At 40.8% G+C, this 442,112-nt stretch overlaps 8 protein-coding genes and 1 pseudogene across 25 annotated transcripts in view; 5 read left to right on the top strand and 4 right to left on the bottom strand.

Moving 5' to 3' along the window:
- Positions 1-11,520, top strand: part of LINGO3 (leucine rich repeat and Ig domain containing 3) — a 34,641-nt gene extending 23,121 nt beyond the window's left edge. For both annotated transcript variants that reach the window (XM_074303865.1, XM_074303871.1), the window contains 3 exons: positions 5,573-6,322; positions 8,052-10,108; positions 11,274-11,520. In XM_074303865.1, the coding sequence (XP_074159966.1) occupies positions 5,606-6,322; positions 8,052-9,131 (1,797 nt within the window). In that variant the 5' untranslated portion in view covers positions 5,573-5,605 and the 3' untranslated portion in view covers positions 9,132-10,108; positions 11,274-11,520. The remainder of the gene's footprint in view (positions 1-5,572; positions 6,323-8,051; positions 10,109-11,273) is intronic.
- A 7,178-nt stretch (positions 11,521-18,698) lies between these two features.
- On the top strand, positions 18,699-36,782 carry PEAK3 (PEAK family member 3). 4 transcript variants are annotated; one of them, XM_074304109.1, is made up of 4 exons: positions 18,699-18,886; positions 32,872-32,975; positions 33,746-34,323; positions 34,827-36,782. In XM_074304109.1, the coding sequence occupies exons 2-4, from the start codon at positions 32,894-32,896 to the stop codon at positions 35,706-35,708; spliced, it is 1,542 nt and encodes a 513-aa protein (XP_074160210.1). In that variant the 5' UTR covers positions 18,699-18,886; positions 32,872-32,893; the 3' UTR covers positions 35,709-36,782. The 4 variants fall into 4 exon arrangements, with proteins under 4 accessions (XP_074160210.1, XP_074160191.1, XP_074160181.1 ...); XM_074304090.1 differs by lacking the exons at positions 18,699-18,886; positions 32,872-32,975 and adding exons at positions 29,723-30,239; positions 31,179-32,132; XM_074304099.1 differs by lacking the exon at positions 18,699-18,886 and adding an exon at positions 32,015-32,132.
- Positions 36,783-87,413: 50,631 nt separating this feature from the next.
- Positions 87,414-94,330, bottom strand: OAZ1 (ornithine decarboxylase antizyme 1). The gene is given in 6 exon segments (XM_074304035.1): positions 87,414-88,027; positions 88,829-88,914; positions 89,545-89,717; positions 90,728-90,814; positions 90,816-90,873; positions 94,093-94,330. Coding segments are annotated over 6 exon segments (681 nt in total). The 5' UTR covers positions 94,239-94,330; the 3' UTR covers positions 87,414-87,896.
- Positions 94,331-94,658: 328 nt separating this feature from the next.
- Positions 94,659-176,866, top strand: JSRP1 (junctional sarcoplasmic reticulum protein 1). 5 transcript variants are annotated; one of them, XM_074303995.1, is made up of 9 exons: positions 94,659-94,771; positions 119,527-119,630; positions 163,579-163,743; positions 169,494-169,681; positions 173,717-173,763; positions 174,422-174,521; positions 174,808-174,981; positions 175,564-175,658; positions 176,021-176,866. In XM_074303995.1, the coding sequence occupies exons 4-9, from the start codon at positions 169,567-169,569 to the stop codon at positions 176,537-176,539; spliced, it is 1,050 nt and encodes a 349-aa protein (XP_074160096.1). In that variant the 5' UTR covers positions 94,659-94,771; positions 119,527-119,630; positions 163,579-163,743; positions 169,494-169,566; the 3' UTR covers positions 176,540-176,866. The 5 variants fall into 5 exon arrangements, with proteins under 5 accessions (XP_074160096.1, XP_074160115.1, XP_074160124.1 ...); XM_074304014.1 differs by having other exon boundaries at positions 169,478-169,681; XM_074304023.1 differs by lacking the exons at positions 94,659-94,771; positions 119,527-119,630 and adding an exon at positions 148,325-148,502 and having other exon boundaries at positions 173,717-173,745.
- On the top strand, positions 106,832-108,145 carry LOC141563249 (26S proteasome regulatory subunit 10B-like; annotated as a pseudogene).
- A 606-nt stretch (positions 176,867-177,472) lies between the features above and the next one.
- AMH (anti-Mullerian hormone) lies at positions 177,473-189,469 on the bottom strand. Its single transcript, XM_074303950.1, has 5 exons — positions 182,929-189,469; positions 180,129-180,295; positions 179,334-179,433; positions 179,022-179,199; positions 177,473-178,897 (listed from the first exon to the last, which is right to left on the bottom strand). The coding sequence occupies exons 1-5, from the start codon at positions 183,455-183,457 to the stop codon at positions 178,030-178,032; spliced, it is 1,842 nt and encodes a 613-aa protein (XP_074160051.1). The 5' UTR covers positions 183,458-189,469; the 3' UTR covers positions 177,473-178,029.
- Positions 189,470-189,601: 132 nt separating this feature from the next.
- SF3A2 (splicing factor 3a subunit 2) lies at positions 189,602-208,800 on the bottom strand. Of its 2 annotated transcripts, none has more exons than XM_074303973.1 (9): positions 208,435-208,800; positions 202,789-202,954; positions 201,093-201,164; positions 199,288-199,334; positions 195,047-195,156; positions 192,714-192,763; positions 192,146-192,286; positions 191,429-191,497; positions 189,602-190,812 (listed from the first exon to the last, which is right to left on the bottom strand). In XM_074303973.1, exons 2-9 carry the CDS (start codon positions 202,912-202,914, stop codon positions 189,745-189,747), a joined length of 1,683 nt encoding a protein of 560 aa, XP_074160074.1. In that variant the 5' UTR covers positions 202,915-202,954; positions 208,435-208,800; the 3' UTR covers positions 189,602-189,744. The 2 variants fall into 2 exon arrangements, with proteins under 2 accessions (XP_074160074.1, XP_074160065.1); XM_074303964.1 differs by having other exon boundaries at positions 208,490-208,800.
- Positions 192,827-228,596, top strand: PLEKHJ1 (pleckstrin homology domain containing J1). 2 transcript variants are annotated; one of them, XM_074304049.1, is made up of 7 exons: positions 192,827-192,838; positions 208,920-209,200; positions 211,057-211,124; positions 215,374-215,440; positions 220,896-220,986; positions 221,297-221,360; positions 221,867-222,959. In XM_074304049.1, the coding sequence occupies exons 2-7, from the start codon at positions 209,107-209,109 to the stop codon at positions 221,930-221,932; spliced, it is 450 nt and encodes a 149-aa protein (XP_074160150.1). In that variant the 5' UTR covers positions 192,827-192,838; positions 208,920-209,106; the 3' UTR covers positions 221,933-222,959. The 2 variants fall into 2 exon arrangements, with proteins under 2 accessions (XP_074160150.1, XP_074160158.1); XM_074304057.1 differs by lacking the exons at positions 192,827-192,838; positions 221,867-222,959 and adding an exon at positions 225,322-228,596 and having other exon boundaries at positions 208,948-209,200.
- On the bottom strand, positions 223,860-335,274 carry DOT1L (DOT1 like histone lysine methyltransferase). 8 transcript variants are annotated; one of them, XM_074303893.1, is made up of 30 exons: positions 335,054-335,271; positions 311,893-311,936; positions 302,842-302,916; positions 296,597-296,660; positions 294,537-294,765; positions 290,139-290,233; positions 287,007-287,069; positions 273,568-273,623; positions 268,092-268,171; positions 265,470-265,538; positions 264,244-264,350; positions 263,421-263,462; positions 262,659-262,769; positions 261,723-261,957; positions 260,519-260,632; positions 259,087-259,178; positions 257,893-257,994; positions 257,124-257,261; positions 255,258-255,383; positions 253,014-253,498; positions 252,478-252,613; positions 250,460-250,606; positions 248,816-248,948; positions 246,385-246,684; positions 246,062-246,291; positions 244,875-245,080; positions 236,949-237,010; positions 235,152-236,126; positions 233,467-234,097; positions 223,860-230,013 (listed from the first exon to the last, which is right to left on the bottom strand). In XM_074303893.1, exons 1-29 carry the CDS (start codon positions 335,132-335,134, stop codon positions 233,502-233,504), a joined length of 5,193 nt encoding a protein of 1,730 aa, XP_074159994.1. In that variant the 5' UTR covers positions 335,135-335,271; the 3' UTR covers positions 223,860-230,013; positions 233,467-233,501. The 8 variants fall into 8 exon arrangements, with proteins under 8 accessions (XP_074159994.1, XP_074160014.1, XP_074159975.1 ...); XM_074303913.1 differs by having other exon boundaries at positions 244,875-244,996; positions 335,054-335,270; XM_074303874.1 differs by having other exon boundaries at positions 246,062-246,684; positions 335,054-335,274.
- Between the last annotated feature and the right edge of the window lie 106,838 nt (positions 335,275-442,112).

The following is a 442,112-nucleotide window of genomic DNA, read 5'->3' as shown; positions in this document are numbered from 1 at the left end:
CATTTGGGGTTTCTCCTCACTAACTTCCATTTCCTCCTGGCATCCATGGCAGGTTTTCCTCTCGTTGCTCTTGGCTGCCTTGGTCCCTTAACTGAGCACAAAGCCTGGCTCTCCTCCACTACCCCTAGGGACCTGCAGCTGTCCCAGCACCATTTCAAAGAAACCCCTTATTAAAATGACTCACTGATATCCCCCCATCCTTCCCGGCGGGGAGTTTAGGGCCTGGTGGCTGCCCATTCCATGCTGGCTAATTATCTTTAGAAGGCGAAGACCATCTGGCCCTGCCAGAGGCCTTGTAATGCTGGGGTGTGGAGAGAGACTGGTAAAACATGGATGAGAGTCAGAATGACATGTTCATTGGTGGGGGGCTGCCTTTTCGTTTGGCTGGGGCAGCAAAGGCTTGGTGGTCAGATATTGGATTGTAAATCTAAGCTAGGTGCTGGAGGAAAGATTCCTGGAGAAAACGGGTGAACTGGATTTAAACTAGATTTAAGAGAGAGGGACAGAATGGGTACGGTGACCTCCTCGGCTCCCATGGGGTCAGTGGTCATCTCCATGCTGATTCCCAGGTCTGCATATTCAGCCCCAGTCTTTTCCGGAGTTCCAGGCCCCTATCACCCACTATTTAATAAGAAATTCCAAACCGAATGTCTCACTGGCAATGTAAACTCAACTTGGCCAAAACAAAACTCATTATCTTCCCATCTCTCAATCTCCCAATTGAATTTGTTTATTTCTGTAAAGGACACATTGATCTTTTAGTCTCCTGGATTTAACAATCTTGTCTTGATTAGGCTCTTTATAGCTGGTCCCAAACTACTTTCCCAAACTTAGTCTATGTTATTCCCCTTCCTGAATTCTAATCTGGATAAACTCTCCTTGCTGTTCCTCACAAAACAAAACCAAAAAACCATGCCATACCTATATAACCTATATCAAATTGTTTACTTAGAAAAGAAGGAGGGGAGGAAAAAGGGAGAAAATCTGAGACTCAAAATTTTATTTAAAAAAAAAAAAGAATGTTAAATATTTCTTTTTTAATTTCTAACAGCAATGTTTTATTATAGCTTTTTATTTACAAAACGTGCATGGGTAATTTTTCAACACTGACCCTTGCAAAACCTTCTGTTCCACCTTTTCCCTTCCTTCCCCTTACCCCCTCCCCTAGAGGCAGGTAGTCCCATACATGTTAAATATGTTAAAGTATATGTTAAATACAATATATGTATACATATTTATATAGTTATCTTGTTGCACAAGAAAGATCGAATTTAGAAAGAAGGCAAAAATAACCTGAGAAGAAAAAAACAAAAATGCAAACTAACATTAGAATGTTAAATATTTCTACCATGTTCAACATATATTGGACTACTTGTCATCTAGGGGAGGTTATGAGGGAAGGGGGAAATTGGAACAAGGGCTAATGTTGAAGAATTGTCCACGCATATGTTTTGGAAAATAAAAAGCTTTAATAAAAAATGAATATTAAAATTGTTTTTACATGTAATTGGAAAAAATGTTATTTAAAAAGGGGAGGAGCATGCCATTTCCTAACTCCATACTTTTGCTTTGGTCTTCCTTCAGCCTGGTAGAATGCCTCACTTCCTTTAAGACTTGGCTTGAGTATTGCTCACAAAGTGACTGGTACCTAGGATTTCCGGCTCTTTTGTGATTTCTATGGGAGTTTTCTTGGAAAAGATACTGAAGGGGTTTGTCATTTTCTTTTCCAGTTCATTTGACAGATGAGGAAACTGAGGCAGAGTTAAGTGAACATGCCCAAAGTCACCCAGATAGTAAATGTTTGAGGTCGGATTTGAATTCAGGTCTTATTGACTCCAGGCCTATTGCCCTATCCACAATACTACCTAGCCTCACTAGTATTTAATAAATGTTTAATATATGCTTGTGGAACTGACTTTCTACATGAAGCTTTCCCAGACGCATTCTGGCTCTGTCATTCATTGTTCTAAGTACCCTCCCAGCTCTGACCTCCCGGGTTCTAAGGGCCCTCCCAGCTCTGACCTCCCGGGTTCTAAGGGCCCTCCCGGCCCTGACCTCCCGGGTTCTAAGGGCCCTCCTGGCCCTGACCTCTGGGTTCTAAGGGCCCTCCCGGCCCTGACCTCCTGGGTTCTAAGGGCCCTCCCGGCCCTGACCTCCCGGGTTCTAAGGGCCCTCCCCTCCCGGGTTCTAAGGGCCCTCCCGGCCCTGACCTCCCGGGTTCTAAGGGCTCTCCCGGCCCTGACCTCCCGGGTTCTAAGGGCCCTCCCGGCCCTGACCTCCCGGGTTCTAAGGGCCCTCCCGGCCCTGACCTCCCGGGTTCTAAGGGCCCTCCCGGCCCTGACCTCCCGGGTTCTAAGGGCCCTCCCGGCCCTGACCTCCCGGGTTCTAAGGGCCCTCCCGGCTCTGACCTCCCGGGTTCTAAGGGCCCTCCCGGCTCTGACCTCCCAGGTTCTAAGGGCCCTCCTGGGTTCTAAGGGCCCTCCCGGCCCTGACCTCCCGGGTTCTAAGGGCCCTCCCGGCCCTGACCTCCCGGGTTCTAAGGGCCCTCCCGGCCCTGACCTCCCGGGTTCTAAGGGCCCTCCCGGCCCTGACCTCCCGGGTTCTAAGGGCCCTCCCGGCCCTGATCTCCCGGGTTCTAAGGGCCCTCCCGGCTCTGACCTCCCGGGTTCTAAGGGCCCTCCCGGCTCTGACCTCCTGGGTTCTAAGGGCCCTCCCGGCCCTGACCTCCTGGGTTCTAAGGGCCCTCCGAGCTCTGACATCCTGGGTGCTGGAGAGTGAGTTTGGCTGCAGGGGGAGGTGTGTGTTAGAAGGCCTGGAGGAGCCCAGAGGAGACAAGCTGAGGGGAGGAAGGAGGCCCTAGTTTTGGGGTGTTTCAGCTGACAGGACACCCAAAAATAGCCATTCAGTGAAGCTGAAAGGAAAGGCAGTTGGGCAAGGAGGTAGCCAAGCGGAAGGGCCCGCTGCAGTAGTGGCTGTCAGTTCCTGTCTGCAAACCTGGCCAGGACCGCCCCATCCCCACCCCTTTGTGACTGAACTGAGAGATTCAGGAGAAAGGGCAGCCACAGGAGGGAACCATTTCTGGATATGCTGATATGCGGGGGGTCTGCCTCAACCTCCTTATGCTAAGTCTCCTGGACAGCCTCTCTCATCTTCCAGGGTGGTGGTACCTTCCCCCTCCGCAGGAAGTTGGCTCTGAATGCATCCCTTCCCCCTGAACAGGCTTTGATTGACTTCTAGAAAGTCCTTTCCTTTTTTATGGAAGGTTGGATTGGATGGTCTTGAAGGTCCCTTCTAGCTGTCACCGTCTTATCTGTGTTCTAAGGCGCCTTTCAGCATGGGCCGTAGTTGTGTGTTGTAAGGTTCCTTCCAGTCCCATAAACATGTAGTGAGAAAAACATCCCAAGAGACCTGGTCCAAGCCACCGCTGTGTGGTCTTGGCCAATTCCCACATTAGTAAAGTATGGGAGCTGGGATACATAATTAAGGCTAGAAGGGATGTTCAAGGTCATCTAGTTCAATGGTTTTTGAGTCTCTTTATACTTTTGAAAAATTATTGATGATCTAGATATTAACCATATTATAAGTAAAAACTTATTTTGAATTTGTTGACCTTTGAAAGGTTTCAGAGACCCCTTAGAATTCTCTGGATCACAAATTGAGAACCACTGATCTGGTTGAGTCTTTCAATTTTATAGAAGAGAAAACTGAGACCCAGGCAGGACTTTGTCCAAGGTCACAAAAATAATTTGCAGGCGCAGGTCTTCTGGTTCCAAACCAGTTTTACTTCCTTTCTGTTTTTTTCATTATTTAAAAAAAATTTTTTTCTTTAATCACTACTGCTTTGCTTTGATACAACAAACACACAAAGAGCCAATACTTCCCAAAACACTTAAAGCTATCTGGTGGTAATTGGTGATTGACAGGATGAGTCCCTCTGCAGTCTTTCCCTTGATGCTGGCAAGGAAGTCCATGGTCTCTAGCTTTCATAAGTGGTTTCCGACACTGGCCGTTACATTTGATGCTTTTGTGAGTAAAATATTTATTTGCATCATCGTATTCATTGTGTGCATCGTTCTTTTGGCTCAGCTTTATTGGCATGTAGGTATTCCAGGTTTCCTTTGACTTCTTCATATTCATTCATCTAAGAGTCAGTGCCCTGTTCCACAATACTGTTTCCACCACTGCTAAATGCTAAAAACTCTTTTTCAGTATCTTGTGGTTCTGGAACTTGAAGTCTCTGTTTCCTAACATATCCAGTTGGAATTGAATGATTTTCCACAGCTCTAAATGTTCTAAGAGCCCTCCTGACATTTTGTTTTAACATTTCTCCTAGCTCTGACAGTCTCTATATTCAGCCCTTTCCAGCCCTGACCTCCTGAGTTCTAAGGGCCCTCCCAGCCCTGACCTCCTGGGTTCTAAGGGCCCTCCCGGCTCTGACCTCCCGGGTTCTAAGGGCCCTCCCAGCCCTGACCTCCCGGGTTCTAAGGGCCCTCCCAGCCCTGACCTCTCAGGTTCTAAGGGCCCTCCCGGCTCTGACCTCCTGTGTTCTAAGGGCCCTCCCGGCTCTGACATCCTGGGTTCTAAGGGCTCTCCCGGCTCTGACCTCCTGTGTTCTAAGGGCCCTCCCGGCTCTGACCTCCTGGGTTCTAAGGGCCCTCCCGGCTCTGACCTCCTGAGTTCTAAGGGCTCTCCCGGCTCTGACCTCCTGGGTTCTAAGGGCCCTCCCGGCTCTGACCTCCCGGGTTCTAAGGGCCCTCCCGGCTCTGACCTCCCGGGTTCTAAGGGCTCTCCCGGCTCTGACCTCCCGGGTTCTAAGGGCCCTCCCGGCTCTGACCTCCCGGGTTCTAAGGGCCCTCCCGGCTCTGACACCCTGGGTTCTAAGGGCCCTCCCGGCTCTGACCTCCTGGGTTCTAAGGGCCCTCCCGGCTCTGACCTCCTGGGTTCTAAGGGCCCTCCCGGCTCTGACCTCCCGGGTTCTAAGGGCTCTCCCGGCTCTGACCTCCCGGGTTCTAAGGGCCCTCCCGGCTCTGACATCCCGGGTTCTAAGGGCCCTCCCGGCTCTGACACCCTGGGTTCTAAGGGCTCTCCCAGCTCTGACATCCTGGGTTCTAAGGGCCCTCCCAGCTCTGACCTTCTGGGTTCTAAGGGCCCTCCCGGCTCTGACTTCCCGGGTTCTAAGGGTCCTCCCAGCTCTGACCTCCTGGGTTCTAAGGGCCCTCCCGGCTCTGACATCCTGAGTTCTAAGGGCCCTCCCGGCTCTGACCTCCCGGGTTCTAAGGGCCCTCCCAGCCCTGACCTCCCGGGTTCTAAGGGCCCTCCCAGCCCTGACCTCCCGGGTTCTAAGGGCCTCCCTCCTGGGTGCAGCAGTGAATCCCGCACCACCAGCAGCTTGATTTGAAGACCCTGGCTGGCTGGGCGCCCTGCTTGGTCATTGTTTCCCCGGGTTCCCTCATCTGCACAGTGGGCTGGAGGAGGAAATGCCAGGCCCCTCGGCACGTCGCCGGGCAGCCCCAGGCCCGGAGCGTGCCGGATTCCCGGGGCGCCGCCCTCACGGTCTCCGTTTCCTCCCCAGGTGCCCGTGAGAATGGTGGCGAGGCCCTAGACCATGCTGCACACCATGCCATGTTGGCTCCGGCTCCTGGGCCTGCATCTGGTGCTCCTGAGCGGGGCCCCGGGCGCCGGGTGCCCGGCCCGCTGCGAGTGCGTGCCGCAGCTGCGCTCCGTGGTGTGCCACCGCCGGCGCCTCACCGCCATCCCCGAGGGCATCCCCACCGAGACCCGAGTGCTGGAGCTGAGCCGCAACCGCATCCGCTGCCTCAACCCCGGCGACCTGGCGCCCTACCCGCTCCTGGAGGAGCTGGACCTGAGCGAGAACGTCATTGCCCACGTGGAGCCCGGAGCCTTCGGGAACCTGCTGCACCTGCAGACGCTGCGCCTGCGCGGCAACCAGCTGAAGCTGATCCCCCCGGGCGTCTTCACCAAGCTGGGCAACCTCACTCTGCTGGACCTGAGCGAGAACAAGCTGGTCATCCTGCTGGACCACATGTTCCAGGACCTGCGCAGCCTGAAGCGGCTGGAGGTGGGCGACAACGACCTGGTCTTCATCTCGCAGCGCGCCTTCTCGGGGCTGCTGGCCCTGGAGGAGCTGACGCTGGAGCGCTGTAACCTCACCACGCTCTCGGGGGAGTCCCTGGCGCACCTGCAGAGCCTCGGGGCTCTGCGGCTGCGCCACCTGGGCATCCCGGCCCTGGAGGAGCACAACTTCCGGCGCCTGCCCGGCCTGCTCCACCTGGAGATCGACAACTGGCCGCTGCTGGAGGAGGTGGGCGCGGCCTCCCTGGGGCTGGGGGGAGGAGGGGCGGGGCCCAAGAAGTGATTCTGGTCATTTTCAGTTAAGCCCTTTAGATAGGAGCCACAGAAAGAACTTCGAATTGGGAGTCTAGGGACCTACGTTCAAAGTCTAAGTGATTTGGAACAAGTGAGCCCTCCCTGCCCTCGTTGCTCCGCCCCCCACTTAATAGTATTGTATTTTTCCATCGCATGTGAGGATAGTCTTCAACGTTCATTTTTATAAGAGTCTGAATTCCAAGTCCTCTCCCCCTCACCTTCCCCCCTCCAAGACAGCAAACAGGCTGATGTACATGTACATTTTACACATATTCAGTCATGTTGTGAAAGAAAAATCGGAACAAAAGGGAAAACTATTAAAAAAAAAAAGGGGGGGGGAATAGTGCGCCCCAGTCTGCATTCAGTCTCCAGCTGTTTCTCGGATGTGGATGGCATTTTCCCATCCTGATCCATTGCAACTGCCTTGGAGCACTGTATTACCGAGGAAGAGCTAAGTCCGCCTGATAGCTGCTGTTCCCCGCACGCGACCCCGGGTCTGCCTCGTCACAGTTCGTGTAAGTCTTTCCAGGCTTTTCTGCTCATCGTCTCTTATAGAACAGTGACATTCCACCGCGTTCACACACCTTACTTTGGTACAACAAGGCCCTGGCACTGCCATTTACTATCAGTGTTCGACTTTCGGCCAAGTGAAGTGCCTCACACACCTAACGGGCCAGCTGAGGGGCTCAGGGTGGATAGAATGTTCTGGAGCAGGAGAACCGAATTTCCGTCTAGTCTGAGACCCTTAGCATCCGCTCGCTTTAGCCCACGAAGAAGGAAACGGTGAGCGACTCCAGTAACTTTGCCAAGAAAACGCCCTAATGGGGCAGCCTAAATGGCTCCCTAAGCATTGGGAGTGCAAATTAAAGCGAAAGGCGCCTCTACCATTAACAGCTCAGTCTCCTGGGAGAGAGCACAAGGGGAGACGCCGGGATTCAGGGGGAGCGGGAAAGAAGGAAGATGAGGGCCGGGAGAGCGAAGGAGGGAGAGCATTCCAGGCTTCTCTAGAAACGAGGGGGCTGGGCTTAGGGGCATCCGAGGAGGAAATAGGACATACTGGAACTCCGGCTGCACTGACAGGGAGAGCAGGGCTCAAGGACAGACACCTGTCTCCGGCACTAGTGAAGCCCCCCATGTCTCACTTTCCCCGTCCAGAAAGGGCATCAGGGAGCAGACTGGATGGCGTTTTCTCCTCAGGCTCTTCCAGCTCTAACATTATTATTAGAAATCCGCGCGGGATTTTGGGTACTTAATGATTTTCGGCTTCGTTTCAGTCACTAATTAAGCCGCGGCTGATAGCCTGGCATCTGGTAGACGCAGTTACACAACTGGCGCGGCAGGCAGATGTTTGGGCCCTGGTTCCCGTGTGCTGCCTGATCACAGAGAGGACTTTGTTCTAAAACTCTCAGGGGCCACGTGGGCCGCAGACTGGGAATCCGAGGGGCCCAGAGGCAGGGCGTTGAAGGGTGGTTGGTTTTTTGGGGGGTTTTTTTGAGGCAGTTGGGGTTAAGTGACTTGCCCAGGGTCCCGCAGCTTAACACTTTCCTGCCCCCTCCCTCTCGCCTCTTGCTGTAACGGGAGGTAGCCGCCCCAGCCCTCTCCGGCTCCGCTGTCTCAGCCCCCCCCCCCCCCCCCCAGCTCTGACGTTCTGTGGTCCGTTCCAGGTCACAGCCAGCAGCCTCCAAGGCCTCAACCTGAGCTCGCTGTCCGTCACCTACACCAACATCAGTGCGGTGCCCGCCGCGGCCCTGCGGCACTTGGCCTACCTCACGTCCCTCAACCTGTCCTTCAACCCCATCAGCACGGTGCCGCGGGGCTCCTTCCGGGACCTGGTGCGCCTGCGCGAGCTTCACCTGGCGGGGGCCCTGCTGGCCGTGGTGGAGCCGCAGGCCTTCCTGGGCCTGCGCCAGATCCGCCTGCTCAACCTGTCCAACAACCTGCTGGCCACGCTGGAGGAGAGCACCTTTCACTCGGTCAACACGCTGGAGACGCTGCGCGTGGACGGCAACCCCCTGGCCTGCGACTGCCGCCTCCTGTGGATCGTGCAGCGCAGAAAGACGCTCAACTTTGACGGGCGGCTGCCCTCGTGCGCCACGCCGGCCGAGGTGCGGGGGGACGCGCTCCGGGAGCTGCCCGACTCGGCGCTCTTCGAGTACTTCGTGTGCCGCAAGCCCAAGATCCGCGAGAGGCGGCTGCAGCACGTGGCGGCCGCGGAGGGCCAGGCCGTGAGCTTCTTCTGCCGCGCCGAGGGGGAGCCCGAGCCCGCCATCAGCTGGCTCACGCCCCAGCACGGCGTGGTGACGGCGGCCGGCGGCGGCCGGGCCCGGGTGCTGGCGGGCGGCACGCTGGAGATCCGCGAGGTGCGGGCCCAGGACAGCGGCACCTACGTGTGCGTGGCCAGCAACGCCGGCGGCAACGACTCGTACTTTGCCACGCTCGCGGTGACTCCCGGGGCCAACCGGACCCTGGGGCCCGCCGAAGGGGGGGACCTGGCGGCGCGCAACGACACGCAGCCCCCCCGCTTCCCCCTGGACCTCACCACCATCCTGGTGTCCACCGCCATGGGGTGCATCACCTTCCTGGGGGTCGTGCTTTTCTGCTTCCTGCTGCTCTTCGTGTGGAGCCGCGGCCGCGGCCAGCACAAGAGCAATTTCTCCGTGGAGTACTCCTTCCGGAAGGTGGACGGGCCGGCGGCCGCGGCTGGCCAGGGGGGCGCCCGCAAATTCAACATGAAGATGATCTGACTCCCGCCGGGGCGACCTCCTCCTCCCTCCCGGCGGGCCCAGTGCTCCCTCCCGGCGGGCCCCGTGCTCCCTCCCGGCGGGCCCCAGTGCTCCCTCCCGGCAGTGAGCCCCGCCCCACCTTCCACTAGCAGCGGGACTGGGGAAGAGCCTCCGTTTGCTTCTCTGTAAGGGTGGGGGGAGGGGAGATCCTGGAGGCCCCTTCCCCTCCGTAAAACTCTCCGACCTTATGATCCTTCTCGTTGGAGAGCAGCTGGGGGGGGAGGGGAGGCTGTCCCCCGGAGGCACCCGGGCTGGGGTGATTGGATGTAGGAAGGGGGAGGGGGAGTTTCCACGCCTGAGAAACCCCAGCCAGTGGGGAGAAGCCGAGCTCAGAACCCCTCTCCCATCCACCCTCCGGGTCCGGGTGAGAGTCTCCCCGCCCTACCTTAGCCCGGGTTTTTTAAAAAATATCAACTATGCATTTCTCAGAGGGTGGGGAACGGGAGGGGCACAGCCAGGGCTGGGAGGGGGTTTTTCCTTCTCAAAAACAGAAAAAACGCAGAAATGCTTTTCCCCCAAGGATGCATTTCTAAAGGCTTTTCACTGACAGAGCTGCAACTCTGGGTGACCGGGGATGGTCCGTTCTCCTTCCGGTCCTCCTCGTGCCCTGTGCAGGGGCTGGAAGCGGGAGACATCCTATGGCAGCTCTCAGAGACCCGGGCACCCGGGTGAGACTGCGGTAACGCTCCCCCTGGGGGCTCCCCCTGGTACAGCACCTGCGTGCCGCCCGCGTGAGGCACCGGGCGGTTTCCCCCAGGTCATAGCCAGAGCACACGCACAGCTCAGACCGGGAGGCCGGTGACCACAGAGCTGGCGCCCAGAGCCTCCCCACTACTGCCCAAGTCAGCCACAGGGATGTCGTGACCTTTGCCCCAGCATCTCCCACTCCATTTTCATGGCTCGGATTCTCACTTGTGGCAGAGCTCGGGAGACAAATGGTAATGAGAGGGGGGAGGGGGGAGAGGTCGATGCAGTCTGGCTCATCCTCAGCAGTCAGGGTGGGGGGGGAGGTGGTTCCAAGGCCTGCTCATCATCCCTCCGGGCTCCCAGGAGAAGTGGGCTGTGGCCTCAGTTTCCCCTCTGCACAGTGGAGCTGGAGGGGGGCAGAAGAGTTAGACAAACCTGATTTATTTCTTGACTTTATCACTTCACTTTTGACTACCCCACCATGGCTTTTCCTATCAGAGAACTGGAGCCTCTTTTTACTGGGTAACCATCCAGTTTGCTCTTTGGAAGGGGACACTTTTTTTTTTTTTAATTAATAAAAATTAGAAATTATAGTCACCTTTCTGTCCGGAATCATAGTGACTATGAAATGTCAGAGCAGGAAGAAGGCCATCACCTAGGCAGGCACAGTGTGCAATGGAAAGAGTCATGACTCGGAAGTCAGAGGATCCGAGTTCAAATTCTGCTTCTGATGCTGACTACCTGTAAGCTTGAGGAAGTTGTGAAACGCCCTGGGCCTCAGTTTCCACACCTGTAAAATGAAGAGTTTGGACTAACTGATTTCTGAGGTCCCTTCCCACTTTTAGTGCTTATGATACAAGTCTCTTATTTTATCTCGGATGATTGAGACCCAGATAAGTGAAGTGAACCTCTGATTCAGAGGTCGCAGGAGGGGAAGGATGCCCGTTAGAAGAGGAGGGGCTCATGCCTGCTAGGATGCCAGCCCCACCCCCATTCTGATCCACAGGCAATCCCAAGTGCTGCTGCTCACCCCCCACGGTGGCCCAATATTCCAAGCTGGGAGTTCCTGTACAAAAGCTTGTGAGGAATTAGAGGTCCAGCAATGGGAGAGAAGAAGGGCAGAGAGAAATCCTGGGCTAGCATCAGGATTCAGATAAAAAAGTGGGAGTCAGAATTTAGCTCTCCCATCAACCTGCCTGCACAGTCTGGGTCTCACTTTCTGCTCTATGGGAGGAGGTTACACCAAGGCTCAGGCCCTCCTAGAACTGATTTTGGGCTCTGTGCTCTTAAGGCCCTGCCTGTGTTAGCTTTCCCTATTTAAAAGAGGGGTTCACAATTTCCTCCATCCTGATCTCAGAACTCTGGCTCACTCACACTCAGCTTCCTCCTAACACCATTTTTTGTCTTTGGTTAAAGGAAAACTGAGACCTGATTCTTCCTTGCAGAGGTATACATACCAGTTATGTCCCAGGGGATCCACAAATGAATGTTGTTGGAGCAGGGGCCAGTCACAGCTGCTAACAAGGACTGGTGTGATCCTCCCAACTCTCTTCTTTCTCTCTTGGAGAAGAGGACACAAGTAAATCCCTTTTTGGCCCCCTCCTCCATAAAATACCTTGTCTCCACACTTGATTTTCTGTATAAAAGCATGTGTTATCTCTAAGCCCTCACTGGCTTCTGCCTCCTTCTTGGGATATGTGGTTATGGGGGGAGGTGAGAAGGGAAAAACTCAACTGAGACCTTCCTTAGTTGTAAGGATGTACAAGGAGTTCAGAGACAACATCTCACTCAGCACAAAAAGGGCTATCTCAGTCTGTTCCTGCAGACAATAAGGATTTGGCCCCTGAAAACCTAGGGAAGGAAGTCCTCAGAGTCTTGCTAATGAGTCTTCTCCCCTTCACTCCTCACCCAACTCTGTGTTCAGGTCATTCTTAATTTTTTTTGCACTTAACTATTTCATTTTTCCAATTATATGTAAAGATAGTTTTCAACATTTATTTTTGTAAGATTTTGAGTTCCAACTTTTTCTTCCTTTCTTCCTTCCCTTCCTCCTTCTAAGAAAGCAATCTGATATAGGTTATATATGTACAATCATGTTAAACATACTTCTACATTAGTCATGTTGTGAAAGAAAAATCAGAACAAAAGGGGAAAAAACTCACAAGAAAGAAAAAGCAATAAAAGTGAGAATACTCTGCTTTGATCTGCATTCAGACTCCATAGTTCTTTCTCTGGATGTGGAAGCTATTTTCCATCACAAGTTATTTGGAATTGTCTTGGATCATTGCATTGCTGAGAAGAGCTAAGTGTCCTAGTTGATCACACAATGTTGCCAGTACTGTGTACAAGGTTCTCCTGGTTCTGCTCACTTCACTCAGTATCAGTTCATGTAAGTCTTTCCAGGTTTTTCTGAACTCTGTCTGCTCATCATTTCCTATAGCAGAATTAGATTCGTATACCACAATTTGTTCAGCTGATGGGCATCCTTTCAATTTCCAATTCTTTGAGACTATAAAAAGAGCTGGTATAAATATTTGCGTCCTTTTCCCTTTTTAATGATGTCTTTAGGATATAGATGGAGAAGTGGTACTGCTGGGTCAAAGGGTATACACAGTCTTACAGTCCTTTGAACTTATAGTCCAAAGTGCTCTACAGAATGGTTGGATCAGTTCACAACTCCACCAACAATGCATTATTATTCCAATCTTCTCATTCATCATTTTCCTTTTTTTTTTTTTTAATGGATAGTTCTTGAACAGTAAAACTTATAAGTTCAGTTAGTAGAAAGGTTCATAAGTGGGAAAGGCCAGAATGGGGAAAGACAAACAGGACCATTGTTGCTATAATAAATGGAATGTTCCCTTTTCAATAGGAGGACTGAGCAGCCAAATTTGGGTTTAGGAAGTGGGGGTGATAGTGGAATGGATTTAGTCAGACCATAAGTAGAATACTGGGCCCCACATTTTGGGAAGGATGTTGACAAACCAGTGTACATCCAGAGGAAGACAACCATATATGGAAGAGTGTTTGTTGAAGGAACTGAGAATGTTTAACTTGGAGGAAAAAAAGACATTGGAGGCACATGAAAGCTCTCTTCATTGTCATATAGAACAAGCATGAGACTTGTTCTATTTGGCTTCAAAAAACAGAACTAAGCAGGGGGTAGAAACTACAAAGAAGCTGATGCAATCTGACAAATCCTAATATTGAGTGGTCCAAAAATGCTATAAAGTATTGCATTCTTTATCAATGGAGGTGTTCAAATAGAGCCTAGAGGATCACTTCTCAGGGATATGATACATAGGAGGTTCACAATTAGTCTATTAGAATTTTTCCCCTCCTGAGGCTGGGGTTAAGTGACTTGCCCAGGGTCACACAGCTAGGAGAAGTGTTAAGTGTCTGAGACTAGATTTGAACTCGGGTCCTCCTGAATTCAGGGCTGGTGCTCTATCCACTGCGCCACCTAGCTGCCCCCACTATTAGAATTTATTAAGGGACATCCATGTGCTATATGCTGTGTTAACTTTGGGGATAGGAAGAAGGGAAAAATCAGTCTTTACTCTCAAGATGCTCACAGTTTCATTGGAGGGAGGGAGGAAGAGGCTGTAAGAAATAGCAAAATTCGAACAACTATTTGCAAGCAAAAAAATCTCTGATAAATTCAAAATGGTCTCAGGGGAATGAAAGTTACTGTCTTTAAGGAGAATTGGGAAGGGTTTCTTGCAGGAGGTGAGATTTTAGCTGAGACTTGAAGTCACGGAAGCAGAGGTGAGGAAGGAGAACCTTTCAGATATGGAAATGCCCAATCATGAGATGGAGAGTCCTGCAGAGGAAGAGCAAGGACAATGTCTCCAGAAATACCTAAAGGTGAGTAAGATAAATGAAGACTGGAAAGTTAGAAAGGTCAAGGTTATGAAAGGCTTTAAAATTAAATGAGATTTTGTATTTTATCCTGGAAGTGTTCAAGAACTATTGGGGTGGATGAAATGGGAGAGGGGAATTGACATGGTCACACCTGTGCTTTAGGAAGATCATTTTGACAGTTGAGTGTAGGATGGGAGCAGGAAGAAACAAGTTATGGAGACCCATGAGCAGACTATGGCAATAGTCCAGACATGAGATGACCATGTCAGAGAAGAGAAAGGAGCATATAGGAGAGACACTTTGAAAGTAGAAATATCAGAAACTGACAATCAATTGGATATTGGGAGGAGTGAGGAGTACAGAATGGTATATCTAGATTGTGAGCTTGGGTGAATCACAGAATGGTGGTACCCTCACCAAAAGCAAAGTAAAAAGAAGATAATTTTTTTGGGGGGGGAGAGAAGAGTTCAATTTTGTACATGAAGAGTTTAAGATGAATGTGGGAGATAGTTGGAAATTCAAGTCTGGAGGTTGGGAAAGAGGTTCAGGATGGATGGATACATCTGAGAATCATCTTTGTGGAAGCTGACAAGATCTCCAAGTGAAATAGTGTAAAAAGCTGACTTCCACTGAGGTACAGATTAGACTAATTGCTTCCAACGTTGAGGTTCTGATCTCATCACCTTATCAACTTCCACCAGCTAACACAACTTCTAACAGTCTTTTGCTTTTAGCTACATCATCTGAGTATCCTCCCTGAGGCTATAACTAAGGGATAACAGTCTCCCTTTATTTCCTTCCAGGAGAAAGACTTTATTCATATACTTTAAAAAACGTTTTTGGTTTTTTTTATGAACAAAAATAAAGTCTCTCTCCCCTTCTTACCTCTCCCCTTTTATCCTAAAGACTTACTATTGATTATGAGAAAATTCAGGCATAAACACTACTCAGTGCCCAATTCCAAATCAGCACTATTATTTCAAAGACATCTCAGCTGAGATGTTTGCTTCCTTACCCTATGTCTTGAGCCAACCCACTAAGGACTCCTTATTTGGAGCCCATCTCTTTATGGTTCTATTCAGTTCTTTCCTTTTGGGTCTATCCCTGCAGGTTCCAATTTATTTATTCCTATATGTATTTAGATTATTCCTATATATAGCTTGTTTGTACATATTGTATGTTAGCTTGTGAGCTCCTTGACATCAGGGACTACATTTTTCCTTTTTCTGTACCCCCAGAGCTTGCTTAGCACAATACCTGGCACACAGCAGTCACTTAATAATTTCTAATAGAATTGTCAATAGAATGGCTGTCTGCTAAGGCTTTGATCTCTGAGTCAGACTGAGCTTCCCAAGAGCTCCCTAGTGCTGTTAGAACTCATCTTCTCCAAAATAACTCATGGATTAAGACGATCCAAAACCTATATAAGGTGTTGAGTTCTCTATAAGGTATTGAGGTGTTCAAGCAGAGGCTGGAGCATCACTTCTCAGGGACATTGTAGACAGGAGGTTCACAATTAGTCGATTAGGATTTATCGTATCTGGAGAACTGCCATAGTTTGCTCATGGGTCTCCCCGCCTCAAGTAATCATCCTCCACTCAGCTGTCAAAATGATCTTCCTAAAGCACAGCTCTGTCATGTCATTTCCCTTCTCTCACCTAATCATCCTCCCCCTTCCCCCCCGCCGCCAGTTCTTGAATGCTTTCCCTCCTTTTATTTACTCCCGGCTTCCCAATTTCCCTACTTAAGTTTGTGTTACATCGTGGCAGATAGAGGAACGGGGTTCCAACTCCACCTCTGACATAAGCTACCTGTATGCTCATCACTTAAGAGTGTCAGCCTTCTCTAAGTCTCAGTTGCCCCATCTATAAAAGCAAGAGCTCAGGGTAGGTCAGGGGCTCTCAAAGTATGGCCGAGGGGTTCTGGTCAAAACACTTTTCATCATAATGCTATTTTAATCTATACAGTAAATAGTAACAGAACCTACACAAACCCAAATTCTTAGGGAGTGGGATTCTCCAGTATCAAGAGTTCCTGAGAACTGCTGAGCTGGACGATTTCTCCGGTCTCCTCCATCTCCAAGAATCCACCAGTTTATTACACACAACTGCAGTTCTCGGTGCTTTATGGCACGGTGACATGGAGAGGACACGGATCACCGATTCTACAGCTGATACATGATTGTGTTTCCACAAAGGTTTACATGAGCCTTCCTCCTGATCTCCACGAGGTAGGGACACAGGACAAATATCATCTCCCCTTTCCAAATAAGATACTAAAGTTCAAACCAGATGGAGGTTCCCAAAGTGCTCCACAAATAATCGGTTCCCTCATAACAGCTGGAATCTTCCTCCCTTGCACTTGGTCCCCCGGGGTCACAGGCTCTTTTCACGAGGCAGCCAGCTGCTCTAAATGACTTGACTCGACTGGACAGCTGCTAAGTGGCTGAGCCAGGCTCCAGGTCTCTCCAGCCCAAAGCTTGGCTCTGGGACGGCCGTACCAGGCCAGCTGTCTCTCAGGTGTGCCCTCACACTAAGCTAACGACATCCTGGGGCTGAAAACCTGAAAGGGCATGGAACGGCCTTACTCCTGCACGCTGAGTGATTTGGGAAGCCTCATTCAATCAATCAACAAGCACTTCTTAAACACCCAGTATAGGTTTATTAGTCAATGATAAAACAAAGGCAAAAATGAAATAGTCCTTGCACTCAAGGAGTTTCCACTCTCTCGGAGAGCTAATGTACATGTATATGTTTTTATATATGCACACGAACACATTGTGTATATATGTGTATATGTTTTCTTTTTTGTTGTTTATTGTTATTTATTTTTAAAGAGTAGGGAAAAGAAAAAAAGGAAAATAAAACAAAATAGAACGTTGTCATGTGTCCAGCAGAACATCATGGAGAATTCAAAATACATAATAATAAATTACCAGTTCGAGAAAGAAAATATAATAGTAAAAGAAATTATGTATATATGAGTGTCCATCTTTTCTTTGCTTCCTCGTAGCTTTTCTTTTGTTCTCTGCTGTTACTTTTTTTACTTTATTCTTTTTTCCCCTTTCATACCCTTCCCTCTGCCCCAAGCAGGCTATAGTTAAGTACCGATATATTTATATAGAGGTATATACATACATACATACATTCATACCCACCCACAGACCCACATACACACATACATAGAGCGACCTGCATACATACCTACATATACTCACACATATAAACACAAGTACATCTGTAAACAAGCATTTGAAACAATACATAATGCAGATTTCTCTCTTGACCGAATCTTTAAATTTGACATTGTCTAAGATCAATAATTCCTAGTCCTACCTTTTTTCTAATACGTTTGAGAACTGATCCTTGTTTTTGTATTTATGCATATCTCTCTTTTCTTTCCCAGTTAACTCTTCTGCTTTAATTCTGCTCCTTAACTTGCCTAGCTATTACTTAAACTCCCGCACCCATGATCCCTCCTTTGTCTTCTGCCCTCACCCTTTGCTTCTCCCTTCATCCAGCCCTCTCCCCTTATTTCTTTATGGATTTTGGAGGGTGCTTTACTCTTCATGATATGTATGTGACGTTGCTTATTTAGCCGATGTGAGTAGGTTTTCAGAATTACAAGCCCTCCTCCTCCCTCTAATGCTTCTGTCTCTTCTCCTGCACCTCATTTGTATAATATAATGGCTATTTTTACCTTAACTCTGCCCCAATCTTTCTTTTGAGCTGCCTAATAGCTGATGTCAATCTTAATCATGTGGTATACATTTCCATAAAAAATATGAACAATTTGTCCATGTTAAGTTCCTTGAAAATTGATCTTTAAGAATGGCTCTTATATGTTTTCTATTGAGTTCATATATACATATATGTATGGCATGTATATATCGATATATACACAACCTGAGAAGAAGTAAAATGTCTCCCTTCTCCCCCCACTCCCACTGGCAGTGACTGACATAAAAAACCAAATTGTTACAGGCTGGAAGGCCATGGTATCTTGTAATCAGCCAAAGATATATTAAAGATCTTGTCTCTCTGAGCCTCAGGCTGGATCTGCCCTTATTGACACATTCATAAATCGTCCCAGGAGAGATCAGAAAACACAAATGACAGAGGATCAGGGTGTGCCCAGGACCTAGGACTGGCAGTCCCTTTCCCATGTACCTGGAGGACTTTCTGTCTTTCTGTCATTGCTCTCTCATAAACACATGTATGTACACATGCTCAGACACTAAATTATAAAATCCAGGAGGTCAGAGCTGGGAGGGCCCTTAGAACCCAGGATGTCAGAGCTGGGAGGCCCTTAGAACCCAGGAGGTCAGGGCTGGGAGGCCCTTAGAACCCAGGAGGTCAGGGCTGGTAGGGCCCTTAGAACCCAGGAGGTCAGGGCTGGGAGGATCCTTAGAACCCAGGAGGTCAGAGCTGGGAGGGCCCTTAGAACCCGGGATGTCAGGGCTGGGAGGATCCTTAGAACCCAGGAGGTCAGAGCTGGGAGGACCCTTAGAACACAGGGTATCAGGGCTGGGAGGGTCCTTAGAACCCAGGAGGTCAGAGCTGGGAGGACCCTTAGAACACAGGGTATCAGGGCTGGGAGGATCCTTAGAACCCAGGAGGTCAGAGCTGAGAGGCCCCTTAGAACCCAGGAGGTCAGAGCTGGGAGGGCCCTTAGAACCCAGGATGTCAGGGCTGGGAGGGCCCTTAGAACCCAGGAGGTCAGGGCTGGGAGGGCCCTTAGAACATAGGATGTAGAACTGGGGTAGAACTTTAGAATATGAAAGAAATGTTAGAACTGGATGAATCTTAGAACATGGAATAAATTTTTTTTTATTTTAAAGAACATGGAACATCAAAGGTAGGAGGGGCCTCAGAACAAAAAGTGAAAGAAATAGGAAGGAGACTTTGGACACAAAATGTCAGAGGGAGGAGTAATCTTAAAATACAGACCGTCAGAGCTGGGAGAGGCCAGTCCAGCCCCTCATTTTACAGAAGGCCTGAAAGGGGAAGCGTTTTGCCTAAAATAATACAGCATGAACAGCAGGTCCATGTGTAGAGCGCAGATGTCCTGACCCTCAGTCCCGGCCCGTTCCAAAGCGCTGCGCTACCTCCTATCTGAAACAGGCGTTCCAGGTTCTGCTGTTGTGGACTAGCAGCGTGATGGAAGTAAGTTACTTGCCCATGTTGAGCCCCTGGTATAAAATAGAGAGAACAGCCTATTTGCGCCTGTCTCCCTCTCCTGGGGGGGCAGGAAGAGCAGATGAAACCAGAGTGAGGAGAGGGTAAATCCTCCCTGTGGCTGTAATCCTCCCCAGCCTCGGCCCTTTCTAAAATCAGACAAAAGCCAGAGCAGGTGTTTGGCTGCTCTATTGTTGAAAAGTATGACAGATGTTTTTTAAATAAGAACAAAGGGCACGAGAATCAGATCAGAGCGAGGAGATGCACCGGGTGCCAGTGCTGTGAAAGGGGTGGCAGAGGAGAGCTGCCTGAGCCCCGGCCCGGGCCTGACCCCCAGATGGGAGCAGAAATGTGGAGGCCAGAAGGGGGAGGAGCCATTCTCCTGGCATCCTCATTAGTGGTGAGACCCCCCACCCCCCCTTGGAGTACCTCGAGGTTCTAGGAGCCACATGTTGGAAAGGACGAGATCCCCCAGATGGGAAGAAACTGGAGACCCAGGCTGCTTTGAAGGTCCATTGAAAGAAATGGGTTTGGGGCAGCTAAGGGGCGTAGTGGAAAGAGCACCAGCCCTGAATTCAGGAGGACCCGAGTTCGAATCTGATCTCAGACACTTAACACGTCCTAGCTGTGTGACCCTGGGCAAATCACTTAACCCCAGCCTCAGGGAAAAAGAAAGAAAGAAAAAAAAAGAAATGGGTTTGGGGCAGCTAGGTGGCGCAGTGGAGAGAGCACCAGCCCTGAATTCAGGAGGACCTGAGTTCAAATGTGATCTCAGACACTTAATACTTCCTAGCTGTGTGACCCTGGGCAAGTCACTTATCCCAGCCTCAGGGAAAAAGAAAGAAAGAAAAAAAAAAGAAATGGGTTTGTTTAGCCTGGAGAAGAGATCACATACTGATCTGAAATGGGAAAGTGGATTAAACTCAATCTGCAGGACCAGGATAAATGAGTGGGTGGAAATTTCAGGGAGCAGATTCTGGCTCAACATGAAGAAATAGTTACAGCTCTGACTCTACCTGATTGCCTGACTTAAGTATCCAAATGGACTGTCTCAGGAGGTCAGAGTTCCCCATCACTGGAGGTCTCCAGGTAGAATCTGGATAAACACCAGAAAATCTGTAGACAGGATTCCTATTCACTTACATTGGATGATCTGTATCCTTGAAACACTTTCCCCCAAGAACATTCCTTCAAAAGACCTCAAAGAGGAAGGAAAAGTCGGAGCCTCTAGGACTTACACACTCTCCCCCAGGTTCCCAAGAAATTTCCGTCTTCCTCCCTAAAAGGTGTCTCCAAGTAAACTAGCCATCCCCTCAGTCTCCAAGACCACCTAGCAGAGGTCTTAGGGAAAGACCAAGGACCAATTAATTCTGGGTTAAATTAGGGCAAAACAAGAAACAGCCACCAGATGGTTTTTAAGGCACCTGCAAGTTCAAATTTGCTAATGTTTAATTGTTATGATAAATATTTTCACTGGGACCGTCTAGAAAGGAAAAAAAAAAAAAAAGGACCCTTTTCTCTGCAAAGGAACAAAAGATGTTAGACTTCGAAGGAACTTCTGTTATCTGAAGCCCAGAGAGCAGAATTGTCTCCTTCTGCTTGGATAGCTGCAAACGATCATGGCCTCAGAGATTCTGGATGTTGGAAGTCAGTCAATAAACATTTATTAAGTGCCTGCTGCATGCCAGATACTGTGCTAAGGCTGAAAGAGGTCTCAGAAGGAATTTAATCCAACTTGTGCTTTCCCTATGACTTTCCCCCATTGCTTCTGGCAGAGCAAAAAGGGCACAAAGTTTGAAGTGGATGACTGGGGTTCGAATCTTAGCTTTTTCACTCACCTGTAGAAACTGGGCAAAATATTTAATTCCTCTGGCCCACAATTTCTTCATTTGCAAAATGAGAGGACTGGTCTAGATATCCTTTAAAAACCCTTTTAGCAGGGAAAAATTTGGAACAGAAGGTTTTGCAAGGATCAGTGTTGAAAAAGTACCCATGCATGTTTTGTAAATAAAAAGCTATAATAAAATTAAAAAACAAAACCTTCTAGCTCTAAACCTGTAATCCTATGAACTCCCAAGGGGCAGCAAAATAGTGCAACAGATAGAGTCCCAGGCCTGGAGTTGGGAAGGTCTGAGTTCAAATCCAACCTCAGACACTTTCTGTGTGACTTGGGGCAATTTGCCTTCAGTTCCTCGTCTATCAAAAGAATTGGAAAAAGAAATGACAAACTACTCCAGTATCTTTGCCAAGAAAGCCCCAATGAGATCACAAAAAAAATGGATAGAACTGAACAAAAGCATGCATTTCAATGCTAGTTTTCCCTCTGGGAGTCAAGCAGAAAAATTTTAATCTCGTATCACAGTCTTTTAAATGCTTGAAGGGACCATCTGCCTAAATCCAGATTAAACATATTGAAGAGGAACTTCCGCTCCTGCCAGTTCATCAACCTCCCACCCCCTGCTCTTTCCAACTAGTTCCTTCTCTGCCTTATCAAATTAGTGAATTCATATACAGCATTACCCTAAACTCTGTGATTGAGTTTTATCTGTCTCTAGAGAGGAAAGTTTCCCTCCATCTGCTACTTGCCTTGACATTCTCATCCCTAATGAATTTCAGCTTCTCTATTCCCTATCCTCACAGAACCTCAATGTTCTTATCTCTCTCTCTGTCTCTCTGTCTCTCTCTGTCTCTCTCTGTCTCTCTCTGTCTCTGTCTCTCTCTGTCTCTGTCTCTCTCTCTCTCTCTCTCTCTCTCTCTCTCTCTCTGTCTCTCTCTGTCTCTGTCTGTCTCTCTCTCTGTCTCTCTCTGTCTCTCTCTCTCTCTCTGTCTCTCTCTCTCTCTCTGTCTGTCTCTCTGTCTCTGTCTCTCTTTCTCCCTTTCTCTCTGTCTCTGTCTCTCTCTCTCTGTCTCTTTCTCTCTCTCTCTCTCTCTCTCTCTCTCTCTCTCTCTCTCTCTCTCTCTCTCTCCCTCTCTCTCTGTCTCTGTCTGTGTGTGTACCTGTGTCTCTCTTTCCCTCTGTTTCTGTCTCTCTCTCTCTGTCTCTCTGTCTCTCTCTCTGTCTCTCTCTCTCTGTCTCTCTCTCTGTCTCTGTCTCTCTCTCTCTCTCTCTCTCTCTCTCTCTCTCTCTGTCTCTCTCTGTCTCTGTCTGTCTCTCTCTCTGTCTCTCTCTGTCTCTCTCTCTCTCTCTGTCTCTCTCTCTCTCTCTGTCTGTCTCTCTGTCTCTGTCTCTCTTTCTCCCTTTCTCTCTGTCTCTGTCTCTCTCTCTCTGTCTCTTTCTCTCTCTCTCTCTCTCTCTCTCTCTCTCTCTCTCTCTCTCTCTCTCTCTCCCTCTCTCTCTGTCTCTGTCTGTGTGTGTACCTGTGTCTCTCTTTCCCTCTGTTTCTGTCTCTCTCTCTCTGTCTCTCTGTCTCTCTCTCTGTCTCTCTCTCTCTGTCTCTCTCTCTGTCTCTGTCTCTCTCTCTATCTCTGTCTCTCTCTCTGTCTCTCTGTCTGTCTCTCTCTCTGTCTGTCTCTCTCTCTCTGTCTCTGTCTCTCTCTCTATCTCTGTCTCTCTCTCTGTCTCTCTGTCTCTGTCTCTGTCTCTCTCTCTCTCTCTCTCTCTCTCTCTCTCTCTCTCTCTCTCTCTGTCTCTGTCTCTGTCTGTGTGTGTACCTGTGTCTCTCTTTCCCTCTGTTTCTGTCTCTCTCTCTCTCTGTCTCTGTCTCTCTCTCTCTCTCTCTCTGTCTCTCTGTCTCTCTTTCTCTGTCTCTCTCTCTGTCTCTGTCTCTGTCTCTGTCTCTCTCTCTGTCTCTCTGTCTCTCTCTCTCTCTCTCTCTCTCTCTCTCTCTGTCTCTGTCTCTGTCTGTGTGTGTACCTGTGTCTCTCTTTCCCTCTGTTTCTGTCTCTCTCTCTCTCTGTCTCTGTCTCTCTCTCTCTCTCTCTCTGTCTCTCTCTCTCTCTCTCTGTCTCTCTCTCTGTCTCTGTCTCTGTCTCTGTCTCTCTCTGTCTCTCTCTGTCTCTCTCTCTCTCTCTCTCTCTCTCTCTCTCTCTCTCTCTCTCTCTCTCTCTGTCTCTCTCTCTCTCTCTGTGTGTACCTGTGTCTCTCTTTCCCTCTGTTTCTGTCTCTTTCTGTGTGTCTCTCACTGTCTCTCTTTCTTTGTTTCTCTGTTTCTCTCTTTCTCTCCTTTCTCTGTCTCTCTTTCTCTCTCCTCTCTCACTTTCTTTCTTTCTTTCTCTCTGTTTCTGTCTCTTTCTGTGACTCTGTCTCTGTCTCTCTCTCTCTGAGTCTGTATTCACACTGGTAGGTCTGGGGACAGGGAGAGGTCCCAAAGGAATGAATCAGCCATAGCTACCCAAGCCCTAAGGGTAATCTACATGGGGGGTGAATGTGTAAAATATACAAATACACACCTAAATTCATAACTATAGCTCCTAAGAGCACCACCAGTGTGCTTCCTAATTACCCAAATTAATCAAAATGAAACCATTAATTCTTAAACTTGAAAGCTTTGAAGGTAAAAGCAAGAATAATCAAAAAAAATTTACTAAATAGAAGACAAAAGCAATAATAATAAAATGTAACAGGGCACCCACAAACCTGGGCTATATTCTTCCACCAATGCACAACGTGTCTTGTGGGAAGAATGGGGACAAACTTGTGTAAACCTAGCAGAGAGGTATATAAAAAGGAAAATCCTTGTGGCCCACGGCCACTGCAGGGCTCTGGACTTCAGGCCCAGATGGTTCTGTTCTCTTTACAGGGCCACTAGCTGGTGACGCCATTCCCCCTCAGAGCCCTCCATATTCCTACTGCAACATTAAGCTCTTCTAGGCTGATAGTACCCCTAAGACTAGAGTGTGTAGTTCGAAGGTCAGCTCCCTTGCGTGCTGAGGCAGCTGGACACTCCGAGGGAAAAAGCAGTCACTTTTAAATTCAGGATTTGCCAGGCCACTCATGTCTTGTTCTCTACTTTGTGGGGTTCCTTACCTCCCATATCCTCTGAAAACCACAGATACCAGTAAAAGAAACAGATGAGTCTTATAAGCCATAAATTTTGCAAGGCAGCTTTTCCCGACTTCTCCCAGCTCTAGCCACAGTAAAAAGTGACACAGTAAACAGGGCATGGAACCTGGAGTGAAAGAGATCTGAGTCCCAATCCTACCTTACTAGCTATGTCAGCTTGGGTAAGTCACAACCTCTCTCCTCATTTGTAAAATGGGTTGTTGTGAGACCATATACATACTGGCTATTTCCCTCCAATCAGCTCTTTCAAACAACACCTCCAGTCAGATCAGCTCCCTACCTCAGCAGAGACTTTTTGTCAGCTGTGTTCAGCCTTTGTTGCTCCAGGAGCTTCCTGGGCTTTGTGCTGTATCTTTTTCTAGGCTCCGTCCTCTCAAGCCTCTGTAAGCAGTTTCTCTCCTTGCCTTTCCTCCTCCCTCTTTTGCTTCTATGGTCCCAGACTTATGACCATCTTATTTCTGCCTTTTAACACCTCAAATAGGGGTCTTTTCTCTAACTTTTGTTGAGAAAAGCCAAACCCACTTTTCTGTCAGATAATAGAGTTATTATGTGGTGGGTCCAATAGCCCCCAAACAAGTCTTTGATTCAAAATTTCCCAGCAATAGCCTTCAAAGTCCTGAAAAAGTTAACTTAAATTAGCCACTGGAAAACAATGCCCTTCAGCCAGTACTTTTCCATCTGAGAAAAGATTCTTTTTCAGATCATATAAGAATGATAAGCTATTTTTCTCAGCATTTTGCACAAAATGTCCCTTTTCTGTCTCTTTCAGAAATAAAATGTCCAAATTGTGTTTGAGCAATAATTCCCCTCTACCACATCCCTTAGTCGATGTTTTTGCTTGAGAACTTGTAGTGAGGGGGAACTTCCTCCTTCTTGTGGTAGCACTAATTGTCAGGGACTTTTTTTTTTTTTTTTTTTTTTTTTTTTTTTTTTTTAGAATTCTCCTTTCTCTGCTCTTTTAATGGAACAAAATGGCCTTCCTATTGCTTTTAGTTGATCTGCCCTTCATATCCAACCAGAATAGATGTGATTCTTCTACAAGACGGCCCTACAAATATTGGAAGATACTTATTTGTACCCTCCCCTACTTTTTTCTAGGCTAAACACCCCCAATTTTATCTTTTAAAACAATACTCATATATTGTAATCTCAAAGCCCCTTACTATCTCCAAATGTTTTTCCTAAAATGTGGTGCTAAAAAAAAAAAAAAGACTAAGTAATTAGGTAGACTGAGGTTAATTAATCGCTTAAACTCAAGTGTTCTGAGCTGTTGTAAGGTTAAAACCAATGGGGTCCAAAATAAATCTGTTACCAAAATGGTGAATCTATTGAAGTAGTGAGTGGGAGGGTACAGGCAGGATCAGGGAACAGAGTGGGTCAAAGCTTCAATCATCACTGGGATTGTACCCACAAGGGATGACTGCATGTCTAGGCTGGGTGAGACAGAAAGATCCTGTCTCCAAAAAATATATATATATTTTTTGATCCAATACCAAATACAGTTTTTTATATTTGAACTGACCAAGGTTAAATCTGTCCTCTCCTTCCACCAGGCATTCAGATACAGGCATTTTAGCAAAATCTTCTCATGTTCTTCCACTTTGATGCTTACAGAAAATTGACTCTCTGGAAGTTACTGTACCCGATCCAAAACTAGTGATTCTTACCTTTTGATACACTAGACCAGAAGATGTCCTCTTCTTTGTTCCTCATTGCCACTTCCAAATTCTCCCTCTACTACAACATCTCCCCAATTTCTCTTTGAGAGATATTGATCTCATTCATCTCCACCCCATGGTCCAGAGCCTTACTATCACTTGCCTTCCTTTCCCCAGACGTTTGCAGAATCATGGAATCTCAGATATATAAGGTATTTCAGAGATTGTCCACTGCACCCCTTGCCTAAATTAGAGCCAAATATCGATCCAGCCTTTGCTTGGAAACTGCAAGGGAAAGGGATCCCACTACCTCTCAAAACAGGTCAGTTTATGTTTGCATAATTCCACTTGTGAAAAAATTGTTGGGCTTTTTCTCATTGTTTTTGTTTGTTTTTAATTCCATCTAGCCTGAGTTTAGTTCTTTGCAATTTCCATCCATTTCTCCTCTGAGAGGCCTAGCACAATATGTAATCCTTTTTCCACGTGACGGCTTTTCAAGTACTTAAAGAAAATAATCATGTTCCCTTTGAGTCTTTTCTGGACTCCTTTATAGGCTCCTTTAAAAGGCATGGATTCAAGACTCTTCACTATCTTGGTTGCCCTGTCTTGACAATCTTCAATCTATTAACATCTTTTCTAAAATATAACATGCAGAACTTCCATGAAAGAAAAAGGAAGGAAGGAAGGAAGAAAAATAAAGGAAGGAAGGAAGGAAGGAAGGAAGGAAGGAAGGAAGGAAGGAAGGAAGGAAGGAAGGAAGGAAGGAAGGAAGGAAGGAAGGAAGGAAGGAAGGAAGGAAGAAAAAGGAAGGAAGGAAGGAAGGAAGGAAGGAAGGAAGGAAGGAAGGAAGGAAGGAAGGAAGGAAGGAAGGAAGGAAGGAAGGAAGGAAGAAAAAGGAAGGAAGGAAGGAAGGAAGGAAGGAAGGAAGAAAAAGGAAGGAAGGAAGGAAGGAAGGAAGAAAAAGGAAGGAAGGAAGGAAGGAAGGAAGGAAGGAAGGAAGAAAAAGGAAGGAAGGAAGGAAGGAAGGAAGGAAGGAAGGAAGGAAGGAAGGAAGGAAGGAAGGAAGGAAGGAAGGAAGGAAGGAAGGAAGGAAGGAAGGAAGGAAGAGGAAGGAAGGAAGGAAGAAAAAGGAAGGAAGGAACGGAGAGAGGGAGGGAGAGTTTCCTTGGCTGCTACATCACCCCACACTAACACTCCTGGATCTCTCTCAGACCGATGTCTGGCCGCGTCTTCCACCTTATTAATTGCACTTTGAAACTCCAGCCTGTCAAGGCCGCCTGTAAAATACCCTCCCCCAGTGAGCTCCTCTGTGCCATTCGTGGCCTTGAGAAGAACATGCCATGTCAGGCCTTTATCCGAAGTCGTGGATGACAACATTCAATGGCAAAGGTTGAGCCATTGAATCCCTGAGACACTCCGCCAGGTGCGTCTTCCAAAGTGACTTCTTTCCTGCCTGGTAATTACCCTTTGGGAATCAGTCCAGTCAACTGGCTCCAAATCCATTGAATTGTGTTATCATCTATCTAGTCTATGTCTCTCCTTTCTAATCAACTGCATTTATTATCCACTTACTGTATACCAGGCACCAGGCGAAGTGCTAGGTGATCCCTGCCCTCGGGGAGCATGCGTTCTAATGGGGAAAGACCAGTAGTTGGCCCTGCATTCTTCAAGAGAACCAGAAGTCAGTGAGAGGACACCATGAATTGCAAATAAATTGGTTTTAAGTGAGACAAAGCTGTACCAAACCTCACTTTCTCCTCAGAGTCCCGTGGTAAAATATAGATCAGGGTGACTGTCATTGGCCCTGGGTGCCCTGGGAAACTCTAGCCTTTTTAAGTCTTTCTCTAAAAAAAAGCTTAAAAATGAGTAGGGATGGAGTGTGGGGGCAGGGCAAGGTGAAGAGAAAGAAGCCTTGATTGCCCCCCTTAAAATGGACGCCCTGGGGAAGGACTGAACAGTCAAAGGAGGGGTGCAGGGGAATTCTAGGCTTAGAGTGAATTTCAGGATGAAGAATTGGGTCATGGTAGAAGTCTTCCACACAGGATTTCCACAAGAATAGCATGAGAAATTTTAGCAACTATTTCACTAAAATCTAGGTAAGCTACAGCTATAGTACTCCCAAGACCTACCAGGGAGGGGGTTTTCTTAAATAAGGAAATAAAGTTAGCCTAGTATGAAGAAGCCAAACTGTGTGGTCTAGATACCCCCTAACTTTTAATAATTTTAATCATTCCTTTAATAATGCATCCTTGAATTTTGCCAGAAACCAAAGGGAAGTTAGCCAACTTCCCTTTTTTGAAAATGGGGACATTTATTCGTTCCACTCCATCAGTATTTCCCCCCTCTTGATCATCTTTCAAACATCACTGGTAGTGGTTCAACAATCGCGTGTGTGACTGTAAGTAGAGAGTTAACGTTTCTGAACCTCAACTTCCTTCTGGGTAAATTAGGAGATTGGAAGAGAATCTAGAAGTTCAGCTGGAAATCTATGACTGTCTTCTCCAAGCCCTTCAGCCTCTCCCTCTTAACTGTCTCTTTACTTGCTGTGTACAAACAAGCTCAGGTCCTAATGCCCGTCCCATTGTTTAACAACAACAATAAAACTCTCCTGGGGACCCCATCATCCCCTCTGGTTCTTGTTCTAACTCTCTCCCTTTCATAGCTAAAACACTAGAAAGCTGTGGACTATTGTTTTCTCATTTTCTATCCTTTTCAATAAAGATCTAATCCCACGGCTCACCTGAAATCAAGAGACACTAACATCTTAATGCTTTCTCCGTCTTTATCCTCTCTGCCTTAAAAAAAGAAATCTAGCCTATAAACCCCAAGATACCTCGTGAGTTTTCAGAGGTCAAAATTTATATTCCTTAACAGTAAATCATTCTGACTCATCCATTGATCAACACTAGGTCCCAGCTCTAGACTTTTAGGGGTCACTGTTGGGCCCAGATGGCTCAGAAAGAGTATAAATAGCAACTGTTTCTGTTTGGGCCAGAATCCCTGAGGGTGTCCCCTCCCAGACTGATTTTTGACTAGGTAAATGAGGGCATTCTCTATCCCTGAATGGACTTTGCTCCAGTCACACTGAGATCTGGGCAAGATCTTACCTTAAAGGGGCCAAGGTCTCCCCCTGCATCCGGGGCCATCTCCAGTCCTCCTGCTCTATATCTGGTCACTGGGCCCAGATGGCCCCGGAGGAGAAAGTGAGGCAGTGACCTTGCCCAGCCCTCCCTCACTTAAATCCAATTCATTTGCAAGCCATGGGTCACCTCCCTGATGCCATGGTCCTCTTGGAGAAGGAAGGACAAACAAGAGCCTTTCTACAGATTTGACATTACAGATCACCTTTCTGGATGCTGTTCTCTCTTCCCTTGGCTTCTGGGCTCCTCATTTCTTCTGGGTTGTTTTTTTATTTGTTTATTTTTAACCTTTCTACCCTCTCCATCTTAGCATTCTTTTCTACTCCATCATTCATCTCTCACCCTGCACCCGGGGGTCCCCAAAATTCTTCCCTGAGCTTCATTTTTTTTCTTTCCCTTCATTCTTTTTTGCTGATTGCATTTGCCCCCAAGTGTTCAAGTCTTCATTTTCCTGAGGATTTCCTGTTTTATATCAAGCCCTAGACTCTTACCAGAACTCAGCCATCTATGGGGCATCTTCACCTGGATGCTCCATGTGTCTAAGATAGAATTCATCATTCTTCCTCCTAAATCTTGCTCCCTTCCTCCCTATGACAGGTGCTGAATAGATGCTTTTTCCTTTCCCTTCCCTTCTAAATGGGTGTCCTTGCTTCTAATCTCACTCCTCCCCAATCTATCCTTCATCCAGCTGCCTGAGTAATGAAACATTCATGTGACCCTTTGATCCAGGTCTGATGAGTGTTTCAATCTATTAAGAGCATTAGAGGATAAAACCAAAGGCTCTACCCAAAGTGCTGTATTTGGGCAAACCACCAATTAGCACTTTACACTTGAATGATCTCAACTCGTTCCTTAGAACCTTTCTATATGTTTTATCTACATTTTTATGAGGGGGGAATAAAATATTAAACTTTGTTTATAATACTATAACATACTATTTATAACATATATTAATGACATTACTTTGTTGTTTATAACATAATTGTCTGTGATATAATAATTATATATATTATAGTTCTAATAATATGATAATATAATTATTAAATGTTTTTAAAAGAACATGTTCATAAACAGACTTGCCTGGGGTCCTGGTGGCCCAGCTTTCTTTAAATGTCAAAGCCCATATTTAGTCTTGCCCAGTCTTGGTTATGGATTATGAAAACTTTGAAATAGGGAAAGGGACCCACCTGTGCAAGAATGTTTGTGGCAGCCCTTTTTGTTGTGGCCAGAAACTGGAGACTGAGTGGATGTCCATCATGGAGAATGTCTGAATAAATTATGGTATATGAATGTTGTAGAATATTATTGTTCTGTAAGAAATGAGCAGCAGGATGATTTCAGAGAGGCCTGGAGAGACTCACATGAACGGATGCTGAGGGAAATGGGCAGGACCAGGAGGTCGTTGTACATGGCAACAACAAGATTATGTGATGATCAATTCTGATGGACGTGGCTCTCTTCAACAATGAGATGATTCAGACCAGTTCCAATTATCTTGTGACGATGAGAGCTCTCTACACCCATAGAGAGGACTGAGGGGAGTGAGTATGAATCACAACATAGAATTTTCACTTCTTTTAATTTTATTTTCTTTCTCATTTTCCCCCCTTTAACCTGATTTTTCTTGTACAATAAGATATTGGATATGCATATATTAGATTTACATATATATATATATATATATATATATGTATATATGTAAATATATACATCTAGAGGCAGGGGTGGAGGGAAGGGGGGAAATTGGAACACAAGATTTTGCAAGGGTCAATGTTGAAAAATTATCCTTGCATATGTTTTGAAAATAAAAAGGTATAATAACAAAAAAACTTCCAATAATCACTATGACTGTATGATTCCCTTGGTTCTTGCCTTTGTGACCCAGAAGGACTGCTTGTTTCCATGGGAACTAAATGTCAGGGAATGACATCCCATCCACTCCACTCCAAGCAAGGTCTAACATCACACATCTTCCACCTCCTCTTAGACGCCTAGCACTTCCAAAGGCTCACCCACAGACTGCATTCCCAACGATAGGATCTGTGGTAGAGAACTAGAAGAGGCTTTTGCATCAAAGAGGAACGTTTGCACCAGTCACCTCACACCACCTCGCTGCATGATCCCACTAGAGAGGATGTTTCAAAACCTATTCCACCATATTTCCATTCAACATCCCTAAATTTTCCAAACCAAAATTCTAATCTCTGGAGATCCCCAATCCCTACAGTATTTCCTCCTATCAGATTGCAAGTTCCTTGAGAGCAAGGATTTTTTATTTTTTGTATCCCCAGTACTTTACACAGGATAAGCAGTAAATATATTTCTTTTCATTCAACCCCAGATGTCAAAAAGCAAAAAAAATTTAAAGCTTTTTTATTATATATATATATGTGTGTGTGTGTGTGTATAATTTTCAATATTCACCCCTACAAAATCCTGTATTCTAACTTTTTCCTCCTTTCTCCCCACCCCTCCCCCAGTCAGCAAGTAATCCACGTGCAGTTCCTCTCTACATATTTCCACAATTCTCTTGCTGCACAAGAAAAATCAGATCAAAAGGGAAAAAATGAGAAAGAAAAAATGCAAGCAAACAACGACAAAAAGTGAGAATGCTCTGTTGTGGTCCACACTCAGTTCCCACAGTCCTCTCGGGTGCAGATGGCGCTCCCCATCATTAAATCATTGGAATTGGTCTGAATTATTTCATTATTGAAGACAGCCACATCCATCATAACTGATTATCGTATAATCTTCTTGTTGCTGTGTATAATGTTCTCCTGGTTCTAAAAAAAACAAACGTTTATGGGATCACACGTTCTGCAAACATACAACTTATGAATTGATTTCATTTGTTAGAACTGGAATTCATTCATGGAAATAGTTCCAATATTACAGTATTTCACCCTAAAACTCCTTTCTTGGCCAATGAGAAATAAGGAAGAAAACACACATTTAGTAAGCCCCTGCTCTGTGCCAGGCACTGTGCCAAATGCTTTCTTACAAATATTATCTCATTTAATTTTCATGACAACTACTGGAAGTAGGCACTGTTATAAATCCTCATTTACAAATTAGGAAACTGAGGCAGCGCTCAGTGACTGGAAGGTGTGGAGACCACACTCGGACTCACGCCCTCCTGAGCCCAGGCCTGATATCCCAGCCACTCTCCCACCCCGCGCCACCGTTCTCTGACCAGGAGCAGAGGAGGAGGAGCCGCCGGGTTCCTTCAGGCCCGCAGGGTGCCCTCAGTCCCAGCTCGGGGCAGATGCTGGAGGAGGGCCCCAGGTTTGCGCAAGGGCCTGGCCGTGGTGTAACTGTTTCGCTGCTTCCTCTTCTCGGGGTGGAGGCTGGGCCTGACATCTCCCTGGAGACGGGGCGACCCTCGGGTCCGGCTCAGCAGCACATCTGGCGAGGCCCCGGCTCGGGCTCAGCAGGTGAGTCGGGCAGAGGAGGGGAGGAAAGGCAGCAGCCATCGGAAAAGGAAGCTGGCACGGAGGCGGCGCGAGGGGGAAGGGCAGGGCTTTTCCTCTAGAGGTAGAACTGGACGAGGCTTCGAAATGTTCTGGGCCCTCCGCTCGTTTTGGGAGGAGGAAATGGAGCCTCAGACGGGCAAAGGTGCCGGCCGAAGTCCTAGTCAGTGAGGAGCAGAATGGGGTCCGGGGCCGGGGGTCAGTGCCCCATCCCTCCCTGCCGCCCGGAGAAGGGGCGATTCTGGCCGGTGACTGACAAGGCTCGCAGCTGCTGGGGCTGTTGGAACTGGGCCAGAACTGGGCGGCCCAGGTGTGGGGATCCGTAAAACTCCCTTTATTAGAAGTATCCAAGCAAAGGCAGGATGCTGTAGCCTGGATTCAGTTTGCTACACGGACTGGTCCTTTCAATGCAAAGATTATACGATCCTGTGTTTTTCTGCATATGTGCCCACGTAATAGCAGCCCTGTACGTGTCCCTGCAAGTGTGTGAAGACATCCGTGTGTAAGCGTGCTCCCCACACCCGGAATGTACACGTGCGAATCAGGTTTAGAGCCGGGGGGACCTGGGGGGGGCTTGTGTTGTGCAAAAGAGGAAGCCGGAGTCCAGGAGGCTGATTCACCGACGACCTCTGACTCTCCTTCCAACGCCGCTCTCCATTTACAGTCTGTGCACACAAGCACACTGGTGTTTCCTCTCTTACAGGAAGCCCTCCGCTACCAGAAGCATGAGTGATTCAGACCCGCCGGCCGCCACCCCCAGTAAAGAGCTCCCCTCCTCTTCTTTGCATTATCCTTATAGCAACCTTGGTGAGCGAGCTGCGGTCTCGGAGGCACTCCGGCCAGCCCGACTGGGGCTCGGGGTCAGGCTGAGGTGGTGAAAGAGCCTGAGAGGGATAGCTGCCCACACAGACTAGGATGGCTTCTCTTGGGACGTAGTTTTCTCAATTGTAAAACGAGATGGTTGTACTGGGCAGTGGTAGGGGTTTTCCCAGCCTGACCTCCCGGGTTCTAAGGGCCCTCCCAGCCCTGACCTCCCGGGTTCTAAGGGCTCTCCCAGCCCTGACCTCCCGGGTTCTAAGGGCTCTCCCAGCCCTGACCTCCCGGGTTCTAAGGGCCCTCCCAGCCCTGACCTCCCGGGTTCTAAGGGCCCTCCCTGCTCTGACCTCCTGGGTTCTAAGGGCCCTCCCTGCTCTGACCTCCTGGGTTCTAAGGGCCCTCCCAGCTCTGACTCCCGGGTTCTAAGGACCCTCCCAGCTCTGACCTCCCGGGTTCTAAGGGCCCTCCCTGCTCTGACCTCCTGGGTTCTAAGGGCCCTCCCAGCTCTGACCTCCTGGGTTCTAAGGGCCCTCCCAGCTCTGACATCCCGGGTTCTAAGGGCCCTCCCTGCTCTGACCTCCTGGGTTCTAAGTGCCCTCCCAGCTCTGACCTCCTGGGTTCTAAGGGCCCTCCCAGCTCTGACCTCCTGGGTTCTAAGGGCCCTCCCAGCTCTGACCTCCTGGGTTCTAAGGGCCCTCCTAGCTCTGACATCCCGGGTTCTGCCCCCAAATCTGACAGTGACTCCTTACGTCCTTTTGCAGGAGAAGGGCGAGCCCACTTGCTGCCCTCTAAACCCTGCCGCCCACGGACATCAAGGCTGTCCTCTACCAGCCTCGCACCCCCTCCCTTGCCTCAGAAGACCCTCTGCCGGACCCGCTCTCTTCCTACTAGCAAGACTCTTCACTCCTCCTATGGCTACAGTTCCCTTCCTAGGAGGGAGCACCAAGCCAGTCCCGGCCAGACCCCCTGGGACAAACTGAGGAAGCCCTTGCTGGAGTCCCGGAGCCTGGAGGAGCTCCCCCGCGGTGGGGTGAGCCGCCTTGGCCCCGACCCTCGCCGGCTGACCTTCGCCACCCCCGACTGGGAGCTGGGTCATTTCTTCCAGGACCTGGGCAGCCCCCAGGAGGCGTACAAGGTGCTGAGAGGCTGCCAGTTGGACACCCTGCGCTGCATAGAGGAGCAGCTTGGGGCCCGGCTGGCCGGGCCGTGGCCGGGCAGAGGGGGCCCGGGCCAGAGCTTCCGCCTGCTGGACAGCGAGCCCTGTGCGGAGAGTGGGGATGCCTGGTACTATAAGGTGGTTCGGATCACCGAAGACACCTGGCATCTCCTGGCTGCCAAGGTGAGTGCCCGGCGGACGTGGGCATGGGAGGTACAACTGGGAGTACCAAACTCCCGAGGGAGGGGGGCTCGTGTCAGGGCACAAGGCTTGGAGAAGTCATCCTTCCTGGGCAAGATGGAGGGTGGAGGGGAAGAGCTCTGTTGGACTGCGTAAGGGGGGCCCTAGGCCATTGTGGGGGAGAGTCCCGGACTTGGGGGTGGGATAAAGCCAGGCCGAAGGAGGAAGGACCCTAGGCCAGATCCGGGAAGAATTGTGGCTTTGTGGGAGTCTATGACAAAGGAAGCACGGGCTGCGTAGGGAAGAATCCTTGGAAGGGAAATGTGAGCCAGGAGGGGAGAAAACGATGAGAGGAGAGACTTGGGGCTAAGTGGACCAGACAGGAAAAAGGGAAGGAGACATCAGGGAGGACCGTCCCCCAGCTTCCTCTGCTTCCCGGGGGAAGGCCTGAGAGGGCGAAGAAGGTATGAATTTTGACTTCTGACCCGTGTCCCTCTGGCCTCCAGGTGCCCAAGCTCTGGTCCGTGACTCCCAAAGCCCTCCATGCCGAGCCCCCCGGGCTGGCCCTGCAGGCCACACTCAAGCCACATTTTAATGTGCAGAGTCTCTGTGGCCAGCTGCCCGCAGGGACACTGCCAGAGGCACCGTGGCAAGGGCCGGCGGCTCTGGTGGCCGAGGTGCCCACTCAGACCGTGGCCGATTGGGTCAGCGCCAACAAGGAGCTACACGGGAGCCATCCAGGGTGGTACGAGCGCCGGGTCTGCCTCCTGCTGCTCCAGCTGTGTGGGGCCCTGAAGCAGCTGCACTTGGACAGTCTGGGTCACGGGGACCTGAGGCCCGAGAACCTGCTCCTGGCAGTGCCCCGGGGCCAGCCAATAGGAGCCTTGCCCCAGCTGCTCCTCACAAACTTTGCCAGGACCCGGTCACTGGTGCCCCAGCTACCAGCACGGGAGGATGAACTTCAGCTGGGCCTCCTTATCTATGAGATGCTGGGCCAAGGCCCTGCGCTGGCCCAGGCCCGAGGGTCCTCGGCTCCCCCCCTGCCAATCCGCTCAGCCTACTCCCTGGCTCTGGCCCGCCTGACCCCTCGTTTGCTGCAGGCCGCGCCAGACCACCGGCCCCCCGTGGCCCAGGTCCGAGTGGCCCTGCAGACCATTCTGTGGGGGCCGGGGCCCAAGCTCCAGGCCCAAGGCCTCCCGCTGGGGCCCTGGCTGGACATCCACCGGGCCCTGCTGCCCCTGGAGCTGGCGGAGCGGCTGGCGGGCAGTGGGGAGGCAGCCGGACTCGAGGACTGGCTCTGTTGCCAATACATGACTGAAGCCTCCCAACACATGGTGGGCTGGGCTCTGGAGCTCCTGTGGGGAGAGCTGCCCGCTGCTGGGGATTGAGTGCCTTGGAAATCCGCAGGGGGTCTCCTGGAATCTCTGAGAGGCTCCCAGCTCTGAGGACCTCAGAAAACTTGCGCCCATTACGTCCTGCCCAGGAACCTCATTTTCTCACCCCCCTACTTTTCTGCCCTGTCCCTCCCTCTCCTCCTCCACCTCCTCAGTAAAAGCCTTTATCATTTGGAACATGGACCACAGGGCCCTACACAAATTCCCTGCCTCCACCTGCACTGGGCAAAACTCAGAGTGAGGGCCCTTGTTTTTCTTTTAAATGTAAATATTGAATGAGAATGTCAGGAGGGCCTGAAGTTCAATGCTTTCATTTCATAACTGAGCCGGAGAGAGGGGCAATTACCTCCTAGGAGTCACCTGGGAAAGCACCGTCGGCGTCTCCAGGAGAGGTTTTCCCCTTGACATCCCATTTTCAGAACATCAAACATTGTGAAGATTTTTATTTGAGATGATATTTGTTCATACAGACCACTTGTGCCCAACATGACATAATAATGTCATACAGATCTTCAGGAATGAAGGACAACAAGTAGCACTTAGCACAGAACCTGGCACACAGTAGGTGCTTTATAAATGCTTCCCCTGTACCCCCGGCTGACTCCCAGAGCAAGGTACTGATCATCAGTTTGGAATCTAACCTAGCTTTGCTTGAGACCAAATTACTTTTTGTAATTTTTAAGCTACTTTTCGTAACTGCATGTAGGAATGCACGTCCCTTTGTACACTTTGTGCATCTCATAAACACAGATCATGGGGGAGGGGGGACCTCCCAGGCCATTTAGTCTGGTACCCTCATTTCACACACAAGGAAACCCGAGAGTAGGAGAAATGAAGTGACTAGTCCAAAGTCATAAAGTCTTTGACACAGAACTTGAAGCCAGGTCTTCCCAAGTCCAAATCTAGCACCTTATCAGTTGTACCACAATACCTCTTGCACTTGGAGTCTCCCCAATAGAGTGTAAGCTCCCGGAGGGCAGGGACTTTTTCATTTTTGTCTTTGTACGCCTAGTGCCTCACACAGATACAGGCACACAGTAAGTGCCTAATAAATGCTTATTAAATCAATTGGCTGAGAGTGGATTGACATAAAAGCCCTTATCTGAGCCCCAGCCTGCTGGTGTTCAGCCCATCACACTTAGAGGTGTTTATCTCAAATAAAAATGGAAACTACCCAACTGCATGCAGGGACCCCAGTGGCCTGATTTTGACTTAGAAAACCATATATATTTACATATTTCCTCTTTTTTTAAAAAAAAATTAATACATTGACATCATTAAAATCAGAAAGGAACTACATGTTTAGTCTGGTGTGAGCTTCACTTGAGAGTGTTGTGAGCCACATGAAGTTCACTAGCTGTGCGTTTGACATTTCTGGTGTAGTGGGTAGGTTCAAATCCTGCCTCAGACACTTACTAGCTGTGTGACCCAGACAAATCACTTAACCTCTATGGATATCAGTTTCCTCATCTGTAAAATGGGGATGTGATGGTTAGGTTAGATAGCCTCTAAGGTCCATTGTTGTGATGGAACACTATAAAACAATTAAAATGGAAAAGTATGAGAAATGAAAAGAACCGGAAAGAACTTTTTGAAATGATGAAAATAGGGGGAAAAAAAAGCAGAATAGAACATATGCTAACTTAAGACACACAAGGAAAACTGGAAAAGAATGAAGGGAATAAGACCCTAATGGGGATTTCAGAGTGAGGAACTGAAAAACATTAAAATCAATTAATTATGCACTGAATCAACTAATTTAAATGTAATTGTATTAAGCAAAACAGTTATTTATATCCAACTAATCAAGAAGTGTGTATTAAGTGTCTGCCATGGGCCCACCCTCTGAGCAAAATAATGGAACACATGGACCAGAATGAGAATGCCCCTACCCTCAAGGAGCTTACTTTCTACTGGAGGGAAATTACCTGTTCACAGATAATATTCAGTTTCTCACAAAATAGGCTAGTGTTTTAAAAGGCCCCAAAGGAGATCTAACATCCCAGAGGTACAGCTAAAAGAAAATCTTATTTTTCTTTTCTTTTCTTTATTTTCAGTAGTATTTTATTTTTCCAAATCCATACAAAAATAGTTTTCAACATTCACCTTTGCAAAACCTTGTATCTCAAAATTGTTTCCCTCTCTTCCCCCTCCCCTTCCACAAAGACAGCAAGCAATTTGATATAGGTTCAAACATGTGCATTTCTTCTAAACATATTTCCATATTCATGCTATACAAGAAAAATTAGATCAAAAGGGGAAAAAGCAAGAGAAAAAAATAGGCAAACAACACCAAAAGGTGAAAATACTAAGCTTTGGGGCAATTAGATGGCACAGCGGAATTCAGCCCTGAATTCAGGAGGATCTGAGTTCAAATCTGGTCTCAGACACTTAACACTTCCTAGCTGTGTGACCCTGGGCAAGTCACTTAGCTCCAATTGAAAAAAAGAAAGAAAGAAAGAAAGAAAGAAAGAAAGAAAGAAAGAAAGAAAGAAAGAAAGAAAGAAAGAAAGAAAGAAAGAAAGAAAGAAAGAAAGAAAGAAAGAAAGAAAGAAAGAAAGAAAGAAAGAAAGAAAGAAAGAAAGAAAGAAAGAAAGAAAGAAAGAAAGAAAGAAGGAAGGAAGGAAGGAAGGAAGGAAGGAAGGAAGGAAGGAAGGAAGGAAGGAAGGAAGGAAGGAAGGAAGGAAGGAAGGAAGGAAGGAAGGAAGGAAGGAAGGAAGGAAGAAAAAAAAAGAAAGAAAGAAAGGAAGGAAGGAAGGAAGGAAGGAAGGAAGGAAGGAAGGAAGGAAGGAAGGAAGGAAGGAAGGAAGGAAGGAAAGAAAGAAAAAGAAAAAGAAAATTCTAAGCTTTAATCCACATTCAGTCTCCATATTTCTCTCTATGTTTGCAGATGACTCTCTCCATCCCAAGTCTATTGGAATTGCCTTGAATCACCTCATTGTTGAAAAGAGCCATGTTCGTCACAGTTGACCATCACATAATCTTGTGACTGTGTACCATGGCTCTCCTGGTTCTGCTCACTTCACTCAGCATCAGTTCATGTAAGTCTTCCCAGGCTTCAGAAGGAAACTGGTATCACTGCAATCAATCAGCATTTATTAAGCACCTACTTAATACACTCCAGATACTGTGTTAAGTGCAGTGAAGAGACTTACAAAAAATGAAACAGTTCTTTCTCAAAATGAATATACATTGTAATAAGGACATATAAAAATACATTCGGCATAAATATTAAATAGTAAATACATGGATGTATGGTTAATTAGTACAGTTTTAAAGCTTAATAGTTTCCTTTGTGTATATGTATGTGGCCAATAGATATATACATGTACATTTTATACATATCCTATGAGGGTATGTATATATTATAATACACATGTACATGTTATATAATGTATACAAATACACATAATATAACACAGTACATATTATGTACATAATGTATACAAATACATATACACATGTATATATTGTGTGCTTATGTTTGTGCATGTGAAGTGAAGGCTATCCACCAGATGTAACACATAGCAATGATGTGGTCAAGGGGACCTCTGAACCCCTCTCCTCCAACCCTTCTCTAAGGGGGACTTTTTCCTGCCAGAAGCGGGAAGTTGGAGACAAAAGCGCAGCCATTCCTCTCCTCAGAAAAAGGGGACGCCAAGTTGGATTTATATTTATCTGATCTCTTAAATGTTATTACTCTAGACGGGGATATAGTTTTTAGATTTAAGCTAGGCTTCTGACAGCTGTTAATTAATGGGGAAAGGAGGACCGAGTCCTTCCCACACCAAACACTAGTTCCATTATGAACACAAAGGAAGTAGCAATCATTTATCAATTCAATAGCAAAATAGAAATCAAAGCAAGTGCACGAGGAAGAATAAATAGAAGACGATACAGTGAAGGAGCTCTCCTACTCCGAAGAAGGCAACTCAAGCTGGACCAAGAGACAGAATCCTGGAAAAGTCACCTAAAAGGGAAATTCCCTGTAGTTTCTAGTGTAGCAAATTGGGGATAAGCTCACGATGGAGACTGTTAACTCCCATCATGCTAGCTTCTTCCTAGAGTCCTTTTCTCCCTTCAGCAACCTGAAGTAGGGTTAGAATTACCCATCTTCTCTCTTGGATTCTTGGAATTAGAAAATAACCAGAGCACCGAGAGACTGAAGGGATTTTAAGGACTGGACTTAAAGAAGACACTACAGAGACTGGAATGGTCTCTGGCCCACCCAGGGGTCTTTGTAGCTGGAGTCTGTTTTCTCTGTGTGTATATCTCTTTCTCTGTCTCTCTTTCTGTCTCTTTTCTCTTTTTCCTGTTTCCCTTCTCCTTCTTTTCCTCCCCCCTCTCTGTTTCCCCCCTCTCTTCCTTCCTCATTTCCTCACCCCCTCTGTCTCCTCATCCCCCATGCCCCCACAGAAGAATGAACCCCCAAGCAGGCAGGTCCATGTATCTCATGGCAACATCTTCTGGTCTTCCTTACTTTCCCCTGTGCCCAATTGTAGTTCCAACCCTTTTTGTCCATGGTGACTAAGCCCTGGCTTGTTGTCTCCCCGAGCCAAAGCCTTTTAGCTTAGCCTTGGAACCCCGGATGGAACCTGATTCATCCTGTCCTGAAGTCCCCTCTGTCCTGCCCACACTGCCCCGATCCCAGCCCTCCCAGGACAAGAGCCCTGCCTCCCTTCTCCCACCCCATCCTCCCAGGTCGCTTTCCCTGCAGTCTGGTAACAATGAGTTCTCTCCTAAGAATCAGAAGATGACTGTGTTTCTCACTAATGTATATTAGGCAAGTTACGTAACTTCCCTGAGCATCTACAAAATAAAAGGATTGGAGTAGAGGCTTTTAAGGCACTTTCCCACTCTACATCTATTATCCTATGATACAAATCAAGTAGTAACCTAGAGACATAGGAATCAGAAGCTCTCCCATTGATTCTACAGTTTGGGAAACTGAGACACTGGGGAGGAGTGAAGTAATTTATCCAGGAAGGTCCAGAATGGATATAGGAGAAGGACTAGTGTGAGAACTAGAAGTTCTGGGTTCATAGAGAACTCTGATTCTCCATCCTTCCTCGACCATCATCCCTCTTCACCGTATTCTTTAACCACAGTGTGACCAGGGGCAGCTAGGGGGCGCAGTGGATAGAGCACCAGCCCTGAAGTCAGGAGGACCCAAGTTCAAATCTAGTCTCAGACACTTCCTAGCTGTGATGATCCCGGGCAAGTCACTGACCCCAGCCTCAGGAAAAAAACAAATCACAGTGTGACCTCCAATCCCCCCTCCCCACAGCCCTCAGTTCTGTATCAGACCATCACCCTTGCACTGGCTATGTTGTCCTCCCATCCCCATCTTGACTCTTGGATGAACCAATACAACTCAGTACTATTCTTTGTTCCTGAATTCCTCGTTCCCTCATCCTATCACTGATCACTCCTTATCAAACTCCAGTCCTGGATTTTTTCTTATTGTTGTTCAGTTATTTCAGTCATGTCCAGCTCTTTGGGTTTTGTTTCTGTTTTGTTTTGTTTTGTTTTTTTGGCAAAAATACTGGAGCGGTTTGTCATTTCCTTTTTTAGCTTATTTTACAAATGAGGAAACTGAGGAAACAGAGTTAAGTGACTTGCCTGGGGTCATACAGCTAGTGAATTTAACTCGTTTTCCTGATTCCAGGCCCAGTGCTCTATGCCCTATGGCACCACCTTTCTGCCCCTTCAGTCCTGGATTATTCCCATTACATGCCTCCTTTGTGCTACTGAACAGAACTGGGGGGAAATCTCAAAACTGTGTTGTTGAGATTTATGTTATTTAGTTTCAATTGAGTCTTCACTGCACATGTGCTCATTGTGAGAAGGGATTTTTTCATTCCTTGTGCTTTGGGTTGTGAATAAGTCACTTAAGTGTGCCTCTGTTGCCTCAACTATTAAATAAGGATTGGTGTTTTTTTTTTAATTTTAAAAGTTAAAAAATTTTTTTAAAACATATGCACAGATAATTTGAACAACATTGACCCTTGCATAGCCTTGTGTTTCCTATTTTCTCTTCCTTCTCTCTACTCCCTCCCCTAGATGGCAAGCAATACAATATATGTCAAATATTAAATATATTTAAATGTTAAATATACTTACTTATTTAAATTATATATGTTAAATCCAATATGTATAAACATATTAAATAGGGATTGTGATATATCCTTCATTTTTGAAAAGGCTCAATGACATCACAAGGTGAGGTCTTGCCTCTTAGAGCTACAGCCTCATTGTCTCTTTCAGAACCATCAAAATCCAGCGACAGGACAAAAGTCAGGAGACCTCTGCTGGTCCAGGATGTAGTGGATGACCTTGGTGTCTGACCAAGCTCTAAGCGCTTCAGCCGTCTTCAACAAATGTTCCTCACCTGCGCATTCTGTAAGTCTTCTCACTCTTGGGTAGATGGCCCCTAATTCCCTGATGGTCTAAAATCTTTGGTTACCCTCAATGTGGTTTAGCCGTCTGCCAAAACAGTTTTGCTGGGATGTGGCCACGTGTATACAGGTACTTCTTGATCCTACAGGTGAGGTTTGTAGACACCAAAAATGGATGAACAAACTTTTTTTGGAAGACTTATTTATTTTAATACACATCGCTTTGTGAATCATGTTGGGAGAGAAAAATCAGAACAAAGGGGAAAAATCATAGGAGAGATTTTTTAAAAACCAGAAAAAAGAAGTGAGCATAGCATGTTATAATTTACATTCAATCTCCACAGTTCTTTTTCTGGATGCAGATGGAATTTCCTGTCCAAAGTCTATTGGGCTTCCTTTGGACCCCTGAGCTGCTGAGAAGAACCAAGTCTTTCATAGTTGAGGAGGATGAATAGTCTTGAAAAGGGCTTGGCAAGCCCCCACACCAGAGGGGCCGGTCCTACCCGAACACCCCCTCTGCCTCAAAATGGAGATAATAATAGCACCAAGATTGTTCCGAGGCTCGAATGAGATATTATTTGTAAAGCGTTTAGCCCAGTGGCTGGCACAAAGTGAGTGCTATAGAACTACCAGCTATTTTTTAAACATTGTGCTGGCTGCCCCCATGATTTAAATGGATGCCCTTTCATCTCCTCCTCTTAATTTCTCTGGCTTCCTTCCCATCTCAGCTCAAATATTACCTCTCGGAAGGCTCTCCCTCCTCTACTGCAGAAGTTAGTTCCTCTAACTTCTGATCTCACTGGCTTCCTTTAAGTCTCAACTAAAATACTACCCTTTGCAGGAAACCTTCCTCTAAATTGCAGTGACTTCCCTCTCTTAATTATTTCTCATTTAGCCTGTATATAATCTGCTTTGTGTATATCTGTTTGCATGATATTTCCCTCATTAAAGTGTAAACTCCTTGAGGGGCAGGGACTGTTTTTTGCCTCTTTTTTAATCCCCAGTGCTTAGCAGAGTGTCTGACATATAGTTGGTGTCTAATAACTATTTATTAAAATGAATTGCATTCAAGAGGTTTTTCCCTTTCCTCTCCATTCCCAGTTCTTTCCCCTCTGATATTACCTCCCCTCCGCTCTGTGCATATCTAGTTATTTACTTTTTGTCTCCTCCACTAGAATGAGTTCCTTGGGAACAGAAATTAATGTTTTGCCTTTCTATCACACAGGATCTGGCTTTACAGGCTGGATGTCCTCTGGCGGCCACGGGGGATACTGCAGGACTTTAGGAAAGAGCTCTTTTTCTTTTTCCTTTTTTTTTTTTTTTAACAATAGCTTTTTATTTTTTCCCAAATACATACGAGCATAGTTTTCTACATTCACCTTTGCAAAACCTTCAATTTTTTCTCCCTCCCTCCTCCTTTCTATCTCCTAGATAGCAAGCAATCCACTATGGGCTAGCCATGTGCAATTCCTTCTAAACATATTAGGAAGCTATTTTTTCCAGGACCTAGAGAGAAATTGATAAGGTGGTTCAAAAGAGAGCACCACAGCACTCAGCTCAGTGTGATAGGCTAGGTATACAATACAGTAATAAGTCACCATAATTATTTAGTATTTGATAAATACGAAGATTCAAGTTTGGGGGGCAAGAACTCACCATTTGACAAAAATGGCTGAGAAAACTGGAAATCAATTTGGGAGAAACTAAGCATTGTGCATACCAACATAAGTTCAAAATAGGTAGATGGTTTAGACATAAAAAGCTGATGTCATAAGTAAATTAAGAGATCATGGAAAATTTTACCTCTCAGATCCAGGGATAAGGGAAGAATTTATGACCAAATAAGAGATAGAGAAGATCACAGGAAGTAAAATGATTACATGAACTTAAAAAATGTTTTCACAAATAAAAAAAATGCAGCCAAAATTAAAAGGAAAGCAGTAATGGATGGGATTGGGGCGATTTGCAGCAAGTTTTTTTTTTTTTTTTTTTTTTTTTTTTGAGAAAAGTCTCATTTCCTAAATAGGGAAATGAAACCAAATTTATAAAGTAAGGATATTACTCTATTGATCAATGGTCATTTAGAACTATGCTGAAAGGGCTATGAAACTGCATACCTTTTGACTAAGCAGTACTACTGCTAGATCTATATCCCAAAGACATCAAAGAAAAAGGAAAGGGGGGCAGCTAGGTGGCACAGTGGTTAGAGCACCAGCCTTGAATTTAGGAGGACTCGAGTTCAAATCTGGTTTCAGACACTTAACACTTCCTGGCGGTGTGACCCTGGGCAAGTCACTTCACCCCAATTGTCTCAGCAAAAAAAAAAAAAGGAAAAGAACCTAGATGTACAAAAATATTAAAGCAATTTTTTGTGGTAATAAAGAATTGGAAATTAAGGGAATAGCTGAGCAGATTATGTGAAGGAATAGTGTGTTATAATAAATGATGAGCTAGATGGTTTCAGAAAAGCCTAGGAAGACTCATATGAACAGATATAAAGGTAAGTGAGCAGGACCAGAAGAACACTGTACACAGTAATAACAATATTGATCAACTGTGAAAGACCTGGTTGCTCTGTTCAAGACAATGATCCAAGACAGCTCCAAAAGACCCAGGATGGAAAAAACTATCCACCTCCAGAGAAAGAAATGATGAACTCTGAAAGAGAGTAAAGCTTCTTTTTTCACTTTATTTTTCTTGCTCTAGAGAATGGGTCAGGGAGAGCAACATGACTAATATGGAAATTGTTTTTGCATGACTTCACATGGTTAATTGATTGCATGATGCTTGCCTTCTCAATGGATGAGAGAAGGGCTAGAGGGAGGGAGAGAATTTGAAACTCAAAATGAAAAAAAAAAAAGGCAAAATAAATTTTAACAGAAAATAAAATTGATAGATCCCCACCTGGTGTTCAATTTAGATATTACACTCAGTTAATTAACCGTTCAAGCCTGATTTACTTTAAGGAAGGCAAGATGGCCAACAAGAACCAGAGCCCCCAGGGGTGGGGACCAGTCTCACTCTACAACAATCAAGGGTCATTTGTTGAAGTCAGTTGGAGGCAGGAACAGGCATTCCTATTGGGGTTCCCTAGAAACTGTTCTGTGGAATATTCCTCCGTTGGATGCTTCTGTGAGCATCTGTGACAAGAGAGACACAAATGCACACGTGTATATGTACGTGCATGTGTGGGGTATTTTTTACTTCTATTTAAGCATCACTGGGCAATGACAATGGCTCATTGAAGTTATCCTGTGACTGTTCTTGTGTTCCCACCAAACCTGTACCACAGGTTTATGAGTTCCACCTCCACTCTCCATAACTGTGATTGTCCTCTATCTACAATGATGATCAACTGTGAAAGACCTGGTTGCTCTGTTCAAGACAATAATCCAAGATGTTCCAAAAGGCCCAGGTAATTACAGTCACCTTCTAACCTTTCATCTCTTGTCCCTCCCAGACCTACTCACCATGACCTGTATTCTCTCTCCTCTCTGCTTTCCTAAGCCATCACCCTACACACTAACTTCACTTTTCTCCCTCCACAATCTTGACCCTTCAGTTAACCAGTTCACCCTCATTTAGACTACTCTCTTCCTTGTCCTGGTCGTGTATGTCCCTTTCTAAACTCTAGCTCTGGTTTATTCCCATTATAAGTCTTCTTAACCCTTATATGTATGTTGCTGAACAATGATGGAGGAAGTCACACCACTGGGCAGGCTGGATCTACCACAAATTCCTTCTAGGTGGTGCAATGGTTAGAAAACTAGGTCTGGAGTTATTTTCCTGAGTTCAAATCCAGTCTCAGAGACTAACTAGCTGTGTGACCCTGGGCAAGTCACTTAACTCTGTTTGCCTCAGTTTCCACATCTGTGAGATGATCTACAAAAAAAAGGGAAATAGCAAACTACTCCAGTTTCTCTGTCATGGAAACCCTAAAGGGGGTAATGGAGAGTCACATAGGACCTTAAATGGGCTCTCCCCACTGGACACCAATGTTTTTACTTGTTTGTTATCATCCCTCTATCCTTCTCCCCCTAATGTCTCTTCTAAACCTTTTTTCTCAAGCTATTTATATTACCCCTTATTCTTCTCTCTCAGCAGAGGGTATTGCTAAATACTTTATTTAAATAAAAAAGCCCATACGCTCTTGCTTTTCCCCAACTCTAGGCTTTCTATCACCTCAGCCTCAGTTAAAACTGTTTCTCCTTTGCTCTTATCTCAAAGTAAAACCTTTCTCCTTCCTCTACTGGTGTCCTTGTTCCCATTCCCTCCAGCCTCCTCCACCAACTTGTCACTTGAATCACCTCCTCTCTCCCTTTCATCTTTAATCTTTCCTTATCTACTGGCTCCTTCTCAGTTTCTTCTATTGATTCTCCTATCCCTTCAAGCTATTATACTGTATCTCTTCTCTTTTTCACAGATAAAAGTCCTAGAAAAAACGTCTTACACACTTTGCTTCACTTTCAGACATCAGACTTACTCCTGAACTCCTTGTGATCTGATTTCTAACCTCATCACTAATTTGCTTTCTCTAAGGTTACCAATGATCAACTAATTGCCAAATAAGATGGCCTTTTCTCAGACCTGCTCCTTCTTGAGCAGCATTTGATGTGGTTGAATTTCTCATCTTCCTCCTCCTAGACATTCTCTCCACCAGGATTTTGTAACAGCGATTTCTCTTTCTCTTCTCCTCTGACTGTTCCATCTCAGTCTCTTTTGCTGGATGATTCACCTTGTTCTTGCACAGGGGGTACCCTGAGGCTCCCATCTGTGTCATCCCTCCTCTACATCTTCTCCCTGTGAGTTTATCAGCTTGCAAGAGTTCAACTATCATCTCTATGCTGATGAATCCCAGGTCTCTTTTATCAAGCTCCAGGGTCTCTTCTGAACCCCAGTTCATCATCAACTGCCAATTGTTAAATCCTATTTCTAAAAGAGCTCGTTATCTCTCTCCTCAAACCTTCCCCATTCCTAACTTCCCTGCTCTTACTGAGTGCATCAGCATCCTTCTAGACACCCAGTGTGGAGGCAGCCTTAGCTGCTCCCTTTCCCTCACCCCTCACATCTAATCAGCGTGCTCAGTCTTGTCAATTGTACCTCCACAATTTATCTCACATCTGTTCCCTCCTCTCCATTCATTCTGTTCCATCCCTCAATCAGGCCCTTATCAGCTCTTGTGTTGGATTTTGCAATTGCCTCCTTCTGCCATAAGTCTTTCTTCTCTCAGATCCATCCTCCACACAGCTGCTAAGCTGATATTCTTAAAGCTCAGGTCTGACTATCTCTCTCTAGTGGTTCCCTTTTTGCCTCTAGGAAAAAAAACAACAAAATAGGAACATCTCTCTTTAGCTTTTACCGTCCTTCACAATCTGGCTGCAAACTACCTTTCTGGATACATTAATTTCCTTCATGCATTTTGCTTTCTAGCTGAATTGACCTACTTGCCATTATGTAACATTCTGTGCCTGACATCCTATCTCCTCTCTTAGAGCTTTTGTACCAGCAGTCCTCCATGTCTGAAATCCACTTCCTCCTCCCCATCATTATCAAGAGTCCTTCAAATCTCAAATCAGGTGGGCTTCCTACAAAAAGCCTTTCTTTATCAGTCAGCTCTATCATCAATTCTTGCCTCACAAATTCCTTTTATGTGTGTTTTATATTTAATTTTTCATGATGGGGGGGGGCAGCCAGGTGGCGCAGTGGATAGAGTACCAACCCTGAAGTCAGGAGGACTTGAGTTCAAATCTGGCCTCAGACACTTCTTAGCTGTGTGACCCTGGGCAAGTCACTTAACCCCAATTGCTTCACCAAAAAACCAAAACAAAACAAATTTTTCACGATGAGGAGTTGGTTTTTGATTGATTTTTTTCCCTCCTCCAAAATAGATGATGCAGTTGTGAAAAGGGGTAAAAACAGAGATTTGAGGTGTTGAGTGCAGAAGAGTCCCTGCTCTAGGGTCAGAGAATTCATCCATCAGTCAGTCAATCAACATTTGCTAAACACCCAAAGGGAGGAATTAAAGCTAGAAAAGACTTCAGAATATCCTCATTTCATAGGAGAGAAAATTAAGATACAGAGAGGTTAAGTGACTTGTTTAAAGTCACACAGATAATACTAAACTCAGGTCCTTGAACTCTAGAGTTAATTTCCTTCCTCCCTCCCCACTTCTGTGAATTTATCCTTTTATAAAGTATGAAAAAATATCCTTGTTAAACTAACTACTGACTAAATGGAGGTTAGTCACCCACTCTCAACTCTATCCTCTATGACATTTTAAAAAGCTAAGCTTAATAGTTCTAGAAACGTTGGCAGAATCCAGATTTCCACCTTTTTTGAAAGGGAATCTTAGGTAAGGGGTGGAGAATGGGAATTTTTTTTTCTTTCTTTTGTCCATGGCACCTTTGTGGAGCTGATGGGAGAAACTCCAGCCATCAGGGAGCAAGTAGAGAAACGGACCCAAGAACATGAAGTAGTTTCAGAGAGGATTATCTCTGGCAGTAGAGAAAAGAGCCAGCCTTGAATAAAAAATAATTCCCTTTCCTTGGCAATTGAAAGTCAAGCCACTAAGATGACAGGAACAAATAATGATGAATGTTGGAGGGGCTGTGGGAAAACTGGGACACTGATGCATTGTTGGTGGAGTTGTGAAAGAATCCAACCATTCTGGAGAGCAATTTGGAATTATGCCCAAAAAAGTTATCAAACTGTGCATACCCTTTGATCCAGCAGCGCTGCCATTGGGCTTATATCCCCAAAAAATACTAAAGAGCGGAAAGGGACCTGTATGTGCAAGAATGTTTGTGGCAGCCCTTTTCGTAGTGGCTAGAAACTGGAAGATGAATGGATGTCCATCAATTGGAGAATGGTTGGGTAAATTTTGGTATATGAAGGTTATGGAATATTATTGTTCTGTAAGAAATGACCAACAGGAGAAATACAGAGAGGCTTGGAGAGACTTACATCAACTGATGCTGAGTGAAATGAGCAGAACCAGAAGATCACTATACACTTCAATAATGATACTGTATAAGGATGTATTCTGATGGAAGTGGATATCTTCAACATAGAGAAGAGCTAATCCAATTCCAATTGATCAATGATGGACAGAAACAGCTATACCCAGAGAAGGAACGCTGGGAAATGAGTGTAAACTGTTAGCATTTTTTGTTTTTCTTCCCAGGTTATTTTTACCTTCTGAATCCAATTCTTCATTTGCAACAACAACAACAACAATAAATTCGGTTCTGCACATATGTATTGTACCTAGGATATACTATAACACATTTAACATGTATGGGACTGCCTGCCATCTAGGGGAGGGGGTGGAGGGAAGGAGGGGAAAATTCGGAACAGAAGGGAGTACAAGGGATAATGTTGTAAAAAAAAATTACCTATGCATATATACTATCAAAAAATGTTATAATTATAAAATTAATTTTTAAAAAATTTTTAAATAATAAAAAAGTAACAAAAGAAAGTCAAGCCACTCTCTGTGGCAGAGTTAGGGAACTTAGCCAAGTGATTTACTAAAAAGAGATACTGATTGGGGAGTGGGAGGGGGCAACATCTATATACTACCAGAAGGGAAGGGATATTAGGGCTCCCGGGGTTAGAAGTATGAGCCTTTGTCAAATGTGTTCCCTACATGTGCACCTCAGTTCCAACATGCCCCAGGTTTGTGCCTCTTCCTGGATGCTGTGTGTCCCCATGGCAGTTTGTGATTCAGATTTATAGAGAATGTTTTGTAGATGTTGTTCTCACTCTGCTGTCTTTGTAAATTCCTTTGTTTTGGAGCTGATGGTGTCTTCTGGAAGATTATTAAATGTGGGTGAACCAGTAAGGGCTAATGAGCTATAGTTTGGGGATATATTTATTTTTTTTTTTATTTTTATTTTATTTTATAATTATAACATTTTTTGACAGTACATATGCATGGGTAATTTTTTACAACATTATCCCTTGCACTTACTTCTATTCAGATTTTTTCCCTTCCTCCCCCAAACCCCTCCCCCAGATGGCAAGCAGTCTTATATATGTTAAATATATTACAGTATAATTTAGATACAATATACGTGTGTAGAACCGAATTTTTTGTTGCACAGGAAGAATTGGATTCAGAAGGTAAAAATAACAGTTTACACTCACTTCCCAGTGTTCCTTTTCTGGATGTAGCTGGTTCTGTCCATCATTAATCAATTGGAATTGGATTAGCTCTTCTCTATGTTGAAGAAATCCACTTCCATCAGCATACATCCTCGTACAGTATCATTGTTGAAGTGTATAATGATCTTCTGGTTCTGCTCATTTCACTCAGCATCAGTTGATTTAAGTCTCTCCAGGCCTCTCTGTATTCATCCTATTGGTCATTTCTTACGGAACAATAATATTCCATAACATTCATATACCATAGTTTACCCAACCATTCTCCAATTGATGGACATCCATTCATCTTCCAGCTTCTAGCCACTATGAAAAGGGCTGCCACAAACATTTTGGCACATACAGGTCCCTTTCCCTTCTCTAGTAGTTCCTTGGGGTATAAGCCCAGTAGTAGTATGGCTGGGTCAAAGGGTATGCACATTTTGATAACTTTTTGGGCATAATTCCAGATTGCTCTTAAACCTATATTTAAGTCATCCCTCTGGGGACTCAGACCAAAAGCCTGAGAGTGTTGAATTGGAGAAGGAATCCAGAGGAGGTTTTGCTTTGTGGGGGAAGGGAGAGGTGGGGACAACCTTCATCTGGTAAATATTTGGGTGACATATATCTATGGAGAATGTCAGGTCTGAGATATCAGGGCTGGGAGGGCCCTTAGAACCCAGGATGCTGGAGCTGGGAGGGTCCTGAGAACAGATGTCAGAGCTCTGAGAGACCTCAGAGGTCCCCTGGGAGCCAGATGAACCTGATCCCTATCTTACCCTATCCACTAACTATTTTTGGGTAAATTCGATGGCAGCCCCATAGGATTATGTTGGGATTACTAGGTGAGAACTGAGGTTGTCTGGATGGTGACAAGGTGAGAATTCAGGTTTTCTGGACAATTACAAGGTGAGAACTCAGGTTGACTTGATAGAGGGGGCAAGCTCATTGGCTGGGGTGGTTCTTCCCAGAAGCCCTTGCATTATCCCACGCCCATTCTCTGGGAGAATAAAAGAGAGCTCTCAGAGAAAGAAGAAGAGACTCTGAAGTGCATCAGGCTTGACGGGGCTCTCTGCAGGAAGGGAAGTCACTTCTAAGGACAAGAGTTAACAGCAACTGCCTGGAGACAGGAAGAAGAATCTGTCTGAGAGATTTGAGTAGACACAGCAGATCTCTTCCCAGAGAGCGATCCAGCAGCTTCTGGAGACGACAGCTCGTTACAATTGGCGCCCAACGTGGGGCAAGGACATTTGCTTATCCTGACAAGAAGAGCTAGACCAGAACTTCGCAATTTGGCGCCCGAACAGGGACAGACACAGTCCTGATTCCAGTGGAAAAGCTTCTGATCTAGATCTCAGTCTCTCTGACCCAGAACCGTGAGTAACGAGGAAACTTTGTTAAAGATTAAGTGAGCGTGCTAATAGATAAATAAGGAACTTGTTAAGGGCTAAACCAGCAATCTCCTATAGTGAAATGGGGCAAACACCTTCTGTTCAAGGAAAATGTTTAGAGAGCATCATCAAGGTTATGAAAAGCCAAGGATTGATTATAATTTTAGAGGAGATTACTGAACTTTTAAGAACTGTGAAGGTCATATGTCCTTCTTTTTCTCTGGAAGAAGAATTGGATCCAGATGAATGGGAATTAGTAGGAAAGCAATTAGGTGAACACTACAATTCCAGGCCAAACTCAATTTCCAAAGATACAATTCATATATACAATGTAATCCAATTGGCTTTAAACAATGTTATTCTAAAGGAAGAGATGAAGGAGCAAAATGGGGAAGTGTCAACTAAACTAGGTGAAAAGGATGAATCAGATAACAATGAAGTTAAGTACAATTCTGAGCAACAGGAGCACCTCCCATCTCCTCCCTCAATTAACCCTTCATGGGTGGAGCAAGAAGGAGGAGAGGAAGAGGCAGAAACACAAACAGAATTGCCTGTGAAGCAGCCTAAGCCTATGACAAGATTAGAAAAAGCATTGGTTAAAGCTAAGAGAGAAGGACAGGATATAAGTGATTTTATACATGCATATCCTGTGATTGAAAATATTGATTCTGTAGGTCATAAAATGAGAAGATATGCACCTTTAGATTTGAATAAAATTAAGGATTTGAAAAAAGGTTGTACCCTTTATGGGGCTACATCAGCTTATGTCAAAATGTTACTAGATGGTTTGTCTTATGAAGTCCTAACCCCGAATGATTGGAAATCCATAGCAAGGATATGCCTGGAACCTGGAGAAAATTTATTATGGCTTTCGGAATTTCATGAATTATGTAAAATTCAAGTCAGATGCAATTTGGAAATAGGAGTTAACACACAATTCACTTTTGAGCACTTGGCTGGTGAAGGTCGGTATGGAGAGAATTCAGAACAGATTAATTATACCATGACAATATATGAACAAATTGCTAAGGCTGCAATAAAAGCTTGGGGTGTCCTTCCTGGACAGAAAGATCGTGGAGAGGCTTTCACTAAAATACAGCAAGGTCCCAATGAACCTTTTGCAGATTTTGTGGGACGTTTGCAAACTGCTGTCAAAAGAACTATTGGAGAAAATTCAGCTACAGAAATAATGACCAGACATCTGGCTAAGGAAAATGCCAACGAGATTTGCAAAAGAATTATATGGGGATTAGACAAAGATGCTCCTTTAGAGGAGATCATAAGACGCTGTGCTACAGTGGGAACAAATGCTTTTTACACCCGGATGATGATGAACATGGAAAGACAGGGTCCCTCCTGGCAAGGGCCTTCTAGAGAAACTCGGCGATGTTTTCAATGTGGAAAAATTGGACATCTAAGAGCTCAGTGTAGGTATGGAGATACAGTGAGAAGACAGGGTGAGAGAAGACCTAAAACTCCATGTCCAAAATGTCACAAGGGCCTCCACTGGGCCTCCGAATGTAGATTGACACAGGGAAATGACAGGTGGGGCCCAGCTTCAGCCCCCCAAGTGGGGCATGATGGCAGCCGAGGTTACATCCAGAGAATTTTAAGACACGATCAATCAGCCAAAAGGCAATCAGATGGAAGAAAGGGATTGAAATTAGGAAAAATAGAGTTGTGTGCAGTAGAGACTACCGAGATACTCCCTGGAGAAGTGAAATCTGTTCCTGTTGAGCCTATGGATCCTTTGCCTCCAGGCACAGTAGGCTTGACCATTTCACCTTCTGAGAGTGCCTACAAAACAGTGTCCATCCATACACTGATGTGGGAGACTGGAGAACGTGTATCTAATATCCCAGTCACTAACACAGGCAGACAACGTGTGATTTATCAACCAGGAGAAGTAGTAGCATCAGGCTTATTGTTACGGACCCCTAATAAGCAACCTAGTGATAGTCGCCTAGATTTTGACTCCAATGAACAAAATCCAGGAATATATTGGACAGCAGCTGTGACAGCTGACCGACCTATGCTTACTATTTATATAAACGGAATACCATTTGAAGGATTGGTAGACACGGGTGCAGATCGTACAGTTATTAGAGGTGCCAATTGGCCCGGTCACTGGCCAAAGATTAAAGCAGACACCTATATGTCTGGGGTGGGAGGATCAATAGCAGCAGAAGTTAGTGCTAGACCTTTGAGATGGGTATTTGAAGGAGAAACAGGAGCTTTTACTCCTTTTGTGGTTGAAAAAATCCCCATCAATCTGTGGGGAAGAGACATTTTACAGCAGATAGGATTACAAATAAGCACTTCGGCTTTTTAGGCAGGGCTGCTGTTGAAGGCCTACCTGCACTTTCACCAATTCCTATTCAGTGGAAGACTGATTCACCAGTGTGGGTAGAACAGTGGCCCTTAAGAAGTGATAAAATTCAGGCCTTATTAGACATAGTGCAAGAACAACTTGACCAAGGACACTTGCGGCCTTCTCTAAGTCCTTGGAATTCCCCAGTATTTGTGGTGAAAAAGAAATCTGGAAAATGGAGGATGATAACTGATCTAAGAAGAGTAAATGAACAGATGGAAACTATGGGAACTCTTCAGCCTGGACTTCCATCTCCTACTCAGTTGCCAAGAGAATGGCCTCTATGGGTTATAGACATTAAGGATTGTTTCTATTCTATTCCTCTAGATAAGGAGGATATGAAAAGATTTGCTTTTTCAGTGCCTAGTGTTAATTTGGCTGAGCCTTATAAAAGATATGAATGGACAGTTTTGCCACAGGGAATGAAAAACAGCCCTACTATGTGCCAAATGTATGTTGCAGCTGCTCTTGCTCCAGTAAGAAAAGCCTTTCCAAAAGTAATATTGTTACATTATATGGATGATATTTTGGGATGTGCACCTGAGGAACAAATGTTAGAGGCATGTCTACAAAGGACCATGGAAACATTAAAGTACTACAAACTGCATATAGCTACAGAAAAAATTCAAAGACATGCTCCTTTTCAATATTTAGGATATGAAGTATATCCTAAGGTGCTTACAGTACAAAAACTCTCCTTAAGAACAGAGAAGCTAAACACCTTAAATGACTTCCAGAAATTGATAGGAGATATCCAATGGATGCGTCCCGTGCTAGGCTTGACTACCTGTCAATTGCAACCACTATATGACATTTTAAGGGGAGACAGTGCTTTAAATTCACCACGCCAGCTTACAAAAGAAGCACAAAAGGCTTTGAGAGAAGTTGAACTGGCTTTATCCAATGTGGTTGAAAGAGTCACTCAAAAACCCTTGGAAATATCAGTTTTTGCTACAAAAGAGGCACCCACAGCAGTCCTTCATCAAGGAGACAGAGTGATTGAGTGGGTGAACCTCCCAGCACAACCAGAACAAAGCCTTACACCTTACCCAGTGCTTGTGGCTAGGATTTTATTAAAGGCTATTAAGAGAGTAACACAATTATCTGGGATAAGTCCTGAAAAAATATACACATTCTATACTAACGCACAGATTAATGTATGCTGTGAGAACATCCCAGAATGGCAAATTTTATTGGCCACCGCTCCAAATTTTGCACATGGATCTCCATTAAAGATTACCCGGCTACTACATAATTGGCGATGGATTTTTGAAGAAAAGGTTTCTAAGGTTCCTCTTAAAGGACCAACAATCTTTACAGATGCCTCCAAAGAAAATATTTGTGCCATATACTCTCATGATTTAACCATAAAGAGAGTAATCAGGACTCCTTTTCAATCCACTCAACAGAATGAATTATTTGCTATCATGCTAGCTCTCACTTATTACCCAGGAGACGTAAATATAATTACTGATTCAGCCTATTCAGTAGGTGTAGTACAAAGAATTGCCACAGCCCAAATAAAATTTGCAGCCTCCAATATTTATCAGCTCTTTAAGGAACTTCAAGAGCAAGTGAGAAAACATCCAGGCAAGATTTATATCTTGCATGTCCATTCACATAGTGGACTTCCAGGTCCCATTTTTGATGGAAATTCAAAGGCAGATAGCCTTCTAACCATGTTAGCTAGTAGTCCTTTATTTCAGGAAGCACAAGAATCTCATTCTAAATATCATCAGGCTGCTCGAGCTTTACGTTTACAATTTGGAATCACAAGAGAGGAAGCTAGGAGCATAGTAAAAAGCTGTACAGCTTGTCTTCCTTTCCATGCTCCTACACTCCCTCCAGGGAAGAATCCTCGTGGTTTGAGACCCAATGAAATCTGGCAAATGGATGTGACCCATTATAAATCTTTTGGTCGTCTATCTTTTATTCATGTCGTGGTAGACACCTTTTCAGGATTCACATTTGCAATGCCAGCAGCAAAAGAGACAGCCCGAGTGGTCACTGAATTCCTTATACAAGCTTTTGCAATTATGGGTGTGCCACAAGCAATAAAAACAGACAATGGACCTGCATATACGTCCAAACATTTTACACACTTTTGTGCACAGTATAAGATTTTACATACCACGGGCATACCCTTTAATCCTCAAGGGCAGGCAATAGTAGAGAGAAGAAACAGAGATATTAAGACACTCCTCCAAAAACAAAAGAAAGGGGGAGCCACAGGTAGCCCTAGGGAACTTCTAAATTTAGTTCTCTATACCATTAATTTTCTAATTTTTGACAAAGATGCACTGGCTCCAGCAGACAGATTTTATAACCCACCAGAAGGGCAGTGTCCAGTGAGAGCATCTCCACTGTCCTTAGATAATCGCCAGGTGATGTGGAGAGATCCAGAAAGTGGTGAATGGAAGGGACCAGATAGGTTAACTGCCTGGGGGAGAGGGTTTGCTTGTATTTCTTCAGCAGGAGAAGGAATCAGATGGGTGCCAACGAGTCATATTCGCCTTGTCCATCAGAGAGAGACAGAAAAAGAGAAAGACCTCAAAATAAAGGAGAAGATCTAAGAAACATCTGACACTGAAAGAGCATGGATAATAAGAAGACTGTTAAAGAACTTTAAAACCAGCAGGAATCATTGGACTTCCTCACACAAGATGAGACTAATGGACAATGGACTTATGGACATTTATAAATTTTCAATTTATGATTATGTTATATGCTTCTAGCATGTGTTATGTTACTATGTTACTATATGCTTATGTAATTTATGTAATTATCTGTAATACTTCCCATATTGATGGATTTATGTTTCAAGGTCATTTATGTAATTATCTGTAATACTTCCCATATTGATGGATTTATGTTTCAAGGTCATGACTGTCCTATGTTCTAAATCAAAAGAAAGGGGGAGATGTTGGGATTACTAGGTGAGAACTGAGGTTGTCTGGATGGTGACAAGGTGAGAATTCAGGTTTTCTGGACAATTACAAGGTGAGAACTCAGGTTGACTTGATAGAGGGGGCAAGCTCATTGGCTGGGGTGGTTCTTCCCAGAAGCCCTTGCATTATCCCACGCCCATTCTCTGGGAGAATAAAAGAGAGCTCTCAGAGAAAGAAGAAGACTCTCTGAATTGCATCAGGCTTGACGGGGCTCTCTGCAGGAAGGGAAGTCACTTCTTTGGACAAGAGTTAACAGCAACTGCCTGGAGACAACGGTTCGTTACAGGAAGAAGAATCTGTCTGAGAGATTTGAGTAGACACAGCAGATCTCTTCCCAGAGAGCGATCCAGCAGCTTCTGGAGACGACAGCTCGTTACAGGATTATAAGGTCCAGGAGAAAAAAGAATCTTCAAAATTGCCAAATACAAATGCTCATTTTATAGGTGAGGAAACAGAGACCCAAGGAAGATTAGTTTGTCTTGTCCAAGTTCATAAAGAAAGTTGCAGTCAAAATTCAGATGCAGGTCCTTTACCCATGGATCACAGATTAATTGTGATGGAAGCATTGCCTGAGGCCTTGAGGGTATCTGCTCATAGGGTCCTAGACCTAGAGGGTGTTGGGACTTCATGAGCCATTTTTTAGCTCACCCCCCCTTCTAGAGCCTGAGTTTCCCTCGAGACACACAGCGAGTAGACACCGAAGGGTGGGCTGTCTGCAGGTCCTCTGCTTCTAGGCTCACTCTCTGTCCACGACCATCCCACTACCATGTCAAATGGAGGTGAGGACTCTTGCTCAGCTTATGAGGATCCAGTGAGGGTTCATGGACTGAGAAGTGAGCTCCTGAGGTTGACAGTAAGCTGGCCTGGAAAGCCACAGGCTGGTTCACTGACAGCTGCTATTGCTTCTTTCTTTCCTTTTCTTCTTCAATCAATCAATAATCAATAAGCATGTATTAAACTCCTATTATGTGCCAGACACCCTGCTGGGAGTGCTAGACAGTCCCTGCTTTCAAGGAGCTCACAATTTAGTGTGGGAGAAAACAAGAAAACAAATATGTACCAACAAACTAGACAGAGGAAAAATAGCAAACAATTGACCAAGAAAAGTCACTGGAATTAAGAGGGATTAAAGGAAGGCTTCCTAGACAGAAGGCACAGTGGATAGAGTGCCAGGCCTGGAATCATGAAGGCCTGAGTTCAAGTCCAGCCTCAGACACTGACTAGCTGTGTGATTCTGAGTAAGTCAATTCACCCTGTGTGCCTCAGTTTCCTCATCTGTAAAATGGAGAAGGAAACAGACCTTCTTCAGTATGTCTGCCAAGAAAACTCCAAATGGGATCACAAAGAGTAGAACGCAACTGAAAACAACTGAACAACAAAAGGAAGGACTTCCAGTAAAAGATGGGATTTTCACTGGCTCTTAAAGAAGCCGGGGAGGTTAGTGATTTAAAGGTGCCATAATGCACAGACTGCTGGGCCTGAGTTCAAACGTGAGCCCTGACACTTATAAGCTGTGCTGTTTAATTGTTTGCCTCAGTTCCCGAAACTGTAAAATGAGGATAACAATAGCACATTCCTGCCAGACTTGTGAGGATCAAATGAGATAATAATTGTAAAATACTTAGCACAGTAATCTCTACAGTAAGGGCTGTGTAAATGTTAGCTGTTGGTCTTCTTGTTATCTTCTTATCTTTTTTCTTTCTTTCTTCCTCCTCCTCCTTTCTTCTTCCTCTTCCTCTTCCTCCTTTTTTTCCTCTTTTTCTTCTTCCTTCTTCTTCTTTTTTTCCTCCTCCTCCTCCTCCTCCAGACTGGAAGCAGAGTAATCACTCTTAGACTCATAGCTGCTGGGCTTGGGAAACTTGACCTTCTCTACTTCTGTTACGGGTCGGTTTGATCCTCCTTAAGCAGTTCAGTGGCCCCCCTGCTTCCAATCCTTCTCCTACACCCCCACCCAATTGGTGCAGAGTACCAGGACCTGAACAGTGGTAGTACCCCCTGAAGCTCAGCATCCCCAGACTCCCGCCGCCCACCAGCCTGGCGATCATGGATCAATGAGCCTCCTCCTCTGCAGCTTCTCAAAGGCCAGAGCTTTGCAATGTCTCTCTGTGTGCCTACAGATGGCAGCACAAGCCTAAAATTGAGTAGTAGAACTATTTAAAAAACTTCACAAAGAAAGAAAAAAGCTTCAAGTGGAATATCAAACCCATAGAAAGGGCTGGAGGAAACACAGAAAATTAACAAAGCTGAAAAATGCTTAGAACCGAGAACCAAGCTGGGAGGGCCCTTAGAACCCAGGATGTCAGAGCTGGGAGGGCCCTTAGAACCCAGGAGGTCAGGGCTGGGAGGGCCCTTAGAACCCAGGAGGTCAGGGCTGGGAGGGCCCTTAGAACCCAGGAGGTCAGGGCTGGGAGGGCCCTTAGAACCCAGGAGGTCAGGGCTGGGAGGGCCCTTAGAACCCAGGAGGTCAGAGCTGGGAGGGCCCTTAGAACCCGGGATGTCAGAGCTGGGAGGGCCCTTAGAACCCAGGAGGTCAGGGCTGGGAGGGCCCTTAGAACCCAGGAGGTCAGAGCTGGGAGGGCCCTTAGAACCCGGGAGGTCAGAGCTGGGAGGGCCCTTAGAACCCGGGAGGTCAGAGCTGGGAGGGCCCTTAGAACCCAGGAGGTCAGAGCTGGGAGGGCCCTTAGAACCCGGGAGGGCAGAGCTGGGAGGGCCCTTAGAACCCAGGAGGTCAGGGCTGGGAGGGCCCTTAGAACCCAGGAGGTCAGAGCTGGGAGGGTCCTTAGAACCCGGGAGGTCAGAGCTGGGAGGGCCCTTAGAACCCGGGAGGTCAGAGCCAGGAGGACCCTTAGATCACAGGGTGTTAGGGCTAGAAAAAGGGACTTAGAATCCAGGAGGTCAGCTATGGAAGAGAACTTAGAAAACAGAATATAGGATATTAACACTAGAAGAAACCTTAGAAAAGCAGTGTATAGAATGTCAGGAAGAGCTGGGTTCAAATTCAGCCTCTGACATTTATTAGCCGTAGAACCCAAGAAACAAATCATTTAATCTCTCCCAGCCTCAGTTTCCTCATCTGTGGAAAATGACAAACCACAAATAAGGTCATGAGGAATAAGATACAATTGAAAAACAATAAAAATAATTGAAGGAAATGTTCAATTTCCATTACAGGTTAGTAAAAACAGATAATGTTTCTTTCCCATACAAATTTTTTTTCCTTTTCCCCCCAGAAATCTGTCCATAGACCTAAATTCCAGCCCTGAGCAACTCTTCATCAATATTATCTTATAGAAAGTCAGTTCTTACTCACCAAGCACTTCTCCATCGACCCTCTGGGTAACCCTTAACCTTAGTTTTTTCAGGGCTATAGCAGTCCAAAAAGCTATATGGCATTAATGCTTTAAAAAAGATGGCTCTTTGCTTCTGGAAGAATCTTGGGGGTCATAAAAGAACTGGATGATTTCCCCAAAAGTAACCCTACCCACCCTCCTGATGCTTTTCAGGTCTGAGACCAGTTCATGCTCTCTTCAAAGAATCTGCCTAAGGGAAATGTCCTGGTGGATCAGCTTTATAGGCTGTCCATTCAGTTGTATACTATACTCTTTGTAATGCAGTCTTCCTCTATTAGGTTTTTCCTTTGTGATAATTTTGTCTAATTCTTTTGACTGATTATGGATCTCCCTCAGCAGAATCTAATGTCCTTAATGACATCAATGCAATGTCACCTGCAAACAGGAACATCTAGAGAAACTCGCCAATAATAGGGAATCCATCTTCCATTTAGACTGTCTTGGATATCATACCTGACGATAGTACTTCTCAATAGTATTTTATTTTTCTAAATACACGTAAATATAATTTTCAATATTCAGGTTTGTACGACTTTATGTTCTAAATTGTTCTCCCTCCTTCCCTTACTACCCCTTCCCCAAGACAGCAAGCAATCTGACATAGTTTATGCATGTACAATTCTTTTAAACATATTTCCATATTTGTCAAGAATATGTGCAAGATGCAACAAGATAATTGTATAAATATATACATATATTGGATCTAATACATATTTCAACATATTTTACATGCTGGGAGGGGGAAAAGAGGGGAAAATTTGCAACAAAAGGTTATGCAAGGGTCAATGTTGGAAAAATTACCATGCATATGCTTTGTAAAGAAAAAACTTCAATAAAATAACGAATTAATTAATTAAAATTAAAATTTTAAGAAAAAAAGAAAATATATGAAGAAAAATCAAACCAAAAGGGAAAATAACTACAAGAAAGAAAAAATAAACAAACAAACAAAAAGATGAAAATACTATGCTTCGATTCATATTTTCCATCCCAAGTCTATTGGACTTGAAACATCACAACAAAAGTACTTCTGATTGGCATATTATCTCCCTGTTTTATGTCTTACTTGATAGCAATAACCATAGAATTGTTGAGCAGGGGAGCCTTCTGTTCCATCTTTCAAGGGCTTAGAGTGAAAAAGACCTGAGTTCAAAGCCCACCTCAGTCACTCACTGTGTGATCTTGAGGAGATCTGTGACTCAGTTTCCCCCTCTACAAAATGAGAGTTGGATTTAATAATCTCTGTGGTTGCATCCAGCACAAAAGCTATGTTTCTATAGTAATCATAGCTAGTATTTACATAACACTTTAAAATTTACAAAGCTCTTTACAAATATTACTTTTTTTAATCTTCACAATCACCTTGTTGTTATTATTCCCATTTGAGAAATGGGAGAAATAACCTTCCTAGAATACATTATTGACAAGTTAATAATACACTGTGTGGGATTTGAAGCACTCTTTCCTCTTGACTCCAGGTCCAGCATTCTATCCACTGTTCCATCCAGTTGCCTATAACATACGCATGACAGACATATTCTTGAACGAGGGCCTATATAAAGGGTTGATTTGCTCCAAAATATTTTTTTTAATATTCTGAATTGGTGTTGTTGCCTTCGGTTTCTTTTTCTTTCAATTTAGCAAGAGGAAGTTTCTAGGCTTCTTTTCTAGGCTCTTTTTGTCCTCTCTTCTCTATTGTTAAATTCCCTTAGGGAATGGTAATATGTTATATCGATATCTGTTCTTTTATCAACTTCGATTGGGGCCATAGCAGTTCGTTCAAATAAGTCAGGTTGGAGTTAACTTAATTTGGCACCATACTTTCTCATTTTTTGTTTTTTTTTTTTTTATTTTTAGTGGGGTGGTGGAAAATAGAGATTATACTTGTGAATTCATTGATTTAGGGACTCCCCAGATAAGGAAACTTGGTGCAGGTCAGTCTCTTCTCTGCAACTTCTTGCTGGAGCCACTGAGAAGTCTCAACATTACTGGCTTCAGGACCAACTCTGTGTTGTCACCCCTATTTTTTTTTTTTAGTATGGTTTAATTTTAATCACTATTCTAACTAATTGGTGATCTGACCACACATCGCTGGCTTATTTGGAAATACTTTCACATCAGTAATCAGTGGCAGAATAGCATAATTTGAGAGTTGCCATCTCGTTATACACAAAAAGAATGCCAACTAAAAGTTTACTGACAAATAGTTATCCAGATTTTGTTTGAAGACCTCCATGGAGAGAGAGCCCACTCTCAATGTATTCTATTGAAAAAAAAAAAAAAAAGCTCTAATTCTTAAGATATTTTACCTGATATGTTTTCTTAAAACTCCTGCCCATTGCTATCTGGTCTTGCTTTCTACAGGGCGAAGAAAATCCTTCTTCCTTTTTGGCAGAGGAGACCCAACCTGGCGGTATAATGGTTAGTCACAGATCCAATCCTTCTGTTGATAGATCTAGAAATTTGGACCTGCCTTTTTTTTTTAATGCTTTGGAATTCTCTTGATGAATCAGCATCTTGTTGCCATACTTAGTGAGGACATCTGATTGGCTAAGTGCATTACAACTCAAAACCCCTGAGCTCATGTAATCCATCAACCTCTCCAGCAGAAGGGATTACAAGTATATTCTACCATCTGATCCCCTTTCCTCGTGATAGTTTTTCAATACCTGAAAACAGCTATCATACCTCTCCCCCCGAATTTTCTTGGTTTTGCTAAACATTTTCAATTCCTTCAATAGCACTCTAACTTGCTGTCCAAGAACAAGGTCTACTCTATCATCCACTCAGGGTTCTAGGGATACTCCTGAGGGACTAATGGTTTGTATCTCTAACATTTGTGCCTTGAATCACCATAATTTGTATTATTTTCCCTCAAAAAAATTAAAAACCTGTCAGACACTAATACTTAATGTGAGAATTCTCATTTAACTAATTAACATCAATTAGCTTTTGTTGTTTCAGTCATTTTCAGTTCTCAGTCATGTCCAACTATTCTGGATCCCATTTGGGGTTTTCTTGGCAAAGATACTAGAGTCATTTGCCATTTTCTTTTCCAATTAGCTTTTACAAAGGGGATATTTACTTCAAAGATATAAAAAAATGTGTCCCAATAAAAATCCCAGAATATGTGGGACTGTCCCTCCAAATACTAGGGATCTAAGGGCAATTGAAAGTCTCTCCCTCAGGAGAGAAAACAGATGTTCTAATTAAAATTTTTTCTAACATTCTCTTCATGCTTAAGGCCATTCAACTGGGATGTGGAGAAAAATTTCCAAGTGTCCCACTTCAAAGTACATCAGAATTTCTCTAGGGGTTCCTGTACTGAAAGCAATCTCTTTACAGGATCAGACTAATTTCCTCTGCATCCTTATTCCAAAGAGCACCCATAATTTCTCTCAATGGATCCCCACTTCTATAAGGGAACTCCAACTAGAATTCCAAATTCACCCGGTAACAGGACAAGTAGGCTAAGGAAAAAAAAAAAATAAGCCTTGAGGAAGCAATTCCTAGGAAAAGGAATTAAGCAGCATTAAGAGTTGATTATTTGGAGTTTTCTAGGCATGAAAGCAAACTTTACCTTATGAACTTGTATGAATAAAGATCTCACAATAAGGCAAGCAGTTCAGTTCTGTTTAAATGTAAAAAGTAAAAAATATGGACATTTCTCAATTAGGTACCAGCATTTAAGTGATACAAAACCATACTTTTCATATTAGTCTCAATACCAATCAATAGTTGTACAAGATTTAGTAATTCAGTACACAATGGCATTTAAACATTCAATGAATCAACAAAAGTAAAAGTCTGCAAAAGAAACCCCTCCCAAATTTTCAGATTATTTCAAAAGGAACTGATATAAGAGAAACATGGACCAGAAAATGACAACGATCCATCAATTACAGCCTAAAAACAAAGAGAGAAAAATATTTGCCAATTCCTCTGGGATCCTGAAAACAATGGAATCAAAAACCAAGCCCCAGGTAAAGGCTCTCTCCAGAGCCCCCAAAATGCAAAGGGCCTAATTTTATCCCTGATCAGATTCCACAAGGGGGGGATTTCCTTCAGTTTCACTCAACCAGAGGAAGTTTGGCTGCATTTCCCCCTTAGTGTTCTAGAGGTGCCCCAGGACTTTTTCTCTAAAGTCAGTGACCTGAGTTCCCATTCCACAACCCAGGGTGTTTTCTCCTCCACCTTATGTCTAGAGCCTCAGTTAATTTAACCAATTAACACCAATTACTTTTACTAAGGAGATATTTACTTCAAAGGTAGACTAAAAACAAAAACACATACTTTTCCCCAAACACCTCAAGGGACACTCTCCTTTACACTACCTTGGTCTCTGGAGTGAATTGGGATCACTTTGTATGGTTTCAAAATAACAATAGTCACATCAATGAAATAATATTTGGTTTTGGTTTTTGCTTTTCTTTTTTTATGTAGTTTTAAAAAAATTTTTCCAAATACATGCAAAAATAGTTTTCAACATTCACCATTGTAAGACTTTGTGTTCCAAATTTTTCTCCCTCTCTCCCTCCTCTTCCTCCCCAAGATAGCAAGCAATCCGATATAGATTAAACCTAAGCAATTCTTCTAAACATATTTCCATGTTTGTCGTTCTGTGCAAGAAAAATCAGATCAACAGCAAGGAAAATCAGATCAACAGCAGCATGATTTCAGAAAGGTCTGGAGAGACTTGCTGATGCTAAGTGAAGTGAGTAGAACCAAGAGAACATTGTACACAGCAACAACAAAATTATGATCAGTTTTGATCATTGTTCTTTTCAACAATGAGATAATTCAAACAAATTATAATAGATTTGCAATGGAGAGAGCTATCTGCACCCAAAGAGAGGACTTTAAGGACTGAATGTGGACCACAACATAGTATTTTCACTTTTTTGTTGTTGTTTGCTTAGTTTTTGTTCTTTTTCACTTTTTTTTTTTAATCTGAGTTTTCTTGTGCATCATGATAAATGTGGAAATATGTTTAGAAGATTTGTATATGTTTAACCTATAGCGGATTACTTGCTCCTAGAAGAGGAGTAAGAAAAGGAAAGGAAAAAATTTGAGACACAAGGATGAATGTTGAAAACTATCTTTGCATATATTTTGAAAATAAAAAGCTATTATCAAAAAGAAAAATCATATCAAAAAGAAAAAAAATACAAGAAAGGGGAAAAAAGCAATGCAAACAAACAACAACAATAAAGATGAAAATACTATGCTTTGATTCACATTCAGTCTCCAAAATACTCTCTCTAGATGCAGATGACTCTCTCCATCAGAAGTCTATTGGAATTGCCTTGAATCACCTCACTGAAGTCCATCACAGTTGATCACATAATCTTGTTGTTGCTGTGTACAATGTTCTCTTGGTTCATTTCACTTAGCATCAGTCTCTCCAGGCTTTTCTGAAATGATCCTGTTGATTGTTTCTTATAGAACAATAATATTCATAACATACCATAATTTATTCAGCCATTCTCCAACTGATGGGCATCCACTCTGTTTCCAGTTCCTTGCCATTACAAAAAGGTGCTCCATTTTTGCACATGTGGGTCTATTTCCCTTTTTTAGGATCTCTATGGGATACAGACCCAATAGAGACACTGATAGATCAAAGGATATACATAGTTTCATAGCCCTTTGGACATAGTTCCAAATTGTTCTCCAGAGTGATTGGATCAGTTCACAACTCTACCAACAATGCATCAGTGTCCCAGTTTTCCCACATCCCATCCAACATTTATCATTTTCTTTTCCTGTCATCTTAGCCAATCTGAGAGGTGTGAGGTGGTACCTCAGAGTTGTCTTAATTTGCATTTCTCTGATCCACAGTGATTCAGAACATTTTTTTCATATGATTAGAAATGGCTTTAATTTCTTCATCTGAAAATTGTCTGTTCATATCATTTGATCATTTATCAATTAAGGAATGACTTATATTCTTATAAATTTGAGTTAATTCTTTATGTATTTTAGAAATGAGGCTTTTATGAGATATTTGTACTAGCCTGACACAAAACAGATGCTTAGTAAATATTCATTCCCTGAGGTGTAGTAGTTAGAGCATCAGCCCTGAAGTCAGGAGGACTTGAATTCAAATCTGGCCTCAGACACTTAACACTTCCTGGCTGTGTGACCCTGGGCAAGTCACTTAACCCCAATTGCCTCAGCAATATATATATATATATATATATATATATATATATATATATATATATATATATAATTCCCTTATACTATTGCAATCCCACTCCTAAGGAAATTCAAGTCTAAATTTTAACTGAGGGATGTTATCCTTTCAGATACTGCTGGACCATGTCCCAGAGGTTGTTCCTTGCTCCTTGGATCATCTCACTAAGGCTGGCTACAAAGCCCAGCATAGACTCACTTCCTGGACTCCTGGATGACTGATCTCTTAAAACTCACACATTTATAACTTCTAAGTTATTCCTTTTTATCTAAAATGGAAGAACAATGCTGAGGCAGAAGCCCAACATCCATTTGCAAGTTGGTTTCATTTGGGAAGACTTTTGAGGCCTTGTCTCTCACTGAACACAGTCTACCTGGAAGCAGTCAGCCAAAGAAAAATCAGTAAAATCAGCTGTGACCTTTTAAAGGCCCCTCCAGTTCTGGTCTGCCGCTGTGACCAGTGGTTTCCATTCACCATCAGTCAGAAGACCAGAAGCAGACCCAGACTTCCAGAGTCTCTCCATTATATATAACTCCAGAACCGGGTTCCCAGACTTGCATGTGGGAAATGGCATCAGTCCAGTATGCTGATGCTTTCTAATCAGGCTCCTAAGAGCCAGGCTTATTGGTCAATCTTCTATTTCATTTCAATCAATTCTCGCAGAGCATAGACCACAATCCCCTCACTCTCCTTGGAATATGCATTTTCCCCTCTTGGGATGAGGGACAACTCTGGTTTTTAGCTCTAAGTGTGCAGCTATCTTTTCCCCTTCTCCCTTCTGTTGTGTGACATTCACTTTCCATTGGAATTCAAGGCTTCTGGACTCTGTCCACTGTGCTACCTAGTTAATCAATCTAGACCTTTCTTGACACAGTTAAGGAAATTTGTGCTTCATAAATGGATCATACATAAATATGTGAAATATCTTGTTTACACATAACAGCTATCCTTTATTATAACCTTTAAAGCTTATAAAGCATATCATAAATATTATCTCATTTGATTCTCATGACAACTCTGGAAGGTAGGTGCTATTAATAATCTTATTTTATAAATGAGCAAACTGCTTAAGTGTCTTTCCCAGAGTCATACAGCTAGTAAATATCTGAGGCTGATTTATAATTTTATTATCTCTTGTCACTGGATTATATGACACAAATTGAGGTGGGGAAGTGGAAATTCACCTTTTGTAAAAGTATACATCTCTAGGAGAATATAAAATGAATTTTAGATTACTCTATAATGCTTTGAGTCTTTGTCCTTGTGAGCTTATGAGTTGAGTTTGTGTTGACGCATTTCTTTAGTGGTGGAGGAAATAAATATCATCCTATGCCCAGTTTACTTGGCACGTTGAATTCCCTGTTTGGAGGAACTCTTATTCATTTCTTTTGGGGAGATCACAAACATGTGCTAGACTTAAGCTTTAAAAGATGTTCCCTGAAATGATGAATAGAATGCTCTCAGGAAAAAAACCAAATAAACCTGGAAAGTCCTCCATGGCCAAAGTGAAATGTACTATATATATAAATAGCAATGTTCGGAGATGACCAGCTGTAAATGACTTTGCTATTCTCCGTAAGACAATCATCCTTGACTAATCTGAAAGACTTATGGTGAAAAATCCTAACCACACCCAGAGAAGGAACTGATTGTGTCTGAATACAGGTGGAAGCACTCCCTCTTTCTCCCTCCTTCCTCTCTCTCTTTTTTTAAATTTAATTTTCCTTGAGGGTTTTTATTGTCATTAGAGTGAGAGACTTGTGTTTTCTTTCACAACTTGACTTTTATGGAAATGTTTTACATAAATTCACATATGGTTTCTTAATTGTGGGAAGGGATAAGGGAGAGAAACTAGAACTTAAAAATCGTAAAAACATATGTAAAAAAAGTGTTTTGAATATAACTGGGGAAAACATTAAATAAATAAAATTAAATATACAAGAAGAGATTTTTCTCTGGCACAAAAAAAAAAAAAAAAAAAAAAAAAAACCCTGAAAAATAGAAAAAGTGAAAAGAGCCTGAATGCTCTCTTTAGAGTGAGGTTCCTCTACAATTGAATCCAATGCATGTAAGTCTAAAACTTTGGCCTTATTTGGGAGAGGGCTGCCATTTGGGTAGCAGGGCTTTATATAACATTTTATAATTCCTTATGATCTGGTTGTTTTGCAGCTTCTAAAAGTCCCTTCCCTCCTTTTTTCTAAAATAATGACTTGATGTCCCATGAATAAAAAAATTAACAAAAATTATCCATCCTAACAATTTCCATTCTGTGGAATCTCTGGGTAGATGAGCCACAAAAGTCATCTCAATCAGCTTCAGAATGAATACAGGTGCTTTTCCCCTTCTGACAGGTGATGATTCAGGGGTCAGAATGGGGCACATTTTCGGTTGTACTTGGTCAAGAGAGGAAGTCAACTTACTTAAGTATGCATATTTATTACAAGGTTTTGTTTTGTTTTTGCTGAGGCAGTTGGGGTTAAGTGACTTGCCCAGGGTCACACAGCTAGGAAGTGTTAAGTCAAGTCAAATTTGAACTCAGGTCTTCCTGACCTCAGGGCTGATGCTCTATCCACTGCACCACCTCGCTGCCCCAGGTTTTTTTTTTTTGTTTTTTTTTTAATTTTTGTTTTTGTTTTTGTTTTTTTTTTTTAAAGAAAAATGTGAGAGAAAATAGATTTTTATTAATTAAAAATTAAAATTGGATGAAAAAAAGTGAATAAGGAAATTTTCCTTCTCCTACCCCACCCACTCTCCCATTAACAGCTTTCCTCTCAGATGGCAAACAAGCCTCCCCTTGCATACCTCCAGCAACTGGAATCTCCCTGTCTTATAAGTGGCCTGATCCATTGGTAAATAATCATGACTGCTAAAAAGTTCGTAATTGCCTCTCATTGGTCCTAGTTCTGTCTCCTAGCACCAAACAGATCAAGCTTCATCCTTCTTCCTCATGACACCCTTCAGACATTTGAGTTAGTGACAGTATCCCTTGCTCCCCACTCACTTCTGGCTCCTTAACATTTTCACAAAGTCTTTTGAACAAGAAAGTGCCAAAAATATCCAATTCCCTTGCTCTACCAGTTGTCTCCATTACACCACAGGTTGCACTCTCCCCCCTCGGACTTAGTCCCAGGACGATGATTCTCTTAGGACCTGGAGCCTGTTCACCAGAACAACAAACAAGCTCTGTCAACAAGAGTTTGCAATGTAACAAGGCTATATGCTTTTCTTTTTTTTTCTTTTCTTCTCTTCCCTTTTCTTTTTTTCTTTCTTTCTGTCTTTCTTGCTCTTTGGATACTTATTTTTTTTTTCTTTTTTTAAAATAACTTTTTATTTTCAAAATATATGCAAGTACAGTTTTCAACATTCACCTTTGCAAAACCTTGTGTTTCAAATTGTTCTCCCTCTCTTTCCCCCACAATCTCCCCTTTATAGCAAGTAATCCAATGTATGTTAAAGTGCAATTCTACTACACATGATTCCACATGTATCATGCTGCTCAAGAAGAATCAGATCAAAAAGGGAAAATAATGAGAAAAAAGGGAAAAAAGCAAGGATTTGTGCTTTTCAAAAACAAACTGACTCACAACTGCCCTGTGAGATGGCTAATATATTATTCCCATTTCACAGATAGGGAATCAGGAAAATTATTGTGTGATAATTAGATCACACAATCTGATAGGAGGAAGGGGCACTTTGGGGGGTCATTTTAGCCACGATATTCCGGCTCATTCAGTTCCCCTAAAGCATTTTTAAAAAACTGGTTTGGGGCAGCTAGGTGATTCAGTGGATAGAGCACCAGCCCTGGAGGCAGGAGGACCAGAATTCAAATATGATCTCAGACACTTAACACTTCCTGGGTATGTGATCACGGCAAGTCACTTAACTCCAATGGTCTTGATGGGGGTTGAGGTCCCTTTAAGATTCCTCTATGGCTGACCTTGATTCACAAATCCTGGTCAAAAGCACCCTTTGAATACCTGGGCCCAGCCCCACCATCAGCTCAGCTTCCCCCAGCCCTCACCTGATCTGAGCTAACTGAAAAGCCGGCCAAGAACTTGGGGGTACCGCCCACCATCTTTAGGGTATAAAAGAGGAGAGCTGGAACTCCCTCTTTGCAGGAGCCCTTCCCCCCAACACATGGTATCCTTCCAGCCATGTAAGGGTTCTTGCCTGCCCAGTGGCCACCTCTGGGCCTGGCGTCTTTCTAACTGAGTTTTACTTCCAAATGTCTACAATAAACCTTTTATTTATCAATCTAGGTTTTCGGGCCTGTAAATTCATTTACAGGGGACACTGCGCCTCATGGGATTATCTTACTATCTATGCGACGAGAAATGGGGTTCCCCCTTTCCTTTCCCTCAATAGCCTCAGCCAAAAAACAAAAACAAAAAACCCAAGCTTTTAATAATATAATAATAACAATATTTTTCCAATTTACATGTAGCGATGATTTTCAATATTAATTTTTATAAGATTTTGAGTTTCAACATTTTTCCCCTCCCCCCTTACCTTTCCCCTCCCCATGCTAGCAAGCAATCTGATACAGGTTATATGTGTATAGTGATTTTAAATATATTTCCACATGAGTCATGTTGGGAACGAAAAATCAGAAAAAAGTATGCTTCGATCTGTTGTCAGTAGCCATAGTTCTTTCTCTGGATGCAGGTGACATTTTCCATCCAAAGTCTGTTGGAATTGCCTTGGGTCATCACATTGCTGAGAAGAGTTAAGTCTATTTTAGTCTTGCTGTATCTGTGTACAGTGTTCTGGTTCTGCTTGGCCCGAAGCATCTTGATAGGGGAGCTGGATCTGCACATCCTGGATGTCTAACCATTCTTAGAACACCTCTAGCTTGACCTAGGTGCTCCCACCTTCCTGTCCCACGCCACATTCTCTCACAGTCCAGAAATCCCACACTAGTAACGCAGTGGTATAGACTATAGAGTATATATCCTATAGTATATAGTAGTATATAACCAAAGGCCTCTGATTCTGAGCAAGCACCTGCTCCATCCCTATTTTAAAGATGAGGAGATTGCTTGCTTAAGGACACACAGCTAACAAATGAAAGAGATGGGCAAAGGTTTAAGGGAGCAGTTTTTGGGCCTTGCACAAGCTGGGTGAGTTAGTAAGGTTACAGGTGTGGGGCAATTGGTCACCCACCTTTGCTATGGGCAGAAAGCCCTGAGATGCTATCTGCTTACTACTATGTTTGATGACCAACTGATCTTTTGGGGGGAGAAGCAGGGGGAGAGGAGCAATGATGTGGCCATCCAGAACAAAAAGAAAGCAAACTTGCTTTCTCCTGCTGGGGGTGAGCCACACAGGGAACAAAGGAAGAACACTGAGGAAATTGATGTCAGCACTCTGTAAATTTCCCACCCTGGGACAAAGTCCTAGGTGCCCTGCCCTTGTTATAGTACTGGAGTTGAATACAAACTCAATTCTCCTGACTTCTCCACTGCATCATATCTGGTCCTGATCCCCTGTGCTCTTTCCACAATATTACTTTCCTTCCCTAGATCCCAATTTCCTCATCTGTAAAACAAGGGATTTTTGTTTGATCTCATATAATTCCATAAAAACACCACAATGTCTATTTTCCCCCCTGAGGCAGTTGGGGTTAAGTGACTTGCCCAGGGTCACATAGCTAGGAAGTATTAAGTGTCTAAGACCAGATTTGAACTCGGGTCCTCCTGAATTCAGGGCTGGTGCTCTCTCCACTGCGCCACCTAGCTGCTCCCACAATGTCTACTTGATAGTTTAAGAAGGCAACTGTTGATCCTTTCTAATTTCAAGTGATTGACACATTCTGAGCATCCTTAAATAACTCAGCAGTTCAATCCTGACGTGCATATCTCCAGTGATGGGGAGTTTTCTACCTTTCTGCACAGCCTGTTTCAATATAGAACTCAGATTTACAAAATTAGCATCTCTCTTCTTTCGACTCCTTTAACTCTTGAGTTCCTTTCCATAACTGGTCTAATTAACAATCTAAGCTTATTCCGTGCAAGGGACTTCTCTGCACATTATAGCACATTTGATTTTGTCTTGTGTTGCCAGTGATCTTTGCCAAATTGTTTGCTGTCTCTGAACTTCATTTCCCTATCTGTAAAAATGAGGAGTGTTACACTTGCTCTGTCTACTTCAAAAGGAAGCTGTGAAGAAAAATCTTTTACAAATTCTTTAAAAGACTCTGGCAGTGCAAACCGTTTGAAATATTTTAATGGGAAAACCAGATTTATTACAAGAGACATGAACATGCATGTTCAGAACCCTTTGGGTTGCCCAAGTGCCCAAAGTCTACCTCTATAGGGAGATTGTAGAAAAGATAAAGGAAATGGATTTGGAATTGGAAGCCCTGGATTTAAATACCTATATGATTTCAGGAGAACCATTAAACTTTCATGGGCTATGGTTTCCTAATCTCTAGACTGAGGGGAATAAGTCAGATTGATCTAGGAATATGTAGAGAGGAGGAGGAGATGCTAGGAAGCCAGGGAATGAAGAAACAGCCATTATTACCCTCTAAATCAGCTCTTCCCAGGTTCAAGGACAGCTCTTGAGTCCCCGTGTCATCCTTCCTTTAACATCTCATCCTTGAACTTGTAGAAAACCCTGACTGCCAACAAAAGTGTTGATCAGAAACCCTAATAATCTGTATGACAAATGTAAAAATCCAGAAGGGTTCTCCTTCCCTCAGCAAGGTGCGGTACATTGGAACGAAGGCTGCCTGTGGAGTTGAAGGACCTGGGCTGGAATCCTATCATCCTCCCCTCTCTAGGTCATCTGGATGCTGCTCTTTCTTAGTTCTCCTCCTCCTGTAACCCTTCTTACTTCCTTTCCTTTGCCAGGTCCCGTCATCCAAGCCCACCCACCTTGATGTATGGCTATATACCGGGGCCCTGGGCCTTCAACTCCTCTCTCACTTGGTGATTTTATTATGAGATTCAACTATCATCTCCTTGCAAATGACTCTCTGATCTATACATCCATTCTTACCTTTCATTCATTCATTCCTTTTTTGTATATATAATCAGGGTTAAATGACTTACCTAGGATCATAGAGCTAATAAGTGTCTGAGGCCTGATTGGAACTTAGGCCTGACTCTAATACCAATGTTCCAGTCAAGGTATCACCATTTTTTGAATTACCCTAGGATGCACAACCTGAGATTCCTTCTTGATTCTACTCTCACTCATCTTTTCACATTCAAATGAACTTACTTAATAAAGCCTTACTACTCTACCATCCAAACTTCCCTGATATCTCTTTCCCTTCTCTACTCATACCCCAATCCCTCTAATACAGGTCTTTTTCATCTCCCATCTAGACCACTGCAATAACACCCTCTGTATCCAGTCAATCCATCTGTCCTCCAGAGTTGCTAAAGTGCTGGTCTGACTACATCACTCTTATTCACAACTAAAAAGTTTCTATGGTTCCTGATGGCCTACAGGATCAAATACAAACTCCTCCATTTGACATTTAAATCCTTTCACAATCTGTCTCTGACCTATCATTTCAAGCCGATTACAGGTAATCCCTGCTCTCCCCACATCCTCCTAGTTAGTATATATTCTTTGGAAAGTCTAAGGTTCTTAACAGATTCATGGAGGCATTGGTTTATTTTTTTTTTCTTTTTTAAAATAGTAGTTTATTTTCCCCAAAAATATACAAAGGTAATTTTCAACATTCATCTTTGAAAAACCTTATGTTCCAAATTCCACCCCCCCCAACTTTCCTCCCCAAGTGAGAAAGCAAGGTTAAACTGGTGCAATCCTTCTAAACATATTTCCATAATGATTAAGCTACACAAGAAAAAATCAGATCAAAAGGGGAAAAAATACAAGAAAGGAAAAAAACCACACAAGCAAACAAACAACAGCAACAACAAAAAGTTGAAAAAAATCCTACGCTTTGATCCACCTTCAGATTCCATAGTTTTCTCTCTGGAGGCAGATGGCTCTTTACATCCCAAGTCTCCTGGAATTGAGTTATTGGTTTAAAGCAGCTGGGTGGTACAATGGATAGAACTCGGAGCCAGAGTGAAGATAGCTCCTCTTGTTGCTCAGTCATGTCTGACTCTTTGTGACTGATCTGGGGTTTTCTTGGCAGAGATGCTGGAGAACTTTGCCATTCCCTTCTCCCACTCATTTTACAGATGAGGAAATTGAGGCAGACAAGGTGAAGTGACTTACCAGTGACACAGCCAGTAAGTAACTGAGATTGGATTTGAATTCAGGAAGACTTCCAGGCCTGAAGCTCTATCTACTATGCCATTTAGAACCAGAATATCCATTTTGATAGGCCTGAGTTCAAATTCAGCTTCAAATACTGACTTGTGGCTTAGCCCTAGACAGGCAAGTCATTTAATTTTTTCTGAACTTGTTTGCTTAACCTGTAAAATGGGGATAAAAATAGCATCTGTCTCTCAGGGTTGCGATGAAAGGAAAATGAGATATTTGTGAAGCAATTCGAAAATCCTTAAGTGCTAATAATTATTACTAAATTCAACAGCAGACCAGATTTTTGCCAGGCTGAAAAATGCAGAAAAATAAGATTCTACTCTACTTATGTTTACTGAGTATAAAAAAGAAACACATTTAATTTTGTAGAGCAAAACATTGCCTTCCAAGTTCTTCTCTAGCAAAGTGTCTCCCACGCTTAAGTTAAAATTACTCAAGATTCCTTGAAATATAAAATGAGTGATGAACAAAGCAAGCCCAGAGTCATACTTGCTCATTAAAGATATCTGCCATTTTCACAAAGACCAAACTGCACATGGTTCAAGTGGCCTTGAAACTTGGAACTTGGAACACAAGATGTTCCTATTTGTATATGATGTCCTGATTGTATCAAGTCCTGAATATTTCAGAACCTCCCAAATAAAATCTACAATTTCGGCAACTAGACAGATAGCAAGAGAAGAGAAAGCCCTCCTCTTCCATCTTTTCATAATGTTAAGATAATAGATGATGAACCTCTCAGTGGCAAACATGGAATGCTTGGGAAATGTGGATAGGTTGTGATCTACATCTAAATATAGTGACCTTCTCTCAGGCCTAATAATCCCCCTCTCTGATCTCAGCAGCATTTGAAACTGTTACCCGACTCTCTGTGGCTATACTCTTCCTGGGTTATTGTAATTATGCTCTCTTCTTATCAATCTAACCTGTGTTTTTCATGGTCATCAATCATGTCCCATACCTTACGTATGATATATAGAATGAATTATTTGTACAAATCCATACATATATGCATTATATGTGTCCAAATAACTATATATCTATACATATATATGTGCATACATGTTTCCATATAACTATATATATATGTGTGTGTGTGTATAAATAGTTTTATATATATATTATATGTTTGTACATGCACTTCAGTGTTGTCTTCAGGCCTGGAATAGCTGCTACTTCTGCTACAGAGAAATGGGGAAGAAAAGGGGAAGAAGAAAAAGGGGAAATGTCCGAAACTGGTTTTAAATCCAGCCCTCTAGCTGCCGAGCCACCTAAGAGGCTGACCTCCATCCCAAGTTTCCCCTTAAAGAAATTATGTGCCAGCACTTGATACTTCAGTGGGCCTGTGAACTCATCACCGAGAACATTATCTCCCTGCCAAGCATATTAATTACCTACTTTGTACCAAACATGTTCTAAGCCCAGTGGATACAAATAATAAAGCAAGATAAACCATGACTTCCAAGAGATCACATACTGGAGGGACTTTTTACTGATAGAAAAAGTATGTGAGAGGCACTAGTGGGAAAATCAGAAAAAGACTTTAGGAGGAAGGTGCAAGAAGTTAAACCAAAGTAACAGGAAGAAATTTAGCTCCAACAACTCCACAAGAAACAGGAAAATGTATTAGACTGTGTCCTAAACAGGAAATAAATAAATAAATAAATAAAATGTATTATTATATATTATGTATGTATGTATTATATGTATATATATATACATATATATGTATATATATATGTATGTATATATATCACAATGAGTCATATTGCAGCCAAGGTCAGCGTAAGGAAACCAAGAGTGAAGGCTGTGAAGATGGGGGATAAGATCTGACAAGGGGAGGAGAAGGAAGCTCACTAGAACTGAGAGAAGACTCAGGATATGCACTAAGATAAGAAGAGATTCCAGGCCCTTGCAGGGGAGCCCAATCTTTGTGCAGCCTTTGGGAACAGGAAGATCTATCTAGACTGAGGAGGGGACTTGCCCCAAGTTGGGGCCCGAAAGTATTACTGAGCAGGAACAAGTTCAGAGGCAAAAACAGCTGTAACTCTGATGTTTAGCATGTAGCACAGTCTGTTCTAGCCTCCAGTTCTTTCTAAACCCTGCAGTGAAAAATGAGGGCAAGAATCTCAGACCAAATCACTAGTAAAACGAGGGATACAAATCAAAATAACTGTGAAGCTTTAGCTCTCACCTAAAAATTGACAAAAATGACTAAAAATTGGCACTCATCATCAGAGATTGTGGGAAGATAAGAGTATAAAATACTTTGTTGGTGGAGTTTGCAGTAATACAATCAATTGGGAAAGTACTTTGTAATTATGCAAATAGGGGACCAAATATTCATACCTTTTGAACCAGAGGTTCCATTTCTGGACTTAAATCTCAAGGAAATCACAGATAAGGGGGGGGAAAGCCCATAGACGCCAAAATATTTGTAGTAGTACCTTTTATGATAGCTAAGAATTGCAAAGTAGATGCCCATCAATTGGGGTGTGGCTAAGCAAATTGTGGTATATGAATGTAATGGAATACTACTGTGCTATGAAAAATTAAATGTGTGATAAGTACAAAGAAGCATGGAAAATCTATATGAACTGACACATAGTGAAGTGAACAGACAAGAAAATAATATATACGATAACTGCAACAATGTAAATGGAAAGAACAACACACCAAAAAGTCAAAAATAAATGAAACAAAATTATAAAGATTAAGTGAAACTCAAATGAAAAAGTATGAGAAAACATCCCTAATGATGAGATGAGAATTCCTTCATGGGAATGATAATTCCACAGGTGTTACACCATATTTCAGATTTTTTTTCCAATGTATTGATCAGTTGTGCTGACTTTTATTTTTCCTCAGTTTAAAAAAATACTATTTATTATGTTTAGATGGATTTCAGGAAGGAAAAGGGGGAGAGAATATATAAAATAGTATGGTGCTGAGAAACAGAAAGCATTAATTAAAACTTATTTTGAAGGGGGCAGCTAGGGGGCGCAGTGGATAGAGCACCAGCCCTGAATTCAGGAGGACCCGAGTTCAAATCTAGTCTCAGATATTTAACACGTCCTAGCTGTGTGACCCTGGGCAAGTCACTTAACCCCAGTCTCAGGGGAAAAAAAAAACACAACTTATTTTAAAAAGAAATAAAGCAATAATTTTAAGAGAGCTAAAATTAATTTTAAAAACAAATTAGAGTACCGGAGGAAAAAAATGAAAAAGCAACAGGAGTTATGGAAGAAGAAAATTTGAAGAAATAATTAACAACTTGAAATAACAGTTATAAAATATTATTCAAAGAGGAAAAAAGCCTGAAAATTAGAATGGACTAAATAGAAGCTAATGACTCCATGAGACAAGAAATATTAAAATAGCCAAAAGACTGAAAAATAGAAAAGAAAAAAAAAAAAAAAACAAAAACAAGATTTCCTATAACAAAATCAATTGGCAAGGAAAACAATATTGAGTAGAAATAATTTAAGGACCACTAGAAACCTAAAAAGTATGCCAAAAATTGCCTGGACATTATATTTCAAGAAAGCATAAAACAAAATTTCCCAGATTTTTTAGAACTAGTGGGCAAAGTAGAAAGAGAAATAGAAAAAATACACTGGTAACTCAAATGAAGAATCTCAGTTATAATATAGTCAAAAGTCCAGAGCTTCTAGATCAAAGAAAAAATCTATTAGCTACCAGAAACAATTCAAGTACTGTAGAATCACAGTTAGCATCACACAAGATTTAACAGCCACTATTATGAAGAAGCAGAAAGCTTGGAATATATTATTCCAGAAGGAAGAAGATTTGGGTTTACAACCTATAACAATTTATCAAAAGTGAGTAGAGCTCAGTAGGAACTTTAAAGCCAAGCAAAGGTGTCAAAAAAAAATAATGAAGTAAACACGATTAGTGCTGAAGCCATTGATCATATATATCTCAGATTAATGTCAATCTTTCTTTTAGCCAAAATTCCAACTGAATTAAGGATTTTAAATGCCATTAAGCTCCTCTAATGTGACAAAGCACTTGGTGCTGATTCTATTTCAACGGAGATTTACAAGGATCATAGAAAAGCTAGCTGAAATTTTCTGGGTTATATGGCAAGAGGAAATTATTCCTCAGCAGTTCATAACAATATACTTACAGGAATACTGGATAATAGACAATGCTGTCATGCTTTTCCAGTCATCAATGGAATGAAGCAAGGTTGTGTGCTTTCCTCATTGATTTTTAGCATGATTGTTTCAGTGATGATGTCAGATGCCTTCAGCAAGAAGAAAAACAGCATCAAAGTCAGCTATAGCACTAAAGGAAAATGATTTAACTTGAAAAGGCTACAAGCCAAGACTAAAGTGGAGGGAGAATTGGTGTGTGATTTTTTTGGTTGTTGTTTATAGATGATAAAGCAGAATTATAGTAGCTCAAAAGAAACATGAGATGCACAAAGTTAGCACCGTCTCTGCTCCAAATGGTCATATGAACTATTTGTATCATACTTTAGTAAAGCCTTCCAGTTTCATATTTGCTAATCAGCTACCGTCAGAAACACTGTACTTTGACTCCAACATAGTAGTGTCATTTTGGTCCTCTTTGAGAACAAAGGACTACAACCAACCAAGTCTTAAGCAAAATAAAGTTTAAGGATGCACAATTTCAAGGAGGATCTCTTTATTTGTTTATTTAATATTTTTCCCTAGTTACATTTAAAACAATTGTTAACATTTTTTTTAAATTCTAGATCCTTTCCCTCATCCCCATTCACAATTAAGAAATCACATGTGAAACTATGCAAAATATTTCCATAAAAGTCATGTTGTGAAAGAAAACATAGATCTTCCTAATGAAAATAAAAATCCTCAAGATAAATAAAGTTTGAAAAGAGAGAAAGGTAAAAAGAGAAGGTTTTAATCTGTATTTAGACATAATCAATAACTTCTTTAGATATGGTAAGATTTTTCACTATAAGTTCTTCAGAGTGATCATTGTACCATTGAGAATAGCAAAGTTATTCATAACAGGTCATCCCAGAACATTGCTATTACTTCATATACAGTACATTTCACTTTGCTTGAGGACTTTCCAAGTTTGTTTTTGTTTTTGTTTTTCTGAGAGCATCCTGCTCATCTTTCCCATAGAACAATAATATTCCATCACAGACACATAACACACTTTATTGAGACATTCTCCAATTGACAGGCATCCCCTCACTTTCCCATTTTTTTGCCTTGAGAAGGGAACTGCTATGAATATTTTTTGTGCATATAGGTCATTTTCTTTCTTTTTTAAAAATCTCTTTTGTTATTTATGCCTAATGGTGTTGTTAGGTCAAAGGATATGCATGAATTTATAGTCCTTTGGGCACTGAGCATATCTTTTGAACATTTGTCAATTGGGACATGGCTTATTTTTTTTTTTATAAATTTGACTCAGGTATTCTGATGGAAGTGGATATCTTCAACATAAAAAAGATAGATCCAACTCACTTCCAGTTGATCAATGATAGACAGAAATAACTACACCCAGAGAAGGAACACTGGGAAGTGAATGTAAATTGTTAGCACTACTGTCTATCTACCCAGGTTACTTATACCTTCGGAATCTAATACTTAATGTGCAACAAGAAAATGGGATTTACATACATATATTGTATCTAGGTTATATTGTAACACATGTAAAATGTATGGGATTACCTGTCATGGGGGGGGAGGGAGTGGAGAGAGAGGGGGAGATAATTTGGAAAAATGAATACAAGGGATAATATTATAAAAAAAATTTTTTAAATAAATAAAAAAAAATAAATTTGACTTAGCTCCCTCTATGTTTGAGAAATGCAGCCTTATCAGAGAAACTTGCTTCAAAATTCTTTTTGCAATTACTATTGTCAATTGTATTCCGCCCCCTCCATTTATTCTCTTTCTCTCTTTTTACCATGTACCTCTTCAAAAGTGTTTTGCTACTGATCACTCCCTCCTCCAATAAGCCCTCTTTTTTATCACCCTCTCCCCTTTCCATATCTCTTTCCCCTCCTATTTTTCTTTAGGGTAAGATAGATTTCTATACCCACATTAAGTATATATATTATTTCCTCTTTGAGCCAGTTCTGATGAGAGTAAGTTTTACTCACTCACTCCTCTCTACCATTAAAAAAAAAAATTAATGGCAAATAATTTACATCATTTCTTTCCTTTTCTCTCAAAGAGGATCTTAAAAGAAAAGATAAGAACCTATTAGCAGGCTCTAGGAGAGGGGAAGATAAGAAGAATAAAGACAGAAGCAGATCACATCAAATTTAGAACACTAGTGATAAGCACATTGCTTGTCTCTTACCTCAGCCCTTCCCTTCTTCTTTGTAAATAGAGGGCAGGAAACAAACTTAAGATATATAAGAGAATAGGAGAGAAATACACTATTAATAATTATAACTTTGAATGTGAAGGGGATTAACTCACCCATAAAAATGGAAGAGGATAGCAATTCTGTATTAAAAACTAGACTCCAGCATTTTGCTTATAAGACATACACTTGAAGCAGAAAGATGTACACAGTTAAAATAAGTTAAAATAAGGATATGGAGCAAAATCTATTATGCTTCAGCTGAAGTAAAAAGAGGCAGGCTAGCAACTATGACTTTAGACAAAGCAACAGCAATACCAGACTTAATTAAAAGAGGTAAACAAATAGGGAAACTGCATTTTGCTGAAAGGTATAGACAATGAATTAATATCAATGCTAAATATATATAGAAGTATGAGTGCACATGCACATGTGTATGCACATACACACCAAATAACATAAAATTTATGTAAAGAAAAAAATAAATGAGTTACAAGAAGAAATGGTAAAAATTATAAATAGAGAATCTTAAATTGTCTTTTCTAAAACAAACAAAAATATGAAGACTCAGACTTTAGAAAAAAAGTTGGATATGCTAATCCTGTGGAAAAGAAAGGATTTTATATATATATATATATATATATTTCTCATCTGCTGCGTGCAGATGAGAATTGACTATGTATTAGAACATAAAAGCCTCAAAAATAACTAAAGAAACACAGTAATACCAAATGAATTTTTCTGGACCACAATGGAATAAAAATCATATTTAATAAAGGGTAAATGAAGAAACAACTAAAATTTAACTGGATACTAATCCATTCTAAAGAATGGGTTGATCAAAGAACAAGTCATGGAAGCAATCAATAATTACACTAGAGATCATTACAACAATGAGACAATAAATCAAAATCTTTAGGATGCAGTCAAAGCAATATTTAGGAGAAAATTTTTTTATCTCTAAACTTTTTTGTTAGTATAAGAGAAAAAGTTGTTGATCAACAAATTAGACATGTAATTTTTTAAAAAAGCTAGAAAACCAACAAATAAAAAGCCCCAATTAAATACAAAAATAGAAATCCTGAAAGTCAAAGGAGTAATGAAATCAAAACTAAAATTACCATTAAATAAAATAAAATAGTATCTGACTTTTGAAAATGAAATAAACTATTAGATAACTTGATGTTTTTAAAAGAAAGAAAAAAAATCAAATTACCAGTATGAAAATTTTTTTTTTTTAAAAAGTGAATTCGGAGCCAAAGAAGAAATAAAAGAAATTATTAGGAACTCTTTTACCCAATTATAATGCAATAAAGCTGACAACATAAATGAAAAAAAACAGCAAGACTGGATGGATTTTAAGTAAATTTCACCAAATATTTAAAGAACAGTTAATTCTAATATTACATAAACTGAAAAAAAATTTTTGGTAAAGAAGTACAAAGGAATGCTGCTGAATAGGAAAAGAAGGGATAGCTGGCTGGACCCCTGAAGAGATATAGAAAAAAAAAAGGGGGGCGGGGGTTGAAGGAAGTCAATCTTGTAGTACCAGATCTCAAACTATAATACAGAGTGGTCATTGAAACAATTTGATATTGGTTGGAAAACAGAGAGGTTGATCAGTGGATTGGATGAAGTACACAATACCCAGAAGTAAATGAGCATACTAACCTAGTATTTGATAAACCCAAAGATCCCAGCTATTGGGGCAACAATTCACTATTTGACAAAAACTGCTGGGAACAAGTAGAAAGCAATCCGACAAGAACTCACTCAGTGTAGATCAAAATCTAAGACTAAGACCAACATTAAGATAATCTACAAATAGGTACATAGCTTAGACAAAGGAAAACATCATAAACAAATTAGAGGAGCATTGAAAAAAATGATCTTTCAGATATAGAGTTAGGGGAAGTATTCATGATCAAATAAGAGACAGAGTGATTACCAGGTGCCGGGCATTATGCTAAGTACTAGGGACACAAAGAAAGGCTGAAGACAGTCCCTGATCTCAAAAGGCTCACTAATGGAAGAGACTACATGTACCTAACTATGTACAATCCAGCTATATGAAAGATAAATTTGAAATAATCAACAGAAGGAAAACACTAGAAGTAAAGTAAATTGGGAAAAGCTTCCTTACAGGAAAAGCTTTCCTTACAGGAAATAAGGAGTCAGAAGAAACAGATAGGGAAAGTAAGTTTTTCAGAACAGTAAACATTCATGATTAATGGATAGGATCTAGATAAAGATCTAGTAAAGTAGATTGAGAAAAGATTCTAAAGGTAGGAAGATAACCATTGAAGGGCAGTGTTATGAAAACTTGGAGAAAAGATATCAAGGAGAAAAAACTGATAAATGTCAAAGGCTAAAGAGAGATCAAGAAAGATCAAGACAGAGAGAGTCACACAAGACAAAACAATTTGGATGACCTAAAATTAGTTTTTGCACAAACAAAACCAATCCAACAAAATTAGAGGTAAATGGGGAAAATATTTGCAAAGTTTTTTCTGATAAAAGTCTCATTGATGAGATGTATAAAAAATTAATTCAAATTTATAAGAATTGAGTAGTTTTAAGGTTTAAGTTATAAGAATTAAGGGAGTTTTTAGAGAAACACAAGCTAGCAATAACCATATTTTTTAAGAGTTCTAAATCACTAGAGAAATACAAATGAAGACAACTGAGGTTCCACTCATACCATCAGATTGGCAAAATTAACAAAAAAAGAAAATAAGTGCTGGAAATGTGGGAAAACAGGTACATTATTGCATTGTTGAAGCTGTGAACTGGTTGAACATTTGGAAACTGGAAAAATTGGAACAATTTGGAAGACTGGAAAGAGAGGAAGGGGGCAAATGTGGAGTTTTAAATGGTGGACTTTACATGGGATACTGGAGGTGATAGAAAGTTCCTGGAGTTTGAGTGGGAGTAGGGGTTATGGTGACATGATCATCAGATGTGCCAGCTGACTGCATTAATTGTAGTTGAGATTTGGATAAGAAGACCAACCAAACTACTCTTGCAAGAATCCAAAGTATGAGGTGATTGAAGGCTTGCACCCAGCGGGTTCCTATGTGAATAATAAAAAGAGGATATACAGAAAAGATATTAAAGTACCAGGATAAAACAGTTTGGATATGGACCGTTGTCCTTCATTCTCGATGAGACCAGGACATCAGGGATGTGATGCCTTGAGGTGCAATTAATTGGATTTAAGGGATGTGATGCCTTGAGGTGCAATTAATTGGATTTAAGTGAGTGTATCTGTATCCCAGGGCAGGGTATAGATCTGTGGGACTGGAGATAGTCCTGAAAGCAGGGAGAGACCTCCGCCCTTTAGTTTAACAGAGGCTACACCCATTCAGTGATTAAGGACAGATTAAGAATCAAGGAAAAGAATGGTCTTTTTTACCTAGTCAAAAAAATAATAAAAAGTCTAAGAATCCCTCAGGGTTTCTGGACTAAACAGTAGCTATTTACATTCTTTCTGAGTCAATTAGGGCCCAATGACCAATTAGGATTTATTTGGCTTAGAATCCACGAAATTGGGTTTAAGACCTTAATCGAGAAATCAATGGTAAACTCCAAGGTATTTTGAGACATTTTAGCAATTAAAAAAAAAAAAAAAAATTTACATTCCTTTTAACAGATTACCACTTGCTAAGTGGTACAGTGGATAAAGTGCTAGTCCTGGAGACTGGAAGATTTGAATTCAAATCCAGTTTGTTACTGGCCATTTGAAATGGGTATAGAAGTGGGAATGAGTATGTGTAGGAGGTCGATAATGACATTGGCTTAAACTGAGGTTGCAAGCTGGGTAGCTATATTACTTAAAAGAATGAAGGGAAGGGATTGTGGAGATAAAAAAAGTTCTATTTTGGATATACCTAAGGAACATCTCCTGCAAGATGTCCAAGAAGCAGCTGATGATAGGACTGCTTAGGAGAAAACAGGGATGAATGTGAATTTTTAGAAATCATTTGCCTAAAGATAATTGAACTCAGAAAAATTGAAATGACCCTATGAGAGAGTTAATCTTTTTTTGTCATGGATCCTTTCTCAGAATAGTTTAAACACAAACAATTCATCCAATTGATGCGGGCGTAGCCCCCTTTAAGATTCCTTTTCTGATCCCCAACCCCCATGACTGACCTTTGATTTACAAGATCTGGTCAAAACCACCCTTTTGTATTCCAAGGGGAGAGATCCGGATCTGAGATAATTTGGGCTGTAGCCAGTCCCCATTCTAATGATCTGCTCTGGTTTCCCAACCCCCACCTGGTTGGTTCTGGCCCTCGAGGAATCAACCTGGGACTCCATCTTCAGCCCCTTCAAGCAAATAAAAGAGCCAAGTTGGAATCATCTCTTTGCAGAGTCGAAACATGCAAGCACCATGCTTTGCATCACAGACTCTCTGTCCACCACTTTTGGTGTATTTCTTCCTCTATCTAATACCTTTTACTAACCAGACTTCCAAACCCTACAATAAACTTTTATCAATCTAGGGTTTCGGGCCTGTAAATTCCTTTACAGGGGACTCTCGGAGCCGCTAGAACTCATTTAACTTTGTATCCTTGCGCCGAATCCAAAGGGGTTGCAGGGGAGCTCCATTTGACTCCCTGTACCTCAAACCTGCCACTAGACCTCAATCCTAATTTTATTTAGATATCCTTTATCTAGATCTCATTTGGTTATACCTCATCACAATAATCAAGGAAATCAATCATATTGAAGTGGTAAGAACTTTTTTATAAAAGTTCAGAGCTTCTAGACTTAAGAAATCCTGTTATAAAGGGAAAAGACGGCTCAAGACAAGTCAGTTGAGGTAATAATGCAGAGGAGAAAAAGGAGAGCAATGTCTTGGAATCCTAAAGTATCAGGAGATGCTCAACAATGCCCAGTGCTACAAAAGGTCAAGAAAATTGAGTACTGAGAAAAGATCATTAGATCTGGCAATTGCTAATTGATTGCTGTGGAGAAGTTAACAGTTGGGATTAGAAAACACTTAAATTAGAAGTAGAAAAACCAATTATAGGCTTTTCCAAATTCAGTCAAGGAGATAGGATTTAGCATAGTAGATTCAAATTTATATTTTTTAAAAAATGGAAGCAAGGATGTAAAGAAGTGAGAGGTTAAGAGGCAGCTAGATGGGGCAGTGGATAGAGCACCAATCCTTTACTCAGGATCCGAGTTCAAATCTGGTGTCAGACACTTTCTAGCTATGTGACTCTGGGCAAGTCACTTCACCCCAATTGACTCAGCAAAAATAATTGAGAGGTGAAATTTGAACTCACGTTGAACGTATGGAGTTCGAAATGTTTCGTACATCTAGGTGTCAAAGTAGACTTAAATTTAGGAGAAGAGATGATGATTATACATATACTTGAATCTGCATATAGACGAAACCGAAACCGGAGAACTAATGAGATTTCTAAGCAAGTGTTCCCAAGACAGGGCCCAAGAGTACTCTCAAGCTTAAATCGACAAATCCGATGAGCTTAGGTTGGACAAGTAGGTAGAGAACCATGCACTGTATCACTTTTATCACAACTGGCTAAGATTTTGAACTTTTCAGTGAAGTGGGTGACGTTAACACAGGAGTAAAGCTGGCAGGGGTGGGAGGTAACCTAATTACAAGGGATTAAGAAATGAATGATAAGCAACAATATAGGCACAGCTTTTCCTAAGACTGCATAGGGTTGTAAGACACAATTTGGGAATAACTAAGTATAAAACACTTAAAAATGGGAGGGGTCTGTTAACATTTCTAAGCTGTAGCAAGAAAGCAGGTTAATATGAAGGGTAGTGGATGATCACACAGGCAAAGGCATGATACATGTTTAACAGGTGGACACTAGTGGTGGTTAAAGGCTAATGAAACCTTAACCTACATACTTAAAACAGGAATAGATCTTGCAACTTGTATCAGAGGATATCAGAAATGGCAAGCACTAGCTGATTTTTTGAGGCTGAGCTATACTTCGCCATACTTTCCATACTACCTGTCACTCATAATGCAACACAGATAATTTAAAATTATGCCTCAAATTTAAACCAAATACCTTTCCCACCATCTTGGAAGTCAATTTTTATCCTCTGCCCTCCCCAAAACTTATTTTTAAAACAGAAAAAAAAAAAAACCCACCTTTAGAAAATCCTATCTTATTTCAAACAAGCAGCAGCACAACAAAATTCTGGAACAAGAAAATGGCTTTAAATTGGCTAGAGAAGCCCTCAGAATGAACAAAATTATTACAATATATATTTGACACAGGAGGGGAAATGTTAAAACCACCAAGGCAAAATTCTTCTAGTTGTAATCGTTTTTATTCTGATTTGAGAGCAATAGAAGGGCAGAGTAATACCTATCTTTCAAAGTTAAGAGACCTACCATTTGGTTTCTAGGCCTAGGATACTACTTTATTTCAAATAAATTTCTTCTGAATGTGTTAAGGATAGTCTTAATCATCTTAAACCAGCAATAAAAAAGTAAAATATAAATTTTTATTTAGAATTAAAGCAAATACTTCAGTATCACAAACACAATATTAAACTTCAAGAAATATACTGCTAATTTGGAGTGAGCATTTATTTGCACAATCACAACATGCGGACAAATCCAGAAAAGATGATAAAGTCTGAAATTTTCAACATCCCACCACTAGAGCAGTTGGTCACAATATTTCGTACAAAGCACAACATTAAATGCACTGTAATTGATGTTGACAAAATTTCCACAGACTCATCTTTACAGACAACAAGAAAGCTCTAAAGATGCAAAACATTGCAATCTAGTCTTCTTCCGAAGAGTCTCTCTCAAATGTGTAGGCCATGAAGCAAGCATCTGGTCTCTTGGGGACAAGGGGATGCCCTGGTCTCACAATCTCAAAGCCCAAAAAGCTGAAAGTACGGAGCAATGCAGCTGAAAAGAAAGAACAGAAACAAAATTAAAATTCAAGAGTTAAGTTTCCTTAAATATGCAACATGGGATAGGAACAACAAAATCAGGGGAATGACTTCTAAGTCTGGCTCAGTGAATCTCAGGTTCTGGCTAATCTGTAAAATGCCCAAAGGACAGTGACTTATTTACCTATCATTAATGTCAGTATCGTAGAAGTGGCCATTAGGCTAGGATTCTAGCCTCTGCTTTGTTCCGGACTCTCTATATAGGAATGGGCAAGTCACTCGTCTTCTGAGTAGGGACTTCACAGGATCTCAGAGCTAGAAGTTATAATCTCTGGGATACCTTCTTGTGCAAACCATACTGAAAAAGAATTATTTCTACAACATGTTGACCTTAAATCTCTAATTGGTAGGGAAGGACACTATACTTCCATTTCAGTATTTAGATTGTCAGATATAAGACTAAAGAGTTTCCTCGATACTTATGCCCTTTCTAGCTATACTCTGTGGTTCAGAGAGTCTAATTCCTCTTTATATCAGCCCATTTAAAAACTTTAAAAAGTCATGTCTTTCCTGATTAATGTCTTCCAGAAACGCTTCCAGTTTGGCGGGAGATTTTTGGTGAGGTAATTGGGGTAAAGTGACTTGCCCAGTCATACACCTGGTATAAGTATTTAAATGTCTGAGATTGAATTTGAACTCAGATCCATTCTTCTGATTTTTCAGGCCAGTGTTCTATCCACTGTGCCATCTAGCTTCCTCTAACACCCCCCTGTTTTTGTTGCTATAAAATCAAAATGGATTATATTTATGCACCTACCTCTATCATCTCTATTCTTGTGGAAGCAGATAAAGACGTGATCAACATGAAGCTGTTCTTCTGCAAACTCAAGAAGAACTGCAAAACTAAAATAATAAGGCGTTAAAACAAGTTACTTTTTCTTCTTGACAGTAATACTTTCTTTGCCTAAATATATTTACTTATTTATTACCACCGTATGTATATAATTTGTATATATGTGCATATACATGTATGTATATAGTAGTCATTTCAGTCACATTTGACTCCTCTTGACTCCATTTGGGTTTTCTTAGCAAAGATAGTAGTTTATCATTTCCTTCTCCAGCTCCTTTTACAGATGAGGAATCTACAGAATTAAGTGACTTGTACAAGATCAAGTAGCTAACATCTGAGGCCAGATCTGAACTCAAGAAGGAGTCCTCCTGATTCCAGGTCCAGCACTCTCTACTGCAACTCCAAGCTGTATGTGTACATGTTTATATTCTTCATTTAGCACCTTCAGTTGGTACATGAGGAAATTGTAAAGAAATAACTTTTAATGTAACCAGTCTTGATCTCATCACCAAAAAATATCTAATTTAAAAATACCATGAGAAGTTTTAAAAAGCCCCTTAGTTAAGTAGCCCTCTTAACATAAACAGCCCAACAAACTAATGGTGAAGTGAACCCTGGAACCTTCCAGATCCCCAAAGTCTAGAATTCAGAGTAGGGAAAAATAGCTTGTAATTAAGTACCTATCTTTGCTCCCTTCAGGTAGAGCACCACCTGGAATTTCAATGTAGAGGCTGTTGTTGTTCAGCACTGCTCTCCAATTAACGTGTTTGGCATCTGTAAGCCTGGACTGGACATTTAGAATTCTTGTCCTGTTATTAGACGTTAGTTCCTCTGTTACAGTCAGCCGATTATCCTGTTGACAGAGTAGCGTTAGGAAATCCCTCCCCCCCAAGTTATCAGAAATAGTTTTTATCTTCTATTAACAATCAACAAGAAAAACACTTCCTGACTATTGGAAAGACTAGGAAATGAGATTCCATATTAAATGCAGTTGATTCAGCAAACATAGGTTCCAATCATATCTGAAACTTCAGCACCTATTTGGGGTTTCCTTGGCAAATTTAGTGGACTGGTGGTTTTGCCATTTCTTTTTTCAGTTCATTTTACAGATGACAACACCAAAGCAAACAGGGTGTCTGAGACTAGATTTGAATTAAGCACTCCAGGTGCTCAGGTAGGAAAAGAACTCTATCCACTGCACCACCTAAGTACAGAAACAAAGAAGCCTTTTCTCGTGAAATTTCCATCGTATGGGGCAACAAAACATGTAAATATATAGGAAAATACTAAATAAAACTTCAAAGAGGGAGAGAACATTAATAAATGAGAAAAAGATGGATTCTGGAGGGAACATCTAAACTGGGCCTTAAAAGGGGGGGGGGGGGGGGGGGGAAAGATTCTTAGAAGTAGAGATATAAAGTATGAATTCCAGACATGAAAGTTAACCAGAGCTGGGAGATTAAATGTCAAGTTCAGGAAAGAAAATACTAGAGCATCCCAAGGATAAATTACACGAATCAGGCTAAGGAGATTGAATTTGATTATATAGATAGGTAGTGTTAATAGAAACATAGAAGATTTATCTAATTCAGGAAGTGACATGACCGGAGGTATGCCTAGGGAATACTATTTTGGTGGCTATTTGAAGGATGGATTGGAGAGGAAATACCAGAGACCAATTAAGAGGCTACACAAATACTTCAAGAAATAAGTGATAAGAGATAAGTGATTAAGACCTGTGAGTAGAGAGAAGAGAACAAGATAGTAAGATATTTAAGGAGGGAGAAGTGAGACAACACATGATGACTCACTGAATATGGGGAAGTGAAAGATACAAAGTGAAAAATAGATATGCATACTTACAGAATAAAATAAATTAGCTGAAAGATTGTGATCCCTCTGACTATTCCCTCGCCCACCTGGGATCTTCAGGGGTGGGTGAGGGACATCAGGAGCACCACTGAGGCCCTGGACCCAGGTTACTACAGCAATTGAAGGAGACCCTGGAACTGAGGAAAAATAAAATGGTTAATAAAAAGTTTTTATGGGTAAATAAAGCAAGTCACAAAATATATTTCTGTACATCTCTAAAATCACTGCTCAAAATTTAAAAAAAAAAAAAAAAAAAAAAAAAAAAAAAAAAGCTTTAATTGTACCTGAAATTCACCTAGTAAACAATGGCTTTGATCCAGTAATAGTGGTTGGCTTGCTGTTCCTTGAACAAGACATTCCATCAATCAAATGGGAAATCTTCACTGATTGTCCCCCAATGTTTGGAATGCTCTTCCTCATCTCCACCTCCTGCCTTCTTTTAAAAACTCAGCTAAAGTTCTATCTTCTCCCAGGAGTGTTTCCTAGTTTCTCTTAATTCTCATACCTTCCCTTCTGTAGATTATTTCCTATGTAATCTGCATAACTTGTTTGTACATTGTCCTTTATGGTCTCCCCAATTAGATTGTAAACTTGAGAGCAGATTGTCTTTTGCTCTTTTTTGTATGCTTACAGTCTTTAATGTATAATATATAGTAAGGGTCAAATTAATTTATTGACTGATAATGGGAAAAGAATAGATTTGAAGTCCAAGGATGAATCTGAATCCTGACTGCCACATGGGCAAGATACAATCCCTCTGAAGCAGAGTTTCTTCATCTCTCCAAGGTCCATTACTATTCTAATTCCTACCAAAAAAAAAAAAAAAAAAAAAAAAAAAAAAAAATCTAGCTTCTGTTCATAAAGCTTCTTTAGGGCATGCCTATTTAAATGCCTGAACAAGCTGGACCTCTTCTTTCAAAGTATTTTCTTTAGGCTTTACTGATCCCATCAAAATATCAAAGCACCAGAGTTATCAGGTCCCTTTTCTTGAATAAGATCCAAGTAAAGCCTCCTTCACCTTTGTGTGAATCACACTGCTCTGAATTATGACTGAGATTAGATGTGTTTAAATGGGATTGCAAAATCAACATCCATTTCCAAGCAAGAAAACAGCTCTGAGCTGCCAAAGTTATCTCCTATAATTAAACTATACAGTTATCTCACTTTATGACTTGACAGGCAATGCTTAATCATAAGTCAAAAAACAGCATCATAATTTTGACTCTTCAATTTGTGGCTAACTTCCAGAGAATTCAGGCTTTTAAAATAAGTTAACAAGTACCCCACCAGACAGGATTAATGTTCAATTCCCACTTCTAATTTGTCATTTAATTTCCCTCTTTCAAGGACTCAACGTTGAGATGCAATATTTTTTCCCCACAAGGATTAAAAAAAAAAATAAATAAAAAAAAAACTCTGCTTCTTTTGTGCTGATCTACGGAAATAACACATCATGTCCAGTCTTGGGGGTTTTCTAAGCACTTAGTCAATAATGATTGAAACTCTTGGATTTATTACTAGAATAGGGACACCATAATTCTAGCCCTAAAAGATAATTAATAAATATCCTTTAAATACGTTCTTACAATTATTTTTGCCTCCACCCCCAAGGGTAAAGTCCCATCTGAGAGATTTCGAATGAACATAATGGATGTAGAACATTTAGCAAAAGCTTCTCCCACAGCTCACTTTAAGATAAACAGTTTTAGATCGTACTCAGAACTGAAGATCGGCAACCTAGCCCCTCCCTATGCACCATCTTTCACCCTGCGAGGCTCACTCTTGGGTTGCGTCATCTCGGCAGATGCAGCAATCGAGGCCGTAGGGAAATTTTCACAATTGCCGTCTAAGAGTGCCAGCAGCCATTTGCAAATCAGTATAAATATATACCAAATAATCCACCATTTTGCACTATATACAGTTTGGGGAAATGGGGGGCAAAAACCTCTCTTGCAAAATACAGGGAACGTAATCTAAATATTAAGCCAATGGCTTTTTCATAGCTCTTTAACATTTCTCCGAGCTTTTACAGAATCACAAAAATGATCGATAAGACCATTTCAGAATTTAAATATTTATTTATAATAATTTTATCTTAGCCTAATCTATTTGCTATAGAGAAAGTCCAGAATGAAAATTTCAGTTTAATAAAATTTTCTTTTCCCAGAGTTCAATTTTGGTGGCAAGCCAAATCCTGTTCCATTACTTCTCAAATTGGTTTTTATTCAACTCCAGCTCGATTTGAGTTTTTAATTTAATAAGGAGTGTTGGTCTTGGGCTCCTAGGCTGTGCTCCTTTTTTCATAGTCCTAATTGGCCCAGTAACGCCAAGAAAACTGCAGATTCATAAGATTGGCTCACGGGCCTCCCTCATACTAGAGTTCGAGGGATGGACTAGATGACCTCTAGGGAGTCGCTGGCAGCTTGACTATTTTCTGACCTAAGAACAGAACAGCAGCTTAAATTCAGCGGGGCCCCTAAAACATCAGACACCTCGCTTTTGGTCCGACTCGCCCCCAGCCCTCCCCCCCCCCCAGAAGTGAGAAGAATTCTCAAAAACGCCCGGCTATTATTACATCAACAAAAGGGGGGCGGGGGAGAGGTGCTATTCCGGGCCCGATGCGGATTTACTGGCTAAAGACCTTCCGATAATTCCCCGAAAACCCCGACTTCGTTGGCACCGGTTAGGAAAGCACACTGCTGCTCCGCTCCTTTTCAGGCGGTTCCCGGGCCCCCGGTGGGGGCAGGGACTGGTCCAAGGTCACTTGGCCTCCCCGGCTCCTCAGAACATCCCATAAGAGGGGAGGCGGGCGGCGCCCGGACCCTTCTCATTCTCCATTGTCCTCCTCGAGGCCTGGGGAGCATTCCCAGGCCAGAAGGGGCCGTGGCTGGGTCTCGGATCAGTCCCACCAAGGGCAGTCCGGGGTGGGGTGTGTGGGGGGGTGAAGGCCTCCAATGCGCACGCGTAGTGAAGCCTCCCGGGAGACTTTATTTACGCCGGGACACCTCGGGCGTGGGATTGATTACTTTTAGGGGAAGGGCCGCCACCCCCACGAGGGGCGGGGGCTGGACGGAGGCGACTCAACCGCGGCCGGCCCCCTCGTCCGCCCCCGGGCCCGGGCCCCGCCCCCCGCGGGGGCCGTCAACAGCCGGGGCTCAGCCCGCTCCCCCCCCCTCCTCGGGCCCAGGGCCTCGGGCCTGGCTGGCCCAGGGCGGAGACAAAGCGCGGCCGATGGGTGAGCTCGGGCGGCCGGAGGCCGCGGGGCCGCTCCGGGAGGTTTTTCCCCGGGCGGAGCGAGACCGGGAGATGCGCTGGGTGGGCGTGGGGGCCTCCCTCCCTCTCTCCTCCGCACTTACCTCTCGCTGCTGCGGCTGCCGCTGCTGTGGAGGCTGAGGACTGGCATGGCGCGGCTGACGTGGACGGTGGTGCTGGGTTTATCCCCCTCTTTCTCTCGGGCGAAGCAGTGGCTGTTGAGGATCCGCTGCAGGGAGGATTTCACCATCCGGCCGCTGGGGGTCCGAAACCAGGAAACCTCCGCTGCACCTCTCCGGGCCGCCGCTGCTGCTCGCCGTTCGCAAAATGGCGCCGCCGCCGCCGCCCGCCTTTTATAGGCTCTCCGAGCGCCTGGGGGGCCACGCCCACGCCGCGGGGAACGGGGAGGGGAGGGGGAGGGGAAGGGAGGGGGGCGGGGGCCGGGGCGCGCGCCTCCGACTGGAGAGTGCGCCGAGACGGCGTGGGGGGGGGGGGGAGGCGGGAGGGGGAGGGAAGGTAAACACGTAACTGTCCTCCGCACCCTATTGGCGGAAGGAGAAGCGAGAAGGGGGCGGGGAGAGCCGAGGTGGCGATTGGTTGGGCCCCGTCGCTCCTTTGCCCCGCCCGGCCCCGCCTTCTACTCTGAGCGAGCTGGCGCGCGCCCTGCGGGGAGGCGAGTCTGAGAACCGGCAAGGAGGGCGGACCCGGCCGTTGCAGACACGTCGCGCGCTCTCGAGCACGATCCTCCTTTCGCTCCTCCCCCTGCTCCCTTGAGGGAGGCTGGTGAGTGCGCGCGCCGTCGCGGGCCCCGGCAGTTACACGGTGGTGGGGGGAGGGGAAGAGAGGGCCATCTGGGGGTCGCCTCCCGGTCGGTGGCCTCCGCGCCCCTTCCCCCTCGCGGCAGGCCTTCTCCAGGTTTCTCGCTGTGCCTGCCCCCGAGCCTCAGTTTCCCCCTTGGCCTTTGCATCTGGCCGTCCCCCAGGACAGTTGTGGGGAAAGTGCTTTGAAAAGCTTAAAGCGCTGCAGGAACGGGACTTTGGGATCGTAGAACCTCGACTTTTCAGTCCGGGGGACCCACCTTCTTTTACAGATGGGGAAACTGAGGCCTCCAGCGGGGAACGTTACCAGATCTCACACACTTGTTCTGAGTAGAGCAGAAGCTCCCAGGGCAGGTGCTGTTTTGCGCTAAGTAGCTCCAGCACCGAGCTCCCTTGGGCTAAGATTTGGGGCCCACGCCTGGGATTCGCCGGGTTGAGGGAACTCCCAGTGTGCTTAGACCCTTGCACCATTGCACTGGTTTGCTTGGGGGGGAGGGGGTTCTTGAGAGACTGTCACTTAGCCCTGGATCCTTTGTCGCCTAAGTGCTGGGGGCAGCACTCGAACTCAGGTCTCCACCCCGAAGCGGGCTAGTGACCGGCGGTTTCATTGGGTTCCAGAAAAATCCCCTTTTCATCTGAGTTACTACCTTTTCAGCCATTTTTAGTCCTCGAGAATTTGCCTTAGGGCCCGAGAACTTAAGGGGTTTGACGCCAGAACCTGGACTTGAACCCTGATATTGCTGGGAGCCTTTAGGGAGCCCCCCTCCCCAAAGGGGCTTGTGGGTGTATAGGGGTCTGGTAGAGCCGAGAATTTGTGCTTACAGTCAGAATTGCAGTCTGAGCTCCGGTTGGAGGAAAAGCAGCAGCAGCCGCAGAGTAGAGTGAGAAAGTCAGATTCGAGTCCCCCCATGCTGAGCCTGTCCCCGCCGTAATGTGGGCATCGTGGGCCACACTCCTCCTGCCCTCTCCCGTCGAGGTGGCTGGAGGCTCACAAGAACGTGTGTTATCCTCCAGAAAGGAGGTCACTGCCGAGGAAGGATTCCTGGGAAGGCCCCGCTGACCGGGGTGGCCTGCACCACTCCCCGCCAGGTGGGGTCTGGCATGAAAGTGCCCACGACTCAGAGAACTGGAGGTGCCCCTCTGTGCTCTCCTGGTCGGAGACACCAAGGCCTGAAGCGAGGGCGCTCCGCTCGGGCATGAGATTACTGATACTGAAGCTGGCCTTTCTGCAGCGCCGTGGGAATGTCTCCGACTCTCACAACTCTGTGAAGTAGGGGCTGTTATCTTCATTTTACAGATGAGGAAGTTGAGGCAGACCGGGGCACCCAGCCAGATATCCAAGGAAGGATCTGAACCCTGGCCCTTGCCCCTTGGCCACCGCAACCGTCTCTAAATATTTGTTCTTTGTGTGACTGAAGGCAAACTGCCGGATCCCTCCGTCCTTCGTGTGTAAATGAGGAAGAAGTTAGGTGTGGAGCGGTTTCCAAAGGGTGTCTAGTTCAGAATCTATGAAGAGATGTGTCCGTGCTCGCTGGCTCCTCCATGGAGTTCAGAGTCCTCAGCTTGAAATTTCCAATCCATTTTTACACTCCGCTAAAGGAGACCTTGCTGATCTGGAAGCAAAATCTGCATTTTCCTTTTCTGGCACTAATGGCCAAGCTCTCTGAGGGGGAAGGCCCGTGATGAAGGAGGCTCAGGCCATTCATCACTCAAGGGGCCTACTCTCTGTCTGGAGCCTGCCTTTCCAACTGCCTTCTGACCCCTGTAGGGACTCGGTCCAGTCAGACTGGCTTTATCTTGTTCCTGATCCATAACACTTATGTTTCCTGCCTTCACACAGGCCAGGCCCAGGGACATGGGGAAAATATGCCTAGAAGCTGTCTTCCCTCCCCTTGGTCTCTTAGCTTCTTCTGAGCTCCCCTAAAACCTACAGCACATAGCAGGGGCTTAATGAAGGAAAGCAAAAGCTGTCTTCCTTCTCCCTCTCTTTGCATGCTCAGTGATGGGCATAAATGCTAGTAAATGCTGCTTCCAGTAATGAATAGCCTATCAACATCAAAGGGGAAAAGAGGCCTTTTCCTGATAGGAAGTAACTTCCCTAAAGAAAGATAAGAGTTCACTACTATTAAATAATGGTATTTATAGAGGATTTTATGACAATAGTCTTGGGAGAGTGGTTAGTACAGGTAGCTTATAGATGAGGAAACTGAACCTCTGGTTAAGCAGCTTGCTCAGTGGGACAAAAAGTCAAACCCAGATTCTCTCCAAATCCCATGTGTTTTTCCTTCACCACAGCTGTCTCCCTAAATAAAGCAATAGTTTGGTTTTGTTTTTTTACAATAAGCTCTTGCATCTCAAAAACACTTACACTAGAATAAATGGAAATACTCTTCTAAGGGAACTCTCTTGCTTCCCAGTGGCAAGCCTTGCTCTCTAATAACTGCAGCCTCAGACACTAGCAGTGGAACCCTGGGCAAATCATCTAAATCCTATTTATCTCAGTTTCCTCATCTGTCAGATAAGCTGGAGAAGGAAATGGCAAACCATTTACCTTTGCCAAGAAAACCCCCAAAGGGGTCATTATATATTTAAAACTGAAAAGAGCCTCAAAAGGGCATCTAGTCCAATTCCTGCATTTTACCTTCAAGAGAGCAGAAGCGGAGAGGGGAGATGGCTTGCCCATGGTCAGGCAGGGAGCACCAGCAAAGCCAGGATTGAACCCACATGGGTGGGCTTTATTCAGTTGTTTGGGTCACATCTGCCTTTTTTGTGGCCCCATTTGGAGCTTTCTTGGCACAGATACTAGAGTGATCTGTCACGTCCTCCTATTTGTTTTATATATGAAGAATTGAGGCAGACAGGATCACCCAGATCACCCAGCTGCTGTGCATTGGAGACTGAATTTGAACTTGAGAAGATGAGTCTGACTTGAGAGCCCACTCAAAACCAAGGAGGGCCTCCTACCTCTAAAACAGTGCTCAGAGCCGGAAGAATGTCCTTTATTGGATGGGCAGTTCCCAGGAGTTAGTAATGTAGCCTTGGATTCTAAAACATTGTAAAAGGGAGAAAACATCAAGTAGCTTCTTGGGGAAAAATAGTGGTGGTCTGACAGCTTGCCAATGAAGAAATTCCAGGCCGTGTGCCAAGCAGGAGTCAGGAACATTTTGAGACCAGCTCCTGCTGTTGTGAAGAGCACTCAACCCCAAATATCAGACATTAAAGGAAAAGGTTCCTTGTACCTTGGCGGAAAGAAATTCCTGAAGAGACTTGGGTGGTGGCTCTGACCTCCCCTGTACTGCTTTCTCTTTTTAAATGCACTCCCTCAGTAGTTCCATTTTCCTTCAGTGAAAAAAAAAAAAACTAGGGACGGAAATACTAGTTTGCTAAGCTTGTCCTTGGAGATTATTAGATAAAAAGGCACCTTGAGAATTCTACTTTTCCTGTCTAGTTTTTTTCCTCAAAGCCCAGTCCATGCTGTCATCTCTCTTTTGAAAGAGATGATGCTCCACACCCCAGGACAACTAAACCTTTGATTGCAACCTGATTTCCAGCCTGAAATTTTAGAGATTTGCCTGCAGCCTTAAAATATCTTTTTCATGTGAGATCTAGATTTTTAAAGATGTCATAATTTGTTTTGGAAAATAAAACCTAGGGCAAAAAAAAATCATATTGAGTCTTATTCTCTTGAGTCTGGCTCTGTCTCCCTGCTCATCTATTTGTTTTTCTTTTTCTATGCATGCACACACACACACACACACACACACACACACACACACATACAAACTAGATAATTATCAAATCCCTAAATATTTTTGCTGTATGGTTTGCATTAGGCCATCTTTTAAATGTCATATAAATGTAATATAAATGAATTGGTACTGATTAAAAGGTAGAAAAAAAATTCTGAAAATTCATACTTCTGACTTTATCTTCACTAAACAGAAAGACACATCCACCCACCCCAAACAAAAAGAAAACTTAAATACAACAAGAAGAAATAATAGCACTAGCCCCTTGTCCAAGAATTTTTGTGGAAGTTTTTTTTAATCTGTTTCTATCCCGAGTGATACATGCATTTACATTTACAAAGCACTCTTCATCTTCCAAATATTATAAGAACATAAATCATTATAGCCCTTGAGAAGTGGATCATGGTATTGCCATAGAAGAAATGGAAAAAGTGAGCCACCGAAGTTGTGACTTACCCACAGTCATAGAGTTGTCACAGAATAGACTAACACAAGATTTTCCTGTCCTGTGCTCCAGTTAATTTAAATAAAACTTTCTTGCCTCAACAACCCACTTTGTCCTGCTTTCTCCAGCAGAGACGTTGCAGTAATGTCATGTTTCTAACAGAGCCTGCTACCATGGAAATGGTTGGGATGTTACAGGCTTAGCATTATGGCCTCACTACAGGATAAGTCAGAAAAGATTTCAGAGGAGAACTAGAGAAAAAGAAGGCAGAAAAATCCTTGTTTAAACACAGATGTGTTAAAATAATCATAAAAAAGCCAAATTAATTTTCCTTTAGGATATATTTCTGTCCACACACACAATATGTATATACTATTTGCATGTTAAATTTTATAGACAATGAAGATTTTCAAGAATTATTTGAACTTAGCTTCTACAAAAGCCTTCTATGAGGAAATGAAAGCAAATATAAAAATGGACAATTTATTTTTAAAACTGCATGCTGTTTTGTTGAAGAATGCTCGTGAGCCTGATCATTTCACTGAATCCTCTGAAAGCTTCAAATTCTACAACAGAGCAATTGAAGAAAGGAGTACAAGCTTCTTTATGAGGTGGTGGAGTTATATATTGCTTACCTTTATTAATTCTGTAACAGAAATGTTTTTAAAATGTCTTTTGTTAGGGGAAAAATGGGAAATTAATTTTATGTACTTTTATTTACTGAATCTCCCATGATTCAATATGTATCAATTATATTATTAATAAATTCAATATGTTTAACTCTTTTTAAAAAATCATCCAAACTTACCCAAAATTTAAGGGATCCAGAAATTCATCATTGTAACTTGGCCTTCACTGGCCCTTTGAGATTGTGGCAATTTTTTTTTTTTTTCTTTTGTGGATAGGCCTTAGGTCTTTTCAGCTTAACTTAATCATCTGGCTAAAATTCAGTTCACCAAAACCCAAGGAAATATTTCTTTTTCAAGTTTAATCAGTTTATCATACATCAGTGGTGTATATATTTCAACTGTTTGTTTTGTGGTGTTTTTGTTTGCATTTAATCCCTGAAAAAACCAGTTACATTACAGATAAAGTAGAATGGCGTTGAGGTAACACTAGGAGAAAAGGGCTGCTTCATACAGGATTCCTTTGTATGCGATGAACATTCGACTTTTGGTGGGGATACGCAGGTCTGTAGCAAAGCCACACTTTGTAGAGCCAGACACTTCATAGAGATTTTATAATATATGCAAAAAGAAAAACAATTCAGAAAGGCTGCAACAAGACTGTTAACAACTAGGAGGCATGCTCCAGGATCTATAACAAAAGCTAAGAAATAATTCTTTACTAGCTCTCCTGGTCCTGTCTACAAGAAAGGTGCCTTTGTTCTCTATTTCTCTACTTGTGAAATAGGAATAGAGACATTTACTTGTTTGTCAGCAACAAGAGCCATGAGGTATTTGTTATACAGAGTAAGACCTTAATGGTAGAAATATTGGGATGAATAAAGACTCCAGCAAAATAAAAGACCTGACTAGCTTTTACCTTGTCTCAATTTGAATTTAAACTGAGGCCGATACAGAATATTTACCCATCATTTTCCTGCTAGAAAAAAATGTTAAAGGCTCACATGCCTATAGGAAATCAGAGAAAAGGGATTTGCTTTTTTTATTTTAATAAGGAAGTGAAGGTCTTCTCTTTTAGAGATGGATTCCCACCACCAGGGTTTGGTTACCAACTTGCAAGTTAAGTTGCCCTAAGTAAGGGGAGTCTTCTCAGTTCTTTAAATCTCAGTTTCCCCAATTTGTCAAAAATAAAAATAGTATTCTGCCCATTTCCAAAGATTTTATGTGTGTGAGAAAAATGCTTTATCAACAGTGATGTGTGTTATGTCTTTAACAAGCAATCCAATTTAACAAACTTTCATCAAGAGTCTATTCTGGTGGCTGTTTTAGACTATAGGTTACAGAGATGGGTTAGACCTATTTTGAGAGTAGGAGTTTCTTCTTTTTAATAATGAAATCACAACTCTACTTGCCATCCCCACCCTTCTTTGTTAAAAGCATGAGGTGAGAGAGGTGAGAAAGTTCCATGAGGTAGCTCTGACATAATGTACAAAGAGCATGGATTGTGGTCAGGAGAGACCTGAGTTCAAATGCTTCTTACACTTAATTGGCTCTGTGATCCTAGGAAAACCCCCAGGACCTTCTATATTATGCCTTAGTTTCCTCAAGTGTCAAAGGGATAGAAGAGGGAGGATTTGATTTGTTTAGCTCTAGAAGGCAGGCAAAGGGTGGAAGTGAGATTAGCGTTTAGAACTGTCCAAAATGAAATGAATTGCTTGCAAGAGGATGGATTCTCCCTCACTTTGGGATTTTTAAGCAGAGACTGAATGATTATTTGTCAATTGTAATATAGAGAAGTGGAATCAAATTCAAATGGAAACATCTCTATACACAGCAGATTGATTTAGGAAACCACAAATTAACATGACCTATATTGGATTATATATTAATTTCTCAATTACATTTTAATCTCATTTTGCTATACTTTGTAGTTTAGCTGGCAGTATGAGCCCTCTGAAGCAGGAGTTTTTCTTAAATGTATTGAAAATTTAATATTGAATATCAATATATCCAGCTAACCTTGCTTAGTAATGATTTGCATATAATTAGTTCATTTAAATGCATAAAATACTGGGGATCCCAAAAGTCTTACAATTCATTTAATCCTTTGTCATCATTTTTCATTCACATTGTAAATCCCACTTAAGATTCTGTTGTTTTGTTGTGTTTTTTTTAAATTCTCATACAGTTGCTTCTCTACAACTCTTATCAGAATTGCATTTTGTTTCTTTTTAATTATTTTTACTGGTCTCATATGTGTGAGGTAGTACCTTAAAGTTGGTTTAATTTGCATCTCTTAATTACTCAGGTTGAGCATTTTTTAAGTGAGTACTAACAATTTGTGTTTCAATCCTCTGTTCACATCTTTTGACCATTTATCCAATGAATACTTAGGGACTTTTCATACTACCTTTTTTTTTATGACAATAACTGTCATGTTATTATAAATATTTCTCCTAATTAGTTGCTTATTTTTGTCTCAATTACTTCTCTTTGGTTAATTAAGGAAAATCTATTGTGCACAACTGAGATAAATATTTTATTATATTTGAACCTTTCTGTAGTTTCTTTTTTATATTTTAAGTGTCTTGTCTATTTGGAATTCATTTTTGTATGTGGTATAAGAAATGGGCTCTCAAAATAGCCTAAGGGCTATCAAACTGTGCATATGCTTTGATCTAGCTAATACAAAATGGAAGGGGACTCACAGGGGTAAAAATATTTGTACCAGTCCTTTTTTGTAGTGGCAAGAAATTGGAAATTAAATGGATGATCATCAGTTGAGGAATGGCTGAGTAAGTTATGGTATATGAAATTTATGGAATATTATTGTTTTATAAAAAAAGGATCAACAGACTGATTTCAGAAAAGCCTAGAAAGACTAGATGAACTGAAGCTAAGTGAAGTGAGCAGAGAACATTGTAAAAAGCAACAAGATTATATGATGATCAATTCAGATGTGATAGAGAGAGCCATCTGCACCCAAAGAATAGCCTATGGGTACTGAGTGTAGATCACAACATATTTTCTACCTTTTTCTTGTTTGCTTGCTTTTTTTTTTTCCTCTTTCTCATTTTTTTCCCTTTTTGATCTGATTTTTCTCATGCAGCATGATAAATGTGTAACACAAGGTTTTGCAGAGGTAAACGTTGAAAACTATTTTCAAAAATAAAAGGCTATTATTAAAAAAAAAGAGAAATTGTTCTGAATCTTTTCCCACCAAATTGTCCACTAGACTTCCAAATATACTTATTAAATAACAAATCATTTCTTTAATTTTTATTTCTGCATATTTATCCAACACCTTGTACTCAGCTTTCAAGTGATCTTCCTAACCATGTCACCCCCTAGCTCCCCCTGGATCAAGTCCAGTGACTCCCTGTCACCTCTAGAATAAAAATTAAAATCCTCCCTTTAGCATTCAGGGTTCTCCATGACATGCTTTGGCAATGAATTGAACATGTGGGGTGAATAGTAGCGAGAATTCCTTGATGACATTGAGGTTGTGGCCTAGGTGACAGCAATGCCCTCAGCAGTAAAAGCCAAGTTGAGGAGGAGGCAGCTTTGGGGAAAAGATAATGATTCTATATAGAATCTAATAAATTTAAGATGTCTGTGGGGAATCCAGTTTGAAATATCCAAGAGGCAATTCGAAACATGTGACTCCAGCTCAGCAGAGAAACTAGGGCTATAGAATATACACACATAAGGATTTTACAGGTGTTCAGGGAGGAGTAATACCTGGGGAGAGGGCATCCATTTGGCACTCAGTTCTAACCTTTGGCTCCAAGGAGCTGCAGCACGTGAAGCAGCCATATTTTGGTAAGCCACTTTGGCAAGTCTCCCTCTCCAACTCCTGCCCACTGTTCCCTTACCTGGGAATGCATTGTCCAGAGGAATTTTTAATCACTTAACCTCCCAAAATATCTTGGAGTTTACCAGCTAGATTTCTTTAAGTACTGTGCCTTAAACCCAAATCACCCTGAATCTCATGGATTAGCCTACAGTCAATCCCAAACCAAACCCCATTTAATCATTGTTGGGGCTCTGATTGGCTTAAAGTGAATGTAAATTAGCAACTGTTTCTGTTTGGCCAGAAACTCTGAAAGTTTTCCCTTCCTAGATTGACATTTTTTTGACTAGGTAAGAGGCCATTCTTTGCCTCATTTCTTACTTAGCCTTAGTCACTGAATGGGCATTTTAAAGACCTTAGCTTAAAAAGGCCAAGGACTTCTACTGTATTCAGGGCTATCTCCAGCTGTCTTGATCTGTATGGGAAGACCCAACAAGTAGCCTTGAGAGGGAACAATTGGACCCAGAAAGAAAACCAGGAGAGAGCAATGTCCCAAAGATAAAGTGTCCAGGATAGAGGAAGTATGAGAGACTCTGCCAAAAGCCAGAGAGATTAAGGAAGGAACATCAGATAAGAGACCACTGGTAGCTGTAGAGAGGGCAGTTTCAGTTGAATTATAAAATTGAAAGATTGTAGAGAGTTTAAAACAGAGTAAGAGGAGAGGAAGTAGAAGTAACAACTGTAAATGTCTAAAGGAGTTTAGGCAGAAAGTGGAGAAGAGATAAATGGTGATGGCTCACAGGGATGGATAGAACAAGTGAGAATTTTTTGAGAATGAGGGGGACATGGCAATGAAGAAGCCAGGAAATAGGAAAAAGGTGAAAATAAGTGAGAGAATGGGGATGTAATGGGGATGTTGATGGTAGCAATTTTCTGAAAAAGCCAAAAAGGGATGGAATTAATGGCATAAGTAGAGAGATTTGCTTTGGTAAAGAGAAGTGCCACTTCTTTATCTGAAACTGGAGTGAAAGAGGAAACTGGTGGGAGAAGATGTCTGAGTGACATGAGAGGAAGGGGAGGTCTGAGCAAATGGTCTCAATGCTTAATGGCCTGGAAAACCTGAAGAGTGAAAGAAATGGATGTTACAATGGACAAAAGCAGGGTTAGGGGTCATAAGGTATCGTATCGGGAACTAGAGAATATAGAACATATAGGAAGCTTGTGATGAGTTAAAAGAATTTCAAAGCTCATGAGAAGAGATGTGGAAAAATTGTAACCATTTCTGAGCTGAGATGGAGTAAAGAAATAGATCCTAGGTACTGAGTAAGTAGAGCTGGGGTATTTAAGGAGAAATCAGGATGTATGTTCAAGAAGATGAGGAATGCTTTTGAACAAAGCACTGAATTCATGGAGGAAAGCAGGAAAATGTCTGTGTGGAACATAACAACCCCCAGGATTTGGATTGGGTAATAAATTTAGATAGCTTGAACCTCTTTTTTTTTTCTTTTTCTTTCTTTTTTTTTTTTCCCTGAGGCTGGGGTTAAGTGACTTGCCCAGGGTCACACAGCCAGGAAGTGTTAAGTGTCTGAGATCACATTTGAACTCGGGTCCTCCTGATTTCAAGGCTGGTGCTCTATCCACTGTGCCACCTAGCTGCCCCCAGATATCTTGAACCTCAAAGAAGGAAAGCTTGTTTGTAGTAACAATAGGCAAGTGGTCCCCTACCATCACCATGGAGTTGGAGGAGGGGAGTAAGAAAAATATGAGAGAAATTGCAACCATTACTAGAAAGGGTGGTGAGGGAAGCAGTGCTGGACAGCTTGAGAAAGGTGGACAGATCTGTAATGGATCATTGAGTGAAAAGGGTCAGAGATAGGTAAACCTGAGGGATTTTGGAGTTGAAGATGGAGAATAAGGTTTATACTTCAGCTGTTGGGGGTTCAAGATCACTAGAATGGGATGAATATTAGAGGATAGGGGTTGCTGCTCATTAAGCAGTGAATTCAGACAAAATATCAGTGGTTGGAAAAAAAAGGTCCATTGAAGGAGGCATAAGACTAGACTTCTGATTTGAAGTCTTTGAGATTTATCCTTGTGGAGGATAGAAAATGCAAGCAAACAAACAGAAAGAGTGAAAATGCTATGTTGTAGTCCACACTCAGTTCTCACAGCCCTCTCCCTGGGTGTAGCTGATTTTCTTCATCACTGAACAATTGGAACTGGTTTGAATCACCTCATTGTGGAAGAGAACCCTGTATAGTCTTGTTGTTGCCGTGTACAGTGATCTTCTGGTCCTGCTCACTTCACTCACCATCTGTTCATGTAAACCTCTCCAGGTCTCTTTCAAATGATCCAGCTGGTCGTTTCTTATAGAACAATAATATTCCATAACATTCATATACCATAACTCATTCAGCCATTCTCCAAGTGATGGGCATCCATTTAATTTCCAGTTTCTGGATACTACAAAAAGGGCTGCCACAAACATTTTTGCACATGTGGGTCCCTTTTCCTCCTTTAAGATCTCTTTGGGATATAAGCCCAATAGTAACACTGCTGGATCAAAAGATATGCATCATTCCAAACTGCTCTCCAGAATGCTTGGATCCGATCACAACTCTACCAGCAATGCATCAGTGTCCCAGAAAAATAAAAAATTTAAAGGAAACAGTACAATTCAGGAATTTGGCTTTGATTTGTTTTGAAAATGTAATGACATATTTAACCTATATCAAATTGCTTAACTGTCTTGGGGAGGAGGGAAGTAAAAGAGGGAGAAAAATTTGGAACACAAAGTTTTACAAAAATGAATGTTGAAAACTATATATGTGTTTGGAAAATAAAATACTGTTGAGGAAAAAAGAAAATATAATGATAGAAACTCCTTCAAATTTTTAAATCTTTGAAAAATGTTATAATTTGGTATGTAAGTAGTTACTTCCCTCCTCATTATCCAGGCTTAAATCTTACTGTCATCATTGACTTTCCCATACTTGGATTCTGTCTCCAGGTTTTCCTGCTTTCATTCATTCTGTACACATTCCCAGGCAAATCTTTCTAAAACACTATTTTGTACATGAACTTCCCCTGTTTAAAATTTTTCAGTGACTCTGTTGCCTGCATGAGAGAAGTAATCTCTATAACCTGGAGTTCAAAGTCTGTCATTATCTGGCCCCTTGATTTCCAGTCATTTGTCATTTGCACTAAAATGATCTGGAATTTTTTTTTTTTTCACTTTTATTTCGTTCCCTCTTCCTGGAATGCCTCTTCCACCTCATGTTTCTGTGATCAGCTCATGCACTTAATCTGATCAGCTCATGCACTTAATCCTGAGCTTTCCAATTGCAAGCCATCTTTGGCTTTCCCTGGGTCATGGCCATTCCATCATCTACCAGTAACATCCTCTCACATAATGACAGATTGAGAGAGAAGCTCTCAGGACTACCAAAAGCAGCTGCTTCAATAGAAGATTGGTCCGCACCTCAGAGAGTTAAGGGAGCAATTTAAAGAGCTGAGCAATTTAAAGAGCTTGCCAAGCAATATGGCAAGTTTGAAAATGATCGAAGATCTTACAAAGTGTTGGGCAGATTTCTAGTTAAGTGCTTAAACAATTAATAGAAGAAAAATTCGTTATCAAAGCACCAAATGGACCAAGATATGTCATAAGATGTCAATATCTGCTCAACCGAAGCCAGGAACAAGAATTGCTCTGGCCATGACTACTAACCACCATGAGAGAGCTGTCATGAGAGCCTGATGTACTGGCTTACAACATCTCACGAGGCTTCTGGAATATTTCTTACTCTGAGATCGGAGCTCCCTCTGAACAAATCAGAGAATTGAAAGGAATTGAGAGATAAGAGAATTATACCAGAGTTACTCCAGCATGTAGAAACAATACCTCCAAAAGATTATTTGCTATATGGACTACTGGAAACAAGAAAAATATTTTTAACAAGAGCAGTTGCTCTCCTGCTAAATTGGATTTTTTAGAGGTTGCATCTACTTCTATTTTAAACAAGTGGACTGGTGAAAATGCTTTTTTGATCAGAAAAATGTTCAGTTATGTCAGGGATCATTAACTGTGCATCATTTTCATGAATGAAATTGATGCTATTGGGGCAGCTAGGTGGTGTGGTGGACAGAGCATCAGCCCTAAAGTCAGGAGGACCTGAGTTCTAATCTGGCCTCAGACACTTAACACTTCCTACCTGTGTGACCCTGGACAAGTCACTTGACCCCAATTGCCTCAGCCAAAAATAAAAAGAAAGAAAGATATAGATGTTATTAGTGACTTGTTTTTTCTGAGGGTACTTCAGCTGATAGAAATTCAAACAACTTTTAGTGGAGTTACTAAATCAGATAGATGGATTTAATATTCTATATAGAATAAAAATGATTATGGCTACTTACAGACAGGCTACATACATTCATTTGTTTGGGAAGATTAAATAAAAAATACATGTTGATTTGCTAAAGTGAGCAAGATTACACATACTAAAAATTCATTCAGGTTTTATCACAGAATCCGGTGAAATAGGTTATAAAGCAATTTTGAAGCTCTTAGATGGCTCATATAGAGCAAAACTGAGACATGTTTGCCCTGAAGCAGGGACATTTGTAATTTGATCACAATTTTGTAGCACAGGAAGAGTTCATGAAAGCTGTCAGAAAAATAGCTAATTCTAGGAAGCTGTAGTCTTAATTGGACTGGAAACCTGTCTAGGGTATGCTACCTGAAAGAGAATAATATTAAAAAAAAAAAAAAAAAAAAAAAGTTGAGGAAAAAAAAAAAATCTAGTAACACTGATTTCAGTTTGACAGGCCTACTGTGTGCTTGTGGCTTCAACAAGCTGTAGCATGTGCAATGGCCTCCTTGTTATTCAATCATTTCAGTCATATCTGATTCTTTGTGACCCTCTTTGAGGTTTTCTCAGAAAATAGTGGCTGGCCATTCCCTTCTCTAGCTTCTTTTATAGATGAGGAAACCAAGGTAAGTTCAGGTGCCTGAGGCCTGAAGTGAATGAGGCCACATTTGAACTCAGGCTAAACCAAGTTGAAGGTAACCCTCAGGTCTCAAACCTGGTAAGTTAGGATGTGTCTGCCTCAAGCAGGTGAAGACACCCCCCCACTGGAATAAGCAGGTGAGAAGACATTTCCACCAGGCCCTTCGGGCTAAAGCTGGCACAGCAAAGCTCTTAGGCCTTGGTCGGCTAACACAGACACAGGGGGCCTCCCTTGCATCCCGGGCCATCGGCACCTGTCCTGCCTCTGGACTTTGGTGACTGAAGAGAAAGGGAGGCTGGGGCTTGGGCAACTCTGCCTCCCTCCCGTCCAGACATCACCCAGAGTGTCATTGTTCCTCTTTGGAGAGGAAGGATGAGAGGCAGCTGGACTTGGCACCAAGGGCACGAGGGCAAGAATAAAATTAGAGCCTCCCTTTTACTGGGGGAAACCCAGATAACCTCCTGCCAGGCCCCGGAGTGTGTCAGAGCTGTAGGTTTTACTCAGGTGTAGGTCTTTGCTCTACCAGTGCAGACAGCAGTCCTTCCAAACCTCCTTTGTGGTTCTGGTCCATGTCTTCCTGTGAACCTCCATAGAAGATGGCCCAGCATATGGGCCTTTGGTTGTTCTACTGTCTCACGAGTACTGATGACCATCCATTTGTCATCTCTTTTACAGGACTAGCCCATCTCCTTTTCTGTTCTTCCTTTGAAGATATATTTTTGTTTGCAAGTTACCATTAACAATATGTTGCAGCCTGCTTCCTCCCACCAGATGACTTTCCTTTATCATTGGGTCACTGCCAACTTTGATTCTTCTGAAATTATGAGGTTCCATGTTCCACAGCCATTTAGCATTTCTGGAGGATTATGGGTACTAAAGGGACTTTTCTCCATTTCATCTTTAGCACAGATTTTGACATATAAACTAGAGTGATTATCATGGCGACCCATTTGCTTATGCAGTGTGCTGTGTGTGTGTGTGTGTGTGTGTGTGTGTGTGTGTGTCTTGAATACTGTAAGTTGAGAAGAAAAAGCATTGTAAAATGGTTTCTTTTCATTGGGTATGCAGTGAAACAAATTTCACCAGCTCCTTTGTAACTCTCCAAGAAGAACCTGTGAGCCATACTGTCACTTGCCAGAAATGTGAGCAGCTTAGGATCCTTAGAAGTGCTAAGTGTTTTCCTAAATGGGATCTTGGCTGATTGTCTATTCCATTATAGGCCAAGCTCTAGTTTCAGTAGTTTTCCAAGAGTTATATTCCAATGAACATATATATATATATATATGTATGTATTTACATGTATGCTACAGTATTATCTCTGTGGGCTGCCTGTACAGTTATAGACTATAATTTTAATTTTTTGTATTTTTGTATGGCTAGCAAAACCCATCTCATTTTAATGAACCTGGATTTAATTAAGGGCTTGATACAATTAAATCTTTATCTTCTGTGAATTCAATGCCGGGAAATCTTTTTTAAAAAATCCGTGTTGGAGGGCAGCTAGGTGGCACAGTGGATGGATAGAGCACCAGCCCTGAAGTCAGGAGGACCTGAGTTCAAATGTGCCTCAGCCACTTAGCACTTCCTAGCCGTGTGATCCTGGGCAAGTCATTTAACCCCAATTGCCTCAGGAAAAAAATTGTTTTGGCAACAAGATTATGATCAATTCTGATGGAGTTGGCTTTTAACAATGAGATGATTCAGGCCAGTTCCAATGACCTTGTGATGGAGAGAGCCATCTGCACCCAGAGGGAGGACTGTGGGAACTGAAGGTGGAACACAACACATTATTTTTATTGTTGTTTGCTTGCATTTTGTTTTTTCTCATTTGTTTTCCTTTTTGATCTGATATTTCTTGTGCAGCACAATAATTGTGGGAAAAAATATATGTATATATATATATATGTATATATATATATATATATATATATATATATATATATATATATATATATATATATATATATATGTAGAAAAACTACACATCTTTAACCTATATTAGATTACTTGCCATGTAGGGAAGCGGGTGGGAAAAATTTAGAACACAAGGTTTTGCAAGGGTGAATGTTGAAAATTATCAAGGTATGTTTTGAAATTTTAATTAAAAGCTTTAATTAAAAAACTAAATAAATAAACAAAATGGGAAAAAAATCAACAAACAACAGACAGATTAAAAAAAAAAAAAACAACCACCAAAAAAAAAAAAAAAAACCCAAAACATGTTACAAGTAGAGTGAAAGTGGGGGACAGGGAGAGGAAGAGGAAGAAAATAACGACAGGATCAGTTTGCAAGTGAAAAGGATGTAGGAGTTTATTTAAAGGATTGTAAACTCTGTATGTATGAACAATGTGATTCAGCAACCTAGAATATTTATAAGATCTTGGGCTGTGTTGAGAGCCACAAAACTTGAAAGAATGGAAGTACTAATCCTGCTTATCCCAGGCCTGAAGTGTCATGGGTGATCCCAGACACCTCATTGTTCAAAGACCCTTGATAAGTGCAGTGGAAGAGGATGAGCAGACTGGTGAGAGGGCATTAGCTAAGGGTGTGTGTGTGTGGGGGGGTAGATGCTCTCATGTAGAGTTCCCCAAACCATTTTTCCAGTTCTGTGCCCCTCGCTGCAGGGACAGAGATAGCAAGGGCCCGTCACATCCCCATAGACTTTCTCCATGTGATCTTTAGCCCAGATTTGGCATATAAACTAGAGTTGTTATCATGGCAACTTGTTTGGTTATGCTTGTGTGTGTGTGTGTGTGTGTGTGTGAATACTATAACTTGAGAAGACAAAGCCTTGTGTAAAGTAGTTTCTTTTCATTGGGTATGCAGTTAAACAAAGTTCCCCAGCTCCTTTACACTCTTGCGCTTGGCAGGTTTCTTCTAGCACAATAATATTCCATTACATTCATGTACCACAATTTGTCTATCCATATCACAATTGATGGTCAATTCTCTTCTTTCTAGTTCTTTGTAGTATGTAAAACTTAGAAAAAAAATTTTTAAATAATACCATGCTTTATTTTGACAGCACCACTTATATTGTTGTAATCATTGTGCATATTACTTTCCTGATTCTCTTTACTTTACATCAGTTCATATGTCTCCCTATGCTTCTCTGTATTAATTTATTTTGTTAAATTCATATATCATAATTTTAATAAATTTTAATAATTTTAATAAATTTAAATAAAAAATAAAAAAATAAAAAATATTTAATTATTATTTAATAAATAATGTTAAATTCATATATCATAATTTATGAAGTGTTCCCAATTGATGATCACCAGTGTACTTTGTTTCTAGTTCTTTGTGCTATACTGTGCTTTTTGTGACAGCCAGTCACCTTTTGTGACTTGGAAACAAGTCATATTTCCATTATTTGGGTTCTGGCTGAGCAAAGTGTGAGTATTACTGTATCATAAGAAACAACAAATAGGAACAGAGAGAAGGGTGGGAAGAAAGCTAAGAAAACAATCTATATAATGACTACAACAATAGAAAGAGAACAAGAAAGAGAAAAAACCACTGCAACCTTAAAATGACCAAGAGAGCAGTAGAGAAACAGCACTTCTTTTTTTTGATTCCAGAGGTGGACGATATCCGGAGGGGACATATTGTATCTATTATCAGAGATGGGTGACATATTGGCTTGGTTTTGTGGTGCTGCTTTTCTCTTTTCTTTACTATAAGGGATGCCTTATTGGGAAAAGAAGAGAGTATGTGTTTTAAAATAAAATTAATAGAACAAAAGATATTAATACAGAAAATTTTAAATAGGAAAAAACATCTTACTACAAATATTTTTTGATTTTAAGCTCCCTGAAGTATATGTTCCATGGTTCTATTTCTGAGTTAATAGGTATGTGCCACTCTTTTCTCATAATTCTAAATTGTTTTCCAGAATAGTTGGACAAATTCAAGTTACTTATGAAATATATTAGTGTTTCCATCTTTTCTAAACTCCTGGGGTGTTTACTGTGCCTATCTTCTGACATCTTTGTTTATTTGCTTCATATACAGTGAAACCTTAGAGTTATTTCATTTCCATTTGTTTTATTGGTGATTTGGAGTCATCTTTCCAGTGATTGTTAGTGGTTTGTAATTCTTCCCTTGAAAACTATTTATTTATATCCTTTGACTATTTGTTTCTTGGAGTGTGGCAGCTAATGTTTTTAAATGGGGGAGGCTTTAAATAACCACTGTTTCCTTAGGACCTTAGAACTCTCCCTTATTGGGTAATAGGAGTGCACAGCCATCTCTAGAAGACCATGAGAGGTAGAGAAGGGGTTGGGGGCATCTTCATGTTTGGGGAACAGATTTCTCAGTCCAGGATCACCTTATGTCTAGGTTGTGCTGGGGTTTCACCTCTTCGAAGGAAGAAGAGCCTAGTTTGGGGTCTTGGTTTCTACTCATTCCATTGCACAATGCTCTAAACGTTCTGACCTTCAGATCTTTCATTCATTCAGCATGGGGCATCTATTGTTAATCATGCTAAAATCCTAGTCAGAAGAAACTTGAGGTCAAATCCTACTTGTGATAACTTAGAAGTTGTCAGAGGAAATCAGAAAGACCTAAGTTCAAATGCAGCTTCAGATACTTGCCATGTGACTGTGGGCAAATTATTTAATATTTGTTTGCCTCAGTTTCCTCAGGTATAAAATAGGGATAATTAGCACCTGCCTCTAGAGTAAATAAGGTAATATTTGCAAAGTGTCACTTGGAAAACTTAGCTCACATGTTTGTTTCAAGATTCAAATGAGATAGTATATGTAAAGTGCTCTTATTATAATTCTCTAACTAAAGTTGTCAAATGGAGGTGATAATACCTATGGTACCAGATTGCTCAGGAAGACATTTGGTAAGACTTACTACATAGAGGTAAGTTACAATCACAGTTATTACATAAAGATAGAATCAAATTCCAGGAAGTATAGGGAGTTAATCCCTTTACTGAACTCCTGCTTATAGTATAGGTGACCTTTCTTGAAAACTGACTTTTGCAGCAAAGCACAAGCCCTGACAAGTCCTACCCAGCTGAGAATGGACCCTGTGGCTTTCTGTGTGTCTGCCTTGGACAGCCTGTCCATGTTAGGAAAGGTCCCTCATTATCCTGGCTGCTAGAGGATGACTTATCACAGGAACTGCCAAAGACCTTGGCTGGCTTCTATGCTGGTTATGATCTACACTCTTGGAGGAGGTACCTGCCCTTGGTGAATCCCAATCCTTGTATCATTAAAGTGTGGAATCTACCATAGCAGAACAAAGACCAGGACTACCCCCAGAATGATGTCATTGGTCTCTCTAGGGTCTTTGCCTCCTCACAAAGGATTGCCCTTAGCAAGTGCAACACCTGAGAGCATGGTCAAGGCAGGACTTCACTTGAGTCAGGAACAAGGAACCGGATTGAAGCCAGAGAATGGCTTAGGAAATGAACTGTTCCTGCTCCAGAATGTCTAAGAAAGGAGTCTGACCTGTTAGAATCAAAGATGTATATGTACCTACTGCTCAGGTGGCCAGATGGTAGATGAATACCATGTTAACTGCTAGTGCCCTTTAAGAAATCAATGGATCTTAGACTAGGAGGTCTTCTAGTCTATGTTGTACCTGAATCCCTAACCTCTCAAAGATCCTCACTTCCTAATTCTTCAATTTATTTATACTACAATTTATCTCCAATTACCTATTTCTTTCATCTCACCTCAGCTAAACACAGAGATGGTTATCCCCTTGATTGTCACCCACAAGCATTCCACAAAATGCTTCTGACTGAGTCCACCACAGATTTATGTCACATAATCTAACTGGACCGTCAATGAAACGAGGCAGTACCACATGTCCTAAAGGATTCCCCTCACAACATCTTTTCCAAACCTTTTCATCCCTCCTCAAATCTCCTGTGGCTTTCCTTCCCTCTGCCTTCTTAGCTGAGAACCTTGCCTCGTACCTCACTGCAATAACTGAGGCCATTTGCTGAGAGTTCCCTCTTCATCCTTCCTTATCTCTACCATTTGGATGCCTTTTCTTTCCATCTCCTCCTTCATCCCCCCCCCATCCTTGATCCTCCCATCCTTCCTAACTCTGGTCCTGTATCCCTTCCCTTTCATAGCTAACAACATTGAGGGGACCATCTTTCCTCTTCCATTCTTGTTAACTGTCTTAAGTCGGGCTTCCAGCCTTAGCATCCAATTGAAACTGCTTTCTCCAAAATCACCAGTAATCTCTCTCTCTCTCTTTTTTTTTTTTTACATTTTTAAAAATTAATTTTATAATTATACCTTTTTTTTGACAGTACATATGCATGGGTAATTTTTTACAACATTATCCCTTGCACTCACATCTATTCCGAATTTTCCCTCCTTCCCTCCACCCCCTCCCTTAGATAACAAGCAGTCCCATACATGTTAAATGTGTTATAGTATATCCTAGATATATGTGTGCAGAACCGAATTTCTTGTTGTACAGGAAGAATTGGATTCAGAAGGCAAAAATCTCTTAATTGCCTCATTGTTGACTGATATTTCATTGAATAATATGTCTGCTGTCAAGTGATTCAACTGAGTATTTCAAATCAAGGGATGATCAAAAGTCCAGTCCAGCCTGGGCATTCTCTGCAGTGGATGTCTAGATATCTTCCATGTTCTCTTTTCCAAGGTCTCTCCTAACATTGAAATTCTCTGAACAATGTTCTAAGGTTACTCTAGCCCTAATAATCTGTGACCATATGTCTTCATTTAAAGGGATGACAAGGATAGTAGGAAATCCACTATTTCTCTATTTCCTGGACTGAGAGAAAGGGCAAGAGTAGCATTACCAGAGGATCTTATGCAGTCAGCATTTTTGTATTGTGCAATTTGAATTTTCCTAATGGGGAGTTTCCATTATATTTTCTAGGTTCCTATTTAGTTATTTTCTAGTAATATAATTACATTATTTTGGAGACTAGGGAATTAATCAGTTGCTTAAAATAGGCTTTAATGCTGTGATTTAGCAAATAGATATTTGTTTGACCATGTCAGGAAAACCATACCTAGCATAATTTTGCTCCAGCCACTCTTATTTGATAATAGTTGGCATTTACATAATGCTTTAAGGTCACAAGTTGCTTTAGGGATAGTATCTCATTTGCAAATACCTCGAGGATTCTGCTTTTGTGGTAGGAAACTTCCTGATGTTGTCATTTGGCTATTACTGAGATGTAAATGAAGTGCCCAGTGACAGAGGGCTAGTAAGTGAGGTCCATGTGTTCATTCCCCTTGGCACACTTCCTAGAGCTCGCTTTGCATGCCCTGCACTTGGTATGCTTTCCTCTGCTATGTGGGCCATATCTACTATTGATGTTTCATAAATTTGATACCCGCCCCCCCCCCTAGCTAGGAAGTGTTAAGTGTCTGAGACCAGATTTGAACTGCGGTCCTCCTGAATTCAGGGCTGGTGCTCTATCCACTGCGCCACTTAGCTGCCCCAATGTTTCAGAAATTTGAACAGGGACTGGGCTTATCCTAAGCTTTGAATCTTCCCTAGTATCCAGCACACAGCTCTGTACAAAGGTGTATATCAGTAGCTCAATACAGCTCCTGTGGGAATTGCAGCCTGGGAGCCGTTCCTGTAGGGACTGCAGCCTTGCTATTAAACAAAAGAAGGGTTTCCTGGGCCTGTCAGATGGGTTCAGATGCTTTTATAGTGGAAATAGCATTAGAGATGAGGTCTCACCATCTGTTTTGTGAGTGCTCCTCAAGGGACCATCAGACTATTCCATCTGGTTTGTAGAAGAATTATCTCCCCTATTAGAATATCAGTTCCTGGAAGGTGGGGATTGTTTGACATTCCCATCAGTGTCCCCAGTGTGACTATCTAATTAATACTTAATCAATGCCTTACTTTTTCATTCAGTATATTTTTGTTGAATTTTTCATATTCATTGACATGTAGTGTGATAGAAAATGCAATGGATGAGGAATTGGGAGATTAGTCTGCTGACAGTAAGCACCTACTGTGTGCTAGTAGGCACAGCACTAGAGACTAGGGATACAAATACAATTTACCTTGTACTAGGGGAGATAAGGACACATATACATAATTACCAAACCCAACTCAAAGTAAACACAAGCTAGTTTGTTAAGGCAGCTAGGTGGCCCAGAAGAGAGGGGGCTGGACTTAAATTCTGCCTTAGATTTTACCAGCTCTACTAGTTATGGGACTTTGGGCAAGTTACTTATCCTCTGCCTCACTTTCTTCAACTGTAAAATGGGGATCATAATGTTAATAATACCTACTTCCAGTGTTGTGAGAATCAAATGAAATAAAATTTGGCAAGTACTTTGTAAAATCTTAAAATGCCAAATAAATGCTGGGTACTATGATTATAGCTTGGGAGGGAAGAAAGAAGGCAAGATGAGGAAAAACTTTGTGATTCTTGGGCTGCATCTTAAAAAGATTCTATAAGATGAGGGGAGAGGTTATTCCAGCCATAGTAGACAGGCAGAGGCCTGCAGATGGGAGATGGAATGTCATGTATAAGGAACATAAAAGGCTACTTTGGCCAAAGTAAGAGTGCAGAAAGATTGCAAAGGTTTATCCTAGAAGCAACAGGAAGCCACGTGGTTAAGGAAATGAAGGAGTGACGTCCTTTGGGCAGCAGTGTGGAGGGGGGACTGGAGGGGACAGAGATTCGACGTTAGGAGATAGTAAGCTGTTGCAATGATGCAAGTAGGAGGTGATGAGGTCTGAACTCAGATATTGATTGGAGGTTTGGAGGGGAAGGAGTTGAGGTTGTCAAGGGAATGGCAAGATTTAGCAACTGGCTGGGCACATGGGGCAGAGGGAGAAAATGAAGAAAATGCTGAGATTATGGACCCGGGAGACAGGAAGGATGGTGGATGGTGGTGTCTTAAACAAAAATGCTCTTCAGACTTGTCTAACTCTTCATGACCCTCTCTTAGGTTTTCTGGGAGAGATACTGGAGTACATTGCATTTTCCTTCTTCAACTCAGATGAGGAAACTGAGGCAAACAGGTGAAGTTAATGAGGGAAAGGAAAGGGGGAACCCCATTTCTCGGCGCATAGATAGTAAGATAATCCCATGAGGCACAGTGTCCCCTGTAGATGAATTTACAGGCCCAAAAACCTAGATTGATAAATAAAAGGCTTATTGTAGAAAATTGGAAGTAAAGCTCAGTTAGAAAGACACCAGGCCCAGAGATGACCGCTGGGCGGGCAGGAACCCTAAAATGGCTAGAAGGATACCATGTGTTGGGGGAAAGGGCTCCTGCAAAGAGGGAATTCTAGCTCTCCTCTTTTATACCTAGAAGAAAATGGGCAGTATCCCCAAGTTCTTGGCCGGCTTTTCAGTTAGCTCAGATCAGGTGAGGGCTGGGGGAAGCTGAGCTAATAGTGAGGCTGGGCCCAGATATTCAAAGGGTGTCTTTGACCAGGATTTGTGAATCAAGGTCAGCCTTGGGTTGGGCAATTAGAAAGGAATCTTAAAGGGACCTCAACCCCCATCAAAGTGACTTTCCCAGAGACACCCAGTAGAAAAAGTAGCTGCCTTTGATAGAAATGGGGACTTCTTAAAAGGGGGGAAGGCGCTAGTAACTGTCATAGAGAAATGAGTTTTGTTTTGGCCATGCTGAGTTTGAGGGACCTAGGACATTCAGTGTGAAATGTCCAATAAATAATTGGTCATGTAGCTCTAATCTCAGAGTAGAGACTGTATAGAGTCAAAAGTATGCAGAGAGATATCAGTTAGAACCTTGGGACCTGATGAAGTAAATGAGAAGGGGAAAGAAAGAAGAGAAAAGAGTCCATGACAGAATGTCCAGAAATATTCAGAATTAGGGACTCTGATGTGGATGAGACTAAGGAGCAGCAGAAAACCAGGAGAAAGGAGGGTCAGAGCAACTTAGAGAGGAGAGGGTGGTCAGTGCTGCCAAATGAGCAGAGGGTCAGGAAGGAAGAGGACTGAGGACTGAGAAAAGACCATCAATTTGGTAATCCCTGACAATCTCAGAGAGGGCAGTTTCAGCTGAGGAACAAAGTCAGATGGCAGAGGGTTGAGGAATAAATTACAACAGAGGGAAGTCAAGACAACAGTGAGTAGAGTTGAGGGTTTGACTGAGAAAGGGAGGTATAGAACAATACCTTGAGCAGATGGTAGGGTGTAGGGAAAGGTTTTTCTTAAGGATGAGAGACTTGAACAAGCTCAAAGCCTTGGAAAGCAACTATAGACAGAGAAAAGAAAGCTTAGAGAGAGGGAATGGATGATTAAGGTGGCAGTCTGCTGGTAATGGGAGGGGATGGGATCAAATCACTTGTAGTTGGTTGGTCTTGGCAGGAGGGGGAAGGACCCATTCAGAGAGAAAAAAGTAGAGAATGGGACCTGATGGAAAGGGGTTTTGAGATGAAAATGAGAGAAGGAGCCTTCCTTTTCTCAGTAATATTTGAATCCCAACCCTGACTCTATTTGGCTGTCCTTTGTCCTTTCTGGACCTTATTTTCTGTCTCTAGGAAGCAGCACAGTTCCTGGCACATAGTAGGCACTTAGCAAATGATTATTAATTGAATGATTGATTGATTAAATGATCTCTGAGATTTTTTTTCCTTTCAGTTCTCCCATTATAGAAATCTGTACATTTCCTTGTGAACATTGGAGATTTTGTTGTCTTTAAAAATTCCCAAACTACATGATGGATCCTTTGTAGATAAATCTCTACTAGCTTTATTTTCTATTCCTCTTTTCTCATTTGGACCTGTGTCATCAACAAATAAGCCACTTTTATCCAGAGTAAACATTTAATTTAATATTGTATTTTAATGACCTTGTTTCAGATATTTTGTACCTGTTCCCTTTAGGGATCACACATTTGTAGCTAGTGATGTTTCTATGCCTTTAAAAGGTTACTCAATAAGCATCACAGATAACTTTACAATGTAGTCCAAATCAAAAGAATATCCAGAGTTCAATATTGAGGCCAGAATCATAGCATTTTAGAATTAGGAGGACACAGAGGCCATCTAACCTAACCCATTCCCCTAAAAAAGAAGCCTTGTTAATGGTCTTTTGAATTAAACTGTTTCTTTTTCTTTTTTTTTCCCCCTTCTTTAAGGAGTCCTGAGGAAAAATCAATAAAAAGGAAGAAAAGACTCGTTATTCACCAGACTTGCATCAGCCTTAAAATATCTCCCAGAGATCTTTGTAAGTTGTTTCCAGGTAAGGAGTTAATTATTGGAGCCCCTGAAATGAGCGGCCGGATCACAGCTTGATCCCAGATGGAGAATGATAGGTGTTCAGGGCATCAAAAGTCTCAGTGTCTTACTCAAGGATTAAGGGGCCTTGGCACATAGACCATAGACTGTTCCAGGAGAGAAGGACCTTTGAAATCATTGGACAATGAGAAGCTGTGCCATATAGAGGAAACCCTTCTTCCTTCCCCTTCCACAGAGATGTTTTAATTTGGCATCAGAGGGGTGCCCTCGATCTCTGCGCTGCTTTGCCCAAGACTTAGTGTAAGATAGTGAGTCAGGTACCTGAGGGTGAGGTTATTGAGTGACAGGGAAGCTCCCAGTTCACACTCACTTTTGCGATTCTTTAATTTCACTTAAAATGTTATCAAAACTGGATGCCAGCTTTCTGTGCCAGAAGGCTTGGGCAAAATCATCTGCAAAGAACATGTTTAGAGTCATTCCTATATGTTCATTTCTCAGAACAGCTTATTAAAATGTAAAGTTATCTTCCCCCAACAGATCAAGGCTGTGATAATGTCATTAATGAACACCTTTTCCCATAAACAAAATGAACAAACCTCCCAGGTAGAGGAGACAATTTAGCTTAGGATCATGGTTCAGAATGAGGCATAGTCTTCCAAGTGGTGTTTATGGATGGGCTGCCTTGGCATTGCTAGCTGGGATTTCTAGAATGCTTTAAGGTTTGCAAATCACTCAACTCTTTTTTTTTATCCTCACAACGGTCCTGAGAGGTGGGGGGCTATTGTTATCCCTATTTTACAGATAAGAAAATTGAGGCACATGGCATTGAAGGACTTGTCTGTGGTCACACAGCAGGCAAGTGTCTGAGGTAGGATTCAGACTTGGGTCTCCCTGCCTCTGATTGCACCCTCTAACTCCTATGGCAAAACTCCTTAAACCGTGGGTCACGTAACTGAACATGGGGGTCATGAAACTTTGGCAGCAGTAAAAGGTATTGAATATTCTGCCAATATTGTGTAAAAATAAACATCTTATTTTGCAATTTGCTTTCATCTTTAATGGTTAAACTACATGTGTACTAAAGATTGTTTTAAAATAAATTTCTGCATGATTGATCATCAGTCAATGTTTGATTTGTACACCTATTTTGTATAACTCTATTCTTGAAATCACCTAAACATTTCTTGAGCGAAAAGGGGTGGCAGGTGGAAAAAGTTGAGAACCCCTGCATTACAGTATGGCTGACTGAAGTGATAATTCCACATTTAAGATTGCTGCGACCTGGAGGAAGGGACCTTAGCACACAGGCCACAAGATATCAGAGGCGGAATGGGTTGTTACAGATGAGGAGGTGGAGGCCCAGCTGCACAAACCAGCCTGGAGCTGACTCCCAACTGGCCTCACAGACATCAAGGCCTGCCACGGTCCTCCCTCCCCAGGGGGATTCAGCTGCTGCATCCCTTCTCAGGCTGTGCTCCTTCCCAGGAGGACTACCCAGGATAGGCTTTCCTCCTTTCCTGCAGTCATGCACGCCCTCCCACCCCAGAAACTGTCCAGGAAATAGCTGCTAATAGATAGAATCTACAGGTCGATTGTCCGAGTGCCATCACTCTGGTCAGCGTGCATTCTGCAGCCAGTGGAGGAAAGAAGGGCAGAGCCAGGTCTGGCCTTGGCCTGCTGAGGGTGAGATTAGTGTGAATCCTGTCTTTGACCCTGCCTGGGTGATCACGGGCAAGTTGTGGAGCCTCACTGAACCTCTGTTTCTTTATCTGTAAAATGTAAAAGCAATAATTATATGTCATATAGTTATTATACAGATTGTATGTGATATTGCCCCTTTTTGAATTTTAAATAACTGTGCAAATATTTCATTTATGTATGTGTGTGTGAGTGTGCATCTTGGTATTCCTATTTTGTAATTTTTTACTATTTGCAGCAAAATAGTTTGTAGGTTTCAGTGTAGCTTCCGTAGGCTCCTCTCACTAAGTGACCGTTGTCCCCGGTTAGCCGAGGTGCCCATGATTCTTCAAGGAGGACCATTCACTGCCATGACTCAAGGCACTGAAGCTTTGGGATGTTATGTTGATAACTAGAGTGTAACATACAGAAACATGTTTGTACTTATGAGTACTTGAGAGTGTTTTATTTTCTCTTGAAGAGAGAGCATGCTGTTGTTTGGTAAATTAGTACTTTCTGGGAAAAACACATTCAACTGTAACTACCAGAAATCCCAGAAAAAGGCAATGTTGCTAGTCTGACTGTTTTGTTTAGAGTTGCTGTTTCCTAAATGGTTGCAAATAAAAATGAACTTTAACCCCTTCCTCTGGGGAAATGTCCATAGTAATGAAGAACTTTCAGAGCTTTAAAATCATTTGGTCCAAGCCCTTCATTTCGTAGATGGGAAATCTGAGGCTCAGAGAATTGGTGTATTCGAGAAACCTTGAGGGGCACTTAGAGATCCTCCTTTTACAAATGGAGATCCCGAGGCTCCAGCTGGTTACTATTTGCCTAAGGTCACATAAGGAATCAGTCATTAATGGAAGGTATTTTAAAGATGCTTTGAAATGAGAACTCTGTGCACTTTGACACACGGATCAGCAGGTTTGTCTAGTTCTTCTGTGGCTTCCGAGAGGGTCATCGTGTGCTCCCTGGTTCCCTACTTTTTTTCAACAATGAGAGCTTAGTGAATCATCTCCCACATACGTGGCCCTCTCACTTCAACAGAGTCTTAGAGTCAGTCAGATTATCAGAAAGTGCTCTGACATTGGACTGGTCTCCTAAACACCTAAAAACTTGGAGACACCACATGAGACAGAAGTCCCTGGAGGGTCCAGACTCTCGTTGTCTGTGGTTCACCAAACTCCCATCCCTCACTGTTGATGCCTTTAATCCCACCATAGAATGACTTTCCTGCATCAACAAGCCACAAATAGTTCATCACTGACTGTTTGGAGTCAGACCCTTTTTGAGAGCAAATCTTGATAGTGGGAAAGGGGTTGAGAGCTGGAGCTTTAAGGGCTCTCCACCAATGAGGAAGGAGTGTAGGAAGAGGAGGCCAAAGCATGGCAAAGTTGAGGTTCCCAAAGACAGACAGTTGTTTGCAGCTCTTGCTGGCTCTGCCAGTTCAGTCTGGGCTTCTGCCTCCTATATAACTAGTGTGTGTAACTGTGGGGAGATGAGAGGTAGGAGCAAGACTCCCTCCTGACAGAATCACAAGGCTGTGAGCCCAAGAAGGGACCTTAATTGACTGTCTGCTCCGGACTTGCTCATTCGCCGTTCAGAAAGAGCATTTATTCTGTTCCGTTGTAGATACTTCCTGCGTAGCAATCACTGTTCCACCGTGAGGGAGGGAGCAAGGATTGGATGAGTCTGGAAGATAGTTGCATTTATCTGTGGGCACATTTTCTCCTCAAGGAGTCTGCCATCCGGAATGGAGGAGAAAACATGGCATAGATAAATGCAATGCAGCTTAGAATCTATTAATCCTGTAAAAAGGGACTCGCAAGTGTTTTGGAATCATATGAGGGGGAGATCTGGGAAGGCACCATGGAGGGAGGAGATCATCGTGGGGCAGGAAGAGGCATAGCCAGGATGCCAAGGGGGAAGCCCAGATGAGGCTCCATGTGCCCTTCTTCCCTGGGCTGCATGCTGTGCTTCCTAGCCCAGCTCTCCTGCTGCATGTAGGAGAGCAATCCCTGACTAGTCAGTTTGCAGGGTGCGTTCCGGCAAGCTCCTACATCTCAGGATTCTCCTCACCTGCCAATAGTCTGGCTTCCCTTGCTGAAAGTTTTTGTCTTCTGTGTCCAGGGTACCTGGAATTTTGATTACTTGTGTCCATCTTCAAACATTATCAGCTAATGGCCCCCACTGTGCAATCACAGGCTTCTGGGAGGCCCAGTGGGATCTCTTCCCAGATATTAGGGACACAGCAGCTTATTTGAGAGGAAAGCTTTAGATCCAGGAGGGAAGGGATGAGAGCGTAAAACTTAATTTTGGAATCAATCAGTGAGCAGATATTAAGCAGGCTCCATTATCCCCTGTGTTCTCTGTGAGAGGGATACAACAGTAATCAAAATGTGGCCTCTGCCCCCTGGGAGCCATATGTCCATGAAAGGATGAGCAGTATAGAGCAGAAGTGCCCCTGATCTCAGAGCATAAAGGGATCTCTTCCACATCAGTCATAGGCCCAGCAGAAAGACCCTGGCTTGGGAGTCCAAGGAGTCGGGGTGGAGCTCTGCATAGTCTTGAGGAGACTGCTTCTCTCTGGGTCCCAGTGTCCTCATCTGTAAAAATGGAGATTGGACGAGATGACCTCCAAGGGCCTTCCATCTATGAGTGCTTCTGTGTGATAGCTGTAACAGAGGAGAAAACAAGAGAAGGGGTAGGATGGAAGATCGCGAGCAAGGTATGAGCCTCGCTCATGGTTAGTGGTAACTACAGCCAGTTCTGAACCTTTGAAACACAATCCTTTGAGTTACTTCCATTTAATTCATCATACATGGATTAAACCCCTGCTATGTGCAGGTCCCCTTTCACTCTCCTTCTGATCCCACTATAATCCTTGGGTGGTCACAGTCTCTCCCAGACTGAGAGCAAGCCCCCTCAAAGGAGCAGCCCTTCTCCTTCAGCCCTAATACTGAGACCAAGATGAGATTTGGGCTAGTCTGCCAAACCCCAGGACCTTTGGATAAAAGCAAGGTGATGGACGGGGGGTGGGGGGGAACCCATTTTTAAAATTTAGGGAGAGCAGGGAAGTCACAGGGTTTAACTTAGTTCAACAGATACTTATTTAGCATCCACTACCTGTGAGGCACTAGGCCAGCTGTTGGGGAATAGAAAGACCTATAACCTATAAGGATTGAGTCATCTGCCCTCGAGGAGCGAGGAGCTTCCTTGTCACTGGGGGACAAAGTAAGTACCTGATGAAGTAAATGCAAAGTAATACCAGGTTTCTAGAGGAAGAGGGTTTTAATAACTAGGAAAATGTTGAAATGCCTCAGGTAGAAGGTAGCTCGGGAGCTGGGCTTTCAAGGATTGTGCAAGGTGGAGTGAGGAGGGAGTGTCCCAGTAATTGAAATATCTTGAAAACAGTGACTTGCTGATTGAACTGTGTGACCTTCCAGTTTACCTTGCATTCTGCAGATTCAAATTTCAAAATAGCAGAAATCAGCATCCTCTGGAAATTAAGGAAATACTCATCTATTGGGGAGAATGTCTAAAGAAGCTGTGGTATATGAATGCAATGAAATACTATTGTGCAACAAAAAATGATAAACAGGCAGATTTCAGAAAAATCTGAAAAGACTTATATGTGAACTCATGCTGAGGGAAATGAATAGAATCAGGAGAACATTGTATATAGTATGATGATCAATATTGTGTTGATCAAACATTATAGACTTAGCTCTTCTCAGCAATACAGCGATCCAAGACAAATCCAAAGGACTCGTGATGGAAAATGCTTCACATCCAGAGGAAGAACTATGAAGTCTGAATGCAGATAAAAGGACACAATTTTCAATTCTCTTGGGTTTTTTGGTGTCTTTTCCCTTTTATTCAGTTTCTTTTTTCACATGGGTAATGTGGAAATATGTTTTATGATTGCACATGTATAACTTATATCAGATTGCTAGCTGTCTTGGTAAAGAGGAAGAGAAAAAAGTTGAAACTCTAAATCCTTTTTAATTATAGCTTTTTTATTTACAAAACATATACATGGATAATTTTTCAACATTGACCCTTGCAAAACCTTCTGTTCCAAAATTTCCCCTCCCTCCCACCCCCTCCCCTAGTTGACAGATAGACCCATACATGTTAAATATGTTAAAGTATATGTTAAATCCAATATATGTATATATATTTATACAGTTATCTTGCTGCACAAGAAAAATCTGATTTAGAAAGACTGAGAAGGAAAACAAAAATGCAAGCAAACAATAACAGAAAGAGCGAGAATGCTATGTTGTAATCCACATTCAGTTCTCACTGTTCTCTCTTTGGGAATAGATGGTCTCTTCATCACTGAACAATTGAAACTGGTCTGAATCATCTCATTGTTGAATAGAGCCGCGTCCATCAGAATTGATCATTGTATAGTCTGGTTGTTGTCGTGTACAAAGATCTCCTGGTTCTGCTCATTTCACTCAGCATCAGTTCATGTAAGTCTCTCCAGGCCTTTCTGAAATTATCCTGCTGGTTGTTTCTTACAGAACAATAATATTCCATAACCTTCATATACCACAATTTATTCAGCCATTCTCCAATTGATGGGCATCCACTCAGTTTCCAGTTCCTTGCCACTACAAAGAGGGCTGCCACAAACATTTTTGCACATGTGTGTGGGTCCCTTTCTCTCCTTTAATATCTCTTTGGGATATAAGCCCAGTAGCAGCACTGCTGGGTCAAAGGGTATGCACAGTTTGATAACTTTTTGAGCATAGTTCCAAATTGCTGGTAAGCTAAGTTGTTAAGGACCCTATTGTCCAAACTGCTCAGAATGGTTGGATCCGTTCACAACTCCCCAACAATGTATCAGTGTCCCAGTTTTCCCACATCCCCTCCAACATTCGTCATTATCTTTTCTTGTCATCTTAGCCAATCTGACAGGTGTGTAGTGGTATCTCAGTTGTCTTAATTTGCATTTCTCTGATCAGTAGTGATTTGGGGCACCTTTTCATATGACTAGAAGTGAAACTCAAAATCTTATAAAAATGAATGTTGAAAACTGTCATTATACTAACAGCATGAGCTCATATAAGAACTGCTCTGGTCACATTTTGCTTGAAATTAGATATATAATATATGTTATATATTATATGTATAATATATAAAAATATATATAAAAGTAGGTATTTACATTCTCCTAAGAGAGAATGGTTACCTGGAAAGGATCCTGATCATTCAAGATTCAGAAGGAAGAAGTAAACCCCATAAAAAGACTTGACCTGGTTTCTATAGGTGTTCCCTTTCTATGGAACTGGGATATACCCATTCTTGCAAAAATGCAAAATCATTCATGCATTCAAAAAAAAGAAGAAGAAGAAGAAGAAAACTGTCATATATAATTGGAAAAAATCAAAACACTTTTTATCAAAAAAAAAAAAAAAGAAAAGAAAATTAAGTCAAGGGAAAAAAAATCAAATAGTCTCTAAACATTGTCTTTATGTGGGACAGAGAGAACAGTCACCATAGAGCTAGACTATAATTGTCTGTGGATCACTAGTATCCCAAGTCCTTCCCCCTTAACTGATTAATTATTATGTGAAATCCCACCATTAGAGAAGCCTTCCTCCTTTGACTGTCCTTTGCTAAAATGCAAATCATTCTCTGTGGGCACTATTAAACTATTGTGAATCAGAACCCTTCCTGAAAGAAAAGCCTGTAAGTGGCCAAAAAAAAAAAAAAAAAAAAAAAAAAAGTTGAGATCCTGAGCCCAAAGAGCTCTCTGAATGAGGGAGGAGGGTGAGAAGACCAAAAGATGGAGAGTTGGTCCCCAAAGATCAGATAGTTGTTTGGGGTTCACTCTGGTTATACCCCAGGCCTCCCAATTTTCAGTCTAGACTTAGCATGACATGAATGAATACTTGAATTATATGTGCAATTATGTGCAATTATAAAAAGTTGTGTTGGAAAGTACCTGATATTCCTCCTTCCTCTTGTTGGTTTTTTTGCTATAGACATCTGCCTATATGTCACATATGCAGAAAGCATGTTTCTCTTCCAGGAAAAGACTCCAAAAGACTTTGCTGGTGTTGTTGTAACTTGTAAGAACCAAGCGTTTCACCAAGATGGCACAGAGAGCCAGACATTGCAGCATAGATAGCAGAATTGCCTCAAATGGCAGTATTTCCAGCATCCAAGTGAAAGAGATCAGGCTGTGATTTCCCTCAGTGAAATACAGTCCAGGCCAAGGTGTCTGTGCTTCAGGTTTGAGGTCAGGGAACTAATATAATAATAATAATAATAATAATAATAATAATAATAATAATAATAATAATAATAATAATAAATACCTTACACTTGAATCTTAGCATTTTCTAGAGTGCTCTGATATGCCATCTCTTCTGTTCCTCACAGCTTCAGGGATCTGTGATTTCCTTAACTGTTTATATAGAGCATTAGATCCTGGAAAGCAGTTTACAAATTATCTCATTTTATCTCCACACCAACCTTGGGAGGTAGATGCTGTTATTTCCCTGTTTTTCAGATGAGGAAACTGAGGCAAAGCAGATTTTTTTAGTGATGTTCCCAGACATACAACTTCTAGGAAGGGTCTGACCCCGGGCCCCGTTGTAATCGGCTTCAACTAGCTGCCACTTTGATATGGGTCTTTCCTTGGCTGATGCACATCATAGTGGTGACTGGAAAGAGCTGCGTTCAAATTCTGTCTCTTCCACTGACAAACCTCAGATCTCAGCCTCCTCTGTTTCCACAGTTTTCTAGTAAATAATCTTTGGGAGTTGCTGAAGGTGACAAATCATGCCCCAGCTTAGACACCTTGAAGAATTATTACAGTCACATGTATGTGAGGTAAATCACCAGAAAGTGCTCCGACATCAGATTGGTGTCATCCTGGTCATAGCAGGAGGAAGCATTAAGAAGTGGAAGAACCTCTCAGTGTTGTAGAATTGCAGGGGGCACTGGTGGAGTGTCTCGTCCCAATTGCCTCATTTCGCTGATGATGAGGGCCAAGAAGCCCCCCTGATCCAGCATACTTCCTCCCATCCTTCCATTTGTCATCAACTACTAGAGGACCTTCCTCCCTTCTCCCCTGACCTCAGGTTGCAGTAGCCTCCTACCCTGATCTCCTTGCCTCTGGAGTCTTTCCTCTGGGTCTCCCACCTAATTGCAAAGCTGGTCTTCCCAGAGCACTGGGCTGACCCTGTCCCTTTCTCCTCAGTAACCGCCAGGGGCTCCTCTTACCTTTGGGTAAAATACAGATTCCTCCTTTGCAAAATCTCTGATCAGTCGGTCCCTAATTGTTCTTTCAGTTATACATCATTCTCCATGTAGCCCTCCCAGACTGTTCCCTGTAGGTGACATTACAGCTCCCATCACTGCACCTTTGCGCGGACTGTCCCCCACACCTGAAATGCACCTTTCCCCGAGCCCCAAATTACTCGGTATGTTTTGTACTGGTTTCCTTCCATGGAATGTAAGCTCTTTGAGAACAGGCCCCATTTCCACTTTTGTCTGTCTCTCTGGAAGCTGCTCCCTCTGCCTGGCACTTACTCAATTCTTGTTAAAATGAGAAGGGACTTGTATAAGATCCCACAGCTGCTAGCAAGTGTTGAAGCTGGTACTCAGACTTCAGTTTTCTAAGCCCTAACTACGGTACAATTTGTCAGCCTTTGGAAAACAAAGCAAGTGTAAATGGTTAAAGTCCTATCCAATCATTGAATTATTTTTGTCATTACAGCTCCATTAAGAAAATAGCCCTCCCCCACCCCATGCAAAGAAAAAAACTGCCTGGGCATTTCTGACTCTTTGCCAGGATTGTATTTTGACTAGATGCGGCTGTGTGAGTCAGACACCAGTTTCAGACATACCTTACGTGCAGGACCAAAGGAACTCAGGCCGGGCCCTTGTGATGCAATGAGGGTGCCCTCAATTACCCCACCTCCACCCTAGCCCTGCCCCCTACCTTCCTTTTTTGCCTGAGCAAAATTAATTCTTAGCAAGATTAAACTGGTTTTGGCATAGAGTCTGCTTATGTATATTCTAAATTAACATGAAGTGCTCAAGGGAAATATTTTAATGATGGGAATCAAGGACTCAATTACATTTCCATGGAAAATTAGCCCTACTAGCACAGTTAAGGGGAAAACAGAATCGTCCCTTGCCTCCTCATGGGTCATAGCTGCTGTGAATGGAGCCTTCTTAGGTTGATGGTCTGAGAAGAGGATAGAGGCTCCATTTCACTTTGAAGAAGAAAATAGAAATGATTCCAGGCCTTAACAAAGCATGTGAGAAAGAAAGCAAAGGCTGTGAGAGCCAGAATTCTGGAAAAAGGAATCACTGGCAACATAGAATGGTGGAAGGTCAAAGCCAGAAGAGCTCTTCAGGCATAGTGCGGATGTCAGAGTTGGAAGGGATTTTAAGATGTGGAGGCGGAAGGGATCTTAGAACATGTCAGACCAGGAGGGGAAGAGGTAGGAGGAGCCTTGGGCCTAGACCATGGAACCCCTGCAGGTTCTCTCCCGATATGACTTGTGCACACAGCTTCAGGTTTGGGAGACGCTGCCGCTCATGGGCACGCGGGTGGGAGGGGTACCTTCGCTGCCTTTGGGATCTTTTAATTTCCCAGAGATTGTGACAGGCTTTTGATGATCAGCCAAGGGAACAGGCAGTTTGAGAAAGATGAGATTTTGCCCCAGATTGCCAACTATTAACAATTCAGGAAGTACTTATTAAGCACCAACTGTGTGCCAGGCATATGAAGAAAGGGGAAGGACAGTCCCTGGTCTCCAGGAGCTCAGTCCGAGAGGAGATACTGTACTCACAACCATAGGCAGACGAGACTGTAGGAGCAAGGAGGGAGGCCTTCGTGCCAAGAGGGATTGGGGAAGGCTTCTTGTAGAATTTTGTAGTGGATTTTAGTGGTTTTAATGGAGCCAAGGTCCGAGGGCAACATTTCCAGGCACGGTCCCTCTCCGTAGATAACAGCTACCTGCAGCTTGATTGAATGAGCCTCAAAGGAGACGTTAGTGAGCAATGGTGATGGAAGGAGGTCCTGGAAGTGGCGATGGGAGGAAAAGGGATTCCGGCTCCCCCAACCTGAGCATAAGCTGGGAGTATGAGTGAAAGTGCTCCCAGTGCTGGACCCTGGTGGCTGTGGTCAGAGGGAGCCAGGCCAGCGTGACTGCGAGAAAGGGGAAGCCTGCAATGGAGCAAGCTTCCCAGGAACAGAGTGGAAAGGCGGGATGGCTTTGGGGAGGAATTCGCACTTTCACTCATTTATTAAATTTATTAAAGCAATATAAGTAGAAAGAACAAGAAATCAAAACCAAATACTCGTAGTCTGGTTCTGAAGAAGAGATAAAAAATATACCTCTCTTTGCAGAGGTGTTCCTTGAGCACGGGATACGTGTATAATAGTAATTGACCAAAGTGTGGGTTAGTTTGATTGGTTGGGGTTAGTTTCTTTTTTTCTATTCTATTTTTTTTCTTTGTTACAAAAGATGACAATGGGGGAAGGAAGGTAGATCAATATTAGAAATGAACATGATATAAAAACATTATATATATATATATAAAACATGATACATAAAACATTTTTTAAAAACAGAAAAAGAACTGGAAACCATCAACATTAGCAAGTGCACAATTAAGTTTGCAGATGTTTTCAGTCCTGCCTAACTCTTCATGACTCCTTGTGGGATTTTCTTGGCAAAGATAAGTTAAAATAAAAAGGGGGAGGTTGTTTCAAAGAGAAGTCCAGGGTTGAAAGTGCAGCACAGTTTCCCAAACACAGTCTAGCCAGCTGGCTTCCTCCTATTGAATCCTGGATCCAGCTCCCTGTTCTTCAGCAAGGTCTGTCCAAGTTAGGTGTGCCGGTGGGCTGGCTCACTGGGCTAACCTTCCACTGTTTATCGCCATCAGAACAATAGGTATTACTCATCCACTTAGTTTGATTTCTCTTGGTGACTGGACTGACCCCTTGAGTGATTCTGGAATCTCATTTAGAAGACTCTGTGCTTTGTTGTTCGTTAAATTGAGGAGAATAAGAACTGCTCAGTGCAACACATCTAGGTTTGATGCCATTATTACTTGTCATTATTTTTAAAAAGAATGTTTTATAATTTATCTTCCCACTAATTTGGACTGACCTCTTCAATCAGCTTACTAAATTAGCTCAATTTAGGAAAATTTGGCTGGAATAGGATTATATTAAGGAAATAAAAAATTTAGGGAATTTAATTCTTTTATAGTGTAGTCCCTTAGAACAAAGTGCTGTGCTCATGTGAAAGGGTATATGTACAGTTAGAGGTAATTTAAAAGTGTACAGGCCAGAGGGCTTGTTTATCTTGGCTGAGGAAAGAAGGTCAAGGCTTTGGACTGAGAAGGGCTTGCATTTCAGTGACTGTTCCCATTTAACAGGATTTAGACCTAGAAAGTGCCTAGGCTAAAAAACAAACAACTCTGGGTTTTTTCTCAGTCCTGTCTGAATTTAAAGGGAATTGGCCTCTAAATGTGTGAAGGGGGCATTGAAGGGTAATGCAGGAAGGACAGGACTATTCCAGGCTCCAGCATCCACCAATATTTCATGGCATAGAATAAGTGCTTAATAACTGCTCTGTCTGCTTTTCTGTCTCTGTCCTGTCTGAACATTCATCAGTGTTCCTTCTACACAGGTCTAGGGAAGCTCAGTTAGAAATTTCCTCTTCCCTTCTTCTTGAATGGAGTGCCTCTCCCCAAGACTACTGGCCCCCAATCTTTGTCTTCTTCCACCAAGCAGTGGATTTATGAGCAAGTCTTTAGCCATCAGTCTCTTGACCATTAGGGTCTCATTTTGGGGCTTCTTCTACCTCATACCCCCACCTCCCAGACCTTTTGGTTCAAGGACACTCGCTTCCTTGCACTTTCACAAATCAGACACTCCAATTGTGGTCTTAGGGCAGTTTTTCTGGCTGTCCCCCATTTTCTCCCTTCTCACCTCTCTGACTCTTTGTTTTTTCACTTAAAATCTCATCTTTTATTGGAACTTTTTCTTAACCACTTTCTTTATATTCCCAGTTTATCCCAGTTTATATTCCCAGACATTGTTTGTACACATTTATTTGCTTGTTATCCCCATCAGCTTGTGAGTTCCTTTAGATCAGGGACTGGGTTTTGCTTCCTTTTGTTTCCCAGAGGGCCTGGAACTTAATAAATGCTTATCGACTGTCAGGGATGTCTTCCAGAGCCACTTGCCCCAACCATTTGTGAGCTAATTAGCACTTGTTATTGGATTCTCTGGTTCCAAATCTTGTGCATTTTTCACTGTGACATGCTAATTTTATTCTGGGATGTGTGTGATTTTTGTTTGTTTTCTACCTATAAGAAAGAGTGGGAATGGAGTAAAGGGGTCTTAGGACTTTTCACCCTAATGAAGAATCCTACAGATGAGAAGAAAGTGAGAGGGAAATGTGCCTCAAGTCACTAGTAAGAAGAAAAATAAAAATTAAGTGAACTCTAAAGCTTTACTTCACACCAATCAACCTGTCAAAAATGACAAAAGACAAAACTGGCAGATATTGGAGAAGCTAAAGACTGGAAGGAACATTGACTTCTTGTTGGTGTATTTGTGAATTGCCTCAACCATTCTGAAAATCAAATTAAAATTATATTGGAAAAATTGTTAGACGGTACCTATCCAGCAATACCACTACAATGTATTTACATATAAATGTATCTGTATATATTGTATATAAGTATATATATTATACATATCTGCATATATATTTCTATATATATATAAATTTAGGGAAAGCACCCATGTTACAAAACAGGTCTCTTAAAACACAGAATATCAGAGCTGGAGGCTCTTGGAATATTGACTAGCGTATCTGAGCAAGAAGACACTTTAGTAATCATCTGATCCACTTCCTCTTTTTATATAGATAGGAAACAAAACAGAAACTGGAGGGTGAGGGGTGTAACTTGCTTAGTCACACAAGTTGCAGAGCAGGATTTGAATTCAAGTTCCTGTACCACTGCCCCACTTTTCTTTGTCCTGCTTTATTATTCCTCCACAAATATTCTCCTTGTCCCCGTTTTTTCTCTTTCTTCACAATGACCTCACGAACCCCACCTTCCTTTCCTTTTTTCTTATTTAGCCTTAATTTAAAAGTAATCATTTCAGATACAGAGTAAGGAGTGGACTATTTGTTTTTTCTCAAGAAAAAGATAGGCTATCTTATGCTTGCCCAGAGCCAGAAATCATTCCCAAGAGTCGTTCCCAATCCCTCTGTAAGAAAGTGCAGGCCTATTTCCAGCATGTCATGTGGAACAGTTTTCCTTCCTTCCCCTCCCTCCTGCCCCTCTCCTCTCTGGCTGGTGAGACAAAGAAAGTTCTGCTCTCTCTGCTCCTCACCTGCCCAATGCCCCACCTGGGCCAAGACCTAGGAGGAACTCGAGGCATCTAACTACGCATCGGCCTGAGGGGAAATTGGAATAGAGTTCTCTGCACTGCAGGGAAGGGGGCCTGGGAAAAAGGTGGAGCAGATTCCTAATATTTTCTTGTAGGCAGAGCTGGAAGTGCCCCTGGAAAACAGAATATTAGTGCTGGAAGAAGCCTTAGAACATAAAGTGTTCGAGTTGGAAGAGAGCTTTTAGAGAGCATTGTTCACTGGTTGAATCTTAATCTGGGTTTCCTGAACTTGTTTTTATTAATATATGTACGTGTGTGTATGTGTGTATACACCCATCAGTCTGGCAAAGATGGTAAAAGACAGCAATGACAGAGAGACTGCATTCATGCCCTGCTGGTGCGTCTGTGAATTGGCTCAGTCATTCTGGAAAGCAAACTAAAATTATATTGGAAAACTTACAAGATTGTATCTATCCAGCACTATTACTCAAAGCAAACACATCTATTCTCTCTCTATATATATGTATATATTATATCGTATATATCGTGTGTATACATAAGTGGATGAATAGATTCACTATATTGGAGGGGTTTTGGTTTTTTGTGTATTTATTCATTTTATCCATTTAAAAGCATGATTCTGTTGGTCACCAAAGGGGTCTGGAACACACAGAAATAGTCCAGCCATGCTCTAGTCCAAAATTCCTGAGTTTAGTTGGGGAAATTGAAACTTAGAGAGAAATTAGCTGCCCTTTGTCTTTTTATTCCCTCAGGATCCAGGAGCTTAAATCAAGGCAAGCACCCAGACAAAAAAAAAAAAAAAAAGTAGAGGCTAAGTCTCTTTAGCTTTATGGCTCTTAGGCGGCTCCACATGAAGATGGGTCTTAAAGGCCAGTAGTGTCAGACTCCAAGAGAATTGGGGGCCACCGAGTGAAGCAAAGGATGGATCAGTACTCGTAGAGAAGATACTTGTTCAGGTCCCATTTGGACCAGATGGTCTCTAAGATCCCTTCTGCACCTGGGGTTCCTCTGTGGCTCAGTCAGCCAGTCACGATTAATTTCCTATTAAGTGTTGGACTTGGTGCTTTATGATCCCATGATTTCTGATTCTAAGAACCAGTCATGAAGTTAGTCTAAGTTGGACCTGACCGGGGAGAGAAGGGGTACAGCGGGCACTGTTCTTGGAATGGTCAAGAGGTGAATCGATAGAACTTGGCGACTCACTGGGTAGGGTATTGGCAGCCATAGCGCTTGCTCTAAGGTGTGAGCCTCAGCTTCTTGGAGACTCTGCAGCGGCCTTGCTTGGGAAAAACTTGATTTTTGGCTTCTATTTCCTCCTCCCTCTGAGAGACTGTGTGTCCCTTTAAGGACTCCTGTGTGAAACATGTCCACCTTTCAATTCAAAGATCACTCTCAGGATTCAAAGCAAGACTTCCCAACCTGGGGTCGAATACCTCCAAGAGAACCACAGATGGATTTCAGGAGACCGTGATTTTCAGTCCTCTAACTAAAATTTAACATTTCCTTCAATATAAACTTAAAATAAAATATTCGGAGAAAGACTTCTCCAGATCAGTTTTTGAGCTTTAAGGGAGCTTTGAGGTCACTGAAGCTGAGCCATTTTATAGATGAGGTAATCAACGTTGCTCAAGGACATACAAGTACTGGTGTCAGAGGTGGGACCCATGTCTCCAAAGCTGATGAACTTCCCGTGGTTCCACGATGGCTAGTGGGAGGAGGGGCAGATTCAGAGAAAGGTAGACGTCTATTTCTGGGTCTTGCTGAGTTTGAGGCACTAACCGGACATTTATATGGTGCTGTCCAGCAGGCAATTAGTCCAGCAGCTGCAGAATTAGGCAGACATCAGGGATGGATTGGATATATGTTGAGGTCTGAATCCTTTGCAGAGGGATAATAATTGATCCCGTGGGAGTAAATGAGATCACTAAGGGAAAAATTTTAGACAGAGAGAGAGAGAGAGAGAGAGAGACAAGAAAAATGCCTAGACAAGATTGGAGGGGGACACTCACTCCCACTTGTACATTTAATAGAACAGGAAGTGGGAGGAAGCATGAAAGGAGACAGGAAAAGAATGGTCAGAAAGGAGTAGCTGGAGAAAAGAGAGTTGCAGTAATCCAAATGGGGAATATCTAAGCTAAACTTTGTCGTTCCAGGCTTTCTCTTATGCAGCCTATTGACTAGAAGACACACTCATTATTAATATTAGCTTTAATCCAAACATAATTTTAGGAAAGTAAATATGTTGCCAGGAGACCATTATCTGATGCATTAAGGCTCAAATAGAAATGAATGATGTTTGGAATAGTTTCTGCTTTATATCTATAGGATCATGGGATTTTGAGCCAAAAGGAATTGCAGAGAACATCTAGTACAAATCCCCAGTTTTCTGGGAATAAATCAGGCATAGAGAAGGGAAGTGAGTTGTCATACCAGAGGTAAATTGCAAAGGCTCAAATGAAAACCAGGCCTCTGACTCCAATCTAATGCTTTTGCTGCTATATATACGATAGCTTTAGAATATGGTCACCCATTCTCAGCATATGGGATGCAGAGGTTTAGAGTAAAGCAAAGGGCAGCCACTTCACTAAGCTGCCATTCTGTGTTCTGGTTTGTATGGAATTTAAAATGACTGAATTTGAAAATGACTAATCTCACAATTGGGTGGGCTCCTAGAGGCTGTCTTTTCCAAAGCAAAAAACAGCACACAAATCCCTCCCTACAATATCTCCAATAAGTGATCATCAGCTTCCACTTGAAACCTCATAGATAGAAAACTCATCACTTCCTAAAGCATCACACATTATTTTCAGAAATCTGTTATTGCAAGGAAGTTTTTCCTTATATTTAATTGAAATGTTGAGATTTCAGATCTCTGGAACTTCTACACATTGACCACAATTCTAGAAGGCAGCTAAACTATCATGTGCAATCTCAATCACTGGCTATGTGACTCTTGGCAAATCTCAGTTTCCTCATCTGTAAAATGATGAAATAGAATTTTGTTTCCCTATAAAGTTTCACTCATTAATCCTAACTCTGCCCCCTGAGACCAAGTAGAACATGTTTGTTCCCCAATATTTTCATTTAGATTAGAAATGAATAGAATTAGAAATTAGGAATGAATACCTATCATTTATACCGTGCTTTGTAGTTTGCAAGGTACTTTACATATGTAATTATCTCATTAGATCCTCAAAGCAGCCTGAATTAAGTGCCATTATTATCCTAATTTGATGAGGAAGCTAGTGACTTGCCTATGGTCACACAGCAGTATCTGAGGCAGGATTTGAACCAAGGTTCTGCTGACTTTTAAGTTTAGAGTTCTTCATTCTTCAAAGCATCTCCAGCCCTTCAAGTATTTGAAGACAACGATTTTTCCTTCCCCTCCCCTAACCACCCACCTCTGCTTGGCTTCTTCTGTTCCTTGAGCAACATGGGTATGGTGGGAGAAACACTGGATTTGCAGTCAAGTCACCTAAGTTTTTTGAGCCTGCCATTTTTTATGTGTGAAATTGATGCAGGCGTAGCCCCCTTTAAGATCCCTTGTACCTTTGATATTCCTTGTTTAATCTCCAACTTCCTTTGGGCTAGTTTCGGTTTTCACCCCCCCCATTCTAATGCTCTGAAATTCCTTTCTGGGGAGACACTGAGGAGATAACAACAGAGAATTCCTGTCTTATTTACAAAAACAGAGAATTCTTGTATTATTGACAAATATCTCCAGAACCTCTTGGATAACATCTCTGTGCAAACATTGTTTTGATGACTCTAGTTATGTATATAAAGAAGGTTAAAAAATGAAATCTTTGCATTTGGTGTATGCCAGCCAATGCCCGTCAACTGACGTCCCCTTGCAGGCAGTCTGGTCTTCCTGAAGGCCAAATGCCTGTCTATCCCTTTACTATCAATAAAGACTTTGTTTCCATACAGCATCAAGTAGCAAATTCATTTGCTACCGACCCCGCCCTTGATTACTTTGGGAAGGAGAAAAGGAACTGACCCATCTCAGTTTAAATCCTCAGTTTACTCCTCATCAAAATGATCAAAGGAGCATATCTCACAAGGTTATTGTACATGGGATGCCACATGTAGAGCTGTAGAACCTCGAAGCTCCATCCAAATCTCAGTTCTCCTTATAGCTTGGGTGTGGGCCCGACTCCCAGTCCTCTAGGCCCAGGCTGGCTTGTTCGAGTCACCCATAACCTCAATCATTGAAGGACCATTTCTTCAGTCAAAATGAAACCAGTTAAGAGACCTAGAAAGGCCCAAGTTTCCCCCTGCATCCAGAGCCATATCCAGTCCTGATTTCCATCTGGCCACTGGACCCAGAGGGCTCTGGAGGGGAAAGAGAGGCCAGTGTGCCCAGCCTCCCTCATTGAAATCCAATTCATTTGCATGTCATGGTATCACCTCCCGGGGTCATGGTCCTCTTGGAGAAGGAAGTACAACTCACTTTGCCATGGCCAGTGGGTTCCTCAGAGGAGCAGCCCCAAGCCTGTTACCCTACCCTCAGGATTATCCAGGCAACCTTGTGGGTGACTTCCTACCAATACCTGAGTTCATGAGCTCCACCACTGGATTTCTGATGAACAGCACTCATTTACTCTTCATCTAAGCAGTTACTGAAAATGCAAAGCAAACACATAATTTGCCCATAAACTCTCCCACTGGTGTATGTAGAGTCCATAGGGAGAATGGGTACACAGCTAAAATCCCAGACTAATAGAATAGCCTTGGAGGGAATGCACATAGCCATGTGTACTGTACTCATAACTCAGAAACTGTAGATTTTCATATCCTTTTCCTACCTTAGAGTTGTTCCTGTCCAGGAAAATTCTCAGATGAATGTGATCTTTGGGCCAGAAAATTCTCTCACTGCTGAGCTGAGCTGCTCTGGTCTGGTCTGGTCCACAATATGCTTGCCCAACACCTTTCTGGGCACAGCATCTCTGCCAAACAAGCTGATTGGCCCCTGGCTTCTCTGTTCTCTGAGCCTGACCTGTTCTCCAGCTCATCTGGACTGACTTCTTAATCTTAATACTCATCCCCGCCAGCTTTGGGCTTAGCCGCTACCTTCCTCCTTTTGGGAAAAGATAGTGAGATCTAGCTGATCACTGTGCTTCCTAAAGAGGGACCTAGAAGTGGCTGCAGGATTCAGTTCATTTCAGCAAACGCTTCTCAAATACCTACTATGTATAAGTCAAGGCCCTGGTCAGTTGTTGGGAAAAAAAATAGCTAAAAGCTTCTTGGGACTTGGTCTTAAGATGCTTAAGGTCTAATAAAGGAAAGAAGCAAGTACGCAAAAAATAAAACAAAGCACCTATTGTATAAGGGAAAGAATGATAAGTGGAAAAGAGCTATCTAGGCAAAGTGCCCTGAAAAATTTAAGAAGGGAGAGATCATTTTCACCTGGGAGGTAAAGGAAAGTTTCATGAAGAAAGAAGCACTAGCATCGAGTCTTCAACAAATGGAGGCGAAGGAGAATGGGGAAGAGCAGTGTCCATTTCAGGAATCATGGGATGGGAAGGAAATGGAAAATAACCCAACTTGGTGAAAACATAAGAGTAAATGAAGAAGAGTAGAATGAGATAAGGCCATACAGATGGATATAGATGGAGAGTGCCAGATTGTGGGAGGCCTCGGCAATCGGTAGGCAGTCAGTTGAGTAGGTATTTATTAAGTACCTACTATGTGCTGTGCTAAGGATGGGGATACAAAGAAAGGCAAAAGATCATTTCTGCTCTCAGGGAAGCAGAGTCTAATGGGGTAATAACATGCCAAAAAGTACATACAAACAAGATAGAGACAGGACAAATTGGAGATAATCAACTGATAAAAGCAGGTTTGGGAAAGGTTTCCTATTGAAGATGGGATTTGAGGTAATAGGAAACCACTCACAGGATATGAAGAAAGGCTTCATATGATGACAGTGATGACTAGAAAGATGACTTAGGTCTCCGTGGGAAGGATAGACTGGGGACAGAACAGTCCAGAAGCATGAAGACTAGTTAGGAGGCTGTCCTAATGGTTCAGGCAAGAAATAAGAGTCTGAACAAGAGTAGTGGCAATGGGGAGGTCTGAGCAAGTCAGTGAGAATACACGTTCTCTCTCGAGTCTTTCCCCCAAGTCGCAATGATGACAGGATAAGAGCTGACATTTGTGCAGACTCCCTTGGTCCTCACAGTTGGCACTCCAGTTATGAACATCTCCACTTTTTGGAAGCTAGTACATGTCGAAATCAGGCTTTGGGTCCAGTCTCTTGATTCCAAGTTCTGGGCTCCTCCCATTAGCAGCCATTGCCTCCCCAGCACTGTTATCTTTTCAGTAGAAGTGTAAGAGCTTTCCCAAGTCAAGGCCTGGACGTGAGGACTACCTGGCTCATATCTTGCTTAGGCCACTGACCCATACTTCCCCTCAGCTTCCCCTCCTGCAAAATGAAGGTAATACAAATGCCCCTTTGATGGGAGCATCATAAGCTTTAACTCATCTGCATTTATAGAGCAGTTGGGGTGAAAGGGAACCTGGAAATACAAGTCATTTCTCTTCCTCACAGGGAATAAAGAAAGAACTGAAAACACCCTTTGAACAATGTAATGTTGTGGGCAGAATGTTGCCTTTGAACTAACCCATAAAACAAGCTGGCTTCCTTTTATTTATTGCTTGCTGGTCTCAGTCTCTTTTTTAACCCAATAAAGACAGAAACATCACACAGTGATTATTTGTTAGTTTTATATGGCAGTTTTCAATCAAAGAACTTAAATCTCTTAATAAACTATAATTGTTTTTTTGTACAATACCCCATTATTATCCCCATTTGAGATTATAGAATGTCAGAACTGTAAGGGACCCTAGAAGACAGAAGAAAGAACCTTGAGTACAAACCTTGTCTCTTAGGAAAATCAAGACCCAAAGGAATTTGCCCAACATTAACTATTCAGATATATTTTCTTCCACTTGAAAAATCCTTACACTGACTTCCTCTTAACATTTTTTTTTCTTTTAAAAATTTTTAGAAACTATAGACTAAGAGAGCCAAATGACTGTTCCCTTATAGGGAACCGTTAGACGCAGACTTCTGGATTCCACACTTTTAAACTGAGAACATGGGAGAATTCTGCTAAGTGAGTATTTTGAATGTCAATCCAACCCAGAAGTACATTGTTTGGAGAGAATTTTATTAACTCTTACAGGCAATGAATAAAGTCATAAAATCTTAGAGTTGGAAGGCACCTTGGAAGTCATGGTGGTGATAGCTTCCATTGCCATAGGTCCTTAACAATCTTTGCAGGCAGTTAGTGGGATGGTGTACCAGATGAGAAGTCAGGAGACTTATTTAAATGCTGACTCCATTTTCTAATTATATATCTGCCAGTTAAGTACCAGTATGTCAGATTCCATTTACGATCTGTTGTCCAAGTCTAAGAGTGGAGAGCAAGACTTTTTAAGCACAATAACTGCAGCCTCGTTTTGTTTTTTGGTGTATATGGATAAAAGAGGTATGCTTAGTGATCCTTCAAATGAAGGTCTTAATAATAACAATCCATGGTATTGTTTCTAACTCTATGGTCATAGGTAAGTGTCACTTCTCTTCTCTAAGCCTCGGTTTTCTGATTTATAAAATGAAGATAACCTACAGCATTTTTTACATCATAGAGTGGTTGCAGAGAAATCATTTTCAGACTTTACCATGCTGTTATGGAGGTCATTATTACTTAGTTAGAAATCACTTTATGCATGCTATCTGTTCTCTCACAATATCCCTGCCTACATGAGCAGTTGTACACCATTTCAGAGCTCGTAGAGAGCTGGTAAAAATGGTTTCCTGATATGCCCAAAGGCAATGAGAAACATGGTATCAGGGGACTTTTGTGACCATGGAGAACCTAAGCCATGAAGAAAACCAAGGCTTTTGCAGACATCTGTTGCACATTGCCTCTCCCAAGCTCATCCCCATCGTCATCCCTCAAAAACCTCTCTCTTCACTGTTCTCTCAGCCCGCCTTCCCCTTCAGTTCTGGAAGCCGTCATCCTCTGAGATGGTTTTCCTGAAGACTCGGAGCCTTGTTTCCATGGCCCTCTCCTCCCTGCCTTCTGCTCTCATCAGGGAACTTCAGCGCCCTAACTCCCAGCCCCTCTCCTTGCTCAGGTCTCGTTACCCGCCCTCCCTTCTCAGAAATGGCCATGCTCCTTTTTTAATGGTCAGACTTCTGATCTTGGCATTACCAACAAAGTGCCACCTCCACGTCTGTGAACCCTGAAATTCCCTTACCTGACTATAGCCGGGTCTGATCCCTCCCCCTCCTTCTTGTGACTCCCAATGCTCCTCTTCATCCCCAGTTTCCCCCAAGCCTCCCCTGGCCACACTGCCCTCCCTTCTCCATCTCGACAGCTGGGTGAATCCACTGAGCTGGAGCCGGCACTTCCTTGCCCTGTCCTGTCGCCAGGCTGGCCAGGCTGGCCCTAGGCACCGATGACTTCCGCCATCTGCTGCCTTCACTGCCTCTGCTGGGCTGCTGAGTGAAGCTGGAGAAAACCAGCCGGGTTGTACCACAGTGTGTGAGCATGATCTCGCTTGGGACCTCACTGGGCAGGAGCCATCCTTTCAGGCCTTCCCAGTGATCCACTCTCCCGCTCTCCATCTCTCCTCCAGCCTCTCATGGCTCCCCCAGCCCAGCCCAGAGCTCTCCCTCACGCTTCACGCAACACAAGTGGAGCCGTTTTTGAGAAGCTCCTTCTGGCCTCCTCCCCATCTCCCACCACTCAGAAGTCGGCCACTGCTGACTCCTCTTCTCCCGGTCTCTCCTCCTTGCCAAGGCGAGCCTCTCCACCCGGTGACTCCCCCAGCTTGGAGCGGATGGCCCCCTCTCACCTCCACTCTCACCTTTAGTCTCCTCTTGTCCGCCGGCTGCAGACGGCCCCGCATCTCTCCCACAGTCCCACCGTCGGCCTCCTGGAGAAGGCCATCCACAGCAGCGCCAGACTTTATTTTCCCTCCTTTCCCCTTTAGTCTGGCCCTCATCACTGGGCTGCTCCTCCCCCGCTCTCCAGCCTTTGGTGCTGTGACCACAGCTTTCCTCTCCAGGTTTCCATGACCCTCTGTCCGGTTCCCCTGCTCCTGATCTTTGCTCAGGTTCTTTTCCTAGATCTGGGTGTTCTCCAAGGTTCTTTCCTGGGCTCTCTTCTCTTCCCTCTGTGCCATTTCTCTTAATGATCTTATTAGCTCCCAGATTCAGCTCATCTCTGTGCTAAAATTCTCTGCTGTACTTAACCTGCCCTTGCCTCTCCCTGACCTCCTTGCATTTCCAAGCGCTTTCCGGACATCTAGAACTGATCTTAAACTCACTGTGTCCAAAACCAAACTTACTGTCTCCCCCACCCCTTCCCCTCTTCCTAGTACCCCTGCTACTAATGAGAGCACCTCATCTTCCCAGTCCCCTCCCAAAAGCTCCATGTTATTTCAGCTCTTGACTAGCCTCCCGCCCCAACCCGATCTGCTGCCAGGGCCCCCGTCTCACCTTTGTAACATCCTTCACACGTGTCCTCCTCTTGTCTCTGGCACTGCCGCCACTGGTCTGGGTCACCCCCTGCTCCATAGACTCCAGTGGCTCCCTATCGCCTCAGGATTAAATATAAAGTCCTGTGTTCAGCGTTCAAAGCTCCTCACAACATGGTTGCTTTCTAATATAACATGGTCTCCTTCCACCTTTCTGTTCTTCATACATCTCATTCCCTCTCCTTGGGATTCAGACACCGATCTCCTTGCCATTCTTTATATATTACACTCCATCTCTTGGTCCTGACTTTACTGCCATTTTCCCATGGGAATTCTCTCCCTTCTCATCTCCACCTCCAGGCTTCTTTGGCTTCCTTAAAATCCCAGCTAAAACCCTCCTTCCCAAAAGAAATTTGCCCTCATTCCCTTAACAGCTATTGCCTTCCCTCTTGATTATCTTCATTTGAGCCTGTAGAGAGCTTGCTTGTGCAGGGTTCTTTGTAATTTTTCTCCCTGATTAGATTGTAAGCCCCTGTGGACAGAGAAGGTCTTTTGCCTTTCTTTGTTTCCTCAGCTTTTTGCACAGAGGCTGGCACAAAGTAGGTCTTTAATAAATATTAATTGACTGACTGACATAGAGAAGGATATTGTAATATAGGTTGAAAAGTGTGGTTTGCTTATAAAAAAGGAGACTAAAAGAGAGAGATTTCCCAGAAATTTCATGTCTTTATATCATGACTACTTTCTTCAAAAAGAGTTGGAAGGCTTTGATATGATGAGTACTAAACAACATTGCAAAACTACAGTTTACCATAGAGATCCTGACATACATGAATTGACTGGTTAGTGATGGAATCATTTCAAATCAACTGTTTACAGTTGGGCTGTCAACTTGTTAGAACAAAGATAAGAATCAACACCAAATTAGAAGAAAGGATAAAGATGAGAAGATATGGCAATTAAAACAGATCCAACCACTCATTTGCCCAATTCTTCTGGAAAACAATTTTAAATTATGCTTTAAAAGTGGCTAAAATATTCATGCCCTTTAACCCAGAGATCCCTCTGTTAGAATATGTCCCAAAGAGACCAAAAACAGAAACATCCTACATACATCAAAATATTCATTGTAGTACTTTTCACGTACCCAAGAACTGGCAGCGACTTTAAAATTTACAAAGTATTTTTATAAATATCATATCTCTTGATTTTCATAACAACCCTAGGAGGTAAGTGCTATTATTACTCCCATTTTTCAGATGAGGGAACTGAGGCAGACCAAGATTAAGTAACTTACTTAGGGTCACACACGTGGGATTTGATCTCATGATTTGCAGTCCCTGCAACATTAGTAAGTATTGTGCAAAGTTAGCTACTTTTAGTAGTAATAGTAGAAGTTGCATTCCTAACTCCAGGTTCAGCACCTTATTCATTGTGCTATGTAGAGTGGTTAAACAAGTTGTGGTCTGAGTATAATAGAATATTATTGTACTATTTAAAATGAGATGTTCAGAGTTCAGAGAAAACATGGGAACATTTGATCCAAAGTGAAGTAAGTAGAATCACAAAAACAACATATGCAACGATTACAAAAATATAAATGGAAAGAATAAAAGAATGAGTTGTTATCATGCACTTTTCTTCTTTGCAGAGATGGAAGACTATGAGTAGGAGATATTTTATATATTGTTGGTATGTTAGTTGGTTTGGATGAATGGTTCTTTTCTTTTTTATTACAAAAGATGAGTCTTGAGGAAGAAGGACAGGGAAAAGGAATGTATCTGGAAATGGAGATGATTTAAAAAACAAAAGATATAAATAAAAATAAGATAAAATATAAGGTAGAATATCTCCAACCTGACCTATTCAAATAAGCTATTGATGATAAAGATGGGAAATGATTAAAGAGAAGACATTGACCCAGATTATCATCATTTCCTATCCAAGTTAACAGTAATTATTAGCACAGTGAAGCATTTCTTTCCACACCAAATAAATAAATGTCAAAAACTGTTTTGACCAGAAAACACTTGTATTCATTGTCAAGCAAAGAGAGGCATGGCAGCCAAGGGTAACATCAGTTAGAGTATAACGTAATTCACAAAGTCTCATGGGGGAGGATGGTGAAAGATTCTAAGCAGTATTGCCTTTTAAAATAGTGAAGATTGATATAGAGAATACATTTGCAGAAAGTTTGGTGTGAAGTCCAGTTAAACTAGATAATCCCAAGAATTTTTGTAGATGATTCTAGAAGGACACTAAAGAGATAAAAAGTGAAAGAGCTTTGTCAGCATTTCCACAATAAACTTTCTTCACCAGTAACAGTGGAAACACCATATTTGGACTCTAAATTTCAGTTCCTGAAATGAAATCAATGTTCTAGGCAGATGGATTGGAGAGAAGACAAAAGAAACAAAGAAAACCATTATTTGACTAATAGGCTAGACCAGGCAAGAAGTGATAAGAGTGCGGGTGGAGAGAGAAAAACAGATGCAAAAGATCTTGATTTGACAGCATTGTTTTCCATTTTTGTTTTTGTATCCCCAGCACCTTCACATAGTAGTCACGATCATTGAGTGTTAGAGGGTGGATGTGGCTGGGGGAGGGAAGAGGAAGGAAAGACTCAAGAGTAACTCGGAGCTTCCTTCAACTAAAACCGGGGAGTTAGGAAGGACAGCGTCATTCTGAGAAAAAGATTACGGCCCTCCTCTCTTCTCTCATGTCCCAAATGGTACATCTAGTCCTAATCTTTCTCCCAAATCCTGCTCAGGTATCCCCAACTTCCTGTTTGATATCTCTTTTGTTGTATCTCAAAATCAACACATCCAAAATGGAAGCCCTCGTCTCCAGCAGCATTCAGTCATCACGTGGCAGAGCTGGGCTCAGTCTCACATCCAAGGCTCTGGTCAAGTGGCTCCTCTGGATCCGGCTTCTTTCCTTTTTTTCCTCTCCCTTCAAGCACTTGGCCAGGCCTGGGAGCCTGAGAGCAGCTAGGGAGGCTTCCCTAATTTACTGCCAGAACTAAGTGAAGCTCAGGACACCTTGGAATAAGTAGACTGGTAAAAGAGACCCTGAAAAAGGACGGGCTTATAGAGGGAGCTCCATTAATAAATGGCAGGTTTTTAGAAACAGTGCACTGGTGTAAAGTGTTCTGTTTTCTTGGTGATTTTCCCCAAAGGGTCAGCATCTCTGAGCTTGCTTAATTGTGCTCTCTGCATTAGTAATCTCAGCATCTTCCCAGCCAGCTGTGGCCAATTTTCTCTAGAATTATGGCAAAGGGAGGCCCAGGTTTCCTTCCCCTGCTCTGCCCTCTCCCACCCCAAAGCAGCAAGGTCTCTCCAATTCCATGGGCACTGTAGGGTCACCTCCGCAGAGCGCCACCAGCTCATTCCATCGCTCTCGTAGTTTTAGGAGTATCTTGAAGGACAAGGATTCTTCTAAAGTGATCAGCGTGAGTTCCCATTCCGGTATGTTCCCTTAGTACAAATTACCAGCGCTTATTGCCCCGAGATCAAACAATCTACCTTCTCTGTAGGGGTGATAAGCGATTCACATTAATTAGCTCTCGCAAAGGGATATTTACTGAGAAGATGGAACCAGAAGTCTGGCCATCCCTCTTCTCCCCTCCAATCAATAATTAATCACTAAGTGTCTACAATATGCCAGCCACTGCACTAAACACTGTGTACACCAAAAGGAAAAAAGAAGTCCCTGCCCCTTCCGGAGCTTGCAGTTTAGTGAGGGAGACAACATGTAAATTAATATGTACAAAGCAAGTTAGATCCAAAATAGATGGGAAACGGAGCTAAGAGAAGCTGGGATTCTTGTGAGAACTCAGCAGCAGCCAGGAAGGTCAGGAGAGGCTGCAGCAGCGGCAGAAGTGCCCACGCTGAGGGAGGGGAGTCCGGCCCAGCCGGGAGGCCGCCGAATCAGTACGGGTTGGGGAGCAAGGCTGGGAAGGTGGGCGGGGCGGGGCTAGGAAGGCTTAGAATGTCAAGCAAATATTTTGTATTTGTGCCTGGAGGCAATAGGGAGCCTCGGCGGCTCCCGGAGGAGAGGTGACTTGGTCTGGTTTAGGAATGTGGCTGAAGGAGAACGGGAGACCGCCCCAGACGGGCCTAACGTGGTCCCGGTGGGAGGGAGCAGGGTCCGCCTGCAGCGTGGGCAGGACAGGCCCGAAGGGTGGGATGAGCTCACCCAGGCGGACGTTAGAGAGGGAGAAGAAAGGAGTCCGGGGAAAGGGGGCATCGCCCCCTCCTTCCATCGCGGAACTGGCCTCGGGAGCGGCGCCGCCCAGCCCGGGGGTCTCAACCGGCCCCTCGCGGCCTTTCGGAGCTCACGGGGCCCTCCCTCCCCCCCAAGATCGGAGAGCGCTACAGAGGGGACGGAAGCAGCCGAGACGCTCTGCAGCCTTGCTTCCCCTCTCCCCCCTCCCGCCTCCTCGCGGCCCAGAAAGAGCCGCGGGGGGGCCACGAGCACCTTTGTAGACAGGTTAGGCTCCAGCTCTGCGGCCACCCATAGCGTGCGTGGAGTGTCTTGCGTGCTTACAGATACGGGGGTGAGCTGTGTGTACACGCGCGGGGGTGTCAGGGGAATCCACGCGTGCCCACGGGACGTGCCCGTGCCCACGGATATACACGTGTGAAATGCAAGGCTGCAGGGGTGCCTGCTCCCTCCTGCACGTGCACGCTCACCCACGCTCATCTCCCACGCCCGGGGAAGCGGCGCAGTTTAGATGGAATCACAGTCCGGACAGCCTTGAAGCAACATGCGGAATTCAAGACGCACTTCTAAAAAAGTGATTTGTGATTTCACTTTAATCCCATTCTTGGTTGTATTTTGTATACGGAATTGTGGGGTTTGGGTGTGGGTTCAAAATCTTTTTTTCTGTTTTTGGTTAAAATTGGACTAGATGCTTTTTTTATCCGTTCTGGCTTTAGCTCTGTGGCCCTAAGTTCTTTTCGGTTTCTGAGCCTCTTCCATTCTATGGGGAGACGGCAGAGGCCGGGGGAGGGTTGGCCCGGTCGGCTCCCGGGTCCCTTCCTTGTCCTTTGTACGAAGACGGCCGCCCGGCTTCCCCAACCCGCCAGTAGGGGGCGTGCGTCCCGAGGCGGTCGTAGCACAGCCTACCGGGAGAAACATGATTCCCTCGTCCGGGCAAAGCGGCTCCCCACCCCCCCAGCCTCCCCCATCCCACCCCTCCCCCGTCGCAGCTGCCTCCACAAACCTGGTGGCCCAGCCCAGCAGCTGCCACCCGCGGGGGATCTGGGGCGGAGCCCGCCCACCTCCCAGGTAAGCTGAGAAAATCCTGTTTGGGGAGTTCCGCCCTCTGTGACCCTTGGGGAGCGTTAGCCAGCTCGTGCGCAGTCCGGGGCCAGGGGGCCCGCCGCGATCGAGCGGAGAAAGGCCTTGTCCCCCACCCCGGAAGTGTATGAGGGGCTTCGCAGATGTGCCCCAGGCTGGGAGGGGCCCGGGGCCCGAGAGCGAGCCCGGCTTGCTGCGGAGCAGAGAGGCCCCTGGAGACCGCCGGCCCCGTGCCCGGGCCTGACCTACTTCCCACAGAATGTGGCCCGCTTGCGCCTCAGCTCCCAGGGAGCGGCTCGGGCCGGAGGCAGCGGCCCCGGGCGGGCTCTGGGAGTCAGTGTGAGTGAGAAGCTTGGCCCAAGGGTCTCCCAGAGCTCTTAGTCCCGGAGTCCGACGCGGGGCCTTGGCTTCCTTGGGAACACCTAAAGGGATGTCGCCGGAGAGGGAGGTGTATCGGCGGGTGGCCGACGGGTGCTGTCCGCAAAAAGCGTGACTGTGGGCAGATATTAGGGAGGTATCCAGTGAACGCTTGTGGGATCCGGCCCCGCCCCCCGAAGTCCAGCGTCTTTGTCCACAAATTGTAGGCAAATCCAAGGAAAACCGCTTTTTTTTGGGACAAATGGAAAGTTCTGGGCTGAAGTTAAAAAAAAAAAAAAAGCACAGGGAGGGGAGGGGGAGGGACGGAGGAGCTGGTTGAGATCTTGGGGGAGGGTGTCTGATAGAAGCCCTCCGAACCTTCTGATAAGCATTTACAGCCTTTGGAACTAGCCCCTTCCCAACCCCCACGGGCCACAGGGCTGTGACTTCCCAGGGCGGTGCGTCCCTGTCTGACAAAGGTCACCAACCGGTAGAGTACTCTGGGGTCTGGGGGAAGCAAATGGTAAATTCCCCCCATTCCCCGTGACAGGATCCATTACACCTGCCCTCCTCACAAGTCCGCGCCCCGACCCCGGGGCCACGTGCTCCCCCAGCTTGAGCTGCCTGTCGGGGTCTGGTCTCTTCTAGCGCCAACACGCCGAGTTCTGAAGCCCCTTCTGGCCTGGCTGTTTTATGAGTAGGATCCGCAAGGATGTAAATAATGACCAGAGCTTCCTGTGCCGGGGCCTCGCGGGGCCCTGGAAACTTTAGTGTAAACGCATAGAAATGGGAAGGGGGGAGACCAGCGCCCCCCCCCCCACATCAGGGCTGTCACTATCGCCACCCCCGAGCGGAGAAGCTTTGGGCCTGCCTCAGTGCCACAGGCGCGCCGCCTTCGGGACCTACGCTCCGCTCTCAGCCGCCTCCAGGAGGGACCCCTTTTGTATATTTATTAAATACTATGATTTGTTCTGACAGCCTCTAGTACCAGACCCCCCTCCGTATTTTCTGAGCGAACCTAGGGCTCGTCTCCTCCGTGATGGGGGGGGCCATCCCCGCCCACCAGGTTCTTTCTCTTGCGGATGCCTGGGACTACATGGGCCTCTAAACCACACACGCTGCCCTGAGCGGTTAGATATTCCGCCCGTTTGTCTTGTTTCCTTGGTAAGTGGGAGCCACAGTGCAGAATTCTCTTCATCCTTTATATCCCTTAGCGTATCCCATCCATTCTTCAACAATGCTTCTAGATGAATTTTAAAAAACAGCAGATTTGCTCTTTTCCCCCAAATTCTGCAGTAGCTCCCTATTGGCTGCTAAGTCAGGCCCCCAGTCCTCTGCCCGGGACTCAGGCTCTCCACCACCGAGGGCCTTGTTCCCCAGCCTCGGTCCATGGAACTCCCACGGAGGCCGCTAGGTGGCGCGGTGGGGTTGGGAAGCCCTGAGCCAGTCACCTAATATCTCTGCCTCAGTTTTCCTCACTTGTAAAATGGGGATAATGATGGTTCCTGCCTCACCGGGAGCGGGCGCTCACCAGCACAGTGCCTGTCACTTAGAAGGTGCCAACGAAGGTTTGGCCCTTCCCTTCGCCCCCAACCGAGCTGGATGACTCCCCGACCAGCACGAGCGGCCGCAGCCGGCTCGTGGGCCATCTCGCCCCCTCCCCGCCCCCCCCCCCCAGTTCTCAGCTCCACGCACGAGTGCGGGGCCGGGCGTAAGTGTGCCGCCATGCTGGGAGCCCCGGGGGCCCGGCCGCATTTACAGACAAATCCGTGTTTAGTGTCAGTTGGTGAAATGACCTTCTGGAGAATTGGGGGTACGGGGAGTGCTGTAGTTTCCCCTGCGCCCGCGCCAGTGAGCCGGGAGGGAGAAGACCAGCCGGAACGAGGCACCACAGAAAGGGGCGAGAACAGACCGAGGGCTTCCCACCTAATTTTGCTTTATTTTCCTCTGGTGGCCGGGGGAGATCCCGGCCCAGCCCGTCTCTGCCGGCTCCTGAACCCCGGCCCAGCCCGTCTCTGCCGGCTCCTGAACCCCGGCCCAGCCCGTCTCTGCCGGCTCCTGAACCCCGGCCCAGCCCGTCTCTGCCGGCTCCTGAACCTGACCTCTAGTGGTGAGAGGGAATGCTGGTGCGCGCTCAGAACTGCGGGCCCGGGGCCCAGGAAATCACCGCTCGGGGGCGGGGCCGCTGGGGATGCCCACAGAGACTCCCCCCTCCCCTCCCGCCGGGGTGTGGAGTAACGAAGCCCCTCGTGTGCGAGGGGGAGCAGACGCGACGGCTCAGAGAGCGGGGAGTGGCTGCTTCATGGGGAACCATGGGAGCTCTTCCCAGCTTGGGGGACTCTGAACACGCGCCAGGCATTTGGGAGGCAGTGTCCCAAGCAACACAAAGGCAGAAACAAAAGGCTCCGCCTCAAGGGAATGAATGTTTTTAAGGGAAAACTCCATAATGGACAAATATAGGCCAGGTTTGGGGTGAACACCAACTCTTTCTGAAGGCAGAGGATCCGTGCCTGAGGGCGCAGCCGGGGGCTCATTTCTCCCGGAATGGGGAAGTCCTGCCTCCTGGGTGACCCTCAGCTCGGTTCCTTATGAAGATACCTCACAGAGCTGGTGTTGGGGCCCGGGAGGGGCTGGCCAAGATGGCAGTGGGGGGAGGGGGCAGCTGCAGCCTCAGGAATGGCCCCCTCTGAAGCCACGGGCGAGGTCCAGGCTCGGGAGCTCTAGCTGGCGGGGGACACCTCCAGGGACGCAATTCAGGCCCGAGGAGTATAGCTGATCCAGCCGCTTGCTGATGGCCAGTCTCCTTCCTCCAGTGGCAGGCCTCCGTAATCCCCGAGAACGGAATCAGGAATTCCTCACTCGTGGGAAAACTCTGCGCCTCCTCCTGCTTATTAAAGGGATTCCGCATGAGACTGGCGGCTCCGGGAGTCAGGAAGGGATGTGGCCTTGAGCAGAGCTGGGAAGGAGCTCGGAGCGCCCAGAGGGGGAGAGGAGAGGACCCAGGCGCGGTTGGAGGGGCATGTCAGGGAGCTAGGGCTAGGCTGGCTGGCGTGGGCCGCAGAGTGCTAGAGGAAGAGAACCACGGAACCCGTCTGGAAGATTGCAGCCAGGTTATAAGGGGGTGCGGAGGCTAGACAGGATCTGTCTGAGCGGCAGGAGGGGGCGGGGCATTGAAGCTACTTTGTTGTTGTATACTTGTCATTCTTAATTACACATAAACAATATTAAGGTTCATTTTTTAAAAATTTTCAGTTGTGTATTCTCAGCCTCCATCCTTCCCTCTAATCCCTTCTTAAGAAGGCAAGCCATCTAATGCAGATTATACATATTTGATCATATAAAATGCTGTAAGAGAAGATAAAGATTGGAAAAAACAAGGATAATTAGGAAAGTAAAAATAGTATACTTCAGTCTGCACTGAGACCCCCTCAATCGTTTCTCTGGAGATGGGCGGCACTTTTCATTATGCGTCCTCCGAAGTTGTCACAGATCCTTGTGTTGCTGAGAATAACTAAGTCATTTACAGCTGCTCACTATGATGAGAACTAGGTAAGGAGTAAATGAAATTAGGGTTTAATTGAGGTCTAGTGGCAGGTTCCGGGTACAGGAAGTCAAATAGAGCTCCCCTGCAAAACTTTGTGGGGGTTGGGAAACCTGAGCAGATCATTAGAATGGGAGCTGGGATAGCCCTGGATATGTCCCACTGAAATTCATGGGCGCTGGGAATTGGAAAGGAACCCACATCGCCTGTGCAGTGTTTCTGTTACTGTCTATGGTGTTCCCTTTGCATCCGTTCATCTAAGTCTTCCCGGTCTCCATCCTGCCCATCTTTTCCTTCAGACAGGAGTCTTCCTCCACACCCCGGTACTTCCCAGCTGATGGACCCTGAAGCTTCTTGAACAGGATGTGACGAGGCTAGAGCTGCAGTTTTGCCACATTCCTTTGGCCGCTGTGTAGAGAAAGGACCCGAGAGGGGAGAGACGGGGTTCAGAGACATCAGTGAGGAGTGACAGGGAAGAGGGAGGGCACGAAGAGTGGGGGGAGGGGAGAGAATAGAGCTAGGTAAGGTTTCCTGGTCCTGGGGATGAAGGAGCAGAGCAGACGTTAACGATCCTCCTTCGGTGTCATTTCTGCCGACAAAATCCTGTCTGTCGGTGATGGAGAATCGTCTGAGAGCGTCAGCACTTTGGTGGTGATCTTCTCCAGGTCCGCAGTGGCTGTTAGCTTGCCTCTCCATAGAGCTTGCTTCCTGGGACGGTGGCCGTGGGGGCTGAGCTGGAAGCAGGGCCCATTGCTTGGGCAGTGCTACCCAGGGCTCCTGTCAGTGATGGTGGGGGGTGCTGAATGCGGTGGCGGGGAGCCCCTTCTCCTCAGCCTGAGGGGTGATGGCAGCACTAGTATCCCTTGGAGTAGCATGTGGTATATCTTTAATAAGCATGAGGAGGCAACAAGTTTTCCCACAAGTGAGAAATTCCTGAGTCAATTTGAGGGGATTACGGAGGCCTAACCACTGGAGGAAGAAAACTGGCTCCCACAAGCGTCTGGATCAGTTCTACTCATTGAGCCTAAATAACAACGTCCCTGGAGGGAACGGGGCATCCCTGGCCAGCCCCGGGGCTCAGAGGCAGAGCTCCTCCTTTGGTGGGAGCGCCCACATGCCCTGGCCACACCTGTGGCCTCAGAGAGTCGTAGCAGATGGTACCAGAAAATGACCCAGAACCAGCCTCCTTTCTCTCCCTCAGGGTACCTTGCCTGCTTCGATAAGTCATTGTTGGATTTTTGGGGTGAGGGATCATGATGTGTCCCAGTTACAAACTTTGACATAGGGAGTTTAGGGGAAAAACAGGTTTTTTGGGGAAAGATAATAAAAACTCTGCTTTGAACCTGTGGGGTTTAAGATGCCTCACACTTTGAGGTGGGACTGCATGGTAGGAGCAATATTTACTCCACACACAGGATTAGGATGATTTTTCCCTAAAAGCAGTGAAATCCAACTTGAGATTTAGTTGGTCCAGAGGATTATTTTACAGTTAAGAAAACTGAGGCTATGCTCATTAGCAGAACAAAAACCTTTATATTTTTAGGTGGAATAAAGGCCTTTTGTATTCTACTAAAAAAAAAAAAAAAGAAAAAAAACTGAGGCTGAGCAAGGTGATGTGATTCACTCAGGGTCCCACAGCTTGTAAGGATGGTCTACAAGCATCTCATCCAATTCCAGTCCCAAGCCAGAACCCCCAGACTGTCCTGTGCCAGGGCTGGCTCAGAATAGACCTCCAACAAACAGGGCAGGAGAGAGATGAGAACTGGATGGGATTTGAGGGTCACACATGGCAACTGATGAGATCTCTGAGGCAGAGGGAAGAAAAAAAGGGAATAGCAGTAAGAAGTACTTGAGAGTAAAATATAATGGTTCTGTTCAGGATCTGAGGTGTCTGTAAAACATTCAGATATACAAAAGGCAGTGCAAGACACAATCAGGAGAGAAATGGGCCTGATTGTGCTTATTAGTCCTAGGAAGGAGATAATAACTGAATCTAAGATTTCCAAAAGAGAGTTTAGTGAAAGAAGAGGGATCCAGACAGCCTTGTAAGGGGCCCATGGGTGATGATCCAGTGAGAAAGTTTGAGTAGGGGTGGTCAGACTCATAGATAGAGTAAGATTATGGAAACTCTGAGAGGGAGTTTCTGTCCAAGAGGGAGGGCAGAAAGTCCTTCAGAGAGGTCAGAAAACTCTTGGGATTTAGAGATTGAGATCATTGCCAATCTTGAAAAGATTGGTTAAAATGAATGAACAATATAAAGAACTAAATAAGGATAAAGCACTTACACTCTGATTTGGGGAGATAATATACTAGCCCTCTGAACCATATCATCAATGGGTTAGAATCCAATTACACAAGGCCTAAGAATGGTTCTTTTATGTCTTGATGATCTTAAGAGAAGAATGGAAAGAAATAGGTAGAATATACTGAGTAGGAGTGGAAAGAAGAGAAAAGGAGGTTACAGTGGAAATTATATCACACAGAGTGTACAGGCTGACAACTGTACAAATGAGGAAAAGGTCTCTAGCAAAAGAAACTCTTAGGATATATAAAAATATTTTGTAGCTCTTCTTGAGATATCAAAGATTGGAAATCTGAGGGGGACCCATCATTTGTAGAACAGATTATTAAAAAGTTGCTGTAGACGAAAGTGATTAAAAGACTACTTTACTATAAGAAATTATGGTATGGTTTCAAAGAAACCTGGGAAGACCTTTATGAATTGATGCAAGGTGAAGTGAACAGAATGGCAACAATATGGTAAAAGCATATTTTGCATTAAAAGCAAACAGCTTGGAAAGAATTAAGAACTCTGATCAATTTAATGATCAGCTACATTTCCAGAGGACTAATGGTGAAACAAAATAACCCACCTCCTGATGGAGAGGCAAAGAACTGAGGCATTTTATTTATTTATTTTTTTTGGGGTACTTGACCCATGCAGAAATTTGTTTTGATTGACGACACATGTTTGTAATGGATTATGTTTTACTTTTGTTCTCAATTGTAGTGGACAAGGGAGTTGGCATAAGAGGATAAGAAGACTTTTTTTTTTTTTTTTTTTTTTTGCTGATTGGAATAAAACATTTATTTTAAATATTTATAAGATTTATAAAGATACCAGGCAAATACTCTTAAAATGTACTATAATGGAGTATGGACTGAATCTGGAGAGTTGTCATGTCCCCTCACCGTTCTCCCTTCCCATCAAAAAAAAACCAAAACAGTTTCAATAGGTAGTGAGTAGGGGTATGAATGATAAGGGATAAGAAGTAATTGGAAGGTTGGAAAGTGGAAGCAAAGAATCTAGACAGCTTTTTTCAGTTTAACTATGAACTGGAAGGGACAGCAGAGGCAAGTGATTTTTTAAGGTTGGGAGCAATTTGGAAATGTTTGCAGGAAGCATAGAAGGAATTTGGGGATGGCACTGAGTCTTTAATGAGGACTTCTAGGAGAGAAGGCCCCTCACCACCTCCTCAGTTGCCTCTCTATCCTTAGTTTTCTTATGGGAAATCTAAAGCTGCTTCCCTCTGTCCTTTTCACTTTTGGTCCTAGTTGTGTCCTCTGGGGCCAAGCAGAAAAAACTTACTCCCTCTTCCCGGAGGCAGGCCTTTAGATAGTGTCTGAGGTGTCTGTAAAACATTCAGATGTCCAAGAGGCAGTGCAAGACACTAAATCAGGAAGGAAACAGGCCTGAATGTGCTTCTTTGGGAGTACTAGGAAGGAGATAATAATTAAACCTGAGATTTCCAAAAGAGAGTTTAGTGAAAGAAGAGGGATCCAGACAGTCTTGTGAGGGGTCCGTGGGTGATGATCCAGTAAGGAAGTCTGCTTAGGGGTGGTCAGACTCATAGGATATAGTAAGGTTATGGAAACTGAGAGGGAGTTTCTGTCTGTGCCAAGTCCACTGGGACTTCCCTTACTCAGGCTAAACATCTATCTCTGCTTCCTTCAACTGATTGCTCAGAATCAAACACCATACTTGGGTTGGAGGCCAGAATCAAACTCTAAAACAAAGACCTTCCCAGCCCTCCAGCTTTCAACACTGGCAGTCCCTGACTTCTAAGGCAGCACTGATTGATTTTTGGCCATCTTATCCCACTCTTGATTGATTGAGTTCCACTCAGAACTCCAGCTTTAAGATGAACTGCTTTCTAACCTTGCCTTTCTTCTCAGATTTAATACAAGTGTAGCCCATCCCATTCCACCCTGGAGTTCCCACATGTTACTAGGTTCAGTGTGGATTATTTTGGAAATTGTTGTCGTTTGGTTGTTTAAGTTGTGTCCAACTTTTCACGACCTCATTTGGAATTTTCTTGGCAGAGATACTGGATTGGTTTTCTTTCCTAGCTCATTTTACAGACAAGGAAACTGAGGAATGTAGGGTTACAGGAGTTGCCCACACAGCTGGTGACTGAGGCCCACTGAAGCTGTCTTCCTGCTTCTGGGCCCACTGCTTCATCCAGCTGCCCACTATAGCTATAAGTGTACCTACTTGTGTTAAGTGACTCAAACCCTCCTCCCATTCTGAAGACCTCAATCAGCATTGTACAAATGAAAAACCAGGCAAGATACCTAGTTGGAGCAGTATAAACATGTCACTGGAGCAGAAAAGAAATTAAAGAAATGCTGGTCATTAATTTTTTGTTGGCTCATATAAACCTTTTTATTTTGTTTTTTAACCATCACTACCCCAGTGTGAATGGAAAAACAAACGATAAGGAGCCATTGATAAGAAGGGCAAGCTTCCCATTCTCACCACATGTGCATGTCTCCAGGCAGCAAGCCCAGCAGTGACTTGGGTTCCAGAGACAGGGACCAAAGCCACAGAGAAAGAACTGCTTGAAACAGAGCCGAATGACCCTGGCCCCCCTCCCTTGGAGCAGCTCCTGCTCAGCCTGAAGCTGGAGTAGCCACTCCTCGGGAGCTCATTCCCACACCTCTTCCCTAGTACAACTTAAAGGGGAGTTTCTCCTTGTCCAGGTTTCCTCCTGCCAGTGGTAAGTGCAATATAATGGCTTGTTTCTTAGAACCCCTCTCCCGGAAGTTTCACTGGCAGGTATTCCTTAATTCTGGCTTTTCTTAGTTCATAACAAAAAAAAATTGAGGCCTGTAATATTCTCTGCTGTTATTCCTTCTTATTCTCTCTTGTCACTATGACAGCTTCCTCCCGCCACCAACTTCAGTGTCCCCCGAGAATGTTCTTCTTGTTGGGAGGCGTGTATTTGTTGCTTGGCACATGGGAAGTGGGTGACCCCCCCCAAACCCAGAAAAACAAAAAGCAAAAAATAACAGGAAAAGTCAGACAGACGGACATTGGTGTGGCCTATGGGAGCTGATGATGATAGTAGTAGTAGTAATAAGAATAATTGATGGATACTAGCACTTTTATGATTTATAAAATTATTTACACCTATTATAATCTTATACTATTATATGCTGGAGGGTATACATGAGGCTTTGAATCATAGAATGTATAATATCAGAACTTGCCCTTAGAACAAAGAATGTCAGAGCTGGAAGAGCCCTTAGAACACAGGAGGTCAGAGCTGGGAGAATCCTTAGAGACTACCTTGGCCAAACCTCTCATTGAACAAAGAGAAACTTGGGCCCATAGAGGAGCAATGACTTGCCTGCTTTCCTGTTCCCCAGCTTGTGTCCTTCTTTTTCCTCCCATTGTTTCTCTAAACGGGACATGTAAGAATGGTGAAGCTCTAAGGAGGAATAATAGTAAGACCCTCTTGTAATTGTCTCCCCTCACTTTGGAAATCTCTCTTCCACATACTGGTTACTCAGAAAGCTTGCATGTGTTGTTTTCCCCACAATTACTTGTACATGCTTGCTTTGTTTCTTTATATGCACATTCTATATACATCTTGGGAATGTAATCTCTCTCTCTCTGTCTCTCTCTGTCTCTCTGTCTCTGTCTCTCTCTCTCTCTCTCTCTCTCTCTCTCTCTCTCTCTCTCTCTCTGTCTCTCTCTCTTTCTCTCTCTCTGTCTCTGTCTCTCTCTGTCTGTCTCTCTCTCTCTGTCTCTCTCTGTCTCTCTCTCTCTCTCTGTCTCTCTCTCTCTCTCTGTCTCTCTCTCTCTCTCTCTCTCTCTCTCTCAAGTTTCTAACTAAGTGCTTGATTAAGCTTCCTCCCTTTTATTTCCCTTCTATGATTGAATTTTTTTGCTAGTGTTGATGAGGAAATGTGTTCCTTTCAGCAAATGTTTTTGGGCATACTCATTAGGTGAAAAGCACTATTCTGGATAGTATAGATTTAGAGACAGTGATTATAGTCTACTTTAAATGATAAGACATATCTGGTAAGTGGCATTTGAGGAGACCTCAAAGCACAGGTAGGATTTTGGCAAGTACAGATGAGATGGGAAGGAAGAGATATGAGGATTATATAAAAATCAAGGGTTTTTGCATAGACAAAATAAATGCAGCTAAAATTAAAAGGGAAGTGGCAAATTTCTCTCTATCTAAGAGTATAATGTCCTGTATACATATATTGTATTTAACTTATACTTTAACATATTCAACCTGGTACCTGGGGGAGGGGATGGGGGAAAAGAGGGAAAAAATTGGAACAAAAGGTTTTGCAATTGTCAATGCTGAAAAATTAACCATGCATATATTTTGTAAATAAAAAGCTATAATTAAAAAAGAGTATAATGTCCAATATTTATAGGCTGATTCAAAATATAAGAATTAAAGCATTTCCCAAATAGAAAAATAGTAAAAGGATATGAATAGTTATCAATAGCCATGTGAAAAAATGCTCCAAATTACCAATAATTAAAGAAATACATATAAAAGAAAATCTAGGGTTCTACCTTGTTATTGTGCTGTGAGACAGAAAGGAGATGGTTTTGGAGAAACCTAGAAAGATATTAACAGAGCAAAATGAGCAGATCCAGAAGAACAATCCACAGAGTAATAGGTTTTTTTTTTTTTTTTTTTTTTTTTTTTTCCTTTTCCCTGGGGCTGGGGTTAAGTGACTTGCCCAGGGTCATACAGCTAGAAAGTGTCTGAGACCAGATTTGAACTCGGGTCCTCCTGAATTTAGGGCTGGTGCTCTATCCACTGCGCCCCCTAGCTGCCCTACTCCACACAGTAAAAACATTGTAAAGACAAAATACTTTGAAAGGCTTAAGAACTCTGATCAATATGATTACCACCCATGATTATTATTTATTTCACAATATGAAAGTGATGCAATTAGTGGCAGTGCAGAGAGTTGTAGAAATCACTTTTTGGTTGAAGGTGCAGGTCCAATGTGAAAGAATCCATGAACCCAAAATATTAGTGGCAAAAAAGGAAGTTTTATTGGCCCTGAGAAGTTAGTTTTGCTAGAAAGACTGACTTCATCAGTGGCAAAATCCTGGCAGAGAAATAAAAAGGGTTATCACTGAGAAGAAAATGTCTTCACAGCAGGCAAGAGTCCTGGTAGGCAGCTCTGCCCCATTCTGGGCTTTTGTAGAGATAAGAGTTTAGAATTAGCCTTTATTGAGGATTAAGCTCCCAGTTAAAAAGAAAGCCAATGCCCCCAGGCCTAGACACTGATCTTAGAGTTTCAGCCACTCAAAATTAGGCCCAGATCTCCAATTGAATGAAAATCATTTTGAAGACTTCCTGAATGGGGCTCTAGTCTATCCAAAAGATCAATGATGGGGCATGCCTTAGAAAGGCCCAGTCTGGAAAATATGCCTTCTCCTAGACTCTTTGGAGTCTGGAGACCCTGAATCAAAGAGGACATAATTTCAGAGTGATTATTTTACAGATTAAAGGGGACACAGTTTCACCCCCATCAAAGATCCTTTTCTTCCACAACCTCCTCCCCATCCTTTTCCCCCTTAAAATGTACTGTCAACTACAGAGAAGGAAACATTCCTCTGCCACCATTAAGCTATGGATTATTAAACAATATGCTTCTTAAATATGTTGCATAAATTTTCTTAGGAATGAAAGAGAAAAGCTTCACAGTTCAGTGGTAAGAAATTCTTTGAAAGAAAAGAGCAAAAATGAAATTTGAAGACTTCTGCCTTTATTCAGGCTCAGCATTTCTTAAATTATCACTCCTTGGCCTGATTTCCAAGTCAGTTGTTTTGGATAATTAATCAATTTTTGGCTTTCATCCTAATATTTTTATTTTGTTTCTTATTTTCTTTTTCTTTTATTTCTTCTTGTCTCAGAGAGTCATTAAGTTCTATTTGAGCCCTTCTAATTTTCTAATTTGGTACAATTCAAGAATTCTAATTCAAAGATAATTCTAATTTTGGTATATTCTAATTCTTTGAGGAGTCTGCTACTTGGGTAAGATTTTCTCCCTTATGGTTCCAAGTAATTTATTCACCTTTCAATTCTTTCCTGCACAGTTATATTTCATTTATCATTTACTTTTTTTTATTAATGCTTTTTATTTTCAAAACATATATATGAATAATTTTTCAACATTGACCCTTACAAAACCTTAAATTTTCTTCTCCTTTTCTCCACCCTCTCCCCTAGATGACAGGTAATGCAATATATGTTAAACATGTTAAAAAAAAATATATATATCATTTACTTTTTTGAAATCTCTCACGTCATTTCTTTTAGATACTCTTGTAGCCCTTGTGGTCAAGACATTTTTCCCCCCTTTGAGACCATATTTGTAGTTGTGGATTTACTCTTTGGATGGACTAACTTCATGGATATCCCTTGACTCAAAATTCCTTAATAGCGTTTGGTGTTTTTCCAGCTTAGCCCTGACTCTAGCCTCAGTCTGGGGTCATCCAAACTCTTGAATGGAATTGTGGGGCCTTATTTGATCCTGACCTGTTTCCTGATCTCCTCACTGGTCTATGTCTCCCTTTGTATAGGTTTTCAGATTTCTAGCAGGGTTTCCTTCTATGCTCCCAAGCAGAGCTCTACAGAACTTCTGGCCCCTTGAAGCATCCCATCTTCTGGTCTGAGCTCCCGTCCTCTTAGAGGCTTCCTCAAGTAGGGCCCCTGGGAGGTCCCTATCAGGGCATGGCTATAGGCTTCTTGCCTGGTCCCCAGAGTTCAGGCTAGCTTCTACAATGGAACCCTTTTCCAATCCCCATGACTTCCGGACTTCCTTACAGTGCAACCCTGAGCCGAATGGAGGAACTTTGGATTTCATGATGGTTATTTGATCTGGTGCCCTATTTAGATCATTGTTGGTACATGTGAGAATGCCAGGAGTCTCTGCAGCCTTCCATGCAGCCGTGTTCACTGGAAGACCTAGGCCCCTTGTGCCCTTTCTGACTCTGGGTCAGTATTGACAGACCCATTCACTGCACAGGCATGCTTCTTCTGGTATTTTGGTTTTCCAAAATTAGAAGTCTGTAGTATCAGAGGAAGAATGTTTATACTAAAAAGACAAGCTTTTATGGTATTAAAGAGAGACTATTCAAAGTGTTCTGATATTTCCCTGCTGTTGCCCAAGTTTCTCTCTATTGGTACAAAGCACTGGAAATATAAAGAGAAAAAAATCAAAATGTCATCTACCTTCAAAGAGGTTCCATTCTACCCAAGGATATAACATGTCCACAAATAAGTATGAACAAGTTTGTCTTAGAAGGGAGATCTCTAACAACCAGAGGAGTTAGGAAAGGCTTCCAGAAGCAGGGGATTGCCAGGTGGAACCTTAAAGAAATTAGGTTTCTGGGGAGGGCATTCTAGGCATGGAGAATTACCTATGCAAAGGTATGGAGAAGAGAAATGGACCGAAAAATTTGAGGGACAGCAAAATAAGCCAGTTTGTCAGCAAGGCAGAGCATGTAAAGAATAATGTAAAATAAACCTGTAAAGGCAGGCTGGAACCATATTGCCAGGGGTTTAAATGCTGAGCTGAAGCATTTTATCTTAGAGATGAAAACTGCTTGAACAGGAAAGTGATATGGTCAGACCTATGTTTTTGAAAGACTAACAGCAGTGTAGAAGATGAATTGCTCCAACAAGCTAATCACTTCCATCTCTTCACTCCTCCTCTCCCTCAATTCCTAGCTCATACTTATTCCTAAATATCGTGTGGGCAAAGAAACAGAGAGATAAAGAGAAACAGAATCAAAGAGGAGAGATTCAGAGACAGAGATTAGGAGTAGAAGGGGAGACATAGGGAGAGAGGAGATAGAGACAGAGAAGAGATACTGAGAGAATAAGGAATACAAAGAGAGGGAGTGAACAGAAAGGAGGCAGTTAAGGAAGATTGCATTCCTAAGGGAGAATGATTCATCTGCAAATATTCCAAGTCATCCTTCCTCTTCTCATCCCCATCCCTTGTGTGACCATGGGCTGGCAAAGCTAGCCCAAGCAGCCTTCAGTGGAGGGATCTTAGTGGGAAGGGACTTGACTTTGTTCAGTTATAATAATCATTCCAATTTCTGAAGCATTTTAAGGCTTACAAAGCATTTTCTTCTCAGTAGCCAGATAGATGCAAGCATGATTGGTACCCTCAATGCAATTCTAGAAACATAAGGTTTACTTACTGTGGTAAAGGCCTGGGCCAACAAGCATTTGATATTCAAAGCCCCCAAAAGCTCAAAGAAGACTTTTGACCCCAAAACCCCAGTCTTTTCCCTTGAACCTCTCCCAGATTCTCTCTGGGACCTGAGACTTGGGCCTCAGCTTTCCCATCTTTATGTGAAAGGACTAAATCAAAAGGCCCTTTAGATCTCTGCCCACTATGATATTTTGTGGTCTATTTTTCCATGGAAATATGCTTATTCTTATGATTAAGCAGGAGGTAGCCTCCAGTGCACTCTTCCTGCAGTGCCTCCCAAGGCACAGAAGAAAACTTGGCAGAGGCCGGCAGCCGGATCTTGGGGTGTGGGCCCAGTGATGGGTGGTAGGTCTGACGGAGGGTGGCTTAGTGAATGCCGAAAAGCTCATCACTGGATTGGCTACAGGGGTTCAAGGGGAATTACCCACACCAGCAAAATCCCTGTGCTTGCATACGACAGTAGGTTGGGAAATTATCAGCCTGCCTGTGGCCGCACTGGCCGAACTCAGCCTGTCACCTGCCCCCTCATTCCTCTTGGCTGGCACTCCTTTGGCCAGTTGGACAGAGAAGGAGATAAGCTGGTGACTTTCCTCCGGCCTACGACAGCTGCCTCCTCCTCCAAGGGCCTACTGGACCTGATGTCAGTCTCTTTATGCCCCCTCCCAGGGAGAACACCATGCTTGCCGTGGCCTGCAGGGATTGGTCAGGACTTTTTCCCAGCCGGGGTGGCCACCTGTGGCTGTCCTTCAGCAGTCCTGCCGGAGTCACAGAGTGAGAAGAGAGATTCGGCCCCCAACGGGAGCGCACAGGACCGGAACACACTACCCCCAGGTAAGGGTGGGCCTTTTCTTCTTTTTGACCCCCCCAGACTTCCCTGGTGGAAAAGCCTGTGGGCACGCCTTCTTGTCAGGCCCAGGCAGTGACTCCAATTCCGAGGGCCTTGGCCATGCTCTGCTGGACCAGGTTCTGGTGGACTTCGTGCAGTCCAAGCCTGACAACTGCAATTGGATAGACTTGGGGTTATTTGTGGAGGCGCTTTCTTACTAGTCAGCGGTACTGGGAGACTTGTGTTTCCGGTCCTCTTCATAGTCTTGTGGAAAGTTTCTGTTAAAGGTCCCTATCTCTGCATGTGGGGAGAGGGAGGAGTCTTTCTAGATGGCTCTTCTTTAAGGACTGATTCACCTGCTGGGGGGGGCAAGGGCTGCCAAAAGTAAGCTCTGTGGACGCCTTCCCTTCTGGGCCATTTCCTTCAAGGTTATAACAGAACTGGGGGGAGTATCTCCAGAGCATCTCAGTAATGGGGAGATCCCCGGACTGAGCTGGGTTCTGGTCCCAGCTGGGCTGCTGATTCACCCTATCTGGGCCATGATTCCCTCAGCAGCAAACGAAAGGGGTTGCATATTTGTCTCTTAAGTCCTTTTTAGCTCTGGCATTCTGTGAGGTGTCCTAGACAGAAGACTGCTTTCTTTCTTTGGCCCTACTACTGACTCACTTTTGAGCAAATCTACTCTCTGAGCCTCAGTTTCTTTATCTGTAAAATGTGGAGATGAGTTTGAAGATACCTCCCAGCCATCCTCTCCTTTAAGCTCCCTCTGAGCTATTAGGGTTGGATCACCAAGTTAGACTAAACCAGTGCCCCAAGATGGCAGGATTTAGAATTGATAGCAATCATCTTGCCTCAGCTCCTTATTTACAGAGGAGAAAACAGGCCCTTATAAATTAAGTGGCATGCCCAAGACTACCCTCATATTGAGCTGGCAGAGTTCTGGTTGGCACTCAGATTCCCAAGCATGCTTTGCCTCCTGAGCCAGGGCCAGGGGGCAGTATGGGAGTTTATCCATGAGTTATCTTCTCAGAATCAGAGCCCACCCTGTCCACCCAGTCCTCGCCTCTTCCCATCTACCCCACCCATCATTCCCAGGTAGGCAGGTTCCTGATCTGCATAAGGAATAGCTAATGAAAGGTAATGAGATCCCCATCACTAGAGGCGTTTAAACAGTCCACATGAGAACCTGTCAGGAAGGTTACTTTGAACCACCCCAATGGTCCCTTCGAGATTTGTGGGCTGCGAAATCTTGCCCTTTTTCGTTTTAACCAAGAGAATTAAGGTGCCCCACCCCCCCTTCTTTGGCTGTGGTAAAGAGTAACTAACAGTGACTGGGGGCAACTTGACCCCTTATCCTGAGCCATCAGGACTGTTACAAGACAGGCCAAGAAAAGTGCAGGGCCCCCAAGAAAGCTGAGTGTGGGGGAAGTGAAGGGGGAACGGAAGGCTCCTCCCTCCCAATGGGGCAGAGGGGTGGTGAGGGGTAGCTCAGGCAGCTGTCGCCACAGAGAGGCAGGAGCCGCCCCAGCAGCAGCTCGGGGTCGCCAGATCTCCAGGCCTGAAAGGAACTTCCCTATGCCGGGCCCAGGACGCTGGCCCTGAGAAGCCCTCAGAGGTCATCTGGTTCAGGGCCTCATTTACAGCAGCACAAGCAGAGCCAGGAGAGGGAAGCCCCCTGCCGACGTCTCACAGGAGTGGGGAGGGAGGAGCTCAAAGCTGGGGTACAGCCCTCCTCCAGAACTTGAACCACGCCTGATGAGAACTCTTTCTAGATCACTTATCCCTTAGTTACTCTCAGCTTTTCTTTCTGTCTCTTTGGTTTGGTTCACTCTGTCATCGCAAGAAACATTAATGATGATGATAATAATAACATTCATAAAACATCTTAAGGTTAACAAATTACTTTTCATATATTCCTGTGTTTGATCTGCAACAATAAGTAGAGGTAACATTATTATAATACCCATTTTAGAGATAAAGAAACTGAGATTAAGTGATTGTCCAAAATCCAACAGCTTTAGCATAATTCATCCTCAGGATTTCCTGACTGCTAAGTCTAGCCCTTCACCTACCATGGTTTTGGTGCTTATTTTTATTTTCACATTTATTTATTTTATTTTTAATTCATGCAATGAAAAAAAGCATTTTCATGACATAATATAATAAAAAGGTGTTTTCACATAAAATACATATACATTTTGTTATTCCTTTTAAATATATAATAAAATCACTGTGTACATTTCTTTTTTTTTTTTTTTTTCCCTTTCCTCCCACCTTAGGGATGGCTACCATTAGACACAAATAGGTACAAATACTTAAAATTAGTCAATATATATTCTATTTTCTCTGGATCTTTGCTATTATTTTTTTTTTATAATTCAGGAACTTTTTTTTAGTATTTCAATTGGGATGGTATTGAATATATAAATTAGTTTAGGTAAAATTGTCATTTTATTATATTAACCTTGCCTGTCCATTGACACTAATATTTCTCCAATTTTGTAAATCTGATTTATCTGCATAAAAAGTTTTTTTGTATAATCTTGTGTATATTATTTTATGAACTCTGCCTCTAGGAGCTTCTCTCTCCCTTCTCTGCCATTCCTCTGGAGCTATAGGGTCATAGTGGTGGCTGTGTCACCTGTTCAGACAGCTTCTCCATGTTTCCTTTGATTCTTTATTAAGAAACTGGTCGGGGGAGTGTCCGAAGATCCTTGCCCTCAGGAGGCCCCGAGGTCTGGGCCCAGGAGTAAGGTCACAATGCTGAGGAGCTCAGGGGCTCATGTACCCCCCCCCCAGATTTCAAGGAGTGTTATAGGCCCCTGCCTCTGAGTCACCGATGGACACTGAGGCCTGCCTGGCTTTCACCAAGGTGACAGCTCTGAATGTTGGCTGGAAGTCCTTGGTGGGAGAGGTGGCCCAGAGGGGCTCAGTGCCCCAGTCTGGCAGGCACTAACCCCGCAGGCTGTTTTCCCACTTCTGCCTCATCTCATCTGTAAAATGGGAATAACTCTAGCTTACTAGCTTCTGCTTTTTATTGGCACTTTCACCATCATTGTCACATCTGAACTTTAAGGTCTGGGTAGATCAGGAGGACAGGGATTACTAGTGGCTTCTCCTTCTAGCCCTTGTTTTAAGAGCTGAGGATTCAGAGCTGGAAGAACCTAAGAGAACCTCGCTCCCTTCCTCCCATTTTACAGATAAGTAAACTATTTCCCACATCAGGGAAAGGACTTGGGCAGGATCTCACAGATGGAAGGTCTTGTATTCTTGACTCTTTATTGCTTTTATGTGGAAAAAAAAGGGGCTTAGTAGGAGAGAAGGGAGAGGGTGGTCTTGGGATTGGTTCTAGTAATCTCTGTCTCTACCCACAGGTCAGAAATCCTATTACTTCCCTTCTCCTTTGAAGGGAGGTCATGTAGTCAGTCCAGGGTTGAATTGTCCTGTCATGGAATGTTGACCCTGGAAGGAACCTAAAGATCACCTAATCTAGCCCTCATATTTTTAAAAAATGGTTTAAAATGTTTAAAAATAAATATGACATAATATAATATATAGTATTAATATATTATTGTTGTTATTAATTTATATTACTGTATAATGAATATAATCATATAAATAATTAATATAAATGATATGTATTATATAGTTATATTAAATATAATTATTTATATATTATATATAATATATATTACATCTATAATTATATAAATATTTATATAATGTGTTTTATATCATTATATATTATATGTTATATAAGATATAAGATATAATAAATAATGCTACAAATTATATAATAAATATAATTAATATTAACTATTATTTATATTAATTATATAATAGTAATATAAATATAATATACATTTTTAAAAATTAAAATCAAATTTTAAAAAATGACCTTTTGTTGTTACAGCACATTTGTGTCCAAATATATCCCTCTACTGACCAGCAAGCCATTCCTTGTTAAATGTGTGTGTGTGTTTTTTAAAGGGAAAGTTAAAAAATCAGTTCAGCAGAATCAAAAAATCATCAATAGTTGTCCATACATAATCCACCTGAGTCCAAACCTGGCCTTATGCGATTGTGGGAAAGTCCCTTACCCTCTGTCTGCCTCCATTTCCTCACCTCTAGAATAGGAATAACAGTAGCACCAACCTCTCAGGATTGCTGTGAGGACTAAATGAAACAATATCTGTGGAGCACTTACACATATGCCTGGCACATAGTAGGTGCATAGAAGTGCTTGTTTCCTTCCTTCCTTCCTTCCACACCCTTAGTTCCTACCCTTGCAATAAAAAGAGGGAAGTTCATTTTCTTAAATCTTTTTCTGGAGCCAAGTTCGAGCATTACAATAATAATAATAACACTTATTATTATTATTATTATTATTATTATTATTATTATATCCTGCTTTAAAGTCTGTAAGGTACATGGCAAAAATTATCTCATTGGATAATGTTTCCACAATGACCCTGGGAGGTAGGTGCTCTATTGTCCCCATGCTACAGATGAGAAAACAGAGGCAGGCGGAGGTTAAAGTGGTCACACAGTCAGTGTCTAAGCTGGACTTGAGCTCAGACTTCCTGACTCCGGCCCCCAGAGCCTCCGGACTCAACATTAAGCCTCATTTCACTATTTTCCCCTTGATGTTGCTCCCTCCAGGTGGCTTCAGTTCCTATAAATGTTCCCAGACTCCCCCAAATTCTTCCCATTTAATGTTTCTTAAGGCATTCCGAGACATTCATGTGCAGGGGCAACAGGTGGCAGCCGGGCACTAGGAAGGTCCTGCCCCTGGGGTGGACGAGACTCCCCAGCGCTCGAGGCAGAGTCTTCGTGCATGTGTTCCCACAGGCGCTCAGCCATTCCTAGTTCCTGACTATAACAGCTTTGAAAATAGAGGCACAGAGAACGGAGGTGACTTGTCTTAAGTTACACATCATGTTAGTGACAGTTCAATGTGAACTGATCTAGACCCAAAATCTATCTACTACAGAAGCCAGAGACTACAACTTCCACTGTAACCCCCAAGTTGGCTCCTCTATAAACCCCAAGGCTTGGACTTCTCCTAGCCATGCTACCGAGCCCGACTTAGAACCCTCCCAGCTCAGACCTCCTGGGTTCTAAGGGCCCTCCCAGCTCTGACATCCCAGGTTCTAAGGGCCCTCCCAGCTCTGACCTCCTGGGTTCTAAGGGCCCTCCCAGCTCTGACCTCCCGAGTTCTAAGGGCCCTCCCAGCTCTGCCCTCCCGGGTTCTAAGGGCCCTCCCAGCTCTGACCTCCCGGGTTCTAAGGGCCCTCCCAGCTCTGACCTCCTGGGTTCTAAGAGCCCTCCCAGCTCTGACATCCCGGGTTCTAAGGGCCCTCCCAGCTCTGACATCCCGAGTTCTAAGGGCCCTCCCAGCTCTGACCTCCTGGGTTCTAAGGGCCCTCCCAGCTCTGACATCCCGAGTTCTAAGGGCCCTCCCAGCTCTGACCTCCTGGGTTCTAAGGGCCCTCCCAGCTCTGACCTCCTGGGTTCTAAGGGCCCTCCCAGCTCTGACATCCCGACTTCTAAGGGCCCTCCCAGCTCTGACCTCCTGGGTTCTAAGGGCCCTCCCAGCCCATTGCTATCCTGTGTTCTGAGATCTGTACTAGCCCTAAGATCATTATTTACTCAGAAGAAAGTTCCCAGAAAAGCTGTATATAAATTTCACTTTTAAAAACATAAACCCCCATTTTGTAACATACTCTCTGTTTATAGCCAACTTTTCTTCCAGAAAAGGGTCTCTGTGAGAAGCGTGTGATGTCCTTCTGAGCCAGTTCCTTCTGTTTGAGGAGTCTGGTCTCAATATGGCAACAGGGGACCTTGAGGTGCTGGACAGGGGTCTGGGCTTTCCCGAGACCATTGAGGAGCTGACCATGTCAACGGAGAGATCCAGGAAACAATCACAGGAGAAGGCCAAAGGTACCTGGATACGTGGGATACTTCACATTGGTGTAGGGCTATTATTTTGTATAAAAGACTCATTCCTGAAAAGTATTAATGAAGTCCTATCCTGAACTCCCTGCTATATAGCTCTAACCTTTCATAATCATTCCTTCTGTGACAGTTTTCCTGTTCCTGCTTCTTTGTGGAGAATCTTGGACTCTGGGACAGCTAGATGGCACTGGCCTGTAGGCAGAAGGATTTGAGTTCAAATCTGGTCTCAGAAACTTACTAGATGTGGACCCTGGGCAGTGTTGGGGCCCATCTCTCCACCATCACTTCTTTTCCACTTCTGCTTTTGCCCTTGTCTGCTCTTGTACTTTTAGAAAGAAACCTCTTACTGGTCTTTCTGTTATTCTTTTGTTGTCCTTGGTTGTATTGTTTGTTTACCTTTCTTGTGTTTCTGTTGTCCGGGGTTTTTGAAGAACAAATAATTTGTTCAGATCTAGTTTTCTTTGAGGAAAGCTTCAAATGCCTCCTCTTTATTAAACATCCTTCCCCCCTCCCCCCATTAATGATTAGGCTCAGGTTTCCAGGGTATGTTACTCTGGGTTGCTCATTAGATCACATTATTCCATACCCGGCGGGGGTGTCTGATGGATGCCAAATAGTCTTGTGTAATTCAGTTTCCTTTCCTTAATATATGAGGGCCTAGTTGCTGCAGAATTTGTTGTTGGTGGTTATTAAATTTAACTACCATGTGTCTTGGAGTTAATAGTGTGGTTTTTTAATTCTTATGTTGGCTTATATCCTAAACTTGAAATCAGTATTTTTCTTGTATGGAGATCAGTTCCTTTGAATGTTATGGTTTTTTGCCTCTCTTCTTCAACTTTCTCCTTCACTTCTATGTATTTGCGTTCCCAATCAGTTATTCTCTCTTTTGTTTCTTTAGTATGACTACAGTTTCAAGTCTTTCTTTTCTGCCAATTATTTCTTCTCTGCAGGCCATAAATTTTGCTTTCAGAGTTCTTAATTCTCTTTTAAATCATTTGGCAACATCCTGCTGTGTTTTTTTTAAAATAACATTTCTTTAAAACTAAATAAAAATTAAAAAAAAAAAATAGAAAAACAAAGACAAAAAAAGGAAAATTAAAAAGCAAAAACAAAACATTGTTATGTGGCTTAGAATGGTGAGTGACCAACATACAATAAAAAAAGCTGGAAATATCTCTAGGAGCAAAACAAATTACACTTTCTTGTATAATAAGAAAGCAGGCATCTTGGAGACAGGTTTAACAGTTTAAATAGTCCCTAACACAAATACCCCTCCTACAAGAGACCCTCACCCTCATTGGCTGAGGGCCTTAGATTCTAAACATGGGAATTACCCAGAAAATTGAACTTTGGTCAATAAGTACATAGCTGCCCATATTTGATTGAGATAGGAAGAAAATGATGTCATGGGAGGATAGCAGGAAAGGGAAGTTGGTATGTCCTTGGGTTAAGGCCTAAGGACCTTCAGGCTCACTCCAACTCTGGGGTAAATGAAGCCTCTCTCTTTAGAGATCTCATCCCCATCTCGTTCATTGTCATGTGCCTTGAAGAACATCAGGGAGAATTCAATATATGTAATAATAAATTTCCATTTCAAGAAAGCACATATAATAATAGAAGTTATATAAGACATTATATTCATGATTGTCCATTTTTGATTTGCTTCCTTGTAGGTTATTCTTTTGTTTTCTGATGTGTACTTTTTGCTTTATTCTTTTTTCCTCCTTTTATCCACCCACACCCCCCAAGCAGGTTATATTTAAATACACACACACATATGTAATACAGATTTACACATATGTAAATGTGCACCTAAAAATATTCTTTCTTGAATGAAACTTTAGGTTTCACTTTGTCTGCGATCACTGATTCCTGCTTCAGTTTCTTGGGAATCCATCAGATGTCTATTCATTTTCTTGCATTATTTATTCATAATGTTGGAAACAAAATTCTGAACCCAATAATGGTGCAGTAAATAAACAAACTCAGGATGAGCAAAGCAATCTAAGCTTTTAATACATTCCTACAGAAAGTGGGTGTGAAACTCAAAATGGGCTCACACACTTTATGGAGTCAGGAGCAAAGTCTGCTCTCTCTTTTCCGGGCCACAGAGCCCCTCCCTCATCTTTGCACTGGCTGGGGTGATGAAGTTAACATACTTTCCTGATCCTCCCACAACCTCCACTCCTTAACATGTTCCCCGTCCTGCTACACACGTTATGTGGTCATTAAAATGAGCCTTGGCTCCTCCTGGGGAGAACAAGTTCATACTTATGAAGCAATTAAGTATTCCTCCTCTAGCTAAGCGATGACCTTTGTCCTACTTTCAGCTTTTTTAGCTATACAGCTAGTTCTGCCCAGTTTTACCTGGTTTCAGGTCGTTTCTGGAGCTCCCATGCTCCCTCCCTCCTTTGGACTATTCCCATTTTCAGACTTCCTGTTTTTCTCTCTTTGGAAACATAACTGTCGTTTCTCACAAGAGATGCCTGAACTCTTTTACCTGATGTGGAGGTTATATTCCTTTCAGTTATCAATATCTTCCCGGTTGGTTTATCTGCTCATGCTAAATGTCTTTAACTAAATTTCCCTTCCCTATCCCCATTATAGCAAGCAATCCAATACAGGTTAAATACATGCAATTCTTCTAAGCATATTTTGCTAGGCAAAAAAAAAAAAAAAAAAAAAAAAAAAAAATCAGATCAAGAGAGAAAAACACAAGAAAGTAAAAAACAAACAAACAAACAACAAAAAAGGTACAAATACTATCTTTTGATCCACATTCAGTCCCCATAGTCCTCTCTCTGGATGGCTCTCTCCATCACAAGTCTGTTGGAAATGGCCTGAATCAGATCATTGTAGGAAACACCCAAGGCCATCGAAGTTGATCATCATATAATCACATTGTTGCTGTGTATGATGTTCTCTTGGTTCTTATCACTTTACTCAGAATTGGTTCATGGAAGACTCTCAGGCCTCTCTGAAATCATTCTGCTGATTGTTCCTTTTCTTTCTTTTTTTTTTTTCTTTATATTGGAAAGCTTTTTATCGTAGGTAAAGTGGGAGAGCTGGACAGGCGTTAGATGATTCCAAATTTGTTGGCAACATCCAGAGCATCGTAGTCTGGAGCAAGGCCACCCGGACCTTCTCTCCGGCAGGCCCTGCCATTTCTTTATGGCCTGCTGGATCTGGGGCTTGCTGGCCTTCACGGCCACAAAACAAGGCTGTTGCCCTAAGTCTTCTTCACAGCAGACTCAGTGGTCAAGGGACACGGAACATGGCGGGGGATCAAGCTTGGTTCTCCCAGGGGCACTTTTCTCAGGGCTGCCCTCGAACTCTTAGGGTCTGGGCCCTGGAAAGTGGGGGATGTTCAGACCTTCTTTGGGTGGCTTTCAATACCACCTTTTTGACCTTCAAGGTCTTGGATTTGGCTTCTGCCTTGGGGGGCAATGGCTTCCTTCTTCATCTTTGGTGCCATCTTGGGGGAAAGACCTTACCATTTCTTATAGAACAATAATATTCCATAACCTACATATACCATAACTTATTCAGCCATTCTCCAACTGATGGGCATCCATTCAGTTTCCAGTTTCTGGCCACTACAAAGAGGGCTGCCACAAACAGTTTAAGATCTCTTTGGGATCCAGACCAAGTAGAGACCAGGTGTCAAAGGGTGTGCAGTTTGATAAACCTTTGGGTATAGCTCCAAATTGTAGAACCAGGATTTATTTATTTATTTATTTATGCTGAGGTAATTGGGGTTACGTGACTTGCCCAGGGTCACACAGTTAGGAAGTGTGAAGTGTCTGAGGTCAATTTGAACTCAGGTCCTCCTGACTCCAGGGCTGGTGCTCTATCCACTGCGCCCCCTAGCTGCCCAAAGAACAGTTCTTTAATGTGGAATGGAGAGAGGGGACTTGGGACAAGAAGAGGAAGGTGCAGGGGGCTGGCCCAGGCTGGGTGGTGGTAGCCTTGTTCCACAGTGACTCTCTCTCAATTTACCCTTGTCTAATGTCCCCCCAGGTGATGAGCAGACAGAAAGTAGAGACGAGGTGAGCAGCCAAGCGCGGGTACGTAGCCCACAGAAAGGGCTTTTGGGTGAAAAGACAAAAGTCAAAAGGAAGGTCCTCAGGGCTGGAGGCAGCAGCCCGAGAACATCACCACAGTCGCTGTCCTCCCCACAGCCGCCAAGCCGTGTCCGGCCCCAGCCCGAGCAGCCTCAGAGCTGAGAGTGCCAGAGCTCGAAGGGACCCCGAGCATGGCCCTGGCAGCCTCGACTCCTTTTCCAGATTTATTCCCCAACTGCCCTTTCACCAGCCAAACTAGCCCTCCTCACTTGGCATTCCATCTCCTGCCTGTTTGCCTTTGTCGAGGACGTGCCCCACTCCTGGGTGCCTTCCTCCCTTCCCCGCCACCCCATACTCGCTGAGTCCTCCAAGCCTTTCCCCAGCACTCTCCCTTGCTCCAAGCACAGCAGGCAGCCTAGAATGGAGCTCGAAGGCCCGGAAGGCCGGGCTGTGGGCTCCTTGTGTCGGCATTCCCCGAAGCACTCAGCCTGGCCCTTGTGACCCCTCGGTCATGCTTTTGAGATGGTGCCCGAGGCCCCTGAAGGGCTGAGCGCTGGCAGCTTTGAAGCCCAGGTTTGCTTTATAAGCGGAAGGCCCTGTGGAGAGGTCAGATATCCCCTTCTCAGGGCGGCTTTGCTGTGGCTTCTTCTTCCTGGGCTAGGGGCTGGTGGAGGAGGAGCACGCCTTGGATGGGGAAGGCTCCCGGGGGGCCAGGCCCTCGAAGGCAAAGGCAGAGAAGGAGAGAGGGAAGACCACTGCAGGTGAGGCCCCGGGGCAGCAGGCCGGGCAAGGGCAAGGCCAGAGACAGGACTGGGGACCGGGGCAGGGGCAGGACTGGGGACAGGGGCAGGCACTTGGTTGTTAAAGGGTCTGGGAAAGGGCGGCTGCCTCTCAGAAGCAAAGCCGGGCAGTCGCCCTTACTAGGGTGTGACCTGGGCCAAGTGCTCCCGCTCCTGGGCCTCCCTTTCTCCTGTGGAAGGAGAGGTTGGCCCAGTGGTCCCTAAGTGTCTCCCAGCCTTGCTCTGACTCGTGGTCCCTGCTCCCCAGCTCCCAAGAGCGCCCCGGCCAGGAAGAAAAGCAAGGCCCCATCCCAGCTGAAGCTGCCGCGGACCCTGGGGCCCGGGAGCGATGAGCTGCCTTGGGGAGAGATCACCCTCAACAAGTGCCTGGCGCTGGCCTCCGTTGTGGCCGTCCTAAGCGTGGCCTTCCAGCTGTTCCAGGGTAAGCCGGGGCCACCCTCCAGGGCTCCCGGCCCCTGCCCCTAAGGGGGCCAGGACGGATTGGAGGCTTGGCCCCCTTGACCCCAGCCTGTTTCAGTCCCAAGTCCCTCCCAGCAGGGGGGGAGGGGGCTGGACTCTCCTTGAGCCTCCCCTAAACCAACCCTGTTCCCAAGACAAGATGGTGGGGTCCTGACCCTGGAGAGGGAGGGGCTATAACCCCCAGGTCGGAGGCTGGGCCTGAGGCTCTATTCCTTCACCCAAGTGGGGAGCCTTGGAGTGAATGAACATGTGTGAGGGAGGCCCTTCCCAGACCTCGACTTCCTCTCCTTTCACTGTCAGAGCTGTCACAGCCCAGGAGTTTTGGGGGTCCCTGTTCTTAGGGCACTGCCCGGGCTGAGGTGGGGACCCTGAGCAGCAGGAGTAAGTCGGACTGGCGAGGAAGTGAGAACAAAGGGGCTTTCCCCGATTTGTTGGGAGCCCCTGCTCTGCTGTCCGCTTGGGTAAGCCCCGAGAACCCCTGCCCTCTTGGGAGTGACCGAGCCAGGCCAGGACCCGACTGAGCCCTGGGCTTCTCTCTCCTCAGATGTCATTGATGGGGAGGATGAGGGCCCTGAGGCTGCCCCCACCCTGTGGGCCTGGCCAGGTGGCAGTGCCCCGAGGGACAGCCAAGCCAAACTGGTAAGGAGGGGGGGACTCCCAGATGAACAGAGGGCCCAGTTCAAATGGCTGAGCTGCCACATTCTAGCTGAGGCTGATGGAAGTTTCCTCATGTACACACTAGGGGCAACTGTGGGGCCTCTTGTTGGCCCCTGGGAGCTGAGACCAAGCTCATCCTGAGCCCCAGGGCCTGGGGTGGGGTGGGGGGCTCCTTCCTGGGCATCAAGAGGCAGCCCATCCTGAGCGCCCGAGCCTGCTCCCCTGGCCTTCCCTGACCTCCTCCCACCTATTCCACATGAGGCAGCCCCCGGGTCAGACCTGGCCAGGGTATCCCTGCCCCCATCCAGCCATAAGCTCAGCCAAGATCTTTGTTCTTCAAACAGCCCAAGCCCAAAAACTGGGCCAAAGCCTCAGCACCAGCCCCCCCGCCCGGGCCCAAGCCCCCTGTGAAGGACACACCCGAGGCCCCCCCCAAAGAGCAGGAAGCAGAGGCCAAGGGGAGCCTGGCCCCGGCCCCAGCCCTGGAAGCAGCCATCCCGCCTGAGGAACCCCCACCGAGCTCCCAGCCAGCCAAGTCTGAGAAGCCGGCCGGGGCCGCGATGCCCAGGAAGGAGGAGAAGGCCAGAAACAGGAAGGGCTCCCGGGAGGACAGGGCCGAGCCCCCGTGGAGGGAAAGGAAGGAGGGGGGCCATGGGCCCAGGCCGCGCCGAGAAGAGCCCGAGGAGGCTCCCCGCCGGCCCTGGCAGCGGGAGCACAGGCACTCTGGCAAGCGGGAGGACTCCAAGAAGGCTCGGGATGGACCCAGGAGCAAGAGGGAGGAGCAGCGGGGGCGCCAGAAGCACGAGGACAGGGAGAGGTTCTTCCCCAAACAGAAGCTTCGAGAAGGGAAGCACAGGGACTGAGAAGGCCCAGGGGGCCCAGCCCTGCTCCCTGGGATTCCTGCTGCCCACCTGGCCCACATCCCGGCTTTGCTGTCTGGGTGACTTAGTCCCTCTGAACCTCAGTTTCCCTTTTTGGAAAATTAGATCTCACTACCAGTGGAGTGTGATTGTGACCACTGGAGGGGCTGACCAGGGAGTATGCAGCCTCTCTGGTGGGGCCTAGAGCCCCCACCCCCCTTCATGGCTCCAGGCTGGCCAGGAAGGCAAGAGATGAGTCCAGGACCCCCTCCCCGCCCCTCCCCCAGCCTCCGGAGACTGCTCCATGTTTAATAAATATTTAAAAATGAAGCCCCTCCTTGGACTGTGGTAGGATCCTCTTTGAGCTGACAGATGCCTTCCTGCCAAGCTCTGGGCCTGATTAGGAGACTCCTTCCCCGGGGCTCCTGGGAAAAGCCTGAGACCCCCAGTCCGGAGGCCCAGGCTCTGCCTTCACAAGGACGATTTCTCACCTTCAAAAGAAGCCCTTGTGGGGGGGAGGGGAAGCCCAGAGGCCCCTGCCTCTCCCAGGGCCACAGCGGCTCTCTGCCTTTGAGAGGAGGAGAGCGGGAGGGGGGATGGGAGGAAGGGCCCTCTTTCCCCAGTTGGGGGAGTTTCTCAAAGGAAGGTGAGCTTCCAGGAGACGGCCATGCTGGGAGTTGGGCGGGGAAGGGGTAGGGCACTTGGGGAGAAGTCTCTCTCTCTCTCTCTCTCCCTTCCTTTCTTTTTCTCCCTCTCTTTTTTCTGTCTCTCTGTATCTGAGTCTCTCTCTTTCTCCCTCATTTTTTCTCCTCTCCCCTTCTTTCTTCTCTCCTTCCCCCTCCTCTCTCCTCCTGCTGGTCCCCTCCCCCACTCCAGACCACCAGGCCCCGAGAGGGTTGGGCTTCGCCCCATCAGCCCCCTGACTGGCCAAAGGCATCAGCCAAATTTGTACTTTATTGGACAAGGTTTCAGGTGGTGAGAATAAATCCGGGGCAGGGCCTTGGGCGCCCCGTCACAAGCCCTGTCAGGGCCAGGGCCGGCCTGCGTTGTCCTGAGCACAAAGCCCTTGTGGGTGCCGCCCCACCAGCTCTGCACCCAGTCCCCACGGACGCCAGTGCTCTGGGCTCCCTCATGCCCAGTCCAGTGTCCGTGGTTCCCCTCCCTGCCCAGGCCCTCTAGGTCCCTGCCTGCCTTGGGCAGCGGTTCAGTGGGGGGAGGGGGTGGTGAGGGGGAGGAGGGCAGGCAGGGTCTGAGCCCCAAGACCATCCCTAGGGACTGGAGGACTGTCAGGGAGCCAGCAGCTGCAGAGATGATGGCGAGAACCCCCTCATCTTCGGGGCTGCTCCAGGGACCCGGTTGGACCTGTGGGGATGAGGGACAGCTGCCCAGAATCCAGAGAAGGACAGATGGAAGAAGTGGGGGCATGGCAGGGAAGGCCACGGTCCGGAGCGAGGCTGGTGCTGGGGAGGACGGGAGGTCTCGGGCGGCTGAGCCTACCGGCAGCCGCACTCGGTGGCCACCATGTTGGGCATGAGGCGGGCACTGAGGCCCTCTTCGGAGAGGCTGATGAGAGTCTTTCCGGCGTAGGCGGTGGGCACGCAGCAGGGCGGCCGGCCCAGAGGCTCGCCCCTCTCCCGCATCTTCAGCAGCAGCACCACGTGGTTGTTGTAATTGGGGCTCCGGTCGGACTGGGGCCAGTGGCAGGGCCCCTGGCAGTTATTGGCCATGTAAGTCTCGGGGATGAGGACGGACTGCTCCGTGCGCAGGTCCACGCTCAGCTCCTGAAGCCGGCAGGGCCCGTCCCCTCCAAGCCGGGCGCTGCGCAGGGCCCGGGACGCCTTCCTGCGCTCCCGCCACTCGGCCTTCAGGCTCTGCAGGGCTTTGAGCAGCAGCAGCGCCCGGAGCTGGCCGCCCGGGGTCTCCGCGGCCTCCGCCTGGCTGCTGCCGTTGGTGGGGGCCGGGCAGAGGGCCAGGAGCTGGTGCAGGAGCTCGGCGTGGGGCTGCAGGGCCGGCAGGCTCAGCAGTTCCTGGGCCACAGCCTGCAGCTTATCAGCCAGGCGCTGGGCTGGGCCCTCGGGGGCCGGCCATCGTCCCGCCAGGCCCTCCAGCAGGGCCGGACTCCCAGCTGGAAAGAGGAGCAGGAGGGGGTCCTCTGACTCCACCAGCTGCTCCAAGGTGGTCGGGTCCGAGAGGTTGAACACCTGGTGTGGGAGGGCCTCCAGCGCCACGGGGTCCAAGGCCAGACGCAGCGGGCGGGGGCTAGAAGGAGGGCTCAGGACTCCTCGCACCAGGCGGGTCAGGGTCTCTAGGAACGGGTCTGCAGAACTCGGAGAGGCCGTGACAGGTGGCAGGGAGGAGGGCCTGCGGACAAGGGAAGGCATGAGGCTGGGGGACTCCACAATCTGCTTGCTGCCCCAGTTCTGCCACCCAGCCAGCAGGCCTCCAGACCCGGGAGGCCTGCCCCCTCCCCGAGGCCCCCACACACCTGGGCAGGGGATACGGCGCCGTATCTAGTCGGCCCTCGGCCGGGAGAGGACTGGGGCGGGGCTCGGCCTGGGAGCCGTGCCCCCGCAGCAGGAGCAGGACAGGCGTCATCCTCGTGAAGCACTTGTGGTCCGGGCCGAAGAGCAGGGCCTGGAGTTCTGGGGTGGCCAGAGGGGGGCCTGCAGTGGCACACGGGGATGCGTTTTGGGTCAGATCAGGAGTCCGCCTGCCCTGGGGCCCACCTGGCACCCCTCACCCCCGTCCCCTGGGCCTAAAAGCCCCCACGGCTCCCCCGGATTCTGAACCTCCTTACCAGCTCTGTCCCGAGGCCTCAGAACAAGGGAGATCCGGTGGCCGGTCGGCCCGTCCACAGCCAGGACCAAGAACCGGGTGCCCGAGGAGAGACAGAGGCTCTGCGGAGACAAAAGCAGCATGGCCCACGCAGTTGCCCAACTCCTGTCCCCGGCCACAGACCCCAAGGAAAATTCCCGACATCTCAGATCCGGAACGGATGCCCCCCAGCCCCGAGCCAACCGTCCCTCAACTGCGATCCGAGACCTCAGGGGACGGGGAGCTTCTTACCTGCCCCAGCAGCCACGTCCTGGCTTTCCCTGGATCTAGCGCCCCCCCCCCCATCCCTAGCACTCGGACACCGTGGCTACTGCTTGGGGGGGCGGGGCCATTCCCAGTCTGAGGGTGGCCTGGCTAGGCCAGGTTCTGGGGACCAGGACCCTCCTTCCTTGGGCACTTGGACGGGGACTGGGATCTGAGGCTGGTTCCCTTCAGGACTTGGCTGGGAGGGGCATCCCGACTCTGCCCTGGCGAGGGCGGCCTCCGTGCCCCTTGCAAGTGAGATTAGGCGGGGGGAACCAGCAAAGCCCTTGGAGAGGTCTGGGACATCCGTGGGGCGGGGATGCCCTTCTCCTCGGCCTTTCCCCTGACTCCAGCCCCCAAGAAGTCCTGCCAGCAACAAGCCGTTCTTTCCTTGCCAAGGCCCCCTTTTCCAGGGCTTATTCTGGCGGCTTGGATAGCTAGGATCTCCCCCGTGGGTTCAAAGGTCAAAACATCCCACCCGTTTGTCCCGAGTTTCTAGCTCCTGAGTCTGTACCTGCTGGGGTTGCAGCCCTGCTCCAGTGACCCCGAACTCCTGCCCAGGCCGGTCTCCTCCTCCAGGCCCGGGATACAGCACCAGCAGGGCCAGCTCTGGGACGCCGCCTCCTTCAAGGGCTGGTGGGAGCTCCTGGAACCATAGGCTCAGCTCTGGCTCCCACGTCACTGCAGGACAGGGGCAGGAGTGAGGGAGGGGGACCCACAGGTGTCCCGGGAAAAGGCCGTAGGGTCTCTCTGGCCAGGGAGAAAAGCGGGACCTCTAAGACGATCCGGGGGGCGGCGCGTTTGGAAGGAGGGCAGTCAAATTCCAGATCTGTTCCTTTGCTAGCTTGGGCACGTGGGCCTCGGCTGCCCCAGGTGTAAAATGAGATGACCTCTAAGTCTGATCTGAGCCTCTGCCCTCGGAAGAATTGAATCTAACCCTTTAGCTCTATCTTTTCTCCCCAATGATCCTTACACATCTTAGGCTGCGAGGAACTTAGGATCAGAAAGGGTCCATTTTACAGACGGGGCCCAGTGAGACGAAGCAGTTTGCCCCAAGTCACCCAGCTGGCCTAGAGAAACAGGGCCACCCACAGAGCTCCCGAGTCCCAGGCAGCCGCCTGGGCCCACCGGCCTCAGGAAACACGCCCCCCGGCTACCCCCACCCCGGGCATGGTTCCTGGGAGCTCTCGGCTGCCTCTTGGAATCTCAGAGCCAGGTGTCCTCCCTCCCCTCCAGTGGCCGCCTCGGAGCAGACCACCCATCAGGAGACAGAAAAGAGGCTCTGGACCTTGCAAAAAGACCAGGTGGTCCATTGTGCACATCCCTTCCCAGCCCAGCTCTTATTCTCTCTCTGGGGCTTGGTAGGTAAAATCTAAGACCTGTGTCTCTCTCCCCTTTCCCTTGAGCACATCACTAGACCTGAATTTTAAATGCTGTATCTCTACATCTGTCCTGACGCAGACAAAAAACAAGCCCCCCCAAACCCCAACTCTGAGGACCAGGAAAAAAGACTCGGCCTTCTCTCCGCTTCGAGGATTCCGCCTCAGCGCCCTCCCTGCCATCCACCCAGCGGCACTGGGAAGGGGTCAGGTATCCAGTGGGAAACAGATGCTACCCCCCAAAAAAATCAAGCACCAGGGAGACAGCGTGGTCTCATGGGCGGCCAACTGACCTCAGGACCACAAAGACCGGTTCAAGTCCCACACAATGGCTGCGAGACCCTGAGCCAGCCCTCAGTGCTCCCTGCAGCTACAAGCCGCAGAGACGGTGTCAGTGTGCCCTGGCAGGAGAGGAGACAGTCATTCTCTCCTCTCTGTTTCCATTTTCTATTTATCATCTGGATCCTTCCTTCTGACACAGGTCTCTCCCCTCTTCAGGTTTCAACTTCGAGAAAGGGCCAGACTAAGGGGGCTCCAAGCTCCCTTCCAACGCTCTAGGGCTGAGCTCCCCAAGGCCCTTCAGCAGGGAAGTCTTCCCCATTCAGGACTTTGCAGTGGGGCTGGGAGAGCCTCTTCCCCCTTTTGGGTCTAGACCCCACGCCTGCGACCTCCGAACTCAGCGAGGGTTTCCCTGACAAGCGAGGGCCCTTCCTCTGCTGAAGCAGCCGGCTCCGAAGCTGAGCAACCCCAACCCCGAGGGGTCAGCCGAGCCCGGCCGGTTGGGGGTTAGCTTTCCCCTGCAGGAGCCTTAAAAACAGTTCTGCTGACCCTTTTTTCTGCGTCATGAACCCCTCTGGCGTGTGCTAAACCCCTCCTAAAAACAATGTTTTCCTTAAAAAATATTCTTTGAAGGAAATTTACATTTCAATTAGAGGTCAGCAAAAATAAAGATGGAATTTCCCCCTCTGTCCAGGTGCACAGAACCCTGAAATCTACTCACAGAACCCAGGTTAAGAACCAGTTGCCTGCGGGAAATGAGTGTAAACCGTTATTTTTACCTTCTGAATCCAATTCTTCCTGTGCAACAAGAAATTCGGTTCTACACACATATATTGTATCTAAATTATACTGTAATATATTTAACATGTATAAGACTGCCTGCCATCTAGGGGAGGGGGTTGGGGGAGGAAGGGAAAAAATCTGAATAGAAGTAAGTGCAAGGGATGATGTTGTAAAAAATTACCCATGCATATGTACTGTCAAACATGTTATAATTATAAAATAAAATAAAAATTAAAAAAAAAAAAAAAAAAAAAAAAGAACCAGTTGCCTGGCCGGCCCTTGCCCTCAGAGACAAGAACTACTTGGGGCTACTTAGGAGGGGAGACCAACCCTAGACAAGCCCTGGACAACTCCAGCCAGCCACTCCCTGGCAGCTGCCCTGGCAAGCCGGACGCTGGGCCTGAAGCCCAGGCTTCATTCTAGCCGTCCTGCCTGGGCCACCCGCCCAAGGCCCCACAAATCCCTTCTAAAGCCCTGAGTCTTAGAAACCTGGAGAGTCCTGGAGCCATCAGAAACAATGAACAAAGCCCCCACGAATCACTCATCCATTGGATGGGGGGCTGGGGGTAGAAGCCAAAGGCTGAAGGATAAGACAGATCCCTCCCCAGGGCAGAGAGACGAGGGAGAACTAGGAATCGAGTTTCAGGCCTCTGATATCACATCCCAGCATCCTGGGACTCGAGAAACGAGCTGGTGGCCAGTTAGCCAGGAGCCCCCCCCAGACTGGCCTTCTGCATCCTGGATCATCCCCTCCTCAGGACCCAAGGAATAAAATGCTTCCCAGAAGCCTCTGAGGCTGGCTGCTGACCCCCCCCTCCAGAATGTCCTCTGTGTCTTCCCCCTGAGGATGTGCTAGATATGGGGCCCACCTACCTTCTTCTAGGTGTAGGACCACCAGAGTCCACCCGCCCGGCTCCACCAGCCGGGCCCCCAAACGCTGTAGAGAGAGGTGGGCAATTCCTGTGCCCCCTGGGGGGCAGATGCCAAAGGTGGCCAAGTCTTGGCTGTCCCAGCGGGCCTGTCTCAGGGCTTCCACAAAGCCCCTCTCATAACCACTCAGAGCGCCCACCACCTGGAGGGGGCCTGGGACTCCGTCTCCGCCTCTGCCCACTTTTACCCAGCACACTGGGTTTTTCAGGCCCCCCAAAGGCCAAGGATGGGGCTGGGGCCCAGTCCACAGATCTGAGGTGCCGCTGTCCTCAGCGAACACGGGCCAGGAGAGGTGGGCCTGACTCCCATGGGTCTTCTGGCTCTTGAAGGATGAAGGCCTGCCAGGAGGACTCTCTGACCTCTCCTTCCTCTGGCCCTGGGCATCTGACTGCCCCTTCTTGGGGGGCGCTCCTCTCAGCACGGCAAACATCACTGGCAGCAGCAGAAGCAAACCCAGAAAGGACCCCTTCATCTTGGTCTGGCTGTGGCCGAGCCTTCGGCTAACTGGGGCTTTTATGAGATGAAGGGGGCAGAAATGCTTTCTGCAGACTGTGTGCGAGGGAGGGAGGGATGGCTATCTCTTCCCAATGGAAGCGACCTTGAATTGACAATGCAGAGTCCATCCTTTGGGACCCTGGGAGACCAGAAGTCTGAAAGTCAGAGGAGGCCCTTTCAAAGGGCTCTTTCTGTTCTATTTTTGGGCTGGGTATCTCGCTTCTTAGAAGTGATATAAATTTTAGGCTGTTGACCGGATTGTCAAAATGCTGTCCTTGACTGATTTTTTTTAAAAATGTGAGAATCTGAGCTGGGAATGTGCAATTCAGACAGAGCCAGGAAAAAAGTGTGAGCCGAAGGGCTGGAGGTGAGAAGGTGGGGGGCATAAAAATGCTAGCGGCCTGTTCTTTGGGGAACTCCACTGGGACGAGGTCAGGGCCTTGTCGATGGGCTGGGGGCATCAGCGGTCTCTACCAAGAGCAGCTGTGACCACCAGCCACACATAGCCAGCAGGTTTGCACTGATGACAGTAACAGAGAAATGAGCTGGAAGAGGCCCTAAAGCTAAGTGAGTGGGTTGTGTGGAAGGGGGAAGTCCCAGAACAATGCTGCCAGTCTTGACCTGGATCCTCACCCTGGGTTCCAGTGTCCTTATCTATAAAAGAGAGGCTCCTTCCAGCTCTAGATCTGTGAGCATGGTCGATGCCAGGCCCCGGGGGGACACAAAGAGCAAGAACCCCACACTTAGCAGAAACGGGAGGTGGTCTTGGGGGGAGGGAAGGGACCACAGGAAGGTCCATCCTGTAGAAGGCAGGGAGGCTGCCTTTCCTGGATGAGAAGACAGTTGCCTGAGGTTCCATAGGGGATGGGTATCCCATGTGGCATTTGGACCTGGGTCTTCTGACATCCAAAGCACTGCATCATCCTCACCTCAACGTTCTGTTTTGCCTAGTGAAGGTCAAAATCCCAGACACCCACACTGCTCATGTGAGTCCCCGACAACCAAGGAACAAGGTGCTCAGCCCCCACACCCATAGAACCTCAGAGCTGGAAGGCTCTGAACAGAGCAGACCAAGATGAAGGGTCCTTTCAGACCTCTCTGAACACAGGTCACACAGATAGTGTCTGAGGTCAGACCTGAACTCAGGAAGATGTTTTCCCAACTTCTGGTCTAGCAGTCCATCCACTGCACCACCCAACTCCCTTTAAGATAGTCATTTTACAATCAGAGAGGGTGAGAACGATGCTAGGGAAGATGATAATGAATGAAATAAAGTGGATGAACTCAGAACCCAGTTTGGTGGGATAGCACTGAACAGAGTATCTCTTGCTGAAAAGGCACAGAATAGGGGTTGAATTATTTAAAAAGGGGCTGAATATTCTTTAATATACTTAACATGTATGGGACTACCTGCCCTCTAGGGGAGAGGGTGGGGGGAACAAGAGGAAAAGTTGGAAAAGAAGGCTTTGTGAGGGTCAATGTTGAAAAATTACCCACGCATATATCTTGTAAATAAAAAGCTTTAATAATAATAAAAAGGGGGGATTGAGTGAGGATGGAGTAACACCACACATTAAAGGCATGTTAGGGGCAGCTAGGTGACACCAGTGGATAGAGCACCAGCCCTGAAATCTGTTCAAATCTGACTTCAGACACTTACTGGCTGCGTGATCGTGGGCAAGCCATTTAACTGACTTCAAGACAGAGAGACAGAGAGATGGAAACAGAGAAAGTTTTTGTGAATAAATCTAGGAATCCAAGATGCAGAACATGATGAACCATGAGTTAGGATTAATGAGGGAAAAGCAGTAATATTCTTATGATATATACAACAGAGCAAGTGGATCAGTTGGGATAGGGGTGAGGAGAAAAATTAAATCGGAAAGATTCAAAATTACATAATATATGGAAGCAAATGAGCACAGTAACCTAGTTTTAACTAAACCTAAAGGTCTTAATTATTGGGACAAGAACTCCCCATTCAGCAAAAAATATCTGGGAAACCAAAAAGTAGAAGGGCAGGAATTAGTACAGACCAACATCTCATATTGTATCAGTATGTATAGTAAGAATATCAAGAAAAGCTCAACACAATATGGGCATAAAAAGTGACATCAAAAGCAAATTGTGGAGCATGAGACCTTATCAGTTCTATGAACAGAGTTCAAAACCAAATAAGATCAATAAAATAGACAAGAACTTTTGAAGGTAAATGGCCACTTTGTCACTGAACTTGTGATAACGGGTAAGAGGATGAAATCTGGGCAGTCTGGTAGGTATCTCTAGGTGCTACATGAGATTTCAAAGAGTTAAGGAAAGGATAGGTAGGATCCAATGGTATGATTGCAAAGGAAACTCATGAAATTCTAAGAAATGGCTTCAGTAGAATGTTAACATTAATATAACCCTTTTTACAAATGAGGCACTGCATTAAGTGCTTTATTTTATCTAATCTGGGAGGTATTATCCCCAATTTACAGAAGAGGAAACTGAGGCAAACAGAAGTAACCTGCCTTGTATCACACAGCTAGTGTCTAATGTCAAATCTGAATGAAGGTCTCCCTGAATCTAGATCCAGTACTTTATCCACTGCACTGATTATCTGTCCCATAAATATAAAATGCTTCAAGTTACTGATATGTGTGGAAACTCGTTTGTCACCAAAGCTACCATTATCTAAAGGAGTATTAAAAGAACAGGTAGATATACTAGCTGGGTCACTGTCAGTGATTTTACTAAGATCCTGATGAACAAAAAGTACAACAGCAAGTTTGTTTTTCGGATGGCAACATCTGCAAACCTTTTATTGGTTTCTGAGGGAAGCACTGTTTATCAATACAAAAAATCACGTGGCCACAGACCTAGGTCATGTCACCATTGCATGAGTTTGTCTTATCTTACTATGCCTTTGGGGGAAAAAAATCATTTTTTATATTTTTTTTTGGGGGAAAAAAAATATATATATGGGGGGAGGGATGCTGGGAAGGACTAGTGATAGTGCCATTAAAAAAAAAAAATGGAAATAAAAAGGCCACTGCAGCATTTTGAAAATATGCAGAGAACAGGAAGAAGTTAGATAAGCAGAACAGCTTTGAAATTGTATTGAATCATGTAAATTTGAAAAAAAAATTATAAACTTCATATGCATCCTTTTACTGTTCCTGTATATATCTGGAAATAGTTGTTGATTTTGAAAAGTGAAGAGTAATGGAAAAAATTATTTGAGAGCAGTAGGCTCCAAGACTAAAACCTCACCCCCACTTCTGTGGGGCATCACCCACCAGGTCGCACAAGGGTTAGAGAACCAGGCCTGCAGTCAGGGGGTCTCATCCCCATGAGTTCCAGGCTGTTACCTTGTTTGCCTCAGTTCCTCATTTGTCAAACTGGAGAAGGACATGGCAAAGTGCTCCAGCATCTCTGCCAAGTGAACGCCAACGGCAGGAGCCAGGCGAGCTGCAATGGGTACAGCCTACTCAGGCTTCAGTAAAGCACCTGAGGCAGCCACTCCTGCCCTTTTCACAGAGGAGATGCAGAGGCACTTAAGTGGCATTTACACTGAGGCTAACTCAGAACCCGTGGAATGACCTGCTCAAACAAGGGTGGAAGGAAAGTTTCTAGTGGAAGCTCAGACATTCCGCTATTTGATATTTTTACAAAAGGCTAAACATATACGTCTGGCACTTGTTAATTGCCATGATATTGGCAGGGAACTTTTATCATGCTGGATTAGAATCAGGCCCCAAAAAGATCTCGACAGGTCGAAATGAAGGGCCAATTTGGAATGGAATTTTGGTACAACTGAGTAAATTGAAATTTAATCGCAACAAAAGTTAAATTTTACATTTAGGTTGAAAAAGCCAACTTTATTACAGACTGGGTGAAAAACTCAGCAATATGGCAGGCAAAAAAAAAAAAAAAGCCAGTTGCTACAGATGTTAGCTTCTTACTGCAGGGCTCCAGCAGAAGCTGCTTGGAGTATCACAGATACTTAAGAATGTCATTAAAGGTGAATCCAATTCTTCCTGTGCAACAAAAAATTCGGATCTGCACACATATATTGTATCTAGGATATACTACAACACATTGTATGGGACTGCCTGCCATCTAGGGGAGGGGGTGGAGGGAAGGAGGGGAAAATTCTGAACAGAAGGGAGGACAAGGGATAATGTTGTAAAAAATTACCTATGCATATGTACTGTCAAAAAAAACAAGTTATATTTAAAAAAAAAATGTCACAAAAGGGATTCTTGGTCAGATACAGGATAGCAACCTTTGAGATCCCTTCCAACTCCTGGCAGAGCTATAACCAGAGAAATTGCTTTCTTTCCAATATTACTCTCCAACTGCTGCATATGTAACGATCTTGCTTTCCCAACTAATTTCTTTAAAATGGGGATTATCTCCTTTTCTTTCCCATGGTACCTAACACCAGACCCTATCATATGGAAGCGATCTTTTTTTTTGGCTGAGGCAACTGGAGTTGTGACTTGCCCAGGCCCCACAGCTAGGAAGCAATCTTCATTGAAAGAAATCTACTACCTACATGTTGTTGCATAGAGGAATATGATACACAACTTTTAAGTCTAGGTGAGGGGGTGGGAAGAGTGAGATCCTCGATTTTCTCTGTCGAACACAGGCTTGTGATAACTGGATGGGGAGGAAGCTGGAAGGGGGTCCTACTAAGTTGCTGCCATACCAGGTTATCCAAGCACACATTTATGAGATGTGCTTATGAAACACCCGCCTGGGGCTGGAGCCGATTATCTGCAGTGAATGCGTGACCTTGGCTTCATTAGCAGCAAGCGCCAATTGACATCGCCAGAGGAATATGAAGCAACTCTCACTGGCCTCCAGAGTACTCAGAATGGGCGGTCTAGCTAAGGCCTTAATAAGTTATTTTCAAACCTACCCACCTCCTTCCCAATTTAAAGCCCTTGCAGCCTGCCTCAGCAGACCTGGAAGCCTACCAAGTGCATTGTGCTCCAGCTACAAAACACCTTCTCAGCTCCTTTTATTTCTTAATACTCCAGCACAGGTATTAGTCTCCCTTTTGGAGCTGAGCAAACTGAGGCACATCAAATTTGACTGTGTGCCAATTACAGCTTTATGCCACTGGGTTTGAAGCCTATCTTCGGACTTAATGGACGTTTTTTCCCAGTAAACCATATGCTGTGAGTCTGGTCGTCTTCCCCCTTTTCCTGCATGTAAAACAAAGGTCTTGGGCGAGTTTCAGCATCCATCCTTCTCCTGTTAAGTGTGGACCCGATCGTCCTTTCATGAAGACTAGGCTTTAAGCCCACATCCCTCTGGCTCTCACTGATTGGCCAATCACTGTTATTGTTTGTCCTTCAAACTGGAACTTGACTATGACCTCAGGGAGGAGCCACCACGACAAGCAAGGCCAGCTGCCTCCCCTTCTCCCCCAGAGCCATGACAGATCAGGACCGGGGGAGAGGGCCCTCAACTGCCTAAGCAGCCCCACAAGGTCGTCATTTTGGCCCCAATTGGCTCAGAGTGAACATAAATTTAAGCAACTGATTCTGTTCTGGTCAGAAAGCCATTCTGGCTCTTCTTGGACTAGTGAAAAAGGCCATGCTCTGCCTCGCTTCTTACCAAGCCATAATCCCCTTCTAGGCAATGCCTTAGTCAAACAGACCTGGGAAAGACCTGGCTTATAAAGGTCAAAGTCTCCCATGGCATCCACGGTCATCAGCAGTCCTGCACTCAAATCCAATTCACTTGCATGTCATGGTAGCACCTCCCTGACATCATGGTCCCTTTCAAAAATGGAAGGACAAAAACATGACGACGATGACCAAGGCTCAAGAAGAATCCTGAATTGGGAATCTGCCTAATGAAATACAGGGTTTATATCTGCTGTGTCAACTCCAAGAGTTAATGGGGAGCACTGTGCCCACTCTGGGGAGGTCACGGCTGCGGCTGATAGACAGAAGCCTGGGAGGGTGTCAGAGCCCCCCCCCAAAACAAGGGGCGAGCGCTCCCCAGCAAACTCCTTACAGACAGATGCATAGCAGCGTTCTTCCTAGAAACCAGTGAAAGGTGGCATCTGACCTGATTGGGACTCTACCATAACTTAATGAGGCCATTCCACATCATTCCATTCAATGTAAAGAAGGTATAAACCTATTTAATCAACTTTGAGGACAGAGTTCAAATCCCTGTACAAAAAACACCAAACCTGTCTTTGGGGAAATGATACAATGTAAATAAGAACCAACTTGGTAGGGGAGGATGAAAAGCTTTTCAATTGGTTGGTGGAGGAGGAGGAATATTCCCAGGTCCTTCCGAGGGAAGAGGGGGACGCAACATTGGGGGCATAGGAGTTGGGGGATGTACTCCTGGGTTTGGGGGGTGTACACCTGGAGCCTGGGGGTGAACACCTGGAGCTTGAGGATGAACCCCTGGAGCCTGGGGATGAACCCCTGGAGCCTGGGGATGAACCCCAGGAGCCTGGGGATGAACCCCTGGAGCTTGAGGGTGAACCCCAGGTGCTTGAGGATGAACCCCAGCTTGGGGATGAACTCCAGGAGCTTGGGGATGTACCCCTGGAGCCTGAGGATGAACCCCAGGTGCTTGTGGGTGTACCCCAGGAGCCTGAGGATGAACCCCAGGTGCTTGTGGGTGTACCCCAGGAGCCTGAGGATGAACCCCAGGTGCTTGTGGGTGTACCCCAGGAGCTTGAGGATGAACTCCAGGTGCCTGTGGGTGTACCCCAGGAGCTTGAGGATGAACTCCAGGTGCCTGTGGGTGTACCCCAGGAGCTTGAGGATGTACCCCAGGTGCCTGTGGGTGTACTCCTGGAGCTTGAGGATGCACCCCAGGTGCTGGGGGGTGTACTCCTGGAGTTGGGGGATGTACTCCAGGTGCTGCAGGATGTACCCCAGGAGCTGGAGGATGTACTCCAGGAGTAGGAGGGTGTACCCCAGGAGCTGGGGGGTGTACCCCAGGAGCTGGAGGATGAACCCCGGGCGTAGGGGGGTGTACCCCAGGAGCTGGAGGGTGCACTCCAGGAGCCGGGGGATGGACCCCAGGAGCCGGGGGATGAACCCCAGGAGCAGGGGGATGCACTCCAGGTGCAGGAGGGGGCATTTGAGGAGGTCCAGGAGGACCCGGGGGTGCAGGCCCACTGGGAGGCATGGGAGGCAGAGGCATGCCACCCGGAGGTGGTGGTGGCAAGGACTCTGGCAGAGGTGGTCGAGGAGGCAAACCATTCATCAGTGGGGGTGGGGGTCGCTTCACTCCTGGAGGCCCAGCCGGGAGAGCTGGGGGAGCAGGAGGCTTCTCCATCTTAAAATGGAACTGGAGAAAAAACTGGGGAAAAAAAAAAAAAGAGAGAGAGAGAAGCCAAATTTCTGAGACATGAGAGCCTGGCAGGAGTCCCCACGTTCACTCTTCTACCCCTACACCAGGGAAGTTCAATAAACCTTGCTTAGAGCTACTTCCTCCCCTTAAAGCAGGTGCTCAAGTCTTTCCAAACTGCTCTATAGCCTGGAATGGGAGACAAATGTGTATCTTAACCCAAAACTGAACCAGATCAATACTCACCAAGTGAAAACCTGTTTCGGCCACACAAGCAAGAACAGAGGCCCTCCCCTACCAGGCCCTTGGCCACAAGCTGGAGTGGCGCACTCTGGGGTCAGCTGAGATTTCCAGCTCGTGGTGGGTGCAGACTTAGGAGACTTGTGGCTCTTAGCCACAGAAGTGGCCACTCTTGACAAGTCAACCATAAAAAGTAGTTGATGTGGTAATGCCAGCGGTCTGGAAATGTCTATCCCAGCTTACAATGACCCTTTAAGCAAGTTTTGTGAAGCTACTCACTCACCCGAACTTAAAGGGACCCCCAAACTGGAAAACTTCAGAGCTAGAGATCGCAAAAAAATCATTTAGGGCAATTCCCTCAACTCAAGGGCAAGGAATCACTGGTTACCTGCTTGGTTTCTCTATTCCAGTGGGTCCAAAACTTCCCCTCAGCCTTGTCAATCTCTCTACTTGGAACCTGAGCAGAAAGAAAGAGATCAGACAGGGTCAGCAGAGTGACAGATAATTTGGAGATTGATTTGTCCAGAGTTTTCATACTTTCTACCCACCCTGAGAAGCTAATTCCACATGTACAGTTTGAGAGCTCTGAAGGTTTGAGGGTCTTATTCCCAAAATGGATGAGGTCAGAAACAGGGAGGAGGGAGGGAAAGATCACAGGTTCTGCTTTGGATATGCTGAGGGAAGGATGGCTAGGGGATACCTAGTTTCAGATATATAACAGGCACTGGAGCTCAGAAGGAGACCTGGGCTGGAGAGAGACATCTGGAAGTACCAGAGATTGGTAGAAAGTATTAGTGGGAGGGATAATATCCCATCTTAAATCCACCATGTTATTCCTGTCTTAAAGCATCTTCTCTTATATATATCTCCATATCCTCTTATATCCTGATAGTCAGGATAAATATTCTCATTTACGATTATCAGAATCAGAGCAACTGCCCCCACCTACCATCTACAGCCCTAAAATGGCATCTAAGGTGCAGAGGGTTCAATAAACACTGGAGAAACTATTCTAAAAGAAGGATATAGAGATTTGGAGGGAAGCATAAGGTTTAGAGGGGCAAGGGTAAAAGAACCCCAGTCTTTCCACTTTCTCTTACATTACCTTAAAAGCAATGGTTTCATAGGGTTCTGCTGCCATCAAAAGATACTGCCAGCGTCTGTCTGGGGGTTCAATCCTCTGCTCATAGGCAGACATGAATCGGTGGCGTGGCATGATGCTCTCAGCAATCTCAGGATAGTCAATCTGTAGCGACAGGCCCAGGAGCACAAGTGGTTAATAGGACAGGAGGAAGGGAAAGGTCAAGATGTAACCAAGGCCTCGGAAATTCTAGAACAGACAAACATATTACATAGCACAAAGAGGAAAGATCGGCCTGATCATTTGGGGACCAATCAGAGTTCTTAAGAAAAAGGGATCTAGGGGCAACTAGGTGGTGCAGCACCACAGCTGAAGTCAGGAAGACTTGAATTCAAATGTGGTCTCAGACACTTAACACTTCCTAGCTATGTGACCCTGGGCAAGTCACTTAACCCCAATTGGCTCAGCAGCAACAGCAACGACAACAACAAAAAAGAAAGAAAGGAAGAAAAAGGGATCTTTCTTCTGAACTCCCATAAAGGAACATGCTCATTCACAAAGGGTGGTGGGTATGGGCAAGTGGACGGCTTACCTGGAAGAGGAGGCTCTGCTGGCCCATCTCCGTGTCCCGCTGCTTGGTCACTGACACAGACAAACAAGAAGTCGGTCACTCTAACAAAGCCCATCCCAAAGACTTGTATGCCCCCCCCCCCCCAAGCTATACTTCTTACAATACATCCTGCACAGACTGTAAGAAACCCAAGGGCAAGGACAGTCTCTTCTCTACAACATCCAGCATCAAATACATGCTGATAAAAGCAGTTAACAGATGCTGGATTCTTTGAAAGAAGTTGTCCTCTGATCCATGATGAAACCCGCAACCCACCAGGTCAGAGAAAGGTAAGGGACTCAGGATACAGACTGACTTACAGATTTTAGGGACATGCTGAGGGGGGGAAATTACTTCTGATTGACTGTGCTTGTTACACAGGTTTTTCTCCCCCCCCCCCTTCTTTTTCCCCATCACTAGGGGGAAGAGTGGAAAAGAGAAGATCTTTGTTAATTGAAAAAAAAATCTTTAAAATAATTTTATTCGGTCCCCTTCTTCTTGAAAAAAGACTAAATAACAATATTATTTACTACAGATATACTTCACTTGGCACTTCATATACAAGACTGTATAGTAAATGTGGAAAGAGCAATGGATTTCTGAGTTCAAATCCTAGCCCTCTCCTTGCTATCTGTGTGACCAGCTGGACCTCAGTGTCTCCTCTGTGTGCCAGGTAGCCTCTAGGGGTCTAGCCCTAATCCTGAAAAGCTAAGTGCAGCTACTTTGAAGGCTCCTTTGGGTGATCATCAGCTCAGTAACAAAGGTATTCATTTAGGCCAACTGTAGAAGACATAAAGTTAAAATAAAATGGCATCTGTGCTCAAATGCTTGTTATCAGTACAACAGCCTCCTGACACAAGCCTTCTCATATCCTTTCTCCAAGAATCCTTCTTAAGTATCTCTCTGGTTATGTTATTCCTCTGCTCAAACACTGTCTATGGCTAACAAGGAAATTCAAACTCCTTTATAAGGCATTATTTAAGACCCTCATTACAACTGTATTTCATGTTACTTCCATCTGAGTAATCCAATCTCAGGTCAACTTCATAGTCTTGTAGTGTGCCTCTCACATGTTTGCCCTTTCCTGCCATTATTTCCGTTCTGTCTTACTGAATTTGTACCCATGATCTCAAACCCAATTAAAATCCCACCTCCTCCATGAAACTTTCTAAGACAGCTCATAGTAAAGGCTGTATTCCTCACTACTTTGTGCCTCTTTAAAGCCCATGTAATTCTGTTACAGTTACCTCCTGTGTGAGTCCCTACCAGACTAGCTGCTTTCCTTCCACTAGTGTTCTGCACATGAAAGGTGTTCAGTAACTATTAGAGTGAAAATAATTCTAAAAATGACAATAAAATCAATCTAAATATGAGCACAACAATCAAAATGAATGTGCAAACCTTGCCTCAAGGGCAAGAGCTGTTTATGAAGATGAACAATCTCTCTACACTTCTTGGCTTTGTAGACCAGGCTTTGGTCCAAGGCTTGAGATGAGGTGAAAATGACCTGACTGTTAAGAGGATTTCTGCCCAGCTCCAAGTTAAAAATCTCTCAGGTCAAGAGGTTTTTGGCTACTGACTCCATAAAGCAATCTAGCTTAACTATACAACTTCCCTGGGGATAAAGTTTCTCTGAAATAGACATTAATAAAAAGGAGAAGGAGAAGAGGAACAGTAATCATTCATAAATCAATATAAAACAGAAAAAAACAAACAAACAAACAGGTTTCTGTATTGGATCTAGAGAAAGAGCAGTGCTAATTTCACTGAGTGTTGTCCTTTGGAAAAATGAAGGCACTATCAAATGGCATTCTGTTATGTGGGTCTAGGAGTCCTGTGCTAAAAGGTAAAAATCACCAAGATGGAGTCATAAAGAGGGGGGAAGGCTATTCAAATCTGGTACTAGTGCCTTTTATAACCTGGGATAGTTGGTAAAACACTCATTTTAAAGGAAGACAAATGGAACACCTTCTCCCTTAGAAGTATTCATATTGACCAAAGGGCATTTTACAAGTCAGGATTATACATTACTAGGTTAGACAGCCTGCCAACAATTCTGAACACCTCACAAAGGAGGAATAGACCATTATTCGGTGTGACAGAAAGGTCTGTAAAAAGAACTGGGAGGAGATTCTGGGGAGTTGACTGGATTCCTGGTATGAATTCCAAAAATTAACAGTTTTTCTATAGGTAAAGGGAGGATTTCAGGGTCACTGATTACAGTAGCTAAAAAGCTTATTTACAATTCAAAGAGCAGCTGCAGAGACCACCTGCTGTACTGTCCTCCAAGTTTGGTTCGCCTGAGGGACACATACCTTTGTACCCTGGACGACCAATTTTCACAAACTTCTTCACTTCCACTTTGACTTTCTCTGGGGCTGGCTGGGCTGGAGCCTCCTTGGCTTCTTTTGCAGCTCTCCGAGCTCTAACATCAACCACAATAAAAGAATTAGTGTCCTGCTATGTCTCTTAAGTGGTCTTAAAGGGAAAATCCCTTATTCTGGTGAAAAAGGTTAAAGTAGGAGCCAGGAGGCCTGGGCTCCAGTTTGGCTCTGTCACTTTCTTGATGTGACACCCCCACCTCCCCACTCAAAGTTGATCATCCATGGGCCTCTCTTCTAGTTACCTTCTTGAAACTCAAAGAATCATACTTATTATGCCTACTTCAAAGGGGTATGGTGAGAATGGAAAGAGAAAAAAAGGAATGAATGAGAGCTGGAAAGAAGTTCAGATGTCATCAAGCTCCAAATCCTTCAATAGATTAGAAATCATGGCTTAAAGAGATTCAATAACATGATCATATAATAGTGCCAGGACTTGAGGCAAGTTCTCTGGCTTTACTATCTAGCTCTCTTCCCATCAGACCACAAACATATGGGAAAGAGCGGTTTGAAGTAGAAATCTTTATCTACACACAGGACTGAAAACAACCACTCACTCACATTCACAGAACAACTAACCAAGTGACAGGTGGGCAATATGGGAGGGGATCTATGGCTCTCCAAGGTCACAGATTAAGCTGCCCTTTCTTTACTTAAGCATTCTTCCCTTCTTTCTCACTTCAGAGTCCTAAAATATGAAAATGAAAACTGAGTTCCCTGCTTGGGACAGGTCCGAACTCTGGAATCTTCTCCAAGGCTTTGCAAGCAGAAGAGATTCAACATATACCTATAACCTTCCCTTATACCTTTTGCTTGGTTTTACAGCTTGGGTAGTGATGAGGATTTTAACAACTTAAAATGATAACTTCAGCAGGCTTCAAACAACATTTGGACATCCCTTCAAGAAATGATTCTCAAATTTTCTGTAGTAGCAGCCAGAAACACTTCAAAAATTCAGGGGAACCTTCAGCCTCATGGGTGCCCTCCAAAGCTCTGTCCTAGGATCCCTGTCTCCTCTCCCTCTCTACCATTTCAGTTAGTGATCTCACTTCCTATGGATTAAATTATCATCTCTACGAAGATGATTCTCAGAACGATTTACCAGATTCCATCCTCTATTCTGGGGTCTTGTCCCATGTCTCCAATAGCTTTCTAGCCATCTTGAAGTAGATATCCCAGACACTTTAAACTCAACATGTTCAAAATAGAACATATTATATCTCGACCCGCAAAGTCTCCCCTTCTCCTAACTTCCCTATTACTGTCAAGGGTACTATCACCCTCAAGTCACAATCTAGGTGTCCTCTTTAATTCCTCACTGCCTCTCAGTGAGGCAGTGTCCAATCTGTTGCCAAGACCTGTCAATTTTATATCTGTAACATTTCTTATGAGCTTTCTCTTCTTTCCCGACACTGCTACCACTCTAGATAAGGCCCTCATCACCCCCTACTTGGCTTACTGTAACAGTCTGCCAGAGGTGGGGGGGAAAGGAGGGAGAGAGAAGGGGATCTCCCTACCACAAGTATGTCCCCATTCCAGGCCATCTTCTACTCAACTGTCAAAATGATTTCCCTCAAGTACAGGTCTGATCACATCATTCCCCCTATCTCAATATTAACTCCAGTAGCTCTCTATTAACCTTAGGATCAAATATAAACCCTGCTTGGCTTTCAAAGCCCTTCATAACCTGACCTTCCTCCAACCTTTCTTATCTTCTTACACTTTGCTCCCCTATATGAAATTCCATCCAGTGAAATGGGTCTCTTCTGTCTCCTGTATAAGACACTCCTGACTCCCTGTATTTCTACTGGCTGTCCTCCAGGTCAGCAATTTTCTACCTCTTCACCTTTCTTCCACAGCTCTCTAGCTTCCTTCATGTCTCAGCTAAAATCAGACCTTTTGCAAAAAAAAAAAAAAAGTCTTTCCAGTCTCACCCAATGCTACTGCCTTCCCACTAAAATTATCACCAATTTACCCTGTAGCTATCTTGTTTGGACATGGTTGTCTGCATATGGTCCCTCAGAAGAATGTGAGCCCCTTGAAGCCTGGGATTGTTTTGTCTTACTTTGTACTCCCAGCCTTATCACACTGTGCCTGGCACATAATAAGCATTTAATATATGCTTGCTACTAGAACATTTTAAAATGTTCATTACTATAACTCTGGTACTTTTGTACTAAATAATTAAGACCAATAACTTTTAAAATTTCAAGCCTTAAAAAACAAAAACAAAACCCAAAACTTTTATATTCAGATCCCCCTCCCCCTCCAGATTTAGACGGATTACAAGTAATTTAGTGAAAAGAATGTGATGAATACAAATCGGTAAGTATTTTGTAATTGTAACATTGTACATGCTAATTCATCTTTTAAGATGATTCCTAACTACTTCCATTTCCCTTTTGACTTACATAAATCAGCATTCTTTCTTGGCTTTAGTTCATCATAGTTTCACTTTTTTTTTAAAGTTGCTTTTGATTTTACTGTTTTACTTATAAATTTATTTGTAATTTTGCTAGAATCAGAGACCTTTTTAAAGTTGATTACATAGCAAATCATGATCAACCAGATATAACTATTTAAAAGTAAATATGATTCTGATGATTTCCTTTCCCTTCATTCAGCTAAATCAGCCTATGCTTCTCTGAATTCTTAAGAAACAGTAAAATTGCATCCTTCATTTCATACAGCTTCTGTTCTGCCAGTCCATGGATACATCCTTTGTCTTAATGTATGTGCCACTGTACAAAGTGCTGCACTGCACAAAAAGGATGATCAGTTGAGCTCAGCTGACTACACTGCAGTGTATGAGTGATGAAAAAACATCACATTAGAAAGAAAGGTAACTATGATGGATATAGAAGAGAAACACAAGAAAATGTAAACTGGTGTCAAGTAAAAGAAACAGAAGCAGGAAAACAACAAAGGATGAGAAAACTGGAAAGTACACGCTGAAAAGCTGTGCAGATCTAATGGCCAAGCTTGACCCCAAAGAAGAGATCTAAGGTGGCACCTCCTCCTTAGCTCCTTGTCACAGAGACTGGGAGAAAAGCCTAGATGACTTTTCCATAGTTTTGCTCAATTTTTTTCTTCCTCTTTTTCCTTTTTTATTTTAAAAGATAACTTTCTGGAATGGGGGGTAGGGATGGGAAGTACTGTGGGAACTGTAGATGATAAAAAAAAAAAAAAAAACCCAAGATAAATCAATTAAGAATTTACTTTTTAAAAATATAAACTTAAATTGAAGACAGTTATTATTGCTCTTATACTTCTCTGGTATTTTGAAATTTGGCACTCAAATTACATTCATGGATATCTGTTTCACTGCCAGACAATTAACATTTTTGCTTTCTTGTGACTATTATCCTTACTTTTCCCAATTATCTATAATGCATATTATGCCAAAAAAAAAAAATTTAATTAAAGAAAAAAAAATTACATCACATTAAGAGTAAAAATAAACACCTCATTATTTCATATATATTTTAACTGAGATAAAACGTCTCACATGAGATATTATTGGAGACAAATAATGTGTGCTTCTAGAACAGGAGTCAACAAACTATTGCCTGAGGGCAATTTTTGTATGTAGAATGGTTTTTAAGTTTTTAATTACAATAAAACCTTTATTTAAAAATGTAAAAATCATTCTTAGCAGTCCTATAGTTGGCTAGTCCCTGTTCAAGAAGATACCTGATCACAAGAATAAGGTTTTGCTGTTGTGCTTATCTGTAGAACCCCATGGATGCTTTAATTCAAGAAACAATGTCTAAAATAAAAGCAGAGTGTATTTCCTATCAGTTCTCTGAATACTAAATAATCAAATCTAAAGATATATGGCAAAAGTCAGCCAGACAATAGAAATTTATTAAATATATGCACCATAGTAAAGAGGCAAAAGTCCTTGCCCTGCCCTTGAGGAGCTAACAATTTGATGGGTGAAACAATTAGCAAATAAATATGTACTATAAACAAGTTATAAGCAGGATAAAAAGAAATAATTAACAGAGAAGGCACTAGAATTAGGAGGTTTCTTTTAAAGGCTTAAAAAGGCTTCTTTTAAAAGATGGAATTTTAATAGGAACTTAAGAAGACAAGGAATTAAGTGGAGATAAGTACAAGTGACTAATAACTTCAACATCAGGTTCCTAAAAGTTCTAACTATAAATACTTACAAATTTGTTTGATGCTTTTTTCCTTGAGTATGAGCTAGGTAGCTTCCCTAGAGGGGGGAAACACACAAAAAAAGTTGGGGTGAATTACCAGAAGTTTCACAGAATCATAAGGACAATGGGATCTCATTTCAATTGCTAACCCAAGTGTGAATTCTCTCTTCCACATGCCTGGAAAAGCTACCTAAGCCTCTGCTGAAAGGCCTCTAAGGATGAGAGATGCCCTTTCTCCTAATGCATCCCTGGGCCCTGGGCCTCTGACTGTTAAGATCGATTTAAGAATGGACTGAAACCTATTACCTTTTAAATTCCACTCAGCAGTCCTACTAAGGTTTGGCCTACAAGGTCCAACTGAACAAATTAATTCCTGTTTCACTTAACAACTTTTTCAGTACTTAAAGTCAAGCTCTGGAGAGGACAAAATCCTATATGACCACCATTCATGGATATTAACTTGCTATGAATACAGCCTAGAACCACATCAGTATTTTTTGGCTATCAAAACACATTGCTGAGTTTTATGTGTGATCCTAGGCAAGTCACTTAACCCCAATTAATTGCCTCAGCCAAAAAAAAAAAAAAAAAAAAAAAAAAAAAAAAGTTCACTAAAACTCCAGGTATTTTTCACATGAAATTATTAGTCATGCTTCCTATCCTTTACCTGTTTAACTAATTTCAGAACCAAAACATAGGATTTTATATTTAACTTTATTACATTTTATTTTATTAGCTTTAACCTATTTTTCCAACATGCTGAATTTATTTTGGACACCAACTGTCATGTCTGTCAGATTATCTAGTCTAATCAAGCTTTTTTTTTTTTTTTTTTTTTTTTTTTAAAGACACTTCTAATAAACATCAATCAATTTACAAATACTAACTTCAGTGAATATTGGAAATGTGATTCATATTCCTAAACATTTTGTAGACTAGTTGTAGAACACTTGCTCTAATTTCTTAAACTTCCGAGGTAAGAAGATGATGTTTTTTTTTTTTTTCATATCTAATAAGTTTTTATTTACCAGATATTTGCAGGGGAATTTTACAACAATGACAACTGTCAAACCATTTGTTCCAATTTTTCCCCTCCTTCCCCCCCTCCAGATGGCAGGTTGACCAATACATGTTAAATATGTTAGAGTATAAATTAAATACAATATATGTATACGTGACCAAAGAGTTGTTTTGCTGTACAAAAAGAATCGGACTTTGAGATAGTGTACATTTAGTCTGTGAAGGAAATCCAAAATGCAGACGGACAAAATTAGAGGGATTGGAAATTCTATGTAGTGGTTCATAGTCATCTACCAGAGTTCTTTCGCTGAGTGTAGCTAGTAAGATGATATTTTTATTACATGTTACATTCCCTTGAGGAAGCCCAGATTTCATCTCACTATACAGATATATGTTAATATTCAGAAACTAGCTTCTCATGTTCCTCTAGGAATTATCATCTATTTCTGATCACAGAAAAAAACCCCAAAGTTTCAAGGCCACATAGGACTACAGCTCCTCAATTGGTTTTGTTGTTCAGTAGTTTAAGTCTTGTCCAATTCTTCAAACTCCATTTGGGTTTTTTTGGCAAAGATATTGGGATGGTCTACAATTTCTTTTTCCAGATCATTTTATAGATGAGGAAAGTGAGGCAAACAATGGTAAATGACTTGTCCCGGGTCACAAGGCTAGTATCCGAAGCCAGATTTGAACCCCAGGAGAGAAATCTTTCAGATTCCAAACCCAGCACTTTATCCACCGTGCCACCCTCCTGCCTCAGATAAACAAACTGTTAAACTCAAAACATAACTCACCTCATTGTTGTGAAGTGTTAAACAGAGTTTGCATTCATAGGAACCCAAATGATTTTTCATAAAATAGGGATCCTAGAAAAGTAAAAATATAATTTAAATAAATGAAATGAAAATCACAAATACGGTAAGATGCTTAACATTACCAAAAGAGGGCAGATAAAACAGTATCCTGTGACCAATTATTTCTTTGGATAGGTGAGACATTTCTTAATTGAGTTACTGGTCACACACACACACACACACACACACATACACACTCCTCCCTCTCCCTCTCCCCCCAAAGACCTGTACAATTTAAAGGAAGGGAAAAGGGAGGAAGAGTTTCTTTTTTTGGCTTTAACAGAAGAATTTTTTCGAATTCCTAGAGACAGCCACTTACCTCTTGGTCAAAGAGAGATATGAATGAGGATAAGGAGGATGAGGATTCATTAAATCAAAAACTTAAGAGTCAATTCAATTTAACATTTTGAATGCATTGGACCCAATGCTAGGTGCTGAGAAATATAGAAACCACTCCTCTCAAAAAGAAACAAACCAAAAAAACTCCCCCAAAGGACCTTATATTTGAGAGAGAAGGGTATAAAAAAGGAGTTTTAGTGTATAATGAGAAGCAGCTCATTCCATTAGGGGAAAATAAAAAAAAGATATTAAACCTTATTATTTGGTTGATCATCATTTTACAAACTGCTATTCTTTGAAAGAGCCAGTAGTATTGGAAAAGATACATTCATTAAAAAAGGTATCAAAATCAAAGAATCACAGATTTTTGGACGGAAGAAAAGATTATCTTATACCAACTTTGAGAAGATATGATATTAATTCCTCCATTCTAACAATAGTTTTTTATTTTCAAAATACATGCAAAGATTGTTTTCAACATTCATCCTTGCAAAACCTTGTGCTCCAAAATTTTCTTCCTCCCTTCTCCTCATCCTCCTTTTCCAGAGAGCATATACTCCAATATAGTTTCAATTCTTCTATACATATTTCCACATTTATCATGCTGCACAAGAAAAAAAATCAAATCAAAAAGGAAAATAATTCCCCCATTTTTGAGAAGTGATCAAGTTTGAAAAGGCAATGTTACTTGCCCATGTTCATACTGCAGAACCCAAGTATCCTGAACTCTCATGAGAATCCAATAGGCCATGTCAGTAGCAGACATTAAGAGTTATAGTAAAATGGAATGAATATGGAAAAGAAACTCTCATGTGCAACTGCTCAGGTTGCCATGGACCTAAAACAAAGGAAAACCACAATTCAACCCTCATATCTTCTTCCTTCAATTTTGTATTGGCATTTTGCTAGAATTTGTGTTTCATTATTAAAAGGCTTAAGATATTGTCCATCCTATTTCTTTACTTCAATCTTCTTATTGTAATCAATAGGACCACACATGTGTCAGAAGAAAACTTTAGTGGATCATTTGGTCCAAGCCACTCATTTTATGGTTGAAGAAAACTGAGAAGCAAAGAGGTTAACTAAAGCAAGGAAAGTGATGATGCTGACACCAGAATGGATTCTCCTGATTCCTAGGGCTATGAGCTTTTTAATATAAGATGCTGCTGTTCAAAATGCAGGATATAAGGAGATGGAATAGAGGAAGCCCCAACCTACCAAGCTGAGATATCATATCAAATTCTAAAAACCAAGACAGCCAGGTGGCTTTTTCAAACTAACATGGAGTAAATTTTACCTTGTTGATATCAATTGTTTCAAGAGCAAGCTGTCTGAGGCGCTCCCTTCTATCTCGGTTGCTCTCAGAAGATGAAGCCACCCCACCACTCCCAGTCTTGCCTCCAGGCCGATGTTGAAAATCCATGGTGATGGTCTTTGGACTTCAGTCCACAAAGTAAAAAAATCTGCAAAATAAGATGGAAAGAACAAGATGAAAATTAACCCAGGGCAAGATTTAAATTTTAGAAATTGGACAAATCCTCTCCAAACCAGTTTTAGATTCAAAATAGAAATACAACATAGTACACCAATGGTAAAAGCTATCACCAAGGGAAATGTAAACCTGCTTATGAACAGCTTCTTGAAATCTAGCCTGAGTCTGCAATCTTCCCTACTTCACTTCCCTCATTCAAATTCTCCACAGTTTCCCCAACACCACATCCTCCATATCAGGTTCAAACTTACTAAGTTGATGGAAAATTTCACCTTCATATCACACCCTCCTCTATAGGAAACTGTCCTCCTTACTCCTTCCTCTGAATTCCTTTTTCTACAAGGTGTTCAGCATCTCTGGTCTATTCAGCAAATTAACTTTTAAAGTATTGAATCTCCCCTTCCCGAAGCCTCAGTCATGTTTTGTCAGTGTGGCCTCCCTCCCTTTCCACCTCTTAAGTTGTTTAATTCAAATCAAATACTTATTAAATGTTTACTCTGTGATCTGGATATAAAAACACATAGTTTTTATATCCAGTACTCTGATATGAGTACTCTGTTCTCAAGGAGCTGACATTCTTGATAGGAGATGAGGAATAAAATATATACAAGTATTACAAGTATTAAGTAAAACACATGGAAAAGCACTAACAGGTGGGAGTGAGGGAGTGGAGGCAAAGGGAAGCCTCCACAGAGGAAGGGGGCACCTGGGTTTTGAAGTAGACATGATTTCTGAGAAATAAGAGTTTTAATAAAGTACACAACAGAGATGGAGGATAGCAGATGTAAAGGCAGAGATGGTGACAGCTATCATTTATATAGTGTTTTAAGGAATGAAAAAAGCTTTGACATATTTTAACTCATAACACACCTGGAAAGGAAATACTCTTATTATTCCTATTTTACATATGAGGCACTAGGGTATCCTGAGGCATGATTTGGTATCATGTCTTCTTGACTCCAAATCAGGTACCACCTAAAATGATCTGACAAACCAAATTGTGAAGGAGAATAAGAAGATCTGAGGCTGTAAATAAAGAGGTAGATTGGACATAGTTTATGTGGGGATTTAAATGCCATGCTGTTTCTATTTAAACAGGAGACAACTTCAAAAAACCAGAGATTTTCTGAGCTGAACAATATACAGACATGTGCTTTGGAAAGTTAATTTCAGCAGCTGTGCAGAAGATTAATGAAACAAAGAGAAAGTCTAGCAAAGCAAGGAGACCAATTATAGCCTTCTAATAGTCTAAGTAAAAAGTGAACAGGTCTAACCTAAAGTTATCTCAGTAAGGGAAAAGGATAGAAGAAACATTGTGGAGATCATAACAATACTAGGCAAGTGACTAAGGAGAAGGAAGAAAGAAAAATCAGATGACTGAGGTTGTAGATGCAAATGCTTAGAAGAAAGATGATTCCTATAACAAAAAAAGGACATGAGAAGAGGAACAAGTTTTGGGGAAAGATAAATTATATTTTAGCACTACTGAATTTTGAGTTAATAATAAGTCACCTTGGTGAAAATTCAGCTAGATGATAATCTAAACACACAATAAACACATTAGAATATGGGAGGGAGGGAGGAAGAAATAGCAGTTGGGGGAATGAGGAAAGGCTTTATGGGGCCTCAGTTGAATTTTAAAGGAAACTAGCAATTCCAAGAAGTGGAAGTAAAGGAGAAATACTTTCAAACATGGCAGACTTCTTGGGACTGATGAAGACATAGAAAAATCTGGAGAGAGAAGAAAAGTAGCCCTGGGGAAAATCTTGAGAAACACCCAAGTTTTGGGGGCAGAAGGAACTGGATGATAACCTAGCAAAGGAAACTGCAAAAAAAGTCACACAACCAAGAGAAAAATCTGGATAGGACAATGTTTTAAAAATAATAATAATAAAAAAGATTAAAGATTTATCCAAGAAAAGGAGATGGCCAGTCAACAATGTCAAAAGCGGTAGAAAGGTGAAGCAGGATGAAGACTTAGAAAAGGAATAAACAGTTGAGAGATAACTGGTAACCTTGGACAGAGTAGTTTCAGTCAAATGGTGTAGTCAAAAGTCAGATTAGAATGGGCTGAGAAGTTGAGTGGGAGGTGAGGAAGTGAAGGCAACAAGTGTAGATGGTTTTTTCTAGGAATTTGCCTGTGAACCAGTAGAGAGATAGAGGACGGGAACAGGGTCAAGTGAAGGGGGAAACCTGGGCATATTTATACATAATAGGGAAGAAGCCAAGTGATAAGGAGAGATTAAAGATGAAAGGAACTTGCTGGCTGTCAGACTGATCTACTCAGAAGTGCAATTGTGCCTGTTACTAACCTGCACCCCCACCTCCGCTCCACTGCCCCATTCAGCCAATTCCAATGGCTCCCTCCCTCTTGCTTCCAGGATCCCCTATCCCCATATTCTACAATCCAGTGAGATTGGCCAGACTTGTTCCTTGAATAGGACACTCCATCTCTGACTACTAGTGTTTTCCCTGCTGTCCCCCTCTTCCACTCTATCTCCATTTCCATGTTTCCACAGGTTCCTTCAAGTCTTAAAATGTCCCTTCCAAAATCCCCCTCACTGCTAGTCTACCTCTTTTCTCTTGATAATCTCTAATTTATCTGGTATATGTCTTGTTTGTATAGAATTGTTGTGTGTTGTTTCCACCATTTGACAGTGAGCTCTTAAAAGGTGGGAACTATTTCTTGCCTTTCTTGGTATTCCCAGTATTTCACCCATTGCCTGGCATACAGTGGGTGCTTAATAAATGCTCAAAGACTTAACATCTGCCTTGTTACTTTCCCTTCCAGAACCTAAGTAGCACCAACCTCTCCACTGGCCTCAAACTGAACATGAACACGAGAGGAGCTCCCCTTTATGTTATCTCCTGCAAAGAGAAGGGACACTCCCTTTTTACCACTGCTTTCCAATAACTATCTGTGGGAGAAAGGGCACAAGTAAAAAGGCTAGCCTTGGCAAAGGAAATGATCACCTCATCCCAGGACACTGGAGCAAGGAAGAGAGAATAAGGAATGAAAGAAATGAGACCTAAAAATGTGTAATAGACTGGCTTCAGTTTTCTCAGAAAGATAAGGTAAAGTCATTCAGTGACAGAAATAAGGGATGGGTGGCATATCTGGCTGAAGATAACTAAGTTAGAATGCCTAAAACATGGAGAAGAGCCAATCAGGGGAGAATAGAAGAATGCTTCAAAGCAGTAAAGTCTCATTTAAGATGGCATAACTTTGGTAGGTGGGAAAAGTGAGTTAACCAAGATAAGGAGGATAACTTTTACAAATAAAATTAAATAGTTTTTATAAGTAATAAATTCAATATTTATTACAATCTATTATGTGCACTGTACTATGTGCTAGGGATAAAATAAGTAAGAAGTGCTGTCCTGTTACTAATGGGGTAAGACAACATACAAGCAAAGTTGAAAGGGGAGGCAGGACGGAGGACAGCAGCAAGAACCTGGCATAGGGGCATGACGTTCCATGGAGAAGTGTCTGTCGATCGGACCTTCTACTCTCCGGGGTCCTATGATAACAAAGGACGGAATCAATCTGTTTTCTCTCAGGCACAGTGGGGACAAGAAGCTGAGCTAGCAGGCTGGATAGTTGAGAGTCAGTAAATACCCAAATAAAAGAGACCAACTAAATTCACATGCCCTGCCAATCCCTCTTTACCCCAACATAGCAGGGAATGATAGATATCATAAAATATACTGCAGGTGAAATATGTATCTGAGGTCTATGATCTGAGGCCCTAGGGCAGGACAGTAAACTACAGAGCATAATCATCTAACTTAGGGTCAGATCTTCAAGGATCTGGGGAAATTTGGCAAAGAAGCAAAATATAGCTCTAAGAGTTCTTCAAGGAAGAGTCAGTGCGACAGTAATTAACAAGCGTCTATTACATACAAGCAATGAGGCAGACGGGTGCTGACATACAAAGGAAACAATTCACACTCTGTCAAGGAAGACCACATGTTACACATCAACATATGAAGACTATGTGTAAAATAAAAACAAGGCACTTGGGAGGGAGGGCACAGAGGAGAATTAGGAAAGGTTTCTTGGTACTTGAGCTGACTCCAAGAAGTCAGTCAGTGGATCAACAAGCATTCATCATATACTAGGCCATGTGCGAAGTGTTCAGGAAACAAGCAATAAACAGTCCCTGCTCTCAAGGAGCTCTCGGTTAACAGGGAGACAACAATGTGCCAACAAGGTAAGCGTAAACAAGAGAGGGTCAGTCTGGGAAAACAAACAGAGGGAAAGTATTAAAGAGGATGAAGAAAAATGTCTTACATCAATTGGGTTTTAGTGAAGGAAGCCAGAAGGTGAGAGGGGAAGAGCAATTTAGGCCTGGGAGACAGCAAGTGCCCAAGGAGCGGCAGATGGCCGATGTCCCTGGACTGTGGATTACGTGGGGGCGGGACGGTGCCAGGGGCCGGGTGCGAAGGCTTTTGTATTGGACCTTGAAGGTGACAGACCATTTGAATTTATTTCCAAGAGAAGAGCGCGGTCAAACCTACAGTAAGACTGAGTCGGGGAAAGACAGAGCTTTAGGGGATATGGGGGTTAGCGGGCATGGGCTAACAAAGACTCAGCCGAGGAGACTGAGGAGAGCCAGGGCCAGGCGGTAGAAGCTGCTACACTCCCCAAAGGTACTTCGTCTTCAAATGCACTAGGAGGCCGGTGCGGGATTGGGGCGGGCCCACAGAGTATCTAAGGTTAGGCCTGAAGCCCGTCTTCCGCGCCCTGACAGCAGAGGGCAGTTCCGGCTGCATGGGAGAACGAACGGCGCCGCCAGGACAGCATCACTCACGAGGAGTGATGAGGAAGACTTCCCAGGAACGGGCGGCCCGCCGCCGCCCCCTCCCCCCACCCCCGGCTGAGGGGGAAGACCTTCCCGGGCACAGAGCCCCTCTGACCAGTAGAGGAATGACACCCTCAGAGCCGGGGTAAGAAGCTACCGGAAAACTAACGTGGTTAAGCGGAGGAAAAGGAAATTCAACAGTGTTTATTAACTTTTTGTCACGTTTAAGTTGCTGAGGACCTTACAGTTTACTCAAATACCTAAAATTAAATACAAAATACTTAAAAAGCACATTTTAGTTGTCTCCAGGGAAGTAGGGCCACTGATAATGAGAAGTCTATTAAGAGTAGGGCCAGTATTTCAGTCGAAGCTCTTTTCCAGGCCCACAAGTCCAGCAGAGCCCCTCCCCTCCCCCTTCAGCGCGCGGCCCTTTTCACGCCAGCAGCACACGCCCCCGTCTCTCCCTCCCGCAGTGCACGCCCCCGGGCACCCTCCACACTCCATTAGATGCGGCGCGTCTCTTTCCCCTCTTCCTCCCCCCCCCCCACCTCCGGAGTGATAGGGGATCTTCACGCGACACACCGGGCCTGTGGCCTTTGGGCCGCTTTCCCCTCCCCCCCTTTCTCTCTCCCGGGCCGAGTATTACTCCTTCCTCCTTTCGAGTCCCTCGAACTTCAAAGCGCCCTTTCCCGTCTCCTCACCGGCTTCCTCACGGAAACTCCAAGCGCGGGTCGCGGCCCGCGCCACGAGCCCCTCCGCCGTTATCTTCGCAGCCCGGCGTCAGACCTTTCCTCCACGCATGCGCAACGCTGCGGCAGCTTCTACCGGCGCACGCGCGACAAAGAGCCCTAGCAAACTTTATTGACCGCTTTGCTCACGGACATTTAGGTGGGCGGGGCGCCCCGCCCCTTAAAGCGCTTACGGCCTCCTAAAGCCTTGCTTCCCTAAAGCGCTCGAAAGGGCCGGGGTTAGTTTCTAAATCGTCCCACCCTGAATCCGTGTACATCCGGGTCTTCAGAAATCAAGAAGGAAACGCCCATAGCGGATGCGCGCGCAACTCAGAAACGACAAAACTTTATTGTGTGCAGGTTTTCTCTAAAACTTTATTGGGCTCCCTGGCGACGAACAAAGCGCAGTCCAAGGGGTGGAGAGAGGGAGGAAGGGAGGGGCGGAGCGGGGAGCAGTCGGAGACTGGCGGGTCCCGAGAGGCCGGAGCGGGAACCTAAGTGAGAGCCAGAGCCGGAGCCGGAACCGAATCCGGATCTCAGCCAGGTCGAGGCGCCTCCCCTCCCCCCGCCCGCCTTTCTTCGCTGCCGAGATGCGGTATAACGAGAAGGAGCTCCAGGCGCTGTCCCGACAGCCCGCGGAGAAGGCGGCGGAGATCGGGATGCGGGTCCCCAAAAAGGGCAGCGGTGAGAGTGACAGGGAGGCCGGGCGGGCCGGGCGCCTTGCAGGCAGTGACTCCCGTAGGGCTGCCCAGCTCCGCCCGGGGCCTCCCAGCCCCACCCCCAGGGAAGCCGCGCCTGCTCGCCCCTTCCCCCAGGGTCCGGCCCGTCAGCCTCTCTCCCCTCCCCCCGGGGGCACCCCTGTATTCAGTCTCCCACCCATCGGCCTTCCCCCCCATCCCACCTCCCCTCCCCCCGGGGGCGCCCCTGTGTTCAGTCTCCCACCCATCGGCCTTCCCCCCCATCCCACCTCCCCTCCCCCCGGGGGCGCCCCTGTGTTCAGTCTCCCACCCATCGGCCTTCCCCCCCATCCCACCTCCCCTCCCCCCGGGGGCGCCCCTGTGTTCAGTCTCCCACCCACCGGCCTTCCCCCCCATCCCACCTCCCCTTCCCCCGGGGGCGCCCCTGTGTTCAGTCTCCCACCCACCGGCCTTCCCCCCCATCCCACCTCCCCTCCCCCCGGGGGCGCCCCTGTGTTCAGTCTCCCACCCACCGGCCTTCCCCCCATCCCACCTCCCCTCCCCCCGGGGGCGCCCCTGTGTTCAGTCTCCCTGATCACTGGTCTGAGCCCCCCCTTCCATTCCCCAGCCTCCCGGCTCTGCCCCAGCTCCGAGTACACCCCCTCTCAGGCCGGTGGAGGTCCTGGCTGTCGTCCCCCCCCCCCCTCTCCCGCACAGCCCTGGCCCCCACCCAAACTGGGTGGATGTAGCCAGTCCCTTCATCATCACCTTCCCCACAGCTTCTCCCCTCCCCCCCCACCGTGCAGAACCCCGCCCTCGCTGCTCCTGCCACAGCCCTCGGCTTCCATGAATTTCTGTCCCTCAGAAGTCCCGGGTTCAAATACTGATTGACGTTTGAACTTTAACCTCTTAGTTGCCTCATCTATAAAAGGAAGGCATTCCTCCTAGTCTGGGGATGTTCCCTCTCTAAACGGGAACTTTCTCCTCCTTTAATCTTCGAGCCCCACCCACTTTCCTGATCCAGATACCCACAGAGAAATCCCCGCCTCCATTGTGGTTAAACTGCTCCTGAACCTGTGAAAATGGTATATGGACATGGGGAGGGTCTTCACATGGCCTTGCAACCCCCTCCCCCAACAAACATAAGTGATAAGCCCTGGGAACCAAGAAGACTGCCATGGGCTCCAGTGCGCCCTCAGGCAGGGGGCTTCCCAGCTGGGCAAACCTGAGCGGGTCCCTTCCCCCACCGCCTCAGTCTCATCTGTCAGAAGGAAGGAAATGGCCAATGGCCGGGATCTGTCAGGACACCCCAGAGGGTCCCAGAGCATCCGACACCAGTCCCCCCAGGAGCTCAGTGTGACCCGCCCCCCCAGAGCCTCCCGGTGGCACCTCTCAGACTTCCCAGAGAAGCTCCTCCATCCCAGGGTCGGCCCGGGCCTGCTCTCCACCCTTCCAGATGGCCCCATTCCTTCTCCGCCCTTCTAGAGGGCGGCCGTCCTTGGTTTGGGTCATGGCACTGCCGAGGGGGCCGCAGTAGGAGCGGGGCTCCAGGACTCCCCTGGGTGGCTACCTTAATGTAGATTGCCCTTCCCTCTGGGATGAGAGGAGGGCGTCGGCGTCGGGGCCAGGAAGGGTATTTTTTGGATTTTCCACTTAGTTTTCTTTTCCTGTTCTGGCAGCCCCCAAGAGCAGAGTCTGCTCTCCAAGACACAGTGTGTTTTTCCCAGGGCTAGGGAAGGTTAGGGAAATTCTAAGAAAGGATGCTGTTACTTGGGGGAGAAGCCTGATCTTAGCTGTGCTTGGGGCTTTCTGGGCCTTCCCTGCAATACCAACTTTCACATTCTTTTTTGATTTTTCCCCCAGTGGTGAAGCGGAGACTGGTGAAGCTGGTGGTGAATTTCCTCTTTTATTTCCGGACAGATGAAGCAGAGGTAGGAGGGTCCTGGGCCACAGTCTCCGATAATCTAAAATTCTTTCCCAGTGTTTCCCTACATATGTAGCACCATGGAGTGTCTAAGCTAAGGGGACCGTTATTCCTAGAACATTTTGATCCAGAAAAAACCTTAGCAATCATATAGTCTGATTCAGAGAGTCACATACTTGGCCCACAACACTCCTGATTAAAATGCATTTGGGAAATATTGAACAAAATAAATAAAAATATAACAACATAGATGATGTTACTAGATGGCTTTCTAAGTCAGATCCATAGGTGCTATTTCTAGTAGAGAGTAAAGCCAGCTTGTAAAAGAGCTTTAAAGGCTGAGTAATGTGGCTTATATCTGCCAATAGAGCCACTGGTCGTAATTAAATATGGGAATCAGGTTGACATTCTTGGTAAACAGTGGCAAACAGCATATAGGATGGCCTGCGGTGGGGAGAAGTTTGAGGCATTGAATCCAGTGAGGGGCTGATTAGTAATTTTGGAGAGATGTGGTGAGGACCCAGATGAACAGGACAGGTTATGAGCAGAGAAGGGGTCAGAAAGGAGAAATATTGTGAAGAGAAAAAGGGCAAAACATGATGACTGGTTGGAAATGTGAGATGAAGATGAATGAGGAGTCCAAGAGAATTCTGAGCTTGCAAACCTGGGAGACTAGAAGTTTGATGAGGCCTTCCATAGACATAGGGAGACTTGGAAAGGGAATGGTTTAGGGCAAGGAGTTTTTGACATTTTGGGGGATTATGCCATGAATATGATTTTAAGTGCATAATATAAATTAACAAGATTTCAAAAGAAATCAATTATATTGAAATAAAGTTATCAAAATATATTTTTTTAAGTTACAGACTCCAGGTTAAGAGCTCCTTGTGTGGAGAGAAAGATAAGTTCAATTGTTGACCTGTTGAGAATGAGCTAACCACTTCGCAATCAGAGGGTGTGCCGAGGAGATCGAGAAGTGGTCAGACAGGTAGAAGGCAAGCCAAAACTGGGAGGAGAGGGACGAACCAGAAGAAAGAGTGGTCACTTGCAACAGATAGGTCAAGAAGAATGAAGATTAGAAAAGACCATTGTATTTGACTTTTTAATCTCTTGCTTTTCACTCATCTCAGTCATTCTGGCTCTTCGTGACTCCATTTGAAGTTTTCTTGGCAAAGTTACTGGGTTTCCACTTCCTTCTCCAACTTATTTCACAGATGAGGAAACTGAGGCAAACAGGGTTAAGTAATTTGGCCAGTGTCACATAGCTAGGAAATGTCTCTAGCCAGATTTTTTTTTCTTTTTTCCTTTTAAAAAAAATAGTATTTTGATTTTTTTCTAATTACATGTAAAGATAGTTTTCAACATTCACTTTTATAAGTTTTTCTTTTTATAAAAGTTACAGATTTTTCCCCCTTCCCAAAATGAAGCAGTCTGCTATAGATTGTATATGTACTATCATGTTAAACACATTTCCACATTAGTCATGTTGTAAAAGAAGAATCAAAGGGGGAAACCAAGAGAAAGAAAAAACAACACAAAAAGTTAAAGTAGTATGTTTAAATCTGCATCTAGACTCCATATGAATTTAAGTTTTCGGACTCGGGGCCCATTGCTCTACCCACTCTGCCAGTTAGCTTATATCTATAGTTTATTAGCATTAATTTGGCAATTAAGAAATCACAGACAAGATTTGTGAGAGCCATTTCATTTGAGTGATGAGCAAAAGCCAGATTAAGAGATGATTAAGGAGTAAAGAAGAGGAAGTAGTATTGAGCAGACAACTTTTTCCTAGAGTTCTAGGAGAGCACAGATAAAAGATGACAGCTTGAGGGCAGAGTAAGGTGGGTGAAAGTTTTTGAAGGTTGGGGAACTTTGGTCATGTTTGAAGAGCGTCTGGATGGAGCCATGTGGAGAGGTAAAAAGGTCAAGGGAGAGATTGAGGAGGAAATCTGCTGGGGAAGATGGAAGGAGCTGGGAATTTGGAAAGGAGCCAGCCCTGATATGTTGACGGGTTCCTTTTTGTCAAAGGTAGAAGCAGAGGAGAAAGAGAGGGAATGATGTCAGAGGGTTTTTTGGGAAAAGAGTAGTAGGAGGAGTGCATTAAGAAAAGGAGGGCCTCTCCTGAGAGAAGTCAAGGAATGTGCAGGAGGCCTGAGGGGGAAGAAAAGGTTTGGGAAAGCTTTTAATGCTTAAACCAGTTGTTCTCAAACTTTTGTTCTCAGTATCAGACTATTAAAAATGAATGAGCATCTGTCCAAAGAGTTTTTGTTTCTGTGGGTTATATTTGTATATATTCACCATTTTAGGAAAAAACCTAATTTTGAAATTGCATACCCTCTGAAAGGTTTCAGAGACTTCCAAGATCCTCTGGACCACACTTTGAGAATCATTAGCTAAGGCAAGCTATCAAGCTATCAACTCCCACTGGAGTTTGTGGGCTTGTATGTGTGTCTGGTGGTTTTTGTTATTGTTTATTTTTATAACTATGCTTCTACATAATTGATTTTCTTTATAACCCTGTGTTTATTTTATTCAATTAAAAACATCATTTTGCAAAGGGCTCCTAAGACAAAAAACTGTAACAAAAAAAGATTAAGCTCCCTTGCTTTATATGTTCTCAGTCACCACCCAAGCAGTCTCTTGAAGACAGTTTTAGAAAACATGGAGAGTTTCCCCAATGTGCACAATGAAAATATTTCTGAAAGTTAAAGAATCTTTGGAAATGTTTTACTGGAGCTAGGTTTTTTAAAAACTCAATGAGTAAAAGGGTGCTCGCCCTTGGGGCAGGCTTCCTTGCCTGTGGGTAGGATTTGAGACACTACCCCCTTCACCTGGGCCATCCAAATGCTGCCACTGAACAGTAGGCAGGACCATGTATATGGTAGAAGTTACCCTGGCCCCAGGCTCATAGCACACGTGGGCACTGGGGCAATGCCCTCCTCCAGAGCCTTGGAGGGCACAGAAGATCAGGGCCAGCAAGTGAAGAGCCAGGCCTCAGAAAGTTCCAAGTGCCCTCTTCTCCACAGGCTTCTTTTCTCAGAAGAAATGACGTGTGCCCAGCGGTTATGCCCCTCCCTCTTGTGTGCTCCAAGTGCTTATCTAGAGGCTCAGAGTTGGCTCAGCCATCCCCCTGGCAGAACCAGGATTTGAACTCAAGGCCTGTTCCTCCAGACAGAGAGCATCGTGATTGCTGCACTGGCTTGCAGGGATCTGAGCCTCCCTTTAGAGATCGGGGCCTGGCCACATAGGGAGACAGGGTGATGTGGGACTCCCTCTGGCCAAATTAGCCCAGGCTGCCTCCTAGCAGGATCCTCATGAGGAGATGGGCATGAGGAGCTTCCTTCTATTTCTCTCACTATGATGAGTGGGCATTTTTTTTAGCATTTCCTGGAGACATCATCCAGAAAATTTCAGATGGGGGGCAATTAAAAATGGGGCTCAGAAAAGGGAAATGACTTGCCTGGGGCCCCAGAACCAGGCCTTGGCAGGTCTGGGCCCATCCAGCTCCCAAGTCATTGTTCTTTCCCATGATCCTCCTCTTCTTTATCTGGTGGTGTTCTAGGTGAATCACAGGGATCCCTCCAGTCTCACCTCCAGGTTCCCCTCCCCCCTTCCTTAGGACAGTTCAAGGTCATGGGAGATGTGTGACTGGGGATGGGCCTGGTACAAAGAAGCCCTAATCAAGCTGCCCTTCACAAGGACCAAGCACCTGCTGGGCGAGCGGGGGTGGGGCAGGGGGGGGGAATGTGGGTCTAGGATGCGAGGGGGCCCAAAGGAGGTGGAAGTCCTTCACTAGATCCCAGCCCTGTGACCTGCCAGCTGAATGACCCTGAGAGATCCGACTGAGGAGTGTGTCCCTCCCTCCTTCAGGCCTCTCCCACCCTTGAGGCTGGGGCTGGCCCCAGGTGTCCTGCAGGCCCAGCTTGTACCATTGGTGTGGTGGCTGCTCCCCTTGAGGACCCCCTGCAGAAAGCCTCGCTAGGTTGGGGATGACAGTAATGAGCCTGGCTCTGGTCCCAGCACTGTGCACAGTGCCCCTGCTGCAGACTGCTGGCCCTTCAGTGCCCTCAGGGCCTTTGTCAGGCACATATCTGTGATCTGGCATCCCGGCTGTGCCCGGAGGCCCTCACATCTGTCAGCCTCTCGGGGTCACACCTCACACTTCTAGATGGAATGATTCCTTGTTCTGCCCAGATTGCTGGGTCCCAAACCAGGGCTGTGTAACTGATTCTTTTTCCATTGTTCTGTCCTGCCAGCCCATTGGAGCTCTGCTTCTGGAACACTGCCGCATTACCAAGGAAGAGCCAAGTGGCTTCTCTATCAGTGAGTCTGGAAGGATGCCTGGGGGGGAAGGAGGGACTCCTGGATATCCTGGCACCTCATCTATGTGAAGCCAGGTCCTGGAAGGTTCTCTTAACTTTGGGGAATGTGCTGGGTTCTCTTGTTTCCTCTTAGCCATTCTGGGGCCCCCCAGCTGCCTGACAGGGGAAGAGGAACTGAGCCGCTTGAGCCCCACCTCTCCCCCAGTATCGCCCCAACCTCTGGGGCTACCTCTGCTTGGGCCTCCGATCCTGGCCCAGCCCTGCAGCCCCTCCTCACCCCAGCCCAGACTGCCCTGCCTGGGTGGCTTGACCTTGTGATAGTAGAGGCTCCAGGCTGGCTCCTACCAGTCCTCCCAAGAAACAATGCCCTTTGTAGAGAGATTTGCCACACCCAGGGCCCTCCCTCTTCCCAAGGGCGGCCAGAGCTCTCAGCCTTAGCCCGCTGCAGCTGTGGTACCCACCTGGGAATGTCCCCAGGCCTTACACCTTCACAGGAACTCACCTCATTGCCCCGGTTCTTTGGGAGGACCAGTAACCCTTTCCCCCACTTAAAACCTGGGATAATGGCCTTTCTCAGCCACCAGATTGTATTCTCTTGTAGGAGGGGCCCACAAAAGAGTAAAGCTGCCCTGGCACTGCTGTGGCTTGAAGGTCATCAAGGTGTGATGGGAATGGGGTGGGGACAGAGGGGAACCACAGAGAACCAGGGTTCAAAATTGTGACAGCATGTTTATCTCTGAGCAAATCATTCCCCTTCAGATGCCCCTAAGATGAGGGGATTGGGATAGATCATCAGCTCAGAAACTCTTGGATCTCAAGACCCCTTCCATACACAGCTGTTCTGCCTTTTGAACCTTCTCTTTGGACTAAAGCATTGCCTTTTTCTAGATGTCTTTTTACAGTAAAGATATACTGGAAGGGGAATTTGTCAAGGCTTTAATCCTGCAAGGTGTGTCTAGGCACAGAATCTCAGAATTGGAGGAGCCCATAGAAGTCATCTACCCCAGCATTGATGCAGCTTCTGAATCATAACCTATAACCTCTCTGGAATACCCTCCCCTTAGCCAGCCTTTTCTATAATAGTCATGTCTCCCGTTCTTACTCTGTTCTCTGAACCCAAATGCCCAGTCATTCCTCAGTGACAGTCCAGGAAACTTAAAACAGCCACTATGCTTCTCATTTCCTTTTATGGCACTGGAATCATCCTGGTCTCATCCCCACAGGGACCTTTCTGAAAAAAGTGTGCTGCAGAGTACCAAAAAAAAAAAAAAAAAAAAAAAAAAAAAAAAAAAAAAAAAAGACGGTGGCTCTATTCATCTTTTGGATCAGTTTTTGAGCATGCCATACGGCTGACATCCTAAATGTGCGGCTCACTAAAGTACTGACACTTGTTGTCTGAGCACATTATTTTTTTCTTTTTATTTACAAGGCATAAGCATGGGTAATTTTTCCAACATTGATCCTTGCAAAACCTTTTGTTCCAAATTTTCCCCTCCTTCCCTAGCTAGAAGATAGTCCACTACAAGTTAAATATGCTGAAATGCATGTTAAATCCAATATATGTATACAATATATAACATGTATAACATATACAGTTATCTTGCTGCACAAGAAAAATCAAATCAAGAAGGAAGGAAAAGAAAAACTGAGAAAGAAAACAAAATGTAAGCAAATAACAGAGAGTGAGAATGCTATATTGTGGTCCACACTCATTTCCCATAGTCCTCTCTGCAGATGTAGATAACTCTCTTCATTACTGCACAAATGGAACTGTTTTGAGTCGTGCCAGTATTGAAGAGAGCGACATCTGTCAGAATTGATCATCCTATAGTAACCTTGTCATGTATAATGATCTCCTGGTCCAGCATCAGTTCCTGTAAGTCTCTCCAGGCCTTTCTGAAATCATCCTGCTGGTCATTTCTTACAGAACAATAATATTCCATAACATTCATATACCATAATTTATTCAGCCATTACCCAACTGATGGGCATCCACTCAGTTTCTAGTTTCTAGCCACTACAAAAAGGGCTGCCACAAACATTTTGGCACAAACAGGTCCCTTTCCCTTCTTTAGTATTTCTTTGAGATATAAGCCCAGTAGAGACACTGCTGGATCAAAGTATGCACAGTTTGATAGTCCTTTGGGCATAGCTCAAGATTCCTTTCCAGAATGGCTGGATTCTTTCACAACTCCACCAACAATGTATCAGTGTCCCAGTTTTCCCACATCCCCTCCAGCATTCAGCATTATCTTTTCCTGTCATCTTGGACAATCTGACAGGTGTGTAGTGGTATCTCAGAGTTGTCTTAATTTGCATTTCTCTGATCAATCAATAGTGATTTGGAACACCTTTTCATGTGACATTTAATTTTAATTTGTTCATCTGAAAATTGTCTGTCCATATCCTTTGACCATTTATCAGTTGGAGAATGGTTTGAACTATTATAAATTTGAGTCAATTCTTTATATATTTTAGAAATGAGGCCTTTATCAGGTCCTTTGGATGTAAAAGTGTTTTCCCAGTTTATTACTTCCCTTCTAATCTTGTCTGCATTAGTTTTGTTTTTACAAAAACTTTTTAACTTAATATAATCAAAATTATTTTGTAATCAATAATAATCTCCAGTTCTTCTTTGATCATAAATTCCTTCCTCCACAGATCTGAGGGATAAACTATCCTATGTTCTTCTAATTTGTTCATTCTTTATGTCTAGATCATGAACCCATTTCAACCTTATCTTGGTATACAGTGTTAGGTGTGGGTCTATGTAGTGTTTGGGTTAGTTTTCTGTAGGTCTCTGGACCAGCCTTCGTTTCAGCAGAGTAATCACTATGAGAATAGCCAGGGATAAAGTCCAAATTCTTTATTATCTCCTAGTTTCCTTACCTGGAGGCTGGGCTACCTTTCTAGAGGTCCTCCAGAATGTCTTGGTTTCTGTGGAGGAGGCAAGAGGACCACCACGAAGGTCTCTGTCTTGAGGTCTCTCTTAGTCCGAGGGCTTGTGCTCCAGCCTCCAGTCCTCTCTCTTCTCTGAGTCTGTCTCTGAATCCTTCAGAGTCTGTCCAAGTCTTTCAGGAGAGCCACCAGGAGCCTGACCAAAGATGGAATGTCTCTCCCTCTGTCCTTGTTAGCTTCTTACACACACACACACACACACACACACACACACACACACACACACACACTATTATAATTATATCATTGTAGGTGTGAATCTTGTAGAACTATATTAAATAATAAGTTCATGTACTGAACTAGATAACTATTGCCTCATATATTCCACTGACTTAACACTTTGTGAGAATCCTTGTTTTGAGTATAAAGTTCTGGCCCATAACACGTCTATGCCTACTTTCTTCCATACTAGTTTCTAATTTTCCCAGCAGTTTTTGTCAAATAGTGAGTTCCTACCCCCAAAACAGGGGCCTTTGGGTCTGTCAAACGCTAGATTGCTATAGTCATTGACTATTTTGTCCTGTGAACCTACCCTATTCCACTGATCAACTGCTCTATTTCTTAGTCAGCACCAGATGGTTTTGATGACCACTGCTTTATAAAATAGTTTTAGATCAGGTACAGGTAGGCTACCTTCATTTGCTTTTTTCTTCATTAATTCCCTTGAAAGTCTTGACCTTTTGTTCTTCCAGATGAATTTTTTAAAAATAGTTTTTTGGGAGTTTGATTGATATTGCACTAAATAAATAGATTAGGGAGTATTGTCATTTTTATTATATTCGTGTCTGAGCACATTTCAAACTCGTATGTAGGTCTTGTTAAATTTCATTTTGTTTTTTTTCCCATTATTTATTTTTAGCAATCTTGTCTTTTCAAATTTTGAATACTAAATTCTCGTTCTCCCTCTTTCTCTCTTTTTTCTGTCCCCCTCCCTCCCTCCTTCTCATCCCTTCCCTACCCATTGAGAAGGCAAGCTGTGTGTATCAGTCATACATTTGAAATCATGCAAACCGTTTCCATGTTAGCTAAATCATTTTAAAAAAAGAAGAAAGAAAACAAGAAATTGCACTTCACTTTGCACTCGGAATTGATCAGTTCTCTGGAGGTGGATACCATTTTTCGTTGTGGGTGTTTTGGAATTGTTTTGGGTCATTACAATCATAGTAGCAGGTCTTTCACATCTGATAATCATTATAACACTGCTGTCACTGTGCACAATGGTGCATGATTGTCTTCTGGTTCTTTTTCTTGTAACCCTTCCAAAAATGTTAATGAGTTAGGACTAGAACAGTTTGTTCTTGATGAACCCACCAGGCTGTCTCCTAGGGATGACCATTTCTCTATCTTACATTATTCTTGTGATAAGGATTTTTGTCAGGGATCAAAGCAGCTCACCATGCTTTCAAAGTGTCTACCTTGTCTTGTTATTATTTTGAGAGATTATGTATTAAATTGTTTTTCTGCCTATAATTTGTATGCAAAGTATCTTTTCTGTTCTGCTACTGAGTAAAAGCTACTTAAAACACTTTTTAAAAAATAATAAAATATCTAACTCTTCTAGTTTGAAAACCAAGCTGTTTGCCCATTTCCAGGCCCAACAACTTCATTCTCCATAACTTCCATGAGCAGCAGTAGTCCAGGAAGTAAATGCTTTCATTTCTGGGATGCCGTTCATCTATGCTGATGATTTGATTCATCTCACTTAACCTGAGTTTGGTTCAGTCCATTTTTGTTCTTCCCTTTCTAGGCCGAAGGATCTACTTTTTAGAGGAAACAGGACAAAAATAGAAGTGAAGTGGTCATATCTCTGCTTGCTGCTCTTTGTGGCTACAATAGTCAGAGGTTAGAGAATGAGAGGAAAGGTCAGGCTGTCATCTTGCCTCTCTTAATTTAGGGCCATTTTTGTTATCCTCTGCATACATCTGACTGGGCTCTGTTGTTGCTTCTGTTTCCTCTCTCAGTTCTCTTTGCTCCATCCTGTGTATTTGATGAACCACGTCTATTTTTTAGCCTCCCTTCCCTTCTTTATGGCCCTTGGTAACTGGTTCTCCAAGCTGTGGTGTGGAGCCCTTGTAGTGTTTGAATCCTGGGCACATGCAAACTCATGCAAGGCCAGTCCCCTCATGTTGCTGAGGTCATCTCCACCTCCTGGACCAGCCCTTGAAAAACGAGAATTGGGGAGTTGAGAACTGCCATATCCCTTGCACTGCTTCCAGGCTGGGGAGGTCTCCCCTCAGCTGCTCATGCTTTCCTAGGAAAGAAACCTTTTCCGATCTAGATGCATGAAGACCTGCGTCTATGACATCTGCTTCTGCTCTGGGCCAGCTTCCGACTCCAGATGTTCTCGGGGAGGCATTGGGGAGGAAGCAGGAAAGAGTTGTCATTGGGGTTGCTTCCCAGCTGCTGCCCTGGCAGGTGGCCCAACATGGTACCCTGCAGCCAGGGCTTGCTGTTGGCTGTCCCCAGCTCAGAGGGCCTCCTCTCTCTTGCCCTTACAGGTTTCATTGAGGAACCTGACAGGAAGTACTACTTTGAGTGCAGCAGTGAGGAGCAATGTCAGGAATGGATCGATGCCCTGAGAAGAGCGAGGTGGGTTTGGGGGCTCGGTTAGAATTGCTGGCAGACCTCGAAGCTTTCATTAACATGATAGGGAATGGGTATTCTGTAAGAGAAGTGAGGGGAGGGTGTCCCCAGTTGGGGGGGCAGAGAAGCAGACACAACCTAAACACAGATCTGAAATTGGGCCCTCTGGGCACCTTTCCTTCAGAGCCATGGGTCTTGTGGAGGTGTGTGGACATTAGAATTCCCCTTTTTGTTATTAAGCTATCTAATTCTATTAAGACTGTCTAGGAACCCATGGCCTCCCTGACTCCCCTTCTTTGTGCCTCTTGCTTCCCAGCTATGAGTTCATGCGGAGAAGCCTCATCTTTTATAGGAACGAGATCCGGAAGATGACTGGAAAGGTGAGTATCCCAGGAGAGACCTTGTCATCTTGAGATCCGGGTTTCTGATACACCCTTGGTTGACAGGGCAGGATAATAGGAGGGACGGAGGTTTGCAGGAGGGGCTCTGCTCCTGGACAAAGTCACCATCATTTTTGCCACCTGAACCTCAGTGTTCTGCACCCACCTCCTTCAGGATTATTCAACCTCAGTCTCCTTTATGGATTATTTCTGAAAGTTCATTTTGGCCTTCATTGATAAATGGGAAATTGAGCATAGGATTTGTTCTCCTCTGAATACATATGATAGGGCTCTGTTGCTGCTTCTGTTTCCTCTCTGAATTCTCTTTGCTCTATCCTGTATATTTGATGAACAATGTCTTCCCACCCCCATCTGTGTCCCCCAAGTTTGGTGTGGAAACAAGAACTGTACTGGTGACCCAGTTAGTGAAAAGCGAGTCCCTCCTTCCCCTCCCCCCAGGTTATAGAACTTTGCCAAAGTTCCCTGGAGATTCTTCTCTCCCCCAGGACCCCCTGGAGCAGTACGGCATCTCTGAGGAGGCCAGGTTCCAGCTGAACGCTCCCCAGGCGTGAGCATCTCTGCTAAGGAGGAAGTCCACCTTGTCTGCTCCCTCCCAGCACTCACCCCAGTGACTATGGGAGGAGGGGAAGGGGGGAAGGGAAGAAAGGATTTTACAGACCTCAGGCCTTCTGCACCAGCAGCCCTCATCCCGGGACTGGTGGTGGGTACCTGGATCATTTCAGCCCCGTCTGGGCCCAGGAGGAGGAAGGCGATGAAATGTGCTTCTTCTTCTCTAATTGAAAACTGTAACTAAGGATTAGGGTGAGGGCACCCACAAGCCTCCTTCCCTGGAGCCAGGTAGGGCCTGGTGCTCCCCTGCCTCGAGGGCTGCAGTTGGGCTCTTGGCAGGAAGGGATGGGACTGAGCACCCATCTTCTTGGACAATGGCCTCTTCTTCTGCAGGTGAGTGGAGGCCCCTTCCCTCCTTGATTCCTCTCCTCCCCTGGCCCCAGAGGCTGTGAGCTTGCTACGTGGCCTTGGACAAGTCACTTCCCTAGCTACAAAAGTGGGCAAACCAGTTGGTTTCTTGTGAAGTCCCATGCCAGGTGGGCCAGAGGCGAGAGGAAAAGGTAGAATAGGGTTAGCAAAAGGCTCTTGGGACACTGGGGGCCACCCTCCACCCTGAGAGCTGGGCTCTTCTCTGAGGTCTCAGGCAAGTTTCTTCCAGTGCTGTGGGGGCAGCTAAAACCCAGAAGGGGTGCCATGGGGTTGGCCCCAGGCCCCCTAAGCTAAGGGGGTGATCGAGGTAGCAGAGTTTAGGTGGCCTTGAGCCAAGGATGCTGGCTTCTGCCCAGGTGGTTTTGGCAGTAGAGGCTCATCAGACTTCTCTGCCTCCCGCCTACTTGAATGTACGCTACTAGATGATGCTGTGAAAGGGGTGGCAGCCCCCATGTGATGCTTAGTTCTTCCTTTGGGTGCTCTCCACCACCTGCAAACTTTCCTTTGCATATCTGCTTCAGTTCCCTCAGGGAAATGGCTCTCCAGGTGCTGTCCTAGGGAGATTCTTATGGATTTGGAATAAATGTATTTTTTTTCCAAGATGTCTTTGTAATACTCCTCTCTAGTAGGACAAAGGTCAGGCTTGGGCCCCCTCCCTCCCAGGGCCCCGAGAGCAACCGAGAGCAACCACAGAGAATCCAGTTTCACACTCCCTAGACAGAAGGCAGACCCTCCCAGTCAAGTGAGAGCAAACTTCCAAAAACACTGGCCAGACCAGAAACGCCCATGTGTCTCAGGAGGGCCTTGGGCAGGGCAGGGGCAGTGGCTGGAAGACCTAAAGGCAGGAAATGAGAAGGCAACAGCAGGTCAGCCTTCTCAGTGAGGGAAGCTCATGAGGCCATTAGGGATCTCCCTCAAGTCTCAGTGCAGGCAGACTGGCTTCCTGCTTTACTTCCCAGGCTCCATTTTGAGGAGAAGTTGGGATGGGCTCTAGGAGGCTGCTAGATTCCTATCCTATCAAAGACAATGGACCCGATGGCTAAAACTGAACCCAGTCACAACATCCCAAATCTGATTTCCTCATCAGTGACAGGTTCAGAGAGAACGTGAGAGTATTGTGTAAAAGAGAAAAATACAATCAGGGTTCCATCATTTACATCTTTAATTTTAAGGCAGCTTTATTGGGGTTAAGGAGAAGGGAAAATATTGCCTAGGTGAAGCTAAAACAAAGGCTGTCAGGCAAGCCCTGGGTTTGGATGTGTGGGTGTGTGTGTGCGTGTGTGTGCGTGCGTGCACGCGTGCACACGCACATGTGTGAGATGCCATGATGGAGCCACATTAGAGTACCCAGTTATTTAGCTGGAGTGGTGAAAGGGTTGGGGTCCCACGTGTCTTCTCAAGCATGAACATAACATAGGGATCTGTGATAAGAAAAGGAGCTATCACATTCCTATCTATCTAATTTTAATATTGAATAAAAGTTCCCATTAAAAACAGATACAAGTGAAAATAAATATTTTATTTGAGTCTAGAGGTGGAAATGGAGAATGTTAAGGATTTCCCATGGGAAAGGATGCTTAAACAGGCTGAAGAGGGAAGCAAAATAGCAATACACACATTTAAAATAGATTTTTAATATAAAGGCAAAACTTAAAAGCATCTTCTCAATTACAAATTAAGATAGACATGAGGAACTGAAACAGAAGGGAAAAATCTTTTAAATTCTGAACTGTGAAGAATTAATTACAAGCATGAAAGGGGAAAAAGGATCAGGATTAGCTATTTCCTACTAAAAATGAACGGAATGACAACGTCTGACATAAATTAAGGGAAACAATTTGAATTTTAAATAAGTCACAAATTCATAGGCTAAAGCATATAAACTAATTGCTATTGACTAGGAAACATCCCATAGCACGTGTCCTAAGCAAGACGTGGGGAGTGTGTGTGTGGGGGGGTGAGGGGGTGTTTGTTTTTTATCCATTCTGGGGAAGGGATTGGTTTAGTTGTTAACTTAAAAGTTTCACAAATCAATTCCCAAACAATGTAATTTCATGACCTGCTCCATTTCCTTTAACAATCCTCTGCTCTTCAATAGCTCTAAATCCCATGTCTAAAAACCAACTGGAAAGAACAAAGACCAAAGTGTTTTCATAAAACCAAAACTTGACCAATTTAGCTAAAGGGACTGCAAACCCCTAATTCTCTCATGAGCTAATAAAGATCTTATATTTCTCCCTTCCCCTGTTCTCTCTTATAAAGCACCTTTATGAAAGGCTAATCTCAGTGAAGCAAATAGGTATGCCTTAGAGTCACAGGGCAACCTAAAGGGATAATAATGTTCAATATATCTTAAATTATTTATCAGCATTTAAAGTAACACACATTTTTCCTTCAAGGAGTGAAATTTTTTTTTTCAATCCCTAAAGAGTTTCACAAAGAGCATATACCAGGAGTATAATTCAGTTTAATTATGGGTGTTTGTTATGTTCTAGTAGCCACAGTAATATCCTTTACTGCAATACTCAAGTCAGTGTATGTATGTGAGAGATAATGTGTGTATGTATACACATTTTTTTTAAGATGTAGAGAGTATAAACAAAAATGGCACAAAACAGTAATTCATCCAACATGTTTGTGAAACAACCAGCCACCATTCAAAAGGCTGTGCAGTGTGTGTGTGGAAGGACTCCCAATATCTTTAGATAAACACCTATTAAGGAGTCCTTTTCCATTTTAGTGCTGTAATGACAAGTCACGGAGACTGATTTTTTCCTTCTAGCCCACTGGAATTGGGGGGGGAGGGGGAAAGGAGGGCCTGCTGGTAAGGGCAGAGCTTATCACCTAATAGCTTTTGGCCAGGAGGAGGTGGGGGAAGGACCTAGAAGAGGAAGATCGGTGTCTGGTCACTGAGCCTGGAGACAAGTGTTGATACCTTGAAACTCGATGTTCCTTAACACAGGAGGCCAAAAAGGAAAGGAACAATAGACCTACTTTGTGCAGAGAGATGTGATGATTCCAAGCTCATCTATCCACAGCTTAGCACCTGGGAGCAAGGAGAGCACCAACTTTATAGGAAGGAGGGAGGGGAGAATTTCCCTCTTAATAAGTTTCTTTTAAAAGCTGATAATAGCACCATCTTAAAAACTGGTCTTTTGCTCTAAAGCCCAAATCAACTGTGTAAGTTCCCTACAGGGTCAGACCAATCCTGTTTCCCCTCCCCCACAGTGAGGGGGAGGGCCTCTTCCAGTTGTGGCAGAAAACAGGTGGGAAGTCTCCAGGAGCACCCTGTTCCAGGTTGTGGTCACATCAATATCGCCTCTGGCTTAAGGGAACTGCCAGGGCCTTCACAGGGAGCTGGGGGGCAGGTGAGCAGAAAGGAAAAACACTTTCACCATCCAGCAGACTACTGGCAGGCAAAGCTGGTGAAAAATCAAAATGAGATCAAGTCTTTGGGGGCCATCTGTGGGCTTTTGGAGAGGACACTCGGGGTTCTGCTGCCCCCAGGTCTCCAATGGTTATCAACTTAGGCAAAGCAGGACTACTCTGAGCATCCAACAGTTCATAGCCCCTCCAGAGATGATGGATCTACTGAAGGTGAAGATGGACAAAGCAAATGTTCCAGAGAACATGATTCAAGGAAAAATGACCAGGAATATATTATATATGAGTGCCCAATACAGGAATACCTTTAATAACATACCCAAAGGGAGCTAAGACTTTTCAACATGGACTCAGAGCAACTGACAAAGAAAGGCAGCCATTCTCCACTTCTGCTCAACAATAATCTTGGGAGGGGAGGGGACAGAACAGGCCAACTAAAGAGACAGAGACAGATCAGAACTAATTATATTTTTCAGGCCTTTCTTGTCTGACTGGACATACCTTGTTACCCTTGGCCCAGTCACTACGAACCTCATTACCCCTTAAAGAGCAGTGAGAAGAGCCCTGGCAACCCCATTCTGCCACTCCAGAACAGTGCAAAGCATGCCCCCCCCCCCCCCCAGCTAACTCAGCACCAAGGTCCCTCAAAGAATCTAAAAAGCTCTTTGTTCAAGCTCTGCAACAGCGCACCTGCCCCTCTCAGGAACTGGGAGGAGGGATGGCCAAGTCAAGTGCTCTGAACTGAAGGGAAGAACAATATTTGCTGTCTCATTCCTTCAAACAACTTACATTGTTGGGGAACCAGCAAAACAACCGGGACAAGTTCCTTCTTGGAGGAAGAGAGTTCAGCTGGTGGGTTTACAATGTTGCTTTCTAAAGAACATTAATTAATTTAGATGGTGATTAACATTCTGAGGACCTAAAGGTTGTGAGAATACGAGGTACAATTTTAATTGTTTTATTTCCTACTTTAGTTCCCAAGAGAAAAGAAAGTTGAAGCTTGGGCCTTACTCAGATACTTGCTTGAGGTTCAGGGAAAGTTCCAGTGGATGAGGGTCTAGATCCAGCACATGAGAGCTGTAATGGAGGGGTCTGTCGTAAAACCTAGAATCACTTCAGAAAATCTTTCTAGCCCCAAGGCTTTACCTCGGCTCTTGACTCTGGCAAATCCCAATAGGAGAGCTGGCTTCCTTTTTTCCTTCCAGAAACAGCTTCATTTAAATCACCTTCAGGCCAGGAGGGCTAAGTCAAAGATGGTTAAGCCTTCATCCTCCTTCCCCCACTCTCCCTAACGGCTTCCCAATATCCACACTTGAGCACTGGGTCTCAGTAAGAACAAAGGCTAACAGCAAAAATGCCCAGAATGGTGAGCATTCTACTAAAACAAAGTCACACAGACCCATTACTAGAGTCCCTGCTTTAGTTCTTGGATGTTGGAGTCCCAATGGCTTTCTGTACTAGCCTTTAAAGAACAAATCATCCTCAAGGGAATCAACATGTGGGCTGATCTTTTTACCAGAATGGCCCTTGTGATTTTGTATGCAAAGGCCGGCAAGGGAAAAGCCATGGCAGTTGGAGAGCTAGGAGTGATGAACACCCCGGCAGAAACCAGACAACTAATAAACCAGCTAATTCTACAAGTCTCACCTCTCAGCCAGAAAACACTGATAAATGTACTATTAACTAGGTTTGCCAAATAATCTCGTGTTTAACTTTAGCCACCAGTTGAATTCAAACACAGGAATGTTTTTGGTCACAACTAAATCTGTCTGCAACCTCAGTCCTTAGCTGTTCTGAGCCATGAAGAAGTATTTTTCCTTATCCTGAATCCCAATTTATATAAACCAAAAGGAATGGCAATGGCTTCCCCATTTTACATTGCTCCAAACCCATTTCTGCCATCTTACAAAGATACTAGTTCTATGTATCATGTCAAGAGACGGCACGATAAGATTGCCCACAACTCAATTCAAGCACATTCTTTTTTCGTGGGGTTCCTCTCCAAGCCTCAGGGACCCAAAGACACAAATCCAGGTTTCAGGCTCCACAGTACCAGTGCCGGGAGATATGCCACTCTGATGGTCATGAGTGACTAGGCTTTATTTCACGAATTCCTGGATTTCAGGGAATATTCCCCACTTTTATTAAAAGTGACCAGAATGTCTTCCCCAGCTCCTCCTACACTCATTTCTTCCCAACAATCCTACTCAATCTGCTAATTTTTACCTAGTGATGACAATTAAACCTTCAAGTCCCTGTGGCTGAATGCACGAATGGGGATGGGAGGAGAGAAGAGGGTTGAAGAACCAGCTGGGGAAATTCTGTAGCAGAGGCTGAAGCTTGGAATACCTAATCCAGCAACAAGAATCTAAACACAATTCTACACAGAGAACATTCCCAGACACAACATGCTGGGTTGTAGGCAATAACCTGATTCAGAGAGACACAAGTAAGAGGAAGTATTATCAAGATTAGTTATTTAATTCATTACCAATTAATTGATGAAGCCTAACACAATGTGGCCAAGCTGAAGAAATAAATCAAGAACATCTGGGGAGGAAACTTGTTTCTCCATCCCAGGTCTGTGCATGAAAACAGAATGCTTCAATAAGCTTTGTAGGAATGGATCCGAGGAGGCCAAAAGGCTTCAAAAGCCTCTGTAAGCCATGACGGAACACTTGCTTAGGCAGGGGTACACTGGGTCTAGTCAATATACTACTGCAATTCATGGTTTTTGCCATTTCCTATCTGAGTACTTGGTCCAGTCCATGATACCTAATCTCAAAATGAGAAGCTTAAAAATGGAACCTATACCCTTTTTTGTGCACTTGAATAAATAAAAATGTTTTGTAATTTTTTCCTCTCTCTTTTTTTTAAAAGTTTACTGTGCATTATACAATCTAAAAATAAATGAAATCAAGTATATGAAATTTATAAATTTTCATCATATCTCTATAAAATACTGTCACTTCCTTAGTGTGACACTTTTCTGTACACAGAACACCAGGTCACAAGACAACAATTTTGTTGCCACATCATCAGATCGGTGCGTAATAAGATAGTCGTGTGGGATTTGTGTGTGTGTGTGTGTATCTATGTATGTATGTATGAGAGAACTACCATTTATACCTACAGAAAAGCAAAGAAATACAAAACAAAAAACAAATGCACTTAGTACAAAGGCCAAGCCACCTGGGGATCAAGTATCAAAAAATTACTAACAAAATACAGAGTACTTTGAACAAAAACAAAAGCTGAGAAATTAAAACTTGCCCCAGCTTAGGAATTAATGTCCAATGTTGCCATGTAGAATTAAAATGGGCCTGACCAACACCAGTAATTATGCACCCTGTTCATATGCCAATGACACCCCCAAAATAATGGGCTAAAAGAATTAACAGTATAGCAGGTAAAATTCACAGTGACAGGGGAACTCAGTGATGAGGGCATGTGAGGGGGACAAGGAAAACATTTAATGAAACTAGCTTAAGGTATCCACAGTTCATGAAGAACTGTTTGGTTGAATGGTAACAAGGACTAAAGACCAGGCTGTCTAGTAGCTGGTCGAGAAAGTGGAGAACAGTTGTTAAACATATAGAGTAGCTTAAAGGAGTTGTTTTTAAAAACAAAAACAAACGTAAACCACCAAGGCCCCAAATTCACACATCAACTTTTGTTGCCCTCACTTTTACAGAGCAGGTAAAGCCTTTGGTAAATGAACAGAGTGACTTGAATAAATAAAGCAGACTTTCCCAAGAACAATATTTGGCATTGGTCAACCCTCGAAAGTCAGCACCAAGGAGAACTACAGAGGCACAGTTCTGATGGATGAAATAGCACCGAGAACAGGCTGTTGACATCTCTGCTGGTGTGCCAGTCCTTTATATATATCTTATTTATTTATATATATTCTTATATTTAGTTATTTATATTTTCTTAATAAGTTGCCTTTTATGACTTAGATGGAATAAAATAAGTCAAAATTGTTTTTACTTTTTAAAAAATGATAAATACTTTATCTAAAACTATCAACAATACAAACTGGAGCCTTTAAGCCATTTCTTCTGCAGTTTTTTTAAAACTCCGATTCACAGTAGAATATTCTTTACTCTGTCGTACTTTAAAAAAATTTTTGTATATGTTGTCATCCAGTAGTTTGTGAGTAGAAACCCTTGCAGGCCAGGTGAGCACCTTTCAGTGGAAGCTGTGTGAGTTGGTCCACGATGTCCTTGCATAGGTCACATGGGGTTGAGGTAGAAATTCTAGTTACCTAGAAGGAGACATCAGGGAAGGGAAAGAAGCAAGCAAAAAAAATCAAAATTTATCCCACAATTTTCTATCACTAGGTTGGCCAGGAAAGTCAATACTCCTATGAAAAAGTTTATCACAGAAACTTTGAGGTATATGCATGGCAAAATGAAAAAAAAAAAAATTTCAATTTTTAGAACTAAAAGTGGTGGAAGCAAATGGAAAGGAAAATGAACTCCAGAAGATGATGTGACTTCTCCCTTTTACTTAATGGAATGAGGTGCTAGGTCCGGGAAACATGTTCACATGCACCTTGAGCTTTCAGAGAACAGATAACTGAACTACAGCACCCCTTGTATGCCAACAGTCACTGCGGCACAGCACCCCAACACCAAGCAGAGCTACAAAGGCAGCCTGTCCTGGGAGAAAACTGGTAGCTCCCAAAGGGGAACTAGGCACTGCCCATGACTATACTGGACAATTTCTGAGAAGCCTCTGTGTTTGTGTGTGTGTGTGTGTGTGTGTGTGTGTGTGATGTAAGTATATCTGTGTGTTGTGTGCATGTGTGTCTGCGTGTATGTGTGTTTGTGTGCATGTGAGTCTGCATGTTGTATGTGTCTGCGTGTGTGCACACTGTATATCTGTGTGCTGTATGTCTGTGTCTGCGTGCTGTATGTGTGTCTGTGTGCGTGCTATGTGTGTGCGTCTGCATGTGCATGTGTGCACCCCAACTCTCCTCATCAAGGAAGTGACCAGAAGGCCAACACCCCCTAAGACCACAAGAAGATACACGGCAATAGGGGGAGGACATTGTGTACTCCCTTGAATCACCAGCTAACCCAACCTCCTGCCATCGTTCCAGGCAGGTTCTGACCAAGCTGGTTTTTAAGGAGGAGTTCTCAGTTTGTTGGGATGAATCAGGGAGTGCAAGCAACCAGGGCAACGCTGAAGCAGCAAGAGCAGCTGGCTTGGGAAAACAGAAGCAAAGCAGGATTTCTGAGCTGGGCTGATGGGACTCAGTCAACTCATACACCAGTTTGCTTCCAGGCCCCCCTGTGCTACAGAATATGACAACAGTCACAGCAAGAGTTACAAGTTAACTAGAAATTTTTTTTCAAAATGCCTATAACACCCAACAGTACTAAAACTACAAGTAAGATTAATATTTCACTTCATGTGTCAAGCCTTATAAAGGTGGGTGGTGAGGAATGGTGAGGGAATAAGAGCCTAAGTCAGGAAGAAAGACTTCATAGTGAAGAACATCTTATCAGGGACTGAACAATGTCCAAACTACCACTTATTCTTGAAGGGTCAGTGATTCAGGAGGTGCTTTCCTCCACTGAATGATTTCAATCTCCTAAATTTTGAGGAGTTGCTGAAGCTGAAAAACTCATCACCCCAAAACCAAGTAGATGAGGAGCTTTTCTACCCAATATATACACTCTGTTTCAAAGGTCTGGGTGCAGTTGTAAGCTACAGAAACTTAAAAACATCTAAAGCACCTATATCACCCTGCCTAAACACAGAATCTTTCCAATTCCAGAGAATCTGCCAACATTAAACCCTACTGGAAGTTTGGGAGGATACAGGAGCCAGGCATTAGAAACATGGCTGTGTGTTGTGTGTGTGTGTGTGTGTATAATATAAATAAACAATGGCCATGCCTTTTTGTAGGGGTGGGAGGGTCGTTTATTTTTTGCAGAGGGGACCTGTCTTAGAGACTGAGTAGAAGTTTTATTCAATAAGCACTAACCTGTATGATCACAACTTGAAAAACTGAACTAGATTTAAACAACCATCCCAGCTCAGAATCATCAGCAAAATTGGGGCCCAACTTCTCCATTCAGCTTCAGTGGAGTTCTTTGCAGATTGCTCCTTTGAGTTTATGCCTGACAAGGTGCTAAGTTAAGAGCTACATCATGGATACTTTAATTGACTTGCACAAGAGTCTGGGAAAAAGTATTTATTTCAAGGCAAAATGTAAACTTTGGAGCTGTTAGATAATCAAACCTGGCTGGATTTTCAAGATGACAAGAAACCAGAGAACCAGAGATTTCCTTTTTTGCTATTTTGTGTATGAAATGAAATTATAGCAATAAGAATAAAAGCCAGCTGGCCAGCCACATTTTAGACTAATAGTCAATTTGTGACTTAAAAAAATAAACTTCCAACAACAGGCAATACACACACATATATAAAAGACGGTCATTTCCCTAGAGCCACTGTTACCTGATTTAGAAAATCAGAGGTACTAAGTTCTGTTTGCTAACTGTTGGCAGGGGAGCTATTGAGGAAAAGAAATTGTTGAATTATTGAGTTTATCCTATTCCCTTTCCCAAAACTCACACATGACCTGCATCTACATCATCTCAATACATACACCACGAGCACAGGAATATAAAGATATCTGAAAAGAACATGGGAGTTATCAATGGCACGACTAGTGGGTTGAGCTGTTCGCTGCAGGGCTTTAACCGAGTCACTGGAGCACACGTTCTACTTAAAGGCCATATGCTACACAAGTACGGTCCATCCCAGAAGGGATAACCCACATCTTTTTCAAATACGCAGTGGCTAAGAGAGGCCAAGGAAGTCACACCTTGAACGGGCCCCTTCTCACCTGGATGACCCTGGGAAAGAAAATGAGCTGAGGTGTGTCTTTAGAGAGAAGTGACAGGTGACCCGGCAGAACCCAGCAGGGGAAGGACCACTTAGGGTGGAGTCTAGAAAGGTCATCAGGCAAAATTCCAGACCTTAGGAGGGAAGAGAAAAGGGCCACTTAGGCCCAGCCTGCTCCAAACTAAATAAAGAACAGGGAATGCCCGAACTAAAATCATGAGCCTCCCCAAGGATCATCCCAGGGAGCCCAGAGCTAGTCAGGTGCTGCCCGAGTCCACAAGTCCGAGGTCAGGGTACCATGCTTACACAGATGGGTTCCTGGGCAGTCAGACTAACTAACAGCAAAGAGTTGCTTCCTGCTCCTTCATCAGCACTGTGCCCTCAAGCTGTAGTCACCCCCAGTGCCCTTCCAGAGGCTAGCACCAATGAGGAAGGGGCCTGTGGCGTCATCACGGCTCATGGCACAGGGGCCCACAAAGTGGCGACCTGTCCTCTTGGGTTGGGTCAGGATGACAGCTCTATTACCTCAGCAGGCCTTGGACAGAAGGAAGACCTTTGCAACTACTTGACCAGATTGACAAGCCCCGTGTATTTCCAGCTGCTGAACACATTTTTGGGCCTCCTTGGCATTTGATTTGGAGGGTTCCCGATGAGCACAAGGAAGGGATGCAATAAAACTCATCCCACTCTTCTGGCCATGGGGGTGAGGTGGGGAGGGGGGCTGATCCCCAAGCCCCAGGAAAGCCTGCCCGGGCAAACCCAGATTCCTAGCCTGACCTCAGCTGGTCCCTGGCCTCTGTGAAAGGAAGGGAATTCAGTTTTGTGCAAAAACCACCTAGTTCGGCTCTAGCCTTACCTTACATAATATGAACTGCTAGCTAAGCAAGCTCTTTATCGCGGCTTAACCCCAGAAAGGTGCGAAGCGTAAGGAGACTGCATGCCAAGGGTAACCCACATAGCGGGTGGGCCAGCGGCGTCGGACTGCGGGACCGCGGGTGCAGCCTGGGCCAGGGCCAAACGGGGCAGAGGCTGGTGGTGGACTGTGAAGGAGGGACGGGAAGCTTTGTGAGGGAGGGAGGCCAGCTTGATAGACAGAGAAGCGTTAGCCTGGAGAGAAGCAGCTGAGGAGGGGGCAACAAAAGCTTTGTTAGCAGGAATGGACGTTAGGGTCTGCAGAAGCCCCGGCTCCGGGTTAGAAGCAGCGAGTAACGGAGGTGGGGGAGGTAATGAGACGTTAGGAGGAGGAGGAGCAGGGGGAGGAGGATGCAGGGCAGGCTGCACAGGCACTTGGTTCAGGTGCTGGGGGGCTCTAGCCTCGCTACATGTTCCTATGCTAGAGGAAGGGGCCTGGAAGGAAGAGGAAGTGGGGGTGACCACAGCCTGCACTGGGTTTAAGCTTAGCATGGTGCTGCTACAGACAGCACTGCTGCTGAAACTGGCTCCAAACTGATGAGAAGAGGCAGAAGGCACCGCATGGTTAAAAACACCTGTAAACGGGAGAAAAAAACTGAGCTTCAACAGAGAGGCATTGTCCAGGGATGGTGAAGAAACCCGTGGGCCAGGGCCCACCCACGCAGGCGCACCCACGCACCCCCCATGGCACAAAGCTATCAGGGGAGAGCCTAGTCCCCTAAGGGCAGCACGCCAGGGAGCAGGTCCGTGGGCTCCGGAGCTCCACTTACCTTCCCCCTGACCGAGAAGAGGCCCTAACCACGGCTGGAAGAAGCTCCTCTTAAGGCCAGGGCCTGAAAGGGGAGGGAGCAGCCCACACATGGCCCTTCTTGAAGAAAAGACAATTAGGGAGTCTGGGGTCTGCTTGCTCCATGTTTAATGTCATGTCCAGAGAGGACCAGCAGGAGCCTGGGGGGGCCGGAAGACGCAGATACCTGTGCTTCTGAACAACCCAAGACCTTGAAATGAAGGCTATGCAAACATTCAAACAGCAGCCTCCCCAAACACTGGGGCTTTATGGTTTGGGCCGAGGGGCAAGAATGGCACGCTACAAGGTGTGCATACTTATGATTGGTCAGATGGAAGTCAGAAGCTGCACCATGCGCAAAGCAGCTGGATCACAGAATCTGGAAATGATTATAGGCAGGCAAATCACCTCATTTTAACAAAAAGCCAGGAAGCTGTCTACATTCTTTGTGTGTTTGCTTAGGGTGGGGGTAAGGAGGGGAAGGAGAGAGCAAATTAAGGAGGGAAATAGGGGTAGAAAGACAAACCAAATGTTCCCTCAGATTGTAACACGTAATTTGTGGTAATTTGAGGTTCCTTCTGAACGGTGCATAAAGTGTGGGTTCAGAGGCCAAAGAGACAAAAGCCTCCCTTCTGTTACTTACTAAATGGTGGACTATGGAAGTCACTTCTGCCTGGGACTCAGATTCCTAATGTGGAAAATGAGGGGGGATTAGAAGTGATGACCTGGAAGGGCCCCTCTGGATCCGAAACGATCCTCGCACTTTCCCTGCACAGCCCGATTCTGAAAACAAACTTCTAAGGGGCTCCATGGAAAGGGGAGGCAGGGCCCCGCCAACCTACCTCCAACGGTTCCACCTGTAACCCCAGAAGAGAAGTTTCCCATAGTATGAGAATTTGTCAATCTGGTTGCGGCTGACGACACATGGACCAAACTGGCGGCAGCGGGCATGGAATTAAATAAAGACTGCAATACTGAAGAGCCTGCCACCGAGCTGAGGTTGGCCTGCAGGGACATGGGGCCCAGGGGAAACTGGGATCCAGTGGTGAAAGTGTTGAGGAAAGGATGGTGCGCCGACACGGAAGAAGCAGGGTGGCCGGCCGCAGAGGCCGTGCTGGACAGGCCTTTGCCGTTGAGGAGGCCCCCCGGAGGTACAGCAGCAGCGGCAGATATGAAGAGGTTGTGGCCATTCTTAAACTCTACCTCCCGGTCCCGCCCTTTGCCAGCCTTGCCAATGTGCTGCAGGGAGCCTTTGTCGGGGACCCCCCCCAGCTGCAGGCCCATGTCAAGCACCTCTTTACTTCTGCCTCCGGCCCTCGGCAACTCTTCCCCCTTCATACTGCCCAGGCCGTCCAGCTGCCTCTTGTTCAGAAAAGGGTTGGCGTCTGAGGCGTCTTTGCTCCGCTGTGCTTGAAAACCCAGAGGGGAGCTTAGGCCGGCCGCCTCGGTGGTCTTGTGAGAAAGAGAAGCACCATCGTGAAAGCTGTGTAAACTCATGTCAGCAGCAGACAGGCCCCCGGTGTAGGAGAATCCATTGGAGGAGTTTGTGTTGGGGCTGAGACCATCCGACCCTGACAAGGAACTGGGGAAGCTCTTCCTTGTGTGCACAGAGATCTTGGCGTCAATGGCCATTGTGTCCTCGGAGGACGGCCGGAAGGCAAACAGGGAATTCTGGCTCAGGGACGAAGCTGCCTGTAAGGGACTGTCGGATGTTTTGGTAAGGTTGATGTCTGATATTGGTGAAAAAGTAGACTTCCATTTACTACTGTTTATGCCTTCAGTCAACTGGGTTTGCTTCCTTCCTGTAAGGCCACCACCTGGTTGAGAAAAAGAACCAAAAATAAATCCCAGTTCAATCAATCATCTGTTTGGGGACAGTTCAGAAGGGGAAAAGGTCAGGTTTATTTGAAGGAAGGTCAGCACTTTGACAGCTGTGGGAGTGAACCCCCACATAACTCTTGCAGGTCTGCTTTGAGAAGGCCTAAGGCTTAAGCAACCCAGCAAACTGAACAAAAGAGAAAAGATGGCAAAGAATTTAAGAACTAACTGGCACAGGGCAGCTCATCCCTAAGAAGTCTAGGAAAAGACTACGAGAAATGCAGAAAGCAGCATCTCGACAGTCAAGACTGTGGGCCATCAAGAACTATGAGAAACAGTGTAAGTAAAAATTCAATGGGCAGAGGGGAAAAAAAAGGCACTTTCCATCAGGTGCCCAAAAATGTTTTCTCCCCATGATGGCTAAATAGATGCAAAGAATAAGAAAGTGCCGCTACCCTAACTGCTAACATTTCAGTGACCATGAATGCTTCAAAATCACTGTGAACTTCACACTGGTGAAAGTTTAGTCACAAGGGAAAGGTGAAAGGGTTACAGCTCACATGAAACTGAATTATGATGGGTCATTCCATTGGAAGAAAGAACAAAAAGTCTCCACAGAAGCATGGGAACTGTAAACCCCAAGGGGTGGGGGGAGAGGACGCGTGCAGGTGGTCCTTTGAGGAAGTACTGCTGGGATCAGAGGGCAACACAAAGCCTACCTGGGCAAGCTTCAGTTCAGGAAGGTCTGAAGTCTATTATCAATCAGCTGGAGCTAGCAGGAAATATCAAACACTGGGACATTCAATAGTTTATTTACTTACCATTTTCTGTTTTCTGGGGAGACTTGCTCTCTAACGAGATTGTTGCAATTTTCCTTTCAATCCTAAGAAGGTAAAAGGAAATGGGTTACTAGATAACAAAGCTTCTTAAACCATGATTTGTAACCCATGTGGTCATGTAAATGTGGGGGTCACAAAAAATTTGCCAACAGTAAAAGATATGAAATATTCCACCAAGACTTCATTCTTTATGCAACAATAAACAAGCACATCATCTCATTTTTGTGTTTGCTTTCATCTTTAATAAAAGGTAAAATTATACAAATACTGAAGAACTGTTTTAAAATATATTTCTTGGAGCAGCTAGGAGGGGCAGTGGATAGAGCACCAGCCGTGAAGTCAGGAGGACCCGAGTTCAAATCTTATCTCGGACACTTAATACTTCCTGGATATGAGACCCTGGGCAAGTCACTTAACTCCAATTGTCTCAGCAAAAAAAAAAAAAAAAAAAAAAAAAAAAGTCTTTCTTGATGTTTTATTATCAGCAAATGTGTGATTTGTACACCTACTTTATACAACTATAAAACCAGGGTTGCATGAAAGGGATCACAAGTGGAAAAAACTTAAGAATCCCGATTCTATATAACTGCTTATGATATCCCACCATAAGTAAAGGCACTTTATGACTCTAGGAATATTTTATGTGTTACTTAAGCAGATTGGTCAAAGCAGTACTTTTCTACAAAAAGGATACCTGAAAGCACTAGGTACAAAGATAAGCTCCATTACTCATATAAAATAATTTAGATAATTCACATCACCTCAATGCTCTCTTTTCTAAAATGAGTTTAACAATTAAAATGCCCTCATTGAGCATCCTATATCAAAAACTAATTAATTAATTAAATCCTGGGACCTGCCTGGCCCATAAAAGAGGTCAGTTCCTAAGTGTAATGAAATTAAATTTTCTGTCACTCTTGAGTTTGCCACCTGTTTCCTACAAAATGCATATACCAATTTTGAAAAAGAAAAAACTTTGAATGACATATTAGAGGATGGAGAATTAGGAATAACTTTTTTTTTTAAAGATACATACTCTTATCAATGACTTCTTTGATGCCTAAACCAGGTAGTGGAAACTCTGTCAGCAATTTTTAAAGTGAAGTCCTCAAATTCCTATTTCCAAGGTTCTTTCTGAGGGTTGTAAGGTCAAGACTATTTTCACTATAAAATTGTTATTTTCCTATTAAAATATGCCTCCTTTGAAGTCTTCATATGCTACAAGATTGAATGCAGAAGCAGATGAAAAGATTGTCACCTATTAAGCTAGACATTAAATAAATTTGCAAAAACATGTAAAATGTTTTTCTCTTAAATTATGTATTCTGAAAAATTGATATTTTGTTAAAGTCCTATTTACCTTAAAAGGCAATAGGCTTATTATTATTTTAAAATTTTATCAGGTCTAATTTCTAATATGGCAATAATACTAAATAGAATCCACATAAATGGAAGCTTTTTGGACTCAACAGTTTTTTTGTTTTGTTTTTTAAAGAATGATATGAACATTTTAGTCACTTTAGTTAATTAACTTTAGTTAATTCAAAACTACTTCCAAATTTATTCTGATTCACAGTTCTACTAGTACCGCAAATTAATATAGCTATCTTTCCATAATCTCAACATTGACTTCCCATCTTTGCAAATTTCCTGAATGTTGGGGTGACACCAGGGGAATTTAAAGATTTTTACTGATATTTTCTGGGGGTTTTAACACCAGAACTTCTCCCAGCATCACTCCTTCCCATTCCAGAGGGCCATTTTTAAAGAAAGAGGAAGAGGGGGAAAAAATAAAAAGACTTAAAATACCACACCCATAGAAACCCAACTTCCCTAAAAGAGTTGGGGGGTGGGGAAAAGAATATTTGTTCTTTTCAACTTGGCAACAATCATCTTGATTTTGTTTAGTGATTATTTTTTATTCATATTGCATTGCTGGATGATTTTGCTTGCTTTCCTCTTAATCGGGCCATACAAATTTACGATGTTTTCTCTGTCTCCATTTGTTATTTTGTAGAAAAATTTTCCATTAGATTATTGTACCAAAACTTATTCAATGAACAGCAAATTCATGGGCACCGATATGATTTCAAACTATTGGCTCCCACACAAAGCCCTATAGTTAGAGCTAGTCTGGCACAAGAAAAGGATGAAAATGTTATAGACATTTCGGGGATATGCCTAGTGGAGGGGAATTTATAGGTCTGAGAGCATGACCAGTTCAGTTATTTTGCCATATTTCAAAAGTGATTTCCAAAATGGCTGCATCTATTCATAACTAAACTAATGTTGACAATTCCAATCTTTTGTCATCTTTGATTATTGGGGGATGAGGGGATACCATAAGATTTTTTTTCCATGTAGCTACTAATAGCATCTCTGTTCATATCCTTTAATACCTAGGGGGGGGAATGGTTTTTCAGGATTATGTATGTACATATTGTATCTATGCCTGATATTTTTTACTCATTCAGCTGCTTTCTATTCTTATCCTAAACACCTCAAGTTTGTTTGAGCAGGAGTTTCTCAATTTTAAAAAAAAAGAATAATCTTTAAGGTCCTATATCCATTCTGATCCTATCGTGAAACACAGTGTTAATCTAAGACTTTGCCCTGCCACACTATGTGCTAATTTCCCAGTTTTTATCAAATAGGGAATTTTTTTCCCCCTAACAAGTGTTGATTTGAATCTACTGTTTCTTGTTTCTAGTCTATTCCACCTATTTACATTTAAACACTAAATGGTTTTGATGACAGCTTTATAATCTAGTTTGAGATATCAAAGTACATTTCTACTTTCATCCCTATTTTTTCCCATTAGATATTCCAGATCTTTTATTTCTTGAAAAATATTTTACTGTTAAAATTACCAAATCTTTCTCAAGAGAGTTTAGTCTTACAATAAAAGTGCTAATTTCTGCTGCTGTTGAGTTTATTTTGAGCCTATAATACGGCTGAAGCTATGGTTTAGAGTTGTATCTTTATTAATTGCCTAGTTTTCCATATAAACCATTACCTGGGGGGAGCAAGATGGTACAGTGGATAGAGCACCACCATGGAGTCATTAGGATTTGAGTTCAAATCCAACTTCAGCTATATTACTTCTTAGTTATGTGATCCAGCGTAAGTCACTTAACCCCAACTGCTTTGCCAAAAAAGAAATTATCTGAACAGCTCCCTTTGTCTAACTTTGTACCTTTTAAATTAATCCTTATGTATTACTATTGCTATCATTTCAAACTATATCAAATAAAAAGGAGACTAGGCATCCATGTTTTATTCTTGATTTTACATATTTATGATTTTTTTTAAGTTTTCTTTACTACCCATATGATTCATGGAGTTTCAGTATAAAGGTTACAGTTTATCAATGGCTTTTTGTGCATTAATTTGGGATGATCATGTGGTACTAGAGTTTTTATTTTCAACATAATTATATTGCTTTTCCTAAAGCTAAAGTGTTCCTATAAGTAAATCTGACTTTGTCAATATGATGTTGAGTAAGATCCTATACTTTAATGAGATTTTTATTTAAATTTTTTGAATCAATATTCCAATAAACCAGCAGTGAAGCTCAAGTAAAAAATTTATTCACAGCAGTATCTTATGTCACTAGGCAAATATCTCATGGATCTCATAAAAAGCCCATAAGCAAAGTGTTGTTATTATCAGATTATTTCTGGGGAATTGATCAAGTCATACAAGTAGTCAGTATCTGAGGGTAGTTTTGGACTGGGGTCTCCAGACCTAGTGCTCTGAGCATTATGGTATCACTTGACCATAAAAGTAAATGAGGGCCCCTGTGGGGCAAAAATTGGAAACCATACATAAGCTATGGGGTTTTTTCCTTTATTTTAATAAATTTTTATCAAATTTTATTTTAACCTAAAGTTCATAAGCCACGTGTTTAATAATTCAGTTCTAAAAAGCTCTTCTTTGATTTAAAAACTTTCCTGGTTAAGATATTTGGGCTATTATTTGTCTCACAAAAGTAATCTGAGTCCTTTGTCAAATTTATATTGTATTTATGTAGTATTCATGAAAATAGAATTTTTGAAAGAATTCTCTTGGGTTCTATATGTTAGATTTTGCTAGAGTTAGTTCTATATCATTGTTTTGAGATGAAATATATGGTATTAGTTTAGGTATTTAATACTTTTGATAGAATTTCTCTATTTCTTTTGTGTTATCATATCCAAAGGAGGTCATTGATAAGTCACTATATACACCAAAATATTTATAGCAACATTTTCTGTAGTAGAAAACAAAATAGATGATAATGGATTGGAGAATGGCTCCGAAACAAATATGGTGATTTGCAACAATCAAAAGTGAATGCTTGAAAAATTACAAAGAACTAGCATGATTTGAAAGAAAAGATATGAGAAGATCTAACTCCTTTAAAGACCTAAGTGGTGTTCAAATACGGTATATTACAGATGTTTTCAGAATTTTTCAATGTAACTGATTTTGCTGATTGTTCTTTCTTCATTCTATGAGATGATTCTCTGGAAGGAAAGGGGAAATGGAGTAAAATTCTGATGATAATATAGCAACAAAAATTTGTTTTAAATTAAATTAATGTATTTTTAAAAAATGTTTTTAGAAAGAAGTATTCTTACATTAATTGTTACACGACCACTGAATTTTAGACAAAGTCTGAGTATGAGTATGAAAATTAGTAACCAAAGCCAGCAAAGCCTTCCTAGAAATTACCTTTCCTACCTCTATATGGGGTGTTAATTATAAATACTAATTAGAAAATTAATTGATCTTACTGAAAAGTTTGTCAATGAATCCCCTTAAAGAAGAAGTTAAGGTCTTACCTTCCTAAAAACCAAACATTTCAGGATATAATAGATAAGGTAAAATGTATACTAAACTTGGAACCAAGTGATCTAAGTAACAATCTTAATTTAGGTCTTATTCTACTTAATACAATGGTGTTGAAAAAAACTGAAACAAAGTAAAAATTTTAAATTTATTGACAAGATTTAAACCATATAACATTTCACATTAAAAACTTAATAGGTCTTCTTTGCTGCAATCTCATTTTACACAATTTGGAAATGAGTTAACAAGAAGTTTTTAAAATGTCACTTTTATTTTTAATTTTTTGTTATTTATCGTTGTTCAACTAACAATATTTATGATTTATGTTCTCGCTCTTTTCCCACCCCACCAAGGGGTATAAGGAAAAACAAAATCTTTTAGCAAATACAGTCACTGGCCATGTCCATAAATGTATGTCTTGTGCTTAACACTTAACACTTGTGTGCATCCTTACCGCCCCCACTCTCACACACTCTCTCTCTCTCTCTCACACTCACACACACACACACACACACACACACACACACACACACACACACACACACTCTCTTATATTTGTGTGTATACTCCATGGTGTATATAGATACACCAATGTGTTTTTTTTTTTAAATGAACAAAAAAACTTTCCATCCTTCACCATCAAACTAGCCAACAAGCAAAATAATCATACGTAGTAAAGCAATTAATTCCCATAGCGGCCACGTCCAAAAGTCAGGCTTATTCTATACCCTGAGTCTGTTGCCTCTCAATCAAGAGGTGAGCAGCACATTTCATCAATGTTTCTGGAGTGATGGATAGTCATTGGGCTAATTAGAATCTTAAGTTTTTCAAAATTGTTTTGCCACTTGATGATGCTGTTGTATTACTTGTTCTTCTGTTTCTGGTAATTTCAAAATGCACCAATTCATACAAGTCTTTCTCTGATACTATCTGTTGTCATTTTTTGAGATGCAAGAATATCCCATTACATTCATTTATCATAATTTATTATTCAGCCACATCCCAAATAAAAGGTACTCTTTTTGTTCAGTTCCTTTTAAGTACCAAAAAGGGATAAGTGTGTATATATATATATATATATATATATATATATATATATATATATATATATATATATATATATATATATATATATATATATAAATATATTTTGTATATGAGTCCCTTTCCTCTTTCTTTGATCTCTTTGGGGTAAAGGCCTACGGAGATATCACAGGGTTAATAGACATGCAGTTTAGTTGCTCGTGGAGCACAGCTCCAAAATAATTTTAAGATTAGCCATAAACTTTTTATGTGATTTTATCAAGTGGATTCTTAGGATACGGTGATATTTATCACTTTCTTGGAAAAATCTCCTAAACTGTCTTGATATATTAGCATGGTCTTACAAGATGTTACTGAATTCTGTTTCTCTTCAGGAATTTTAGTCCTTCTATCAATGCTTACCAGCGATTTCCATTCTCTCAAAAAGGACAAGACTTCTAGGCCCACTGAAATAAAATTTAAACATCCCCAAAACACTGCATTGTAGGCTGGATGCTTTACAATATTATTGAGGTGTCGAGATTAGAATGCCTGCTCTGAAATTCTCACCATGATTTTGATATAGCCTTGAACAACAAATGGAGCTTCATTCATCAATAAACTGCTTTTCCAGTCTTTAGGACTCTAGTCTTTGTACTGTTTTAATTATGACAATATTCCTTCTTATAAAAATGAAGTAGCTAAGTTTTTTTCTAGTCTTCTCACTTGTCTTCCCGTTTCAAGAAGCTTTCCTCACACTGTAGAAGAATTGCTAACAATCCCTGTTGCCACTTGGCAGCTCTGCTGACTCATGCTTATTCTCTGTATTGAATTAGGCTGTCTTGCAGGAAGTCCTTGGTGCCATGTTATGTTTATGACCCCACTTTCCTTTGTGCTTCATTGTGACTGACGCTGTTTCACCATGTACTTGAATGATTCTTGAAACGCTTGATGTTCCCACACCAAAAGCCGCTGAAATACCTCTAAGAGTCAGTGAAGTGTGCTCTTTAAGAGCTACAAATTTTGCACGTTTCCTTGGAGTAACATCCATTCTTAAAAACAATAGAATTAAAAACACAACAAAAGAGAGCAATGAAATATGTGCATATAATATAAAATCTAGTATTCAAGTGCTGCTGTTGTACTAGAATACACATTATAGCTAATCACTGCTGTTACAAAATGGAAAATTATACTTTATCAAGCAAATTTATAAGTCACTGTTCCCTTATTACCCTATGAGGTTTCCCAGTCAAATGAGATGTTGGCCCACATAAACCCACTTCTGATATTCTGTAATTCCCAATATTAAAAAGGTTACTGATGATTAGAAAAAATGTATATAGTTTTATTCTTCTATATCAGTGGTTCCCAAAGTATTGTTCACAAGAGTCCTTTAGGAACTACCAGTTCTGTACTCAAGATAGCTTACTAAAGGAATAATCCTACCAAGCCCACTTATGGGAAAAGTTCAGCCCAATAAGTTAATCAACAAGTGGTTTGTAGTTCTAGTTCATCAAAGACTATTTACCTAATGCAGTTAAGAGATGGATCACTGGAGGGAGTGGTCACAAGTAGTATTAATGAGTCCCATTTACCCAAAACATTATGGTTTGTAAAGGGCTTTTTAAAAAAATCAACAAACAACCCCTTGATTTAGTTAGTGCTACAGCATTATGACAATCATCAAACCACTTCAAAAATTAGAAAACCAAAGTACCTTTAGTCATATAGCTAGTAAGTATCAAAGTGCACATGGAAGAGTCTTTAGAAATGCTTATTTGATTATACATACTTGTATCTTTCAAGTACCATGTCTCTCCATAATTTCTGGCCACTGGGCTTTTCCATTATCATCAAATGAAAATAAATTTCTAGAGAAAAACTCAAGAGGAACACATGAGCAGTATGTCCTGGGTGTCTGATATGAACTCCTGGTGGGGAAAAAAGTCAAGCTTCCCCTACATAGCACTACCTCAAAATACAAGCCACAGGCAGTCAGTGCCACAAGGAGACGACCCAGGTGAAAGCGACACTGTGTTCCTGGCTCACCTGATACTGTTGTGCTCATCTTCAGATCCTTGCTCTTCATCCGAGGTCAGGGGCGAGTAATGAGCCCCGTTCGTCTGGATCAAGGGCTTCTCCTTTTTCAGCACAGGAGGCTGGTCGTTGTCCTGGTAAGGAATAGGAGAGTTCTTCAGGGAGTTTTCAGGGGAGGAAATGGCTGTTATTTCTAAAGGTTGATTAATGTTATTGACCTAGGGATCAAAAACAAAACACACACCACAAAAACCCAATTAAATGAATTCTTCAAACAGATCATGTGACCAAAACATGACTGTCACGTTACATTTTAATATCACCTCTGAAAAGGTGCCTTCAAGCTCCTCTCACAACAAAGTGCTGAGCTTAAAAGTGGGTAAAGAAAAAGGAGTGATATGACACAGCAGAAAAAGGACTATGTCTTAAAACTGGAAAATGAGGATGGGATCCCAGCATTGACAGGAACAATCTGACTCTCAGTAAATCAGTTAATCTCTCAAAGTCTCAAATGACACACCTGAAAAATGAAAGGATAAGACAAAGTGATCTCTTAGACAAGTTCCTTATCAACCATTTTATCAACAGGGATGTATAAATGGTAAATGATTGGGTTAGAACACAAGGAAGGCCAATGCTTCCTGGCCTGTAAGGTCCCCATTGGTTCTAAAATGGCTATTCTGAGTAAGAATCAAGGCCACTGGTTCCACAGCAGGAATGCCCCAAGGGAGAATTCTGATTTCCTGACACAATTCCTAGCCCAACTTTTGTGCACTTGGAACATCCAGGGTTCTTTTCCCTATGACACACCCATCAGTGACAAACAAAAACAACACATTTCTGGTAGCAGAAACACTCTCAAAATGATAGGTTTGTGGCTATCATTTCACCACAATTTACTATCAATGTTAAGCTGCTCTAGGAAATTTTTCAACCCCCTAAAATCAGTGTTTGGATCCACAGCAGCAATATGGACAAAAACAAGGTATGTATTTGTGGAAGGTCAGGACAGTCCTAAATAACAACAATATCAAAAGGTCACAGTGAGAACCTGAGCTTCAAAACTTGAAAGCCATGGGGAAAGTCAGCCCCTTGTTTTCAATGAGTTAGTGTCTGGCTATAAATATGGGATAGAAAAGAGGATCTCAAGTAGTCCTCTCTCACACAGATGAGTCCACAGCAAAGCCTCTTTTTCTTACCATAGAGTTGATGTTGAGAGGTGAGCCTGAAGACTGGGTAAAAAGGCCTGCCACAGATGGTAAGGGCTTGCGCTTGGGAGATACCGCTGAATTCACACTGGGGTTCCCTGTGGAAGACCGCTTCCTTCTGCCCCTCTTCTTGCCCTCCTGCACACAAGCCTGTCCACAATCTGGGCGAATGCTAGTGGTCAGAGGGCTGTGTTTGTTGGAAGGAGACTGCTTCAGGTTCCCTGTATTGGTCGAGATTGTAAAGAGGATTCTTCTCTTGACTTCACTTTCAGGATCTGAAAAGCCTGAATCTAGTGGAAGATCCCCCTTGTTACCTTCAGAAAACAATTTTGTAGTATCCGAGTACTGCAAAATCCCCATCATGCTTTGAGAAGCTCCATTGAGGCGTGGGCTGACAGCAAGTGGATGGGCTGGAGAGTTCTGGCCAGAGTTCCGGGACTGCATCATGAGTAAAGAAGGATGCTGGGGCGTAGAACTCCGGGACCCCACTGAATTAAAGAGGCTCCCTGAATTGGAGGAATCATCTAGGGCTGCCTGCTCAGCACCATGGTTAAGATGGGCTGGGCTACTGGAAAGTGTGCCATTGACTGCCAAGGAGCCACTATAAGAAAAACCTGTTGGAGACATGGATTATCATGGCAATATAACACAAAACTGTGTGCACCATTTTTGAATTATAGGTAATACCCAAAGTTCCAGACAAAAAACATAAAAACCTCACTCTTGATATTTCATCCACCTGTTCAAAATATATCACCATAAGCTCTTGATATAGATTTGAAGAGAGGGTTTCTTAGCAGAGGATCCAGAACTTAAAAAATTTCTTTTGATAACATTTTCAATCTAATTGGTGTCCTTTATATTTCTATATGCTTTATGTATTTAAAAACATTCAGAGGAGTACACAGGCTTTACCGAACTGAGCTACCTTAGAGAGATAACATGGTAAGTAGCAAAGGCCCAGAATTTAAGTCACCTGCATGAACTCAAAAATAGACAAGAAAACTGAGGCCTAGGAAGCTAGGATTTGAAGCCAGGCCCTCTGTTACAAGTTCCCTAAGTGCTGCCCCAGCATCAGGCCTTGAGGACCTTGTGAGATCCCACCCAACCCAGATCTATGAGCCTGTGACGTAGGTGTGGCCACTAAGTGTGCAAGATCAGGCAGGTATGCTGGCAAACATGAGATAAAATAGCTGAGTGATCCTAGGGAAGTAAGTCTCTGTCTTACTCTTGGACCAAGTCGTAGAGGTGGCCTGCAAAGAAAATTTCCTCACAAGGGAGTTCCTAATCTTAATAAAATCATAGGTCTCTTTCTCAGACCCAAGAACAAAAAGCCCCGTAACAATACTTGGCCTAATGTCACGTTTCTGTAGAATCAGTGATCAACTCTACCATTGTTATTCTGGAAAAGGAATTCCTGAGACAATTAAAAGATGTTAAAAGAACAAGCTAGTAAAGGTGTCTGAAGAGACCTAGGGTCAGAGCAGAAAAGTTACATAAAAATGGATTCTTATAAAATTTTGACAAATGATAATTAATTCAGTGGTTTCACTTAAATGTGAGTGAAGGCTTCCATTACTAAAGGTTAAGTCCAGGCGTTTCGCAGAGCACTGTTGTCCCTGGTTCTCTGACATATTGAGGATGCCTCAGGTACAGGCAATAGCCTGACTCAGCCAAAAAGAATTTCCCCATTCACTGAATTTTCAGATCTGCTATAGTAGCCAAGGAAAAGCATGAATTGTCCAGATGGCTCCTCTGCCATATTCTTTCCCTTTTGGGCTATGACATTGTGCCTGGAGTCAAAGCTGCCCTCGGAGCAGAAGGGGGGCCTCTCTCATGGTCCTGCACTGTGATCAGTGACACCAAGGTCACTGAAGCCACAAAGCCCCCAGAGCTGAGACCCACAGGAGACGCCAGGGAATGGGTGCAGGGAGCAAACAGGAGAGACTGCAGCCACAGGCTGACTCTTTCTGGAGCCACAACATGAAGAGGCTTTCTAAGTTTAGATTTTAGAGCTTGCCTATAGGAAAAATGGTTAATAATAAATGATAAACAAAAATGCCAGCCTTACTGACAATTGTTTTTATCTATCAATATAAATGAGTATGCCGGGAGACTATTCTCACTGCTGAGTGTATATACAACAAACCTAACTAAATTAAAATGATATTCAAATGTGGGAAACTACAAGTACACGTAAAATCAATACAACATAAAGCTAAACAAAATAAAAATATAGAGAGACACACATAGAGGAAAAGACAGATGGTGGGGTGGAGGGGAAGAGAAGGAGAGAGACAAGTAGAAACACACACACACACACACACACACACACACACACACACACACACACACACACACACACACACACACACACACTGCCAGTAACCCAGAAAATCATCAGGGACACAGGAACACAGATTTAGGGAACAACAGATGGTGAGAAAGATTTTTGTTCACTATGAAACAAATTCCTGCAGGTGGAATATAAAGAATAAGCAAAGGAAAAACTGATGACTTTTAAAAATTGAGAGAAAAAAAGTGTATATATAAAATTTCTCTGCACAAAATATGTAAGACTCAAATGCAGAGGTGATAAGACAACAGTAAATTGACCCCAGACCCAAATCAAAACCAAAGATGTACTAAGACCACAGGAGAGCAATTCAGAAGTAAAATCCCAGATTAGGCTTGGGCTCAGTGATAGTAGTGAAGCCAAGGCATCACCTGATAGAATGACCATACCTGAGGTAGCCAAAGCAAGGGACTTGTTTCCTACAGCACTGTTCATACCATTATGGGAATTAGCACCAAACTGTTTTTCAAGTGTTGCTGAAGTAGACTCTCGATTCTGATGAACTGGACTAGGTGTGTTCCTCTGTGGAGGAAATGAACCCACCTTGTAATTGAGGCAAGCTACACATATCAAACATCCACTTTATTTACCAAAAATACTTAAAAATTATGTGTACTACTGGATAAGAGCTTAACAACACAGAACTGAGCACCACACAGGAGTCAGAAAAGGTACTGCAAAGCTAGAATTAACTGTTAATGGAAATCAAAAGATACAAAACTTTGCTATCCAGTCTTCCTTCCCCAAAAAAGGAAACTGTTAATTCAACTATATACAACAAGAAAGGGTATGGGTGAGTGAGGAGATTAATTTTCAATTAACATATAGGGGCTTAAAAAAACATTTGTAATCCAAGCACATGAGCCACCAAAATGAAAAAAAGAAAGAATGCAACCCACATAGCAGTAACCATAAAAACCTCGGACATGTCAGTTATAAAATATAATCAGAACTTAGAACTACCAATATCCTAAAGACTTACATTATTGACTAGGGTATTTAAAATAAAAAAAAAAAAAAAAAAAAAAAAAAAAAGGCTCTTGGATCCTATATACTTTTTAAAAAAAACTTTTAACATTCAATAAATTCACAGTTTAAAAAATAAGAAAAAAAAAGCCATGATCAGATACCACTGCATTTTCATGCCTAAAAATGAGAATCACAAAAGAAATTCAAGCCTATCCCTGGTTTACTAGGGATTGTGTGTGACTTAGAAAAGCCTCTCATTGAAGAGCTAATCCAATTCCAATTGATCAATGATGGACAGAATCAGCTATACCCAGAAAAGGAACACTGGGAAATGAGTGTAAACTGTGAGCATTTTTGTTTTTGTTTTTCTTCCCAGATTATTTTTACTTTCAGAATACCATTCTTCCTTTGCAACAACAACAACAACAACAACAAGAAAATTCGGTTCTGCACATATATATTGTACCTAGGATATACTATAAGATATTTAATATGTATGGGAATGCCTGCCATCTGGGGAGGGGGTGGAGGGAAGGAGGGGAAAAATTCGGAACAGAAGGGAGTACAAGGGATAATGTTGTAAAAAAAAAAAAAAAAAAAAATTACCTATGCATATGTACTGTCAAAAAAAAAAAGTTATAATTATAAAATTAAAAAAAAAAGAAAAGCCTCTCATTAATAGGATTTCTATAATATGAAACTCCAACTAACTTTTCCCTGCAATGAAGTTCTCTGTGTAAAAATTTTCCAGTGATGCTGAAAGGCTGAGTTATATATACACCATGATCTCAGATTAATTTAAGTTGCATGTCTCTCAGTAGACTAGAGAATGACAAAGGAGACCTGGATAGAGTGAAGCAGGGCAAAGGAGTTGAAAAAGGAAGATAATCAAGCCAATAAAAGAGCATGAAATGTAGATAAATAGACCTTGTCCTCCATAACTAGCATGAGAAGTCTCCCTTGTAGGAAGATATTTCTAAGAACCCCACAGGATGAGAAGGTTGGAACTGGATAAAAGGAGTATTTGGAAAATCCCAAGATGGTCCCCCAAACCTTCTACTCACCACTTTCTCCGCACGGCTAGGCAACACTACACTGGCCAATGGGATACTGACAGGAAGTTTATTGGGCTGTACTGTGCTGAGAGGAATACTGATAGGTAGGCTGGTGATTGTTTCCCCATTGCTGGCATAGGCTCTCTCTTTTAAAACCTGTAAAAGAATGATTTTTAAAAAATAATTATTAAAAAAAAAAAAATCTCTAAAAGAATAAAACTAAATCAAATACTAAGACTCAGGCCAAAGCATTACAGTTTTCATGATTACAACTTTATAAAGTGTGGAGTCTGCAGCAGATTTAGTTCCAACATTTCACCTTTTTAATTTTTTAAAAAAATTATTTCCTTTCACATTTTTGGTTCTTCAAAAGAGTTTTACTTAAAATCTGTAAAATATTCTCTAGACCAGTAGTTCTGAAACTAGGAACTTGAAAAAGAGGTCAATGAGATCAAAACTATTTCCACAATTACATATTTTAATTTCTAACATATAGTAAATATTGATAACTTTGAACAAGAAATATTAAAAGGGCTCATGAGATCTGAAAGTTGAGAACCACTGCTTTAGGCATACCAATTACTAAAGTATCATGTTAATTTAGGCAGTATCATTAGTTTTTGTTGCATTGGCACTGCATAGTCACAATCAAAAAGTACAAGTGTGCTTTTGCTAGTTTGACTCCCAATGTTTTATATATTTTGTAGCTATTTAAAATTTTTTTTCTCCTATATTTTTCAATAAATAGAAGTACTGCCAATGCTTGTGAGTTTATTGTACTTTGCTGAAGCTATTAATTCTCAATTATTTTTCTTTGCTGATAACACCATTAGGAATTTTAAAATAGAGAAAAATGAGAATAGATCACATCAGGAAGAATCCAAAAGCTGAATAATACTCAGTGAAAATATAAATTGCCTCAAAAGAACTTTCTATTTGACAAGAATTATTCGGAAAACTAGAAAACAATCTGGAAGAAATTAGGTTTAGATCAATACCTTTTCTCATATACCACATTTCAGAATTTGTCTCTTTAAAAAGGATCTACAACCTACAATATATTGGGAACTAACACAAACATAAAATTTTAAAAACCTTTCCCCAATAAATAATGGTCAAAAGCTATGAACAAAAACATTCTCAAAAGAATTACAATTATGAAAAGAAAGCTAACAATTACTAACTAAGAATTACTAACAAAAGAAATAAATGCAAATAAAAATAGGTCTGAGGTTTCACCTCATTTCCAGCAAGTTAGCAAAGATGATGAAAAGTATGGAAATGTTAGAAGGTTGCGGAAAGATGGGCACACTAACATGCTACTAGTAGAGTTGCATCAATGTACCCAACTATTCTGGAAAAAATGTTGGGATAACACTCTTTGATTCAGAAATCAAAAATTTGATTTAGAAAGTGCTAGGCATACATCCCTGAATAGAAGCAAAGAAATAGAAACAAAACAGATGCCCACTGACTGGGGAAAGGCTAAACAAACCATAGTATGTATCATTGCACCATAAGAAATGAACAGGAATACATAAGGAAATACAAGATGTATAAATAGACTTATGTGGACTGATGTAAAGAAGTAAACAAAATCTAGAAAATATACACAACTAGAACAATGGAAATGGAAATAGAAGAACAAAATTAGCATAATGAAAGATGCAAAATTATAAATGATGAAGCTGGGCCCTAAAAAAGATTTGAAATGGCACTTCCTGCGTCTTCTAAATGGGGGGGTTGGGATCTATGAAAGTAGATCAATAAATGAAGCATCAGACATTTTGATCCCCCTACTCCTTTTTGTATTCTTTATAAGGGATTAAAATCGTAGGTGATGTAAAAATAAATGTTATAAACAGAAATTTTACTGAAAAACAAAATCAGATAGGCAGGGACTTAAGCAGCCAACAACATTCACTATTCCTCTAACAAAATGGAGGCCTCTCCTCAGCAATGGAGGAGGTCCTGTCAGAAGCCATGACCTATTCTGGGCTGACGCCCACTCTTGCCCAGATCCTCACCTTGTCACTGCTCTTCTCTCCTGCAATCTGTAAGGCCGAGGGGGAGGAAGGCCGAGTTTCCTGAGGGCTCAGCTTTAGGCCATTTGACAGACCAGCACTCTGATATGTCAGGCCATTCTCTTTTGCATGTTCAGTTCTGGAATGAAGAAGCACCAGGTTCATGTCTGGTCCCAATGCCGGCTCAGGCCAATCCTGAGGTCGCCCTCCCTGGGCACTGCTTTAGTAACTCCTCCTCAGTTCCCTCTGCACGATGGGTTACCATTCACCCCAGAAGCACGGAAACACCCTGAGGCAAGGGCCTGTTTCATCCTGGTATCCCCAAGAACTAGCAGAATGCAAGCACAGAGGAGGTACATAAGGAAAGCAGGGGGATGCCTACCAAATGATCCATAGGCTCCAAAGTTCCTCGGAAGAAAAGTAAGCTTAAAGCTTGAATTCTCTAGCTACATATGCACACATCAGGAAGCCTAAATCACCCTGCTTTGTTTCCCCTCTTTCAATCTCGCCCTGACAACCCAAAACACATTTTTGCTCACCTGTGGTGTATTTCATTAGTTGTAGCTTTTCCATGGACTACATGATCCTGATTCAAGTGTCTCCTTAGGGCTAACTTAGCAGGGGAAAACCTGGTGTAATCAGGTAAGGATAAACTTGACAATTTGTCTGCCTTCTGTCTGTTGTTATGAATGGGGGTGCAAGGAACTATTTCTTGGTCCAGGTGGGAGGTCAGATACTGTGGAGTGTTTTGTTTGGAAGAAGGTCGACTAAGCATACTATGAATCTCATACGTGGTTGCATGGCCATTCATAGAAAGTTCGGGGCTCATGCTACTGATGTGGGGTAAAGACAACTTGGAGCACTCGAGCTCCAGCTGGAACCTGGCAGGGTCAGTCTCCAGCTCCCGGCTGAAGCTGCTTTTACTTCGCAGGTGGACGGACAGAGCCTCATCTGCTGGCGCGTAGGATTTCAGCTGCAGTAGCTCCTGCTGCCTTTGGCTTTTCTCAAGCTCCACAATGCTGATCTTTACAACAAAGAGGATCAAGGGAGACACAATGAAAGGCAGTGCCTAGAAGTCCCCCTGCCACCCCAAACCTCCCCAAGACATTTCTCTGTAGCAGCTTCTAGAGCAAAGCCACTGCACACAAAGCATAGGGCTAAATATAGGCTATACCTCAACATCAGGCAATAGGCATGTGGACACTCAAAATTACACTGCAGTTGGAAAAATGTTTGCTATGAAAATAATACATTTCTTTCATTTCAGCTAAGTTTTATTCATTACAATTACATTTGCTTATCTTAATTCTGAAATGATTAATAAAAATGAAATCAAATAAAAGCAAAACCAGCCCATTCAAAACCTCAGGTAATTGAACAGTTTTATAACTTTCCTAAAAATGCCTATGAGCTAAGTTGTGCTAATATTCTCCCTTGACAAATGTGAAAACCAAGGCTAAGAAGACACAACTTGTCCATCACATGGCTAGAAATTTGTTTTCATTTAGCATTATAAAGTTTGAAATGTTTCTTTGACAGCTAGTATCTCATTTCACCCTTCCAAGAGCCCAGGGAGGTAGCTAGCATAATAATCATCTGTTTTTAAGAGGGAAAATCTGAGGATAGGAAAGTTCATCTATTTGCCCAAGGATAGAAAGTTGGCTAAGGGTCTGACATGGGATTCAAAACTTCTTGTCGTAAGTACAGTTCCCTGTGCACTATATTCCACCTACATTTATAGTAGACAAGTCTTCCAAATTCATAATTAAAAAGAATTCACATGTCTGAAAAACATGTTTTATACAATATAATCACTAAAAAAGGCCTAAACTTATAACCACATGAAAACCAACTGAAGCCAAACCAAAGAACAAACATTGTATTCATTTATGCTACCATTTACTAAGCCATATATTCAGATGCTCTGAAGAGCTTTCACGGTATTCCAACAACAGAAAATGCCAGAAAACCAGTCTAAATGAATATACTGGATTCTCCCTATGCTGGCACCTGCTTCCTATGAATCCTCACAGCAGACCAATGTGGACAAGGCAGTGGATCAGATAGGACAATGACAGATTGCAGCAGTGTAAACTTTCCTGCTTTTCTTGACATTGCTGAATTAAGAAAATAAGGCTATTGCTAGGTATGATCCCATAATAAATGAGATGCTTAACAATACTAATGATATTTCAGGATTACTTTCTGATAAAGTGAAATGAAAAATATGCTAAGAACATGATTCAGACCTGGGATAACTAACTGGAGATAAATAAACCTTATTACAGTCATAGAATGCCAGCCTAATCCCAAAATCAAGAGATCAATTCATTTTGACACCCTCAGGCATTCCAAATACTGCCTGTGTTCTGGGATTTCACTATTCAGCCTCTTGTTCATTTCACAATGAAACTATAATCAAGAATAACAGGACTCCACCAATGCCACACTGAGCAACACAATACTCACTATTCAAGAAAAAACAACTTGATTTGAAGGTCAATTTGCCTTGATCACTCCATGCTGCACACATATATACTCTCTACTATATTGTGTTATATGTCTTTCTGACAAGAATGTTGTAGTATAAAAAACACTCTGGCTTTGGTCTCAAGTCCTATTGTCTTCATTCTACTTCTGTGATCTCAAGAAAATCCTTCACACCCTCCAGATTTCCTCCACACATCCCTTGAGGCAGGTAGACAGAATAGGGAGGATTACTGCCAATTAACACTATTTGAAGTGTGACTGATAGGCAATACTCCTGCCCTAATAAGACCTACCTGAAGCTCCAGACAGTGCTTTTGCTTCTCGGAAATTTGATTCTTCAGTGCCTGCTTCTCCTTCAGCAAATTTTCCAGTGAGAGAGTAGACCAATCCAGCTTCAGCTCTTCACACCTAGCCTTAAGCTAGTGGGATAGTTAAGAGAAGGATTAATAGGAACAAAGTCTTCCAGCAAAATTCTCTTGTATTTTACTCTTCTCTAAAACGTGACCATCTAACAAAGTGGAAAATGCAAATACATTTCAAGATTTCTTCCAAATAAATCAGACTCATCTTGATGACTACTGATACTTTTCCTCTACATCACAGAGAGATTATTTCATGTAGAAGCACCTATGGGTAAAAGGAAACTAAACCAGGTATTAAGAAACTTTAGGGGAAAACCAATTTTAAGTTATAATGAATTCAAGTTTTTACATCGGGATATAACTTATGAATGTGGCTGTTGAGTTACAACTAGGATATAAGAAAAATGTGGAGAACACAAAAGATGCATACTTCCTAAAATAGCCAAGTGTCCTAATTTTGAGTCATTATGAAACGCATCATTAAAAGGATGTTTTGCAAAGAAAGATGATGCAAAGTTAGATGATGAGGCAGCATAAGCTCACTAAGGAAAAAGCCATGCTGGAATAGCATCATTATAGAACTAGTTAATAGATTAGTAAAAATAATTCCAACACTGGAATAGGGGACTTATCTGTCAATAACCCCACCCACATTAATCACTTCCATTTTATGTAATGTTAGGAAAAACATCTGGTCCGATTTGTTTTTCTGTTATTCTTTCCTAATTGTTTCTTGGGCAGGTACTAATACAATCAGAGATTGTATTAATACTAATATAAAAAAAAAAGAAATATTTCCTTTTCTTTTAGGATTTAAATAGTTTTTTTTTTATTTTTCCAATTTATGCAAAGATCATTTTTCAATATTCACTTCGTATTCCAAATGGTGGCAATTTATCAAACATTTAAAAATAATCAGCCCCTAAGTAAAATAGCTACACCAGTATGATGGAAACAAAGATAGAAGGGAAAAAAAAAAAAAGATGATTTAAGAGTATACATATCATTATACCTCTTTCATATAACTGATATACGCTTACAAGCAAAGATGGTAATAGAGAGCAAAGGTGGGTTCACACAAGTATTCACACAAATTATACATTAAAGGTCAATATTTATTAGAATAGAGTATCTAATGATGAGAGGACACCTAAAGGCAACTTTTGACCCACCACTCACTATCTTTGTGACCATCTCACTTCTGGGTTTATATCCTAATCCCAAAGAAAAAATTAAAATGACATCCTTTTTGGAAAAAATCTGAGCTCACCATGTGAAAAAGGGCTGTTTCAAGAATGTAAGGATAAGAAATTGCAAATATACGAAATCCAAAATATTTTCTGTGTTTCGGTATAGAAGCAAGGTATGGGGAAAGTATATTCTTGCTGGCTATATATAAAGTGTATACAAAGTGATTTATGATTGTGTAAATGAATTAACAAAACCAGACCAAATATAGATGGCAAATGCTGAGTCCAGATGATTAGAAAAAAACTTTCACTTATTATAAAAATGAAATGTTACATGTTAATGAGCTATCAGATGGTTTTGATTTTTTTTTTAATTTAATGAAGTATATTAAATGTACTAATTGTGCAAAATGTACTAATTTTCTAACTAGGAATGAAATTTTCTATTCTAGGAATCTTGACCTAAACATAAGATTTTTTTAGATTAAAAATAAATTTCTTTTTTTTAATTTCACCTAATTTTTGCTTTCACTCAGGTACACAAAATTGGGATTTCAGTGTGCTCCAGAATTTGGTTAGTAGGTGCTTGAGTTACAGAAATCCTTACCAGCTGCAAGCTTTGATTCCTGAGTTCACTGTTATCGCTTTCTAGCTGCTTTGTCTGTTCTTTTAGCTGTTGGTTGTGAGCAGAGATCTCTTTCTGAGCTTGTATCAGATCATTGTAGGTCAGAGCCTTAACTCCCAACTGCAAAAAAATTACATTTACCATAGATACATAAATATATAATACTGAAGGCTAGTCCTTTCCCACTTACCAAAGAATCTAGAACTCTGAGAGCTGAAAGGATTCATCAGTCCCCTAACTAGGTCAACATGTCCCTGACACTGAGAAAGAGCCAAGTGGCATGAGATTTACAATCCACAGAACCTGAAAATTCTGCTGCTTCTGAACAGCCTTTAATTGTTAGCTAGTTCTTCTTAACATCTGGCCTTCATGTGCTTCTTTGCAACTTCTGGCCATATGGCTATTTCCCGGACACAAAGCCAACCTGTAGAAGATTACACACTGACCAAGCAAGGTGACAGTTTCATGAGCTGAAGGGTCATTACCAAGGGATTCATTTCACAACCAAGCGAGTCGTAGCCTAACACTAAATGTGCCAGTACCAGCAGCCCTTACACAAAAACTGAGAGGAGTAAATAAAGGGAGGGGACTTCTTACAGATCATGTAAAGCGAAGTGTCTATGCTTTTATGGAAACAAGACATAGCGCCAACATATATCTATTATATAGTTGCAGTCTTACCTCTGTTCTGTTAACAAGAATACACAAACATGACCCTCAGGTGGTCACTCCAACCCAAATGTACTCCTACCTCATCAAGTTTCTGCTGAAACAGTCTCTTGATCTCCTCTTTCTGAGCCTGACAATGGCTGAACAACTGCTGGGCTGTACCTAACAATTGAGTGTTCTTTTCCTGCAAAGAAAGGGAACACAAAGAAATCAGAAAGGGCCACAACCCATGTGAAGACAAGCAAATAGTACCAAAGAACAAAGGAGAACTGAGACTAAGAAAAGAGACAAAGCGAGGCAGAAAGCCACCTGCAAGACAGCCTGAAAAAAGAGAAAAAGTATCTGATGCCAGCCTTGACACTATGGGACCAAGTTAGGTGATACTCCAACAGCCTCAATCTTGTCCCAAATACAGGATGACCAAGGCTGGCCCAGGAAGGGTCAAGGGAATCTCCACCATGACTTAGGGCTTCACCTATTCCATTTTAAGTCTCCAAGTGAAGACCCAGAGCTGGTACAAGTGGTGCTGTCGCCTGATTTCTATGAACTCTCTCCCACTGGGAATCATGGTTAAAAACCATGAGCAGTAGATGATAAATATCATGCTTGTACTGAGTCATGACAAGCCTGAAAACGCAGTAAGAGGTTCTTCGTATAAAAAGGAAAATTGCTTTACTCTCTTTAAGGAGAGCAGATGCCTATTATTACTATGTCTGGCAAGCTCTATAAATGCTTCCATTGAATTAAGGAAATCATCTACTGTGGCCAAGCAATAGGTAGTTCTAGTCAAGTGAGAGAAATAGACAGCTAAAGAATACATTAGCTAATCAGAAAAAAACTTATGTTCAACTCAATAAAAATTAAATCTGAATTCTGATCAGAAAGTACTTCAGGATTTTATATCCAATATTATAATTAACTAAAATTAATTAAGAGAAAATTATTTCATTAAATGATAAAAAAAAAATTTTAAATCTTAAATAAAAGAAAACACAAACTGTGTATATGGTATTATGGTGAGAACTGGTAACACAAAAGCAGCAAACAAAGGAGGCAGAAAGGATTAAGATTCAGAGAACTGATGAGGAAAGGGAGGGCTCCAGAAATGATCTCAGAACTAAACTCTGGCATCTCTGGCATTCCCAAATATGAAAAGGCTGGATATCTTTTTGTCTCAAAAAAAAAAAAAAAAAAAAAAAAAAAACAAACAAACAAACAAACAAAAAAAAACCACTGACTAGAGAAAAGATAAAACAGTGCCCTACGCCACACTCACCTTCTCCTGCTCCACCAACTGCTGTAGATTAGCTTTGTACTGTGGGGTTTTCATATAGGCCAGAAACTGTAGGTATTGAACCTTAAAGGATTCTACAAAGTTAATCAGAGAATACAATTAATTAAACTAATGAACCAGCAAGCGAGTAATCCTCTATTACCACACAATCCTAACTTTTTTAGTTATTTTTTTCCAAATGGGGACAAAACAGGCATAGATAGGTTTGGAACAAAGCTTTCCTCTCTCATATTTTTCTCATCTTTCTACCGCACTACTGCTCAGTTAAGTGGCTAATTTAAAATCCCCACCTTCCTCTACATCCTCTAAATTCTGTGGGAGTCTTTGAGTAACTATTTTTCTGAGAATAATTTCTCTGCTTTTTGACTCCTGTGTATTCTGAAACCATGTTCTCTACTAAATTCTTCTTTATTCCTTTTTAAAATTATTTTTCTGTTCCTTGTAGAGTTAAATTTCTGAGATACACAACATGAACATTCTTTTCTAACCAAATGCTATGGAAATCATCAGAATTCATACTACTTTCTTTTTTTACTCCCTGTTGTGCCTCACTCATAAGAGGAAAGATGAACAATAGTATGCCAGGGTAGAATTAGAAAATACAATGTCCCAAAAACATGCAGCAAATTCTACTCTCATATCACTGTGACAATCTCTTTCCCACTGACACTCATTTTAGCTGTGAGTTTTTATTACTCATCCACACCCCAACTTTCTGAGTAGTAGTTGTCCCTAGATTTCTCCTCTTGTAGCAGGATTGTTCATGGAGGAAGAACACTCAATGGAGTCTCTCAATGTATCAACTAATTCCCAAAGTGAAACCTACTGTAAGGCCCCAACCATCACGCATATACCCCTTCTGCCAATAGAGAGTTCTTTGCTTGATTCTTTCCCCTTTCACTTCCCACTTTTTAATAACATCTGCCTCTTCTAATTTCCTATAGTCCTTCTTACTATATTTCAAATCACATGATCCAGTTCTACTCCCAGTCCTGTTGCAATGATTTCATTTCCCACTGGCCCTCACTTATCTCTGAATCTATTTTTCCTCCCCATTTCTGATTAATTTTGCTTAAGAGAAGATTTATTATTAAGAATGGACCTCAAGTATTTAGCTCAAAGATCACAAGAATTAACGAAGATACAGAGGTTTTTTGTTTTTTTAAGCAGTGATTCTGTTTAGCTAGCTCCATTCTGGTCATGAATCATAGGCATAATAAAAATAACTCAAAAAATTTTCTGACCTATGAAGCATTCAGTTGTCATCTATGCAGAAACACTTTGGAAGAGAAAGAACCAAGAGGTAGACAAAAACATTCCTTATAATACCCATAATGAGACAGACTAGGGCTGACATTCTACTTTTCACAAAAGAGATAGTTGGATCCTGCCTCTGTAGACAAAAGAGCATTACCTAACAGCTTCTGGAGTGCAGGTGGGGTTGGTGTTGCCAATAGCTGGTTGGAGGAATGCCGTTGTACTTTAGGAGGTAGTTGATAATATGGACTATGAGGTGACTTGTATGCATCTAAGGAGAGAGAACAAACCAATATGTTCCATGGTAGAAAAGAAACTGGATATCCTGTGGGATTTTTTGCGTTTATATTTTGGATGGACCAATTCCCAATCTTGTAAATGTGAAAATGAATTCTACTCATAGCATCCAAATAAATAACCTTGAACTGCCACTTCTCAACCTGGTTATACTACAATATTATACAGAAATATACAATTAGGGAGGAGGGGAAAAGGGAAAATGACAAACTATGATAGAGGAGAGTAAAAGCACCAAATTTTGATTTACATCATCGTAATAATGTTACTATAACAAGGTCTAGATGGCGTTCTTTCTCCCAGATATACTAATTTGTGACCAGTATTCTCTTTTCCCAACTTCTTTAAATTAATGAGAACTACAGTTAGCTGGGAAGAGGGAAAAAACATCTCTTCAACAAACTAATCTTAACTACATCCTATAACAAGCTCCCATAATTGATAATTATATTTAATATTTCCAGGATTATGAAATCAACTTCACATATGGTAGAAGCACAGATCATTTTGCAGATGAGGAAACTGTAGCAATGAGTTTAAGTGACCCTAGAATTCAGATTTCCTTTGATGTACAATACAGTAGGTTGTCCAAAAAGCCCAAGATAAACATCTCATGGGGTCTTTCTCCTCCTCCTCATTCTCTTCTCTACTTTAACTGGGAAGGGAAACATAATTTTATTGATTCAGTGAGCTGATTAAAAAAAAAAAATCTTTACCCACACAAATAAAACAAAAGCTAGGCAATCATATTTTATTCATAACAATTCAGTTTATGAACTGAATGGAGCACTGAAAAAGTTAATGGCCCAAGGCCTCAGTCAGCAACTATGAACACTGAAACGGAGTTTTTTCTGACTGTACTATTTCAGATATGCATTATTTGCTGAAAAATTTTTCTAGAAGAAAACGGAAATAAGAAAATGGCAAGTTCCCCTTCTCTGCCTAGCTCACTTCCCCCAAATAAAGATTTTCAGGGTTCTGAACATGGGGTTCATGTATTGGCTCAACATTCAAAGCCAGTAGCCACAATCTCTGGGTAATGCTGATGAGCCCAATGCCCTCACCCTGAGGAGAGGATGCAGCTGCCTGGGACACAGTCTGAGCATGGAGAAGCTCCAGTGCAGTGGGAGTCTTCTTGGGTTTTCTTTCAGGGTTTGCAGCACTCATTTTCTTGGGACGTCCACGTTTTCTTCCTGCCATCTTCCTTCCTTTTTTGTTTAATTTCTTTTTGCGAGGCTTGGAAGGAGATGGCTTTTTAAGAGTAGCTGTCCCATTTTTATCTTCTTCAGCACCAGAATCCTAAAGAAAAGGGAGTAGGTCTGATATTAGGGAAAAAAAATTAATTAAAAAAAAGTATAAAAACAAGACTTTCACAAAGCAGGAGAAAAGGAGGTTTGGTCAAGTCAGAATTAACCTTAAAACTAATAATATGCAGTCAGTTTAACCATGAACTTCACACTTCTTCCTTACTTGGTCAAATGTCATTTTTTTTTTATCCAAATCCCAAAAACGGATTCATAGAACAGGATTTGTTACTTGAACCACTTAGATATTTGGTGACCACACTTAACAAGTTATTTAAAAGTTGAGGTCTCTCTGAATGTCAGCGAGTTCTCTTCAGTTACATGAAAGGAATGAGTAAGGTGCACTGCTATTGAGCTCACATTTTTAGAGTGCTTTTAAGGTTTACAAAACAATTTGTAGTTATTATGTGATCATCAAAATAATCCTGTAGAGAGTAAAGGTTATTAACATTCTCTTAAGAGCAAACTAAGGCTAAGAGCATTTCAGTCATGCTCCTCTTCTTGGAGAGGGCTCCAACTTCTAGGTACCATGGCTATAATTATTACCCTGGAAACACTGTGGCTTTTTCTTAAGGATATCTGAAAACCAACAAGGTAGGATGAAACTTGGCAATTTGTGCCTGCAACAATGCTTTCTTAAATAAGGTCCTGCTCAGTATTAGGGGGGGTTTCACAGACAGACAAATAGATATTCACCACTCGAGGCTCCAAAGCAACAGCGCCCTTATTTTCTTGGACCTTGGTGGGAGTCGTTGTGTTGCTCTTGTTCTCTCTTTGTTGCCGGCGGCGGGCTGCCTCCTGCTCCTCCTAGGAGGGGATGTCTCAGTATCATTGCCAACATACACAAAAAGTCACAACCTGAATGCATAATCACTCACCACTGTGTCTCAAACCTCAGCCATGCAAAGAGCTGAGCACACAGACAAACATGCTCTCTGGAAATATAAACCATCTGACTGCTATCTATTTTTGGCTTGAATTCACAGGAACCTGAACTTCTCCAAAATCAAACTTGTGCTTGATGTTTCTTTGGCATTTGGACTTGTGGCTTCAGCTGTGTAGGTAATTCCTAGTGAGAATTCTCTCAGAGGGGCCCTATCAGTCGTCCTTAGTCATACAATCACCAATATTCTTTTAAATGAGGCTTCTGAAGTAGAGAAAATGCTGCTCAACAATGCAAAGTAGGGGGATGGCAACAGGTAGAGGATGGAAGGAAGGGGACAAGCACTGTGATCCAGCACTTTGAAGCCAACAACAGACAACTGTTTCTAAACAGTTACCCTGAAGAACTGAACAGTGAATAATTTAACAAATTGAAGTCATCCTTTGTGATAATATAGTCATGCTTCACCATCTCCAAAAAGGAAATCATCACAAATTGTGAATATTTGCATATCAATACATACATTTTATTACTATTTACTACTAAACAAAAGAAAAACACCACCACAAACTTACCCTGAGTTTTGGATTTTTGAGACTAGAAAAATAGTTTTCAAGCTGAAAGAGGGAGAAAAGAGTTGATTACCTTTACTTAATCATTTCTAATGACCCCTCAAATCAAGATTCACCCACCATTAAGGAGTTTCTTCTGTAATAAGGAGTAATAATTAGTTTTTTGGACCAAGAGGCCAAACTCAACTAAAATAAAGCCTTATCTGATTGTAAGCCCCCACCCCCAACCAGAAGTAATTTCTTTCTCTCCCACTGTCTTAATCTCTGGTGTGATTATTAGGCGAGTCACTATTTGTCTGGTTCTAAAAACTGGTATGCATATCTTATTCCATAGCCAAGCTACATAGCAGGGATTTCAGTTCTTCACCATAGGAAACACAAAATACTTCTTAAAATGCGCGTTAAATTTAACTGAAGTCTCACCTCTCCAATAGAAAAAGAGCTTGGACACAAAGCAGGTCAGTCAAAGGAAATCACTAAGAGCGGGGTAAAAATGAAGAACAGGGCAAAAACACAGACTACATCGAAGATTAAATAAAAGCATGAATTTGCCATTTAACACTGATACAAAGTGAATAGATGAAACAAATGAGAAAAAAAGCAAGCGGGTAATTTGTTAGTATTTAGAAGAGAATGGCTGTTGATAAGCAATTCCATGGTATTTTGGACAGAAGAAAGTCCTGTCTATTCTGATCCAGTTGGGTTCATGTTCTTATAATGGGGTAGGTGTGTAGGCTGAATGGAAATGAAACAGACTATCCAGAAATTCAGGATGTGAGAGAAGAGAGCAACTGAGCCACAAGCAAGGCCCAATGGCAATACTTACTATGGTTCGATCAATAGTATGCAGGTAGTAAGAAACTGGCTTGCCAGTCCATGAAACCGACCCTTTCAGTGGTGATAGTTCCACAACTCTCATTATAGTGCCAATATCTAAAGACAAAAAAGCTAGTTAGTTGTGATTGGTTCAGGAACTAGAGCTAAGCCCCTATCCTTCACGCACAGTATAAAACAAAATGAAGGGAGGAGAGAAAAGAGGAAGATTATTATTATAAAACAAAACAAAGACCAGAAAAAAGAGTGTTTTAATAACCCAATTAAGTTTCCAGGAGCTCAGCAGCCATTTTTCCTGTCATTTCCCCGTCCCTAGTTCAAAGTATAAAGAAAGACAAGGATAACGAATATGCTGTTTTAAAATTAAACCCAACCTTGTCTAAAGTTTCCTCAAGTCTGTGAGATCCACTTTGCTGAGCAAAAATCAATCTGGCAGTATTATGAAAGCCCATCTTGACTTTTAGGATGGTTGATTTCTATGGCCTATGGTTTCATTTTACTCCATCTTGACTTGACGTGTTTTTTAACACGAAAATTCTGAAACAAGCCTTATGATACTTTAAATAGTGCCAAGAAGAAGGCCAGGAGTTGTCTTTCACAGGACAAGCGTTTATGGATTAAATGGAGGCAAGAAAATCTGAAAACATAGGCTTCAATCAATGAGCAATGCATATAGCTACCTTTGTTTTTTTTTTTCTTTTACTTTACTTTTACTTTAACCATGTATTTAAACTAAGGTTTTTAAATTTTCCTTTTGAAAAGTAACATCAAAGGGCAGCTAAGTGGTGCAATAGAGCACCAGCCCTGAAGTTAAGAGGACCTGAGTTCAAATCTTGTCTCAGACACTTCCTAACTGTTGACCCTGGACAAGTCATTTAACCCCATTTGCCTCAGCAAAAAAAAAAAAAAAAAAAAAACAAAAAAAAAAAAAAACACCTAGATTATTTTAAATTACATTTTAACTTGGCACTATCTTCCTTACAAGAATGTAATCTGAATACAAAACAGAATTCTATAGGTTGTAGATATTTATCAAAATCTAATCACAGATGAGGAAATTGAAGGATTAAGTGACTTGACTAGAGTCACAAAGCTATGAAGTGGCTGAGGCCACATAGGAATTCAGTTTTTCCAGACTCAAGATCCAATCTTTGTCTATTATGCAGTGTTAGCTGTACAACCTAACAATAGCTTAATGAAGTAGACAGAGGCTCTTACCACTCAAGTTTCTACTGTTTATTCTAAAATTTAGAGGTGCAAAAGGTTTGGAGGACACAATTCTGCCACCTGAAACACAAAGATAAATCATTACCACATCAAGTAACAAAATGCAATGGAGAAAACAAATGCAAAGAGAAAACAGAACAGAACAGAAATTGTTCACAAGAGACATTCAAATATTCAACAATAGGTTAGCAAAATATAAAAATCCTATTTCTAAAAAGGATATACAAAAAGTTCAAGTTACACTGAGCTGCACTACTTTTACAGTCCTACCCACACAGTACCACATTCTCCTTTCTGCAATGGGCAGAGTGGCATTCAGAAGGAGGAAAAAAACTGCAGCTTGGTAGGGGCTGGCTGGCTCCCATCCACCCCTCAACACATTCAGGATACAAGCATGGCTTGTAAGTCAGGGCCATGAAAAAATGAAGACACACTCTCATAGAGGCGTGGAATGTCTGGCAAAGTCTTCCATGCATCTCTGACTGCAATAAATATCAAGTATAGAGGGACCTCAAGATACAGGCCCACTTTTCAGCCAGCACACCAAAGTAGAGCCAAAGCCAGGGGGGAGACAGGCTATCCTAAGCCTAGCCAAGTCATGTCCTAGGATTTTATTGATCAAATTGTATATATTTAATCTGGATGTCAAGGATGACAAGACATTGGGATAGTCACATGGAGATTACCATGCTAGCCTTTATAGTTTTGAAAGCTATATAGTTTTTGTTACAAAACAAACATTGGAAAAATCTGATACTGATAACTAGATGCCAAAGGAGATTTGGAGTGCCTCATGTACTGTGGTTGAAGTTTACATTATATTAATAGGGAACTCTAATTCAACTCGATGTGGCCAAAGTTTAAGAAACTAGCTTGGGTAAAGGATACAGAATAGGAAGAAAAGAAATCTTATGTAAACTAAATAAAGCTTATCCCACTATTTTACTTAAGGAGAAGGAATTTATATTGTACAAAAAAGGAAAACACAAGCCAAGTATTGACTGAGACTTCCATAGGTGAGGCACCTATCTCACAAGAAAATTTATACCTCAGGTCTGTAAACTCTACATGGCACAAAGAAAAATGGTAGGTCCTGGTGCCAGCCAGCATATGAATGGCTCACCCAAATCACACTGACAAGCAAAGGGCCAGGGAGAGGGAAGAGGTGATCCACTACTCTGTAGATATCACAATTCAAATGAAAATCAATGAGAAACACCCTCTGTGAGCTTTGATTGTGGAGGGAAGGGGAAGGGGGTGGTTGGGCCAGTCTCTCCAGCTCAGGATTCCCAGGGATACAGAGCAACATGTTTAAGAGGCAGGTGGTGAATGGGGCTCCCAGCGCTCTAAAGCCATCCCCACCACATTGACTGTTAATAGACGTGTACTCTCCACCTCTGGCACCACCCTGAGGAGCAGAAATGAGGAATGAAAAAGGGAACAAACCACATAGTTCATCTGATCATTTTCTCTTCTCTACAAGTCCACTGGACTTGACCTATGTGACCATGGATGAAGTAGAGCACACAAAGATTCCTGAGGCCTGTCACGTCTGATTCTACGACCTCTCCTTGCACCCTAGAGGGGACTCAGGCCTCTCTATCAAGGCTTTCAGTGGTCCAGGTGGAAAATTTTTGCAGGCAGAAGGTTGGACAAAGCAGTATCTCAAGTACTTTCTAATTCTGTCATCAGACAAATGCCATGTCCTCTTTTGAATGGAGCCTGACCAAAACCCCATGGATTTAAAGCAAGAAGATATACTGGCAATTCTCTAGTTCCAAGTGCCTTATTTTGTGCAGAAGACATGCTGAATGCTCAAAAGCAAAGCTGAGATTCATATTGAGATCCATTAACATAAACACTAGATTCAGTTCCATAAGATTACTCTGGATTTGTTCAGAAACCAAAGCTCTCTTTCAAATAAAATGACGTCATGAAGATTCCACCAAATAGAGCAAGCAATTGCAGCCTCCTTTATTCAGAAGGGTCGGAGAATACTCCATTTTAAGTTAGCAGTGATTGCCATGAGTGGTGGTCAAAAAAAGAACAGATTATACAAAAGGGAATTTTCCTGGGTGACTGAAGATTAGTATTATGTCTCTAATTATCATGGTAAACCCAATCATCTCACGGATTCTAAGGAGTCCATAATTTTTCCACAAGGATCCAAAGATACCTCAAATCCTAGAGATTTAACCTTTCAATTTAGAATTTCACAATAAATATTTTGGAAGCTTTGTTCAGATAATTATCTATCCTAACTATCAAATAGGAAGTATATCAGATTTAGTTTGCAAGACACTTGAAAAACTAAATGCTTTTAAACTAAACTCCCAATAAAGTAATAAAGTCTAACCTAATATTTATGTTTAATGCCTTATGAATGATACATAAATTATTTAAAAAGCACTTTTGTCAATTATTCAATGTCCAAAAGACAAAAGCTTTGAAAAATAAAAGGCTCTATATGTCTTACCATATAAGAAGCAGCCACCTCCTCCTAGGCCTAGGACATTGTTTGGTTTTGAGGGGGAGAAGGGAAAAGGCAGAAGATGGGGGCAGATATAAAAGAAGAGAGCAGAAAGAAAAGCACAGTCATAGAAAAGACCTTACCTTCTTTCATGTTAGCAAATCGCTCCTTCAGTTGGTGATCCACCTCAGGACCAAAGGCAAAATTATTCACAAAAATAACACTGCAAGACAATACTCCAGTTAGAAGAATAAAAAAAGTAAAATTCTTCTTTAAAGCCTCTCAAATACCCTTATCTCATTTTAATAAACAATGCTTGCACATTTAACATCTTTGCAAAAAGGAACCGTAGAAAAATGTGTTGAGGTTAGAATTTGGGAAGCAGCTTGCTCCTCAGATGCAGGCATTTTCTCAGAGCCAGTCCAGTTTCTTAAACACTGGTTATTTAAAAGCTCCTGCTGGGATGGGTACCAGCATCAGAACCTAGTCCTGTATATGCAGGCAATCATGGGAGGTCACCATTATCTCTTTGACCTCCTGATGTTAAATACTTCAAACAACAGTGCCAAGGATCACCCCAACTAAGACTTCCAAAAGGGGCTTTCAAGGTAATCTATATCCTAAACTGTCACCAACTTAACAGGCAGTACTTTCAAACTATAAACAAGTCATCTTCTCTACCAATACACCAGAAGGAAAAAAAAGTTACAATACATGATTAGTAAGATTAATTCAAACTATCATTAATTGCTTGAGAATAATTTCAACCACATAAACTGTTCAGAGAAAACTGAGGGGAAAAAAAAAAAGGGTGCAGGGGAGAAATGGCACCAGCTCTACTGACAAGTGGAAAGGGAGCATAACCGCTCATCTAACAAGAATCCCATGAGCCTCAGATGGCTGGAGGAAATATATATTGAAGGTTGTAAATGAGGAACAATGACATTTTACAAAGTGCATAGTCTTTTTCCAAATCCTCCTTCATTTTCCATTTAAAGCTTAAAATACTTAAGTATATTTTCAGTCTCAAAAGTACCATACCCAAAGATTCTCACTAGCATCACTGTTCCCCACCCCCTCCATCCTGCATTTATACAACATGCTTAACTTCCAGAGTCACTTCTTTCAAATCTCGATGTTCTGTTAATCAAAAGAAGGTCCAACTAAGCAGACCAGTCCCCCCAACAAACCCAAGGTATCAATAACCAGGATCGTGAGCTGTAATGAGCAAACAGAACAATAATAAAGAGAAAGGAAGGAGAGAAAATCAAGTCAGCAAAGAACAAAGAGAACTGTTCTGAAGATCAGGCATAGTAAACGACAGAGCCAAAAAACAAAACAAAACAAAACAAAACAAAAAAACCATCCCTTCACCCTCCCCCCACCCCCTTCCCCTGCATGTGACAAATGCAAAGAAGAGGCAGGACAAGAAATGGTCATATTTTAACATAGGAATGAAGGCCAGCAATGACATCAGGGTGATGGATGATTTGGAAAGGACACACAATATCTAATAGCATTTCCAAGGGGAATTTTATCCTATGGGAATATTGTGAATTGCAAACTTTAGAAATTCAGCCCGTCCAGTGGTCTCCTTGGTTAATTACCAAATGGCTTTTCCCAGAGCACACCTTCTCACTTAACTCGATCCTGCAGGACTCTCAGGGCCAGATTCTGCCCTCTGCCAACTACTCAGCGTCCATTCTGTGGCTTGGTCTTATCACAGGATTATGGCATGGCTGGCATGGTAGAGGAGGAGCTTGAGAAGTTCAAGGTATTAAAGGTGCTGGGAACCTGAAAGCCAGGAGATATCTTCAGGAACAAGTATTTACGGGGGGCTGCTGTATACAGGCAGACTCTAAAAACCCCACATTTCCTCATCTGTGAGTGGTAGGTTAAAGTATGCTCATCCTTTGAATAAAATAGAGAATAGTACTCACAGAATTAAGCTGATGACCACTGTCAAAAGTCATCTTAAACCAAGTCCCCATACAGGGCCACTAGGTTTGGATTGACTAGCTTTTGTTTTGGCTTTTATCATATGATGGGGGAGAAGGGAGATCACTGGGTTCACACCACAGAGGAAGATCTGGCCCAGGACTCCAGAGCTGATGAAACAGGTCGTTGTCATGGAAAGCATTGGCCATATGCAACAGAGAACTACTTCCCAATGCAGTGTAACAAGCAAAAGAAAGAGAGCTGTAAGCAAGACTGAATACAACCAGATGGTGACGGACCACAGAGCAATCTGGCAATGTCAGGGGCCTCTGTGGACCCAATTCCAGTTGCCCTGACAGAACTTCCCCAGGTTTTTCCAGCCTTTTGATGACAGTGAGGTCACCAAAGGGAGTCCAAAATACAAAGTTCTCAATAGTTCAAGGACTGGCAAGTCACTCTCTACCAAAGGAAAAAAATATTTATTGAAAACCCCAAACTGTGAACAACAGGAATATGCCAGATCTGAGAGTCATTATAACTACTGACGGAAAGTTGCCAAAGCATCACCAATCTAAGAAACAGCTGCTGGATATCCAGGGCCCAACTCAATGAAGGTTAGATTTAGATTACATACAGTAGCCAGAGAATTACTGGCCTTCCTGAATTCTGACTGGAGCTCAGCAGTAAATGCATAAAGTCATTTGTCCAGAACAGGAGAGCTGGCCACAGTGTGTACAGACAAAGGTGCACAGAAGGGACAAGAGACACTTTAAAGGCTTGGGAACAGCAAGCATATTCATTGAGGAATACCAGTCACCTGACTCATTCCAGGCTTACCCTTTGATCACCTCAGTTTAAAAGGATACTTTAAAAACAAAAATGAAAACATATACTTAGAAGCAGACAATATGGAAGGCATAATTAATGAGCAGGTTCTCACATTCTAAAGAAAAGGGGTTTTAAAAAAAAGTTTGGGAGAAAAAGGACTCGCTCTCTCCAAAAGCACTCATTTAATGTAGGGCTTCAAAGACTACCAGATACTTCCTTCAACAAGGAGGTAGGGCAAAAACTTTTTTCTAGATGACAAAAGTAGGATCCCTGAGAAGTAAGGGGCATGTGATTTCCCAATAATCACAACTCTTAAATGCCAGAATGAAAATAGAGGCATCCTGATCTCAAGTGCAAGAATCTATATATGACATTGTTTTTGTAGGAGACAGATTATTTCTTATGTTTGCGTATATCACAAAACAATTTAAGGGAAAAAAATAACATGACATGACTTGTCCAAATTAAAAAATATTTTAAATACAGCTGATAATTTTCCTTAGGACAGAACTGAGATTGAGCATTCTAAATAAGTCTTCAAATATAAGAGTTCAAAAATATAAGTATTCAAAAATAAGATTTTCAAATAAGTTATTTTTCCAATTGAGGAAACGGAATACTTCTGTGGATTGGGAATTTGTTTAACTAGGATAAAATTTGTTTTTCTAAATAAATCTAATTCCCAAATATGATGCCCACCTTCAGAAATTACTAAAATTTGCTGTAGGTAAAGACTAAACCCATAAATATTTAGGAAGATGCTGGAACAAAATATACGTCAATATCCCAGTGATGCCACAGTATGGATTAATCACCAAAACACAGAAGCAAGTACAATGCAAAACACCCATAGCTCTTTGCTGTCTCTTTCAATGCTTTCTTCTGCCTTCTCATTATATCTTTTTATTAAACCTGAGCTTTGATAGCTAAAAAATATGAACATTTCAGTGCCAAATAGGCAGGAATAGTAGGGACGACTTTTTGGAGTTAGTACTGACATTTTATTTTATAAAAACTTGAAAGACAGGCACATACATGCCAATTGCAGTGTGATATAAACTGATAATCATGACTGCTATTACAAAGACTTTTTTTTAAAATATGGCAAATCTTTAAATTTATTTTCTTTTATTATACATATTTGTTACTGGACATTGTTTTTCTTTTTTATTGGAGGTATGTGAAAAAGAAATGTGAATTTATCTTAACTTTCTTTAAAAAAAAAAAAGATGAAAAATAGGATACTAAAAAAAATTATAATGTGGCAGAATGCATAGATAGGATTTACAAGTGACAGACCTTAAATCATCTCATTTAATAGTTTTTCAAAAATATGATTCAAGAGATCTGTGAGGTTGAAACTATTTTGACATAAATAGGTTTTACTTTCCAATTCTGTAAATATTAATCATTATTAAGTTACAAATATCAATAGATATCATAAACAAAACTCTTATCAGTGATTCTGAAGAGTGCAAAGAAACCCTAAAATCATCAAATCTGAGAATGCTAATCATATCCATGTCCAACCCTCTCAATCCAGGAGGAGGACAGAAATCCCAAAATGTAAAGCTGGCAAGGCAACCATGAGATTCAAGTTTAAATCCTGTACCTTGAAACACAGTGCCTTCAGTTACACCACACTGACTTCAAAATGAAATGTCCATGAGAAGATCCAATTCAATGTCAAATGAAAAACACTCTTAAGCAAAAATTACAGCAAAAGGCCATAAGCTAAAAGCACAGGAAACAAGCCCAGGGTCCAGGAGAGATTCTCCGAAATGAATATGAATCAGAAAGTAGTGTTATTAAAAAGCTATTGCAATACTTATTAAGGCAACAGGAGTTAGTTGCTTAAAGTTTAACAAGAGAAAACCTATCAGTCTTGAACAAGAGATACCTCTGGCACTAATCACCTGGACCCACACCCTATATCTCCTATCCTTACTTCATGGGGCTCCTCAGGTCTATTCTGCTATTTAAAGGGAGGTGAGGGGATGAGGAGGGAGGAGAAACATAATACAAAATCCCAAAAAGAAATCATAAAAATGATTAAGTGAATTGGAAAAATGGCCATTACAAAGAAAAAGAACAAAAGTTATTTAAAAGCAACTTAAGTTAGATGTAAAGGCTGAGGCAGATTCTGACTTGCTGTTGCCTTCTTTGGCACAGATCTACATAAAATGGAATTAAATAGCAAAGTGAGATTTAGGTAAAATTGGTAAAATAACTTCCCTTCAGTGAATGAGGTTGAACAATGACCATAATGTTGAATGAGCCATGTCTGGAGAGCTTTTAACTGGATAACCCTGGAAAATTTTTTCTTTTGGTTCTGCACAGGGAGTTCTTTAATGTATTCATTAATGCAATAAAGATTACAAGGGCAATCTCTGACCTCTAAGAAGATTCCAATCCAGTTTTCAGAAAGAGATAAATCCAGCACATGGATTATTCAGCCTCATGAGTAAAAAGACTGACTCCAAGTAGTGGAACTCGCACATTTTGTTTGCCCCACACTCCATCCTATCCCCATAGAGGTCCTCCCAGACATAAATAAAAGTATGGACTGACCAGTTCCAAGCCGCAGACTTCTCAAAAAAGTACCACTTGTCCTCCCTCCACACTTCCTATCCCCCCCATAAATTATCTCCTAATTCTCCTTTGAAAAAACTAGGCCAAAAAGTTAGGTATTCAGAAGGAATCTACAGGCTTGGAAGGAATTCACTAAAGAAGAAAGTCAGAGCACAATTTATTGGTCATAGCGACCTTCAATCTAAAATAAGCCCCCAGTGAAGATGTAGATCCATAATTCTGAGCAGCTGAGATTTACATAATTTTCAGAACTAGTCATACCTTGTGTTTGCAATTCTTTCCCGCCATTCTTCTGAAAGGAAGTCACCTCTTTCCAGCTAGAGGAAAAGAAGAAAAAGATTATTCTTTGCTAGTTACACATCGTTACTCCAAACCAAAAATAGTAAGATCTTACCAAACAATTTAAGTGACAATTATCATATGCCCAATATTTTAAAATTCCATTTACAGTAAAAACTAACTAGGAAATAATGTTTCTCCATATAGTTTTTCCCAGACTGTTGGGAAAAGCCCATTGGAAAATTGGGCAACAGGTTAGGCAAAGAGGAGAGAAAGCCTTTCATGAGTTGATAACCAAATCTTTCTTCACATTGTGGCTTCCACTATCATAGTATTTATGACTTATTTCCATAAGAAATTAAGTTCAATCCTGAAGTGAATGGGGGATTCCAGGAAGAATGGCATATTAACTTGGTTGCTAAATTGTTGCATGTTAAAATATCAAGAGTCCTATAAATGTTTCCTTGAATTGTCATGAGGCAGTCATGACTCTATAGGGGACATGAGTGACATCAGTTTGGAAATTTCTATACAAGCTAAAAGTGGCTTTGACATGGATTAAAGATAAATATAATTGTCTTTGGCAGCTTTTAGCCTAAATAGCAGAGTACAATATTAGAATCAATATTTTTGGCTTAAGCCATAATTTAATGATAAAATTACTTCCATTAATACTTTTCAAGTAACAGAGTGACTAAAAAAAATTCTTCCAAAGCTTAGTTAAGTCTGGATCTCAAGCCAGTGTTGAAAAATATCAATCACTGCTCAAAGATACTTCACTAATTCATTGCAGATCTACACTGCAACAAGGTCCTCAGTGGACTCCAGATTGCTTTTCTTATCTCTTTTTACTTATCTTATTATCTTAATTCAATCATCTTACTAAGGAAGATAGATCACTCTTTATTTCTTCCAATTCTGCACCAATATATAGAAACTGCTCAATAACAGTCAATGGCTCTCTTTTACCTCCAGGATGATGCAATACATTGAAACCTGTTTAAAATCTGGTGCTGGCCTAGTTTTCCAAAACTTACTTCCCATGACAGCACTTTACTTAAATACACACTTAGCTAACTAACATACCATTTTCTTTTTTTGATTCCATTCAAAAGTGAGGACTCCCTCCTGCTCAAATCTTGATGTACTCACAGGCTATCCCTGTGCCTAAGAAAGAGTGTGGCACATGGTAGATGCTGATGTATACATACATTTGCCAGATAGATGGTGCAGTGGGAGCTAAAGTTGGAAATCAGGAAAACCTGAAGTAGAATCCTATCATTCACTCCTAAGTGAATCAATCTGTCCCAGCTTTCGTACCCCAACATATGAAATAGGGACAAAAAGACCATCTACCTCACAATATCATAAAGCTCAATGAGGAAGCATTGTATAATTTTAGATATCATCATTATCATTATTATTACTACAGATGCAGAGAGAAAACATGGCATATATGTGTGTGTACCCCTACCCTATTATGACAAACACTTAATTCTAATAATAATAAATAAAAGGTGATCATGGAGAACAGATCCAAAGATTTAAAACAAAACAAAAAAATCATCTAACAATGAGGAAACCAAGACTCAGTAATACAAAGAGCTCTAAAACCACACAGAATTTAGACAGGAAAGGCTGAACCTGAGATTGCCTCCATCTGAATCTAAAATCAATATTTTCATATGCTCTTTTGAATATTGAAGCTAGCAGTCAATAACAATATATAAATGAGGCACTGTACTCTTCCTTTAATTTATTCATATCCAGATTCAAGTTCCAACCTTATTTTTTCCAGTTCTGCATCAAGATGTATTCTTATCATATTAAAAGGAAGATTTAATTCAGTTTTTATATAGATGATCTCTAAAGTCCTCTGTAATCATGCTGCTACAAACACTTGTATTTTTTGTCACAATCCAAGCACTTTTCCAGCAAAGTTCTTGTTATACCCCATAATGTCACCCACAACAAAAATTAAACCAAAATATTACTCTTTGCCTGCCATTAATATCAGAGGCAGGCCTTCTGCCTTGAACTCCAATAGAATCTATTCCACTACACTGCCATTATCAGTAAATCTGTGTGCCTACTATTTTGAATTTTCTATTAAGTTTCCTAATCCCCAAAGAGCAATAAGTCTGGATATTATGAAATAAATGCTAAAGGTTAAAATTAGAAATCATGAGGCTTTACCTCATACTTTGCAAACTGGCAAAGATGATTTTTAAAATGGCAATATTCAACACTAAAAGGGTTATAAAATGATAGACACTGGTAATACATCATTGGTAGAACTAAGAAATGGAAAAATACAAATTGGAATTTTGTAAATAAAATGAAGAAAATGTTCATACCCTCTGAACCACAGACTTTATTAATAGGCTTAGAACTAAGCAATCTATTGATAAGAAAACTACCAATTATACCAAAATAGTAGCAACTGTTCCTACTGCTACAGCAACACTTTTTGTGATAGCACAGAATTAGAAACAAATAGCTATCTATTGGGGAATGACAAAAGAAATGGTGGCACATGAATGTAATGGAATATTATTTTGAAGTAAGACTAAGCATGGAAATATCTACATGAACTGAAAAGGAAGCAGAGCCAAGACACTTTAAAAAAAAAAAGTGAATTTAACAAAAGTGTCAAGATCAGGTATGACTCAAAAAGGAAAAAACGTGAGCAGACATACCCCTATCACCAATACTTCCTTTTATACAGAAGTAAGGTCCACAGGGAGTTAAGCAGTACACATGTTTTTGGATTCTTCCAATATATTTTTTTTTCTCTATATAAATCAATTAAAACTTATTTTTAAATATTAGCAAGATAGTACCATGGCTCTCTTGGAGCAAAAAACAATTTACAAAAAACGTCAAGTATTATAAGTGGACTTTTTTTTTTTCCTGGAAGATGGGAGTGTAGGTATGATATAAAACAATGTCAAGTCTCTGTCTCTACTTTCTTTCTTTGCATTAATTCCAAATGCTTTCCACAAGTTAAGTAAACCTGTTCACAGTTTCACCAAAAGCACATTAACATGCCTATCTTTCTACAGATTCTACAATATTAACAACTTCCACCTATAAACTCAGCAAATCTGCATCATCTGGGTAATTCCCAATTTTTCTTCTCCTGAAGCAGCTCGGTGGTATAGTGGATAGAGCACCAGTCTTGAAGTCAGAATGAGTTCAAATCTGATCTCAGACATGTAACACTTTCTGGCTGTGTGACCCTGGGCAAGTTATTTAACTCCAAAAGCCTCAGGGGAAAAAACAAACGAACAAGCAAACAACTAAATAAATATAAATATAAATAAACAGACAGACAGACAGACAGATAGATAGATAGATAGATAGATAGATAGATAGATAGATAGACAGACAGACAGACAGATAGATAGAGATAGAAGCTGTTGAAGAAACATCTCTACCTATTCAATTATTAAAGGGCAGAAGTGAAGTTAAACATGAAGAAAGTGATCAACATCACCATAATTTAACAAGTCACAGAACAATCCTCAGTGGGAGCATTGAAATGGTTTAAACATCCCCCACTTGGATTTACAGTAAAAAAAACAAACAAACAAACAAAAAAAAATGCCCATCTCCGTCGAGAGTTACCATAGCTAGGCATTGATCTTAAGAGGGAAAGGATAACGATGTTTCTTCTTTATCAATATATTTATGGAGGCAAAGTGTATGTGAGATGTAATAAAAAAAATTTTATGCCAAAATAAAGCAAATATCACTTTCCCCTTTGAGCAAAATAGGTGAGACTATAGATTTGGAAAACTGTCTGCACTAACAGATGTGGTAGTTGTGTTGGTTGATTTTCCACCTGAGATTATGGGATACTCAAAGAAAAATAAGAGTTTGATAAAAAAAAAAAAAAAAGTTCAAAGACAGGATTGCCCTGGATCCTTCCTGTTAATAGTACATGAGCAAGATAGTATGTTGTTCCACACACACACACACACACACACACACACACACACACACACACACACACCCTCTCTACCAAAGCCAAAATACTTAGCTCAATAACAACAACAAAAGTCAATTCAGTCTGTAAAGTACATAGTTATTTTTAGAACCCTGTTTAATTCAAAAATAACTAGCGGCAAGAATCCAACTCTCCAAAATGTGGCATGTTATCCAAGCCACAGGGAATGTTTGGAGGGCTTTTCAAATACCAAAAAACAAATTAGTTTCCCGCCAAAACTGATTTCAAAAAAAGCTGCCAGGAAAAACACACACATCTTATGTATTCCCAAGTAGAAAATGCTTAACCCTTAAGCAGAAAAAATTCCAGCAACTTGTACAGGGTTCTAAAGGATAAGTGGTAAATGGTCACTGTAACTATAAAAAAAAAGTTTTTTGTTTTTTTTTAAATGATGCCTTCCCCATTAATACAGATTCACTGTCACTCTCTTAGAAAACAAGTGCCACTCTAATTCTTCTCTCTTACATCATGGTGTACATTTAGTCCATCTTGTAGCAGGCTATTCAGTCATCCAATGAAGGATGAGTCCAAATATTCTATTTTATCTGATTAGCAAGCAAGAGGTCACTCTGCTCTCTCTGGCAACCAGGCACTAGTGTTGATATTTTGAGTTAGGACTCAGGCCATCCAATTATAGTTACAAATATCATGACTTGTTACCATTCTGTGTCCAATAATCCACAGGAAGGAAACACATTCCCCACACCAAATTATCCCTTTTTCCAACACACACAAAAGGAAATGAAGGCAAGCAGAGGTGAAGTTGATTTGTCCAGGGCCCCGCACAACTAGTAATTGAGGCCAAATTTCGACTCCAGTCTTCCTTCTCCAGGCCTGGTGAACTACCCATTATACTCCCTTTGCTGCGCCCTGGTCTAGGGTGATGCATCTGCCACCATGATTTGCTGATCATGGACACTCCAGAAGGCAGAAGGACCCCCAGAATATACATACTTGCCAGGATGACAGAAGAATGGGTTTGGATGAATATACTTTTTTTTCTTTTTTTAAATTAATTTTATAATCATAAAAAAATTTTTGACAGTATATATGCGTGAATAATTTTTTAAAATAACATTATCCCTTGTATTCATTTTTGCAAATTTGGATCCCATGTTTATCAGATCAGAGAGCCACAAAGCAAAATGTTCCTGCTGTGATGAAAATCTCAACATGCAAGAAACAAGTGGAAACAGGCAAATCAAGTGTTGCAATTGTCTTTTTTAAAGGCAGAGAAACCCCTTGCAGACCTAAATCTGTCCCTACTCTCACAAAAAAGGAGGGAAGGGAGATAAAGGACTAGAGGATTTCCCTAAATAGTCCAAAATCCTACCCATTTCTTCCTTGCAGACAAAGAAAAAAACCAAAAATCTGGGAGGTGGTATAGAAAGTATCACATAATCAGGGATAGGATTAGGGATGACCTATCTGTCCTTTAAATTCTCTCCCAGGCCATTTCCTGTATCTAGATTCCTAGGTGCAGCATTTCAATTCAACACTTCCTCTCTTAAATGTGAATTAAGCCAACTCTAGAGATACCACTACACACCTGTCAGATTAGCTAGAATGACAGGGAAAGATAATGCAGAATGTTGGAGGGGATGTGGAAAAACAGGGACACTGCTACATTGTTGGTATAATTGTGAATACATCCAGGCATTCTGGTGAATGATTTGGAACTATGCTCAAAAAGTGATCAAACTGTGCATACCCTTTCATCTAGCAATGCTACTACTTTATATCCTAAAGAGATCTTAAAGAAGGGAAAGGGACCTGTATGTGCAAGAATGTTTGTGGCAGCCCTTTTTGTAATGGCCAGAAACTGGAAACTGAGTGGATGCCCATCAATTGGAGAATGGCTGAATAAATTGTGGTATATGAATATTATTGTTCTATAAGAAATGACCAGCAGGATGATTTCAGAAAGGCCTGGAGAGACAGCAACTGATGCTGAGTAAAATGAGCAGGACCAGGAGATAGTTGTATACTTCAATTACAATACTATATGATGATCAATTCTGATGGATGTTCAACAATGAGATGAACCAAATCAGTTCCAATAGAGCAATAATGAACTGAACCAGCTACACCCAGCGAATTAGAATTTCTAATCCCTCTATTTTTGTCCGCCTGCATTTTTTATTTCCTTCACAGGCTAATTGTACATTATTTCAAAGTCCAAGTCTTCTTGTGCAGCAAAATAATTGTTTGGACAGGTATACATATATTGTATTTAACATATACTTTAACATATTTAACATGTATTTGTCAACTTGCCATCTGGGGGGAAAGGGTGGGGGGAAGGAGGGGAAAAGTTGGAACAAAAAGTTTGGCAATTATCAATGCTGAAAAATTACCTGTGCATAGATCCTGTAAATAAAAAGCTATTTGGGAAAAAAAAAAAAAAAAAAAAAAAAAAAAGCCACTTCCTCTCTTGAATCTCTTACCTCCCTTATCATATTGTCCATTATAACCAGCCATATCTCAGGCCTGGATCACTCCCACCATTTGTCACTTTGGTGCTTTCACAAGTGATTCTGAACAAAGGTAGAGAAAATGATAACTCCTACAAATTTGTTATGCATTGTCAACTGGGTCCTCACTGCTGCCAGGCAATCCTATTTTACTTCCCTTATCAAGTCATTCTCTCATTCTCCCAAAACAGCTATTCCAAATTTTGTCATCCTTCTTCAAACCTCCTCATCCTTCTCCCACTTGAGAACCTTCCTTCATAATCTAGAAAATATATATATATATATATATATATATATATATATATATATATATAGTAGCCATTCCCAAAGAACTCCTTCTTCCTAATCCGGATCACTGAGACTCCTCCTTTCCTAATCTCATATGAAGTGAGGTAATTATAGCTCTTCTACCTAAGAAATCCATCCCACCTCCTCTATCATCCCCATTTTTCCCACTTATTTTTAAATCACTCTCTTTCTACAGACTAATTTCTTACTGCCTACCAGCATGGCCAAGTCTCCCCCATCCTCAGAAAACCCTCAGAGAACCTGGAGTTAAAACCCTCAGAAAACCTGGAGTTAATCTCAGCCAGTTTCTTATTAGTTATGCGGATCTAGGGAAAGTCACTTAACTTTGCCTAAGTTTCCTCATCTGTAAAGAGAGCTGGAGAAGGAAATGGCAAACCATTCCAGCATCTTTGCCGAGAAAACTCCAAAAGGGATAACAAAAATCTAAGTACAACTTAGGGAAAAAAAAACTTAACAAAACCCCCACCTTGTCCCTCCAACTCAATCCTAATTCTAATTCTAGTGTCTTCTTTCTGCTAATTTGCTATTGTATAGCTAGCTTTGCATTTATTTCTTTATCTGTTGTCTCCCCACTACACTGTAAGCTCCTTCCCTTTCTTTTTGTATCCCCAACATAGTGCCTGCCACAGAGTAGTTGCTTAATAAATAGTGACTGATTAATTGATCTGGCTTATTTATACTATGGTTGCACAAAGCTGATGATGGCAACCTTAGAGGTTACTAGGTTACTATGTAGACAGGCAGGAAACATGGGATAAACTGTGAGCTTCCAATAAACACCCTAAAAAAAAGACACATCTAAATGAATTACCAAAGAGGTGCCCTAGAAACATTGAGGATGAACCCAAGAGGATGTTTTACAGCTGAGAGACTTATAAAATACCATCTGTCTGTGTTAATTGCAATGCCCAAATTTTAAGCTGAATTTGGTAGCTGAACGTATGAATAAATTCCCAAAGAAAGACTGTAATTATGTATACTCCAACAGTTGCCCTAACTTAGACTGCTGCTTTGAGAACACTGTAGTCTACCCCCTTCTTTTTCCTCCTAAGTATAAGTAGCTCCACAAAAGTACCCAACCATTGAAAAAAAGCAGCAGCAGAATCATAGGGTCTATGTTAGAAAATACATATTAAATTATCAAGTCCTCCAGATGGAAATAGCATCATATCTCCAGCATTTATTAGCACAATGCTCTGAATACATGGGGACTTAAAACAAAACACAACAATAGAATGTGTCCTCCAATAATTAAAAAAGCTATTATAATATCCAAAGTTAAATAATGGATATTGTTGAACAGCTTCCAAGTGATTTAGTCCACTAGAAACAGGCACATGGCTCATCCTAGATAGAGGAAGACCGAGTTCCAATTCAGCCTAAAGCATCCAGTAGCTCTAGGACTCTAGATACCTCCATTTGCTTTTGTCCACTAGAGAAGGAAATTGACAATATTATTGGCCCCATCAGGGATCCCACACCAATCTCATTTACTAAGATGAATAAACTCAGGGCAGGGCAGTAGACAGAGAAATGGAGCCAGGAGGACCCGAGTCCAATTTCAGAGATTTAACATTTCCTAGCTGTTTGATCCTGGGCATGGGAAGGAGGGAAAGAGAGAGGGAAGATTGATTAAAGAAATGGAATGAACTTGCCACGTCACACAGGAGTTAGTAGGGATCAAATAGGAATACGACAAAGAAATATCTGCTACCCCGACCTCACCAAGACCCAACATAGAAACTCCTTCCTGCTGCCTCAAGACTTTCAATTGGACAATTATAGCATGTTTGCAACAAATGTTTGAGCCTCATTTTGCTTTGAGACAATCAAGAACCACAATTTAATACATCTTTAAAAACATAAAAAACTTACTAAGGAATCTGCAGGATCACACTGAAAAATTCTCCCTATGTAGGACCCATTATGGACACTAGCACAACCTCTAGTCTTTATATTGCTCTTTCTTCAAGTTTAGCTTGGGAAGATGGAAAGCCCACATGGGTTCTGAACAGGTGTATCAAGAACATGTGATACCGCAACCTGTCAGCAGGTGGCGCACTTCTCAAAGAAACTGTTTTAGAGCTGGCTTAGGTCAGAAAGTTGAGCTCATTTGAGATGGTTGGCCCTCTCCTTCTCCAGCTCTTGTGACAAATGAAGAAAATGAAGCAAAGAGGGTAAGGTGACTTATCCAGAGCCATTCAACTAGTAAGTGTATAAGGGCAGATTTGAATCCAGGTCCTTGTGACTGAGTCAGTGCTCCCTCTGTATTCTGTGCCCCGTCCCTGCAGGACACTCAGAGGAAAAGCATGCAGGAAATAATACTTTTCAAGCACCTTTCCAAATTACTGCCTTAGGAAGAAGGTAATCAAGTGACTTAGGTGATGGAAATATACCACAAAGGCTTGGGTAGACACCAGCCACCATTTGGATTCCTCTTCTCTGTGCTAGCTGGCAGTCCGGCCCGCTTTTCTAACTATGACTTATACAGGCAACACAACTAGAAATGGATACCGAAATTCTCTCTGTAATAACCACCAAAAGTGAGAACCAAAGTGGGATTTTTTCAGTGATTATTTTAAGTTTTCTGCCCTTTAAAATTTAATTGTAAGGGATAGCTCTTAGAAAGGAGTTGAAATGAGAGCAACAGTGAGAAATACCTAAGACCAGGCCCCCATGGATAACACAGCCTTCCTGGTCACCCTTTCTAACACTGGCTACATCTTCACTTATCCCCTTCACTTAATTGAAATTATCTTTGCTCTTCACTACCACTTCAAAGTTCTCACTCCACTTCCCTTAAAAAGGAAACTTCTGGGAAAGCCATGCAATCCACATTTCCCACACACTCAAAATTCTCATAAGCTATCATCTGCAGACCTCTAGAACACTCCTCTGGACCCCCTTTTTCTAAAAGCTTTTAATGTATGGCTTACAATTTTCTGTCCTTTGTGGCTCTCTTCCCAATGAGATGATTCAAATCAATTCCAATTGTTCAATGATAAAGAGAGACATCTATACCCAGAGAGAGGACTGTGGGAGCCGAATGTGGACCACAATATTGTTTGCTTGCATTTTTTTTTCTTGATTCTTTTTTTCTTGTGCAGCAAGATAACTGCATAAATATGTGTACATACACTGGATTTAACATATATTTTAACATATTTAATATATATTGGACTACCTGCCATAGAGGAGGAGAGGAGGGGATGAGGGGAAGGGGATAATTTGGAACAGAAGGCTTTGCAAAGATGAGTGTTGAAAAATTACCCATGCATGTTTTGTAAATAATAAGATTTAATTTAAAAAAAAAGTAAGAAAAAGATCTAATCTTTGACAAACCCAAAGATACCAACATTAGGGACAAAAATTCATTATTCGGAAGAAACTGTTGGGAAAACTGGAAATTAGTAGGGCAGAAATTAGATATGGATCCACACTTAACACCATATACCAAGATAAGATCAAAATGGGTCCATTTAGGCATAAAGAATGAGATCATAAATAGATTAGAGGAACAGAGAATAGTCTACCTATCAGACCTGTGGAGGAGGAAGGAAATTATGACCAGAGGAGAATTAGAGATCATTATTGATCACAAAATAGAAGATTTTGATTACATCAAACTAAAAAGTTTCTGTACAAACAATACTAATGCAAACAAGATTAGAAGGGAAGTAACAAATTGGGAAAATATTTTTAAAAGTAAAGGTACTGACAAAGGTCTCATTTCCAAAATATATAGAGAACTGACCCTGATTTATAGGAAACCAAACCATTCTCCAATTGATAAATGGTCAAAGGATATGAACAGACAATTCTCAGATGATGAAATTGAAACTATATCCACTCATATGAAAGAGTGTTCCAAATCACTACTGATCAGAGAAATGCAAATTAAGACAACTCTGAGATACCACTATACACCTGTCAGATTGGCTAAGATGACAGGAACAAATAATGATGAATGTTTGGAGGGGATGTGGGAAAATTGGGACACTGATACATTGTTGGTGGAGTTGTGAAAGAATCCAGCCATTCTGGAGAGCAATCTGGAACTATGCCCAAAAAGTTATCAAACTGTACATACCCTTTGACCTAGCATTGCTGTTATTGGGATTATATCCCAAAGAAATACTAAAGAGTGGAAAGGGACCTGTATGTGCCAAAATGTTTGTGGCAGCTCTTTTTGTTGTAGCTAGAAACTGGAAGATGAATGGATGTCCATCAATTGGAGAATGGTTGGATAAATTATGGTATATGAAGGTTATGGAATATTATTGCTCTGTAAGAAATGACCAGCAGGAGAAATACAGAGAGGCTTGGAGAGACTTAAATCAACTGTTGCTGAGTGAAATGAGCAGAACCAGAAGATCGCTGTACACTTCAACAACAATACTGTATGAGGATGTATTCTGATGGAAGTGGAAATCTTCAACATAAAGAAGATCCAACTCACTTCCAGCTGATCAATGATGGACAGAAATAACTACACCCAGAGAAGGAACACTGGGAAGCGATTGTAAATTGTTAGCACTACTGTCTATCTACCCAGGTTACTTATACCTTCGGAAGCTAATAATTAATATGCAACAAGAAAATGGTATTTACACACATATATTGTATCTAGGTTATATTGTAACACATGTAAAATGTATGGGATTACCTGCCATGGGGGGGAGGGAGTGGAGGGAGAGAGGGGATAATTTGGAAAAATGAATTAAAAAAAAAAAAAAAAAAGTAAGAAAAAGAAAAGGAAAAGAAAAACCACCAAACAAACAAGCAAACAAAAAAAAAAAACCACCAAACAATTTTCTGTCCTTCAAAACACCCATGCCCAATGCCTATGACTATATACTATATAAAATTGAACTTTTCAACAAAGGATCAAATGGTGAAAGAAGAGTGAACAAGGGGCAGCTAGGTGACCAGTAGATAGAGCATCAGCCCTGAAGTTAGGAGGACCTGAGTTCAAATCTGGTCTCAAGACATTAAACACTTCCTAGCTCTGTGACCCTGGACAAGTCACTTAAGCCCAACCTGGAGGGTGGGGGTGGGGGGAGAAAGAGAGTGAACAAGAATGATGGTCTAGAAAAGAACTGAGGGGTCAAGAGACTGACTCTCAAATCTACTTATCCAGACTTCTACTGACCTCTAATCTCCACTCTGGAGATTTTTAAATATCTCAAACTGTATAACCAGTAAACAAATTAAGCTCAACAGATCCAAAATGCAACTCATTATCTTTTCCCCAAAACTTTTCTCTCATTCCAAACTTCCCTATTTCTGTACAGGGAACCACCATCCTCCCAGAGTCCCAGGTCCACAACCTAGGAACCATCCCAAAATCCTTGCTCTAGCTCACTTTCCGTACCCCATGTCCAAAGTGCTGCTACAAGGCCAGTCAGTTTGACTGTTGCCACCCTTCTGGAATACATCCCTTTCTCTCCTTGTACCCTGACCCTCCTCAAATCACGCCTGCAGTTGGGTCTACCTGCCTCAAGACTCTCCCCCACTCCATGATCTATGTCACTCTACTCAATACACCTCTATAGCTTGCTAATCTTGGATCAAATGCTATGTGGCATTCAAAACCCTTCATAGCCTAGCCTCTTTCTACTTTTCCAGTCTTTTTCTTCCATAAAGCTTTAAAGTATAACTTAAACTCATATCTACTTTATCCCTCATGGGCTCTCTGATCCAATGATGCTGGATTCCTACCTATTCCATAAATCCCTCAGGTTAGGGAAAAGATGGCGGAGTAAAGCCAGGAAGCTCCTCAAGCTCCAATTTCCCTCGAGAACCACATGAAACCACGGCTCCGAACAGCTTGATAGAATGAAAACCCTCTCCAGCTCAAAAGAGACTAGAAAAACTTCAGTCTCACTGGGATGAAATTTACCAAATCAGGTAAGACTCTGGGAAAGCCGGTAAGAGGATCTAAATCACAGCAAATCAGCAACTAGAACCTCAGTCCTGCCTCAGAGGAGCAAATCACTGGGGCAACCCCCAGTGCCAGCTCAGAAGGCAAACTCTGGGAAACCAGGCTATGTTCCTGATAAGAGCAGGCAAAGGTACTCCCTACAAACACCCATGTTCAAAACCAAGGCTCAGAGCTGCACAGACAGCGCCCCTGTTACCCAGGAGCAAAGCTCAACTATAAAATGAAAATAAATGAAAAAAATGAAATAAATAAAAGAAAAGGAACCTCCCAGCTCAGGCCATTTTCTTTTTTTTTAATGGCTATCCCTATTACTGGAACTCTCCTTTATCCTTGCTTCCTTCAAGTCCCAATTCTGAGAAAACTTTCCAAATTTCTTTTAATTCTAGTTCCTTCTCCTTGGTAATCACTATTTATTTTTTACACAACTTCTTTGTATGTCAATTGTTTGCCATTTCATCAATTAAGACTGAATTCTTTTAGCGTAGAGACTTGTTTTTTGCCTTTCTTTGCAATACTGGCAAATAGGAGATGCTTAATAAATGCTTATTAACCAATGACTAAAAATTAAATAATATGAAAACAATGAAAGCTGTATTTTAAAAAAAATCAATCATAATTTTTCAATTTATATCACTGAAAAAAATACACCATGTAAATCTTCAAGATCAATATAGTAACTTACTGTGTATTCTGCATGCTTCTTCCCATACCATTTCATCCATTTTCTGAATTCTCTGTCCATTGTCTAAAAGAAAAAAGGAAACAGTTTGCCTAATTTTCCTGGGAATATGATATTTGATAGCAAAGAAGCAACCCTAAGAGTTTGAAACTTCCTTTCTTCATTCCAACATATTTTACTCTTCCACTCCACATTAAAAAGGACTAGACTAATATTGATTCTACTTTAGGGATTTAGGGAAAGCTAGATAGTACAATGAAAAGAGAACGGGCTTTGGAGTTAGGAGTATAGGAGTTCAAACCCAGCCTCAAACATCTGGCTGGCTGTGTGATCTGAGACAAGACATTTAACCCCAACTGCTTCACCAAAAAAATAAAAATAAAGGCTTAGTCATAGCAGGGAATGTTGATGCAATTACAAAGGGGTTAAAAAAAAAAAAATACTCAGTAGCAAGTCTCCGTTAAGGTCAATTCCTACAGAGGACCCAGAACCAAACTTGGATACTACTCTCTGACCCCATCCCCCAATATCTCACCCATCCCAGTAGCTCTATCTTCAGAAGGCATGTTCAAGGCTATACTAACAAAGACTGCATCATAAGAAACCTCTTCCTCCCACACTAGACATTTCCTCTATGTGTGTAGGGGCCTCGGCTGTTTTGTTTCTGTGTCTGTCCCCCCAGCGGGAGCAGATTGAGCTTCCATGACTCCTCAGCTTGTCCTGTCCTGTATCAAGAATTATCTCTTTTGTGCCTTTTCTCTGGCCTCTTCCTGGACCTCTGTTCTTTAAGTATGATGCTGCAAACAGCCCCTTCCTTTTCCCAAATGCTTTCTCTTCCCTGATTTATTCAAGAAACTATTCTTTTTACTGAAATAGGGAAGAAAAGGTTTTATTTGAATTAAAATAAAAAATTAGTCATTCTACATATGTAGCATCTGTCAAGATATTAGGAGACCCCTGTTTTCCAGAGCAAGGCCCCAGCAAGCAGGCTATGGCTGCCCTTGGCACAACTCATTTGCAGTCATCAGCTTGATGAGCCACAGCAAAACACAGAATTGTTTCTGGTCCAGAAGTTCCATTAGGAATCAAACTTGTCACATTGTTGCTGCTACCCCTCTTTTTCAGGCCTACATATAACTGTGCAGACATTTGGTAGAAGTATTGACATCTGCCTACAGGAAAGCTGACTCTCTCATCTACAACTATGGGAGGGGCTCCAGCAAGAGTCCTTGCTTGCAAACCATTTCCCTCACTCTGGAATTAAAACTCCTATTTGGTTCTTGACTCTCCTGTTTATTGCTTTGTTGAACCCCAGCTATTCAAAGGTTAGAGGCTGGATTTCATTGGGTTGACACACCTCTTCTAGACCAATCTTCCAACTCTACTTCACAATTTGGAACCCCACAGGGCTTACTAGATTCATTTTTATGAAGGTTTTTATGCCTTAATAACATGGTCAATTTTTGTGTATGTGCCATTTATTGCTGAGAAAAAGAATCATTCCTTTCTGTTCCTATTCAATTTTCTCCAGAGGTTTATCATAAAGAAATTTTCTAGCATTCTATTAACCTCCCTAGTTTTTTTCTCATTTATTTTGTGGTTAGATTTATCTAAATCTAAGAAGGAGAAGTTAAAGTCGCCAACTTATGCAGTTTTATTGTCTCTTTCTTGCTATAACTGGCTTTACTTATAAAAATTTGGATGCTGTACCACTGGGTTCATACATTTAGTATCCATACTACTTCACAGTCTATGGTACATTTTTTTTTTTTTTGCTTTAGTTAAAGCATAAAAAATTCTGCTAAAGGAGAATTACACTTATTCTGTAATGTCTCTATTTCAAATGCGTTTTCAAAAAACTATTCTATCATGGCTGTTTGTAGGCTGTTGTAGGTTTTCTTGATACTTCATTCTTGCTCACTCCATTTAATCCCATTAAATCAGCAGGCATATAAAGCTGGCTCTAGCCTATCTTTCCAAACAGATCACTCAGACACTCTAACTGAACCAAAATAACTTCCTTACTATTCCTCCTCATGTAGTACCTGTCTCTTCTCTGTAGCCTTTTTCCTAACTGTGCTTTTTACCTCTGATACTAAAAACCCCAACTGCTTTCTTTCAAAATTCAGTCCAAATGCCAACTCCAAAATGACACTTTTCTATCTGTAGCCCCATCATGTAACACAGTAATTGGCATTTAACAAACACTTCTTAATGCTGAAAGCCTGCTCTACAGTTTGTTTTTAAGTCTAGAACCAGTGTCTTAGCATAAGGAACTTGAAATATTTCTCTTCACTGGCTCTTGTAGTACTGAAGGTACTAGAAGTTCAGTAAGTTGCCCAATATCACCCAGCAGCATTTCATGGCAATTCAAGCAGACTATGAACCCAGATCTCTTCTCTATCCACTCAATCTCTTATGTCTTACATATAGTAAGCACTGAGTGAACCCAAAAACTCTACTTTATCCCATAACTTTCATTCTGCCTTCCCAACAAGTCTAGGAAAGCTTGAAAAGTCATCTGAAGCTTTCTTTTTATACACTGGAAGAGTCAAAGATTTCACAATCCTTGATTAAATCAGTGGTTAAAAATGATCAATGTACTTTTGACAATCCTAATAAATCCAAGTGAAGTTCCTCAAGACAAAAGCATATTGAGGAGGGGAAGAAATGAACCAGAGCTCTTTTGTTGTGAACATATGTAAACCATGGAGTTTTCTTGGCTAAGCTACTGGAGTAGATGGCCACTTCCTTCTCCAATGCAGTAAGACCAAGAGAGGTTGAAGGCACCTGCCCAGTAGGAGGGCACCTAGCAGGAGACTGTATTTGCTGGCTCTCCCGTCCAAAGTCCTGACTGCCTCCTAGGAAAACAGAAGTGAAGTGATTTGCCTGAAGTGATCCAGTTAATAAGAGGTCCTTAGTGAATTCAAGTTTTCCTGACCCCAGGTCTCCCTAGACCAGAACTACAAGAACTAGTCCTGCCAGCTTGGCTGCCCCTGCCCACTCCCACTGCCCCAATTTCACAGTGAGAATGGGATATAGGCAGACATGCTCTGGGAACTACAAAACGCTGTCTCAGTCCCAAAACAAAACAAGTCCATCATAGATTTCCAATTCTGAAAGGATTCTCCTCACCTCAGCATACTTCGCCGGAATGTCTGCTTTCTCCACACCATAGTGATGTTTACAATTTGTGGCTGCAGCCACTTGCAAAACCACCTGCCCCACTCCTTTAAAGAGAGAAAGATTAGTAAGACAAAGTTAATCCAATAAATCAAGAAAAACGAACTTGTTCAGTAGAGACCATACACAAATAGCCTCTCAGGAAGAATACAAAAAAACATTTACGACGAACCTGAAATCCTTGTGGAAGTTAAAAGACATTTATAAGAGGCTATGACTAGTAAAAGAAACTGATATGTACTAAAACTATATTTGCATTGATTTCTAAATGCACAAAATATCAGGGAGTCAACCTACTTGTACACTTCATACAGCAATAGATACAATTCAAAAACAAATCTTCAACTGAAGAATGTTCAGTACCCATGACTAGACTGTGCCAATTTAATAAAAACAACAATCCCCAAATTAATTACAAATTAGATTTAGTGCTACATCAAAATACTAAATGTATACTACAAAGAGCTAGACAAAATAAATTCCATTTGGAGAAAAAGTAAACCTAGATTCTCAAGAGACATAATGGAAAAGGTAGGAAGGAATAGCACTGTCAGACTTCAAGACATTATTAAAGAGAAATCAAAATAATTTGTTCAGTGGAACAGAATAAACAAGAAAGGATCAAAAATAAGTGTATTCTCAATAAACTTAGTGTCAGACAAACCTGAAAACATCAATTACCCATGAAAATGATTTCTTATTTGATGAGAGTTTAAACAAATCAAGCAGAGATGGGACAGGTAGAGATGAGGCTTGGACACAGCTTCATGATACAATCAAAATGGATATACAGCCAAATCACGAAAGTTCATACCATTAAAAAAAGAAAGAGGGTATTCTTCAACAAGTATGAGAGGGAATTATCAAAGAAAACAACAATGTAAATAGCATAAAACAGAAGTCATCAACTGAAGAGGAAAACATTTTTATCTCAAATATCTCTGTAAATGGTCTGAAACCTTCAGAAAGCACAGCAGAAGATATGAACACATACTACGAGTTTCACTGTAGGCAAATCATTTAACCTCAGAACAACTTCCTAAGCCTATAAGTGGCAAAGAACATGCTAAACTGCTTTGGGAGAAGAATATCTCCTCTGGTTGGATCAACAATTGGATTAGTGCCCATCCTGTAAAAGACAGCTTGAAAACTTGTAGAAATATATAACACCAAAAGCCATTCCCCAATAATGAAGCAGCCAAAGGACAAGTAAAGACAATGAACATTTACAGAAAAGAACCCTCCAAAACATAAATCAAAATAACCCTAAGGGTTCATCTGACATCCAAGAAGTAGAATTGATAAAGATGACAAAAGATGAGACAAGTGTTGAAGAAACGATGGAAAGACAGGCAAACTCATATGCAATCTGTGAAACTGAGTCGGTCCCCAACTGGTAAACAAGTTGTGAATATAACAAAGGATGACTGAAGTGTCCATCTTTAGAGATGGGCATACATCCCAAGAAAATTGTTATTTTTAATTGTTATCCTAATTGTTATCCTGGTAGGCATACATCCCAAGAAAATTGTTAACAAGAAATATTCAAGATGTATCAAAATGTCTATAGCAGTATTTGTTAAAGCATCAAAGCAATAAGAGCCAAGTATGTGCTCAGGGACAAAGGAAAAATTCAATAAGAAATAGTATTTGAAATAATGGCTTATTTCTTTGTGTTGATAAAGAATGACTCTCTGAAAAGGAGAAGGGAGAAGCTATTAGGTGGAAATCCAGGCATGTAAAAATAACAAAAATCTAACTCTATACTTTGTGATAACAAAGTTAAGTAAATAAAATAAATGCTGATGGATTAGATGACAGCTAAACAAATTGTGGCAAAAGTGTATAATGGAAAATTATGGTGCTATTACAATGAATGATGAATACAAAAAAGCATGAGAAGGTTTATATGAATTGATGCAGAATTAAATAAGCAGAGCCAAGGGAAAAAAATATGATTACAAGATAACTAGAAAGAACAACAGCATTTTAAGAAACTGCTGAGAAATTCAAATGGCCCCCAAGAACAGCTGTGGTTACCACCCTCTTGCACTAATTTGAAGAGATTAAGGATCATGACAAGCTTTTCTGATGCTGATTTTGCTAGATATTTATTTTAGATAATTCTAATTGCTAGGTATTTCTTTATTCTATGTAATTCTTTATTAAAAGACACACCAGAAGGATGTTGAACCAAGTGAGGGAAATGTACATGATGAAAATCAAAATGTACTGTTCAAAAAATGTTTGTGGCAGTCCTTTTTATAGTGGCAAGAAACTGCAAACTGAGTGGATGTCCATCAGTTAGAGAATGGATGAATAATATGGAATATTACTGTTCATCCTGTTGGTTGTTTCTTAAAGATTTCAGAGGGGCCTGGAGAGACTTATAAGAACTGATGCTAAGTGAAATAAGTAGAACCAGGAGATCATTGTACATGAAAGAAAATTATAAGATGATCAATTCTGATGGATGTGGCTCTCTTCAACAATGAGATAATCCAGGCCAGTTTCAATGATTTTGTAATGAAGAGAGCAATCTACACCCAGAGACAGGACTGTGAAAACTGAGGGTGGATCACAACATAGCATTTTCACTTTTTGTTGTTCTTTGCTTGCATCTTATTTTCTCTTATTTTTTTTTCCCTTTTTGATGTGATTTTTCTTGTGCAGCAAGATAAATTGTATAATTATTAATAGAAATATTATATGCATATATTGAATTTAACATATGTTTTTACCATGTTTAACATATATTGGATTACTTGCCATCTAGGGGAGAGGGAAGTGGGAAAATTTTGTAATACAAGGTTTTACAAGGGTTAATGTTGAAAAATTATCCATGCATGTTTTGAAAAAGCCTCCAAATGGAAAATGCACACATATATCAGTGTATTCACTTTTTGCTCGATCCTACTTAACTATTCCAAGATATTCAATGCAACAGTAATAGCCTGGAAGAACTGGGTGAATTTAGATCGACTGCAAGTCACTGAAAATCCCTCAGCCTCAGCTTCTTCATCTTTAATATCAGGAAGTACTGGATGGTTCAGATGTATACCTGAGCCAATCAAAGGAAGGTACATAATGGGGAAGATAAAGGGAACTCATTGGGAAATAAGACAACAATGGAATGAAACACTATAATGAAGCAGCAACAAAAAGCAAGAAAAAGAAAACCAGAAATGAAGTCAGAATAAGAGCTCAGGTAACTCAACTCTTCTGGATCTCAGTTTCCTCATTTGTAATTGCATGGCCAAGAAGCAGAAGTAAGCTAGATCTCATGTCCCTTGGAACTCTTAACTTTATAATCCCAATAATGATCAATCTCTTTATTACCTAACACCCCCAAATAAAGGCAAGTCTTAGCAATATTACCACCACCAAATAAGGGCTTATCTTATTCAAATATAGTCAAATACAGACACATAAGAACAAAAAAATTAAATATATTAGTATTTTAAATATGACCGCTGTATACTGCCAAATTAGAAATATGATCCTATGACCCAGCCAGGAGATCCACATTTAAAATACATTTCAAGAAAGGCATAGCCATTTCATTGCCTCCAAAAAATGCTACACAACTGAGGAGTCATTATTTTGAAGAACATGTAAAAGTATTTTTATGGCTATTTTAAGGTACCTCTTCACTAAATTACGCAGATTACACGAGCAATGGTGTAGCAGACACTTGAAAAGACTTAACAGGAAGGATCCAAGAACAAAAACTAATCTCTGTTACCGAATAAATTCCAAAAAAATGAATTTCCAATAATTGCTTTTATTTACAATGAATAAACCTCTCTGTTGAGATGAATCTGACTTTAAAAGCTCAAGGACCTTTCCTGGAGATGCATATTTTACACTTGTCCCAGATACTTTTAAGTCAAATCTCAGGCACCTCAAAACTGCAGCTGTTCTAAAAAACTGTCATTTTAGAACAAGGAAAAGGAATCCTAGAAAAAAAAGTCTAGAAATTAAGGTTATTTGTGAGGAAGTAACTAAACATCCAATAACACCAAGAGGACTTTATATCCCCAGTACCTGGGCACAGTATGTGGGACACATTTAATGTGTAATGTAATGTGTCTTTAATTTAAGTAAAATCAACACTTTCTCAAGAGGAACTTCCTTTTTTTATCTGTTAGCCTCCTTGCCTTTAGCCCATGGGATGACTAATTGGGTTATGGTTTTAATAGAGGAAACAAATCAGTAGTGTGGTCAGCTTAGTTCACTCATCCTACTAGCATTTGGGGGATTCCATTATGCTTTACTAGCCCATGAACTTCTCCCTTAGTCTATAATATCCCATACTTTTTGGTTAAGTATTTACTGATACATACTTACCACTGCCCAAATCAACAAACAAATCGTCCTCTGTCATTTTAATCTCATCAATCATTTGGGCAACTAAGTCGAATGAAGTTTCTCCATACACCTCTGGAGAAAAGGGCTCATAGTTGTTGAGTTTCTCTGGATCTGTGACTGAGTGGTTATATACTTGCTGCAAGATATGTCGAAGAAGCCCATTGGATGGCCGAGTGTTCAATTTCATGGGCTGAGTTGTTCCTTTCCACTAAAAGAAATTAGAGAAAAGAAATAGTAGAAAAACAAAAAATTGGATTAAGTCATAAGTAATTCATATTCAAATCCTTTTTTTTCCCTTCAAATGCTGGACACTTCAATATATCCCTAGAATGGGATATGGGAAAAGATGCTCTCTCTGATAACTAATGCAAGCATCTAAAAACAATCAGTCAGAAAAGACTTTAAATCCTTCAAAAAGCTCCATTTACTCAATGGATTGTGGATTATAGAATTCATCTATGCACTGTCCCCAATTAGTCAAGGAAAGGACTTTTGAAGCCTTGAAATTCAACTCAACTTATTTTAAGGACAAAGAACTGAGGCCTAGAAGGATAAATATGTCCAAGGTTCCCCAGATCAGTGGCAGCAGTAAGGCCACCTACACAGGGCCTCTGATGCCTACACCAGCATGTTCTCCAATGTGTTGTATCATTCTCCTATTCCAAATAAAATTATAGGAATTAAGACTATAAAAGGATTTAAATTAGGTAGTCTAACTCCTCCATCTCACAAGAAAAAGGAAAATAAGACCACAAAGACGACTAAGAATCTGAATTCAAAACAAAGTTGAACTTTATTTTTTTCATACCACAACAACACTAATTTCATCATGTTTCAGATTTCAAGGATGATATTCTCTTTCCATGTTACTCCCCCCTTTATCTCTTTCTCTCCTATTTCCCTAACAGGACTATCCCCTCTTTACCTTCCTGCCAGGATTTCTCTGCTTCAAACTTTGTAGCCCTCTGCAGATACTTTGCCACCAAGGAATTCAGTCTTTCTAGCAAAAAGCTAACAAAAGCTGACTTCCCAATGCCAAAAAAAAAAAAAAAAAAAAAAAAAAAAAAAAAAAAAAAAAAAAAAAAAAAAAAACCCGACAAAAAATCCAACTTCTTTTTGCCAGTCTAGATTTTCGGTTTCATAAATTCCTTTAGGAAGGACCTCTACGCCAACCAAAGGCTGCCCTGCACCAAATCCTAGCGGAATTGAGGGCACCCTGCGCCAAACCTCATCATGGAGACATAACCCCAACCTCATCATTTGGTTCCCTGACCTCCAGGAACCCCAAACCTCTTCATCTAGACTCTTTAAGATTAATGTTCTTCCTATTTCATATATTTAAATACTCTATTATGTATCACTTAAACGAATTATTAGTTCGGAAAGATGGCTCAAATACATGCTGGCCCAAACAAATACAATACCTTGGACAATTTACAAGGTCTCAAGTGAAGAAACTAGTTTTCTTTAGCACTATCAAAGAGGCATAGAGCCAGTACTGTGTTTGTAAAGTCCAGTTCTGTCAGTAGAGGAGAGAAACACATACTGCTTTAACTTCTTTAAGCCTAGGTTTAATCAAAATAGGGGCCACAAATGCTGCATATATTGTAAAAATAAGAAAGGTCTTCCAAAAACATTAAAAGCCAAATCAATTCTAAAGATCCTCGACAACAAACTAACATGTATCATTTCTCTAGATTCAAGTAATGACACTAATGGTTCCTAGATAAATGATAATGCCATCCCCAAAGCATTTTAAGGACCTTTAACTAATATCCAAGAATAAATACAGTAGTTTGGAGTTTCTTAAGGAAAGTCTCACAAAGGCAAATTAGCTAACTCTAGGTGGAACATCTGACATCTGGTGGCTAAATTTTATTTCAGTTGAGGAGAACACTTCTCCTCAAGACTAAATACTATCCAAGAATGAATAAATGAATAAAAATGAGGAACTGGGTATAGAAAGCATTAAAGGAATTCATTTCAAAGTAGGTGAACTTGAAACTCACTACTAGAGCTTAACAAAAGTCAATACTTACCAGTTGATGAATGCTATCAATGGCTCGGTTGTACTTGTCACAGAGTCTCTGCATGCTTTCAAAGCTGAAAAAAGTGAAGTTTCATCATCACTTAACAATTCAAAAGAAACCATTAAGAGGACGGACATTCAGGAAAGGGCCAGAATCTAGGTTAGGAGATCCAGGGAATGATCCAGGCTTTTAGGTCAAAAATAAATAAATAAATAATCAAGGAAAATAGCTCAAAAATTAATCCATTTTCAAAGGCAACTCTTTCCCTCTCCCCCCAATTTCTAAGAAGTAATGGAGGTCTCCTGAAACAATACAATGAAGTTTTGTTGGCTAATAAATCTGACAGAAAAGAAAAATGACATCATCCTGGGTTAATTCAACAACAGCCTTCTGATTACAGAGCATCTTAAATTTGATCTCTCATTATCTCTTACAAGGTAAAACTAGGAATCAAAAGGGTCTACGTGAATGAAGTTCAGGTCAATTCCACATTCAGTCATGCAGTTCCTAGGGGCAAGTCACTCAGGCAGACCTTAAGAAAAAAAGACAAAGGGAAACAGTTTGTCCTCAAGGGAGGGAAGTGTATTCAACCTGAAGATAGATCACAGGTAAATGACTGAGTGACTGGCCTGCACTCTTCTATTTTCAGACCCACAATGAGCTCAGGTTTTCTGACATGAACTTGGTCCCAATAACAATCACTTTTGGTCTTCAGATTTTACAGAATTTCTCCCAACCTTGGCAGCTAAAGGCAAGTTTTGGTTTCCAGTAAAAGGGTAAAATGATGCAGTTTGGACAAAAACCATCCATACTGATAAACATAGATGCCACAAGAGAGAGAGGTCCAAGCAAAGGAGCACCAGAGTGAAAGGATGCCCAAGTCTGGTTCAACGGAAGCCAGGTTCCATAGACAAAGGAATATATGAGCTGGTTTGGGTTCCGATACAGGCCATCACACCATAGGGAGGCATCAGCATTCCTTGTGAGCTCCCCAAGATGCTTATTCTTCCAAATTCCATTAAAGAAATTAAGTGCCTACTGTTTGCCAAGACCTAAGCTCTGGGCTGGGGATACAAATACAAAAATCATAAGAAAGAAAATGGCATAACCTCTGCCCATAAGGAGTTTGCCCTATGCAGAGAATATGTTCCTATTTTACAAGTTTAAAAAAAAAAAAAAAAAAAAAAAAAAAGAGAGAGATCCAGAAAGGATTAATGAAGCACACCAAGCAACTGAGTCTTTTCAAACCATGCTTCTTCCCCAGACCTCAGACTAGCTGGGTTTTGCACCTATCGTGCATGCATGATGAAACGCTACACATTCCAGTTAATCCTACAGATGTAAACCATGTCCCCTTTTATCTTTGGGGGGCCCTGATGTAAACGGTGTCCCCTTTAATGTGGGGAGAAGGGTCAGAAAGGAATTTTTTGGGGAAAGCTACTCCTGGGTCTCCCAGCTTCTGGGAGGGGCCACACCCATTCATAAGGGAAACTCCCAGATAAGTAATCTCATTCAAAGAGCCAAACTGCTCCCCAGATCCTGCTAGGACAAAACCTAAGGCCTTTCAATCAATCTCCACTAATTCCTAATCAGCTTTCTTAGTGTACTGTTTTCTTCGTGTAAATACATCCATTTTTGCCACAAACCTCGAGCCTATATTCCTTGGGGTTTGCGAATTCTTCCACAAAGAATTCTTTGGCAAAGCCTGCAAACCAGCCAGGGGTTCCCATTGTTGTTAGGGGATCTCTCAACCCTCAATTTACACCCCATTACTCCTGCTTTGAGCTCTAGGAGCACGAGTCCTATTTCCTCTCTTAATTTCAAACTTTTTCTGGCTCCTCACAATACTGCTTTTTATGTATTTCCACATAATATTTGTTAAATGAATTGATGAATGGTTGTCTTGGAAGGACTGGCAGAAGGGATGGCTGGAGAGACAGAAGAGCTGGGGGATAACAGGATTTGCCTCAACAAATTAGCTCAGGGACCCTGGGCACGTTACTACTTCACATCTCAGAGGAACTCTCCAATTAAAAGGTACAGAAGAGGCACAGACCCAAAACATTCAACAGGGGAATGTGCCCACACAAGAAATCAGGTCTCAGGCCCATCTAAAAAGCAAAATCCAAGATATGAGCTGCTCTGCCTCCAGCCTACCACATTCCCATCCCCCCATAGCCTTTCCCTGTTGCCCTTCCCACTTAAGGAAACAGATCACTTCAAGAGTAACTGATTATTAATGACCTTAACCACTCCTTCACATGTTTAAGAGTATGCTATAGTTTGGGAACTTTTTCTAACAATCCTTTGACCACTTCTTGAAGGGAGAATGGATTTTATTCTTACATGTATCTGTTAGGTGACTATTTTAGATAACAAACTTTCTTAGAAGTTTGATAGGAATGATGGACAGATACAACTACACCCAGAGAAGGAACACTGGGAAGTGAATGTAAACTGTTAGCACTACTGTCTATGTACCCAGGTTACTTACACCTTTGGAATCTAATACTTAACATGCAACAAGAAAATTGGATTTACACACATGTACCTAGGTTATACTATAACACATGTAAAATGTATAAGATTGCCTGTCATCTAGGGGAGGGAGGAGAAAATTTGGAAAAATGAATACAAGGGATAATGTTATAAAAAAATTACACATGCATATATACTGTCAAAAAAAATTAAAATAAAAAAATAAAAAAAAGAACCCCCCCAAAAAAAAAGAAAAAGAAAAAAGAAAAAGAAAAGGAAGTTTGATAGGAAGATTGGTTTTTTTTTTTTTTTTTTAAACAACTCAACTGCTTCCCCTTTTGTCATGGGCATATTATTTCTGCAGATGCCTTTCAAGTTCAAGGAATCAAAGGCATCTTCATTTTAATAAAGGCAGTTTGGGAAAACTGGAACACTATATAATTATTGGTGGAGTTGTGAACTAATCCAAACAATCCGGAGAGCAGTTTGGAACTATGTCCAAAGGGTTATCAAAATGTGCATACCCTTTGACCCAGCAGTGTTTCTACTAGGATTATATCCAAAGAGATCATTAAAAATCGGAAAAGGACCCACATGTGCAAAAATGTTTGTCGCAGCTCTTTTTGTAGTGGCAAGAAACTGGAAACTACCCTCCTCCCAGGGCCTAAGGCTCACAACCAAGGGTCATGTTGGATTCTTTCTCCCTCTCATCTAGATGGCAAGCTATGACATCATGTGACATCATGTTCCCTTCTCTCCTCTAGTACAGGATCTTACTGCTTCCTCCTTGCTCTGCCTACAGCCACTAACTGGTCTCCACAAGTCTGTCACCACTCAAGGACATGCTGAATTTCAGTTGCCAAAGTGAATAGGTCTGATCATGTTATCCTCCTGCTCAACAAATTCCAGTGACTTCCTATCCTATGTCCAAAATTCAAATACGAAAATCCTGTTTGCAGTTCAAAGCCTCTTACAATCTCCTACACTAGTCAATTTGTATCTGTTGCTTCTGAACCCCAGTATACTCTTCAGCCCAATGATAATGGGCTCCTCCTTGCAGTTGCTCAAACAAAATCCCTCAATGCCAAGCATGTTCACTGTCTGTCCCTCCTACAACTCCCCATCTCCAGACTTCCCTCCCTTCCTTCAAATGAAATCTAAACATCTACCTTTTATTTATCTAGTCCAAAGCTTATTTCTATATATTTATTTGTAAGCTCTTAGTAGGGAATGTCTTTACCTTTCTTTGAATCTTCAGTGCTTACCACAAAATCTAGCATACAGTAAGAAGCTTCCTTAATGGATGAGCAGATAGGTCATACAGTAGATAGAGTGCTGTCCTGGGGAAATGATTTTCTGAATTCCAACTAAGTCATTTTAATATGATGGGAAAGGAGGAAGGAAAGATAGAAAAAAACTGACAAACTGATCTGAGGAAGAATAAAATGAAGAGCGCAGCACACTTATCAAGTGGTTTGATATAACCATAAATAGCAAGCCAACAACTAAGACTTCTCTTCAGAAAATATAAGGGAGCACAGAGTCCAGAAACCCAGATGTGGAATCAGACTGGCCTCTTTCAGGTCACCTAGGAGTATCATGAGGGTGCCTCACTTTGCTAATGGAGCACTAGTCCCCATATCAATTTCACATAAGCTAAAAAGCTAGCACAAGAAGTAGGTGAAACACACACAAGAAACAAAAGTTCCAGAAACACATTCCAGACAGTCCCCTCCCATTTCCATTTTCCATGCAAATTTTTCCCTCGGATATCATTAAAAAGACATCCAAGCACTTCCCTCTTCACACAGCAGCTGTTAATTCATGGGTAACATCATTCAGCTTCACACCTGTTATAGCATTTTCTCCAATTCTGAAAACATAAACCAAAAAAACCTTTTGCCTCTCCTATCTTATCACCAGTAACATCTTAGGCAAAACCCAAAAGCCCCTCTTCTTTGGTGTATCTAATACTAAAGGAGGCTATGGGAAAAACAGTCATTGTAATCAGGCTGTCCTTTGTGTAACTCCCTAATCAATCCACTGTCCCCACTACTTTTCTTCCAAGCCTCCCAAGGTCCCTACCACCATATTACATGCTCAGCTGATAAAGTCACTTCAAAAGGAAAAAGCTCTTTTCTCTTCCTCCTCTCATAGTCATTCAAATTTCAGCTTTTGGGGCCAGCTAGGTGGTGCAGTGGATAGAGCACCAGCCTTGAATTCAGGAGGACCAGAGTTCAAATCTGATCTCAGACACTTAACACTTCCTAGCTGTGTGACCCTGGGCAAGTCACTCAACCCCAGCCTTAGGGGGGAAAAAAAATTCAGCTTTTGCAGACCTTTCTCTGCTTTTCAGCTGTGAATGCCTTCTCTCAAACTACTTTTAATCTACTTTGTACATCTTCTACATGTAATTTTTTTGCATTTTATCTCTATTTTGTCCTGAGTACAGGAACCCAGTTTTTGCTCTGTTTATTCCTAGCAAGGATTTTTTTTTAGCACAGTGCCTTGCACACAAGCACAATAAGCATTGTTATTCATTTGGTTTATTGACCAATATTTTATTTTTATAATGTTATAGTGAAGTGTTAAATAAGTTAAATAAGCTAGGATTATCATTTCTTCTATAAACTTTGAATCTCACCCAGCACAATGCTTCCTGCCAGCAGCAGACTTACAAGATATCCTCACAAATAAAGTGCCTTTCTGCTAGTTCAAGGAATAGGCACGACTGGTGTATATTATTACTTTCTAAAACTATTTGATATTTTGGGGTTTGTTCTCACAAGTAGTCCTGGCTCTATTCACTTAATAGCTGTCGCCAAACATCAGCAATCTTACTCACAGGAGGTACGTTCAGCGGTAAACGGAGGCCCCTACTTCTTACTCTGACGGATTTCAAGCCTTAGTATCTAGATTTATATAAAACATGACTGATCCCCATCAGCTCTATATTCTAACTAGCAGCAAGCAGTCAGGAAAACCAGACAGTGACGCACAGGACCACCAGCACATCCCTTCTTCACATGTAAGCCTCTGGTTGTTCATCTATAATATATGGAGACTACTATCCCCACAGTAGGTATGAGACTCAGAAGATAAATGTGAAAGCTCATGAACACTATGTACATGTCATTTATTATTATCCTATTATTCTCCTCATAGGGCAGTTGTGAGAAAAGCCTTCTGGAAATCAGAAAGTGTTTCAGACATGAAAAGTTAGCATTTTTGTACCTGGTAATGACAGCAAAACAATTGCTTATCAAATGCAAATGCAACTGACTTCTTAAAAAGGGGTTACTGGAATAACGCTTTTTTAAAGTTATTAAGTTTTCAAACAAAAGACTCAAAACCAGATTAAAACCCCACCTCTGGCCATCACTATTGTTGTGGGATGAGTAATTCATATTATAATATAACAATTCATGCACTGCATCATTTCCAATGATGTCCTTAATCTAATAGCCTAAAAATGTTTTAGAGCCAAAGCTCATTTAAAAAAGAAAACAAGAGTTGGGGCGGCTAGATGGAGCAGTGGATAGAACACCGGATAGAGCACCAGCCTTGAAGTCAGGAGGACCTGAGTTCAAATCTGGACTCAGACACTTCCTAGCTGTGTGATCCTGGGCAAGTCACTTAACCCAACTGCCTCAGAAAAAAAAAGAAAAAAGAAAACAAGAGCTGTCTTTGCCCCTGAAGCATACACCACAGGCTGTGTCACAAAGCACTCAGCCTATCTCCAACGTGTAGTGACAGACACAGAACATGCAGCTTACCTTTTGGTATCATAGTCAATTAAAACATAATTTTCCATGGCAAGCTTGAGATCCGGTATTTCTTCGCAGACCCATCTGAAACACAAAAGAAGCCAGAATGAACAAAGCACACACAATACATCATGACTGGTGGAGGGAAGCTGTTTTAGTTTCAGGAAAGAACAGCAACCTAAGTGCCTGACAACTCAGCCCATGCCCCAACTGATGAAGAGACAGGAAGATAAGAGTCTGTTGTGTTGATAAGCCTGGCTCATTTTGAAAAACAAAGTATTATGGAGGACATTTTTCTGGAAGTAGAAGGGAACAGAGGGACATCTAGACATGGACATTTTGGGCTAAATAAATGTGTTCATGTTCCATTAATATAAAGCTATTTTACTTAACAAATTTGATTCATGGGTTGTTATACCTAAAAGAACAATCACCTAAAAGCTAAATTTCTGATAACAAAATTCTACCTAGCAAGACTGACTGGAAAGCAAAAGAATTCAAAGTCAGTCAAAAGGTGAGGAGAAGCATTCCACAATAAAAAAGACAACCTGGATAAATTATAATCAGGAAGCAGAGAATATAGTGGGATATTACAGAAGCATTTAAGTAGAGGTACCAAGTCTGTCAATGCAACATTTGAGGAATTACTATGTGCCCAAGGGACTATTGGAGGCAGGACAGTGGGAAAGGGCTTCAACTAGTTAGTAGGACTTGAAAATTATAATCTAATATTATGTAATATTATAATCTACATACCAAACTCCTACTCTAATCCCTGACTGGGACAAAGGCAAGCAAATTAAGTACTGCAGGATAAAAAATGAAGGATACCTAAGAAAGCTACCATTAGGGATATAGGTAAGCCTGAAAAAGCTACACATGAAGATGGTCAAATAAGCAGATGGTAGAAATTCAGTATAAATGATTTCTCCATTTTTTTTTCTATCTGTAGAAAAGCAAAAGCATTGTTTCTTCAGACCAAAGGCTCAAGTGAGCAGGGCATTGGCTACTTTTGTTCATTTATTTAGGTTTTTATATACTTGTTTATTTTGCAAGGTGATTGGGGTTAACACCTAGTGTTAAATATCTGAAGCTGAATTTGAATTCATGTCCTCCTGACTTCAAAGCTGACATTCTATCCATTGTACCATCCAGCTGCCACAGGACCCTGTCTAAGAAAGCATTTGAATCCATTAATCTACGAGTCAGGAAAAATCAGAGATGAACTAAAGTGTTCATGTTATCTTTAGGTACCATGTTTACTGACCTTAATTATCAGTGCAAATATAAGCTTAATAACTTACAATAAAGTAAGCACACTCGAATTCATTAGAAAATGTCTGAAATATGAAAATGTGCTCCAAATCACTATTGATCATAGAAAGGCAAATTAAGACAGCTCTGAGGTACCATCTCAATTTGGCTAAGATGACAGGAAAAGATAATGATGAATGTTGGAGAGGATGTGGGAAAACTGGGACACTGATACATTGTTGGTGGAACTGTGAGTGGATGCAACCATTCTGGAAAGCAATTTGGAACTTTACTCAAAAAATTATCAAACTGTGCATCCCTTTGATCCAACAGGGTTTCTACTGGGCTTATATCCCAAAGAGACCTACTTGTGCAAAAATGTTTGTGGCAGCCCTCTTTGTAGTGGCTAGAAACTGGAAACTGAACAGATGCCATTAATTGGAGAATGGCTAAATAAACAAATGGTATATGAAAGTTATGGGATATTATTATTCTATAAGAAACGATCAGTAGGAAGATTTCAGAAAGACCTGGAGAGACTTACATGAACTGATGCTAAGTGAAATGAGCAGAACCAGGAGATCATTGTGCATGGCAACAAGACTATGCGATGACCAATTATGATGGACCTGGCTCTCTTCAACAATGAGATTATTTAAACTAATTCCAATTGCTTAATAATGAAGAGTCAGCTACACCCAGAGTGAGAACTATGGGAAATGAGTGTGAACATAGCATTTCCACCCTTTGTTATGGTTAGCTTACTTTTTTTGTTTTCTTCCTTTTCTTTCTTTCCAGATCAGATTTCTTGTGCAGCAATATATGTATATATACATTGGATTTAACATACTTAACATGTATTGAACTACCTGTCATGGGGGGGTGGGGGTGGAAAGGGAGGATGGGAAAAAAAGGTTTTGCAAAAGTCAATGTTGAAAAAATTACCCATGCATAAAAAGCTATAACAAAAAATAAATAAAAATAAAGGTGTCTAAAATCATAATCAATATTTGCTCTTAGGAAATGTTAACTAGAGACTCAAGGGCTGGGTCTATATCCTAAGAAGGTTATAGAAAGCCAGAATAGTTATGCATAATAACATTCCAAGCAGTATTATTTGTTATTAATTATTAAGAAAGGAAACAGTATGTCCAATGAATTGCTTAACAAGTCATGGCATATAAATAAAATAAAACAATTGGAATGGCAAATAAAAAGAAAGAATTCTAAGCAAAAAAAGACAATGGAGAAGCAATAAAGCCCTGGTCATTTACAGCATTTAACTATCATACCCTCATGTTTAAATAGAGTCTTCCATTCTGTCAATAGACAATAACTATTTCCAAGAGAATATATTTTGTACAAAAGTTCAGGTATTGGTTGGAAAGGAGCATCTATTTGAGACAAGCAATAGTAAATATAAATGCCTAAAGAAAAAAAATTTATTAATTAAAGGAATTTACCTTTAAAACATCAAATCAAAATTCTGAGATTTTTGAAAAATATACATTTCGTTGACCGGGCAGATATCAATTGTTTAAATTATGAAAATCCTGCTTTTCTAGCACACAGTTAATTTTTTCTACCAAACAAGTTTCTTTAGGAATTTGAGAAAAATCTAGTACTAATTTTTTAAGCAAGTCCTCAGATGTTGGTGGAATAGTAAACTGCAATGCCAAAAAGTTTAAAATCAAAGCCATTTGGATACACTTAAGAACATTTTCTAAACTATGAAGACTTTTTAAATATTGCTGTAAACTTTTAAATTTCATTATGAATGTCCCCTATATTTTACATAGGGGACAGAAAATACTGATCTGCTTGGAGATAACAAGCTCTGACCTTTCTCTACTATTCTCTGCAGTTTTTCTTTTAAAAGTTTCATTAACACTTTTTTCTTTGAGTTGGTGGATATCACTATTTCCCCCATCTACCTCAAATAAATTTAATTTGGCTTCTTTTTAAATGGTCCTATGATTTCCATGAGGACAAAAAGGTAACCACATGTATCTTTCACTGCTAAAGTTAAATCACAACCATTGTGTAATTCTTAAGAATTACATTCTGAATACATTTAAAAAGTGTTTACACTTTTATTAAAAGTTTTAACAAAAATACTCAAGTTAAAAGAAACACCTGAAAAATGGTTCTAATGATTTCAGAGACTGAAAAGACCTCAATATATCGCTGCCATTCATACACACATACCCCAAAAATATAACAGCATGTTATAGGCAGGTTGATATTAATAACTTATTTAGTGCTATGAGTCGAAATTAAAAATAAGCTATAGGATTCCAGAATGTCTTCAACAGCCACTCTCAAAAGCAGGAGATCTATGGCACATATGCACAACCAGCAATTTGGAACTATGCTCAAAAGGCTATCAAACTGTGCATACCCTTTGACCCAGCAGTGTTACTACTGGGCTTATTTCCGAAAGAGATCTTAAAGGAGGGAAAGGGACCCTCATGTGCAAAAATGGTTTGTGGCAGCCCTTTTTTGTAGTGGCCTGAAACCGTTAACTGAGCTCATCAGCTGTAGAATGGTTGAATAACTTATGATATATGAATATTACGGAATACTCTATAAGAAACAACCACCAGGCTGATTTCAGAGAAGCCTGGAGAGATTTACATGAACTGAAGCTAAGTGAAATGAGCAGAACCAGGAGAACATTGTACACAGCAACATCAATATTATACAATGATCAATTCTGATAGTTGTGTTTTTCAACAATGAGGTGATTCAAACCAGTCCAAATTGTTCAATGATAAAGAGAGACATCTGTAACCAGAGAGAGGACCTGTGGGAACTGAGTACTCATTCTGTTGTTCATTGTTGTTCATTCACTCATTCTGTTGTTTGCACTTTTGTTTTCCTTCTCAGGTTTTTTTTTTCTTTCTAGATCAGATTTTTCTTGTGCAGCAAAATAACTGTATAAATATATATACATATAATGGATTTAACATATATTTTAACATATTTAATATGTGTTGGACCACCAGCCACCTAGGACAGGGAATGGGGGGAAGGAGGGGAAAATTTAGAACAAAAAGGTTTTGCAAGGATCAATGTTGGAAAAAAATTATCCATGCATGTTTTGTAAATAAAAAGCTTTAACTAAGACAAACAAACAGAAAAAAAAACACTTAGCTTATCTCTCCCAGTGCTTTAGGCAACTTGCTAAAATTAAAAATTGCTGGCTATAAAAAGTTTCCTCACCTGGAATTTCACTATACCACTGAAATCACCAGCCTAGTCCATATTTAACAAAGGAAGGATGCTTGCTGAAACTCATCCAACACATGAGGGGAAAGGGTGGGAAAGACTTGATCCAACTCACAGCATAACATCAAGTCCAAAAATATGCTTCAAAGCTAGCAGCACAAAGCTGTAATTAACATAATGTTCAAAAGAATTTAATATGCCTAAGTTTATTCAACTCCCAAAGGGAGATGGCAATACTTGTGCTATACACTTCCCAATGTTAAGAAGATAGAATGAGGTGATACAACTATGGCACAATGCTTCTAGGCTTCTAGTGACTGAGGCAGCTGCAAGGGCTCTTCCTTTTTATCCATATCTACTCCCTTTGCTATTAAATACACGAAAATAGAAACTTGTTTGTAGATTCACTTTATTTATGTGTTAAATTAAGCATAGGATTGTCTCAGAATATCTGCTAGTTTTCTAGTAGGCCAAGTCATTAGTACAAGGCATTTATTTAGTGGTAGCACTGAAGAAAGACTTTCTTTCTACTTGTAGTGGGGAAGAAAGGCAGAAGAGGGAATAAATCTCTGTGCTTCCCAAGTGTACTTATATTTCTTCTCTACACAGCATTAGAGAGCTACCAGTTCCAAGAAGGCAGGCCACAGAGCAGTAAACAAACTTCAGCACAGTGGCCATCTGGAAGCCCACATCCCCTCTCTGTGCAAGTCACCTTGATACAAGGCTTCACATTATAGTTACCTGTTACCTTTAATTTTATCAGCACGAAAAATCGATGAGGGGGCAACAAAAAGGATCAGGAGACTGAAAAAGTGCTATCTCAAGCTATATTCTGTTACACCCCTGAGGACTACTCTAACCTGGTAGCTCCCCTTAATGCCCATCTGTCAGCGGCACAGCTAGGCCACTCTTACTCATCTTCAGGCACCAACCCAGATCCCATAGAGACAGACCACCAGAAGGTAGGGGTGAAGTGAAAGAGAACTTTATTCTTATATAGCACATATTTATATCCCCCCCATGATATGAGGGAAGAGAGGGGTCCTCTAGGAACCTGACATAATGGGATTGGCCCGAGAAGGAGGGAGGCGTGCTAGGCTTGCAGAGTACTAAGGAGGGAGGCGTGATACCTGGAATCAGACACGCCTCATGGGGCTGTGCCCCACCTCCACATAGGACTGGCTTGCACCTCAGGTCCTCCCACATGCCTTGAACTGCATTCCTTGCTCCTAGAGGCTTTTTAACCCTTACATCATTCAAAGTAAGAATCAAGACTATTAAGTAATATGTTAAAAAAAAAAAAAAAAAAAAAATTCTTCAACAATCATAGCATAGTATGAGGGAAATTAAGATTAGATCAACTTAAGACCATATACCACCAAAAATTCCAAGGATACATGCCCTAAATATCAGAACAAAAAGTGAATAGCTTTTACAAATAAGCAAGACAACTGCAAAGAATTAGAATAATTCAAGAAAAAAACTTCACCACACACTTCTGTCAAAAATATATATATATAAAATATTTAGGATAACAATTCCTTATATTAGCAAGCACTCAAAGCATATAAACAAGGAAATGCAACCAATAACCATATGAAAAAATTCTTCAAATCACTAATAAGAGAAACATCAATCATACTCATATCAAACAGGTGAAGATGTCAAACAAGGAAAATGACAATTGTTGAACAAGGCCACAGATAGGCATGATAGTCCCAGCTGAGGGAGATATGACTCAACCTAAGCATTCTGGAAAGAAATTTAGAACTATGCTCACTCTACTGCCTCAGGAATACTCATAGAAAGCATCTAGCTTAAGGTGGCCAAAGACAACAACCTAAAGCAGTAGCTGCTATGGAAGTGAAGAATTGGAAATAAAGTGGGTGAATACAAAGAAATTATAAAAGGGGGAAAAGAACCCACATGTTCATAAAAACATAGCAGCTCTTTTTGTAGTGGTAACGAACTGGAAAAATAATCAGGTACACATAATTGGGGAATAGCTGAATAAGGTATGGTACCTGAAAGTAATGGAATATTATTGTTCTATAAAAAAATGAACAAATTAATTTGAGAAAGGACTGGAAAGATTTACATGAACTGATTCTGAGTGAAACAAGCAAAACCAGGAAAGCATTGTACACAGCAACAAGATTGTGCAATAATCAGCTATGACAGAATTAGTTCTTCTCATTAGTTTTAATGATCCAAGGCAATCCCAAAAAATTGGATGGAAAATGCCATCCACAGAGTGAGAACTATAACAATGAACGTAAATCAACACATGCTATATATGTTCACTTTTTTTTTCTTTTGATTTTTTTTTCCTCTCATGGTTTTTCTCTTTTCTTATGATTTTTCTCTCCCAATAAGATTCATATGGAAAAATACCAAGAAATGAATAAACACACATAACTTCCCCCCAAAAAAAAAAGCTTTATAAGTAATTGGGGAACTGTGAGCATTTTTTTTCTTCCCAGATTATTTTTACCTTCCGAATACAATTCTACCTTTGCAACGACAACAACAACAAAATTCGGTTCTGCACATATATATTGTACCAAGCATATACTATAAGATATTTAATATGTATGGGAATTCCTGCCATCTAGGGGAGGGGGTGGAGGGAAAGAGGGGAAAAATACGGAACAGAAGGGAGTACAAGGGATAATGTAAAAAAAAAAAAAAAAAAAAAAAAATTACCTATGCATATGTACTGTCAAAATAAAAAGTTATAATTATAAAATTAATTTAAAAAAAAAAAACAAGTAATTGGGGAAAATAATTTTTTTTAAAAGGATAAAAAAGGAAATTTTATATTCATTACAGTCTTTATTATAACAAATATGAAGGGTTCTTTTGCTTGGGAGGTGATGGGGTGGGGAGAGGGGGAGAGAAGAAAATGTTAGTATTGATGAAGAAAGAAAAAGAATACAATCTAAAACACAAGATAGACAAGAAACTGAAAGGGACACAAATATCCTTTATTCTTTATTAGAACATCATCTCCTTCAGAATGGCTATTCTTTCTTTCTATGTGTATCCCAACTATATAGCACTGGGACTGAAAGAATAAATGCTTTAATAAATGATTGTTGGTACTTCCTGGCTAAATTTAATACATAATTTAAAAAAAGAAGTTGTAAATAGCTGGAGTGCATAATTTCATAGACACAATTCCTTTTTGTTCAGCAAAATAAATTCAGTACATAAATACAATGCAAATTCCTATAGAGCAAAGCAATGGCTAGGTATGAGGGATACATGCCTGTCATTCTTGCTACTAAGGAGGCTAAAGATGGTGAACCACTTGAGTGATAAGCTGTGCTGGGGCTTTAGTTAATTAGATGCCCACACCAAGATACCCGTATCAACATAATGAGCCCCTAAAAAGTAGACTGCCTAAGAACAGATGAATAAACCTAGGTCACAAATGGCTTCCATGCCAAAAAGCAGCAGAAATAGAGCCACAAAAGACCACTACACTTCCAGACAGAGATAGGGCAACAGTCTACACCACCACCATGACTCTCCCATCCCATTCTCCTATATCCCACACCCTCCCACACACACCCTCCCACACACACACACACACACACACACACACACAATAAATGTACAGCAGAAACAGTACTGATAGGACAAAAATCTGCTAACCTGTTTTAAGTGACAATTATCTGTGCCACTCTAAAATATAGTGGCTACAATAAAGAAAACTATAGCTCAAAACACCTGAGTTGAGTCATACAGGTGAAAAGAGGGGCAGCTAGATGGCAGCTAGATGGCACAGTGGATACAGCACCAGCCCCAAAGTCAGAAGGACCTGAGTTCAAATTTGGTCTCAGACACTTAACACTTCCCCTAGCTATGTGACCCAGGGCAAAGTCACTTAACCCCAATTGCTTCAGGAAAACAAAACAAAACAAACAAACAAACAAACAAACAAAAAAAAAAAAAAATCAACCCACTATTTTCCCCATATCTTTTCTTTATTCTCACTATTTCCCCCTTCTCTCTCCAGTTTTCTATAATAAAATATCTGCTAAGTTATACTCCAAATGACAATGCTCATGGTCCACAATGACTTAACTATGGTCATACCCATATCAGAGGTGGCACCAGACCCAAGTCTTTTAATATAAGGTTCAATATATCTTTTTACTACACACCAAGATAAAGTTCAACAAATAAAAGGGCCTAAAGGTTTTCTAATAATAGGAAGAGGAAAAAGCTTTAAAAGCAGTAATATAAGAAGATGTGGGAAGAGTAGATAGAACCCATAAGGAACTAAGATGTTTAAATGGAAGTACCTACAAATTCAAATTAGTTTAACTTGACAGTAATCAGATTTTTTTTAATTTTAAACATCTCTGTGCCAGTACGAAAAGCCAAATGTATTACACAATAATATGAATCAGCTACTTATGAATAAGTATGGGGAGTCAGCAGAGCTTCGGGTTATAAAAATGTGATTAACTCATCATTTTGTAAATAGATTCCTCTTTGTAAGTATTCTAGACATGAGAGAAAAACACAGATGACAATCCAACAAATAGGATACTAAATGCTTACCGAATGGTCTCAATGATTTCATGAGCAGCATCATGGTGTTTGTCCTAGGAAGAGGGGGGAAAAAAAAGAATCATTTTACTTGATTGACAGTGTTTAAAATAGATAAACAGAAGAAACTAACGTATACCAGGGAAAACTTGCCTAACTCGCTAATATAACTGATTTATATTATGACTATTATTAGCAATGTGCACCTGCTGTCCAGCACTTCACCAAAATGAAATACCTTTTTTTGTTCTTCATTATCCTTTTTCCTGCAGACCTGAACATTTCTAAAAAATTCTTCCCTTTGAGCTTTTTTCTTGCTACTGCTTTACTCCCTTAATCATGATTCCCTCAAATCTTTCTAACTGCTACTTGTAACTTCTCTGGTTCTTTCTCTTCCCAAGATTCATCAAGGTTCCATGTCCTTGGCCTCTGCTCCCAATAAGCTTTGTCACCCACCCATATATACATTTCCAACTCTGACTACATCTGCAAGCTTAAAGTCCATATGTAATCTTCCTTTGATATTTCCCTCCTATTCCTCCAATCCCAAAGTATAAGTTAGTTGTCAGGACATTGGAGGTCTTAAACCACTGCTTCCTGGATTGCAATGGGTTGGACTCTTAAACCTTAAGCTTGGATTAGGGAATCAAGTTCTATGTCCATGTATACCGGAGTGCATTCACCCCTCTCGTCCAATCCTCAAACTAGGATTTCTGAAAATCCAAAAATAAAAACATTCTGGGGGAGCTAGATACTGCAATAGATAGAGCACCAGCCCTGAAGTCAGGAAGACTGAGTTCAAATCTGATCTCAGACACTTAACACTTTCTGGCTGTGTGACCCTGGGCAAGTCACCTAACTCCAAATTTCCTTAGCAAAAAACAAATAAAAAAAAAAAAAAACAAAAAAAAAACAAAACAACAACAACAAAAAAAAAAAAAAAAAAAAAAAACACCAACATTCTCTCAAGTACAAAGTATATTTTGTTAAAACAATTCTTAACTTTTTCTTTAGTTTTTCCTTCTTCCTACAGATTCAAATCAATAACCCCTAAGTCTTAGTGCTGCTCATTGGATTTGTCTCTAGTTTCCTTGACTCACTCTGCCATCATCGCAATTCAAAACCTTCATAGGGTCATACCTAGATGAGGCAGTGTGATAGTTAAAAAGAATTGTGGAGTTGGAGTCACTGAACCTGGGTCCAAATCCTTATTCTACCACTTATTACTAAAGCAAATGTCTTTTCTTATCAGTTTCATCATCTATAAAATGTCTGATGTCAAAAAGACACAATTTAAATCCAGTCTCATTCCTTTGTGACCCTGAGTAAGTCATTGAATCTACCTGGCCTCAGTTTCCTGAACTGTAAAATGGAAAAAACAAAAGCACCTGCCTCCAAAGGTTGATCTAAGGAACAAATAAGATGACTGTATAAGGCAAGTGCAGCATATAACAAGCACTTCATAAATGTCTATTACTATCTCTGAACAAAGAATCTAATAGGAAACAAAATGATCTGCCAGTATCACATGCTAATAACAGCTAACCTTTAACAGTGCTTAGAGTTTACAAAGCACTTTATATATGTGATGTCATTTGATTGGCACAACCCTGTGGGACAGATGCTCTCATCCCCATTTTACAAATAAAGAAACTGAATGTCTTGTCCAGAGTCATTCACTTCTTGCTCCAAATCTAACATTCTATTATTCATTGCACTGTCTTGATGCCTCATATCATAAATTAATAAAGCAAAAATTTCCTATTAATGATGCATGTCTATAAGTGCTGCAGCCCCAGACAACAATGAATTAACCTACAAAGACCAAACGCTTCCACAATGAAATTCACAATAATTTGTTCTTAGATTGATTTTTGAAGCAAAGTAGATAAAAATCATACCCAGATACCTTGTCAAGTCTTATCAGTAAATGTATTTAGAACTAATATTATTCTTAGATATCCAGATTTGAATAAAAATTTTTTTGAAAAAAAAAAATAAAAGATTAGAATGAATTTAGGAAACCTATGCTTTCAACAATTCCAAACTAGTCATAGTTTAGTAAAGTTCATAAATATTATCTTGATGATCCAATTAATATGGTTTCAAAGACTGGAAAATATAATCTCATAAGAATAAAAAGTACAGAAAACCCAAAGGGCAATGAAAAAACATATGGTGAGCAACCATAGCTTGATGTCAAAGGAAACATGCAGATGAACAAGGTGATCAGAGGATACAACATGACATGACAGGCAAGACAGGAGAAGATATAAATACAAATGGACAGACTGACAGATGAACCTATACACAAGATCATATATACAAAATCAGAAGAACTAGGAATTGGATCCAGACTTTCCATGTGCTTACTTATATGACCTGATCACTTCCCTTCTCTTTGGGTCTCAGTTTTTATCATTCTATCCTATTAGTCTTCTCTGACTCTTCATGATCCCATTTGGGATTTTCTTGGAAAAGAAACTGGGAGGTATTTTATCATTTCCTTCTCAAAATCATTTGACAAATGAAGAAACTGAAACTAACAAGTTGGAATGACTTGCCCAGGGTCACACAGCATTTGAACTGGGCCTCAGTTTACTACCCTGTAAAATTATAGAATCACTAAGGTTCTTCCCTCTTCTAATTAGACAATCCTATTAGAAATTTATGTAACAGAAAGAATTCTACAAGATAAGAAGATAAGACAGTATACAAAATCTATACCTGAAGTAATCCTCCTAACAAAGTTGGGTAGGCATTCAAGTTCAAAATACAAATGCAAAAAATAATTTTACTAAGTTTTTTGAAAAGGGAGAATTTTTTTTTAAATCTTACTGTAATAAATGAACAAATCCAAAATTTTGTCAATCATCTAACTGATCTATATACATATTACTAGACATACAATTTAAATGCTCATTTACCCATGAGTGATCAATAATCTATGATTAAACTCTGCCAGACTTTCATAAATGAATTTAAGATAAAGCTAAATTAGGGGATGAGGAGGTAAAATATTTCTCTAAAATGTAAGCACTGACAAGTCTGTTTTAACCAAAAACATTTCTTTCCCCAGAAGCAGTATCAGATTTCAAATCATACTACAAAACAGTAATCATTAAAACAATTTGATACCAGCTAAGAAATAATAATATAATTACTGCATATCTAATACCAGTAGTTATGACCACAGTAAAATAGTGGGGCAAGAACTCACCATTTAACAAAAGTTTTTGGGAAACGAGGCAGAGACCAACATCTCACACCACATACCAAGATAATGTCAAATATCAAAATGGGTACATGATAAATGGTGATGTACTAAGTAATTTAGGGAAGAAGGAATATGGAAAAATACCATCAGATTTATAGATGAGAAGTTTATGACAAATGAATAGACAAAAGAGCCATTCCCCAACAGGTAAATGTTAGAATTATCAATATAGTCACATGAAAAAAATGTTCTAAATCAATGATTAAGGAAGTACACATTAAAAACAACCCTGAAGTATCACCTCACACCTATCACATTGTCATTTCCTTTTCTGGCATATTAGCCAATGTAGAAAAATTGCACTAATGGTAGAACTATGAACTGATCCAACAATTCTATAGAACAATTTGCAACTATGTCCAAAGGGCTATCAAAATCCTTTGATTAGCAATACCACTACTAGATCTGTATCCCATAGGGAGCAAAGAAATAGGGAAAAGGCCTATATGTACAAAAAATATTCCTAGCAGCTCTTTTCATGATATCAAAAAAAAAAAAAAAAAAAAAAATTGAGAAGATGCTCATCAATTGTAGAATGGCTGAACAAGTTGTTATATATGAATGGAATGGAATGGAATATTACTGTGCTATAAGAAATGATGAACAGACAAATTTCGGGGGAAAAAAAGTGGGCAGAATCAGAAAAACATTATACACAGTAACAGCAGTATTGCAATGATGACAAACGGTGAAGGACAAGGCTACTCTGATCAATACAATGATACAAGATAACTCCAAAGGACCCATGATGAAATGTTATCTGCCTTCAAAGAGAGAACTGATGAATCAAGTACAAATCAAGGCATACTTTTTTCTACTTTTTCTTGCCTTTTTTTGGAGAGGAAGAGGAGGGGTACTTAAACATGCCTAATGTGGAAGTTTTTTGCATAGCTTCACATGAATAATTATTATGATTTTGCTTGCCTTCTCAATTAGTGGGGGAGAATTTGTCATTAAAAACTTACAAATAAGTATTCAAAATAAATCATAAAGGAGAGACCTGCCCTTTCCCTAGAGAAACTGACAAATTGGCCCATTACTTTTTCAATTCAGCCTTTCTTTGGGATAGAAAAATCTCTCCTATCCTATGAAAAAGGTTTTCTTACAGTTCAGTAATATATAACATCATCCAAGAATTAATTCTGTATCATATGAATAAAGGCATTACTTAAAAGGATAAAAAAAATAAACTCTAGACCTACAGTCCTGAATACAGTTGGTCATTTCTAGCTACAGAAAATGAACTAGTTTTAGACATCCACACAATCTGTAATTGTCAAATAATTCTATCCTTGTAAATGACAATTTACAATTAAATAATAATTTAAAAATTAAAAATAATAAAATAATAAATAAATTAAAATTAAAATGTTCAACAAATGGTATTTCAGGCTGAGTCTGCCTGTAAAGCAAGGAGGAAAATTATTAACGCTACCCATTCTCCAGACTGTATTTGGACCTTGCCTAAAGTCATACAGTAGTACAAGATTAGCAAGCCCTAATGAAACCATACCTGGCTTTAAGACTACAACAAGGGAAAAAGGAAATGGCCTCCTATTTGTTGAGAAGAGTGTTGTGATACTCATCTAACACTCAAATAACAAACAATAGTCTACACACCCAAAAAAAAAAAAATTACACACACACACACATATATATATATATCCAGAATGAGTAATTAGCCCCAAGAGCACACAAAGTAAGGGCTGTAAAAAGTGAATGAGAACAAGATTGTAATGATAACTGTTACTTAGTCAAAGGATTTTTCTACAACTCATACATACAAAAAATACCAAGTATTTCAAAAAATAATAAGTATCTCTCTAAAATCAAAAGCCACCATTATATCATGAGCAAATGCTTCTTTATCAATCAAAATACAGAAGTCAAGTTTGCTACTTCCCCACTATTATTTGGCATAATTTAATAAACAAAGGAGACAAAAATACCTCAACACCATTTTATATAATACCCAAATCCAGAAGGCAAAAGTACATAAAATTGGAATTAATCAATCACATACTACCAAAGCACTTTCAATCTCTATGAAGAACTTATGTTCTTCATAGAAATATGTCCTTTTTACTAAAGGACATAGATAGCATTTCTAGACCTCAAATGATAAAGAGAAATCATTAGAACTATTTTGGTCCTGGTTTAAAATTTACTGTGAATAAAGCCTATTTAAGACCTAAAGACTAGATAAGGAAAACCAAAAATAACTGTAATCCAGTATTTGAAAAAGCAAATTGCCTAGGAAACAATTTCCCATTTGACAAGAAGTTCTGAGAAAATCAGAGAGTACTCTTGAAAAATTTTTAGTTTAGAACAGCATCTTGTACCATATTTTAAAATAAATTCAAATGAACATTTCCCTAATAAAGTTAGCCTGGGGGCAGCTAGGTGGCGCAGTGGATAGAGCACCAGCCTTGAATTCAGAAGGACCTGAGTTGGAATTTGCTCTCAGACACTTAACACTTCCTAGCTGTGTGACCCTGGGCAAGTCACTTAACCACAGCCTCAGGAAAAAAAGTTAGCCTGTCAATGAGTATTTATTAAACACCTATTATATGTCCAAAAAACGATAAGAAAGCATCTGTCCTCAAAAGTCCAGTCTAATGAAGCAGACAATACCTCAAAACAACTATGTACAAACAAGATACTGGCAGGATAAACTGTGGATAATCACAGAGAGAAGATATTAAGATTAAGGGGTACTGAGAAGGCTTCTTAGAACAGAAGGTGTGACTATAACTGAGGCTTTAAGGAAGCCAGTATATTTCAGCCAAGAACGCATCTTAGACATCAGGGGCAGCCAATGAAAGCAGTTTTGGGAAACTGTCTTGTGTGAAAAACAGTAAGGTAGTTAATGTCACTGGCTCCCCAATACTGGCTGTATCATCCCAGAGTGCCTGAAATAAGATACAAGTGTGGAAATGAAGGAAAATAAGTTATGAAAGGCTCTGAACACAAAGGGATATTATATTTGATTTTGGAAGAGATAGGAAGCCAGCTACTGGAGTTTATTGAATGTGACCACTTTGGTAGCTAAATGGGAGGACAGACAAAAGTAGGGAGAGACTTGAAGCAAGGAGATTAATCAGTGTGGGATAAATATATGTATCAAATAACTAATCTTAGCAACATAATGATCTAAGACAATTCTGAAGGTTTTGTGATAAAAAAAAAAATGCTATCCACCTCCAGAGAAAAAAATGAAGTCTGAATGCAGGCAAAGCAGTGTCACATTTTTGCATCGCTATTTTGCACACTGTAGCAAAATGCTTCACAAATACTATCTACTCAAATATTAATTGATTTAAGCCTTATTAAATTCCCTCCAAATTTTCCTATGCATAAAATGGGAAACTGCCTTCCATCAAGTGCCTTCCAGGAACTTAGAAAACCTTGGGGCAGAGCAAGGGGAGTGTCAACCAATACACCAAAAAGGAAAAAGTCAAAGTGAGATGATTTGGGTTCTTATCTAGGGCTCTCTCCCATAATACCTTTGTGATGGACCTTAGACAAATGACTTGCCTACACTATGTCTCAGATTCTTCATGTACACTGAGAATCTCTTCAGTCCTATTTCTATGATTCTATGAGCACTAAATTACATTATGCAGGTTGGATAAGAACCTTTTCTTTCCTCCCCCAGCTACGAGTACCCTCTCCCAACTTTGCCTTTTATTTGGTACATACAGATGGATGTTTCTCTCTTAATAAAATGTTGCCTCCTTGAGGGTAGGATTTTTCTTTTTATCCCCAGCTGTCAAACACATAAATGCATAAGTAAATATTTTTGAAGAGGGAACATGGTATGGGGATACAGTAATGAAAACTCTGGTTCAAGTTTCTCTGCCAAGACACCAACTATGTGACACTGTGCAAGTCACTTAACTGCTAGACCCAAGTAACTCTCCAAAGATATCTAAGCTTAGGTGCTTATCTGCACTGGCACATGGAGTTCTTCATCAGGACTTAGTCAAACAATAGTAAATAAACATTTATTAGGCAATCAGTATGTACCAGGCATTGTATTGGGGAGGCAAAGGTAAAGATACAGTCCCTGCCCTAAAATTCACATTCTAATGGGAGCAAAATGACACATGCCTAATAAAGAATGAAATAGAGTGTAAATGGGAAGTAAATTAGGAAACCACAAATACAATCCAAAAAAATATATAAAACATCTTTGTAAGGCATTACAAGTTCTATTATTCCCACTTTATAGATGAGGAAACAAACTTCCAAAGTTTAATGGCTTGTCCAAGAACAGAGTAATGAATCATTCAATCCCAAAGCCAACTTCTTTCCACTAAACTATACTTCCTCTCTAAGGGGAAAAAGAACTCATGAGGAATTTTGCAAAGTCTTCCTTTTCAGGAAGCCACTAACAGACTGAAAAACATCCAGGAGGGCAATGAGCCTGGCAAAACTCCATCCCCTAAAAGTTAGCAGAACAAGAGATGGACTCTAGAGAAGAATGAAAGGGGCACATGATTTCAACACTTGTCCTGCTTGGCACCAAAAGCAGAACTAGAAATACTGGAATGAGAGAGGGAGGGAGGAAAGAACGGGGAAGGGAAAGAGGAATCTTGCTAAAATTCTAAAACAGATTTTTAATAAATGTAAAAGAGGAACCCAGGGAAGAGTTCCTAACAATTAAGACAATTCACAAACACCAGTACATCCTCACTAAGGTCATTCAAGGAGAAGCTTTTTGTTGGAGATGTTGTAAAGAAGTACTGTCAGTAAGAAGTTGAGGTTAAATGGCCTCAGAAACCCCTAAGATAATGTATGGAACCCAAACTCCCACATCTTTTAAGTCCATGGAATTATCATAACCCTGTAGAAATGATCAAAGCACTGAACTCGGCTCTTTTCAGCAGTGAGGTGATTCAGGCCAATTCCAACAGATTGTGTGAGAGAGAACCATGTGATCCCAGAGAGAGGACTATGGGCACTGAAGGTGGATCACAATATAGTATTTCCATCTTTGTTGTTGTTTGCTTTCTCATTTTTTTCTTCCTTTTTGATCCGATTTGTCTTGTGCAGCATGATAAATGTGGAACTAGGTATAGAAGAAATGTACATGTTGAACCTATATTAAATTACTTGCCATCTAAGGGAGGAGGTGGGAAGAAGGGAGGAAGAAAAATTTGAAACAAGATTTTACAAGGATGAATGTTGAAAACTATCTTTGCATTTTAAGCCACCTTACTCAAACTAATCCAAGCAATCGGCCCAATGTCACATAGGTTATATGTTCACCATTTTGGCCTTGGTAAGGCATGAAATTTTTTTTACAAAGGTTTTCAATATGGGTTTTAAAAATAGGATGTTCCCAAAGTCTCAGGACTATTTTAAACTTCAACTGCAATTTAAAATTGCACTGAGACTTTTAGAATGATGTATGTAATTCAATTAACTCAAACATCCAATTCTCTGAGTATTCTAACCATATACCTACATTTCCTAGGTAACACACTATGCAGAAGTTCTGGCAATGATAAAATTTTCTAAAAGTTTGCATTAGATGGTACCATGAATAGAGCACCAACCTTGGATTCAGGAGGACTAGAGTTCAAATCCAATCTCAGACACTTGACATAAGCTATGTGAATCTGGACAAGTCACTTATGGCCACAATGGACACACACACACAAATAATAATAATAATAGTAATAATAAAAATAAAGGAAAATAAAAGCATATACTATAAACAAAAATAAATGCAGTATTTTTTATTGGGAAACAATAGAATTCTCCTATACTTCCACTCACCATACACACTTTTAGATTTTAAGACAGTCAACCTTAGAGAATATTCTTCATTTCTAAATTCAGAAGAAATACATGCTTTACTGATTTCATCTACTTGTAATGGATAAATTAATATGAAAATGGGGGGATGGGAAAATCTATTTCTCAAGCAATATTTATCTCCCTAGAGCTAGACACCTTTAGCTTCTCTGTACAAAAATCACAGGTATTACATATATGGATATATGTATGTATCTATAGAGATCTTTTTCTCTCATCCTTCAATATTTTAATTCCTAATTCATATATGGAATACGCATTTTCTAGAAAAATATTTATCTATTTCATTGAAGTAAAATATGCTACTATCTCTAAAATATGCAATTTATCAGGAAGCAGTTATTTGAGCTATATGAGTACTAAGTTTCAAACAGATCAAAAGAACAAAAGAAGCATAAGAAATCTCTGAAAACCTCCTGCTTTAAGAGGTATCTATAGGTATCTAATGTTGTGGTGACTAATGCCCAGCAGCCTACTTCAGTGTATAAGTGTGCAGAAGTATTACACCTCTCCAGGTTACAGGAGTGGATTATCTACCATTCAAAACATAAGCAATACATCTCACTAAAGATATTTGACCCCATCCATTTAATTCCCTCCTACTGTGAAGACTGTCTTAATCAGGATTTAAATGTCTTCCTTTATAAGTTGAATCTGTGCTTGGTTTTATTTGCTGGATTTTTATGATCAAAGAAATATATTTGTAAAAATAAGACAAGATTGATAGAATAGTGTTCATTCACTGAAACTCTATTTATAGGAATAAGCCTCTCAGAACCACTGTTTCTTACAAACAGATCTAGGTTATCTGACTTAGTCCATAAGAAATAAGATACCCACAGGAAAACATTAAAAGACACACTGACAACAGATTGACGAAGAACTATAAAAATTAAGACTTCTCAAACTCCATATCTTGAAACCACTGATATAATCACTCATTACAACATAGTACAGCCACATATTTCTAAAAACCAAATAGCATCCATTTCTATCCATTTGGGGCTGTCAAGAAACAACTACATGGCTCCCTAAGTAGTCTCTCGATTTGTATTTGAGAAAGGTTAAATCCCCATCATAGCAGGCATCGCCCCCCACCCTGAAAATGACAGAACTAGACATGCAAACCAGAGCTTCTGAGTGCCCATTCCATCTCCATCCACTCCAGATCAGTTCAGAATCCTCCTTAAGAAAGCAGTAAAGTATAATACATACTTTGTCCACTGTCCTCTCTCCTCTTAAATCCTACCTCCTCTTTAAAGTCTATTTTAAATCCCATCCTTCCTCCCTCTCAAATTTCAAATTTTACAGAATTGTTTTCTGTAATTCCTAACTATGTTGACATCTTACTCCCATTAGTTTTTAAAAAATCAATTATCTAAGTTTTGACAAATAGCTGTTATATAAAATTAAAACTCTAGAAATTTAACACCTAATGTTACAACTCCAGTGAAGTTAAGTAACTCACTCAAAGTCACAAAGTAACTAAGCAGTTGTCCTTCATTCAGACCCAGAGCTTTCTACAACCATGTCCTCCAGACTCACTAGGGCAGGACCATTCCACAAGGAATGGGCACTTTAAAACTCCTTTAAAAAGTTAAAAGTTAAAACTCCTTTAAAAGTTAATGAAAAACCAGAACTTGGAGGGGAGGACAGGAAGAAGATTGGGAGAGGGTGCTCCCATCTGAGAAAATTCAACTGGGCCGAACATGCCTCATTTTCCAATCATTCCAAATAACTGAGTGATTGTTCATTAGCTAGAGAATCTGCAACTCTCCTGGACATCAGCAGCATTTATCAAAGGCATTCATCCCTCCATTCCAAAATCCTTTCTTGAATTCAGCAGGCACCCATAATAATGTTGGCAAACTACAGTTTAAAACTGGCACCTGGGGGCAGCTAGGTGGCACAGTGGATAGAGCACCAGCCCTGAATTCAGGAGGACCTGAGTTCAAATCTACTCTCAGACATTTAACACTTCTCCTAGCTGTGTGACCCTGGGCAAGTCACTTAATCCCAGCCTCAGGGGGGAAAAACAAAAACAAAAACAAAAAACAAAAACAAACAAACAAAAAAAAAAACCTGTCACCTGAAATGATTCCAAATGGCCAAGAATCATATGTAAAGAATCTGGAGGTCACTGGCAGCAGCTCACCTTCCAAGAGTGTTTATCCCTGGCTCCTGTCCAAACTTTTGATGCATTAAAATATGAAACCAATGCCATAGAAAGGGCTGAAATCATATCCTAAATATAGCCATTACCAAGATGCCCTCAAACTGGTGGGGAGATGCTTAACCACATAACAGGGTCATAAAGTGATTCCCATTCAGGCTTTACTACACCCTTGGCCCCTTAACTAAACTACGCTCAGGCATGTGATCAGGGAGAACAACTCCCAAGCTGAATCTGGGTTAAGGCCAGCGTCTGTCAACACATCTCTCCTACAGCACTAGCTGCCCCCAGTTTGGCAGGATGACCCCATGACCAGAAAAAGGACGTTAAGACCTGCCAATACAACAGTCATGTCTAGCTTCATCACATCCTTGGCCCTATATTTAAACTTTCCTTTCAGGAATACTATCTCAGACATGGTCATATTATCATACTTTCACACTAAGTATGCCACCTGTGTGTATCTCATTAGGCTACTCAACTAAAGAGAGTAACCCCAGAAGCCAGTGAATGGTGGATGGAGGGAATATGGGGATATAACATATCCCTTTGGCCCAGTCCTTCAAAAAAAATTAATCATGTTTAAGCAATATTTCTCACTTTATTGGGTCATCACATTAGTTCTTAGCAGGAAACTGTCTAAAGATATCAAAAAAGCACAATAAATATTCCATGAAAACACAATAAACCAAAGAGAACCATTTTCAAGATATCTATCAAACACTATTAAAATTTCTTAAGCAACTTTCAAAAATGACACCAGTTTCTCTCATCAAGAGATTTATATTTGCCCATCTATAAAATGAACAAGGCTTCCTTCCCTGCTTGAAAATTTTAGGTCCAAGTTTGAAATTTCCAAAAAAATAATCCCTACCTCCAAGTTTCTACCACAAAATTTCTCAATTCGTTGATTAACTGAGTTCCTTTTTCACTGTCTACAGTTAATTTACCCCCCAAAGGGAACACTATTCTCTGGTTTCCCCCACTGCAATCACACACAAAAGTTTAAGTAAACAAGTAAATTCTGTCCTACATAATAATTTCTAGAAATAAACTAGATTTATCAAAGAAATACTTTGTGCCAGTTTATTGAACCAAGCACTGGTAATAAGTAAAGAGGCAAAACAGTCCCTATCCTCAAGGAACTGAACAATCTAATGTAGAGGTGAGAGGGAGAGAGAACTGAACATAAATAAAAAACAAGCTTTATACAGGATAAATAAGAAATCATCAATAGAGCAGAAGATATGTAGAATTAAAAGAAGTTAGGCAAGGCTGTAGAAGGCATGATTTTAGCTGGGGCTTAAGGGAAGCCAAAAAAAAAGCATCAAGGTGAAAAAGAGAGAACTTGGGGTGGGAGTGTGGTGGGGAGACAAGAGGATGAGGGTGAAGTATTTTTTCTTTTCTCTGTAAAGTGTAATAACATTTGGTAGGAGTGGGGGTGGGATGGGGTACAGCCAGAGCTCTAGGTTAAGAAGGGGTTTAAATAAATGCCTAACAGAATACTTTGAATTTGATCCTAGAGGCAACAGAAGCCTAGAGTTTAAGTAGGGGAGAGTGACATAATTTTAAAATTACTTTCCTGGTTTAATAGTGGATGGATAGGAATGGGGTGAGACTTGAGGCAGACTCCACTTCCTTCCCACCACCTCCTCCCCAGAATACTGCAGTAGTCCAAGTAGGAGGTGATGAGGATCTGGACCAGAGGGACAGGAGTGTCAGAAGAGAAAGGGGCATATGTGAGATGTTGCCAAGGAGAAATCCACAGGCCTTGGTAGGAGGTGGTGAGGAATCCAGGATGATTTAACAAGCCTCAGGGAGATAGAAGGTCAGCAGAGAAGCTGGATGAAGAAAAGGTAGATTTGAAAGCTATCAGCACACAGCTGAGAAATAGCCCCAATAATCCTCCTTATTGGAAGGTTTTAAAGAAATACCCAATATCTCTTCAATTCCAACCAATAAAGGTTTTTAAACTATTTGGTCTCTCAGAGATCTCTTTGCCTCTTGATTTTATGGGCCCTTCCTGACAAACATGACTAGCCTTAAAATGTGTTCTTTTCTCTCTTCTATCCAGCGAAATAGAGACCCTCTTCCTAGTCTGTTCCTCTCCTGATTTCTGCCCTTGCAGTTCCTCTTATTATCTAGCCTACTTTCCTCAGTGCACTGGCAGCTCAGCAATCTGGATAGATTTCCAGACCAAAGGCTCTACAAGAGCTCAGTACAGATCATCCATCCTCACTCTCCTTAACAATGTTTCCTAGGTATTCACAATATCCATTTGCCAGTTAAAAAAAAAAAAATCCAGTTTTCTTAAGACAACTATTTAAGACCTTCACTATTTTAGAAAGATGGTTTTCTATCCAAAAAAACACATTTTAAGCAGTTGCTTTAATGACAAACTCAAAGATATTCATTGATTTATTGAATTTGAAATTATTCCAATTGCAGTTATTGGGGAAAAAAACCACAACATTCCAATAATGGAGTATCATACCATGTTTGTGAGTGCGCAGAAATGGAAGTCATGCCAACTCAAAAAATTTAGTTGGTTAATCATCAAGTGGGCTAGATAGAAATGCAACAGAAGGATCAAAATAAAAAAGTTGATGCTGCTTCAATTCTACTCAGGCAGATGAGTCAATGATCTAATAAGGACTTTCTATCATTGATATCTATGATTCACTCTGCCTCCCATGGAATGTTTTTTTGCTCAGGGAAGAGACCTCAGTGAGAAAAACAACTCTGCAGTGAATCATCTGCAGAGCTAGCCAAAGGCTGCTAATAGATAGCAACTACTCCAGCTATAATAAGAATAAGACACTTTCTCCTTTAGTTGTACCAACCAAATTCTCATCTGTGTAATCACTTGAAGTGAATGACAAAAGGAGAAAAAAGGTTTAAAAATTATGCTCTGAAGAAAACTGTACATGAGAAAATGCTTGCAAAGCCATCCAAATAGCTGACAAATATAAAACCTCTCAAACTAGAGAATGGATTAATTTCCTTCAAATACATAAATGATTATAAAGAACATAATGGGAAAAAGAGAATCTTGAGAATTGGGATGCATCAGGCTAATTAAGTAGTAGCACTATATGTTCACGGAGACAACTGACCTTAAGCTGGCTAAAAAAATAAGCAAACCCCACTCTAAAATTAGGCTGAATTAATAAAAGCATATTATTTAAAACAAAGGAAAATAATCTCACTATAGGGTGCAAGTCAGTCTTATCTACACCATGTTTTAAGAGGGGAACTCTTTAAGAGCCCTTATGGATACTGAGAGGCGAGATGAAGAGCTATCATATTCTACTAGATATATATGCCAAAGGGATCAAAGACAACAGAACAAAAACAATTGTACAGTAGCTTTCTAATCTATCAAAGACTTGGATTTAAGAGGTGAGTGCCCACAAATTGAAGACTTGCAGAAAAAATCTTAGAATATGAATATAATGTAGTTTTATTACCCTACAAAATGAACCCTCACATGAAATGATGCAAAGTGAAATAAGCAGAACACCTCAGATAATGACTACAATAATATAAAGGAAAACACCTTTGAAAGACTTTCCAAATGCTGGTTGATGGATGCAATGGACCAACAACAACATGGCATGAAGTTATTGTCTTTTTTTTTTTTTTTGACACAGGTATTCATTTCTAAAATGAAATTTTTTAAGTGTATCTTTTTTTTAAGTATGATCTATTTAGTTCAAGATTTTAGGAGACAGGGGCAGCTAGGTGGCGCAGTGGATAGAGCACCAGCCCTGAATTCAGGAGGACCTGAGTTCAAATTTGACCTCAGACACTTAACACTCCCTAGCTGTGTGATCCTGAGCATGTTACTTAACCCCAGCCTCAGAGAAAATAAATTAATTAATTAATTTAAAAAAAAAAAAAAAAGATTTTAGGAGACGTGTATACTGTTTTAAGGTATGCAAAGCATTTTAAATAGTTATTAAAATCTGAGTCTTACAAGTAGTAAGTACTGTATAATATTCCCATTTTACAAATAAAGAAGTTGAGACTGGAGAGATTGACAGCTATATTGGAATTGAGTTATTCCTGACTCCAAGGTCTCAAATCACCAAATTAAAATTTAATCTTTTAAAAAATTTTTCCCCCTGAGGCTGGGGTTAAGTGACTTGCCCAGGGTCACACAGCTAGGAAGTGTTAAGTGTCTGAGACCAGATTTGAACTTGGGTCCTCCTGAATTCAAGGCTGGTACTGTATCCACTGTGCCACCTAGCTGCTCCAATCTTTTAAAATTTTAATCTTTAGTGCACAATTTGTAGAAGTCCAACAATAAAAATAAAGCATTTAAAAGTTTCTCTAAAAATAAAAAAATCTCATTCTAAAAGAAGTAAATTTCTAACTTTCAAATATACCCAAGGCCTAACACAATGCCTGGCACACATAGGAAGTGCTTACTGATTGATTCTACACTATTTCTCTTCCTTTAAGTCTCCCACCTTCTCTTGTATCACTCTTGATACATTTTCCCAAACATTTTCTGGCCACATATCATTACTCCTTCAGAAACTTTTGGCTCTATACTGCCAAAAGGAAAACATACATAACTCCTTAGGTTCCTAGCACTTTAGGTTCCTCTACAACCTTGTTCCAACCTATTTTGCAGCCTAATTTCCCATGATTCTACATCCCTATTCAACGGGACTCCAAGCTGCCACCTGACCCTGAACATTCTGGCAGACTGCCAAAGTCTCAGAATCTTTTCCTATCTCTATCAAAATCTTCTTCAAAGTTTCATAAAGTGCCACCTCTCCCAGAATAACCCTTCCTTAATCCCACCACCACCACTAAAACCATCCTCAGTTTCACTTTTCCTTCAGAGCTTTTTGTCTAGATGTCTTCTTTGCCTCTATTGTCTTATCTTCAATTGTACTTCTTCTGGGCACATAATGATAAGCTTCCTAGAAGCCAACTCCTTGGAGTAGGCACTGTCTATGCTGATTCACATATTCCCAGTATCCAGCACTTGTTGAAAGGATCAAAATAAAATTCTCCCTCCTTCCCAACTTGCAAGGACAGCACCAGACTTCCCTAGCCTCATATGGAATTCTTCATTCTCACACCACTTAGCCACATATTTAATCTGTCTCCTCTCCATTCCCAGATCTCCTCAATTGTCATCAACGTTCTACAAATATGGTTACCCTATCTCAAATTGTTTGCCACCTCCAAATCATTTACCTGCAGCAGCCAAAATAGTTTTTCTTCAGCCCGTCACTGAGAGACAAAAGGGAATAAGTAAGCCATTTACTATGTCCAAGGTAGTGTGCCAAACACTTTATACATGACATCACAATAAAATAACCTGACCCCTTTCTACCTTTTCAGTCCCCTTACACTACACCCTCTTCCATGTATTTCCCTCTAATATTACCTTCCTTTCACCCATTGATGACAATGGAATGTACAGTGGTCCATGAAGAGCAATTTCTAAAGATTTTGACTCAGATTGTCAACATGGTAAAGGCTATGAACCCTCTGAGAGAATGTTTTTAAATGTATAAGAAAATACCAAAAGAATTACCAAAAAAAAAAAAAAAAAAGATCAAGGATCTCATGAAAATAAGGCACAAAGAGACCTTGACGAGAAAAAAAAAGACTACCTCCTCTGAAAGCAGGGTTAAGAAGGGATGAGGGAAGATGAGAGGCTATTTGGAGACCTCAGAGAAGTGATATGGGGACAAGAGTTCCTGGCAATAGTACCGTTTTTTCAAGCAACAGTCATGTCTAAGTCATCACTTAATGACTCCAATTAGCTTCTTTACTCAGTTTAGAATGCTTTTTAGCTTTTAGTGTGATAGATACAGAAGAGGATTTAAACATACTGGTCAGGTAGAATGAGGAATCCATAATCAACAACATATAAAGAGACCAGAGATAGGAAGGGCTAGCACAATAAACTCACTGAGGAGACTATAGTAGATCAGTTATCAAGAGATTTGGAAAAGGCAAGTTACATGGAAATAGTGGAGAATCCAGACCAAGCAAATCAGTTCATTTTTAGGCAACTCGTTTTAAGGAGTTGACAAAATGTACTACAGACAAAGACTAGAAGTAAAAATTTGGGTTTCATTTACTTAGAGATAACCATGTAAATGGACAGGGCTTCAGAAGGCAGAAAAAGACAAATATAAAACAAAAAAACAAAGTGACTGGAGAAGGCAAGAAGGGCTCTGCAAAGGAAAAATCAAAGTGGAAAGTATCACAAAAGAAGTCAAAAGGAATATCTATTTTAATTTTCTTTAGTGACAAAGGCAACAAAGAGGCGCAGAAAAATTAAGAGAACACTACTTGGGTTGTCTAACAGGAAGCACTGGTCACTTGGGCATGATGAGTTTCGAGGAGGCCTGGTTAGATAACCACTCTCCCAGTCCTGGGCCTTTAGCAGACGGCAAAGTCCATGTGCTGCAGCAGTAAGAAAATGATACAACAGCCAAGTAAGCAAATCCAATTTTGCTGCCAGCAATGTAGAAGAGACAGTCCCTCTTACTGGGCCCCTGCCACAGGGTGAAAGTCACTGATAACCTAGAGAGGCAACCAGAAGGGAAAGGCCCAGAGTCCACCATCCTGAGGATAATCTGAACCACTGCAGAAAGTTTAGCAAGAAGAGATGAGACAGATTGGTTAATGTCTTTCCTACAGAAGGATTGGACTTTCCTCACAGAGTGTAGAAACAAGAACAATGAGTCTAAGTTGCAAGAAGGTAAATTTAGGCTCCCTACTATTTAAACATGTGCAAGAATGGGATAGGCTAACCAAGCTAAGAGTCAGTTCCTACTCAGTGGAGGCATTCAAGCTTGCATAGGAGATCCATTTCTTGACACCCAGGGAGGTTTCCTTTTCAGGTATAGGCTAGACAAGATGACCATTAAAATCCTTTCCATCTCTAAAATCCAGGTGGGGAGATAAAAGTATAGATTATACCTTTCAAGCAGCTAAGCTATGAATGAGAATAGAAAAAGTATATCAGATAAAGCAGGGGTGGAGACAAGTAGTGGTTTGTTTGACTTTCAAAACTAGAGTGAGCTAGACCTACCTTAAAAGGAGAAGTAGATTATGTCTTAAGAAAAAGGAAGGCAAGAACTTGTTCAGTAGGTAGACTGAAAGTCAGTGATGATCTAGTCCAATGCCCATTTCAGAAAGACAAATGACTTACTTAAAGGTCACATTACTAAGACCCAAGGTCAATATTCTCTTACCACTAAACCTGCTTTAGCACATTCAACTGAGTTTTTATTCTCAACATATCAGCTCTCATGGATTTAATTACCATCTATACATTAATGATTCTCAAAACTATTTATCCTGTCCCAAACTGTCTAGCTGACTTCCAATTTCCAACTGCTTAATAAATGTTTATTGGTTGATTAATACAAAATTATGTAATTGGTCCTTGAAAGCACTAAATTTGGGGCATGTGATATTTAAATAAAATACCAAGAAAAGCTTTAATCCGATTTGTGACACTAACTTCTAAGTCCCAATTTTCACAATTTAATTTTCCTTCTCTAAACTTATTATCAGCCACCAAAAGAAGTCAAGAGTTAATCTGTATTTCAGTAAGAGTAAACCCATTTGAGCTCTGATTAAGGAGGGCACTCATAAAAATGGAGGTCAGCATCAGAAAATATTTTCTGAGTCACAGGGAGAGATTACTCACCATGCTCTATTCAACACAGCACGGTAAGGACACAACTGCTCACCATGTATTCATTAGAAAATCATGGCCTTTCCCTCAGAAGGAAGCAGAAGGCGGGCGGGGGAAAAGTCATACTTTCAGTTTTGTGTATAAGCCAGTGGGAGGCTGTATCTGAAACACCCTTGCATCCCCTCCCACAGCCTTAATTAGTCTTGAAGGGAAATATATGTTTCACATCATCTTCTTAGATTCTTTCCAAGTCCTGACAAGCATATGTGTGTCAGCCAAACAGAAAGTTGTTTTAAATTGATTTAACTAGGTTAGGGCTCCTATCTTAGAAATGGCCCTAGCACTGTTTTAAGAGAGGAGGGGAAAGGGAGAGGGGAAGAATGCCAACAGCCTAAAGAATAGCAGGATAAACTGATTATGAAATTTGACTATCCATTTAACATGAGAAAAGTTGTTTTGTCTTTCTCTCCTATAAATTGAAATCTCCATTTTCTAGGGACAAACCTGTCCAGACTTTGGAATGAGAAATGGAAGAAACTTGCAAATTCATCCAGTCTAGCCCTCTCACTTTACAAATAAGAAATTGAGTCCCAGAAATGACTTACCTAAAGACACTAACTGCTAAGCAAGTTAATAGCAAAGAGAAACCTACATCCAAATATGGATAACCATGTTTTGTTTGTAAAAATTAAAGCATGCTAAATCTGCCTTAATTCAAATTAATAATTCCATCAAAACATTTCAAAAATCATTCATTTTCTTCAACTTGGTGCTCACATGCTCACAAAATAACTTCAGGAGATTAGCATTCACAAAATTTTTCCTTAAAATCAGCTATTTGTCAACTGTTTGGACATGTTTACATATATTGTATTCAATTTATATTTTAACATATATAACATGTATTGGTCAACATGCCATCTGGGGGAGGGGGCGGGGAGAAGGAGGGGAAAAATTGGAACAAAAGGCTTGGCAACTGTCAATGCTGAAAAATTACCCATGCATATATCTTGTAATTAAAAAGCTATAATAAAAAAAAAAGATCAGCCATTTGTCTTTCCAAATGCTTTAGTTCTCAAACGCAGTTATCCAAATTGTAATAGAGAAGCCAAAAAAATGTAAAAAGTGCCACTTTGGATTAAGATTTGTAACATACTGTCTCCTGAACCTAATAATCTATTTGGGAAAGAGAAGAGCATATACAAAATCAGAATATGTCTTGTATTCTCCTACCACTCAGGAACCCAAAGTGAATATGCAGTGAAACTAAGAAATGTTTTGCTGACGTCAAACAGCTCTGGAAAGACGGCAACACACGAGTAGCCCACTGCTGCCAAATGAAGCCTGGGCCAGGGAGGGAAAAAGTCTGTAGTTCAGGGCCGTCCAACATTAGAAAGCCAGGGGACTGCAGTATTCAAAGGAGTTCTTCCTAACCCAGGAAGCCAAAAAGCCATGGATTGCACCACAGTTAGGTTGCAAATAACCTCTTCCCTTCACGACATAAAAAAAGACATATGGTCTCTTCAACCAAGCTTCTGGAAAGAAAATATGCCACTGACTCCAGATGACATTTCATTTTTGTAAAAATGAAACCCAGCAAGGCAAATTCAAATAACAGGATATTTCTTAAATTTATAAATAAATCAAATAGATCCCCCCCAAAAAAAACCACCTCTCAAAATGAAATACAAACATAAAAAATGGCATCAACATTTTAAAAAATACCACCTATTTTGTCTTTTTAAAAAGGCAACTGACCACAACTAGTATGCACCTGAAAGTAACTAGTACCATTTCCCGGGAAACATCTGTCTATAATCTTGTAAGATTAGGTGACAATGTTAAAAAAGCTTTTCTTATACTGCCAACAGAAAAATTTCCCCTCCCCCTCTGTCTATACTGTATACACAGACCCAAACACACCCAGAGCTGCCCTACAGGAAAAGCTGCATTAACTGCTTGAGTGCTGGTAGGCTCAACATCTCTCTGGAAATAGATGACCAAAAACAGCAGAGCTTTGGGGAGCCACAGCCCCACATTTGTAGCTGCATCTAAGAATCCTCAGCCAAAAGCACACGTTAGCCAGTTCTGCACAACCCCAAAGCAGGATCTTCCAAAAATTCATCCATACATACAAATGTGTTCTTCAGTTCCAAAAGAAGAATGGCCTATCAGGGATTTTCTTAGCTCAAGCTCCAACGTGTTAGATTCTACCAGTCATCTCCACCTGAGCCCCCCTCCCAGTTTCAAGTAAAATGTCACCAAAAACAGCTATCATTTGTTGCCATTTTACTTTCTATAATGTGCTCAATTCAGCTTATAGAGTCTAAGTAACATAAAATATTTCCAAGCCAAGGGTAAAGGAGTATTGTACCAACCACTGTGGTGGGTTCTACCAAGTGTGTGAGCCATCTGTAAATTTCCATTTGGTGAAAGAAAGCCTTTTCTAGTTTAAACGTAGCTGCTGTCCAGTCATGGGGGGCGGGAAGTGGGAGAGGTCATTTAGCACAAGGAGACAACACAAAACTGTTCTAAAATATAATCAAATAAAATGAAATGAGGAAACCCTGTTTACCTTAAAGAACAATCTGTAAGCCATAATACCACAGATTAAAAACAAGAACCATCTTAAATTTATCCAAATGGAAGATAAAATAGAGCTTTTATATAATGAATATTAAACAAATACTGGTAGGAGGAGCAGACATTGGGGAAAAAAGTCTTACGCATAAACACTGCTCTATTTCCCGAGAGAACGGGGGCAGGAGAAAAACACTTCAGAGGCATGCCCCGACTGCCCCAGGAGCCCACTACTCTCCTGCTGACCTCCACTGCCCAACACACTGACACAGAGGCAGCATCTCAGAAAGTTCAAAAACCCACATTTCAGCTGTGGAAATTTGTGAGCTCTTCGAGGGAAAAAATGTTTTTAACTTTTCCCCCTTTTATTAGTCAGTCTTCTGTCCATCCTCCTCCTCCCAACCCTGTGCTAAACTGTCAAGGCTGATGAGCCATCTTAGAAGCCAAATTCCCCTATTGCTTCTGCATTTTTCTTTTTTAAAAAAGGAATCGTGCCCACATGACTGAAGGGGAGGGGGGAGAGGAGGAGCAGAAAAGCAAGGGGGAAAATTATAAAAATAACTTCAACTGCCCAATTTCCCAGGCTGCCTGGGCTGCCGGGTACTCGGTGTGACTGAGGAGAGTGCGGTGCCCTGTCACTGGCCGCCCACCTCCGCCCCCATCACTCACCGCAGGGAGAGGACTAGCCAAAGGCCCAAGTAACCCCCCCACCAACCCGAGCCCCGCTGGGAGACCTCCTGGGTTAGCCCGGAGCCGGGGGTTGGGAGTTTGGGACCAGCCTGGGTTATTCTGGAAGGGGGGGGGAGCCGTAGGGGAGGTGGGGGGAACATTCTGGGCGTGGAAGGCGTGCAGGGTGGGGGGGCCACTGGCCAGGGACGAGGCAGAAACTGTTGGGTGTCTAGGGAATTGCGAGGGAGGGAGCGAGGAGCCCGAAGCAGGTAAAAAGCGAGAGGAATTAGGAAGAAAAGGGGTGCATGCATGGAATTGAGTTAAAATCCAAAGGGACAAAAGGCTGGTAACCCGTAAAGGGCGTCCCGGAGCCCAAGGGCTGTGGTGGGTTTTTTTTTTTTGGGGGGGGATCCAGGAGGGAATATCCAGAACTGAAGGGAGGGAGAGCGATGAGCGGGCAATTAGAGAGTAGGAGCTTAGAGAGGTCACCCAAGAAGGTTGGCTAGCACAGCCCTGGCACATAGCGGGCACTTAATAAATACCCCCCAGACCGACTGATTCAATGGAATCGCAGGGTTAGCGGACCTCCGAGGGGTCCCGAGAGCCCAGCGGTGTAGCCACAAGTTTCGTCGCGGGGGGGGGACGAGGTGCTCAAGGGCACGCGGGGGTTGGCCCGGGCGGCCCGGCAGAGGAGCCGGGGGAGTTCGGGAGCCAGGAGCGCCAGGGCTGGCTGCGGGCACAGCGGGGAACCCGGGGCACGGGCTCGGCGGAGAGCGTGCAAGTTTGGGGAGGCGGTGGTCCCGGAGTCGGGGGGGCGCCCCCGAGTCCGGGGCGCACAGAGGGGTGCCGGGACACAGATCGCAGGAGAGGGGGCCGGGAGGGGAGGGGGCGCGGGGCCCGCGGGGTCGGAGGAGGGACAAGCCCGTATGAGCTCACGCAGCGAGGCCGGGACGCGGATACTCACATAGACCGGCAGGGGCCACGGGTACACGGCGGGCTCGGCTCCCACGGGCGACTTGAGCCTCAATTCCAGCTTCTCACCCATGATCGCGAGCGCGGCCGCCGCTGCACCATACTAGTGGGCGCGGGCGCGGGCGCGGGGCGGGCGCAGCGGGGCCGGCGGGCGGGCGACCACGGGGACGGTTGGCCGAGGGAGGGCGGCTGGGGGCGGGCGGGCAACGAGGGAGGAGGGGCGCGAGGGGGGGCGGAGGCCCGGGAGGCACGGCCGGCGGCGGCGGCGGTGGCGACGGCGGCGCAGGCGGCGGCGGGGCTGCGGGCTCTCTCCTCCCCTCCCTCGCTCCTTCCCCGGCTGGCTCGCTGGCTCTTTTGTAGTTACAGCCCCCGGGTCTCCAGCGCCGCCGCCATCTTGGGCCGGCGTGAGGCGAGCACAATGAGCCAGGGGCTGGGCGAAACCACTCCTCCGACGCGAAGGGGCGGGGCCGAGCGGCACGCACGGCCCCGGAGGCCCGCCCCCCTCCGCCGCGCTCTCCTTCCCCCGCCCCCTTAGGCTCTCCCTTCCTGTCCTCAGCTGCCCTCCCCCCTCCCTTCCCGCGGCCGGCCGGGGGACGCCTGCAGGAGCTGCAGAGCTGCTCCTCTTCTCCACCGCTTGCAGAAGGGGGGGCGGGGGTGAAATCTACACACTCCCTCCGCTGCGCCTTGAAAGCCTCCTCCTTTTCCAAATGGGGAAACTGAGGCCGGGGAGTGGCAAAGGTCCCTGCGGGGCGGGAAGGAAGGCGCAGTCTTGGGGGTTCCTCACCGACTGCTCCCCCCTCTGCGTCAAAGCCATCCAAGCTAGGGGGGCGCTGAGAGCTGAGTCAGTGCCCATCTTCCCCGGCGGGGGGGGGGGAAGGGCAAGATCTGTGGGCTCAACCAAAGGTTCTGTCAGATTTTCAGTCTGAGGAGCCCGATGGGTCAAAGATGGGTGACTCAGTGGGGTGCCGGAGTGTAACGGGAAAAACACTGGCTCGGCAGGGAGGAAACGCGGCTTCGAGGTCTCTGCCGGTGGATGACCGGCCAGAAATGAAGTCGTGGTCCTCCTCCTGAGTAAAACGGGGAAGTTCTGCTTGTCTCTTCTCATTCCCACACTTGACACTTAACATTCATCCATTTTGATTCGGTTGACGAAATGAGGCTAGATTTTAAGATACCCCTTCGGTTGAATATTTAGGGTTCTCTTAGGTGCGAAAGGAGTATTTAATCTAGTTTGTACATTCTGGGGAAGGGTCTGGGTGGGCCACGTCTGGGAAACTGGAAAATGTCATGATTTTGGAGAGGTGCTGATGCGGGACATTCATTAAGTGCCTTTCTAAGTCTCTTGCCTCTCCCTCAGTAAATCCCGCTGTGGGGATCTTAGGGATAAAAAGAGATGATAGGATTTATAGTTGGAAGAAGAGCTTTATAAAGACCATGTGGTGTAACCTCATCATTTTACCAAAAGGGAGGCCTGAAAGGAGACATGTTCTGCCCAAAGTCAGAGGAGGATCCCGCGAGCCCCGGTGCCGTCTCCGCGACCTTCAGAGACCATCTAGTCCACTGCCTTAGCCTCGGAGGAATCCCCCATAGAACACCCCTGAGGGGCCATCACACCTAGCATGCTGTGGGAAGCTCTGCCCAGCGCAGCAAGCACCTGATTGAACATCTATAATTGTTAGGACTCTCCCCTACAGTCAGGTTTTACCCAGGCATACCTAAGGCAGGATGATCAGGGCTTTGGCTCATAGGATCAGATGCTGGCTACAATGATAAATGCTCTTTCACTGGTGTAGAAATGACCAAATAGCACCTAATAGCAAGAATCATTAGTGACGGAAAAGTTCCGGGATCTGTCTCGTCAGGTCTAATTCAACAGCAGCCGTAACCGCATATCCCAGGAATCCTGCCTGTCCTCCTGTTCCCCACCAACTGACAGCATGTTTTGTACCTCTGGTCTTTATGGAGGTTTATGGAACTTGCCTCTAACGTAACATTTCTACTAGAACTTTGTTTCCACCCATTGGTCCAAATTGTGCCTTATGGAGGGCCAAAGTCCTTGACAACCCGCACTCCATAGGCTGCGTGACCAGCATCTGTTCAGCAAGTCAGGCTGAGCCCAAGGAATTTCCTGAAGGCCTTAAAGGCAGCAGCTCTATGACACTGTCCATTAGCCAGCAGAATGAAGCAGGATTACATAACAGGGCCAGTCTGAGGCCATCTATTTTAAGCAGTCATCCTCAAGCCTGTAACGGTAGACCAGGAAGCTAGTGTCAGGCTCTGTGTCCTAGGAAAACCTTTTGATAACCCAGGCTCAAAACATCTATTCCTAAAGTCCTTCTCCAGGCTGTTTATGCCACGGTGGTCCTATTAAGATGCATATGTACTGAAATTTCTACGTATCAGACAGGAGAGGAAAGATTTTAAAAAATAAAAACGGCAGCAAATGTTATTGTTGTTGCAGCACTTAGAAGATCTCAATGTACCCTTCTATCTCTGCCTAGGGAATTTAAATTGATTCATGATACAACCCAAGCATTTTGAAGCTTCAGAGTTTGTCATCTGCAAAATGAAAAGCAAGCTTAAAGCAATCAGTGATTACTATTCTGGGTTTGCAGTCATGAAGATATGAGTTCAAGTCCCATCACTGGTCTATGGATTCACTTAACATCTTTATATTGATGTCTTTCAAATATCTACTCAGGTCTAACCTATCTGCCGATCTCTAGTCTCCAATTTCCAGCTGCCTATTAGATCCATTGAGATCTTAACCTTGGGGCAGCTAGGGGGCGCAGTGGATAGAGCCAGCCTTGAATTCAGGAGGACCCGAGTTCAAATGTGATCTCAGACATTTAACACTTCCTAGCTGTGTGACCCTGGGCAAGTCACTTAATCCCAGCCTAAAAAAAAAAAAAAAAAAAAAAAAAAAAGGGAAGAGATCTTAACCTTAATACATGCAGAACTGATTTCTAGCTCTCTCCCAAAACCATTCCAAATTTCCCTGTCATCATCAAGAGTACCAACAATTTCCTAGTTTCTCAGACTTCCAACTTAATTGTCATCCCCAGCTCTTCCTTCACTAGAACTTATCCCCATCCTAATCTGATACCAAAGCCTTTCACTTTCACCTTTACAACTGGAATACTCACTTCTCTGCCTGTGCTACCCTTCTCATCACCCAGTCCTTGCACCATTGCAACAGCCTGCTGATGGGTTGGTCTGGATCTCCCTACTCTAGGCCTCCACTGAGCTATCAAAAAAGTTCGGTGACCAAGTCATTCCTTATTCAACAAACTCAAGTGATTCCCTTGAAACTAAAATCTAGAGTAAAAACGTGCCCATTCTTCATACACGTCTCTTTGATCTTCTTATATATACTGTTCTATCCAATGTCCCTATCCTTTTTGCTGTTTCCTCCAGACACTCCAACTTTCTTCTCCAGGAATGTGAATGGATTTTTTTTTTTTGCATTTATTTTTGATACTATTTTATTTTTCCAAATACATGCAAAGATAGTTTTCAATATTAATCTTTTTTTTAATTAAAGCTTTTTATTTTCAACATACATGGACAATTTTCAATATTCACCCTTACAAAACTTTATTTTCTAATTTTTCCTCTCCCTTCCCCTCATCCCCTTTCTTAGATAGCAAGTAATCCAATATATGTTAAACATGTGCAATTCTTCTATACATATTTCCATAAATATCATGCTGCATAAGAAAAATCAGATCAAAAAGAGAAAGAAAACAAATGCAAGCAAACAATAAAAAGAATGAAAATACTATGTTGTGCAATGAGATAAGCCAAATCAGTTCCAAGAGAGCAGTAATGAACTGAACCAGCTACGCCCAGGGAAAGAACTCTGGGAGATGATTACGAACCACTGCATAGAATTCCCAATCCCTCTACTTTTATCTGTCCCTCTAATTTTATCTGCCTACATTTTTTATTTCCTTCACAGGTTAATTGTGCACTGTTTCAAAGTCCAATTCTTTTTGTATAGCAAAATAACTGTATGGACATATATACATATATTGTATTTAACTTATACTTTCACATATTTAACATGTATTGGTTAACCTGCCATCAGGGGGGGAAGGAAGGGAAAAGTTGAAACAAAAGGTTTTGCAATTGTCAATGCTGGAAAATTACCCATGCATAAAATTTTTGTAAAAAGAAAAAAAAAGAAAAAAGAAAATACTATGTTGTGGTCCATATTTAGTTCCCCCCTGCTCTCTCTCTGGGCAGATGACTTTCTTCATCACAAGACTTTTGCAACTGGCTGAGTCATTTCATTATTGAGAGAGCCATGTCCATCAGAATTGACTATCATATAATCTTGCTTTTGTCGGGCATAATGACCTTTTTTCTGGTCCTGCTTATTTCACTCAGCATCAGTTCATGTAAGTCTCTCCAAGATTCTCTGAAATCATCCTGGTGATCATTTCTTATAGAACAATAATATTCCATAACATTCATATGCTATAACTTATTCAGCCATTTTCCAACTGATGGACATCCACTCAGTTTCCAGTTTCTTGCCACAAACATTTTTGCACATGTGGGTCCCTTTACCTACTTTGTAATCTCTTTAGGATACAAACCAGTAGAAACACTGGATCAAAGGGTATGCACAGTTTGATAGGCCTTTGGGCATAGTTCCAAATTGCTCTCCAGAATGTCAATATTCACCTTTGCAAAACCTTGTGTCCCAAATTTTTCTCCCTCCTTTTTCCCCTGCCATAGACAGCAAGCAATCCAATATAAGTTAAGCATGTGCAGTTCTTCTAAACCTATTTTCAGATTCATCATGCTGTATGAGAAACATCAGATCAACTGATTTCTTATATAGCATGATAATTGTGGAAATATGTATAGAAGAATTGCACATGTTTAACATATTGGATTATGCAACACAAGGTTTTGCAAAGGTGAATGTTGAAAATTACCTAAGCATATTTTTAGCCATTTGAAAAGATACTCCAAGTCATTATTAATCAGGGAAATGCAAATTAAGACAACTCTGAGATACCACTATACACCCATCAGATTGGCTAGAATGATAAGGAAAGATGATGCAGAATGTTGGAGGGGATGTGAAAAAACTGGGACACTGATACATTATTGGTGAAACTGTGAACACATCCAGCCATTCTGGAGAGCAATTTGGAACTATGCTCAAAGAGTTATCAAAACTGTGCATACCCTTTGACCCAGCAGTAACACTGCTGGGTTTGTATCCCAAAGAGATCTTAAAGAAGGGAAAGGGACCTATATGTTCAAGAATGTTTGTGGCAGCCCTCTTTGTAGTGGCCAGAAACTGGAAACTGAGTGGATGCCCATCAATTGGAGAATGGCTGAATAAATTGTAGTATATGAATATTATGGAATATTATTGTTCTGTAAGAAATGACCAGCAGGAGGATTTCAGAAAGACCTGGAAAGACTTAAATGAACTGATGCTAAGTGACCAGGAGATCATTATACACTTCAACAATACTATATGATGACCAATTCTGATGGACGTGGCCCTCTTCAACAATGAGATGAACCAAATCAGCTCCAATAGAGCAGTAATGAACTGAACCAGTTACACCCAGCGAAAGAACTCTGGGAGATGACTATGAACCACTATACAGAATTCCCTATCTCTATATTTTTGTCTGCCTACATTTTAGATTTCCTTCACAGGCTAATTGTACACTGTTTTAAAGTCCGATTCTTTTTATACAGCAAAATAACTGTTCGGACATGTATACATATATTGTATTTAACCTGACATCTGGGGGAGAGGTAGAGGAAGGAGGAGAAAACTTGAAACAAAAGGTTTTGCAGTTGTCGATGCTGGAAAATTACCAATGCATAAAATGTTTGTAAAAATTAATTTAGTTAATTAATTTTTTTAAAAAAAAAGAAAATTACCTAAGCATATGTTTGAAACTAAAAAGCTTTAATCAAAAGAAGAAAAGAAAAAATCAGATCAATGTGAAAAAAGGCAAGGAAACAAAAAGGTAACAATAATATGCTTTCATCCATATTCAGTCCCCATAGTTCTCTCTCTGGATGTGGAATTGCTTTGAATCACCACATTGTTGAGAAAAGCTAAATCCATCACAATTGATTATCACATAATCTTGTTACTGTATACAATGTTCTCCTGGTTCTGCTCATTTCACTGAGCATTGTTCATGTAAGTCTTTCCAGGCTTTTCTGAAATCAGCCACTCATCCTTTCTTATAAAACAATATTCCTTTGCATTTATATACTTTAACTTAGTGAATGCATTTTCAATAAGTAGAATTCACTCATAAAATCAGATAAAAACAAATTTTGTTGTTGCTACTCAGTTGTTTCAGTCAAGATCAACCCTTTGTTACCCCATTTGGAGTTTTCTTGGCAAAGATCCTGGAGAAATTTACTTTTTCCTTCTCCTACTCATTTTATAGATCAGGAAACTGAGGCAAACAGGGTTAAATGAATGTCTGAGTCTGGATTTGAACTCAGGAAGATGAATCTTCCTAATGTCAAGGCCAATGCAACATAAAGGAGAATGTTGATCCAGGTGTTTCAGAGAATCATAGTTTTAAAATTGGAATGATCCTTAATGGTCATGGAATTTAACTGTCTCCTTTTAGAGATGAAGAACCTACATAAAAGTTATTGACTTATTTAGGATCATACAATGAAAATTAGTGACTTACCTAGGATCTCACAGTAAATATCATAAAAAAGATTAAAAACTAGGACTTCCTGACTCCAGGTCCATTGCTCCAAAATTTCTAAAAAGTTAAACCAGGAAGCAGACTTGTAGTTAACACCTCTATTTAAAAAACAGTTCTTGGTAGGGAGAGGAGATGAGCCTCACTGCACATTTTTAGGTTTAATCTGCATTTTTACATTTTCTCCCATCACGTTCTTAAGTCTAAACATTCAATCTAACAATAAATATATCTCTGATTTGAGATATTTCCCAATTTCTGAGGTTTAAAATTTCACACTGAACTTTTAACAATAGGCTCCTTGGACCTGGTTAGAGATATCTTCATTTGCATCCCTATCAGAAGAGACCTTAAAGATCATTTTTTCAGTAGTCTTTGTATTGTATTTATACTCCTCTCTTAATAAAAAAAATATATATATATCATATTTCCCTCATACTTTTCATAAAATAATCTGTGAATGATTTACTTAAGGTTATATTTTATTCAGATATCATTTTTACAATGCAAAAATAATAAAATGGGGGAACATTTCTTGATTAAAAATACTTTTCAAATCATGTATTCATAACAAAATGATAATCATAATTGTGTTGCTAATTTGACTAATTGAAAAATCATTAGTGATTTAATTACTAATCAATTCATTAAAGTAATATGTGGGCTTGCTGGGAGGGTTTGTGTAAAGTTTCTCAGTGATGCTGAACAATATTAGTGATACTGCTACTTGTAATTCTTTCTCATCCAAGATAGATATTTTGTCTTTATGATAACTGCAGCAAAAACAAACAAAAAAACTTTTTTACACAAGATACTTCAATGATAATAAAGTTTGTGTCTATTTGATTCAATTGAAAACTCCTTATTAACAGACTCAGACATTTGTTTCAATGTGCTATTAAATAAGTCTATTAATTTTTGTTCAGATGAAATCAACCCAAATATATGGTATCACTACATGAAAAGTAGTTTCCTTTGCATTCATATTTAAAAATACTATGATCTTTAAAATAAAATGATTACTTTTTTCATTGGGGAACCATGTATTTTTTTTTAATTTTGAAAGATTTCAAAGCTAATACTTTATAAATGTATTTTCCACAGCTTTCTTATAAATGAAATGACTTTAACTCTCAGGATCAGAGTTAGAATTTCAGGATCTTTCCTTGATTTAGAATACTCAGGTTTTCAAAAATAACTCCAAAATACATAATTATTTGTCAAGAGATTTTTGTTAAACAATGAATTTTCTTTATCCTTATTTTTTTAGGTTATACATGTACATTTATTTTTTACATATTTCCATATGAATTATGCTGAAAAGAGAAGAACACAAGAAAAAAAAATGAAAATGGTATGCTTTGATCCATATTCAATATCCATAGTTCTCTTTCTGGATGCAAATGGCATTTTCCATCCAAAGTTTAGCTTTATCTTATTAATATTGCTGAGAAAAATGGCAATTTCTTTTTTTTTTTAGTTCTATTGCTAGGAGAAAAGTGACGTTTCACAATTTCATAGAAGTGTCCTATAGCCCTATCATCATCATACAATAGTCCTTTTCATCACACAGTTTTGCAAAGAACTTGCCTTTGAAATGTTTTCTCTTTAAATAAAATTGATTTCTCTTTAATAACTTCAAAGGACAATAGATTAGGAACATTAGAGGACATCTTAAAAAACTATATAGCCTCTCTATATTACTTGTTATACGTGGTTGATTGTCTGTGAAGCATACAATTCATTCCAGTTACATAGATCACATTTTATTTTTTTGATTTCTTTTTTAATTTTTTGATTTTTTTTTATTATTATAGCTTTTTATTTACAAGATATGTGCATGGGTAAATTTTCAACACTGACAATTGCAAAACCTTTTGTTTCAATTTTTCCCCTCCTTCCCCCTACCTTTTCCCCCAGATGGCAGGTTGACCAATACATGTTAAATATGTTAAAGTACATGTTAAATAAAATATAAATAAAATAAAATAAAATATACATGTCCATGCAATTCTTTTGCTGCACAAGAAGAATCGGACTTTGAAATAATGTACAAATTAACCTGTGAAGGAAATCAAAAATGCAGGCAGACAAAAATAGAGGGATTGGGAATTCCATGTAGTAGTTCATAGTCATCTCCCAGAGTTCTTTCCCTGAGTGTAGCTGGTTCAATTCATTACTGATCTATTGGAGCTGGTTTGGCTCATCTCATTGTTAAAGAGGGCCTCGTCCATCAGAATTGATCATCATACAGTATTGTTGTTGACGTATATAATGATCTCTTGTTCCTACTCATTTCACTCAGCATCAGTTCAGATAAGTCTCTCCAGGCCTCTCTGAAATCATCCTGTTGGTCATTTCTTACAGAACAATAATATTCCATAATATTCATATACCATAACTTATTCAGCCATTCTCCAATTGATGAGCATCCACTCAGTTTCCAGTTTCTGGCCACTACAAAGAGGGCTGCCACAAACATTCTTGCACATGTAGGTCCCTTTCCCTTCTTTAAGATCTCTTTGGGATATAAGCCCAGTAGTAACACTGCTGGATCAAAGGGTATGCACAGTTTGATAACTTTTTGAACATAGTTCCAAATCGCTCTCCAGAATGGGTGGATGTGTTCACAGTTTCACCAATAATGTATCAGTGTCTCAGTTTTCCCACATCCCCTCCAACATTCTGCATTATCTTTCCCTGTCATTCTAGCCAATCTGACAAGTGTGTAGTGATATCTCAGAGTTGTCTTAATTTGCATTTCTCTGATTAATAATGACTTGGAGTATTTTTTCATATGGCTAGAAATAATTTCAATTTCTTCGTCTGAGAATTGTCTGTTCATATGCTTTGACCATTTATCAATTATAGAATGGCTTGATTTCTTATAAATTAGAGAAAATTCTCTATATATTTTGGAAATGAGGCCTTTACATAGATCACATTTTCAACCTGTGATCTTTGCTCCTGCACTGAATAATCATCCCCCTACAGTCTTCATCTTCTCCTTCATCTTCCCCCAAAAGATTGTAAGATTAGGACAGGGGTTGTCATGCCTTTTTTTTTTTTTTTTTTAATCTCTAGGCTTAGCCCAGTGCCTGGCAGGCACAAAGTAGACCCTTATTAAATAGTTACTGACTAAGGTGATGCAATAGAATAGAGAACAGGCCCTAAAGTAAGGAAGCCCTGAGTTCAAATTCAGCCTCAAACACTTGCTAGATGTGTGACCCTGGACAAGTCATTTGACCCTAATTGCCTCTCCAAAAAAAGTAATAGGCAATGAGGTCTTAAACTAAAGTTGTGGTTGTGTGAATGAAGACAAGATGTATATGAGAGATGGAAAGATTATATATGCAATAACATTTGGTAACATTGGATATGTTATGCCACAGTTCTCTTTTATTGTCCTGACTCAGTTTCCCTAATTATCCTGATTCAGTCCTGCATCTGTTTCCCTGCTTCTCAGATCTGCAAAACCTCCCCTCCCTCTTTATCAGAATACTTGATAAGGATAAAAGAGCTTATGTTTTAGAATATCAGAATGCCTCTCTCCACGTCTGGGACTGCCTTCCCCTATGTCTTCCCCACCCTGTCAGAATGCAGTTCTGCTCTCAGCACCCTGACTCTGCCCCTGCCTCAGTCTACCCTCTGACTCTGAGCCACATGTATATATGTCATTGAGAACTCTGACTGTGGGCTGGATTCTTGGAGATGATAGTCTCATTCAGCCCTGTAACCAAACATGAATCCATTTGATCCCAGTATATGTCTCCATTAAATAAATTATTAAATACTCTCCAATCTCTATCTTGCTCAGTTTCTCCAGCATTACAGATCTATGGAGTAAGAATGAAAAATTAGGTATGAAACAAGGTTGCAAAGCTTGATAATTGGAAGGATGATGTTGCCCTTAATTGGGAAGTAGGAAAGAGGAAAATATTTTCCAGGAAAAGATAATGAGTTTTGTTGCAAATATTTTTATTTTAAGCTTCCTAGAGGACATTTAATTCCCAATATCCAAAAAGCAGTTGGTGATTCAGAGAGAAGTTACAGATGGGAACATCAATTACATAAAGACGAACCAGTGGGAGCTAATTTCTATAGAGGAAGAAGTGAAGAGGGCCCAGGACCAGTTCTTGAGCCCCAGTGGTGCACCTGACCAGGATGAAGATCCAACAAAGTAGACTGAGAATGAGTGATCAGATAGAACATCTTTAGAGAATCACAGGCATAAAGTTTTGGAGCTGGAAGTTGAATAAGTACTTGATCTAGGGGAGTGGGTGGAGAGAAGGGAGGGAGAAAAATTTGAACACAAGGTTTTGGAAGGGTAAATGTTGAAAACTATCTTTGCATGTATTTTGAAAATAAAAAGCTATTATTAAAAAAAGAAGAAAGGGAATTTGAAAATTATGTTGTTCAGCTGAAGGCCATTGTCTTGCTCAAGGTCCCAGATAATGAGTTTCAGAGTTGGGATATGTAGCTACCATAGCTAGATGGACATGTTGGAATCAGGAAGACCCAGGTTCACATTCTGCCTTAGGCCTCATCATCAGTGTAATCCTGGGCAAGTCACTTGACTTTTTCTAGGCTGTTTCTTCATTTGTAAAATGGGAATGATACTGACCTTACAGGAACAGGGTTGTAAAGATCAAATCAACTGAACCCGTCCTTTCCCAGGGCTTCCCTCATTTTGGATTTCTCTGACTTTTCCACTAGTTATCACCTTTTCCACATTCTTGTTGTCTTCTCTTCCCCCATTAGGTTGTCAGCTTCTTAAGAGCAAGAACAGCCTTCTTTTTTGGATGTGTTTCCTTAATACTTAGCATAGTACCTGGATCATAGTAGGTGCTTAATGAATGTTTAATATTGGCTAAATCAAGTGAGCAAATACATGTAAAATATATGTACATATGAATATTTAAACATAAAATAAACATAGAGCAAACTCTGAAGGATTCTATACATGTTAGCTATTACAATTATCCAGTAAACTTTCTACTAGACCACATTGCAACTAATCCCATCTATTCATTTTGCAACTGAGAGTCCAAAAATATTGATGGTGGTGGAGATACAATCCCAGACTTGGTCAGTAAGATCTGAGTTTGAATTCCGCCATTCTATTTACTAGCTGTGTGATCCAACTTTTCTAAGTATAAGATTATATTTATTCTTCCCACTTAGGTTGTGGTAAGGATCAAATGAGATAATGCATTCAAACTGCTCTGCAAATTTTTTTTTTCCTTCTTCTTCTTTTTAAAAATTGCAGTTAAGGGACTTGCCCAGGATCATATAGCTAGAAAGTGTTAAGGGTCTGAATCTGAATTTGAACTCAGATCTTCCTGACTCCAGGGCCATCAGGAAGACTTCGGATTGAGTCCAATTTCTGGTGTTTTCTGGCTGTTTGATCATGAACAAATCATTTACTCTCTCTGAGCCCGAGTTTTCACATCTGAACAATGGTCATAATAACAGCACCTATTTCACAGGATGATTATTAAGATCAAATGAGATGATGCATAGAATAGTACTTCAGAAACCTTAAAGCATTTTATGGACATAATACTCTCTCTAAGCACCAGCTTCTTAAACTGAGGGTTGGGACCCCAGATGGAGTCTCGTAATTGAATGTGAAAATTGCAAAATTATGATTTATTATCAGTAAATGTTTGATTGTATAACTGTTTTATATATGATATGCTTGGGTCATGTAAACATTTTTCAGGGGAAAAGGGATGGTCATGTGTGGAAAAAAGTTTAAAAAGACAACCTTCTAGATTGACACACTTTTGTCATAATAGCTTATAAGGTCCCACTGATGTATTTCCCATTAACAATCAACCAGTCCTGTCTAGCAGCTTGTGACCTCATTTGGTCATTTGGGCCTTTTTTTGGTAAAAATACCGGAATGGTTTGCCATTTCTTTCTCTAGCTCATTTTACAGATAAGAAAACTGAGGATTACACATCCAATAAGTGTCTAAGGCCAGATTGGAACTTTAATTTTCCTGACTCCAAATCTATCCACTGTACCACATGACTGCCCCAATAGACATTACTAGGTTTTAGCAATGGCATTTACCATGATAAAGACAATAGTGATGTGTTTGAGGTCCAACACCAAATGCTGAAATTGATGTAGGGACAAATGTTGCATTCGATCATCTGAAGAATTCAGTGATTTTTTTTTTTAATCTTCTTTGGTAAAAAGTTGTGGGGTTTTTTTGTTTGCTTTGTTTTGCTTTTTTATGAAAAGAGATTACAAACAAAATGAAAAGGTGCAATAGGGGGCAGCTAGGTGGTGCAGTGGATAGAGCAGCAGCCCTGAATTCAGGAGGAAAGGAGTTCAAATGTGGTCTCAGATGCATTAACACTACCTAGCTGTGTGACCCTGGGCAAGTCACTTAACCCCAGCCTCAGGGGGAAAAAAAAAAAAGAAAGAAAAGGTGCAATAGATACTAGAAGTGATAAATATGAAATGGTATGAAATGAGCATGTAGTTAGCAAGGAAAGGGGTTTTAACAATTAGCAATGGAAAAAACAAATTCCCTAGTGGAACTCACAATCAACCAGGAGAAGGAATACTCCATGAAATGGGACTATGTCATTCACTGGCAGACTAAATCCATAGGAGAGCTTAGCATCCTAAAATAGTTAGTTATAAGAAGGAGAAAGACACTCTGAGGCATGGGGGATGAATAAGAGAAAGACAGCCCACCATGACCCAGGACCTCATCAGTAACTACAACCTTCCTTCCTCCATAAATCTGAGGAATACTCTCTCTTTCACCCACATACCTTCCATAGAAAAAATTGGCGCAGATCCTGGGGTATCATACCCTGTGTCTTGTGGTTACAGGTATACTTTGTTTTATTATGCTTCACGGATATTATGTTTTTACAAATTGAAGAAGGTTTGTGGCAACTTTGTGTGGAGCGAGTCTGTTGGCACTTTCTCCAAAAGCCTGTGCTGCCATCATGTCTCTTAGTCACATTTTGGTAATTCTCAAAATAGTTCAAACTTTTTCTTTATTATTATATCTGTTATGGTGATCTGTAATCAGTGATCTTTGATGTTATTATTGTCATTTGGGGAGATGGGGCACCACAAATCACTCTCATAAAAGACAAAGATAATTGATAAATGTTGTATCTGTCCTGACTACTCCACTGACTCACATTCTATTCTCTGTCTCTCTCGTCCCCTCTTCTCAGACCTCACTGTTCCCTGACACACAATAATATTGAAACCAGGTCAGTTAATAACCCTACAATGGCCTCTAACTGTTCAAGTAAAAGGAAGAGTCAATCCGCTTGGCAAACTTCACTTTTGTCTTAAGGAATTGCCACAGTCATCCCAACCTTCAGCAACCACTCTCCTAATCTGTCAGCCTCCATCAACACTGACACAAGACTCCATCAACAAAAAGATTTTGACTCACTGAAGGGTCAGATGAGGGTTAACTTTTTTTAGTAATAAAATATTTTTAAATTAAAGTATATCACATTTTTAATACATGATACTATTGCACACTTAATAGACTACAATAATTCTATTCACTGGGAATCCTAAAATTCATGTGCCTGGTTTTATTACTATTTGCTTTACCAAAATGGTCTAGAACAGAATTAAACAATATCTCTGAAGTATGCATGTATGTTGACGGGGGTTGAAGGGAAGAACCAAGAACCAATGACCCCTTCCATAAATACAAACTGTTATTGTTTATAATACATTGTCCCCAAGCTCTGAATTTTGAGATCTAAAAGTCACTTTAGTTGATGATGAGTCTCTCATTTGATTATCTATAAAATGAGAAGAACCAGTTTCTCAGCCATGAGAATTATGGCTGACCACTCTCCAGTCTTAGCTTGAATACCAATGGGGGAGCCCACTGTATCTGGAGAGACTCTTCCTGCTGGACTATGCTAATGCTTAGGAAGTTTTTCTTTATCCTGAAATGAAATCTGCCTCCTGTGGAAGTAGTTAGACCTGCCTGGCTTGGCCTGGCCTGGTTTGGCCTGTTCAAACCAGGGAGAGGGTGGATCATTTGGCCAGCTTGAGAGCCAAGGGGAGGGATTGAAAACAGTAAATAGCTCTCATAAAGCCACAGATAAAAACACAAAGCAATTTCTGGGTTGGGCCTGGTGTTGAAATTCTGGCTTCTTCAGCCACACCCACGTGGATGGGTAGCAATTCTATTCCAATAGGTATTTATTAAACAGCCCTTACTTATCTGACCCGGAAACAGGAGCTGAACTGTCAGTTCACAATATGTCAGAATTAGAAGGGACTGACTCATTGTTGGGAGGTGGGCAGTAGGGAACAGGATGCAGAATGTCAGAAATAGAAGGGCCCTTAGAACACAGGATGTTGGACCTGGGAGGGCCCTTGGAACTTGGAAGGTCAGAGCTGGGAGGGCCCTTAGAACAGAGGAGACCAGAACTGGGGACTCAGAATAGGGAATGTAAGAGCTGGGAGGGCCCTTAGAACACAGGGTGTTAGAGGTGGGAAAGCCTTTATAATAGAGAATATAAAAGCTGGTAGGGCCCTTAAAACACAGAATGTCTGAGACACAGGGAGGTCCTTAAGAAATAGAATATCAGAGTTGGAAAGAACCTAATCCAAACCATTAATTTTACAGATGAGCTTCAGGAGAATTAAGGCACATAAGAGAGAATATATTCAAAGCACTTTGAAAACTTTAGATATCTAATATAAATGATAGGGGGAAAGAAAGAGGAGAAATGTACACATCCAGAAAAAGGCATGGTCAAATGTTTGTCAGGACCCAATTTTTTGGATTGTCAATACAATGCCCTCTCGCCTCTGCCAAATTACTTCTTTCTTGTAGTTCAAGTAAACACCTTATTAATTATTTACTGTGTGTAGAACATTGTGTTAGGCTCTAGAGGAGGGCCAAACAGCAGTTACAGGACTCTGCCTGCTCTGTGAAGCTTACAGTGTCTCTGGATGACATATAGAAAAATAACTACTATGCTCATAACACCAGTAACTACAAACAAAATTCTATTTAAGGTCCAAGTAGTAGAGATCACTGGGAGATGGCAGTGGTGAGGAGAGACTTCAGGCAGGAAGAAGCATTTTCATTTGGCCTTAATGTAACTTCAGGATTTTAAAAGGTTTGGGAGGAAGTGAGGAAAATGGGAACCAATAGGCACATTGATCTGGGCATAGAAAAGATCAGTATAAAGGTACAAAGACTGGGAATGGTGGACCAGGTTCAGGGGCTGGGGAGTAGACCAGTTTGACGGGGCTATAAAATACTTGGAGGAGAGTTGTGAGATAAAAATGGAAAGAGAGGGTGGTGCCAGATTGTGGAAGGCCTTGAATATCAGATCAAAGTGAATTCAATTGTATTCTACAAGGAATAGGGAAACCATTAAAGCTTTGGCCTAGAAATAACCAGATGAGGCAATTTGTTTTCCTCTGGGAGGTATTCTCTCAGCCCATACAGCTAGTTACTCCTCTGGAAAGCAGTGGAAAGTAGTAGAAAAGAGTGTATTAGATGCTGAGTGAAAAGTGAGTAGAACCAGAACATTGTACATACAGCAACAACAAGATGCTCAATTCTGATGGACATGGCTCTTTTTAACAGTGAGGTAATTCAGGCCAGTTCTACTGATCTTGTGATGGAGAGAGCCATCTGCACCCAGAGAGAGGACTGTGGGGGCTGAATATACATCACAACATAATATTTTCACCTTTTTTATTGTTTGTTTGCATTTTGTCTTTCTCTTTTTTTCTTGTGGAAATATTATAGAAGAATTGCATGTGTTGAATGTATATTGGCTTTTTATTGCTGTCTAGGGAGGGAGTGTGGAGAAGGGAAAGAAAAAAAATTTGCAACTCAAAGATTTTGTAAGGGTGAAAGTTGAAAACTATCTATGCATGTGTTTCGAAAAAATAAAGCTTTATTAAAAAAAAAAAAAAAAACTTATGGCAAAAGAAAAGAAAAGAGTAAGTTAGTTGATAAGTATTTAATAAGCACTCTAGGCTCTTTCCCATGGTTGATCTGCACCTTTTTGTAATTTATCATCTTAGAAAGTTTCCTAAAGCACTGATGGGCCTAGGGTCCCCTAGCCAGTATGTGACTAGGTAAAAGAGGCCATTATCTGCCTCATTTCTTACCTAGTTCTCAATCACTGATTGGGTCAAACTGAGTCCTGTTAAGGGCCTTAGCTTAAAAAGGCCAAGGTCTCCCACTGCATTTGGTTCCATCTCCAGTCATCCTGATCTATATCTTGGCCATTGCACCCAGATGGCTCTGGAGGATAGAGTAAGGCTGGTGACTTTGCACAGTTCTCATTCATTTAATGTTAATTAAGTTTAATTAATTAATTAAGATTAATAAATCCACTTGCTTGTCATGGCATTACCTTCCGGCAGTCCTGATTCACTTTGGAGAACTAAGGATGAACAATAAATAAATGCTAAGTGTTGAGAATGTAAATACAAATAGAAAGTCCTAGCCCCAGACAAGTTTATATCCTAATGGAGGAAGACTGAAAAGGAAGCTGAAAAAGCCTTGGGAGGTGATAGCTAGACAAAGGTACCAGATCTCAGGGCATGGGAGAGAAAGTCTGAAGTATATTCTGGAGAGAAATGAGTCCAGGCTGGTATATCCTCCATAAACAGAAAAGTTAAAGACAAAAGGCAATCTCTATTCTCTCTCTCTCTTTTTTTTAATCAATTTTATAATTATAACTTTCTTTTGACAGAACATATGCATAAGTAATTTTTTACAACATTATCCCTTGCACTCACTTCTGTTCTGAATTTTCTCCTCCTTCCCTCTCCCCTTTCCCCTAGATGGCAGACAGTCCCATACATGTTAAATATGTTATAGTATATCCTAGATATAATATATGTGTGCAGAACCGAATTTTTTGTTGTTGTTGTTGTTGTTGCTAAGGAAGAAATGGATTCAGAAGGTAAAAATAACCTGGGAAGAAAAACAAAAATGCAAAGTTTACACTCATTTCCCAGCATTCCTTCTCTGGGTGTAGCTGATTCTGTTCATCATTGACCAATTGGAACTGAATTAGATCTTCTCTTTGTTGAAGATATCCACTTCCATCAGAATCCATCCTCATACAGTATCATTGTTGAAGTGTATAATGATCTCCTGGTCCTGCTCATTTCACTCAGCATCAGTTTATGTAAGTCTCTCCAAGCCTCTCTGTATTCCTCCTGCTGCTCATTTCTTACAGAACAATAATATTCCATAACCTTCATATACCACAATTTACCCAACCATTCTCCAATTGTTGGGCATCCATTCATTTTCCAGTTTCTAGCCACTACAAAAAGAGCTGCCACAAACATTTTGGCACACACAGGTCCCTTTCCCCTCTTTAGTATTTCCTTGGGATATAAGCCTAGTAGTAGCACTGCTGGATCAAAGGGTATGCACAGTTTGATAACTTTTGGGGCATAATTCCAGAGGCAATCTCTATTCTCAAAGAGCTCATAATTTAATGGGGGAGGAAACATGTAAAGGACTATGTATGAACAACAATAATATAACAAATATAAAAGTATTAGATGTGAAATGGGAAGTTTTGTTGTTTGGTCATTTCAATTGGTTCCATTTTAGGGTTTTCCTAGCAGAGATACTGCATTAATTTGCCTTTTCCTTCTTCATCTCATTTTACAGATGAGGAAACTGAAATAAGCAGGGTGAAGTGACTTTAAAAATTTTAAAAGATAAAAATAAAACAAAAACAAAAACAAAAAAGTGACTTGCCCACTCAGAGTCGTTTAGCTAGTAAATGTCTAAGGCCAGTCTTGTATTTAAGATGACAAGTCGTTTCTGATTCTGCGTCTGGCATTCTATCCACTGCACCAACTTGCTGATCTAACTATGATGTATAATAATAATATAAGAAATGTAAGAGTGATGCGATTAGTGTCAGTGCAGAGAGTTGTGGGAATCCCCTCTGGTCAATGCAGGTCCAACATGAAAGAATTCACTAACCGAAAAGTCTGATTGGCAAAAGGGAAGTTTATTGTTGGCTGAGAAACCAGCTTTCCTAGGAAGACTGACTCCTCAGTTGCAAGAGATCCTGTCAAAGAAATAACAAGAGATTATCACTGAGAAGAAGGTCTCTTCACAGCAGGCAGGAGTCCTGATAGGCAGCTGTGCCAAGAGGAGAGGTCCCTTGGCAAAGCATAATTCCTATATCCAACCTCTGCAAAGATATGAGTTTAAAATTTGTCTTTTTATAAGAAATCTGAGACTGGGGTTTCACTGTCTACAGGCCTAGATCTCCAGCTGAAAGAGAACACTTAAGTTCGAGCTAAGTAGAGAGTGGTCCTAGGCTAATCTTAATGAAGTCACTTAACTGCCCAGAAAGGTGAGTCTCTGTTAGAGGAAAGTTTCAGAGTTTACCCCAAAAGTCAAGGAGGCCAGTTTCAGGATTCACCTCTGTCAAAAGTACTAGATTTGAAATGAAAAGACCTTCAGATCTCACCTTTTCCATGTAATCTAACCAGAATCTCTATTCATTTCTAACTTAGCCTTACATCACTTTAAATCACTTAAATACAGTCAAACTAAGACCTGGGAAAAACCTTGGCTTAGAAAGGTCAAGGTCTCCCACTTTATCTGGGATTGTCTCCAATCATCCCTATCTATGTCTTGCCATTGGACTCAGAGGACCTTGGAGGAGAGAGTGAGACTGATGACCTTGCATATAGCTCTTCCTCACTTAAATGAATTCACTTGCAAGTCAAGACATCACTGTTCTGATGTCATTGATCCTCTTTGAGAGCAAAGGACAAATAGCCAGAATCTCTGGGAATCTGTTTTGTTAGCTGTAAAATGACAAGGCAAGGGGTTAAAATCCAGATCAAAAGTGGCCTCATAGCATGTCCCCTGTTGGAATTGGGATGAGATCCAGGAAAGTCCTGAGGAAAGACATATTCCTCTCAAACACTGGGTGGAACCCAGTTTCCAAAAATAGCTCCATGGGCACATCCCAGCTCCAGGCCTTGTGTACTATGGACATTTATAGCAGGTTAAAAACTACATCTGAGGAGAACAAAGGCTGAGCCTGGGGGCTGGGGCTAGCTACATCATTCAAAATATTCAGGTGGCCTCAGAAAGCAAACTAGAACAGAAGCTGCAGAACTGTTGACAGAAGGGAGGGGAGGGGAATCCTAAAAATGAGAAGTTTCTTCCCTAATTCAGGAATAATGAGAATCAAGTCAATGGGTGCTTGGAAAATCTGAATTATACCATATTTTATACCATATTTTACAGAGAAATTCTGTTTTATATCAAGTACATAAAGTGTGTGCCAAGTATTGCCTCCTAATTTTCTTAATTCGATTCGACAGTCCTATTAAGAATCTTTTACATGGAAGACCCTAAGTTAGACCTGGCTTTTAATACTAGAGCCTTCCTTCCCTCAATCATTATAAATTTCTCCTATGTAGGTTATTTGTACATAACTATTTGCATTAGACTGGGAGTTCTTAGACGACGGGCACTGATTTTTTTACTTTCTCTATAGCACTAGTACTTAGCAGAGTACCTGGCATACAGTAGGAACTTAATAAATGTTCATTGACTGATTGAAGAAAACCAATAATTATAATATCTCATGTTTATATGGCACTTTAAGACTCTACACTGTGTTCTCATAACAATCCTATGAAGTAGGCAAGGAAAGTATTATTCCTCTTTCAAAGATGAGGAAACACCACTATTCCTAAGGTCATATATTCAATACACTAATAGATCAAAGATTTCATCAATATAGGCATTTCTTCCATTGATGCAGAGAGCAATCAGCCAAGGTCTTCTCATCTGGTATAATTTTTGTCCATATTCTTCTTATAGACCCATCATAGAAGGGTGACCCAACATTCTAGAGACCTTTTTAAAGATATCATATCTCTTTGTATTTTTTAATTATTAGGTATTAGATATAGTTACATTTCTTCAATACAGCATTCATGTCATTCATTGGTCATCCTTCTCTCTTAGCACATGACTTGCCTAACTTCCATTTTAATGTATATAATCCCTTAGCACTTCTTGCATTTGGGGCTGTTGTTGGAAAGATGATGCTGTGAGAGGACTGGTTAAAGAAAATGGGGATGTTTAACTTGGAAAAGCAAATATTTAATGGAAATATGATAGCTGTAGGTAAGTGTCTGATGGACTCTCACATGGCAAAGAAAGTAGACTTGTTCTGTTGGTCCTTGTGGGAAGAAATCATAAAACTGATAAGAATTGAAAAGGGGACATATTTAGACAAAGTAAATTAATTAAAAAAAAACAACAAAAAAACAAAAAACAAAGCTGGGCAGTTTAATCTATAATCCGTGCTCCTGAGGAGGCTGAAGCTGATCTATCACATGAGCTTAGACTACAGCAGGTCTGCACTAAATCCTACATGGACGGCCCAGATTAAAAATGGAGTAGCTCCAAGTTTTCATACTGATCAGCAGTGGGACCAATCCACTGCTTGGGGGATCAAGATCATGAATTGTCATTTCACTTCTAGCTTGATCAAGATGGGAACACCCAGTCAAGAAAGGAAGGAAGCAAAACATAGCATGATGTAGTTGATAGATTACTGGATTTGATGTCTGGTTTTAGAAAGGCCTGAACTTTCAAATTATGCCTTAGATACTTATTAGCTCTATGTGACTTTTAATTTCCTCATCTGTAAAATGGGGATAATAATAGAATTTATCATACAAGGATGTTGCAAGGATCAAATGAGATCATATAAAATGTTTTGTAAACCCTAAAATTCTATATAAATGCTGAATTATTATTATCAATAACATTAATAACTAATAATAATTAAAGATGCTCTGAAGAGGAATGGGGTTTATTGGATATATAGTGAATGGAAATCAATGGAAGACTTCAAGCAAAAGCTGAATGCAAATGTGCTGAGTGTGGTAGGAGAACTCTCCTTAAGAATAGCTTGGTCTGATTATGTGGCCTCTGAAATCCCTCCCAAGTGGGAGATTCTGTAATTCTGTGCTCTAATAGAGGGAAGAGAGACATATGTGCCAATAAAGATGATGCAAAGAAGGAAGAGTGAGATAATTTTTTTTCTTTTCTGCATTTTAAGTTTACTAGCTTTCTGTCACAACGTGAACTTCATGTTTCATCTTCATTATTTTGGACCAGTGGTTTATCTTGGATTAAGCAGAGCTCTAAAGCAGCAGTGTTCCTCACACTTTTAAACTAGGGGGCCAGTTCACTGTCCCTCAGATCTTTGGAGGGCTGGACTACAGTAAAAACAAAACCTCACACTCTGTCTCCGCTCCTCAGCCCATTTGCCATAACCAGGCGGGCTGCATCTGGCCCATGGGCCTTAATTTGAGAACCCCTGCTCTAAAGTACAATAATAAGAATGATGAAAAATTAGGTGGCAGAAAGTATCTCAATAGTGTGAATCCATACTTGCATATAGGTATTCAGGTAGCCTGTGAGAAACCACAAAATTTTCGAAAGTGAGATAATTAAAAAAGGAAGCAATTCAGCTTCAAAGCTGAGAAACTTGAAGATGACTAAGTCACAGGAGAGAGAGCAACCAAACTTCACATATAAATGAGGGAAGTGTTATATGTGGGTATAACGTGTGTAATAGAACAAGGCATTTGTTAAGTTGCTCTCTTTGTTGGTGTACCCTTCTGCAGCTCAGTTTTCTTCTGGCACCAAATCACTTTCAGATGAAGAGATAGTAAAGCATTTGAAGGAACCATTAAAATCATAGACTCCTATGATTAGAATGATATGTAAATAAGTGTCTCAAATGTTTCTATGATAATAGATGCCTCTGGAAAACTGCAGCTCAGAGAAGGGAGATGACTCCCCAAAGTCACATACCAAATCTGTGGCCAGATTTTCTGACTGCAACCATTAGGTTATTCTCACTTCATCCTTATAAATGCCAAATAAATAATTAGATAATATAGATAAAGCTCTATTTAATGTTAGTTGTTATTACTACTACTACACTAGTACTTTGCTACTGCAGCTGTTGCTAGTACTATTAAACTACTACTTTACTATTACTACTTTACTGCTACTGCAATCACTACTACTATTACTTTACTACTGCTGCTGCTACTATTACACTACTACTTTACTACTACTACTTTGTTATTACTACTTTACTGCTACTGCAATTACTACTACTATTACTTTACTACTGCTGCTGCTACTACTATACTACTACTTTACTACTACTACTTTCTTATTACTACTTTACTGCTACTGCAATTACTACTATTATTACTTTACTACTGCTGCTGCTGCTACTCCTGCTACACTACTACTTTGTTACTGCTACTGTTTTACTACTGATGCTTCTACTACTAGTAGTCCTACTATTTTGTTACTACTATTAATTTATTAATGCTGCTACTATTACTACTACTTTGTAATTACTACTATTCTGTTTCTATTACTACTATTTTACTACTGCTGTTGCTGCTGCTATTCCTCCTCATACTATTACAACTACTTCTATTACTATTACTATGACCCTTACTCCCACTCCTATAATTACTATTACTCATGAAGCTGCTGCTACAACACAGGTCTGGGATACCATTGCTGGCAGCTAGCTCAATTAATAGAACAATCAGGAATAATGAAATAATGAGCTCCATGCTAAACTAAGTAATCTTTTAATTGTAGACTAGGCAAGGACACCAGCCTCTCTGTGATATGAAATTAAATGAATGATTAGAAAGCTTTGAGTTTGAGTAAGAAGGTAGTGGAAGATGACCTTTTACCATTCAGAGTTTAAACATGGGTTTATTATTAACCACCTCTCCTTACTCTTATCCTCATCAGAACACAATTTATATCAGGCAGCATCAAGTTCAACTTCACTCATGAAATACTAAGTTATTAAATGAACTCAGATATATCCAAAACTAAACTCATTCTTTCTCCCTAAACCTAAGTTTTTCCCACATACTCTGTCTTAAAACCCTTTTCCCCCATACAAATGTGTCCACCATCCTTGTTCAGTTCCTTATCACTTCTCTGGACTATTTTAGTAGCTTCCTAATTAGTCTCCTGGTTTCCAGTCTCCCCACTATGCAGCTGCCAAAGTAATTGTCCTAAAGAATACACTCCAACCCTTTGACCCAGCCACACTACTACTGGGCTTATATCCCAAGGAAATACTAAAGAAGGGAAAGGGACCTGTATGTGCCAAAATGTTTGTGGCAGCCCTTTTCATAGTGGCTAAAAGCTGGAAGATGAATGGATGTCCATCAATTGGAGAATGGTTGGGTAAATTATGGTATGTGAATATAATGGAATATTATTGTTCTGTAAGAAATGACCAGCAGGAGAAATACAGAGAGGCTTGGAGAGACTTACATCAACTGATGCTGAGTGAAATGAACAGAACCAGAAGATCATTATACACTTCAACAATGATACTGTATGAGGATGTATTCTGATGGAAGTGGATATCTTCAACATAGAGAAGAGCTAATCCAATTCCAACTGATCAATGATGGACAGAATCAGCTACATCCAGAAAAGGAACACTGAGAAATGAGAGTAAACTGTTATTTTTACCTTCTGAATCCAATTCTTCCAGTGCAACAAGAAATTCGGTTCTACACACATATATTGTATCTAGAATATATTGTAATATATTTAACATGTATGGGACTGCCTGCTATCTGGGGGAGGGTGTTGGGGGAGGAAGGGAAAAAATCTGAACAGAAGTGCAAGGGATAATGTTGTAAAACATTACCCATGCATATGTACTGTCAAAAAAAAAAAGTTATAATTATAAAATAAAATAAAAATTAAAAAAAAAAAGAATGTAAACTGAAACAATAAATACAAAGTGAATCCTAAAAAAAAAAAAAAAAAAAAAAAAAAAAAAAAAGAATACGCTCCAGCATGTCATGGCCCTTCTCAATAAACCTTAGTATCCCCCCTATCACCACGTGGTTACAAATACAAACTTTTCTGTTTGTTATTTAAAGCCCTTCCCAACATTGTTCCAAACTACTTTTCCTACCTTTTCATTTCCCTTCTTTATTTTTTGCTTCAAACCAAGTGGACTTCTTATTATTCCTTAACATATGACACTCATTTCCCACCTCTGAGCCTTTGCATAGGCCCTCCAGCTTTTAATGCGCTCCTTCCTCACATTTCCCTATTAGATTCTTTACATGTCTTCAAAGCTCAGCTCAAACATACCCTCCAACATTAAGCCAATCTCTGCTGCCAGGGTACCCCCTAATATTACCTTGTATTTATTTTGTAAATACTTTGCATATTTTTTGTACACATGTTATATAGATATGTTATTGTTTTCTCTTTCTGAGGACAGGAATTATACCTAAAACAGTAACTATCACATTAGAGGCATTTAATAAATAAATGTTGATTGATCAGCAACATTTATAACATAAATTTAATTAATGAAACTTAAATCATTGAAGAACATAGAACATTAGAACTGGGGGAACTTTTCAAACACAGAATGTTAGACTTACAAAGGATCTTGGAGAACAGAAAAAAAAAATGGCAGCCAGTGCTAGGAAGGTACAAATTCAATACTTTCCACAGCAACAAATTGTTTCATGGCGGTCATTTAATTTTGTTAGTGTTCCCTTCCATCTGTATTACTTTGTGTATGTTGTATATATTTTGTTTCCCTCCATTAAAATGAAATCTCCTTGAGGGCAGGAACAGTTTCATTTTTGTCCTTCTATCTTAGCCACATAGCACTGTCCTTTGGGCACATAATGGGTGCTTAATAAATGCTTTTGAAATGAATGAACACTTCAGTGCCTCTCTCTTGCTTGGGAGCCACTTAACTTCCTCATTTGTCATTCAAGGCCATCCACAAAATGAGTCGACTTCCTTTTTTCCAGTCCCATGCTGGATTCCTCTTTTCTCTATATATTTACTATACATGGTCTAGATAAATTGATTGTTTATCCTTATGAAAACATGGAGCCCTGAGGCATCAGGTGTATAACTGAAAATATAATTGATTGTGTCCTGGTCCAAAGTCCTCAGTCCTTAGAGGAGGACCTAATCAGGAATGAAAGATATAACCTAATTAGGGAGTGTACTTAAATCCTAAAGTCTAAAATCTGTAGCTGAACCAATGAAGTTTAAGTGTGGGGATTCCTGGTTTGTTTTTGATTAAATTGAGAATGAGAAAGTCTTTTTTTTTTTTTTTTTTTTTTTTTTTTATAAAGCTAAGCAGGATAGGAGGCCCTTTTGCTTACCATTGATCATATTAGAGATGAGAGTAGGCAGTTTCTTTCCTGTAGGGTAGTTTCTAGGTGATGTCATTTCAAAGAGTTGTGTGAATCCATAGTTACATGAATCATTTATTTAGCAACATGAAAAACCTTAAATAGAATTTCATTCTGTTCTTTTGTTTTAAGCTGCCTTTAGAGTTCCCATCATTTGTGTCATAATTACTATAAAATGTGAGTTGGGAATTGATGAGGTCCTGGGTAGTTACCAGGTGACTACTTATCACTCAGAAGATACCAGCTGAAGATAAGATTATACTACTCCCTGAGGCAAGGAGGGAAGGGCATTGATGGAATCACTCCACCTTATAGTCCCACCCCTATCCCAAACCTCAATTCCATGGCTGTCTTTGGAAACCCCACCTTATTGTATGTAATCAAAAAGTCAAATGATGATGTCAAACCCCTGAAGTTAAATTTCCCCTATAAATCTGCCCATAGCCTATGCCATCTTTGCTGAATCCCTTTTTGGGGTTAGCCTGCCATTATCCATCTCATGGTGTCTTTCTTGCCCTCTCCCCTATGCCTCATAGTATCTTTCTCCTTTTATAGCTAACTTTTTAGGATAGTCAACTATGGCTGTAGTCTGCTAGTCCATGGTATATTCCCACATCATGGGGTATTCCATTTTTCCTGGTTAATTGTAGTTCCACTGATGAACTTGTCTTTTCTATTGTTATTGTTAAAAATCCCTTTCCTTGCTAACTATATCATTTTTTAAATTGCTCTCCCAAATGTATTTCGTATTTACCACTTCTACTGTCTATTTTACCTCTTCAATTTTGGCTGCAACCTCTTCTTGTAAATAAAGGTACTTTTTGACGAAGAAAACCACAGTGTGAATTATTCACATGTGCCCTTGCACCTTTGCACCTAATATTTTGAACCAGGAATTACTATGCCTAGCCCTATTCTAAGTAGATTCTGCTTGGCCTTTCAGAACCTCCAGGTTCTTCTTGGACAGGCAGATACTTGGACATTTAGTGTAAAAAATGTGTCTCTGACAGCTTAAGTTAAAATATAACAGTAGAGATGCTAAATGAAGTTGAACCAAAAGAACATTATACACAGCAACAACAAGATTATGTGATAATCAATTCTGATCAAAGATGAAGTGATTCAGGCCAGTTCCAATAGACTTGTGATGGTGGAGAGAGCCATCTGCATCCAAAGAGAGAACTATAGAGACTGAATGTGGATCACAACATAGCATTTTCACCTTTCTTTTGTTGTTTGTTTGCTTTTTGCTTTCTTTCTCATTTTTTTTTTCTTTTTGATGTGATTTTTCTTGTGCAACATGATAAATGTGGAAATACATTTAGAAAAATTACACATATTTAACATGTTGAATTAATTGCTTTCTAGGGGACTGGGGAGGGAAAAGGAGGGAGAAAAATTTGGAACACAAGGTTTTGCAAGGGTGAATATTAAAAACTATCTTTGCATATATTTTGAAAATAAAGCTATTATTAAAATTATATGTATAATAGTAGATTTTTTTTTCTTTCCACACCATCCAATAGCCTCCAATAGCCTCCATACCTTTGTCTTTCTCTCTGCCTGAAGTGCCTCCCATATTTTTGACTCTTCAAATGCTTCATCCTCCAAGGACAAGTTTAAATGCCACCTCCTCCCAGAAACCTTCCTGTATACCAGGTAGAAGGGATGGCTAGGTGGTGCAGTGGAGCACTGGCCCTGTGGTCAGGAGTACTTAAATTTGAGTCCAAATTCAGACACTTACTAAAGCTCTGTGATCCTGGGCAAGTTACTTAAGTCTGTTTGCCTCAGTTTCCTTATCAGAGGTCAGTCTTTACAACCTTACAAAAGTCTAGCAGAAGACAAGGGAACAGGAGCCTCTAGATGAAGGCTTGCTCAGTCCCACCAGTAGGGATAGGGTGAGGGCACAGATACACTTCCAATAAGTGGGGGGAAGGGAGAGGAGCAGCCAGGTGGATCTGTAATCTAGAGGACCTGAATTCAAATCTAGCCTCAGACATTTACTAGCTCTGTTAGACTATTCAATTTACTTAAATTATGTTTGCTTCAGTTTCTTCATTTATAAAATGGGAATAATAACAATATCTACTTTCAAGGGTTATTATGAAGATCAAATGGGTTATTGGTAAAGCATTTAGCACAGGGCCTGACATACTGGAAGAGAGAAAATGCCCATTTCCCTTCCCTTAGGTAAGGACAAGGAAATGGCCAACTATTGCAATATCTTTGCCAATAAAACCTCAAAGAAGAGCTTCTGTTCAAATAGGGAAGGCAACACATAAAGAAAACTGAAAAAAGCATCAATGCTGATTGGTTGACAATAAGAAGAATGAATATTACAATGAAAGGTGAACCTATTCTGATGAAGAGTTGGGGGAATGATGTAATTTTGTTTATGTCATTTACTTCTAAATAGCTCAGCTGTGGGCAATGGAATCAAAGAATTTATCCCCATCCAGCCCCGTGGAGAGCACAACGGACTACCTGAGTAGGGTCTGAATTCTTATTCTTAGAGAAGAAAGTTATTTCTATTTATTCTTATCAGTCTAAGACTAAACTTTGAAATGAGGACTTCAGAAGAAAAAAAAAGGGAACTCTGTATTTTCCCCCAAATCATTGATTATTAATAATCATTTCTTTCAGAATTCTGTACATATGATATCACCTTGATATCTCAGTTCCTTGAGAATTGTTGTTTGCCCTTAGTTCTTGAAGAGAACCCATGTCATCAGGGAGGGGATGCCATGATGTGCAAGTGAATTGGATTTCAGTAAGGAAGGCTGTGCAAGGTCACCACCTCACTTTCTCCCCTAGAGACAACTGGGTCCAGTGGCCAGATGTAAATCAGGACAATTACAGAAGACCCTGGATGTTGTGGGAAATCTTGGCCTTTTTAAGCTAAGGTCTTTATCAGGTCTCAGTTTGACTAAGGCAACACCCATTCAATGATTAAGACTAAGAAAGAAATTTGGTAGAGAAAATCTTCCATTATCTAATCAGACAAACACTAAAAGTCAATCTGCAAGGGAAAACCCTCTAGATTTCTGATCAAAACAGAAAAGATTGCCAAGATAATTGGAGCCAAAACAATGACCAAATCTCTCCACTGTCTACCTTATGCTCCTTATGATAAGGCAATAATCTTGAGTTTTAGAGATTATGCTAGAGAAGTGGTAGATTTAACCTAGCTGAAAGAACTTTGAAAAAAGGATAATCCCTGAAATGGGCTGGGTGGTTCATTACGGAAATAGTGAATTATGTGACTATTCAGGATGTCCTTTGTTCCAGACCCAGGGCGTATCTCCTTTTCCAGCCCTGTAAGCATTTATTAGGCACTTACTATGTGTCAAGCATTATGCTAAGCACTGAGGATGCTAATACAAGGAAAAACAAAGATAAATCCATGCTCTTGAAGAGCTTGTGTTCAAAAAGGGAAGGCTACACATAAGAGAGATGAAAGAGGGAATTCCTGGTCAATGTATAGAATTGCAATATTGCATAAAATTAAGAAAATGAGCCTTAAACAATAAGTAATCCAGTTATTGGTATTCAGTTATGTCTATGTTTCTTTCTTTCTTTCTTTTTTTTTTTTTAAATAATAATAGTTTTTATTTACCAGATATTTGCATGGGTAATTTTACAATGTTGACAATTGCCAAAACTTTTTTTCCCAATTTTTCCCCTCCTTCCCCCTCCTCCCCGGATGGCAGGTCAACCAATACAAGTTAAATATGTTAGAGTATAAATTAAATGCATTATATGTATACATGACCAAACAGTTGTTTTGCTGAACAAAAAGAATCAGACTTTGGAATAGTGTACATTTAGAACAGAACCAGAAGATCGCTTTACACTTCAACAACAATGTTGTATGAGGATGTATTCTGATGGAAGTGGATATCTTCAACATAAAGAAGATCCGACTCACTTCCAGTTGATCAATGATGGACAGAAACAACTACACCCAGAGAAGGAACACTGGGAAGTGAATGTAAATTGTTAGCACTACTGTCTATCTACCCAGGTTACTTATACCTTCGAAATCTAATACTTAATGTGCAACAGGAAAATGGGATTTACACACATATATTGTATCTAGGATATATTGTAACACATGTAAAATGTATGGGATTGCCTGTCATCTAGGGGAGGGAGTAGAGGGAGGGGAAAATTTGGAAAAATGAATACAAGGGATAATGTTATTAAAAAAATTACTCATGCATATATACTGTCAAAAAATCTATAATTATAAAATTAATAAAATAAAATAAAGAAAGAAAGAAAGAAATAGTGTACATTTAGCCTGTGAAGGAAATCCAAAATGCAGGCGGAAAAAAATAGAGGGATTGGGAATTCTATAGTGGTTCATAGTCATCTCCCAGAGTTTTTTCACTGGGTGTAGCTGGTTCAGTTCATTACTGCTCTATTGGAACTGATTTGGTTCATCTCATTGTTGGAGAGGGCCATGTCCATCAGAATTGATCATGATTGTGTCTATGTTTCTTGACAAAGAGAATGGAGTGGGTTTCTATTTCCTTTTCCAGTTCATTTTACAGATGAAGAAACTGAGTCACACAACTAATAAGTGTCTGAGATCAGATTTTAACTCAGAAAGATGAATTTTCCTGATTTCAGGTCTAGCATTTCATCTACTATACCCCTTACCTGTTTGTTTGAAGAGCAAAAATTGGGGTAGAAAGACAGGTAAGTAGTACAGTGGGTAGAGTGCAGGAGGTCCTGGTTCAAATCTAATCTCAAACACTTACTAGCTATGTGACCCTGCACAAGTTGCTTAATCCTAGTTTGCCTCAGTTCCTCATGTGTAAAATGAATTGGAACAGGAAATGACAAAGCATTCCAGTATTTCTGCCAAAAAAAAAAAAAAAAATCTAAATAAAGTCATAAAGAATTGAACATGACTGAACAGTTACAAAATAATACTACTGGACTGTGGCATATTACGGATATTCAAGGGAGTGACTTTTGAGTTTCACCCAAAGGAGAATAGGTACTTTTCTCCCCCAAAAGGACTGGTATAGGGATTAGCTGCTGAAGCACTATTAGCCTACATATGGCTCATCAAAGATGCTCTTCCAAAATCCTAGTGCAGATGCTGGAAAAAGTATACCATTCTTTCAGTAGAACATGGATCCAATTATATTCCACCTAGGCTATTTTCTCCTCCCTGCAACATCCTTCAGACTATTGGATTTACCAAGAGGAAAAAAAACTTAATTGGGACAGTTTAAACTTTTCCTGGGAGCAAGCTGTCAGACAAGACATTTATTGCCAGGCTCTAGACTAAGAGCTAAGAAAGTTAAGAAAGGGTCTCCTCTTAGGGAGCTAATAGTGTAAAGGGTGAGAAAATAATCAAATGACTATGCACAAACAAGACCACTTTGACATAATCAAGAGAGGGACAGTCCCTGAATTAAAAAGGAACATAAGTTTCTAGCAGCATGTGGGATTTTAGCTGGGACTTCAAGGAAGCCACATGGCAGAAATAATGAGAGGAAGCATTCTCAACATGAAGGATTATTAGAGAAAATGCCCAGAATCAGGAGAGTGTCTTGTGAGAGAAAGCAAGACAACCAGTGTCACTGAATCAAATAATTCTTAGGAGATTGTGGTTCAGTCATTTTAGTCATGTCCTGCTCTTCATGACCCATTTTGGAGTTTTCCTAGCAAAGATACTGGAGTGGTTGGTTGGCTATTTCCTTCTCCAGCTTATTTAACAGATAAGGAAACTGAGTACAATTAGTACATGTCTGAGGCTGGATCTGAAATAAAGAAATGAGTTTTCTTGATTCCAAGTTCAGAATTTAACCAGCTTCACTTCAACCAAGTGCCCAATCTTAGGGGGCAGATTATGGTATAAGAAGACTAGAATAGTGGAAGGGGAGTTAATGAAAGGTTTTTTTAAAAAAGCAACTTATTTTAATAATGTATTATTTTTCCCAATTGCATGTAAAAATAGTCTTCGATATTCATTTTTGTAAGATTTTGGATTCCAAATTTGTTTCCTCCTTTCTTCCCTCTTTTCCCTCCCCCTCCCCAAAACAGCAAGCAATCTGACATAGGTTATACATGTATAATTATTTTAGAAATATTTCCATATGAGTCATGTTGGAAAAGAAAAATTAGAACAAAAGAAGAAAACCATAAGAAAGAAAAAACAAAACAAAGCAAAAAGGTGAAAATAGTATGCTTTGATCCACATTCAATCTTCATAGTTTTCTAGATATGGATGGCATTTTTCACTCCAAGTCTATTGGAATCATAATGAAGGGGTTTTTGAATGAAGGGCCAAGAAGAAGAATATTTTACATAAAGGGCTTTGAAGCTGATACTGGAGTTTATTGAAGGAGGGGATGGAGAGGAATCCCACTTTAGGAAAATAACTTTGACAACTGAGTGGAGGAAGCCCTGGAATGGAGAGAGACTTGAGGCAAGCGACCTCCTAGCAGCTCTTGGAGTCATCCAGATGTGAGATGGTCAGGATCTGTACTATCAGAATAGGGCTACCAGAGGGAGAGGAGAGAAAGTGATGTCCATGAGAAATGTTGCAAAGGTGAAGTTGACAAGCATCCCAGAACTGACCACATGCATGGTGCAACACAATGCATGTTTATATGAACTTATATAATATGCAACAAAAGCAAATACATAGACCTTATAAGGCATTGAACAAAGTTGAATTTATCAAATAAAGTACAAGAGGACAAACAAAAGATGCCTTTGTTCCCTGTCCCTTTCTAATGTTGGCTGAAGTTCAATTAAAATAAATTCAGCTCAACAGCCATTTATTAAGCACATGCGGTGGGCAAGGCACCATGCCCAGGACCAGAATCTTCAAGACAAGGGGAAAAACAGTTGCTGCCCTGAAGGCTTACGTTTTGCTAGGCTTATTTGAGAAGTTTTACTACCTTTCACTATATATGGATACATGTGTATATTTGTCCAGACCTGTGATTGAATCGGGGTAGGAGATTCTTGGTAAGGAAACCACCTTTGCTATAAGACATCTACAATAGTTCTGCCCCTTATGGGTTAGGGAGTTGCCTGGACATGGAGAATTTAAGGAACTTGTAAGGGATACAGCTAATCTATGTTAGACTCAGTTTTTGAGACTCTTAGTTTAGCTTTCTATGCATTACATTTCTCTCATGTATTATTCCAGGAGTTTCTTTCACCAAAAACCCCCTAGAGGTCTGGGCAATTATGAAATATGCATGTATTTATGCCTACATATGTATTCACACACAAATATAAAATACAAAGTCAAAAATAATGGGACTTTGAATTTGGCCTGGGAGAATGTAAGATCTTGGAGGGCAGGGACCTTTTTTCATTTGTTTTTGAGCTTTATCCTAGTGTACACATACATACTTATTATGCTTCTCTCCATAATAGCCTTGTCTGTCTTCATAGTACTTAACTCCTCAACTTAAATCCTCCAAGACTGTGGTGTCTCCCCATAATTCCTAGCCATATAGGCTAGCCATAGTGCGTACAAGTCTGTTTCTGGTGATCTTGATTTGGACGACCTCATATGGGTCTTTGGATGTTTCCTTGTAACTTTCATATTCACTAAAAAAATACGAGGGCAGGAATTTTTTCATTTTTGTCTTTTTCTTCCCAGGGCTAATATATAGAAGGCAATATATTCATGGAAGGATGTATGGATGTATAGATAAATGAAAAGGATCTCTTATCACTTATTCTAAGGGCTGGGGATGCAAATTCAGAAGCTGGAAGGGCTTTCATCCTATAGCAGGAGGAATATCTTAATATCCTATATTTGGATATTTCATCCTAATATAATAAATATATGCTTATATGTCTATTTATAATAAAATACATGTATCTATTCTCCACTATTAGAATAAATATGATAAAAATATACATAAATACCCATATATGTGTATGTACAATATAGGAATGGTATGCAATATAGATTCTTCGTCTTTTTATATATAATAAAGACTTAGTTCCACTATAACACTTTTTTTAAAAGCTCAAATTTGTTCTAATATGATTGATGCTGGATATGATAAGGAACAGTCTGAGAGTAATGCAAATATGGACTAAAGCACAATTTTGAGAAGGGAAAAAACTGCATCACAATGGTGGTACAGGCCCCCTGCTCTTAACAGGGAGTAACCTCCATGGATATTGAGCCTGTGGGAAGAAAAAATGCCTGATTCTGGGGCAGCTAGGGGACGCAGTGGGTAGAGCACCAGCCTTTAATTCACGAGGACTCGAGTTCAAATCTGGTCTCAGACACTTAATACTTCCTGGGCAAGTCACTTAACCCTAGCCTCAGGGGAAAAAAAAAAAAAGATGCCTTATTCTACCTGCTCCCCTGATACAGTTCTCCCCTTTCCCCCATGATGGGGAACTCACTTGTCCTCCAGATAGAGAAAAGTACATCCCTAGTCCTAGTTTGGAAGTTGTGGAGTGAAAAGCAGAGAAAGGAATAGAGGGGGTGGGGTGGGGAGAGAGAGAAACAAATACAGATTAAGAGAGACAGAAAGAGACAGACAGACAGAGACAAAGGGGGGAGACACACTGAATAAGAGAAACAGACAGAAAAACAAAGAGACACAGAGAGAGAGAAGAGGCAGAGAGAGACAGACAAAGAGACTCAGAGAGAGAGGAGGCAAAGAGAGATAGAGAGACAGACAAAGAGACAGACAGAGAGAGAGAGAGAGAGAGAGAGAGAGAGAGAGAGAGAGAAAATATTGGAAAGGATCTGCCACTGTTCTTTACCCTCATCCCCCCCACCCTTCCACCCCCACCTCCATCCATCGCCCCTCTCCATGACTTATCTCACAATAACCCCTTTGAACCTTTCACCCTTTATCCATCTCCCTTGGGAACAACCTGGCTTTCCCAGCTGTCATCCCAGGCTCTAATGGCAAACCACTGAGGTTAGGTCAGTTCTGTTGGATAATCTCACTATGCTGGGGGATTTACTTTACCAGTGATCAGACCTCAGTGGGAGGTTGAAGCCCGAGACCAAGGATCCTATCATTATTTATTGCAATATCTATATTTTTATCAACCATTTAACGTGTATAATACAGTGCTACTATTTCAATTAGTTCCTTTTTTATATGTCACTGATGTTTTTGATTATAGTACTCCAACTCCATTTTCCCCTCAAGACCTGAAGTTTTTATTCCAATATTTTGCTCCGTGTCACCATATTTAGGAATGCACGTGTCATGCTGTAGTACTGACAATAGATATATATGTGTATGTGTGTGCACATGCATGTGTGGAAGTAGTGGCTACTGAAGGGCATTTTGGTTTAGGAAGCCACCCGGGATGTGGAGTGCAGACATGGAAGAAGAGAATGCTGCTCTCTCTCCAGAGTATTGGCAGCATTGCCAGAAGCAATGGCAGTATTGATTTTATAGTTTCAGGAGCAAGCAGAGGAAATGGGGGGTGGAGGGGTGGAAGATATGGGCACAGGAGGCAGGACGATAACAAGAAAATGGCTGGGATGGATGGTTGGATTCTGGAATATCTTAACTAGAACTGGCTCAGGAGACTTAACTGGGAAGTTTTTAGTGAGAACATTTCCACCTAGGAAATCTGCAACAGTTCTCTCTCTTACCTCCCCCCCCCCCCCAAACACACACACACACACAACAACAACCCAATATAAATTAGGCTTTGATTTCTTTTGTGGATTGTCTAGACTTAAGAAAGTGGTGGAGAAAGTGTTAATATACATATTGAACTTAAAAGTGTGATAGGTGTTAGGTACATTTTTTCTTGGGGGGGAAGGGGAGGGGTAGGAGAGCTAGTAGTTAAACATTTACAGACATACCCGTGAAGCATGTTCTGATTGGATCTAAAGCTCAGCAATTTCAGTCCCCCAGGGCACGCTTTGTTTCCTAGGGTTCCGGGGCAGAGCACGTGGTGGAAGACACTCATTTATTTTCTGGACTTGAGGGGTTGGAGGAAAACAGCTCCTTTGCCATGTTTCTGGTCCTGTGGTAACTGATGGCCCTTTGAAGCTGTGGAGCCCAGAACGGAACACAATACTTGGAGTGCGGTGTGACCTGGGCAGAGTGCAGAGGGATTATCACTTTGTTATTCCTGGAAGCTCTCCCTCTCTAAATGCAGCCCTAAATCACATGAGCCCTTTCAGTGACCACATCACACTCCTGACTCATCTCGAAACAGCCAAGCACTCAACACCAGAGCCGCCACAGACACAGAGATTCAGAACCGGGCCTCCAGTCCCAGGCGGTGAAAAAGAGCTCTGGTCTCCCAAGGGAGAGCTTACTTTCTTCTCTATGGGATCATTGGCTGATTGGTTAAGTATCCTCCCAAAGTAAGGTCCCCAAGGGCAGGGATTGGGAGGGGCGTCGGCTTCTATACCCTCAGGGCCTGGCACACAATAGGTGCTTCATACATTCTTGTTAATGAGTCAATGAAAAGCTTTATAGAAAGGGAAGTGGTGAGATCAAATCCGCATTTGGGGAAATTTAGTTAGTCATTCATTCTTTAAATGTCATTTCAGAGTAGAGAAGGGGTGTGTGTGTGTGTGTGTGTGTGTGTGTGTGTGTGTGTGTGTGTGTGACAGAGAGAGAGAAGGGAGAAAAGAGAGAAAAAGAGACACAGACACAGAGAGGAAGAGACAGAGGCGGGGGAAAGGAGAAAAGAGAGAGAGACAGCAGACAGATACAGAGAGGGAGAGACAGACAGACATGGGCTGGAGGGAAGAGAGAGAAAAAGAAAGAGAGGAAGGTGTACACAGATAGAAGGAGAGACAGAGAGAGAGAAAAAGAGACAGAAACAGATAAGAAAGAGAGAAAGGGTAGGGGCAAGGAGGGGTAAAGTGGTTTGCCCTTTCTCAGCACTGGGCTACAGCATCTCATCTGGATCCAAGCCAATCTCCTCTGGGATACTGTGATTGCTGGGAGGTACCAGAAAGGCTTTGTGAAGATGTTCTCTGGCACGGCAACATTTGCATCCAAGAGACTTTGAAGTTGGCAGATCTTGGACTGCAGGGCGGCTCACCATGGGATGCAGCCTTTCAGGTTGCTTGGCTGGGCAGGATAGGATAGATTGGACTTCCATTTAAATCCAGCTTCTAGCTCTGCAGGAGCTCCCACTACCAGCAGCAGACACATTCCAGAATAACAACACAATTCGATCTTTGCAAAGGTTCTGTCAGAAACAGCTTTCAGCTGATTTAATTCAATTCCAGGAATATTTACTCAGAACCCACTATGTGAATGATAAGTTTGAATAAACAGTCCACTTTAAAGTTCTCATCCCCATTCCTATAATATTAGGAAATAGAATTTTAGAATGTCAGAACTGAGGGGGAGGTTCTTGGGACAAAGAATGTCAGAGGTGAGGAGACTCTTAAAATCCAAAATATCAAAGCTAGAAGGAATATTAGAATATAGAATGTCAGAGATATGAGTGAGCTTTAAGATGTTCTAGTCCAATAATTCTCAATAACTAGTTCAATAACTCACTAATTGTGCCGTCAAAACCCAATGAAAAGAGAAGTTCCTTTGGGATTGGAAGTACATAACATTTGGTAACTAATTAGAAGGAATTTATCACAATGTGATGATTCGGGGAGAGCTGGTTTAATAAGAAGGAAAAGGAAGAAGGTCCAAAGTACAAGGAATTTTCCACAGAAGGCAGGCCTTTGGGAAGTGATGGGTGTAGGGGTGTCTTGGAATGCAGCAGGGGCAAAAGAGAGGAGGGGAGGAGCGAGTTGATGGCAAAGATGAATATTACTAATTCTCTGGATTGGGGAGGACCAGGTCATACACTTTACATTTCCAAGTTATGCCTTTCAGTTCCTGGGCACAAGATGTTCAGAGGGCAGGACACTGTGTGGCTGCCAAGCAGGACCCAGGAAAAGGGCCAGGGCACTGCTGAGTCAGATATCTGGCTGAGGAACCGGGATCTCTTCTCCTTCCAACTTCAGCCCTGCAGGAAACTGAGCTCGGCTCGAGGTTCCCTTTTAGAACCTCATCATACACTTTGGGGGAGAAGGAAGGAAAATACCCAGAGATAGTGAAGCAGGGAAGTAGACTGAGCCCTTTGCTGCTTTGCTGAAGGAGTCTGGAAACCAGATGGTGAAAGGCTTTAAATCTCAGTTTGTATTTTATTTAAAATTTATATTTCCCCCAAAGGGTAATAGGAAACCCCTGAAACTTCTTGATTAATGTAATAACTTGGTCAGATGGTGCTCTAGGAATATTTTCTTAATAGATGTATGAATCATGAATTTGGATGGAGGCTATTCCACTAGCCTTGGGGAGTGGAAGTAAGGATCTGAACTAGAGGTAGCCATATAGTAGATCAAAAGAACTAGAATTAGCATGATTTGACAATTTATTGGATATAAGTAATAAAATAGAATTTTAAAGGTTAGTCTTGAGAAGAAAATATATTTCAGGCTGGAATTGTGCCTGATTAACTCAGAAAAATTGATCACCCCTCTCCCACTAATCCTAATGGGTCAGACATCTCCTCTCCCCCTTCATCTCCCATGGCTCACTTCATCAAAGGTTCAAGAGTTTGTGTCACGTAATGAAAAGAGTATTCAACTTGGAGTCAGGAGACACAAGTTCAAATCCCAACTCTATCAATTATTACATGTGATAAACATGGGCAAAATACTTTCCTCTTCCAGGCCTGTTTTTCTGTCTGCAAAATGAAATTAGAAATGTAATTCAGTCAATCAACCAATAAATATTTATTACACACCTACTATATGCCAGGCACTGTGCTAAATACTGGAGATACAAAGCAAAGCAAAAAATAATCCCTGAGTTTCAGAGTTTACAGGCCAATGGGGAAGACGACATATAAAAAACCTCTATACAAATAAACCGTATTGTTGTTATGTCTGACTCTTTATGACCCTATTTGGAGTTTTTCTTGGCAGAGATACTGGAATGGTTTGACATTTCCTTTTCCAGCTCATTTTATAAATAAGGAAACTAAGGCAAACAGGTGAAGTGACTTGTCCAGAATTACATAGCTAGTAAATTTTCTGGGACAGGATTTGAACTTGGGAAGATGAATCTTCCTGATTCCAGATTTGACACTGTATCCACTCTGCCACCTATCTGCCTTCAGGGATCATTGAATAAGAATCTATAATGTGAAAGACACTATGGTAAGTACTTTATAATATGAACTAATTTCATCTCACAACATGGGAAATGGGTGCTATTGTTCTTATTTTAAATAAGTCTCAGGATCTCTCTATTCTCCTAAAAATTTTTTGGGTTTTTTTAGGTTATACATGTACATTTATTTTTTACATGTTTCCACATGAGTCATGTCAGGAAAGAAAAATCAGAACAAAAGGGGAAAACCATGAGAAAGAAAAAAAAAAAAAACAATAGAAGGAAAAAAAAAAGGTGAAAACAGTGTTTTGATCCACATTCAGACTTCATAGTTCTCTCTCTGAATGCAGATGGCATTTTCCATCCAAAGTTTATTGGAATTGCCTTGGATCATCACATTGCTGAAAAAAAGCTATATCTATCACATTTGATCATCAAATAATCTTGCCATTACTATGTACAATGGTCTCTTGGTTCTGCTCACTTCACTCAGCATCAATTCATGTAAATATTTCCAGGCTTTTCTGAAATCAGTCTGTTCACCATTTCTTATAGAACAATAATATTCCATTACATGCATATATCTTAACTTATTCAGCCACTCTCCAATTGATGGGTATCTACTTATTTTCCAATTCTTTTCCATCATAAAAAGAGCTGCTACAAAGTTTTGCACATGTGGGTCCTTTATGAAAATATTTTAAAAAATGTATTTATATATCTTTAGTACACATGGCTTTATGAATCATGTTAGAAGAGGAAAACTAGAACAAAAGGGGGAAAACATAGCAGAGGGAAAAAAAACAGAAAAGAGAAGTGAATATAGCATTTGTTGATTAACATTCAATCTACATTCTTTTTCTGGATACAGATGGCATTTCTTTATGAAAATATTTTTGATACTTCCCCACTTTTTTTTTTTACATAAAGTAAAAGGAAGTATGGAAGCATTTAGAATTAAGACTTCATCTGTATTATGGAAATTAAGAATTAATTTTAGAACTGAGTCCTAGTATGATGTCCTCTAATCCAGTAGCTGGATTATCTGAAGGAAAGTGCCCTGGTCTATCTGAGAGTAAGGATGACTTTTTGTTAATCAAATGAAGATAGAGCTTTCTTTTGTTTAATCTTTGACCAGATTGAAAAAGGTTGGGGGAATAATTATTTTTCTAAGGTATGTGCCCTTATGGATCTTTGCTTGGTAATTCTAACAGTTCAACTGAAAGAATGTTCTTTTGTTTTTAGACAGCCAAAGAATATCATCTTTCAATTAATTAATTAATTAATTTTTTTGAGGCTGGGGTTAAGTGACTTGCCCAGGGTCACACAGCTAGGAAGTGTTAAGTGTCTGAGACCAGATTTGAACTCAGGTCCTCCTGAATTCAGGGCTCTCTCCACTGAGCCATCTACTTGTCCCGAATATCATCTTTTTAAACAAAAATTTAGTATTTTATTTTTCCCCAATTACAAGCAAAGACAATTTTTAAAATATTCATTTAAAAAAAAATTCTTTCCCTTCTTCCCTATTTTCTTTGTGAGTAGGCAAGCAATTCAATATAGACTATACATGTGTAGTCATGTAAAACATATTTTTCATATTAGTCATGTTGTGCAAAAAAAAAAGACAAAAACACCTCAAGAAAAATAAAGTTAAAAATATATCTTTTTCACAATTACTATAAAATTTGATCTTGTTATTGCTTTAGGATGATTCCTTTTCTGATTCAGCTGGATAAAGTCTGGGGGTACAATGGTATTAAACATGTGAGTGGAGAAAACATATAAATTTTAATGGGGATTGGTTTGACTTGATAACTCATATAGATGTCAGAACAGTAGATAAAGGAATTTGAGAATTTGAGAAGTCTTTACGTGACAAGGTAGTAGTATCCTAAAAATAAATAAGAAAGTTTATCAAGTTTAATGGTCACATGCTTAACAACATATGTATGTTTCATTTGAGGTATTGATGAACTTGCCAATTGGTGGTTAGCTATGTAGGATTAGAATTTAAAAGATGAACACTAGGGATATTTGTTGTTTTTCAGTTCTGTCTGACTCTGTGAGACCAGACTTGATGTTTTCTTTGCAAAGATACTGGAGTTGGTTTGTTATTTCCTTATCTAGCATATTTTACAGATGAGGAAACTGAGTCACACAGGATTAAATGACTTACCCAGGATTACAAGCTAGTAAGCATCTGAAGCTGGATTTGAACTCAGGAAGGGGAGTCTTGATTCCAAGCTCCTTGCTCTGTCCACTGTGCCATTAACTGCTTGTTATAATAAAGAATGTATGTTATAAATCTGAAAGTGCTATGAACTATTAAAAATCATAATATGGACTACTAAAATTGGAATGTCTCTTAGATCATGGAATGGTATAATTGGAACAGATCTTAAAAGAATAATGATTGTTATAATTTAACTAGTGCTTTTCCTAAACAAGGCTGTGTATTATCATCATTTTATAAATAAGCAACTTCAACTCAAAAAGACCTAAAGATTTGTGCAGAGTCACTAACATAGCAAATAGCAAAAGTGGGACCTAAATCTAGGTGGAAAACCAGTGTTCTTTCAATTATATTATACCCTTTTCCCCAAACATAGACTATCCTGATTGATGAGTTGGTTGGTTCTTATAATATTTTTATGTGTTTGTAACAAATTAAGAATTATTAGAGTGAAAAAGGAACTATCTAGAAATTATCATGATGAAAAAGAAATCAATGAAACTTTTACAAAAATGAACATAGATTGTCAGATTGTTAGAGATCATGTACCAGGAGTTCTTAAGTGTGGAGCCCTGACTTTTTGAAAAATTTTGATAATCACTTTAAAATAATTTGTGTCTTTTTGTAGTTCAATGAATTTTATTTTATGTGTTAGATTTCTTAGAATGCCAGCAGGATTCATGGCATGCTAAAAGAATATTTTTATTTTCTTCAATGATCAAACTGAAGCTCAAGGTAGGATAGAACAACCCAAAATCACAAAATAAATTTCAGAACTAGAACTAGTCCCTGGGTCTCTTGTCCAATGCATAGAAACATCATTTCACTGTTTTTTTTCTGGTAAATTTTTCCATAACTACCTTCTACCAATTAAAGATTTCTGTTTCAAAGAAAAAATGTAAAATTTCAAGGAATTTTTAAGCTATAAAGAAAAAAAAAAAAAAGACTTCCCTCTTCTTCTACTCCCCAAACTAGGTATTTGGGGGTGGGGAAGCTGAACATTTCAATCAAATTATTTAAAAGTATAGCTTTTTAAAAATAATCTTTATTTACCTCAAGTTCTTTTGTAATATTAAAAACATTTTTAAAGCCATTAGAAAAATCTTTTTTTTTTTTTTTTTCCTATGAACATTTCTGGACTTTACTAATATTTCTTTTTAAAAAGATTCCTGATGCTGTGAGGAAAAAAGGGTTGGATCTGGAATCAGATGACCTAATTTCCAATCCCAACTATGCCATCTATTATCTGTGTGACTTGGAGCATGTCATTTAACTTTGCATTTTTGCAATTGCAGCTCACTTCACTTTGCATCTGCTGCCTTACCCAGTTTCAACTCTATGGAACAAGATCCCCTTCCCAAGACATGCTCATCGTTTCTAAATTCAATCCATTAGTGTGTTGCTAATTTAATCTCCAATTGTCTTTGCCTCAATCAGCTTTCTCTCCTCTGTGATTAGAGGGCAGGAGGGCAGAGTACCAATCTCTTCCCAATACCTTCCTTTATAGAAGAAGGAACTTTAACTCTTTCAGGTCATGCTATTTTGCATCTGCAGTCCTGCCTGGATTTGATTCTATGGGGAAAAATGCTTCTGCTCTGTTTCCTGGTGTTCCATTTTACAAACACTCCCTCTCTGCTTTCCTACCTCCTTTTGTATGTTATCAGTTCTTTAAGGGATAAAATGAACTTTTTATTAATTTTATCCCCAGTGCTTAGCACAATGCCTGATACATATTAGGCATTTAATAAATGTCTATGTTTATTACATTGGATTTAACTTCTCTGAGATTCAGTTTCCTTTTATGTATAATACAAGGTTTGGATTGGGTGGCCCTTAGAGATCCCTTCCATCCTAAATATGTGATCCTTTGATGATCTTGACTGGGAGTCAGGATCCCTGGGTTCCAATCCTACCAGAACTACTGGTTTATTGTGTGATTTCTTTTCCCTCTTGGGGCCTCAATCCTACATCAAGGAGTCTGAACAAAGTTGATTCCCAAGATCATCAGTCTCTCTCAGCTCTGACTTTTTTAATTATAAGCTTCATTCTAGTTCTTTAATTCTAGTATTCATTCTTAGAAAGCAACTAGAATTGTAGTCTTCACTGTCTATGAGAGAAATATCAATCTGACAATCACATTTTCTTTTTCTTTTGTTCTTTTTTTTTTTTTTTACATTTTATTTCTTCAATTACATGTAAAATTTTAAGAGTTTTTTTTTTTATTTTGAGTTCCAAATTTTCTTCCTCTCTTCTGTCATTGAGAAGGGAAACAATTTAATATGGATTGTAGCTGTACAATCATGAAAAATATTCCACATTCATCATATTGTGAAAGAAAATCTACAACAAAACAAAATGAGGCAAGAAAAATTTTTTTTTAAAAGTTTTTTAAAGAATAATCTGGGATTTGCATTCAGATTCCATTAGTTTTTTCTCTGAATGTGGATGAGTCCTTCAGAATTATCTTAAATCATTATAGGTCTGAGAATAGCTAGGTTATTCATTGTTGATCATTATATCAACTTTAACATAGTGATGTCATTTTGGTCCTCGTTGGATACAAAGAACAACAACCAATCATATAGTATAGCTATTAATATGTACAGTGTTCTCCTGGTTCTGGTCACTTCACTATATTAGTTCAATTAAACCTTTCCAGGTTTTTCTGAAAGCATCCTGTTTATCATTTCTTATAGCACAATAGAATTCTATCACAATCATATTCCAACTTGTCCAATCATTCCTCAATTGATAGGTATCCCATCAATTTCCAATTCTTTGCTACCACAAAAAAAGTTGCTATAAATATATTTGTACATATAGTTTTTTAAAAGTCTCTTTTGGGATACAGACCTCTTTTTAAAGTCTCTTTTGCTATTATAGATGACCACATATTCTAATATTAGGAAGAGGACCCATATGTTTAATAATAATTATAATAACATGCTGATGAGACTTCAAAATTTGCAATGTTCTTTTTTTTTTAATTTCTTTAAAAACATTTTTCAATAGCATTTTGTTTTACCAAATACATGTAAAGATAGTTTTCAACATTTACCTTTGTAAGACTTTGTGTTCCAAATTTTTCACCCTCTTTCCTCTGTCCCTGAGATAGCAAGCAATCTGATATAGGTTAAATATGTGAAGACCTATGTGCAATTATTTTAAACATATCTCCATATTTGTCATGTCATGAATAAAAAGTCGGACCAAAAGGGAAAAAGCCATGAGAAGCAAACAAATAAAAAACCAAAAAGGTGAAAATACTATGCCTGACCCACATTCAGTCACCATACTTTACTCTCTGGATGTAGATGGCATTTTCCATTCCACGACCATTGGAATTGCCTTGAATCACTGCTTTGTACAGAAGAAACAAGTTCATCATAGATGATCATCACATTAATCTTTCTGTTCCTGTGTATAATGTTCTCTTCGTTCTGCTCACTTCACCCAATATTAGTTCATGTAAGTCTTTCCAGGCTTTTCTGAAATAAACCCGCTCATAATTTTTTATAGGACAATCATATTCCATTATATTCATACACCATAACTTATTTAGCCATTCCCCAAAGTGATGAGCATCTACTCAATTTCCAGTTTCTTGCCACTACAAAAAGATCTGCTACCAACATTTTTGCACCTGTAGGTCCTCGCTCCCTTTTTTATGGATCAAAGGGTACACACACTTGTATAGTCTTTTAGGTATAGTTCCAAATTGCTCTCCAGAATGGTAGGATTATTTCACAACTCCATCAACAATGCATTAGTGTGCCAGTTTTACAGTGTTCTTTACATACATTATTTTATCTGAAACCTACAATAGCCCTGTGAAATAGAAATTATTATCCCCTTTTTTAATACATGAGGAAACTGAGGCTCAGACATAGTCACAGAGATAGTCAATGCCAAGATCTCCCATCCCCCAGTTTCTGCACTTCATCTATTATATCCTACTACAAGAATAGATGAAGTAAATTTAGCCTATGAATCCGAGTCAACAGGTCAGATGAAAAGGCCAAGGTCTAGAAAAGCTCAGGGCAGGAGAATTCATTCAGGACCTTGGAGAGCTCTGAGTGGACCAAAGGGCTGAGAGTCAGGGAGCAGCAGCAGCAATTGAAAACTATGTCCAATCCCAGGACCAATACTCAAGTAAGCCATTTTAAATCACATAGTATCATCACCTTCAGGTCTCCAGGTCAACCTTACCTGAATTGGCTAGCATCCCAATGAAAAGGGAATAAAAATCATCCGAGGTAGACTGCTCTGCTATCAGGCCTTTCTTTTTTCTTGCTGCTGGAGGTGGGAGTGGAATTTGTCTTCTTGCCTTGCCCTTCCTGACTTGGTTCCTATGATTCCCTAACAAATCAGGTCTTCTAACTTTTGTACATTAGGGAAGGAGAGGAGGAAAAATGAAGGAAATACATGTTTATCAAGTGCTTACCATGTGCCAGGCATAGTTTTAAGAGCACTCATTTGGTCCTCATGACAATCCTGGGAGATAAATGCTATTATAATCCCCATTTTACAGTTAGGAAAACAGAGGCAAACAGAAAGTTAATGTCTTTTCCAGAGTTAACTACCTAGTAAGTGCTAGGAGCAGCATTTAAGCTCTTCCTGATTCCAGGACCAGAGCTCTATCCAATACATTACCTAGCATTTTGTGAAATGACAACATGATCAAATGGAATCTCATGTTGAACTGGTAGATAAGACCACATTTGGCAGTGAGGGAGAGGGCAATAATACCGTATTAATAATCAGGAGGTATGGGAGCAAAAAACATAGAAAGTACAAAAATAAATGGAAAAAAAGAGTACAGAGGCAGTCTGTGTGTGTGTGGGGGGCCAAATGGCTTGGTGAAGGCAGTTAGAGTGAGGAAGAGGATAGGGGCAGCAAGTGGCACAGAGGATGGAACACCAGCCCTGGAATCAGGAGGACCTGCACTCAAATTTGGCTTCAGGTGCTTACTAGTTGTGTGACCCTAGAAAACTCAGTTAACTATTATTGCCTTTAAAAACAATTTTTTTAAAGGAAGAGGATGGGGAAGGGGAGAGGCACAATTACTCACATAACTGTGGATTATAGTGAGCAGATGGGGAAGTTAGAAGGCTAGAGTGTGTGTGGGGGGAGTGGGGTGTGTGTGACAGGAATTTGAGTTCTCATTTTTATTTTTATTTTTTATTTTTATTTTATTTTTATTTTTTATTTTTATTTATTTTTTTTTTTTCTGAGGCTGGGGTTAAGTGACTTGCCCAGGGTCACACAGCTAGGAAGTGTTAAGTGTCTGAGATCACATTTGAACTCGGGTCCTCCTGAATTCAGGGCTGGTGCTCTATCCACTGCGCCACCTAGCTGCCCCGAGTTCTTATTTTTATACAGTCTTTTGAGGGGAATAGATTCTTATTCCATGTCACTTTGGGGTTAGTTCATTAAAACATTCAAATCATTTTAGAGTTATCAGGAAACCTTTGAAGTTAACATATCCACATCATCTCAAAATTATGAATTATGATTCTTTTGACATTCTCCTGATGTCTGGAACTTGGCTGAGATTTACATATCACAAGATCAAAAACCTTGGCAACAAAGTTTAAATATCTTCCCTGATTCCACAAAGGATGTGATTTTTGGTTAATATATGATAAAATTTGTAAATTATGCTCCTTTGATCTTTGGAATGATTTATATGTGACGTGCATATTCCCATGTGAAATCTTATTTCCTGCTTTTGCCATTTTATACTGGTTACTTATAAACTTATTCATTATACTCAGTGGAAAGGGGCTGGAGTGTATGGTCAGAAGGACCAACACAAGGGTATAGTTTTAACCCATGTATCATCTCCAACTCTAGATCTATAATTCTGTATTAGAACACATTGAGCTTGGGGTTTAGGATTTAACACAACTTGAGTGATATTGAGTAAACCATTGGCTTTAATTTTCTGGCTTATAAAAAGAATTTATAAAAGGCCTTTATAAAAAAAAAAGGGGAGAGTAGATCAGGATCCCTTAACCTGAAACAGGCATTTTTGTTTTTTTTTTTTTTTTTGTAACTCTATTTCAATATAATTGATTCTTTGTAAATTTTTTTTGTTTTTTGTTTTTTTGTTTGTTTGTTTTTGCATTTAAAAACATTCTGATGTTAAAAATTATCTTTACATGTAACGGGGGAAAAAATAAACATTATTTTAAAAAAAAACATACTAAGGAGGGATCCACAGGCTTCTCCAAACTTCCAGAGTGGTCCAGGACACACAAAAAACATTAAAACTCCTAAACTAGATGAATTATTCAAACAACAAATTTTTATGATCCTACCTGCCTTTGGTGTTAGAGAACCTGGTTTCAAATTTTACCTCTCATTGACCAATTAAGCTTTGGCAAGTTACCTAGTATTTCTGGGCCTCAGCTGTAAAATGAGGGGTTTGGACTACATGATCTTCTTCTTCTTCTTCTTCTTTTTTTTTTTTAATTATTATAGCTTTATATTTACAAGATATATGTATGGGTAATTTTTCAGCATGGATAACTGCAAAACCTTTTGTTCCAATTTTTCCCCTCTTCTCCCCCCCAGATGGCAGGTTGACCAATACATTTTAAATATGTTAAAGTATATGTTAAATATAATATACATATACATGTCCATACAGTTATTTTGCTGTATAAAAATAATCGGACTTTGAAATAGTGCACAATTAACCTGTGAAGGAAATAAAAAATGCAGGCGGACAAAAATAGAGGGATTGGGAATTCTATGTAGTGGTTCATAGACATTTCCTAGATGGGTATGTAGCTGGTTCAATTCATTACTGCTCTATTGGAACTGATTTGGTTCATCTCATTTTTGAAGAGGGCCTCGTCCATCAAAACTGATCACCATACAGTATTGTTGTTGAAGTATATAATCTCCTGGTCCTGCTCATTTCACTCAGCATCAGTTCGTGTAAATCTCTCCAGGCCTTTCTGAAATCATCCTGCTGGTCATTTCTTACAGAACAATTATATTCCATAATATTAATATATCAAAATTTATCCAGCCATTCTCCAACTGATGGGCATCCACTCAGTTTCCAGTTTCTGTCCACTACAAAGAGGGCTGCCACAAACATTCTTGCACATACAGGTCCTTTTCCCATCTTTAAGAGCTCTTTGGTATATAAGCCCAGTAGTAACACTGATGGATCAAAGGGTATGCACAGTCTGATAACTTGTTGAGCATAGTTCCAAATTGCTCTCCAGAATGGCTGGATGTATTCACAATTCCACCAACAATGTGTCAGTGTCCCAGTTTTCCCACATCCCCTCCAACATTCATCATTATTTTTTCCTGTCATCCTACCTAATCTGACAGGTGTGTAATGGTATTTCAGAATTGTCTTAATTTGCATTTCTCTGATTAATAATGACTTGGAGCATCTTTTCATGTGGCTAGAAATAGTTTCAATTTCTTCATCTGAGAATTGTCTGTTCATATCCTTTGATCATTTATCAATTGGAGAATGGCTTGATTTCTTATAAATTAGAGTCAGTTCTCTATATATTTTGGAAATGAGGACTATATGATCTTTAAAGTCTCTTCTAGCATTACATTTTAAATTCTGGAACTGCATCCCTCATAGAATTATTGTCAGGTTAAGTGAGCAAGCATTTATTAGCCAACTACCATATGCCAATTAAATTCAATAAACATTTAGTAAGTACCTATTAGTTGCTAGGGACAATAAATACTAAGCACTGGGATACAAATAAGAAAATGGAAGATTGTTCCTAGCTTTTAAGGAAGTTTACAATCTAATGGGGGAAGACAAAACACAAAAACACACTGAACAAACTGAAAAGTAGGGAACTGGAACACCAGGGGGTACCAGGCCCAGGGGCATGATGGCTATTAGAATAGAAATCTAACTAACTAGTAGAATAACTGATAGGAAATGGAGAATTAACTGAAAAGTTCTGATCTGAGCTGCCTTTAAAGGAAGACTTTGAAAAGAGTTAATTGTTTCCCCTTCCAGCCCTTCAGTGGGAGAGGAGAAGCAGGAGTGAGTGAAGCTGCTGAGTATTATTAAAGATTAAGTCAATCAGCATGGTGATGAGATTTCAGATCATCTTAACTTAAGTGAGGTTTGGTGTTTTGTGGAGTCCAAAACAAACTAAAATGCTAATGGAAAAAGGAGAGTGGCAGGTATTGTGCTAAGGAATAGGTTATTTCAAGGAATTTCAAGGATTTCTAAGATTTATTAAAACCGATAACTACTACTTTGGGTGATTCATGTGGCCACAAATGACATTGTGAGAGGAATAAAAAAATATTGCCATCAATTATGAAGTTTTGGTTAAGAAACTTAAATTCACTAATGTTCTGCTGGACACTGCTCCGTCCAATGTTCTGTCTTTTTCTTATTTTGTATTAAATTTTAAATAAATAAAAATTTAAAAAGAAAAACAAAAAAAAGCATCTTGTTTTTAATACTGACATTTATATGGTATTGGATTTAGATTGTCATTTAAGACCAAAGAGAGGTATTAATATTCCCATTTTCAGATGAAAAACTGTCTTAAATAACTTAAGTGATTTCTCCCATGATTCTGATGTAAACAACTAGGTGGTACAAAGGGTAAAGTATTGAGCCTAGAACAGAAAGCTCTGAGTTTAAATCCAACCTCAGATACTAACTAGTTATGTAACCTTGGGGAAAAAAATTTTATCTGTCTGCTTCTATTTCTTCAATTGTAAAATGGGAATAAAAATAATAATAGTATAGTATCTGGTATAAAGTAGATGCTTAAGAAATGTTTGTTTCCTTCTTTTCTAATGAATTTATAAAATATTTTTTGACTGATGATTCAGACAATTGCTTTAAGGAATGTATGAGCATCTCTATTCTAAAGCTGCTCCTGTCTCCTAAACTGATTGTCTTGGTACGAGGGCAAGGAAGACAGCTGGCTGAGGCTGGGAGAGAGTGGTGCAGCTCTGGGGAGTCTGGTTACCAGGGAGGCTTTTCCTGAATCCATGATCACATCCCCATGTGTTGCATGTTTCATGCATCAAAAGCCATCTTTCATTACTGCTGTGGAGCTGTTTTCCTTGACTGCTTTGTTATTTCTACTTCAGTTCCTAAAAGTCTCCTAGTGTTGACTCTGCTTGACCCTATGATCTTGTACAGATCCTTCACCTTCTGACGATCAAACTCCTTGATGATGAAGAGGTTAAAAAAAAGCTCCAGGAGTGGTGATATGGAATAGATTCAGGAGAGTAATTGATTATAAAAGAATATTATATAAAAATAGTATAATAAGGATTTAGTTCATGGCGTAAAGAAATTGTCATCCACAGGTGCAAAAATGTTTGTAGAAGCCCTTTTTGTAGTGGCAAGGAACTGGAAACTGAGTGGATGCCCATCAGTGGGAGAATGGCTAAATAAGTTATGGTCTATGAAGATAATGGAATATTATTCTGTAAGAAACGATCAGAAGGATGATTTCAGAGAAGCCTGGAGAGATTTACATGAACTGATGTTAAGTGAAGTGAGTAGAATCACTAGAATATTGTACACAACAAGAAGAAGATTATGTGATGATTAATTCTGATGAATGTGGCTCTCTTCAACAGTGAAGTGATTCTGGCCAGTTCCAATAGGCTTTTTTTTCCCCCCTGAGGCAGTTGGGATTAAGTGACTTGCCCAGGACCACATAGTTAGAAAGTAAGTGTCTGAGAACAGATTTGAACTCAGGTCCTCCTGACTTGAGGGCTGGTGCTGCGTCCACTACGCTACCTAGCTGCTCTTTCCAATAAGACTTCATGATGGAGAGGGCCATCTGCACCCAGAGAGAAGAGTATAGGGACTGAATGGGAATCACAACATGATATTTTCACTTTTTTGTTGTTATTTGCTTGCTTTTTTTTTCATTTCCCCCCTTTTTGATCTTTTTTTTTCTTGTACAGCATGATAAATGTGGAAGTGTGCATAGAAGAATTGCAATGTTTAACATGTATTGCACTACTTGCAGTCTAGGGGAGGGGAGGAGGAAAAGGGAGGGAGAAAAATTGGGAACACGAGGTTTTGCAAGGATGAATGTTAAACTATCTTTGTATATATTTTGAAAATAAAGAAAATTATTTTTAAAACTGTTGTAGAATTAAAAATTATAAAAACAATTTGGTAAATTTAAAAAAACTATCATAGGCATTCATCACAGGTTATAAAGGATTACTAATTTATTTACATGAAAGCTTCATAGATTTAAGCATATACTACATAGAAGGCAGTCATACTGAATGGGCCATTTGGTTTGGGGAAATACAGTCATAATTCAGAGGGGATGGAGGAGGGCGGAGGCAGGATTTAGGGAGTAAGGTGAAGAATCCAGAAGGGGTTTGGTAGCTCAGAGGGAGGTATCAAGGAGGAGCTCAATTGAATCCACCTGTCGGACCAGTTTCCGGACCTGTGAAAAGAGATGCTAATAAACATCTCAAAGGTTGTTTAAATATGCTAACTAGACAGTCTTAAGAGTTCTAGACCTTGGTTATACAAACAGAATAGCCTGGGACTTGATTATGGATGATAATAGCCAGGTGGGCTCCTTCCTGAAAAGGAACAGAATAAGCTGGTTTCAGAATCCACATCGGTAATAATATTAATAATAATAGCAATAACAACTTTCATTTGATGATTTGTAAAGCATTTTACAAATATTATTTAATTTGATCCTACCTGTGTGATCCTGGCTGAGTCACTTAATTTAGATTGGGAGGGAAGGAAAGAAAGAAGGAATGAAGGAAAGAAGGATAAAAATTGGGGAAAGTCTCAGTGGGAAGGCACTGAATGGGAAGGGGGAAAGGATCCTTATAAGAGGTAAGTATCTCAGACTTGAACTAAGCCAGGGAAGCCAGTAAACTGAAATGAGGAGCCTACATAGGACCACATGGTTATGAAAAAAGTGCTTTGTAAAATGTAAAACACTAAAGGAAAGTGATATTATATACCAAGGACAAAGAGAAATTTGAAGGAGACATTTATAATAATGTCTCCTTATTATTATAATAATAAATCATAAATGTATATAAATTCTTTGTTCATCTTATAAAGTCTTTCATTGCCTGGCCCCTTCTTTAGTCTTTTACATTCCTCTTATCTACATGCTCTGAAAGCTGGCTTCTTTATTATTACTTGACAAGAAACTATTTTCAATGGTTGTCCCCTAGACTGAAAATCTTAGCCCTCCTCAATTCTGCCTCCTGGCTTCCTTCAGGTCCCAACTAAAATTCCAACTTCTGCAAGAAATCTTTCCCAAGACTTACATAAATTGATAGTTGAGTGAAGTGAGAAGAACCAGGAAAACAGTATATAGTAAAATTATGTGATGATCAACTATGATAGACTTAGCCCTTCCCAGAAATGCAGTGATCCATAACAATGCTAATACATTTGGGATGCAAAATGTCATCTACATCCAGAGAGAGAATTATGGATACTGAATGCAGATCAAAGCATACTATTTCCACTTTTTTGTTTGCTTTTTCTTTCTTATACTTTTTCTCTTTTCTTCTGATTTTTCTTACACAACATAACAAATATGGAAATATGTTTAAAATGATTGTACATGTATAACCTACCTTAGATTGCTTGCTGTCTTGAGGAAGGGGAGAGAGAAAAAATGTGGAATTCAATATCTTACAAAAATCATTGTTGAAAACTCTTTACATGTAATTGGAAAAATAAAATACTAGTAAATTAAAAAGTTAAAAAAAATAGATGGAGGGGCAGCTAGGTGGCGCAGTGGATCGAGCACCAGCCTTGAATTCAGGAGGACCTGAGTTCAAATTTGCTCTCAGACACTTAACACTTCCTAGCTGGGTGACCCTGGGCAAGTCACTTAACCACAGCCTAAAAAAAAAAAAAAGATGGAAAAAAAAGCTTTTCCCAGTCCTCCTTAATATTCTGTTGATTTTAATTTATCTTGTGTGTTTCAGAAGTACACACATATTTGCAAGGTCTGTGCTCCATTAAATTGTGAGCTCTTTGAGGTCAGGGACTCTCACTTTTTTTTTTATTCATAAGGTTTAGCATGATGCTTAGGAGGAGTTTAAGAAATGTTGCTGACTTGACTTAAAATTAATATACATTTTGGTAGAGGCATTCAGTGGCTTGTCTAGGGTCATGCAGCTACTGTCTGAGGTCACATTTGAACTCAGGTACTCCTAATTCCAGGGCTGGAGTGCTATCCAGGGTGCCACATACATATTTTCAGTGCACTATTTTAAAAAATTGAATTTTATAGCTTGACAGATGAGAAGTTATTTCACTCCATTTTTTTATTTTAACATTTATGTAAAAGAAAGCTATAGGGATGTAATGGGAAGAACTTTAGACATTGGGTCATGAGTGAACAGGATTAGAATTCTAATTCTAACACTTCACGATTGAGTGCTCTTGGGCAAGGAAATTTGCCTCTATGAGTCTGTTTCTTTACCTATAAAAGAAGGTAAAAATATTCATGCTGTTTTGCATGACTTCACATGCAAAATGGGTTTCGAATTGCTATAGCTCACCTCCTAAATAGGTGGAGAGGGAATTTGGAATTATTATTTTTTTTTCTGAGGCTGGCGCTAAGTGACTTGCCCAAAGTCACACAGCTAGGAAGTGTTAAGTTCTGAGGCCAGATTTGAACAGGTCTTTGTGACTTTAGGGCTAATGCTCTATCCACTGCACCACCTAGCTGCCCCATTTTATTTTTTTAAACAAACATTAAAAACAAATAAAAAGGAGTTCTTAAACCTATATATCTTAAAAACCTTGTGTTGTGAGGGATGTACTTTGTAAAATTTAAAGTGATAATTATTAAATTGATATTACAATTTAAACATTCTAAACAGGATAGTAATTTTTGTAATACCAAACTTCTAAGAGCTCAAGGCATTAATATATACTTCTTTCCTCTTCCTAAGCCAGGGCTTCCTAAATTTTTTCCATTCAAAACCTCTTTTCACCTGAGAAATTTTTATACAACTCCAGGTATATAACTATATAAAATAGGCATACAAATCAAATATTTACTGATAATAAATCATAAAGAAATTTGTTTTAAAGCAATTCTTTGGTATACATGTAAGTTTACCATGTATTAAAGACAAAAGTAAATTTGCCTATTAATAAGATGGATGTGCTTGCTTATTTTTACGTAAAGAATTAAATCTTTTACTCATGCATATGTACTATCAAAAATTATAATTATAAAATTAATTTAAAAAATAATTAAATCTTGGTAGAATATTTGATATCATTTATGAAATTTTTCACAATCCCTATATTCAGTTAGCTTTGCCCTAAACAAACTAAATTGCTTGGAATGAAACTTTTATAAATTATTCTTTTTGTTTTGTTTCATTATTTATTTGGTTAATGATTGTTGGATAAGTAGATAGAATGATAGAACAGATAAATGATAGAATGATAGAGAGAAAGATGGAGGGATGAATTTTACAAAAGCAGAAATAGAAGACTGTCCCTTCTTTCAAGGAAACCAGATGGTGCAGTGGATTGAATCCTCGCTGGGAATCTGATAGACTCATATTCCTGAGTTCAAATCCAGCCTTAGGCACTTAGTAGCTGAGTTACCTTGGGCAAATCACTCAACCCTCTTTAGCTCAGTTTCTTGACCTGTAAAATGAGTTGGAGAAGGAAATGGTAAGAAAAACCTCAAATTGAATCCCAAAGAGTTGGACACAATTGAAATGACTGAACAACTCTCAAGAAACTTACATTATCAAAAGAGAAGATAAAATACAAAGGATCAGGAATGGTGACAAGATCTCTGGTGTGGAATGGAGAAGACCTAAGAGTAACTTGGAAGAGAAATGTGCAACATGACTAAAGATCCTCAAGATATGGAGTTCCCAGTCAACAATTCACCAATCATGGAGAAGACTCATCTTTAGGTGGGCAAGGCAGCTGGAGAGGAGATGGAGCAGATGGGAAAATGAGCTAGAAGCTAAATCTTTGTAATTCAAAATTATTTATAGATCTTGCCTAGAATCATCTTAATAGATGGTATAAGTCTGAGGGCAGGTGGTTGTGATACTGCAGAATATATAATGATCTTCATCTGGTTTGTTCCCCTGTTTTTTGCAACAAGTAGTCCATCACTTAAGCAATTATTAAATAATTAATTAGCCACGGGAGAAGTGTAGTGTGGATTTTGGCTAGGAGTGAAACTGGATTCAGACCCCCTAGTTCAATGACTATGTTAGAAGGCTTCCCAATGATTAGTTTCTATAATGATCACCAGATCCCCACTCTATTGGAACTCTCCTAAACTAATGAGAGGTTTGGATGGATCGAGGATCTTTATAGATCTGGAAATATGACCTGAAATATGCTTAAAAATGATTAAAATTAGAATATTTTTCATTTCTCCTCTGAGGCTATATCCTGAAATAGGAAAACTACTTTTGACAGATTGACCTCATTCATATGTCAAATTAATTACTTTTTAATGGCCACATGATTTATTAAAACATAGTAAGGCAGGTATAAATGAGCTTTAGTCTCGCCTTTTGCTGTTCATCCTTCATTTTTGAAGAGAACCAATGACATCATAGGATTATGTTTTAACTTTCAAGTGAATCAGATTGAAGTGAGCTACTGTTGCACAAAGTCATCAGCCTCTGTCTCTCTTCTAGAGCCATTTAAGTCCAGTGGCAAGACAAAAGTCAGGATGATTAGTGATGGTTTGAGAGGCAAAATGGCCTTGATATCTTCAATGTCTGACCAAGCTCTAAGTGCTCCCCATCACCTGCTCCAGTTGCCATCATGGTCCTTGGAATAAATTGTTCTCCTCTGGGGAAGTCACCACATGCTTGGGGTAGGACCCCCCCCCCCCAACTCACCAGTATTTTTGTAGCACATTGGTTGCATTTAACTTAGTATAGCCCATCTGGCCCGAAAAGGGATCTCAACAAGCCCTCACACCAGAGGTGCTAGTCTTCCCTTATAACCTCCCCTTTTAACTTCTCTTTGCTTACAGGGAGAGGGATTAAGGAAGAAACTTCTAGACTTGGTTCTGCAACCACATACAGAGAACAGGGTAATTCCAAGGGTTGGTGCGAAGGTCCGGTCATCTCTAAGTTATCCTTCCACACTGCCATCTCAACTCACTTTCCCAGCCAGACTCTTCTCCAGGCTCAATGTTGCTTCTTTTATCCTCTCAGAGATTGTAGTGAGAACTCAACGGGGCTTGTGAGAACTCCTACAGCCAATGAACTTGCTTCTCTTAAAGGTGCAAACTCCTTTAAACATGTAAACTCTCCCCCAGAAGTCCAAAGGTGCAAACTCCCCCTAAAGGTGTTAATTCTGAGCTAGAGAATTGCCCAGACAACCTGAGTTCTCACCTTGTAATTCTAACAGGTTGGAACTGCCCCAACTTGATTAATTTTGGTTAGAGATTTTACTGTAGTAGCCAGTCTTGTCTGGGTATTTCAGTCTGATGCTCAGTGTAGTTGCAGTCCCATCATGCATTCCCCAGACTGCTCCAGATCCTTTTGTGATCACCATAGTTTTCTAGGATCTATCTTAGTTTGCCTATTCCTCTGATAACATGGAAGGCATGGAATAGAATGGCAGATGAGGAGTCTGGGAGATGCCTGAGAAAATAGTCAAGTGCACATACCCATGGACAAAATCTTGTCCTGCCTTCCTCCTTCTCCCTTAAATCCCATTTACCACCTCAGTCCCAAGAGATATGAATTTTCAGAGATTGGGTTATATCACGGATGTCTCACATATCCTTTCTTTGATGTTTCCTGGGAAGGAAGTCCAACAATCCATTGTGTTTTAGTCTCCGCAGAAAGGGAAAAGGGTCTTCGGTTCCTGTGCAAACACTTGGGCAGATGATGTATCAAATACAGAGTAAACTTTATTTAATATGACAAGGCACTCAAAACAGAATGAACTCACAGCAGAGTCTGTAAATAGTCAAAATTCATCTTCCCTCTACTGGTAGCTCTATCTCTCCCAGGGATTTCTCTTCAGGAATATTCTTCACAACTCACAGGACTAGTTGAGAAAACAAGGTTTGGATTTCTTTTTCCCATCATTCTTCTACCCTTTCTATTTCCCAGTTCTGGCTCCTGGAATTTAATTTTAGAATAACTACTCTTGGCTTTATTTCTTATTTTTTATTGTTCCCTTTTTTTAAAAAAGCGTCAATGTTATTTCCTGATAGCATAAGCCATATTCTTTATCCATAGTTCTCTACCTCTCTATCACGTGTGCTTCATCTGCTTTTTCTGGAATCAAGATTATTCAGTGTAAATAATTTGAGTTCAGCTATCTTTTAATGCTGTGTTCAGTTATACTATTGTATAACTGTAAATACTATTGTATTCACCAGCTAAGCAGTATGGTAGATAGATTGGTGAGCCCTACCTCTCTGATTAGACTCCCAGAATCTTACTAGTTATGTGACTCACTGAACCCTGTTTGCCTTAGTTTCCTCCTCAGCAGAATAAGCAGGAGAAGGAAATGGCAACCAATTCCAGTTATCTTCCTGTGAAAACCCTAAACCAGTGGTCCTCAAACTTTTTAAACAGGGAGCCAGTTCATTGTCCGTCAGACTGTTAGAGGCCGGACTAGAGTAAAAACAAAAGCTCACACTCTGTCTCGGCCCCTCAGCCCATTTGCCATAACCCAGCGGGCCACATAAACGTCCTCAGCCAGCCCCATCTGGCCCACGGGCCATAGTTTGAGAACCCCTGCCCTAAATGATGTCACAAAGATTTGGGTGTGATTTAAAAATCACTGAACAAGAACTATACACATACATATACATGCGTGTTTAAGTATAGATGAGTATAGGTGTATATGTATATATATATCAATTTCACCAGTGGTTCAATCAACTACTACCTCTTTCCACAACTGGGTCATGTGGGAAACTGCACAATTCATCTCTAGGGAAACAAATCAAAATTTCTGTGCATAGTTTTTACCCTACCTGCATCTTTCAACTCTGGCTCTTTCTACTTTTCTTGCCTTTTTCTACTTTATTTTATAGGTCAAGTTCAAGTGTATGAGTAGCTCAACTCAATCAATCATCCTCTAATGGGATATTTCTACTTTCTATGAAAATATATTATCAATCACAGAGGTGGCAATAAATACCCTGAATAGTTTCTTGATGCCAACCCCTATATATAAATGTATGGCCCCTCCCATTTGCTAAGCTAAGGCCACTAAATTCTAGTACTTAAAAATTCTAGGAGTAACCCTGAGGAGTTAGGGAATGTTCTAGTACTGTTACTCATAAACCTCAACCAATGGGATTCCAGCCAGTGGTCTGAATTTACTTTTAGCAAGTAACATTTATTTTTTCTTTGTTTCATTCTGAGTTGATTTCTTTTCATTCCATGATAAGATAGTTTCTATTATGGGCATGCCTTTCTGCTTGTTTCTTGCATTCATATTTTCTTTTAAAAAATGTTTTCTTTTTTCTTTTCTTTATTTATTTTTAACATTCATTTTTAAAAACTTTGATTTCAAATTCTCTCTTCTATCTACATTGAGAAGACAAGAAACATGATAACCACACTATAATGAAGTCAGGTAAAACGTATTTCCATAAATTTTTAAGACAAAAAAATAAAGTGGGAGAGAAAGATAAGTTCATTTTTGGGTTATTGAGTATAAAATGTCTACAGGACATCTGTTTCAAGATGTCTAACAGGAAGTTGGAAATGGGAGCCTGGAGGTCAGCAGAAAGTTAGGGCTGGATAAGTCAATCTTAGAAACATCAGCATTGAAAGGATAATTAAAACTATGAGAGTAGATGGGATCACCAAATGAAATAATATAAAAGGAAAAAATAAGAAAAAGGACCCAAGACAGAGTCTTGTGGGACGGGACACTTATGACCTAAATGAAGATTCAGCAAAGATGATTAAAGAAGGAGCAGATAGGCAAGCTAGAAAGAAGAGAATGATTGACAGTATCAAATGTGGCAGAGTGAGTGATCAAGAAGCACAAGCACTGAGATAGAACCATTAGATTTAGCTATTAAAAGATCTCATAAAATGTGGAAAGGGAGGTTTCAGTTGAATGAAGAGAACAGAAGCCAGAAATCAAAGACTTAAGAAGAGAGTAAGAAGATTGGAAATATTGATTGTAGACAACCCATTCAAGGAGTTGAGCTACAAAAGACAGGAGAGTAATGGAACAAGAACAGAAATGGATACATCAAGGTGAAAGTTTTTTGAGGATGAGGAGTAATGGGCATGATAAGTAGGAAGGAAGCAGACATTTGATAGGAAGAAATGGAAGAAAAGTGCGACAGTGGAGATGGTAGAAGGGATAATCTCTTGGAGAAAATGGGATGAAATGGGATCACTTGTGCATGTAGAGTGTTTAGTCTTAGCATAGAGAAGGGCTACCTCTCTTAATGTGAGAAAGAAGAAGTTGGGAGAAGGCATCTGAGTGATGTGAGATGAAAAAGAAGTTCACAGTGAATGGCTTCGATTTATTTTTTCAATTAAATGAGGCAAGATTCTCAGTTAGGAAGGTGAGAAAAGTGGAATCATAAGTTTGAGAAGAATGAAAAGGTTTGGAAGAGCTGATGTGGTGAGTGGGATAGCAAATTAAGTAAGGAAGCATAAAAGGATTACCCAGCAGCAGAGGAATGGAAACAGATTCATCCTGATTCAGTCAAGTGTAGGAAATAAGAGCCTGGGTTGGACTGGAGGAGTAGAATTTGGTTTCCATTAATACCAAAGGAAATTCTTTGTGTTGAGGGTTTCAGGACTGGGATGCACAGAGCTAAAATGCCTAAAGACATTCGGACCCTAAGAGTGTGTTAGAAAAAATTTCAAATATCTCAGAATCATTGGGAGCCAGATGTTTGGAAGACCAACAACACTGACAGCTATGATTTTGGGGGCTGGTACATATCTTTGATCTAATCTGCTGGAATGGGGAGTGGGGGGTGGGCGGTGAGCAGGGAAATGGTAAATGTTAAGGAGCAGCTTCCAGAGAAGAGAAAAAATTTTATAGAGAGGAACAAAGAATCAGGAGATTAAGAAGGGAGAATGGAGTAGGATCTTTGGGTTTAAGACTTAGGATTCTGTGTATAAGGGGAACTGATGGCTAGTCTTACTTAGAAGGATGATGGATTTATCTTCCTGGGTTCTGCATGACTGGATGAAAAGACAATTGTCAGAAGATGAAATTAAAGCCATCTATAGTTATATTAAAAAATGCTCTGAATCACTATTGATTAGAAAAATGCAAATTAAAATAATAAGCATTATCTCACATCTCTCAGACTAGCTAAGAAAACAGGAAAAGATGGTATATGTTGGAGGGGATGTGGGAAAACTGGGACCCTAATGTATTGTTGGTGGAGTTGTGAAATGATCCAACCATTTTGGAGAGCAACTTGGAACTATGACCAAAGGGCTATAAAACTGTGACCCTTTGACCCAGCAGTACATTACTAGATCTGTATCTCAAGGAAATCAAAAAAGAGGGAAAAGAACCCACATGTGCAAAAAATGTTTAGAGCACTCTTTTTTTGATAGCAAAGACTTGGAAAATGAGTGGATGCTCATCAGTTGGGGCATGGCTGAATAAGCTGTGGTTTATGAAGATAATGGAATATTATTGTTCTATAAAAAATTATGAACAAGCTGATTTTAGAAAGGCCTGGAAAGATTTACACAAAGTGATGCTGAACAAAACAACAGAACCAGGAATTCAGTGTATATAATAAGTGCAAGAATATATGATGATCAACTTGGTTCTTCTCAGTGGTTCAGTGATCGAAAGCAATCCCAATAAACTTTGGACAAAAGATGCCATCTGCATCCAGAAAAAGAACTAAGGAGACAATGTGAATCAACACATGCTATGTCCATTTCCTCTTTTTTTTTTTTTAATCTTCCTCTTTTACTTTAAATGTTTCTCTCCCAACATGATTCATAAAGCAATGTGTATTAAAATCAATAAATTTATTAGAAGAGAAAACGAATCAGACAAGCAAATCAATAGATAGGGACAAGGCTTGTGATTTTTTTGGCAGAGGAGCCTGAGGAAACTTCCACTAGTAAAGCAGCCAAGACCTTTGCTGTAATTTATTGTAGGCTAGGAGAGTTGCTTAGAGAATGCTAACAAGTTATGTGAGTTGCCTAAAGTCACACATCCAACATGTGTTGGAGATAGATCTGGAAACTAGCCAAATATCTCAATACATTGCTTCAGGGGGTAGAGTTTGGGGAGGGGAGAAGGAGGAGGAGAAATGGGAGAGGAAGAGGAGCATGTGAGAGAGGAGAGGGGAGGGAAAGAGAGGAGAAGAGAGGAGAAGAGAGGAGCAGGAAGGAAAGGGGGAGGGAAGGAAGAAAGAGAGACTGGGGAGGGGCGGCTTTTGTACCATCGAGAAGTTTGGAGGAAGGAAATATTTGCTAATATTCAACTGGGGGAGGTGAAGGAATGATTACAGATTAAAGATTCTTAGGTCCAGAAGGTCCCTTAACTCAACCCTTTCATGGATGATGAAACCGAGACAGAGAAAGGGAAAATGTTTGCTTGAGGTCACTGAGACATAGGTTGGGGGACGATCTTACTAGACCTTATCTAAATGCTTCCAGCCGGGTAGACATTCCATGTTTCATGCTGCCTGGGAAGGGGGAGGGGAGCAGGTGTTAGCCGGAATGTTGTTGGACTTGCTAGGGAAATGATCATAAATACCTCAGCCTTGCAGATTCAGCTTTATGGGAAGTGAATTAAAGGGTCCAGAATGGAGTTAACTAGGTTAGATCTGTTGCCAAAGGAGCTTTTTATTTGAACCTTACAGGAATTCTTATGCCCGGTTTACAGATTATGAAACTGAGGCTCATTAATTGAAGTAATTCTTCCATACTCCTATGACAACTTTTTTTTTTTTTTTTTTTTTTTTTTTTGGCTGAGGTAATTGGGGTTAAGTGACTTGCCCAGGGCAAACAGACAAATGTGTCTGAGGTCACATTTGAACTCAGGTCCTCCCGATTTCACTTCTATCCACTTCACTACCTTGCTGCCCCCAAACCACAACATTTTTAAAGATGAGGCACTAAGTCACAGAGACGTTAAACAATTTACCAGGGATCAACATAAATAGGGCCTGTCAGTTAGGATTTGAACTGGGGGTCCAGCATTCTACCCACTGTGTGGAGTTCCTCCTTAAGAAACTATTCCATTGTATCATCAATGCAAAAGCATTTTGTGATTTGTGTTCTGATGTTCCTTCTCCAATCTGAACATTGCACATTTTGTGGTTTTTATTCCATTAAATTGTGCTCTAAAGAACTTAGTAAAATTCTGGACTTTTTTTACCCAGGCCGACAAGATGAGATTTCACAATTTCTTAGGATTCAGGGAAGCCTCTTTTTTATACTGACAGCTGACTGAAGTTCCATCATTCCTTTCATTTAAGGCAGGACTTCTTAAACTTAAAATTTTTTTGACCCGCAACCCCTTTTCTTTTCACCAGAGAAAGTTTTACTCAACTCTGGGTAGATAGGTATACAAATCAAACATTTGCTGATAATAAATCATAATTTTATGACCTTTACATTCATTTACGTGACCCCATGTGGATTGTGATCCACAGTTTAAGAAGTTTTGATGTAATGTTTAGAAGAACTGCACATGCTTAACATACATTGGATTATTTGATGTCTAAGGGAGGTGAGGTGGGAAGGAAGGAAGAAAAATTTGGAACACAAGATTTTGCAAGGGTGAATGTTACAAATTATCTTTGCATGTATTTTGAAAAACAAAAAGCTGTTATTATAAAAAAGAAGAAAAAGAATAAGAAGCAATAACAGCTTTGATTTAAGGAATGGCTCAAAGATAGAATGCTGTCAGGAAGACTCAATTTTCCTCCGACACTTGCTAGCTGTGTGTGTGACACAAGCAAATCACTTATTCCCAATTGCCTCCAAAAAAAGAAAAAAAAAAAGAAAAAAATCAGAGGACTTGAGTTCGTTCCATTTTTACTATGTGATCTTTGGACAAGAAAAGTTATATCTTGGGTTCATAGTTTCCTATTCTATAAAAATAATCAGGCTGGCCTAGTTAACCTCAAAAGTCCTTTCAAGGTCTAAAGCCAGTGAGAATGAGATTTGGATGAACAGAAACATTCTGGGTTGGGTGGATACAGATGATCAAAGAAGAGAAGAGAATACACCCTTGAGGATTTGTGGAAGAAAACAAACTCTTCTTTGCATTTTAGCCAAAATCTGTCAGAGATAATTTATTACCACACAAGCATTTTTGCTTGCAGAGAGGCTCATATAGTCAGAGTTCATTTGGCTAATCAGAATTCCCTCTCTCCCTCAAGCAACTTCTAATTTCCATTTTGTTGCCATTCTGAAACAAAAGATAAAATTCCTTGGTAAAGTAAAACTCAAGATTTGTAGCTTAACTTTAGGGTTATTGTGGTACCAAAGAGGACAAAAGTAACTTAAATGTAGGGCGATGATATCTCCCACAAACCAATTAGTCTTCTTTAATCTATTATTTATTAGATCTAAATATATCTCTCTTAATTATACCTTGGTTTCTGCCTTGGTTATCATAAAAAGATAAATTCTAAGCTCCTGAAACTTTGACTAGTTCTCATTGATTAATGACACTAAAGACTTCAAGTCACATCTTATAAACTTTTATTGAGAATTTTATTTATTTGTCTGACACTTGCTAACTAGAGGGAAGTTAGATTGGGACACTATGATAATATTGTTTAAAGTATTTTTATAATATAGCCAAGGCCTTAGGTTCCATATGGTTTCACAGGATGAAAAATTCAACATGGCTGGAAGGACTTTATACAATATATCATTGGACTTTCTAATTTTTCAGTTAAGAAAACTTAAACTCAGTAAAGTAAATAGACTTTCCAAGGTTACATGGGTAATGAGCATCTAAGCCAAAAAGGAATCTAATGTAATATAAGCCTGCACTGATTGAGAGAGGCATATTGTCCAGTCTTAGGGAGGTGACAATCTATATAATGCCTCCCCTGGCGTATCATGTTCAGTTCTGGGCAGCACATGTCAGGAAGGACATTAATAATCTGGAGGGTATCCAGAAGAATGTGGGAAAGATGGTAAATGAGCTCAATCAAAATCATGCTATGGAAGCTTTGGTAGATGAGTCTAGAGATGGTTAATCTAGAGAAGAGAAGACAGAGGGTATAATTATATATATGTAAACATATATAAAGTATAATTATATATATATATTTATGTAAAATGTATGTGCTTGTATATATGTGTGTGTGTATGTACACATACACATATCTATATTTACTATGTGCCAGATGTGATCGTAATTGAGAATACAAATAGAAAAACAAGTTAATCCCTGATTCTTAGGAATTAGGAAAAGAGACAATTCCTATTCAAAAGGCTCTTAAATTCTAATAAGAGAAACAATAGGGACATAAATAAGTTCATATAGAATGAGTTTAAGTATATGAAATATAAAAATAATACAAATTAGCTAGAATGTAATTAGAAAGGGAAGATATTTCAGGGTCAGAAAAAAAGATTACTTATTATTGTTCTATAAAAAACAATCAGCGGGATGTTTTCACAAAGGTCTGGAGAGGCTTACATGAACTGAGGCTAAGTGAAATGAATAGAACTAAGAGAACATTGTGCACAGAAACAAGAAGATTATGTGATGATCAATTGTGATAGACGTCATGCTTTACAATGAGGTGATTCAGGCCAATTTCAATAGACTTATGATGGAGAGAGCCATCTGCACCCAGAGAGAGAACTGTGGGAACTGAGTGTGGATCACAACAGAGTATTGTCACATTTTTTATTATTTGTTTGCTTGTTTTTTTTTCTTCTTTTTTTCCCCCTTTTTGATCTGATTTTTCTTGGACAACATGATAATTGTGGAAATATGTATAAAAGAATTGCACGTGTTTAACCTATATTGGATTACTTGCTGTCTAAGGAGGTTGGTGGGGAGGGAAAGAGAGAGAAAAATTTGTAATGTAAGGTTTTGTAAGGGTTGAAAACTATCTGTGTATATGTTTTGAAAATAAAAAAAAAACTATTATTAAAAAAAGTTTAAAATTTTTTAAAAATAAAAAGATTCCTGCAGAACAGTGATGTCAAACACAAACAGAACAATGAAGATCATTAAACCAGATATTTGTGTTCCAGTAGAGACTCTGGAAAAAACTTGCTCATAGAGGAATCTTCTATTCCATAATTGACCTGATCTAGATGGAGGCGTCAGTGATCTACCTGGAATAGTCTTTTTTAATTCAAGATGCCTCTGAGTATGATGCAACCCTGGTGTGATTTCTTTATTTCTTTTAACAATTTTATTATTTTTTATTACAGTTTTTTATTTTCAAATCATATGCATGGATAATTTTTCAACATTGACACTTGCAAAACCTTGTGTTACAAATTTTTTTCCTCCCTTCCCCCCACTCCCTCCCCTAGATGACAAGTAATAAAATATGTTAAACATGTTAAAAATATATGTTAAATCCAATATATGTATTACATATTTATGCAATTATCATGTTATACAAGAAAAATCAGATCAAAAAGGAAAACTAAAGGAGAAAGAAAACAAAATGCAAACAACCAACAAAAAGAGTGAAAGTGTATGTTGTGGACCACATTCAGTCTCCACAGTCCTCTCTCTCTGGGTGTGGATGGCTCTCTTCATCACAAAATCATTCATTGGAGCTGGCCTGAATCATCTCATTGTTGAAAAGAATCACGTTCATCAGAATTGATCATTGTATAATCTTCTTGTTGTCGTGTACGATGATCTCCTAGTTCTGCTCATTTCACTCAGCATCAGTTCATGTCAGTCTCTCCAGGTCTCTCTGAAATCAGCCTGCTGATTGTTTCTTACAGAAAAATAATATTCCCTAACATTCATATACCACAATTTATTCAGCCATTCTCCGATTGATGGGCATCCATTCAGTTTCCAGTTTCTGGCCACTACACAAAGAGCTGCCACAAATATTTTTGCACATGTGGGTCCCTTTCCCTCCTTTAAGATCTCTTTGGGATATAAGTCCAGTAGTATCACTGCTGGATCAAAGGGTATGCACATTTTAATAGCCATTGGAGCATAGATCCAAAATGTTCTCCAGAATGGTTAGATCAGTTCACAACTCCACCAACAATGTATTGGTGTACTGGGTATGATTTCTAAGGGAGCTTCTTTTTGTAGTGGCAAGGAACCAAAATTGAATAGATGTCCATAAGTTGGGTAATGGTTGAATAAGTTATGATACAGGAATGTAATGATTGGAATATTATTGTTCTATAAGGAATGGTGAACAGATTGATTTCAGAAAAACCTGGAAAAACTTACATAAACTGTTGCTGAGTTAAGTGAGCAGAACCAAGAGAATTGTATAATAACAACAAGATTATGTGATGATCAACTGTGATGAACGTGGTTCTTTTCAACAATGAGGTGATTCAAGGCAATACCAATAGACATGGGATGGAAAGTGCCATCTGCATTCAGAGAGAGACCTATGGAAATTAATTTTGGATCAAAACAACATTTTTTCCTTTTTTGGTTGCTTTTTGTTTGCTTATTTTTTCCTTTCTCATGTTTTTTTTTTTTTTTCCCTTTTGATTTGTTTTTTTCCTTGTACAGCAGGATGAATAAGGAAATATGTTTATAAGAATTGCACATGTTTAACCTATATTAGATTGCTTGCTGCCTTGGGGAGAAGATAGTGGGAAGGAGAGGGAGAAAAATTTGGAACACAAGGTTTTACAAAGTTGAATGTTAAAAAAACAACTTTGTATACATTTGGAAAAATAAAATAACATTAAAAATAATTAAGAGTGCTCAACAATCACTCACTATCAACTGAGCAAATTTAATATTTTGTTCACCATGTATTTACAAGTTTTTTCTTTTTTACAAATTCCTTGTACAACAAATTGCAACAAATCCAATTTCTTGTGCAGATTGGTGCATCCTACAAAGTTGTACATAGTGATGTACAACTACTTGATTTGGAGTAAAAAGACCTAGATTTGGATCATATTTCTGCTACTTACTAGCTGGTGTGACCTCATTTCACTTTGTCCTTACTTTTTTTCTTCTGTAAAATGAAAATGTGTCATTGCTGAATTGGAAATAGAAGCTAGATTCATTTATATACTTCTATTGTACATACTCTTCTTCCATAATTCTTCTACAATTAATAAGTACCATGCTATTTTTAATGATACAATTAATACTATCAGCAAAACTATATAAAAATATTTACAGAAATTAAAATGTTCCCTTCATAAGGGAAGATCCTTTAAAACTATTCCAAAAACTATTCTCAAAGGGCTATCAAACTGCATATACCTTTTAATTCAGCAATGTTTCTACTGGGCCTGTATCCCAAAGAGATCATAAAAGGGAAAGGAATGCACAAGTGCAAAAATGTTTTTAGCAGCCCTCTTTTTAGTGGCAAGAAACTGGAAACTGAGTGGATGCACATCAATTGGAGAATGGCTGAATAAGCTATGGTATATGAATGTAATGAAATATTATTGTTTTATAGGAAACAATCAGCAAGATATTTTTAGAGAAGCCTGGAGAGACTTACATGAACTGATATTGAGTGAAGTGAGCAGAACCAGGAGATCGTTGTACATGGAAACAACAAGATTAGATGATGGTCAATTCTGACAGATGTGACTCTTTTCAACAATGAGATGATTCAGGCCAATTCCAATGGTTTTGTGATGATAGCCATTTGAACTCAGGGAGAGGACTGTGAGAACTGAGTAGATAACAACATAGTATTTTCATTCTTTTTGTTTTTGTTTGCTTGTGTTTTGTTTTTTTCTCATTTTTTCTTTTTTGGATCTAATTTTTCTTGTGCAGCATGATAATTGTGGAAATATGTATGGAAGAACTGCACATGTTTAACATATTGGATTACTTGCTGTCTAGAGGAGGGGTTGGGAGGAAGGGAGAGAAAAATTTAGAACATAAGGTTTTGCAAGGTGAATGTTGAAAATTATGCATATGTTTTTAAAATAACAAGCTTTAACAATAATTAAAATATTGATACATTCACAGTAAAAATATCTCTCTTAAAAATAAAAAAGAAAAGAAAAACTTATTTTTAAAATCAATAAATAAAACTATTTCAAAGACACTGAATATTGTATATTCCATATGTAAAGGAAAAATAGTTATAGATTTTATAAGATGATATATTTAAAAATAAAATTATATCATGTTCTTTTAAATTGATCTATTAAAAAAAAAAGAAATGAAAGTATATGGGATATGATCTCAGATCCCTACCAATGCTAGACCCTATGATCCTATAGATCTTCTGATGTGGAGGTGTTTTAGTAAATGTTTTTTTTTTTTAATTTTTTTTTTTATATATATTTTATAATATTATCCCTTGTATTCATTTTTCCAAATTACCCCCCCTCCCTCTATTCCCTCCCCCCGACGACAGGCAATACCATACATTTTACATGTGTTACAATATAGTCTAGGTACAATACATGTGTGTGAATATCATTTTCTTGTTGCACAATAAACATTAGAATCCGAAGGTACATGCAACCTGGGCAGACAGATATTAGTGCTAACAATTTACATTCCCCTCCCAGTGTTTCTTCTCTGGGTGTAGCTACCTCTGTCCATCATTGATCAACTGGAAGTGAGTTGGATCTTCTTTATGTTGAAGATTTCCACTTCCATCAGAATACATCCTCATACAGTATTGTTGTTGAAGTGTACAGTGATCTTCTGGTTCGGCTCATTTCACTCAGCATCAGTTGATTTAAGTCTCTCCAGGCCTCTCTATATTCCTCCTGCTGGTCATTTCTTACCGAGCAATAATATTCCATAACCTTCATATACCACAATTTACCCAACCATTCTCCAACTGATGGACATCCATTCATCTTCCAGTTTCTAGCTACAACAAAAAGAGCTGCCACAAACATTTTGGCACATATATGTCTCTTTCCGCTCTTTAGTATTTCTTTGGGATATAATCCCAGTAGTAGCGCTGCTGGGTCAAAGGGTATGCACAGTTTGATAACTTTTTGGGCATAATTCCAGATTGCTCTCCAGAATGGCTGGATTCTTTCACAACTCCACCAGCAATGTATTAGTGTCCCAGTTTCCCCACATCCCCTCCAACATTCATCATTATTTGTTCCTGTCATCTTAGCCAATCTGACAGGTGTGTAGTGGTATCTCAGAGTGGTTTTAATTTGCATTTCTCTGATCAGTAGTGATTTGGAACACTCTTTCATGTGAGTGGATATAGTTTCAATTTCTTCCTCTGAGAATTGTCTGTTCATATCCTTTGACCATTTATCAATTGGAGAATGGTTCGGTTTCTTATAAATTATGGTCAGTTCTCTATATATTTTGGAAATGAGACCTTTGTCAGAACCTTTGTTTTTAAAAATATTTTCCCAATTTGTTACTTCCCTTCTAATCTTGTTTGCATTAGTATTATTTGTACAGAAACTTTTTAGTTTGATGTAATCAAAATCTTCTATTTTGTGATCAATAATGATCTCTAGTTCTCCTCTGGTCATAAATTCCTTCCTCCTCCACAAGTCTGAGAGGTAGATTATCCTCTGTTCCTCTAATCTATTTATTATCTCCCTCTTTATGCCTAAATCATGGACCCATTTTGATCTTATCTTGGTATATGGTGTTAAGTGTGGATCCATATCTAATTTCTGCCATACTAATTTCCAGTTTTCCCAACAGTTTTTTCCGAATAATGAATTTTTATCCCTAATGTTGGAATTTTAGTAAATGTTTAACAACCAGATCTATAAACAGGGAAAGCTGGAAGAATATGTATATCTGACATTCTTTTACTTTAATCTGCATTATCAACATTTTCCCCTCATGTTCTTAAAACTAGGTAATATAAATAAACCTTGTTTTGATTTCAAACATTTGACTGTTTTCTAGGTATAAATAATTATAGATAAAATGAAAATTTAATTCTAGTGAAGCAGTACAAGCTGGCTCTAGGAGCCCCCCTGGGTCTTACCCCAGAGGGAAGCAGATGGTAAGGTAGAATAAACACTGGCAGAGAGCTTGGAATCAAATCCTGCCTCGGATAGTATTTGTGTGACCTTGGGCAAGATTTCATAATCAAAGAGAGTAGACTGGATGTCTTTTGGGGTCTAGATCTAGCTCTAATGCCCTCTTTCCCTCTGTGATGCTGTATTCACTCTGGGTATCCTCCAACTTGCCTGGGAATCCTTAAGAGACACTGTTGTCCATGGTTACCATCACATAGAATGATGCAATGAGCTGTGTTTACCACTGGGCTCTGCTGAAAGGCTTCCCAACCGCAGAGCTGGCAGGCATTGCCCTCTCCTGGGAGAAGGCAGGACAAGGACAAGGGAGGAAGTCAGGCTGGAAATGTACTGTAGTCACGAGCAGAGATTAGGAACTGGGACACAGGATCACAGGAGACTTTGGGGTAGAGGGGAAAGAACATGGGGTTTGCAGCAGGGTTCTAGTGCTAGACCCACCTTGCCTGAACATGCATTGGGTCTCCCTTCTTCTTCACCTTTGTTCCCACTCCCTCTGCTGCCCTCCTTAATCTGGACTTTCTGGTTTTCTTTCAGTGGGGAGGAACCTTAGGACCAAGACTGTCATAGATAAAAAGATCTTTATAACACAGGTCATAGAATGTCAGAACTGAAAATATTCTTAGAACATAGAATGTCAGAGCTGAGAAGAGTCTTCATAGATCTCCAAACTCTAGAAAGAAAATAGAACATGATTGAAAACAGAATGTCAGAGGGGGGCAGCTAGGTGACACTGTATATAAAGAGCACTAGCCTTGGATTCATGAGGCCCTGAGTTCAAATCCAGCCTCAAACACTTATTCGATTTGTGACCCTGGGCAAATCATCAACCCCAATTTCCCTTCCCCAAAACCTGAAAATTACAGTATATCAGAGCTGAAAGGGACCATAAGGTATATAGCACACAGAATATCAGACTTGAAAGGATTCTTAAAACATAGAACATGGATTTCTTAGAGGTAGAAGGGATGCCAAGATTCTTGTTCAGATATTTTTCATCATGTTCGACTCTTTGTGACCCCATTTGGAGTTTTCTTGGCAAATATACTCAAGTGGGTTGCAATTTCCTTCTCCAACTCATTTGATAGATGAGGAAACTGAGGCAAACAGGATGAAGTGATTTGCCCAGAATCACAGAGGTAGTGAATGTCTGAGACAGACTGAATTCAGGAAGGCGAGTCTTCCTTGATTCCAGGCTTGATGTTCTATTCACTGTACCACTCAGTTGCTCATAAGATCTTAAGAGATAGAACATTAACTGTTAGAGATGGAAAGGCCCTTAGAAACAGGAAATACAATGTCAGAGATTGGACATTATCTAGCCCAAATCTCTTGTTTTGTAGTTGGGAAAACTAAAATGACATGTAAGGTCTCCTACCTACTTAGTGAAAGAACTGGGATTGGAAGTTGGGTCTCTTGACAGTAGTTCAATGTGCCAGATTGCAGCTCTGAGTTGAAAGAAAGGTCCAAAGTGGTCTCCTCAGCCCAAGGTTGTCATTGCTGTTTGACCTTTGTTCTTGAAGAGGACCATGATATCAGGGAGGTGCTGTGACATGCAAATACATTGGATTTAAGTGAGGGAGAGCTGTGCAAGGTCACCTGCCTCACTTTCCCCTCAGAGGCACCTGGGTCCAATGGCCTGATGTAGATCAGAATGACTAGAAATGGCCCTGAAGAGAACTGACCTTTGTTGAGCAGATATTAGAGGTATTAGAAGTATATCTGAAAATCCTTAGCAAAGAGAGAGATGGTCATTAAAACATGGGAGCTGATGAGGTCACCTAGTGAAGTGAGTGTAGAGGGAAAAAAGACTTAAGTCTAGGGCAGAACCTACAAGTCACTCATGGTTAGAAGTTGTCATCTAGATGAGGATCTAGCAAAGGAGTATGAAAAGAAGTGCTCAGAATCTTCTCCTGGGAACAGCTAAATTGAAGGCAGGAGGACCTGAGTTCAAATCTGGCCTCAGACACTTAACACATTAGCTATGGAACCCTGGAGACTTCTCCAGGTTAAATCTTGATCCTAATTGCCTTTCCAAAAATTAAAAAAAAAAAAAAAAAAAAAAAGAAGAAGAAGAAGAAAAAGAAGAAGAAGAAGAAGAAGAAGAAGAAGAAGAAGAAGAAGAAGAAGAAGAAGAAGAAGAAGAAGAAGAAGAAGAAGAAGAAGAAGAAGGAGGAGGAGGAGGAGGAGGAGGAGGAGGAGGAGGAGGAGGAGGAGGAGGAGGAGGAGGAGGAGGAGGAGGAGGAGGAGGAGGAGGAGGAGGAGGAGGAGGAGGAGGAGGAGGAGGAGGAGGAGGAGGAGGAGGAGGAGGAAGAACAAGAAGAAAAAGAAGAAGAAGAAGAAGAAGAAGAAGAAGAAGAAGAAGAAGAAGAAGAAGAAGAAGAAGAAGAAGAAGAAGAAGAAGAAGAAGAAGAAGAAGAAGAAGAAGAAGAAGAAGAAGAAGAAGAAGAAGAAGAAGAAGAAGAAGAAGAAGAAGAAGAAGAAGAAGAAGAAGAAGAAAGCTTCTCCCAAAGATTCCAAAGCAATTTTGAGTTCTGTTATGGGTAGGTTTAGCATTTACTGGGCCATGCTGACACCTATGGGGAGAGGGTTAATATTGGGGTCCAGCTCCACTGAATAATCAAGATGAATGAATATACAAGGCCAGGTGGAAGATATGCTTTGCAATTTTCGTTTATCAATCTGAGTGCCAGAGTCTACATGCCTTTTAGATTAGTGTTACAAAATTACCAGCTACCTTCATCACATTTTTTCCAGGGCATTTCAATACCAAGATGCTCATCAACACAGAATTGTTAAATAGCCTAGTCATGATGCTCATCAGCATCAACAGAATTGTAAAGAGTTGTGATATTTACAATACAGAGCAGAAATTATCATACTGATGTATTTACCTCAAATATGTCTTTGATTCATTGTATAGTAAAAATGTTCCTATCATGATTATCCTAATTTTACCAAGTATGTCTTTGATTCATTGTATAGTATAAATACCTTGTTTCTGTTAAGATTATCCTAATTTTACAAAATATGTCTTTACAATTGTTATAGAAATGGTGAGCGGATATAGTTTGAATAGTTGGCCCTAACAGAAAGTAGGTCTCAAGTAATTCCTGTTCTGGACTCTTGTTGTTCATAGACTTATTAAATATTGGGCCTCTATGGGTTAACAAACTTTCTGGAGCTTAAAAGAAGCCTCAACAGGCAACTAGACCTACCCACATTTAAGTAGGAAACCTATCTATAATATTCCAGGATTGTGGCCATACTGCCTTTACTTGAAGCTTGCTAATGGGAGGAATACCTTGACCTTCTACTTTGGGTTAGCTCTAGTTGGTAGGAAGAGTTTAATTTTAGTAAACCTAAAGCCACCCCTCTCTAATTCATGCTTATTGCTTCTGTTTTGTCCTCGAGAGTCAGAGCTGGCTTCTAAGGGATGGGAAAGATTATTTCTCCCAATTCCACTATTTTTCCTATATGATAACTTCACAGACGCCTAAAGGCCTTTGTGGAATAGATATCTGCCATTGATTTTTAGTTTCCATCTCATGGGGTAGGACAGGGAGAGTTTAGGCAGTGGGCAACTCCCTGCCTTCAGCTTGATCTTGAAGAGATTCTAGTACCCCAACCTAGCCACTCTGTAAATGGTCGTTGGGTAAGGAGGGAACCTTCCCCCTCCCCACCACTTCACTCTGATCCAAGTTTATTACATTGGCTTGAAGCTTGGCACTTGGCTGTTTTTCTGATCTCACTTAGAAAATGTGTCCCTCATATCCACCAGAGTCCATTTGATACTGATTGATCCTCAGATGTCATCTTCAGAGAAGCCTCTGTTCAAACACTTCCCTCTGCTGGCCAGTTATGAAAACTGAGCCTGACTAATTAGAAATACCATTGTGAACCCAAGCTGGAGGGAGAGAATCTTGCTCACCAGCATGGTTGTGGGAGAAAACTGCAGGAAAACTATCTTTGTTGCCTTGGCAACAGTCACCAAGCTGAACTCTGTCAATATTCCCCTCTAAGTAACTTTAAATTAATGCCTCAAATCAAATTTTGTAGTGGTAGAACTAATAAAAGGTTAGGGTGAGACGTTTTTTCAGCTTCAGAAAACTTTGGAGATCAGAAAGAAAAATTTGTGATACCAGGTGGAGGTCTGTTCAGAGCCCACACACATAGCCGGGTAACACTGACTGTAGCAGTAGCAGCCAAAGCTCTGGGAGCCCTGGGAACTCTCAGCTCAAAGATGCTAAGAGAGAAAACTGGTCAGAAAGACCTTACAAGTTATCCTTTGCTATAGATATAGCTGCTGCTGACTGGCAACTATATAGCCCACACATAGTTATAGATCTTAGTTCCATGGTGGAGAGGAGAGTTAATGGTCAGTTACAAGGAACAGGGGCTCTGATTACGGTTCCAACATAAAAAGTAGTGTCAACAATAGGCACAGCTGTGGGGAACAGGGACCTTTCTTGGGTAATGACAAGAATGCAGAGCAAGAAAGCAGTGACCACACCTCCCTCCAGATCACACCACCTTGGAAGCACCAAACTTGCAGTCCCCCATTACTAGTTGTGAAGACAGTAGAACAGAAAGAGCCTGAAACTTAGAATAGCACCTTCCCATTCCCAAGTGATCAAAGTCCAACTTCAACGTAAGTTCAAAGTCAAGAAATATATTAGAAAAAAATAAACAAACAACAAAAAAGCACTTGACCATAAAAAGCTATTATAATGGCAGGGAAGACCAAGACACAAATAAAGAAGACAATAATGCAAAACATCTACAACCAAAGCCTCAAAGAAAATGGTAATTGGACCCAAACCAAATAAGAATTCCCAGAAGATTTAAAGAAAGAGGTGAGTTGTTCAGGAAAAATTAGGAAAAGAAATGATAGTGATGCAAGAAAATTATGAAAAGAAACAGCTTGATAAAAAAGGCATCAGAAATACTAAAGAAAATACCTTAAAAACCAGGTTTAATGGGAAAAGAGGCACAAAATTCACTGGAGAAAAGAACTTATAAAGCAGAATAGACCAAGTAGAAAAGGAAATACAAAAGTTCCCTGAAGAAAATAGTTCCTTAAAAGTTAGAATTGAATAATGAAGCTAATGACTCCATGAGACACAAAAATGCAATAAAACAAAATCAGTGGAATGAAAAATAGAAGCAAATATGAAATATCTCATTGGAAAAATAACTAATCTGAAAAATAGATTGAGAAAAGACAATTTGAGAATTATTGGACTAACAGAAAGCCAAGTTCAAAAAAACAAGAAGCTTAACATTACATTTCAAGAAATTATCAAGGAAAAGTAACCTGATATCTTAAATCCAAAGGGTAAAATAGAAATTTAAAAACCTTACCAATCATTTTCCAAAAGAGATCCCAAAATGAAAACTCCCAGAAATACTATAGCAAAGTTTCAGAGCTGTCATATCAAGAAGGAAATATTGTATTGAAAGCAACCAGAAAGAAACAAGTCAAGTATCATGGTGCCACAGTCGTGATTATACAAAATTTAGTGGTTTCCACAATAAAGAAGCAGAGAGTTTAGAATGTGATATTCTGGAAGGCAAAAGAACTAGAGTTACAATCATGAATAACCTACCCAGTAAAATTGAGGGAATAGAGAAAATGGATATTTAATGTAATAGAAGACTTTTAAGCATTGTTGAGCAAAAGGCCAGAGCTAAATAGAAATTTTGACATTCATACACAAGAGTCAAGAAATACATAACAAGGTGTGCCTAAAAGAAAAATCATAAGGGATTCAATAAGATTAAACAGTTTACATTTCTATATGGGAAGATGATTTATGTAATTCCACAGAACTTTCCCATTATTAGGGCAATTTAAATTGTATAAACAGAGGGTATGTGTATGATTTGGAATGATTTCCAAAATTAAAAAAAATTTGAATAGGGGAGAAAAAGGGATGCACTGGCATAAGGGGAAAGGGAAAGAAAGAATAGGGAATATTTTCTCACATAAAGGAGGTTTGCAAGTGGATAGGACAATGAGAGGAGTAATGCTTGAAACTCAAATTGGAATTGGTTCAAAATGGGGAGAATATATAGGTATATTCAGTTGTGTAGAGAAATATATTTCATCCAATAAAGCAAAAGGAGGAGAAAGGAATAAGAAAAAGAGGGGGAATGATAAAAGGGAGAGCTGATTAAGGGAGACAGTGGTTGGAAGAAAAATAGACTTTTGAGGAGGGATAGCATAAAAAGAGAGAAGATTAAAGAGAAGAAAACAGGGTGAACAGAAATACACAGTTAGTAATCATAATTATGAATGTGAATGGGTGAACTCACCCATTAAAGGAAGTAGATATAATGGATTATTAATCAGAATCCAACAATATCTTGTTTACAAGAGACACACTTGAAACAAAAAGACACACAGAGAGTTAAAATAAAGGGCTGGAGCAAAATCTAATATGCTTCACCTGAGATAGAGAGGTTGCACAATGGCTAGAACATTGGACCTGGAGTCATGCAGACTCACTTTTCTTGAGTTTGAATCTGGTCTTAGATTTTAGTTGCTGTATAACCTTGGGAAGGTGCTCAGAGATAGCATCTCATACCTATCAGAAATGACATTTGCTGGAGGGGATAAGTACATTAATGAACAATTAGACTAGTTAACTAGTCATGGTTATGAATGTATGGTTATGATAGATAACTATTATGCTATAAGAAATAGTAAGGCAGGTGTTCTCAGAAAAATATGGCAAGACATATATGAACTGATACAAAGTGAAGTAAGAAGAACCAAGAGATCATTGTACACAATAACACTATTATAATGATATACAACTGTGAAAGATTTGGCTACTTTAATAAATAGAATGATCTAAAATAATTCCAGAGGACTCATGATGAAAAGGTGCTATCCATCTTCCAAGAGAGAACTGATGAATTTTGAGTATAAATTGAATATAACTTTTTATTCCTTCCTTCCTTCCTTTCTTCCTTCCTTCTTTCTTTCCTTCTTCCCTCTTTTTCTCCCTCGCTCCCTTGCTCTTTTCTCTCTTCTTCCCTCTCTCCCTGCTTTCCTCTCTTCCTCTTTCCCTTTCTCTCCCTCTCCCCCCCTTTTTTTTTTCTTTTTTTGCAATATGGCTAATATAGAAATGAGTTTTATCTGATTACATGTATAATTGATATATTGCTTGCCTTTTTAACAAGTTGGGGAGAAATGGAAGGAAGTGAGAGAATTTAGAACTCAAAACTTAAGAAAAGAATGCTATAAATAAATGAATATATCTATCTATTTACATATATATATATATACATATATATTTCTGAGGAAATGATAACCTATTTATTCTAACAAAAAAGTACTTCAGAAGAGTCTGGAGGTTGGCATAGAACAGTGAAGAGTTAAATCAGAAATTTAGGCCATAGAGTCATGAGCTCATGATTACATACCCTTAGAGGGAAGTTTCTCAGAAGTCCAGCCAACTTCTTGAAGAATAGGCTCCTGTTTATATGAGAAAAGGCCCAAAGTTGGCCATGGAATAAATCGGATTTTGTCTCCACTTCCCTTTCTCTTTCCTTTGTTTTGTGAGTGAATTTTTCTCCTATAATTTACTACATAATCATTCATTTTTCTCTTTAATATGTTTTGTGAAAATTTGAGAAACTTATCCTTTCACAATTCTCTAATAATCAGCATGACTTAGAGTATACAATATTAGAATAAGGAATATTTAAGTTTGAATACTATCTCAGACACTTACTAGTTGTGTAATTTTCTCTCATTTCCATTTACTAACATAACTTTTTCTTAAAATTAAAAAAAAAAAAGATTCACATCAAGACAATCAGACACAGTATTTAAATTTAAGTCAATTAATTTTAAGACAAAAACCATGAATGCAATTCCTATCACCTTTAAGTCCTCATGCTCAATGTTTGTTTAGTCATTTTTTTATTATATAATCATGTTTTTATTTTATTACTGTTCCTGCTTTTTTTTTTCCCAATTTCTATTATTTTACATATTTCCCTAGGTTTCTTTGGATGCCTTATATCTGTCAGCATGATTATATTCCACTGCATTAAGGTATCACAATTTTTTTAGCCATTCTCTTATCATCAGGATATTCCTAGTTTTCATGGTTATTTCAAAGTAGTATTACTTTGAAAATCTCTGAACAGAAAGGTCATTTTATTTTATTTTATTTTATTTTTTTGTTGATTTGCTTTTGGTAACAGCTTAAATTCTCTTCCTTCCCCATTACCTAGTCTCCCATTAATTATCTATTATTTGTTTGTTTTTGTTTTTAGAGGCAACTGGATTAAATGACTTGCCCAGAGTCATACATAAGTGACTGAGGGCAAATTTGAACTCATGTCCTTCTGACACCAGGCTTGGCATTTTACCGAGCCACCTAGCTGCCCCTTCATTATTTGTCAATTCTATTTTTATAAAGGAGGTTAAAATTGATCTAAAACTTGAAGAAAAGGCAAGACCAAAATAAGAACATGATGGTAGATTCTGAGGATAATGAATAGACTAGTGAGACTGAATAAGAGGGTTCTAATGTGGGGCAGATGGCAAAAATATGGAACATAAGACTCACAGAGGACCTTCCCTATAAGGAAGCCCTGGCTTGGAGTTAGTACTTATTCATTTAAATTGTCCCTCTGTCATTACCTATACAACCTTGAGCAAATCAATTAACTTCTCTGAATCTTAGTTTCCATAAAATGAGGAAATTGGATTAGATAGCCTTTTAGATTAGATACCCTTTTAGACTTGCATTCCCTTGTGGAATTTTGGCTAATTAAAATTACCTATTTTAATAGTCTATACTCCTAAGAGTTGTTTCATCCTCTGAACAAGAGAGGAGGAAAGGACCAAGAGAGCCAGAGATTTTTTTTTCAATAGTATTTAGTTTTCCAAATACACATAAAAATAGTTTTTAATATTAATTTTTGTATGACCTTATGTTCCATGTTTTTTCTCTCTCCCTTTTCCCCAAGATAGCAAATAACCTTATATACATTAAATATATGCAATCTTTTAAAATATATTTCAACATTTGTCATGTTGTATAAGAAAAATCAGACCAAAAGGGGAAAAAAGCATGAAAAAGATAAAAAACAACAAACAAAAGGTGAAAATACTATGTTTCAATCCATATTCAATCTCTATAGTTCTGTCTCTGAATGGTTAAATGTGCAATCCTTTTCAACCTATTTCTATAGTTCTCATGTTCTGCAAGAATCAGACCAAAAGGGAAAAAAACACAAGAAAGAAAAAGCAAGCAAGCAAGCAAACAAAAATATTGTGTTTTGATCCATATTCAGTCTTCATAGTTCTCTCTCTGGATGTGGATGGGATTTTCTTTCTTTTTTTTCTCAATAGCATTTTATTTTTATAAATACATATAAAGATATGCTTCCAACATGCATGAAAAAATTTTTTGTCTACCATTTCTAGTTATATTTTTAAAAATTTAAAATAGTTTTTTATTTTTCCAAATACATAAGGATAGTTTTCAACAATCATTAAAATTTTTTTAATAATAGCTTTTTATTTTCCAAATACATGTAAAGATAGTTTTTAATGTTCACCCTTGAAAACCCAATTTTTCTCCCTCCCTTCCTCCACCCTCTCCCCTAAACAGCAAGTAATCCAATATGTTAAATATGTGAAATTCTTCTATACATATTTCCAAATTTATATGCTACACAAGAAAAATCAGATAAAAAAAATGAGAAAGAAAAAAAAGCAAGTAAACACAAAAAAAGGTGAAAATACTACATTGTGATCCACATATAGTTCCTACAATCCTCTCTCTGGGTGCAGATAGATGGCTCTCTCCAGCACAAGTTTGCTGAAATTGGCCTGAATCACCTCATTGTTGAAAAGAACTTCGGTCCATCAGAGTTGATCATGTCATAATCTTTCAACATTCATTTTTGTATTTGTGTTCCAATTTTTGTATTCCAAATTTTTCCCTCCCCCCTTTCCCAAGGGAGCAAACAGATATACATTAAATATGTGCAATATTTTTAAACATATTTCCACATTTGTCATGTGTACAAGAAAAATCAGACCAAAAGGGAAAAAACATGAGAAAGAAAAAAATAAACAAACAAAAGGTAAAAATGCTATGTTTCAATCCACATTCAGTCTCTTTAAGAGTTCTCTTTCTGGATGTGGATGGCATTTTATATCCTAAATCTGTCAGAATTGTCTTGGACCAATATATTGCTGAGAAGAACTAAATTTATCACAGTATCAACACATAATCTTGCTATTACTGTGTACAATGTTTTCTTGATTCTGCTCACTTCACTCTGCATCATTTTATGTAAGTCTTTCCAGGCTTTTCTGAAATCTACCATAACTTATTCAGCCATTCCCCAACTGATGGGCATCCACTCAGTTTCTAATTTCTTGTCCTTATACATAGAGCTACTACCAACATTTTTGTACATGTGAGTCCTTTTCTCTCCAGGGATTGTTATTAGTAACTGTCTGGAGAATCATCATCATCTTTGCCTTTTAAATAGCCTTTAGTTTTAAAATTCAGATTATCTAGATCAAGCAAGACCTCTATCCTACGTGAGACTTTTCTTGTAATAAACTTTGTTATATTTGCTTTGTGTTTTGTACTTGGTTTTGCCCCCATATAGAATGAATGTTGTCCTTTATTCTTTTTTTTTTTTTTTGAACCTGCGGTTAAGTGACTTGCCCAGGGTCACACAGCTAGGAAATGTTAAGTGTCTGAGAACAGATTTGAACTCGGGTCCTCCTGAATTCAAGGCCCTTGCTCTATCCACTGCGCCACCTAGCTTCCCTTTTATTCTCAAAGAGGACTGAAATGACAACAATATGTTGGGGTCAAAGTATAGTATATCTGGTGGTGGCTGATCAGACCAATATGAACTTGGAAGGCTCTATCACAGGTTGAAACAAATAGTCCACATGAACATTTAGAATGGAAAAGATGACTCTAAATATGTGCATCTCACATTTCTTTTTTTATATAGCTTTTTAATTTTCAAAATACCATGCAAAGATAGTTTTCAACATTCACCCTTGAAAAACCTGTGCTTCAATTTTTTTTCCCTCTTTTTCCCTTTCTTCCCTCCCCTAAATAACAAGTAATTCAATATAGGTTAAACATCACATTTTTGTAAAGTGAGTTTGCTTTGTTCATGGAGTACAGTGCATTTTCTGATGTGGGCACCCTGTCCTAGGCTATCTTATACCAGAGTTTTCCTTGTCTCACAATTAAATGTCCTTGAAGGCAAGAGCTGTTTGGTTTTTTTGTGTTTGTATCCTCAGTTTCTAGCATGGTTCCTGGGATATTGGAGGTATTTAATAAATTCATTATAAGGCGATTGATTAATTGACATTGCTCAAGTCACATATCAGTTTGTTTGCCTTCCTTCTGTGTTTTGGGAAAAAATCCAGTATCTGTGAAGATGTTTTGAAAGGTGTAGAATATTATAATGTAAAATGTTAATTTTTGATGTGGCTTCTTGATTTTCTTTCCCCCCTTTTTATTTTCTTTTTTTCTGGTTATACATGTACATTGATTTTTAAAAATATAAATTTCTTTATGAATCATGTTGGGAGAGAAAAATCAGAACAAAAGAGAAAAACCATGAGAGGAAAAAAAAAAAACAGAAGAAAAAGAAAAAAGTGAACATAGTACGTATTTTGTTGATTTACATTCAGTCTACAATGGCTTCTTGATCTTCTTTGTATTATTCCCACACTTCATGTTGTTCTTCTCCATCCTCAAATTTAATCCTTTCTCTTCGTCTGCACTACTTTTCAAGGAATTAAAAACAACAACAGATATAAGGAAATAATCAGAGACTACTGGGGTGTCCTAAATCAAATATGTCTAACTTGAGGCCCATTGCTACAGGCAGAGCTAGATTAAAATATTTGGAAATGTTTAACAAAATAAATAACAATGCAACATAACACAATGTTAATTTTGTTTCTTTTCCCTAAATCATTATGCAGTCAAAAGTGAGCTATTTTTATTTGAGTGTGATAGCATTGCCCTAGGTGAGTAATCAGGTCCAGAAACATTCTAAATCAGGATCTTAAAAGAAATAATTTGAAAAGAAAGGAGAGAAAGGAGAGAAATATGTTATATATAATAATATATATGTAGCATATATATTATATAATAAATATACACAATAGCATATATTATGTATATATTATATATGGCATGTTATATATATGTGTGTAATAGTATATTATATATAATATATTAATGTAATAGTATAGTATATGCTATACCCATAGATAATGTATATTAAGTATACTGTCTAATATTTAGTTTAAAAAAACCCTTAATCTGAAATGTATGTTCATATTTTGATAGGGCATCCTCTTTTTATGTTGTGCTATGTATATGAATATGTTCTTTTTTCCTATCTATTTAAGGTCAAAATGGATAAGAAAAAATAAAAAAAAAAAGCTGCAGTGACTGATGAGTCACTATCCCATTATCACTTCAGTGGAAAGAAAAATGGAGAATAGGCAGAATCAGGAGCAGTGGTTAGAAGATGCGGAGAGGTAGATGATGAAAAGGGCAGCCTAGTGGTCTGGTGGGGAGGGCATCAGACGTGGAGTCAGGAAGACCTGAGTTGAAGTGTGACCGGGAGCACTCATTGGCGGTGTGATCCTGAACAAGTTACTTTACCCTGTTTTCTTCAATTTCCTCCTCTATAAAATGATCTGGAAAAGGCAACTGCAAAAACACTCTTGTGTCTTTGCCAAAAAAATCACAAATGGGATCAGGAAGAGGAGATTCAATTGATGACTGAACAACCCCAAAGATGATGAAAGGAGAAAATTTCCTGACAAATAAGAGTTATCCCAAAGTAAAATGGACTGCCTTGGGACTTAGTGAGCTCTGCTTTGACTAAAAATCTTCAGATAAGTGTTTGTTTACCATTTGAAAGGAATAATAATAACTTGTGTTTAAGTAGAGCTTTAAGGTTTACAAAACATTTTAAACATTTTATCTTATTTGATCTTCTCAACAGCCTTGGGAAATAGGGCTATCATTACTCCCATTTTACAGATGAGGAAATTGGGGCTGAGAGAGGTTAAATGACTTGCCAAAGGTCATACAACGAAGAAGTGTCTGAGGCAGAATTTGAACTCAGGGTTTTCTATCTGCCATACTAGAGGTATGCGGTAAGGTAAGGGATTCTTGTTCAGGTACAGGTTGGAATTGATGGCCCCAGTGGTCCCTTCTAACTCAGAAATTTTATGATTTTGTTTAGAGCTGTATTTTGAGTTGTAGCACATTCTATTACAACAGGGACTTGGAAGAATTCTGCTTTAAGGGAAGAGTTGGTTTTTCTGGGAAAAGAGGTAACTAATGCCATCTTCTGGGAGCTGAGGGAAGCTGCAGGTGAAATGAGGTGCAGAACTGGCCACTTTGAAGAGCAGGAGCCAAAGACCCTCTAATATTATCCTTTGTTCTCAGAGGACCAGTGATATCAGGAGGGTGATGTCTTAACTTGAGAATGAATATTTAGTTAAGTAAGTATTTAAGTAAGGCAGGGCTGTCCAGGGGCAAGATCTGGGGGGCGGGGGGTCAGGACAACTGGAGATAGCCCCAGATCCAGTGGCAGATCTTGGGTTTTTGAAGCAAAGGTCTTTCCCAGGACCCTGTCTGAGGCAACACCCATTCAATGATTCAGTGATTTAAGGCTAGTAAGAAATGAGGGATATATCTAAGGGAGGGAGTGGGGGAAAAGGGGAGGGAAATTGGAACACAAGATTTCAAGGATCAATGATGAAAAATTATCCTTGCACATGTTTTGAAAACAAAAAGCTTCAATAAGAAAAGAAAAATAGAAATGAGGCAAATGATGGTCTAGTTTTCCTACTTAAAAAATCAATCTGGTAGGTGAAGATCCTCAGGGTTTCTGGTCAGAATAGAAACAATTGTTTTTTACAGTAGCTCTGAGCCATCAAAACTCAAAGAGAGGCCTGAGCTGAGACCCATTACCTTTAATCTGCAAGAACCAGAGTGATTTGGATTTAAGGCAAAGCCAAGTAGCTCCATTTGAATTCCAATGGGTTTAAAAAAACCTGTTTTTTTGTTTTGTTTTGTTTTTTCAGAGCTGTATTTCAAGAATATTTCAAGACTTTTGGAGCCATCCAATGGAAGATTGCTACAGAAAGAGCTACATCCTATCTAGGAGGATAAGGACCCTTACAGGCTGCCATGATGACTAATGACATCAGCTGGGAGTCTGATTTTTAACTCCCACTGAATAAGATGTCATTACAAGTTAAGTTTATCATTTCTAATCTCATCTCCATGAGACTAACTCAAACACTACCTCCTTTAGCCTCCTATCCTTTCTGATTGGAAGATTGGAGAGTGGAGTAGCAACTTCTCCCCTTCCCTCCTCTCCATATGTTTTCCTTTACAAAGGGCAGATATAGGACCCAGCTTATAACCTTTTGATGAGACCTCCTTCTCTTCTCCCCAACTCATATCACATAGATGCTTTTCATCACTATCTTCTCCTTGACACATATTTCAGATGAAAAAAAAAAAAAAAGTAGCTTTTCTTGAAGCCAAGACAAACCTTTCTATATCCACATTCTTTGACATTTTCTCCAGCAAATACCCCTTCCACTATCCCTGACTTTCTTTAAAATTCAAACTCTCCTTCTATCTTGGCTACTTCCCTACTGCCTACAAAATATTCATGTTTTCCCCATCTTTTAAAAAAAATCCCTCTCTTGATCTATCTATTCTTGTTAGCTATTGTTCTAAAATTCTCCTCCTTTTCATGTAGGTTGTCTACAGTTGTTGCCTCCATTTTCTTTTCTCTCATTCTCTTTTTAATTGTTTGTGGTACACTTTCAGACTTCATCATTCAACTGAAACTGTGGTTTCCAAAGATATCGATGTTCTTTCTCTCTCTCTTTTTTTTAAATTAAATTTTCTTTTCTTTTCCATGCCCAAATCTCCCTTTCCCATTTAACTTTCTTCCCTCATTGAGAAAACAAGAAAACAAAATCTATTTAAAAAATGTATAGTCAAGTAAAACAAATTTGTGCAATAGCTATGTCAAAAATACATATACAAATATGCCTTAATCTGCTATCTGAGTTTATCAGCACTTTATCTGGAGATGGGGAACATGTTTCATCAGGAGACTTTTGGAATTATAATTGGTCATTATTTTCATTAAAGTTCCTAAGTTTTCCAAAATTGTTCATATATTATTATTGTATCAATTGTTCTGCTGGTTCTATTTATTTCACTTTGCATCAGGTGATACAAAAGCTTCTCAGGTTTCTCTGAAAACTTCCTTTCATCATTTCTTCAGAACAATAATATTCCATTACATTTACCTTCTATAAGTTGTTCAGATATTACTCAGTTTATGGAAACCCCTTCAAATTCCAATTCTTTGCCTTCTTGAAAAGAGCTGCTATAAATAGTTTTGAACGAAGATTATGTGATGATCAACTGTGGTGGACTTGGCTCTTTTCAACATGCAGTGATTCAAGGCAATTCCAATAGGAAGAGAACCAGGGAGATTGATTGTGGATCAAAGCATAATATTTTCTTTTTTGTTGTTTTTTTTGTTTTGTTTTTCTTTCTCATGATTTTTTCCCCTTTTGGTCTGATTTTTCTTGCACAACATGACAAATATAGAAACATGTTTAAAAGGGTTGTACAGATTTAATCTATATCAGATTGCTTGCTGTCAACCTGAGGTAAAGGGGAGGGGAAGGTAAAGGAAAAAGGAAGAAAAATTTACAACACAAGGTTTTGCAAAGGTGAACGTTAAAAACTATTTTTGCATGTATTTGAAAAAATAAAATACTATTTTAAAAAGACTTTTTGTTCTAAAATTTTCTCCTTCTCTTCCCCCTTCTGATATGCAGGTTAAACATGCAATTCTTCTAAACATATTTCCTTATTTGTCATGCTGCACAAGAAAAATCAGATGAAAAGGGGGAAAATATGAGAAAGAAAAAAAAAACAAGCAAACAAAACAATAAAAAAAGGTAAAAATACTATACTTTGAATCATATTCAGTCTCCGTAGTTGTCTCTCTGTATGTGGGTGAGACTTTCCATCACAAGTCAACTGAAATTCAACAAAAATGAATGTTGATCTGATGTATCACTCTACACCTCTCACATTGGCAAATATAGGAAAAGATAATGATAAATGTTGGAGGGGACATGGGAAAATTGGGACACCAATATATTGTTGGTGAACTGATCCAATCATTCTGGAGAACAATTTGGAACTAGCCTCAAAGAGCTATCAAACTGTGCATACCCTTTGATCCAGCAGTGTCTCTACTGGGTCTGATCACAAAGAGATCATAAAAAATATTAGAAAAGGACCCACATATGCAAAAATGTTTATAGCAGTACCTTTTGTAGTGGCGAGGAATTGGAAACTGAGTGGATGCCCATCAGTTGAGTTAGGGCTGAATAAGTTATAGAATATTATTATTCTATAAGAAAGGATCAGCAGGATGATTTCAGAAAGGCCTGGAGAGACTTAGATGAACTGATGCAGAGTGAAATGAGTAGAACCAATAGAACACTGTTACACAACAACAATAAGATTATATGATGATCAACTCTGATGGATGTGGCTATTTTCAACAATGAAGTGGTTCAGGCCAATTCCAATAGACTTGTGATGGAGAGAGCCATCTACATCCAGAAAGAGGACTATGGGGACTGAATGTGGATCACAACATAGTATTTTCACCTTTTTTGTTGTTGTTTGCTTCCTTTTTTTTTTCTTTCTCATTTTTTTTTTCTTTTTGATCTGATTTTTCTTGTGCAACATGACACATGTGGAAATATATTTAGAAGAATTGCATTTGTTTAATTTGTATTGGATTACTTGCTATCTAGGGGATAGGGCAGGGGAGAAGGGATAAATAAAAATTTGGAACAGAAGGTTATGCATAGGTGAATATTGAAAACTATCTTTGCACATTATTTTTTTTTAATTTTATTTTGCTGAGGCAATTGGGGTTAAGTGACTTGCCCAGATTCACACCACTAGGAAGTGTTAAGTGTCTGAGACTAGATTTGAACTCAGGTCTCCTGACTTTAGGACTGATGCTCTTATCTACTGCACCACCTAGCTGTCCCTGCATGTTATTTAAAAAAAAATTTTTTTAAACATTTATTTCAGCTTTTTATTTACAAGATATATGCATGGGTAATTTTACAGCATTGACAATTGACAAAACTTTTGTTCCAATTTTTCCCCTCCTCCCCACCCCCTCCCTAGATGGCAGGTTGACCAATACATGTTAAATATGTTAGAGTATAAATTAAATACAATATTAGTATACATGTCCAAACAGTTATTTTGCTGTTAAAAAAGAATCAGACTTTGAAATAGTGTACAATTAGCCTGTGAAGAAAATAAAAAACCTGCATGTTATTTTGAAAAAAACAAACAAACAAACCTATTATTTAAAAAACTGAATGTTAAGAACTATCTTTACATGTATTTGGAAAAATAAAATACTATTGGAAATTTTTTTTTAAAAAAATAGTTTTGTATAGATGTGTCCTTTTCTGCTTTCTTGGCTCTCTTTGGGGTATAAACTTAGAGTTATCTCTGGATCAAAAGGTATTGTATACTACTTCTATTCTCAGTTTGGCCACAGAATTTTTTCAGGTTCAGAGCAATGAACTACTATCTCTCCTTTGGTGTTAGTCTCCTGCCTTGGTTATTCCACTGCACTGAGCTAACAGCTTGAGCTGAGTAGCTGCTCTTTTTCTAGGCTCAGAGATGTACAACCAAGTACCTAGAATTTATTTTGTGCTTATTTATCAGAACTCTGTGCTCACTCATGACTGCTCCTCTCCTCCTTGGATCTGTGACCTGGAAAAAATGTTTTCTCTCATTCCACCATCTTGACTCTCCTCACTTCTTTCTTTTGGCTTCCCTGGCTTCCTTCAACACTCAGCACAGACCTTCCCTTCTGCAGAGAACACACTTCCAGTTCCTTCCTCTCTCAGATTTACCCCCCCATAGGCTCCATCTACATCTTATATGTATCAAGTTATTTATATGTTTTCTCTTTCCTTAGAATGTGAACCTCCTGAGGGTGTAATGTTTTTGACTTTTATTTGTGTAATGGAGAACAGGCCAATGGACATACTATCCTTTGGTAACTACAATGTTTTTCTTGTTACAATCTCCCATTACCCAGGCTGGTTTAGCCTGCTTCCATGGATGAGTAATGGAAGGGTCTTAGGCCCTTATTCAGAGCATACTTAGATAGTCTATGACCATTTCCTGTTTGTTTATCATCTGATGAGAGAATTTTCATCTGACTGCAGAGCTATAATTGAGTGTGCATGTGAGAATCCCACATATTACTTGCTATTTCATACATGACATGAGGTAATTGGGGGTAAGTGACTTGCCCAGGGTGACACAGCCAGGAAGTGTTAAGTGTCTGTGGCCAGATTTGAATGCAGGTCCTCCTGACTTCAGGGCTGGTGCTCCATCCATTGCACCATCTAGCTGCCCTGACTTTTTTTTTTTTAAGCAGATTGTTTATGCCGCCCTTTCACAAGAGGTTTCCCATGTCTAAAATGCACTTCCTCTTCAGCTCTGCATCTTGGAATTCCCAGCTTTTCTGCAAGGCACATCTCTGTGCTCCCTTTAACTTGCAGTCTGTTATCTAGATTTTTCCAATTAATGCTTTCTCCCTTTGACTTTGCTTCTAATTATACAGTTTAGCCTCCAATCTTCTTTTTCTACTAAAATGTCTCTTTCCAAAGTTGTCACTGATCTCTTAACTTCTGACCTCATCCCTAAATTTTGCAGTATTTGACACTACTGATCACCTTCTGTATCCTCTTCTCTCTTTTTTGATAGTCCTCTCTCTTGGTTCTCTTTCCACCTATATAATCCCTCCTCAGTCTCTTTTGCCCAGATTTTCATCCATGTGACATTCAGCAACAGCAGGACATCTCTAGGTGTCCCCTAAGGCTCTGTTCTGGAATCCCTTCTCTTTTTCTTTAGGGTAATCTCATCAGTTTGCATTGCTCATTTGTAATCTCTATGGGAATTATTCCCAGATCCTGCCCTTAATCTTTTTGCTCAGTTCTAATCTTACATCAAAGAGAACCTTTTAGGCATCTCAATATCTCAAACTCAATATGTCCAAAACAGAACTCATTAGCTTTTCTGTCCAAACACATCATTCTTCCTATCTTTTCTATTTCTGTCACATTCTCCTTGTCCCCAAGACTCATAACCTAGGTCATCCTTTATTCTTCCTTCTCACTCTCATCACAATTATACAATCTGTTACCAAATTTTAATTTTTCCACCTTCTCAAAATCTCTCATCTATGTCCCTTCAATAGTCTAGGCCCATTATCTCCTTTCACCTGGAGTATTAGAAGAGCTGTGTAATTGTCCTCCTTACGTCAAGTCTCCCTTTACTCCATGCCATCTTCCTCTTGGCTGCCAAGTGGTCTTCCTAAAGTGCAAGTTGTCCATGTAATCCTCAAACTGAATAAAGGGTTTTCTATTGTCTTCAGGATGAAACTCAGTCCTTTTAGGGAGAAGGGGAGAATTTAATGTTCTTGAATAGTTCCTGGTCACTTCCTACTCTTCAGTCTTCTTATCCATTGCTCCTTTTCACATACCCATAATTCACTAGCCTTCTGGATATCCTTTACACATGGCATTTCATCTCCTCACTGACTGTCTTTTCATGGGATGCATACCTGGAATATTTTTTCCTCTTCACCTTTGCCTCTTTGTTCCTCCAGTTTCCTTCAAGTCTCAATGCAAATTCCACCTTCTGAAGTAGACCTTTCCTAATCCCCTTGATAATGTCTAGATTTAGGAAACCAAAATGAGGTTAGGGTTTCTGGTGATCAGGGAGTTAAATGATAAGGTGTAGTGGCAGGTGCAAGGTTAAGGGAACCAAATGGAGAGGTTTGGCTCCTCTACACCCCCTTTGGATTCAGCACAAGGATAGGGAATTTTGGGGACTCTCTTCTGGTGGCATAGAGAGCCTTTGTAAAGGAATTTACAGACCTGAAAACCTAGATTGATAAAAAGGTTTAATTATAGAGATTGGGGAGTAAGTTTAGAACTCTCAACAAAGAGACATAAAGTCTGGTTAGGGAAATAGGTGAGGGTAATGAGGTTTAGAATTGAGGTATCCAAATGAAATTAGGGTTTAATTGAGGTCTAGTGGTAAGTTCGGGGTACAGGGAGTCAAATAGAGCTCCCCTGCAACTCCTTTGGATTCGGCACAAGAGTACAGAGTTAAATGAGTTCTAGTAGCAGTACAAGAGTCTCCTGTAAAGGAATTTACAGACCTGAAAATCTAGATTAATAAAAGAGGTTTATTATGGGGTTTGGAAGTAGAGTCTAGTTAGTAAAGTTGAAGGCAAGAGGGCACCGGAACCAGGGTTCCAGTGGGCAAAGATCCTGGATATGCCAGGCGTAAGGCTGCCATGTTTGTGACCTCTGCAAAGAGAGGGCTCCGGCATGGCTCTTTTATAATGAGAGATTAGCTAAAGGGGGCTGTGGGTGAAGTCCCAGGTTGGCTCCTGGCTAGATTTCAACCAGTGTTAGAATTTGAATTGAATTCAATGGGTTTCGGGACTGAGCTGTCCCCACCCAGATAACAAAGATGAAACTCTTTGTGCTTAGAGTGGAGTCCCTTCCCTGAGGCAGAGTCCAAGGAGGTTTTCTCCTTTAAGGATTTTTCAGAGTTCTGGGGTCCCCTCTTCAAGGGTAAAGAGAGGATGACAATTAGAAAGAGGCCCTTGGTGTGACAGGCATAAAACTGGCATGTTTGGAATCTCTGCAAAGAGAGGGTTTCAGTTTGGCTCTTTTATACTGAGTGTCTTAGTGAGGGCTGGGACAGCCCAAGTTGGCTCATCAGCTTGGGCTGGAATTTGAATAGAATTCAATGAGTTTCAGGACTAAACCGACCCCATCTAGATAACAAAAAAGAAACTGTTTGTCCTTTGGGCAGGGTCCCTCAATGAGGCAGAGTTGAAGGAGATTTTTCTCCTTCAAGGATTTTTAGAGTTTCGGGGTACCCTCTTCACCCTCAGCTGCTAGAGCCTTTCCCACTGACATTAACTTCCATCTACCTTGTATTTATCTTAAATGTACATAGTAATTTATGTGTGTTGTCTCTCACATTGAAAAATAAGCTCCTTAACAGAAAAGATTGCTTTTTTCCTTTTTTGGGGTACCATTTCTACTTAGCATGGTTAGTGCCTGGTACCTAGTTAACATTTAATAAAGGCATGCCAACTGACTGATTTACTTATTCATGTACATTATTCTATCCTTCCAGTAGCACATAAGCTCCTTGAACAAAGAAGTGATGTTCATTTTTGTCTTTTTTTCCTCTTGAGAGTAGTACAGTATCCTATTAAGTAGATATTTAACAAACATTTTTAGAATTGTAGTCAATAATATTTGTGATGAGAGATAGAAAAGGAGGAACCCCGTTGGTCAGCACAAAGATCCCATGAGACACAGTGTCCCCTGTAAATGAATTTACAGGCCCGAAAACCTAGATTGATAAATAAAAGGTTTATTGTAGAAATTTGAAGTAAAGTTCAGTTAGAAAGACACCAGGGCCAAAGATGGCCACTGGGCGGGCAGGAACTCTTACATGGCCAGAAAGATACCACGTTTGGAGGAAGGGCTCCTGCAAAGAGAGAGCTCCAGCTTGGCTCTTTTATACCTAAAAGGAGCTTGTAGGCGATGCCAAGTTCTGGTGGGCTTTTCAGATAAATTAGAAACTGTGGGGGGTTGGGAAATCAGAAAGGAACTCTTAAAGGGACCTCAACCCCTATTATTTGCTGCAGAATTGTAGTTAGTATTATTTGTTGCAATAAGAATTATTTTTAATATTTGTAGTCAGCATAGCACCCCTTTTGCATTAATCCTCAACTTGGGTGACTCCTGAATAAGTCACTGCTCATTTAAGGAGCAACAGGATATTTTGTGTCTGATTCCATTTTTCTTTGTAGTTCAAAAGCCCTCTGTTGAATTTTTTTAAAAAAATAATTTATTCTTTTTAAATATTGATATAATAACCTTTTAAAAAAACATTTATTAAGATAGCATAATGAAAATAGTAATTATAAAGCATTCTTGCCCATGTACCTGTGTGCTCTCTTCCATAAATATGCACAGTATCTTTGGGAAGAGTGGCCAAAAATTTAGAATACAATGGCAGTGGGACACACACATAGGGGATATATGTGGCCAAGTTACAGCTCTGATAAGGAAGTTCTTTCTTTCCTCAGGTATCCTGTCTCTCTTGTTTTCAATTGCTCAATAACTTTTTCTTGAGTTCTTAGCTACTTTTCTCTCTCCTCCTAGGGCATTAAGCTCCAAAGAAGCTACTTCTTGACTTAAGCGACCGCTTTTTCTTTCTTTTTCTGAAGAAGTTTTCTCTGCTCTTTCAACTACGTTTTGAATTCTCTTAAACCAACTCTACTGTTTTGCTGATTGATGCTGCTCAGGTTTGGGGGCCACCTTGTAAATTTAAGAGGTTTAGAGATCTTGACTCCTAAGTTGGTGCTTGTTGCATTTTAAGAGTACCCAGCCACTACTCTGTAACTATTTTTTTTTTTTTTTGAGGCTGGGGTTAAGTGACTTGCCCAGGGTCACACAGCTAGGAAGTGTTAAGTGTCTGAGACCAGATTTGAACTCAGGTCCTCCTGAATTCAAGGCTGGTGCTCTATCCACTGAGCCACCTAGCTGCTCCACTTTGTAACTATTTTAAAAGAGAACTACTGGCATGAGAATGAGCCCATTCCCTGTTCTAGTTTGTCAGAGGAAATGGACTCTGAGGGAGACAATGCAGCGATGAGGTGAAATGTAAAATTGGTTTATACACATATTTATAAATTTATATGTATCTAAAACTTACATTAACAAGCCTGAAAATGGCTTCACATTTAGATAATTTTAAATTTCTGCTAAGAAGAGCTGATGATAATAGAAGTTATAAATTATGATGTTATATCCTGTTTAAAGTCTTTCTGTTCACTTATGAGAGCCTTTCCTTTGTGTATACAAATTGAATATCTGTCCCATACCTGATTAATATTGTACAATGAGTTCTTTCTACTTCTTCAAATTGGAGTACACTAGAAATAAATCAAAACCTAAATGATAAGGAATTCTTCTTTTGAGTCTTGGAATGGAGATGTAATGAGCTGGAGTATGAACTTAACTTCTCTTATGATAGCCCAAACTCCCCTAGGACTAATCTCAGTCTGGACTACATTCATGGATCCAGAGTAGAAAAGACCCTAAGTGCAGAATGGAGCTCTAGTCCCTGAGATCAGAATTTTTTTTTTTTATCTTACATGTACAAAATAAATACAAAGTAGCTTGGAAAGGGAAGGTGGTACTAGACGCTTGAAATAATATACTGTTTGAGATGATCATTATCTTTGTATTACATCAAATTTTGCTACTAAATCAAAACCTCATTTTGGACATGTTTTATAGCTTATGAAAACTTTAGGTAATCTCCAGCACAGTGTTTAATAAAGGTTTGTTGTTCTGAATTAACTTTTCTAATGTGACCCTAGAAGACCCTAGATGGCAAACAGGACTGACTCTTGTGCCCTTCCCTCATTACTAGTGCCCTTTCCTCCTTGTATTTATTTTGCATTTAATCTATAGGCAAGGATGGGACTCCATGCCCATTCCAATAATGTATTCAAAGGAGATCAGGGCCCCTCAACTGAATCAGTCAATCAAAAGTGTGAACTAGGTATTAAGAGGTCCTTCATTAATTTGAGAAGAGTACAGAGTTTGGGTCATTGATTAAAAGGCCATAAAGGATATGATACCATAAAGGAAAGATCTTATGACTAGTTGAGATCAAGTCCCATCTCTTAAGCTACATATAAAAGCAGTAAGTAAATTTGTAATCAATCATCTTATAAAGAGTTGAGGTGTCACAATGGATAAAGTGTCAGAAGATTCATCTTCCCGAGTTAAAATCCAGTGTGAAATACTTATTAGCTGTATATCTTGGGTAAGTCACTTAACTCTGTTTGCCTCAGTTTCCTCATCTGTAAAATGAATTGTAGAAAAATATGGCAAACTACTTTAGTATCTCTGTCAAGCAAACCCCAAATGGGATCATGAGGAGAGGGACATGACTAAAAAAGAAGTAAAGAGTTGAACCAGTGTGACAATGAATGAATTCAGAGGATTCCAATTTGAGAGTTGGAGCTAAACCCTTTAAAATCAAATTGTTCTTGTCTCTCCCATTGACCATCTCATTAGAGAATGGACCAGTACACATTCAGTTGCAAATGAAAAAAACAGTATTAAAGGGCATGAGCCTTTGAAGTGCAGAGAAGTACTGACTATGGAGGCTACATTATTGGAACCAAATAGAGATCTATCTCTAAAGTTTAATTCTATGAGAACTCTAGGAAGGAAGACAAGGACTCCTTGTTAACAGGAGTAGTGAGTTCCTTTTTTTGCCCCATATTTTCCTTACATGCCTTTCTCACCCTGTGCTTTATATTTGTTCTCACCTTCCCCACATTTATAGGTGATTATGCCCTAGACCAGGGCTTCTTAAACTTTTTCCACTTCCAACATCTTTTTTTGCCTGAGAAATTTTTACATGAGCCTATGTGTGTGTATGTGTGTGTGTGTGTGTGTGTGTGCGTGTGTGTGTGTGTGTATTAGGTTTACAAATGAAACATTTACTTAAAATAAATTATAACTTCACAAACCCCATATTCAGTTACAACCCTATATGGGGTCACAATCCACAGTTTAAGAAGTTATATCCTACAATTACAATACACTTGCAATGGAAAATGCCATCCGCATCCAGTGAGAGAAATATGGAGACAGAATATAGATTGAAGCATAGTATTTTCACCTTTTTTTATTTTTTTCTTGTGTTTTTTTCCCTTTTTGGTCTGATTTTTCTTATATAATATGACAAATACGGAAATATGTTTAAAAGGAATATATATATATATATTTAACCAATGTCAGATTACTTTCTGTCTTGAGGAGAGGGAAAATATGGAAGGGAGAGAGAAAAATTTGGAACACAAAATCTTTCAAAAAACCTCTTTTTATATGTATTTGGAAAGTAAAATGCTATTGAAAATGGGGGGAAAAAGGAAGAACTGGGCTCTAGACTTTTGAGGGGAATTTTGGTTTTTGCTACTACTATTCTTATAAAATTAACAAAGGAGTTTGTTAGTAAGAAGCATATCAATGAAAGCTTGTGATCAATAACACTATGAACCCAGATCCTCTGGGTTGTCAACTAGAACCCTGAGAATGTGGTCAACTGTTCTATAGGGAATCTGGCCCACTACTATAAGGAAGAATGGGGAAGAAGTCCTTGAGGAGATGCTATGTATATTTGTAATACATACTTTGACTCTATCGCTAACTGAGGCCATGTATTGGGTACCCACTTTAGGTTGGGAGTATTTTTCTTTAATGTCTGGAACTCTAGCCCTTATTTTGGAATTTGTCACTTCTTTTAATTTTCCAGAGATTATTTTCCAAGTTCCATCTAACCACTTCATACCAATTAGCTTTCACAATGGGATATTTACTTCAAAAATAAAGCAAAAATTCAGTAAAACTATTCCTCACTCCAATACTTCAGAAGTATATTCAGTCCCTAGTGAGACATTTGAAACTCAGTTCCAAAACTTATGTAGCTACTAGATGAATCCTTATCTCAGCTAATGTTGGGATAGATCTTGAAAGTCATTCTGTTCCTTGGAGCCTTGAAATCTTGAAGTTGGACTTTGCAGTTACAAATGCTATAAAGCCCTTTTTCACAGGCCCTACTCCTGAACTTTCTGGTGGGTTCATTCTCCTAACATCACAAGGTAGTAAACTTAAATCTCCTTTATCTAAAATGTAAGAGTAAATGAAAAACAAATGACAACCTACTACTGTAGGAGCTACCTCATTAGGGACCCAACACAAATCTTTTTTTTTTTTCCTTTCCCTTCCCCTCCCTTCCCCACTTGTCCCCTCCCTTCTCTCCTTTCCTTTCTGAGGAGAAAGTGAGGCAGGTGACTTTACACAGTCTCTCTTCACTTAAATCCAATTCATTGACATGTCCCAGCATTTCCTCCTCTTGGTCCTCTTAGAAAACGAAGGACAAACAGCAAAACAAACACACACCACAAAGCACAGGTCATGTGTCCCCTCAGAAGGGGAATATCCACATTACAGCATTGTTTCTCTTCTCTCTCCAAAATGTCACCAGACAGAAAGGAATCAGCCAGATGAGAAGGACAAAGCTCTGGTTCTCAAATGCCTGTATAATCAATCATTCCCATCCTCTCACTAAGAGGAACCCTCCTATCCAAATTCTGATTACATGGACAATTAAAGAGGCTCCTCTTCATCAAGTGCTTGACAGATTGGAGCCGGTCCCAGAATGTCCATATATTCTCCAAAGACTTCATGAGGATTTTAACATCTGTGCACTCTAATTAGACTCATAAGGACTGAGCTTATTGGCCATTTTCCCGTGAAATGTATTTATTCTGTATGTACTTATATAAATGTATGAATAAGTGAAAAAAATTTATTAAGTCCTACCATGTGTTTAGTTGACTTCAGCTTTGTGCCAAACTCTGAGGATACAAAGGGAAATAGTCCCTTGATGGAACTTATATTGTAATGGGGAGGCCACACATATTGGGGAGATGGTAGGTAGTCAAGGAAGGTAATAATGGTCTAGAAAATCACAAAGAGTGAGTGGAACAATAAACTAGTCAATTGATATAAACTTCTTTTTAAAATTCATTTATTTTGTCCTTATAGTACAAACATTTATAGATTATCTTTATTCTTAGTGGTCTCTTCAGAGATGCTCTGATAAAAGCTTAGCATCCAGTCCTCTGAAAGGCATGGCACACTTTTAAGTTTAATGTGAATTGTTGAAATTTTCTTCATTACTTTCTTAATATCACCCCCTCAAAAAACAAATAAACACTATAAAACCAAACAGCAACACCTCAATACCAACAATAAATCAAACCCTAGTTGGAAGCATTTGCTGATTTACAAGGTATAAGTGCTCATATTGAAAATTTAATTAAAACTAGATTCAGCACAAGCAGGAAAGTGGTGTAGAGGATAGAATGGGGTCTGGAATCAGTAAGACTTATCTTTCTGAGTTCAGATCTGGTCTCAGATATTTACTAGCTATGTGATCCTAGGCAAATCACTTAACTCTAGTTTTTTTCAGCTACCTTATCTGTAAAATGAGCTGGAGGAGGAAATGACAAACTATTCTGGGGTCTTTGCCAAGAAACCCCCCAAAAAGTGGTCACAAAGAGTTGGACACGACTGAAAGTGACTAAATAACAACAACAGTAGCTCCAGTATATCCTTGGATCCCTTGTGACAAAGTAAACAGCTGAGCAAAGCTAACAATACAGTGACCTCATTTGAAGTTCATGCAACATTCTATATCTGTTATACTCTTTATATAAGAGTATAGTTATATTTATACTGTTTTATTTTACATTTGCTTTTAAAATTTTTGAGTTCTAGGCTCTCTTCTTTATCTTCATCCATAATTAAGAAACCACATGTGAAGTTATGCAAAACATTTCCATAAAATCAAGTTGTGAAAGAAAACATAGATTTCTTACCCAGATGGAAAAAAAAAAAAAACTCCCCAAGAAAAATTAAGTTAAAAAGAAAGAGAGAGGTAGAGGAAGAAAGAATGCTTCAATCTATATTTAGATACAATCAGTTCCTTCTCTGTGTATGGATAGGATTTTTCATCATAAGGCCTTCAGAGTAACTGTGGATAATTCTACTACTGAGAACAGCAAAGTTATTTACAGTTGCTCATTCCAGAACATTGCTATTACTTTGTATACAGTACATTTCACTTTGCTTGAGTTCATGAGAGACTTTCCAGGTTTTTTTTCTTTCTCAGAGCATCTTGCTTTTCATTTCCCATATAACAATAATATACCATCAGAAACACATACTTCAGTTTAATGAGCCAATCCCCAATTGGTAGATAACCTCCTCAATTTCCAATTTTTTTTGCCCTGAGAAGAGAGATGTTATGAATATTTTTTTGGTACATATAGGTCATTTTCCTTTTTTTTTTTTTTTTTTTTTTTTCTGAATCTCTTTTGGTATTCATGCATAGTAGTGGTATTATGAGGTCAAAGGATATGCATGAATTTATAGCTCTTTGGACACAGATCATATCTTTTGATCATTTGTCAACTGGAGAATTGCAATAACTATTTTATTTTTATTTTTTCACAGTTTACAAAGTTATGCTATTTATTATAAGAAATAACAAAGGGAAAGATGAGTTTCTTATTGGAACTCATAATTAGACAGGAGGAAGGAGCCATTAGAAGAAAGATGTTAAAAGGTGAAGAGTAATTCATAGTCCTGAAAAGGAGTAAGAAAAAAAAATCTTTATAGCACATCTTTTATAGGAGAGCTATAACCCTTAGGGGGTTCACACCATGTCAGAGAAGGAGGGCAAATAAAGCCAGGAACAAGGAGGTATATTGAGATGTTGAGATTGCCTTGAACCTACTAACAAAGAAAGTCTGGGAAAGTTTGGGTTCTCATCATAAGTATCTTAAAGCTGCTAATCAAGGCAGTCTGGGTGCATTATGGTTGCCTTAACTGTTTTTAATAAGACTGTCTGCGAAACAAAATACTAGCATGAGCATTTTAGCATTTCATGACAAGGGAAGAGAATAAGCTGGTTTCAGAATTCACATCAAAAGGCTATTCTTTTTCTTTTTTCTTTTTTTCTTAATAGTGATACTAAACTTATGGAAACATATAGTAAAGATGGCAGAGATTTAGAATAAAGAAAAAAAAAAAATCAAACCTTCATTTCCATGGAAATGTTTTAAAAGCATAAAAGTGATAAAGTAACCTGCAAGAATAAGATGTTATTTAGTTGTTCTTTAATCTCCACTTCATCTTGTTCTACCTTAGTTCAGGCATTTTTAAATGATGCTTAACATTAACTACTTCTTCCAATTGCTTTTTATTCCTTTCCAGATCGACACATTTCTTTTGCAAACTTTTCATAGAAAATAACTCTTCTTGAAGACAGCTATTCATTGATTCCAACTGTATATATTTTGAAGATGCTGTTTCCAATAGCTGTGTAGTTCTCCGATCTGTTTCTTATTTTGTAACCTATTTATTTGTCAGAATGTGTTTGCTTCGGTTCATTTTGGGGAACATCTCTGAATTTCTCTGTTGTTCTTAAAATCTATATTCTTGGAAATAATGCTTTCTGTATCTCTCTAGTTCTGTCTTAGACTCTTGATGTGAGATTTCATTTTGGAGAGTACAGCGTCCAGTTCTCAAATTCAATGCTCCTTTAATTTTTATATCCTCTTATTTGTTGTAAGTAAGCTCATTTGGGTGCTTCTGTCTGTAAGAATGGGTTGACTTTTTCTATTTGTTCTTCAAACTCCTTCCTCCCTTTTTTTTTTTTTTTTTTCTTTTTCTTTTTGTTTGTTGTTGCTGAGGCAATTGGAGATAAGTGACTTGCCCAGGGTCATATAGCCAGGAAGTATTTAAGTGTCTGAGGCCAAATTTGAACTCAGGTCCTCCTGACTTCAGGGCTGGTGCTTTATCCACTATACCACCTAGCTGCCACCTACCTGCCTTCTCCCTTGTTGTTGTTGTTTTAATAGTTTTTATTTACCAGATATATGCATGGGTAATTTTACAACATTGACAATTGCCAAACCTTTTGTTCCAATTTTTCCCCTCCTTCCCCCCCAGATGGCAGGTTGACCAATACATGTTAAATATGTTAAAGTATATGTTAAATATAATATATGTATACATGTCCAAACAGTTGTTTTGCTGTACAAAAAGAATAGGACTTTGAAATAATATACAATTAGGCTGTGAAGGAAATCCAAAATGCAGGTGGACAAAAATAGGGTTATTGGGAATTCTATGTAGTGGTTCATAGTCATCTCCCAGAGTTTTTTTTACTGGGTGTAGCTGGTTCAGTTCATTACTGCTCTATTGGAACTGATTTGGTTCATCTCATTGTTAAAAATGGCCACATCCGAAAACTGGGACACTAATGCATTGTTGGTGGAGCTGTGAAAGAATCTGGCCATTCTGAAGAGCAATTTGGAACTATGCCCCAAAAGTTATCAAACTGTGCATACTCTTTGATCCAGCAGTGTTACTACTGGGCTTATATCCCAAAGAAATACTAAAGAGCGGAAAGGGACCTGTGTGTGCCAAAATGTTTGTGGCAGCTCTTTTTATAGTGGCTAGAAATTGGAGAATGGTTGGGTAAATTATGGTATATGAATGTTATGGAATATTATTGCTCTGTAAGAAATGAACAGCAGGAGGAATACAGAGAGGCCTGGAGAGACTTGCATGAATTGATGCTGAGTGAAATGAGCAGAACCAGAAGATCACTGTGCACTTCAACAACAATGCTGTATGAGGATGTATTCTGATGGAAGTGGATATCTTCAACATAAAGAAGATCCAATTCAGTTCCAGTTGATCAATGATGGACAGAAACAGCTACACCCAGAGAAGGAACACGGGAATTGAATGTAAACTATTAGCACTATTGTCTTTCTACCCAGGTTACTTATACCTTCGGAAGCCAATTCTTAAGGTGCAACAAGAAAATTGGATTTACACACATATATTGTACCTAGGTTATACTGTAACACATTTAATATGTATGGGGTTGCCTGTTATCTAGGGGAGGGAGTAGAGGGAGAGAAGGGAAAATTTGGAAAAACGAATACAAGGGATAATGTTATAAAAAAATTACTCATGCATATGTACTGTCAAAAATTTATAATTATAAAATTAATTTTAAAAATGTCCACATCCATCAGAATTGATCATATAGTGTTGTTGTTGTTGAAGTATACAATGATCTCCTGGTCCTGCTCATTTCACTCAACATCAGTTCCTCCCTTGTTCTTTAATCTTTGGTCTATATTGTTCTACTTGTCTGTGTTCTAGTTTAGGCATTTCTAAATGAAGCTTAAAATCCAGTGCGACACATTTCTTTTGCAAACTTTTCATAGAATATAACTCTTCTCAAAGATTTCTAATTCATTGATTCCAAATGTGTAATTTCAATTTTTGAATATATTGCATCCGATTGTTGTATAAGGTCTTCAATGGGTTTCTCATAGATGGCTTAGTCCTAAAAAGGACTTAGCTTCAATAACTATTTTTAATAAAAATTTAATTATAAAAAATCTAGTTTCTCTTCCTCCAATCCTTTATCCTATTGGATTAGAATAGAGAAAAGGAAAATAGATTCTTTAAATAAATATTCATTGGCTGTATTTTATACAAACATACAAATATATCTATATATATATATCTATATATATATGTCCTGATGTAACATACATATATACATTCAGACATATATTTTATTTGAGCATTTTCAGTCATGTCCAACTCTTTCTTGGCGAAGATAATATGTCAAAAATAACGAATCATCCTGACTTTAACTGGGCATGCAAAGTTATCTTGATGTAAAGTGTTAAAGTATAAGGTATTAGGATGAATCTAATTTCTTCCAAGTTGCTGCTAAATTTCCCCAGCAAATAGTGAGTCCTTTTCTCCATAACTGGGACTTTTGTATTTATCAAATACTAGGGTATTAGATACATTTGCTTTTATATTGCATAGCAATATGTTTTACTTATAACTATATTTTAACCAATAACAAACCATTTTGGTAATTACTACTTTGAGGTATAGTTTGGGATAAAACACTGCTAGGCTCACTTCATTCTCACTTTTTTCGTCATTTTCCTTGAGATTCTTAATCTTTTTGCCTCCATATGAATTTTGTTGTAATTTTTTTAATTCTGTGAAGTAATTCCTTTTTCTTAAATTGCAAATAGCCAGAGTTTGTAGTAGTATATCAAATAGAAGTGGTGACATTTCATCTCTGATTTCATTAAAAAGAATTTTCATTCATAACTATTACATATAATGGTAGCTCTTGGTTTTAGATATAGACTATAATTTTGAGGAAAATTTCACTTATTCCTGTTTTCTGGTTTTTTTGTTTTTGTTTTTTTTTTTTGTTGTTGTTGTTGTTTTTTCTGAGGCCATTGGGATTAAGTGATTTGCCCAGGATCACACAGCTAGGAAGTATTAAGTGTCTGAGACCAGATTTAAATTTAGGTCCTTCTGACTTCAGGGCTGATGCTCTATTCACTGCACCACCTAGCTTCCTGGGTGTTTTTATTATTATTTTTAATAAAACAGTGTTGTATTTGGTCAAAAGCTTTTTCTGAATCTATTAATATAATCACAAAATTTAAATTTTTTTTTATTAACATGGTTGACTAAAATTATAGTTTTCCTAATATTAAACCAATATTTGCAATCCTGGTATAAAATCAACATGACCATAATGTATAATCTTTGTGATATGTTTGTGTGTGTGTGAGAGATGATTAGTCTTTGCTAACATCTTATTTAAAATTTTTGCATGCACTTTCATTAGGGATATTGATCTATAGTTTTCTTTTTCTGTTTTGACTTTTCTTTGTTTATATATCAAGACCATACCTGTCATAGATGGAATTTGGTAATATTCTTTCTTTTGCTATTTTAGGAAACATTTTATGTAGTATTAGAATCAACTAATTTTTAATATTTGATAAAATTCTCTTGTGAATCCATCTAGTTCTGGAGGTTGTTGTTGTTGTTGTTTTTTTAATTTGCTTTGTATCTTCCTCTGAAATTGAGTAATTAAAATTTCCATTTCTTCTTCTACTACTTGTACTATTTTATATTTATTGTATTCACTTATTTCATTAATGTCATTTTATTTATCATTGGGAAAATTGTTTAATAATATTCTTTATTTCTTCTTCATTTGTTGTGAATTCTCCTTTTTCAATTTTGATGCTATTAATTTGGTTTTCCTCATTTTTGTTTTTAATCAAATTGTTTAATCGTTTGTCAATAATGTTTTTCAAATGTTTTTAGTTTATTAATTTAATTTTTTTGTTTTCAAGTTTTATATCATCTTTGTTAGAATTTCTGTTTTTGTATTTAATTGGGTTTTTAATTTTTGGGGGAGGGTTAGTAAAACAATTTAAAGATCAAAAACTTTTCAAGTACTACTTCTGTTGTATCTCTGAAATTTAGCTATGCTATTTTTTTGCTGTCATTATCTTTAATGAAATTATCTATTATTTCTATGACTTTTATTTAGCCCACAAATGTTTTAGGATTATAAGTTATTTGGTTTCTAGTTGTTTTAAATATTTTTTCCCAGAAGCTTTTTAATTTAATGTAATTTTGATGCATGACGGTCTATAAAAGATAATACACATATATATGCAAAATTTTCATGCATAGCAATGTTCATACATAAACACATACATATATATGATATTTTTGCTTTTCTTCATTTGTTTATGAGGTTTTTAATTATCTAAGACATGATCAACTTTTGTAAAGATGCCATGCAAAATGAGTAATATGTATACTTTTTTCTATTCCATCTAACAATCACTAGAATCCTATTATACATAATTTTTCTAAAATTCTATTCTGGTCCTTAAGTTCTTTCTCATTTTTTGGGTCAGATTTATCTTGGCTAGTAAGATAAATTGAGTGTGGGCTATCACAATTTTACTGTTTATTTCGTCTTATAATTTATCTAATTTTCCCTTAGGTGTTTTGAAATTATGCCAGTGGATACATATATGTTAAAAACTGAAATTAATTCATTGGCTATATTATCTCTCAGCAAAATGTAAGTTCTTTCTTTATCTCATTAATTAAATCTATTAATGCTTTTGTCTTGTCTGAAATCATAATTGCTACCTTTGCAACTTTTGAGGTGTTATTTATGTGCTGAAATATAATAGATTTTATTCCAACCTCTTATTTTAACTTTCTCTGAGTCTTTATAATTCAAATGTGTTTAATGTCAAGATCATTGGATTTTGCTTTCTAATACATTCTGATAACCTCCCATTTTATAAATTAGTTTATCCCATTCACATCCCTAGTTAGAATAGTGAATTGTTTATTTCCCCCATTCTATTCTCTTGGCCTTTTTTTTTCCCCCCTCTATGTTCTTTGCTTCCCATTTATTTCAAGTTAGAAACTTTTCTTTATTCCCTTTTTAATCTCTTCATTATTGCCTCTCCTTGCTTAGAGGTCTTTTTTATGATCATTTCCTCTCTCAGTCTACCTTCCTGCTTATATTCTCCTTAACCTTCTTGTTCCTGTGTGTCTTTGTGGAATTGAATATATTTCTACACCTCACTCTTTGTGTATTTATATGTGTTTTGCCATTTTTTCATTACTTTAGATGAAAGTGAAGTTCAAATGACTTCTCTTCCACTTTCTACTCCTATTTTTGTATATAATTCTACTAGCATAATTCAAGTATGCGATATGAAATTTCCCCTTCTTTCCTTTTTTGGTCCTACTTTCTCCCTAATGTATTCCTTTTCCTTCATTTTCCCTTTTTCTTACAGAATCTTCAAAACATTTAAAAAGCATTTATAGGACTTCTGTTTCAATTGACTACCTCTCTGATTCCTTGTGACAGAGTTATGAAAGAACTTTCTAATACCTCCCCTATTAGAATGTAAACAGTTTATCCTTATAAAGTCCCCTTTGATTGTTCATTTATAGTTTTTTTAATTTTTATTTTTGTCATCCCCTATATTTATATTTCAAAATTTTTTTCAATTCTAGTTTTTTCATCAGGAATGTTTAAAAGTCCTCTATTTCATCGAAGAACCATTTTTTCCTTTGCATATTTAATTATGTTTGGTATTTTTAGTTATACACCTTCTTTTGTCTTTTGAAATACCTCATTTCATGTTCTCTATTTTTGCTTTGTGATACCTGCTAAAACTTTTGTGATCCATATTGTCATTTCTTGATATTTGCATTTATTTTTTCTGGATGATTTTTTTTTTTTTTTCTTTTGAGGCTGGGATTATGTGACTTGCCCAGGATCACACAGCTAAGAACTGTTAAGTGTCTGAGATCAGATTTGAACTCAGGTCCTCCTGAATTCAAGGCTGGTGTTCTATCCACTGTGCCACCTAGTTGCCCCTTTTCTGGATGCTTAAAGTGTTTTTCTTCTGTTTTAGAATTCTGGATTTTAGCAATGGTGTTCTTTGGAATTTCCATTTTAGAGTATCTTCTACTCTGACATCTTAGTTTTTTGGGGTTTTTTTGCCAAGGCAATTGGGGTTAAGTGATTTACCTAGGTTCACAGTATTTAGTGTCTGAAGTCAAATTTGAACTCAAGTCCTCCTGACTTCAGGGCTGGTGCTCTATCTATTGCACCATCTAAGTGACCCTGACATCTTAGTTTCTTTAAATAGAAAAGCTATGCCTTTTCTAGAGGTGGTGAGGTGCTGCAATGGATAGAGTGCTGGACTTGAAGTCAGATGTTAGCTGTGTAATCTGAAGGTTTTAAGCTGGATTTTTTTTTCTGCAAAAGTAAGGATAATAATTGTACCTTAAATTAGATAATATATGTAAAGCACTTTTCAAACTAAAGGCTATATAAATACTAGCTATTATTATTTATGGAGAACATAGTGTTGATTTTAATCCATTTCTCAGAAGAAAATGGGGAAAGGGAGGAGATGGGGAAATGGGAAGTTGGTAGGATGTACCTTGTGGGATGCCTTTGAGGTAGAAAATGTCCTGAGTGACGATGAAGACCAATAGTCCTAGGGAATGCAAATTTCAGTGGCTTAGGTTTTCCCAGGTGTGCCCTCTAGTTCCAGCTTGAAAATTAACATATAATTAGGGGGAAATAGGTGGTATTGGATAGAGCACCAGCCCTGAAGTCAGGAGGACCTGAATTCAAATTTGACTTCTTAACACTTCCTAGCTGTGTGATCCTGGGCAAGTCATTTAACCCCAATTACCTCAGAAAGAAAAAAAAAAAGCTAACATATTATCTCAAGTACTTCTCTCCCATCTCCTCTCCCTGAACCCTAACGACTAGCAAAGTATCTGGCACATAGACACTTAATAAATGATTCTTGATTAATTGAGTGGAAGGAAGCTACAAAGAAGTGTCAGCTTGTCCACCAACATTTATTAAGTACCTACTATGTGTCAAGCACTGTGCTAAGAGCTGGGAATATATGGAAAGGAAAAATCAATCAATTTATCCATATCTATCTATCTATTTATCTGTCTAAACCCTCAAGTAGGAGCAAATTTCTAACAGCTTAAGCTGTTAATTTTTTTTTCAATAGTATTTTTTTCCAAATACATATAAAGATACTTTCCAATATTCATTTTGGTAAAATTTTGTGTTATAAACTTTTCTCTCTTCTCTTATCTCTTCCCTCCTCGAGACAGTAAGCAATCTGATATAGGTTAAATATATTATGCCCATCTTTAAAACTCGACTTAAAAGTCCCTTCTTTCCCTTGTCA

This window comes from Sminthopsis crassicaudata, chromosome 1 (genome assembly GCF_048593235.1).
Source record: "Sminthopsis crassicaudata isolate SCR6 chromosome 1, ASM4859323v1, whole genome shotgun sequence".
NCBI lineage: Eukaryota > Metazoa > Chordata > Mammalia > Dasyuromorphia > Dasyuridae > Sminthopsis > Sminthopsis crassicaudata.
This window is presented reverse-complemented; position numbering and strand designations above follow the sequence as displayed.

What these genes read in the sequence shown, in the direction of transcription:
- PEAK3 (XM_074304090.1), top strand. Translation starts at nt 31,964, where the DNA reads ATGCTGGAGGAGGGCCCCAGGTTTGCGCAAGGGCCTGGCCGTGGTGTA. An exon ending in CCCCGGCTCGGGCTCAGCAG is followed by an intron (nt 32,133 to 33,745) that starts GTGAGTCGGGCA and finishes GTCCTTTTGCAG; the next exon opens with GAGAAGGGCGAGCCCACTTG. An exon ending in GGCATCTCCTGGCTGCCAAG is followed by an intron (nt 34,324 to 34,826) that starts GTGAGTGCCCGG and finishes TCTGGCCTCCAG; the next exon opens with GTGCCCAAGCTCTGGTCCGT.
- JSRP1 (XM_074303995.1), top strand. Translation starts at nt 169,567, where the DNA reads ATGGCAACAGGGGACCTTGAGGTGCTGGACAGGGGTCTGGGCTTTCCC. An exon ending in GAGAGGGAAGACCACTGCAG is followed by an intron (nt 174,522 to 174,807) that starts GTGAGGCCCCGG and finishes CCTGCTCCCCAG; the next exon opens with CTCCCAAGAGCGCCCCGGCC. An exon ending in GGCCTTCCAGCTGTTCCAGG is followed by an intron (nt 174,982 to 175,563) that starts GTAAGCCGGGGC and finishes CTCTCTCCTCAG; the next exon opens with ATGTCATTGATGGGGAGGAT.
- AMH (XM_074303950.1), bottom strand. Translation starts at nt 183,457, where the DNA reads ATGAAGGGGTCCTTTCTGGGTTTGCTTCTGCTGCTGCCAGTGATGTTT. An exon ending in CAGGGCTGCAACCCCAGCAG is followed by an intron (nt 179,434 to 180,128) that starts GTACAGACTCAG and finishes TTGTCTCCGCAG; the next exon opens with AGCCTCTGTCTCTCCTCGGG. An exon ending in GAGGCCTCGGGACAGAGCTG is followed by an intron (nt 179,200 to 179,333) that starts GTAAGGAGGTTC and finishes GTGCCACTGCAG; the next exon opens with GCCCCCCTCTGGCCACCCCA.
- SF3A2 (XM_074303973.1), bottom strand. Translation starts at nt 202,914, where the DNA reads ATGGATTTTCAACATCGGCCTGGAGGCAAGACTGGGAGTGGTGGGGTG. An exon ending in AGCAGAGCCTCCTCTTCCAG is followed by an intron (nt 192,287 to 192,713) that starts GTAAGCCGTCCA and finishes CTGTCGCTACAG; the next exon opens with ATTGACTATCCTGAGATTGC. An exon ending in ATGAAACCATTGCTTTTAAG is followed by an intron (nt 191,498 to 192,145) that starts GTAATGTAAGAG and finishes CTTTCTGCTCAG; the next exon opens with GTTCCAAGTAGAGAGATTGA.
- PLEKHJ1 (XM_074304049.1), top strand. Translation starts at nt 209,107, where the DNA reads ATGCGGTATAACGAGAAGGAGCTCCAGGCGCTGTCCCGACAGCCCGCG. An exon ending in GCCAAGTGGCTTCTCTATCA is followed by an intron (nt 215,441 to 220,895) that starts GTGAGTCTGGAA and finishes TTGCCCTTACAG; the next exon opens with GTTTCATTGAGGAACCTGAC. An exon ending in TCCGGAAGATGACTGGAAAG is followed by an intron (nt 221,361 to 221,866) that starts GTGAGTATCCCA and finishes TCTCTCCCCCAG; the next exon opens with GACCCCCTGGAGCAGTACGG.
- DOT1L (XM_074303874.1), bottom strand. Translation starts at nt 335,134, where the DNA reads ATGGGTGAGAAGCTGGAATTGAGGCTCAAGTCGCCCGTGGGAGCCGAG. An exon ending in TCAAAAATCCAAAACTCAGG is followed by an intron (nt 262,770 to 263,420) that starts GTAAGTTTGTGG and finishes ATCCCCTCCTAG; the next exon opens with GAGGAGCAGGAGGCAGCCCG. An exon ending in AGTTGGTGGAGCAGGAGAAG is followed by an intron (nt 257,995 to 259,086) that starts GTGAGTGTGGCG and finishes CTTTCTTTGCAG; the next exon opens with GAAAAGAACACTCAATTGTT.